We start from the raw sequence: 574,842 nt of genomic DNA, 5'->3' as shown, positions 1-574,842 counted from the left end.
TTTACGGTGCACTGGGCGCAGTAAGCGTTGAATAAATGTTTGATTTAGTGAATTAAGCGATGTTATCGGATTTGTAATGATGTCCTAGTCTTGATCTTAAATCGCTTGGATCTGTCACAAAACCTCTTTTCCCGTCACCTTTTGGACAGAAGGCTGTTGAGGAATTTTCTTCTGACAACCTAAGTCTATCTGGATAGAACGCAAGAGTAGTTGAGTGTGGTGTCAAGGGCTGGTATTATAATGTGAATTTTTCTTAAGATGGAGTTAGTTAAGAATGGAACCCTGACCAATGGTATTTATTGAGCGCTTACTGTGTACAGAGCGCTGTGCTAAGCTCTTGAGAGAGAAAAGTACAAGAGTGGGTCAATACTATCCTTTTCAAGGAATTTACAGTCTAGTGGGACGTTTATAAGGGAACCCCATATGTGTGCATGCATGTGTGAACATATACCCTGTCGTACTGTACTGTCCCAAGTGCTTAGTAAAGTGCTTTGCACAGAGTAAGAGCTCAAATACTATTGACTAAATACCCTTTTTCAAAACAATGAAGATTTTTCATTCTAATTTTTAACCTATTTGAGTTTTTCTCTCTCACCTGTTATGCGACTTCAGTGCTTGCAGTAGTCAAAATGATGCAAGATTAGATTAGAGAAGCAGCGTAGCCTACTGAAAAGAGCCAGTCCTGGGAGTCAGAGGACGTGGGTTCTAATCCTGGTTCCACAACTTGTTTTCCGTGTTACCTTAAGGCACGTCACTTCACTTCTCTGGGCCTCAGTTGCCTCCTCTGTAAAATGGGGAATAGGACCGAGAGCCTCACGTAGGACACGGACTGTGACCTGATTGGCTTGTATCTACCACTTAGTACAGCACCGGGCATCTAGTAAGGGCTTAACAAATACCATTTTAAAAACATAGATTATGTAATATGCCGGGTGATCCATGTCAACTATGTCATAAATCAGGACAACATTTGTACTTTCAAAGATTTGGGAACCAAGAGAGGCCATGCAGCAATGTTTAAATATTGATTCCCATAAGTGGTTTCATCATTCCAAATGATTGTATTGATTTTTTTTCAGCTCAAGGCCCTGCTTTGGGTTTGTCGGAGTCTGTTTTGTTTTGGTTTTTTTCGTTTGGACCTGGCGTTTGTGATTACCAAATCATCCACTACCCAGGTGTTTTGCAATGTACATATCGCAAAGCATTTGTGTTCTTTACAACCGGTGGGTTTTCTGTGGTGTGTCTCTCCTTTTGGCCCCGTGGACCGGCTCTATCGATCGCTAAGGTTGTAAATATTTCCACCTCTCTGATCCGACAAGCTTGTGTGTCCACTGGGGATTCCAGGTGGGCATCAAATATGGATTTGAGGCTTTTCATCTCTTCCTAAACAAACGGGACCGCGTTGTGCATGGATCCAGGAAGGACTAATTAATTGGCCTGGGAGTCAGAAGGACCTGGGTTCTAATCCCAGCTCTGCCCCTCATCTGCTATGCGACCTTGGGCAAGTCGCTTCACCTCTCTTGGCCTCGGTGACCTCTGTAAAATGGGGATTGAGATTTTGAGCCCCATGAGGGACGTGGACTGTGTCCAACCTGAATCGCTTGTATCTACCCCACTGCTTAGTGCCCTTTTTTCCCTCTGCTCCCTCTACCCTCCCCCCCTTCACCTCTCCGCAGCTAAATCCTCTTCTCCCCCCTCTCCCTCTCCTCCTCCCCCTCTCCCGTCCCACCCCCTCAACACTGTACTCGTCCGCTCAACTGTATATATCTTCGTCACCCTATTTATTTTGTTTAATGAGATGTACATCACCCTGATTCTATTTATTTGCCATTGTTGTTATGAGATGTTCTTCCCCTCGACTCTATTTATTGCCATTGTTCTTGTCTGCCCGTCTCCCCCGATTAGACCGTAAGCCCGTCAAAGGGCAGGGACTGTCTCTATCTGTTACCGATTTGTACATTCCAAGCGCTTAGTACAGTGCTCTGCACATAGTAAGCGCTCAATAAATACTAGTGAATGAATGAATGAACATAGTAAGCACTTAGGTTTTTTTAATGGTATGTTAACGCTACCAAAGATGAAGGTTCTAATTCAGTCAAAACACTGGAAGGGAAAATGATTACCTTCCTTTCATTGGATTTAGGCACACACACCCAATTCAGGTTAAGCAGGTGCTTTCCCTGCATGTTTTGGCTCAGATGTTGTTAGGGAATGTTCTTCTAACCATAGGCATCTGTTTGGACTTAGAGTGTCTCATTCTCAGAAGGAAATGTTTGTGTCCCTGTCTTTTTGCATGTGGCTTCAGAATGCGCGAGTTCTTCTGGGTGTTTTCCTCTTTTTGTGGTATTCTTAAGTGCGTACTATGTGCCAGACACTGTACTAAGCAATGAAGAATTGGGGTGGATACAAGGTACTCAGGTTGCACACGTACCCTGTCCCACAAAAGGCTCACAGTCTTAATCCCCATCGGATGGATGAGGTAACTGAGGCACAGGAAATTGAGTAGCCCGAAGCCACGTAGCTGACAAGTGGGGGAGCTGGGATTAGAACCCAGATCCTTCTGACTGCCAGACTTGGGGTCTTTCCACTCTATAACTCTGCTTCTTTCCTTAACACGGGGTTTGGCAAGAACACAACCCTCTTGTTGTAGAACTGGTTGTATTCCTTTTCCTCTTTTCTTTTCCCCCTACTTTCTCATCCTCTCTCTTCTCCTCTCATGACACTCTTCCTGATCTTTTCACATAAGTCCATCCTCTGAGCAGTCCTACCCCTGTCTGAAGATCCAGGGTGCCCTAGAAGTGAGTCTCTCTGCCCCTTCCGTGTGCTCTTCCCTCCACCTAGACGGCTTCCCTAGGCCTCCATGAACTCTGAGGACACAGAGAATGTTTCCTTCTTCCTCTTTTTCAACAAGCCCTCTTCTGAGCACTGTCTTTCCTATTCCCACTAGGAAAGCATATTGTTTTCCTGGGTGTAACACTGAAGCTTTGCCATGGGACACCCCTTCCTGATCCCAAGACACCTTGAGAAGCAGTCTGGCTAGTGGATAGAATTCAGTCCTGGGAGTTTGAAGGACCCGGGTCCACCACTTGTCTGCTGTGTGGTCTTGGACAAGTCACTTCGCGTCCCTGTGCCTCTGTTACCTCATCTCTAAAATGGGGATTAAGACCGTGAGGCTCACTTGGGACAGGGACTGCGTCCCACCCGATTTTCCGTATCCACCCCAGCGCTCGGCACAGTGCCCGGCACGTAGTAAGCACCTAACAAATACTACAATTATTATCATTATTATTATGGCTTTCCTTTCCCTTTAGGAAGAGGCTTCCCCCAAGGGGATCGGGTGGGTGGATGTCGGTCATATTTTACTGCCCGTGTTTTATGCGATGGTAAAAAGACGTAGGGTTGCCAGGGTAACCACATCCTATGAGTCTTGGGTAACTTTTGGAAGGAGCTGGACAAACTGGAGGTTCACAAATGTTAGTTTGCGTGCAGTTAATGGATGAGGGAAGATTTACACAGGGGTAGTATCATTACTCTAGAATTTGTTCAGCTGCCTGTAGTTGCCTATCGGTACTAAAACAGCCAGCTTCACTTCATTTGTCAGACAGTTTTAACGTGACAACCAGCGTACACATCACAGGGAGAATTCATAGCCCCACTTGACGCCGAAGCTGAAAAATGATGAACTTTTCCTCGGCGTGCGCCGAAATATCTGCGATTGTTACGAAAGCCAACGTGAGTCTCTGCCGAACTTCGGGAGAGACCGAGTTAGCCGATCTGGCCGGACAAATGATTAAACACAGATTACGGTGTAGAGAGATTAACCGTGATTTAACGAGCGAAAATAGGTTGTGATTCATCACACCGTCTGGGGCAAATGTCAGACTGTAGTTACGGGATGATTTGGATTCCTTTGGGGGTAGAGAACAAAGGAGATATCCATGTAGCAACAGCAGTGAAGTCCTGGCCTCAGGAGGAGACATCCTCAATCGGCCAATTGTATTTATTGGGCGCCTGCAGAGCTCTGTACTAAGCACTTGGGAATGAAGTACACTAGTTAGTAGACACTGTCCTTGCCTTCAAGGAGCTTCCAATTTAACGGGGAAGACTGACGTCCGTCCTGTATAGGTACTAGATGTAATCCGAGTCACTTCAGAAAAATTCTGAACGTCAACCTGCCCAGACTGAGAAAATGCGTGACACTGGTTAGTTTCCTGTTGCTGGGGTTTGAGAAGCAATTTGATTCATTATCATCATTCATCGACGACAGGGAAGCTAAACCTTCAGGGATAAATTGGAGTGGAAGTCACGGGGGCTCTAGATGATGCCTTAAGCCTAATCACAGCGGCACTTGATAATGATGGATGGTATTTAAGTGCTTATTATGTGCACTGTTCGAAGCGTTAAGGTAGATACAAGGTAATCAGGTTGTCCCACGCGGGGCTCACAGTCTTAATCCCCGTTTTCCAGATGAGGTAACTGAGGCACAGCAGGCAAGTGTGCAGAGCACACAGCTGGAGAGAGTACAAATCAACCCAAAACAGAGACATTCCCTGTCCACAATGTGCTTATGCACTCGAGAGAGTACAATACCACGTCGTTGGTAGACACAGTCCCTGCCCACGGTGGGTTTACAGTCTAGAGGGAGACTGTAAATCTTGTATTTATATTCTAACTTATTTGTGTTTTGTCTATTCGATTATTGATCGGCTCATTCCATCCTGAAGGAGTTGAACTAGTGTTCTAGACTGTAAGCTCCCACCTAGACTGTGAACTTCTTGTGAGGAATTGGCTACCAACTCTCCTGCACTGTGCTCTATCAAGTGATTAGCGTGCTGTGTACACAGTAAGCGCTCAGTACATATAATGATGGTATTTGTTAAGCGCTTACTATGTGCCATGTGATTAACTGAGCTACTTTCTGTGACTTGTCTCTACCCCAGTGCTAAGAACAGTGCTTGGCACCTAGAAAGCGCTTAAGCCCCATAATTGCCATTGTTACTATTCTGTCATGCAACACCTCAGTCCGTCCTGCATCCACAGCTGAAAGCCTGTGGCCTCGTGCATAGAGCGTGGCCCTGGGAGTCGGAAGGACCTGGGTTTTAATCCCAGCTCTGCCACTTGTCTACCGTGAACAAGTCCCTTCACTTCTCTGTGCCTCAGGTACCACAACTGTAAAATGGGGGTGAAGACTGTGAGCCCCGTGTGGGATTTGGATTATGTCCAACCTGATCAGCTTGAAGCTACCCCAGCCCTTAAAACGGTGTGTAACATATAGTAAATATTTAACAGATACCATTTAGGAAAAAAAAAGAAAAGATCAAAATTGGGAGGCAATTACTGCAGATAGATCGGAGGACACACTGCAAACATGAGGGAAGTGGCTCTTTTTCAAGCAGAGACTTTGAAGGGAGCATTTTGGACTAGTGGGAAGAGCACAGGCCTGGCTTCTAATCCGGCTCTGCCACTTGCTCGGTGACCTTGGACAAGTCACTTCACTTCTCTGGACCTCAGGTTCCTCATCTGTAAAATGGAGAGTCGACACCTGTTCTTCCTCCTCCTTAAACTTAGTGCCCCATGTGGGACAAGGGTAGTATCTGACCTGATTAACCTCTACCTACTCCAGCACCTAGAACAGAGCTTGACAACTACCATAATTAGGAATTGTGAGACCCAAGTTAAAGTTGCATCAGGCACTGCCAGTGACAAACACAGTGGCTAATCGAGGGGCTGGGCATTCTGGTTATCGAACTGGACTTTTCAGTCTCACACTCACCCGAAGTCGCATTTAGTGGCATCTCCCGGCTCTGCCACTTGACAGCTGTGTGAATGTGGGCAAGTCACTTAACTTCTCTGTGCCTCAGTTACCTCATCTGTAAAATGGGGATTAACTGTGAGCCTCACGTTGGACAACCTGATTACCCTGTATCTACCCCAGCGCTTAGAACAGTGCTCTGCACATAGTAAGCGCTTAAGAAATACCAACATTATTATTATTATTATCTTTAAATACAAAGAACAACCTCATGATATATGTGATTTGTTAGCCATGATGGATGGCTCCTGGGATGTTTGTTTCTTCTAGATTTCATGCCTACTTCAGTGAAGTACACAGGCATAAGAGTCGGGGGATATGGGTTCTAATCCCAGCTCCGCCACTTGTCTGCTGGGTGACCTTAGGCAAGTCTGCCTCAGTAACCTCATCTGTAAAATGGGGATTAAAAATGTGCGCCTCATGTGGACAACCTGATTACCCTGTATCTACCCAGCACTTAGAACAGTGCTTGGCACTTAGTAAGAACTTGACAGATTCCATTATTATTACAATCTTTTAAAGCTGGACCTTCCCTACTTTTGGCTCTAAAGTTTTAACCAAACATCCCTCCTCAAATGCAGGAAGGAAGTTTCTTGGTTTTCACTCCTGGGTTACAGATAATGGCTCTTTCCTCATTTCTTCCCTTTGTTTCTCTTTCTGCCAACATAGAGTCCTTTATTCTATTATTGCCTGGAATGGAGGAGAGTGTTAAAAATTTGGCTCATAGAATCATCTCCCTACTCAAGTCATAGCCACCAATCTTTTTCTAATAACATAGGCACTCACATTTGTGCCAGAGGTAAAAAAAAAAAAAAATAAAATAAAATAAAATAAATTGCTGCCCTTCTTGGCTCCTTTCTGTTGCACTTCATCTTCCTTTTCCTATCAGGTGCTCGCCTCACGGAAAGTTTAAAGAGAGAAAACAGTATCGCTTACAGTTCAATTTTAATAAGTCATGCCCTATTTCTCTTCTAAAAGCGCTGTCAGAAGGCCAGACGTTATAAAACAGGTACAGCGTCCTTGTAAGATCTCCAGAATCGGGTTTCCATCCATGAAGCGGGGAGGTTGTTGTCGGGTGGTTTGTTGATTAGATTAAGGTTTCTATCTGAGGTTGCCAGTTAAGAATAAGCAATGTAAATAGGGATTTGGTGCATTAACTCCGGGGAAAGGGGATACCAAGCTGAAAAGCCTTCCTCTCATAATGCTTTAAACCCATCAATAACCTCCAAGCTGCTGACGATCATTGATTCATTTAAGGCATCGAGTGTGGCATATCACTCAAGAAAATATAATCTCTTTATGCTTGAATAAGAACTACAACAAATCTGCCCAAAGCTTTCCTTCCCTGGGCTATGCCAGTTGGAAAGAACTATTTTAAGACGATAGAGGAGGGGATATTAAAAATAAAAGAAAAATCAATCACACAGTGGTATTTATGGAGTGATTACTGTGTGCAGAACACTGTACTAATAATAATGTTGGTATTTGTTAAGCGCTTACTATGTGCAGAGCACTGTTCTAAGCGCTGGGGTAAACACAGGGGAATCAGGTTGTCCCACGTGGGGCTCACAGTTTTCATCCCCATTTTACATATGAGGGAACGGAGGCACAGAGAAGTTAAGTGACTTGCCCACAGTCACACAGCTGACAAGTGGCAGAGCTGGGATTCGAACTCATGAGCCCTGACTCCAAAGCCCGTGCTCTTTCCACTGCGCCACGCTACTAAGCATTTGGGAGAGTACAATAAGAGCTGTCAAATATGATTCCTACCTACAAGGACCTTACGGTCTACAGGGGAGACAGGTATTAAAATAAATTACGGATAGGGGAAAAGTAGAAACGGAAACAAACATCTGAAATTAGATGGAAGACGATTAGACTGTTAGCTCTTTGGAGGTTGCTCGGCAAAGCCCGTCGATTCGAAGGAATAAAATGCAGGGGCTAACTTGAAAATGAAATGTACCAAGTAGAAAAGTAGGTATACACAGTAAGCGCTCGATAAATACCACTGATTGATTTGTCTTAGGGAGGCTACAATGACAGAACAGTGTAATGTCTCATTGCCAATATCTTGCCAATGTTATAACCCGCTTGTCTCGAGAAGAATAAAAGCAGTTATATCCTGTCTTGCCTCAAGATTTGGATGGTGCAGGGAAGTTATTGAAAGCAAAAAAGAATATGTAAAAGGAAATAATAGTCTGACATTGAGGACCAAGTTAGGAGTCAAGAGCCTGAGTTCTTATAAACTCTAATATTCTAATAGTCTAATAATAATTTAATATTCTAATATCAGGATTCTGCCCCCATTAGATGGTAAACTCTTTGAGGGTAGAAAAATGTGTCATGCTTCTTTTTTTTTTTCATTTTCTAAAAGGGTATTTGCCAGTCACTGTACTAAGTGCTGGGGTAGACACAAGCTAATCAAGCTGGACATGGTCCATCTCACTTGGAGCTCACAGTCTTAATCCCCATTTTAAAGATGAGGGAAGTGACTGAGACGCAGAGTTTAGTGACTCGCCCAAGTTTACAGAGCAGACAAGTAACAGAGAGGGGTTAGAACCTAGGTCTTTGTGACTCCCGTGCCTGTACTCTTTTCGTGAGGCCACACTGCTTCTCAAATCAAATGGGCTGGGGTTAGGGAATACTACGCTGAAAAGTAGGTGTTTGACGCTCATGGTTTTTGCTGTCTGATAAATCCACATTCATTCAAGAGTGCTTACTGTGTGAAGAGCACTGTACTAAGTGCTTGGGAGAGTACAATATAACCATTACAGTACCATTGCAATACCAGTACTTTATTCACACCACCCTCAGCCCTAGAGCACTTACGTACACATCTATAAATCATTTATTTTTATAAATAGTTCTCATCTGTTCGTTCTTCCTCTCATGGATCGCATCTGTAAGAATGGCCGATGAACAACAATATTGCTTAGCAAGAATTTTCCCCAAGGGGAATTCACTGGATACCAAGAATGGTCTGGATCAACCAGTGGTCTTTATTGAGCCCTTATTGTGTATAGGGCACCGTATTAAAACCTTGGGAGAACACAACACTACAGAGTTGGTAGATAAGTTCCCTGTCCAAAAGGACTTTACAGGCTAGAGGAATCTCCCAGTACTTCCATCTATTTGGGGGGAAATAAATACATACTTCTCTATTAATTGAGATTCTTAGTTGAGCACCTACTGTGTGCGGAGCACGCTGAGTCAAGAGAATTAGTGTCCTGACCCGTGCCCTTCATTCAATTGTATTTATTGTGTGCTTAATGTGTGCAGAGCACTGCATTAAGCACTTGGGAAGTACAATTCAGCAACAGATAGAGACAATCCCTGCCCACAACGGGCTCGCAGTCTAGAAGAGGGGGAGACAGACGTCAAAACAAACAGGCATCAGCATTGTAAATAAATAGAATTATAGATATGTACGCATCATTAATAAAAATATAATTATAAATATGTACATATATATACAAATGCTGTGGGACGGGGATGGGGGTAGAGCAAAGGGAGTGATTTGGGAGGCTACAATCTAGTGGGGTGCATTATTATGATTTTAATTGGCCTGATGGTCATCTAAGTCCACTTCTCCTAGGTAACTACATTAAGCAAGTAAACAAGGAAGCCATCTTAAAGAAATGATTCAAATTCTAAAAACTCAGGAAATAGTTCCATTTTAATTTCTAGTCAACGGAAGCTTAGTGGAACTTAGGAAGTTAACAGAGAATAACCAATGTAGTGAATTCATGACTTCTCCATGTATCCGGCAGTGAATAGAATCTTAGCTGTCAATCTCACCTTTCACCTCTGCTTTTCTGATTCGACGTGAGCCGAAGAAAATTTCATATTATTTTTCTCAGTGCTGAAAACCCTTAATAAAACAGACCGATAACAAGATGCCTTTTCTCATGCAAATATCCAATACATTTTCTTCAATAAAAAAGAAAATATCTTTTTATTTTACTGAAAGAATTTCTGTTCTACTGCCTTTATCACCACTGGGAAGAGAATCTGATGTACCTTGAATATATTTATGGCCGGCTGTCTGGTGGTGACTGAGACAATGTCAGTAGAACTATGACGCGACCACATAAATGAAGACCAGAGAACGAGAGACAGAGGATGAGACTCCGATAAATGTTATTATTTATAATTGAATTTCATGGAAACTGTTAAAACTAAAGCGAGAGCATGAAAGTCACCTCTCTAGGGCAGGTACAGAGTTTCAATAAAGTACAGTTTCCCAGAGTTATACACCATTAAAGTCTTTTTCTCTTTAAGGAGACTTTCTCCTTCACTAGTAATAGAATTTGCAATAGAATTCTACCAACTGTGTTGTACTGTGCTCTCCCCAGATGCTTAGTACCATGCCCCGCGTACGGTAAACGCTCAATAAATATTGTTGATTATAAGGTGCTTACTGTACGCGGAACACAGTACTAAAGGCTGGGAAAGGGTTGGAAATTAGACATATTCGTTCACTTCATTTAGTCGTATTTATTGAGGCCTTACTGTGCGCATGGGAGAGTACTAAGCACTTGGGAGAGTACAATGCAATAATAGACTCATTCCCTGCCCACAGCGAGCTTACAGTCTAGCCGAGGGGAGACAGCTAATTCCCGGCTGCTGCTCCTGCCCAGGAAAAGAGTCGCAGCTTATTCAGCGAACGGTATTGCCTTTAAAACAAATAAAATCCTACCCCTGAGCAACTGGGAGATTGCTTGCGATTTGAGACCGACTCAGAAATATGGGGAGGGGAGATTATCTACACTGTCTTTATTACTTTACCTCTCTGGGGATTGAGAAATCTCCGAAAGAAAACGGGAGTGATAGAGTCCTCATCAGCTTCTCGATCAGCTAGTCAGCTTCTGGAGGGCGGGAATTATTTCTCCTTGGACTATTATACTCTCCCAAGCATTTAGTTCCCCACGTGGCCGTCTACTTTCTAGTACAGTGCTCTGCACACAATAAGCACTAAATCTGTACTATTAATTGACTAAGATAACCTAGAAGAGAGCACGAGGAAGAGAGAGGCTGAGAAAAAGAAAAGGTTTATTTGGAGTGGGAGTTTTGGGTTTCTCTAACCCACCCAATTCTTCCATACCATAGTAGTCCCTGTGCCTGTTGGATAGAAGTCTGTTTGAGAATCAGAACCCATTTTTCCAACCACTTGTATCTGCTTAGAACACAATGAGGAGTTGGGAGAAAAGGTTGTGAGCGCGTAAACGGTTCGGGTCAGAATGTACTCCTTGAGTGTAGGGAATGCGACTACTATCTCTACTGTAACGCACTCTCACAAGTGCTAGGTACAGTGCCTTGCGTATAGTAAGCGCTCAATCCAAAACACACTGTCATAACGCAAGAAATTGAATGGATCTGTGGTTTTCTCTGTGGGCAGGGATTGTCTCCATTGCTTTATTGTACTTTGCAAGTGCTTAGTACGCTTGCACACAGTAAGCGCTCAATAAATATAATTGAATCAATGTAATCAGGTAGAACAGGGTTTTTTATGGCTACTGCATCCTGCTGGTGTTCTCTGTCATGGTTTTTCCATCCTGACCTTGTTTTCTCTTGTTTCTGCCAGATACTGTCGTCCCATTAAAATGTGCAAAGTAGGATCGTGGAATCTGCCTAACCAGCTAGAATTAACGCCTAAGCGTCTCCTTCCACAGTTCCATCCTAGAAGACAGAAGGTGAGTTATTACATCATTTCACCTAGTAAAAATAAATGACTTCATTTAGAAGGATAGAGAAGCTTTGATGCAGCAAATAGAAGCTCTGCCCTCATTAATATTTTACAATATCATTGTTGTAAAGTATTTGTTTTATCCTTGCTACCCTATAAGCCTTTAGTACCTCAATTAAAACCATTAGATTTAAAAAGTCAGTTGAACATACATACTGGAATATTATTTCCAGCATAAATCTTTTTGACTACCTGGGCTGAGGCTGAACTCCTCTCCAGTCTCCGGTACAGATGTGCTTGTCTAAGATACATACCCAAAGCATCCTTCAGTGAATCCAGGAAAACAATTTCATTTATCACACCTTTCCCATCCCAGTGAAGGACGTCGGTTCTTTCTTTCTGAAATGAGAGAAGACAAAGGGAGAAAGCAGATCTTTAGAGGACAGTTTAGAAATGAAGTGGTCACCAAAGAAAGGTTAGTTGTCTCGTCTTCATCTCAGTGACAAATGTCCGGGATGAAATTTAGATTTCACTCCCCTCACTAGTATCTGAAAAGGAGGCTGTGGATGTAAGCTCATCTTCTAGACTTTAAGCTCTCTATGTGTAGAGAACATTTCTACATTTCTACCCATTCTGTTATATTGAGCTCTCCCAAGAGCTTAATACAGTGCTCTATTTACAGTAAGTGCTCGGTAAATATGATTGACTGATTTACTGTGTTGTTTTCCCCTCTATCGCTGCCCATCTCCTCATGAGGTTGCATAGCTCTGCTCGGATCTAACAAGGGTATTTGGTATTGGTTAAGCGCTTACTACGTGCCAGGCTCTCTATTAAGTGCTGGGTTGGGTGCAAGCGCATTGGGTTGGACGCAGTCCCTGCCCCACCTGGGGTTCAGTCTTAATCCATGTGGTAACTGAGGCACAGAGAAGTAAAATGACTTGCCCAAGGTCACACAGACAAGTGGTAGAGCTGGGATTAGAACCCAGGTCTTTCTGTCTCCCAGGCCTATACTCTTTCCACTAGGCTTCGCTGTTTCTCTAAGGGCTAGGAAGTAGTTTTGAGAGGGAAGAAAGTCTCCAGTTACTGTAAGTAATATCCACTAGGGTCAGCTGGACTTAGATGTGGATAAGTAGATTCACAACCAAAAGTAGCTCCCTAACAAAGATGGCGCCTGGCGTTATTATTCTAGTAATAATAATAATAATGGTATTTGTTAAACCCTTCCTTTTTGCCACACAGTGTGCTAAGCACTGAAGTTAATCGAGTTGGACGCTGTCACTGCCCCACATGGGTCTCACAGTTTAAGTAAAAAGAGGAAATGGATATTAACTCCCCATTTTACAGATGAGGAAACTGAGGCCCAGAGAAGTTAATTAACTTGCTTAAGGTCACACAGCAGCTAATTGTCCAAGCTGGGATTCGACCACAATTTACAATATAGTGAGGGAGATGGACAGTAAAATAATTTACAAAGAGGGAAGCAGCTTTGGCCAGTGGCTAGAACCTAGGCCTGGGAGCCAGAGGACCTGGGTTCTAATTCCGGTCCCACCACTTGTCCGCTGTGTGGCCTTGGGTAAGTCAGTTAACTTGTTTGTGCCTCAGTTACCTCATCCGTAACTCCCTGCCTACAGTGCTCTTACAGTCTTGACTCTTGCCCAATTAATTATTTTACTAGATTGGAAACTAGAGGGTCAAGGATCATGTCTATTAACTGTAGTGTACTACACTTTCCTAAGCACTTAGTGTACAGGGTTGCGCTCACAGGAAGTGGTCAATGAATTTCACTGATTGATTCATTCACAACACCCCAAGAACAACAACCCGACACCCACTTTCAGTACTTTTACATTTTATTTCAATCTTCAGTACTCGTGGGCATTTGTACATTTTTTATTTATGCACTTATCTGTGGAAAAATTTCAGGTCACCATCAACTTCTTCTGAATTCCTCCATGATAACCTCATACTTTTACTACAAATTCCATCTCGTGGATGGAATTCCATCTAGTGTGCTCTCCATCTAGTGGATTCTCTCCAAACGCAGCCTAGATTAGGTTTAGAGTTAGAGGAGGGTAGAGGAGGAATACCGTGAATTTTCGTGCTCTAATTCAATCCCGGGGCACCACCCTTCAGACGCTGTTCCTAATTTGGCCGCTACCTCCTTGGAAGTTCTTTCTATGAAAGACTCTTTAACTGTCTGTCAAGCTTTTGTGAGAGTTAATAATCCTAACCTTCACAGATCTCAAATCTGGATCAGAAAAAAACTTTTGCAAATCTTCTGTTTGACAGAAACTTATCCTCTTTGAACATTCCAGAAAGACCCTAAATCTGAAGAGCGGACATTTTCACCAACTTCTACGGGAGCTAAAATGTGCTCTGGTTGTTTCAGGCCCTGACACTTCTGATTTCAAATATTTTTTTTTTTCCACAGAACTGAAAGCATTAACCTTTTTTCATGAATAGAGGCCCTTTTCCATCTTCTGTGGAATGGAAGGGAGGGATTTTAAGCTTTTACTCAAAGCAATTTTACCCAAAAGGGGATTTCCTTTATCTTTGCTTGGTGCAGAACGGGGAGTGAAAGTAGAAATGCATCAATAAAGGTCAATCACACCCTTGATACCAAGTTATTTTAGTAATAAGGCCAGGACCAGGGATTGAGAGTTAGCGATGTCAGGTTGTCCCTGCCTAATAGATATGGAGGCAGCACGTTTTGATGGAAAGCACAAGAGACTCTTACTCTAATCCCAGTTCCGGTGCCGGTTTACAGTGCGACTTGGGGAAGTCACTTCAACTCAGCCTCAATTTCCTCCTCTATAAAATGGGCATATGATAGCTGCTTGCCATACCTATTAGATGCTGAGCCAGGTGAGGGAAAGGGGCTTTCCCTGACCTGATTACCTTTATTCCTCTGTGTTTAACACAGTGTTTGACTCCCAATAAGTACTTAATAAGGTTAATAAGATGCCGATTGTGTTTAAGTTCCAGATACTGTACTAAGCCCTAGGGTAGACACAAGGCAATCAGAACAGGCACAGTCCCTGACCCACATGGGGATCACAGTCTAGGAGGGAGGGGAGCTTATCCCCATTTGTCAGATGAGGAAACTGAGTCACAGAGAGGCTAAGGGACTTCGTCAGGGTCACACAGCAGACAAATGGCAGAGCTGACATTAGAGAACAAGTCTTCTGACTCCCAGGTCCACACTCTTTTCACTAGATAGTGTTTATTAAATGCTTAGAGAAATACGCAGGTGGGGATTCAACGCGCTCCGTGGATCTGTAGCTTCCTGAACTTAGGCAAGAGTGAAATGGCTGCACTAAGAATCCCAGCCAGTGGAGATGGGAGCTTTGTGGAGACCAAGCTTGCCTCTCCCCTCCTCCTCCTCCTCAGAGCACTCCCAAGGGACGACAAAACACCCCTCAGGTCCTAAGAGTAAAAAAATGGGAATGGTGTGAGGAGGAATTGACCTGACAACCAACTCTATCGTAGTGTACTCTCTCAAGCGCTTAGTACAGTGCTCTGCATCATCATCAGTGGTATTTACTGAACACTTATGTACAGAGCAGTGTGCTGAGCGCTTGGGAGAATGCACGCAGTAAACACTCAAGAAATATCATGGACTGATAACTTCACTTTCCTCTTGGAAGCCGGGAATTGGGCTATTTTACAGCATGTATACTCAGTCTCAAAGTTATTGGCCTGCAACAAAACATACCCAGATGCAATCTCTTTCTTCCATGAGTTCATGTTTGGGGAGCCACACTGGAAGTCTCTCTTTGAAGCAAAAACAGCATAGCTCAAAAATTGAAATTTAGTTCTACTAAAGTCTACATGTATCACTTTTTTTTCAGTCGTATTTATTGATTGCTTACTGTGTGCAGAGCACCGCACTCTCTGGGCAACTCAGGAGGTTATAATGATCCCTATGCTATTCATGTTATTTCTAAAGTGCTTACTACATACCAGACACTGTATTAGGCACCGGGGTAGATCCAAGATACAAAATCAAAAAACGTTTCTCCCTTGCATTTCTGTGGTGATGTGGATGGAATGGGGCTGATAGGTCAATCTGGAATCGTGGGTTTAAATGCATTTATATGCGAGCAGTCCACTATGGTTTCCTAGAGAAAATAAGGACACGGAATCCTGGATTGAATATCCATTGGTCCAAAACTGTATTTCCAAATAATTCATTCATTCACTAGTATTTATTGAGCGCTTACTATGTGCAGAGGACTGTACTAAGCGCTTGGAATGTACAGATCGGTAACAGACAGTCCCTGCCCTTAGACGGGCTTACAGTCTAATCGGGGGAGACAAATAATAGTTTCTGGACCACCAACTCCACCCTGCAATCCCCCTGACTTCAACTGAGCAAAACCAGCCAGAGAAAAATCCCAGGAAAACTCACATACATTCCGCCATTCCAGATTTTGGTTTTCCCAAGCTCCAGCTCCACCTAGGCAATAGACTCATATAGTCAAAAGTCTCGTAACGCACCCCCGAAGTTTAAGTGTTTTTAATTGCCTGTCATCTCGACTCGCTTCTCCATTGGTTCCGAGATGTGATTTTAGAAAGCAGTCGCTCTTGATAGAGTCGTTAATGTTTTAGACAAATGGAGCTAACGGTCTTACCATTGCACTCTTTGACTGTGGATCATTTTTAGGGTTGTGAGTTACTTTGGGGGAACATAAACGCCTCTCTCCCTGCTGCTGTTTCACGATGGGCTTCCAGCTCTTCGCTGGCACGCTTTAAAGTAAACCTGCCATTCATTAGCGAATAAAAAGGCCCCAGATTATGTGAAGAGGCTTTTGGAGACAGCTGCGGCTGTTTTATAAATAACTGAGGCGATCTAGGCAGCCAGATGTACTAAGTCTTTATGCCATGTTACATTCTCCCACGGAGCAACCCATGAATCCATCAGCCGGTCAGCACACTCAGATCTCTCTCATTTGTAATAATCAAAGGCTCTTTGGGCCGCCGTGGGTCGTAGTCATTTAGTCGATGACATTTATTGAGCGCCGACTAACCCACTCATTTGGGAGAGTACAGTGGGATTAGTAGACAGGATCCCTACCCAGGAGGAGCTTACCTTCTAGTGGGAGACACACATCTAAATACACTAGACTTAAAGTGAAAACCCTGTGCTGTTATGATCAATTAATAGTATTTTCTGAGGGCTGACTTTTTCTTTTTTTTTTTTTTGGTATTTAAGTGTTCACTTTGTCCAGGCACTGTACTGAGAATCGAGATAGATACAAGGTAGTCAGGTTGGATACAGTCCGTGTCTCACATGGGGCTCACAGTCTTAACCCCCATTTTTCACATGAGGTAACAATAATAATAACTGTGGCATTTGTTAAGCACTTACTATGTGCTAGGCACTCTCCTAAGAGCTGGGGTGGATAGAAGAAAATCAGGTTGGACACAGTCCGTGGCCCACGAGGGGCTCACGGTTTCAATCCCCATTCGATAGATGAGGAAACTGAGAAGTTGACACAGAGAAATGAAGTGACTTGCCCAAGGTCACACAGCGGACAAGTGGCGGAGCCAGGCTTAGAACCCAAGTCCTTCTGACTCCTTTTAACTCAGTGTTGAGCACTGAACTAACAGCTTGAGAGAGATTGATAGAGTTCAGTAGACATGACCCCTGCCCTTGGGGGACTTTCAATCTAATGGGAGAGACAGACACTAAATCAAATTACAGGTATGAGGAAGTCACAGAATTTAAAGATATGGACCCAGGTGCTTATGGCCATCTCACCCTTAAGGTGAAACGCTTTTAATCTTGTTTATTCTGTATTTGACTTTGTTTCTCTTACTGTTTTAATGGTTTATTGTTTCACTGTGACAGTCTCCAGTCCTCTCCCCGCCTGCCTTTATAGATGACGAACTCCTCAAAGGAGAATGTTTTTGTCTCATTCCCACTTGTACATACTTTCCCAGAGCAGAGACAGCTCAGACTCTGGTTCTACAGTCCTTTCGAACTGTAATCATAATAACCGTGCTATGCTTTAAGCCCTTACTACGTGTCAAGCACTGTACTAAGTGGTGGGGTAGATACAAGATAATCAGAGCAGGGAATGAGTCTGATTATTGTTATATTGTACTCTATCAAGCACTTAATACAGTGTTTTGCACACAGTAAGCACTCAAAAAATCCGACTGCATGAATGAATGAAACAGTCCCTGTCGAAATGGGAGAGAAAGAGAGGAATTGAGAAGCATCCTGGCCTAGTTCTAAACCCTTTGTCTGTTGTGCGGCCTTGGGAGAGTCACTTTACTTCTCCAAACCTCAATTTCCTCATCTGTAAAATGGGGATTAAGACTGAGAGCCCCTTGTGGGACAGAGATTGTGTCCAAACCGAGTAGCTTGTATCAACTCCAGCACTCAGTAGAGTGCCTGGCACTTAGCACTCAACGAATGCCGTGAAAGAATAGAACTTCTGTGAGGAATTAGAAAGGCTTGGAGAAGTGAGAGGTCCAGGCAGGAATCTGACTGGATTGAATCGGAGCCGAACTGTGTCCCCGAGGCAGACTGGACCCTCTCTGAGGAGGGGATCCGGGTATGATGGAATTAGGGGGTGGGCCTTAGGACAACAGCATCCAGAACCCTCCAAGATCTTCTTTCTCATCCACAGTAATTGGTCCCCCAAATCACGGCAGCTTGAAATCTGCTTTCCTCTCCCCGGTCTCTCCCGCGCTACCTGCTAGCAAATGAGGCGAGCACAGCGTCATAAATATATCTGACACTGGAGGACACGGAAGAGGTTGTCAATACGGCTCTGTGCTCCCTAGACCAGCCTGAGCACGCCGAGTCTCTTCAGGGCCCGAGCCCCACTTGCCCATTTCCTCACCCATTGCCCGTTGGCTACAGAGGGGAGATACCTGAGGAGCCTTGTCTGACCAAAATCCAACCTCATTTGTTGATCCCAGCTCGCTCCTTGCTCCGAATATCGGTGCTTGAGAAGCAGCAAGGTGAGTGGATAGAGCCTGAGCCTGGGAGGCAGAGGTCAGACAAATGACAGAGTCTGGATTAGAACCCGGGTCCTCTGAATTCCGGGCTGAGGGTCTGAACACTAGGCCATACTGCTTCTCCAAGACCTGGTAAAGTCTCGCCTGATTGAAGTCTTACTAGGAGAGATCCAATTTAAAGGTGAGAAGCTGAGTTAGGAAGTGTTTAATAGATGATTAGGCTGGATTTAGCCCAGATCATCTCCTCTACTCCCAGCTCTTCTCTTTAACATCCTGGCTAACTCACCTAAAGCCGCCATGACTAACGGGAATGACTTTGTGGCTACCCTTTGGTGTTCATTACAGCCTGGCCTAGTGGTAACTGCACAGGACTCATTGTCAGGAGATCCTGATTCTAGCCCAAGCTCCACCACTTGCCTGCTCCGTGACCTTGAGCAAGTCACCTAACCTCCCTGGGCCTCCGTTTCCTCCTCTGTAAAATGGGGCTAAAATATCTGCCCTCCTCCCACCTTCAAAGGGACAAGATTGCTCAACTCATAGTAACCAAGATCATTATTGTTATAATGCGGAAAAAATGAATAAACGTAATAGCAATAGTTGTGTTATTTTTGTAAGCGCTTACTATGTGCCAGGCACTGTACTAAGCGCTGGTGTAGATTCAACCAAATTGGGTTGGACACAGTCCCTATCCCACGTGGGGCTCAACAGTCTTAATCTCCATTTTAAAGACGAGGTAACTGAAGCACAGTGAAGTGACTTGCCCAAGTCACACAGCTGACAAGCGGTGGAGCCGGGATTAGAACCCAGGGCCTTGCTCTCATTCTAGCCATCTCCCTCGCAAGGGGGCCTGGGCAGTTGGAGAGGAGGTGCCAAAATCTGTGCGCTGAAGACATTCAAAAATGGTAAACAACTTGGTATAGGGAAAGATTTGGGACCTCACAGATGAACCAGAAGCACTTCAACGGGATAATTAGAAGAAACAAAAAAATCCAACTGCCGAACATCAAACACAAGAGACTATTTCAACTCCGGTAGCCATTAAGACCGAATTTCTCTTTTTTCAAACGCATTCGCACTCGGCGGCTGGCAATTAAAAGAGAAAATTAGTACAACAACAGCGGTAGCGGAGAGCGGGAGATTGGCTGCCGAAGCCGCCAAGTGGTTCGTTTCTTTGCATCTATCTTGAAAGGGAGGAAAAAAAGGAATGGAAAACCGTCCAAAAGAACGGGTATCGTAACTCCTGGCGGGTAAGGAAATTGTTAGATAATGGCATATAACAGGGGAAACGGTCGTGGAAAGATTAGACGTTCTGAAGATAATGTTCCGTGCAATCGTGAATTTTTAAAGGGAAGAAAACAAAAGTGGATGAAGATGTCTCTCCGATTATAGGATCTTGTAGGCGGCAGGTTAAATTCTGAGGACGGGTCATCAAGAGGCAATCGATCAATCGTATTTATTGAGCGCTTACCGTGTGCAGAGCACTGTACTAAGCAGTTAGGAGAGTATGGTAAAATGGAGTTGTTCCCTGTGCCCACAATGGGTTTACAGTCTAGAGGAGATTCTTACTTAAAAGAGGGCACGCTCCTGGCAATGAAGAACTGGGGTTAGGAAGCTACTGGTCAGTAAGTTCCAATGAGGACAGGGGATGTAAAATAATAATAATGATGAAGGTATTAAGTGCTTTCTATGTGCCAAGCATTGTTCTAAGCGCTGGGATAGATACAAGGTGATCGGGTTGTCCCCTGTGGGCCTCCCAGTCTCAATCCCCATTTTACAGATGAGGGAACCGAAGCACAGAGAAGTGCGACGACTTGTCCAAGGTGACACGGCAGACACGTGGCAGAGCTGCGCTTAGAACCCATGACCTCTGACTCCCGAGCCCGTGCTCTTTCCACTAAGCCACGCTGTCTATCTCCCTTCTGCTGCATTTTCCCAAAAGCTAAGCAGGGTGCCAAACACTCAGAAGGTGGTGGCACTGATGGATTGATCAAAACATTAGTGGCAACTTCTAAATGACCTAAAGAAGTCAGACCTCAGAAGAACCAAACTTTAATTTGGGATTAAATAGGTGAGTATTCCATAGTCTGTATTTAGGAGGTCTGGGAGAACAGATCTGCTGCTGTTCTTCAAGCCCAAAGCAGGGCATCGTGATGCGGTTGTATTTATTGCATGATATTCTAGGTCAAGAGCTATTTTGGACTCTTGAATTGACTTAATGTGTGACCTTGGGCAAATTGCTTTTAACCTCTTTATGCTCCACTTTCCACCAAAATAATAATGATGGTAACATTTATTACCAGAATGCACTCAGCTTTTCTGACACTTGGCAGAGAGGAGAGTGCTACGCCCCAATTGCTGCCAGTTTGCAAATGAGAGAGGCAACTGGGTGGCGATCATATTTAGCCAAAAGACCCACCTCCTCCAGGAAGTTTTCCCTGATTATCGCTGCCCATTCTCCAACCTATAATAACATCAGCGGTCAGGGAATGTGACTCTTTACTGTTGTATTGTACTTTCCCATGCAGTTAGCATAGTGCTGTGCACACGGTATGCACCCAATAAATAAGATTGTATAAATGAAAGAATCAGCACCTCCTGTCGCTGTGGGTAGGGAATGAGTTTACTGTTATATTGAATGCTCCCAAGTGCTTAGTACAGTGCCCTGCACACAGTAAGTGCTCAATAAATAAAACTGAATGAATGACCTGTCGTGACCTTGGGCAAGTCACTTTAATAAATAATAATGTTGGTATTTGTTAAGCGCTTACTATGTGCAGAGCACTGTTCTAAGCGCCGGGGTAGATACAGGGTCATCAGGTCGTCCTACGTGAGGCTCGCAGATAATCCCCATTTTACAGATGAGGTCACTGAGGCGCAGAGAAGTGAAGTGACTCGCCCACAGTCGCACAGCTGACGAGTGGCAGAGCCGGCAGTCGAACCCATGACCTCTGACTCCGAAGCCCAGGCTCTTTCCACTGAGCCACGCTGCTTCGCCACTTTACTTCTCTGTGCGTCAGTTACCTCATCTGTACTGGGGATTGAGACCGTGGACCCCATGTGGAACAGGGACTGTGTTCAACCTGATAAACTTGTTTCTACTCCTGCTGTTGGTACAGGGCTGGGCACATAGTTAAGCACTTAACAAATACCACAATTATTATTGTTATCATCGTTGACGCTTAGTAAGGGTTTGCCAAGAACTGTTATTATTATTATCATAGTTTATATTATAGACCCTACCAAACTGATCGTGTTGCAAAGACAACCAGTGGCTTGATGACGTCTACCTAGAACGCTCCCCTCAGTTGCATGTCATTTTCTTAAGAATAGAGCTCCATCGCCAGCATAACCTCGTGGAAAGAGCACGGAACCGAGTCAGTGGACCTGGGTTCTAATCCCCACACCTCCACTTGTCTGCTGTGTAATCCGGAGCAAGTCACTTAGCTTCTCTGGGCCGCAGTTCCCTAATCTGCAAAATGGGGGATTCGATCCCTGTTTATTCATTCAACCGTATTGATTGAGCGCTTACTGTGTGCAGAACACTGTACTAAGTGCTTGGAAAGTACTATTTGGCAACAAATAGAGACAATCCCTACCCAACAACGGGCTCTCCCTCTTACTAAGACCGTAATCCCCAGTGGGACCTGATTTCCTTGTATCTATTCCAGTTCTTAGTTCAATTCTTGACAGATAGTAAGAACTTAACAAATACCACAGTTATAATCCTCTAAACCGTGAGCTCCTTGTGGGCAGGGAATGTGTCTACCAACGCTGTTATACCGTACTCTCCCAAGGCCTTAGACCAGTGCTCTGCACATAGTACGCACTCAAAAGATACAATGGATTGATCGATCACCAGGAGACTGCCATCATGGATCTGAGCTGAGAACATTCACATCAAAATACTTCAAAGGCAGAAGGAAACCGGGAAAAACGTTTCACATCACGTGGTCCTTCAAGCGTAGGCTCACATCTGCTAGGTTTTCAAAAACAAGAAGCTGAGAAAGCAGAAATGAGGGGAAAAGAACTCACATGTGCCTGAGGAATTAAAGAAAAACGCTGCTCTGAATGACCTATAAAACCCATCTAGGCTAATGCCGGAGTTGAGGAATGTGCAGATGCGTTTGTAGGGAGAGAAATCAGCATCTTTGCCGGTTGTTCAAGGCAACACGACCTAGTGGAGGGAGGATGGGATTTGGAGCCAGGAGTTATTGTTATGTTGTACTCTGCCAAGCCCTTAGTATAGTGTTCAGCACACAGTAAGCACTGAATAAATACGATTGAATGAATGAATAAGTGAATGACTGAAGTTTGAGGCCCCTGGCCTTTTGGGTGACCTTGGATAAGTCATTTAAACATCTCTATAGCTCAGTTTCCTCATCTGTGAAATGGGGATAAGATATCGGCTTACCTTCCCCGTCAGACCTCTAGCCCTGTATGGAACAGGGATCATATCCAAACTGGATTATCCTGTGTCTATCCCAGTGCTTAGCACATAGTAAGTGCTTACTATGCCCTGTACATTGCACAGCACCCGTGGACACTCAATACTAACAAGAAAGCAGGTAAAGAGGGAGGATTCAAACAAGGAAATTAGGTGTCTGGTCAGGAAACCTTGGCCATAGTGTTTTTGAAGTAGGCTAGGAATAACTCTGGGATGGTGAGCCTCTTTTCTAATTTTGTAAAAACCTTGAAGATGGTCACATTTTAAATTTCAGAACCAACGGTTCCTCCTGGGAAACCGACGTTGTCACTAGAAGCTCATCAGGAAGGTCAGAAATTCTCAGAAATTCAGAGCCAAACAAATCACTGTAACGGTGTGCATCTCGTCGTCTTTATATCACCAACTCTCGATCGAGCAGGCAGTGGTGATGAGCCTTAGAGACTTCCTTTACCCCTTCATTAACCCCTCCGTTTTATTATCCCCAGGACGAGAGAAAAAATTGAGCTCTAGCCAGCCAATTTTACCACTTGTTAATATTTCAGGTACAGGAGGAGGATAAAGCTATCGAACAAACAGTTCTTTGGATTAACCGTGGGGGTCAATTATCAGTAATGCCGCTGCCCCTATTCCGTGGATAATCAACATTCTGCTCTTTTCCTGTTCCATTATCCCCTTGGACACAGATGGCTTGGGTGCAGGTATAACATGCCTCATATAGTTATATATCTACTTGAGAAGCAGCGTGGCTCAGTGGAAAGAGCCCGGGCTTGGGAGTCAGAGGTCATGAGTTCGAATCCCGGCTCTGCCACTTGTCAGCTGGGTGACTGTGGGCAAGTCACTTAACTTCTCTGTGCCTCAGTTACCTCATCTGTAAAATGGGGATTAACTGTGAGCCTCTCCTGGGACAACCTGATTACCCTGTATCTACCCCAGCGTTTAGAACAGTGCTCTGCACATATCATTATTATTATATAGTGTGTATCCTGGACCATGTAGATTTCCGGGAAAAATCTAAGCATCAGAAATTTATAATTTCAGACTAATTTAATCGAATGTCAAAGGACTCCATATTCTGTCAATGATTCCTTCAGGTTTGAGCTCCTCATGGTCATTAAAATACACACACAGACGCACACACACGTTCTTCACACATTTCAGGATTTTGTTCGAAACACCTGTAGATTCCCTCTAACCCTCACTGAGCCAGAGTTTCGTTCTTGGAGAGATTCTGCCTCTCCTTCCCTTCTCTCTGGTTTTCCTAGGTATGCAGAATAAATCTCTTCCTCTCTTGGTTCTCTAGTTGGCAAATGTAGAACACTGGGAAGCTGTGGAGATGTGTAACCGAGGACTGTTTGCCTGCCACAACGGTGAGACTCGCAAGCAAGCCCTCAAGTCTTGTTTAGTTGCGGTATCTTTTTTATTATAGATTGTTGTTGAGTGTCTAGGTTTGTGTTATTTTTGTTTTGGTCCGGGTATCTGTTCTCCCCTGCTTCAGTGATTTGCCCCTTATGGGCTAAGGATAGTGTCTTAGCTGGATTTTCTTCAAGCTACCCTAGCGCACAGAGCAGCACCGAGAATATTTCAAGACCTTAACGAATGTTAATGATCGTAATAACCTCATCCTTGAAGATTCCTCTTCCACCTGTCATGGCCAAAGTTCTGAAGCCCCTTCTGCCCTCTGTTTCCTCCTCCTTTCAGCCTCTCACTTTTCAATTCTGGATGAAAATAGTATCGATTTATTTGTAGTTGGGCCCGCTTTGTGACATTTTCCCCTGTGCATCAACTTGTTTGTTGTTGGGAATCTTGGTAGCATTTTTTTCCTGTGTTAGAGTTATTTTCGCTCTCCATTTGGGGACCTCGTTGCTATGGAAGACTAACTCATGCTAGAATTCAGTGTTGTGCATTGTTAAGTAGGTGAGCCGGATGATCAGCTGTGTTATTTCTGTCTACAGTTAAATCACAATGGGTTTGGAGATGAGCTGGGGGATGGAAGCTACACACATCAACTGCAAAAATAGAATGCGTGCTAATTGAGACATTTTAAAATTTGGGCCAATCCAAAAAACCAAAAAAAACCCCCCAAAAAACAAACCAAAAAAGCCCCATGGTTTTCATTGTTTTCAAAGGAGAGGGAATTTCATTGATTAAACAGGTAAGCAGGTCGGAGAGCATACAAATCGAGATGTCTAATAAGATGTCTGTTAATCAGTCACTGGATTTTCAGGGGGTTTCAAAGCTGACAGGGTTGCAATTCAAATTGACGTGAAAATCCATATTTCAGGTCTGATTCTGACCTGGAATCCCTGATGCGCTACAAAGATGAGGTCTGCTGAGCCTTGGGGTAGTCTAAAGCCACACACTGCGATTCTGTCTACAGTGTTTGTGAGCCTAATCGAGTTCGGATGAAAAGATTACGGTATCCTAAGATCATTTCACCCCAATAAGGCAGACCGAGTTAGAATCAGAAGGGGACTTAAAAGACTTTCCTTTTCCACCACTGATAGAATGGTAGTATCAATCAGTCCACTACATTAGAGAAGCAGCGTGGCTCAGTGGAAAGAGCACGGGCTTAGGAGTCAGAGGTCATGGGTTCGAATCCCGGCTCTGCCACTTGGCAGCTTGTGTGACTGTGGGCAAGTCACTTCACTTCTCTGTGCCTCAGTGACCTCATCTGTAACATGGGAACTGTGAGCCTCACGTGGGACAACCTGATTCCCCTGTGTCTACCCCAGCGCTTAGAACAGTGCTCTGCACATAGTAAGCGCTTAACAAATACCAACATTATTACATTTACTGAGCGCTTAGGACATCAGGTTCTACAGCTCAAGCTATTCATAATGACGGTATTAAGTGTTTGCTGTGTGCTGGAGAAAGAGACAAGATCATCAAATCTGACACAGTGCCTGGCCCACATAGGGTTCTCAGCATAAGAAAAGGGTAGAACAAGTATCCCCATTTAGCAGATGAGAAAAACGAGGTGCTTGAGCCTGGGGACATGAGGACCATCGGTTCATTTTGAGTGCAGTGGGGAAGAAAAGGTGTTCAGGGAAGTCAGCACTTCTGGTAGGCAAGGACCCGGAAACCTAGCTCTGCTAAGTGTTCAGGTACAACTTCCAAATCCAGAAAACACACTGGGATGGAGGGGAGAGGACTTAATCCTGTGTCCTTCTGGGGACCGGGATCAGGCCTGTAAAATTCCAGGGGCCCCGCCCGAGAAACAGCACGATATAGGAGATAGAGCGTGGGCTTGGGAGTCAGAAGGTCATGGGTTCTATGCCTGGCTCTGCCGCTTTGCTGTGTGATCTTGGGCAAGTCACTTTGCTTCTCTGTGCCTCAGTTACCTCATCTGTAAAATAGGGATCGAGACCGTGAGACCCATGTGGGACAGGGATTGTGTCCAACCTGATTACCCTGTATCTACCCCAACATTTAGAACGGTGCTTGATGCATAGTAAATGCTTGACAGGTACCATCATTATTGTGACTGGGAGCCAGAGCCAGGAATAGAGGGTAAGAGAGGACTACTTAATGTCTTCCTTGGGGAAATAAGTAGAAGGGTAGATTAGTTAAAAAAAAAACAAACAACAAACCCAAAAACATAGGTCTCAGAGGCAGGAGACCCAGGTTCTAATCCCAGCTCTGCCGCTAGCCAGTTGAATGACCTTGGGCAAGTCACTTAACTTATATTGGTCTCAGTTTCCTCACCTGTAAATGAGGGCATAAGATTATGTGTCTCAAGGGGGACAGAGACTATGTCCTATTTAATAACCTTGAATTTTCCCCATCTAGCACATGGTAAACATTTATAATTAGCATAAATAACTTTTTTATCATGATTCAAAGTGCCCAAATAATGAAGAATGAAAACTGACGAGAGTGAGAGGAAATTGTAACTGCACAACCGACAGTGTGGGTTAGTGGATAGAACACAGGCCTGGGAGACAGAAGGACCTGGGTTCTAATCCCAGCTCTGTGACCTTGGGCAAGTCGCTTCACTTCTCTGGGCCTCAGCTCACTCATCTGTAATATGGGGATTGAGACTGTGAGCCCCACGCGGATCATGGACTGTTTCCAACCTAAATACCTTGTATCTACCCCAGTACTTAAAAGAGTGCCTGGCACATAGTAAGCGCTTAACCAATACCATAAAATAATGCACGTCTCAAAGGTATGCAAAATTGTTGAGATGATGGCAGAGAGGCTATATCCATTATTCAATATCCCTCCTCTTAAGTCGTAGGATAGAAAAGAGTTTTTTGTTTGGATTCGCCAAGTGAACTTTGATACTATCAACCGTACGGTGGAAAACAGGCTTTTTTTTTTTTCCATTATGCCATCAATAAATTATAGTAGGCTCCCGTGAAAAACCTTTTCAATTTTATTTCCATTTGGAAGGTTTTAAAAGTTCAGATGGCCTGAGGATCCTGTTCCATTCTGACAGGTTGGGTCTGAAGCCACGGAGAAAGACGAATCCATCTAGTCTCCCGGGACACGCTGCTTTTGAGAAGCAGCCGGCAGCTGCGACTCCTTTTTTACAGCTAGAGAAAAGGCTCCGTGGTCTTCAGTGTCAAAGGTCCCTGAGTTTGATTCCCCGGAGAGGCTCTGTCAAGTTTAATCCTGTTCCCTTAGCCAAAGAAAATGTAAAACAGTGCCTTCCTTCCCCATCCTTGAGGTTGAAGCTGTCTTCCCTACTCAAGCATTTAATACAGTGCTCTGCACGTAGTAAGCGCTCAATAAATATGACTGAATGAAAGACATCTGCTTCCCACCTGGAGAAGTCACCTTTTTGGGGTGATTTGGATTAGAAAGAGAGTCTGTAGGCCCCTCCACAGTGTTTTACCACACTTAGTTGACAAATAGGGTATTTGTTTAGCACTTACTATGTGCCAAGCACTGTTCTAAGCATTGGGGTAGATACGAGGTAATCAGGCTGTCCCATATGGGGCTCACATAACTGAGGCACAGAGAAGTTAAGTGACTTGCCCAAGGTCACACAGAAGACAAGTGGTGGAGCCGGGATTAAAATCCACATCATCTGACTCCCAAACCCTTGCTCTTTCCGTTAAGCCACTCTGCTTCTATCTGTTTCTAGATGGTGCTTTTATTACCAAAGGGGCTTACATCATTTAACTATTTACTCCTCACAACACCCCTGAGAGGTAGGGTTTAGGTATTATTACCCCCAATTTACAGCTGGGGAAACTGAGACATGGGGAGGTTAAGTGACTTGCCCAAGGCCACGAAGGGAATGGGTGTCAGATCTGGGACTCGAACCTCCGGTTTTCAGGTGTGTGGCTCTTCCATCGTGCCACGTAGCCTTCCTAAAGTTGAAGGCAAGCACAAACTTTGCCCCGAAAGATCCCACGGCCTTTTTCTAGTTTCACAGCTCAGAACTTCTGGGATGGTGGGTTTAACCTGTCTGACCTTAACTCTGTCACGACACTTCCACAGTCCGGTTGTCAGAGTTCGTATCAGAAACAACAACATCTGTCTTTTACCCCCGATTTTCACAAGGTTTCTCTATGCATCTAGTTCAGAATTGACCAAATCGATCGTTTTTTGCTTTAGTCATGGTGAAGCGGCCGCATTGTAGGGACCATTTTTTTTTTTTGAGCACCTCAGTAGGCAGAGAGAACATTAAGGATGAACAGAATCCAGTCAGCAAAAGCAACAAGATCAGTGTTGGCACATTTCTGCCAGGGGAGATGCCTCAGTTTCTCCACTCCGGGCAGGAACTCTGTTGACCCCAGATATCACGATCTCCCCAAAGTTCTAAAAGGTGGGCAGAGCATGGCCACTTATTTAGTTTTTAGCTGGTCTGTTCCCTGTCCAGAACAGATTTGGCAGCGCATGCCTTTATGTCTGATGATAATAACGATAACGGTATTTGCTAAGCGCTTACTATGTGCCGGGCACTGTGCTAAGAACTGGGATAGATGCAATTACACCGGATACACCACTGTGGGCGGGGACCGTGTCTCTGTGCCTCAGTTACCTCATCTGTAAAATGGGGATTAAGCCTGTGAGCCCCACGTGGGCCAACCTGATGACCCTGTATCTACCCCAGCGCTTAGAACAGCGCTCTGCACGTAGTAAGCGCTTAACAAATACCAACATTATTATTACCACTGTTTGGTACTCTCCCAGGCGCTTAGAACAGTGCTCTGCACGCAGAAAGTGCTTCTCAAAGGGCTTTGCTAAAGACCGAACTGACCACCGCAATTGCTCGTGCCCCAGCGGAAGCATGAATGGCAGGAGCAGGAGTGCGAGTGTTACTGCACAAGCCACTAGTACTATAATCAACTCCTCTGTGCAGGTTCTCAGTCCTGAAATCCCAAGACCGAACCTTGGCCATCATCCCTATACCGAGCACTTCGCACGCACTCAATAAATACGATTGAATTGAATAAGTCCCCGGTGGAAGACTCCAGCTCTGCAGAAAATCTGCACAGCCTCTAGACGCTGCACTCTGGCTCAGTGGAAAGAGCATGGGCTTTGGAGTCAGAGGTCATGAGTTCGAATCCCAGCTCTGCCACTTGTCAGCTGTGTGACTGTGGGCAAGTCACTTAACTTCTCTGTGCCTCAGTTACCTCATCTGTAAAAGGGGGACTAAGACTGTGAGCCCCATGTGGGACAACCTAATTCCCCTGTGTCTACCCCAGCGCTTAGAACAGTGCTCTGCACATAGTAAGCGCTTAACAAATACCAACATTATTATTATTATTATCACTCCTTAGCGCGTCCCCGCTAGACTGCAAACCTCCTCTAGACCGCAAGCTCACTGTGGGCAGGGAAAGGGTCTACCGACTCTGTTATATTATACTCTCCCAAGTCCCTAGTACAGTGCTCTGCACACAGTAAGTGCTCCTTAAATATAATTCATTGATTGATTACCCCCTGCCCCTGACCTCTCCCAGCAACAGCACGGTGCACTTCGAAGGGTTGGTTTACAAGATGCTGTGAAGTTAGGAAGGTGGGGTGGATGGGACGCTTTGGCAGTTTATACATTTTCAGCTCACGTGCAGAGAGGCTGGAGAACTTTTATAGGCACTAGTAGGATGAATATTTCTGGAATAGGCACAGTGGAAAAGTCAGCAATCCAACTGTCAGTGAGCCTATTTTTTCTTTTCTTTTCTTTTCGAGACTCTCTCTAACTAGTCATTCATCTTTCCACATTTGATGTTAATTGGGTGGGATAACACCTAATGAAGCCACTAAGGCTTTTTCATTCTAATGGGTGGAAAAAATGCCTCTCTGGCCCTCACCCATTTAACATTTGGAAAAGGGCTGATCTCTTTCTTCCATCCAGTCTCTGTGTAAGCAGCCCATTCTCCCAGCAACTGTTGCTTCTGACAAATTCGGAGTGTTGCTCAAGAACCCCGGGCTAGCCTAGATTCTTCATAAGCCGGCTCCTTTAAAGAGCCCCATTTTAGAGTTGCCTACAGATTCAAGGGATTAGTAATTCTTCATTTCTTCCCATCATGGACCTGCCAATTGTCTCAAAGTAATAATAATAGTACTTGTAGCATGTGCCAGACACTGTAGAAAGCGCCGGGGAGATAGAATGCATTCCCTACCCACAAAGAGCTTACATTCTAAAGAGGGTGGCACATATAAAAATAGTAACAAAAATAAAGCAAGCAAAGTAGATACATTAATAATCAGTGAAAATATACAGAAACATCCAAGTACTGGAAGTACGTAGTAGTGTGGCATTTGTTCAGCCATTATTATGTATCAAACAATGTTCTAAGCACTGGGGTAGATAAAAGTTATTCAGGTCAGACAGCCCCTCTGTCCCTCATGGGGAAGGGGAACAGGCACTGATATAAATAGATGATACATAAGAGCAAAAAGTGGCTTTTGGAAAGATAGAAATGAGAGGATTTAGAATTTCTTTAAGGAGAGCTGGGACATTTTATGGTGGCAAAAAACAAAATCGCTAAAGTGCCCAAGCAGAATTTGATTTAAGCCTCTGTTACACTCTGGCCCATTATAACTTCCTGTAGTTGGCTAGTTCCCCAGGCAAAGAGAGAAATAGAAAGCAATATAAGAAAATAAAATGCAACTAAAAGCCCAGAAATGTTCCCATGGATAATACATCCCAATCTGGTGTGGCTTTGAGATAGATAGCCACTTGTTCCAGCAATCTCAATCCATCAGTCAATCCATCAAAGGTATTTATTGAGCACTCACTATGTGCAGAGCACTCTACCATCTCTTTGGAGATGACAGTTTAATAGAGTGAGTAAACATGATCTCTGCCCTCAAGGAACTTAAAGTTTAGTGGAGATGAACCTTCACAGTGCCCTAATGGGACTTACTTCCCTTTCTAAGAGCAAGGGTATAATCTTCCCGGGGAACGTTCCCAAGCGAAGCTCCCTTTCCTGCCGACTTGCCGTGATTGGCGTCGCTTTATCCTCCCTCTAGACCCGATCCGGCTTCGGATGCTTGGGCTCCTCGAGGTGGGGAAAAAACTTGTCCTTCACTACTCTTCCCTGTGAAGTCATTATGCTATGCAGCTGGTGCTCATTGAACCTCGTGTGAACCCCTGAAATCTTAAGTGTTTCTCTTGGGGGGCTGAGGGGAGGCACACTTGACCTCTGGCCCCCTTCCCTTTTTGCTTCAGAGCCATTGTTTCCCAACGGAATCGGACTTGAACTGGGCAGGTTCCCTCACCTCAACCTGTGTGCCTTGAGGTAACTGCTTCCTCTGCTTAACAATAATAACAATAATAATTGTGGTATTTGTTAAGCGCTTACTATATATCAAGCACTGTCCTAAGCACTGGGGTAAGTGGGTGGGACACAGTCCCTGTCCCCCTTGGGGCTCACAGTCTAATCCCAATTTTAGAGAGGAGGGAATTGAGGCACAGAGAAGGCAAGTGACTTGTCCAAGGTCACACAACTGACAAGTGGCAGAGCAGGATTAGAACCCATGGCCTTCTGACTCCCGGCCCAGTGCTCTAGTCACTACGCCACACTGAAGCCAGCCCCGATTCCTCCCTCCTTTTCCCCAACCGGTCCACCAGAGTATCCGTGGCTCAGTGGAAAGAGCCTGGGCTTGGGAGTCAGAGGTCATGGGTTCGACTCCCGGCTCTGCCACTTGGCAGCTGTGCGACTGAGGGCAAGTCACTCAACTTCTCTGTGCCTCAGTGACCTCATCTGTAAAATGGAGATGAAGATTGTGAACCTCACGTGGGACAACCTGATTACCCTGTATCTACCCCAGCGCTTAGAACAGTGCTCTGCACAGAGTAAGCGCTTAACAAATATCAACACTATTATTATCTTTCACGCTTCTCTCCCAGTTGACACCTCTCCCCAAATTCTATTCCGGGAACCCAGCTTCCATTAGGGCTGAAGAGAGGGCTGGTGGGAAAGTAAACAACTCTCTCCTGGAGCAAACTCCATTTCCTTGCTAATGATACCCTCCCACCAATTTAAATAACACATGCTCCACTGAAAAGGAAGCAACCGATCTCGTCTATTCGTTGGGCTTGATACATTACTCGAAACCCCCATGTCCCTAATTAAAAACTTTCCTGTTGCCTTCCCAAGTCCAATTCATTACATAAGGGGTGAAATGGTGATGTATCTCGGGCACTGGGGCGCTTCGGCTTCCATTTAGTGTGTGAATTAGTGTTACAGCACAGCTGTTCCGCAGAAGTGAACCCTTCTCACCCGGGGAATAAATCTTCCAAATCATTAATTAAAATTCCTTGGCTACACTTTAATTGGTGGTATAGGCAGTTTAACTGATATAGGTTCTGAGTACACGGGATGTTTGGGGCGTTATGGATTTTTCTTCCTGGATTTGTGTGTCACGAGAACTCAGTCGTTCCGTTTTCTTCATCTTCGATTTTTCCAAAGCATCTGTCTGGAAAGCCACGGGAATGGAGAGATGGAATGTTGGATGTAGAGATGTTATCCAGAGGAGAGAGCCTGGTTACCTAAAGTTTTCTTGTAGAGACACCCCTCCTCCCCCCCCCCCACCTTTAGTACTAGGACTCCTAACCAAGAAGTTTTATTCCTTGTAAGGAGACTGAGAGAGCAGGGTCCCCCGGGTTGTAACTAAAGATGAAGAGGAAGCAGATTTATTTCCCTTTCTGTGGCGGGGAAAAACAAGATGATAAGTCAAACCGTGATCATTTTCTAAACTGTGTGGCCGGTTCATTTTCTGGGTCATTTCTCGTGGTTGTGGCAGCAATGGAAGGCTTAGGAATGGACCCCTAGATCAGCCCTGCTTTGTGGCTGAATGGCCAAGTAGAGGCGCAGCGCGGCCTAGAGGAAAGAGCACTGTTTGGGACTCAGGGGACCTGGGTTCTAAGCCTGGCTCCACCACCTGTCTGCTGTGTGACCTTGAGCAAGTCACTTGACTTCTCTGAGCCTCATTTTCCTCATCTGTAAAAATGGGGATCAAATCCTATTCCCTCCCACTTAGACTGGAAACCTCATATGGGACAGAGACTGCGTCTGACCTGATAACATTCCATCTACACGGCCCTTTGAACAACGCTTGGCAGATTGTAGATGCTTCACTAGTACCACCATTCATTATTACTATTATCATGATTATTAACATCATCCTCCTTAAGACTATGCCCCTTTAATAACAAAGATAGCATTTATTAACTGCTTATTTCGTGGCGAGCGCTGGAATAAAGATGAGGATGATGTTGGTATTTGTTAAGCGCTTACTATGTGCAGAGCACTGTTCTAAGCGCCGGGGTAGACACAGGGGAATCAGGTTGTCCCACGTGGGGCTCACAGTCTTAATCCCCAGTTTACAGATGAGGGAACTGAGGCACAGAGAAGTGAAGTGACTTGCCCACAGTCACTCAGCTGCCAAGTGGCAGAGCCGGGAGTCGAACCCATGACCTCTGACTCCAAAGCCCAGGCTCTTTTCACTGAGCTACGCTGCTTCTCGTGGAATAGATATAAGATCACCACAAGCGACACGATCCCTGTCCCACAGAGGGATGGAGTCTGAGGGAGGGAGAGTTGGTCTTTTATTCCCATTTGTCATATAAGGAAACTGAGGAAAAGGAAAGTTTAGTGACTTGGCCAAGATCACACAGCAGACGAGTGGGAGATCCGGGATTAGAACCAAGGTCTCCCGACTCCCAGCCGTATGTTTTCCCCGGTAGACTTGCGCACTGCCTCTGTTTCATCTCCGGTCAATCAATCTAATCGGTGATATTTCTCGGATGCTTACTAGGTACAGAACACCGAACTGAGCACTTGAGTAGTGTTCATACCTCAGAATATTACACGGGCATAGACTTGGGCTGTGGAAAATCTATAAAGGGGACTTCTCCAGTCCTCCGGGTTTATTTTGGGACTGCCAGATCTTATAAGCCCTTCGGGGGGTAATGCTCAAATAAATAGTGGATTGTGGAGTAAGCTGGAGCTTTTTTTCCCTAATTGATGAGGAGGCTTAATACCGAGAAGGCGGGACTACTATGCACTCCACTGCAGCAGAGCGGTTTTATTTCATTTGAGCAGTTTGTTAGATTTCATTTGCAGATGAAAACGGCCGATTCTGCCTTTCTTCCTGCCCTCTCTCCACAGGCCAGCGGGAGAAGGGTCAGCGTGGGGTGGAGCCACGGCTCTTTAAAAGGGGTCTTTTGAAAATGGAACGGGTCTTCTTCCTCCCGGCCTGGGAATTTTCCATTCTGAGTCACCGTAACCCAGATAAATGAGGTCAGTGGGCTTGAAATGCCAGACTTCATTATCTTCTCACACTCAAACAGTTTGACTGGTTCCTGTGTCAGTAATTGGTTCACCTGATTTTAATAACGAGGCACCTGCCCCAAGAAGCAATCAGCTCAAGGAATGGTGGGGAGGGGAAGGGGTGAAACAAGAGGAGAGAAATGTGAGGAGGTAAATAAATTAGTCTGATGTATTGCCGCCCAACCCCTACTAGAAAGCCTGCCAATCAATTGATCGATCAATGAAAATGATTGGATTCATGCATCTGGAGAGGAGGATTTTCCCAAATGAAAACTACTCCTCTTCTGATTCATTTTTAGAGGGAATGAACAGTCCTCCACATCCCGGTTGAAAACGAATATTTCGGTTCTTGTACTGCATCTGCAATTGAGGCGGAGAAAAAGAGGTGATACCCAAGCACTTAGTACAGTTCTCTGCCCTCTGTAAGCACTCAGTAAATGCCATTGATTGTCTGATTGAGAAGCCAATTGTTGGGTTTTCAGCTGGCCTGTCTCCCGACCATTCCCAATATGGCACCAGAATCTTTTAGGGGAAAAAAACCAGCTTAGCCTAGTAGAAAAAGGACAGAACTGGGAGCCAGCGCCTGGGTTGTTATAATGGTATTTGTTAAGCGCTTCCTATGGGCTAGGCACTGTACTAAGCACTGGGGTGGATACAGAGTACAAGGTAGATACAGGGTATTCACCCCAGTGCTTAGTTCAGTGCCTGGCACATAGGGAGCACTTTACAAATACCACAATTATTATTACTGTCGTTATTATTTCAAGCAAATCGGTTTGGACACAATCCCTGTCCTACAGAGGGCTCACAGTCTTAACCCCCATTTTACAGATGAGGTAACTGAGGCATAGAGAAGTGAAGTGATTTGCCCAAGGCCACACAGCAGAGAAGCGGAGGAGCCAGGATTAGAACCCATGACCTTCTGACTCCCAGGTCCATTCTCTATCCACTATGCCACACTGCTTCCCTTAATATCAGCTCTCCAGATTGCCTGCAGCGTGACCTTAGGCAAATCACTTTACTCTTCTGTGCCTCAGCTTCCTTATCTGCAAAATAGGGATAAAGTATCTGTCCTCCCTCCTATTTAGCCTGTGAGCCCCATGTGGGACAGGGGACGTATCTGATTGGATTATCTTTTATGTACCCCAGTTCTCAGCGCAGAGTAGATGCTTGACAAATACCACGATTCTTATGATCATTTTGACAGTTTTTCCTATTTTCAGTTTCAAAACTCCCTCTGTCGTGGCCTCTGTCAGTTTTATTTTGGGGGGAGGGGCGTGGTATTTGATTAGGAGGGGAACATAGAGCATATCAATGGGTTTCCCCTTGATAAACACCCCAGAATCAAGTAAAATCTTTCATCTCTATAAAATGGCATCCGTGGTTTCCTCCCCTTAAGCCCGGTACCCTGCTTAATGGTTGCCATCAACAACCACTTTATAGGATAACCAGAAATAGGAATGCTACTAGGGAAAAAGGGTCATCTTTTGAAAGAAGTCCTTTCTATGCATTATTGAAGGCTCCTAGATGATTGACAGGTAGGAGAAATGTTTTGCAGCCTGACTTTACTGGTTTTTTAGCTGGAGGGAGGTTGTTGGTTTTCCATCACTCAGTGAAATTAAAGGAGTTTGCTTCCAGTCGCCATCCATTTCTGGTTTTCACGGTCTGGTTCTTCATTCCTCTGGGGGATTTGTAGAGAAAGCTGGAAAATGATTTAAAGGTGAAAAGTACTCTTACTTTCTCACTTATTCTTTTCTTTAGCGCTGAATGAGTCTGTCAAGCTCTCTTCTCAGTCCTGAATCTGCTAGCCCCAACCTGCCCAATAGACTCTGTTATTAAAGAGCCGAGAGGAACGCGTCGATCTCGGAATAGGGAGAGGATAGTCCTGAAGCTTTCTTTCCTATCGGTTTCAAGGTTCGTGCAGTGGCCACAGACAATTCGAACTTCCGTTGTTCAGGTGCTAGCCCTTCCCAGCATCCCTTTGTCTCCCTTAAACATGTCGTGTCTTATGCTGTCGAGTCGTCTCCGGCCCACAGCGACTCCGTGGACACATCTCTCCTAGAATGCACCGCCTCCGTCTGCGATCGTTCTGGAAGTGTATCCATAGAGTTTTATTCTACCTCAAATACCCTGGCGAATGAGTTCATTCTCACAGAAGACAGCAGCATTTTACAAAATCTGGATTGGCTCCTGGACTTCTGGCTCTTTATCCATTTGTTTTGAGACCTTTTCCAAACACAAATATTCAGCGCCCCATGTATCTTGTTTTCTGACTCAGTGGTACGGATAGTTGAGGCTCAGTAATTTGGTAGCCCAAGGCTAAAATGAGTTATTTCTTACAGTGACAGATGTAGGGATCCATCAAGGAGCTTTCTTGTTGGTTCATCCTCCTGCAATTTAGGATTCAGTGCTCTCCTGGAGTTAGGGAGATAGAGATAGTAGGAGATAGACTTGGTGGGCAGGGACCGTGTCTACCCACTCTGTTGTGTGTAGTACAGTGCTCTGTAGACCGTAAGTGCTCAATAAATACCATTGATTGAGTGGTGCTCTGAAGTAGACACAAGGACTGAGGAAAACCACTTGGTTCTGGATTTCCCATGACTTCACTTACGACCAACTTTGCATCATCAACCTCCTTGAATCTGTGAACGTGAGGTCCAGAGGTTCCTCTGGAGTGTGAGCATTCCCTTCTGACTTCTTTCTGGATTCTCAGGTTCAGGATGAATTGCGATGAATTGGGCCTGTTATCCAAAGGGCTAAATCCTAGCATGGCGTAATGGATAGAGAATGGGCCTGAGAGTCGGAAGGTCATGAGTGCCTAATCCCAACTCTGACCCTTGTCTGCTGTGTGATCTTGGATAAGTCACTTCACTTCTCTGGGCCCAAGATAACTCATCTGGAAAATGGGGATTAAAACTGTGAGCCCCATGTGGTACAGGGACTGTGTCTAACCCAATTCGCTTGCATCCACCCCAATGCTCAGTACAGTACCTGGCCAATAGTAAATGCTTCACAAGTACCGTGATTATTGTTATATTTCCTCCAATTCCTCAGAAGAAAATAGGAGCTGATCATTCCCCCATCATGCATTCCTGCTTCCTGGTCAGTAAGTGGGATTTATTGAGCACTTACTGGTACAGGGCACTGTACTAAGTGCTTATGAGAGTCCAATTAGAAGAAGCAGACAAAATCCTGGACATCAAGGATGTAGAAAGATATATTGATTGTCTGGCATCAATTTAAATGCCCATCTGTATTTTCAAAAGTGAAAATGTGCTAACTGGATTGCTTTACAAGCCAGTTATCCTACAGTGATTGCTAAATACCAAATATCACTCCCCCCCCACTAGAAATACTGAAGAGCCGAACAGTACCAATTAGATCATTAGCTGGTAGGGATGCAAACATTATGAGAGTCGCCTCGCTAAGCTTCCTGGCCTCTCAAGGTCTTTTGTTGCTATCTTGCTTTGCTGCTCTCAGCGGAGAGCTGGCCAGTTCTTTATCTCCTTGGTCGGATCCTGTGTTTTCCATCTCCTCTGTGCCCCCAAGGCATCGTGAGACAATCTGGACAAGTCACGTAAGGCGCTGTCAGAGAGCTGTGGAATCAGGCATTGGCAGGCCACCCTGGCAGGAGAGAATGGAGCTGAGACAGCTGGAAGGGACAAGGGCGGTGAGGGAGAAGAACCCAGAGCTGCAGCAGGAAAAGAAATCAAAGTGATTCTTCTTGGTCATGACACCCTGCTGGCACAGAGAGAATGCCTGACTCCCATTCCTCGTGTTTCATTCCCATGAAGTCAGGCAAGAGGGGGATCGAGTGAGCCAAGACTATCCACAATCACTTGGGAATAGCCCAGGGTTTCATGGGAGGTGGGGAGGGGGGAGAGAGAGAGCGAGAGAGAGAGAGAATGAGAGAGGGAGAAAGGCAGAGAAAAATAGAGATAGAGAGAGGGAGATTGGGAGCGAAAAATAGAGATGAAAGGTAAGAGAGAAAAAAGGTGAAAGAGGGTGAGAAGGAGAGAGGGTGAAAGAAAGGCAGAGGAAGAGAGAGAAAGGGAAAGAAAAAAGGTGAGGGAAACAGAAAGGGAGAGGAAAAAGAAAGAAAAGGTGAACGAGAGTGAGAGGAAATGGAGAGAGGAAGAAAGAGAAAAAGAGAGAGAGAAGGGGGAGAGAGAAGGTAATAGGGAGAGAAGGAGAGAGAAAAAGTGAAAGAGAGGGAGAGGAAGGGAGAAAATGAAGAGAGAGAAAGGGAAAGGGAGAGACAAGAAAGAAAAGATGAGGGAGAGAAAAAGAAAGGAGGGAAAGAGAAAAGGAGAGAAAAAGAAAAGGTGAGAGAGGAAGAGAGAGGAGAGAAAAGGTGTGTGTATGTCTGAGAGAGCGAGGGCTCACTGCTAGCTTGGTTGATTTCTCCATATTTAACCTTGAATTGTTTCTGGAGGGAAACCATCATGGATTATTTCTGCTGGATCCTGGAATACATTGCAGACTTTGAAAAAGATTGTTTTGGCCTGCTGACCCCACCTTTTCCCCACTCAACCAAAACCAGCTTTATTTTGATTACACTGAGTCTCTCCAGAGGAATATTGACACGGAAAAAATATTACTGAGGTTTTCAGCCCATCTCTCTGTAGACACAAGAAACCACGGTAGTGTGATAAGGCAGGCTCCGGGTGCATCAAAACAATTTGCATGGAAATGTTTGCAGTGATTCCAGCGCAATGAAGAATATTAGGAAGGCAGCACTTTGCAAACATTTCGGCTCCGAGATTAAATACTCATTGAAAGTCAGGTTGTGTTTAAAAGATTGTTATCCGAATCTAATTTCCCATAATTTAGGGAGCTCATTGAAACCTCAATTCATCCTAGTAAGGTTCTATGCGGGGGAAAAAAAAAAGTAGTTGGACACAATCCCAAGCCAGCGGCCTAATCATTAAATGAAATACTCGAGCTTGTCAGGAGAAAGCAGCGTAAGGGATGAGGTGCTGGAGAAACCGAAGACGGTCTCCTAAGCAGACCAAGGTTAGAGCCAAGTTGAAACTGAGCGGTTACATGGACAAGCTCGCTCCAGGGGTGTGAGTCCATTTTTGCGGTGGGAGAATTTGTCTTGTGTCACTGTGGGGAGTCAAATCAAACAAAGGTGGTGTGCACTTGAAAAGTTGGGGGAAATGTCCCATAAATGCACAAACCTACAAATTAGGCAAAAGTAGCAGCATGGCGTCGTGGATAGAGCACAGACCTAGGAGTCAGGAGGTCAAGGGTTGAGGTCCCAGCTCTACCACACATCTGCCGTGTGACCGGAGGCAAGTCACTTGACTTCTCTGTGCCTCAACTACCTCGTCTGTAAAATGATGATTGAGACTGTGAGCCCCTTGTGGGACAGGGACTACGTCCAACCCGATTTGCTTGTCTCCACCCCAGCGCTTAGTACAGAGCCTGGCACACAGTAAGTGCTTAAAAACCACAATTGTTATAATTATTTTTATTATTTACTGATTGCCTACTGTGTGCAGTACTGTTCGTACCGTGTGGGTGCGTTGCGGAGGATGTTGGAAGTAAAAGACACATATTCTGCCCTCCAGGAGTTTACAGTCTTGCAAATGCCCACAGTTTTATCAGGTGTCCAACCCCTAAGGTTTAGTACAGTGCCTGGCACATAGTAAGCGCTTAACAAATGCCACGATTAATCCCCCATGATAGGAGAAACCCTCTGGACCCAATTAGATAGTTGTCCAGCTATTTGTTGAGATTCATTCATTCATTCAATAGTATTTATTGAGCGCTTACTATGTGCAGAGCACTGTACTAAGCGCTTGGAATGAACAAGTCGGCAACGGATAGAGACAGTCCCTGCCGTTTGACGGGCTTACGGACTAATCGGGGGAGACGGACGGACGAGAACGATGGCGATAAATAGAGTCGAGGGGAAGAACATCTCGTAAAAACAATGGCCACTAAATAGAATCGAGGCGATGTACATTTCATTAACAAAATAAATAGGGTGACGGAAATATATACAGTCGAGCGGACGAGTACGGTGCTGAGGGGAGGGGAAGGGAGAGGGGGAGGAGCAGAGGTGAAGGGGGGGTGGTAGAGGGAGTAGAGGGAGAAGGAGAGCTCAGTCTGGGAAGGCCTCTTGGAGGAGGTGAGTTTTAAGTAGGCTCTCGAAGAGGGGAAGAGAATCAGTTTGGCGGAGGCGAGGAGGGAGGGCGTTCCGGGACCGCGGGAGGACGCGGCCCGGGGGTCGACGGCGGGACGGGCGAGACCGAGGGACGGCGAGGAGGCGGGCGGCGGAGGAGCGGAGCGTGCGGGGTGGGCGGTAGAAAGAGAGAAGGGAGGAGAGGCAGGAAGGGGCGAGGTGACGGAGAGCCTCGAAGCCTAGAGTGAGGAGTTTTTGTTTGGAGCGGAGATCGATAGGCAACCACTGGAGTTGTTTAAGAAGGGGAGTGACATGCCCAGATCGTTTCTGCGGGAAGATGAGCCGGGCGGCGGAGTGAAGAATAGACTGGAGCGGGGCGAGAGAGGAGGAAGGGAGGTCAGAGAGAAGGCTGACAGAGTAGTCTAGCCAGGGGCTCTGTTAAGAGACTCTGCATAGATCAGCCAATCAATCAAGTGCATTTATTGAGCGCTTACTGTCTGCAGAGCACAGTACTAGCACTTGGGAGAATACAAAATAACAGAGTTGAAAGACCCACTCCCTGCCCACAGCAACCTCACAGTCTAGAGGTGGATAATGATAATAACTGCAGTATTTATTGACTTCTTACTAACGGCCAAGGACGGTGCTAAACGCTGAGGTAAATTCAGATCAGATCAGACCCGGTCTTACATGGGGTTCACAGTCGAAGGGGAAGATAGAACCGCTTTTTAATTCTCATCTTACAGATGATAAACTGAATCACAGAGAGGTAAAATGACTTACCCAACGTCACACAGTACGTAAGACTTCAACGATCGCATCCAAAAGCGCTTACTGTGTGTGACCTGGGGTAGATGCAGGCCAATCAGGTTGGACAGAGTCCCACACGGGGCTCACCGTCGTAATTCCCATTTTACAGATGACGTAACTGAGACAGAAAAGAGAAGTCAAGTGACTTGCCCAAGGTCACACAGCAGACGAGGTGTAGCCAGGGTTAGAACCCAGGTCCATCTGCCTCCCAGGCCCGTGCTCTATCCACTAGGCCATACTGCTTTTCACCGTATTCAAGCCAGTCAAAAGACTTCAAAGGAATGGGGAGGAGTAGTCCTTAAGCCAAGGGAAATTTTGAGGTCCTTATCTGGATGTGAGCTAGCCCTGTCTGTAATACTAGCATTAAAATTCAATAGTCCTCTCAAGAAAGAATTCTAAAAGAAGAGTGTGATAAAAAGGGATTGCTATGTTCTAGAATTCCACTTGAAAACGCAGAGGCAGACATCTAAAGTAACTACTGCAAAGAACTACAAATACCTTACTTAGTTCATCTGTTCAGTTTCAATGCAGAAATGTGACCTATCCATATAATTCCATCTTTGAGTTTTGGCAGCAATGTGCAGAATGATATACAAGGCACTAGGGAACATTCAACAGAAATAAAACACCCAGTTGTCCTCAAACAATTTACGGCCCCATATCAATCAATCAGTGGTATTTATTGAGGGCTTACTGTGTGCAGAGCACTGTACTGAATGCCTGGAAGAGTACAGTATGACGGAGTTGGTAGACACACTCCCTGTCCGCAGTGAGCTTACAGTCTGGAGGGGGAAACAGACGTTAATATGGATAAACAACTTAAGGACATAATAATTTACGGATATGCCAAGAACAGGTTACCCAAACTGTCACAAGATGAGGGAATTAGAAGAGCCATTAGAAGACCAACTATTCCCATCATAATAAGCCCCCATGCTCAGCCTGACCAACGGGGGATGTTTAACCACTGTGTTTTCCGTGAAAATGCATTTTTGCAATTTTATATAACCAGGGAAATAACCAAACCTGTGCCCTTCTGGAGTTAGAAACAGTCAGGGGGTGTGAAGTACTTGACAGTTGTCCCAGGAATATTTCCAGCTCAGCCCAAATGTGTCTTTCCAGGACACAGCCTGAAGCAGCGTGGCCTAGTGGATAAAGCATAGGCCCGCGAGCCAGAAGGACCTGGATTCAGATCCCATCTCTGCCATTTGTCTGCTGTTTGACCTTGGGCAAGTCACTTACCTTCTCTTTGCCTCAGTTACCTCGTTTGTAAAATGGGGATTAAGGCCGTGAGCCTCATGTGGGAGATGGATTATGTTGGACTATGTCCAACGTGATTACTCTGTATCTACCCAGGGCTTAGGATAGTGCCTGGCACATAGTAAGCCCTTAACAACTACCATTAAATAGAAAATAAAAAAACCCTCTCCAGGCCAGTTTCATTCCGGTTGGCACAAGCCTTTAAACCGGCTCAGCCTAGCCTGCAAAATGGTGATAACAATTAATAATCATGATATTTGTTAAGCGCTATGTGCCAAGCAGTGATCTAAGCACTGGAGTAGATACAGGCTCATCAAGCTGGACACAGTCCCTGCCCCACATAGGGCTCACAATTTTAATCCCTATTTTATAGATGAGGGAACTAAGGTCACACAGCAGACAAGGGATTAGAACCCAAGTCCTCTGACTCCCAGGCTCACGATTTTTCCACTAGACCACACTGCTTCTCTAGTGCTTCCACTATTTAGTGTTTCCACTGGGGGCTAAAGCTAAAACTGGCAAGCGCAGTATTTAGGAAAGAGAAACACTGAAAATATGTACTACTTCCAGAGCTGTGCGTCTTCTTTCAAAAGCAGCAGGATATTTTTATTCCGTATATCATTTCCCAGCCTGATGTGAACAGTCTCTGATCCCTGGTGGTGCATATAAAATAACACCCCTCTGGATTTGATGCTAGCCGGATGTTGAGGGGTCATCATCTCCCGTCAGAACTATCTCGGTGGACTCCTGGCACGTTAAAGGTCTTTGTTGCTGTTGTCTAAAGCTTATATTTCCGAGGTCTGAGATGTCTTGACTTTGCTTAGAACCGACAGCCTCCCTCCGGGCTGAGGAAAGAAGGGATGGCTGTCTGCACACACTCAGTTGCAACCCATAAGTAGCAAACTTAACCTAGCGCAATCGATCGGTGGTATTCACTGAATGCTTACTGAGTGCAGGGCACTGTACTAAACGCTTGGGAGAGTACAGTACCACGGGATTAGCGCCCAGGTTCCCTGCCCGTAACGAGCTTACAGTCCCCATAAGCGGCGACATGACTGAACTGGGCCCAAGGTCCAACCACGTCAGTTGTCCTGTCTCCGACAGTAGAGGATGCTGGAAAGAATGGTGTAATGGCCGTCGAGGCTGTAAGCTCCTCCTCCTTGAGGTAACTGAGGCACAGGTAAGCTAAATGACTTGTCCAAGGTCACCCAGTTGACAAATGGAGAGTCGGTGTTAGAACCCAGGCCCGTGCCCTTTTTACTAGGCCATGCTGCCTCTCTGTCACTACTGCTCTTTTCAGACTGTGCCATGCCGTAGGAGGAGGAATTCCACTTGCACCGTCTCCTCGGTGGGACACCAGTTCCATTGTTTAGTTGGAACCGGAGTGGCCTACTCTCACAGTCTTCATCCCCTTTTTACAGATGAGGTAACTGCGGCACTGAGAAGTGAAGCGACCTGCCTAAGGTCACACAGCAGACAGGTGGCAGAGCTGGGATTGGAACCCAGGTCCTTCTGACTCTCGGTCCTGTGCTCTATCCGCTAGTCCGTGCCGCCGCCACTTCACGTCTCAGCTCTCTTGGGGGAATTCTGTCCGCCCCAAAAGCCGAGCTGGAAACAGAGCTTCAGAACAGGCGGGGGGAAAAAAATAACTTCCAGCTAACTGGAGCTTCATCAGAGCCGCTTTTCTTGAATGCACAACCGAGGGAGCAGCAGGAAGCAGAGAGTGATTGGTGTCATTGCCTGGAGCACTTTGTTGATGAGAGCTTCTTCTCAGTTGATGAATTTCTGCATCAGGTGGAGATATGATTTCAATTGTTCCTGTGAAATATGGGCAAAGCTTCACTTGAGGATGAGGCATGTCAGAATGCTGTCAGGCTGGAGCCTTAACCTAATGGACTGTGGCAGCGCGCCAATCGTGCATCTGACCACTGGTCTACAAATCCAGAATGGAGAGAAAAGAATCTTTTCTTTTTTTTTTTTTGGTATCTGTTAAGCATTTACTACCTGCCAGCCAAAATATTAAGCACAGGGGCAGATCCAAGCTAATCAAGTGGGAAATAGCCTGTGTCCCACGAGGCTTACGGTCTCAATCCCCATTTTACAGATGAGGGAACTGAGGCACAGAGAAATGAAGCAACTTGCCCAAGGACACATAGCAAGTAAGTGGAGGAGGTGGGATTAGAACCCAGGTCAGTGCTCTTTCCACTAGACCACGCTGCTTTTCTTCCCAAGACCACTCTGGTTCCTTTAAAACAAGTAGCACGGGAAACCTCTCTGCAAGCCTACTGTTTATGCTTTAAACTTCTGGTTTCTTTCGCAGCCGTGCGGCCTTTCAACTTCATCTTTCCTACCCCCGGCAACCATCACTTTGGGTGAGAAACAGACCGATACTTGTTTCTCTCCCCATGGACATTCTATCCTCCGTAACTCTGGCCGGCCGGCTTAATTTTCACTGGGAGAAAGGCCTTTGAAAATTAGGAAAGTTCAAAACAGGCCGATGCATTGCCGATTATTCTGAATTGGGACCCCCCCAGGTCTCCCATAAAGCGAGGGCTGTGGTCTGGCAAAAAGCAAAGGGACAAATGCATCAGGATCACGTCAAGGGCACATCGAATCTTATCTGCACCTGGAGAAGATTTGAAGACTCAAAACATCTGGCATAGTCACCCGTATACATAATATATGTCATTGGGATATCTTTGGGGCCGAATTGACGGAGTAATGACGATGATGCTGATGCTGATGATGATAATGATTTCTCCCACTGAGAATGAGAGATGAGCCTCAATTCTGAGACTCCAAGACTGAAAGTTTCCATGCAGGGACTGATTGTAGTGTAAGAGATTTGTTCAGAGTTGCTCTCTCACCATCTCCCGCCCCTGCCAGTCATATTTCTGCTGGGGCACCAAGTGCAGCACACTGTGAAATGTCCCCCGAGCCTTGTTTTCCTTGGAAGATCCATTATTGTCCAAAGCGCTCTTGACATCGAGCAGACGGGATTCAATCCGAGAGTGTTTCGTGATATTTTCAGTTATTAACTAGCATACAGAGGGAATCAGAGGGGCCTGGGTTCTAATTCCGGCTCCACCACCCATCTGCTGTGTTAGTGTGGGAAAGTCGCTTCACTTCTCTGTGCCTCAGGTACCTCATTTATAAAATGGAGATTAAGACTGTGAGCCTCAGGAGGGACATGGACTTTGTCCAACCTGATTATCTTGTATTTACCCAAGTGCTTAGTAGAGTGCCTTACACATAGTAAGCGCTTACCAAATAGTTTCAAAAAGACAGAGGAAGAAAGCCACACTAAGAAGCAGGGAAAGCAAAATGAAAGATCCAGAAGTCAAATTTGATATCGTTTGGACTCCTGATTCTAGGAGGTTTATATCTTGTATGCTTTATGATGATGATATGCTTTTACTTATCCCATAGAGAGTATTTATTGAGTGCCTACTTTGTGCACTGGACTAGACACCTAGGACAATACAGGAGAATAGGTAGCATGGTCCTTACCCTCAAGAAGTTTACAATCTAGGTGGGACAAACCTGATGATCACAAGCCATTCAGGGATAGAGGATTAAGAAACAACCCTATGACTGTGGATATCAGATGTTTGATTAGAAAAATAAGCAGAAATTAGCAAATAGACATGCATAAATCCCGATTCCAAAATGTCAGAGCCACATTAGTCCAAATTTTCTTCTAGATAAGGATTTGAATCTATGCGTATACTGTCAGATGTGGGAGCTGGCCAATCCTGGAACTGTGACATATTTGCTGAGGTGAACATTATTGGGTAAGTTTATCACATAGGCTGAGAAATAACATTCTTCAAGATTAAGCTATCTTCCCTTATTGAAGGACCCATTAATCTCCTTTTGTGAGATATGCTACCGTTTAATATTCTAAGGTAAACATTTATCAGAGCATGAAGTTTATAGTTTAAGGACAAAAATAGAATCTTCTTTATTGGGGGCTTAACCGGATCTGTATGCTGAAGACAGGCTCAGTTCTGTTCAGCTAAATTCATTTTGGATAAAAGCATAGAGGAGAGCGCTCTAATAGATTACTAGAGGAAAAGAGAGGAAAAGTATTATTAAAGGACCCATCTGAATATTATGATTCTAAGCTCCTTAAGATTGAGGATCATATGTATTAACTCTATTGTCCTCTCCCAAGTACTTCATAGGGTGCTCTGCTCAGAGTAGGGGCACAATAAATAATTTTGATTTATTGAAAGAGGGCAATGATCAAATAGTTCTTCCAAGATTCCCACTGCCACTGTTTATATTGATAATAATAACGGTATTTGTTAAGCGCTTACTATATGCCAAGCACGGTTCTAAGAGCTGGCAGAGATACAAGGTTATCCGGTTGTCTCAAGTGGGGCTCACAGTCTCAATCTCCATTTTACAAATGAGGAAACTGAGGCACAGAGAAGTTAAGTGACTTGCCCAAAGTCACACAGCTGACAGGTTGCGGAGCTGGGATTAGAACCCACTACCTCTGACCCCCAAACCTTTGCTCTTTCCACTAAGCCACACTGCAGGGCAGTGGGTCTTTGACCATTGGCTTGACCCAATAATGGCTTTGCTTAGGTTTTTTTTTTATCACCTCAAAGATGTGTCAGGTTTACATGCCAAACCAATCATTTTAGATGAAAAGGTAGCACTTTTTCTAAGTAATATTTATTTCAAGCCTAGAGAAGACCGAATCCTCAAAAATTGGTGACATTCCCAAAGAAGGCATCAAATGAAATTGGTCCAAATTAGATTAATGGTAAAATTGCTCTATCTTCTGCTGCTACATCAGCAATATTGTCCAGGGCCTGATATTGGAGATTGATGATCTTGGGAAAGTAATAGATGACTACCAGACTGGACAAACTCTAAAACTGTACCATTTGGTGTGTTTCACTGAGTTATGAAATATGGAATCCATAGAGAAAAAGGAGTGAAAAAATTGAGTTTTCTTTATCAAACCGACAATATGCGCTATAGCATTACAGTCGGTTCAGGAGACATTTCCATTTGGGGGAGAAATTTATAAAGTCATTTCTAGACTAACGCATATGGTTAAAGGAATGGATACAGCTAACCTTGAGATGAAAGTCTTTTAAGAAGGATGCCATCTCTGATTAATTTCTCTTCTCTCTGTGTCATATCCTCTCAATTATTCCACCTCAGCACATTTCGGGTCACCTCTCGGCCTATGCACTCCCAGATACACACGCGTAATCCCTCTGTACATTTCAACCTACATGCCCAATACTTAAGCACTTATTCAGATATCCAACTCTCCATCCTCTGTAAATCATTTTGTGACCATCTCTTCCACTAGATTGTAAATTTCCTGATGGTAGGATTGTGAGTTCTAGTTCTCTTGTACTCTCCCAATAACACAGTTCACTACAAGTGATCGATAAATAACACTGATTGATTGACAGGCAAAACAGAAGGCAGATCCTTCAATGACTTGATTGAAATCAATGCATTTTTAAGGGGTTGACCTAACTATCCTATATTTTAGCGTTCAAAAAATAATTCCATCAGGAAACCTATTCAGAATCATCCTTAAAAAACATCTAAGACAGAGAGGCACTCCTTGGCTCTTCCAAGTTCAACTCTTTGAATCAGTGACAGAACAGAGGTATTCTCCAGTGAACCTGATTGAAATATATTTTGCATTTGGAGGAAGACTCTCCTGCAGGATTCTTGGACCTTTCAAGAAGGAGTGACTTTGTCACATTAGACATATTCATTCCGTCGACTGACTCAGGGGAGTTTTCTGTGGTTGGCACGCTAGGGAATAGCTTCACTCAAATATTAAGTTGAAATGTGTCATCTTCACCCTGGGCTATCACGGGGTCGAATAAGAAAATCACACCAGCATCAAAAGGAAAGAAATTCACAGGTTAAATTGGAAGTGGACTGAGAAATGTCACTTTTCATGATTCCCGCAAAAAGAGAGAACTTCCCCTGGCTTTAGCAGAAGTGACTCGAGCTCTTCATTCGCGTAGCGAGGATGCTGACATTTGTTCTGATACGGTAGTCCCCGGCCAAGCTTCCACCCCAACTCTGTTTGAGCTCTTCTGCCGTTGTGTGGTGTCATTGTCTGAGGCCCAGCGAGATCCTGCCTGATAAAACCTGCTTGCCTCGCCTGAAATCGCTGAGAATCGACCCTCGAAATTAACCCCGAGAGATCAACTTAAGAACCGGGGGAGCGTTTCCTGACTCTGGCCTGCCCCTGTTCCCTACCCGCTGTTTGCAGAGATAACTTTAAAAGGCTCCTTTCCCCTTTGAGGTAGACCTGAAGGGCCTTTTTTGAAGGTTCAAACACTAAGGATGGAGCAATACCACTTCCTCAAAATTGGTTCCAGGTAGCAGGAAGGGGAAATGGCTTCAGTAGTAGAAGGGAGAACTTTCACATTTTTCCCAAGGAGATACGCAAAGGATAAGAGCCACTACCTTGTGTCGTTTCAGGTGTACACTGAAGTGGCCTCCATCTTGGAGGAAATCCACTCTAGTCCAGAAGTCTAGAGTACAAGTTAGAAAAGGATTAAGCAACTCAACTGGTTGAATTCCTGGGGTCTTGAAAGAGCTCTTCTATCTGAAGGTGATCTCTCTCTCCCTTTCTCTCTTTTATATTGTATACATATACATATATGTAATAGAGAGGGATATGCAAGGCCAAACATATATATTTGTGACACACTATATAAAAACATATTCACACAGGAATTAGGAACAATCTCTCTAATGGCCCAGGTCCAGTAGTTTAGAGTCCTAAAAATGGAAAAAAAATTCACCATTTTCTAGAAAATTTCATACTCCTAGCTCATCAGATAAAGGTTGGTCTAGTGGATAGAGTACAGGCCTGGGAGTCAGAGGACCTGGGTTCTAATTTCTGCTCCACCAGTTACCTGATGTGTGACCTTGGCCAAGTCACTTCATTTCCTCTATGTCTCAGATCCCTCAGCTGTAAAATGGAGTTCAATACCTGTTTTCCCTCCTACTTAGAAAGTGAGCCCCATGTGGGGCCCGATTATCTAGTATCTATCCCACAGCTTAGGACTTTAAAATACTATTATTATTATTATTATTATTGGTCTGTGGTGCTACAGCGCAGAAGTGACACTATCCTGTGGCCACTGGGTCAGATGATCCCCGTTTGCTCATCTGTAAAATGGGGATTCAGTACCTGTTCTTTCTACTTAGACCGGGAACCCTGCGTGGACAGAGACTTCACCTGACCTGATTACATTGTATTTTCCCCAGTGCTTAATATAGTGCTTGACACATAGTAATTAGTTACCAAATACTACAATTATTATCTTTATAAATGGCCTTTTTATGTAGAATTCTTGCCTGAATACTCACTCGCTTCCCTTTGGTCCCCATCAGGGTCATTCCTGACAGGGATGAGACAGTTTGAGTGGTGCTTTGTAAACCACTAACACCAGAACCCATTGTTCCCCACATATTCCCAGTTCTCCCAGTTGGATCAAGGCTCATCCATCATTCTTGACATCCATCACCATGTAGACCGAATGACTCAAGAAAATACTCCTTAAATAAATCCCTTCCCATCTCTCCCAGATCAGAAAATAATCTAATCTGTTTTAAGACTTTTTTCAAACCTTCTCTCTGTTCCCCACATTTATTCAAGTCCCTGAAAATAGTAGGAATTAACCTACTAATGTATTATACCAATTGAATTTAATTGATTCAATTTAATTTAATTTAATTGAACATCTCAATCCATGCCAGAGATTGTCTCTGTGTTAAGGAATTGTTTGAAGGCAATTAGCAATCCTTCTATGAAACAACATTCTTTGCTATTAATTACGATAAGGATTTACCACTGGTCATGTTTCCAACAAAAACATGTACAAATTTCCTAGAATTGACCAAAAACCTTTGTTCAAAAACTTGTGAAACAGGCCTACATCTTTTCATGCCAATCCTCAATGAATATAGAATTTTCTAGTTACCCTACAAATAGGGTCCATTGCCAAATAGCATAAACTTAAAATAGATAGCTATTTAAGAATGGGTTGAGAAATCCCTCATTAAATCATTTTTCCTGAACCTTAATTGTGGTTTCAGTTCTATTGCAAAAGTGATACCTGTAACTTATTTAAAACACTGAGAAGAAAGCTGGGATTTGTAATCAGGGATTGTTTCTGCGAGGAGGGAGAATCAATCCATTAATTAATCAATTTATGGTATTTATTGAATGCTCACTTTGTGCAGACCACTACCCTAAGCACTTTGGAGAGTGTAATACTTCAGAGTTGGTAGAAATGTTCCCTGCCCAAAAGCAGTCTGGAGGAGGGGCTTTTTTTAATGGTATTTGTTAAGCATTGTACGATGTGCCAGACACTGAACTAAATGCTGGGGTAGATACAAGTTAATCAGGCTGGGCACAGTCCATCCCACATGGATTCACAGTCTTTTTCCCCATTTTACAGAGGAGATAAATGAGGCACAGATAAGTGACTTGCCCAAGGTCATACAGCAGACAGGTGGTGAAGCTGGGATTAGAACTCAGGTCCTTCTGACTCCTGGATTTACAGTCTAGAGGTGACTATGAACCTGACCCCTCCATCCAGTATTTTATATGTGTGTGTGTGTGTATGTGTGCATTAGAGAGAGAGAGGGAGATATTTGTGGTATTTGTTGTGTTTTCTCTGTGCCAAGCACTGTATTACATGCTGCAGTAGATACAAAATAATCAAATCAGTCACAGCTCCTGTCTCTCATGGGATTTACAATCTAGCCGGTGCGGGGAGAACAATGATTGCATCCCCACTTGACAGATGAGGAAACTAAGGCACAGAGAAACTAAGTGATGTGGCCAAAGTCCTAAAGCAGTCAAGTGGCAGAGCTGGGATTGGAACCCAAGTCCTCTGACTCCCAGGCCCGTGCTGTAGCCGCAGAGTCATGCTGAAACTATATATCGCTAGCTTAAATTTAGTCCCATACACCATCATAACACTAGCCTTAATTATGCTGCTCAACCCTAACCATCCTCCATAGTCTTCACCCCTGCCCTATCACTCACTATGGCCCTGTCTCTTGTTCTAACCCTGACCCTAACCTTAGGCCCCTGACATATTTCAGAGATCGATTGGTGTCAAGAATGAGACTTTGATTTTTGACACTGGTGATTAGCTGTTCTTATCACTGGCTGACCATCTGTGTTTTTTACGATCTGCCTCAACTTCAGAATGACTGTGACAATATCCAAGTTGGCGTCTACTGTTATATAAAGGCAAAAGAGTTTCTAGGCAAATTAGTCAGTGAACCGTATTTATCGAGTGGTTATTGTGTGCAGAGCACAGGACTAAGCATTTGCTCTGACTCCTTTTAGCAGTCTTGTCGTCCAGAGACAACTGGGATGGCAGCAGTGTCGTGGAAGGTGGATTAATATCCAATTTCCCTCATCTTTCATGTTTGTCTCTCTCCTTCCTGTTGCTGTTCACCTCAACTCCCAGCTGAGTGATAGTAGCAAAAGAAAGCCAGAAAACCATCTACCACCACTCACGGCAGCAGATTTGGGGTCACTGTGACATGGAGAAGCAGCGTGGCTCAGTGGAAAGAGCTCGGCCTTGGGAGTCAGAGGTCGTGGGTTCGAATCCCTGCTCTTCCACTTGGCAGCTGTGTGACTGTGGGCAAGTCACTTCACTTCCCTGTGCCTCAGTGACCTCATCTGTAAAATGGGGATTACCTGTGAGCCTCACGTGGGACAACCTGATTACCCTGTATCTACCCCAGCGCTCAGAACAGTGCTCTGCACGTAGTAAGCACTTAACAAATACCAACATTATTATTATCTCCTGTCCCGATCCCCGTACATATTCACTTCATGCCATATTCGACCATTGGCACAATCTTATTAAGTAATATGGCTCAAGGAGGCAGGAGAGGTAACAGGTGTGTGAACTACTTACAAATCTAGCCCACCATTGTAGCTAGATTTAATCTGAGAAATGCAAATTAATTGAGATCGCCCCACCACCTAGCATCTGTGTTTTCATTTTCTGGCTAAAATCACCACGCTGCCACAGTTGATGTTTTTCAAAGAATATCTGAGAAAAATTAACAGTTTTCGCAACCCAGATCTTCCAGATCTATTATCACACATCTCGGTCTGTCATGGATACTTTCATGTTTACTGAGCACACTCCCTGAGAGTGATGGCTTGTGAATAATTAGAAGATTTATTTAGAACAGACTTCAATTACTCATGGAGGGAACAGAAAGCCACATCTGAAACCTTTTTTGATAAATAACGTTTCAGGGTCAGATACCGATGCTTCGCTCTGGTTAATTGTATCACTGGGAGAATATTAATAGAGATTTTTAGGATGAAATGAATAGTTGTGAACTAAGAGTTTTCATTCAAACAATTTATCCCGCTGCCATTTTGAACTCCCAATTCATCTAAGTCCCGGGGTCACCGGTAGAGTTCAAAAAGTCAAGAGCCTGGGTCTTGTTATCACATTCGTGGCAAAGTGATAGTGTCTTGGGGTGATAAAAGCGAAAGCCAACCGACTCGAATGCTAGTCACCGTAGCCTCGGTAATATTGCTATTCAGAACAGAACGTCAAAATTACTGAAGTAAAAAAGAAGTCACTTTTAAGTTTTAATTGTTAAGATAAGAGAGAGAAAGGCAGTTACCAATAGACTCTGTCAGCTCTCTACCGTAGACTAAAATTTTGCCGGTACATTACAGATAAATGTTACAGGAGCTTTTATTCCACACAGCAAATCATATCGGTGTTTTCTCACAAATGGATTTTGTTCATTCTGAGGGAGGTCTACGTTTGCTGAATGAATGCTCTGATCAGTTAAATACACCAGAGTTTAATATGTATCTACAGTAAGCTCAAGTCAGAACAAAAATCTTCCTTTCCTTATATGTCTGATGGCACTTCTCTCCCCAGTTTTATGCTCTTAGATTCAGAGCCCCTGTGTGGATTGTCACCATGTTTGATTCTCACCTAGCATTTAGAGCAGTGTTTTGCACATGGTAGGCATTTAATATATGCTATTTCTACTACTACTATTACTCTTCTTCAAATGCCGTTGAGTTGTTTGCGACCCATAGCAACCCCATGGATCTCCCCCCTTCAGAATGTTCCATCTTTTGTCATAAAGTCATTCTGGTAGGTGTATCCATAGAGTTTTTTTTGGAAAGATATAGAAGTGGTTTATCTTGGCTTTCTTCCACGCAGTAAATCTCGAGTCTCTGCTGTTGTCTTTGATTAACTTTTGTTGCGTGGATCATCTGCCTATGAGTCGTTCCCATGCCGCTACTGCCCAGCACAGGTGAACTGATTTTGACGTTTCGACTTAGACCTTTCCATTATGGGTAGCCCTAAATGGCATCGCTCTAGGCTTCACGAGCTACTAGTACAACTCAGGATAGTTGGCAGACTATGGGTCTGGGATGACCTCATTCCTTTAGCACAGTTACCTGCACCTTTCTGAAGTTTTAGAATCCTAATCATCAAGGTAAAGATGGATACGAAACCTGGCTGCTTCTATCCATCCCCTCTTGAGACACTCTATCCCCCGAATTGAGAAATTAAGGCCCCAGGAACCGCGAAGCTGTATTTATGGTCCAGATGGCAGGTCTGGGTTCGAAGGGTGATATTGCCGGGTTGTAGAAAAAGAAAAGTTGCCCATTAAGTCGAAGTCCCTACAAGGCTTGAGTTATTATCCGATCCTGGCCATCCAACTCTCATAATCGGACATGCAATAGGTATAATATAATGATAATACCCACACTGCCCAGCATACTTCCCATACTAAAAAGCACATCGTGTTCAGATTTGTAATTTCTTAAACCCGGTATTATTCACTCTGGAGAGTTTTGAATTTTAAAACGGGAGGGGAGACGGAGCCTTCCCTCCCTCTTTGTCTGTCTCTCTTTCCTCTCAATACCTACAATTTATTTCTGTGGACAGCACTGCATCCTCCATTCTTGCCCTACGAATGAACATTGAGAAAAGGAAGAAAAGAAGACCGAATCTCTGTATTTCGCTGGAACCGTTTCCTAAATTACCCCTGATTAAAATCACCATAATGATAATGATCTTGAATTTATATTACATCTTTCATCTAAATGGATCCCACGGTGCTTTAAATACCTTCCCTGGCTGATTATATCCACTGGAAAGGGGAATCATTCTCTGACCACCAGTGACGTGCAATCACCTCTGAATTGAAGCCTAATTAACTTGTTAACCATCCACTCCATTACCCAACCATTTAGGATAAGACGTCTAAAGCCCCTTCTGGGTTCAACTGTAAGACTCAGCCTGTTACAGTACTTGGTAGCTGAAATCTAAGGCGGGAACCTTCTTGAGGAAGAGAAGTGAAGCACTTTGATTTCCTTTGCTTTGCAGATGAAATGCTTCTCGTAGTCTATCCCGCATGCCAAGGTGGCAACTTTCCTCTCTGAAAGCAGGGACAGAAAGGAGGGGGAGATGGGAATGGGAAGGGGACAGGGTTCTAATAGCTGACAGGCCAGAAAGTCACCATTATGGATCTTTTCCTCCCTGACTGGAAGCTAAGTGGATTGTAATTTCAGAAGAAGAGTAAAAAGTCGCTGGAATTTGAGGCAGACTGGCCCCATAAGACAGATGCTTTTCTAGGTGTTGCTCCCTGGATTGTAAATCGCTTCATGCTAGTCAGTGAAAGAAAAATGGAAAGCCAGCACAGGGATTTGAGGAGAGGAGAGATGTGTACCATACTCAATGTACCTCGATCTCATCTAACTCACCACCGACCTCTCTCTCCCCCATCTCGCCTCTGGCATAAAACACCCTCCCTCTTCATACTCTCCCCACCTTCAGAGCCTTACTGAAGGCACATCTCTTTCAAGAGGGCTTTCCTAAACCCTCATATTCTCTTTTCCCACTCCCTTCTGCGTCACTCTAATTTGCTTCCTTTACTCACCCCTCCCTCAGGCCCACGACACCTACGTACACATCCATAATTTATTTATATTAATATCTTATTCCAGCTCTAGACTATGAGCTCACTGTGGGTAGGGGATGTGTCTACCCACTCTGTTCTCTTGTACTCTCCCAAGCACTTAGTACAGCGCTCTTCCCACAGTAAGCGCTCATATTGATCAACATGATTGATGAATATGATTGATTGATGTAAGCCAAACAAAGCTTCAAGAGGGTGATCTGTGCAGCAGTGGGTAGTATAGATGGGAGGAAAAGGGGAAGACCTGAGGCAAGGATGCTGAGACAATTTTCTAGCATTGTAATCTACAGATTCTATGAGGGTAGTAGCAGTTTGGCTGGAGAGGAAGGAGCGGGTGCAAGAGATCTAATAATAATAATAATTGTGGTATTTGTTAAGCACTTACTGTGAACCAGGCACTGTACTAAGCACTGGGTGGATACAAGCAAATCAGGTTTGTGAAACACAGTCCCTGTCCCCAAATGGGGCTCACAGAATTAATACTCATTTTACAGATGCGGTAACTGAGGCACAGGGAAGTGAAGTGACTTATCTAAGGTCACATAGATAAGTGGCAGAGGCAGGATTAGAACCCAGGTCCTTCTGGCTCCCAGGCCTGTGTTCTACTAGGCCACACTGCTTCTCTATAGGAAGAACAGAGTGGAATCCCAGCAACTCATTTCAAAAGAACAATTAATCAGTTAGGCTACATCGACTCAATACATTTCCTTATATACACAGGGGAAAAAATTACCAAGCCATTCAAAAAATAGATTCTGAAATACTCTTCATAAAGGTTAAGGATAATTATTATCATTTCTACTTTGCATCACATCAGGATAGTTGCAGATGTTTTCTACAGACCCTATTTCCGCAGCCTCGAAACGTGGTTGTTTAAACAATTTCACAGGCACTCTCAAGCCGAATTTCACAGGGGTAAATATTCCTTCAAACGATCACACGGTAGGATTTTCAGTAGAAGAGAGTGAACTTCTACCAAGCAATGTTGCACCAAAATATCCAGGTCCACAGAGGCAGAGATCCAGCCACCAGGCTTTAATCACTTGACACTGGTCTCCGCCTCTAGACTGTAAGCTCCCTGTGGGCAGAGAACAATAAAACTCTGTCATATTGTACTCTCCCATGGACGTAATTCAGTGCTCTGCACTCAGTGAGCGCTTAATTAATACAATCGATCGATTCACTCACTGATTGATTTGTCTAGTAATTGTGGTATTTCTTGACTATTATATTGTACTCTGCCAAGTGCTTAGTACAGTGGCTCTACACACAGTATGCACTCAGTAAATACAATTGAATTGAATAAAATGCCAAAGCAGGGCTCACAGTCTCATGGGATGTCTTGTCCCCATTTTATAGATGGGGGAACTGAGACCCAGAGAGGTTCAGCGACATGCCCAAGGTCACGCAGTCAAGCCGGTGGCAGAGCTGGGACTCAAATACGGGACTCCTGACTCCCTTTCCAGTAGGCTAAGGTACCTTTTACACCCATTTTACAGGTGGGGAAAGTGAGGCACAAAGCAGTTAAAGGACTTGTCCAAATCACCCAGCAGGTTAGTGGCTGAATGCCGAGAGAACATCTCTTATTCTATCCATTGGACCATGCAGCCCCTCACACTCTATTGTTCGAATCCCTCTCCTGATGCTTACTACAGTGCCTGGCACATGGTAAGTGCTTAATAAATACCATTAAAAAAAATCTTCTGCAGTGGAAGAAGGGAAAGAATATTGTAGCTAGATTAACACTGGGTTCTGCTGTGCTATTTATTAAGTGCTTACTAAAGGCTTGGCTAAGCATTTAAGTAGATAGAGATAATTAAAGCAGACCCTTTCCTGGCACTACGTAGAACTCAAGGTCAGAGGGAGGGAGAAAAGGTTTTTGGGTATTTTTAATCCCAGTTTTACATCCGAAGCAGCATGGCGTAATGGATAGAGCACAGGCCTGGGAGCCAGAAGGTCATATAGTCTAATCCTGGCTTCGCCACTTGTCTGTTTTGTGACCATGGGCAAGTCACTTCACTTCTCTGGGCCTCAGTTACCTCATCTGTAAAATAGGGATTGAAATTGTGAGCCCCACATGGGACAGGGACTGTGTCCAACACCATTTGCTTGTATCCACCGCTTAGTATAGTGTCTGCCACACAGTAAGTTCTTAATAAATGCCATTAAAAACAAATACCATTATAATAATATATAACATATTATTATTATCTGAGGAAACTGAGGCCCAGAGTGGTTAAGCGGCTTGCCCAGAGCCACACCACAGGCCAATGGAGGAGTTGGGATTAGAACCCAGGTCTCGACTTCCAGATCCAAACTGTTTTCCTCTAACCAGGGTACCAATGAGCATGCAACCAAACTCTCCAATGCCCAACTTGGGAAAAAAACCCCAGAAGTCTCCACTATTCCCTTTTTATTCAGGGCTGGAAGAGGCTGCCAGCGAGGTATCAGCTGGCTGGGAAAGTTGCCTTCCAGTCAGTGGGCTGATCAAGATAAATGACTCACTCTATTCTTCCTAATGACTGTCTACTCCACAGCTGACATTTTGTTAAACTACATCCACAGACATATCCCCGAGGACATTCTAATGATCAATTAAATTTGTAAGCTGCGGTTGCCGAGCTTCCTCACGAGAAGGGTGCTGGAGACACAGGCGACTGGAAAACAACAAAAGGAAGTTGTGAAAAACTAACTCCCAACACCACCGCCCCCCGCCCACATCCCCAAGCGGAAGGAAAGGATGGTGAAAAGTGAAACATTAAAGGCCTTTCGGAAAAACTTCGAAAGCAAGCAGAACAGGGCCCTGTAGAAGAAATGTGGCAAAAGGTCACTGAAAGAAGGCAGATTGTACTAGATTTTACTACCCAATCTCAGCCCCGCCCCAATTCCTCCTAACCAACAAACCATTCATATCTTTCTCGGGTTTCTTGATTCTTTTGAGAAGAAACTGCTCTTTTTTAAAAATTATATATTCCTTTATGTATTTGTTAAGTGCTAATAATATGTGAGGCCAGACTAAGCCAAAGGGTAAATACAAGATAATTTGGTTGGACACAGTTCCTGTCCCATGTATGACTCACAGTTTTCATCCCCATTTTACAAAAGAGGTAACTAGGCACAGAGAATTAATATTAAGACTGTAAATCCCATGTGGGACAGGGACTGTGTCCGATCTGATTATCTTATATCTACCCCAGCACTTAGAACAATGCCTGGTACATACCAAGAACTTAACAAATACCATTTAAAAAAAAGGAGAAGGTAGCGACTTGTCCTAGGTCACACAACAGACAAGTGGCAGCTCCAGGATTAGAACTCGTGTCCTCTGACTCCCAGGTCCGTGCTCAACAGCTATCAATGATCGATTGATCGATCTGAAGAACAACTGCATCTACTGGGAATAGATCCTCCCCCAAATCTTGAAGCATGGTATTGGAATTCACTAGAACATTCAATGCACTGAGTTTCTCTGCGTTCTTTTCTCACCTGTCTTCTGAAAAATCTCAACTTTTCAAGCCTGAGGGGACAGGAATATTTAGCACCAGCCATATGTGTTCTATTCCACGTCTGCTCAGTGTTATAATAGCTTCATGATCCTGGAATGTGACTAGCATATTTACACACATTTTACAGTCCTGGACAGTATTAAACAGTGGTGAAAGGTCAGAGTTTCTGAGCCAGGTGAAAAGTGGCTTCACTTCTTCTGATGAGACTATATCATGAAACTCCTGGTTCTCTTCCAGAACTGAAGTGAGTGGAAACAGTGTGGTAAGATAAAACTGTAGCCTCACCCCCCACCCCTGGAAAAATCCAGACTGCCTGAGTTAAATGCCTGAATTTATGCAGAATCTCTGCTATTGCCTCAACCCCTCGGACAAATCCAAAATTCACCAATTGGAATATAACGCTTGCCTTCCTATTCTGATTAAGGATAAGGCAGAAGCAAACAGGCAAATGATTCGCTAATGAGCACTGCACCCCGGATGAAGGAAAGGGTGAGAGATTAGGCTGTGTGATGGATCCATCGCTCCATGGTATTTATTGAGTGCTTACTGTGGGCAGAGCACTGTACTAAGTCCTTGGGAGAGTACAATACAAAGAATGGTAGATTAGCAGAGCCATGACTTTCTGACATGCCCAGAGAGCATCTTCACTCTTGTTCTCCTCACGTATTAAACTCCAACATCCTTTTTCCTTCTTTATGGTATTTAAGCGCTTACAATGTGCCACGCACTGTACTAAGTGTTGGGATATATATGAGATAATCAGGTTGAACACAATCTCTGGCCCACATAGGGCTCACACTCTTTAGCCCCATTTTACAGGTGAGGTAGCTGAAGCACAGAGAAGTTAAGTAACTTCCCCAAGGTCACACAGCAGACAAATGGCAGAGCAGTGATTAGAACCCAGGGCCTCTGACTCCCAGGCCCATGCTCTTTCCACTAGGCCATGCTGCTCCTATAAAGCCAACATGGTTGAAGCTGGACCCCTCACATTCTCTACAGTGAAAACCATTTAGCAAATCCATTGTAAATAATCCCCAGTGAATCACAAATTCTTGAAGAAAAATGTACTTTAATAAACTGTTGCCCATCGGCCAAGGGCAGTGTAGCCTAGTGGATAAAGCATGGGCCTGGGAGTCAGAAGGACCTGGGTTCTAATCCCAGCTCTACCACTTGCCTGCTGTGTGACCTGGGACGTCACTTCACTTCTCTGGATCTCAGTTGCCTCATCTGTAAAATGGGGATTAAGACTGTGAGCCCCACGTGGAACAGGAACTGGGCCCAACTTGATTAGCTTGTATCTACCCCAATACTTAGAACAGTGCTTGACATCTAGTATGCACTTAATAAATACCATCATTATTAAGGCAACCACTCACTCAAAACAATTTTCCCCTGGCAACAAAATCACAGGGAATTCTAAATCCCCATTTACAGTGAGAATCTAAATTTAAATTAGAAGATGCTGAGAGGCCTTAATCCCTCTGCCTTAGGTTGTGGACCTCATGTGGGACAGGGACTATGTTCGATCTGACTGTCTTGTATCTGCCCCCAGCACTTAGCACAGTGCTTGGCACATAGTAACTGCTTAAAAATTACCATCTTCATTGTTAGATGGTGGAAGTATTTCCTCATAGTGAAATCCAAGACATCTGTTCTATTAACTAGGCACTTCATCCACCTTGAGACTTTAAAGAGAAGCCAATCTTTCCACTCATAGGGTTTTGTCTTTACCCTTCAATTTCTGCCTCTTCTGTTTCAACTCAGGTTGGGAGAAGTTGATCTCCACACAAAAAGCTGCTGTGGTCACTGAACCATTTTTCTTCCCACTAATGCTAAAGTTTCTCTTTCAATTCATTCTAAGCCCATCACGCTCCCGGACCTTAGCATTCCTTTGAGGTAAAAAGGAAAATAAGAAATGGCAAGTCCAAGTCTTTGGGAGATCTTTTTTTTCCCTTTTTCGCTGCCATCTCAATGAAAATAATTATCAGTTCCACAGTGATCTGAGCAGGTGTCCCCATGATATGTAAAAAAACCCCATACCACTTATCAAAAAACTACCGGCGTGAAATCAAGTCCTGTGAAATTGAGAACTGAGGACCCTTGAGGGTGTTAGATTATACGAGCATCGTGAATGCAGAACTAAAAACTGTACTTTGGCAGTGTGGAGGGTATTTTAGACAACCCCAAACTCAAATTTAAAGTCACTGATAATTTTCCCTGATTTGAGCCTTCCCCATAGGCTTCGAGATTCACCGAACCTACTACAACACAGCCCAAAAGCAGACTCCTCTGACGGCAACCTCCTCACTCTACCTCGATCTTGTCTACCTCACTCCCTACCCCTCGCCCTCTTCCTGCCTGTGACCCGCAAGTGGAAAGTCCTCTGTATCCTACGGACGATCGCTCCCTCCACCTTCAAAGCCTTATTAAGAGCACATCTCCTCCAAGAGGCCTTCCCCGACTAAGCCCTCATTCCCTCTTCTCCAACTTCCTTCTGCATCTCCCATTGCACTTTGATTTGTAGCCCTTTATCCACCCCATCCTGCAGGCCCACAGCACTTATGTACATATCCTTAATTTACGTTCATGTCTGTCTCCCCCTCTAGATTGTAAGCTCCTCACGGGCAGGGACATGTCCACCAACTCTTCTCAGTACTTAATACAGTGCTCTGCACATAGTCAGTGCTCAATAAATATGGGGAATCAATACCTGTTTTTCCTACTTAGATTGTGAGCCCTATGTGGGATTGATCAATTAATTTAACCTGATTTAGGACTCACTCTGCATTCATCAAAAATCTTGATGGATCCTGGGAACAAGATGCTATCTGGAGCTGAACCAAAAGAGAATCTCTCAGTGACTTAGTTGTTTCAGTCGCATAGGACAGAGAAAGGTTGTTCTAAAATTCTGTCTATTGAGCCAGTACGATCCCGCATAACAGAACAGCCCACCTGTGTTGGAGAAGCTTCTGACTTTTCTTCTGCTGTCAATTGGTTCTTCCATATTCTCTATTCTCTTGGGCAGCCTGTCCATCTGCAGGTTGACTCTGTCATCTAACCTGAAGGAAGATAAATTCCCCATGCCTGGAATATTTCATGGTGGGAGGAATTTCATCAGTTTGGTTCCCAAACTCACCAGACAGGCAGTCAGCAGGGAATATTGGGCGGTGGGAAAGCGATTCAGACTACAGTTGGCTTGCACCACATTTCAGAGATCCACCATTAGCCCCAAACCTCGCTCTTCTTGCATTCCCTCTCTGGAAACTTTCCAAATAATGACCCAGTGGCTTGGTTACTTATGCAGGAAAAAGTGGAATAAATCATTCCTTTTTTATATATATCTAAGGCACCTAAGCACCCTTCCAGGGGATCTGGTTTGAGAGCTATCACCGCTCTGTTATAATGTACTCTGCCAACTGCTTAGTACAGCTCTCTGCTCACAATAAGCGCTCAATAAATAGGATTGACCAATGGGCTGAGGGAGTCACCATTCTCCTGAACCACCTTCCTCTGATGAAGATTTCTCAAAAGGAAAGTTTGATGAAGCAGCTTGGCCAAGTCTAAAGAGTTTTCATTCATTCATTCAATTGTATTTAGTACCGGCCTGAGGGTCAGAGGACTGGGGTTCTAATTCCAACTCTGCCACTTTCCTGTTGTGTGACCTTGGGTGAGTCATTGCACTTCCTCTGTGCCTCCGTTCCCTCGGCTGCAAAATGGGGAATCAATACCTGTTTTTCCTACTTAGATTGTGAGCCCTATGTGGGACCTGGTTATCTTGTCTGGTGATTGACACACAGTAAGCTCTTAACACATACCCCAGTTACTGTTATTATGTCTCAACTAATCCCTGGTCAAACGTGCAAAATAATGTTTTTCAAGCCCGAAACAAACAGATGGTGCACTCGCTGACGACCCAGGTGTCTGAAAGGATTCGCTCTTTATGTGTCAGAGGATCGTGTTTCTGTTGTTTTTTTTTTTATTTCAAAGGCCCCTGTTTGAACTGCTCCAACAGTTGGCTCCTTCAGTTCACGATAAGGAACCATTTGGGGGCTTGAATAACAGTGATTATAACAATAATAATAATAATGTGGTATTTGTTAAGCACTTACTCTGTGCCATGCACAGTACTAAGGGCTGGGGTAAATACAAGATAATGAAGTCAGATTTAGTCCCTGTCCCATAGGAGACTTACAGGCTAGGAGGGAGGAAGAGAAGATATTTAATCCCACATTCTGCAAATGAGGAAACCAAGGCAGAGAGAAGTTAAGTGACTTGGCCAAGTCATCCAGCAGGCAAGTGACAGAGCCACAATTAAAACCCAGGTCCTCTGGCTCTGAGGCCCGGGCTCTTTCCATTTGGCCATGCTGCTTCCCTGGAAACAAGGATCTTTCCAACCCTGAGTGAGACGCCAAGGTTTTGCTAACGAGGGCACTCCAGAATAAGACCTAATTAGGCATATTGTAGAGACACAGATCCAATTTTATTCCTTGAGGGAGATGGCAATAGAAAAGCAGCATGGCGTAGTGGATAGAGCACGGGCTTGGGAGTCAGAAGGTCATGGGTTCTCATCCCCCCTCTGCCACTTGTCTGCTGGGTGACCTTGGAGAAATCACTTGACTTCTCTGGGCTTCAGTTACCTCATCTGTAAAATAAGGATTAAGACGGTGAGCCCCATGTGGGACAACCTGACTACCTTGTATCTACCCCAGCACTTAGAACAGTGCTTGGCATATAGTAAGAACTTAACAAATACCATCCTATAAATGGCAATGGAGAACAGATCGGGTTCAGGGAAGACACCCCTCAAGACTCAAGGAAACTTCCAACAGGAAAAGGAAGCAAATTAAACCTCCATCCAACTGGAAGCCTACTTGAGGGCAGAGATCACATCGACCAAATCTTTTGTATTGCACTTTGTTAAGAGCTTACTATGTGCCAGGTACTGTTCTAAATGTGGGGAAGGTACAAAGTAATCAGGTTGGACACAGTCCATATCCCACTTGGGGGTCATGGTCTTAAACCCCAATTTATAGATGAGGTAACTGAGGCACAGAGGAAGTGAAGTGATTTGTCCAATGCCACACTGCAAAGTGGCAGAGCTGGGATTAAAATCCACTAGGCTATGCCAGTTTTCTAGTGTTTAGTACAGTGCTCTGCAGACAGGAACTGCTTAATAAGCCTGTAGCTTTGCTATTATCTTTGACTCATCTCTCTAATTCAACCCACATATAGGATCACTAAATCCTGTCCGTTCAACCTGCACAACATCGCCCAAATCCTCCCTTTCCTCTCCATTCAAACTGCTACCATGTTAATCCAAGCACTTGTCCTATCCCGCCTTGATTCTAAATCTAAGTGGGAGGGAGAACAGGGATTGAATCCCCACTTTATAGATGAGAAACCGAGGCATAGAGAAGTTAAGCAACTCTCCCAAAATCACACAGCAGGCAAGTGGCAGAGCTGGGTTTCTTACCATTAGTACTACTATTATCAGCACTAATATATGCACAAACCAGGTTGCACAGACTGACCGAGAAGTTTTCTCCTAGTTTACAGAGCAAGCGGCTAAAGGAGAAAATTTCAGAGTCCAAAAATTCTTCTAAAATCCCACCACCTCCAGGAATAATTTCGCTATTTAATTCCCCCAGCCTTCTGGTCATATCTTCCCTCTTATCACTCTCTCAACACTGTTTCACCCACTTAGTACATTATCACTCACTCCTTCTCACTGCACTTCTTGCATATCCTTTGCCACATTCAAAATGACCCCAAATCGATCCAAATCGATTCCAATTCCATTCTTGGGTTTCTAAATATTCCACCACCTTTCCCCCGCTACTCCCTTTCCTCTGCCAAAAAAAAAAAAATGATTCCTGAGAAAGCTGGACTTTCCACTGTTAGCACCTGATGGACAGCAGTAAAATTTGGGTGGAACAAGCAAGCTCTCAGCATGAGATGGCTACACAATTTTCACCTAATTGAGTGTAAATGTTTAATTACATTAGGGATAGCCACAAGAACCCCTTAGGTCCAAGAAGGCAGCCAAAGACAATTTAGCACCTGTTTTGTAATAAGGTATGAAATAGAACCAGACATCTGTGCATAATAAAATGGGCAGAAGTGGGAATGAACCATGTCCAATTCAGTCTGGAGGAGTATCGGCACAAATTTCAGCAATGGAGCAAAATGAAAGCCCATCGTGAAAAGGAGCGATGGCTATTTGGTAACATTGTAGTACTTGATCATCTCCAGGTAGGAAATCTTTTTTGTTATTTTTTATGATATTTGTTAAGCTCTTACTAAGTGTCTAATCAATCATATTTATTGAGCACTATGTGCAGAACACTGTCCTAAGCACTTGGGAGAGTACAACAGAACAGCATAAGAGGCACGTTCCTTGCCCACAGTGAGCTTACACTCCTGAGGGGAGAGGGTCACACATGAATATAAATAAATTACAGATATGTACATAAGTGCAGAGGGGGTACTAAGAGGAATTCATTCTCGGTAGGCATAGCGGGTCCTTCCTTTAAATGGAATAAATCAGTAAATGATAATTATGATATGTGTTAAGTACATACTAGAACTGTAGCAAATACAAGACAATCAAGTTGGACACAATTCCTGCCCCACGTGAGGCTCAAAGTCTAAGGAGAAGGGAGAACAGGCATCTAATCCCCATTTTACAACTGTGCTGTACAGTACAGCGCTCTGTACTAGGCGCTGAGGTAGATACAAGCTAATCAGGTCGAACACAGAGGGTAGGCATTAGATCTATCCCACTCTAGTGTACTCACCCAGGTATTGTCTACAGTGTCCTGTGTACACATAAGCACTCAATAAATACCATCTAGTGATGCATTAATTAAACAGTGACTCCTCGAGGACAAAAAACACTTCTCTTGCTTCTGCTGTCCTTTCCCAAGAGTTTAATTCATTACTTTGTGTGTAGGTGGCACCCAGTAAATGCCACTGATCATAAATTGATAAACAGTTTGTCTTCTACTTCATTTGAAAGCAGAAGCTTCCTGGCCTATGGGAAAGAGAACAGGCCCGGGCGTCCGAGGACCTGGGTTCTAATTCTGGTTCTGCCACCTGACTGATGCATGACCTTGGGCAAGTTGCTTAACTTCTCTGGGCCTCATCCTCATCTGTAAAATGGGGTGAAATATCTCGCCTGCCCCCCTCTTTGACTGTAAGCTCTGTGTGGGACAAGGACTGGGTCTAATTTGATTGTCTTGTATCTACCCTGGAGCTTGCCACAGAGTAGCAGCGTGGCCTAGTGGAAAGTCAAAAGACCTGAGTTCTAATTCTGTCTCTGCTTGTTTTGTGACCAGATGCGAGTCACTTACCTTCTCTGTGCCTCAGTTCCCTCAACTGTAAAATAAGCAGTCACTACCAGAGAAGTTTTGCCTAGTGGATAGAGTACGGGCCTGGACCCAAAGTACCTGGATTCTAATCCTTGCTCTGCTACACGTCTGCTATGTGACCCTGAGCAAGTCACTTCGCTCCTTTCAAACATCCTGCCGGTACCACCGCTACTGATGGTTTGGTTCCTACCAAAAAGTACTAGCAAGAAATCCCCCCAAAGTTAGCTGGCTGACGTGAGAGGAGCCATTGGACTTGAGGATTTGGTTACTTTATCTCGACCTGACATTATGGACCAGTGCAAGCATGGTTTGAGCTTTTCCCTAAAGGATCCAACACCAAAGGATAATCCAACAAGGCCATTGGCAACATGCAAGATGGAGCAGAAATAGCAGCTGACTGAGTGTCTAAGCGAAAGGCAGAGGGGGTGCGAGTCGAAACAGCAAAGGCTATCTTGTTTGTAGAATTACCGCACATGAAGCAGGCTTGCCCAAAGCTCTTTGGAGGAATTTACAGATGGAAGGATTATTCTCAAGACTAATCCCCCCCCCACTGTAGAAACAACAGGGGAATTAGTGGGCTTAAACTTTCCAGGAATATCCCACATTCCCTGCCGCAAATTAAAAAATGCCCGGAGTCACTGCTTTCTTTAATGAAGTAGAGAAGTTAATAAGTGCACGTTCGGAGGTGTCTTGTGCTTACATTTCGTAATTGCAGATAGGGTCATTTAGTTTGATTTTAGCAAATCACAAGGTGGTATTAAGCTAACAAATGGCCCTAAGCAATTATTAATAAAAACAACAGGCTCACCCTCTGTCTCCTTTCACTTCCACCTCTGAAAGTTGGTTCAAAGAAAATCAACAAGAAAAGAATGATATTCTACACTGAGAACATTCCCTCAGTTTCACAGAAGCATTTCAGTCAAGTGATCAAGTGTATGTTAAATTCCTCCTCCTGGAGGTATTCCCAGATAATTTCCACCACCCCTGATCTCGTCATCTCTACATCCACTCTTAGCATGGAATATTCCTCCATGGATTGCATCAGGTATAATCAATCAGTCATATTTATTTGAACGCTTACTGGGTGCAGAGCACTGTACTAAGCGCTTGGGAGAGTACCATAGAACAGAGTTGTTAATAATAGCAATAATTATGGTATTTGTTAAACACTCAACATGTACCAAGCAATGTTCCAATCAATCATATTTATTGAGCGCTTCATGTGCGCAGAGGCTGTACGTAGGCCCTAAACAAGGGCTTGGAGCAGGTTGAAGAATTTGATCATCCCTGATCGCCTTCCTGGCCAATATCCGAGGAATAGACCACTATTCTCTTTGGGGTAAATTTAATAGATAAATTTAATCTCCACACTTGAGGTATGAGCTCTATTTAGAGAGTGACACCTCGTGGCCACAGGAAGGTGAAGTAGGATCCCATGACGTTTGTAAAGCCTTTGAAAACTGAGAAACTCCTTCAATCAATTAATCAGTGGTATTTATCGGGGGCTTACTGTGTGCAGAGTGCTGTACTAAGCACAAGAGAGAATACCACAGAGTCGGTAGACATGTTATGACTTCGAGAACTGAGAAACTCCTTCAATCAGTGAATCAATCAATCAGCGGTATTTATCGAGGGCTTACTGTGTGCAGAGTGCTGTACTAAGCACAAGAGAGAATACCACAGAGTCGGTAGACATGTTATGCCTTTAAGAACTGAGAAACTCCTTCAGTCAATTAATCAATCAATCAATGGTATTTATCGAGCGCTCACTGTGTGCAGAGAGCTGTACTCAGCTCATAGGAGAGTACAGTACAATTGAGTTGGTAGACGTGATCCCCGTCCTCAAAGAATTTATAATCTTCTTGGAGAGAAAGATGTTAAAATTAATTACAGCTAGAGGAGAGCAAGGATACTCCTTTTGGAAGCGCTTACTGTGTGCCGAGTTCTGAGGTAGTTACAGTCAGATGGAGTCCCTCTCTCATTCATTCATTCATATTTATTGAGCACTTACTGTGTGCAGAGCACTGTACTAAACACTTGGAAAGTACAATTCGGCAACAGATAGAGACAATCCCTACCCAACAACGGGCTCACAGTCTAGAAGGGGGAGACAGGCAACAAAACAAGTAGACAGGGTTCACAGTCTGAGGCAGGGAGAACAGGTATTTGATTCCCTTCTACAGATGAGGAGATTGAGACACAGAGAAATAAATGACTTGGCCAAAGTCAAGAGGAAAACAACCAGGTTGATAAATACCTAGCTGCAATGATGACTTTATGAAACGACTGCCTCCTAAAACACGTTTTTTCTAATCCATTATTTAGAATCCCTCTTCTGGACTGAATTAATAAGGTTTGAACCTCAGCAGGTCACTCTTCCCCTACAATCTGAGAAAACAGGGTCTTCGCAATCAAAGTCAAAGACTGAACATGTACTGGGTGGGTTTAGGGTCCATTAAACAGGCAAAAAAAAAAAATCCCTGGTCCAAACTCTCAATGGAACTGGCTCTTTCAGGAACCAGGAAAACTCTTCAACTTGAATCCCGGCTCTACCTCCAGGCTGATGAATGACCTTGAGCAAGTCACTTAATTTCTCTGTGCTTCAGCTACCTCAACTGCAAAATGAGGATTAAGCCCGGAAGCCCCATGTGGGGCATGGACTGTGTCCAGATTAGCTTGTCTCTACCCTAGCACTCAGTTCAGTACGTGGCACATAGTAAGTAGATCGAGAAGCAGCGTGGCATGGTGGAGAGAGCACAGACCCAAAAAGGTCATGGGTTCTAATCCCGGCTCTGCCACTTACCCGCTGTGTGACTTTGGGTAAGTCACTTCACTTCTCTGTGCCTCAGTTACCTCATCTGGAAAATGGGGATTGAGACTGTGAGCCCCATATGGGACAGGGAAAGTGTCCAACCTGATTTGCTTGTATCTACCCCAGTGTTTAGAACAGTGCCTGGCACATAGTAAGCGCTTAACAAATACCATAATTATTATTACTAGTAGTAGTAAGCGCTTAACTAATACCATAAAAAAATCCTCTTCTCTGCTGTACACATAATTCCTTTCCCTTGAAAGAGAGCAGCTTAGAAGATTAGTTTTCCATATTTCCTGCAGCCACTGTTTCCAGAACACATGCCACGATAATAATGATATATTTATTTTATATAGCTAAGAGGTTGCTCAAATGAAGAATTTATCCACATGGTTCTTGTTATTAAAGTGATTCTTCTTGTTCACTGTCTCCTCTGCTAGTGAATCCATCTATAATTCATGGGCTTCAGGTTTTAGGACATTTTTCACGTGAGTGCATTCTGATAAAAATCTTCAGTTTTTGATTCAAATGATTATTATTATAAGTGGATAGAGGCATTTGGGAGTCAGGAATTATAGAATGGGTAGCTCAGGTTTGTTCCTTGTGGACAGAGATTATGGCCGCCAACTCTATTGGGTTATACTCTCCCCAGGGCTTAGTATAAATTGGGAAAAGTCATTAAGGCCCATCTCCTCCAAGAGGCCTTCCAGACTAAGCCCCATTTTTCCTCATCTCCCACTCCTTTCTGTCTGCATCATCCTGATTTACTCTCTTTGCTCACTCCCTGCCACCCCCACCCCACACCACCTCCACAGTATATATATATACACATATATATGTGTGTAATTTCATTTATTAGTACTGATATCTTTCTCCCCCCGAGGCTGTGAGCTCACTGTGGACAGGGAGTGTCACTGTTTATTGTTGTATCCTACTTTCCCGAGCACTTAGTACAGTCCTCTGCCAACAGTAAGCGCTTAATAAATACAATTGAATTTGCTTATTTGCTGCCTGACCTTGGGCAGATCGCTTAACTTCTCTGTACCTCAGTTTCCTCATCGATAAAATGGGGATTAAGTACCTGTTCTCCCTCCCCTTGATCTGTGAGCCTCATGAGGGACAGGGACTGTTTCAGATCTGTTCAAATTCTGTCTCTCAAAGTGTTTAGCTCCCAGTTTGCCACCAAGAAGTACTTAGTGCAGTATCCTGCTTACAGTAAGTGCTCAATAAATATTACTGATCAATGGCTTAACCAATACCACAAGTGTTGTTATGATGGGAGCTAATTTCCATTTCATCCCTGAAAATGGAGTCAATATGGTCACTATCTCAAAGAGGGGCAGTCTGTGCTGTTCATAATATGTCATAGAAATATGAGACATTGTGACTGAGAAGAAGCAGGGTAGCACAGTGGATAGGTCACAGGACAGAAGGACTTGTGTTCTAATCCCGACTCCACCACTTGTCTGCTGTGGGACCTTGGGCGAGCCACTTCACTTCTCTGGGCCTCAGTAACCTCATCTGTAAAAAGAGGAGTACGACTGTGAGCTCCACGTGGGACACGGACTGTGTCCAACCTGATTAGCTTGTATCTACTCCAGCCCTTAGAGCAGGGCCTGGCACATAGTAAGTGTTTAATAAATATCATTTAAAAAAAAAACCCCACACACTTTTTCCTTCCCTTCCTGTTTCTAAAGTGACAAATACTCTCCAATGGGCCATGTCAACACAGGTCAGTTCTGTCCCCAACGGGACACTCTGTCACTGAAACTAAAAGTGACAGTTACAGCCTGACATTAATACGCTGCCTTAAAAATGGCAACCACAACCCCCTGAACACACATTCATTCTTAGACCCCAAATCCATTATTTACCGGAGAGCGTGAGGTTGGCAAGTTGAGCCTTGGGTCTTTGACCCATTTCAGGTAATTGGCAGCCTGTTCCGCCCGTGATAGCAGTTGCAGTGACCAAGCAGTGGATAATTGGGATTTTTCAAAGCGGAGGTCAAATTCTCCCTTCGGACACTTAGGCGCAGTGCTTAGGAGCTCCTTTGAAAGCCAGGCAGTGGTAGAAAATCACAGGCCAGACCGAACCGCTCACCGACTAGCGTGTGAGTAAGCAATCTATCAGAGAAGCAGCATGGCCGAGGGGAAATCGCATTTTACAGATGAGGTAACTGAGGCACAGAGAAGTTAAGTGACTTGCCCAAAGTCTCACTTTGTACTTCTGACTCCCAGGCCTGTGCTCTATCCGCTAGATCGTGCTGCTTCTCCTCTGCGGTTTAGTCATGAAGAACCTCGTATTATCGTAAAATTGCATTATGGTGATTCAGAGGGAACGAATGGGTTAGGGACCAGATGATTTGAAGATAATAGTAGTAATGATAATGACGGTATTTGTTAAGCGCTTACTATGCGCCAAGAAGTGTTCTTAGCTTTGGGAGTAAATACGGCCATGACTGACATTTTGTGACCACTCTCGTAAACTTTTTTATGTTTGTCTCCCTCATTGGAGTTTAAGCACTTGGTGGGCAGGCATCAAGCCACTTCTTTATCCTGGGCTTCCCAAGTGGTTAATACAGTGCACTGCATCAGTTGGGTGCTCAGTAAGTATTACTACTACATACTTATTTTTAAGCAATGAAAGTAGACTCAGTTGACACTGAGGTAATTCCTCACAGCGGACAGACTAATCTTCTTTACCATTTTTGTTGTGTCTTGTTGCACATTCCTATTTCAGCTGGCCTGTTCCCTGTCCAGGATATACACCAGTCACTTTTATGTCAATGTTTTGATTTTAAGTCTCCTCTACCTACTCTACGAAACTTTCCCACGGACACCCTCCATTGGAGTTACTAGATTAGAGCACGGGCTTCGTAGTCAGAAGGGACCTGGGTTCTAATCCTGTCTCTGCCACTTGTCAGCTATGTGACTGTGGGCAAGTCACTTAACTTCTCTGTGCCTCAGTTCCCTCATCTGTAAAATGGGGATTAAAATTGTGAGCCTCATGTGGGACAACCTGATCACCCTGTATCTACCCCAGAGCTTAGAACATAGTAAGCGCTTAACAAATACATTATTATTATTATTATTAATAATTAACAAACATTATTATTATTATTATTATTATTAATCCTGGCTCTTCCATTTGCCTACTGTGTGACCTTGAGCAAGTCACTTCACTTCTTTACACCTGAGTTACCTCAACTGTAAAATGAGAATTAAGACTGTGAGCCCCATGTGGGACTTGAACTCTGTCCAATCTGATTAGCTTGTATTCACCCCAGTGCTAAATACAACGTCTGGCACATAGTGAGCACTTAAATATAATAAAAAAGCACAGCTGCAAAGCCTAGGCAGTTGAAGTACCCAGAATCTAGAATAAAATATTGTTAAAATGGTTACATTTGACCCCCGAGCATAGGGGTTACACCAATAAATTGTATTCTAGGGGAGTGCTAATAACATATTCAAAAACTACCAGAGAGGGGCAGTTTAGGTAATTAGTTGGGAAGGCTTAAAAACTCCCCTCAAAATGCATAATCTGTTCTTGTAAATTCAGATCAGTTAACTCATAATTATTTGTCGAAACCACTTTTTTTCTCATTATTTCCTGCTGAGAAAGTGAGATTATACAAGTTTATGTCGTAGCTGTTGGAAAAGCTTCTTCCATCACAAAGGATGGGAAATTAACCCCCTGCTATTAGAAAATTTTAGGTTCAACTTGCTACAAGAAGCTAATTTATTGGATTATTCTTTTTAATCTCATTAAGGCCCATGGTGATGTGTCATAAATATTTCTAATTTTCCTCTCGATTATTTTACTTTCTTTAATAATCACCCCAAGGAAGATGTTATGAGGTTCCACTGAAAACCACCAGTAGCTGAATCCATTGCTAGTTTCCAGAAAATGCATAAGGATGTTGATAGAGTAAGCGAGAGTAGTGGAGGTTTTTGACAGGATCGACCTCTCTACTGAATTAATTTGTAAGAAGGAAAGCAAATCATTCACTGAACTACTGAGAAGAGTGTTACCCGATCACAAATCTTGTCATAAGGCAATTGCAATTAAGTGATAATAAATAGAAGCAAATATTATTGAACACAACTGCACGGGAAACAACATGGGGTAGCACGGGCCTGGGATTCAAAAGGCCATGGGTTCTAATCCCAGCTCTGCCACGTGTGTGCTGTGTGACCTTGGACAAGTCACTTCACTGGGCCTCAGTTACCTCATCTGGAAAATGGGGAGTGAGACAGTGGGAGCCCCACATGGGACGGGGACTACATCCAACCTGATTTGATTGTATCCACCCCAGCGCTTCATAAGTGCCTGGGACAGAGTAAGTGCTAATCGAATGCTATAATTATTATTATAATCACTCATTTTAGTTTTTCACTGAATTAATCTCAGGAGAGGATGCTAATATTATTTTAAATGTACCTGTGATGGCTGAAGGAATCTTCTATCATGAATGAGGGATGAGTCTCAGTTCTGTCACAAAGATCTCTGGACCTAGAACTTTAGTACATATCCATAATTAATTTTAATGTCTATCTTCCCCTCTGGACTGTAAGCTCCTCGGGGGCAGGGAACATGTCTAACAACTCAGTTACAGTGTGCTCTCCAGAGACAAAGAGAAGTGAGGGAAAGATGGAGAAAGAGAGGGGGGAAGAGAGAAGAAGAGGAAGAGAGATGAAAATAGGATTCACTCTTCTTCCCTTCATAGCATTCTGTGTTTCATTTCAGATAAACGCAGTAGACCTTCCCCCACTCCTTAGCAGTAGCTGACCTCAGATGGACAGGCATAAGGAAAAAAGCCGTAGACGAGCTTCCTGCTGTTAAACTTAAAGATGGGGAGGAGGAGGGGCAAGCTTTGAGCTGTTATTCCCCTGAGAATCTGAAGTCTGGTTCTTCATTCTGTAGGTCAAAGGAGGAATTCTAGCATGAAAATAATGAGCCGACAAGATGCGGTGCTGCCGAAATGTGGGCCACTGGAATTTGTAAGTGAAATAGCTGAGAGCAGGCCTCATCCGCCTGTTTCAAGTGCCGATTCAATCGTTATTCCAGCGGCCTGGGGAAGGAGAGAAAGGAAGTCACGATGGCAGTCTGACAGCTCAGGAGAGAACACGGACCTTCCGCCCGAACCCAGATGTAAATTCTGCCGTGCTTCAAATGCCTAAGGGTGCTGGACCGGATCTATCAATTAAGCGGTGGTATTTATTGAGTGCTTACCCTGCACAGAGTGCCATACTAAGTGCTTGGGAGAGTTCAGTAGAGTTCATAGACATGGTTGGCACAAAACGGGCTAAATGGTCACCCTGCAGGGAAGACAAACCAGCACTTAGGTTTTGTTTTTTCTGCTGTTTATTTGTATGGTATTTATAAAGCGCTCATTATGTGCCTGGAACTGTTCTAAGCGCAGGGGTAGATACAAGTCCATCAGGTAAGACATAGTCCCTGACCCACAAGGAACTCCCAGTCTAAATAGGAGGGAGAACAGGTATTGAATTCCCATTTTGCAGTTGAGGAAACTAAGGCACAGAACAGTTAAATGACTTGCCCAAGGTCTCACAGCAGACCAGAGGCAAGATTAGAACCCAGGTTCTCTGACTCCCAGGCCCTAGCTTTATCAACTAGGCCACACCATTTCCCAAAGTGATATTCCAATCCTGACTCAATACCAAGGCACTCCTCCCTTGGGCCTGAAAAAAAAATATCTATGGGGGAAGGCAACACTGACTTTTTTGTGGTATTTGTTACTTTATGTCAAGCACTGTTCTAAGCACCGTGGTAGATACAAGTTAACCAGGCCAGATACAGTCTGTGTCCCACTTGGGGTTCACAGTCAAAGTAGGAGGGAGAACAGGTATGAAATCCCTATTTTACAGATGAGGAAACTGAGACACAGAGAAGTTGAGTGACTTATCCAAGGTCACCCAACAGGCAAGTGGAGGAGCCGGAATTAGAATTCGGTCCTCTGACTCCCAGGTCGGGGCTTTAATCACACTGTTTCCGCCAGACTTCCAATGAGGCCTGCTGCTGTCTACCCAGCCGAGGCGGACACCCCCATCTCAGCTGCTGATATTGCTCTATGCCTCCCTGCAGTGCCTACCAGCTGCTGAAACACCTCATCCTTCCCCGAACTGCTGTCTGACATTTCCACCTGCCATAAGTTACATTAATTCTGGGGTGGAGCCCCAGCTGGAGGGATACTTAGTACAACATGCCAGATGAGTATCACTATATCTTCGGCTATTATTATTCAACATTTATGACTATTCCAGATGTTCAGTGGAACCCAGAGTCCCGGCCTTAACCCGGCAGAATTTCGAAGATGAAACCAAAAATCACCCAAGGCAGAACTTTCCCTTGATCTCCCCCACCAAATTCAGGGGAAATTTTAATCAATAAATCAACAGATGGTACTTATTGAGTGCTTACTGAATGCAGAGCACTCTATTAAGTGCTTGAAGGGTACATTAGAGCAGGTGGACAAGAACCTTGCCCTCAAGGAGTTTACAATCTGGTGAGAAGCTTATAATCTAGTGATTATTAAAGCCATTTATAAAAAATTGAATTCATTACTTGAGTTTATTATTGAGCACTTATTGTGTACAGAGCGCTGTACTGAATATTTGGGAGACAATTATACATTAGAGTTAGTAGACATGATCCCTGCTCTCAAGATGGGTGATTATTTCATTGTCTGTCTTCCCCACTAGAGTCTAAGATTCTTAAAGGCAAGGATCACCTGCTAAACATATTACACTCCCCCGAGTACTTAGTATACCACTCTACACATAGTAAATGTTTAATAAATACAATTGATGGATTGATTGAAGATACCGGAGCTTACATCTCTGTTTGGGGTCACTGCCATCTTGATTTCCAGCTATCAATTAATCCATCAATCGAATTTATTGAGTGCTTACTGTAATAAGGACTTTGGAGAGTTGGCAGTCACATCACTGCTCATGAGGAGTATTAAAAATATGATTTTACTCTGCCTTCTGAGCCACAGGGCTCTCTACTGACAAGGGGACAGGAAGTCTCTGATATCGCTCAAGTCCCAGCCGACACAGTGAGCAGCATCCAGGAGGGCAGAATTGGAATCTCTGTAACGTGATTCCTTTCAGCATTCACCCTCACATCCTGCAAGTGCACCTTTTAGCTGCTAAAAATGGAATATGCCAGTCGCCTGACTGAAAGCCGATTGAGTATTTCCATGAATGTATGTTTATTCAATTATTTGGACCCCTCCATTTTGAAGCAGGTGTGCTGTTCGATTTTGTGAAACAGTCAGAATAAGTAGCCCAAGCCAGTAGACTCAAATCAGATCTCCACTGCAATAACCAGCTTTTCATAATCGCCTAGACACCTGTGTTTGTCGCAGTTTATATTCACAGGCAACTTGTTTATGGGTATGAATTACCCAGAGGCTAAATCAATGCACCTGGATAGATATATTTCCTCCTGGAAATGTTCTCTTGCAGTCAGCGCTTACTGCCCAGAATTCATGGACTGGTTTGTTCTCTGGCCTAAATGGGGCTCGGAGGGGTGGTGTGGCTTCTGAAGAGAGGACCAGTTTTGTGGGAGAAGTTTGGCCTACTCGATATGCCCTTGTCTTTCCCAGAAAAGCACTCTTGTCCACTGATGATCAGACATTCTGGAGGTCAAATAGACAGGACATATTTCAAGGGTTGTTATCCATCTGGCTTGGCAGCCAAGAAGAGAGAATGATACATTTTGTAGCAGTTCTGAGGTAAATATAAATGTGTCTGGTTTCAGGATACAAGGCTAATACAAGGTAATTCCACCTTCATCTATCATTGATGAATTCCAGACAACTGTCAGCTCACTTAGGCACCTCTCTTTGCTAACATTTTCTTCCCTGTACAGACTTGTTTCAAAGACAGGTCTCTGTCTTACCTCCCCACACCTCTTCCACACCAGAAGTACCCCTCTCAACCCCTTGTGATCAGTAATAATAACGATAATGAGTATTTGTTAAGTGCTTACTAAGTATCAAGTACTGTTCCAGGCCCTGGGGATGATACAAGTTAATAAAGTCCCTGTGTCACAGGGGGCTCATTGTCTAAGGGTTAGGAAGAAGAGGTAATAGATCCCCATTTTACAGACGAGGAAACGGGCACAGAGCAGGTAAGCGACTTGCCCAAGGTCACTCAGTAGACAAGTGGTCAAGCTAGGATTAGAATCCAGGTCTGATTCCCAGGACCATGCTCTTGCCACTGACCATACTGCTTCTTTGTTTATACATTGAGGTCCTTCATGAGGTAATAGAGAATCTTGTCACTGAAGCTGTTCTAGTCAATAAATTGCCAACGCTCCTTGAAACCCTTTGGGATGGGAAATCCTAATCCATTACCGATAGGCAGGGAACAAGGAGCCAATCTATTTCAGTGCTTTTAAGCTCCTTGAGGGCAAGCAACCTGTCTACTAAACTCTATTATATTCTCTCAAGGGCTTAGTACACTGCTCTGCAGAAAGTGCTCAAAAATACTGTTGATTAGTTGATTAAAAGAAGTTTAAAGTCTGGTCTATTGTAGATGTCAAATCTTCTGCATGACTTAGTGGATAGAGCATGGGCCTGGAAGCCAGAAGGACCTAGCTAATCCCAGCTCTGCCACTTATATGCTGTGTGACCTTGAGCAAGTCACTTCACTTCTCTGTGCCTCAGTTACCTCATCTATAAAATGGGGATTAAGGCCACATCAGCATTTATGCACTCGGGAATCATCAGTAGGATCTTTAGACCTGAAATACTAGATTAATGGACTCTGTGTAAGCACTGAGACTGTGAGTCCTATGTAGGCAGGGACTGTGTCTAACCTCAATAGCTTGTATCTACCCCAGTGCTTTGAACAATGCTTGACCCAGCAATGAATCGATCCTATTTATCAAGTGCTCACTGGATGCAGAGCACCGTACTAAGATCTTGGGAGAGTATAATATAGCAGAGTTGGTAGACGCATTCCCTGCTCACAGTAAACTTACAATCTACAGGACTAATAATAAGTGTTTAACAAATACCATGCAAAGAAAAAAAGTACTTATCTTATTCCCTTTTTCCTCCTATTTTTTGGTGTTTGCCTCTCTCATTAGAATGCAAGTTCCTTGAGGGCAGGGATTAATTCAACTGAATTCTTTCAAGTGCTTAAAACTGTGGATGCTTCATAGAACTATTGATAGATTCATTGATTGGGTTTGATTGTGCAATTCCCATAACGTGTGTTTTTGTCAGGTGAAGCAGGCTATCCTGAAATCCCATCTGCCAAAAATCCGTGGCTGGAGAAGCGGCGTGGCTTAGTGGAAAGAGCACAGGCCTGGAAGTCGGGGAACCTGGGTTCTAATCTTGACCCCACCGCTTTTGTGCTGTGAGACCTTGGGCAAGTCATTTAACGTCTCTGGGCCTCATTTTCTTCATCTGCAAAATGGGCATTCAGTACCTGTCCTTTCTCCTACTTAGACTGTGGGACAGGGACCATGTCTGACAACTTTTATCTACAAGACAGTTCAGTTTTTGGTACATAGTAAGCCCTTAAATATTACTGCCATTACTATTATTAATAATAATCCCAGCGGGGAGGTTAAGGTGGTTGCTGTCATTACCAAACCATTGACTGCATTTCACACTATTCTTCAATGTTTTAGTACAAGAAATTCAGGCAATCAATCACACTTTGCTCTGCTGGCTCTCTCTCTCTCCACCACTGTCTCTTTTTTCTTTCACTCTCCCCTCCAAGGTCTCTCTCCAGCTCAGCCTCTCTGCTTGTCCAGTTTATGACTATGATGGCCAAACCATAGTATAGCTAATTACTGTCTCCCTGCAATTCTAATCAGAGCCAAAATTTCCCACTCTCATTTTCCCTCTCACCCTGACTGCCTTCACCTGAGTCCGATTCCTTCCACCATGACCCTTCTGTCATCTTCCTTTTAGAACTAAGGCAAAAACCTGAGTTCTTATGAAAGAGGTTTCCTCCTAGCTCTTATAAAGTTATATTTGGCATGAATGGAAAAACACTTTCCGTATTTGAGGGATGGTTGGAAATTCTCTCTAGGCTTTCTTCATGGGGTCATCCAAAATCCACCTAGCCATCTTCTTAGTTAACCATTAAGAGGATGCTATAAAATGCTTTCTAGATATCTCTGAGCGGATGAAGCTAGCATGAGATAGCAGAGCCACTTTCTTTAACACAGCTGTTGTTGAACCGATGTATAAGACCAGATATATTTTAAGCTTCTTGAGGGCAGCATGGTGTAGCAATAGAGCACTGTCTGGGAGTCAAAAGGTCATGGGTTCTAATGTCTGCTCCGCCACTTCTCCGCTGTGTGACCTCGGGCAAGTCACTTTACTTCTCTGGCCTTAGTTACTCACCTGTAAAATGGGGATTGAGACTGTGGGACAGGGACTGTGACCAACCCACCTTACTTGTATCTCCCCCAGCGCTTAGTACAGTGCCTGGTACATAGTAAGCATTTAACAAATACCATTATCATTATTATTCTATTGTATTCTCCCAAGCAATTAACACAGTGCTCCATACAGAGAAGTAATGCACCCTAATGAGAAAAGCACAGGTTTTAGAGTCAGAGAACCTGAGTTCTAATCCCAGTTCCACCACCAGTCTGCTGTGTAACCTTGGGCAAGTCACTTAATATCTCTGTGCCTCAGTTATCTCGTCTGTAAAATGAGAATTAAACGCTCCTCCCTCTGACTTAGACTATGAGCTCCGTGTGGGGCAGAGATTGTGTCCAATTGATTATCTTGTGTCTAATCCAGAGTTTAGTACAGTGTCTGACACAAAGTAAGCTCTTAACAAGTACCACAAAAAAAGGGTAAGCGCTCTGAAAATATCACTGATCGACTGATGTGATGATCACTCAAACTTGCCCCAAATGTAGAGCTTAGGAGGTGGACTGCAGAATTTGCTAGAATATGTAGAAACTAACTTCTGAGAACCTTCTCCCGGAGGGAAAGATAATCTTGGTAACGAGGAGAAGGGTCTATACTTGTTTGATTCATGTAGCAACAGATCAACCTCGTGCTTTTTCAAATCAATGGATTCAACCACATTGGTCCTTTCTGAATATTCCCGGCTTGATCCCCACTATTTTTTAAACCATCAACCCTTCTCTTCTGCCCCTCCAGCTCTCTCTCACACTTCTGTCCTTTCATGTGCTATTGATTCATTTATCCCTCAGCTGCTTTGAGTTAAATCTATTTTCACACTGTTTTTATTCACATTCGCATTTATTCACCTTCATTGCCTAATCACCATTTTATAACTGCTTGTCTCCTCCAGTAGATTGAAATGATCAGATTGGGCCTTGCATTTCATCTGTATGTTTCCCAGGTGCCTAGTTCAGTGCTTTGAACGAGCTCAATAAATACGGATGGATGGATGATTATGATGATGAGGTTGTATTTGTTGTCTGGGGTGCTTCAAAAACTGTTATATTTTCCCCCAAAATAGCCCTCAACCCTCAACTGAACCCTGAATCCCTGCTCTATTTTGGAGCAGCAGAGTTATAAGTCTAGCAGGCAAAGACCTACTTCTGTTGAAAGACTTTGTCTTCTATTTTTCTCAACATAAATCACAGAGTCCCACAATATTACTGAATACTGCAGTTCTTCAACAGAAATAAAACAAGGAATCTATCTGCTACAGCTACCCACTTAATCACTGAGTTTCCCTCTCCCTTCCTTGTTTCCACGTCCTACTTTGAATTCCGCTTAAATCAAAGCAAACCAAACCACAAAACATATCACTCTGTATCCTTCCAGGTTCCTTAAAAGTTGGGAGTCCATGCACCCCTAAATTCAAGGAATGGTCTAAAATGGAAACTGTCCATAAGGACCCTCAGTCCCAGAAGAAAATATTGATGAGAACAATTGATTGATCCCTTAAAAGCCTTGCTGGGAGAACTCATAAGTTTCAACTTATGTGTACCCTGTTCAAGTTTAGTATCCCATCGGAGTTACAATGGAAAACACTTGAAAAACTACATGGGGCTCCTGAAATTAATACCCTTAACCTAAAGTATGAGCACATTCAAGGACCTGCAAAATAAGCAGGATATCTTGCTTCAATCTAAAACCCAGTAAGCAAATGAGCACCTTCCCACGACCAGACTCGGTAATGTTGGCCTATCTAGTAAAGTAGAATTGAGAAAAAAAACCCGGACTCTCTTTTTCCAATACAATTCCAGTTCTACAATTCTAGGAACAGGATGATGGGTTGGGGTGATTTTGCAAACAAGAAATTACCCACATCAGTCCATCTCTCGGCCTGCCCCAAAGCCCAGAGGAAAAGGTCGTTCCAAAAGCAAGCCCCTACGCACCCAGATAATGAAAAATAAGACATAACTTGTAGCCCCCGAGCAGAATAATAAAGAATCCGGTGGTCATTGAAAAGAAGGATGGAGATTGGATTTCTGTCCAAACTTTTGGCATCAGAAATGTAGCCTCTTTGGGGTCCCTCTAGGATCAAACGAATCGGTTCCAAATGATTTTCACCCCGCATTTATCAGAGAGCCGTCACGGCTCCCGAGAGATTGAGAAACAGACCCGGGGCTTTGAAGAGTAGGAAACGGATGAAACGTCGGAGAATGTGCCCTGGCAGAATCTTCTTCCCCGATATCTGCAGTATGTTGGTAAAAAACATAAGAATTGTGAGGGATCCCCAGTGGAGTCACAAAGGTGGACCATCGAGTCATGTATTCTGTCTCTGAAAGGGCCACAGAAAGATGCAGAGTAGAATAGAGTACTGGTTATCCTCTCTGTCCCCCTTTCTCAACTCAACAGCCACCGTTGAGACATCCTACCCATTCTCTCAGCCTCTGTCTATCGATGTGTACAGGATTCATTCCCTTATTCTCATTCTTCGGTTTATAAATGCTTTCTATGTCTCCTCCTTTGGAGTGTGAACTCTTTGAGAGTCGAGATCTTGACTTGTACATCTACTGCACTCTGCTAAGTGCTTAGTATGGTACGCTGCCCCCGATGCGTGCTCAATAAATACCACGTCGACTATCAATCGTATTTATTGAGTACCTCCTTCATGCTGAGCGCTGTACGACAAGTACGCCCTCGATTCTTGTAGTTTGAGATGTGCCAAAGTTTCCCTCCAATAATTCTCCATGAAGCCAACATCCAGGCGATGTGAAGTAGTCGAAAGACCACAGGTCTGAGAGTCAGAGGATCTGGGTTCCAATCCCAGCTCTGCCACCTACCTGCTGTGAGACCATGGGAAAATCACTTAACGTGTCTTTGCCTCAGTTTCCTCATCTGTAAAATGGGTATTCAATACCTGTCCTCCCTCCCACTTAGATCGGGGGCCCCAGTTGGGGCAGGGACTACATCTGACTTGTAGCTTCCCCAGCACTTCGTACAGTGCTCGGCACATAGTTAAGTGCTTAACAACCCCCACAGTTATTATCATTGTTGTTTTTATTAATGGAATCAAAATGTAAGAGCCTAAACCTATTCAAGCCTGGGTTTTTGCTAACCAATTATTTCCAAGTTGTGTTTTATGGCTTTTGAGAACAAAAAGCAAAATCACTATGAGAAATGCAAAATTTCTTTTCAGCCTTCTTGCCCCCACTCCAAAAAAAAAAAAGGAATCCATTTTGGAAAGGATTGATTTTCTTGGAGGCTTCTCTGTTGGCTTTAATTAAGTCCTCTCAACGTTTCCAAGCCACAGGAGCTTCAACAAAACAAGAGTGATTATTTTCCAGGCTCTTAGATGAAGCTAATCAAAACATTCCATGGTGAAATTACAGATTTATCTCTTTCCGGGTCTTTAATTTCCTAGGGTGGGGAACTTGAGTTTTATAATTACACATCATGAATGGAAGCTATTATTAATCAAAGCTTTCATGAAAATATCAGAAGCATATGATGTGACATCGCAAAGCTAGTCTCCCGCTGGCTTAAAGAACTATCCGAAAGGAAGTTGACCTTTTCACAGCTGAATTATAAATGTCAGGATTTCATGAATCCATCCTTCAATTACTGTCACCTTGAAAGAGAAAAGCGCTGGAGGCTGCTTCACACTTAAGTATTTTCAATTGCAGATATATTTCCAACGCAATATCTTCTGCAGAGAAGGTCTACTGGCTTTGAAATGTAACTACAGTCCCTACCAAAGGCTTTCAAACAATGTAAAATGACCTGTTGTCAGGAATCTTAAAAATGGTTTGGGCTATATTTCTGGATCAAAATAGTCCCTCACCGAGGCAGAGCTGTCCCGATTTAATCAATCAAAGTCCATATTTTTCTGGCGCTGGAAAATCCGGACAACCAGTAGCAAAACAAAAAAATGCCTTCATGGCGTGAGTTCCAAATACGGGTAATTACGAATTGTTTCTGTCCCAAATTCTTCAGCATTTATGAAATCATGCTTTTATTGTTCTGTTAAAAATAAATTCTTTCCCTCCAGTCATATCTCTGCTCTTTGTTCTCTTTCTAAGTGGAACGCAAAATATCAATTCAAAGATGAAAGGAGAAAAGCTTGGGGCAATAAGAAGGAAAAAAAAGCAATTAGAAATTTCAGTGCTAATGTAATGATGCATTATTTATAGTGCAAAAGTATTGAATTAACCACTGCATACAAATGCAAGGACTTTTTTCCAAGCCTCACATAACAAATATTTATAATGTAGCTTATTTTCCTTTGTACTTAATTAAGGAAGTATTTTATTAGATTCCTTAGGTTATGATGGAACTTAAGCAATCAATATAAACCTCTGTTTAACTTTTAATACACGACAGATATATGTACACAGATATACATATATGAGCCTTGAAGCAGCATGACCTAGTGGATAGAGCACAGGCCTGGGAGTCAGGACCACCTGGGTCCTAATCCCAGGTCTGCCACTTGTCTGCTGTGTGACCTAGGGCAAGTCACGTCACTTCTCTGTGCTTCATTGATCTCTTCTGTAAAATGGGGATGAGGACTGTGAGCCCAACGTGGGACAGGGACTGTGTCCACCCCGATTTACTTGAATCCACCCAAGTGCTTAGAACAGTCTGGCACAAAATAAACACTTTAATACAATTATTATGATTTATGTAATGAAATAATTCTATTTTTTGAGCTCCTATTCGATATGATGAACTGTAATAAGCACTTGAAGAAGTTCCATAGAAGCACAAGTCACTTCCTACCCTCAAGAAGTTTAGATTCTATTGGGGAAGACAGACATAATCAATCAGTAGTATCTATTGAGTACCCCGGTGTGCCTTCAGTAAATATCTCAAGATAGAAGATGATACTTCTAATAAAGTGCCTCTAATAGAAAAAACCCCGGCCTGGGAGTCAAAGGACCTGGGTCTAATCCCGGCTCTGCCTCTTTTCTGCTCTGTGATCTTGGGCAAGTCACTTAACTTCTCTGTGCCCCAGTTTTTAAAATGGGGATTAAATTTGCTTCCCTCCTACCTAGAATGTGAGTTCCCCGGGGACAGAGCCTGTGTCCAACCTGATAACCTTGTAGCTACCCCAGTGCTTAGATTAGCGCTCGGCACATAGTAAGCGCTTAACAAATACCATAATTATTATGCCAAGACTTTATCCTTATGCTTGGGTCACAATCCTTTCCACAGTAGTTTGTAACTTGGGCAAGTGACTTAACTTTGGTGTGCCTCAGTTTCCTCATCTGTAAAATAGGAATGAAATTCCAGTTCTCTCTCCCCCTTAGATTGTGAGTCCTGTGTGGGCCAAGAACTGTATCCAACCAAATTAATTATCTTGTATCTATGCCAGAGCTTAGTACAGTGCTTGGCACATGGTAAGCCCCTAATAAATACCACATCTATTCTTATTATTCTACTGTGCATGCAAAAATTGCCATTGGCTGCTTTGTTGCATTTGCTATCCATGTTGTCTAGCACTTTTTACATTTCTCTCCCCATGTCTCAATCTACTCTTGCCTCTACTCCAGCAATTTGCACATTATAAATATGATAATTAATGAATGTCCCTCAGAAATTACATACGTAACCTCTTTCCTGTCGAGCCGCATGAAGGTAACATCCCAGCCCGAGGTAAATCGTTTCCCACCCCCCTTTAACCGTGGTCTGCACACAGTAAAGCACAAAAAATATCATCGACTGATTGATGGTGGGCAAGAAACATTCAGTTAAAAAACAGCAAGGCCTTTTTGGAGTTGGCCCCAGGAAAGATCAGGTTAAGTTACTTTTCTTAATGAGCCTGAGAGAGGGGAGAGGAATGAGCTCTCAGTAAACATAAGGAGTGCTTTCTTTAAAGAGAATAAATCAGTAAATAATAATTGGGATATGTGTTTAGTCCCTACAAGGACTGTAGCAAATACCCGATAATCAAGATGGACACACAGTCCCTGCCCGACATGGGGCTCACAGTCTAAGGAGGAGGGAGAACAGGGATTTAAACCCCATTTTACAGATGAAGAAAATGAGCCACAGAAAAATTAAGTAATTAAGTTAGGGTCTCACAGCTGACAGCGCTAAGACTAGAATCCAGGCCTGTGATCTTTCCGTTAGGCCATGCCTACTAGGCCACCATAGAGGATGACAAGCCTCAGTTCCAAACCTACCTCAGTTGCCTGTTTCTCATGAAAGCATCCCAACCTGACAGTTGAGGGGAAGGTGAGCCAATTCTCAAAGCCACTCCCCTTAGTCACTTATTAAAAACTCTCCCTTTTGACAACTGAAATTCTCCTTGTGGGATTCCCACTGCAGAAAGAGAACCATGAGAAATTAGCCCCCAACAGGCAGGCAGGACTCTATCACTTATGCCTAATTGATTGTGGAATATTTCTGGAGGCATTTCTGTGCAGAAAATAAACTACTGGACAGTCTTGTAAATCATATTTTTAATATATCTCATATCCCACGGGTCATGATTTTGCAGACTTCTGCCCACTGGGTTCTGAATGAAAAACTCTTCCTGCCTGCAAGCTGCCTTTCCTAAGGGATACATATTCCCAATTATTCCCTTTATCCCTTCAGAATCCCGAGTTGAAGTTTGTCTGGTAAGGCATGTCAACTGTAATCATCCACTCTGTCAATTACCAAAGGTCTGAAGCATTGCATTGATTATGTTTCCTATTCCAAACGGTCATCTTTCGATTATCTTCCAGTTTCTTTGTCTGGGCAACATACTCACATCAAAAAATATGTGTCAGGTAAAAGAGTTCGGTTTGAAGTGATGAGATTTTAATGTACTTCTTAAGAATATTCCACACTTTAGAATTTTAATCGAGAGCAAAATTAGTTTGACATTTCATTGATCTTTTCTCGCTAATCAAATCACCTGGTGGACTTATTATCGCTTTTTTTGATTCCCACATTTAAGTTGATGGTTTCCTTCTCCCCCCTGAAGGCAGTGGAATCATTCTGCAGCCCCTGAAACTGAAAGACACATCCACTATTTTCTAACTCTGATTCAGAGTCAGAATTGCACCTTTGCCTCCGATCATGACAACCAAGGCAGCCCTCAGAACTCTTTCAGGAATATTCTGAGACTGGAAATAAATGACTGTCCTCTTTAGCTTGTGAAGTTTATCCAAAGGGAAATCAACTGGCCAGGGGTATACTTTCATAGGGGGTGAGTAAAGATCCATGAATTACAAGACGATATGGGGACTGGGGCAAGTATATTAACAGCAATGTGAGATAAGTCATACAGGAACCCATCACCATTAAAGGGAGGAGATTTGATCCCTAAATTCTCTGCGCATTAAACACACACAGTGCAAGGAAATTGCCCTGACAGAGAAGTTCTCTGCTGTGACTTCTGGCTCTTACTCTTCCCTCCCAATTTAGAATCTCATTTTTTTTATTTCAACCATAAGGAATCAGTCAGTTAATTTTATCAAACGCTTACTGTATGCAGAGGAATGTACTAAGTACTTGGTAAAATATGGTACAGCATTTGACAGCTATGATCCTTGCCTTCAAGGAGCTTACAATTAAAGAGCAAAGTTTTGTCACAGTAGTAGAACGGTCAAAAGGCCAGAGAAGTAATTAGGGTGCATCGCCTAACTGATCATCATCGTCGATATTTTTGGAATCCCTCCTCAGTGTGAAACACTACACTAAATGCTTGGGAGAATGAAACAGTAAGAAGACACCGAATCACTGACCTCAGGCGTTTACAATTGAATGAAGTGGACAGCAAGAAAGCTATTATTTACAAATAGCGGGAGCGGGAGGAAGAATGAGGCATAGCGGAAATTCTACAAATGAATCAGGATAAAAATGGCAATAAATAATTGAATATACAAATTCAAATATGCATTGGCTCATATGTGCTGTGGAATGGAATGAAATACATAAGTACTGAGGATGGTTTTGCATTGATGTGACTGTGTTGTTATGAATTAATCATGGTAGGCTTCCCTGAGGTGATCTGAACAGATGAGATCTAAGGAAAATTTTCACTGCAGAGATGTTAAGGGTCAAGAGCTGCTGGAATTTATTATGATATTTATTAAGTGCTTCTTAGTAGATTAGCACTGGTATAGAAACAGGATTAGTGCAGTGCTCTGCACACAGTAGGCACTCAATAAATACAATTGAATGAATGATTAATCAGATTAGCCCAAATCCTAGGTCCACAAGGTAGCCACAGTCTGAAAGATTGAAAGAGCAGGAACATTCTGCCCTTTTTAAAGATGAGAAGACTGGGACACAGAGAGGTTAAATGACTTTCCCAAGGTTACACAGCAGGCCAGTGGAAGAAGTAGGATTAAAATTCCAACATCCTCTTCCAAAAGCAGTAGTAGGGAATAGAAAAGTGGCTAAGTAGATCCAATTGTCAGCCTTGGATGTTGCAAGGAAAATTCTAGTTGCAATAAAGTGGATCCAGCATTCCTGACAGGAGGAAGTTCTCTAAAATCCTTCATTCCCCAGGATAAATTATCCTCTGTGTACTCATGGCTTCGATCCAAGGTATGAGGTGTCCTATCCACGTTTTCAGATGTCAAAAGTTTTATTTACAGCTACTGTAAGAGTCAGTTTCTATCAAAAGCCACCCATCAGAATCGAAGGGAGGAAGCGGGTTGGGAGTAAAGAATGTTACATATGGCATCTGACACCTGGTCTGAGAAAGAACTTGATGGTTATTATTCACTTCCATCCTTACTGAGTTTTCATTTTAATTACAGGCAAATTGCATAATAGATTGGCTTTTGGAAAAGGTCACTACACTGGGCAGAAGAGAATGCCAAGTCTGTTTAACTCCACCAGCTGTCTTGAATTAGCTTAAAATTTGACATGAAATAAGGCAGTTGGGAGGAAAAGAGGATTATGAATTTTAAAATCAGTGATCTATATTGAACATCTACTAAATGTTCAGCACTTTTCTAAGCAATTGGGAGAGTACAGCAGAAGATATACATTTCCTGCTCTCAGGGAGTTTGCAATCAATCAGTAGTATTTATTGAGCTGTTACTGAACTAGGAGTTTGGAAGAGTTCAAGAGACTCTCATTAAAATAAGTTACGAGTAGGCAGCAGAGTGGGTGAGTATCAAAATGTTCAGGGAATGTTGTACCTAAGTGCATAAGAGACGCAGAAAGGAGGGTAAGTCAGGTGGGGTGAGGGGGAGATAAGCTGAGATATTAGCCAAGAAAGCCTTCCTTAAGGAGGTATAATTTTAATTGTGCTTTGAAGATGGGGAGCATAGTTGTCTGTTGGATAAGAAGGGAGGTTTATCAGGAAGAGGGGAAGAAAGAGACAAACGAGGTCAGAAGTACATCCTTCCTGTTAGGCTGGAGAGAGATGTACTAATCCAAATGTTTGGAGTTCTCACCCTCCTAACTGAGACTTGGCCCAGAGAGGTTAAGTGTCTTGGCAGTGGTCACACATTAGGCCTGGAGCAGATCAATTTAGGTTTACTGACTCCCAGGCCCATGTTCTTTCCAATAAATTCTGCTGCTACAACAACTTTTATTTAATACTAAAAATAATAATTCAGGTAATTACTATTATTATGGTATCTGTTATACTGATGTACTGGGGTAAAAAGTTAACTGGGTTGTATACAGTCTCTGTCCCACATAGGGTTCAGAGTTCAAAGGAGAGGGAGGACAGATCTCTAGACTGTTAGTCATTGTGAGCAGAAATGTGTCTGTTTGTTGTTATATTGTACTCTCCCAAACGCTTAGTACAGTGCTTTGTACACAGTAAGTGCTCAATAAATATGATTGAAATAATGATTGAACAGATATTGAATCTCTATTTTACAGATTAAGAAACAGGTACAGAGAAAGTAAGTGACTTGCCTAAGGTCACCTACCAGACAAGTGGCGGTAACAGGATTAGAACCCAAGTCTCCTGATTCTCAGGTCCGTGCTTCTTCTACTAGGCCCCTCTGCTTCTCCTTGGAGTCCCCTGAAACTTCCCTGGTATTGGGGCGGGCCTTTGAGATTCGACCAACTGGTAAATTTGGGCAGCGAGGTTATCTTCTACTTTTAGGGGCGGCGGACAAAAATATTCAGTTGTATTTTCAATAAATCTCCCCAGCCTATGTCCCTACTACAGCCCCCAAGCCTGGCAGGGGGCCTTTTTAATGAGCTCCAACCATGTTCCTTTCCCATTAAGAGTTGCCAAGAAAACACAAAGCAGTCCCGAAAGGAGAGCAGAAACAGGGTCCCAGAACCCCACTTAATGGCTCCGGGTTTTCATTCTCTGGATGACGGACACCCGAAGAGCCCCTCGTCATCAAAAGCAGGATGCTTCGGACAGCTCATTACAGCAGCGAGGATTTTGGTCTCCCGTCCCCTGCTCATTTGGAAGAGATGAGGAACTATGCATTGAGGCAGCTGGACATCAGGCAGGAAAGACTCTGTAAACCGTCTCGGTCGAAGATCGTTTCGGGAAGGGACACATTTATCATCATTTTTTTTCTTTGTCACCGGGCGTTCTCTCCCCCCAGCCCAGAGCGTTTCATTCTCTGTGGTTTCACCTTCATTTCTTCTTTCCTAATGGCACTTCAGGGAAACAGTCTCATCAATGTCCCCTCCCCCCGACAACAACTAACAGCAGCTTGCCTCCACAGTGCCTCTGAACAATCTGTTCCCTCTTCAATTAGGTGCCTGGATTTCAGTTGCAGGAGGTTCAGAACCCCAGACTGGATGCCTGGAAGCCGGTTGAGACGGATGGGAATTTCAGGGAAGGAGAGTAACAGTGTGGTGTAGTGTATAGAGCATAGGCCTGGAAATCTAAAGGACCTAGGTCACAACAGACAGACTTTGGGTAAATCACTTCACTTCTCTGGGCCTCAGTTACTTCATCTCTAGACAGTAAACTCACTGTGAGCAGGGAATGTGCCGGTTTATTGTTACTGTATACTCTTCCAAGAGCTTATTACAGTGCTCTGCACACAGTAAGCGCTCAATAAATATGATTGAATGAGCAAATCTGTAAAATGGGGATTAGGACTGTGAGTTCCATGTGGATTAGGAACTGTGTCCAACCTAATTTACTTATGTCTACCCCAGCGCTCAGTATAGCGTCTGGCGCATAGTAAGCTCTTAAATATAATAATAAGAATATGAGAGTTCTCTCCCCTCTGCATCATTCATCCCAGAATTTACCTCCCGTCATTTCCATTAGAAGCTTTTACTGAGCACTGACTATCAAAAGTGTCACCTTTCAAACAATTATTCAATCAGTGGTATTTATTGAGTGCTTATTACATGCAGAACACTGTAATAAGCACTTGGGAGAATACAAAACTACAGAGTTGATAGATGAGACCCCTGACAACAAGGAGTTTATAATCTACAGGGGGATTCTGCTTTGTAGAAAGAGTAGTGGTATGGCAATCAGTAGGCTTTAGGGAATAATAAATAAGGGTTAAGGGTGAGGTGTTGGGCTGACACAATGGGAGTGTTGGGCATGAATGGGTGGAAACCTGTTGAAGGAAGTAGGATTTTGAGGGAATGAAGATGTGAAAAGCCATGGCTTGGCGATTTTGGAAGAGAAAAGGCAGGTGGAACAGTTGCAGTCCAGGAGATCTTTCATTCATCCATTTATTCAATCATATTTATTGAGCACTTCCTGTGTGCAGAAGAGAATACAATATAACAATAAGCACACAAATTCCCCGCACACTGTGAGTTTACACTCTAGAGGGGGAGGCAGACATTAATATAAAGAAATGACATATGTACAAAAATCCTGTGGGGCTGAGAAAGGAGATGAATAAGGGAGCAAGTCAGGGTGACACAGAGGGAGTGGGAGGCGAGGAAAGGAGGGCTTAGTCAGGGAAGGCCTCTTGGTGGACATGTGCCTTCAATAAGGCTTTGAAGGAGAGAGAGTATTCTGTCGGATTTGAGTAGAATGAAGATCTGTTCGATCTGTGTAAGTAAGGGGTTGGAGGCAGGAGACTCGAGAGTGAGGGGTGCTCAGAAGGAAAGGAGTGGGAGAAACAGATGTGACGTTCCAATCAGGCAGTTTCCTGGGTCAAACAGGAAACACTCACCAGGTGGCACATTCCAAGCCCAAAACAACCTTCTCAGCCCTGTCACGTGGAGCTATGTTATAAAACTGGAAAATCCACCCTCGACCGGGGCATGAGACGCCAAATATTTCAGCCATTAAGAACTGTGACATTTCCTTCATCAAAGGCTCATCACCTTTGCCAAAGGAAGAGCCGGTTGCTATCCGTTTTTCAAATACCAACATGCTTGACTCAACCCTGGTTTACTCAAGGTTGTTGGTGGGGAAGGCTTTAAGTCCCTGCCAGCAAACCATCCCCTAGTTAAACAGTGCTTGATCCCAGCATGTTTTTACTACTAATAATAATTGTTGCATTCACCATTTGGGATTTTTTTGGTCCCAGTGGATAATTTTCAAGATCTTGTCAGTCTAACTCACATAAAGGTAGGTATTCTAGATCCCAACAGTCCCAAGAAACTGGGGCTCCTTTCTGTGCAAATCTATAACCATGCTCACAGAACGTACTCTTTTTATGGTATTTGTTGTGCATTTGCCATGTGTCAGGCACTGTACTAAGAACCGGGGTAGAGACAAGCTAATCAGGTTGGACACATTCCCTGTCCCGCATGGGGCTCATAGTCTTAATCCCCATTTTACAGATGAGCTAACAGGCACGGAGAAGTGACGTGACTTGCCCAAGGTCACAAAGCAAACAAGTGGCAGAACCGGGAACTCGGAGCCATCTTTAAAAAAGTCTTGCTTAATCGATAGTATTTACTGAGCTTCTACCGTACACAGAGAACTGTACTAAGCAGCCAAGAGAAGAAAATAGAATTAGTAGCCGTGATCTCTCAAGGAATTTACAATCTAGCAGATGCTGCTACTGCATTCTGACTGATTTAGGAAGCCCGGAATGGTTTGGCTCTTCTGTCCCTAATAAGTATACCTGTAAAATACCAAAAGCACAAATCTTTACATATTGTCAATCTAACATTTTTTTAATCCAGATGAGATCAGATCTTTCTCAGGGTCTGACAGGCCAAAACATAGATATCACAAGACACTATTAAGAATCCAAGCAACCTTATGCAGCCAGGATGCAAATAAACCCGATTCAATTTTATCATACCACTCGCTCTGCCAGGCTGGATGTTTTAATTGTTATGTATCCTGAGGTTTAACAAACATAAGAAAATAGCAAGTGAAAGGGTAAGAAAAGCCAATTATGATTTGCTATAAAATTCAAGTGCTGAAAAGTTAGGTAACGCTTAATTAGCCATAAGGTTTACCCAAGCATATATTTACAATGCTCAGTGTAATGAAAAATATAAGTCACTAGAGCTCAAATTAACTTCCTCACTATAAATCGCTATCCTCAAATTATATGCCCAAAATTCTCTTCAACTAACTCTCGAAGTTTGTTCCACCTTTCCAATGAGATTATCGTGGAGTCTACAGTGGTTTGTGGAAAGTTGCAGTAAATGCAATCTTTCCCATTTCTCTTCTGAGGTCAAAATGGTTGGGGAAAGAGGCAGTTGTCCCCTTGCAAGAATAGATAATGGAAAGAACACTCATCTAAGAGTCAGGAGACCTGGGTTCTAAGCCTCAGTTTCCACATCTGTAAAATGGGAATAAGACACATACTCTCTCCCCAACTCTTAGACTGTGAGCCCTAGATTGCAGACTGTGTCCGAACCGATTACCTTCTACCTACCCCAGGGTTTTGCTCATAGCGAGCACATAATAAATGCCGTGATTATTATGTATGTATTAATATATATATTAAAGCTTCAGGATTCCACCAGGACACTGAACATACTCATATTTGAAAGCTCTATCATCTTAATAAATAGCGCCCGGGCCCTCTCTATTCATAACCTCAGCTTCGATACAAATGCTAGAGTCATTAAAAAGAAATAGTGCGAGACAGGGCTCGATTTACAATTGGAGTCTGTACTCTGCAGTAAAGAATGTCCTCTATTAATGACAACAGCTGTTGGTTTAATAACCCTAGAAAAGATCATTAAATTCCTTCACATTTCCCAGAAACAGATGGAAGAAATGCAAAAGTGTTCAAACATATGGGAGAACATATTTAAATCCGGGAGCTTCCTGTAGTGGCCAGAAAGTCTAATGTTACAAACTCTCTTTTTCCAGTGCTTTCTTTTTAGATGTTAAAAGTGAGGGTAATAATTGTGGTATTTGTATAGCTTTTAGTATGTGCTAAGCACTGTACTAAGCACTGGGGTAGATACAAGATAATCAGGTCTCACGTGGGGCTTACAGCTTAAGTAGCAGGGAGAACAGGTTTTTGCACGAGGTAACCGAGGCACAGGGAAACTAAGCAATGTGCCCCAGGAGATGCAGCAGGAAAACTTTAAAGTGTCAATCGATCAATTAATGGTGTTTATTGAGCGCTTATTCACTCAATCATATTTATTGAGCGCTTACTGTGTGCGGAACACTGTACTTACAATAGGTTTGTAGGCTGCCCTCAAGGAGTTTACAATAGTATCTGATTTTAAGCTCCTCCAGGGCAGGAATGGTGACCAACAACTGCATTATATTGTATTTCTCCAAGCACTTAGTACAGGGCTCTGCACAAAGCAAGCTTTCCATAAATACCACTGATTGACTGATGATGCCTAGTCATGGCAGAAAATTTGTGGAAACTCAATAATGGTGAACTGAGTGAATGAAAAAATTTATCCAGGGAATTTCTCCAGGACCAGGAATTTGGTAGACGTCTTTATTAATAATCCGCATCATCAAATAACTTCTATTTTGCACCCCTGCTTCCATTCCTCCCATTGACTCCAAGCCCCGCTTTGTTTTAGGCCTGAAAAATAAAGATCTCTGGTAGCATCAAAGGACTGTCATTTCCCACCTGTCACCGTATTTATTAACCTAGCTGTTAGCGAAAACAAGTCACCCTACAGGACTTCTGAAAAATGAGCTTTTCTCCTGTTTCACTTCTCATTACAGGAATCATCAAGGAGCATGAAATAAAATAAAAAGCCTCAGAACTTATTTTCTTGATCCGGCGGTTGCCTGCTAATGATGCATGAGAGGTACGTTCCTGACAGTAGAAAGCAAATAGGAAAACAGCGATTGTATTCCGTTGAACATTAAAGGTCATTTGTTCCATGCTTGCCTCCGGTTTGCCAATACGCATTTCGGTCGGATGCTTCATTCCTTTAGGATGCTATCGAATTCTTCCTCCTCAGACTCTGGGGTTTTGAAAATCCCGTTACCGGCTGCCTCCTCCTCAAGATGCTAGTCAAGAAAAACAGCCTCTAGCAAAGAGAATGATCTCACTGAATCATTCTAATGACCGGGATATCCATGGAGAGTTTCTGAGAAATGGGGAGAGTTGATGAAAGCCCTATCAGATAATTGTAACTCCTGGGAATGAGCATATTCTGTAAATCCAGAGAGCTGCCAGTAAATCTCAGAGCATTTTTGCTCATATCCTCTCCTTTAGGGTGACACTCCCACCCACTCAGATGCTCCTAGAAATGCAGAATGAAGAGAGGCTCGTGATGTCACAGATGTCAAGCCATCCCCCAGCAAGATGTAATAAGTCATTTGATTTATTTGTATTAATGTCTCTCCCACCCCCAGATTGTAAACTCACTGTGGGCAGGAAATGTCACTGTTTATTGTTGTATTGTACTTTTCCAAACGCTTACTCCAGTATTCTGCACACAGTAAATCCTCAATAAATACGACTGAATGAATTATCCACTAGGCCATGCTGCTGATGCCCCAAACTAGAATGTTTCCTCTTTCTCCCTTCTAGCTTCTGAACCTTCAGACTTCCCTACGGAGACTGGCCGGGGTCAGATTAGGGAAAATCCAAGTGTGTGAAATAAAACTGGAAACTTTTCAACCAGCAGGGACTAGTGGAAAGAGAATGGGGCTGGGAGTCGGGGGACCTGAGTTTTAACCCGGGCTCTGAAGTGTGAATCTGGGTAAGTCAGTTAGCTTCTCCGTGCCTCAGTTTCTTCATCTGTAAATGGGGACAAAGACTGGGAGTCCCATGTGGGACGGGGACTATGTCCGACCCGATTTGCATGGAACCACCCCAGTGCTTATTACAGTAACTGGCACATAGTAAACACCACAATCATTATCATTAAGGGGGACTGTGTCTGACCTGATTATCTTGTATCTACCCTAGCAAACGGAACTAGGGTTCAGTGCTTGGCAAATAGTAAGCATTTAAATCCCACAATTATTACTCCCCTTGGCCTGTGAGGAATCCGTCTACTTCCACCTTATCTTCTCCCTCAGCTAGCCCACAGAGACAAGTCAGCCACCAGCTCCTTGCTTAACTTTCCAGCCAATTTCACACATTTCCAGTCAGTCCTCCCCATCTGGATCACTTATAAAGATGAAAAACAGCAGAGGTCTGAGGCCTGCAGTGAGGACTTTAGATAAAGACTCTCCCTCAGCAACAGAAGCAAAACCAGCAGTTGCCACTGCTCTTAAAAAATGCAATGCCAGGATCCTTTATTTCGGTGGTTTTATTCCCTGCATTGACCCACAGTATTTAGCCTATCAGAAAGCAGTGTGGCCTAGAGGAAAGAGCACAGGCCTCAGAGTCAGCGGACCTGGGTTCTAATCCTCCTGGCTCCTCCACTTTCCTGCTGTGTGACCCTGGGCAAGTCAGTTTGCTTCTTGCTGCCTCAGTTCCTTCAACTGCAGAATGGGAATTCAATACCTGTCCTCTCTCCTACTTAGACTCCGCGTCCCATGTGCCTTAGTACAGTGCTTGACACATAGTAAGCGCTTAATAGATACCACCATTATTATTATAGATGTGTCATTCTTGCTCTCTCTTCCCCTAACTTCCCAGCTCTCATTCTCCAGTCCTTTCCAGTTCATCTTCTCAATGGAACTTATTCTTGAGAGTCTAAAATCCAATCTCTTGCTCAAACTATTCTTTCTGGTACTACCCCCAGCTCCATCTACTTCAAATCCATCACCAAGAGTTTTCCTCACAACTTCAAGCCCTCCCACAGTCCCAGCAAGATCTAGTGGAAAGAATCCAGGCCTGGAAGTCAGAAGGCCTGGGTTCTAATCTCTGCTCTGCCACTCGTTTGCTGTGTGACCTCGGGCAAGTCACGGAACTGCTCTGCAGTGTAACTTCCTCATCTCTAAAATGGGGATTCGGCACTAGTTCTTCCTCTCCTCAGACATGAGTCCTGTGTGGGACAGGTTCTGTGTTCAACCTGATTAGCTTGCACCTTTTAAAGTTCTTGACATAGAGTAAGCACCTAACAAACACCACAGCTATTATCATCCATCATCCTTATTCAAACATTCAATCAGTGGTATATATTGAGTGCTTAGTATGCGTAAAGCCCTGTAATAAACTCTTGCAAGAGTGCAATGCAACAGAGTTCTTTTTGTTTGGGTTTTTTTTAATGATATTTAAGCAATTACTATATGCCAGGCACTGTACTGAGCACCGGGGCAGACACAAGCTAATCAGGTTGGATACAGTCCCTGTCCCACATGGGGCTCACAGTACTAATCTCCATCTTGCACATGAAATAATTGAGACACAGAGAAGTGAAGTGATTTGCCCAAGGCCACACAGCAGACAAGTGGCAGAGCCAGGGTTAGAACCCAGGTCCTTCTGACTTCCAGGCCCGAGCTCTATCAGCTAGGCCATGCTGCTTCTTGGTAGACATGGGTCCTACCCACCAGGATTTAACAGTTTAGAGTGGGAGACAGACCATAAAATAAGTGAGGGATATATACATAAGTGCTGTGAGGCTTAAGGTGGGTTACAGATCTAAGTACAGTTCGAAGCACTGAGGTAGATACAAGTTGATAAGGATGGAATCAATCCTGTCCCACTCAGGATTCACACTCAATCTCCATTTTACAACTGAAGCGACTGAGGCACAGAGAAGTCGTGACTTGCCCAAGGTCACGAAGCAGACTTGTGGCAGACCTGGGATGAGAACCCAGATCTGACTCCTAGGCCCGTGCTCTATCCACTAAGCCATGCTGCTTCCTGTAGGTGCTTAGTACAGTACTGTCCACATAATAATGATCATTATGGTATTAGGTGCTTACTATGTGCCAAACACTGTTCTAAGCGCTGGTGCTCAATAAATACCACGGATTGCTTTCTCTAGTAATAATGTTAATAATAATGTTGGTATTTGATAAGGGCTTACTATGTGCAAAGCACTGTTCTAAGCTCTGGGGTAGATACAAGGTAATCAGGCTGTCCCACGTAGGGCTCACAATCTTCCTCCCCATTTTACAGATGAGGTAACTGAGGCCCCGAGAAGTGAAGTGACTTGCCCAAGATCACACAGCTGACAAGCAGCAGAGCCGGGATTAGAACCCATGACCTCTGACTCCCAGGCCCGTGCTCTTTCCACGAAGCCACACTGCTTCTCTAGTGCACTGCTGAGCTGTAGAGACTGAGTACAAACGTTTGCTTGCATGTGTTTCATCTGTTGAAGGGAATCCACACACACACAAGCGCCGCGCGCATGGAAACACGGGTTTTGTCACCGAGACAATGAGCCATCTTGTGGGGCGGTAGAATGAGCTTCATCCTGAGTTTGGAGAATGTGGGCAGAAAACACAAAAGAGGAACCCTTTCATTTTAATTAGATAATCACTTTATAAAATGCTTTGAAGAGGAAAAGCACCACCTAAGTATCAAGAGCTATTATTAATCCATTGAGGTGTTGCAAGGAAACAGAACAGCTCTGTGTGCTAACCTACAAAGGCATGTTCTGGTCCCTTTGAAATATCCAATGAAATGTTTATCCATTAGCATTTTTCAGGGAGAGGCTCAAAGAGGTTTAATCTAATCCTCTGGACTCCGCATTTTAAAGAGCTTCCTTTTCTACTGTAAATGCCTCTCTCAGAGAATTATTGAAGTGATTCCATAATTTCCTTTCCCATTTTTAAACTACATAACAATGGGAAACTCACTGTGGGCAGGGAATATGTCTACCAACTGTTATAAATTGTACGCTCCCAAACGCTTAGTACAGTGTCTGCACTCCGTAAGGATTCAATAAGTAGGATCGACTGATTGATTTAAATTTTTACTCTGTGCCAAGGAATGGGAGTGTATCCAATGAAACCAGATCAGACAGTCCACATCCCATTTAGGGTCAATTCTCTAAGAGGGAGGGATTTTAACCCCATTTTACAGAAGGGAAAATGGAGAAGCAGAGAAGGTAAGTGACTTGCTCAAGGTCACACGGAAGGCTAGGGACAAGAACCTGGAGATTCTGGACTATCTACCTCTCATCTGTCTCCCATCTACTTCTCTCTCAAAACATTTTTTTCCAAGTATTATGGTGCAGAGTGGGGTGGGAGGAGAGACCTTTTGGAGACATATTTACTGTAGCAGATGTTCATTCTTTGGAGAAATAGCTTGTGCTGCCTGTTCCGTCTCTTCCCCCCCTCGACATTTCACCCTCACTTTCATAGGTTTCCTCACAGAATTTGAATGCAAACCTGTTTTGTGGCTTCAAAGGCTCCGATCAGAGCGGAAAAGTGCTGTTCAGATGTTTTCTACAAATATATGGTAATTATGTAAAGATGAAGTCTGATTCCAGAATTCTGTCAAGCGGCTGTTCAGCCTCCAGGACTCCCACAACCAGGCGAACAGAATCGAGGGAGCCAGATGAGTTGGCTTTGCTAATTGATGATACATAATTGCCAAGTTATGACAAGCCTTGTCCTCAGCTTTTCTTGAACCCCTTTTACTTAAATTGTGGTGACTCTCCTACGTTCCTGAAATACAGTCTGATTTCCAGAAAACGGGTTCAGTGGAGTTAAACTCCTTCCCTAGGCGCTTATTATTTTTTTATGGTATTTCTTAAAACACTTCCTATGTGCCAGGCCCTGTTGTAAGCACTGGGGTAGATATAAGATAATCAGGTTGGACACGTTCTCTGTGCCTCATGGGGCTTATAGTCTTAATCTCCATTTTACAGATGAGGGAACTGAGGTACGGTGAAGTGACTTGCCCAAGGCCACCCAACAGATAGGTGGCAGAGCCAGGACTAGAACCTAGTTCTTCTGACTCCCAGGCCCATGCTCTATCCACCAGGCCATGATACCTCTTATTCAAGATTCTACCGTGTTATTCCAGTGATAGCGTGATGTTGAGAAGCAGTGTGTTCTAGAGGAAGGAGCATGGTCCCAGAAAATCAGAGGACGTGGATTCTAATTCCGACTTTGCCACTTGTCTGCTATGTGACCTCATGCCAGTTCCTTAACTTCTCTGGGCCTCAGTTTCTTCATCTGAATACTGGGGATTAAGACTGTAAGTCCTATGCAGGACAGGGACTGTGTCCAACCCGATTTGCTCGTATCCACTCCAGCGCTTAGTGCAGTGACTGGCACATAGTCAGTACTTAAATATCACAATTATTATTATTGAGCATTCATTCAATCGTATTTATTGAGCGCTTACTGTGTGCAGAGCACCATACTAAGAGCTTGGAAAGTACAATTCAGCAATAAAGAGAGACAGTCCCTGCCCACATCGGATCCAGAAGGAGGGGGGCTTACAGTCTACAGGGGGATACTCATGGAGTGCGGTGCACTGTACTAAACACTTGGGAGAGTAGAACAGAAGGACAAGATACCACTCCTATCCACAAGGGACTTACTCCTTAACACATGAGATGGACATAAAAATATTTACAAATAGTGGTATCAGAATGAATTATTGATTGTCCAGTTGAACCACCATAAAATGAACAAGTGTCGAGGCTGGGTATAAATAGATATGTAAGCACTACAGGCAGAAAACCCCAATTAATTTTGCAACCACGGTGAACCCCTAGTTAATAATGTTCGGTAATTATAAAGTATTTACTATGCTCTCAGCACTTTAGTAAGAGCTGGGGTAGATACAAGATAATGAAGTAGGACACAGTCCCTATCCCACGAGGCTCACCGTCAAGTAAGAGGGAGAACAGTACAGAACCCCCATTTTTTCAGATGAGGAAACTGAGGCACAGATGTTGTGACTTGCCCATGGTCACCCAGAAGGAAAATAATGGAAGTGGAATGAGAACACATCTCCTGACTCAAAGGCCTGTGGTCTAACCCCTAGGCCAAGCTGCTTCTCATCCACATTTTCTCTTGGGTCCTATCAAAACTGAAAAAAATATCAAAGAAACAAAGAAATACCCTAAAATTAATACTTGGGTCCAGACTCCATCAACAGAACATTTTAACTCCGTTTCTGCTTCTGGATGTTATTCTCCTCCAAATGCTATGGTATTAAAACCCGGAATGATTATTTGGTTTTGTTCTTTACAGCTGTCTCGTGGTGCATAAACTGGCAGTTAAAATGGAAGACTGGTGGACCGTGTTCTGGTTTCTACTTTCATGAGGCTTTAGAAAATAAATTGGAGGAGAAGAGGAAAAAATCAAATTGAGCAGGGAATATCAGTAGCTTTGTATAATGATTCCACGGCTTCTCTCAGCACACACAGAGAACTGTTCGTGTATTTCATGAGCAAACATGTGCTCCTCCATCTAATTTCATCCATTTGATTCGGAGCAGAAATGCTAGATGTCTTCCACTAATCAGCCAACTACCATTGGGTAACAAAAAATACCAACAGTACCAAATATACCAGAACTATCTATCGTATTTATTGAGCACTTACTGTGTTCAGAGCACTGGAATAAGCGCTTGGGAGAGTTCACCACAATATAACAGACACATTCCCTGACCACAGTGAACTTACAGTCTAGACGGGGAGACAGACATCAATATAAACAAATAAATCATGGATCTATAAATATATAAATAAATTTATATATCTATATATTTATAGGTTTATATCTATATATAAATAAAGTGCTGCAGGGCTGAGGGAGGGGTGAATAAAGGGAACAAGTTAGGGTGACAAAATGGAAGGGAAAAAGGAAATGAGGACTGAGGGAAAGCCTTTTGGAGGAGACGTCCTTCAAAAAAGGCTTGAAGCTGGGAAGCATAATTGCTAATATCACCACCAAAGTTCCATTAGAAACTTATTCTAAGTTATCAAAGTTCCACAAAACAGACCCAGGATCTTGAAGTCAATTTTTCTGCCCAAAGCCAGACACCGAGTTTACTACCACTGTATATTCCTAAACACTAGATTCACTCAACAGTACTCAAGGGCTCCTTATTGTTGTTGATGATGATGGTGATAAGGATGACTGAAATCTCCCTGTGAGCAAGGATCAAGACTCTTATTTCTAGTGGTTACTCCCAAGAGTTTAGAAAAGTACATTGCACACCAGCAGATGCTCAATACAGCTGATGTTAATTCTCCTCATACTAGTCTTAGAAAACCACCACAGCAGTTAACAAATAGGCTGAGAATGCTCTCGTCAAAGGAAATTCATTACTAAGGCAATTATCCAGATAATTCAGCCTAGGAAAACCCTTTTGTCTGGGGAAAAAAAAGATAATTGCGTGTATTTTCAGGCCCAAAATAGCACAAAAATTTGGTGGTGTAGATAAAGAATAGCAGTCCTTTTTCAAAGATGATGCTATTTGCAGTTGAGCCAATCTGTGCCCACCCTTCATCCCACAAAGATTGTCTTTTTGCAGGCTTATGTATTTGCCACTAACTGGGTTTCCGTAAATCTGTCTCAGATTCCAATTTTCCCCAAGTCTTTGCTCAAGAAGAGAAATCCCTCTCCTCACAGCTGCTTGTAGCTCCAATGAGCCCCTTGAAAGTGGCCCAAGTCAACAGGATCCCAACTGGTGAGGTAAAGCGTCTAATTCCCACCTGTATATTTTCCCAGCACTTAGTACAGTGCTCTGCACACAGAACTTAATATTCTTACTACTACTACGAAAGGCCACCCTCAACTTTGAGCATATTCTCCATTTCCACAACCTCTAGACTGAAAGCTCATCCTCTAGACTGCAAGTTTGTTGTGGGCAGGAGATGTGTCAGTTTATTGTTCCATTATCCTCTTCCAAACACTTTGTACAGTGTTTTGTACACAGTAAGCACTCAATAAATATTACTGACGCAAATATGATTTACTCGATAAATACGATTAAGTACTTGGGAGAGAACACTACAACACGACAGACATTTCCTACCCAAAAGATCTTAATGTCTGCCTACCGCTCTAGACTCTAACAACCTAATCCTCGTCTTCGCCCTAAAGACTATTCATGGAGAATGCGTGTTTGCTTCAGGGCAGAGGGAAAGGAGAGGGAAATAGATCAATGATATTTATTGTTTACTGTTTGCAGGGCACTGTGCTAGAGCTTGGGAGAGCACAATATAGTCGAGTTGGTAGACATGAGCCCTGCCCTCAGGAGCTTACAGTCTAAAGGGAGAAAGAGACATTAAAATAAATTACAAATACGGGAAATTTCCCAGAGATCAGCCAATCGTATTTATTAAGCGCTTACTGCGTGCGGAGCACTGCTAAGTTATGGGAGAGTACAACAATATAACAGACATTTCCTGCCCACAGTGGAGCTTACAGTCTAGAGGGGGAGACAGACATTAATATAAGTAATCACAGATACGAACTTGAGTGCTGTAAAAAGGATTTCCCCTCAAGACCCCCACTCCATTCCCGACACTCACATCAACCATGATTGCTTAAGGGAAAAAGGAATAGAAGAGATGCTTTGCCACCCTGAATTCTGCTTTAACTAGGGCTGGCACTGTAAACCCAGCCATAAAGAGAACAGGAAAACAGCTACTCAGTTAGTTCTTTGCCAGGAAATCTTTCCCCTATTATTTCAAAACACCCCAGTTGCATAAACCCCAAACCCAACCCTTATGCCTCTCAACACTTGTGCTCATATCCATATTTAATTATTTCATTACCTATTTTTCTATCCATTCTGTAATTTGTTCAGCTGTTTCTTTTTGGTGTGTTTGAAACACTTTCCTTCTTCATCCTTGTTCTACTTCCTGCTTTCACTCATTACAAGTAATGTGCTTGCTTCCTCCTTTAGAATATCAGCTCCTTAAGGGTAGAAAGTATTGCCTTGCCTCTTTATACACTCCCAAGTGCTTAGTGCTCTGCTTAGCACTCAGTAGGTACTCAATAAATTCTATCGATTGACTGATGGAAATGTCACTATCTTTCTAACCTTCGACACCCAGTATTATTTCCACCTCTACTACCAAATTCCTTATATTATTTTGTTCCACTTCACAGAAAATACGATTTACATAATACCAGACTGATTTATTATCTGTTAATCTGATTTTTAAAAAAACACACAATTGGAATATTTCATAAAGCTCCAAAAGGGCCCTAACGTCCTTATGCCTTCCTCAAACCCTGAGATGCAAAAAATTACAATACAATTATACTATGCAAATATAGCAGTCTAAAGTTCTCCATATTAAAAAAAGAGGAGAAGGAGGAGGAAGAGGGAGAGGGAAAGGGAGATGGGGAAGAGTAGGGAGGAAATGAATAGAAGAAGAGATAGAAGGAGATAAAGTGAGAGGGGAAGGAGAATAATAATAATATTTGTTCAGCACTCGCTATTTGCTAATCGCTGCACTAAGATCTGGGTAGATACAAGATAATCAGGATGGACACAGGTTCCGGATGGTAGTCTAAACAGGAGGAAGAACAGCTGCTGAAGCCCAATTTAAAGATGAGGAAACAGAGGCATGGAGAAGTTAAGTGGCTTGCCCAAGGTCACAGAGCAGACCAGTGGAAGAGGTTGGAAATAGGAACCAGGTCTTCTGTCTCCCAGATCCATGTTCTTTCCACTAGGCCTCTAGATCGTAAGATCAATGTAAGCAAGGAATGTCGCTGCTTATTCGTTATACTGTACTCTTCCAAGTACAGTGCTCTGCACACGGTAAGTGCTCAATAAACAGGATTGAATATTTCCCTCAGAGATGGGTGAAGAAAAAGGAGGAGGAGGAAGAACAAGAGGAGGAGAATGATGATAGAGAGGAGGAAATTCAGACGAGGCGAGGGAGGAGGAGAAAGGTAGAAAAGAAGGAAGAAAATGATGGTGGAGTAAATGATTCCCCTCTGTTGTTCTCTCTCCTATTTGGAGGAAATTCTAAGGCGTACCGACAAAGAAGCATCGGCATTCTGCTTTAAAAAGTCTCAGAATCAGGGTCTCCTTCTCCATTGTTTTTAGCATAGGGAGGTATGATAACCAAGATGGGTTAGCAAAAATAACCCTGAGGCAACCAGGAAAAATCCCCAGTCTAGAGTATCTAGTATGGCAGTTGGTGATTAAAGTGTGCAAAAATGTCAATTCTTGCCACTTTCACAAAATGACACTTTCATCTAACACCTCATAGTCAGTTATTGCCTAAATCAATAAGGCAATTTCTTTGGAAGAGGAAACACACAGGGATGCAGACACCTTGCTGACTGAATTAGCCAAGGGGACTGCAAGGCTGCTGTTTCCACCAGGGCAACAGAACGAACGTCGAAACTCATTAAACCAAGGGCCCCAAGTGAAAATGTCCAATTGAGCTCATCCTAGAGTTTTAAGTCACTTGTGAACTTACCTACATCCTAGGTAATAACAGTGAGTCTATCTAAAGCCTTCAGGTCTTCTCCCATCTCACCTGGCTCACACTCTTCGTTCCACTTAAACCAACCTTCTCCCTTTGCCTTATTCGTGTCTCTCCTTACCGTCGACCACCCGCACACCGTGTTTGCCCCTATCTGGAACTCTCTCCCCTTTCCTGACAGCCTATAGCTCTCCTCATCTGCTAAGCCCTGCTGAAATCATGCCTCCTCCAGGAAGCATTCTCCAATCAATTTCCAAACTCTCCAGATTTTATTCCCGACAATTGCCCTTTCAGAACTCTACTCTGAAGTGGATTAAGTACTTAATGGCGAATAGTTCATCAATCAATGATTTTACTGAGCTCTTAGTGTGGGCAGAGTATTGTATTTAAGCACTAGGGAGAGAGAATCATACAAGAGTTGCTAAGCAATAGCTCCGCCTTTGAGGAGCTTGCAGAGTATTAAGCACTTGGGAGAGAGTACCATACAATAGAATTGAAAGACTCGATCCCTACCCTCAAGGACCTTACACCTGGTCTTTATGAGAGCATATTTTTCAGCATCCCTTGCCTTTGGTATTCATTTGCAAGGAATTATGCTCCCTTTAAACAAAGGAGAGTAATATTCCTTGAATTAGCCTTGGATTTTTGTGTCTGCTCCCCATTTGAAATGGTTGGCTCCTTGAAGACAGGGATTCAAATCCCCTCTATTTCCAAACTGTTTCTTACCTGCTTATCTTGTATCTACCCCAGGGCTTAGAGTAACGCTTGGCACATAGTAAACACTTACCAATAACCAAAATTGTTACTATTCCACCAGGATCATCCTGGATTTGGGGCTGTGAATAGGCATGTTAGTACCCCTCTTCCAGTGGGTCCAACTGGTGGTTGGCATCAGCCTAATGCCAGCCTGTCTGGCCTTGAGACCCCCACCCTAAAGGCTTCAGGTGATGTATTTATTTAGTGCATACTATGTGCAGAGCACTGTATTAAGTGCTTGGGAAAGTCCAACACAGCAGACTGAGCAGATACATTCCCTTCCCACAGCGAGCTGGGAACAGAGAGGTGCACTGGAAAGTAATTGAGGGGAGCACTCGGAGATGAGAATAGGAACTTTGCTAAGTTTGGCCTAGTGGAAGAAGCACGGGCTTGGAGGTCAGATGACCTGGGTTCTAATCTGGGCTCTTGTGCGTGTCTGCTGTGTAACCTTAGCAAGTCACAACTTCTCTGTGCCTCAGTTGCAGGACATTATTATTATATTGTTATATTGTACTCTCCCGAACGATTGCAATGCTCAACACACAGTAAGTGCTCAATAAATACAGTCGACTGCCTCATCAGTAAAATGGGGATTAAGACTGTGAGCGCCACGTGGGACAGGGACTGTGTCTAGCCTGATTAACTTGTATCTACCCCAGAGCTTAGAACAGTGATTGGCACATAGTATTTGCTAAGTACCATAATTATGTGAGCTTGTTGTGGGCAGGGAACGTGTTTGTTTATTGTCCTATTGTACTCTCCCAAGTTCTTAGTTTAGTGCCCTGCACACAGTAAATGCTCAATAAATATGATTGAATGAACAATTGAAGAATTTCAGTGGCTCTGTGCCCATTTCTTTTCAGAAAGCATACTCTCTTTAAATAAAATCTTTCAATAATGCACTTGGCTCTCTGCAGCCTCTGAGACTTACAGCAGAAGAAGGGCTTCCTTTGATGGGAGAAGCGAGAAGTGAAAAGGAACATTCTTTTTAGTAGTTTTGTCTCTGCTGTGCCAAGTTCAGAATTTTCTTCTCTTATGAGAATATCTTCACGTGTTTGACAGTGAGCATTCTATTTGTTCCATCTATCGAGTGAAAAAGAGTGCCAAGTCAGGAATTAATAAAGTAACTTCACCTCTACTCTGTTGGATCTATGCCCTTTGAGCATTTGGTATTCACCCCACCCTCAGCCCCACAGCAGTTAAATACATATCCATAAATGATTTATATAAATGCTTGTCTCCTGCTCTGGATTGTAAGCTTCTTGGGGGCAGAGAACACGTCTACCAAGTCTATTGGATTGTATTCTCCCAAGAACTTAGGACAGTGCTCTGCACACAGTGATCTCTCAAATATCACCGATTGATTCCTGTTTCCCTACTGCAGATGGAAACCAGCACAAGGTCAAGTCCTTGCAGTTCAAGGATTTCTCAACTCATGTGGATTCACAAATAGACCCATTTGGTGACTAATGAAGTTAGAATTTTAAGAACTACCAAACTGGGAGTTTTGCTTTATTTCTCCACAGGCTGGAATCTCTGATCTAAGTTAAGGACGAAAATAGCACGATCTCTGAAAACATCATTGCACTTTGGAACAGGTGTCGATCCCGCTACTTTTCTTTTTATTGACAGGGTCCTCTCTGTTCGTCAAAGGGAAGGAGTTAGCCCTGAGGAGTAAATGACATTTGAAATGACAAAAAATTGTAACCAGGTTTGTCTCCTTTCCTGCTGGCAACCCAGCCTTTGACATATGTCTCTCAAGCAAGAACTCACTAGCTTTCAGCCCGGATCTAATCCAGTTGATGGAAATTTGATTTACACAATACATGGAGACTTCATGCTTTGACTTTTCCATTCCAATAACAGCTTTTTGATGTTGTTGTTTGGATGCTTGTTTTCCAGCTAATTTGAAGATTACAGTTTGCAACTCAGCAGGGAGTCTGTTGGCAGAAGAGGAGAGAGCTGCGGGTTACGCAGCACCCAGATACGTCTTCTGTGGTTTACTTTCAAACTGTGGCCAAGAATTCAGATTAGAGGCCAATTTTTGGTTCAGCGAAGGTCAGAGATGCAACAAAAACATCATTCAATAGTAATAGTGATGACTATTAAATATCATTATCATCATTTAGTGTTTCATTTGTGCTAAGCACTGGGGTAGATGCAAGATAATCATCGTGGACGTGGTCCCTGGCCCACATGGGGCTCACAATCTAATGCAAGGAAGTGAGTGAAGTACATCTCCTCAATATCCACAATAAGTAGGAAGAGATAATGGTCTTGAGTCCTTACCCTGGGTGTACTCTAACTTGGACAAAATTTCTTCAGGGAACTAGAAAGCAATCAATATTTGAATAAGAGTTTCTTCAGGGAAATAAAAATCAATGAATCATTGTGCAAGACTTTCTTCAGGGAAATAGAAATCTATCAATCGATATTTGGACCAGAGTTTCTTCAAGGAAACAAAATCAACCAATCAATAGTTGGGCAAAAGTTTCTTCCGGGAAAGAGAAAGCACTATCAGTAAAATCAATAGTTGCACAAGAGGAAGCAAGGAAATAGAAATCTGTCAAATCAATAGTTGGGCAAATTTCTTCAACGGAAAGAGAAAGCAATCAGCCATTCAAGCAATCAATAATATTTACTAGACGTCTACAGTACCCTGAGCACTGTACTGTGAATTAGGGAGAATACAGTAGAATTATAATCCCTGCCCTCAAGAATCTTACAGCCTTGCAGGGGAAATAGACTCGGCCTAGGCACTGGAAAAAAGCTCTTTCTTCCTCTTGCTTTTCTTTACCATCATGAGACCTTGGCCGAATCACTTAACCTCCCTGGGCCTGTTTCCTCATCTGTAAAATGGGGGAAAGACAGATTGTGAGCTCCACGTGGGACAGAGACTGCACCGCATCTTATAGCCTTGTATCTACCCCAGCGCTTAGCACATAAGTGCTTAAAAATTTCATAATTTGTATCATTATTAATAGCAGTGTCCATAAGAATGTATCAAATATTTACATCTCGCTAAAATCAGCCACATTATATGCAAAACAGTATATGGATTTGGGGCACCTAAAAGCTAGAGCAATCCAAGGGGAGTCATCACCACTATTAATATAGAAAAAAACCAATTCAGGCTCTGTTTTCTTTCTGAAAATTGATTCTCGTGAGGGAAACCGAGAAAAGCTATTGGAAAGATTGATCAGCATTGCATCTCAGTCTGGGCTGGAACAGTCTGCAGTCATTTTCATACCTGAGGTCTTTCAAAATACATTACTGCTTAATGAGTTCAGCAGGCACAGTGCAGTTAGACATGGGAATTTAACCATCTGTTTGGCAGCAAAGGGGGAAGATTACACTTGGTTTTTCAGGGAGTTAATATTTTTCTGCCTCCCCCAAAGTCATCAGTCATCTTTTCAAATACCACAATTAACAGATACAAATTTCACAATTATTATTATCTTTTCCTGGGGGTGTAGAGTATTTTCCAAGCATTTTTTTTTCCACTTTAAGGTCAGCCAAAGCAATTGGGAAAATCACCACCTCCAAATTATATTTCAGAATGCTTCAATACTCAGGAAATTTGGGGGGACCAAAGTGAGTGGATTAGTTGCTATTGTAGATCAAAGTTTAGATCTAGACCTAAAAGTTAAAGGAATCCCTCTTGAAAAGTAATCAGAAGAGTAAGTACACTAGAAATATTTTAAGGGATAATCAAACAGTGTTATTTACTGAGTGCTTACTGTGTGCAGAGTACTGTATTAAGTCCTTGGGAGAATATATGATGATAAGGGCTGGTAGACATGATCCCTGCACTCAAGGAGTTTACAATCTACCATTATCATTATTATTATTATTAATTCGAGGTAACGTTGGGCTTTTCCATGTGTCACACCTGACTTGCTTAATACCTGGAATTCTAAGAGGAGGCATTTCTTCCCAGTTTCTCTTCTACCACCCAAGTCAGTGGAAATAAGACTTCAAAAGAACATCTGTAATTGTCTTTATCTCTGACAATGTCTAATAACTTTAGTTTATTCCTTTAGAACTCTGAAAAAAGTGTAAACTCATTTTAAATGGACAAGAATCAAACACTGAGATTTTAAATCTTTATTTTCACTTGCCATTTTGGAATCCACCAGTATGCATTAGAAAAGCTCAGCTCCATCAGCACTGTTGCCTAGTGGAAAGAATACAGAGCTGGGAGTCAGGAGGCTTGGGTTCTAATCCTGGTTCCAGCAGCTGCCTATGGTATGCCCTTGGACAAGTCAACCTCTGTGTGCCTCAGTTTCCTCATCTATAAAGAGGGATTAAATTCCTGCTCTCCCTCCCACTTCTACTGTGAGCCCCATATGAGACAGGAACTGTCTGACCTGATTATCTTGGTCTCTTCCCCAGTGCTTGGCACAGAGTAAGCACTTAAATATCCCAATTATTATTCTTTGCTTATAACCAGACACAACGCTTCTTTGATCCTGAAGCTGTTCCCCAGTCGTACCCAAAGCACATGATACATTACCCCTTTGCCCACGCTCTCAACACAGAAAAGAGCATCTTTGCGTTTAAACTCGATTCATTTAGATGTTAGCACTGCGGAAAATCTAATCTCCAGAAAGTTATCAAAACACACACTGGCTGGTGTTTAACTGTAACAAGCTCCCTCTCCTCATCACACGAAGCTTCTTTTTTTCCCTATTTCATCTGTGCTAGCTCGGAGGACTCATCTCTTTAACGATCGTCTCTGTAGTCACCAGAACGGCCCTGGAGATGATGAAGCACTGAGATGTGTTTACCTGAAGTGGTCACCTTCCCATCCAAGAAGCCGCCAAGGGGTGGCAGGAGATGGGAGTGAAATTGCAGAGCAGGAATTAGATGTACTGTACACCGTGATTATCGAAGCATAACTATCTCTCCGAAGAAGCTGATGTAGTCTTAATTAAAGTGGAAAGAATGAACCCTAAAATCTAGCGAGAGTACTATATTCTCTTCTGTGAGTGAAACAAGCTATAACATTTAATGAAGTTTCCAGTGCGGTCTCATGTTGCTGGTACCTTGAGACGTCCTCCTGGGGCTGTTACTGGGAAATAGCTTTGGGTCTCTCTGTCTTCCCCAGCCAAAGGACGTTAACAGCACCTCGAGTGGGAAGTGGCAAGGTAGTGGTACTATCCTACTCCCCTAGGGAAGTACCTGACCTTACGGTCTATTTGGGGAGACAGACATTAAAATGAAGTGCAAATATAGGAAATAGAATATTAGGATATCGACAGAAGTGCTGAGAGGATGGGATGAGGAGAGAAAAAGCACAGCCTAGTGGATAGAGCAAAGGCCTGGGAGTCAGAGCCTCTGGGTTCTAATCCCCACTCCCCCACTTGTCTGCTCTGTGGACTTGGGCAAATCACTTCATTTCTCTGGGCCTCAGTTACCTCATCTCTAAAATGGGGATTAAGACTGCGAGCCCATGTGGGGCACAGACTGTGTCCTGCCTGATTAGCTTGGATCTATCCCAGTGCTTAGTACAGTCCTGGGCACATAGTAAACATTTAACAAATGTTGAAAAAACAAAGAAGTCATACCACATTTGAGAGAAACTACTGAGTTTCCTTTCTCTCCAAATTCAAATGTTGTCCCCTAGCCTCCACTGGCACCAAAATACAGAGTAAGTCAGATGAACCGAGTTCTAATAATAATAATGATGACATTTGTTAAGCGCTTACTATGTGCCAAGAACTGTTGTAAGGACTGGGGTAGATACAAGGTTATCAGGTTGCCCCACATGGGGCTCACAGTCTGAATCCTCATATTACAGATGAAGTAACTGAGGCACAGAGAAGTAAAGTGACTTGTCCAAAGTCACACAGCTGACACGTGTCAGAGCCGGGATTCGAACCCACGACCTCTGACTCCCAAGCCCATCCTCTTCCCATTAAGCCATGCTGCTTCTCCCTAATCCTAGAGAGGGCAGGCTTTTATGATAGAGACAATTTCTTTAAACTGCACATTATGTCCTTATTAAAATTCATCGAGGGCAAGATTTCGATAGACAGGTCTCCCTTGAGCTGATCTTAGTCATATATTCATTCATTCATTCAATAGTATTTATTGAGGGCTTACTATGTGCAGAGCACTGTACTAAGCGCTTGGAATGTACAAATCTGGGGTGTGTCTGTTATTAAACCTCTACCTGGGGAGTGGCTAGTATTCTGTCATTTCTCAGATTTCCAGAGCAGCTCTCATGTGACTTACCTGGATAGGATCAGTTCCAATAACTTCTGTCACCTTTTGTCATGCTCTAAATAAGACTGAGTACTACATTCTATTCTCCCAAGCACTTAGAACAGTAAGTAACACAGTAAACATTCAATAAATACCACTGATTAATTGATATAGAGAGAGGCAGCATGACCTAATCGAAAAACCCCAGTCAGGGAGTAAGAGGACCTGGGTTCTGAAACTGGCTCTACTAGTTCCCATGGACAAGGTACTTCACGTCTCTGCACCTCAGGGTCCTTATCTGTAGAATGGGCATAAAATACATGTTCTCCCTCCTTCTTAGACTGTGATTATGGATTAGAGAAAAAAAAATGTTTGGAGATGAGAGGACAAGTGAGAGATTCACCTTAGGACGCTAATTTTTCGAGCAAACTGTGTGTTTTTGCAATTACTCACCCTGATGAAATTCTGCTCAAATGAAATATGGCAAAGCATCGTTTGTGTTAATGGCATACTCTCATCAAGTCTTAAAAATGAAATGATATTTTAAATGTGGAATTAGCACCCCCTTGATAAATCTGTTCACTTACAGTATTAATTTCAACAGAACTGCAGTTATTCATTTATACAAGTTAGTGTAAAGGAACACTGCTATAAGACAGTTTAACTGCACACTGAAATTGGAAAAGAAAAGGAAAAGAGAAAAATCTTTTGCAAGAACCAACTTGTAATTGTTAGCGTGCAGAAACAGTCTTCAATTTGTCCTAAACCATTCATAAATTGTCATATATATTCAGGTGCATATATGCATTTTAGTTAATCCAATTTGTTTTACTGATCTATCAGTCTGTCAGAATGAAACTTCGCCACCAAGCCCTGACAGCTTATTGTTTCTGTTAAGCAAAACATAAATTATCTGGCCCATTAATATCCTGACTTTCTAATTCGTCATTAGAGGAGAAAAATAAAATCCCCCAACAAAGATGAATGTTGACTTTTAAGGCATTCCCTCTATGATGAATAAAGCATGGGCTGCTTTAGATTCATCACTCTGACAGACAGAAGCAGCAGGGGAAGTGATGTTAGGGAAAAGGCAGCGGTGGCTGGTTACTGTCACCCTCCTCGTTCCCCACCAGGAGGTTGGGGGGGAATAGGGTAAATGCCCCTTGTTGGGCAGGGATTGTCTCTGTTGCCGAATCGTACATTCCAAGTGCTTAGTACAGTGCTCTGCACTCAGTAAGTGCTCAATAAATACGATGGAATGAATGAAAAAGGCAAGACTGAGGTGACTACGGGTCAGAACTCAAAACTCTGACAACCTGAATGCCCCCAGGGTCGAATGAAAACCTGAGTCCATCCGGAACTGAAATAGTTATCAAAAATGTGCACCACATGGGTGTTTGAACAGCCAGTGATGTCGTGATGGGGACGGATGATTTCACTGGGGAGGAGGGAGTACTGATGAGTTGCATAGATGGGGCCTCTCCACACTGCCAAATTGACTACCCCATGAGAGGTAAATTTGCAAGTGGTATCGGAGGGAATTTTGCCACCTGACTCCCTTCAGCCCATGTGTGGCTAAATCCCTGCTCATCTGAATCATGAGAGCACAACCGAAATGCCTGCAATTTTGAGATAAACCATCCCGGCTAAGTGCAGAGCAATTTCCAGTTAATGGCACCCAGAGATGGTGAGACTTGGAGAGTCTGGGAGTCAGAATTTTCTGCCACACATAATCAAGAGATCTGGACCCAGAACCTCCTGGGGATTGATTGAAGAAGATAGTGTGGTCCGTTTAGAACCATGTGTCATTTTAGTCCGCGTTGGTAGAGATCGAGGCCAAATGATCTTTCCCTAGTCACAAAAATTCCAGAAAGAACAGGAGCAAACTAATGGTTCCACATTTCCGTGCCTGCATTAGCACTCAGATGAAAATAAAAACCTGATAATGCTCATACAAATGCATATACCTTATTTTTTTGAGTGGCATTTATTAAGCGCTTACTATGGGTGCCAGGCACTGGACAAAGCACTGGGATAGATACAAGCTAATCTGGTTGGGCACAGTCCATGTCCCACATGGGGCTCAGTCTTCATCCCCATTTTACAGATGAGGGAACTGAGGCACAGAGAAGCAAAGTGATTTGCCCAAGGTCCCACAGCAGACAAGTGACAGAGCTGGGATTAGAACCCAGGTCCTAGCGACTCCCAAGCCTGGGCTCTAACCACTAGGCAATGCTGCTTCTTACATGAGTAGGTTACGAATAGAGACACTGCCCCTGGTCCCACACCAGCCTCACAATCTATATTTCCCCCCCTTTTAATAATAATAATAATGGCACTGTTCTAAGCGCTGGGGTAGATACAGGGTCATCGGGTTGTCCCACGTGAGACTCACGGTCTTAATCCCCATTTTACAGATGAGGTAACTGAGGCACAGAGAAGTTAAGTGATTTGCCCACAGTCACACAGCTGCCACGTGGCAGAGCTGCGATTCAAACCCATGACCTCTGACTCCCAAGCCCGGGCTCTTTCCACTGAGCCAGGCTGCTTTACAGCTGAGGTATCTGAAGTCCAGAGAGGTTAAGTGATTTAATAATAATAATGACGGCACTTATGCCTGGCACTGTTCTAGGTACCAGGGTAGATACAAATTAAATAGGTTAAAGACAGTCCCTGTCCCACATGGGGCTCACACTCTTAGTCCCCATTTTACAGATGAGGAAACTGTGGCCCACTGCCGTGACTTACCCAAGGTCACCCGTGGTGAGTCAAAATTAGAACCCATGACCTTCTGTCTCCCAGGCTCATGATCTATCCACTCTGCCAAACTGCTTCTTGATTTGCCCAAGGTCCCACAGTAGATCAATGATGGAGATGAGACTTAAACCTCGGTCTCCTGATTCCCATCTCAAGGCTCTTCCCCTAAGCTTCTTCCTTCCTCCCTTCTCCTCCTGGTAGAAGTATAAATTGTTCCTCTCTGAGGTTCGGTCAGAATGAATCCTACTTATTTTATGGCAACATATAAGATGTCAGCCTGAAGTCATGAGACTGGGACGTGTGCGACGTTCAATCGGCTATTTTATATAGAGTGGGTACAACTGAAAAGAGTTATTGCTAAGTGCTACTGTGCTCTTCTACTGATGTTTCCATTCCAAATGGTATCTTTCTCATCGCTGAATTCAAACACCTGTTTCACTCTAATGCATCAGAATGTGTTTGAATGAATTTGCTTTGGTTCTAATTTGAAAACCAAAAGAGTGCATTGTCCCATCTGAAATGAACAAACCTCAGATCCTACACGCCCTAGTTTGCTGAATTGACATTTGCACAATGGGGAGGGGTTTTTGTTCATGGGTCCAGGATGGTCTCATCTGAGAATGTGCTGATTGCACAATGACAATCACCCTGGGCTTTTCACTGCTTATTATACTTGGTGACAGCATTGTGAATTGGAAAAGCCTGCCTGAAATGAAGCCAACTGGTAAGCAAAGTGAAAAGAAGGAAGAAAGCAAGAGAGATTCCTCTATGATTTAATTGACTAAGAAACTCTCCGAGCTATTGGATTCAAAACAAGGCTGCCAAATTGGCTGTGATTCATGGTCCGTCCCCTCCTTCCTGTCCACTGTTCTTCCTCTCCCGTGAGCCAGGAAGAGAGGAAACTCTCTAGAAGGTGGTGAGGTTAAAGCAACACGACACCCCAGTTCGTGTCTGTGAGTCCATCAGTGTGCTGTTGTTCCCTGTCAGTGATCTCTGTGGAAATACACAGGCAAACGTAGCCGTGAGAGCCAGGACCTCCTGTCTCTTAATGCTACCAATGATTCCCGACTCGTTCCATTAGGGATATTGGATTCACAGACTTCCTGTTGCAACTCAGCCTGCAAGGATTAAAAGAAATCAGTTTTAGGTAAGCTTGTGTCTCTAGGTTTTTTTCTGCTGACTCCTGACTTTGATTCCTTGGAAAGAAATTGGACATTGCTCCGTCAAGTCTTAAAGCAAATGACATCTCTTGGGGATCTATTTCACCTATTTGTAGATTATTTTAATGTCTCCCTGTAGGCTATAAATTCCTTATGGGCAGAGATCACATCTACCAAGTGTATTGTAGAGTACTTTCCCAAGCATTTAGTACAGCGCTTTGCACATAGTAAGCCTTCAAATACCACTGACTGACACTCAGCAATCTTAATCACTGACCGCCAGAGATATTGCTGTATCTCCAACAAGGAAAATTCTGGATTTCTAGAAACTGTTTCTCAGATTCTTAGATGTTATAATCTGGGAAAAAACCTAAAGTGGGTGACTCATCCGCTCTCCTGCCAACTCCTTCAGGCCAACCGGAAAGTTCTGCATTTATCCTGGTTCAGGAGTTTCCAGATGCAGATTAAAAGGAAATTCTGGGTAACCTGTTTCCCCATCTAGCACCTTTGATAGGGAGTTCTCCATTACTTGTTCTCCCATCACTGATCCCAATTTCTTGTTCTTGAAATGTGTATTGGATGGTCATGGCCCATGTAAGCCTGTTCTAACAAAGAGTACCAACGTGTATCATCAATTATGGGGTTGGGTCTTTCAGCCTGGAACTCCCATTACATCCCCCACTTAGGATGCCGGAGATTCATCGCCTGCTAATGACGCTTGGATTCTCTTTCTATAAGTCCCATTCAGAATGGTCATGAAAAGCCGCCGATAACTCTAGCACCCCCATTACCCTGACCCTGAGCCAGACTTCATTATACATCTTCCACTTATGAAAGACATTTGGCTTGGAAGTGAATATTTCAGCATCACTTATATGAAATGTTACAGTAGTCTCCCAGAGCATATTTACAAGGTAATGATAAATAAAGTTTACTGGAGTATAAAACCCAGTTTAGAAGTAAAAGATGCTATTTAATTGCTGGAAGCAGACTGAATTTGCATGTTGCAACCAGGGACCCCAACATTTTATTATTGGCATCTAATAGCATAACAGATGATCTCCCTAGATATGCTATTTGATCTACACTTATTAATGCCAATCTGTTACAGTGCATACTGTAATTATTAATTCAGACAAGGTTCTGTGCATGCCCACAGCCACCCGTTTCAGTTTCGCAATATCCTTTGTGTTTCTAGCGCTGCCTACATATTAATCAAGGACCCGCTTCTTCAAGTTCAAAGTCGCCTTCTCTAACCGTACCATTTCCGGCAAGTGACAAATGAGCAACTGCCCTCTGGGTGGCTTTGACTGACGAATCAAATTCTGCATGACTCACTCAGCAACATCTAGTAAACAACATCTGGTAAATCCAGGATTCTTAGATTTTTGCCCCACGGTTTTCCTGTTTCCCAAGAAGGAGACCTCATATTTGGACTTCAGAAGGCTGGACAGGCAAACAGACCAAATCCTCAGCTGAGAACCAGGAGACTTGTGTGATAGGCACAGTGCTAAGATGGCCCACTGAATTAAAAGGGGCAACATCACCCCCACCCCAAAATCATTCGTATTTATTGAGCACTTACTATGTGCATGGCACTGTACTAAGCACTTGGAAGAGAACAACACAGCACTACAGCAGACACACTCCCCGCTCACAGTGAGGTTACAGTCTAGAAGAGGAAAACCTGTTTCCTCAAGTGTCAAGTAGATACAGTGATCTCTGACCTCCACCTCTTCTTTCAGGACAGAAATGGTGTAAAGATCCACATGTTCAGTTGATAGAGAGAACCAGAATTTTGAGAGAATTCTGATTCCCCTCTACTGCAAGCCAATTACTTCCACTGGAGCTGAAATATAAATTCAGTCAAAACTCCCCTCCAGAATTCTGGTTATGGGAGTTCAGATTATCCCCAAGTGTTTATTGAGCACTCACCTATGCATAATGTTATGTTGGATGCCAAAGACCGCTCTTGCCCTCTGGACTTACATTCTAAAATGGATTAACAATAATGCAAACACAAAGAACCGCAAAAAATTTAATGGTCCGAATCCACAGATGGCCCTCTGGTAACCATTAAATGAGCCAAACTGTGGTAGAAATTCCCCCTCAAAGATGCTCACATTCATGGATGTAGGCTCACTCCTGGCAGCCATCTTAGATGAAAGGATGACCGTTAAATGTACATTTAAGTGACAAGATGTGAGAGTTTTGGGGTTCACGTAGGGTGCGCTTTGCAATATAACAATTGTTTGTAGTATCCTAATTGGGAAGCACATTGCTCTGCCTAAATCCACAAGGCACTCGTCACTAACCAGAGCTCCGATAACAAATTTCTTCTCCTGAACAGTGCCTCGTTCACCTAGGTCGGCACTGCACAGCATGACTGGCAATCTTCATAGGCTCACGCTGCTAGTATAAATGGCAGTGAAAGAGCTACAGTAGAAATAGCAGATACTATTAGTGATAACAGGCCTGGAAACTTGATTTCATGTTCAAAGCAGGTTACAACTGATACAAGCACGATAAAGAGAATTGTCCTAGATTTTTAGTTGAATTGGAAACTGCGGCAAATGTCTTTCTTTCATCTCCCTCAAAGGAATAGTGAAGAAAATTTGCTAGCTGAGTTCAGGAAGCAATTTATAATCCAAGAGCAGAGAACATGTCTACAAACTCTGTTATAATCGTTCAGTTATATTTATTGAGATCTTACTATGTGCAGAGCACTGTACTAAGCGCTTGGAATGTACAGTTCAGCAACAGATAGGAATTGTACTGTCCCCAGCATTTAGCGCAGTGCTCCGTACATGGTGAGTGCTCAATATGAGTGATTGATTCAATAATTTTTTTTGGGGGGGTGGAGGTGGTTAGATTTATTTTGCTTTTTTTCCCCCCCGATGTTCCTCAGCCAAAACCTCTCATACCCTCTTTTTCTCCTTCCTTGTTTGTTCTAGTACTGTCTCCCTGGCTAACTGTAATAATAATAATAATGTTGGTATTTGTTAAGCACTTACTATGTGCAGAGCACTGTTCTAAGCACTGGGGTAGATACAAGGTACTCAGGTTGTCCCACGTGGGGCTCACAGTCTTAATCCCCATTTTACAGATGAGGTAACTGAGGCCCAGTGAAGTGACTTGCCCACAGTCACACAGCTGACAAGTAGCAGATCTGGGATTCGAACCCATGACCTGACTCCCAAGCCCGGGCTCTTCCCACTGAGCCACACTGCTTTCCTAACTGTAACCTCCTTGAGGTCCAAAATCATGTCTACCAATTCTATTTCACTCTCCCAAATACTCTACACGGAGTAAATGCTCAATAAATACCCTTGATTGAAAACAACAACAAAAAGAGTTTGATAACTCCCCCTAGATTGAGGACTTGCCAACTTAATGATCTATGACTAACAAACCACAAAAGGCACTGGAAATAGATCAGCCTCTTCACAGATTAAAAATTGGAGAGTCTGGGGAAAAAAGTGAATCCACTATTAGCACGACGGCACTTTCGTCCTGATCTGTAATTCATTTTATTCATATTGTCGGTCTCCCCCTTTAACTTTACTGCGGCAGAGAGCGTATCTTCCGACGCTTAGGACAGGGCTTTACACACGGAAAGTGCTCAATAAATACTATTGACGGAGCACATATTCTGTACAGAGCACTTGAGACAGTATAGTACAAGAGGATTAATAGAAACTAAATCTCTACACTCAAAAGAATTTATAATCTACTGGGGGAGGCAGACATGAGACCAAGTATTCAGGTGAATATTTAATCTAGCCTGAGTCCTCCACTTATTTTTCCCCATCTACCTCCCCTAATGAAGTTAAAAGTCCTTGTGGCCAGAAATTTGTCTTATGCTTTTCTTGTACTTTAGCAAGTGCTTAATGTGGTGCGCTGTACTCAGTAAAAACCATTGTTAAATGCTATTACATTCCCCATTCTATGCTCTGACTCAGGAATAGCAGCATGGCCTAGTGGACAGAACATGAGTTTGGGAGTCAAAAGGACCTGGTTTCTAATCCCAGCTCTGCCATTTGCTAGCTGTGTGACCTTGTCCAAGTCACTGAACTTCTCTGTGCCTCAGATTCCTCAGCTGTAAAATGGGGATACCTATTCTCCCTTCTACTGAGCCTGTGAGCCCCTTGCGGGACAGGGACTGTGTTAGACTTAATTAACCTGTACCTACCCCAGTGCTTATAATAGTGTCGACACATAATAAGCACTTGAATACCATTGAAAAAAAAAAAAACAATGACCTTCTTCTCTGGTGAGATGCCAAGGTGGAGAAAGGTCCTTTTTCCTCAACCAGGAAATCAATCCATTTTAATGACTCAGATATCATTTATGCAGGACTGTAGAACACCACTGCTAACATGGAATCATTAATCGTTAGAAATAAATCAATAAATAATTATCAGCACTATATGGCTGGATTCATAAACCACGATGCTGAAGATTAGCAGATCAGGAGAAAAGCACCAGTCAGTTATTGGGGTTTTTTTCCCCAATAGCATTAAGGCATCCCTGTTGACTGGAGCAAGAGCTAACGGAGCTTCAGAAGAGCTAAGCCTGTGACTTTTTCTTCCTCCTTATATTATCTCATTATTGACAATCTTTGAGAAGCCACATGCCCTAGTAAAAAGAACCTGGCCATCAGAGGAACTGAGTGCTAATCCCAACTCTGCCATGCCCCTGCAGTGTAACCTAGAGCAAGTCACCTAAACTCCCTGCACCTTATTTTTCTCAATTTTAAAATGGGAATTAAATACCTGTTCATCCTCACTCTTAAGGGTTTCTGCTCTGCTTATCAACCCCTGCCCTTGGTAGTGTTTGGCATATAGTAAGTGCTTAATACTGTCACCATTATTCAAAATAGTATTATTATTATTATGCTATTTGTTAAGCACTTACTATGTGCCAGGTGCTGTTCCAAGCACTGGGTAGATGCAAGATAATCGGGTTGGACACAGTCTCTGTCCCACGCAGGACTCACAGTCTTCACCCCATTTCACAGATGAGAGAACTGAGGCATAGAGAAGTGACTTGCCCCAGGTCACACAGCAAGCAATGACCTTCTGACTCCCAGGCCTGTGCTCTATCCACTAAGCCATGCTGCTTCTCAATATTATTATTATAATTAATAATGTCTGCATTAAGCATCCTGAGAATTAGACAGTACTAACTGCATAGGCCTCCAGTGGGATGAGCAAATGAAAGACCATGAAACTGCAAGTCAGAACACCTGTAATCCCAAATCTGCCCTGGGGCCTGCTGTGAGATTTCCAGACAAGTCACTTAACCTCTCTGGGCCTCAGTTTCCTCAGTGGTGATGATCATACCTGCCTCTCCCTTTGATGATGTTGGGACAGAAACAAGAAAGAGAAGCCACTTTGGGAAAAATAAGCCCTATAAGGCATAGCATCTTAGAGGGATGAGAGAAGATGTAGGAATTTACAGTTAATAGAAACTAACTCAATTTGATTTGTAATTTTAAGCACCCCTGGATCACTATCAGTATATCTGATAGTTGCCGACTTGTACATTCCAAGCGCTTAGTACAGTGCTCTGCACATAGTAAGCGCTCAATAAATACTATTGAATGAATGAATCAGTAGTATTGATTAACCCCTCTACGCTGTGCAGAGCCTAGTTCTAGGCACATGGAAACCAGGCAAGCTAGACTTCCTGTCCTCTAGGAGTTTACAGTCTTAGAGGAATTCCACGATCATCCACCCACAAAGCTAACTGGACTCCCCTGTCCAATCTCTTGAATATCTTAACAAGCTCTCTTTTCCTCAGTAGAGAAACCATGTCTCCCCTCCTAGCCCCCTCCCTACTTCACCAGGCTGACCGGCTTCATACCACTTTTAGAGTTAAGATGCTAGCGAATTCTTCAAGAAGATCACCTCCCTAGAGAAATGCTAGGGATCCAGAAATTTTATGAGTCCCTTTGTCAATCATCTCTCCTTGTCCGTCTCATTTCAGTCACTTTGCGATGTGAAACCTATATTTCACTCCCGAATCCTATCAGGAGCTGGTTCCAGGGGGTTAATCCTCCTACAGCATTAAAAGATAATTTATAGAAATAATGTTCTTTGAATAAAACTCACGTGGGATTTTTACAGTGCATGACAAAGATCCAGGCTCTCGTAGAAATCAATGCAGCACTGCCTCTCCTGAAATGTTTTACACACAGTGTTTCCTTGGACCTCTATACTGCATTGATTTGAAAAGTTTAACTGGTAATGTAAAGGGACCAGTAGACCAGACATACTGCTTCAGACTATGACTTTGAAGATTTTGTTTTAAGCCTGGTTCATAAATATAAGCAGGGAAAGTACAAAATAGCTCCTTTTTCGATAATTAAACAGTTAGCAACTAAATTGCATTGTAATTGATTGGAAAATTGCTTTTTTAATGAGATTTAGACACTAGGAAATGACTTTTTCTATTCCCCCAATGTGCATTTGGTCATTTAAACAGCAAATTATCTCCCTGGCCCATCTATTTAGTCATTCAGGATTCAACTTCTACAGAGAAGGAAATATGTGGCAATAGATGACACGTTGCCAGATTTAGAGAATTTGGAAAGGGGGTGGGGAAAAATGAACCAGTCTCAATGGATGTATCCCAGTTTTCCAGGTTTAATTCAGTACTTTGCCATCCCATCCTAAAAACTCACAGATGCCCACAATACTTCCCTAGGCAAAAGAAAGAAACTTCAGTTTGACGAAAACTTTTTTCTTCCTGGTTAAGTGGTCCACAGCCTTATCTAGCTCATCTCTCTTCTCTTTATCCTATTTTCCTTTCCTGCTGCATCACCTCTGCACTTCAGTACTTAGTGATTATGGTCTCAAGAACTCAGCACACACAGCACTTAAGGACTTGCTTAATATAAATGGTATTAAGCACTTATGTGCCAGGCACTGTATTAAGCTGTGGGGTAGATACAAGATAATCAGGTCGAACACAGTCCATCTCCTGCATGAGATTCACAGTATCAATCCCCATTTCCCAGATGAGGTAACTGAGGTACAGAAAAGTTAAATGACTTGCCCAAGGACCACAATAGACAAGTGGTGGAGCTGGGATTAGAACCTACATCCTTCTGACTCTCAAGCCTGTGGTCTATCCACTAGACAACACTGCTTCTGTAATTTCATACCAAATTGCTTCCTCTATCCATAATTGATTTTAATGCCCATCTCCCTCTCTAGATTATAAATTCTTTGAGTTCAGGGCAGTATCTACTGTACTCTCCCAAGCACTTAGTACAGTTTTCCACTCATGGTAAACTCTAAATAAATACTGACTGAAAAAGCAAATATCCCTGCTCAGAAGGCGTGGTAACCAGGGGAGAGAAATAAAGTAAAATGATGGGGAAAAAGGAAAGTTAGCAACGTTTTAACATCTCAGTGAAGATATCACTCATTCAAAAACCCAAGAGCACCTTACATACTAGAGCCCCATTCTAGATGCTTGGGGAAAAATATAATAGAAATCAACATTACAGTCTCTACCCTCGAGGAGTTTACATTCTAAAGGAGAAGACAGGCAGAGAGAAGTCGTCAACATTCAGTGGCAGTTAGAAAAGGATGTTTGCCTTGGAACAAAGGCTTCAGGGAAATCAGAACAAGAAAGAGAAAAGAAAGCAGTACAGGGGGAGCAAATGCAACAGTGGAGTAAAGTATATACCATGTGGTAGAAATTGCCAGGCAAACAATGGTTTTTTAAAGGCATCGCCCCCCCGGCACTAAAAAAAAAAAAATACTCCATCACTAGCCTTGTCTTCATACTGAGGGACAGGGAATTAGTTGTGTATAAATGAAGATACATCTCAGAGCACATATTTCCTTTTGGAGGGAAGTTCAGACAATCGAAAACCTGCAGTGACTTAAATGTAAAATCATTTGACATCTGCTGAATGCTAACAATATGTTAGGACCCAATCTGAGTTGAATTAGCTAGCCACAGACGTTACTCAGTAGGTTTGTAATTTAAATAAGAAAGCTTGCTGCTAATTTGATGAAAGCTAAAGGGACTTTGGTCTCCACAAGATTGACTTACACTGAATGGCATTTATACAACTGCGGATACCAAGGGATCCCTCAGATTAAATTAAACCATGCACACGACGAGATTCTTCTAAAGCACAATTTTCCAAAAATCATCTTAATAATGCCGAATGAAGTCACCCAAAAAAATAGTCAGCTACTGAGTCTATAGATCCAAAAGCTCTATCTTGATGCAATTTAACCAAGACACCTTGTGCCTACTCTACTGTAGGCATGAGATGTTTTGAAACCTATTTGCCAGAGCGGTTTTATGGGAAAACAAGTGCTGCCTTCATGTTTGGGAAATTCAATTTTAGAGTTTAGTAGCTTGCTACACTGTTTGAAAAGGATCCACTGGGAGATCCGAGATAGTGCTACACACATTGTAGTAGTTTTAACAGTATTTATTAAATGCTCACTGGGTCCAATACAATGCATGGAAAGTACAGCTCATTATTAATAATTTTAAAAAAGCATCCTTCCCCTAATCAATTATCTATAAAATTTGGGTCCCTAAAATACCACTTGCCTTCAAATATCTCCCACAAGATAGTAAGCTCCTCAAGGGCAGAAATTGCATTTGCTAACTCTAATTATACTCTCCCAAGGACTGGGTACAATGTTTCTCTGTTCAGGGTAGGTGTTCAATAAATGTTACTGATTGATTGATCTGGATAGAGAAGATTTGATCTGACTCCCCAGTCATAGGTAATGCCAGCAAGGGAAGGTTCATTTTCATCACAGCTTTCTGCTATTATGAAGCCAGAGTGCCATGCTCCTCACCTTCAAAGCCTTATTAAAATTACAGTTTCTCCAAGAGGTCTTCCTCGACTAAGCCTTCATTTCCTCTAATCTCTTCTGCATACCCTATGTACTTGGATCGGTAACCTTTAAGCACTTGAAATTCACCTTCAGCTCCCCAGCACTTAAGTAACATGTCCATCATTTAAACATGTCTCTCCCTTTAGATATAAGCTCCTCCTAACGTACTCTCCCAAGCACTTAGTTCAGTGTTCTATACCCAGTAAGTGCTTAATAAATACCACTTATTGTTTGATTAATCACTGCTGGGATCTTATTTACAAAGGACTTTAACACTTTCATAGTGCTTCTTGTTCTTGCTCTGATAGTTAATGCTATCATCATTATCCAAATCATCGTGACCACCAAGTCATAGGTTATGTCATAAATGTAAAGTTTTCCAATGGACCCTTTTCTGGAAAACACAGCAGAAAGACATTGCCACATGTGACAGGAAATCCGGTTTATAAGGTATTCATTCCCACAGAATGCTAGACTCTGAATCCCATCAAGGAGATGCTAAAACAGTTGATCAGTTCAAGTTTTATCCTTTAGTGCAATGACAGGCTTTGAGTGACAAAGAATTTAAGATGGATGAGTCCCTGGAAACTGAGAATTGCCAAACACAAGAGTTTACCCTGGGAACAAAGAATTTGGGCAAACTGGAGGGCTATTTGTTATGAATAACAATTAGTCCTGTGCTTAAGTCAAGATTTTTATTTCCTATTTTTCAAAACCCATATTGATGTGAGAGAGCTTACAATAAAAATCGTAGTGATTGCAATCAGTTGCTGTTTCCATGGCAACAGACAAGATTAAAAGGCCAAACTACAGTGCTAAAAAATCTCTCCAGATTAAGCTTCCTGAATTATAATTGCAGAGTGGTGCAAATGATACATAAAGATATCCTTTTTGGTGTTAAGAAGTCATTATTAGAGAAGATACAGAATTCCCCAACTCAGTTGGAATTACACAGATTTGGGCTCTGACTTTCTTCCCCCACAACTTGCCTTCCCCTTTGATTTCCAGGGACTGAGTGGGTGGATATGTTTTTCATCTCTTAGTTCAAACTTTCAAGGGCAGTAGCTCCCTCCACATCCCCTGAGACCCAAGTTCTCAGTTCACATAGCCAGCCTTGAAGTTTTGATCAATTTGGTTCAAAGCAGGTATTGGGTATTTGGGGAGAAAAGCTGAACTCTTTTGAAACTGTGCCTTCAAAATAAATAAGTAAGCCACGTGAGTCTAGAGAATAACCATTTCCTTGTCTATAGTTGCAGTAAATTTCACTTCACAACAGCTTTCCTTTCATCATCATAAGAAGGACAATTAGCAGTTAGTAGGTACCAAGCACTGGCAAAAATACAAGAACATCAATCACATTTATTGATCACTTACTCTGCAAAGAGCACTGAATAAAGTATCTGGGAGAGTACAACATTTTAACATACACATTCCCTGCCCACAACAAGCTGACAGTCTAGAGAGAAGATCCTATTAGACACACATCTCTCTCCCATCCAGGAATCACAATCTAAAAGGGAGGAAGGGATGGGGATGATTATCTTACTTCCCTTTCACAGATAAGGAAACTGGGGCAGAGAAGAATTAAATGACTTACCCAGAGTCACACAGCAGAACAAAGTTGAAGGAGCTGCAACTCAAACCCAGATCTCTTGACTCCATTTCTTTCTAGTAGGCAGTTGAAAAAAATCACTGATTGATTCAAGAACTTCATAGTTGGTCCAGAAACAGGCAGGGTGATACTGAAATAGTTCTTCTCTGAGAATTTAGGAACACCTGTGCTCCCATATTACAGAAACAAGACTACTTTTCAGCCCCTTTTAGCTTCCATTTTTAAGTGTGCTGAGTAGTTTCACAGAAAGCATCCCTCTTACCACTCCTCCAGAAGAGAAGGTTCAAGGATTTGTGTTTTTAAATAATCAATAAGTGTTTAAAGCTGGGTCTCATCCTAGCAGAAAAGCCTCTTAATTAGTTAATTAACTGCAAAGAGAAGACCACAATCACCTCTGCTACAGCTGATAAAAGCCTCGAGTGTATCAAACACAGACAGCTGACACTGGCAGAACTGATTCTTCAGCATCCAAATTGTCAAGGAAGCAGTGTTGACCGGGTTGGGCTACTTCTTGGGCAAAGTCACTTTCCTTAGTTGTCTGGTTCTCGTCTGTGGAAATTTGTTGGGAGTGGCAGGAAATATTGGAAAGGTCATCATATATCTGTTTGCTCTCTTGGGGTATATTGAAGGTGCTTTATTCTGCACCTCAATTTCCCTCTGTGTTATTGCTGGGAAGGAGAGGAAGGAAGAAGAAAGGTCATAGTCTCTGCCCTGCCACAAAACTCCAAAGCCCATCAGACGCTCAGGAACTAGGAATCAAATTAAATCATTTTTCCTACAGTTGGGCTTCAAGCATTGGCTTCTGGAATCCCTGTAAAATTCCTTGAAGGCAGAGATCTGGTCTACACACTCTACTGTACTCATAAAAGTGCTTATTACAATGGTCTGCACGTAATGGGTGCTAAATATTCTTTTTTTATCCTGGTCATCAAATTTGAAAAGCTAGGTAATCCATCTGGTATTTTTTGAACATGTACCGTCTGCTGCGCACTGTACTAAACATTCACTGGGGAGAGTATATTATAGCAGAGTTTGTAGACTCATTCCCTACCTGTGGTGAGTTTACAATCTAATGATACTTTCTCCAAAAGAGGTCATTTAAAACAGACTATCATCTCCAGCAAAGAACCTTCAAGAGCAACGTAGCCTAGTGGAAAGAGCACAGACCTGACAGTGAGAAGGTCTGGGTTCTAATCCCAGTTTCACTCTTAACCTGCTGAGTGACCTTGAGCATAGCACTTCACTTCTCTGGACCTCCATTTCCTCACTGGTAAAATGGGGCCTCAAGAGCTGTTTTATCCCCTCCCTAGACTGTGAGCCCCACAAAGGACAGGAACTGTGTCTGGCCTGATGATTTTTTATCTATCCCGGGGCCTAGTACAGTGTTTGGCACATAGTGAACATTACCAAATATTATTATCATTGTTATTATTATCAAGCAAAACCTCAGAGCATCAGGGCAGTGGAGAGATCAGATTGATGAAGTATTGTCACTGCATTCACAGCCCAAGAGAAGGAAGAGAAAACAGCGATAATATTTAGTCATTTGCATGACTACATTACAAAATTGTCTTCTTCCCATTTATGTTCTACTTTGGTTCTCATTCTTTGTGTTGTGTTTGCCTTTTTCCTGCTCTTTTCATGAGTGTTGATTAGAAAATTAAACCTTTGATGAGCCATCTTTGTCTGCTGTTAATGACAGTAATCTCTTTGGTCAAGAAAATCCTCTAGAGATTAGGATAAAGGCCCTCAGGGTAGGGAAACTGACCAAATTTTTTGTCTTTAGAAATCTGGTCATCAGAACATGAGTCATCTTGCCCGCTGAATCTGCATCTTAATAACCTCTGTCCATAAAATCAGATTGGCTTTGTGATACGACAGAGGAGGGGGAAGAACAGCAGTAAAGCCCCACGGCACTCTGGGATGCCTATTCTACAGGTTCCAGAATGTTCTGAGACCTAAAATAACCTAAAAATACAGAACAGGCTCCAGGTCCTGGATGGATGTTTGAGCATTTGAAATGAACATGAGCACTAGTGGAAAGAAAATTAGATTTGGGGGGGTGAGGGGCAAGGATTCTGCCTGGGAGTCGGAAGACCTGGATTCTAATCCCACTTCACCACCTGTCTGCTGTGTGACCTTGGACAAGTCACTAAAGTGGTATTAGAGGTCCCGAGTTCACAAAACAGCCTGGCCTCGTGGATAAAGCATGGGTCTGGGAGGTAGAAAGACTTGGGTTCTAATCCTGACTCTGGCACGTGTCTGCTGTGTGTCCTCGGACAAGTCACCTAACTTCTCTGGGCCTCAGTTACCTCATCTATAAAATGGGGATTAAGACTGTAAGCCCCACATGGGATAGGGACTCCATCCAACTTGATCAGCTTGTATCTACCCCAGGCTTAGTATAGTTCCCGGAAAGTAAGTGTTAAACGCATACCATAAAAAAGTGCTGTGTCTTCAGGAGACACAAACTGATCTTAGAAAAATGTAGGGGCTGTTTGGAGTCACAGTCGGTTCTAAATACTGTTTCTTCTGCTGCTGATAAAATGCTCGGTAATTCTATAGCTCCAGCAGTCAGGGAGAGAGAATAATAATGATGATATTTGTTAAGTGTTTACTATATACCAAGCACTGTTCTGAGCACTGGGGGAGATACAAGATTATCAGGTTGTCCCACATGGGACTCGCAGTCTTATTCCCCATTTTACAGGTGAGATAACTGAGGCACAGTGAAGTTAAGTGAGTTGCCCAAAGTCACACAACAGACAAGTGGCAGAGCTGGGGTTAGAACCCATGAACTCTGACTTCCAATCCTTCCCACTAAACTACGCGGAGAAGTGTGGCCTATAAGGTCAGAGTGATCAGAAAGATTCCCTCTGGTTGTCTAGTGAGAGATTGCAAAGACTCTCTATCCCTAAACTGTAACAGCACCTTTTGTATTACAACAGGAGAATACCTAGATGATTTGACTTCCAAAACTCCCTTTCTGTCAGATTCCATCAGGATGAATTTTCAGGGAAGATCCCCAGCTTGGAAGCGCACTGAAGAAATCAAGATATGTTTGCCATACGAAGGTACGAAGGTTCCTCCCAGATTAATGTCAAAAGTAATAGAACTCAGTAGATGAGCAGAAAAAACAAGCTAATCCAGCCGTCGCTGAGAGTCTTAAATCAGGATAGAACCAAAGTAGCTGGGCTCAAATGGAGCAAAAATAAAACTTAGAGAAGAGCGGCGCTCGGTGAGACATCCGATGAGTTTATTATTTTAAATTAATATTTCCTTGCTGCTGCGCAGGGCAGGAAAGTGCCATCTTTCATGTTAAGCTTCCACTAGGACTGGTGCTCGTGGGTGTTCAGGGACTTCTGACCTTTGATTTCTGGTGAGGTAGACAGTTCGGGGCTGGAGACGGGCTGACCTCTATGTAGCCCTAAGGCAGAGTGAAGGAAGTGCCTGGCGTTTTAAGTGACAAATTCAAAGTTGTCGGGGATGAATAGGAAGTTTTTGAAGTCATTGTCACCATCTCCCTGAGAATTCCCCTGGGAGTTCCTGGATGGCTTCTCCGACAGAGCAGGAGTTACCGAGGAGTAGTTCATGCTATTTCTCACCAAAGAATGGAGAAAGGGGACCACAGGTTTCCAGGCACAGCTTAGATTTTTTACTAGGAGAAGGCGCCCGGAAAATTCTGGGAAACTTTCGGGAAGCTCCCCGAAGGATATCAGCCCCCTGGGGATAAAGACAAGACAGATAAAGATGCTTAATTGTGTGACAGAGTTGATTTAATAATAATGACATAGGTGCCTGTTTACTGTTATACGGTACCGCCCAAGTGCTTAGTACAGTGCTCTGGACACAGTAAGCACTCAACGGATAAGATTGAGTGACTGACTCTGGGATAAATTCAAGATAATCGGGTCAGATATAGTCCCTGCCCCTCACTGGGCTCACAAATAAGGGAGAGGACAGGTAATGAATCCGCATTTTACAGATAAGAAAACTGAGGCTCAGGAAAGGCCACTTGGCAGGGGAGTAGCAGAGCCAAGATTAGAACCCAGGTCCTCGACATCCCAAGACAGTGCTCTTTCCCCTGGGCCATACTGCTTTTAACATCGTTTCTTTAAAGTAAATGAGCATTAACAGTTTAACTGTAAAGTCCTTGAAGGCAGAGATCATATCTTACTCTAATTGGGCTTCGCTCAGTATTCCGCACATCGTAAATGATGGATAAATTTGATTGAATAATCAAAGACCAAGAGTAACCATGGCCTAGTGGATAAAGCACCGGCCTTGCGGTCCGAAGGACCTGGGTTCTAATCCCAGCTCCCTCATTTGTCTGCTGTGAACTTGGGCAGGTCACTTCACTTCTCTGAGCTTCAGTTACCACAACTGCAAAAGGGGGATTAAGATTGTGAGCCCCATGTGGTACATGGATGGGGTCCACCTTGATTAGCGGGTATCTACCCAAGCACTTAGTACAGTGCTTGGCACATACTAAGTGATTAACAAATACCTTAAAAAAACATGCCCACTAAAAGGGTACAAGCATAAAGCAAGGGAGAAAGATGATCAGAGGAAAACGCCCCATTGCTGACAATGAAACTGGATAATAGCAAATTTCCTAGCCCCAACGCTGAGTTCCTAAATGCTATTCAGCCCATTTTGCCTGTTGAGTATTTTCTATTTCTATAACTGCAGTATTCGTTGAGCGCTTACTACGTGTCAGCCACCGTCTTTACTGCTGCAGTAGACACAAAATAATCAGCCCAGAGAGAGTCCATCTACCCTGTAGAGCTCAGAGCGTAAGGGCAAACTCAAGTACAAATCGAAATGACTTGCCCAAGGTCACGCACCAGGCAAGCGGTAGAGCCGGAATTAGCACCCAGGTCCTCTGACTCCCCGACCCGGGCTCTTTCCACTAGACCACGCTGCCAACAAATGTGTTGAGACTGATGCTTACTAGGCACCCCAAGTTTCAGGGAAAGGGGAGCTGATCTGAAATGAGGCTAGGCGTTATTCATTAGTTGATTCTTTCATGGACAATAGAGAATAAGTAAATAAAGTTTTGCTCAAGTTCTGCCCTCTATGAGTGACAGTAAAGGCAGCAGTGTGCATAATTACAATATTCATAAATAATTTTTCAGGATAATTAACAAAGACAACTGTCTTCTTTAGTTCTGATTACCTAGCTATGTTAAAAGTAGGGCTGCATAATTAATTTTCCAACCTAAGATTCCTTACAAAGCTTTGGCGGTTATTTTAGGGACCTTTTTCAAGGAAGTCATCTCCATAATAAACATTACCTGTCATATCTTGGCTTATAAATTCATTATTATCAGGAAAGGCAAAGGAACAGCAAGTGAAAGATAAAGGCAGGAAAAAAATCTTATTAACGATTAAAAGACAAGGGCAGACACTTCTCTGAGGAATTGAGTCCTTCTATTTACCATTCCCGGGAGGGGAAAAAATTGCTTAAAATGTAATACCTTGAATACTTCGCAGACTTTAACTTTTCCCAAAGACTTTCAGTTAAAATGTCTCACCATTTCCCTCTGCATTAAGGAGGGGCAGGAATCATTAGCTCCCTTTTCAGCTGAGGTACCGAGAGGTCACTCTGGCACTTGGGCAAACCACTTAACTTCTCTGTGCCTCTCATCTGTAAAATCTGTCATCTGTATATCTCTATTTCCTCATCTGTAAAATGGGGATAAAACACCTGATCTCCCTCCATCTTAGACAATGCTCTTTTAGTCGGGCCGGGACTGTGTCCAAAATGATTATCTTATAGCTTCCCAGTGTTTAGCCTAGTACTTGGCATACAGTGCGAATTTGATAAATATTATAATTACTATCATCATTATTATTATGAAAGTACTCTGCCCGGGGTCACCCAGTGGGCAAATTTCAATGCTGGGGAAAGAACTCTGATCTCCTGGCTTCCAAACTTGTATTTATAATGATAATAATAATAACGGTATTTGTTAAGCGCTTACTTTGTGTCAGGCACTGCACTGAGCGCTGGGGTGGATACAAACAAATCAGTCCCTGTCCCATGAGGGGCTCACGGTCTCAATCCCACTTTACAGATGAGGTAACTGAGGTACAGAGAAGTGAAATGACTCGCCCACCGTCACACAGCAGACAAGTGATGGAGTTGGGATCAGAATCCATGACCCCAGTCCCGTACTCTACCCACTACGCCATTCTGCCTCTCCCGCTGCTTATGCTAATAGACATGTGATTCACCCCATAATCTACAGCTTCCAACGAATTCTGAATCTAAAGAAACTAAATAAAGGGCACTCTGTCTGGGCTAGGATAAGAGACTTACCCAAGGTCACACAGCAGGCAAATGGCCTGAGATTAAAACTCTGATTACCTCCTCATTTCTTGCCGTGTCTATTTATTGTACTCTCCCAAGCACTCAGTACAGTGCTCTGTCCACAGGAAGTGCTCAATAAATAGTATTCATTGATTACTAAGCGTCAAGCATTGAAGTAGATGCAATATAAGCTGATCCGATACAGGCCCTGGGCCACGTGGGGGCCCCAGTTGAAAGGGCAGGAATGATGGGTGTTTTATCCTCATTTTACAGATGAGAAAACTGAGGCCCAGAGAATTGAAAAGACTTGCCCAAGGTCACACATCAGGCAAGTGGCAGATCTGGGCTTGGAACCAAGGTCCCCTGACTCTCAGGCCCCTGCTCTCTCCACTAGGCAAGACTTCCTTTTTTTTTTTTAATGGCATTTGTTAAGCGCTTACTATGTGCCAGGCACTCTCTCCTTCTGGTGAGAGCTGAGAGCTGACATTGAAGAAGGACTCTGTTCGCCATCTTTCCCGGTTCCGATGCCGCGGGCTCACTTCAGTCAGTGAGTCAATCTTATTTACTGAGTGCCTCCTGAGTGTAGAGCACTGTACTAAGCACTTGGGAGAAGACAAGTAGAACAGTAGAATAGACACATTCCCTTCCCACAAAGAGCTTACAGTCTAGAGGGGGAGACAGAAGGGTACGAGCCACTTCTGCAATCACTTGGAAGGTCGACCCAAACGGATTCGTGTAGTTCGAAGGGGGTCTCGGAGACCCCCTCATCGTGCCGCGAAAGCGGGGGCCGAGGCGAAGGCGAGCTCGCTTGGGCGCCCGGGAACCAGGGAATGTTGGGTTGGAAGGAATCAGATGTTCAAAGAGCAGAAGGATTCCTTGGCCTCGTCCACCCAACTGAAAAATGGCGCAAAATGCCGGAGGGCAATCAGTTGGTAATAATAGCGATTGTGGTATTCGTTAAGCGCTTACTATGTGCCAGGCACTGGGGTGGATACAAGCCAAGCGAGTCGTGCACAGTCCCTGTCCCATGTGGGACTCACCGTCTCGATCCCCACTGAGTGACTTACCCAAGGTCTCCCAGCAGACGAGGGGTGGAAGCGAGATTAGAACCTGTGACCTTCTAACTCCAAGGCCCATGCTCTATCCACTACGTCTTGCTGCTTCTCTAAAATAGAGTCGGTAGAACTGTTCCCTGCCCTCAAATCCCTCCCGTCTCTTGCCCCGCGTAGAGCAAACACAAACCCTTCTTCCAAGTCGGACTTGCATCGGCGAAGCTTGCACTTCTCGCTTTTCTTTGGGGAAAATGAGATTTGGGGACAAAAATCCCACCGTGCCCGTAGGCACTGAACTCGGCAGCGTTTCGAATCCTCTAGGCTCTGAAGCATCTATTATTTATGTCCGTACCTGTGCGGCGCGGATTCTCCCGGTGTCTTGGGGAACTCTTAGTGATGACTCACTTGACTCTTTCGGCTAAACCGGCACCCTCGTAAGTCACCGTGGAGCATAAACGAACCGGGCCACGACAGTGATGGAACTCGTCTCCTTCTCTGGAATTGATGTGGGCCCCGGGGTGTATAAAGCCGTATGACTCACGCTGCCCTCTTGCACCAACGTCCCCTTCCCCCACAGCTCGGGCCTTGATGATCTGGATGAAAAGGATTTTTGTTTTGGTTTTTAATGGTATGTATTAAGCGCTTACTACGCGCCAGCCACTGTACTAAGCGCTGGGGTGGATACTAATCAGGCTAATCAGGTCGGACACAGTCTCTGTCCCACGCCGAGCTCACAGTCTCGATCCCCGTTTGCAGAAGAGGGAACTGATTCAACTCGGCCAGTTGTCTGCTGCGTGACCATGGGCGTGTCACTTGACTTCTCTGGGCCTCAGTTAGCTCATCTGTAAAATGGGGATTAAAACCGTGAGCTCCAAGGGTCTGTGTCCAACCTTTTCATCTTGTATCTACCCCAGTACCATGCCTGGCACATACTGAGAACTTAACGCGTGCCATTTTTAAAAAAAAAGAGTAGGGAAGTCAGGAGACCTGGGTTCGAATTCATTCATTCAATAGTATTTATTGAGCGCTTACTATGTGCAGAGCACTGTACTAAGCGCTTGGAATGTACAAATCGGTAACAGATTGAGACAGTCCCTGCCCTTGGGCGGACTTACAAGTCCAATTCCAGCTCAGCCACCGACCTATGTCTACCCCAGCACTCAGTACAGTGCCCAGCCCATAGTAAGCAGGCATCACGGCGTAGTGGATAGAGCACGAACTGGGAGTCAGAAGGACCTGGGTTCTAATCCCGGCCTCGCCACTTGTCTGCTGCGTTACCTCGGGCGAGTGACTTCACTTCTCTGTGCCTCAGTTACCTCATGTATAAAATGGCGATCGAGACAGGGACCCCCATATGAGACGGGGACTGTGTTCAACTCGTTTGGCTTGTATCCACCCCAGTGTTTTGTAAGCGACCGGCACACAGTCAGCGCTTAATAAATACCATCGTTGTTATTATTATCATCATCATTACTACAATGATAATAATAATGGCATTTGTTCCAGCACTTACTCCGTGCAAAGCACTGTTCTAAGCGCTGGGGCAGCTACAAGGTGATCAGGTCGTCTCACGTGGGGCTCACAGTTTTAATCCCCATTTTACAGATGAGCTAACTGAGGCACAGAGAAGTTTAAGCGACTTGCCCGGAGTCACCCAGCCGACGAGCGGCAGAGCGGGGATTAGAACCCATGACTTCTGACTCCCGACTGCGGGCTCTTTCCACCGAGCCACGCTGCTTCTCTAATGGCAGAAACAGGAGGAAGAATGAGAGCCTGCCGGGAATAATAGTGTTGGTATTTGTTAAGCGCTTACTGGGTGCAGAGCACTGTTCTGGGGTACATACAGGGTAAACAGGTGGTCCCACGTGAGGCGCACAGTCTTGATCCTCCTTTTGCAGATGAGGTAACCGAGGCACAGAAGAGCAAGAGCTTCTACTGACTTAGAGGGTTGAGGCCAGTGTGTCTCTGGATCCCAGGATTTCTGACTTTTCGCCATAAAACCAGGAAAAAATAAGCAACCTTGTTTTCTGCTGCCCTCTCGAGGCCTTCTCAAAGAAAGCCCGACATCTTTGGAGGAAGAAGAGGGTGAATTAGGCAAGGAAGATGCAAGGATCTTGAGCCCACTCTTCTATTTGGCCATGGTAGGGCGAGGCTAAGGTCCCCCTCAAATGATAATAATAATGTCAGCATTTGTTAAGCGCTCACTGTGTGCAGAGCACTGCTCTAAGCGCTGGGGTAACAATAGTAACGCTGGTGTTGGTTAAACGCTTACTCTGTGCCGAGCACTGTTCCAAGCGCTGGGGGGTAGACCCAGGGGAAATCAGGTTGTCCCCCGTGGGGCTCACAGTTTTCATCCCCATTTTACAGATGAGGTCACTGAGGCGCCGAGAGGTTTAAGTGGCTTGCCCAAAGTCACACAGCTGACGAGCAGCTGAGCGGGGATTGGAACCCATGCCCTCGGGCTCCAGAGCCCGTGCTCTTTCCACTGAGCCACGCTAGACACAGGGGAATCAGGTTGTCCCACGTGGGGCTCACAGGCTTCATCCCCATTTTACAGGTGAGGTAACTGAGGCGCGGAGAAGTGAAGTGACTTGCCCTCAGTCACACAGCTGACCAGTGGCCGAGCCGGGATTCGAACCCGTGACTTCCGACTCCAAAGCCCGTGCTCTTTCCACTGAGCCCCGCTGCTTCTGCAGATGTCAGTTCAGTTCATCCCTCAACTGGACGGCTTTGGGGTTCCCCAGAGCTTAGCCCATCTCTGAAATCCTCTGGAATCCCCACTCAATAATAATGTTGGTATTTGTTAAGCGCTTACTATGTGCAGAGCACCGTTCTAAGCGCTGGGGGAGATACAGAGTAGTCAGGTTGTCCCACGTGAGGCTCACAGTTAAGCCCCATTTTACAGATGAGGTAACTGAGGCACAGAAAGTTAAGTGATTTGCCCACAGTCACACAGGGAGTGAACTCTGCCTCCGCCCGAAGGATCGACGTGCGGCCCGGTAGATAGAGCACGGGCCTGGGAGTCAGAAAGCCCTGGGTTCTAATCCCAGCTCCGCCACTCCCTGCCGTGTGATCTTGGACAAGTCACTTCACTTCTTTGGGCCTCAGTTGCTTCATCTGGAATTAGGGAATGGCCAGAGAAGAACCCAAAAATTCTAGCCAGCTTGCTGGATGGCGATGGTAAGAGAGGCAGGAAAGCTGGTGGGAGATATCTGTGATATTTGTTAAGCACTTACTATGTAATAATGTTGGTATTTGTTAAGCGCTTACTATGTGCAGAGCACTGTTCCAAGCGCTGGGGTAGACACAGGGGAATCAGGTTGTCCCACGCGGGGCTCACCGTCTTCCTCCCCATTTTACAGATGAGGTCACTGGGGCCCGGAGAAGTGAAGCGACTTGCCCACGGTCACGCAGCTGACAAGTGGCCGAGCCGGGATTCGAACCCATGACCTCCGACTCCAAAGCCCGCGCTCTTCCCACTGAGCCACGCTGCTTCTCGTACTATGGGCCGAGCGCCGTACTAAGCGCTGGAGTGGATACAGCAAATCTGAAGACTAAGCCAGAATCTACTGATCTCCCTTTCACGCCTCCGCTGTTTCTCCCTGAGGCACTAACCCTCTTTCCAGACCTTCTTCTTCTCCTTAAAAGCGAGGGCATTCGGGGAAGAGGCAGGGCAGATGGCGATAGGTCAGAAACTCAAGACGGATGTGTGGAAGTTAAAACCAACTGCATCCCCCGCGAGTTAATAAGACAGCTAAGGGGAGAGAAAATGACAGAGCCAAGCAGATGGAGAAAACGGAGAGGCAGATACAGAGACAGACACAGACCGATAGAGACAAAGAGACAGAAAGGAACCTCTGGTTTTATGAACTGTGTCTTCCGAAACCGCACCATCTGAAACAAGGTGAAGATTCATTCGGGCCCTTAATGGGATCTTTTACGTTTTCTACTGCTAATGCTTTCTCCTCTTACCTGCCCCTTGCATTATTAACCAGGCATCTTTCATCTCCGAGGAGTCCCAAAGCGCCTATCCTGAGACACAAATTATTCATCAGGATCACATCGGCTACAAGCTGGAGCTATCAGTGGGGGGGCTGAGGAGAAACTAAATGTCTCGGTGCATTGCATCAAGTCCGGTGGCGTATTCATTCTCTTCGTAGAACCCAGACCCTCAGCTGCCTCTCCCCGCAGCCTGAGGGATCATCCCTAAATTGGACACGTATTCTGGGCTTTGGGCTTCGCCAGAGCTTAACCGATCTCTGAAATAATAATAAAAATAGTAATTATGGTCTTTGAGTGCTTACTATGTGCCAGCAACTGCTCTAAGCTTGGGGATAGACACTGAATAGTCAGGTTGTCCCAAGTGGGGCTCAGTCTTAAACCCCATTTTACAGATGAGGTCACTGAGGCACAGAGAAGTGAAGCGGCTTGCCCAGGTTTTCACAGAAGGCAAGGGGTGGAGCTGGGATTAGAACCCACGTCCCCTGACTCCCAAGCCCGTGCTCTTTCCACTAAGCCACCCTGCTAGTGAGCTCTCCCTGTGTGCAGAGGACTGTACTAAGCGCTCAAGAGTGTACAGTATAACAATATAAGAGTTGGTAGACACGTCCCCTGCCCACAATGACTGTGAAATCCTCTGGGATCTCCATTCAGAGAACTCTTCCTCTGCCCGATGGATCAACATGGGGCCTGGTAGATAGAGCACGGGCCTGGGAGTCAGGATGACCTGGGTTCTAATCCTGGCTCCGCCACTTCTCTGTTGTGTGACCTTGGCCAAGTCGCTTCACTTCTCTAGGCCTCGGTTACCTCATCTATAAAATGGGCATTAAGACTGTGAGCCTCCTGTGGGACAGAAACTGTCTGGCCCGATTTGATTGTGTCCACCCCAGCACTTACTACACTGCCTGGCACATAATAAGTGCTTAATAAATACTACTGCTGTTGTTATTTTTTTTATCGTTATTCCTCTTATGATAACGATAATGTTTTTGTTGGTATTTGTTGAGCGCTTACTATGTGCAGAGCACCGTTCTAAGCTCTGGGGCAGATATAGGGTAATCAGGTCGTCCCACGTGAGGCTCACAGTTAATCCCCATTTTACAGATGAGGTAACTGAGGCGCAGAGAAGTGAAGTGACTTGCCCACCGTCACACAGCTGCCAAGTGGCAGAGCCGGGATTCGAACCCATGACCTCTGACTCCCAAGCACGGGCTCTTTCCACCGAGCCACGGTGCTTCTCTGATGATGTGAGAGGAACCTCAAGGAGCTCCAGGACCAAGTCATTTCCCGACAAACACATGCACAATGGCTTCCACTCGGTTTCACGGTCACGATCAGGAAAAACAACTGTTCTTTACTAATTCCCAGAATCCTCTCATTGCCAAGTTTCCGTCATTGGAAAGAGCCAAGTCCGTTCGCCCAGTATCTCCATCCAGGTTGGCCCCTGGGGATTCTCCCGTAACCCGATGAGCCGATCCCCATGTCACCTATCCTCCCCCTGATTTTCCCATCACAGTAGACCTTACACCATCCTTCCCGTCCCACAAGCCCGTAACCTTGGCGTTATCTTTGACTCCTTTCTCTCGTTCAACCTATGTATTCAATCCATCACTAAATCCTGTCAGTGCCACCTTCACAGCATCGCTAAAACCTGCCCTTTCCTCTCCATCCGAACTGCTATCACGTTAATACAATCACTCATCTCATCCCACCTGGAAAACTGCATCAGCCACCTTGCTGACCTCCCAGACTCCTGTCTCTGCGCAATCCAGTCCATACTTCACTCTGCTGCCTGGATCATTTTTCTTCAAAAACATTCAGGACATGTCACCCTGCTCCTCAAAAAACTCGAGTGGTTGCCCATCCACCTCTGCATCAGATAAAAACTCCTCACCCTGGCTTTAAAGCAGTCCATCGCTTTGCCCCCTCTTACCTCACCTTGCTTCACTCCTATAACCCAGACGGCACGCTTCGCTCCTCTAGTGCTAACCTTCTCACTGTGCCTCGATCTCGCCCGTCTCGCCGCCGACCCCCGGCCCACGTCCTACCTCTGGCCTGGAACACTTTCCCTCCTCAAATGTCACAGACAATGACTCTCCCACCCTTCCAAGCCTTATTGAAGGCACGTCTCCTCCAAGACTCCTTCCCAGATTAAGCCCCACTTTTCCCCATCTCCCACTCCCTTCTGCATCACCCTGAAGTGCTCCCTTTGCTCTTCCCCCCTCCCAGCCCCACAGCACTCATGTACATATCTGTAAGTTTTATTTATTTCCCCGCCCACCCGGCCCCACACCGTAAACCCCTTTGTGGGCAGGGAATGTGACTGTTTATTGTTATACTGTACTCTCCCAAGTGCTTAGTACAGTGCTCTGCACATAGCAAGTGCTTTCAAATGAATGAATGAATTATACACATTATGTTGGACACCCAGCATAACATGATTATATGGGCAGAGAAGGTGTCGGCTAATTCTGCTATATGTATTCTCCCAAGCATTTAGTTCAGTGCTCTGCACGTCATAAGTGCTCAGTAAATACCATCGATAGTTGTGAGGATGCCTGATGCTGCCCAAACCTCGAGCATTTTTCCGTGAAAGGAGAGGACCCCCTGAGCCCCCCAACTTCCTCCAAAGCCTCTGCACTGCCCTCCCTGATGAAGTCCAGTGCAGTGTTCAAGCTGAGGACCTTGGCAGAGGGAAGTCTGTTTCTGAAAATAAAAACCAGGGCATGAAAGCATCCCGTGGACAAGCCAGTTGAAAACCAGACTGCCCGATGCAAAACTGGATGAGTGATCACCCTGTTTCCGGCTCAGGAGATGCAAGGAGGAGGAAAAAAAAACAAAACAGAACCACCTGCGTTTGTTTGCTTAATCACATTTAATCTCCTACTCACTAATGAGAAGATACAGGAGGCCGGAGTGGTTGTGGATGAGGAGGGGAGTCAGATCGTTTCGAGTGGGTTTCAAACAAATTTCAGCCACAGGGAGGCCTGCAGGCCACGTTCTTCAGCGAAACATGCTTCGGCATCTGAGTTTCTCTTCCTCTCTCTTCTCCTCCATCCGGCTCTCCAGCACTCCCAGCTCCCTGCTGACAGCTTTCCGCATCTGTGGATCGAGATCCAGCACCTTCTGAAGGTCGGCTCTGGCCTCAGCCTCATTCCAGACCTCCGCATGGGCTCTGGCTCGCACGAAATAAGCCTTCACGATTCCTGGAAGACAGGAGAATGGGGAGAGCGGTTAGGAAAACACAAATGACAATAACAGTAATAACTGTTGTATTTGTTAAGCGCTTACCGTGTGCCAGGCACTGTACCAAGCGCTGGGGCGGATACAAGCAAATCGCGTCCCTGTTCTACGTGGAGTTTACCGTCTCAATCCCCAATTTACAGATGAGGAAATTGAGGCCTCCAGCACAAGGGGAACCCGCGTACCTGGATGGTATTTGATAATGTCAGTGGTGTGTTCCAGGACCTGGTAGTACTCTTCATTCTTCAGCAAACACTGGCAGTAATTGAGGATTAGGGTGTTCACCATCTTCTCCAGCTTCAGCCATGGGGCCTCCCAAGCTTTTTCCTGAAACACACGAGCATCAGTCCTGCTTCCCAGCACCTCAGCATTCCATAAGCAGGCTCTGAATAATAATAAAAATAATAATTGTGGTATTTCTTAAGTACTTACTGTGTGCCAGGCACTGTTCTAAACACTGGGGTGGGTACAAGGTAATCGAGTTGAACGCAGTCCCTGTCCCACATAGGGCTCACCGTCTTAATCCCCATTTTACAGATGAGGGAACTGAGAGTGGAGAAGTGAAGCGATTTGCTCAAGGTCACACAACAGACGAGTGACAGAGGTGGGATTAGAACCCAGGTCCTTCTGACTCCCAGGCCCGTGCTCTACCCACTAGGCCACGGTGCTTCTGAACCTTCCAACGCCTTGCTTATGCTCATCCTAGTGCCCCAGTGGAAAGAGCACAGGTCTTCCCCAACTTATTTCTCTTCTCCCCAGATCATATTCCCCAATTATACACTTATACAATTATACACTTAAGTACTCTCGCTTACCCGTAACGTTTCTGTTCACATCAACCTCCCTTCTATTTAAGCGCTTTGTCATCACCTATCTAGTTCTTTTCTCTCTCTTCTTTCTCTCTACAAATTATTTTCTGGCTGACGCCCCTGCTAGACTCCAAGCCCCTTGAAGGCAGGGATCATGTTTTCTAAATCTGTTGAAATTTCAGAAGCCCTCCTGGCGTGTTCTGCAGAAATACCATCCATCGATCGATTGATTAAGCCTGGGGTGGCTTGTACCAATTGGAGGTGATTTTCCGGAAGCCCTGGTGGGAACACACAAACCTTGTTTGTTAATTAAGCCTCCTGGTGCCCTGAGGTCATCCAGAATGGACCAGTTGGCCTTCCAGGCCGGCTAGAGGGAATATCAATTCGAGAAGCGGCGTGGCCAGTGGATGGAGCACGGGCGTGAAAGTCAGAAGGACCTGGGTTCTTATTCCCAGCTCCTCCACTTGTCTGATGCGTGACTCTGGACAAGTCACTTAACTTCTCTGTGCCTTAGTTCCCTCAGCTGTAAAATGGGGATTAAGACTGTGAGCCCCATATGGGACATGGACTGTGTCCAACCCGAAGACCTTGTATCTACCCCGGGGCTTAGTACAGAGCCTGGCACAAAATAAGTCCCTAACAAATACTATCATATATATCTGGGAGAACTCTGGTCTGCTGACTTGGGGGCCTTCTCATTTGTTGTCCACGTCTATTTTGATGTGACCACCTTTAAAAAAAAAAAAAGGAAAACCAAGAGCAAAAGATCCAATCTCACTTTTAAAAGAGAAGTGAGAACTGGAGCAATGTATAAGGCACGTCCCAGGGATAGATGTCTTAAAATGGATTTATTTCAAGATATAAAAATTCAAACTCTCGACAGGGAGATGCAATAAAAGAATTCGGCACCTGAAGAATTAAATCCATTTACTAGGAGACTTCACCGGTCAGATTATATATGTTTTAATAATGTCTGGAATATTAAGGTTTAAAAATCACCACCCAGACCTAACAACTGGAGAAAGTTCATTCAGTTCTAATGTCCCCTTGAATTGATCGGTACACCTTCATCTATTTTTCCATTTGTTGATGCCAAAAAGGAAATATTTAAATAAAAATACATGTCAGCCATCAATTTTTTAGGGCACTTTATTGCTGCTGCAATGAAAATTTTAAAGTGAATTCATTTCCATGTGTTATGATGTGTGTTTACACATAATAGCTTTGTATTGGGAGAAACAATTTACCGGCATTTCCATTTAAAAAAGAATCCTTTTTTTGCTGCGTTTCATTGCAGTCTAGAAAATGAAACACTGCCCTTGAGATCTGGGGCATTTAGAAGAATTATCCTCTTCTTCCATGCTCAGATGATCAAGGAAAAGTCATTTAAGTAAATCTAGCTGGTCCTCCCCATTTTCTCCCCTCAAAAAAAACCCACAGAAAAGCATTACTAATAATAATAATAGTGCTATTTGTTAAGTACTTACTATGTGTCAAGCCCTGTTATAAGCACTGGGAGAAATTAAAGGTAATCAGTTCAGAAGCATCCAGGCCTGAAAATCTAAGTAGGACAAAGACCAGGTATTGATTGAATCCCCATTTCACAGATGAGGTAACTGAGGCTCAGAGAAGTGATTTGCCCAAGGTCACAAAGCAGACAAGTGGCTGAGCCCGGTGTCCCCCTGCTTCTGACTTCTTCCCACTCATCAGCAATGCCTGGGGTGTGTTTAAGCTGCAAGTGAATAACTGTAGCATTTATTAAGCGCTCATTATGTCAATCAGTCAATCATATTTACTGAGCGCCTTACTGTGTGCAGAGCACTGTATTCAGGGCTTGGGAGAGTAAAATACTGCAATAAACTGACATATTCCCTGTCCACAATGACCTTAGAGTCTCCAGAGAGAGACAGGCATTAATATAAAGAAATTACAGATAGGGACACAAGCACTTAGTACAGTGCTCTGCACATAGTAAGCGCTCAATAAATCCTATTGAATGAATTCTGTGGGATTGGGAGGGGGCCAAGCACTATCCAAAGCTCTGGGGCCTTGCAATCTCAAAGGGAGAGAGATGGGAATATTTATCCCCAATTTACAGACGAGGAAACAGACACCGAGAAGTGAAGTGACTTCCCCAAGGTCACACAGAAGGCTAACGGCAGAGCTGGTACTAGAACCCAAGCTTCCTGACTCCCAGGAAGCCTTTTCCATCAGCCCACGTCACCCTCTAAACTGTAAGCTCTCTCTAGACTATAAGCTCCTCGTGGGCCGGGAATCTATCATTTATCGTTAGCGCTTAGTACAGTACGAGCGCCTAGTATAGTGTTGTGCACGCAATAAGCGCTCCATAAGAACGATTGAACGAATGAAGGAATTAATGAATCGCCACCTCCCCACCGCCCTCCAGAACTGGGCTTCCGAGGCCCTGCTGTTCGATTACCTTGGTCTGGATGTTTCTCAGACAGATGATGGCTTCTTGGTATTTGGCTGCCGCCTCCTCATACCGGCCCAGTTTGAATAGCCTGTTGCCATCCCCATGCAGCAAAGGAACCACCTTCATCTTCTCGTCATTGTTAAGGGCCCACGATTCCCGCTCGTAGGAGTTCGGAGCCTCCACCTTTTGGCAAGGGAAGGAGGCGTCCATTACAACGGCAGTTCTCCTTACCCCTTAGCCCTTCCCTCAGAAATGGCGCCATTGTCCGGGAGGAGAAAGTACGGTTAAGTGTCAACAAGATCTGTACTTAATATAAGGAAAGGGAGGAGCGACTAAGAGATTCCTGGCTTGACCTCGCTTCCCTCCCCTCACCCTTGCACATATACACACACACCACAAGCAAAGGAGACTTTTCTAGAAGAATAAAGACCCCCATTACAAATCGCTTATTCTATGCCGAGCCCAAGATAGATAAAAGACAGATTGGACACAGTTCCCATCCCATACAAGACAGTCTAAATTGGGCGAGGAGGTCGGTGGGGGAGAACAGGTGTTTAATCCCCATTTTCCAGGAGAGGAGACTGAGGCCCAGAGCAGGTTCTTGCCCATAAGTCACCCAGCTGGCAGGAAGTGGAGTCAGGACTAGAACCAAGGTCTCTTGACTCCCAGTACCATGCCCTGAGGGATTCCATGCTTGACGTCTCTTCTCTTTCCCGTCCCCGACACAAATACACACACACCGTTGCCCAAGAATCTGTGCACCCCAAATCTTGCTGGTCCGCTCCAGGGGAGCAGTGGAACAGTAGCCCCCCCGTCGCACTATAAACTGGAGTTTTCCAGCCGCTCATCCCAGCTTTCTGACAAGACCAGAAGGTTTCCAGTCAAAACTGTTCTCCCTCCTATTTAGACTGTGAGCCCCATGTGGGACGGGGACTGGGTTCAACAAGATTATCTTGCATATACCGCAGTGCTAACAACAGCGTTTGACACTTAGAATCATTTAACAAATACCTTGAAAAAAACTGTCAGATACGTCAGTCCGTCGAAGGTATTTATTGAGCGCTTACTGTATGCAGAGCACTAAACTAAGCACTTGGGAGAGTATATTGCAACAGAGTTGGTAGACACGTTCCTTCACCACAGTGAGTTTACAGTCTAGAGGGAATTTACAGTTTAAACACTCACCGTGTGCTAGGTACTGTACTAAGTGCTGGGGAAGAGATGAGATAATCAGGTCGGAAGCGGTCCCTGTCTCTCATGGGGCTCACAGTCTGAGGGGGAAGGCGAACAGACATTTAACTCCTATTTTATGGGAAGCAGCGTGGCTCAGTGGAAAGAGCCTGGGCTTCGGAGTCAGAGGTCATGAGTTTGACTCCCGGCTCTGCCACTTGTCAGCCGCGTGACTGTGGGCAAGTCACTTCACTTCTCTGTGCCTCAGTTACCTCATCTGTAAAATGGGGATTCACTGTGAGCCTCACGTGGGACGGCCTGATGACCCTGGATCTACCCCAGCGCTTAGAACAGTGCTCTGCACATAGTAAGCGCTTACCAAATACCAACATTATTATTATTATTATTTTGCAGATGGGGAAACTGAGGCCCAGAGAAGTTAAGTAACTCGCCCCAGTTCACAAGCAGGCAAGTGGCTGAGCCAAGACTGTGACCCAGGTCCTCTGGCTCCCGAGCCTGTGCTCTTTCCACTAGATTCTGATCTCTGTCATGAGCAAGATTGTTCACAAGTTTGGAGTTTGAAGATGACACGGTGGTGGTTTTACCCGAGTGAGAGTTAGAAAGTGGTAAATCTGCCTTCAGGGAGCTCAGAGGCAGCAAACAACCAACGCTTGCCTCACATAATGAAAGGCTCCCTGGCATCTCAGATGGTTTTCAAGTCCATGGCTCTCTCCCCATCTCCACACATGCCTCGCCTTGTCTGTTTTGGGTAAAGATTACCGTCAAGAACTGCCAGTTCAGCGAGGGCATTTTAGCTAATGGGTTGGCTGAAGTATCCGTAGGAGAGCGAGAGAGAGAGAGACTCTGGAGAAAAATCGGTTTGAAGAGAAACAAAGCTTTTGAGGATTCTTCCCAGACTCCCCATTTCCGCCAGCACAGAGGCGAGGGACAAATTCCTGTCATCATCGTGCTCCTGAATAAACAAACCCAGGCACGGATAGCCCTCTGAGGTGTCTTCTTTCTTGCAATTTTTTTCTATCGGGTAGCACCAGCCAGCAGGATCAGGGAGGGCTTCATCACCCCTTGGTTTCAGAGCACCACAGGCAAAGGAAACTTCTCTAGAAGAATAATGATGCCCTTTATAAAGTGCTTATTATGTACCAAGCCCAAGGAGAGATACAAGGCAGATTGGACACAGTTCCCATCCCATACAGGACTCCCCGTCCAAGTTCAGGGAAAGAAAGGGAGAGAACGGCTGATTACTCCCCATTTTCCAGATGAGGAAACTGAGACCCAGAACGGTTATCTTACCCATAAGTCACCCAGCCATCAGGAGGTGGAGCCAGGACTAGAACTCGGGTCTCTTGACACCCAGTACCGTGTTCTTTCCGCTAGGCTACATTGCCTCCCAACACTTGACCATTCACGGCTACAACTCTGAGTTCTGCATATTTGCCTGATCAGTTTTGAAAGGGATCCAACTCTGGAGCAGAGATGAGGGGAGGTGTGCGTCTGTGGAACAAGTACCCAAGTACACAAACTCATTCATAGTCACCGCTCTCCCCCCATTCGAAACCCTCCGGAAACTTCCCCTCCTCCACCCAGCCTTCCCTGATCAATTCCCCAGACTCCTCAAGGCGGGTCATAGCACCAGCCACCTCTAGCACCTATTTACTTATTCATCACGGTTCTCGGTCTTTTGTACATGTGATGATTTCTTCTGAATACTCTAGTTCCATCTCCTCCGTTCCGGTGCAAGGTCCCGGTGGGCAGAGAAGACGTCTCTTCTTTCTTTTGTGTCTCCCCGCTCCAGTCTATACTTCACTCTGCTGCCCAGATCATTTTTCTACAAAAACATTCACTCCGTGTTTCCGTACTCCTCAAGAAGGTCCGGTGGTTGCCCACCCCCCTCCGCCTCAGACAGAAACTCCTTACCGTCATCTTTAAAGCTCTCGATCATCTCGCCCCCTCCTACCTCATCTCGCTGCTCTCCTATTACAACCAAGCCTCCGCACTTTGCTCCTCTAGTGCGAACCTACTCACTGTAACTCGATCTTGTCTATCTCACCACCGACCTCTCACCCATGACCCGCCTTTGGCCTGAAATGCTCTCCCTCTTCATATCCAACAGACAATCAGTCTCTCCACCTTCAAATCCTTACTAAAAGCACACCTCCTCCAAGAGACCTCCTCTGACTAAGCCCTTATTTCACCTCATCTGTCCTCCCCTCTGCATTGAGTGTTCAACTTTTTTTTTTTTAACGGTATTTGTAAAGCGCTTATTATATGCCAGGCACAGTTCTGAGCCCTGGGGGAGATACAAGCTGATCAGGTTGGACACAACCCATGTCCCACATGGGACTCAAAGCCTCAGTCGCCATTTTGCAGATGAGGTAACTGCGACACAGAGCAGTGAAATAACTTGCCCAGGGTCACACAGCAGACAAGCCACAGGGCCGGGATTAGAACCCAGGTCCTTCTGACTCCCAGGCCTGAGCTTTACCCGTGAGGCCATGCTGCTTCCCACTTGGTATTTGACTCTGTACCTCTTAAGCACTCTGATGCTTTCCCCAGTCCCAGGGCACTTTCATTCACTCAAGTCATTCATTCAATCGCATTTATTGAGCACTCACCGTGTGACGAGCACTGTACTAAATGCTTAGGTGAGTACAATACAACAATAAATAGACACATTTCCTACCCATAATGAGCTTACAGTCTAGCTTTTACCCTCAATCACGGAGGCCCAGTGGCGACCTTTGAAACGAGGGCTCATTTTGTAGGTAAGTTCGTTGTGGGCAGGGAATGAGTCTGTTATATTGTTGTCGTGTCCTCTCCCTGCGCTTAATAATGTTGGTATTTGTTAAGCGCTTACTATGTGCCGAGCACTGTTCTAAACGCTGGGGTAGATACAGGGTCATCAGGTTGTCCCGCGTGAGGCTCACAGTTAATCCCCATTTTACAGATGAGGTCATTGAGGCACAGAGGAGTGAAGTGACTCGCCCACAGTCACACAGCTGCCAAGTGGCAGAGCCGGGATTCGAACTCATGACCTCTGACTCCCAAGCCCGTGCTCTTTCCACTGAGCCACGCTGCTTCTCTAGTACCGTGCTCTGCACACGGTAAGCGCCCATAAATATGACTGCCTGACTGAACTTCACTCCGCTGCCCGGCTCATCTTCCCGCAGAAACGATCTGGGCATGTCACTCCCCTTCTTAAACAACTCCAGTGGTTGCCTATCGACCTCCGCTCCAAACAAAAACTCCTCACTCTAGGCTTCGAGGCTCTCCGTCACCTCGCCCCTTCCTACCTCTCCTCCCTTCTCTCTTTCTACCGCCCACCCCGCACGCTCCGCTCCTCCGCCGCCCACCTCCTCGCCGTCCCTCGGTCTCGCCCATCCCGCCGTCGACCCCCGGGTCACGTCCTCCCGCGGTCCCGGAACGCCCTCCCTCCTCACCTCCGCCAAACTGATTCTCTTTCCCTCTTCGAAACCTTACTTAAAAATCACCTCCTCCAAGAGGCGTTCCCAGACCGAGCTCCTCTTCCCCCTCTACTCCCTCTGCCATCCCCCCTTTACCTCTCCGCAGCTAAAGCCTCATTGTCCCCTTTTCCCTCTGCTCCTCCACCTCTCCCTTCCCATCCCCACAGCACCGTACTCGTCCGCTCGACTGTATATATTTTCGTTACCCTATTTATTTTGTTAATGAATCGTACATCGCCTCGATTCTATTTAGTTGCCATCGGTTTTTACGAGATGTTCTTCCCCTTGACGCTGTTTAGTGCCATCGTTCTTGTCTGTCCGTCTCCCCCGATTAGACCGTAAGCCCGTCAAACGGCAGGGACCGTCTCTATCTGTTGCCGACTTGTTCATCCCAAGCGCTTAGTACAGTGCTCTGCACATAGTAAGCGCTCAATAAATACTATTGAATGAATGAATGAAAGGAAGGTTTCTGCCCAGCATAGGAAGTCAGAGAGCAGGGGAATTCCCCTTTCCCCTCCTCACCTTTAAGAGTTCGATGACGAAGATGAGAGGCTGAGGTTCCTTTTGTAGCTCATCCAAGTCCTCGTAGCCCAGGGTGTGATAGGCAAACATGTTTGCCAGCCCGCAGGTGTGGATGTGCCACTCGGTAGGGTCTTTGCCTTCTGCAATCTGCCGCAGGCTCCTGGAGAGGATGGGGTAGACGCCTGTGTGCTGGGGAGATAGAGAACGAGAGAGAGGGAGAGAGAGATGGAGACTGTGAGAGAGAGAGCACGAGAGAGAGAGAGAACTGCCCTCCCCCAATCAATCAATCAAAGATATTTTTTGAGAGCGTACAGTGTGCAGAGCACTGTAGTAAGTCCTGGGGAGAGTGCAGTACAAGGTCGGTAGACTTGTTCTCCACCCACAGTGAGCTTACGGCCTAGAGGGATTCACTCCCCCCGGTTTAGGAGTGAATTCCTAGTTGTGAGAAGGAAACAGCACGGTCGGGCTGAAAATGTTTGAACTGCCCTTTATATTGCCCTCAAATAATAGTAGGTCTTTACTATGTGCCAAGCACTATACTAAGCACTGAGTACATAAATGATAATCAGATTGGACCCAGTCCCCCTCCCACATGGGACTTCCAGTCTTACGGGGAGGGCGGACAAGGAATTTAATCCCCATTTTACAAATGAGGAAACTGAGGCAGAGGGGAGTGAAGTGGCTTGCCAGGGACAGAAGTGGGACCAGAACCCAGGTATCCTGATTCCCAGGCCCAAGCTCTCCTACTAGGCTCCGCCGCCTTTCCACCCTTTAACCTTCCAACCTGCCCCAGGAAAACCGTGGCTCAGTGGACAGAGCCCGGGCTTGGGAGTCCGAGGTCATGGGTTCGAATCCCGGCTCCGCCACTTGGCAGCTGTGTGACTGTGGGCAAGTCACTTCACTTCTCTGTGCCTCAGTTCCCTCATCTGTAAAATGGGGATTAACTGTGAGCCTCACGTGGGACAACCTGATAACCCTGTATCTACCCCAGCGTTTAGAACAGTGCTCTGTACATAGTAAGCACTTAACAAATACCGACATTATTATTATTACTACTTAGAGAGAGAGAGAGAGAGGCTATCAGGACATTCAAGCTTCCGTGGCCAAGTATCCCGGGTTTCCAAGAGCTCACCAGCTACCGTCTTTCCCACTGTTTTTTGCTTCCTTCCAAGGCCTCTGGATTATAGTCACCTAATAATTTACTCATTGATAATCATGTCTGTCTCCCACTCTAGACTGTAAGATCGTTGGGGGCAGGCAGTGTCACTGTTTAATATTGTATTGTACTTTCCCAAGCATTTAGTACAGTGCTCTGCACACGGTGAGAGGGGGAGACAGACATTAATGCAAATAAATAAATAAATTGCAGATACGTACATAAGTACTGTGGGGCTAGGAAGGGGAATGAATAAAGTCAGATGATGAAGCCACAGAAACCCTTCGGATCCGATTAAAATTAGCTCCAGCTTAATGACTCAGCAGAGGGAGAGGACAGGGAGCAAGGAGTGTCTAAATAATCTGTTAAGAACGAGGGTAAATCGTCTGGGCTTAGAATAGACATGCCAACTATGCACTTAAGCAAATGAAGCACTGTTAGAGAGACTTACAGACCTGATATTATGGCTCCTTACTGAATCATGCTTCGCTTCCCTCCTATAAGCGTGGTATTTGTTAAGCGCTTACCGTACGCCGAGCACTGAACTAAACCCTCGTGTTGAAACGATAAATTCAGATAGAGCCCCTATCCCTCATGAGGCTCACAGTTTAAAGGGGAGGCAGAACAGATTTTTAATCCCCACTTCACAGATGAGGAAACCAAGGCCTTGAGAAGCAAAGAAGCAGTGTGGTCTAGTGGATCCAGCACAGGCCTGAGAGTCAGAAGGACCTGGGTTCTAATCCCGTCTCTGGCACTTGCTTGCTGTGTGACCTTGAGCAAGTCACATAACTTCTCTGTGCCACGGCTATCTCATCTGGAAAACGGGGATTAAGACTGTGAGCCCCATGTGGGACAGGGGGACTGTGTCCCACCTGAGTAACATGTATCTATCTCAGTGCCTAGTATGTTTCCTGGCACATAGTATGTGCTTAACAAATACCATAAAAAAGTGAAATGACTTGTCCAAGGGCACACAGCAGGCAAGGATGTAGCCAGGATTAGAACCCAGGCCGCCTGACTCCCAGAACCAGGTTTTCATCACAGGCTGTGCAACCTGTTGAATAATTCTCGCCTAAATAATCAAAAAGGTGTTGTAAGATAGAAGAGAGAGTCCTTATGTCTACTTGCTTTGTTTTGTTGCCCGTCTCCCCGTTCTAGACTGTGAGCCCGTTGTTGGGTAGGGATTGCCTCTATCTGTTGCCGAATTGTACTTTCTAAGTGCTTAGTACAGTGTTCTGCACACAGTGAGAGCCCAATAAATACGATTGAATAAATGAATGAAGGAAGGAAGGAAGGAAACAGCCTACTTTTGGATGAAGCCCCAAAAGGAAATGGAGCATGTGTGTCTCAGATGGGGAAAGGGAGGTCTCCATCTTACCTAATAATGATGAAATTTATTAAGTTCTTACCGTGAGCCCAGCTCTGTTCTAAGCTCTGGGGTAGATACAAAATCATCAGATTGGACACAGTCCCTGTCCCACGTGGGGCTCACAGCCTAAGGGGGAGAGAGAACAGGAGTTGAATCCCCACTTTTCAGATGAGAAAACCATGAGGCCCAAAGAAACGAAGGCACTTGCCCAGAGTCACACAGCAGATAAATGGCAGAGTCAGGATTAAAACCCAGGTCCTCTGACTCCAGGCCCGTGGTCTTTCCGCTAGGTTATGCCCCTTTCTAGCCGGGTTTCTTCTCCTCCGCATCCCCATCATCATCAGAGGTATTTATTGGGCATTTACCATTTGCAAAGAACTGTACTAAGCGCTGGAGAGAGTACAAAACTCTTTCCCCATCCTCCGGGAGGCCACAATCTCCTACAGTGCAGGGGACCAGGAAGAAGGAGGAAGACGTAACAGGAATAATAATAATTATGGCATTTGTTAAGCACATACTACGTGCCTAGCACTGTTCTAAGCACTGGGGGGGAGATACAAGATGATCAGGTTGTCCCACGTGGGGCTCGCGGTCTTAATTCCCATTTTCCAGGTGAGGTGACTGGGGCCCAGAGAAGTTAAATGACTTGCCTAAAGTCACCAAGCTAAGTGGCAGAACAGGGATTGGAACCCACGACCTCTGACTCCGAAGCCCGTGCTCTTTCCACTGAGCTACGCTCCTTCTGTGAGTAGCGTGAATGTATCGAACAGCTGTAGAGAGCTGTGAATGGGGAGATGGTGCTAACAAAAGTTTAGAGCAGGAAACAGGTCAAGAGTAGGGTCGGGGGGTAGAACTGGGGGGTGTAGGGGGTGGGGAGGGGCCTCTCCGACTTACAGTGGCGTCGCACCAGAACTCAGCCACCTCGCCGATCCTCATGGACGTCAGCAGAATCTCCCAAACTTCCAGCTTGAACATGTTCCCGATGATGATGTGCATGGGCGGGCCCACCCGCTTACTGTCATCCATCACTGTCCGCTCCTCATTGCATTTCATCGTGCGGAAATGAAAAGTCACCTTGCCGATGGAAGAACCATTGCTTTTCTTCACCCCGTTTTTCTTCAACTAAGCTTAATGATCGATCGATGGATCGATGGTATTTATTGAGCGCTTACGGTGTGCAGAGCACGCATTCATCCATTCAATCGTATTTATTGAGCGCTTACCGTGTGCAGAGCACTGTACTCCGCGCTTGGGAGACGACAACCAGAGCTTAAAACAGTGCCCAGCACTAGTGCTTGGCCCATAGTAAGTGCTTAACAAATGCCATTATTATTATTATTGTGATCATTGTTATTATTGTAAATGATGGTATTTCTCAAGTGCTTACTATGTGCCAAACGCTGTTCTAAACACGGGGGTTAACACAAGGTAATCAGGTCATCCCACGTGGGGCTCACAGTCTTAATCCCCATTTTACAGATGCAGTAACTGAGGCACAACGAAGTTAAGTGACTTGCCCAAGGTCACGCAGCAGACAAGTGGTGGATTCGGGATTAGAACCCAGGTCCCCTGAGTCCCAAGACTGTGCTCTTTCCACTAGGCCACACTGCTTCTTTTTTCTTTTATTCTGCCGGGGCTCGTTCCCAGATTCGTTCGGCCTTTAAGAGGGACAAAGTGAATGGAATTTCTGAGTGGGACGATTTGACTACCATCGAAGAGTCGCTGAATGTTTTGAGTGAAGAACAGCCTCCCTTTCTTGGAATTTTGCCCTCAAATCTCCAACCAAGTTTGCAAGACATTGTGGATTGAAAACCTTTGATTTCCTTTCCAGAAATGACATCAATCAACCCATCAGTGGTATTGACTGAGCCATTTGCACTGTGCAGAGCACTGTACTAAGCGCTTTGGAGTGTCCGTGGGACCCTGTGGGACCGGGACTGTGTCTATTACGATAAAGGAATAGTCAGGGGCTTAATTATAAGACCGGACCGCACTGTAAGACCCACGGTGGCAGGAATCATGTCTACCAATTATATTATACTCTTCCAACTCTTGTGGACAGGGAACATGTCTACCAACTCTCTTATATTGTACTCTCCTGAGCACTTACTACAGTGCTCTGCACACGGTAAGATCTCACTAGATAATAATAATAACTGTGGAATTTGTTAAGAACTTACTGATATGCCAGGAACTGTACTAAGCTCTGGCATAGATACAAGATAATCAGGTTGGACATAGTTCCTGTCCTCCCAATCTCAATCCCTATTTTACAGATCAGGGAACTGAGGAGCAGAGAGGTTAACCGACTTGCCCAGATTTGCCCAGCAGACAAGTGACGGAGCCGGGAGATACCACCGATGCGTTGGACTAGATAACAGGAAGATGCCAATGGCCCCGCTGGACAGAAAAATGGACCAAACTTCAATTTTTACTCCCAGATTCGATTCACTCTAGGGATGGGGTGGTCAGACGGGTCTGACTGGTGATGCTTGCATTGAGTTCTCATTCTACTTCAGAACCCACAGCCCCCCACCCCTCCTCAACCCCCTTCCAGGAAGCCCCACTGACCTTGGATCCACTGATGAAATTGGGGAGGTCTCCCGTCCCCCCATGGATGATGGTTTTGCGTACCCCCTCCACGTCCAGTAGCATCGTCTTCTCCATTCTCAGCCCAAAGACTGGACCGACGATTCTGCTCCTGGCCGGCCGTGACGGAGATTATCCTTCTCGGGCTCAGCCTTGGGGAGAGGAAAGAGTCCCCGGCTGGCACCGGGGCTTAAACCAGGCGGCCAGGGCTCATGCCCCACAGAGTCTGATTAATGGTCATCATAATTAGAGCAGGGGTGACATTCTCATCCAATGCTCTCCCCTGTGCTAAGCCCTAGGGTGGGTACAGATAATCGGATCGGACGCAGTCCCTGCCCCACAGCCTAAGCAGCTCATAGGACAGCCGGGAAGACCTCCAATCAATCGGTGGCATATATTGAATACTTACCTTGCGGCACTTGGGAGCAAATAACAGAGTTGGTCAACACGATCCCCTGTCCTCAAGATGCTTAAAGTCTGGTGTTCTTGAATCCCCTTTCACTAAACACGCTCTTTTCTGCCTGTCTTTTAGGTTACCGTCTCCCCCACTTAAACTGGCAGGTCCTCAAGGGAAGGGATCCTGTCCACTGACTCTTAGCGCTTAGTACTCTGCTCTGTGCGGAAGTACTGAATAATTCTGCTCAACTGTTCAGAAATCCAGTTTTAGAAAGCTGCGAATGGGGGGAAAGACTGGGGAATGCACAATGTCTATCTGCTCCATTCCCATCTACTGAGAAATAAAGGACTTTTTCCCCCCCGATCCTTAAAAACTCTTTGACTTAACGCTCAATAAAACGATACCTTTCGCCCTTGCCCAAGATAATAATAATAATAATAATGGTATTTGTTAAGCACTTACTATGTGCCAAGCACTGAACTAAGTACGGGGGTAAGTACAAGGTAATGAGGTTGTCCCTTGTGGGGCTCACAGTCTCAATCTCCATTTTACAGATGAGGTAAATGAGTCACAGAGAAGTTAAGTGGCTTGCCCAAGGTAACACGGCAGACGAGTGGCCGAGCCGGGATTTGAACCCACATCCTCTGACTCCCAAGCCTGGGCTCTTTCCACTAAGCCACGCTGCTTCTGTGTCACTTCACCCTCCCAGCACTTAGGCCTATCCCATTACACTCTGCTGCTTCTCCTATCTCTAATTCATTTAAATGTTCATTTCCCCCCACCTAAATCATAAAGTTCTTGAGGGCAGGATTCAAGTCTGCCAACGCTGTTATATTTTACTCTCTCAAGTGCTCCACCAGTGCTCCGCCAACCTCCACCAGTCTTCTCCCCCAGCGGAGCCTGGTCCCTATCTGGACCTCATTCATTCGTTCATTCAATCCTATTCACTGAGCGCTTACTGGGTGCAAGAGCACTGTACTAAGCGCTTGGGAAAGTACACCTCAACAATAAACCGTGGCAATCCCTGACCACAACGAGCTCACAGTCTAGAGTGGGGGGAGACGGACATCAATACAAATAAACCGACATCCATACAAATAAATAGAATTACGGGCCTGTATACTTCAGTGCTGAGGGGCTGGGAGGAGGGGGAAGAGCAAAGGAGCAAGTCAGGACGACTCAGATGGGAGTGGGAGATGAGGAAAAGTGGGGTTTAGTCCGGGAAGGCTTCTTGGAGGAGGTAAACCCCCGAAGCCCCCTTGGCTGACCGGAAGTGCCGGATCTGATGCAGGTTTCCAAACGCAATGACATCACGCAGAAGCTCTCACAGATATGCGCAGACGCATAGAGTTTGTTGCTGGGCCATGGTCCCTGCCCCCTGACCTTTTCCCTCCAGAACTTTTATGGTATTTGTTAAGTTTTTACTATGCGCCTGGCACTGTACTAAGCACTGGAGTAGATACCAGCTAATGAGATTGGACACAGTCCCTTCATCCCCAGTTTGCAGATGAGGAACTGAGGCCCAGAGAAGTGAAATGACTTGCCTAAGGTCACACAGCAGACAAGTGGCGGAGTCGGGATGAGAACCCAGGGCTCTGACTCCCAAGCCCGTGCTCTTTCCACTAGGCCACGCTGTTTCACATCCTTGGAGAGCAGACATCTGTGGTCACGTGGCATTTTTCTGAGGACAGGTATAGCGGGGTGGGGAACATCTGAACCCATGACCTCCTGGCATGTAGGGGTGCAGGGATAAAAGGGAAATGGCAGAGACCTCTGGAAGATTGCTGCCTTCCCTCTCAGCTCCAACAGGGTTTCAAACTCAGCTCCTCCCCACCTCCAAGGTGGGAGGTACGGGGGCCGAACTCCTCTGACCTCATCTCCCACCTCCCAGGACATACGGGCTCAGCTCAAGATTCCCTCGTTCCAGGAGAATCCCCTCTACCGGGAACCCTCTCTTTTTTCAATCCATCAGATCACAGCTCTCCCCCTTTTCAAAGCCCTTCTGAAATCTCACCTCCCACAGGAAGCCTTTTCAGAATATTTTTTCTTCTTTCCAAGTCATACCCTCCCAAATACTTCCGTACCTCCTCAACATTTCTGCACTTACATACCTACAGCACTTCAGGAGACGTCTCGACACTATTTAAGCATTCATTCACGCACGTATTCATTTTTCCATTCTCTTTTTCCTCCTAACTATAATTATTCTGTTACTCTCTTGCTTATAAAGAGTTTGAAGACTGGGACCGTGTTTTCCAATTCTATTGTACTTTCCCAAATGCTGAACTTAATTTCATGCTCTGTACGCCGTAAGCACTCAATAAGAGTGATTGATTAATTGACTGACTGCCAGGTCTCCCCAGACTTGCCAGGCTGCCCTATTCTGGGAGAAGTAGCTCGACGTAGTAGATAGAGCGCGGGCCTTAGAGTCACAGGGTCATGGGTTCTAATGCCCATGTTGCTGAAGCAGCAGAGAGGCAGCGTGGCTCAGTGGAAAGAGCACAGGTTTGGGAGTGAGAGGTCCTGGGTTCTAATCCCGGCTCCACCACTTGTCAGCTGTGTGACTCTGGGCAAGCGACTTAACTTCTCTGGGCCTCAGTTATCCCATCTGTAAAATGGGGATGAAGACTGTGAGCCTCATGAAGGACAACCTGATCACCTTGTATCCCCCCCCAGCGCTTAGAACAGTGCTTTTCACATAGTAAGCACTTACCAAATACCAACATTATTAATGCCAGCTCCGCCACTTGTCTGCTGTGTGACCTTGGGCAAGTCACTTCACTCCTCTGGGCCTCACTTACCTCATCCGTCAAAAGGAGATTGAGACGGCGAGCCCCACGTGGGACAGGGACTGCGTCCGACCCGATTTGCTTGTATGCACCCCGTCGGTTAGAACGGTGCCAGGACCATAGAAAGTGCTTAACAAATACCACAGTTATTATCATTATTATCAGGCTGGCCAAGTCGGACCCTAGGGCACTTCTTAGAATTTTTAGCTTCCCCATATCCACTTCCTTTAGGGCTAAATTTCCAGAAAACATCTGTGAGTGGACAGAAGCAAAGCTGTGACCACAGAAGCGCAGTACCGGCCAAGGAGATGAGCCAGGCGGCCTAGTAAGGGTTTTGGTTACTCGAGACAGCCGTGTCCTTTCCCAAGCGCTGAGTACAGTGCTCCGCACACAGTAAGCACTTAGTAAATCCGACTGAATGAATACATGCACGGGGTTATCGGGACATGGGCCGGGCAGCAATTCATTCAGAGGCCACAGGAGGGAATAATAACGTTGGTATTTGTTAAGCGCTTACTATGTGCCGAGCACTGTTCGGGCTACAGGGTCATCAGGTCGTCCCACGTGAGGCTCACAGTTAATCCCCATTTTACAGATGCGGGAACTGAGGCCCAGAGAAGTGAAGCGACTTGCCCACAGTCACACAGCTGCCAAGGGGCAGAGCCGGCTTTCGAACTCATGACCTCTGACTCCCAAGCCGACCTGCGAAAGGACCGGTCGGTGTGCAGTTGAGGCCACAAGAGGGGAGACGTGAGAAAGGACTGGTCGGTGTGAAATTGAGGCCACAAGGCAACTGGCCACTGTGGAGAGATCAAGGCCACAAGGCAGCTGCGGGCAGAAAACGCAGCGGGCCGACGGTCAGAAAAGGCCTTGGCCCGCGCTGCAATTCAGCCTAAGGCCACATGAGGGCAGCACTGGGAAGGCCGGAGGTCGACAACGTAGCGATCCCAGCCATGACCACAGGAGGGCAGCGCTGAGCCGCATTTTCGCTTCATCAATGGCATTTATTGAGCGCTTACGAGGTGCCCAGCGCTGTATTCATTCGTTCCTTCATTTAATGAGCGCTTACTATGTGCACAGCACTGCACTAGGCGCTTGGAATGGACAGTTCGGCAACAGATAGAAACGTGGCTCACTGGAAAGAGCCCGGGCTTGGGAGTCAGAGGTCACGGGTTCGAATCCCGGCTCTGCCCCTTGGCAGCTGTGGGACTGTGGGCGAGTCACTTCACTTCTCTGGGCCTCAGGGACCTCATCTGGAAAATGGGGATTAAGACTGTGAGCCTCACGCGGGACAACCTGATTACCCTATATACCCCAGCGCTTAGAACAGTGTTCTGCGCATAGTAAGCGCTTAACAATTACCACCATTATTATTATTGTCCCTGCCCAGTGACGGGCTCACAGTCTGATCGGGGGAGACAGACGGACAAAAACAAAACAACATAAACACGATAAATAGAATCAAATGGATGGACACCTCATTAACAAAATTAATAGGGTCATAAAAATAGATTCAAATGAGCACAGTGCTTAGGGGAGGGGAAGGGAGAGGGGGAGAAGCCGAGGGAAAGGGGGCTTAGCTGGAGGGAGGTAAAGGGGGGAATAATCTTGGTATCGGTTAAGCGCTTACTTTGTGCAGAGCACTGTTCTAAGCGCTGGGGGAGACACAGGGTCATCAGGTTGTCCCACGTGAGGCTCACAGTCTTCATCCCCATTTTCCAGATGAGGGAACTGAGACACACAGAAGTGACTTGCCCACAGTCACACAGCTGCCAAGAGGCAGAGCCGGGATTCGAACCCGTGACCTCTGACTCCCCAGCCCGGACTCTATTCCAAGACCGTACGGGGCTGTACTGAGCGGTTGGGACACTACACTACAAGCGTGGGAAGACACCTTCCTTGGGAAGCGGCGTGGCTTAGCGGATAGAGCACGGCCCTGGGAGTCGCTGGGACCTGGATTCTAATCCCAGCTCCACCATTATGACTGCTGTGGGACCTTGGGCAAGTCACTTAACTCCTCTGGGTCTCCGTTACCTCATCTGTAAAATGGGATTACGAGGGTGAACCTCGTGTGGATCTGCGTCCAACTCGATTAACTTGTATCTACCCCAGCCCTCGGAACGGTGCCCGGCAGATAGTAAGCGCTTAACGGATATCACAATTATTTTTGTCTTCTTCTTAAGTGACCTCCGCTCCGAGGGTGGGATTCAAGGACAGACGACTGCAGAGGAGGAGAAGCTGCAGCTCAGCTGAGGCACAGTGCTCAGCGCACGGTACGTAAGACTGTGTCCAACCATATTGGCTTGGATCCACCCCAGTGGCCTAGTACATCGCCTGGCGCACGGTGAGCGCTTAACAAATACCATAGCTATTACGATTACGCTCGATAATAATAATAATAATAATGTTGGTATTTGTTAAGCGCTTACTAGGTGCAGAGCACTGTTCTAAGCGCTGGGGTAGACACAGGGTCATCAGGTTGTCCCACGTGAGGCTCACAGTCTTCATCCCCATTTTCCAGATGAGGTCACTGAGGCAGTGCCACCGATGGGTCGATGAGCTTGTCGCGGGCAGGAATGGGTCCGTTTGTTGTTATAGCGCACTCTCCCAAGCGCTTAGTACAGTGCTTTGCACACAGTAAGCGCTCAGTAAATACGATTGAATGAATCGTCAAGGACTTCCCCCAACCCACTTGGGTCAGATGGGCAGGGGGCAGACTCCACGCCCCCTCGCTCGGGGCTCTCGCCCGAGGGGCTTCTCTCCCCTTCCCCCTTGCCGGACTCGAATTCATTCGATCGCATTTATTGAGCGCTCACTGAGTGCAGAGCGCTGTACTGAGCGCTCGGTAAGGACACTTGGGCAACGGATAGAGACGGGCCCTACCCAGCGACGGGCTCACAGTCTTAGAAGAATCAATCGATGGTATTTATTGAGCGCTCACTCAGTGCAGAGCACCGTACTAAGCACTTGGTAAGTACACTTGAGCACACTTGAGCAACAGACAGAGACGGGCCCTACCCAATGACGGGCTGACAGTCTAGAAGAATCGATCGATGGTACTTACTGAGCGCTTACAGTGCGCAGAGCACCGTACTAAGCGCTCGGGAGAGCACAATTTGAGAGCAGGAGGCCGGGCCCGAACGTCCCCGCTCAGACCCACGGGCCCCCGATTCCTGGGCAGAAGAGCGCGGGAGGATGAGCCTGGGGTCCGAGGCCCCGGCGCCCACACTGTGCGGGTCGGTAAAGGTTAAGCAGCGTGGCTCAGTGGAAAGAGTACGGGCTTTGGAGTCAGAGGTCATGGGTTCGAATCCCGGCTCTGCCACTTGGCAGCTGTGTGACTGTGGGCAAGTCACTTAACCTCTCTGGGCCTCAGTGACCTCATCTGTCAAATGGGGATTAAGACTGTGAGCCCCACGTGGGACATCCTGCTTCCCCTGTGTCCGCCCCAGCGCTTAGAACAGTGCTCGGCACATAGTAAGCGCTTAACAAATACCAACATCATTATTATTATGATTAAGAGCCCAGGCTTGGGAGTCAGAGGTCATGGGTTCGAATCCCCGCTCTGCCACTTGTCAGCTGGGTGACCGTGGGCAAGTCACTTGGCTTCTCTGGGCCTCAGGGGTCTCATCTGTCAAATGGGGATGAAGACTGGGAGCCCCGGGGGGGGGACCCTGGATCTCCCCCAGCGCTTAGCACGGTGCTCTGCACAGAGTAAGAGCTTAACAAATACCGACATGATTATGACTATGATTACTAAGGGCGGTTGGTGGGCCCAGGGAGCGGGGCCTGAAGGCTCCGAATGGCGAATGGGGAGGGGGCGGGGCGGAAGAAGGGGCGGACCAATCGGAGCGGCGGACGGGGTGGGGCCGGCGGGGCCGGCCAATGGGGAGGCTGGGGCTCGGAGAGCGCGGGGCGGAGGCAGCCAATGGGAGGCGGCCGCAGGAGGCCGCGCCCCGTTTAAACGAGGAGGGGGGGGTGGGGCCGGGCCGCCGGGGGTCGTGCGTCGAAAAGCGGGGCAGGGGGTCGAAAATCGGCGCGGGAGGAGGAGGAGGCGGCGATCGCAGGTCCGTGCGGGAGCAGCCGCCTCGGGGGGGAGGGGGGGTCCAAATGGGGGGCGGGAGGAGGCGGGGGGGAGGGTCGAAGAGAGGTTCGGGAGGAGCCGCGCCGGGGGTCGAACGGAGATGGGGCGGGGGGGGAAGGAACCGCGCTGGGGGTCCAAGAATAGCGCCGGAGGAGGCGCGGGGGGGTCGAAGATCGGAAGGGGCCACGCCAGGCGTCGAACGAAGATCGATGCGGGAGGAGCCGTGCTGGGGGTCGAAGAGCGGGGCGGGAGGAGGCGGGGGGTCGCAGGCCCGCGCGGCAGGAACCGTGCCGGGGGTCGGAGAATGGTGCCGGAGGAGGCCGGAGGGTCGAAGATCGGGGCGGGAGCAGGCGAGGGTCGCAGGCCCGTGCGGGAGGAGCCGTGCCGGGGGTCGAATCATAACGGTCGTATTGGTTAAGCGCTTACTACGTGCAAAGCACTGTTCTGAGCGCTGGGGGGGGAGGGGATATACAAGTCCATCGGGTTGCCCCGCGTGGGGCTCGCTGTTTTAATCCCCCTTTTCCAGATGAGGTCACTGAGGCACGGAGAAGTGAAGTGACTTGCCCAAAGCCACACAGCTGGCAAGCAGAGGAGCGGGGATTAGAACCCGTGACCTCTGACTCCCCAGCCCGGGCTCTTTCCACTGAGCCCATCGGTGCGGGAGGAGGCAGGGGTCGCAGGCGGGTAGGGGCTGTTGGGGGTTCCGGCGGTCGAGGAGGAATTGGCGGAAAAGCGGGAGGGGGCATCTGGGGGTCGCCGCCCCTCCCGGGGATTGGGGCGGACCCCTCCTCGGCTGAGCCTGCGAGCGACCACCCCCCCCGGCCCGGGCTGGGCCGCGACAGGCCTGGAAGGAGTGGGTGTTAGAGGGTTGGGATGCCCCAGCCCCGACCCGGGGGTCCCCCAGGGATCGGGGACGGTCGCCGGATGCGCGACCACCCGGCCCCTGGCCACTGGTCCTGCCATTTGACTGCCAGCCCCCTCTGTCCTCCCCCCAGCCGCAGCTGGCTGATTGGGGCCGTGACCCCAGGAGGCCCCACGAGCCGGCCTAGGTTGGCAACGGGTCCTGGGGCGTTGCCCTTCAGTCTAGAGCTGTCCCGGACCGGCCCCTCTAGACTGGAAGCCTGTTGCGGGCAGGAAATGTCACTGTTTATGGTTCATTCCTTCGTTAAATCGTATTTACTGAGCGCTTACTGTGCGCAGGGCACCGTACTAAGCGCTTGGGAAGTACAATTCGGTAACAGAGGCAATCCCTACCCGACAACGGACTCCCGGTCTGGAAGGGGGAGACAGACAACAAAACAAGAAGACGGGCATCAGTAGCATCACTGTTGAACTGTACTCACCCAAGCGGTTAGTATAGTGTGTGACTGTGGGCAAGTCACTTCACTTCTCTGTGCCTCAGTTACCTCATCTGTATAATGGGGATTAACTGTAAGCCTCACGTGGGACGACCTGATGACCCTGTATCTACCCCAGCGCTCAGAACAGTGCTCTGCACGTAGTAAGCGCTTAACAAATACCAACGTTATCATTATTATTATTATAGTGCTCTGCACAGTAAGTGGTCGATAAATACGAATGTCTGACTGACTGATTGGGAGAAGCCGGGATTCCGGGGTTATGCCGGGCCGGGGGAGGCTCCCTCGTCTGACGGGATGCCCGGAGCCGGGGGGCCAAGCCGGGCAGGCCGCTGTGGGTCGGGGGCCACGGTCCGGTCGAGCCGGCTGGCCACTGACCGCCTGCCTTGTCTCCCTCAGGGATTTCAGCCGGGACGAGAGGAGGCCTTGGCGAGAGATGGCATCGGTGCTGCAGGGGGTGGGGGCCGCCCTGGGGTGGAGGGCTCACCGGGTGCTGGAAGAGACTGACGAGAACGGCAGCCCGCCGCCCACCCGCTCCCGGAGGAAGCCCGGGGCCGGCGGCCTGAGTGTCCTGCGCGGGAGTCTCCGCACCCGGGAGGCACTGCGGCAGGTGGACGTCAACTTTGGGGGGACCCCGGCCTGGGAGCGTCTGGAGCCCCCAGAGAAGGGGAGGCAGAGCCTACAATCCGTCTGCCGCACGGCCCAGAACGCCCTTGGGGCGGTGGCTCAGGTACCCCTTCCCGCCCCCTCCCCGTGGCCCCCCTCCTCCAGCCTGGCCCTCTGAGAAGGGCACTCGGACACCAAGGAGTGGGCTCCCCTGACTGCAGAGCAGCCATGGTCCCTGGGCCCCCACCCCCATTTAACTGGGGTATTTGTTGAGCACTGACTAGTTGCCCGGCGCCGGGAGATGCTTAGATTCAGGCCTTGCCCCTCATGGGACTCAAAGCCTTGGGGGGAAAAAGAACAGGTACCAAATCCCTATTTTACAGAGGAGGAAATGGAGGTATGGTGAAAGACTTAACCGAGGCCAAGTAACAGGCGGGTGAAGGAGCTGGGATTTGAACCCAGGTCCTCTGATTCCCAGGTCTGGGGCCTTTCCATTAGGCCGCAGTTGAATCCAGAACTGCTAAGCACTGAGAAACAGCATGGCCTAGTGGATAGAGCACGGGTCTGGAAGTCAGAAGGATGTGGGTAATTTATACCATTTTTAAAAAAAAAAATTCATCCTCACTGGGCCAGAAGAGCATAAACTAGGAGCTCAAGATCCGATATCATTATTGTTATTATTCTTATTGTTGGTAATCATGGTATTTGTAAAGTGCTTGCCGTGTGTCCAGCACTGTTCTAAGCTCTGGGGTAGATACAAGGTAATCAGGTTGGACACAGTCCCTGTCCTACACGGGACTCATGGTCTTAGTCCCCATTTTACAGATGAGGGAATTCGAGGGATAGAAAAGTGAAGTGACTTGCTCAAGGTCACACAACAGACAAGTGGCATTAGAATGCAGATCCTGTTAAGCCTGTGGCCTTTCCCGTAGGCCACACTGCTTCACAGCCTCGGAGAGCAAGCGTCCGTGGCCGTCTGGCCTTACCCGGCCTCGAGCCGATGTCGAAAGTGACCCCTCCTCTGCCCCCTCCCACCTTTCCTGTAGGTTGGGCTCAGGCCCCCGGGGACTGGGGGGTCCACCCGCAGGTGGAGAGCTGGGAAACCACCTTCCAGAATCAGCCTCGAGGAGGGGCGGATGTGGCCCCGGAAATCCAGAGAAGGGAAACTTCCGCCGGGGAGGGCCACGGAGAGACGCGGCGCCCACCTCACCCACCGTTTCTGTTTTGCAGAGGTTGCAGAAGTCCCGGCGGCCTCACGGCCACCACCTGATGGTCTCCCCTGGGAAGAGAAGCCCCGCCCCCCGCACCCCTCGCCGGCGGGCCCCCCGGCCGGCCTCCGCCGCTGCCACCCCCCCGAGGTCCGGGCCCCGCCGGTGCCCCCCTCGGCCCAGCGCGTCTCCCCGGAGGCCCGGAGGAGCCGAGTGGAGACGTTTGTCCTCCTGGCTGGGGAAGGACGGGGGGACGTTGCCCCTCAGGAGGTCTCAGAGAGCCGCCGCCCTCAGCGGCCCCTACTCCTCCCCGGCCCCCCTGCTCGGCCGCCGGCAGACGGGGTCCCGTCTGGCCTCGGGGTGAGTCTGCTCGCTGGTGCACTCCCTGGGGCACATTTGGGGAAAGCAGCCATCTGGTGGGAAATCCTTTCGCGTGCCTCGACCTGCTCGGGGCAAGCCAAACCATCTCCGTGCCCCCCACTTAGCCTGCCATTGGCCGTGGTTAGCACTCGCCTCAGACCAGCCCCCAACCATCGGCAGGCCTGACAGGAAGACAGAGAACAGTGTGGTGCGGTGGTTCCTCCTCAGTTAATCGGTCAATCGTGTTTATTGAGCGCTGACTCCGTGCACAGCACCGTACTGAGCACTTGGGAGAGTACGGTGCAACAACAAATAGACACATTCCCGAGTTTAGTCTCACCACCACACTACGGGGGCTGAGAGCCCAGGCAGGTGGAAGGGCCAAACTCTGGGCCTCTTGGGGGGCACGAGGAGATCATCGTCTAATGGGGCGAGCTCTTCTAGGCCTGTGACCTATCGTGGCCCGTCTGGTGTCTTTAAGAAATATGAGATTCTGAGGCACATTTTTAACTGACCGAAAAGTCCCTTTGCGATATGTCTTATGCCCACACAGAGCTCTCCGTCCAAGAGGGACGAGGAGCGGAGATCTCATCCCCCATTTTACAGATGAGGAACCTGGGGCCCGGAGTGGTTCAACAACTCATTCACGTTCACCCAGCGCGGGCCCCGGAACCCCTTTGGGTGAAAGGGTCAAAGCGGGGGTTGGTATGTCAACATCCGTGACTCATCAGGCGACTTGTGTTTTCGGGGCAGAGAATTCGACAGAGACCTGGAGTCCGTTTCCAGAGGGATCCAGGATCTCCAGTATCTCTCCCAGGAATTTGATGACGCCATTGCCAGAGAAGAAAGGTAACCTTCCTTGTGCCCTTCATTTTTTTTTAACCAATTTTTGATGGTATTTGTTAAGCGATTACTTTGTGCCAAGCACTGTACTGAACACTGGGGTAGGTACAAGCTCATCAGGTTGGACAGAGTCCGTCCCTCATGCTGTTCACCGTCTTAATCCCCGTTTTATGGATGAGGTACCTGAGGCACAGATAAGTTGAGTGACTTGCCCAAGGTCATACAGCAGACAAGGACAGAGGCGGAATTAGAACCCAGTTCCTTCTGACTCCCAGGCCCGTGCTCTATCCACTAGGTCATGCTGCATCAATTCCCATTTCCCTCCCTAATCATCAATGGTATTTACTGAGCGCTTACTCTGTGCTGAAGCGGTGTACAAAACACTTGGGAGAGGACGACATAATAGACACAGGCCCTGACCGCAACAAGCTTACAGTCTAGAGGGGGAGACTGACATTAATATAAATAAATTATGGATATATACATAAGTGCTGTGGGACTGAAGAAAGGGAATCAAATCAGGGCAATGAAGATACAAGTTAATCAGGTCGGACCCAGTCCCCGTCTTACACGAGGCTCACACTCTTAATCCCCATTTTCCAGATGAGGTATCTGAGGCCCAGAGAAGTGAAATGACTTGCCCTAGGTCCCACAGCAGACATGTAGTGGAACCGAGATTAGAACCCATGTCCTTCTGACTCCCAGGCCCCTGCTCTATCCACTAAGCCACGCTGCTGCGACCTCCCTGAGAAACTGGACACATCCCAGCAACCTGAGAACCAGTAGGAGTCATTCCAGCTCCACAGAGGGACATCCCCAGCCCAGTCCTTCAGCCCTCTCCCCAAAGCCCTGCAGTTTTTGGGAGGCGAGGGGCTGGATCCCAAGGCTCCCATCTCCCTCTTCCTGGGAGCATGGGGGAGATTCCCGCTGCCTGCCTGTCTGCACTGAACTCCTTTCCTACATCCATAGTGGCCGCCTTAGGTAGGGGAAAGGACGAGACGGTCACCGGGGTTGTCCGCGGTCCATCCGTCGACCCCACCCACCCGAGGCAACCGGTAGCCTCGGCCTAGCAGTCTCCCCTTCCCTTTTCTCCCCCGCATTTGGGGAGTGTGGCCCCCTGGGATGGATGTAGTGACCCCAGCCCACCTGCCCAGGGGAGCCAGGCCCAGCTGGGGCCACCCAGACATCTGAGCGGCCAAGCCTCACTCACCTCTTGTGTTCTTCATCTTGTTGGTAGTGACATGACAGTTTCTCTCATTGGAAACTGAAGATCGTGTCTGCCAGGTAACATCTTGTTCCCTACCTGTTGCTTGCTTGCATGTCTTTCAGGAGGGAAGGGCAGGAGGGGGGTGACCCGGCTTCCTGTTGGACATACCAGTGGAGGACACACACCCCACCCCCCAAATACAAAAATAATTCCCAAACGCCTGGTCCTGGAGCTGCTCCCGCTTTTCCCCTTCCGCCTCCAGAACTGCTGATGGAGCAGAGAGGCGTAGGGGATTTGGCCGGAGAGCCATTCTGCCCAGATCTTCAATCTTCTCCTGGCATTTCCATGGTCCTGGGCTTGGCCCCTAGCAGACCTATGGTTCAAACCTATGGGTTGGTGTGTGTCTCTCTTTCTCTCCCTCTCTTTTTTTTCTCTCTCTCTCTTTCCCTCCCCAAAACCCCTCATCCAGCAACTAGGACCACAGCTACTAACTCCTTCAGACTCCCTGGTTGGCCTTCCTTTGTAATTAACCCAAGCACAGCCACCTGAACCCCGCCCGGCTAGGTCGCACCTTGCCCCCTCCACCCCTGTCCGCCATTCTTTCCAGGGACATCAGATCCAGAGCTGCCCGACGCCATGAGATCCCTGCCTCAGTTAAGGGCTGTCTGTCTCCCAGGGGTCTCCCCTAGAGAGCCGAACTCGGGGAGCGCCTTCCAGTCTGAAAAGGAGAACAGAGGGCCCCCTGATTCCCTGGCTGGTTTAGCACACCTTCAGACCTCAAAGTGTACTGGATCTTAATAATAATACTAGTTCTAATTAAACAATTACTATGGGCCAGGCACTGGAGTAAGTACAAGGTAATCAGGCTGGACAAAGCCCCCTGATCCTGATGGGATTCGCAGACTAAGGGACGGGGGGAACAAAAACTTAATCCCCACTTTACAGTTGAGAAAACTGAGGCGCAGGAGATCACGGCTCCTGGCCCCACCGCACCGACCGCCCTCCCCTCATGACCTTTCTCCCTCCGCAGGAAACAAGCGATCGCAAACTACCATCTCCTAATGTCCCGGAACCTGCAGGCTGCTCGCAAGTCCAAGAAACTCTCTCGATCTTCCCTGAAGAAGCTGCAGCTGAACTGACACGGCTCTAACCAGGATAATTAAGTGTGGACAGAGGGAGGGAAAATTTAGAGGGTCATAGGACAAACAAGCTGGCAGGTGGTTCTGCTCTTCCTTTCATTCCCACCCTCACATCAGCTTCTGGGGAACGACCTTTCCTCTCCTCCTCCACGAATCCCCACTCCCCGAGCCCTTCTGAAATCACGAGGCAGCGGGGCTAGGCTTCCTCTGTTCGACAGAGTTTTGCCTTCAGGTTTCCTCACGCTTCCTTTTAACTTTGTCGCTCTAGCACATACAGGCCCTACTCCGGAGACTTGCATGCGGGTCTCAGCCGCAACAGAACTCACACTAGCCTCTTCACACTAACACACTTGGGGCCCCAAGCGCCCCATCAACTCTGCTGCGTAAACGAGCAGAGGTGCGATAGCCCATCGGCAGTAAGCTGGTGATGGAATTGATGCGCCTCAGTGTTCTCTGCCCGCTGCGCTGGTTAGTCAAAAAATATCTGGCTAATATCCCTTTTGAAGAACCGAAAGGGTCAGAGTGAGCAACCTAAGTGCTTTTTATACACATGTTGCCTTTCCTCTTAGGTCATTGTGACAAAGAATCCGAATAGTCCTTAGGAGCTCAGGAATAAGCTGAAATCATATATATGCCTCTAGATATATATGTATATATATTCTACATATTTAAAGTTTAGACTGTTTACCTGTTGACAACTCTACTGAGTGGATTTTCTTCCCCCTTGTTGGGGTCGGATTTACACTAAATAAGGGCTTGTGTTCTAAAACAAGCTCTTCTCTAGGGATAAGGTGGTGCCTTGTTTTATCAAAAAAAAAAAAATGAAATTGCACCTCGTTTTTGAGATCCACCAGTAATTGCTTTTATATAGAAATACTTGTTACCAGTTTTGACACATTAAAAATTTTCTTTTCTCTTTTCAACCAATTCAGCCTCTCGGTGTTTTTTGGGGTCTTTACGGGGACAGGTAAATCCAATGGGGTGGGCAATATGTATTGTCATCTGCTGCTGTTAAAGACTTAGGACCTCACTTATCTACCACTCTATTTTTTTTAATGGCATTTGTTTAAGCATTTTCTATATGCAAGGTACTGTACTAAGCGCTGGAATAGATACAAGCTGATCAGGTTGGACACAGTCCCTGTCCCCATGGGACTCACAGCCTTAATCCTCATTTTACCAATGAGATAACTGAGGCACAGATAAGCAAAGTGACTTGCCTAAGGTCAAACAGCGGAAGGTGGTAGAGTTGGGATTAGAGCTCTGGTCCTCCTGACTCCCAGGCCCATGCTCTATCCACTGCTGCTTCTCATGGCACTGGGGAGAGGGGAGGGAAATCACTCTGCAAAATCTCAAGCACACATTCTGCTGGCATGTTTGCTTTACCTATTGATGCCTGAGCAACAAGAGTCCAGAGAAGGGACATGACTAATTTCTGCAGGCAAGAGATGTGAGCACTGCAGTGTGTTCAGGCTCAATAAATATGATTGAATGGGGGCATACACTCAGGGGTCCAATTTCACCATTGGCGTGAAGAGGATGTGGGCAAAGGCCAGCTCACCAGAGTCGTCTTCTATACCCTCAGTCAGCCCTTCCAACCCACATCCTGGGGGCAAACAGAGTGAGACTGGGTCTGGAGGACTCCAGTCTCTTCCGTAAGACCCCTTAAGCAACATGAAAAACTAGTTAAAGGCAAATAAGGTCTTTATTTAAGTGACTTTAACTTGGAAGATTTAAAAACCAGCTCACATCAAAATCTATACCAGTTGTAAAAATCTTACTCAGATCAGGGTCTTTTAGAAATTGGATATTATACATTTTAAACTTTGTTTCTGTTTTTTACAAGGCAGCTGTAAGAAATATAAACATTTTTCACCATAGAACCGTCCCACCGACAAACAATATCGAAAACTCTATACGTAGTAAAACTCAGACCAGATACAAGTGCAGTCTTGTCACACAGTTTGAGAGTTGGTTTTCCTCCAGCAATAGAAAAGGGGGGGAATGGGTGGCAGGTGCTAAATTTGGGGTCCCTTGCAGGGCTTGCTTGAGGGGAGCGGTAGCTGCTGAACAAATTCACTGGCTCTCAGGCAGTTATAAATCTCTTGAGGGCTGTTGCGTGTCTTTAAGTGCTTAGTCCAGTAGTCTACCCACAGTAAGCACTCCATAAATAGCACTGAGTGATAACCTCACTGAGATGTTTCCATTCTTAACGTTCCCATCTACAGTTGACAATAGCCCATGGTGCCTCCTGGGAAGAGCCGAGGCCTGTGTCTTCCATCTGCCCTAAGGGGTGACCAGGTGTGTGTGATTGTGTGTGTATATCAGAACAAAGTAAAAGTGACCCCTTTCAGCAAATCTACCACCCTGGAAAGAGGAGGTGGGTCTACTCTGAAAAGCAAAGAGGATTGTGGGGAGCCCATTGGTGCGGAGACCAGGCGAGGGAACACAGCCCCTATAGCTCACTGCCGGGGCGGCTCACCCTGAGTGAGCAGCATGCTTAATTGGGATTAAAAGTGGGATTTTTTTTTTAAAAAAAGACTCCTGACTACACCCCTTGCCCGGATGGGAGTGACTTGCATTTCTGAAGAAGGCCTAGAGGCCTCCTCTCCAAATGCCAGACCCAACTTAGAGCAAAAGGCCAAGGGGGAGTCAGGCGAACCAACAGGCCATGGAGACCCCAGGAGGGGAGAGAGAGAGAGAGAAACACCACGCTGCCTTACTTCAACACTGAACAAAAACAGCCTGTGGGATAGAGAGGAAACATGCCACACAAGAAAACAACACTTTGGTCAAGCAAGAAGATATCGGCTGTTCCTACGGCACACGCGTTGTAGGCAGACGCAGGGTCTTAAGAATGATCAAATTCAGATTCGCGTTTACTATTCGCGGTTGGCAGCATTTCGGCACTTCGCGCTCTTTGTTCTTTTCCTTCGCGCGACGCTACATTTTTTTTTTTCTTTTTTTTCCCCACCGAAACTTAACCGGGTGAGAAAACCGAACAGACAGCGTTCATAAAAATGGCGAGTCGGTTATAAAGATGCCGTGGAAGCCGTACTAAAACGTCACGTTAAGTGGTTACGAATCCCATAAATACACACGCGTACAAACACCCGTGCTTGTGCGGGCACACTCGCACGCACACACACACGCACACACACATACACACACTAAACCACACGTCTGAGGGTGGTGTTTTCACAAGATTTCAGAGGACAGTCCACCACTGCTATATTTAAATCACTGCCTTGATTTTTTACAATTCGCAAGAAGCCACCAGGCAGAAGTGAGAACTCCTTGTAAGTGCCACCTGCCTTGCCGGACTGGCCGACAAGGGCCTGCTGCCTGTGAGGAAATTACTCAGGGTCGATTTTTCCTTCCTCTCTGAGGGCAGCGGTGCCCAGTCTGGGTCACTTAGGTCCATTCTCCCCCTGGGGAGGTACTAAAGGTGCAGCAGACATGAGCCCGGGGGTTCATGGTTCTAGAGAGAATGCGCTCAGAGCCTCCATGCCGCCAGTGGGTGAGGGAAGGGTACGAGACCCCGGATCAGGGGCTGCTCCGTCAGGAGAAAGCTGGATATGGTGGGGGCTGAGGGGTGTGGTGAAGAGGGTCTGTAAGATTCCTAACCCCTCGTGCCTTCTTACCAAGGAGACGGTCTCGTGGAAAAGCTGTGAGGGGACGGCACAGGACGAGGTGTTTGGGGGTAAGTTGGGCTGTGTTTTCTCTCTGGGATTGGCCCGTGGACTCTTTCTGCTTCCCCTCTCTCTTGCCTCAGTTCTGTCTGCACCTGGTGGCTCAGGCGGGAAGGTGTCCGCCAGCCTGGGGCCTCGGCAAGAGGAGGAACAGCCTGGTCTGGGTGCCGGGACCAGGCCGTGTTGGGCTACCAAGTCCCTTCCCAGAAGGCCATGGGGCCACCGTAATGAAGCAACATGATGGATGTGAGCTTTTTGGCCCGGCTGGGAGCAGAGCGTCCGAGTGGCGAGTTTGGTCCGAGGGCTGGAAACCGGAACGGTGAACGGAGACGACGTCCGCCTCCTTGCTTCCCTGCTGCGGCCAGGGTCCACTGCGAGGCAGGGGGCAGGACGCCGGTCCATTCAGGTCGCCCGGCTGGCTTGCCACCCAGGACAGGAAGGGACCGAGCCGCTCTGACACAGGGAAGGGGTCCCACCGAGCTGACCCCCAAGACCCCCGCCTGGGCCATGGCGGAAAGCCAGTGAGGAATGCTCCCGGTCACTCTATTCAATGCAAGGGTGAAAGGTGACTGTGAGCTGACCACCCCTCACCACCCCATTATGAGAATCCGGCTCCTAGGAGTAGTCGATGGCGACAAGAGCAGCCAGTAGTGGGAGTGTGGCAGAGGTAGACATTTAGTGAAAGCAACACTTAAGTTCAAGGCCTCTCGTCTCTATCTAGCGGGGAGGGCCGGCCCCTGGAAGTGGGGACTGTTCGTCTTCGGGGGTCTTCCGGCGGCAGGGAGGGGAGAAGAGTATGGCACAGAGCCATGAGGACCCCGACTTCCAGACGCGGGAACTGCTTGTGGTGGGGGGCTCTGTGCCCTGGGCTAACTCAGGGTGACCTATCAGAAAGACCGCCCGATAGCCACTCCTCCTTCCCTCCTCTCCCCGACTTAAAGGGGAGACAGGGAATGTTGGCAGGCTGTGAGCCCTGAGGGAAAGGACACGAAGATTGGGGATGGTTAAAGTGCTGAGTGAAGGATCGTTTATCTAGGAGAGGCCGCAACTAACCGTGGGGAAGGGGGCCGGGGAGCCTACGTCCCAGGGGTCCGGAAGAAGATCCAACTTTGTGTTCAATTTCCACCAGCTTCCACGGAGCGGAGATCTCCCGGCTCCAGACCTGGTGCTCCGCCTGAGGCCGGTGATGGGGAGGGCAAGGAAATGAAAATCGCTCAGACCCGCAATTCCCCCTTGGTTTGTAAATACGATGGGCGGTTAGCGCCGTCTCCCATCCCCACGGGCTCTTGGAGAAATCAGAAAAGAGGAATCTTTCGGGGCAAGGCACAAGCAGTCATAGTGAATTTCAGTGGGCTTTGCCACTTCCCACCGCCCAAGGTGGCGGTATTTCCAATTCTGCTACTACAACTTGGGGAGGTCATTTACCTGTTCCTGTGGGGTGTCCTCTGGTGGGGTGTCCTCTGGCCTGGCCATTGGAGAGAGAGAGAGAAGAAGCTCTAGGCTCTGCCTTCTTCCAACAGTTTTCAAGATGTGGGCAGAAGGTGGGTTCTTCTTTGTTTTTTAATCTGAAAGAGGCTGACTCTTCAGCCCTTCACTCACCCCCCACCTCTCTCCCCAGTTGGGGAGAACTGGGGGCGGGGGGGAAGAGATGTTGGGGGAGAGAGGGAGGAAAAGAGATTGTTGGAGAGAGGGAGGGAAAAAAAACTGGGGGAGATAATGGGCAAGAGAAGGAGGGGAAAAAGACTGGGAGGGAGATAAATACCGTGGAGAGGGAGGGAGAGAGAGAGGGAGAAGGAGACAGAGAGAGAGAAGGAGGGAAAGAGACTTTGGGGGGATAGGGAAAGAGAGTGGAGAGAAAGAGATCTGGGGGACAGTACCAGGAGCAAAGAGGGAGACAGGGAAGCAGATTAAGAGGATGGGGTTTGTCTCCCTTCTCGCGACTCCAAGGAAAAATATGTCAGGCAGGCCAGGGGGGGAAAAGAGAACGAAGAGAAGAAAAACAAGCGAGAGTGACTAAGAGCTAATTTGTAAGTTAACATATGAAGCGATCGAACAGCTCTCTTGTGAAGAGGTGCAGTGAGTTTGCTCAAGTTTCTCTTCACGTGGCAGCTCCGCATTAAAGCTCTTACAGCAAGGAACCCACGTGTATATTTTCTTGCTTTTTTAAAGATGCTCACAGTCGACTGAAATTCATCCCACGGCTAGTGAACTGTCAGTGAACGACGGAGTATCTTGCGTATAATGAGGTGTGATGCGATCAACTGTTCAGGCGGCCCAGGTGACAAGAAGGGAGCGAGCTAGGGGCGACATAAACTCGGTCAGCTTCAGCCAAAGTCCTGTCTTATCTGAAGGCTTCAGAGGGAGTCACAGAAAAACAGACCCCACCAGCAATCTGAAAAGCGACGTGTGTTTAATCTTTTTGCCGTTCATCCACTTGGGATTCCACCAGGATTCGCCTTGCCTGAAGAAGGACCCATGTTGCAACAGAGCTTTACATCACAGGAAGTTAACTCATCTGGACAGAGTGGACCCACCCCTCTCCAACCGCTGGGCTTCCAAGCCACTTCCCCTGTGGAGAAGGCCTCGCTAGCCTGATGTCATAAACCGGAATTCGGGCGACGGGACTCTGTGTCCGATGTCGCTGAGTGAGATCATCCCAGCTCTGGATTAAACAAATGGGTCTCACCCTTAACCACAGAAAAACTGGTTGGAGAGTCAACATCCCCCCGCCCATCTTTTTTCACAACTCACCCCCCAGGGAAATCAAGCGTTTGGGCCTCTGTGAATTTCACCTGCTTCTGCTTACAGACACCGAGTTCTTCTTGAGAATCAGATTTCAGAGAGCAATCCCCTCCCTATCCCTCAGGGCACCAGCGGATACTCCCACGATCCTGTCCCCCACCCTCAAAAATCTCGAGATGTCTCAGTAATCACAGGCCGTGAACCGTGGCCGGGGCGTCAGACACCACTTCTCTGTTTGGACGTTACAGGACACGTGCGAGACGGGCTGAGCCACTAGCGAGGGATACCCCGGGTTTGGGAGAAGACGGACTCCCGGTTTGGGGGAGTCTTCCTCCATCTTTCCCCCCACGCCCACCGGCGTCGAAGCCGCCCCCCGCCCCTAATCTCCCAGACGCACCCTCCCCGCGCGAGAGGGGCCGAGACCTCGCCCCCGGGTCCCCGTTAAGGGATGGGCTCGAACTTGGGGGGACCGCTCCGTCCCCAGCCGCCAGCGGCCACGTGTCGCTCGTGGTCTTTATCGGACTCCGGCTGGCTCTGGGCCCTCTCGGGCTTGGGGTTGGTGGCGGGCGGGTCGGGCTGCTGGACGGACATAGTCCTGCGCAGATGGTTCCTTTTCCGCAGGAAGTCGGGCTGGGTGTGGAGGCCGAAGCTGCCCTTCCGCAGGATCATCCGTGGATTGCTCTTCTTGGGCCGGGAGCGGTGGCTGCATTCCAAGGAGGACAGGTGGGCCGCGTAGCCTTCGCTGAGGAACTGGACGGGGAGAAGCGGGGATGGGGCAAAGTTACCGGTTTGGGGGGTCGGGGGAGGTTAGCCCCAACCAGGCTGGGCACTTCCCACTCAGTGATAATGACGGTATTCGTTAAGCGCTTAAGTATCCGTCAAGCGCTGTTCTAAGCACTGGGGTAGATTCGAGATCATCGGCTTGGAAGCAGTCCGTGTCCCTCGTAGTGCTCACAGTCTCAATTCCCATTTTACAGATGAGGTAACTAAGACCCAGAGAAGTGAAATGACTCGCCCTAGGTCACACAGCAGACAAGTGGCGGAGCCGGGATTAGAACCCATGACCTTCTGACTCCTAACCCCGTGCTCTATCTGCTATTCCAAGCTGCTTGGTTCCTGGAAGTACACGGCATTAAGTAAACTCTCGATGTGGGCAGGGAACATGTCTACCAGCTCTGTTGTATTGAGCTCCCCCAAGCGCCAATCCCATTCTAATCCCGACTCGATTCCCTCATCTGTAAAATGGGGATTAAGACTATGAGCCCCACGTGGTTCAAGGGACTATGTCCAACTTGATTTGCTTGTATCCACCCCAGCACTTAGAACAGTGCCTGGCACACAGTAGGCGCTTAATAAATACCATTATTATTATTATAATCGCACATTTCATAATCCATTCCACTATTTCATCCCGATAACCTCGGTCCTCTCCCTGCTACCTGTTTCTTCTTGTTCTTCCGCCCGCCCCCTCTACTTATACCTAGAGATCGTTTCCTGATCTCTTCGATTGGACTGGCATCCTTCTGAGGGCAGGGACTCGGTCATTTTGCTTTGGGCGTACTCTCCCCAGCGCTCAGTTCGGGGCTCTGCACGCCGTAGATGCTTAATTAACTGGTCGATCGATCGGCCCCTTTACCTGGCACTGATTCTGGTACTTCTTCGTGGGACGCCCGACGATGAAGATCTGAGAAGAGGCCAGACCCAAGACGTTGTACACTGAGATGTCCTTCATGGATCCGTAGGCCGCACAGATCTTGATGAAGCACTAAAAGGAGAGGGAAAGAATGCGGTGAGAGAGGAGATGGCAAGTTCCCCGTGAGCAGGGAGCGGATCCTACCGACTTTGTGGTAGCATACTCTCCCCAGCGCTTAGTGCAGTGTGGTCCCCACCTTCGAAGTCCTACTAAAATCACACCTCCTCCAGGAAGCTTTCCCTAAAATCACATCTCCCCACCCTATTCTCCCTCCCTTCTGCGTTGCCTAGGCAGCTTGGGTCTGTACCCCTTAACCATTTTGAAACACACCCTACCCCAGTCCTATCACACAAGCCAGGATTAGAACCCAGAGAAACAGCATGGCTTAGTGACTTCATCGTGTGCCTGGAGATCAGGAGGGGCTGGGTTCTAATCCCACCTCTGCACATATCTGCTGTATGACCTTGGGTAAGTCACTTAACTTCTCTGTGCCTCAATTCCCTCATCTGTAAAATGGAGATTAAGAGTGTGAGCCCCTAGTGGGACAGGGATTGTGTCCAACCTGATTAACCTGTATCTCCCCCCAGCGCTTAGGTTCATATCCTGATCTTCTGCTCCTACCCCTCGCTCTAATGTTTTCAAAGGTCTGTCTCCCCGCACGAGACAGCAAGCTCCTTGAAGGCAGGGATCCGGTCTACCAATTCTATTGTACTCTCCTAAGTGCTTATCACAGCGCTGTCTGCACACAGTAAGCGCTCAGTAAATACCACTGATGGGAGGATTAGCAACTCTTCGAATCTCCCAGTCCTCACCCCCCACCTCAAAATCCCTATCTCCTTTTGGCCCCCGGGCCCCCAATGCTTGATAATCAATCAATCAATCAATGGTATTTATTGAGCACTTACAGTGTGCAGAGCACTTAACTAAGCGCTTGGGGGAGGACAATAAGGGTGCTTAGTACAGAGCCTGGCACACAGTAAGCGCTTAAAAAATAACCACAATTATCATTTCACTTGCCCCTAGGCAATGAACCCCGCTTCCATTTTCCAAGCCCCCTTCTTTCTGGAGCCTCACGAGGAAGGTCCGGCGAGGGAGCTACTAACCCCTTACCTCCTGCATGAGGTTTCGGAGAAAAATGGTCTTCTGCCTCAGTGGATCGTGCACCAGACCGTCTGAGAAGAAGATCATCCCTTGAGGGAAGTTGTGCTGAGACAACCAGGAGACCACCCTCTGCTTCTGCATATCAGGACGCCCAGTGATGTAGATAATTAGGTATCCCAGGTCTTGCCAATGTCTGCGTTCAGAGCGAAGAGAGATCTTTATTGTCGTCAATAAGAGTTCCCTGTCACCTACCACATCGTTCTGCTTGGCCCCCTGCTTAAATCACTTTGTCGGTGGCTCCTCCAGGAGAGAGAAGAGGAAAACTCCGACCCTGATATACAAAAGGCTTCGGGTCAGGCTGAGTTTGGAGCCAATTCTTATCCCAAACTGACATGGCTGAAGAAAAATGAATTCTGTTACTCGAAATTTGCTAACCAGAGCAGGTTTGGAGAGACTCTTGCTGTGGGATTTAGATGCCTGAAGACGGCCCTTGGAAATCTGAGGGCCATAGAGGAGCTTACTGAAGGAGCATCTTCTCCAAGAGGCCTTCCCCGACTAAGCCCTCATTTCCTCTTCTTCCACTCCCTTCTGCGTCACCCTTGATCTTGGATTTGCACGCTTTATTCACCCTTCCCTCAGCCCCACGGCACCTACGTACATATCCATAATATATTTTTTCATATCATTCTCTGTATTCTCCTCTAGGCTGTACGCTCGTTGTGGGCAGAGAACACGTCTACAAACTCTGTTATACTGTATTCTCCCAAGCACTTAGCCAAGGTGCTAAGAGAAGCAGTGTGACCTCGTGGAAAAAGCGTGGGCCTGGGAGTCAGAAGACCTAGGTTCTAATACTGGCTCTGGAAATTATCTGCTGTGTGTGTGACCTTGGCAAGTCACTTCACTTCTCTGGGCCTCAGTATTCTCATCTGTAAAATGAGGATTCAATACCAGTCCTCCCCTCCCAGTTAGACTGTGAGCACCATGTGGGATGGGGACTACCTCCAATATGATTAAATTCTTTCTACCCCAGTGCTTAGAACAGTGCTTGATACATAGTAAGCGCTTAACCAATTCCATCAGTGTTATTATTAAGGTTCTGGAAGTTAGGGACAAGTAGGGAAAATAGGACAGACTACAAGGCGCCATTTTGGATTTCATCACACAATGGGATTTCAGATCCCAGCCACCAGATTGTAAACTACTTGAGGGCAGGAATCATTTCTACTAACTTTCTAGTACTCTCCCAAATACATAATACAGTGCTCTGCTCTAAGTTGATGCTCAGTAAAGATTGATTGATTTTTTTTTTTTAGACAAGGTCCCAGGAATCCCCACCAACCATTCCCTTCTCCCCAACCCTCTATGAGGAAAAAAATAAAGAAAGAATTTCAACAAAAACTACAGTGAAGGTATTCACTGGACTGCCTTGGAAATTCAGAATTTTCCCTCGCATTGGACTGGAAAGTAGGGGGACTCTGGGCAGGAAGATTCTCCTCCTTACCGGACCACGTCCACGGCTCCAGCTCGGACTTTGGGATCGCTCCCCATGATGGAGACGCTGGCCGCGAAGGAGCCGTCGATGCTGAACACGACGCACTCCATCCCCCGGGGCAGCACCGTGAGGTAGCTGACTGCGCTGCTCTGGTCGCCCCTGAAAGAAACCAGGGCCGGGATCATTGGAGTTAGTAGTAGAGGGCCGGGCTCATGCCTTCTAATTCTACTAGACGCTCCCAAGGGTTTAGACTCGTCCTCTGCATTCATTCATTCATTCAAGCGTATTTATTGAGGGCTGTGTGCAGAGCACTGTACTAAGTGCTTAAAACAATGATATTTGTTAAGCACTTAATATGTGCCAAGTACCGTTCTAAGCGCTGGTGTAGAAACAAGGGGATTCGATTGTTCCATGTGGGGCTCACAGTCTTAATCCCCATTTTACAGATGAGGGAACTGAGGCACAGAGAAGTTAAGTGACTTGTCACGCAGTTGACAAGGGACGGAGCCGGGATTAGAACCCACGACCTCTGCCTCCCAAGCCCGTGCTCTATCCTTCAGGCCACACTGCTTCTCGTTCTTATTGGGCTCTCCTTACCCACTCCCGCCCGGCCAAGAAGTCTCCTTTCAGAGCCCTTGCTCCATTCAGAGCAGATGAGATTTTTAAAACACTTTTGGCCCGTAGATGATAATAATGTTGGCATTTGTTACGTGCTTACTATGTGCAGAGCACTGTTCTAAGCGCTGCGGAAGATACAGGGTCATCAGGTTGTCCCACGTGAGGCTCACAGTCTCGATCCCCATTTTACAGTTGAGATAACTGAGGCACAGAGAAGCTAAGTGACTTGCCCACAGTCACACAGCTGACGCGTGGCCGAGTCAGGATTCGAACCCATGACCTCTGACTCCCAAGCCCGGACTCTTACCACTGAGCCATGCTGCACCTCCATTAGACAGAAGCAAAGAAATTAGAGGACTCCCACAGGTTGCCCACACCTGCGGAGCCTCTCGGTTTATTCGATCGTACTAATTGAGAGCTTGCTGTGTGCAAAGCACTGTACTAAGCCCTTGGAAAGTACAATTCGGTAACAGAAGGAGACAATCCCATACCTCTTCCATCTTTTCTCTCTCTCCGTCTCCCCACCCCATCCCCACCTCTCGCCCCCATTCCCTTTCCTTCCCCCTCAAATGTCAGCGGCTCACCTCACAACCATCTTAATGGGGTACACCCCCACTCCAAGCCTCTTGGGTTTGGGGACATTGTAGGAAATCCGGCCGCTGCTATTGGTTATCTCCGTGTCAAAATACACCCATCTCCCCGAGGAGGGCTCGGTCATGATGAGAATATCCACCTGCAAAGGGACAAAATGTCTTTTCACTTCCTCAGTTTACGTTCCCCGCGGGTCGATGTACCCGTGGGTCGACGTTTGTCCGGAGAAAGGAAAAGGAATGGAGATCACGGTGGGGATAAGCGCTTAGAACAGTGCTCTGGACATGGTAAGCGTTCAATAAATGTGATTGAATGAATGAACGGGGAGGGAGTAGGGGGAGAAAGACATAGAACAAAGAGGAGGAAGAGCAGGAGGAGGAGGAAAAGGAGAAGGGGAAGAAAAAAGAGGGTGAGCAAGAGAATTAGTAGAAAAATGAGGGGTCAAAGAAGAAGAGAAGGAGGGAAGGCAGAGGAGAAAACAGGAAGGGGAGAGAAGAGGAAGAGGAGTAGGAATAGGAGGAGGGGAAAGAAGAGAAAGAGGAGGAAGAGAAGGAGGAGGCTGGAGACTCATTTCCACGAGAAGAGTATAAGGCTCTTCAATCAATCATCAATCATATTTATTAAGCACTAACAGTGTGCAGAGCACCATACTAAGTGCTTGGGAGAATACAATAGAGTTGATAGACACGTTCCCTGCATACGACGAGCTGACGGTCCAGAGGGGGAGACAGACAAATAAATTATGGATATACACTTCAGTGCTGTGGGGCTGAGGGAGGAGTGAATAAGGCTGCAAATCCAAGCGCAAGGGTGACGCAGAAGGGAGTGGGAGAAGAGAAAATGAGGGCTTAGTCGGGGAAGGCCTCTCGCGGAGATGTGCTTCTACTGAGGCTTTGAAGGTGGGGAGAGTGATCGTCTGTCAGAATTCTGGCCCCGCCACTTGACAACTGTGTGACTCTGGGCAAGACACTTCACTTCTCTGTGCCTCTGTTACCTCATCTGTGAAATGGGGATTAAGACTGTGAGCCCCAAGTGGGACAACCTGATTGTATCTACCCCAGTGCTTAGAATAGTGTTCTTGGCACATAGTAAGCACTTAACAAATACCATCATTATTATTATTGTATGAAGAGGGAGGGAGTTCTAGGCAAGAGGCGGGATGTGGGGGAGGGTTCAGGGGTGAGAGAGATGAAACGGAGGGACAGAGAGTAAGTTGGCATTAGAAGAGCGAAGTGTGCGGGCTGGGTTGTACTAGGAAAGCAGCGAGGAAAGGAAGGAGGAGGGCGATCCCATCATCTAACACTTGCTCTATCAGGAGCCCGAGAGTGAAATCACACTTCAGAGGCAGCAGATGGAGATGTTGTTTGCCTAAAGAGGGAAAAAACAAAAACAAACTCGAGCAGTGGGAAAGGAGGGTAATGGAGGTCTCTCGGTCTCTTCCCGGGGGACTCGGGCCTGGAACGGCATTTTCCCTGGGCCAGTGAAGAAACAGGAATGTGAACCAGTCTATTTCACCAGAGGGGAAGAGTGACTTTCAATGGATCTTAACTAGACCCCGCTCTCCCACCACTGACTCGTACAATAAAGAGGCTTTGGAAAATTTTCATTCTCTCATCAATCACATTAATAATAATAATAATAATAATAATTGTGATTTTTTTCAGTGCTTACTAAGTGCCAATCAGTGCTAAGCCCTGCCTGCCACATAGTAAGTGCTTACCAAATACCACTGTTAATAAATAATAATACCATCGATCAATCATATCTACTGAGCACTTACTGTGGGCAGATCAATGTACTAGTGCTTGAGTGGAATATAACATAGATAGTAGACATGTTCCCTGCCCACAGTGAGTTTATAGTCTAAAGGGGATACAGTTATTAATACAAATAAATGAATTACGAATATCTACGTAAGTGCAGGCGGGATGAGGGAGGGGTGAATAAAGGATGCAAATCCGAGCGCAAAGGCGACACAGAGGAGTGAGAGAAGAGGGCATGGTCAGGGAAGGCCTCTCGGAGGAGATGCGCTTTGAAGGTGGCGAGATGGATCGTCAGTCGGATTTGAAGAGGGAGGTCGTTCAGCCCAGAGGTAGGATGTAGGGGAGAGGTCATTTTAAGTGACTTGCCCAAGGTCACACAGCAGATGAGTGGCAGATCCAGGATTAGAACCCAGGCCCTCTGACTCCTAGGCCCTTGATCTTTCCGCTAGGCCACGCCGCTTCTGGAAGGTTTAGAATCTTCCCTTCCGCAAACACTCGGGAGAAATCCAGGCTTCGTGGGCTTCTCCCCAACAGGCAGCTTCGTTCTTGGGGGATCCAAAGGGCTGAACCAGGTCTACCCATGGCTGACTTTCACCTGGTAGCAGTAGTGGTATTAATTGAGCACCTTCTGGGTGCCATGGACTGTACTAAGCGCTTGTTCATGGTGCTGTGTCTACAAACTGGAGGTAAAAAATCCTACTGGTGACAAGCAGTGGTTAGGGAGGGAGCGGGAAGGCTGCATGAATTCCAATCAGGTCTTCAATCAATCACTCAGTGGTACTTATCGAGTGCTTACTCTGCGCAGAGCACTGTACTAAGCACTGGAGAGAGTACAATAGAACAGAGATGGTAGTCACATTCCCTATCCACAACGAGCTGGTTCCACAAGTTCAGGTCCCCCATTAAATCAACTTCTAATGAATAATGCTAATAATGATGCTATTTGTTAAATGCTTACTATGTGTCAAGCACTGCTCTAAGCGCTGGGGTAGACGTCCCCCAAAAACAGCATACGCATTACACCCCACCATAATACCCCTCCTTCCCCCCTGTCACCCAACTCGGAGAAGGCCTCTTTCAATTGACCGCACGCGAGAAGGCCGGGGAAAACCTAATACAGACATCTGATAAAAATCAGCAATAAAAGTCAGAGCTCATCTGTGTTTTCATCAAGCCGGGGATCACACAGAGCGTGGCTGCCGGGGATATTTATGAAGGGAACGACCTGAGGGTGTGGGGTAATTATAATCCTGACCTACTGCCAGATGACGACTTCTTCGCCGCTGACAGCTAAATTCGTAGGAGCGGGAGGGTGCTGGGGCCTTTCCAATTCCACCTTCCCAGAGACAGGTTTGGTAGACGCTGTCCTGGAATGATAGTCCAAAGAGCTCGAGTCTTTCGTCACCTTCCCCCTGTAATAGGGAGTGATGTCTGCTTCTTGGGGAGGCAAAAAGTCCAACCGCAGACACCTCGGTGGCATCTCCCTATCAGTGGCATTTACCGAGCGCTGACTGTGTGGAGAGCACTGTACTAAGCGCTTGGGGGTGGACAATCCAACAGAGTTAGCAGACCCGATCCCTGCCCGTAATGAGCTTACGGTCTTGAGGGGGAGACCCTGGAGGAGATGGCTGCCGTGTGGGCTGGCGATCGTGCAAGAGAAGTAGCGTGACCTAGTGGAAAGAGCCCGGACCTGGGAGTCAAAGAACCTGGGTCCTGGATCCACCCCTCTTCTGCTGTCTGACCTCGGGCAAATCACTTCACTGGGCCTCAGTTTCCTCACCTGCAAAATGGTGATTCAATGCCTGTCCTCCCTCTTAAGCAGACTGTGAGCCCCTTCAGGGAATTAAGTATCTAGTCCCTTCTCCGGTGCTTAGTGCAGTGTTTGACACATATCAAACACTTGCCAAATATCAGTATTATTCTTCTGTTCCATATCGCTTCCCTTCAGTGGAGCTCAGAGGGCTCAGAGAGAGTAGAGACCCAGGCAGTAGAGCTGGGGACTATTTATCTAGGGTGATGAAACGCTTTGGGGTTTGGCGATCATTTCTGATGGGTTTGGCTGTTTTCTCTAGGGCAAAGATCGATTTAGAACCATACCCATATGTTAGCTGCCTTCCCTTATCCTGTGTGATACTACTCCCTGCCCCGTACCTATTATTTCCCATATTTATTAAGCACTTACTATGTATTAAGTGCCAGGGTAGATATGGGAGAAGCAGATTGGACATGGATGCGGCTCCCCATCTAAGAAAGCGTCTCATGCCCATTTTACAGGCGAGGAAACTGAGGACCAGAAGCATTAATTGACCTGCCTGAGGTCCCATGGCAGGCAAGTGGCAGAGCCTGGATGAGAACCCAGGTGTCCTGACTTCCAGTCCCGTGCTCTTTGCATGAAGCCATCCATGCTGCCTATCTTCTCTAGAGGTTGCCGGGCTCCTTTAGTTTGAAGCTGACAACACTGCTGTCAGACTCTTATACCGTTCTCTCCCGACCGCTTAGTACAGTGCTCTGCACACAGTAAGCGCTCAATCAATACCATTGATTGATTTATTGATAGCGTCACTTTAGACCGTAAACTCTCCCTCTAGACTGACTTCACACCTCTAGACCGAAAGCTCATCTTCAAGACTGAAAGCTTGTTGTGTCAGTTATATTGTTGTACGGTGCTCTTCCAAGTGCTTAGTACAGTGCTCTGCACACAGTAAGTGCTCACTAAATACGACTGACTGACTTTGAGTCTCTCTTGCACACTGTGCCCTTGAGTGGTGATCGTCATATTTATTAAGCACTTACTAGGTGCTTACTGTGTACTAAGCACTGGACTAAGCTTAGAATAGTGCTCAGCACTTAGAACAGGGCTTGGCACCTGGTAAACACTTAATAAATACCATTATTATTATTAATAAGCACTTGAAAAGGTCAGTTGAGCACCTTTTCTTGTCCCTTGAGGGGACATTCTCCTAGTGAGCAGGAATCATGTCTTTAAATTATAACAACAACGTTGGTATTTGTTAAGCGCTTACTATGTGCGGAGCACTGTTCTAAGTGCTGGGGTAGATACAGGGTCATCAGGTTGTCCCACGTGAGGCTCACAATCTAAATGTCCATTTTACAGATGAGGTAACTGAGGCCCAGAGAAGTTAAGTGACTTGCCCTCAGTCACACAGCTGACAAGTGGCAGATCCGGGATTCGAACCCATGACCTCTGACTCCCAAGCCTGTGCTCTTTCCACTGAGCCACGCTGCTTCTCTAGCCACGCCGCTTCTTATATATTGTAAATTACTTATATTAATGTCCGTTTCCCTTTCTAGACTGCAAGCTGGTTACAGGCAGGGAACATGTCCACTAATTCTGCTGCACTGTACTCCCCTAAGCATTTAGTACAGTGTTCTGCGCATAGAAAGTGCTCAGTAAATATCACTGATGGACTGATTGATTTAGATTCACGATTCCATAGTCTTGGGTCCACAGATCCACAGTTCCAGCTATTTCTGCTCCAAGAAATGAAGAGAAAGCGAAGGAAGCTGAGGATGAAGTTTCCCAGTGGTCCTCCCGGCGTATTTCACGACGTGGGTGGTTTTTCGGCCAATTCAGCGTTTCCTCTGCAGAGAAATCTCTCTCTTTCTAAACCAACCCAGCGGAGGCGTGGGCCGGGGAGGGGGCGGTGGGCGGTGATGGGAAATAGGGAGAGGAAGGATGCTGAATACAGGTGAATGCAGTTCGGGGACCTCAAGCGGCACATGCTCATTTGTACGTATTTACATAAATTATGCATCAGTGGATAATTCTTTATATTTAATGAAGTCACGCTGCTCCTTTAAGAGACAGATGGAGAGGAACGAATGACAGGGGCGGGGATGCTGCGAAGAGACAGAGACAAGAAACGGAACCAGATCAGTGACGGAGAGAGGCAGAGACTTGGTCCGAGTGGAGGCAGCAGGGAAACTGAGGCGGCGAGGCCCAGTGGAAAGTGTCCCAGTCTCAATCCCCATTTTACAGATGAGGTAACTGAGGCACAGAGAAGTGACTTGCCCAAGGTCACACAACAGACGGGAGGTGGAGCCGGGATTAGAGCCCTTGACCTTCTGACTCCCGGCCCATGCTCTATCCACTACGCCACGCTGCTTCTCTCCAGGCACATTCCCTGCCAGGCCACTCAGCATATATCAACCAATCTATGGTACTTATTTAGTGCTCACTCTGTGCAGAGCACTGTACTAAGCACGTGGGGAGTCCAATCCAACAGTATATGAAAAAGGGCGAGAAGAAAGAGAAGCAGAAGCACTTCCTTTTCACCTGTTAGGGCTACCATGTCCAGGGCCCATACATGAAGCGCCCGACTAATATCTGGGAGCCGTCTTCTGCGGCGATCACGTCATTCGCTCGGTGATTGGCCGGTCACGTTCTGGAAGGACAGGAGAGGTTCACTCAGCCTTGTAAATTACATATTTTAAATGTCTCTCCCCAAACCTTGGTCAGTGTCTTCTTTCCAGGAGGAAGCCGTGTGCTTGGTGGAAAGAGTAAGGCCTGGGAGTCAGGGGGACTGGGTTCTAATCCCGGCTCCTCACTTGGTGTCTGCTTGGGCAAGTCACCTCATTTCTCTGTGCCTCAGTTTCCTCATCTGTAAATTGGGATGGAATATTCGACTTAGACTGTGAGCCCCATGCGGGACAAGGACTGTGTCCAACCTGATTATCTCGTATCTACTTCGGAGTTTAGTACAGGGCTTGGCACACAGTAAGCACTTAAGAAGTACCACTTGGGGGAAAACGGAGGGTCGAGTGCTGTTTTGGAGGGGCAACATGGGTGCCAAGCTTGCATGGGAAAGAATAACCCTTACCCCCGAATGGCACCCATGAAAGTTGTCCACGCTAGGGATGGAGACTGCTGTTTGTTGTCTGGGTTGGGATAATAATAACAGTGGTATTTGTTAAGCGCTTATTATGTGCCAGGCACTGTACTAAGCGCTGGGGTGGACACAAGCAAATCGGTCTGGACACGGGTCCTTTCCCACACGGGGCTCACAGTCTTAATCCCCATTTTACAGATGAGGTAGCTGAGGCCCAGAGAAGTGAAATGACCTGCCCAAGTTCACACGGCACACAAGTGGAGGAGTCGGGATTAGTACCCAGGCTTCTGACTCCAAGGCCTGCGTTCCCTGAGGCTCGGTGCCCACCCTCATTTCTGCCTCAACATCTACAAAGAAAGCTCCAGTGAATCAGGAATCATTTCCAAAGCTACACAGCTCCAAGTATTTTATTGAATAATAAACAAACTGGAAAGTCTCTGGAAGAAAGGGAATTTTCTTAAGCTTTGAACTCCCTGAGGTGCTGGAAGGAGAAAAATGAGTCCAGAACTCTTGGAGAGAGAGCTAGGTAGGACCTTATAAATGAAATACTGGAACTTACCTGGCAAGGGTCAAGAGAGAAACTGAGATAGATAGAGTGTTGGAAACAGAGAAGGAAGAGAGGCTTAGAGAAGAATGAAAGGACTCAGGAGGAGAAGGAAGAGAAGGGAGACTCACACATGCATAAAAAGTTTTCTGAAAGCTAATTGAGTCATAATTCAGGATTCTGGTTAACAAAGAGGGAGTTCCGGACTCGTTATTCAAACTGGCTTATTAAGGATACCTAATTGCCATTTATTCCATTTTCTCCAATGTTTCCTGGCTATCATATATTAAATCAAGCTATTAGCAGGATTCATTTGCCCGAATGTGTAGCCTGAAAAGAAAGTTCTGAAGTTTTCTGGAGTTTCAGTCTGTAGACTCTGTTCGCTCTGGCAGTGCTGCATTTCTTTAGTTTGCTCTTTCCTATGATTCAGCTGCCCCAATTTTCAGAGCCTGATTTAGACTGTGAGCTCAGTTGTTCAGGGACTGTATCTGACTGTATCTGACCCAAAGCTTAGACGTACTTGATGCAAAGAAAGCACTTTACAAATATCATTAAAAAAAACAAAAAACAGAGTTGTTCTGCTGGACAGAGACTAGAAAGCCTTTGTGACTCTAATAGAGAGTTGTTGGCTTTTCACAACCAAAACAATCAATCGATTGTATTTATTGAACATTACTTGCAGAGCTCTTGGGAAGACAGTGCAAAATATAACCGAGTTGGGAGACTTTATTTCCTGTCCCAGTGACCCTACAGTCTCAAGAGGGGAGACAGACATTAATTATATAAATTAGTATGTATCAACTATCTGGAAGGAATGAAGAAAGGAGCAATCCAGGTGCAAGCGATACAGGAGAGTGATTAAAGGAATTAGCTTAGTCAGAGTAACCTCTCGGAGGGATTGCTTTCAATAACGCTCTGAAGTGGGAGAGACTTACTGTCTGTCAGAATGAAGGGAGGGCAATCTGGCAGAGCAGGATGTGGGCCAAGCGCGCCATTGGTAATGAAAAAAAAAGCTAATCAATCAGTCAACAAATCAAATCGTGTGGAGTTGATCGACTGTTATGGTCCTTCTTACTGTAATCGTTCTACGCCTTGGATCAGAGACCATCGGCATTGCTATCCGCTCCCTCAACCCCTAGTATGTGTAAATTCTTTAATTGTACAGTTTAAAGTTATTTATTTATATAATGTCTTCTCCTTTAGACTGTACGCTTGTTGTAGGCAGGGAACCTATCTACCAACTCTGTTACACTGTACTCTCCCAAGTGCTTAGTACATTGCTCTGCACTATAAGTAAGCACTCAATACATTTTCAATCGTATTTATCGAGCACTTACTCTGTGCAAAGCACTATACTAAGCGCTTGGGAGAGTAAATACAACAACAAACGGACACATTCCTGCCCAGGATGAGTTCACATTCTAAAGATGGCTACATACGATTGATTGGATTGATCTCACCGCGGGACTAATTCCACTAGACCACACTCCCTCTCTTGACCCTTCCGACGTACAACTGGCTCTAGCTTGTGTCCTACACTTTTAGAGAATTCCTTGTCCTTCCAGTAGACCCGGGAATGCAAATCTAGTCAGAGCCAAGAACTGGCAAGATCTGTCCATCATGGAGTACCTCTATATAACCAGTCGCATTTACAGAGCACTTACTGCGTGCAGAACACTGTACTAAGCACTCGGGAGAGTCCAGTATATCAGAGTCGACAGTCATGTTCCCTGTCCACAGACAGTTTACAGATTGAAGGGGAGACTGCTGGTCAAATGAAACAGCATGGCCTAGTAGCAAGAGCACGGGCTTGGGAATCAGAGGTCATGGGTTCTAATCCTGTCTCCACCACTGGTCTGTTGTGTCCTTGGGCAAGTCACTTAACTTCTCTGTGCCTCAGTTACCTCATCTGTAAAATGGGGATTGAGACTGTGAGCCCCAAGTGAGACAGGGACTATGTCCAACCTGATGGCCTTGTATCTACCCTAGCATTTAGAAGAGTGCTTGGCACATACTGCAATTATTATTATTATTAATAAAAGATGGGAAACAGACCATTGTCCAGGCCCCCGTCCTAGTGTCGGTCACTTAGCTGGGTGGGCGGGTGGAGTCCTGCTAATGTCGGACTCTGGACAGGAAGAAAAACAAAGCAACACACGGGTGTTTATCTTGCTATTTTCTAAAGATCTCTAAGGTAAGAGATGTCACAGGCCTCCTGGGGAGTACGGATGAAGATATAACACAGAGCAGTTCATCGCTAAGATGAAAAATGTCAACCACCCCACCTCCTTGGCTTGTTTTTCACAAGGCCTTGGATAATCTGCACCTGTTCTGAAGACAGATTTTAATTTCGAGAGTGGGTAGCCACCGTTAAGGGACAGCAGAACCAATTCCCTCCTGGTAACCGGATTGGCGGCCGCTACCTACCCTCAGTTTGACTTGTGTCCTCTTTCGGAGCCATTTTTCTCGGGGATTCGAAGGACTGAGGGTGGCAGGGTCAAGACCGTCGTTTTCCTTGACGTTCACACTCTCATACCTCATGACCTGGAATAAAACACAACCATCAGTAACTATGTGCCACCTGTTTAAATTCTCCCCACTTCTCTTGAGGGAGGGGCATCTCTTTCGCTCTCAGAAAACGTCACCCACAGAACTAACCTACGAGACTACAGGGAAGGAGTCTTATATCCTCTCAATCGAGAGTTTTTATTGAGCACCTACTGGGTGCAGGGTACTGTGATAAGCACTTGGGAGATGGTCAAAATTAGCACACATGATCCCTGACTCCAAGGACATTAAAATAAATTGCAAAAAGGAAAAAAGTCAAGTCTACGGGTATGTTTGTAAGTGTTACATGGGCAGTGGTGAGTATCCAAGTGTTCTGTTGGATATAAGGATATACACCCACCCAGTTTCTACATACTCAAGAATATATTCTTATATGTCCAGATCCACGCAGTAAATCCTAGCCTTTAATGGATTATAATAAACCATTCGATCAATGGTATTTGTTGAGTGTTTACTATGTGCAGAGCGCTGTACTAAGCAATCGGGAAAGTGCGCTACAACAGAGTTGATAGAAACGATCCCTGCCCACTCACAATTTACAGCAGGGAAACAAACATTAAACTTAATTATGGATAGGGGATATAGTAGTGTGTAAGAATATTTATGTAAGCATAGCGGGGCTGGGGTGAGTATCCAAGCGTTTAGTACAGTGCCCTGCACACAGTAAGCACTCAATAAATACGATTGAACGAATAAATGAATCAAAGTGAATAATAATCAATCGGTCAATGGCATTTATTGAGCAATTATCGATCCTTCCCATAGACGAGACTGGTAGAGTACTAGAAACTCTCCAGGTGCGACCCTGAGAGGTGGTTGACTAGTTAGGGATGGGAGTTTTGAAGATTCAGCCTCGAGTACTGGAAGAATTTCCCATCCCAAATGCACATCCGAGCCCCCTTCCAGCCTCTCACTCAAATTCTGCAGCTCTTTCTCGCATCAGGATTCTCCACCCAGACCGAAACCCGAAACTACGAGAGTTTTCTGGCTGTGATCAGCTTTAAATTGGAATGTCTTGCTCACCCACAGCCTGGGACCCGCTCCGCTTCCTAGTTCTGAGCTCGCAGGCCAATAATTGCGGCTTCGCTATCGTCTCCCACTGATGAGTCATTCAACTGTAGAAACTACAATTGGCCACCAGAGTCACTACCCCGGAAAGATAAGTGGCCTCTCCATTTCATCTTGTTCCTCTTTCTGGGCCAGGGAGGTGATAGACTGTGTGATTCCCTCAAAAGTAATCACCCCCCAATTTCAGCCGGTAAAATGCGGCACCATCAGTCTCATTTTAACACCAAAGGAACGATCGTTTCCTGCAAATTTCGGCAGTTGTTCTTAGACAGTAAATGCGGGCCCGGGCTGTCTAAAACAAAGTCTTAAAACCCGGTTCTGGAGGCACCTCCGGCTAGTTCTATATCTTTACCAGGCAACTGCATCAAGTCCAGCGAGCCTGGAGTTGGGGAGAAAAGAGCCCTCCAGAAAAAATAACCCAAGAGCTTGACTCCAATTAGTCAAACGATGATATTTATTGAGTGCTTACTGTACTAAGCACTTGGGAGATTACAATACTTGGGAGATTGGGAGATTGGGAGAATACAATACTTGGGAGATTGGTGGACAGGTTCCCTGCTCACAACGGGCTTACAGTCTAGAGAGAGAGTTTAGCTTACAGGTTAGAGTGTGGGAGCCCCTCAAAGCACAGTTCTGAGTCCCCTTCTATTATTCTTCTATGCCCACTCCTTTGGAGAACTCATTCGCTTGCATAGCTTCATCTACCACCTCTATGCCGATGATTCCCAAATCTATGACTCCAGCCCCGATTTCTCTCCCTCTCAGCAGTCTCGCATCTCCTCCTGCCTTCAAGACATTTCTACTTGGATGTCCCGCCGCCAGCTCAAACTTAACATGTCCAAACAGAACTCCTTAACTTGCCCACCCAAACCCTATTTGTCCCCCTGACTTTCCTGTCACTGTAGACAGCACCACCATCCTTCCTGTCTCAGAAGCCATAACCCTGCCATTTCCTCGATTTATCTCTCTCTCAACTCAAATATCCATATCCACAACCCATATATCACCAAATCCTGTTGGTTCAACCTCCACAAAAAAGCTAAAATCCACCCCTTTCCTCTCTATCCTGTCTTGCAAACCTGCAGTCTGGTGTTTTCCTTGACTCATCTCTCTCATTCAACCCACATAATCAATCTATCACTAAATCCTGTTGGTTGGACCTTCACAACATCACTAAAATCTGCCCTTCTTCTCCATCCAACTAGTACCACGTTAATCCAAGCACTGATTGACTGCCGCCTTGATTACTGTATCAGCCTCCACGCTGACCTCCCTGCCTCCTGTCTCTCCCAACTCCAGTCCACATTTCACTTTGCTGCTCGGATCACTTTTGTACAAAAACATTCAGTCCATGATTCCCCACTCCTCAAGAACCTCCAGTGATTACCCATCAGCTTTGAAGTTCTTAATCACTTTGCCCCCTCCTACCTCACCTCGCTGCTCTCCTACTATAACCCAGACCACACATTTCACTCTTCTAATGCCAAACTGTTACATGTACCTCGATCTCATCTATCTCGCCACCTACCTCTCGTCCACATCCCGCCTCTGGCCTGGAACCCCCTCCCTCTTCATATCCTACAATTACTCTCTCCCCCTTCAAAGCCTTATTGAAGGCACAGCTCTCTAGGAGGCCTTCCCTGACTATGCCTTCATTACCTCTTTTTGCCCTGATTTGCTCCCTTTATTCACCCCTCCTTCAGTCCCCGAGAACTTACGTACATATCCATAATTTAGTTACATTCAAATCTGTCTCCCTCTCTAGTCTGTGTGCTCATTGTGGGCAGGGAATGTGCTTACCAATTCTGTTATACTGTACTTTCCCAAGAGCTCAGTACAGTGCTCTGCCCACGGTAAGCGCTCAATAAATATGCTTAATCATTTTTATGATTGATCTAGAATGTGGTTTCCAAGAGACTAGATCACTTTCTAAATTTGCGGTTCTAGCTTGGAGGCTGAATTAAAGGAAATTCCTGCAATCGACGTTGCCTCGCCTTCCCTTCTTTAGGATCTCTGTCAAGCGTGGTGAGGAAAATCATACACAAATCATCTCTTAATGCAAAACCCATTTTTCAACCAGAACACTGGGATCAGATGGAGGATAATTATACATAGTCTCAATGAGGTTAATTAAGCTATCCCAAACAGGGCAGCAGAGAAACGATCCATCCCAGAAGATTCTGAAAACGGTTCCTAAATTCCAGCGGAATCAGCCAACATGGATCCTAGACCATGAGACGATCCAGCTGGAAAAGCCTCCACCCAAGAATGAACAGAAATGGCTTGATTTCACTTCGACGCAGACAGGTTTGTTGTAAGCTACAGTCCAGTCTCTGTGGGTGACTCGAAGATGATTCTAAGGGTTCCCTCAGCTTCTCTTCTCAGTCTGGACCATCCCCTCACAATGTCCATTTTACAATCTTCTTCTACTGGATCAATCAATCGTATTATCGAGCACTTACTGTAGGCAGAGCACTGTTCTAAGCACTTGGGAGAGAAGCAGCGTGGCCTAGTGGAGAGAACCCAGGCCTGAAGGTTAGAGGACTCGGGTACTAATCCCGACTCTGCCCCAAGCCTGTATGACCTTGGACAAGTCACTTAACATCTCTGGGCCTCAGTTTCCTCCTTTGCAAAATGGGGATTTCAATTACCTGTTCTCCCTCCCACTTGGTGTGCTCCAGGTAGGACAGGGTCCTGTGTCCGACCTGATCGATTGTCTCTGTCCCAGAGCTTAGTACAGTGTTTGCCATATAATAAGGCATTTAACAAATACTACAATTATTAACCTATTTATATCCTGATGAGAAAATTAAAAGGACCACTTCCCTGGAATCCAAGGCAATTGGTCCCGTTTTGATCCATTGCTCTCCCCACCCAAAATCCTCTTTTCCAACCCCAAAGAAAACTCTTTCTCGGAGATGGCGGGGAGTTCAGGCACTGAGGCTGCTTCCGCCTCACAGGAGGGAGAGAGCCGGTCATCTCGGCAAGTTGCATGAGAGTCGAGCCGCTGGAACAAATCGATTATGTGATTAACCACTTCTGCTGTCCTCTCCCCACTTCCGGCAGTGGGAGCTTACAAAGGAGTAGGGGGTCTGAAGAACTGACTGAATTTCATTTCAGAGGTGTTATTCAGGAAATAGCAGAGAGATTCATCCTTCGCCGGAAATCAATCCTGATATTTATATAGCGTTGGCGTACAAAGCGCAGCGGGTCTGGAGCCGAAAGCGTGGGGGTTTGTTACCGTCAGTTTTTAGGGGAAAATGAGAAGAAAAGAGAATGTTCTCGACATGAACTCCTTTTCAAGGCCAAAATAATATTGCATGGAAACAGCTGGCACTGGAGATATTCTTTCAATGCTTTAAATGTTTCCACCAGATTTTTCCATTCCTTTTTCTGGAGGTTTATATGTTTTCATCTTAACTTGTAAAGAACTCTGCAGGGAAATTTTATCTAACAGAGGAGCAGATTCACCGATGGAAAAAATAGCTAAAAAAAGAGAGAGAAAACTACAGGCAGATCAGGGAAGCTTGGCTGGTTCCACACGTCTGAGTCGCTGCCTTTGAATTTGAATAATTTAATAGGTCTCGGGCAAGAGCGGGTTTTCGGTGCAACTGAGAGTGACTGGAATGCAGAAGTTAACAGAAAGTTCTCGTAAGGGTCGATCTTCAGCAAACCCCCGCTATTCTCATCGCACTCCAAAAGCTGTGTCACAGTGCTCTGCTTGCTCAATCTCTGCCTCACAAAAATTCAGTACAGTGCTCTGCACACAGTAAGCACTCAATAAATAATAATAATAATAATGTTGGTATTTGTTAAGCGCTTACTATGTGCCGAGCACTGTTCTAAGCGCTGGGGTAGACACAGGGGAATCAGGTTGTCCCACGTGGGGCTCACGGTCTTAATCCCCATTTTACAGATGAGGTAACTGAGGCACCGAGAAGTTAAGTGACTTGCCCAAAGTCACACAGCTGACAAACAAATCAGTGAATGAATATGGCCAATGCAATCCACCTGCGGTACTCTCCGGTCTGGAGATTTAAGTGATCAAATACGTCCCTTGCTTTCCCAGCTATAAGAAGCAGTATAGAGCATGGGCTTGGGCGTCAGAAGGACCTGGGTTCTAATTCCGTCACCGCCACTCGTCTGCTGTGTGACCTTGGGAAGATCCCTTCACTTCTCTGTACCTCAGTTACCCCATCAGCAAACTGGGGATTAAGACTCTGAGCCCCGCATGGGACAAGGACTGTGTCCAACCTCATTATCTTGTATTTACCCCAGCACTTAGGACAGTGATTGATACATACTAAGCGCTTCACAAAAGAGGAACAGCTTCTCTTAGACATGTTCAGTGAGCACATCTTCTCTGCTTGCAAAGATGCCCCGATAAATCTCCCTCACCCTAGGCGAGAAATGGAGAATGAAATAGACTCTCCCCCCTTCTAGACTGTGAGCCCGTTGGGTAGGGATTGTCTCTGTTGCCGAATGGTACTTTCCAAGCGCTTAGTACAGTGCTCTGCACAAAGTAAGGGCTCAATAAATACGATTGAATGAATGAGTGAAATGGCTCTCTACCAGATTTTGAGGTTCGATGGCCAGATTAGATCTTTCTTCACCTGGTTGAGCCCCGCCTCGGCTTTAAAGCCGCGCTTCGCTGGGCAGAGATGGGAGCCTCGTGCAACTTCAGAGGGTGAATAAGGTGTCAATAAGTTCTGCCTCCAGGCCATTCTCCATCCTGACATAACGGGAGAGGTCTGGTTAAACACTGACCAGCTTCCCTTCTCGACTGGGTCCTGGGGTGGAGGCCAAGCTGCAACGTCCAGCGCATCGAACTCGCTCTCATCTCCGGGAGCCTGTGTCCTCCGGGATGTCAGGCTGAAGAAAGAGCCAGGCCCCTGCGGACCCCTTTCCGGCCGTGGGCTTGGAGGTCGACGGGAACCCCGCTTCCCTTTCTCCCTTGGGATGGTCCTCTGCCCCTCTGCCCTAGCCTTGGTTGGAAAACCTTACTGTGGAACTTGTCTTCCAACTCATATGGTTCTCTCCCAACTGCTTAGTACAGTGCTCTTCACAGAGTGAGCACTCAGTACCTAGCAACGATGGATTGAAAAGACAAGCTAGGGAGGGAGGGAGGAATTTTCGACTTTGCATTCGGTCGGCCGGTCACCAAACTGAGAGTGGACCGCGCTCACGAATGATCTCCCCTCCATCATGATTTCAACCCATGACACCAAACCGCCCCCTCCCTCTCGATCTCAGGATGGCCTACAACTAAGACGTCATAATTGCGTCATTCCCGGTTAAATCTATTTAAAACTCTCCCTCTTAAAGTTCGGAGCTCAGAGAAACCGCTCGAGCCTCCATCCCCACAAAAGCCCACGTCATCCTGTCAGAGATCTCTGCCAAATCTCCAGCGGGCGGTGACTCGATCTGCAAATGAAACTCAGGCCCGGGTTTCAAACCTCCAGCCCAGTAGGACAGTTCTCAGGGTGGCAGATGGACCAGACTATCTGATCACTTGCAGGACAAAATAAACCACTCGTTCCTGCCAAGAATTCAGCGTTGAGAGCAGCATGCCTGTCTTTGTTCTCCTTTGGCATGTTCACTTGTAGAAACATTATTTATTTCCTTCTCTGAGATTCTGGAAGCGCTCGAGGGTCGGGGAAATTCATTCTCCAAAAGGCTTTTTGGAGTGTCCGGCTCCCAGCCTTGACATCTGCACTTGAAGACAAATATGAAGGTGGAAGGGCCAGCTGAAGAACATGGTCCCCGTCGCCAACTTTGGAAATGCTAATATTTAATCCCTTGGCATCTGCCAAGAGAAGCAGCGTGGCTTAGTGAATAGAGCACAGGCCTGGGAGTCGGAGGGACCTGGGGTCTAATCCCAGCTCTGCCACTTGCCTGCTGGGTGACCTTGTGAATGTCACTTCACTTCTCTGGGCCTCAGTTACCTCATCTGGAAAATCTGTGGGCTCCACCTGAGACAGGGGACTGTGCCCAACCCGATTTGCTTGTATCCACCCCAACACTTAGTACAGTGCCTGGCACATAGTAATTGCTTAACAAATAGTTTTATTATAATTATTAATCTGTTAGGGAAGCGGAGAGGGACGGCAGACCACCCTCGTTCAGGAAGGATGGATATACCTTAGACCCATCAATTTATCCATCCACGATATTTATTGAGCAGGTACTGTAAGCAGAGCACTGTACTAAGCACCTGGGAGAGCACAATACAGTAGAGTTGGTAGACCAGATCCCCATCCGTGAGGATCGTGGGAAAGCAACATGGCTCATTGGACTGTAAGTTCGTTACGGTCAGGGAATATGCCTGCTTAACGTATCGTATTCTCCCATGTCCTTAATACAGTGCTCTGCACACAGCAAGCGTTCAATAAGTACAACTGACTGACTTCCTGAAAGAGCACGGGCCTGCAAGTAGAAGACCTGGGTTCTCTTCCCAGTTCTGCCACTTGTCTGCTGTGTGACCTTAATTTTCCCATGCCTCAGTTACCTCATAAAATGGGGATTCAATCCTACTCCCTCCTATATAGACTTTGAGTCCCAAGTGGGACAGGGATGTAATCTGATTTGTATCCACCCCACGGCTTAGTACAGTGCTTAACAAGTAAGCGTGCTTAACGAATACCATTTTTTTTTTAAGTAGCTTACTATTATTTTCAAGACTGTAGGCCCGTCAAAGGGCAGGGACTGTCTCTATCTGTTGCCGATTTGTACATTCCAAGCGCTTAGTCCAGTGCTCTGCGCATAGTAAGCGCTCAATAAATATTATTGAATGAATGAATGAATTATTAATAGTATTTTTGTTATGAAGTCGGTCTGTCTTCAGCTGTAGCCTTCCAAACCTACGTTCTCCTGAAGCCACAAAGCAACAACTATTTGTTAGCTTACAGTCCCTTTTTGATTCTAGAGATTGATTCAGCTTACAAGGTTAACACTTCATCTCCTTGAAATCCGGCTCCTTCTCCGACCCCGATCACCATCTAAAAGTTGTTATTTTGAGTTCTCCTTAACACTGTGTTTCTCAATTTTTATTCTCAGTAATGATGGTAATTTTAGAACACACACACATTAAAAAAAAACCCCAAAAACCCAGACTTGCAACCTGAATATCATTTCCTCACCAGGTGTCAAATGCCTCATCGATTTTTCATGTAATTGAGATGAAATCTGAAGTTTGTTCACCAGGCATTTCTTCGCATTAAGCCTTTTTGCTTTAAATACGATACCGTTAAGCGGCAAGAGGCCAGCAATTCTTAAAACTTTGGACAAAAGCCGGATTTTGGTCTTTAATTTAGCTGACGGCTCAGTGGGCCTGATCCGGTTCGTTAAAAAAAAACTAGAAAAGGTTGCTACTAAATGAATTATTTCTGCTCTGTGGTATCTTTTATTGTGGCATTACCGGGTGTTATTTTTACATTGCAAAGCCCTCCTGAAAGGGAAGCAATCTTCTGCCATTCGGTTTCAGCGGGACTCGGCATATTTAGAAGAGTCTACAATAATGATGAATCCAGATGCTACGTGGAGAGAATACAATCCAGGCTGGTGTCTATTCTATCTATAATTCTATTCATTTATAATGATGCTACTGATGCCTGTTGGCTTCTTTTGACAGTCTGTCTCCCCCCTTCTAGACGGTGAGCCCGTTGTGGGCAGGGATTGTCTCTATTTCTTGCTGAATTGTACTTCCCAAGTGCTTAGTACAGTGCTCCACCCACAGTAAGAGCTCAATAAATACGACTGGATGAACGATTGAGTGACTGTTCTAGGACTGAATGCGGGCTGGGGGCTGGGAAGCCATTATCCTTCCTGAGTCCACTGCACAGGAGATAGATGGAGGGCTGAGCCCCAATTCTGGCTGAACAACATTCCCTCCCCAGCTTGCACCTCAGCGGCTGAGTAATTAAACTAATGGCATTTATTGAGCACACACGGTGTGCCGAGCACTGGACTAAGTGCTTAGGAGAGTACAGTATGCCAGAGTCGGTAGATATGGTCCCCGCCCTAACAGAGATTGCCGTCTAGCAGGGTAATCTCACCCGCTGGAGGATTCTACCTTGGATTGCCTCTTGATCATAAGCTCACTGTGGACAGGAAATGTATCTGTTTATTGTTGTACTCTCCCAAGTGCTTAGTACAGTGCTTTGCACACAGTAAGTACTCAATAAATAGGATTGAATGAATAAATGAAAGATTAATAGCAGAGCCTTTCCCCTGGCACTGTGCCCTAGAGGCCGGAATCGATCCCTGGTACTTATTGAACGATTACTGTGTACAGAGCATTGTATTAAGTGCTTGGACAGTAAGATTCAACAGACCTGGTAGACACATTCTCCGGAACGTTCTGATAACCTCCATTGTACAGTGGGAGCCCCAGAAAAATCTAAGATCTGGTGGTGGAGATGGGGGTCGTTCTTTTTTTTTTTGAAATGACACTTGTTAAGCACTTACTGTTTTTCAGTCACTCTTCTAAGCACTGGAGTAGATACAAAGGAATCATACTGGACACAGTCCATGTCTCACATGGGGCTCAAGGTCTTAATTCCCATTTTCCAGATGAGGTAACTGAGGCCCAGAGAAGTGAAGTGACTTGCCCAAAGTCACCCAGCAGGCAAGTGGCAGAGCACTTAGATAGTATCGTTTATTTCCTTCCCTGAGATTCTGGAAGCGCTCAAGGTCGGGAAATTAATTCTCCAAAAGGCTTATTGGAGTGTCCAGTTCCCAGCCTCGACATCTGCACTCGAAGACGAATATGAGGGCGGAAGGGCCAGCTGAAGAACGTGGTCCCCATCGCCAACTTTGGAAATGCTAAATATCTACTCCCTTGGCATCTGCCAAGAGAAGCAACGTAGCATAATGGACAGAGCCCGGGCCTGGGAGTCAGAAGGACCTGGGGTCTAATCCCGGCTCTGCCACTTGCCTGCTGTGTGACTTTGGGGAAGTCACTTCACTTCTCTGGGCCTCAGTTACCTCATCTGGAAAATCTGTGAGCCCCACCTGGATCAGGGGACTGTAACCACAGAATTACTTTGTATCTACTCCAGCGGCTAGAACAGTGCTTGGCCCTTAGTAAGTGCTTAACAAATACCATTGAGAGAAAAAAATCCTGAGGTCCATTGGATTGATGATGGCATTCACAAATTCCCTACTACGGTCGAACGGCGGCAGAGCCGGGATTAGGACCCAGATCTCTCGTCCCCCCTTACCCAAGTTCCTTCCAGTAGGCCGGGCTGCTACCAGATTGCAATCTAACCCCAGGAGGACGGGGGACACGGTCAGCTGCCCCGTGAACTGGAAAGCATCTAAGCTGAGCAGCAGCAGGCCGGGTTGCTAGCAACACAGAGACTCAACTGAACCCCAGAGAGGCGCAGGCCAGCTCCAAATGTCAATTTCATCGATGCCAAGAAGAGAGAGTTGGGAGCTCTGCCCGACTGTTTATTTTCATTCAGTCCTTGCTGTGGAGCTGCTTCAAAGCATTTACTCACAGGTGGGCAGAGAGAGCTCTGGGTGAGCACCGCCAGATTAGTCATTGAGAAAGGGGAGGAAAAAGGCGAGGCGCGTAGATGAACACACGGGATTTCACCGACGCTCACTTACAAGGAAAAAGAGGGCTGAATTGACCAACTCTGTTATAGGGTACTCTCCCAAGTGCTTAGTACAGTGCTCTGCAAACAGTAAGCGCTCAATAAGTACCACCGATCGATGACTGGTATAACCCCAGACACTCTGCTGGAAGATCCAAACCCACAGATTGCGAAGTGAGGGATTCAGCCTACCTCGGCCACACGCGTTATTTCCTGAATGGGATCGCTTTGGCTACCTGAGGAAATCTGCCTCTATAACAAGAACAATCGTAGTATTTATTGTGCCAAGAACTTTTTTTATGCTATGTCCTAAACCCTGGGATGGATACGAGATAATTGGATCGGATGCGTTCTCCACCCTGCATGGGGCTCACAACCTAAGAGGAATAATAACGATAATAATCATCATCATAATAATAACGACAATAACAACAGTGGTATTTGTCAAGTGCTTATTACGCGCCAGGCACTGTATTAAGGGCCGGGGTGGATACAAACAAATCGGATTGGACACAGTTTCCGGGGCTCACAATCTTAATCCCCATTTTATAGATGAGGTAACTGAGGCACAGAGAAGTGAAGTGACTTGCCCAAGGTGGCACAGCGGACAGAGCCAGGATTATAACCTTCTAACTCCCAGGGCTGGTGCTCTCTCCACTAGCCCACACTGGCTTCTCAATAAAGGGGGCTAAACCCCCCAACCCCCCGCCCTTTCCACCAAGGTACCACTTCCTCCATCGATTTATAATAGTGGCAAATGATAAATTCATTCAACTACAATTAAATGAATGAGTGAATAAATGAATGAATGAAATGGTGGCAGGGAAGAGCAATCCTACTTCCTAGGAAACCGTTCATCTGGAAACGGCCAGTGATCGCCTGCGTTTTCAGACAAAGGAGGATTAAAATGACTTCCAAGCCTCGTTAAAAAAGAATCAAACCTTGTAATTAGGCTTGACGCCCTGGAAGTATTAGTTTTAATCACACCAGTGAGTCTTCTCCTTTAAACAAAGTTAAATACAGAAGCAAATAAGCCCACAGGAGAGTCATATCAAGCCAGCTTTCTCCCAAGACCCTCCCCCGGCCCTGTCTCTACTCTCCCAGTATTCATTCATTCATTCACTCATTCATTCAGTCGTAGTTATTGAGAACTTACTGTGCACAGAATACTACGCCGAGCACTTGGGAGAGTGCAATAAAACAATAAACAGACACATTCCCTGCCCACAACAAGCTTACAGTCTAGAAAAGGAGACAGACATTAATATAAATAAATTAAAGATATGTCCATTAGTGCTACGGGGCCCGGACGGGGGATGAATAAAGGGAGCGAATCAGGGAGATGCAGAAGGGAGTGGGAGAAGAGGAAAGGAGGCTCAGTCAGGAAAGGTCTCTTGGAGGAGATGTGACTTCAATAAGCCTTTGAAGGAGGGGAGAGAAATGGTCGGATTTGAGGAGGGAGGGCGTTCCAGGGCAGAGGGAGGATGTGGGCGAGGGGTCGGTGATGAGATAGATGAGATTCTATTTATTTGCTATTGCTTTAATGAGATGTTCATCCCCTCGAGTCTATTTATTGCTATTGTTCCTGTCTGTGCCCCCCGATAAGACTGTAAGCCCGTCAAAGGGCAGGGACTGTCTCTATCTGTTATCGATTTGTACATTCCAAGCGCTTAGTGCAGTGCTCTACACATAGTAAGCGCTCAATAAATACTATCGAATGAATGAATGAGAAGGTTGGCATTAGAGGAGCAAAGTGTGCAGACTGGGTAGGAATAGGACAGTAGCGAGGCGAGGTAGGAGGGGGCAAAGTGATAGACCACTAAAGAGAGCTATCCATCCACCGTATCATTTCACTTTTGTTTCAAGTGATCTTCCCTCAGAGGGGACCCCACAGGGAGGTGAACCAGCAGATCGCCCGCCTCCTTAACGGTGAACCACTGGGTCGGGAAATTTGAGTTACCTGTCTCAGAATGAAAGCCACCACGTCGGTTGATTCCCAGTAGCTGGCGTGGAAGAGATGGGGTAGGGCCACGGTGGGGAAAGCTGTCAGGACGTCTGGACAATATAAGGCGTAGTCTATCCGTTTGGTGCCCCACCATTTAGCAGTGACTGCGCACGGGGTCGCAAAGGAACAAGGTAGATTAATTCGGTGACACTCGAGAATACCCCCTGCCCAACTCCCAACCTAAGAGCAAGGATGATTTCTGGTTCCTTGGTGTAATGGTTAACTCGCTGGACTCTGAATCCAGCGGTCCAAGTTTGAATCGCCATGGGACCTGCTGTGTTGTATTAATAATAATAATAATGATAATTGTGGCATTTGTTAAGCGCTCCGTGCCAGTCTTAATCCCCATTTTACAGATGAAGGAACTGAGGCACAGAAAAGTAAAGCGACTCGCCTAAAGGCCACACAGCGGACAAGCGGCGGATCTGGGATTAGAACCCATGACCTTCCGACTCCCAGGCCCACGCTCTCCGTGTTTTATTAGAAGCGGCGTGGACTAGCGGATAGAGCCTGGGCTTGGGAGTCAGAAGGACCTGGGTTCTAATCCCGGATCCGCCACTGCACTGTTGCGCTACCCTGATCTGCCCACGGCCAGCGCTCAATAAATACCACTGATCGATATCTCAGAAAGAGTCTCTCTGGCTCGGGCAGGCAGGAGCAGGGGAGACCAGGGTCTTTTACTCACTGTTAGCGATGTTAGCCGAGGGGAGGCTCTCGGTGGAGCCCGAGATTTCGCTGTTCACGCTGACCAAGCTGGACCTTCTCACTCGTGTCTGGGCCTGACTGGGCGGAGGAGGTGAGGCTGGGGCGTCGGGGGAGGAAGGGCTATTGGCTGCGCTGGTCTCCATGAACAGGGAGCTGTGGTGTTGGATCGCGTCCACTGTGCATTCAAATAGAAAAGCGAGGTTATATCAATGCCTGTCTCTCCCTTTAGGCTGTAAGCTCAAGGTGGGCAGTGATTGTGCCTGCTTATTGTTATATTGTACCCTCCCACGCGCTTAGTACAGTGTTCTGCACACGGAGAGTGCTCAATAAATACAACTGAATGAGCTATTCCACCCCTCCTCCGTCCAGATGGGGCAATCTGGGGAAAGATGAAAGAAGACTCCAAACAAGCTCTAACCATAATAATAATAATGACGTTGGTATTTGTTAAGCGCTTACTATGTGCAGAGCACTGCTCTAAGCGCTGGGGTAGACACAGGGGAATCTGGTTGTCCCACGTGGGGCTCACAGTCTTAATCCCCATTTTACAGATGAGGTAACTGAGGCACAGAGAAGTGAAGTGACTTGCCCACAGCCACACAGCTGACAAGGGTGTTCTCAGGGTGGATCAACCAGGCTTTTTGCTGCTTTTCGCCCTCCTCCTCCCTCCAACTTCTGAATAGTAATAATGATAATTAATAATTGTGGTATTTGTTCAGTGTTTACTATGTGTCCAGCCCTGTTTTAAGTGCTGGGGTAGGGACACAGTCCCTGTCCCAAATTGGGCTGAGAGGGAAGACAGGTATTGAAACCCTAGTAGGTAAATGACTTGCCCAAGGTCACACAGCAGGCAATTGGATTAGAACCCAGGTCCTCTGATTCCCAGGCCCATGCTCTTTCCACTAGGCTACGCTGCTCCTACCACCGGTCCATTTCATTAGACCATAAGATCCTCTCTAAACTGTAAGCTCCTTGTGGGCAGAGGGCATGTCTACCAATTCTGTCATATTGTCCAATCCCAACCACCTAGGGCAGTGTTCTGTACATAGGAAGCGCTCAATAAATACCACTGATTGACTGATTACTAAAGGGGGCGGAGGAAATAAATGAAAGGGGAGCTTGGATCAGATCAAATTACTGCTTGTCGGTTCCAAGGTGGCGGGGTGATGTGGTCAACTCCATTACCTGATTCCCCTGTATCTCCCCCAGCGCTTAGAACAGTGCTCTGCACATACTAAGCGCTTAACAAACGCCAACATTATTATTAGAAGGAAAGCGGTTTATGGATCCTCTGTGGGTTCCGCTGGTCTAAAGCATTTCCAACTTCGCGATAATCCCGGAAGACTGGGAGTAGTTTGGGCTCGATTGAGACAAACCGAAGTCGTAAGAGTGAGCAACGGCAGGAAACTTCCAAGTGAGCAACTCGAATTCTAGACCTACACAGGGGAAATTCTTGGCTTTGTTTTACTTTCCTCAGAAAAGGAAGAGAGATATTGGCCCTCGTTCCAGACGTTGCATTATTAATCATCGGATATATCCCTTTTCCTGTTCCAGTGTAGTCAGCGCGGTGGTGGTGTGCCGAGAGATGAGCCCAAAACAAAATCCTGGACCAAAGTCTACTTCCGCTCACCTGAAACATCTCTGCAAATTGGGGGAAAATATGATTTAAGCTCGTTGTGGGCGGGGAATGTATCTGCTTATTGTTGAACTGTACTGTCCCAAACAGTACAGTGTTCTGCACATAGTAAGCGCTCAGTAAGTATGACAATTAATGAATTAATGAATTCTGTGATGGCACGTGAGTTCTGGGAGCATATTGGCCCATTGATTTCAAGAAAGAAATATTCATCACCTAGAATCCCTGCCCAATTACACTGCCCTGAAAAAGTAATAGGTGTAGTTAGTGGTAAGTAATATTTCCTGTGCCCCTAGTGGGAGCAAAACACTGTGAAACCCTTAGAAAGTATATCCAAAGCGAGAAATGCATTTCCTACCCACCGGGAGCTTACGTTCTAACTGGGGCAGCTCCCATACTTGCAAATAAAGTCACTGGGAATAAATAACTGAACATATAAGTGAACACACTTCTCTCCATACAAGTTATGCTTGAGGGTAGGATCGTGTCTCTCAGCTCTACTGTACTGGACTCTCCCGAGCGCTTAAAACAGTGCTCTGCCCACAGTAAGTGCTCAATAAATACCATTAATAGAGTGCACAGTCTGTCCTTTTTGCATCACTTATGCACTTTAAATACTTGACATTCGCCCCACAGCATTTATGTACATTTATGTAATTTATTTTAATGTCTGTCTCCCCCTCTAGACCACAAGTTCCTCATAGGCAGGAAAAGGGTCTGTCAACTGATGTACTGTCCTCTCCCAAGTGCTTAATACAGTGTTCTACACACACTAAGCGCCCAATAAACACGATTGATTGATTGATTGAATAAATACCACTGGTTGACTAGTTAATGCTAGAGGTGCACCAGTAAGTGTTCTACAAAATGGTCTTGAACACTAATCCAATAATCAATGTTAGGGCATGGTTTTGACTCACTCTAGGCTCTAGCCTCACTCTAGGCTTCGAGGCTCTCCATCACCTTGCCCCTTCCTACCTCTCCTCCCTTCTCTCTTTCTACCACCCACCCCGCACGCTCCGCTCCTCCGCCGCCCGCCTCCTCGCCGTCCCTCGGTCTCGCCCGTCCCGCCGTCGACCCCAGGGCCACGTCCTCCCGCGGTCCCGGAACGCCCTCCCTCCTCACCTCCGCCAAACTGATTCTCTTCCCCTCTTCAGGACCCTACTTAAAACTCACCTTCTCCAAGAGGCCTTCCCAGACTGAGCTCCCTTCTCCCTCTACTCCCTCTACCACCCCCCCTTCACCTCTCTGCAGCTAAACCCTCTTTTCTCCCTTTCCCTCTGCTCCTCCACCTCTCCCTTCCCCTCCCCACAGCACTGTACTCGTCCGCTCAACTATGTATATTTCCATTACCCTATTTATTTTGTTAATGAATTGTACATCGCCTCGATTCTATTTAGTCGCCATTGTTTTTACGAGATGTTCTTCCCCTCGACTCTATTTATTGCCATTGTTCTTGTCTGTCCGTCTCCCCCGATTAGACCGTAAGCCCGTCAAACGGCAGGGACTGTCTCTATCTGTTGCCGACCTGTTCATCCCAAGCGCTTAGTACAGTGCTCTGCACATAGAAAGCGCTCAATAAATACTATTGAATAAATACTATTGAATGAATGAATATTGACTCCATTCTCTCTCAGTTCCCCCCCGAGTCATTCATTCATTCATCCAGTCATATTTACTGAGCACTTACTGTGTGCAAAGCACTGTACTAAGCGCTTGGGAGAATACAATATAACAACAAACAATTCTAACTTCTCTTCAGATTTAAAGCAAGGGCCCAGAACTTGTTGAGCTAAGATGAGACCTTGAGAACAAATCAATTAATCATATAGTCAGAGCATAGTACCAAAGGATTGGGAGAGTATAAGTAGCAGACACGAACCTGTTCGTAACAAGCTGATTCACCTGAGCTGAATCACCTGCCCGGCGGAGTCACAAACTTGAAGGTGGTGGGTGCAATTTCTGAATCGAGTTTAGGAACAGGTAGCCTCTTTCATATGCGGGCTGCCTTCTGCCCACCTCCCACTCCTTCTATTCGCAAGGTCCCGTCTCTCCCTCCGTAGGACCCAGAACACTGAATGCCTTGGTTTCCGCCAATATCAGTGGATCGTATTTATTGAGCACGTACCCTGTGCAGAGCGCTGTGCTAAATTCATTCAATTGTATTTATTGAGCGCTTCCTACGTGCAGAGCACTGCACTAAGTGCTTGGAACGTACAAATCGGCAACAGAAACTACATGGTTGGAAGAGGATGGTACAACAGAATCAGCAGACCTGATCTCTGTCTGCAAAGTGCTTACAGACTAGAAAGTGCAAGATGACGCCAATACGCGACAGCCTTCCTCTCTGCACATCTCCACACCCCGACCACCTGGGCTGCTGCCTAAAGGTACACTTTGGCCTGAATTACCTGGATAATTTCCCCATGCAGTCCCTGCCTCTTCCCATACCACTATTTCAAGGGATGTTTTTCTAAGGACTCCCTGGCTGTTCTTTATCTAACTAGCCACTGGCTGGTGTTTGCCATTCTACCATTCGCTTCAGGAATCATGGACTGTCTGGCCGTGGAGTGTCCCAGATGACGCTAGAGGTCATACCGACTTGTTAGAGATCACTCAACTGATGTTCTTTATTTAGTTAGTTGCTTTTCACTGTATTTGGTAAGTGCTTACTATGTGCCAGGCACCGTACCAAGCAGTGGGATGGATCCAAGAAAATCAGGTTGGACGCAGTCCCCGTCCCTCATGGGACTCAGAGTCTTCGTCCCCATTTTCCAGACGAGGGAATGGAGCCCCAGAGAAGTGAAATGACTTTCCCAAGGTCACACAGCAGAGGAGTGGCGGGGTCAGGATTAGGACTCAGGTCTTCCAGTTCCTAGGCCCGTGCTCTTCCTGCTAGGCCATGCTGCTTCTCACGGGCCGCAGATGCTTAGGGGGTGCAGAGCACTGTACTAAGCACTCGGGAGAGTACAATATAACAGAGTCTAGAGGTTGCGAGATTAAATGCATGGTCCATGGGAATTTGGTGGGTAAAAGCCCCCGATTCAGATTAAGGAGAAATAATACCAAGCGCTTTCAGGTTCACCCAAGAGATGAGGCTATACGTGTCTGTGGGTTACTAGGTCGGAGAAGCTGCCTCGGATTCTGAATCCAGAAATAAAGGACAACAGTGTGGAAGAATTCCCCAAGATTCTGATTTCAGCCTAAATACAATTACACAAGAGCCCCGCTGCAGCTGAGCTTGAGAAATCAATTAAATCGCAGCCCCAATAAGGGAGCTGCGATCTTGGGCCAAACATGTGAAAATGATGTTTCCATGGAAACCCCGAATGAGGTGCATTCTCTTTAATGGAATCCACTGTAGAGTCTTCGTTCAGAAAAATCATTCTCCACCACATGGGGATTTGCGTTCTCGGATCCCGAAAAAACCCTCCCTCCCTTCCCAAATCCAACAGACCAACGCTCTCCCCACATTCCTCTACTCAATCCTTTCTTCCCCAACATAAGAAGAAGGATGCTAACAAGGACAGCAACGATCGTAGCATCTGTTAAGGTTTCACTATGAGCTGACCACTGTACTTAGCACTGAGGTAGATACAAGATTATCAAGTCAATCAAGGTCCCTATCTCACTTGGGCCCCACAGCCTAGAGGGGAGGGAGAACAGGGATCAAAACCTCCTTTACAAATGAGGAAACTGAGGCACAGAGAAGATAAGCGACTTGTGCAAGATCACCCTGCAGGGAAATGGAGTCTGCGGGTAACAGCTGACACAGATCTCGGGATTCATGGGGGTGTGGGTCAGCCTAAAGGCCGGGAAGATGATCTCCTCAGGTCTCTTCCAGCCTCAGAATCCTACCCAGTGGGATGCAGTGATGCTGTAATAATACTAATAGCTGTGGTACTTGTTAAGCACTGGGTGCCAAGCACTGTTCTAACCACTAGAGTAGGTACAAGTTCATCACGTTGGTCACAGTCCCTGTCCCACATGAGGCTCAGAGTCTTAATCTCCACTTTCCAGATGACGTAACCGAGGCCCAGAGAAGTAAAGTGACTTGCCCAAGGTCACACACCAGACATGTGGCGGAGCCGGGATTAGACCCTAGGTTCTCCTGACTCCCAGCCCCGGGGTCTCTCCATTGAGGAACTGGGAGAAGGGAAACCTGGGTTCTAGCCCCAGCTTTACAACTGGCCTACCTCTTTGGAGTTCACTTTCTTCCTCCAGAAAATAGAAGTAAGATTCCTATTCGTCCTTCCTCCCTCTTAGTCTGGAAGTCCTGCAAGGGATAGGGACTGTCTGATCCAATCTTCATGTATCTCAATCAATCAGTCCTATTTACTGAGTGCTTACCATGCTCAGAGCACCGTACTAGGGGCTTGGTAGAGTATAACAGTACTGGTAGCCACATTTCCCACCCACACGAGCTTAGAGTTTAGTGGGGGATGTGTCCCAGGTTAGTAGAGAGTAGACATTTAAGAAATAACTATATTAATTCATCGGCTCTGTGAGCGGAATGATAGGCCTCAAAGTTCGGCCCCACCTTACACCGAAAGACAGCTGCCTGATTTCAGATCCTCCTTGCGTTTTCTCCTCCCCGCTAAATCTCTTGGCTTCTTTAATCTATGCTGCTTCTACTTGCTTGCCCGGTGTTTGGCACAAAGTAAGTGCTTAAAAATACCACAATTATTATGATCATTATTAGTATTTGGAACCGCACCCTCCTTTCCTCAGCTCTAGAGGAATGCGGTGTCAAATTAATTATAAATCAACCTCTCTTCTCCATGCATTAGAAATCACCTTAATATTCTGGAGAAAGAAGGTCAATGTCAAAAGAAGTTGGGCTCCATTACCCTTTTTTGCAAAGGTTATAGAATAATGGATCTGGAGTTTTTCATTAATTATTAACTCTAATTTGGGTTTGGTTTTGCTCCCGGAGAAAGATGGAATTGCAAGTCACCTCATGGGTGCATATTCTACGTTAGAGAGCAAGGCATAGCCACAAAGTTACAATATCTTGTCAGGCTGCAACCTTTCAGACCGTCTTTCTAATTTTCTTTTCTTTCTATTCCCTCTTTGCTATTGATTTTGTCCAGTTTAACAGAGGCTGATGCATACTTCTCAGTGGGCCAAAGCAGTTGTTAAATCTGATTACAGGAGCGGTGATATAGGAAGGCGAGACAGAAAAGGAATTTTCAGCAATTGCCTTCATCCCACAGATTTAACCTCCTACAGTTACCCCCTACAGCAACCTGACATGGGAAATGAAACAGCTTTTAGCCTTCTCCTTACATAAAAACTAAAGGTGTTTGACACGATCTACCATCTCACTTTTACTCTCTAAATGATGGTTGGTCTCAAACTGCTTTCACTCTCTGTGTACAGTTTCACGTCCGTCTCTGCCGTTAAATCGTAAGCTCTGTGAGGGCAGGAAGTGTGTCATTTTTTTCTTTTGTATTTTCTCCTGCGCTTCGTAGAGTGCCAAGCACACTGTATTTTGTGCACAATGAATATTAATACTACCATAACTTCTATTATATAGATGAATACCTGGCTTGAAACTCTACATGGTTTCTGCTACATCTTCCCCTCCTGTGGCTCTAAGATGTTTTGTCACCTAGCCATCCATGATCAGCAATGCCAATAATAATAATGTTGGTATTTGTTAAGCGCTTACTATGTGCCGAGCACTGTTCTAAGCGCTGGGTTAGATACAGGGTATTCAGATTGTCCCACGTGAGGCTCGCGGTTAATCCCCATTTTACAGATGAGGTAACTGAGGCACAGAGAAGTTAAGTGACTTGCCCACAAGTGTCAGACAGATTCTTCTAAGGCTACAGCCCTTGGGTGGATGGATTATTATTTCTGGGGGAGGCAGAAAAAATGAACTTCAAGCATAAGGAAAAGAAAAGCCTCTCCACTCAAAGCAAGATGGGGGAATGATCAAAATTTGATTTCAAGTCATCTGTTAAAGCTCTTAAGAACCCAGCACCATTGAGGGGACTCTTTGCTTGTCTTTAAGCTCTTAGCAAAAGGGAGACCATAAAATTGCTAAGCACTTCCAGGAGAAAAGTCGAATGAGATGTCTAGATCTGGTAGGTCATGCTATCATCACTGAAGCAGCATGGCGTAGTGACTACAGCATGGGTCTGGGAGTCAAAAGGTCATGGGTTCTAATTCCGGCTCTGTCACTTGTCTGCTGTGTGACCTTGGGGAAGTCATTTCATTTACCTGAGCCTCAGTAACCTCATCTATAAAATGGGGATTGAGACTGTGAGCCCCATGTGGGACAGGGACTGTCCCAACCAGATTTGCTTGTATCCATCCCAGAGCTTAGTACGGTGCCCAGCACATAGTAAACCCTTAAATACCATAATAATCATAACCATCATCATCAGGGAAAAGCAATATCCAGGGTTCGATACCTGATAACAGAGAAAACATTGTTAGCTCCTTTGTGCATAACGGATGTTAGTAGAGCAAAACCTTGGCGGGATCTGTGAGATCTTTGATTTCAAACGACCAGGCATTTAATGAGTTGTGGTTCCTTGCTGCCGTCTCAGTGACCGAATGCATGAAATGCAGTTATTTAGATTCTTGAGTACTGAAATAAGGCAGCTGTTTCTCTCGGGGCAGCATACATTTTCTGAGAAACGGGACTAATTTGTTTATGTAGCGCTTTCCTATTCAAGGCGGCAAATAGGTTGATGCTGACTGGCACTTCACTCAATCCATCTACGGGAGATAGGAAATCTAGTCTGTCCGATAAATGACCTTCCACCCACTTACTCTGGGTTTCATTCATTCAGTCATATTTATTGAGCGCTTACTGCGTGCACAGCACAGTACTAAGATCTTGGGAGAGTACAATACCACAGTAAACAGACACATTCCCTGCCCACACCATAGAGCAAGTCATCTTGCAGAGACCAGGACCTATTATCGGATCAATCAGTCAATCGATGAATGATATTTAGTGAGCGCTTACTATGTTCAGAGCACTGTACTAAGGACTTGGGAGAATACAATATAGCCGAGTTGGTAGACACTCCCCTGCCCACACCGAGCTTTCAGCCTAGAGGGGGAGACAATCATTAATAGAGATAAATCACAGATATGGACGTGAGCGCCGTGAGGCTGAGGGAGGGGTGAACAAAGGGTGAAAATCCAAGTACAAGGATGACGCAGAAGGGAGTGGGGGAAGAGGAAATAAGGGCCTAGCCGGGGAAGGCCTCTTAGAGGAGGTGTCCTTCACTGAGGCTTTGAAGGTGGGGGGAGCGTGATCGTCAGATATGAAGAGGGAAGGCAATCCAAGCCAGAGGCAGGACGTGGGCGAGAGGTTGGCGGCAAAACGGTCAGATTTGCAACAAAGTTAAAGATCCCCTCCCAGCCTCCGATCCCCCCCCCCCCCCAGCATGGGCAAAAATGTCCAGCATCCAAATCCGGTTCCCCATTCTTTCAAGTGCCGGGAAACCGAGGCAAAGGGAGATCAAGGGCAAAACCCCGAACTTTCATTTCAGATGTTCAAACGGGAGAGGGGCTTTGTTCAACAGGACTCCCACAGAGCAAATGGCGAGGGAAGATGTAAAGCTCTATAAGTCGGACTCTCCTCTTAGGATGAGAAGAAAAAGAATTCCCGCCACTGCATTCCCTCCTATTCACTTTCTGGACCACAGGGCAAGTGAGTTCGACTACCCGGGATGCCTCACGGGGACTTCTGAAGAGCCCGCAGAGATCTAGGGAAGGTCTTGTTCGTCCTGGACAGCCCCTTGCACAATAGAAACTGGGGAAATCCCTTACTCCCGAGGCCCTCTGGAAGTTAGCAGGCCTGAATGGAAATTCTGACATCCCAGGAAAAGAGCCCTGGGAGTGGCTGGGCAAAGGAGTGGGGCAGGCTAGTAGCCCCGGAGCCTCCAAGATAAACCAAGAGAAGCAGCATGACCTAATGGATAGAGCACGGGCCTGGGAATCGGAAGGACCTGGGTTCTAAACCCGGCTCGGCCAATCGTCTGCTGTATCACCGCAGACTGAACACTTCACTTCTCTGTCCCTCAGTTTCCTCAACTGTAAAATGGGGATTACGACTGTGAGGCCTTTGCAGGACGGGGCTGTGTCCATCCTGACAACCTTGTATTTATCCCAGCACCTAGTAAAGTGCTGGCACATAGTAAGCGCTTAATACCATCAAAAGAAACACACTCACGTAGAATCTCTCCATCTCTGCTCCTTTAACGGTTGACCCCGGCTATTCGAGACTCACATCTTCCTAGGGTGAGATGTCCGTCCCTCTTACTTCTCCTTGGTCCTCTTCCACTTCACATCATCCCTCCGGCCTGGACCTCCCTCCCCCTACATTATCTGACAGACCATTTTCAAAGCGCTCCTCAAATCGTATCTCCGCCAGAAAGCCTTCCCTGACTATGCTCTCATCCCCTCTATCTTTCCTCCCTACTGCCTCACCCTTCAATCAATCAATCATTTTTATTGAGCGCTTGGGGTGCACAGAGCACGATGCTAAGCGCTTGCACTTAGTCCCACCCTCTAAGCACTTAGGTAGTTATCACACCCCTATGTCCACAACACTTATGCCAACGTGGTTATACTTGGTTGCTTTTATTAATTGTAATTTAAAGTCTGTCCCCCCTGTAGACTGTGAGCTTGTTGTGGGCAGGGATTGTGTCTGTTTACTGTTCTAGTATACTCTCCCAAGTGCTCAGTACAGTGCTCTGCACACAGTAAGCCCTCAATAAATACGACTGACTGATTGGCTCTAACAAGGACCTAATATCAAACTCCCCCTTGCCTTCCTCTCCGACCCCTTCCCGCCATCTTACGGTGCCCATTTTCCAAGTCACCATGTCTGCGATTCTCTTCCCCTCTAGACCGTAAACTCACTGTGGGCAGGGAATGTGTCTGTTCAGTGTTACACTATACTCTCCCAAGCACTCAGTACAGTGCTTTGCCCACAGTAAGCACTCAATTAATACGACCGAACGAATGAATAAATGAACTCCCTGAGCTCTCTGCCAGCCGGGGAAGACTGTGATGGAACTCTACTGACCGCTTTCCAATGGAGAGAGGCCGTCGAGGGGTGAGACAACTTTGTGTTTCCAAGTACAAGTCCCTTACCGAGCAGGTGGGACCGGCCATCTCCCAGGGGGTACCTCTGATACCGGGGCACGCTGAACGGAGGCAGGAGGCGGAACTTCTTCTCCAGGAGGGGCTCCAGTCTGGAGGCGGAGGGGTCGGCGGAGTGGAAGAAGCTGTACACCTGGCTGCAGGCGGGACGTACTTGGCAACCTGGGAGAAAAATAGGTGGGATAACTCATGTGTCTGACATGCTGCCCTGCCTCCACCTCCCCATCCTGCCTCCCGCTACGGGGCTTAGTGTATAGAGCCTGGGCGTCAGGAGGACCTGGGTTCTAATCCCAGCTCTGCCACTCATCTGCTGCACGATCTTGGACAAGTCACTTTACTTCTCTGCGCCTCAGTTTCCTCATCTATAAAATGGGGAAAAGAGCGCTGAGCCTCTTTTAGGGACAGGGACTGTGTCCAACCTTGCATCAACCCCAGTGCTTAGAATAGTGCTTGGCACCTAGTTAACACTTAACAAGTACCATAATAATAATAATTATTATTATTATTATTGTGATTATTACCCTCTACTCAGAATAGAGACAAGAATCAAGGGACCTTTTCTGGGCGCCCTAGGTAAGCAGGAAAAAGGACAACCTTTGATTTCCTGGGATGGAGGAAACAAATTGTGCATGATCTTTTCCTTCCTCTTGGTGATTTTGGTGGCCTGTAAAAATTCTCCCTCTTTGGCCATTAATAGGTCTGTGGTGTTCCTGCTAAGAGTTCAGGAAAATGATTTTGTTGGAAAAAGAAGGTGAAGCCGTTGGATCAAGTGGGGTGTTGGATGTCCTGTGGATTTGAATTCTTCATTCAATCCCTGTCTTCTATTATAGGTGATGAGAGCAATATAGCTCACAGCAACCCTGCCTTGTTGAGAGCCCATGAACCATTTCTTCACTGCAGCCAAGAAAAATGATCTTTCCTCCTACGTTACCCTGGCCCCTAGCCATCCTGAACCCCCAGTTTCTCAGTGGGAATAATCTTCCCGAAGGAGGCACAATCCCTAAGGAAGATTGAGCAATTTTGTCCTTTGCCTCAACCTAGAAACTATCAATGAATCAAACGATGGTACCGATTGAGCGCTTACTTGGTTCAGGGCACTGTACTAAGCATTTGGCAGAGCACGGGAAAGTTGGCAAACAGGGAGCCTGTATTTAGGAGTTTATAATCTAGTGGAATCTGTTTTAGTAATATTAAAAAAAAATTGCTCTGAATGGTCACTAGGCATGGGGCTTGGACCAGCTTGGGTCTCTGTTGTGGGGTCACTAAGCCCACTAGATCCACTGACCCTTTAGACTGTAAACTCTCTGTGGGCAGAGACTGTGTTTATTGTTGTTTTGTACTCTCCCAAGCACTCAGTACAACAGTAAGCACTCAATAAATGTGATTTTCTGATAGTCCTTGGGAACTCCGGGCATCAAAACACATATGACATCTCATGTGTGACGCATGAATTTCATGAAGAACCGCCCTGCCTTCATTAAACGGATTGTATTCATGGCTCACGTTAGCCAGCGCTCTCCGACTGAAGAACACCCGTCTCCTCTAGACTGTAAGCTCGCTGCAGGCAGGGAACGTGTTCATTCCGTCAGTCGTATTTATCGAGCGCTTACTGTGTGCAAAGCTCTGTACTCGGTGCTTGGGAGAGTACAAAACAACAACAGACACATTCCCCGCCACAGCGAGCTCACAGTCTCTACCAACTTTGTTAGGCTGTTACTCTTCCAAGTGCTTAGTACAGTGCTCTGCACTTAATAACCTCTCAATAAATACAACTGGTTGGCTGATTGGCTCACAGAGTTTTGTGACGACAGCGCCCTTGCCATTTGGCGGAGTTCGCTTAATTCGCATGCACCTAGAGTATTTTTCCACGCAGGCCTCCGCCCCTACTCCCACTTGCTTCAGAACTTCTGCATTTCCGTTCTCAGTCCCTGTGAACGGGAGGGCCGCCTATGAGGCGTGGAAATCGATAGGAATCAAGGCACTAAGAATAAAAATATCACATCTAAAGTCAGCTGGAGATGGACCGGACCAACAAAAACAGCTGAAAACCAGAAGAATGGCCACCTGAGTCCTTTCCTGTTTGGCCTCTGGCTTGAACCTGAACCCAGAAATTCGAGAGACAATACGAAGCACAGAAACAACTGAAGCTAGTGGAAGGAACATGGGCTTGGAAGTCAGCAGGGTGGATAATAATTACGGTACTTAAGTGTTTACTATGTGCCAAGCACTGTTCTAAGCACTAGGGTAGATACAAGTTAAACAGGTTGAATACTCCCTGTCCCACAAAGGGCTCACGCTCTCAATCCCCATTTTACAGATGAGGGAACTGAGGCTCAGAGAAGTGAAGTGATGTGGCGGAACCAGGATTAGAACCCATGACTTTCTAACTCCCAGGCCTGCGCTCTATCCACTAAACCATGCTGATTCTAATCCTGGCTCTGCCATTCACTTGTTGTGTGACTTAACTTCTATGTGCCTCAGTTTCCTCATCCGGAAAATTTGGAAGAAATACATGTGTGTATTTAGAATGCAGGCCTTGTGTGGGACAGGGACTGTGTCTGATTTTACTGTATTATAGTGACCCCGACGCTTAATACAGTGCTCGGCACATAATAAGTACTTAACACAGATCATTGTTATCATCAACAGAACAAAGAAGGACGAGTAGTTGGGGGGAATCTGGAAAACAAGTGGATTGGCAGAGGGACGACCCCCAGAGAGAGAAAGAAGGGGAAACAGTGTTGCAAGTCAGAGGATCTGGATTTTAAACCCGGCTCCGCCACTTGTCTGCCGTTTGACCTAGGGCAAATCACCTAACCTCTCCGTGTCTCGGTTTCCTTATCTGTAAAATGGGGATTAAGCCCGGGAGCCCTACGTGGGACATGAACCGTGTCAAACCCGTGACTACCCCAGTACTTAGTACAGTCCCTGGCACATAGTAAGCACTTAACAAATATCATTCATTCATTCAATAGTATTTATTGAGCGCTTACTATGTGCAGAGCACTGTACTAAGCGCTTGGGATGAACAAGTCGGCAACAGATAGAGACAGTCCCTGCCGTTTGACGGGCTTACAGTCTAATCGGGGGAGACGGACAGACAAGAACAATGGCACTAAACAGCGTCAAGGGGAAGAACATCTCGTAAAAACAATGGCAACTAAATAGAATCAAGGCGATGTACAATTCATTAACAAAATAAATAGGGTAACGAAAATATATACAGTTGAGCGGACGGGTACGGTGCTGTGGGGATGGGAAGGGAGAGGTGGAGGAGCAGAGGGAAAAGGGGAAAATGAGGCTTTAGCTGCGGAGAGGTAAAGGGGGGATGGCAGAGGGAGTAGAGGGGGAAGAGGAGCTCAGTCTGGGAAGGCCTCTTGGAGGAGGTGATTTTTAAGTAAGGTTTTGAAGAGGGAAAGAGAATCAGTTTGGCGGAGGTGAGGAGGGAGGGCGTTCCGGGACCGCGGGAGGACGTGACCCAGGGGTCGACGGCGGGATAGGCGAGACCGAGGGACGGCGAGGAGGTGGGCGGCAGAGGAGCGGAGCGTGCGGGGTGGGCGGTAGAAAGAGAGAAGGGAGGAGAGGTAGGAAGGGGCGAGGTGACGGAGAGCCTCGAAGCCTAGAGTGAGGAGTTTTTGTTTGGAGCGGAGGTCGATAGGCAACCACTGGAGTTGTTTAAGAAGGGGAGTGACATGCCCAGATCGTTTCTGCAGGAAGATAAGCCGGGCAGCGGAGTGAAGAATAGACCGGAGCGGGGCGAGAGAGGAGGAAGGGAGGTCAGAGAGAAGGCTGACACAGTAGTCTAGCCGGGATATAACGAGAGCCCGTAATAGTAAGGTAGCCGTTTGGGTGGAGAGGAAAGGGCGGATCTTGGCGATATTGTAGAGGTGAAACCGGCAGGTCTTGGTAACGGATAGGATGTGTGGGGTGAACGAGAGGGACGAGTCAAGGATGACACCGAGATTGCGGGCCTGCGGGACGGGAAGGACGGTCGTGCCATCCACGGTGATGGAGAAGTCTGGGAGCGGACCGGGCTTGGGAGGGAAGATGAGGAGCTCAGTCTTGCTCATGTTGAGTTTTAGGTGGCGGGCAGACATCCAGGTGGAGACGTCCCGGAGGCAGGAGGAGATGCGAGCCTGAAGGGAGGGGGAGAGGACAGGGGCGGAGATGTAGATCTGCGTGTCATCTGCGTAGAGATGGTAGTCGAAGCCGTGAGAGTGGATGAGTTCACCGAGGGAGTGAGTGTAAATGGAGAACAGAAGAGGGCCAAGAACTGACCCTTGAGGAACTCCAACAGTTAAAGGATGGGAGGGGGAGGAGGCTCCAGCGTAGGAGACCGAGAATGATCGGCCAGAGAGGTAAGAGGAGAACCGGGAGAGGACAGAGTCCGTGAAGCCAAGGTGAGATAAGGTACGGAGGAGGAGGGGATGGTCGACAGTGTCAAAGGCAGCAGAGAGGTCAAGGAGGATCAGAATGGAGTAGGAGCCATTGGATTTGGCGAGAAGGAGGTCATGGGTGACCTTAGAGAGAGCAGTCTCAGTAGAGTGGAGGGGACGGAAGCCAGATCGGAGGGGGTCTAGGAGAGAATGGGAGTTAAGGAATTCTAGGCATCGATTGTAGACGACTCGTTCTAAGATTTTGGAAAGGAAGGGTAGTAGGGAGATAGGACGATAACTGGAGGGGGAAGTGGGGTCAAGAGCGGGTCTTTTTAGGATGGGGGAGACGTGGGCGTGTTTGAAGGCAGAGGGGAAGGAGCCCTTGGAGATCGAGTGGTTAAAAATAGAAGTTAAGGAAGGGAGGAGGGCAGGGGCGATGGTTTTAAGAAGGTGAGAGGGAATGGGGTCCGAGGCGCAGGTGGAGGGGGTGGCACTTGCGAGGAGGGAGGAGATCTCCTCTGAGGATACTGCAGGGAAGGATGGGAAAGTAGGGGAGGGGGTTGTTGGGGGGGAGGGGAGAGGCGGAGGGGTGACTTTGGGGAGCTCAGACCTGATCGTGTTGATTTTTGTGAGGAAATAGGTGGCCAGATCATTAGGGGTGAGAGATGGGGGAGGGGGAGGAACAGGGGGCCTAAGGAGAGAGTTAAAGGTCCGGAACAATCGGCGGGGGTGACGGGCATGGGTGTCGATGAGAGACAGACACACACACGACAGAAACTGGTGGAAGCAAACACTCCACGGTGAACTTCCCCGAGCTGAGAACGGAGCTTTGTTATATCAGCCAGGGAGGAGGCTAAAACCCGAACGCCTTATCTGAAAATGCTCCCACCCGAGAGCCACCTTCTCCCCAGTCCGATGCGACGGCAACAGATCAGAGTGATTTCTCATGCTCCTAATGGGCGATGTTTTCCTGCCCCGGTTGTGGCTGAGAAGCAGCAGATGCGACGGTTTGCCGTCAATCCAAATGGCATTTGGATTGTTCTGAACCTCTCTAGCGTGAGCGGATCAATCCATTACAGACTAATTATGCTAATCGACTTGGTATATTACAACAGCACGGGCATGTTCGAGCAAGTTTCGTGGTCTGACCCCGGAGCCCACAGAAACCCCAGCGTGGCTTAGTGGATAGAGCAGGGGACTGGGCGTCAGAAAGACCTAAATTCTAATCCCAGCTCTGCCACCTGTCTGCTGTGTGAGCTGGGAAAGTCACTTAACTTCTCTGTACCTCAGTTACCTCATCTGTAAAATGGGGATCAGAATGAGAGACTGACTTGTATCTCCCTTGTGCTTAGAACATTTCCTGGCACACAGTGTTTAACGAGTACTACTATTATTATATCGGATGCCTATACGGCTGAATGGAGTCAGTCAGTGGTATTTATTGAGCGCCTACTGTGCGCAGAGGGCTGTACTAAGCACTTGGGATTCGATCCATCTCAAAAGGAGTCAGGATCACTAACGTTGTGCCAGATTATTATCCGTGATGATAACAAACACACTTGTTCCATTGGCCAAGTGGTTTGAGTTCACTTGGCTGGTTCTACTAATGAGGGGGAGGGGTTACACCTTAGAGGTCCCATTCCGCAGTCCAGAAAACTGAGATCCAGAGGGGCAAGGGAACTCTATTCTCTTCCATTAGTAGAAATGTTTGGACTCTACTGAATCCCCACCTTCTCCATTAACCTAGTGGAAAGACCTGAGAGTTAGAAGTTTTGGGTTCTAATCCTGGATCCATCCCTTACCCGCTGTGGGACCATGGGTAATCAGCCACTTGTCAGCTGGGTGACTGTGGGCAAGTCACTTAACTTCTCTGTGCCTCAGTTCCCTCATCTGTAAAATGGGGATGAAGACTGTGAGCCTCACGTGGGACAACCTGATTACCCCATATCTACCCCAGTGCTTAGAACAGTGCTCTGCACATAGTAAGTGCTTAACAAATACCGACATTATTATTATTATTATTATTATTAATCACTTAAATTCTCCTTGCCTCTGCTCCCTCCCCTGAAAAATGGGGATTCAATACCTGTTCTCCCTCCTACTTCGACTGTGAACCCCATGTGAGAATTGATGGTTTTGTATATTCCCAGTAAATGCTTAACAAATACCACAATTACCATTATTATTTGATTCCACCCCAAAGTAACCTTAGTTGACTTAGCAACTCATCTCTTCCCATCTACAGAACCCTCCTGAAAACTCACCTCCTCCAGAGAACATTCCCTGATTAATCTCCTTCCCAGGTGGCATCAATTCAACAACCACACTGGGCGTTTATGTATATACTCCTATCGTCCGCACTTAAGAATAGAATAAGTATACTATTTTTTCTGTGCTAAGCTGAGGCAGAAAAAAGATAATCAGGTCAGACACCATCTTCCTCTCTCTTGGGCCTCTCAAAGTGGGAAGAAAAACAAGTAGTGAATCCCCATTTCATAGATGAGGAAACTGAGGCACAGAAAATTGAAGGGACTTACCCAAGGTCACCCAGCAGGCAAATGGCAGAGCCGAGATTAGAACTCAGATCCTCTTATTCCCGGGCTCTTGTTCTTTCCACCAGGTTATGCTGTTCCTCTGATTTATGTCGATTTGCAGTTCTCTATCTTATTTATCCTTCTAGCAAGAGTTGTAAGATTGTTCTTTCTCCTGTTCCCACTATTGTAAATAATTTGTGTGTTTCCCCTATTAGCTTGTGAGATCTTTGAAAGCAGGGATCTAGTCTTCTAATTTTATCGTTTTCTCTCAAGCGCTTAGTATTGGGCTCTGCATTCAACAGGTGCTCAGTAAAGATCACTGATTGGTTAACAATCCATGCATTCAATCGTGTTTATTGAGCGCTTACTGTGTGCAAAGCACTGTACTAAGCACAGTACAAGTCCATGGGAAGGGCTTGCTTTGGGTACATCTTCCGAGCTGGATCTAACCAAACGGATTTGTTGTCAGAGTTGGCAAGCACCCAGACTGTTTCCCCAAGGTTATGAATAAATCGATCAGTGGTATTTATTGAGCGGTCACTGTGTTTAGAGCACCTCACTAAGTGCAAGGAAAATACAACACACTAGAGTTCATTTTTATTTAATTTTTTAAAATTTCTGACCATCTGTCCACGCCTCGGTGTTCATAGCACAGATAGGTGGACACCAAGTATTGAATCCTCTACTGCTCAAAGGAACCCAGAGAACTGCATTTCGGGCAAAAGGTGGAATTTGGAGGTTATAATCTCTGCAATTGGAAGAATTTTCCATCCTGGGCAATGCTCCGCCGGTCGTGCAGTTTTATGCTGAACAGAAAACGCTTGAACACTGTGGCTCTTTCTAAGAAAAATTCAGGGTACATGACACTCTAAACTAAAGACAGCAGAACTCTCAGGAATTCAGCTGCTTTTGGAGATCACGCTCAATGGTTGGGGCCAAAGAGATCAACCCGTAGCCCCAGAAAGCTGGAAAAAACATTTGATTCCGTATATTTTTGATGGAGAGGAGGATTTTTAGTTTGGTTGTGTGTTTTTTTTTAAGAGATAATGAGAAAAGCTCGTGTGGGAACAAGCAGAAGGCGTTAGATCAGGAAGGAGCAGCTATGCTTCAGATCAAAGAGCCTTTGGGGTGTCATCGCTGTGAGTTGCCAAGGACTGAAAGCTGGAGGTGTTTTCTTCCAAGTGGGGCAAACTTCCTGCAGTGATAATAAATCTTGTAGGTTCGGAAGCAGCAGTGGCAAAAACCGTCATTAAAGCAGTAGTCCCCTCTGTGATGGGAAGACCAAGCTTTCAAGATTAGGACCTGCCGCTCTCACAGAACATCCTGAGGGATTTACTCCCCAAGCCGCCAGCTGAGCTAGCCCCACCCTCACCCTTAGCCCTTCTGTATTCTATCCCTAGCCTTGGCCCTCCTGTACATATGTGTATTTCTATTTATTTACCTGTTTTAGTTACATTACGATCTGCTCGTTTAGTTGATCGTTCAGCTGTTTCATCCCTGTGGGTTGGTATGACTTCCGGCTTCATCCCTGTTCTTTCTTCTGCCTTCGCTCTCTGGGAATCATTTTTTGTCAGCCTCTCGAGACCGGGGACCTGAGCTCAGTACAGTGCCGAGGACTCAGTAGGCGATCGATAAATACCCCTGACGGATTGTCTGAGAAGTGGCTTTTTCAGAAGTCTGAGAGACTCTTTTTTTCCCTCCTCTCTCATTAGAAAGAAGAGAAAATGAAAGAGTGTCTCCAATCCAGAGCAGCAGGGTGGCCTAAGGGTAAGAGCCTGGGCCTGGGAGTCCAGGGACCCGGGTTCTAAACCCCGCTCTGCCAGTGGCCTGCTGGGAGATCTCGGGCAAGATGCTTAACTTCTCGGGGACTCAGTTTCCTCATCTGTAAAATGGGGATTCAATACCCGTCCCTCCCTCCCACTTAGACTTGGGAGCTATGTTGGATAAGGACTGTGTCCACCCTGATTATCTCTTACCTACCCCAGTGCTTAATACAGTGTATAGCACAGAGCAAGCCCAAAACAAATAGGAAAATTATTCTTATTATTATCATTTACGCTTTCCAGAACAATGCAATCTCAAGCTGAGACTTCTGGCACATTTTTGCCTCTCCTGGGTGACAGGAGAGCCCAAGTCATTGACAAAGAGAAAGACTGAAAGCTGTTCATCCTCAAGGATTCCAATTCAGGATGGGTCCGAGACACAGAGGGAATGAAAGAAGAGACTCGATTTAATGGATTACTGACCATCTGGTAAGCTGCTTGCCCCCTCTCCTCCTCCCCCCAACTCCTTCCGCTTCCCCGCCCCCCCTTTCCCTAGCCAAACTGCTCTCTGGTGACTGAAACAAGAAAATGAGGTAAGAGACAAGAATCAGTGGAGCAGGAATCCTGATTCCCCCTCTGAAAATCCAGGCCAACCAATAAGCCTTCATATGTGAAAATGAACTTTTCTTGGCTTTATTCCACTCATTACTCCTGCCAGTTTTAAAATCTGGGAAGCAGGGGGAGGATCAGTTTAATATAATCCACATCCCTTATGGCTGATAGGCATTAGGTGACGTAATAATAATAATAGTGGTATTTGTTAAGCACTTGCTGTGTGCCCAGCACTGTTCTAAGCCCTGGGATAGACACAAGATAATCAGGTCAGACACAGTCCCTGTCCCTCTTGGAGCTCACAGTTCAAGTGGGTGGGAGAACAGGTATTGAATCCCTGTTATACAGATGAGGAAACCAAGGCACAGAAAAGTTAAATGTTTTGCCCAAGGTCACACAGCAGGCAAATGGGAGAGCAGGGATTAGAACCCAGGTCCTCTCACCTCCAGTCCTATATGCTTTCCACTGAGGTACCGTGCCCGGCACAAGATGAGAAAACCTGGCGATTTGACAACTGAGGCACACTTAAATCCTACTCCCTGACCTGCTGTTAACCAACGTTTTCTCTTTGGTTCTGAACAGCGTTCCCAGAACAGCATTTAAAAAGCACTACCTCATTCCGTCCTTTCTACACACCAAGCATTATTCCCCGAAGGATAGTCGGCCGCTGAAAATGAATTCTATAAAGATGTGTATTTCATTATAATTGGGACAATACTCTTAGACAAACTTCTATGCGCATTCAGTATTAGGAGACTTAAGCCTAATCCTGTTGAACTGGATTCTATTTCCTAGTTTCAATCTATCCACCCTCTCCCTCCCCTCGTCCTGCCACATTATCCATTCGGAAGAACTCGAGATGAGCAGCTGAAGGCAATTGTATGACTCTTCTTGCTAAGACTTACACTTATAGCATAAATTAGAGAATGCTGTGGGGAATGGTAATTAAGAACCAAACTTGATGTTGACAAACCAGCCGTTTTCAGAAGCCGAGCTTCTTAGGTATTCTCGAAACTTGTTCTTTGAGAAAGGTCAACTGGTCCTTAATAATTTCTGACGGATGATTTCTGACTCTTGCCCCACAGTGGTTGTTTCCACGGTCCACGAGGACTTTGACTTTGGAAAGAGCGAGGAAGAGGATGGACAGTCAAGCTAAATGAGTTTCCCATGACTCACAGCTGAATGTGGCTGTGTCACCGTGGCCCCCGATGAAAGTCAATCTGAGAAATCGTTCATCTCCACCCTCATTCGTTTCTAACTGATCAGGTGGAAATCCCTGAGGCCCAGAGGGACCCGGGCAAGGGAATGGGGATGATGTGATGCGAGACATCACTGCAAGTCCGGCTGACTGTTCGAAACCGGAGTCGGGGGCACCAGCAGCAAAGTGGCACCGCCCCAATCTCCACACCCAGATTCATTCAGACCCAACGGTGCCAGTTTCTCTAGGCCTTTCATTCACATGCACTGCAAGAATGTTGTCTTAGCAGCATTGTACATGTCTATCCTCCTGGCCGAAGGACAGCTCTTAACGTAAGAACTTTCAGATTCCCTGACTTCTCGTAGCTTAGACTCCCCCCGTGCCTTGCCTTACCGCCACTGTGTCGCACTCGGTGTAAAAATCCCATCGCAGTGTAATTAATCTTAGAGAGAAGTGCTTGCGTCTTTCCAGAATGAAAACGCACGGTATTTTAATGGGGAAGGAGGCCGCCAGATGGGTAATTTTGGGTTAATCAGTTGAGCGGCTCTTCATCTTAATAAGTAAATCTCGTCTGATATTGATGAGTGAACAGTTTCTGTCCTCACGGAGCCATTTTTAACCGGACGAAATTTCTTCATTTACATTTACGTCTTCAAGGGGGACGAAGCATTGGTTGGCACGGGTTTCTTTAAATCGGTCGCAAACGGTGGAGATCTGCACCCCTGCATCATTCATGACATGAGCAATGATGAATATGCATTTTGTTCACTGGGGTCTCTCGTACTCTGGTAGACGGGAAGAATCCAACTAGCCAGACTCAGCAGGATCTGGCCTGGAACTCCCTCCTACTTTGTAGCTGACAGGCCACCAATGACCCACTTGCAAAGCCTTCTTAAAATCACAACTCCTCCAAGAGGACTTCCCCCCCCGAACCCTCATTTCCCCTACTCCTTCTGCCTTCTGCTTCGCCCTTGTGCTTGGATTTCTATCTTTTATTCACCCGCCCCGCAGCCCCACTTGCTCCACTGTACGTATCTGTCACTTTTTATTAATGTCTGTCTCCCCTTCTGGACTGCAAGATCCTTGTGGGCAGGGACCGTGTCTACCAACTCTGTTATGGTGTAGTCTCTTGAGGGCTTAGTGAAGTGCTCTGCACACTGTAAGCGCTCAATAAATATGATTGATCGATTAGCTTCAGGAAACCCCAACGCACTCTCTGCAGACAAAATGGAGTTGATCGACAGTTAATCCAGAGACGGTAGAGGGTTTTGCCAATGAACCGCCAGATCTGTGGCAAAATCCCTGCATCCTAAGATTCTCAGCACCTGCTACAGTACTTTGGACCTAATAAGCACTCTATAACTTCCTGGAATGAATGACTGAACGGGAGAGTGTAGGGTTGCATCCTCATCTTTCAGATGAGGAAACCGAGGCCCAGAGAAGCTTAACATCCTGCCCTAGGTCACGCAGCTGGCAAGTGGCAGGACCAGGATTAGAACCCACCTCCTTTGATTCTCAGGCCCATGCTCTTTCTACTAGGTCACACTGCTCCCTGTTGGAGTAGAATACGGTAGAGGAAGCAGACATATTCCTTGCCCTCGAAGAATTTACAATCAAGCAGGGAGTTTACACTCTCACTGACATCATGTGATTCATTCATTCATTCAATCGTATCACCAGGCGCTTACTGTGTGCAAAGCACTGTAGTAAGTGGCAAAAACAGACACATTCCCTGCCCAAAACAAGCACTCAGCCTAGAAGGGAAGACAAACATCAATATACAAAAATAACATAACTCTTTAAATAATCTGGCCAGGCTCTTTCCATTAGGCCACATTGCTTCACTTCAGTTCTCTGTGCCTCTGTTTCCTCAACTGTCAAAGAGGGCTTCAATATGGCGCAGTGGCTAGAGCACAAGGCTGGGAGTCAGAATGTCTATGCTAGGGGAAGCTTAAGACTCTCGTGGTCCCTGGCTAACAGAAATTGCTCTTTCCACTCTCTTCAGGAAAGATCCAGGAAGCTGTGGCAGGATATCACACCGCCGACCAAGATTGAGGGGAAATCTTGGTCGGCTTTCTCCACCCAATATCGCCCATTCTCGGCAGACTGCCCTGGGGGCGGGTACAGAGATGCACAGTTCAAACCTGGATCTGTTTCGTCCCCTTACCGTCCAGCCCGGGAAGCACCGTCCTCCTCATGGCCAACACCAAGCCCAGGGGAGACCCGAACAGGAAGAAGTCTGACACCTCGAAGTCAAACCGCCCCAAGTTGACCTCCAAGATCTGGGCGTTGCCGGCTGGTGGAAAATCCCCATCTTCCTTCAGCACGCTCGAGTGGATACTGAGCAAGAAAAATGAGGCTCTTTAGTTATAATAATAATAAGAGAAATAACAATGGCATTTGTTAAGCGCTTACTACGCTAAGTGCTGGGTAGATATAGGATGATCAGGTCGCACGTGGGGCTCACAATCTAAGCAGGAGGGAGAATGGGTATGGAATTACCATTTTGCAGATGAGGGGACAGAGGGCCAGAGAAGGCAGAGCCAGGACAAGAACCCAGGTCTTCTGACATCCACGCCCGGGCTCTGTCCCCTAGGTCCCAGCTGCTTCTCCATGCAGAACCTCTAACCAGAGGTACAGAGGAAAAAAAACCACCTGCACCAAGCCAAGTCCAAAACGTACGGTGCCATTCAGGTTGGAAGGAAACTGCCTTCCTCTAGTTTTAGTTTACTGTCTCATTTTAATCTGAGTCTTTCTATTGCAGGATGTGAGGAGGAAGAAAATACTGAGCAGATTTCCATCTTCAGCGTTCTCCCCAGATCCCCATGTTAATTTCTCAGCCACCAGGAAACCGATTCTTTCAAAGACTCCACAGGACACTCGGGTAGGCTGATGAGCGGAAAGTGGACTGTTGTAATCTCAGAGGATTCAATCAACCTTCGGCTCACACAATACACTATTTCCTCCTCCGATTCTGGAAATCTGCTGTTGAGGGATCATCTCCGCCTGGCTGGTTTGAATAACAGTTTCTGAGAACAGAGCTTCCCTGTCTCATCGTCTCAATCGATCAGAGGTATATATTGAGCGCTGACTGTGTACAGAGCACTGGAATACGAGAAATAATTAGAGAATCCGGGTGGCTCAGGGGAAAGAGCACGGGCTTGGGAGTCAGAGGTCGTGGGTTCGAATCCCTGCCATTTGTCAGCTGTGTGACGGTGGGCAAGTCACGTAACTTCTCTGTGCCTCAGTTACCTACCTCATCTGTAAAATGGGGATTAAGACTGTGAGCCTCAGGTAGGACAACCTGATTACCCTGGATCTCCCCCAGCGCTTAGAAGAGTGCTCTGCACATAGTAAGTGCTTAACAAATACCAACATTATTAAATAAGCATTATTAAATAGACACATTCCCCGCCCACAAGGAGTTTACAAGTCTCAGTTCTAAAGTGGCTGAGGTCTCCACAGTCTTCTGGAGAAGGGTGGTTATTGAGGCTTGGGATGACAGGCTACCTGGACCCCCTTCTACCGTCCCACCACTCCCTAATAATAATGGTGGTATTTGTTGAGCGCTTACTATGTGCAGAGCACTGTTCTAAGCACTGGGATAGACACAGGGGAATCAGGTTGTCCCACGTGGGGCTCACAGTCTTAATCCCCCTTTTACAGATGGGGGAACTGAGGCACAGGGAAGTGAAGTGACTTGCCCACAGTCACTCAGCTGACAAGTGGCAGAGCTGGGATTCGAACTCATGAGCCCTGACTCCAAAGCCCGTGCTCTTTCCACTGCACCACGCTACTCCCTCCCTTGTACACACGAAGGAGTTACTACCCACCTTTAGGGCCTCTTCTGTAAAATGGGCATCATGCTTCCCTATCCCACTAAGCTGTTATGAAAACCATATCTACCCTCAGGCTAAAAAAAAAGCCATTGGATGTGTAATTTATAACCATTCTGTACTACTTTGAAAATGAGGGCTTTGTGGCTGGTTTCTGTAATGCTAATGTTCTCTCTCCTTGTAATTCATTTCTTTTTCAAAATCTGACTTTGCAGCAGGCACACTAACGAGCCAATAAAACAGTTCAATTGAGCCAGATTTACTTCTTCTAATTAAATCAGAGACCTGCTATTGCATTTTGGGATGGGGAGGAATTAAGGGCTGGAAAGACTGACTAAACATAAAGTGCCCCCTGATGCGCCAGGGGATTGGGTTTGGATGCAGAAAGCTACATTTTTCAAGGACGGAAGACAGAGCTCACTGCCCATGAGATGGCTTGGGAGTTTCTCTAAATCCTCATAAAGTGGTCAGATCCTGGAGCTGAAAATCAGGGTCGAGGACTGGCTTTGGAGCAGATGTGGTGGACACACGGGGGTGATTGAAGAGAAACCAGTGGCATAACAGATGGGCAAATCAAAAGGAACAAGCACAAGCCCCCCCCAAAACAAAGAATGTATTGACAGCAGCTGGAGAGAGATAGAGAGGGGAAGAGAAAGAGGAGAAGCAGCATGGCCTAGTGGATAAAGCATGGGCCTGGACGGCTAAAGAACCTGGGTTCTAATCCCTGCTCCACCGCTTGTCTGCTGTGTGACCTTGGGCAAGTCACTTGGCTTTCTCTGTACCTAAGTTACCTCAACCGTAAAATGGGGATTAAGACTGTTAGCACCATGTGGGACGAGGACTGTGTCCAACCTGCCTACCTTGAATCTCCTCGAGCACTTAGTACATGATAAGCGCTTAACAAGTACCATAGTAATGATCAAAAAAACGGGCAGGGGAAAGAGAGGGAATATATTTACCTTGAAATATACTAACAAAAAGGCCAGAAAGACATACATTAGATGCACAGAACCTGAGCTTTCACAGAACTGAAATTCAGGAGCAGAAAATGGGGCTCTGAGGCTCCATCAGCATCAAAAACAAGGGAAGAGCATGACAGATAAAGCCCAGATGAAACAGATACTTAAGCAGGCAGTCAAGTAGGTCAGTAGGACACAAGCAGACAGATAAGGGGATGAAGGAAACGAAGACCTTCCACCTTTAATCTTCTACAAACATCTCATATATAGGGCTCTTGACCAAATTGAAAAACTTCACTTTACCGTTAAGTAAACACCACTGGTACTAGAAATCTGTGTCTGCTTATTTGGGATGGCGGATGAGAGAAAATTTGATGACTCCCTCCAAATCTTCCAAGAAGTCCTATCTGTTAAATCGTCCCGGGGGAGTCCAAACTGACTCATCGCCTTCTTTCCCCGGCACCAAGTGACCTCTGGAAATACACCCTCTCCCCCACCTCCCAACCCAATACACGTCAGTCCGGCCGTAAGAGTCTTTCTTCCCCGGGTCTTTGCGGAATGTCCAGAAATAACAGCTCTGGGCAAGAAATGTGTTAAGAAACCTACAAACAGCCATTCCGGTGTCCCCGGTAATGAGCGTTTGCGATGGCCCAAGTCGCATTCCAATGCTGTGGGTTTAATTGAGTCTTCAAAAGTCAGGTTACCTAGACAAGAAGGCGTGATGCTGGGTTATGGTATCGCAGTCGTAGGTGGATGAGTCACTCTGTTTCCGAGGCAACGGTTTCCTTGGCTCCTCGTCCTCTGAGACTCCCGAGATGTCAATATTGCTTTTGCTTAGGCGTTTACTGCCACTGAGACCGCAATCTTCTTCCGATAAAACGGGGTTATCCTTTAATAATGAACAGAATATAGGGGAGGAGAGAAAAGCGACCCAGGTTTCCCCGGATTCATCAGATTTGGGGCTTCCGCGCCCAAGCTGTTACCTGCCGCCTGCAAAGGAAGAGCTCTAAGTACTGTCGTTCAGTTTGAGTTTCTCTAGGGGACGGGTCTGGCGTTGAAGCTTTGATCTTCTCCTCATTCCCCCTTCCCAGAGCTTGAGATACAGGGCAGCATCTTCCCTGCTGAGGATGGGTGAGTGGTTTTTTTTTGGAGGGGGGGATAATTTTTTTATAGCATTGGTTAAGAGCTTACTAGGTGCCAGCACTGTACTGAGAGCTTACTCTATGACAAACACCATTCTAAGCACTGGGGCAGATACAAGTTAATCAGGTTGGACACGGCCCGTCCCACATGGGACTCGCAGTCTAAGTGGGAGGGAGGACAGGTATCGAATCCCTATTTCACAGTTAAGGAAACTGAGGCACAGTGAAGTACCTTGCTCAAAGTCACACGGCTAGCAATCGGCAGAGCCGGAAGAGAGAAGCCAGGTTCTCTGACTTCCAGGCCTTAGCTCTTTCCACATGGCCACGCTTCTTCTCAAGTATCAACGGATAACATCTATATTTTCCTCTAAAAAATTATCCAGTCCGGGCCAGAGTGCAGCCCGACCCTGCTTCACACCTCATCAGCACTGCATAGTTGCTTTCTTGAGAGTTGGGAGGCCCCCCAGGAGTATCAGCTAATAATAATAATTGTGGTATTCATTACGCACTTACTATGTGCGGGGACCATAGTAAGCGCTGGGGTGGATACAAGTAAATCGGGTTGGACACGATCCCTGTCCCACGTGGGGCCCAGGGTCTCAATCCCCATTTTACAGAAGCGAAATTCCCAAGGTCACTCAGCAGACAAGTGCAGAGGCGGGATTCGAACCTATGACCTCTGGGCTCCCAGGCCCGGGCTCCGTCACCTATGCCAAGATTCGGCTGGCTTCTCTTACCTGTGTGCTGCTGGTGCTTCCTCTCCGACTGCTGTCCTGACTTTCCCCGGCAACAGTGGTACTGTAGCAGATGGCATCAAAGCCCAAAATACCTCCGACGCAGTCCCCGATCAGATACACCTAGGAAAACAACTGGGTTAGTGTGGGTCGGGCCCGTGTCCGCAGAATCAGGTTTAGGAGCGGCACCCGGGGGTGGATAGAGAAGCAGCGTGGCTCAGGGGAAAGAGCCCGGGCTTGGGAGTCAGAGGTCATGGGTTCGAATCCCGGCTCGGCCACTTGTCGGCTGACAGCGGGCAAGTCGCTTAACTTCTCTGGGCCTCAGTTACCTCATCTGTAAAATGGGGATTAAGACTGTGAGCCTCACGTAGGACAACCTGATCACCCTGTAGTTACCCCAGCGCTTAGAACAGTGCTCTGCATATAGTAAGCGCTTAACAAATACCAACATTATTATTATTATTAGTGGATAGAGCACAGGGCTGGGAGTCAGAAGATCCTGGCTTCTGATCCCACCTCTGCTACGTGTCTTCTGTGTGACCTTGGGTAAGTCACTTAACTTCTCTGGGCCTCAGTTACCTCATCCGTAAAATGGGGATAAAGAGTATGAGCCCCATGTGGGACAGGGACTGTGTCCAACCTGATTAACTTGTATCTACCCCAGCACTTAGAACAGTGCTTGGTCCATGGTAACCACTTAATAAGTACCATAACTATTATTATCCTCATCATTTCTCTCATCTAAGAAAGCCTTCATGTCACCAAGCAATTCCATTCATTCATTCAATAGTATTTATTGAGCGCTTACTATGTGCAGAGCACTGTACTAAGCGCTTGGGATGAACAAGTCGGCAACAGATAGAGACAGTCCCTGCCGTTTGACGGGCTTACAGTCTAATCGGGGGAGACGGACAGACAAGAACAATGGCACTAAACAGCGTCAAGGGGAAGAACATCTCGTAAAAACAATGGCAACTAAATAGAATCGAGGCGATGTACAATTCATTAACAAAATAAATAGGGTAACGAAAATATATACAGTTGAGCGGACGGGTACAGTGCTGTGGGGATGGGAAGGGAGAGGTGGAGGAGCAGAGGGAAAAGGGGAAAATGAGGCTTTAGCTGCGGAGAGGTAAAGGGGGGATGGCAGAGGGAGTAGAGGGGGAAGAGGAGCTCAGTCTGGGAAGGCCTCTTGGAGGAGGTGATTTTTAAGTAAGGTTTCGAAGAGGGAAAGAGAATCAGTTTGGCGGAGGCGAGGAGGGAGGGCGTTCCGGGACCGCGGGAGGACGTGACCCAGGGGTCGACGGCGGGATAGGCGAGACCGAGGGACGGCGAGGAGGTGGGCGGCATAGGAGCGGAGCGTGCGGGGTGGGCGGTAGAAAGAGAGAAGGGAGGAGAGGTAGGAAGGGGCAAGGTGATGGAGAGCCTCGAAGCCTAGAGTGAGGAGTTTTTGTTTGGAGCGGAGGTCGATAGGCAACCACTGGAGTTGTTTAAGAAGGGGAGTGACATGCCCAGATCGTTTCTGCAGGAAGATGAGCCGGGCAGCGGAGTGAAGAATAGACCGGAGCGGGGCGAGAGAGGAGGAAGGGAGGTCAGAGAGAAGGCTGACACGGTAGTCTAGCCGGGATATAACCAGAGCCCGTAGCGGTAAGGTAGCCGTCTGGGTGGAGAGGAAAGGGGGTAGGAGGAGTCATTATGGTATTTATTATCATAAGAGTGATGATAGTATTTTTTAAGTGCTTACTACATGTCTAGCACTGTTCTAAGCACTGAGGTAGATACAATCTAATCAGGCTGGACACAGTCCCTGTCCCACACGGACTCACAATGCATAGCTGTAATTTTATGTATTTGCGTTGATGTCTGTCTCCCCCCGCATCTAGCCTGTGAGCTCACTGTGGGCAGGGAATGTCACTGTTTCTTATTCTATTGTCTATTATACTTTCCCAAATGCTTAGTACAGTGCTCTGCGCACAGTATGCACTCAATAAATACGACTGAATGACTTCCCCAAGTGGTGTTCTGCACACAGTAAGTGCTCAATCAATGTGATTGAATGAATGAATCCCCATTTTACAGATGAGGTAACTAAGGCCTAGAGAAGTGATTTGCCCAAGGTCACACAGCAGGCAAAGCGTCTACTGCGTGCAGAGCACTGTGCTAAACACTTGAGAGTTTACTCTGTGCAGAGCACCATGCTAAGCACCAGGGAGAGTACAACGCAATCGAGTGGATAGACCCGATCCATGCCTTCAACGAGTTTACAGACCATTCATTCAAAAGTATTTATTGAGCCCTTACTATGTGCAGAGCACTGTACTAAGCGCTTGGGATGGACAAGTCGGCAACAGATAGAGACGGTCCCCGCCCTTTGACGGGCTCACGGTCTAATCGGGGGAGACGGGCGGACGAGAACGATGGCAATAAATAGAGTCAAGGGGAGGAACATCTCATAAAAACAATGGCAAATAAATAGAATCAGGGTGATGTACATCTCATTAAACAAAATAAACAAAATAAATAGGGTGATGAAGATATATACAGTCTAGAGGAGGAGTTCACATTTTAGCAAGGTCCCTGCTTCCAAAAAAATATTGTGGAGGGGCTACCTATCTCTCTTACTAAACTATCTCTGCAGAATGGCTTCAGGGGGGAATTTTTTTGTTTCTTTTTTAAACCCCTGGGGTGTCCATCCAAACACTGCTTTGGGATCATTGATTGGTATGTGTTGGCATCTGAACTTCATGCAGTCATATTTATTGAGCGTATACGGCGTACAGAGCACTCTACTAAGCACTGGGGAGAGCGCAACATAACAATAAACAGACACATTCCCTGCCCACAGTGAGCTTAAAGTCTAGAGATTCCAGCAGCCGAGAATCTAGCAACTGGAAAGTAAGACGGACAAGGAAGTACCCATCAGCTCCGGGTGAGCAACGCAATCTTCTGTGTAAATGAAATCCACACAACAGTCTTCTGAAGGTTGAAAACACCGTCACCCCAGGTCTTTCTCTCCCTCACTTAAGCCCAGCGTGGCCATTTGGCTGAATTGGTGGCTCAAAATGACGCCTTCTTTATCTTCTCCAACCACCCCATCTATCACTAGGGTGTCACCGGAAGCAGTGTGGCTTAGTGGAAAGAGCACAGGCTTGGGAAGTCAGAGGACGTGGGTTCCAATCCCTGCTCTGCCACCTGTCTGCCGTGTGACTTGGGGCAAGCCACTTCACTTCTCCGTGCCTCAGTCACCTCGTCGGTAAAATGGAGATTAAGACTGTGAGCCCCTCGTGGAACAACCTGATTGCCTCGTATTTATCCCCGCACTTAGAACAGTGGTTGGCACATAGTAAGCACTTAACAAATACCGTAATTATGATTATTAGGGTGTCCGTCCATTCACGTCTAACCCTACCCCGCTTCATATGGCACCCCGTTCCCATCTTCCTCTCTGATTTTCTCTCCTCCACCCTGCTCCCCTCTTCTCTTTATCTTGGATCCAGAAAGGTTTCCAGGAGGACTTGGCTCGCTAATTCTAGGGTGATCACACCTGAACTCTGGAAAAATCTAGGTAATGCTTGGATTGTAAGCTACTCAATGGCAGAAAGTACTTGTATGTTGCCAAGCAATTAGTGCGGCAATCAGTAGTAATCCCGGCTCGGCCACTTGTCAGCTGTGTGACTTCGGGCAAGTCACTTCACTTCTCTGTGCCTCAGTCACTTCATCTGTAAAAAGGAGATTAAGACTTTGAGCCCTATATGGGACAACCTGATAACCTTGTGTCTACCCCAGGGCTTAGAACAGTGCTTGGCACATAGCGCTTAACAAACCCAATCATCGTTATTATTATTACACCCATGGTAGGGAAGGTCGCCCATATCTCTCCACTCACTTCTCCCTGTTACATGATCAAGGCTAATCTCGCCCTTTTGAGCTTTTTCCCTCATGATTCTTTCTAGGGAGGAAACCTTTATCACGGGGCCCACCCCCTGCATTCATCTTTCCAGCCCTGGCAGATGAGAGGTTAGAGCAGGGGGCTTTGGAAACAGAGCTCTCATTTTGACCCCTTATGTATCCCCCACTTTCTCCCAATTACTGCTCCTTCAACCAGCCCACCTAAATGCCTTTACAACGGAAGTTCATAAGACAAATGTGGGTCATTTTACACTCATTTGCCAAAAAGATAGATACTCATGTCAGCCAACAACAGACCTGCCCCCCCCCCCAGAATTAAAAACCCCCAATCTTTCAAGGGGTCTTGACATCAAGAAAAACAAACCTCAGTAAATTCCAGCTCTTTGGGAAGATTTGCCTATTACTGTAATTACTTCTGTAATTGGTATCATTTTTCTTACCATCAATCTCACCTACCATAATTGTTCCAACCAGGGTAATTTTTAAAATTTTTTTGTGCTCCAGGCCACAGTAATTCACTGTGGATATTCAACTGGCTTCCAACCAAATGTAGTTTTAAGCTTCTGATGGGCTGTAGCATAACCCTATTATTGATATTACACTAACAAATTATTCGCCTCAACAATTCATTCGGTGCTATTTTCAGAAACTCCGGGGGCTGCCTCGTGCCGTTCTTTGTTTTTCCCCAGACTTCGTATTTTGGAGCCCCTAGTACTTTGGCAACAAGCCTGAAGGGACAACTGATGTGCTCATTCCGTGTCTGAAACTGTCACTGGTATCAGTGAGAGCCTTAGCCAAGATAGAAACCCTAATCCCAGCCCTAGAAGCACGATTCCACAGTTAAGACCCAGTGGACTGGTCACATATGTCCACGCCGCTGGCCTCGGGAGACGGTGAACCCAGAGGCCCAGCACAGATCAATCAATCGATTAATGGCATTTATTGAGCGCTTACTATATGAAGAGCACTGGGCTAAGCACTTGGGACACAGTTTAAAAAAAAAATGGTATTTGTACTATACTAAGTTCTGGGGAAGATTCAACCTGATTGGACCCAGTCCACACGGGGCTCATATCTTCAACCCCATTTTACAGATGAGAAAAGTGCAGCCCAGAGAAGTGAAGCGTCTTGCCCGAGGTCTCACAGCGCACAGGTGGCGGAGCCGGGATTAGAACCCAGGTCCTTCTGACTCAAAGACCCAGGGTCTGTACAATAGGCCACGTTGCTTCTTGACAACGGAGCAGCTTCTGCTTCTCTACAGTAGAGTTAGTCGGCATGATTCTTGTTCAAAAGTTGCTTATCACCAAGCAAAGAGCTCCCAGTTGTCTCCTCCTGGACTTTCATTCCTACACCCAGCAACTAACATCGTCCAACATTCTTCAGTCTGAAGGTGGCTTTCTGTCTAGAGATTGTCCGCTCCTCCACTAGACTGTATGCTTCTTGCGGCCAGGGATTGTGACAACCACCTCTACTGTAGAGAAGCAGCATGGCTCAACTGTATATATTTTCATTACCCTATTTATTTTGTTAATGAAATGTACCTCGCCTTGATTCTATTTAGTCGCCATTGTTTTTACGAGATGTTCTTCCCCTCGACTCTATTTATTGCCATTGTTCTCGTCTGCCCGTCTCCCCCCACTAGACCGTAAGCCCGTCAAACGGCAGAGACTGTATCTGTTGCCGACTTGTTCATTCCAAGCGCTTAGTACAGTGCTCTGCACATAGTAAGCGCTCAATAAATACTATTGAATGAATGAATGAATAGTGGAAAGAGCACAGGCTTGGAAGTCAGAAGGACCTGGGTTCTAATCCCAACTCTTCCACCCTCTGCTGTGTGACCTTGGGAAAGTCCCATCACTTCTCTGTGCCTCATCTGCAAAATGGGACTGTGAGCCCCACACGGGGCAGGGACTGCGTCCACCCCAGCGCACAGTACAGGACACGGTAAGCGCTTAACACACACCATCGTCATCGTCAATCCTTTAACCGGCCCTGGGTGAAAGAGAGGGATTGGCATTACCTGTCCGTTGAAGCCAATCCCATCTGGAGATTTGAGGAATTCGCTGTAAACGTGGTTGGCTCGGCTGATCACCATGGCAACCGCATCCTGGTACTGTGGGGAGGAGATGGCCAGCAGAGGCAAGGCTGCCAGGGGAACGTGGTCTTCGCTGCTGCTGAGGCAATTTTCGTCGTAGCTGTACGGATTCAGGCTGAAGGAGGAAGGACGGGGAGGAAAAACAGCCAAGGAAAGGGAGTGAGTGGCAGCGGCCTCTGCAGGGGAATGGGAATAGAAGGGAGTGGGAGATGAGGAAAAGTGGGGCTTAATCTGGGAAGGCCTCTGGGAGGAGACGTGCCTTCAGGAGGGCTTGGAAGTGGAGAAGAGTAACCGTCCGTCAGATCCCGGAGGGCGTTCCGGGATGGAGGCAACACGTGGGCTAGGGGTTGGCGGAGAGACACGCGCGATCGAGGCACAGCGAGAGCACTGTGCGAGCACGAGAAGAGCGAAGCGTGCGGGTTGGGTTGTAGAAGGACAGAAGCTGACTGGCTCCCTTTGCACGTCCCCCCTCCCAGCCTCACGGCACTTACGTACGTAGCTGTAATTTTATTGATCTGTATTGCTATCTGCACCTCCCATTCAGACTGCAAGCTCACTGTGGGCAGGGAACGTCACCGTTTATTGTTGTGTTGTAGTTTCCCAAGTGCTTAGTAGAGTGCTCTGCACACAGTAAACACTTAATATATACGATCGAATGAATGAATGAATGAGAATAATCATCACAATAATGGTGGTGGCAGTTGTTAAGCACCTACTATGTGCTAAGCCCTGTGCAAAGCTCTGGGGTAGACACAATATCGTGGGATCGCACCCACTCTTTTTCTCCCCTGGGGTTCACTGTCTAAGGGAGGGAGAACTGGTCTTTAATCCCCATTTTACAAATGAGGAAACTGGGGCCCAAAGAAGTTAAGCGACTTGTCCAAGGTCACACAGCAGGCGAGTGGCAGAGCCAGGATTAGAATCCAGGTCCCCCGCTTACCGGTCCCGTGCAATATCAGCTAGGCCATGCTGTTTCTCGTGATTTCTCAACTCCCGGCTTGAGTACATTAATTAGAAATAAAATAAATAAATGGTGGTATTTGTTAAGCGCTTACTAGGTGCAAAGCACTGTTCTAAGCGCTGGGGGATACAAGGTAATCAGGTTGTCCCACGTGGGGCTCACAGTTTTAATCCCCATTTTACAGATGAGGTAACTGAGGCACAGAGAAGTTAAGTGACTTGCCCAAAGTCACACAGCCGGCAAGTGGCGGAGCCGGGATTCGAACCCATGAACTCTGACTCCCAAGCCCGCGCTCTTTCCACTGTACCACGCTGCTTCTCTATGATCCAGGCAATTCAAGGTCCCCTTCTTAACACTCTGGTGCAAATGGATGTGTGTGTGCAAAAATATATATAATTTGAGCCCATATACATTATATATGCTTAAATTAATGTACTTTGACAATACGGTATATATTTTCCTACTCCTTTTGAGAAGCAGCATGATTCAGTGGAAAGAGCACGGGCTTTGGAGTCAGAGGTCATGAGTTCGAATCCCGGCTCCGCCACGTCAGCTGTGTGTCTGTGGGCGAGTCACTTAACTTCTCTGTGCCTCAGTTAATCTGTAAAATGGGGATTAAGACTGTGAGCCCCACGTAGGACAACCTGATTCCCTGGTGTCTACCCCAGCGCTTAGAACAGTGCTCGGCACATAGTAAGCGCTTAATAAAATACCAACATTAAAATACCAACGATAGGGTATAAGCACTTTGTAGGAAGGAAATGTGTCACTTTTATTCTGCTATTCTGTATTCTCTGTTATTCTGTACTTCCTTAGTGCCTAATCCAATCAGTCATATCTATTGAGCATTTACCGTGTGCAGAGCACTGTACTAAGCACTAACCAGTGCAAGAGAGCACTCAGTAAATGTTGCTACTGCTCCTATTACTACATGGAAAAGAGGCTGAATTATCACCAAGAATTTGATGAAAGCAAGGGAAAGAAACAACAGAACTCAGAAGATGTTTCCACCTGAAAAATACTCTAGGATAGAGGAAGGGTAACAGAACCTGCAACGAAAAACCAACCCAGGGATTTGGTGAATGGATAATGCGTTTACGGGGGCCCTTTATTGATTGGTTGGGTACTCCAGCTAGGCTTTGTTAAATCAAATCAATCAATGGTTCTCACCGAGCTCTTACTGAGTTTGATCTGTGTTATCTGATTTCAGCCTCACTCTGCACTTCTTATGAAACCAAGACCGTTCCAGTAAGCCCAACTCAAACCAAGAGGCAAGATGCAAGTGGTGATTTTTGCTCCGTTACGGAAGCCACTGACAGCATACCTCAGGCAAGAAAGAATTTCCCTATTTACCGCAACCTCTTTTGCAAGACAACGTCGGCTTTAAACGGACTCAATAGCAGCTTCATGACTAAATATATCCATTTTCTAAGGAGTGAACTCTGCTTCAGTAGGATAGGGCCCATTTGTTGGGTTTAGATGACAATAACTAGAATATACGGTCCTCAGGGGCAAAGGATTGGGTCTGCTAACTCTCTTGGACCCTCCCAAGCAATTACTATAGCACTCTCCATACATTAGGCACTCAATTAATATTACTAATTGATTGGTTAGAGGATCACATCTCTTCCAACTTGAGCTTACACGGAACAAGTTTTCCTCTCCCATCTTCACTTCTCACGCTCCTATTTAGCTACACGGGCTCTGTTGATCAAACAAGCACAGATACATTTTTTTCTGGGTACAGTCGGGGGTGGTGGGCGGGCGAGCACAATCTCCAGAAGGATTTATGAAGGCACTGACCTCCAAAGACGATAAGTATTCCTCCTTAACGGCCAGCCTTAAGTATCTACCACGATCTGAATCCTTTACCCTAGGATTCGGCTGGGGAGGAGTTGAGCCTGGGGTGCTTGAATCTGCCAAGCTAGGATACGAAATTTAATCTACAAGATATTACTCTCGTCACAGAGCGGTAAGGTTTAGCAGTGAGTCTTAACTGCCTCGGTGCAGGGTAAAGGCGTAATTGAGCCGCGGAATTTTATGATGATATATTATCCCATGTACCGTGTCCTACTCTTCAATAACTAAAAGGTCTAGCTGCTGCCAGATTAATCTTGTGGCAAACTCTCCACCTGATCCCTCCATATTTACATTGAATTATAGCCCAATATATCTGCGTTCAACTGAAAATAAAATCAAAACATTTTCGGTTCCAGAGAACCTGGCAGCAAATTCCTAGATTAAAAATGAGGTAACCTTTGAAGTCCCATCAGATAACATGGACCGTTTCAGTGCCTTTGTGTCTAGAGCGGCAATAACGTAAGTAAGGACATGAGAGGTGCCCCAAAATAAAACAGTCCCGCCATTAGAAACGGCAGTGCCATTCTGCTCTCCGTGACTGTGCACATTCTCACCCTTTGTCTGGGCTAAAGTTCTCGAGTGATGGACGTTGTGTGACCTAAGAAAACACGGCAGATTTCTGTTCAGGGACTAAACTGCCTTTCTAGACAGAAATTTGTCAATTAACAATGCTTCCCACTGGAAACACCCCACTGTGTGGTTTGGGAAAGGAATCAAGAATCGGGTGGTTGGGGAAGGGAATCGGGGATCGGATGGTCTGGAAAAGGAGCTAGGGATTGGGTGGCTGGGAAAGGAGTCTGGAATTGGGTGATTGGTGAACAATAATAATGGTGATAATAATAACTGTGGTGCTTATTAAGCACTTACTATGCTCCAAGCACTGTACTAAGCACTGGGGTAGGATAGTCAGGACAGACACCACCCCTGTCACATATGGGGCTCCCAGACTAAAAGGAAGAGAGAAAGGGTATTTTATCCCCATTTTACAAATGACGAACCTGAGGCCCAGGAGAATGAGGTGACGACCAAGGTCACACAACAGGCAGGAGGAAGAGCTGGGATTAGAACCCAGGTCCTCTGACTCCCAGGCCCATGCTCTTTCTGGTGGATCATGATGCTACTCTGCTGAGTGACGACGAAAGAGGCTAGAGGCCTTCCAAGCATCCATATGTCAAAGTGCGCCTTTCCCGGAGACTGGATAGGACAGTGGGGAAGTCTCAGCAAGGCCAGAAGTCCCAAATTCCAGAAAATACAGCTCTCCTGGTTCCCTTCACTGTTTCTGCCATTCAACCAGAAGTTTCCACCTGGAGGTCGACTGAACTGTGCCTCTCATCACAGACTATGAAGAATGTAAACTCGTTGTGGGCAGGGAATATGTCTGTTTATTGTATCCTACTCTCCGGAGCACTTAGTAAGTGCTCTCCACCCAATAAGCGCTCAATAAATATGACTGACTGACTGAATGAATGAATCAAATGGCTCCTTCAGTGCTTAGCACCGTGCTCGGTTCCAGATTAAGATGTTAATAAACACCATTACTAACGTGTTTTCTGAGGGGAGGACGGGAGAAGAACAGGGAGGGGTTATATTAGAAGATGCTTGATATTGTTTTTGGAATAGCAATATTCTGGCATTGGCCAAGTTTCCATTAAGTGAGGTATCGGGTCTAGGTCTTTGGTTAAGGGCAAGAAGAAGCAGTGTGGCCTAATGGATAGAGAAAGGTCCCCCGAGTCAGAAAGATCTGGGTTCTAACCCTGACTCCGTCACTTGTCTGCTGTGTGACCTTGGGCAAGTCATCTAACTTCTCTGCCCCTCAGTTACCTCATCTGTAAAATGAGGATAAAAACTTGGGAGCTCCATGTGGGACATGGACTGTAACCTACCTGATTTGCTTGTGTCCAACCCAGCACTTAGTACAGTGCCTGGCACATCGTAAGCGCTTAACAAATACCATAAGGAAAAACAAAAAGAGAAACCAAGACAGTCGCAAGCCTGTGACCAACTGATTCATAGGAGATAATAATAACAATAACGATGGCATTTGTTAAGCGCTTACTATGTGCCACGCACTGTTCTAAGCGCTGGGGTTAGATACAAGATGAACAGGTTGTCCCACGTGGGGCTCACAGTCTTAATCTCCATTTTACAGATGAGGTAACTGAAGCACAGAGAAGTTAAGTGACTTGACCAAAGTCGCTGAAAAGTGGTGGAGCAGGGATTAGAACCCATGACCTCTTACTCCCAAGCCCGGGCTCTTTCCACTAAGCCACTCTGGTTCTGGAGAAGGCTCCATAGGGCAACTTCATTGCAGAAGGAGAAGAGAAGCTGTCAACCTGTTAGCTTACCACCTTGGCAAAGGTGAAAAAGGGAAATTTTTGACCGGGAGCAATTTTACATTGAGTTTGGGAGAGAAGCCCTGAATACCTTTTGTCATCTCTCATCATCCAAACAAAGGGGAAGGTGACAGAATGAATCCCAAATACAGTGGAAATGAAATTCATTACTATCCCAATGAGAGAAACATTTCCCCACTCTTTCATCCTGTCAGATGTTGTCAAGAATGACCCCCATCCCATTACCTCAGTGTCATTTCACTAAGTGTCATATTCTAGTTTTACCCTTTCATCTCCATCCTCTCCCCCGGATTCCAGGTCTGTTTTACAAAGGTTAATTTGGACAGCACATGCTATATTGCAGCCGTAATTTCCATCAGAAAACCTCAGAAGCCGTTCAAGCTTGTGAGGCATTATATTTTAATGGACCACTTCACTTCTGAACAAGCTGGGAACTTAAAAATCAATACTGGGTCAAGTCACTAGATAACAGAAATCAGAAAGGTGGGAGTCGGGGGGTTGGGGGAAAGTACAGTTCCCTCTCTTGACCTTGCTGTACCTACAAGTTGTATTCAACTACATCAGGGCAGCCATTTCACCTCAGCTACCGTCAAGTCGCAAGAGAAGCAGCTTGGCCTAGGGGAAGGAGAACGAGCCTGGGATTCAGAGGACCTGGGTTCTAATCCCGGCTCTGACGTGTGCCTGCTGTGCACGTCACTTAATTTTTCTGGGCCTCAGTTGCCTCATCTGTAAAATGGGGATTAAGATTGGGAGCTCTATTCATTCAATAGTATTTATTGAGCATTTACTATGCGCAGAGCACTGTACTAAGTGCTTGGAATGTAAAATTCGGCAACAGAAAGAGACAAACCCTGCCTAATGATGGGCTCACAGAGCTCTATGTGGGACAAGGATGACAGGTTGCAAACCACCAATCAATCAGCCAGTCGATGGTATTCATTTTTTTATGGTGTCTGTTGAGAACTTACTATGTGTCAGGCAAGCGCTGGGGTAGATACGAGCTAATCAGGTTGGAGACATTCCATGTCCCACCTGGAGCTCATGGTAGTAATCCCCGTAATTGCCCATTTACTTGTTTTGATGTCTGTCTCCCCCCTTCTAGATTGTGAACCCACTGTGGGCAGGGATTGTCTCTATTTGCTGCTGAATTGTACTTCCCAAGCACTTAGTACAGTGCTCTGCACACAGTAAGCGCTCAATAAATTCGATTGAGTGAATGAATGAATCCCTTATTTTACTGATGAGGTAACCGAGGCCCAGAGAAGTTAATTAATTGCCCCAAGGTCACACGGCATACAAGTGGTAGAACTGAGCTTAGGACCCAGGTCCTTCTGACTTCTAGACCCGGGCTCTAATCCACTAATCCTCACTTCCCTCATCTGCAAAATGGGGATTAAGACTGTGAGCCCCACGTGGAACAATCTGATCACCTTGGATCCCCCCCACCCAGCGCTTAGAACAGTGCTTTGCACATAGTAAGCGCCGAACAAATACCACCATCGTCAACATCATCCTGTCTTCCCAGCAGAGTAGAATTAAGGCACCAATCAGTCGATCAGTTATATTTACTGAGCGCTTAATGTGTGCAGAGCACTGCACTAGCGCTTGGGAGAGTACAACAGAGTTGGTAGACACGTTCCTTTCCCACAACGAGCTCACGCCCTAGGGGGGAGACAGACATCAGTATAAACAGATGAAATTACGCTGATGTACATAAATTCTTCGGGGCTGAGGAAGAGGTGAATAAAGAGTGCGAATCCTAGATGCAGAAGGGAGTGGGAGAAGAAGAAATGAGGGCTTAGTCAGGGAAGGTCTCTTGGAGTAGCTGTGTTTTTAATAAGGTTGGCACCAAAGTGCCCACCTAGGGTGATCCAACCTTAATAATAATAATAATGTTGGTATTTGTTAAGCGCTTACTATATGCAGAGCACTGTTCTAAGCAATGGGGTAGACACAGGGGAATCAAGTTGTCCCACGTGGGGCTCACCGTCTTAATCCCCATTTTACAGATGAGGTAACTGAGGCCCAGAGAAGTGAAGTGACTGGCCCACAGTCACACAGCTGACAGGTGGCAGAGCCGGGATTCAAACCCATGATCTCTGACTCCAAAGCCCGGGCTCTTTCCACTGAGCCACGCTGCTTCTCCAAGTGATCTTGCCGTTGGATAGGGTCTACCAAGTCGAGATGCTCTGTACTTAATACGGTGCTCCCACTGCTCAGTAGCATGCTCTGCCCTTAGTAAGTGCTCAATAAATAATAATAATAATAAATAATAAATACCGCTAACTGATTGATATCCCCCTCGAGGCAGCAAACTCCTTCAGGGCAGGGAACATGTCTACCAAGGCTGTTGTCCTCTCCCAAGCGCTTAGTACAGTGCTCTGCACACAGTACGTTCTCAATAAGCCCTTGGGAAGCAGTGTGGTCTAGTGGTTACAGCACAAGTCTGGGAGTCAGGATCTGGGCTCTAAACCCAGCTTCTCCAATCGTCTGCTGGGTGACTCAGACAGGTCACTTCTCTGGGCCTCAGTTTCCTCCTCTGTAAAATGGGGAATAAGGCTGTGAGCCCCAAGTGGGACATGGACTGAGTCCAACCCTATTACATCGTATCTTACCCCAACAATTATAACAGTGCCTGGCACATAGTAAGCACTTAACAAATCCCACAATTAAAAAAAAAAAACATAATAAAAATAAACACTATTAATTGATTGATTGATAGCTGGATGATAGGCTACTTCTCTGGGGATACCAATCCTTGGCCCTGTTTCTTAGATCCCAGATCCGAGGAAGGTCGTGTGAGTAAATGAGAGAACGTGTGGGGGAGAATGTGTGACTTCAGCGTACCTCGGAAGAAAAGAGTTATAAAATCATGCCCACCTGGACTGCTCGGGGCTTCGGAGAATCAAATTCACTGGGCTGGCAGAGAACGGTCCATCTTTTATGGGCCTCGCTTGCAATCTGTTGTCTGAACATTCTCCCCCTGAGACCCATCATTACCCATCTGTGACGAGGCGGCCGAGCCCAAGGAGGACGCGATCACTATGCTCCTCCAGGGAGGAGCTCTACTCTTATTCCCTCCTCTCTAGGTTATTTGAAATCATATTTGTTGTCACATGCAACAGCATGAGAAACAGAGAAGCAGCAAGGTGTGATGGATGGAGCCCGGGCCCGGGAATCAGATGATCGTGGATTTAATCCCGGCTTTGCCATTTGTCTGCTGTGTGACCTTGAGCAAGTCACTTCACTGGACCTCATTTACCTCATCTGTAAAATGGGGATTGAGACTGGGAGTCCCCGTTGGCACAGGGATCGTGTCCAATCCGATTTTCTTGTGTCCACCCCAGTTTTTAGTACAGTGTTTTTCATTCATTCAGTCGTATTTACTGAGTGCTTACTGTGTGCAGAGCACTGTACTAAGCACTTGGAAAGTACAATTCAGCAATAAAGAGAGACAATCCTTGATCACACTGGGTTTACAGTCTAGAAGGGGGAAGACAGACATCAGAACAAGTAAATAGGCATCAATATAAATAAATAGAATTATAGATATATACATATTTACATAAGTGCTGTGGGGCGGGGAGAGGGAGGGAAGGGCAAAGGGAGTGAGTCGAGGGGATGCGGAAGGGAGGGGGAACTGTGGAAAAGGAGGGCTTAGTCTGGGAAGGCCTCTTGGAGGAGGTGAGCCTTCAGTAGGGCTTTGAAGCGGGGAAGAGGGATTGTTTGGTGGATTTGAGGAGGCTCCTCAAATTGGCATTCTAGGCCAGAGGTAGGACGTAGGCCAGGGATCAACAGCGGGCCAGGCGAGAACGCGGCACGGCGAGGAGGTTAGCGGCGGCAGAGGAGCGGAGTGTGCGGGCTGGGCCGGAGAAGGAGAGAAGGGTGGTGAGGTAAGAAGGGGCAAGGGGATGGAGAGCTCTGAAGCCAATAGTGAGGAGTTTTTGTCAGTAAGCACTTAATGGATACCCCATTATCATCGTCATTATTATTATTATATGCATTTGTGATCATATATATATATATACATACATACAAACACGTATATTTGTGTGTACATAGTAAGCACTTAAATACCATAATTTTCTGTCTATATATAGATCTCTCTCTATATACGTATATAGAGAGAGAGATGGAAGTTCTTTCTCAAAGGAGCTTAAAATCTGGAGGAGAAAGATAAACACTCTGCTCCTCAATTCTCTGAGCCTAATACCCTGGACACAGGGGGCATTCAGTACAGTGCTCGGCACCCAGGAAACTCTGACCATAGTACTCTTCCTGTTAGGCCCTCGCTACAGAGCTCTGCACACAGTAGGCAGGACGTAAAGTGCTCTATGAACGGTTAGCGGTCGGTATAGTCTGTCGACGCTGATATCAATCATTAATGTCCGCCTCTCCCTCTGGACTGTAAGCTCCTTTTGGGTAGGGAACATGTCTACCGATTCTGTTTTACTGTACTCTCCCAAGCCCTTTAGTATACTGCTTGGTACACTCCAGCCTCACAGCATCCAGGCACATATCCGTATATTGCATAATATAAATTGTGTATTTACATTTAATGTCTGCTCCCACTCTAAACTGTAAACTCACTGTGGGCAGGGAATGGGCCTAACTCTGTTGTATTATATTCCCCCAGGTGCTTCAGCAGTGCTCTGCACACACGAAATGTTCAGTTGCTTGTACCCACCCCAACGCTTAGTACAGTGCCTTGCGCATAGTGTTTAATACTATAATTTTTTAAATAATTATTCAGTAAAAAACAACGATCGACTGATTGAGTTCTCACTGGCAGAAACACCAGAGGGCTATTAATGAGGACAGGCAGAACCTGGAAGGGTGAGACTGACCACACCAGACCGCAAGCTCGTTGTGGGCAGGGAGTGTGTCTGTTTAGTGTCACGAGTGCTTAGTACAGTGCTTTGCGCACAGTAAGCCTCAATAAATACAACTGACTGAATGAATGCTCACGCGAGGTAGCTGCCCCTTCAAATGAAAGGAGAAATAAGAGGTGTGGAAAACAAAGCCTCTTAGCGCTGTGTGACTCACAGCACTGAACGCAAATCACCCATTGTCGGCTTCCCATTTCTCTGTGCCTTTCACCTTTCAATTTCAGCGCATACAACTTCGTGCATTCAACTGCTTGGAGAGTTTGAGTGATACATTACGTTCGGGGTAGGAACGTCAGAGTAAGTACCTTTCACAATATCCAGTGGGTAAGACGGTCAGAGTAAGTACCTTTCATAATCTCATTTCTCCCGATCCTACAGGGAGGGCGATCGCTGGAAGCTGACAGGAGGAGAAGGGTGTTTTCAAGCCCACTGTCAGCTTCTGCGGCGGTTTAAAAACCTTCCCGGAATTATTTTTAAAACTGGGGAAATGGAACCCACGAAAGAGGAAGTCTGGGAAGGTCCGACTGATGTCAATCGGCCTACCACCTGCCACCATTTCAGTGTCTCTTTGAGCCTGGCACAACTCCTCTGGGTCTCAGTCTACTCATCCACAAAATGGGGATTCACAACCTGTTCTCTCTCTTTAGCCCGTGAGACCTGTATCTGTTTCTAAGGCCCAAGGTTTAGTACAGTGTTTGGCAGATAGTAAGCACTTAACAGTATTAATAGTATTATTATATTCTGTACTGAGAGCAGATTCTCAGTCAAGACTAGAAAAGCCTTGGAAGTCAATCCTGGGCCTATATGTACTTAAAGGGAGCAGCCCGGCCTAGTGGATAGAGCACAGGGCTGGGAGTGAGAAGGTATACTTCCCAAGCGCCTAGTACAGTGTTCTGCGTGCAGTAAGCGCCCCCAAAATACGATTGACTACCTTGGGTTCTAGCCCTGGTTCTGCCACTTGACTTCTGTGTCACCTTGGGCAAGGCAGTTCACTTCCCTGTGCCTCAGTTGCATCACCTGTAAAATGAGGATTCATAATCTGAGCCTCGTGTGGGACACAGACTGTTTCGGACCTGATCAGCCTGTATCTACCCCCTGATTAGCTTGTACCTATAGTGCTTGGCACATAGTAGGTGCTTAAATGCCATAAAAAAAACACCAGCAGCTCTGTGCAAAAAGCACTTTGGTCTCTGGACAAAGTCCATTCCTTCTTGCAGGGTTATTAAAGTGCTTAAAAAAAATATTACTTCTTGTATTGCTGACAAATGGTACGACATCCTTGGGAGCTTATTAAAAACCGTTCCTCTTCCAGGTGATCCCTTTACCCTGTAATAAAACTCGAGAATTGGGGCCGGGGACTGAGGCAGGAGCGGCGACTCAAGAAAGCTATAACCCATTTTCAATTCTGTGACGCAGTCTTGGAATAGATTCCCTTCTCCCTGTCGTGATTTATTACATTTTGATTGCTGCAGTTACAGCAGCGAGCAGGCTCTGGGAAACGACAGAGATGGGGGGGGCGGCTCGGTTCTACAGAGGGAAGACCCCGGGATCGGAGAATCTGCGGAGCAGTCGATCTGGGCTTGGATCGAATTTTTTTCCCACTGACTTGGCATTTGGAACATCTAGAGCCTCTGCTGATAACTTTAAAACCAACGGGAGATTACCCTGCATGGCGTATAAGACGTGTGTCGGCTACCTGGATTAGTTTAGCTCTTTTTTTATGGCATTTATTAAGCACTTACTATGTGTAGATTCGAGATAATCAGGTTGGACACAGTCCCTGCCCCACAGAGGGCTCAGAGTCTCAATCCCCATTTTCTCGGCAAGGTAATAGAGGCGCAGAGAAGTGAGGTGACTTGCCCAAGGTCAGGCAGCAGGTAAATGGTGGAGCCGGGAGTAGGACCCAGGTGCTTCTGACTCCCAGGCCTGTGCTCTATCCACTAGGCCACCCTGCTTCTCACGCAGCAGAGAGCCTAAAGATGGAATTTGGCCCTTGGTTATTTAGGGTTGCAGCCCTTGTAAATCAATATAACCGTGAGTTCATCTTCAATTGTAGCAGCCCAACATTTTTCCCTCAGACTGCTTGCCCTTCCGTAGGCAAACAAAAAAAGGAGGCAGCTTATTCTAGTGGAAAGTACATGGCACTGGGCATGACAAGACTCAGCATCTGGTCTCAGTTCTGCTACTGGCCTGCTGTGCAACCTCGGGCAAGTCACTGCACTCCTCTGTGCCTCAGTTTTTCCATCTGTAAAATGGAAATAAAATAACCATTCTCCCTCCCATTTAGACAGTGAGCCCCATGTGGCACAGGGACTGTGCTTGTTCTTATTATCTTGTACCTACCCCAGTATTTAGGACAGTGGGCTTAAAAAAAAATTGCTAAGTGCTTACTGTGTGCTAGGCGTGTGCTAAGCACTGGGTAGACACAAGATAGTCAGGTTGGGCATATATGGGGCCCACAGCCTTGATCTCCATTTTAGAGGTGAGATAACCGAGGCACAGAGAAGTGGCTTGCCCAAGGTCTCACAAAGCAGAGAGTGGCAGAGCTGGGATTATCTAAGCGCTTAGTACAGTGCTCTGCACCCAGTAAGTGCTCAATAAATGTGATTTATTGACTGCTTGACTAGAATCCAGGTCCTCTGACTCCCAGGCCTGGGCTTTTTCCACTTGGCCATGCTGCTTCTCATGCGTTGACACATAGTGAGTGTTTAACAAATATTATTATTATTATTATTACCCCTGCCATAAGGGTCAGGGAATGCGGAACGAGATCTCGTCTGGAACTGGGGGGAGGAGGGGGTCGAGGTCACCGGACCTTTTTGTTTTGGGATGAGCCGAAATGGAACCAGATGTAATAGCTCAGTTCCCTAGGTATCGAGGCGATGGGGAAGAGGCAGAGAGATTGTGACCGGATCGCTCTTCCCTGGGCTCTTTCTTTCTTGGAACCGGCTGTCGAACCATCCTGGGAAATGAAACCTCTTGAACGGGGCAGCGATGGCTCGATTCAGCCCCACCTGAGGACACCAGAGGAAAAGCAGAACCTCAGAAGGTGCTTGGATTCCTCGACTGTCTCCCACATAATACCGTGAAACTACATGGATGAAGCCCTTGAAAGAGGCAGTGGGAGGAAATGGAGAGAAAGGCAATTGTGACTGTTCATGGAAAGCTTGAAGATACGGAGTCAGAGACGTGATGATAGTAAATCCTTGATTTAGAAAAGGCAAAAACGTTCGTGTTCCCTGAGTCTCGGCCACTGTTAAGGGGCTTTGTGAAGGGGATACCCTGAATAAATACTAAACACTCCTTCTCACCTGGTGTATCGCGCAGCAAATTAAAATTGCTAAGCGCTTACTCTTTATCAAGCACTCTTCTCAGCAGTGGGCTAGATACAAGTGGATCAGATGGGACAAAGTCCCTGATCCACTTGGTGCTCACAGTTTGTTATAGTGTACTGTCCCAAGTGCTTACTACAGTGCTCTGCACCCAGCAAGCGCTCAATAAATACAATTGATCGACTAGTACCGGGTCCTCTGACTCCCAGGCTTATTCTCTTTCCACTAGACTGTGCTGCTTTTTATAAATGAAGAAACCATCGCCCAGAGAAGTGAGTTACCCAAGGTCACCCGGCAGGCAAGTGGCAAGCCGGGATTAGAACCCGGGTCCTTCGAACTCCAGATCTGTACCCTTTCCCCTAGGCCACGCTGCTCCTTCATTCTAAGGGAACTCAGGGAGAAAACCTGTGGGTTTTGTTTCTCGGAGGGCAGTGCATACCTGTTCGGTTTGTGTTGTACTGTCCTATGTGCTTCGTACAGTTCTCTGCACTCAGTAGATGCTCAGTAAGTACCACAGATGGACTGGCAATCAATCAATCCTTTTTATTCAGGGCGCCAAGTCAATATATGCCCTACAGTGATGCCACTATTCATTCAACCCTAGGCTTTACGCTACAGATGAAAAATCATTCGATCGGTAATCAGTGCATCAATCGGAAGCGTTTACTAATTGCTTGCTGTGTGCAGGGCTCTGCGCTAAGCACTTACAATACAATAGAGTCAATAGAGGACACACCAGGGAATGTGACTGTTATACTGTTGTTTTGCATTCTCCCAAGCATGAGTACAGTGCCCTGTACACAAGAAGTGCTCAATAAATATGACCGATTGACTGATAAGTCATCCTGGACAAATGGCCAGGGGCTTAGGGCAACTTTCTGCTGGGCTTCACCCATCACCTTGGCCTTCTCTGCTGGAGGTCAAAGTCCAATCTCAGACGGGCAGAGTCGGCATCAGAGCCAACCGGTGCAAGATTCGAGGAACTCTCTTAACTCCTGGCCAACTCTGATTCAGCCCAAGGGGTGCCAGCCTGAAAGCAAACAAGCCTTTGCCCAGAATGGTGCCCACACAGTTCCACATGGGAATGTCCCACATGGGACTCACCATCTTAATCCCCATTTTACAGCTGAGCTGAGAGTCAGAGAAGTGAAGTGACTTATCCAAGGTCACACAGCAAACGCGTGATGGAGCCGGGATTGGGACCCTGGCCCTTCTGACTCCCGGGTCTATACTCTACCCATTATCCAAGACCGGCCTCCAACACTTCGACTGAAGATGTTGTTTTCAGGAACTAACTGCATCCTAAATCTGAGGATTCGAGTTGCCATCCTCTCTCTCGATAAAAAGATCGGGGCTGGGCTCTCACTGCCCTCCCTAATAATGTCTCAGCTGACGCCCCCCGTCATGGATGAGGCGAATAATTACAACAAAGAGGAATGGAGGTTAGAGGAAACTCTGGGGTGGTTTGGGATGGGCCAGTTACCCGTGCTGACCCAACAACATGAAGTTAAAAACTTTTCGGCTTGAGCGAGCAATAAATATCCAATTAGATGCTCCTCTTGGGTCCAACAGTGTGCCAAGTCCTGGATTCCACTGAGAGGAATCATTAATCACATTGTGATGTGTTGGGCTTTCAGATCAACCCTAATTAATGGGCACATTCCTTTTCCTCCCCGAGACTTTCTCCCAAAACTAAATATATGAAATGCCTTGGGTCTAGCCGGTAGATATAATTCCTTCGATCTGGGCCTGCAGCCTCAGGGGAGAAGAAGACATTTCTCCAGAAAGGACTTCAAGGTCGAGGGACATTTTGGCGATGTGGAAATCCTTTTTGGTTTTTAATGATATTTTTTAAGCACTTTCTATGTGCCAGGCTTTGTTCTAGGTGAAGGGGTAGATAAGATAATCAGTTTGGAACCAATCCCTATTCCACACGGGACTCACAGTCTTAATCCCCTATTTAGAGATGGGGCAACTGAGGCACAGAGAAGTGAAGTGACTTACCAAAGATAACATAGCAGACAAGAGGCAGAGCTGGGATTAGAAACCAGGCCTAAAACCCGATTTGCTTGTAACCACCCCAGCGTTTAGTACAGTGCCTGGCACACAGTAAATGCTTAACAAATATAATAATTAATTAATAATAATAATAACTAGGCAGTACAGCTTCTCTAAACAGCGTGGATGGACTTTCTACATCCAGCAGTGATTAAACACATTCCCACAAGAAAGGCAACTGCTTCAAGCCGTTTTTCTCTCTTCTTTCTCCAAGAGACAGAAATGACAACAACCTCTCCCATTTTAAATAAATCCGGGAAATAATAATAGCCTAACCTCTCTACCACAGGCAAGGTTACTGAGGTAACTAGCTGTAACAGAAAACAGCAGTGTTCAAAAACAAAAAGAGACCTATCCAAGGGGAACACGAAAACTTGCTCATCGCTATTCATCCAGAGAAAGGTCACGCTGATTGGGATGACCTCCAACTTGGGAACTTAAACCAATCCTCACCCTTCCTTTGGGGTTCTTGAGGAATGGAAAAAAAATAGCCATAGGTTTCTTTTAGGGCAGCAGATAGTCTTTCAGATAAGACACCCTGTCATCTTTGCAATTAGCAGTAATGGTCGGTTTCCCGGTATGCAGCAGCGTTGAGGAAACAGACAACGCATTTCTGTTTAGTAAGAGAAACCATTCCCGGAACAGTCTGTGGCTTTCCATAATAGACTTCTAAACACAAAATAAAGGCATGTCACGGGCCCAGAGAAAACTGTCAAGAAGAATAGCCTGAAATGGCAAGATCTGGGTAACTCTCCAATGTTTACATAACAGCTTCTCTTTTTTTTTTCGCTATTTGTTAAGCACTTACTACGTACCAGGCACTGAATTAAGTGCTGGGGTAAATACGAGCACGGTCTTTGGATAGAGCACAGGCCTCAGAGTTAGAAGGACTTGGGTTCTAATCCTGGCTCCGCCACTAGTCTGGGCTTCACTTCTCGGTGCCTCAGTTCCCTCATCTGTAAAATGGGGATTAAGACTGCGAGTCCCATGTGGGACGTGGACTGTGTCTAACCTGATTAGCCTGTGTCTACCTCAGCAATTAATACAGAGCCTGGCACACAGTAGGTGCTCAACAAATACCGAAGGGGACCAGAAAAGCGCTGTACTAAGCACCAGGATAGATCCAAGATAATCAGATTCAACTCAGTCCACAACCTAGATGAAGCTCATAAGTGCAGTGGGGCTGGGGTGAATATCAAAGGGCTTTAAGGGGGATGCAGCAGAATTCATAATCGATGCAAAGGGGAGGGAGTAGAGGAGAAATATCAAGAGCAGAAACGTCAAAGTAGAGGAGAAATATCAAGAGCAGAAATGTCAAATGACATTAGCTGACTGGCATTTTCCCCCACTCAGGATGGAGAATTTCCAACACTCTACCAGCCTTAGTTACGGACGGAGAATCAAGCAGAGGCATACCCCTTCCATTCCTGGCCTGCGTTGGGCAGCGGCTAGCGAGTGGAAAGCCATCTGCCACAAGTCGAGGCTCACCTGGGCAGCAGCGGCACGGGAGAGAGTCGAGGGTGGAGATTCAAGTTTACCGAGCGGAAGGAGGCAACCACTTCCGTATTTTTACCTGGAAAATTCTACGGGTATGCTACCAGAACGATTGCAGACGGAGAGTGGGGCATTCTGGAAGAGTTGTGTCCATGGAGTCGCTATGGGTAGGAAATGACTTGACAGCGTAAGACAAGACTGGCGTTTTATCACGATAATCTGCTGGGGTGCGTTCCGGGGTTCATCCAGCCCCAGGGCAGACGCTCTGGCCCAGCCAAATCTCCTGGCAGTTTGGGGGGTTCCCCGGGCTCCCCCCACAACCCAATGCAGGCTAGACTCGGACCTCTCCAGGGTGCCTAGCCCCAAGACTGTATGCCCCCGACACTTTTGGGTACTCCGGCATCAGGTTCTTCGGGCGGAAAGGCGGGGAAAGGGCATCTCGTCAACAGGAACGGAGAGACAGTGCCTCCCTGAATGGCACAATCCCCACTAGATCTCGCTTTGCTGCAGTTGGGCCTGTAAAGGAATTTTCGGCAGGAAAACCCTTTTCCAAAACACTCTTTGACTTGCTGACACTTGCAATCTATTATTTTTTCATACTCCATTCACACACAAAAAACCCCTTCATCTCCCAGTTCCTCATAACAAGGGCCCACTCTAAAGACACTCCATCCATCCATCTATTTTTTTTTTCTCTCCTTACAGCAACTTCTCCGAAGTCAGATGGCTTTTTCACCAGAACTAATGCAGTCTGAAAATCCACACTCTGCAGGCTTGACGTGCTTTCGTCACTCCAAGTTCAATGAATTTTCCTTAAAACATTCTTAGTAGTTCAGATGAACCTGCATGCATTTTTTTCTCTTGGCATGTGCGAAATTAACTATCAATCAAGGGTCTTTATTGAGCTCTTACTGTGTGCAGAGCACTGTACTAAGCACTTGGAAGAGTACAAAAGAGTCAGTAGACACATCCCCTGCCCATAAGGCTCTTACAATCTAGAGTTTTACAATCTATGACAAATGAACGTAGAGTAGGAACCGGTCTCAAAACTCCAAAGCAATTTGAAATTATAACTCATGTTAGTAACAAGTAAATTACGCTTAGCGAAGCAGCGTAAAATAGTGGAAAGAACACGGGCCTGGGGGTTTAGAGGATCTGGGTCTCAATTGCGGCTCAGCCACTCACCTGTTGTATGACTCTGGGCAAGTCACTCAACTTCTCTGTGCCTCGGTTAACTCATCTGTAAAATGCGGATTAAATCCTACTTCCACCGACTTAGACTGATTATCTTGAACCTACCCCATTGCTCAGTACAGTACATGGAAAACATTTAACAAGTACCATAAACAGCTTGTCCTAGTGGATAGAGCACGGGCCTAGGAGTCAGAAGGTCACGGGTTCTAATCCCGGCTCCGCCACTTGTCTGCTGTGTGATCTAAGGCTAGTCACTTCACTTCTCTGTGTCTCAGTTACCTCATCTCTAAAATGGGGATGACGACTGCGAGCCCATTGTGGGCTAGGGACTGTGTCCAGCCCCATTTGCTTGTATTCCCCCCTGCTGCTTAGTACAGTGCCTGACACATAACAAGCACTTAACAAATACCACAATTATTATTATAGTATTACTATTCTTATAACACAGATTTAGTTTTGGGCTATGAGATCTTCACGTTTATTTTTCCCCAGAATAACTGAAACTGATTATGCACCTATGACTTGGGTTAATATGTGCTTCCTTCAGATGCTTTCTGCTTGGTTAATTAGGACTCCATTCCCAATCCAAAGCGCGATTCTTTAACAGTCAATTCTTCACTCACTTTTCACTTTAATCAACAGACACAAATGAAACCGCCCTCCTCCGTGATCACAGAATAAACTGTCAACCACTTCCCAAGAACAGATCAGCCTAGAAAAATAAAACCTAGACCGTGAGCTCCTTGGGTCATGTCGCATAACGCTAATGCACGCTCTCAAGCTCTTAGTACAGCTCTTCTGCACACAGAAAGCCCTCAGTAAATACCAGAGATGGGCTGAAACAAATGGAAAAAAACAATTCTTCCACACACAATTGTTTGCAGTGTTTGTTATGTGTAAACACATATAAAAGCAAACATCAAGTTGGCCCCAAAGAGCCTTGACTGCACTCATGCTCACTCGTGGAATGCAAAATCTAGAGAGGGACCCGCGGTGCGATCATTTTTGAGGAACTTCTTCATTTTAAAGGAAAGGTGGCGGTGGAACGTGAAGAGGTCAGAGAAGTGAATGTCAAGATATCCGCGTTTCTAGGAAGAAAAGATTCAACCCACAGTCCGTGCCAGCAGAGCAACACCCACATCCATTCCAATTCCGTTAGAATGACTTCATTAAAATGCAAATCCGACTTACTTGGAAACGAGAGAGAAGGCCTCGGAACAGATGGCCGGGCAAGGGACGAATCTGATGAGGATGTGTCCCAGGGCGGCTGGAAAATGGGCCCGCGTCACCTTCTCCAACACCGAGCTGAAGGTGTTGATGTCGGCCGCCTTGCACGTCTGGTCCCCGCCCCCCGTGTCCAGGATATTCCCACCGTGCAGCACCAGCAGGAGGACGTGAGTTTTGCAGGCCCGCTGCTGAGATCCGTCCTGAAAGGTAGGAAGGAAACGGCGTGTGGGAGAGGCAGCGGGAGGAACACGTGGGAAAAGCATGGCAGGAAGGCTTGAGGACATTTTTGGGAAGCGGTTTCTGCCAAAGAGAAGCGGTCGGATCTGTGGGGCTCAGTCAGAAAATCATTAGTAATTTTGAAGAGGCCTCCCTCGCTTTTGCATCACCCTCCCCGTGGTCTTATGTGACATTTCCCTTCGAAAATATCTGCTTCTTTCTAGAATTTCTACTTAAGTCACAGCACGTAGCCGAGCTTTTCGATTCGCCCGACTCTCTCCCCGATTTAGGCTTATGGCCGACAGTCAGGGTCCAAGACCGGCGAAGTGTCTGATGATGAAAGAAGGATATTCACATGGCGGGGCTAGAAAGCCAGCCTCAAGAGGCATTTCAACTCACAGGACGCCCAAAATGGACAATGCATCTCCTCTGCCAGATCCATCCCCTGCCCGACTTGAAAAGGAAAAATATCATCGACGGAGAACGGCTGCATCCCACACTTGGAAAATCTCCCAGAGTCAATCCAAGTGCTCCGGAGGCCTACCACTCTTACGTGGCCTTTTAATTCACCAAGGCTGGAATGGAGGGTGTGATGAATTCTGGATAATTGATCTCTCTAGTAAAGGTATTTGTGGGTCAGAATCCATGGACAAGTGGCCCGTTATGGAGTACTAGAAGGGAAAGTTAGAATGTTGTTAGAATTTTCATCCCTAGCCAAGAGAACGTATTGTAAAGAAAGCAACTATCGTCTTACTCTTTCCAGAACCGTCTGGGGCTTTAATGAGTTTCTCCCTTTTCCTAGAAAAGGATAACATTTCTACTAGGGACTCTGAGTGTATCTCTATTGCATCCTCGCCTCAAGAAACAGAAACTTACGATTCTTGACTGTTAGGCACTCCGTCGGCACTCCCCCTCCTACTCATCCACTCTCTTCTCCCACTCCACCCCAGCTCACGCACTTCATTCCTCTGGAGCCTTCCCTTTTCAGTGTGCCTTCTTCTCCTCTCACCCACTGCCCACCTCTTGCTCAAAGCTCCTCCTCCTTCCAGGAACTTCTTCCTCTTCCACATCCAGCAGACTATTGCTCTCCCCATCTTCAAAGCCCTCCAGAAATCACATCTCCTCCAGGTGGCCTTCCCAGATTATTTTCGTCCCCCAACTGTCATTTCAGCACTTCTGTGCTACCTAATCATTTGGAGACTCGTACACGTTTACATACCTATATTTATATTTTATATCTTCCTTCTGCCTGTAAATTTGGTGTCCATCACTCCCGCTCGGCCATAAGCTCGTTAAGGGCAGAAATCGTGTCTATCAACTCTAGTGTACATTTCCCAAGTGCTCGGAACACAGTTGGTGCTCGATAAATATTGATCACCGATCTATTATTATACGTTTCTTCCTCTCCCTTTGGAGGGAGACCAAGATCTGAAGAAGGAGAAGCATTCACAACCCCTCAGAAGGCCTCGAAGCCAGGAGACGGGCTGGGCAAGAAAAATACGGTTCTCGGTCAGCAGGCAAATGGCCTTCAGTTGTCTGGGCGATGAACCAGTAATAATAATTATGGTATCTGTTACGCGCTTACTACGTGCCAGGCGCTGTACTGAGCACTGGAGTGGATACAAGCAAATCGGGTTGGACACAGTCCCTTGTCCGACGTGGGGCTCACAGTCTGAATCCCCATTTTACAGATGAGGTAACAGGCACAGAGAAGTGAAGTGACTTGCCCAGGATCACAGCTCAGCAGACAAGTGGAGGAGCCGGGATTAGAACCCATGACCTTCTGACTTCCAGGTCTGGGCTCTATTCACTAGGCCTTGCTGCTTCTCTATCTCTGTGATGTTACGATGCTCCCCTGCCCCAAGAGGTTTATTCTAACAGGGGAAGTGGTCACCCATTAGATGGTTACGACTGAAAACTCGCTGAGGGTGGGGATCATGTCTCTCGATCGGTCAATAGGTATTTACTGAGCGCTTACTGTGTGCGGAGCACTGAGCTAAGTGCTTGGGAGAGTACAACATAACAATATAACAGAGTGGGTAGACACATTCCCTGCCCACAGTGAGCTTACGGTCTAGAGTGCTTGACAAATACTACCGTTATTATTATTAAAATCATTATTATTAGGAGAATCCAGGTTAGGGTACATTTACAGATCGGACCGACGCACAGGGGAAAGCAGTGTAGCTTCCTCTGGGGGAAGAAAACAGCTCACCTCATTGTCGTCATGTATTTCAATGCTCCCTTGTGCTGGAAATCGTTGCCGTCTCAGTGACACTCGGTATAATTCTCCTGCAGAGGAAACAGAGGAGCTAAATATTTCAGAGCTTGATTGATGCAGAAATCTGACAGTCTTCGCAGGCAAATAAATCTGCTCTCTCCCTCCAAGAGTTTCAGCTGACATGAATACGTAGGAGGACTGAGAGAAAATGGGAGATTCGTTTCAAATTAGGTTAGGATCAGAGAATTTTACAGCTGGAAGGGGTTTCAAAAGGTCATCTATTTCGGGCCCTGATCGAAAAACCAAAACCGGTCCAATTCCCAGCTTTCTCTTATGAAATGCGGCAGGCAAGATGAACTGAATGACGACAGGCATATTTCATTCTTACAGTTTTTATTATTATTACTTCTAATAATAATCCTTTTGTCTGAAGTACTTATACTAAGTGCTACTGTAAACTCCTTATGGGGAGGGATCCTGTCTGCCAACTCTGTTGTACTTGCCAACTCCCAAGTGCTTAGCACAGGGCTCTCCACACAGTAAGCGCTCGATACCATTAATGACTGACAACGTAGCTGGGCTGGGTTAGAGTAAATGTAAAACAATCAACCCCGCCTACACACTTTATTTACTCTTCTGGTGTCCAGTTTGCTTCCCTGTGCCTAGATCTCATCTTTCTCACCACCAACCCCTTTCCCAGCTGCTCCCCGTGATCTGGATCTCCCTCTCCCTCCATAAACTCCAGACCACCGCTCTTCCCACTTCACAGCCTTATTAATAATGTCGCATCTACTCCAAACAACCTTCCCCAATTGAGCCCTCTTTTTTCCCCCGGCTCCCTCGCCCTTCTGTGTCGTGAATGCATTCGGATCTGTACCCTAAAAGCACTTGGTATTCCCCCCACCCTCAGCCCCAGAGCAATTATGTGCATATCCGTAATTTATTTATTTATGTTTAATATCTGTCTCCCCCCGTAGTCCATAAGCTCACTGTGGGCAGGGAATGTGTCCACCGATTCTGTTGTATTGTACTCTCCCAGTGCTTAGTTCATTGTTCTGCACACAGTAAGCGCTCAATCATCATCATCACTGGCACTTATTGAACTTTTAAACACCACTGATTGAAAACTATCAGATCAGACACAGGGCTCGTGGCCCGAGGAAGGAAGAATGGGAATCTCATCTCTTTTTTCCAGATGAGAAAACGGAAACTCAGAGAGGTTGCGATTTGTCCAAGGCCATACAACGGACAAATGACCCAGTCGGAATTAGAAGCCAGATCCTCTGACCCCCAGGTCCCTCCTCTTTCCATTAGGCATGCTGCTGCGCTAAATGAATTCTTCATAAACGCTCATCAACTACTAAATCTATGCTACAGTTTCAGTTGGATACCCGCCCCAAACTGGGGTGATGCGGTGGAAGCTTTGTCCAACCTTGGACCTGACAGTTGTCTTCTCTCCCATTAGAGTATAAGCTCCTTGTGGGCAGGGGACGTGTCACTTGTTTATTTCGCCCTTCCCTAGTGCTTATTTTAGTGCTTTGAGCCCAGTGGATGCTCAGTCCATAGAACCACTACTACTATTATGGCTGATTCTCCACCTACAAGTAGCAGCGTGGCCTAGTAGATAGAGCATGGGCCTGGGAGTCAGAAGAGCCCGAGTTCTCATCACCACCTGTCTGCTGTGTGACCTTCGGCAAGTCACAACTTCTCTGTGCCTCAGCTCCCTCTTCTGTCAAATGGGGATTAAGACTCTGAGTCCCATGTGGGACAGGGACAGTGTCTAACTCAATTTGCTTGTATCCATCCCGGCGCTTACAACCAGCGCCTGGCACATAGCAAGCGCTTTACAGATACTGAAATTGTTATTATTATTATTATTATCACTTCTGTGTGCTCTGCAGTTTCCACACCCCATATCAAGCAACAGTGTCTCCCGTTTCCTCCTCCAGCAGCTTCCAGAAGAAATTTCCCTTCGAGAGATGGCGAGTGTCAGAAAATGCAGATCAGATGCCTCAGAAAAAACTCTGGTAATGAACATGTCATTTATCTTTACCTGCATAAAAGGGAAAATTATGGCCCTCGCAAACTCAAGGTAAACTATCACCTCCATTTCGGTTCTCCCTCATTCTAATAAAAGCCAAACCGCATCACCACTTAAGAAGCAATTTCCTGTTCAACGTGGTTGGGATTATTCAGGTCATGAGACCGACCTCGACGACAGAGGTGAGCTTTAATCGTTTGCCTCTGCGGACAGGGATGTCATTTAAAAATACATTTCTCGGAACCTAAAAGAGACGCGGCCTGATTCCTTTGCGGAGAAGGCACCGATTTGATCCAGGAATCCAAGGGTGGGCAAGGACCTCAAGAGGTCACCCAGTCTACCCCTGAATTGATCCAGCGATAGATGAGGGGGTCATCCAGGCCATTTGATCGATTCCCTCTGTCTCTGAGAGGGGTTGCTTTCATACCACCTTGGGGTGGGGGGAGGAGGGGACTGATGGACTTTCGCAGATCTTGAGAGAAATGCAGTGACCTCCTCATCCCAACATCCCCAAAATGAAGGAGTGCTTGAAAGAGCAACATTCCATAACCTACAGTGCTCCGTGCAGAGCCCTCGATATGTACCATCGGTGGTGACGATGAGTCGAGTGGAAAATGCAGATCGTTGAGACCCTCCCTAGGCAAGAACAACTTGAGCCCTGACTTTTTTTTTAATGGTATTCCTTAAGCGCTTACTAAGTGCCAGGCACCGTACTAAGCGGTAAGGTAGATACAAGTTAATCAGGTTGGACAAAGTTCATATTCATTCATTCATTCAGTCGCACTTATTGAGCGCTCACAGTGTGCAGAGCGCTGTATTAAGCGCTTGGAAAGTACAATTCAGCAACAAATAGAAACAATCTCTACCCAATAATGGGCTCACAGTCTAGAAGGGAGACAGACATCAAAACAAGTAAACAGCATAACCTCCTTGTACTATTTCTATATTTAGAAATAGTTATATTTCTACATAACCCCCTTGTACTATTTCTATATTTAGAAATAGTTATATTTCTATATATGTCTCCCCACTTAAAGTGTAAGCTCCTTTGGGCTGGGGGGGGTGGGTGGGGAATATGCCTTGTGTTTCTGTTGCATCTCATAGATACTTACAAAATTTTATAGTCAGCGGATGTTTAATTAATACCATTTATCACCACATCGGCTTTATCCAGAAGGACAATCAGGACCATTACTACCACTGCTAGGGAGCTCTAGAAAGACTAAAGGAGGAGGTCTATTGAATCTGTCCAGAAGGAAGTTGTTGGAGACCTTAGTGAGTCAGAGGTCATGGGTTCCGATCCCGGCTCCGCCACTTGCGAGCTGTGTGACTTTGGGCAAAGTCACTTAACTTCTCTGTGCCTCAGTTCCCTCATCTGTAAAATGGGGATTAAGACTGTGAGCCCCAATTGGGACAACCTTGTATCTACCCCCAGATACCTTAGAACAGCGCCTGGCACATAGTAAGCGCTTAAGAAATACCATCATTATTACTATCAGAGTCCATGAAGTAAAGAGAACAAAAATCTGCATCTGAGGAGGCGGTCCTGGATCTCCATTTCCGGATTAGGACAGAGACTCAGATGAAAAATTATTTTGCTAATCATGTGTACACATCTACGATTCTATTTATCTTGATGATATTGACGCCAGGCTACTTGTTTTGTTTTGCTTTTGTTCTGTTGTCTGTCCCCCCCAGTTTAGACTGTGAGCCCGTTGTCGGGCAGGGGCTGTCTTTATCTGTTGCCGATTTATACATTCCATGCGCTTAGTACAGTGCTCTGCACATAGTAAGCTCTCAATAAATACGATTGAATGAATGAATGAATGAATTAAAAAAATAGCAGCTGGACACCCAGAGCAACCAAAGTTATAGTGTTTTCAATTAAAGACTGTTGGCTCAATATTTGGGGGGGGGGGGCTGTTCTGTGACTACGTGAGTTCTTGCCGATACAATTCCACAGGAAGACTATCCGTCAAGAGCGTTGGCAGATTCTTGATCCGCTGTTTGACACATCGATTTACCCAGGCCAAACATAGAAAAGAGAAAGAAGCCCGAGCCCCAGCTACTGATGAATTGTTCAAAGAAAACCCTCTCCTCCGATTCTGAAGATCCAGGTCTTCAGTACTCACACGGCGGAACGAATGTGGGGAAGAGAAGACGGCAGAGAAAAGGAATCTGAGGGAAACCTGCGACCGACAGCCCTTGAAGGGCAGAGATCGCATTTTATACTGCACAGGTGTCTTGCCCAGGGTTCCGCATGCAATAAGTGCCGATAATGAAGGCTGCCTATTAACCGATAATAACGCAGGCCGCCGATAATGAAAGGAGCCAACCTCCTGAAGAAAGAGGGGGGAGGAATAGGGTGGTTACTCCTAGCGCTCTTGAATACCAGGCAAGATGGTATCACGCGGAGGCCACGTGGCCAAATGGAAAGAACACAAGACTTGGGAGTCAGAGGATCTGGGTTCGAATTCTGCCTCCGCCACTAGCCCGCCGTGCGACCTTGGACCCGTAGCTGTTCCGGGTCTCATTTTCCTCATCTGTAAATGGGGTTTAAATACCAGTTCTCCCTTTCCATTAGACTGTAAGCACAATGTGGGACAGGGACTGCGTCTGATCTGCTTGCATGGAATCTATCTCAATGGTTAGCACAGTGCTTGGACTACGGTAAGCATCCAACGAATGTCACAGTGATCACTGTTGCGCGTCATTCCAGGTTCACAGTGTAACAAGGTGAGGTATCGCGAGCCAAGTTACACAAGTAAACAGAAACAGGATTCCATTTTCACTTCTCAAATGTCTACTACTTGGAAAGGCTGCAGGATAAAACGAATAATAAATAAATTGTATTTGTTAAGGGCTTATTACGTGCTAAGATCGTACTAAGTGCTATGGGATACAAGATCATCAGGTTGGATACAGTCCCTGACCCAAGTGGGGATAATAGTCTAAGAAGGAGGGAGAAGGGGTAATGAATCCCTATTTACAGATGAGGAGACTGAGGCACAGAGAAGTGAAATGAATTTCCCAATGGCCCCACAGCAGGTGAGTGGCAGAGCCAGGATTAGAATCCAGGACCTCTGACTCCCAGACCTAAGCTTCTTCCGCTATGCCATGGCCCTTCTGTCTTCTCCACGGAAAGTCTTAGAGAGGAAGCTCCTATAGGTAGAAGGAAGACCCAAGGAAATCCAGTATTCTCCAGCAAAAGAAGTCAGCTTCCCCTTAAATCACTCCACGAAGAATTAGAGAAACAGGACCAGGCAGCACTTAGAGGCACCGGATTTGCTTGATTTTAAAAAGAAGAAAAACACTGAGATTACTCGCAGAACAGGATTTGAATTACCACCTCACCAGAGCTTATTTACAATGGTGCAGTCCACATTTTTCAGAAGTCAGGAAAGGTGAGTGGGTGTGTTAGATGTAAACACAAACACGGGTCCACGTCCACACTCACGCACAATACACGAACACACACACCATTCCCTCATAGCTTTCCTCTACATATCTTCCATACCCTATCACCGAAGCACCGGCTCCATACGTATCTTTTTCCTCCTTCCTCCCGAACGGTAACGCTGGTATTTGTTAAGCGCTTACTATGTGCCGAGCACCGTTCTAAGCGCTGGGGTAGATACAAGGTAATCAGGTTGTCCCACGTGAGGCTCACAGTCTTAATCCCCATTTTCCAGATGAGGTAACTGAGGCACCGAGAAGTGAAGTGACTTGCCCGAAGTCACACAGCCGACAGGTGGCGGAGCCGGAATTAGAACCCACGACCTCTGACTCCTAAGTCCGGGCTCTTCCCACTGAGCCACGCCGCTTCTCTGAACGTGAAGACTTCAGCATCTTCCGCTCCCCTACGAGACTTGTCAGATCCTTGAGGGAGGGGATCGTGTCTACCTATTCTACTGTGTTCTCCCAGGTGCTTAGTATAGAGGAGGCGCTCAGTAAGTACTGCCGACGGACTGTTAGAAAAAAGGACGTGGTGAGAACCGTTGGCAAAATGTCTTACTTGAAAACCCCACGCCCCAAAGGACCGTGACCTAACCCTGGGACCTAAATTCACATCTGTGGCCTAGCGATGGCTTAGCCTAGTAGCAAGAGCCTAGTCTTGGGAGTCAGAGGTGGTGGGTTCTAATCCCAGCTCCGACACTTGTCTGCTGTGTAACCGTGAGCAAGTCACTTAACTTCTCGGTAAAATGGGGATTAAGACTGTGAGCCCCACGTGGGACAACCTGATCACCTTGTATCTTCCAGCACTTAGAACAGTGCCTGGCACATAGCAAGCGCTTCACAAATACCATAATCATCATCCCGGGTCTCAGCATGGGTTTCTCTAATGTGAATCAGGATTCTACAGACCCTCATCGTCCCAGGGAAAAATAGACACTGAATAAAAGAGGTTGGCTGATCTGATATCTTTATTAATGAACGATAGGCCATCTAGTCATATGGGAAAAAAAGCAGTTGCTTCACGTTCTGCGCTGTTTGGAATAAACTGATAGGGCTTAATGAGATCTTAACTTCGCCTGTGATTTCCTTTATGAGCTTGAGCCCTGGAGGAGATAACATCTCTGTGGGGAGACGAAGGGCTGAGAAAGGAACTCTTGCACTGCTAAATCTGCTGTACTCTCCCAAGCATCTAGTACGGTGCTTTGCACAGAGGTGGTGTTCAATAAATGCCACGGATTGAATGACTGACTGGGGGGGAATCAATTAGCTAGTGACCAAATTTTGCCGGGTTCTTTCGTTGCCTGCTGCTTTGTGCTGGTTGGTGGGTTTGGGTCTCATATCAACAGATAAGGTAAGGAGGAGTGTGAGTCTCATGGTTACAGCACAGGCCTGGGAGTCAGAAGGACCTGGGTTCTAATCCTGGCTCTGCTCCTTGTCTTCTGTGTGACCTTGGGCAAATCACTTCACTTCTCTGGGCCTCAGTTACCTCATCTGTGAAACAGAGATTGAAACTGAGCCCCACATGGGACAGGGACTGTGCCCAAACCGATTTGCTTGCATCCACCCCATTGCTTAGGACAGTGCCTGGCACAGAGTAAGCACCTAAATACCATAATTAATCATTTCTACGGCTCCTACGCCAGGGACACCATCTGGCCTGGCCTCCCACCCCAAATGCCAGTGAATCCAACACATCCCCTGGCATAATGCTCAACCGGACGACGGAAATGGTTTAGCCGCTGGCCAGGGCAAGAAGGGATTTGCAACTAAGTAACCAGAGGAGCTTTCACCGTCACGAGCACGGTGACCTGGGCCCTCGTTCCAGAAGCCGAACAAGCCAAAGGCTTCCACGGTCAACGGCCGACGACTGTGGAAAATGCAACCCCACAGCCGTAGCTCCACGGAAGAGGGAACGGCAGTGATCTGACCCACTCCGGAAAACGGCAGGAAAATCACATTAACCGCCGAAACGAATCGGAATAACGGCAAACTATGTGTTTTATTACCACCGAGAGCCGTTTAATGAGGCAAAAATAAGGCCGATCCTAACGGAGTTGGGCTCCTTTGAAGGGATTGTGGTGATTTACATTTCTCTGTGATTTTATTTATAGCCTCTTTATTGCAATGTATGCTAATCGCATCATTATTCAAATTATGGTTGTGAATAAAGTAATCACATACCAGTCTGAGCTTTCGACCAAAGGGCAGTCGTGATCATAATTCTGAATGGAATCATGCAGGAGGGGAAAAAAAAAAATCAATCAATGGCATTTCCTGAGGGTTTATTCTAGGCAGAACACTGAATTGAGCATCTGAGAGAGCACGGTGATAATTATGGCATTTGTTAAGCGCATTTAATATATAAATATTACATTTATATGTGTAATATATACTATTATATATTATACAGTCCCGATTAGACTGTAAACCCGTCAACGGGCAGGGACTGTCTCTATCTGTTGCCGATCTGTACATTCCAAGCGCTCAGTACAGTGCTCTGCGCATAGTAAGCGCTCAATAAATACTATTGAATGAATGAATGAATACTCTCTCTACCCGTTAATACAGCGCTCCGCACCCAGTAAGTGCTTAATCAATACCACCGATTGATTGATTGATTGAACCAAGCAGCAGTCCCTCGATCGCTGACTGCAGACTGTTTGAGAAGGGCTCAGATCTGGGAGATTCAGAGCAAGTAATAGATGTACGTGCGTCATTCTTTCCCTCTCCCATCCAAAGGCGCTCCCGCTCTTAACCAATAGAGGTTTGGCCTTTTTGCTTCCCCCTAGATCAGAAAGGCTTGCGAGCTTAAGGAGACAAGGAGTAAGAAGATGGAGAGGGAGGAGCCGGAAGAAGAGAAAGTCTGGGCAGGGACAGAAAGAAATTCCGGGAGACGTAGTTTAACAAAGGCCCAACCCAAGATTCCTCTCTGGCCAGTGGCCCCTGTCCAGACCTCTGACCCTAATATACTAATAATGGTAATAATGGTGGTATTTAAGTGCTTACTATGTACCAAGCACTGTTCTAAGCGGCGGGGGAGATACAAGGTTATCAGGTTGTCCCAGGTGGGGCTCACAGTCTTCATCCCCATTTTACAGATGAGGTAACTGAGGCACCGAGAAGTTAAGTGACTAATATCACCTCCTTCTCCCTTCTCCATCCTTCTTGTCTCTCTCACTCTCCCATCCGTTTGGCCTTGAAGCCCCAGAACGGTAAGCACGTGGATGTAACTCAACAAAACCGCGCACCCGCTCATCACCATCAACAAATGCCGTCGAATCGTTATCGATCCATCGGGCCTCCGGGGACATGTTTTCTCCAGAACATCCTACCTTCGCTCATTCTGGTATGTACATCTATGGAGTTTTCTTGGTAAAAAACACAGAACGGGTTTACCATTGCCTTCTTCTGCTCAGTAAAACCTGCCGTCTCCGCCGCTGTCTTTGATTAACAGTTCGATCACTTGATCGTCCATCCGTGACGCTTTCCCACGCCGCTGCTCTCCAGCACACGCGAGTCAACTTAAGACGCTTCGGCTTAGACCTCTCCATTACGGGTAACCCTGGCGAGAGAATCTCTCTCAAGGGCATAGCTCTAAGCTTCATCAGCGCATGCAAACTCTCTTGCCCCGATAACGTGTTGATTCATAGCGGTCCAAATAAACTAATAATTGAAAATAGTGGTCATCGCTCAGCACACAGTCTACAGTGGATGCTGCTAGAAAACCAGAGTGTCTAGAGAAGCAGCGAGGCCTAGCGGATAGAGCACGGGCCTGGGAGTCAGAAGGACCTGAGTTCTAATCCCGGCTCTGCCACTTGTCTCCTGCGTGACCTTGGGCCGGTCACTTCACTCTCCGTGTCTCAGTTATCTCATCTGTAAAAAAAAAAAGGGGGGGGGGGGATTAAGACTTTGAATGCTTTGTGGGGTAGGGACAGTGTCCTAACTGACAACCTTGTAACCGGTCCTGCAGTTAGTAGAGTGCCCGGCACCTAGTAAGCACTTAAATACCATCAAAGCAAGAAAAAAGAGCAGGTGTGCTTTCAAGTACGTACACACATACCCGCTCACACACACGTAACGGGCGCCTTGCTTAGCACGATGAATTCCAGAGGGCGAGTTTCGCCAGAAGCCTTTCCCAAGTGAGGATCTTTGCCCGAGCCCACAGTAACTCTTCTATTCACGTGGAGATTTCTCTCCCCGCTTCCGAGTGGCTTGGCATTGAAACAATCTGCCTTCCCGAGGAACCTAGCAATTTGGTCCATTCGCTCAGCTGGTAATCACTGTGATAAAAAAGTATAATTACAGAAAATAAGTTAGGCCGCGTTTCCAGAGACGACCAAGATGGGCTATTCTGTTGAGTTCTCCAAGTGACAGATGCCCCTGCTCGATGACGGGTATCTTTAGCTCCTGACAGAGAGGTGTGTTTGTGGTTCCTTTTCGGCCTGACATCCGTCAACCCGACCTCCCCGCCGCTCCCTGGTTAAATGCGCAGAGTGGCTCCCCGCGTCACCGCTCGGCCACGGGCCTCCCGTCCGAGCCCCCGGCCCAGTCTCCTACCGGAATTTCCGACGACCCTCTCCCAACAACCCCGAGTTGCGAATATTTGGGGATCTGCCCCACCCCCGTGAGAGTGTAAGCTCCCTGTGGGCCGGGAAAGGGTCCTGAGCTTTCCCAAGCCCTCGGTACAGTGCCTCGCCCCCAAGTCGTGTTCAGTAAATACCACTGCCACTTCGGAAACTGGCTCCCTCATTACCTCCCCGCGCCCGGGCTGTCTTTTTTTCCTACGGAACTTGTTAAGCGCTTGCTATGTGCCAGTCACTATACTAAGTGCTGGGTTAGATACAAGCTTGTCAGGTGGGACACAGTCACTGTCCCGCATGGGGATCACAATCTTCATCACCATCCTACAGATGAGGTAACTGAGGCGCTGAGAAGTGAAGTGTCTTGGCCAAGATCACACGGAAGATGAGTGGCGGAGCCGGGATTAGAACACGTGTCCTTCGGACTCCCAGGCCGTGCTCCGTCCTCTGGGCCATGCGCTTGTCTAATGTGAGCTTCGGTGCAACGGTAAGTGACTTGCCCGAGGTTACACGGCATGGAAGCAGCCCCCAAGGTTCTGCATCCAGGTTGGCCACCTCAGGGTTAGAGGTCAGGGTTCATCCTGGGTCCAGCCTTCGAGTACAATGAGAGAGGGCGACTAGGAAGACCATCAGGCTGGGGGCCAGGAGACCTGGGTTCTATTCCCAGCTTCCCCCAGTGGCTTGCGGTGGAACCCCAGGCGAGGCACTTCATCTCTGCCTCAGTTTCCTCACGGTAAAACGGGGATTAAAATACCTGAGTCTCCCTACTTCACAAGGAGGGTGCGAGCACAGAAGAAGGAGAAGCAGCGTGGCTCAGTGGATAGAGCAGGGGCCTAGGAGTCACGAGGACCTGGGTTCTAATCCCGGCTCGGCCACTTGTCTGACCTTGGACAAGTCAGTTCACTTCTCTGGGCTTCGGTCACCTCATCTGGAAGATGGAGATTAAGACTGCGAGCCCCGTGGGGGGTGTGGACTGTGTACAACCCCATTTCCTTGAATCTATCCCAGTGTTTAGTACCGTGCCTGGCACAGAGTAAGCGCTTAACAAATACCACAGTTATTATTATTATTGGGGTGGAAAAAGTGAATGAAAGCCCTCCACCAATTCAGGGTATTATGACGAAGTCAAATCCCCTAGGAGACTTCAAATCCATTCTCAAACTACAGCGTCCTCTCGGTACTACACGAAAAGATCAAAAACTGTCCTGGAGAACAACTTCTTCCTTCCTTAAAGAAATCAACACCCGTCCCGTCCCGCCTCGCTCTCTAAACTTTCAGTCACACGAGACGAAAGCAGCAGCCTCTGGGATATTTTGGCTCCCGCCTTCCCGAGTCATCGCTGTCACTGTCAATTCAATCTATCGAATGTCCACTTTGGGCAGAGGACTGAACGTGAACAGACAGGTCCGGGAATCTGAGGTGTGATTTTCTGAAAGAGAAAGCTGATGGGATTTGCATCCACCGCTCCATCAACTTGGAATCATCTGTGGGTCGTCACAAGGGATTTGGGTCACAGCTAATAGTAATAATAATAATGGTATTCGCTAAGTGCTTACTATGTGCCAAGCACTGTTCTAAGCGCTGGGATAGATATCAGATAAGCATGTCGTCCCACGTGGGGCTCACAGTCTTAATCCCCATTTTACAGATGAGGTAACTGAGGCACAGAGAAGTCAAGTGACTTGCCCAAAGACACACAGCGGACGAGTGGCGGAGCCGGGACTAGAGCCCACGACCTCTGACTCCCAAGCCCGGGATCTTTCCACTAAGCCACACTGCTTCCCGATGATGACTGTGGGTGATTATCTCATCCCACTGCCACGGGAGGAAGCGTAACCAAGGAGTTTTGCATTTCTCCGCGAGTCATAGAAGGGAAAGGGAAAATAATCAGTCTCCGGGAGGCAATTAATAAAAGGCCGTCTGGATTCCTATTTTGGTATGTGGTAGAGGCTTGGGATTTGCTGGCATAGCAGAGACCTGGAGGTGTTTGTTTTCACACCCGCCGATGGTAATATTATTTCACAGGCGCACTGTGCTTCCCAAACACGAGCTCGTTATTCCCATGAGGCAGCGGGCGCCCGTCTCTCCTCCGTCCAAGACCCGGCAGCTTCCGTTACGATACGGGAGTGGGTGAGCAGCAGCAGGGTAAGCCACTGGTCAGGACCAGAAGGGATCGATTCCTTTGCAATTATCAAGATCCTCCCCCGATGTCTGTCACTTCAGAACCTGCGTTCGTAAATGAAAAACCCATTTCTGAACAGCAGCGGGGCCCGGTAGAAAGATTCCAGGCCTGGGAGTAAAGCTGCCTTGGTTTTAATCCCTTCTCTGCCACTTTTTTTAAAAAAATGGTATTTGTAAAGCGCTTCCTGTGCCAGATAATAATAATGTTGGTACTTGTTAAGCGCTTACTGTGTGCGGAGCACTGTTCTAAGCGCTGGGGTAGACGCAGGGGAATCGGGTTGTCCCACGTGGGGCTCCCAGTCTTAATCCCCATTTTACAGATGAGGTCACTGAGGCCCAGGGAAGTGAAGTGACTCGCCCACAGTCACCCGGCTGACAAGTGGCAGAGCTGGGATTCGAACTCATGACCTCGGACCCCAAAGCCCATGCTCTCTCCATTGAGCCACGCATGCTGGAGCAGGCACAGGCTAATCGGGTTGGACATAATCCACGGCCCTGAGGGGCTCACAGCCTTAATCCCCATTTTACAGATGAGAAAACCGGCACCGTAAATCCGTTGTGGGCAGGGATCGTCTCTCCTTCTTGCTGTACTGTACTTTCCGAGGGCTTTCACTACGGTGCTCTGCACACAGTAAGCGCCCGATAAATACGACCGAATAAACACTGTACTCTCCCGAGTGCTTAGCACTGTCTTCCGCACACAGTAAGCACTCCATAAATACGACTGGCTGACTGACACATAGAAGTGAAGTGACTTGCCCAAGGTCACACGGGAGACAAGTGGGAGAGTTGGGATGTGACGTCGGGCAAGTCCCCTCGCTGCTCTGGGCCTCGGTTTCCTCGCCCGTCTAATGGGAATGCAATGTGATTCTCCTGCCCCACCTTAGATGGTGTGGGACTGTGTTTGACTTGACTGTATCTACCCCGGCGCCTAACATATAGTAGGCACTTAAATATCACTATTATTATTATTATTATTATTGGGTCAGACCACCGGTCCACAGCCTCATATTCTACTTCCATCGATGGCAACAGGATGCCTCAGGAGGAACTCTCTCTGCCCCTGCCATTCATCAGAGCGTCGGCTCCTTGTAGGCAGGGAACACGTCTCTTGGCTCTGTCGCACCTCCCAAGCGCTCAGTACAGCACACTGCCTTCACTAGATGCTCGGTCAACACCTCGTCTCTCGGGTTCTGGCACGGGGGAATTGATGCCCCATCCCCGCAGTAGCTCCAGATATTTATTTCCCGTTAGAACGGGCCGTTATAGAGCACGTGCTCTCCTCCAGCCTTCCTGAGTGCTTGAGGGAGCCGAGGGGATACCCTAGAAACGTAGCGGAGAGGAACGGAGAGGCCATTACGAGCTCTCAAACCGGCTCACGTACAACCTGGGGGACTGCGATCTATTTACCGGAAGAATAACAGCACATTAACTGGGTTTATCCCTTTCCCTATTTATGAGATCTGAAAACTCCCTCCAAAAAGCCAACTCTCCCCCGAGCCGAGAAAGCTCTTTACTCGCAACTTCGGGAGCCTGCAATCCCCGGGGTGGGGCGGGGGGGATCGATCGTGTTTCTCCGGGAAAATTCCGAATTGACAGGACTGGACCTTCATGTCTCTTTTTTTTTTTTAATGGAATTTTTAAGTGCTTACCATGTGCCCGGCACTGTTCTGAACGCTGGGGCAAATCCAAGCTAAGCAGGTCGGACACGGTCCCTCAGAGAAGCGGCGTGGCTTAGTGGAAGGGGCCCCGGCTGGGGAGTCGGAGGTCATGGGTTCTAATCCCGGCTCCGCCGCTGTCAGCTGCGTGACCGTGGGCAAGTCATTTCACTTCTCTGTGCCTCAGTTACCTCATCAGTTACAGATGAGGTAAAATGGGGATGAAGACTGTGAGCCCCACGTGGGACAACCTGATTACCTCGTATCTCCCCCAGCGCTTAGTAAGCGCTTAACAGATACCAATTGGAAGAGAGGTGGTGTGGCTCAGTGGAAAGAGCCCGGGCTTGGGAGTCAGAGGTCATGGGTTCGAATCCCGGCTCTGCCACTTGTCAGCTGTGTGACTGTGGGCCAGTCACTTCGCTTCTCTGTGCCTCAGTGACCTCATCTGGAAAATGGGGATTAAGACTGTGAGCCTCAAGTGGGACAACCTGATGACCCTGTATCTTCCCCAGAGCTTAGAAGAGTGCTCTGCACATGGTAAGCGCTCAACAAATACCTCATCCCACGTGAGGCTCACGGTCTTAATCTCCATCTTCGGATGAGGTAACCGAGGCACGGAGAAGCGACTTGCTCAAGGTCACACAGAGGACACGTGGCGGAGCAGGGATTGGAACCCAAGTCCCTCTGAGGGCCCGGGCTCTAACCAATAGGCCACGCGGCTTCTCCATCGTCTCTTCCTCCGTGTCGACCACGAGGGCACACACCGCGCTCAGCAACATCGTCTCACACCAACTGCTGCAACGAGTGCCTATTTTTTGCCCGGATTAATCACAGCCTCCGAGAACACACTCACCGTGAGAGTTGCCTGTAATTATCGATGTATCATACCGCTCTTTAAAAAGCCAAGGTTACCTACTGCACCTCTGCATTCTCCCTCAGAATGAGAAAGCGAAGCAGCGTGGCTCAGCGGAAAGGGCCCGGGCTTGGGGGGTCAGAGGTCGTGGGTTCTAATCCCGGCCCTGCCACTTGTCAGCTGTGTGACTTTGGGCAAGTCACTTTACTTCTCTGTGCCTCCGTGACCTCATCTGTAAAATGGGGATTAAGACTGTGAGCCCCATGTGGAGCAACCTGATTACCTTGTATCCCCCCCCCCCCCCCGCCCCAGAGCTTAGAACAGTAAGCACTTAACAAGTACCACAATTCTTACAGAGAAGCAGCGTGGCTCAGCGGAAAGAGCCCAGACTTGGGAATCGGAGGTCATGGGTTCGAGTCCCGGATCTGCCACTTGTCGGCTGTGGGACTGTAGGCAAGTCACTTCACTTCTCTGTGCCTCAGTGACCTCAGCTGTAAAATGGGGATTAACTGTGAGCCTCACGTGGGACGGCCTGATGACCCTGTATCTCCCCCGGCGCTTAGAACGGTGCTCTGCACGTAGTAAGCGCTTAACAGATACCAACATTATTAAATAAGCCTCATCTGGGACTTGAGCTTTCTTGGTAGACCCGCACTTAGACCTGTTGCTTTGGGTTCGGCATAACCCATCCGGGTAGATTGGGAGAGTTGATGACGACGGCGGTGTGCATTAAGAGCTTACTACATGTCGGGCACCGTGCTAAGGGCTGGGGTAGGTACACGACAGGTGGGATGCCGTCCCTTTCCCCCATGGGCCTCGCAGTCTAAGCGGGCAGGAGAACAGGCCTTTAACCGTCATTTGACAGACGAGGAAACCGAGGCTCGGAAAAGTGGAATGATTTGCCCACAGCTGGAAAATGGCAGAGCTGGAATTAGAACCCAGGCCCTCTGACTCTGGCTTAGTGGAAAGAGCATGGGGTTGGGAGTCAGAGGACGTGGATTCTAATCCTGCTCCGTCACTTGTCCGCTGTGTGACCATGGCGTGCCACTTCACTTCTCTGTGCCTCAATTACCTCATCTCTAAAATGGGGATGAAGACTGTGAGCCCCACGTGGAACAACCCGATTACCCTGCATCTACCCCAGTGCTTAGAACAGCGTTCGGCACATAGTAAAGGCTTAACGAATACTATTAAGACCTTAGGAGGGGTCAAGAGTTAATTCCGCTCATGAATTTCACAAACAGCTGTACGCCTTCATTCAACAGACCGTACCCCCGACTCACGTCGTCCACACCGCTCTCCGACTGAAGGACGCCCTTCTCCTCTAGACTGTTGCGGGCAGGGAAAGAGTCTACAGATTCTGTGGAATTGTAGTTACCCAAGTTCTTAGTACAGTGCTCTGCCCACAGTAATGATGTTGGAATATGTTAAGCGCCTACCATGTGCAGAGCGCCGTTCTAAGCGCTGGGGTAGGTACAGGGTCATCAGGTGGTCCCACGTGAGGCTCACGGTTAATCCCCATTTTACAGAGGGGGGAACTGAGGCCCAGAGAAGTGAAGTGACTTGCCCACAGTCACACAGCTGCCAAGTGGATTCAAACCCATGACCTCTGATTCCCAAGCCCGGGCTCTTCCCACTGAGCCACGCTGCTTCTCAGTAAGCGAGTAAGCGCTCAGTAAATACCACTGATGATAATGATCACAAGAGAAGCAGCGTGGCCTAGTGGAAAGAGCTCAGGCCTGGAAGCCGGAGAACCTGGGTTCTAATGCAGGTTCTTCCACCAGCCTGCTGTGGGACCTCGGGGAAGTCGTGGAACCTCTCTGTCCCTTCATTTCCTCAACTGTAAAATGGAGATTAAATACATGTTCTCCCTCCTACTTAGACTGTGAACCCCATGGGTCCAACCTGATGAGCTTGTATCTAACCCAGTGCTTTGCACAGCGCTTGATGTACAGTAAGTGCTTAACAGAGACCATAATAAGAAATAATGATTACAAAACATCTTCTGATTTTTCTCCCTATTAACAAACACACTGTTGCTCTTCAACTAGCCACTTCCCATTGCGGTGATCGAGATGACAGGAATTTTAGACGATCATCCTAGATTGGGTAAAATAGGACAGAATTCAGGGATGACTGCATTATGTTACATTCCCCACCCCCCCAACACGCCCATTCCCCCCCAAAAAACTTGGTTTCTCTGATTATCAGCATGTGCAGTTCTTATTTATATGATGTAAGGGGTAATTATGAAAACAGCAGGGCCTTCTGGGCCTCTCTGGGAGACAGACAGGCTGAGAACACGCATGAAACTTTTGTCTACCACCATTAAGCTCATTACGGCGCGGCTAAATATAGCAGGTCTGCAACTGTTTGCAGTGTTCATAATCACAATTAAGACGTACTTGTTGGGGCTCGGCAGAGAGAGGCTGTGAAATCCTGGAATTGACACTGGAGTCCTGCAACCGAGGCATGCCATTAAGCAGCGTGACCCAGACGATGGAGCCCGCGTCTGGGAGTCGGAGAACCTGGGTTCTCATCCCAGCTCCGCCCACTGTTTGCTGAGTGACCTTGGGCAAGTCACTTAACACCTCTGTACTTCAGTTCATCTGCAAAATGGGGATTAAATACCTGTTCTCCCTCCTACTTAGACTCTGACCCCCTTGCGGGATAGGGACTGTGTCTGACCTAACTAACTTATAATAATAATGATGATGATGGCATTTGTTAAGCGTTTATTACGTGCCAAGCACTGTTCTAAGTGCTGGGGTAGATAAAAGATAAGCAGGTTGTCCCACGGGGAGCTCACAGTCTTAATTCCCATTTTATTGATGAGGTAACTGAGGCACAGAGAAGTTAAGTGGCTTGCCCAAGGTCACAGAGCAGACAAATGGCAGACCTGGGTTTAGAACCCGCATCCTCTGGCTTCCAAGCCCGTGCTCTTTCCACAGAGCCACGCCGCTTCTCATGCGGCAGCGCTTAGAACAATGTTCGACACATTTTTTAGTGCTTAATGAACACTACAAATAAATAAAAAGCCCACTGCCAGGAACAAGAAACCACATACGAAAGGGAGTAACGAAGGAAATCTCCAAGTAGCCCCCCAAAAAACCAGGCATCTGGGGCAAAAAAAGGTCTTTTAATTTTCACTCTGACCAGAACAATGAAACTGCAGTATCTTAAAAGACCCCTCTCAGGGTCGCGCCAGGAGAGTTTCCTGTCCTCTACCAGTCTCGACTACGTGGAGGGAGAGTCAGGCAGAGGCCTACCCAATCCATTCCTAGCTCGGGCAGTAGCTAGCGAGTGGAAGGCCATCTGCTACAAGTCAAAACTCACCCACGCTAGGCGGCAGCGGCACGGGAGAGAGTCGAGGGCAGAGACCCGACTTTACTACGCGGCGATGGTAAACCACTTCCAGATTTTTACCAAGAAAACTACGTGGATCCACTACCAGAAGGATCGCAGACGGAGAGCGGGGCGTCCTGGGATCGGAAACGCATCGGAAACGACTCGCCGGCGTGAAACGAGACCTTAAGAGAAGCAAGTCGCAATCCGCCCGCAGGCCGTAAGTAAGACCAATCCTTCCCTCGTTCAAACCTGTGAGGGCAGAACGGCACTTGAGGCTGCCGTTGGTTTCCATTTCCTCGTCGATTAAATCCAGCCTCTAATCACCTCCTGGGCCAACGGCGGTTCCGTGGCGCCTCAGGCTGACGGCTCCCCGAATCTCCCGGGGAGCGGCCAGAGGCCGCGGGATGGACGCCTGCCCGAGGGAGTCTGAGTCCCTGAGGAAGATCCCACGACACGCTGGTTTCCCAGTGGAAGCTGGCTTGTTCCTGTCATCTGCCATGTTGTTCATCGTTTATCATAACTTCGACGTCTCCCCTCGACCCAGGGAGAGGGAGAGAGATGGGGGACCCGCCTAGCAATAACCGTGGTATTTGCTAAGCGTTTATTAGGAGCCGAGCTCTGTATTAAGCACTAGAGGCAAGATAATCGGGTCAGACACAGTAGAACTACCGTTCCCATTATCTATCCCAACAGACAATAAAGAAACTGAAGTGAGAGGGAACAGGAGAAGCAGCGAGGCCCAGTGGACAGAGCCCGGGCCTGCAAGTCAGAAGGATCTGGGTTCAAATCCCACCTCTGCCACCTGTCTGCTGTGTGACCTTGGGCAAGTCACTTCGCCGCCCTGTGCCTCAGTTACTTCACCTGTAAAATAGGGATTAAGAGAGTGGGCCCCATGTGGCTCGTGAACCGTGCCTACCCCGATCAGGTTGCATCTACCCTAGCGCTTAGTACAGTTCCTGGCACAGAGTAAGCTCTTAAGAAATACCGCTTAAGAAACGTCTAAGAGGCTTAACCTTAAATAAATTCAGAAACTACGTGATGGACAGCAAATGGTAGCCTGCTCCCCGAGGAAAACCACGTCTCCACTGCTGGGTTCCCTCCCGAAATCATGTCGGGAGGACCATCTGTTCCTACCCTTCCGAGCTGTTTATAATAACTTAATCTGTCAAGACAAATATGTTCGCATAAAGCTGATAACATATGTTTTCTCTCTGCCGATGATAAAGGAGGTTTTAATAGATTCTGAGCTGGGTCCCTCGCCGTCTGAGATCTGCTTTCGGAGGCAAAAACGGTGAAACGTGTCGCTCAAGGGAAAGGCGTAGCTGGAAGGCACGACCTAGTGGATAGAGCCTGGGCCTGGGAGTCGGAAGGACCCGGGTTCTAGTCCCGGTTCCACCACTCGTCTGGTGTGTGACCCTGGGCGGATCACTTCACTTCTCTATGCCTCAGATACCCCTTATGTAAAATGGGGGTCAAGTCCGTGAGCCCCACGTGGGAATGTGGGAATGTGTCTGATCTGATTCGCTTTTATCTACCCCAGCGATCGGTCCAGTGCCTGGCACATCGTAAGCACTTAATAAATACCATAAAAAAAAAAAATAGGATGCCTGAGGTGCACTGAAGAGAGAAAACCAAGAGGGATTCTGCCTCCCTTGGAGAGAAGCAGCTGTTTGCCTCTGGACCCACTGCTTTGTTGTCAATCAAGCTATTCCCAAAGCTCCCGGACCATCAAACGGGTAGTAATTGTGATATCTGTTAAATATCTGCTATGCATCAAGTACTGGACTAAGCGCCGGGGCGGATACGAGATCATCAGGTCTTATGTGGGGCTCACGGTCTAAGTAGGAGGGGGAACAGGTATTGAATCCCCATTTTGCAGAAGAGGGAACTGAAGCCCAGAGAAGTGAAGTGTTTGACCCACGGTCACAAAGCAGGCAGGTGATGGAGCCGGGATTAGAACCCAGCCCCTCTCTCTCCCTAGCCTGGGCTCCCTTCATTAGGCCAAGCTGTTTCTCCCTCTCTGCTTTAGTACAGTGCTTTGCACTCCATATACAGCCAACAATCACTCTTGACCGATCGAGCCCAATACAGAGTCATTTTTTTAACTGTCAGTCTTATTTATTGAGCGCTCACTGTGTGCAGACTACTGCACTAAGCGCTTGGGAGAGTACACTATAACAATATAACAGACACATTCACTGCCCAACCTCCGGCTTATCTCTTGGACGCAGAAAACCGGTCGGGATTGAACGGCAGCAAGAGAAGAGCTTGTGAAACGGCTGATGTGGAAATGCACCAAGTTGAACTCAGGATTCCTCACCGACAGGGTGAGGGCCGAATAGCACACTGTAACCGGTCGGTGTCGGTATATCGGAGTAACAAACAAGGTCACCAGTGGGCTGGCGTGAAAACAGGTTTTCGAAAATACAGCGGGCTCAAGCCGGGTGCCTGTGAACCAATGAATCCCGGATTCTCAGAGGTCTTCAGGAAAGTCGATACCAAACAATGGCCAGATTTTAGGTCTCTGCTTCTAAAATTTGGGGAAGGCAGCAGGGCCTTTTCAGGAAAACGCAAGGGACCCACATGAGGGGGTCACAGTCTTAATTCCCATTTTACAGATGAGGAAACTGAGGCACAGAGAAGTCAAGTGACTTGCCCAAGGTCACAGGCTTCCTTACCATAACTCCTTAAAAATGGGTTGCCCGTTTGATTCAACGTCTGACCCCTCACTTCCCCAGTGAAAAAAAGAAATCACCACAGCCCAAAACGACCCGTGGGAACCGACTCAGATTAGAGATTGACCCTGGCATTACAATTCTCCTGGGAATAAATTCAAAGAAAAAGAGTCGTAAAGCGCAGACTCCACCAACTCACGTTGTTTCTCCTGAAGAAGGCTGGAAGTACAAAACGCAGGCTCTTCTCCTGAAAAAGCGAAAGAAACTTTGTTACGCCGGTGTTCGGCTCTTTCTGATTAGCGTGGGCAATCTGCGAAGCAGGTGCAGCCGAAATCATCATAATAAATAATGATATCTGTTAAACCCTTTTTAGGCAGTATTTGGACACAGTCCATTTCCATGCGGGGCTCAGGTGGAGGGCTTTCCAAGGCCAGAGGCGGGACGTGGGCGAGACTGACGACCTCGTGGTGCAGCGAGTAGATTGGCATTAGAGGAGTGCAGCGTGTGGTCGGGGTTTTATAGTAGGAGAGTAGCGAGGTGAATTAGTAGTTGGAGAGTGGGTGTGAAATTGCCCCTGAACCGTTTCACTCTCACTTGAGGTGAGTGTAAAACAGCTGTAGGGTTTATCTAGATTTAGATGAGTCCATTGTGGTGAGAAGGGCAGTCTTCAGAATCAACTTGTTCCCCATTGCGCCAGCACCACAGACCTAACCACACCTGCCATAATAATACCAGCGATAATGGCATCTGTTCAGCGCTTACTACGTATCAGGCACTGAACTACGAGCTGGGGTGGACACAAGCAAATTGGGTTGGACACCGTCCTTGTCCCGCTGGGGGCTCACAGTCTTCATCCCCATTTTATAGATGAGGTAACTGAGGCACAGAGAAGTGAAGTGGCTTACTCAAGGCCACGCAGAAGAAGTGGCGGAGCCGGGATTAGAACCCATGACCTTCTGACTCCCAAGCCTGTGCTCTATCCACTGTGCCATGCCGCTCCTCGAGGACCCGGGCGTGGGGTTGGCCAGACAATCCTCAGCAACTGCCAAGAGGACCGACGGGTTTGGAGGAGGGATATAAAGGGATATTAAGGGAAGCAGCGTGGCTCAGTGGAAAGAGCCCGGGCTTCGGGGTCAGAGGTCATGGGTTCGACTCCCGGCTCTGCCACTTGTCAGCTGTGTGACTGTGGGCGAGTCTCTTCACTTCTCTGGGCCTCAGTTACCTCATCTGTAAAATGGGGATTAACTGTGAGCCTCGCGTGGGATGACCTGATTCCCCTGTATCCACCCCAGCGCTTAGAACAGTGCTCTGCACATCGTAAGCGCTTAACAAACACCAGCATTATTATTATATCAGCTTCCTCTAGTTCCGCCCGCCGCTTTTCTTTTTTTTTAGGTATTTAAGTGCTGATTATGTGCCAGATACTATACTAAGTGCTGGGGTAGATACTAGGTCATCAGGTTGGACACAGTCCCTGTCCCACATTTTACAGATGAGGTACCTGAAGCACAGAGATGTTAAGCAACTTGCCCTAGGTCACAGAGCAGACAGGTGGCTGGGGTCTTTTCCGAGGAAAGAGAGGCAAGGAAGGAACAGAAGGGCGGTGCGGCCTAGCGGAAAGAGCACAGACCTGGGGGTTGGCAGACCCGGGTACTAATCTCGGATGCACCGCTTGTCTGCTGAGTGACCTTGGGCAAATGGTGACTTCTCAATGCCTCAGTTGCCTCATCTATAAAATGGGGAGTGAATACCTTCATTCATTCAATCATATTTTTGAGCGCTTACTGTGTGCAGAACACCGTACTAAGCATTTGGGAGAGCACAGCAGAACAATCAACAGACACATTCCCCGCTCGAAACCGTTCTCCCTGTTACTTGGATTCTGAGCCTCATGTAAGGTAGAGACTTTGTCCCACCTGATTGATTGGAATCTGCCCCAGCGTTTAGAACAGTGCTCAGCCCATGGTAAAGGGTTAACCAATACCATAAAAAAAAAAAAAGGAGCTCCACTGGTGTAAATGGGCAGACAGCAGGAATGAGGTTTCATCTCGAGCTGCAGAGCTCGGAAAAGGAAATCTGTTGTTTATAGCCACCATCTGAGAACCTCCGGAATGCTTCTGCTCATTAAACGGCTCGTCTTCCTGCCGCCCCTGTTCGCTCTACCCAGCCAGATAGGCTATTTGCTGTGATTCACGTCATTAAGCAATGACAGATGCTACTGCAATAAAATTATTAGCAGCATAAACTTTGCAATCTGATCATCTCGATACGAACCACGTCTAATTGTTCCGCCGCCCCCAAGAACAGCGTCTCACCTCTCCTTAAAACCACGTAACCCTGACTAGAAGAGAAACGGCCTTCTTCAGACGAAGTCCCGTGGGGAAGACCCTGGTTTGGAGAGTTGGGGGTACGGGGAGAGGGGAAGGGGGCGGCGGAGGATTGCACGATGACAAAACGGCGTGAAACTTTCGTGGAACAACGAGGGACGGGAATAAAAGCTCGGGCATTCGAAAGCTGAATCGAGGGCTCGCTCACATGGGTTAGAGGAATCTGAAAGTGACTCTTTCTTCTCAGAAGGTCTCGGGGGTCTCGGCTGTCTCCCCACGCCGGAGGGGGCGGGAGCAAAATTTCAGCAAGGCTGAGTCAATCTTGACCTTCCAGACGCTCCATCAAGGGAGCTCTGGGGACCAAAAAAACCCCAAAAAACTCACCCCAGCTTAATTCAGGCCATTCATCCTAGGGAGGACCAGTGCAATCTCCCACAGGGAAAGGGTTCTGGAGACTGGAGAAGTAGTGTGGCTTAACGGATAGAGCATGGGCTTGGGAGTCAGAAGAACCTGGGTTCTACTCTCGGGCTCCAGCCCATGTCTTTTGGGTGACCTTGGACAAGTCACATCCCTTCTCTGGGCCTCAGTTACCTCATCTGTAAAATGAGGGGTAAGAGTGTGAGCCCCTTGGGGGACAGGGACTAAATCTAACCTGATTAACTTGGATCTACCCCAGCGTTTAGAATAGCGCTTGGGCACATAGTAAGCACTTAACAAGTACCATTATGATTATTATCATCCTCTTCCTTCAGAACAAAAAGTTCCAACTAAACCAAGGGCAGCATTCTGGATATGCCATCCCTCTCTGAACCCCAGGTGATTCTTTCACCCACTTCTAAAATCCCCAGGGCCCCTTGATTCAGAGTATCGGGGTGAATGACAACCCCTCCCCCCAATACCCATCAAGAGGCTCTTTCCTCTCCCTGAACTACACACCCTTTACAGAGGAAGGAACAACCTGACTCCTTGGGCAGAGAGGAAGACCACTGTGAACTTTCAAAATGGAATTATTCTGCTTTTACGTGAAGAACTCCCAGTTTTCCTTCACCACCCCTCCATAATGGCCAGATGGAATCAGAAACATCTAACCAGAACCTCACGAGAGTGGAAACAAAATAAATGTCTTAACTCTCTTGGGGCGTCTTTTGGCACATCGATCAATCAACGGTATTGATTGAGCATTTACTGTGAGCAGAGCACTGTCCTAAGTGCCTGGACGAATACGATATCACAGAGTTGGTAGACACATTCCCTGCCCACAACGAGCTTACAGTCTAGAGGGGGGAACAGACATTAATATAAATACATAAATTATGGCTATGTACCTAAGTGCTGTGGGGCTGAGGGTAGTTCTTCCCTCCTCTCCCTGCACGACAGCACTTATGTATATATGTATATATCCATAATTTTATTTATATTGATTCCTGTTTACTTGTATTTATGTCTGTCTCGCCCCGCCCCACCCCGCTCCCAGACTGTGAGTTAAGTGTGGCAGGGATTATCTCTACTGCAGTACTGTACAATGCTCCGCACACAGTAAGCGCTCAATAAATACGACTGAATGAATTAAGTGACTAAAGGGTGAAAATCCAAGGGTAGGGGTGACACCAAAGGGAGCAGGAGAAGAGGAAAGGAGAGCTTAGTCAGGGAAGGCCTTCGAGGGAAACTTGAATATGTTCATATGTACATTTTTTTCTGCCCATTTGCGAACTTTTATAGCCGCATATTTATCAGTACATTTAGGTGTGTTTATCCTGCTTTTTTCCTTCTTCTTACTCCTGCTTTCACTATCCTAAAGACGTCTTCTGTGTCTGCCTCCCCTATTATTATACTCTGTTGCTTTTCCCACCTGTAATTTATTTATGTCTCCCTCACTAGACTGTAAGCTCCTTGAGGGCAGGGATCGTGCTCTATTGCATTCCCCCAAGTGCTCAGTACAGTGCTCTTCTGCACACTAAGTCCTTAATAATACCATTGATTGATTGATGGCTTATTATATTGTTAGCTCCTTGAGGGCAGGAGTTGTGTCTTCTGACTGCAGTGTTCTCTCCCAAGTGCTTAGTGCAGGGTCTAGCGCTCAATCCAATATCTCTAAAGGAATTCATCTTGGGCAGAGAACATATGTACCATCTCTGTCATATTGAGCTCTGCACAGAGTAAGTGCTCAATACTTGCCGTCGACTGACTGATTAATGGATGGATTGAGCCGGATACTCCACCGCAATGAGATATTTTATTCCAGAAGACACAAGCCCTGGCTGCTTTCTGCCTTTTGAAATTGATGAAAAGTTCTTCATTCCAGCGATTAATTTGTTATCTTATTTTTCTGTTTGCCTTTATGTCAAACTCCCTCAAAACCACTTACTTCATTCATTTGACCCTGGTGAGCGTTATTCCCTAACAGGGCAATGGAAAACACGAGTATTTCTTGTCTATAGGTGACGAATGTGTAGAGAAAAAGCCCTCGGGATTTTGTTTTTGGGACGTTCCAGAAAACGAATTTGCTTCAGTGACCTGATCTTAAAGTGGGTGCTTGTAAATGCATAAACGTTAAAAAGACGGATCGTCGCTTTAGCACTGTGATCTTGGTTTCTCATTTAAATCATAAAACAGTCCTTGGCAGCTTTAAAGTAACTAGGTCGAAATCCCCATCTTGGATAGGGTGGGGAGAGGAAGGGAGAGGAATCTGGGGAGACAGGAGAGGGGCAGTCGTGATATTACCGGGAGCCACGGTGGAGGGGAGAGAGTTGGGGTTCAGAAAGGCTGGGGTGGGAGTGACGAGAGGCGGACTTCTAGAAGGCAAACTCGTTGTGGGCACGGAACGCATCCACCAACTCTGCCACACCATACTCTCCCAAGTGCTTAGAACAGTGCTCTGCACACAATAAGTGCTCAATAAATACGACGGATCGATTAGTTGATTCTTGCCTCTCATCTCCACAGCACGATTTCCTCTGATGTGGGGTTCTCCGTGACCCTGGAAGTTAATTGGGCCAAATCTTCTCTGATTACCAGACCACAATCATACTGTGTTCACTTGACACACAATTCTTTTGTGTATGTGTGGTATTGGTTAAATGCTCACTATGCGCTAGGTGCTGTGCTAAGCGCTTGGGTAGATACACGTTAGGTTGGATGCAGAACCTGTCTCGTATGGTTCTTACGGTCTTAATCCCCATTTTACAGAGGTAACTGAGGTCCTGAGAAGAGAAGTGACCTGCCCAAGGTCACAGAGCAGACAAAGGCAGAGTCAGAATTAGAACCCAGATCCTTCTGATTTTGAGGCCCATGCCTTATCTGCTAGGCCATGCTGCTGCTGATGATATTCCCCTGGGGGGGTCCGGTCTACTAAAGCAAGGACCTGCCCAGGGGGTCCTTGAGAATTCAGAGCAAAGATTTTGGGAAGGTTGTGATCGCTCTGTGGGATCCAAAGACCCCTCTAGAGAGAGGGGGTCCCCCCCAGCCTCATTTCACTCTTTTCTCCAACAGTTTGGCCCTCAATTCTCAATCAGCTGGTGCCACTTAAGGAGCGCCTACTGAGTGCACGACGCTGGATTGAGCACTTTGGAGAGGATGACAGCAGCAAACTCCCGGCGGGAAGAGACAGAAATTATTTCAGACAGTGGAAGCCTGAGTAAGTACAAGTAGAAAGCAGAAAGCAGGAAGAAGTGTTAACTCATCCAGATGAAACAGCTGAGCCAATAAATGAAAGTGGAGATAGAGAGATGATATATATCTGAAAACGCATATTTACACCCAACTGCTGAATAACGTACAAAAATTGGGGTCTGGGAAGCCTGGTTTTTTGTTGGGTTGTTTTTGGATGTGTGTGTTTTTAATGATATTTGTTAACTGCCATGTGCCGGGCATTGCACAAAGCAATGGGGTAGTGACTAGTTATTCATGTTGGACATAGTTTCTGTCTTATTTAGGGCTCACAGTATTAATCCCCATTTTACAGAGGAGGTGACTGAGGCCCAGAGAAGTGACTTGCTCAAGATTGCCCAGCAGACAAGTGGTAGATTCAGGATTAGAATCCGGGTCATCTGACTCCCAGGCCCGTACGCTTTCTACTAGGTCACACTGCTTCTCGGTGAGTTCCTTAGCCTGGGTGAGACCCCGAGGTAAATCTGAGCTGCTCCTGATGTAGGGTAGAGTAGACGTGTCCTGTAGGAGATATGTGTGTTTTCTGGTGAAGAGCTCATCGGGAAAACAACTGGGAAATAGTGAATTTGCTAGGCATGAGTTCAACTACCATCTCTATGCTGATGATTCCCAAGTCTACATCTCCAGCCCTGTTCTCTCTCCTTTTTTGCAATCTCATATTTCCTCCTGTTTTCGGGATCCTCTCTACTTGGATGTCCTGCCAATACTTCAAACTTAACATGTCCAAAACATAACTCCTCATCTTCCCACGCAAACTCTGTCCTCCCCCTGACTTTCCTATCACAGTAGACAGCACCACCATCCTTCCTGTCTCGGAAGCCCATAACCTCAGCATTATCCTCGATTCATCTCGCTTTCAACCCACATATTTAATATATCACCAAATCCTGTTGGTTCAACCTCCACAACACAGCTAAAATCCTCCCTTTCCTCTCTATCCAAACTGCTACTCCACTGATGCAAACACTTACCACCCCCCCAGCTTTGACTACTGCAGTCTCCCCACCGAATTACCTGCCTCTGGTCTCTCCCTACTCCAGTCCATACTTCACTCTGTTTCCCAAGGTCATTTTTCTTCAAAAACATTCCATCCATGTTTCCCCACTCCCCAAGAACGCCCACTGCTTGCCTATCCACTCTGTATCAAACGGAAATTCCTTACCATTGGCTTAAAGCACTCAATCACCTTCCCTCGTCTAGTTTACCTTTCTGATTTCTTTCTACAACCCAACAGGCTCCCTTCACTCCTCTAACGCCAACCTACTCACCGAACCTCATTCTGGTCTCTCTTGCCCCCGCCCTCTCACCCATATCCTGGCTCTAGCCTCGACCTCCCCCTTCACATCCAAGAGACCATCCCTCTCCCCACCTTCAAGACCTTTTTAAGATCACATCTCCTCCAGGAAGCCTTCCTTGACTAAGCCCTCATTTCCCCCGCACCGCCTCCCTTCTGCATCACCCCGACACCTGGATCTGTACCTTATAAGCACTTGATATTCACCCCACCCTCAGCCCCACAACACTTATGTACCTATCCCTAATTTATTTTAATGTCCGTCTCCCCCTGTAGACTGTAAAGCTCCTTGTGGACAGGCGACACGCCTGCCAACTCTGTTATATTGACCTCTCCCAAGCTTCAATACAGTGTTTCAGCATAAGCGCTCTAGAATTGTGATCTATTGATTGATTCTGCCTTTTTAAATAACTGCACGTCAGAAGGGAAGGCATCGTGATCTTTTGTATGAAGGGGAGGTCATTTTTCAAACATGAAATTATTCACCAGGCTGTCTAGAATTTTGGCAAGGAGAAAAAGGACTAGCCATAAATAGACAAATATTCATTTGAAAACCTGCCCCTCAAAAAACTCTAAATGTTCTCAGAAAGGGGACTATTACTTCACCGCTTCAGAATTTGTGATTTCTCTAGCTATCCATTCACATCTTGTAAACGTCATCCTTGTTCTTCAGGGCATTAGAAACCACAAACAGGGCTATCATTTCCACTCAGCACGAGGGAGGGAGGGAGTAAAAGACCCCAAAACAAGCCTAAATGAAGATATGAATGCACTCCATATAATCCCTTGGACGGTTCACCCCTCGTATCTAGGAGGATTTGACTCTCCACGGCAAATCGAGTAATTAAATAGGTGATGCCTGAGCCTCTTGTCACTGTGGACTTGCCAAAGAACCTGGTTAGCTTTCAGCGGGATTAATTTAACGGTAGGGTGTGAAGCACTGCCCAGAAAGAACGGATGTCTCTCTTTAGTAGAAGTAGGTAGAAGGCAGCTGGCTCTTGGTTGGAGCTGCCAAATTTGGTCAATTGTTCCATCCCGTGAGCCTCAGGAGGAGAGGTCAGCTGAGGTCCGGTGGGAGCGGAGGGTTAACAACAATAATAATAATGGCATCTGTTAAGTGCTTACTATGTGCCAAGCACTGTACTAGGTGCTGGGGTAGATACAAGATAATCAGGTCCCACATGGGACTCACCATTCTAATGGGGAGGGAGAACAGGTATTGAATCCGCATTTTGCCGACGAGGGAACTGAGGCCCAAAGAAGTGAAGTGACTTGTCTGCGATCACACAGCAGACAACTGGCCGAGACAGGATTAGAACCCTGGTCCTCTGGTTCTCAGGCCCGGGCACTTCCCATTATGACACGCTGCTTCACAGTGTGAGAAGCACCGGGGGAAGCTGATCCGTACTTGGTGGAGTTGACTGTATCCACCCACAAACCCAGAAAGCTGCTAACTATCAGTCACTCGGTAGTATTTACCGAGCATCTACTGGATTCAGAGCATGACAGAATTCCCGATCCCTGTGCTCAAAGAGCTTTCAGTCTAGCGGGGGAGACAGACAAGTGTGTGTAAACCTAAACCTGATCTTTTCCCTATTATCATCGCTAACTCTAATCTGATCCTAGCCCCAGTCCGAAAGGTGATGTGGATGCAAAATCCATGCTAGTTTGCCTTCCTGAGTTTGCTTGTGTTTGATTTGCATTGACGATGGCTTTAGAAATGGACAGAACAAATGCCAGGTGGGTCTTTGTAGTATCTCTGTCGGTGTTAGCTTGGGAAGCAGCGTGGCTCAGTGGAAAGAGCCCGGGCTTGGGAGTCAGAGGTCGTGGGTTCTAATCCCGGCTCTGCCACTTGTCAGCTGTGTGACTGTGGGCGAGTCACTTAACTTCTCTGTGCCTCAGTGACCTCATCTGTAAAATGGGGATTAACTGTGAGTCCCACGTGGGACAGCCTGATCACCTTGTATCCCCCAGCGCTTAGAACAGTGCTCTGCACATAGTAAGCACTTAACAAATACCAATATTATTATTATTATTATTAAAAACAAGAGTAATGGTATTTATTAGGTGACTATTCAGTGCTTCACTTGGTAGGCAAAGTGGCCTAGTGAAAAGAGCACAGGACTGGGAATCAATCAATCGGTGGTATTTACAGAGCACTTATTCATTCATTCAATAGTATTTATTGAGCGCTTACTATGTGCAGAGCACTGTACTAAGCGCTTGGAATGTACACATCGGTAACAGATGGAGACCGTCCCTGCCCTCTGACGGGCTTACGGTCTAATCGGGGGAGACGGACAGACGAGAACAATAGCAATAATTATTGTCAACAGGGAACAGTGGTAAGCGTTCGCAAGAGTCAGACCATGGTTCTAATCTCACCAAATGCCTACTGTGTAACCTTGGATAAGTCACTGGGTGTCCTATTTTTTTTATGGTATTTGTTAAGTGCTTACTATGTGCCAGGCACTCTACTGAGCACTGGGGTAGATACAAGTTAATCAGGTGGGATACAAATCCTTGTCCCACGTGGGGGAATCACAGTCTTAGTCCCCATTCTGCGATGAAGTAACTGAGGCACAGAGAAGTTCAGTGACCTGCCCGAGGTCATTCAGCAGACAAGTGGTGGGGCCGAGATTAGAAACCAGATCTTCTGACACTCGGACCTGTGCTCTTTCCACTAGGTCGCTCTGCTTCTCGGTGCCTGGGTTTCCTCTTCTGTGTCATGGGAATAAACTACCCGCTCTCCCTCCATTTTAGATTTTGAGCCTCAGTAAATCAGTCCCCCAACAGCTCCCTTATAACGCGGGCGTTACACGTCTGACTAAGCCCACATTAAGGCAAGCTTGTGCGAAACCCCGCTCCCAGCCCCACAGCATTTATGTCCGTATCTGTGATTTATTTATTTATATTAATGTCCTTCTCCCCCTCTAGACCGTCGGCTCGTTGAGGTCAGGGAATGAGTCTGTTACACTGCTCTCCAGTACTCTCCCAAGCGCTTAGTACAGCACCCGGTAAGTGCTCAGTAAATACAACTGACTATAGCGAGCGGGCTTTGGCCATCACCATGAGCAAAGGCACCTCTTCTGACACGAGTGGTGCACTATCCAGGCAGAAAGGCGTTGTCAGGAGAGAAATCCCTAAATCCAGCCCAGCGCTCGGCCAAAGTGCGTACTAAAAGCCTGCGTTATGGAAGAACTGTCTGGGCTTCTCAGACTACTTTGGCCTGCCGGCGACAAGGGCCAAGTATCTACCATCTCCGATATGTTGTCGTACTGAAGTCATTCATTCATTCTGTTATATTTACTGAGCGCTTACTGTGTGCAAAGCACTGTACTAAGTGCTTGGGAGAGTGCAGTATAACAACAAAGAGGCACATTCCCTCTCCACAACAAGCTCACAATCCAGAGAAGGAGACAGACATTAATATACATAAATAAGTTAGATATATACAGATATTCATTCCATCGTATTTATTGAGCATCTGCTGTATGCAGAGCACTGTACTAAGCGCTCGGGAGAGTACAGCACAACAATCAACAGACACATACGTGCTGTGGGGATGGGAGAGAGGGTGAATGAAGGGAGGAAGTCAGGGCGATAGAGAAGGGAGTGGGAGAAGAGGAGAGGAGGACTTAGGGAAGACTTCTCGGAGGAGATGTGCCTTCCGTAAGGCTTTGAAGTGGGGGAGAGCAATTATCTTGTAGTCTCCCAAGTTCTCGGCACAGTGCTCCACACACAGTAAGTGCTCAATTAATATCACGGATTGACTGATCAAGTGGCATCAAATCAATCAATGGGTGACATATTCACCAGCTACCTCCAACTTCAATCGGAGAGTAAAGCCCTATCAGCTCTTGTTTTGCATTATTCCGAAATGGAACAACATAATTAGCTTCATCCACAGATGCATTTCAAAATCAGTATCCCTCCAGAAGAGTCTCTTGAGTCGCCGGGCTTTGTTCACAGACTTGCAAATATCATTTTTGGCAGGCAACCAGATGGAGAGACCAGGAGAGTCAATTGGAAACGGTTCCTGTCATCGACCGTAACGGCACCAAGACGCCCGGAAGACAGGTTTCTTTCACAGGACAGATGGGAAACTGCTGGGATTCGGACAGTCCCGCCCCTGAGGTAGGGAGGGAACAAAACGAGAGCACGTGGGCTCGGGACCGGCGGTGCCTAGGGATGCCCGGAGCAGTCAGAGCCGGATCTGGGCCGACCGGTCCTAACAGCGAGTCGGCCATTTTGAAGCATCGATGGCTCAAGCTTTAATAGCTCAAGAGCTCCTAGAGTAAACAACATTCACTGCCTCCCCAAATTTTCTTGGGCTCTAAAGGAAGAGAAATCACCAAGGGGAAGACGTGGGGAGAACGTCGCCGGTTACTGATCTTGGGCGGGCGACATTTGGGTATCTCTGGGCCTCAGGTTCCTCATCTACCGCAAGGAGATGGGATAAATAGGGAGCTCTTCACAAGGTCGAGGCTGCGGCCACTCTGATGGGAGCTTGTATCTGCCTCAGCTCTCAGCACATAGTACGCAACTGAGTGTCAAAATTATGTAGAGCATTCTCCGATTTAAACCGGAAAGCTATTACCTAAGTCACACCTGACGAGAGCTTCCAGGGGGAGTCCACCATGCCCTCGAAAAGCATTCCTGGATAAGAGCCAGTGATGTCCATAGCATTTGACTTTGAAAATTGAGGGTTTCGCCCCCCTTTTCCAAATACTGTCTTTGGGCAGGCTGTTCTGGTTACTCTTTGGAGGGAGAAAGTAAGGTCCCTCCAAAAAGCTCCCTTTTTAGACTGTAATTCCTGAGTAGACACCTGCTGGATCTCTCAAAGGGCAGCCACTGGCCTGGAGGTGGGGGAAAGGGAGTGAAGGAGTAGGAGGGAAAAAAAAAAAACAACAACCTTGCTCTTTTTCTCTTTCCCTTCTCTTTCATTCACTCTTTTCTCTCTCTCTCCTCACCTCCTTCTCTCCCTGTCTCTCTCCTTTTCCTCTCTCCCTCTCATCTCTCTCTTTCTCCCCCTCCCCTCTCTCTCTCCCTCTCATCTCTCTCTCCCTTTCTCCCCATCCCCACCTCTCACTCTTCCCCTTCCCTTCCTCGTTCTCCCCTTTCCCTTCCTCCTTCTCCCCTCCTCTCTCCCCCTTCTCCTTCACCTTCTCTTGTTACCCTCTCTTTCCTCTTCTCTCCCTTCACCTTCTTTCTCCTCCCCCTCCTCTAATCCCTCCCCCTCTCTCCTTAATAATGGTATTCATTTAGTGCTTACTACGTGCCAGGCACTGTACTAAGCACTTCCCCCACCTCTCCCCTCACCCTCTCTCTCTTCCCCTCTCCCTCACCTTCTCTCTCCTCCCCTTCCCTCACTGTCTCTCTCTTCCCTTCACCCCTCACCTTCTCTCTCTTTCCCAATCCCCTCTTTTTCCACTCTCCCTCCCCTCCTCTCTCAACCAGCATCCTTCTCGGCCTCCACATTCTTCCCCCTTGGGTCCCTCTATTCTAGGCCTTCTCACTGGAGGCCTCGCCTGATTCCAGCATTCCCTGGGAAGCAACAGACACACACACCTTGCCACACACTCCACAATCTCCCCTGGAATCAGGTTTGCCACCATTTCCAATTCAGACGGGGCTGGTCCTGGGTCCAGGCATGGGGAGCAGGGCGGGTGGTCAGACCAAGCCTCAGATTTCTGCCCCATCCCTCCCTCCCTCGATCTGGATTCCCCTCATGGGTTCAGCTGATCTGCCATGGACACCCAGGGTACAGAACAGGACCGAACCGAGGGAGAGCAAAGGGCACGAGAGAAGTCCAGACGGGGTGGGGAGGGGAAGAGACAGAAAAACCAAAAAGAGGAGGCAAAAATATCACCGGAGTTGAGGAGGAAAAACAGAACAGAAAGGAGGAAGTTACAGGCAACAGGAAGGACTCGAGATAACAGGAAACCGGGAGATGGAGGATAGAACACGAGTAAAAATGAAGGGAGAGAAAGTGGGAGGAGAGGAGGCTTCAAAAGGAACAAAAAACAGGGGGAGAACACAAAGATTTGGGGAAAACTGTGCGGACCGGGACATGAAAGAGAGGATAGGTGGGAGAGGATGAGTGGGTGGATTAAGCGAAGAAGCAGATGAGTAGAAGATTACACGGGTGAGTGGGAGGGTAAAAGAGAGGATCTGAATTTTAGGATCCATTCCCATGCTCTCATTTCCCAGTGTGTTTACGTTCTGATATCTGGCTAAGCCCCTCCTTTTCAACCCCTACCACCTGGTTGAACAAGAGATCCTAATAGCTTTTTTCTCCAAAGAATAAAAGCACTTATTATTTGATGAACAGATTTTGTAAACCACATCCTAAAGGGCGGGCCTTCCTGACTGTTGGGACTAGAATATAGAGATATTCCCCGGTACAGTGCCTGGCACCTAGGGAAGCACTTAACAAATACCATAAAAAAAAAAAATTAAAAAAAGCTTCCACCCCAACTCCCCTAGCATGAGCCAGAAAGAGCTAATGAAGCCTTTTTTAAAGGGTATCTGTTAAGCGCTTACTACGTGCCAAGCACTGCCCTAAGCACTGGGTAGATAGAAGCTAATCAGGTTGGACACAATCCGTGTCCCACACGGAGCTCACAGTTCTAATCCCCGTTTTACAGATGAGGGAACTGAGGCCCAGAGAAATTTAGTGACTTGTCCACGGTCACACGGCTGAGAAGCTGCTGAGCCGGGATTAGAACCCGGGTCCCTCTGACTCCCAGGCCTGCGGTGAACCCCACAAAAGAAATAATAATAATAATTACGGTACTTGTTAAGTGCTTACTACCGCCAAGCACCGTTCCAAATGCTGGGGTAGATACAGGTCAGTCAGGTTGGACACAGCCCCTGTCCCACTTAGGGCTCTCAGTGGGGAGTAGGATTCAAATCCCATTATACAGATGGGGTAACTGAGGCCCAGAGAAGCTAAGTGAATTGTCCAAGGAAAGGTAGGAGCAGAAATGGAATCTACACGTCTGAACATCGGGAATTGTTCTAAGTGCTCAAGAGATTCAGTAGAAATACAAAGCACATTGCCCGCCCACAAAAAGCTTACACTCTAAAGATCTGTCCCTCAGATGGTCTATCTGCATCCGGCTTGGAGAGTGGCACCGCGGCCAAGTGGAAAAAGCCCAGGCCTGGGAGTCAGAGGACCTGGGTTCTAATACTAATTCCGCCACTTGTCTGCTGGGTGACCTTGGACAAGTCACTTTACTTCACTGCGCCTCAGTCCCCTCATCTGCAAAATGGGGATTTAATACCTGTTTTCTCTCTCCTACCTAGAATGTGAATCCCGCGTGGGACCTATCTTGTAGCTATCCCAGGGCTTAGATTAGTGCTTGGCACACAGTAAACGCTTTACAGATAACGATACAGATAACAGTCCAAGGGCCGCCCAGTCAACACTTGCACCCTAATCCCCCAATCAATCGATCAATCGATCGATGGTATTTACTGAGCACATACCGTGCGCAGAGCACTCTACTAAGCGGTTGGGAGAATAAACTCTGTCATAGCTTTCACCAATTTGATTCCTCAGCTCTTCAAGGACTGCTATTGCCCACACCAACCTTGATCACTGTGTGAAGCACTCCAGAGCACTGTACTAAGCGCTTGGGAGAGTACAATAAATATAAAATCGGTAGACACCGCCCTTGCCCACGAGGAGCTAACAGTCACCCCCAAAACCCCAGCTGCAGGCGAGGTCAACGTGAAACTGACACTGCCCCAACCCAGACCGCAGCATTTCCCGAAAACATGATTTGGCCTTGGTTGTATTATTATTTTCTTGTAAATGAAAGAGCTGATGTTTTTCATTAACGACCAAAGACAGCATGTTCTTTGCCGTGGCCGTTTCCAAACGTAATTTCCGATGGCAAATTACCTTCCGCAGAATTTCTCTGATTTTATTAAGTGCCCCTTCTTTCCTCTTGGTATAACGCCGGCATTTCGGGGGAGTTGTGAGAGAGCCTGTATTAAAGGCCAAAGCCAAGATGAGATTTTTGTTTGCTCCACATCTGACAATAATGGAAGTGCTTTATCTGGGACTTAAAGGATTTGAAATTGAAAGTAAAGGAAACCGAGGGATTAAGAGGCGGCGGTGTGGTCTAGAAAAAAAAGCAAGGTGCTGGGATGTCTGGCCATCAGTTTCTTCATCCGTAAAATGGGGCTGAGAGCCCTGCTTTTCCACCCCCTTAGATTATGAACCCTCAGATGGGCTGAGATTGGGTCTGATCTGATTGTCTTGAGTCGAACTCGGTACCTAGACCAGTGCTTTGCACACGGTAGACACCAGATGAAGACAGTAATTATTTGCAAGGTCTCGTTAGAACACCGAGGCAGACCGCCCGCCTGCTGGGCCTTTTCAGTCGGTTTCCAAGCCCGGTCCCCCCACTGCTCCGAGTAAACGCCCATGATGCCAAACCACCGGGCGGAGAGTACTCTCCCGACTGCTAAGTACAGTGCTTTGCACACAGTAAGTCCCAGTAAATACGACTGAATGAATGAATGCGCACAATGAACAGTCGATGAATATCAGGGTGTGGGTCTACCAACCCTATTATATACTGCATCAATCAATCAATGGTATTTATTGAGCGCTGACTCTGTGCCAGACACTGTACTAAGCACTTGGGAGTGTACGATACAACGGAGTTGGCAATCACATTCCCTGCCCACAACTCTCCCAAGAGTTTTAAACACTCCAAACTCTCCCTGGCACTTACGTATATAGCTTCAATTTATTTATTTACTTACGTTTATTAATACCTGCCTCCGCCTCTAGACCGTGAGCTCAACGTCTGTTCGTTATTATACTGTACTCTTCCGAGCATTTAGTACGGTGCTTTGCCCGAAGTAAGCGTTCAAAAAATAGGATTGAATGAAGACTTCTACAGCTATCATTGCTGCTAATTCTGCTAGAGGGATCAAAGGGACTGATCCAACCAACTGCCTTGTTGATCGTGAACTTCTTGAGGGCAGGGACTATATATCTTGCCTCTTTTGTGCTGGGCTGAGTGCTTTTTACAGTGTCTCACCCTCTGGCGGCATCCAAGAAATCCCACCGGTTGAGCAGTGACCGAATGGAGGAGCCCTCTCTCCTTCCGGGTCCCTCTGGCATTAGAATGTTAATAAAACTTTCAGGTTGACTGTTTCTGAACGAGCTCGAATGATTCATTCCAACCCCGGCCTGACACATAAGGAGCTGCCAACCTCCGGAGAGTCCCGGAGATCAGTCCAAAACTGCACGCCCAATCTTCGGGACATGGGGGACAGAAGGAGGAGTCAATTTCCTAAGCATTTGCCACATCTTAATGCTGAATAATTTAAGACTACTGCGACTGCCTGCCTGAGAATACACCAAGGACTGCAGAGCTTTCCCCGAAATCAGCTGGCTTACTGGGAGCGGGCTTTGACAGCAGGGATAATGGATTAATGGCGGATAATCAGATATTATCGATTTATCAGACTGCCCCCTGGAGCGGGGGACCCTGTAAGATGTCAAAGCCCATCAAGAGTCATGGTCCCCTCACTCTCATAGGAGGTGACCCAGAAAGACATGAATTTCAACTAAAGAGCCTTCTCCTTCTCTGAATTCTCGGGAAGTCAAGGGGTTGGCACTGGCTCCGTTGCCCACTCCTTCGGGCATTTACCTATCAAATTTTCGGAGGGGAGACTGAGAGGGAATCCGCACACTTAGATACTCTAGGGCTCACTTTCCCGCTGTGCCTCCATCTCATCTGTCTCGCCGCCAAACTCTCATCCACGTCCTACCTCTGGCCTGAAATGCCCCCCCCCCCCATAATGTGACAGACAACCACTCTCCCCCTCTTCGAAGCCTTAATGAAGGTACATCTCTTCCAAGAGGCCTTCCCAGACTAAACCCCACTTTTCCTCCCTTCTACATCACCCTGATTTGTTCCCTTTGCTCTTCCCCCCACCCAGCCCCACAGCACTTAGGTCCATATCTGTAATTTTATTTATTTGTATTTGTACAGCCTCTAGACTGTAAACTCACTGTAGGCAGAGACTGTCACTATACACTGTTGTACTGCACTTCCCCAAGCACTTAGTAATTACTCTGTACACAATAAGCACTCAATAAATACGGTTGAATAAATGAATGAGAGGGAGACAGAAAGGGAGCATTAGCTCGCTGTGGGCAGGAATGTGTCTGTCGATTGTTATATTTACTCTCCCAAGTACTTAGTCCAGAGCTTCGCCCAAAATAAGAGCTCAATAAATACAGTTGGATGAACAGGCATGGGAGAAGGAGACAGAGAGGGAGCGCAGAAACAGGACATCGAGAGGAAAAAGGAGATAGAGAGGGGGAGCCCGAGAGGGAAGGGGAGTCCAAGAGGGAGGGAGCCAGGAGCAGGAAAAAACATAGGTAATTATTAAATATAAAAATCTGCAAATTTTCCAGCTCCATTAATAAGAGTCTCCATTCATTTTCCTCCGCCAGTAAAGTCGAAGGAGAGAATACATCGGAATTGCTAATGGGGTAAGCTAGGAGGATCAGTAGCTGCTTCTTAACCCTGCCGGCCAGAAATCCATCAAATCCCAACACCTATTAAGACCCAGTGCTAATAGCCCTGAGACGGTGCGGTGCCACAGGACCGAAAATCTCAAAGATGGCGGCACTCGACCACTGTCAATGCACAACCCTAATCGATCGGACCATCAGTCCCGTGGCATCTGTTGAGCACCTTAAGGCACACTCCGGGTAGGCAGCCTTCCTGGCTAAGCCTATGACTAGAAACGTTAAAAAAAAAAAATACAAAAAACACATTTCGGACCTATAAATTCTCAAAAGAAGATGCTCTTGATGTGTAGCTCGGTGGAAAGAGCACGGGTTTGGGAGTCAGAGGTCATGGATTCGAATCCCAGCTCTGCCACTCGTCAGCCGTGTGATGCGGGCAAGTCACTTCACTTCTCTGTGCCTCAGTTACCTCATCTGTACAATGGGGATTAAGGCCGTGACCCTCACGTAGGACAACCTGATTAGCCTGTGTCTACCCCAGCGCTTAGAACGGTGCTCGGCACATGGTAAGGGCTTAACAAATACCAACATTATTGTTATTATAATTGTGGTATTTGTTCAGTGCTTTCTATGTGCCAGGCACTTCTCCTCCTTCCCTCTCCTCCTCCCCCACTCCCATCCCACCCCCTCAGCACTGTATATATATCTTTCCCACCCTATTTATTTTGTTTATTTTGTTTAATGAGATGCACATCGCCTCGATTCTATTTAGTCGCCATTGTCTTTACGAGCTGTTCTTCCCCTCGACTCTATTTATTGCCATCGTTCCCGTCCGCCCGTCTCCCCCGATCAGACCGTGAGCCCGTCAAACGGCGGGGACCGTCTCTATCTGTTGCCGACTTGTTCATCCCAAGCGCTTAGTACAGTGCTCCGCACATAGTAAGCGCTCAATCTAAGTCCTAATCTCCATTTTCCAGGTGAGGAAACTGAGGCACAGAGAAGTGAAGTGACTTGTCCAAGGTCACCCAGCAGACGAGTGGCAGAGCCGGGATCAGAACCCAGATCCTGCCAGACCCGTGCTCTATCCAGCGGGGCGTGCCGCTTCTGGGTGTCAAGCACTGTGCATCGGACTGTAATCTCCCAGGTGCTTGCTACAGCGCTCTGCATGCAGTAATAAGTGCTCAATAAACCCCACTGATTGATTAATTGATCGAGTGAGACCCCCGAGTTCACTTTGGGTTGCTTTGAACCCTTGGCTCTCTTCCACTGGCAGCTCCCAGGATAAGGCATCGCAAAAGGAATCGAAGATCCCATTTCCCATCACGTGGACCCCCGGTGGCAGGGTACGTGGCTTTTAGAGTACAGTCTAATAATGTTTAATAATGTTGGTATTTTGTTAAGCGCTTACTACGTGCGGAGCACTGTTCTAAGCGCTTGGGTGCTGGCAGGGTAATAATCAGATTGTCCCACGTGAGGCTCACAGTTGATCCCCATTTTCCAGATGAGGTCACTGAGGCACAGAGAAGTGAAGTGACTCGCCCACAGTCACGCGGCTGACGAGTGGCAGAGTCGGGAGTCGAACCCACGACCTCTGACTCCGAAGCCCAGGCCCTTTCCACTGTGCCACGCTGCTTCCCAAGGACCTAGAGCAGCGCTCTGTGAAAACGACGCACGCGGAAATACCGATGACCGCCATGGGACCCGGCCAGAGGACGTGGATTTTCTCCCACCAGTTCTGATCCGGGATTTAAAAATCCAGAACGATCTGGAAAAACACAGGAGACTCGATTTTCCTATTACGGAGCGGGGAGAAAAGGAACGCCCAGATATCGGAAAAAGTCCTTTTCACCCCCTGAAGCCTTCCGTCTGAGTCGCTCCTTATAAATCAGCCGGACTACGGTGAGCTCTGCCTCCTCGCTTTGCCCCTCCTCGATCCGACGATTGGATCAGCGAACCGAAAAGGGACATACGGGAGGATAACGAAGGGAGGGGAAGCCAAGCCCAAAGCCGGCAGGGTAACTCCCCCGCCGGATAACTGGCCGGAAGCCGTTCGGGAATCGGCTGCCGAAACAGGAAAGCCGCGGAGGAGCGACCGGCAGGCTGGGCTGCGTTTGGAACATTCGTTCCCAAAGAGAAGCTGTGTGGTTCGGTGGATGGAGCAGGGGCCTGGGAGTCAGAGGGACCTGGGTTCTAATGTCGGCTCCGCCACCTGTCTGCCGTGTGACCTCGGGCAAGTCACTTCTCTGTGCTTCAGTTACCTCATCTGTAAAATGGGGATTTAGACTGCGAGCCCCTTGCGGGACATGGACTTTGTCCTACCTGACAATAATGATAATAATAATGCTGGTATCTGTTAAGCGCTGACTATGTGCAGAGCACTGTTCTAAGCGCTGGGGGAAATACAGGGTAATCAGGCTGTCCCACATGAGGCTCACAGTTAATCCCCATTTTACAGAGGAGGTAACTGAGGCACAGAGAAATTAAGTGACTTGCCCACGGTCACACCCGATGAGCCTGTGCCTACACCAATGCTTAGTACAGCGCCTGGTACCTAGTAAGCTCTTAACAAATACCATAAGATACCATGATAAAAAGCGTTGGAACATAGTAAGGGTTAAAGAAATACCATTATTATTACCATTATTATATTGTATCAAGTGTTTCAACGGGGCATTCCAGAATGGATCAGAAAGGAGTGGGAAATCCAGGCCCAGCCTGAAGGAGCGAGGAGTCCGGACTGCAGGATAAGAGAGAAAAGGCCTCCGGCGTTCCTGCCTCCCAGGATCATCACCCAGCACGACGGAGGCGCCGGAATCTACTCGGCGTCCCGGCCGGATCACGCGTCGGCGTGGGACGGCCGTCTGGGCGGGGCGGGGGCTCGGGGAAGGACCGGCCGGCGTTACCTTGATTCTCTTCCAGCTTCCCTATCGTCTCGATCTGCTCCGCCAGGTCATTTGAGTTCCACTGACTCATCCCGATGAGGATCGCGCTCTTCCCTTCCGCCACCTCCTCTGCGAAGGGAGAAGAGAGGACGGGGATGAACGGCGGAGTGGTCACGGGGCCGCGGACCAGACCCGGAGCCCAGGCATCCGCCGGGAAGGAGGGAGGGAGGAAGGGTGGAAAGACAGAATGCCAGCTAACCGCGCTCTCCCGGGCGGGGATCCCAGACGCCTGCATCGGCTTCCCGCCCCTCCCCTGACCCTCCGCGGAGACGCTCGCGGAAGACCAGCCGCTGACGTCGGGGACCGACTTCTGTCCGGGCCCTCGATTTCCCGTAGCCCTCATCGGTCGGGGTCTTTTCCCTCCCCCCGGCTTGGAAATGGCCAGGTTAGTCAGTTGGGAAAACCGGGTTGTCTTGTTCTCTCCCCTGTTTACACCCAAGTCGACGCCAAGAAGGGCCAAGGAGCTAACGGTAGGCTAAAGCAGGGAGCACCTTTCACTTCAAAGTCTTACGTCCCAGTGGCGAGAGCCCGGGCTTGGGAGTCACAGGTCATGGGTTCTAATCCCCGTTCTGCCGCTTGTCTGCCGGGGGACCTTGGGCGAGTCACTTCGCTCCTCTGGGCCTCAGTGCCATCATCCGTAAAATGGGGATTAAGACGACGAGCCCCATCCGGGACAGGGACGCTGTCCGACCCGATCACCTTGCATCTACCCTAGTGCTTAGAACAGCGCTTTGCACATAGTAAGCACTTAAAAAATATCGTGATTATTATATAGTTATCGCTTCCAAGAGGACTTCCCCAGTTAAGCCTTCTTCTCCCCCAACTCCCGCGTCGTTCGGTGCCATCTACGACTTGCGTCTGTGACCTCTGGGCACCTGATATCTGCCTCGCCCCGGGCCCCACGGCGCTTACGTACGTAACCGTAAATTATTCATATTAATGTCTGTCTCCCCCTCTGGATTGTAAGCTCATTTTGGGCAAGGAGCCCGTCTCCCGACTCTATTGTACCGGATTCTCTCAAGCGCTCAATACCGTGCTCTGCTCTGTATTATTTAAGCGCTCAATAAATACCACTGATTGACTCCGGGAGGGCTGTAAATACCAGCTTCGTCCCCAGACTGAAACAATTTACCGAGCGTTTACTCTGTGCCGAGCACCGTACTGAGCACTGGGGTAGATCCAGGTTGATCACACTGGGTGCATTCCCTGTCCCATGTATCGCTCGATGTCTGTCTCCCCCACTCCGGACAGCAAGCTCGTGGTGGGCAGGGAATGTGACCGTTTACTGTTGTATTATACTCTCTCGAGTGCTCAGTGCAGTGCTCTACACACAGTAGGTGCTCAGTAAATACGAACGAATGAACGTGAGGCTCACAGTTTAAGTGGGAGAAAACCATCGCCTTTGTCTGTGCCCAGGCCCGGAGAACACTTCAGAGCCCAAGTTGGCACCTTCAGGCAACAGAAAGATTAAAAATTGCCCTCCTGAGGGAGCTCAATTAGTAGCATCCCATTGACCTGGCCGGAGGGAGAAGAGATTATGGTATTCGTTAAGCTATTAATAACAGTGAGAATAATAATAAATCGTGGTATTTGTTAGGTGCTTGCTTTGGGCCGGGCATTCCGTTCTAAGCGCTGGGATCGATACAAGCAAATCGGGCTGGACACAGACCCTGTCCCACGTGGGGCTCACAGTCTTAATCCCCGTTTTACAGACGCAGGGGACCGTGACTTGCCCGAGGTCCCGCAGCAGACAAGTAGGGGAGCCGGGATTAGAACCCAGACCCGTGTGCTTTTGCAGTCCAGTTTCAGACGGTCCAACATCCGGCCGAGACGGGCCGAGGCTGAACAGGGCCGGGCGGACCCAGATGGGTTTTCTCTTCAACGCAGGATGTTTACGTCGAATCGGAGAAGATGGCAGAAAAAGCCAAAAGAAGCACCTGAGAGGCAGGGTTGCCTCGAGGACAGAGCACGGGCCTGGGAGTCAGAGGTCCTGGGTTCTAATCCCAGCTCTGCCTCACCTGCTGCTTAATTTAGGGCAAGTCACCTCACTTCTCTTAGCCTCAGTTTCCATATCTGTAAAATGGGGGTTAAGACGGAGAGACCTATGTGGGAAGTGGACCGCATCCTACCTGATTATCTGGTTTTTACCCCAGTTCTTAGTACAGTGCCGGGCACATAGTAAGCGCTTAACAGAGACCATTGGAGAAAAGGCGATCCGGATACGCAGTCACAGCTGATCCACCCGCAGTTATAGCAGAGAAGAAGCAGGGCCTAACGGAAATAGGCAAAGGCTGGGAGTCAGAGAAGCTGGGTGCTAACCTCAGCCCTGCCACTTGCCCAACGTGTGACCTCGGGCAAGTCACTCTTCCTTCTCTGTGCCTCCGTTTCCTCATCTGTAAAATGGGAATACCTGTTCTCCCTCCTGGCTAGACTGGGATCCCCCTGAGGGACAGAGAGGGTTGGACTGTATCCACCTCGGCGCTTAGCCCACAGAAAGCGTTTAACAGATACCACAGTTCTCTTTATCATCTCTGTGCTTTCTCCATGCCCTCGCGCCCTTCCCTTCCGAAGAATCGGGCCCCGGCAGGAGAGAGAGAATAAGCTGCTTCGGTCCAGTGTGTCTCGGATTCCACCCCTGGGCGTCCGTCCAGCCGACCGAATGGAAGGCCAATCCATCCAGGGAGTGGGGGTCCCGGGGAAGCACCCCACCCAATCCATGAGGGACAAAACGTCCGTCTGCCTCTGCCCGTTCGGCCCAGGCGGCGGTTTCATCGGCGAGCACCAACGGCTTTTCCGAAACCATCCGGTCTCTTACAGCCCGTTCTGAGGCCCGTCATTCCCAGGAGCCCGAGCACCGGGTTTCAGCAAGTGCTTGGATATATTCCACAAAAGCCACGACTGAAAAGACCCTGCTAGAGCATAAGCTTCCCAAAATAATTTCCATCCTCAGGCCGGCCGAGCTCCCCTTTCGGAGGATCTGTTAAATATTTTATAGCTCTGGGGACCCGCAAAGAATAATACTATCTACTTTCGTCCGGCGCCATTGAGAAAGCCCCAAGCAGTCAGCATCGTTCCTCACTCGGCCGTCCTAAATCCGTGGTCGCCGAAATCACTCTTCAAGATAACGAGAGAGAGTGTGGAGCGGTGCTCCGTGCACGGTAAGTGCTCAGTAAATACCATTGACCGAGGATGATGATGAGAAGCAGCGTGGCTCAGTGATGAGAGCACGGGCTTCGGAGTCAGAGGTCATGGGTTCGACTCCCGGCCCTGCCACTCGTCAGCTGCGTGACTGTGGGCGAGTCGCTTCACTTCTCTGTGCCTCAGTTCCCTCATCTGTAAAATGGGGATTAACCGGGAGCCTCACGTGGGACGACCTGATTACCCTGTACCTAACCCGGCGCTTAGAACGGTGCTCTAATGTTGGTACAAATACCAACATTATTATGATGATGATGACGACGGTGGTATTTGTTAAGCACTTACTACGTGCCAAGCACTGTTCTAAAGGCTGGGGTAGATACAAGGTAATCAGGTTGTCCCACATGGGGCTCTCCCCCCCTTTTAAAGCCTCATTGAGTGCGCACCTCCTCCAAGAGGTCTTCCCAGACTAGGCCCCTCTTTTCCTCTTCTCCCACTCCCTCTCGCATCACCCTGACTTGCTCCCTTTCTTCTTCCTCCCCCCCCAACCCCCGGCACTTAAGTCCATATCTGTAATTTATTTACTTGTATTGATGACTGTTCCCCCCCCCCCAGACTGTAAGCTCATCGTGGGCAGGGAATACGTCTGTTTATTTTTGTATCGCACTCTCCCAAGCACTGTGCTCGGTGCACGGTAAGCACTCAATAAATGCGACTGAATGAATGAATGAGTGTCTCTGCCCGCCGAGCAGTTCCGCTGAAGACGTGGGGGCTAAGCTCTGAGTGGTAACCCATGCTCCCCCTCCCCTTGTCCCTGGTGGGAGAAGAAGGGACAGAAGTTAGAGAGATATCTACGAAGGAAAAACAAAACGATGCTTAAAAGAGGAGAGTCTGTCTGGAAGCAATGAAAATTAATCTGAAAAATCACCTCACCTACTCGGAAGCGATCTATTCTCCGGCATCGTTTTCCCCAGAGGCTTCCTTGGCTTTCCCAGTTAGTCGACTTCCTAAATTTAACTTCCGACTTTCTCTCTTACATAATTTTTTCTGCAAGAAGAATGCGGCCCTGGGAGGAAGGAAAGGGGGTCGAACAACAGAAATATCCTTTCACTCGCCCACGGGGCCCCAGGTGGGTGTCCCCTCTGACCAAGGTTGATGGTAAACTGGCACGAAAAGGCAACAAACGGTGCCCTGGAAAAGGGGCGGGCGTAGAGATATAGCTAATGATAATAATTTTGGTATTTGTTAAATGCTTACTATGAGTCAGGCACTGTGCTAAGCGTTGGGGTAGATAGAAGCAAATTGGGTAGGACACGGTCTCTGGCCCACGTGGGGCTCACAGTCTCGATCCCCATTTTACAGATGAGGTAACTGAGGCACAAAGAAGTGAAATGACTTGCCCTAGGCCACACAGCAGACAAGTAGCGGAGCCTGGATTAGAACCTAAGACCTTCTGACTCCCAGACCTGTGCCCTAGCCACTATGCCATGTTGCTTCTCATGCATACGGCAACTGGAGCCAGAGAGAAAGTGGATAACTGAAACCTCTGGATAATGACGATCATGTAATTATCCTCATTATTACTGTCATTTTGGTTCTCGTTAAGCAGTTACCTGATTACCTTGAATCTACCCCAGTGCTTAGTACAGTGCCGGGCACGCAGTAGGACTTCACAAATATCATTTAAAAAATGAAGAATAAGGTGGAGAGATAAAGTATTCATCAGGGAAGGTCTCCTGAAGGTGATATGATTTTAGTAGAACTTGGAAGATGGAGACGGTTATAATAATGTTGGTATTTGTTAAGCGCTTACTATGTGCAGAGCACCGTTCTAAGCGCTGGGGTAGACGCAGGGGAATCAGGTCGTCCCACGTGGGGCTCACGGTCTTAATCCCCATTTTACAGATGAGGTCACCGAGGCCCAGAGAAGTGAAGCGACTCGCCCCCAGTCACACAGCTGACGAGCGGCAGAGCCGGGAGTCGAACCCACGACCTCTGACTCCGAAGCCCGGGCTCCTTCCACCGAGCCACGCTCGTGTCGGCTAGAAAGAGGAAAGGGGAATTCCAGAAAAGTTGGGAGGACATGAGCAAAAAGTCAACGGCGAGGGAGATGAGAGTATGGTTGGTGTTAGGGCAGCTCAGTGGATAGGCTGTAGGCTGTAATCTCCTCGTGGGCAGGGATCATATCTACCACCTCTGTGGTATTAGACTCTCCAGATCATTTACTACAGTGCCCTGCACACGGTAAGTACTCAGTAAACACCCCTGATTGAGTTGTTTTGGGAGAGGAATGAGACTGGAGACGGGGGAGCGAGTGCTGACCCTAACCCTAATCCACCCACTGGGGATGCTAATAAAATCATGGAGGGAAGGGAAAGGTTCGCGGGGAGAGAGATTTTTCTGCCTTCTTCACGGAACTGCTTCCAGCTGGCATTCTGCGAGGGAGGTGTCGGAAAATCTCATCTGCAGCCCGAGTTGGCCCAGAGCAGGGCAAGCGTAAAAATTGTTCGTCACCGAATCCCACCCCCCTGGGAAAAGGGGACTCTGAATCTTGAAAGATGGATACTCCTAACACACAGAAAAGAAGCGTAGCGTCTCCCAGTAGGTGGGATGTGGAATTCCTTCCCCCAAGAAGCTGTGCTGGCACAAAACATCTCTGAGTTCAAGAGGGATCTGATGCATTCTTGGACAAAATGTGCCAAAGATATTATTCGAGGGGATGCAGACATGCTAAACGGTATACCACAACGCCCTGAGGCATTTCTGCACCTCTTAATTTACATTCTGTATCACAAACTAATTAACACACATATCGCCTGTCCTTCTTCCTCGCATCTTCATGTCATTCTAGGGTCTGTACCCCCTGCAAGACTGTAAACTCCTTGGGCGCTTGCCTCGTATCTACTGACTCTACTGACCCACCAGAGGGTTGAGTACAGGGCTCCGCGCATGGCTGGTGCTCAATAAATACGACTGATCGGTGTTATTAACGCTCACAGTCTTAATCCCTATTTTCCAGATGAGGTAACTGTGGTACAGAGAAGTGAAGTGACTTGCCCGAGGACACACAGCAGACAAGTGGCAAAGCCTGGATTAGAACCCAGGTCCTTCTGACTCCCAGGCCCGCGCCGTGCTTCTCATCTGTAAGGCGGGGGTTAAGACTGTGAGCCCCACGTGGGATCCGGACTGCGTCCAACCCGATTATTTTATATTCATTCCATCCTATTTACTGAGCACTGACTTCGTGCAGAGCACCGTACTAAGTGCTTCTCTCTTATATCCACCTCAACGCTTAGTACAGTGCCAGGCACACGGTAAGTGCTTAACAAATCTCCCGGCTCTGCCACGCGTCAGCTGTGTGGCTGTGGGCAAGTCGCTTCGCTTCTCTGTGCCTCAGTTACCTCATCTGGAAAACGGGGATTAACTGTGAGCCTCACCTGATTACCCTGTATCCACCCCAGTGCTTGGAACAATGCTCTGCGCCTAGTAAGCGCTTAACAAATACCGACGTTATCATTATTATCAACAGATACGACAATCATTATTTCTCATGACCATTTCAGCTCTACGCTGCTTCCCCTAAGGGAATGGAGGTGCCGGGACATTAAGAAACAGTATCCCTAAAAACCAAGACAGCCCCCGAGTCCTTGAGATCCGAGGTTCCGAATTTCAGGAGATGACGGGGACAGGTGGAACTTCTGGATTCAAGAAAGGTTCGTGCCCATTCCACATCAGGCAAACATCACTGCCGTCTGAATGCGAGTCTTAACATTAATTCAAGGCTGCCTCCAGAGCAATATTTACCCAGAAGAAGCAAATCCCCGTTCACTTGCTCCACAAGCTCACTGCTGTGTCGACACTCACGTGCGGTGCTATTTTTAAACGGCGCTTAAAGGAAATTGCCACGGCCGGCTCCAGGTGTCAGAAGCGACCCCCGGAGGGAAGCGTCTCTCGCCGTGATTGAGCAGCGGATTATCTTTAAGTTATCGCTAATCTGAACCGGCATCCCTGAAGGCGGGGCTGGCCCCGGCCCTTCGACGGAGAAAATTCATCATCTGAGACTCCGGGATTGACGGCCCCGCCCCGGACTGAAAACACGTCTGCAGCCGCCTCGATGACAGTTCCGGCCGCCCCCTAACCTAGCGCTTAAATTCAACGTTGGATAACGTTTGAGGGTCAGACTCCGGGCCCCGTTCTCGTGGCGAAGTCAACAGTCGGGTAGTTTAGAAACCGGGACCGTCTCCACTTTGGCGGAGAAGCGGCAGCAAGCGTAGCGGATAGAGCAGGGGCCTGGGAGTCGGAAGGTCATACGGTCTTAGCTCTGCCGCCAGTCTGCTGTGTGACCTTGGGCAAGTCGCTTCACTTCGCTGGGCCTCAGTTAACTCGTCTGTAAAACGGGGATTGAGACTGTGAGCCCCAGGTGGGACAGGGACTTTACCCGATTTGCTTCTATCCACCCCAGTGGCTTCTCCCAGTAGGTGAGATGTGGAATTCCTTCCCCCAAGAAGCTGTGCTGGCACAAAACATCTCTGAGTTCAAGAGGGATTTGAAACGTTCTCGGGCAAAATGTGCCAAACCTATTATTTGAGGGGATGTAGACACGCTAACCGGTAAGCCACAACCCCCTGAGGTATCTCTGCACCTCTCAATTTACAAGCTTTATCCCACACTAATTAACGTACGTATCCGCTGTTCGGAGCCTGGCACGCAGTAAGCACTAAACATATACCAAAATTAGTATTACTGACCGACGTTGGGGCGATTGGCTGGGCTCAGGACAAAATCAATGTCCTTTCGCCAAAATCGTATGGTTTTCAGTCAGTCCCTCGATCTTCTGTATTGTGCGGAGTACTGTAGTAAGCGCTCGGGAGAGTAAAATGCGACAACGTAGCAGACGTATTCCCTGCTCGCGGTGAGCTTACAGTCTAGAGGGGGTACGGTAGAATGGTAGAGGCGTCTTCAGTCTCGTATCCAACCGTCTCCCCCTCCCTCGGTTTATATCGCTCTTCATGCACTTGACATCTTTAAATTCAGATTGCTCTTCTCCTGTAAAAATGCCTCGTTGTCCAGAGTAAAGAGTCCACTGTCCAGCTGCCTGGGATGCAAACTCTCAATCAGTCAATCGAATTGATTGATTGAGTGCCTCCTGGGTGCAGGGCACTGTACTTGGCTCTTGGAAGACTACAACCCAACAATATAACAGGCGCATTCTCTGCCCACAGCCAAGTCTCCGTTACCCGCTCTTATTCACGTGTATGCGATTTCATATACGCTCCTATTTGCTCTGTCTCATCTGCTGCTGAGCTGGGAATGGTTTTCTTTTTTCCCCCTCTGTGGGAGAAGCAAGATTTTTGTGTGAGTACAGTTTCTTTTCCTCTTGGTACGGTCATTTCTTTCAGGGCCCAACAATAGGCGGAAGCCCTCTCAGTGCCGTGCGTAAATAAAACATCTTTCCCCGTCACCCTGCTTTCTCTCTAAAGGATGGATTTTCAAAGTGATGGTGCTTTTACTGTCTTAGAGATTCCCAGGTGGACAGCAAGATAAAGGGATAGGTCTGGGGGGGGGGGGGGGTGGTTGGGGAGGATGGGCGGGAGGGAGAAGGGAAATGCAGCCTGTCAATCAAAGCCTGCCAATCAAAGCCTGCCCGTGTTTTTCCCCTCTAGACTCTGAGCTCGTCCTCTAGACTGTAAGCTCATTCGGGGCGGGGAATGTATCTGTTTATTGTCATACTGTACTCTCCCAAGCACTCTGCACAGTGCTTTGCACACAGTAAGCGCTCAGTATGACTGATTGAATGAATATTGAGCCCTTTACTGTACTACGTACTGTACCGAGAAGCAGCCTAGTGGAAAGAGCATGAGCCTAGGAGTCAGAGGGATCTGGGTTCTAATCCGGGCCCCGCCACTTATCTGCTGTGTGACCTTGGGCGGTCACTTCCTTTGCGCCTCAGCTTCCTCATCTGTAAAATGGAGATTAAGACTGTGAGCCCCATGGGGGACACGGACTGTGTCCAGCCCGATTAGCTTGCGTCTACCCCGGTGCTTGGTACAGTGCCCGACACACAGGAAGCGCTTAACGCATCATGGGGAGAAAAAGCACTCGGGAGAGTATAATACAATAGAGTTGACAGAGATAGAATACAGTAGAGATGATTCCTGCCTCCAAGGAGCTTACAGGCTAGAGGTGGACTGGGGTAGACGGGCTGATTCCGGTGTTCTCTACGGCGGGGAGAAGGAAGATGCCAAAGCGCCAGAACTCCCCAGAGCTGCCATTTTATCACCTCAGGATTCTCCAGGCCTACTACTGGCTGACACCAACAGTTTCTTTTCACCTGCAGAGTACGCAGGTTTGCTTGGAAAGTGGACCCAGCCAAACTCCTCCTTCTAAAATATTCGCTTGCCCTACTCTGACAGCCACCGTCTCGATGGATCGATGGATGGTATTTATTGAGTGCTTATTAGGTCCAGACAATAGTACCAGGTTCTTGGGAGAAAACAATACATCAGAATTAACGGCCACGTTCCCCGCCCATAACAAGCTTACGGACTGATGGACGTTAACGTGAATAGTTTATAATATACGATTTATAGATATGTGCAGAAATGCTCTGCAGTTGGGGTGGGGTGAATAACAAGGATCTAAAGGTCACAGATTCAAGTGCATAGATGATGCAGAAGGGAGAGGGAGCTGGGGGAAAGAAGGCTTAAGCGGGGAAGTCTTCTTGGAAGCAGCGTGGCTCAGCGGAAAGAGCCCGGGCTTCGGAGTCAGAGGTCATGAGTTCGACTCGCGGCTCTGCCGCTTCTCAGCTGTGCGACTGTGGGCGAGTCGCTTCACTTCTCTGGGCCTCAGTCACCTCATCTGTAAAATGGGGATTAACTGTGAGCCCCGCGTGGGACGACCCGATGACTCCGTATCTCCCCCAGCGCTTGGAACAGTGCTCTGCACGTAGTAAGCGCTTAACGAATAGCAACATTATTATTATTCTTGGGGCAGGTGTGACCTTAATAACGCTTTGGAGGTGGAGAGAGTAGCGGTCTGGCATTTATGGAGGGGTAGGGTGGTCCCGGATAGGGGGAGGATGTGGGAAAGGGGTCGGCGGCAGGATACACGAGTCGGGGGCACGGTGAGTAAGCTGGCACTAGAGAAGCAGAGTGTGTGGGCTAGGTTATAGTCGGAGATTAGTGAGGTGAGGTAGGTGGGGGCAAGCTGACTGACTGCTTTAAACCCGATGGTAAGGAGTTCCCGTTTGACGCGGAGGTGGACGGGCAGTCTTTGGAGGCTCCTGAGGCGTGGAGAATCACGGACTGAGAGTCTTCGTTGAAAAACCGATCGCCGCGGCAGAGCGAAGAATAACCATTACGATATTTGTCAAGCACTTACTTGTGCCAGGCACCGTACTAAGCCCTGGGGTGGGTACAAGAAATCAGGTTGGACACAGTACCAGTCCCTCCTCTTGGGGCCAACGGTCTCAATCCCCATTTTACAGATGAGGTAACTGAGGCCCAGCAGACAAGCAGCGGGGTGGGGCTTAGGACCCGTGACCTTCTGACTCCCAGACCCGTGCTCTATCCGCTACGCCATCCTGCTTCTCCGGGATGAGGTACGGATTGGAATGGGGAGAGACAGGAGGCCAGAAGATCAGCGAGGAGGCAGATGCGGCTGTCACGACAAGATAGCCTAAGTGCCCGGATCGGAATGGCAGCACTTCGGAAGGAGAGGAAAGGGCAGATTTTACCAATACTGTGAAGGCGGAACGGACAGGATTTGGTGACGGATTGAATAGGTGGGAGGAATGAGAGAGATGAGTAGAGAACAACTCCAAGACTACGGGCTTGTGAGATAGGGAGGATAGCGGTGTGGTCTACAGTGGTGGGAGAGACCGGGAGAGAGCAGGGTTAGGGCGGGAAGGAAAGGAATTCATTTTCCGGACGCGATTAATCCGAGCTGGCGGCAGCAGGACATCCGAGTTGAGATGCCTTGAAGGCAGGAGGAAACGCAAGGTTGCAGGGAAGGAGAGAGGTCAGGGCTGGAGACGTAGATTTGGGAATCATCCGCACAGAGGTGGTTAATTGAAGCCACGGGAGGGAATGAGTTCTCCGAGGCAGTGGGTGTAGCGGGAGAGTAGAGGGGACGTAGAACTGAGCCTTGAGGGACCGCTACTGTCAAAGGGTGGGAGGCGGAGGAGGAGGCAGCCAGAGGGACCGAGAAGAAGCAATCGAAGGAGGACCCAGAGGGAAGCATCAGTAAATCCAAAGCCGGACAAAGTTTCAAGGAGAAGGGGGTGGTCTGTAGCGTCAAAGGAGGTCTAGACGGATGAGGATGGAGCAGAGGCCATCGGAGTTGGAGAGAAGAAAGTCATTGGTTACCTTAGCGAGAGCTGTTTCTATGGAGCGAAGGAGGCAGAAGCCAGATCGGAGGGGATCTAGGAGAGAATTAGGAGGAGAGGAAGAATCCCCCTACAAGGGGACTAATTTCATACCGGACAATTTGGCTTCCGGAGCTGGCCCGTGCCCCGGATGGGGCACCGGGTACGTTTCCGCCCTGTATTTATATTTTCAAGGCCCAGTCCCCTCCTTTCCAGTTTCTGTCCCGAAGAGCCAGGTGTAGGGAGCGACGCTCACATTCACAAGGATTCTGGGAGGGGTAGAACGGTGTCTCCGGAGGGCCAGCGGTCCCACCGGAAAGATGCTCTCGGTTTGGACGGGCTTCATCGAAAACGTGCCACGTGATGCTCTGGCTCTGAGATGAAAACTGGGGGTTGAGAGAGCCTGGTGCAGGCCCTGTGACCTGCCTCTTAGAAAACGGAGAAGGAGAGGAAACAGAGCTTCAGAGGTGCCGTTTTGGCTCCAGGAGATGAAACCTGCAATTCCCCGGGACAATCAGGATGCCGACTGCCGGACGTGGGAGGAGGAAAAGCATCTGTGGCAGATCTGAAGAAACAATTCCTTTCTAATAATGAAGACGGTAAATGAAAACCGTATCCAGCGTGGGGAGATGGGAATACGGAAAAATCACAGTTGTCACGAGGAAGGAAACGCTAAAAAACCTGAAACGAAAATGTGTCGGCGACCAACAGCCGAGCCCCTCGAAAGCTTTAGTCTAACTTCTTCGAAGGGGGATTTTCAGTTTTGAGAACTTTCGGAACAACGAACGGATCCGGCTAGCCCTCTGGGAGTGCGTCATAATGGAGGCTTATTATTACCGCCAACCGGTCAAATCCGTTCATCTTTCTGGAAGTGCGTCATACCGACGATCTCATTTTGAAAGGTTAGAATCAAGCCTTCTAAAAGTCACTTTATTGCAATCAATCAATCGATGGTATTTACTGAACACCTACTGTATGCAGAGAGCACTGAAACGGGTTCTTAAGAGAGTCCTCCAGAAGGAGGTTGCCCTGAAGGAGGTAAGGAAGCAACACGGGGTGGTGGATAGAGCGCGGGCCTGGGAGTCGGCAGGTCACGGGTTCCAATCCTGGCTCCGCCACTTGTCTGCTACGTGAGCTTGGGCAAGTCGCTTTACTTCTCTGTGCCTCAGTCACCTCATCTGGAAAATGGGGATTGAAACTGTGAGCCCCACGTGGGATAGGGATCTTGCCCAACCTCATTTGTTTGTATCCATCCCAGCGCTTAGTACAGCGCCTGGCACATAATAAGCGATTAACAAATACCAATTAGAAAAAGGAGGTAAGACAGAGCGACCATGGGGAAGACAGACCAATGGATGGTTTCAAATACTGGGAGCCGGAGGAAGACAAGGATATTGTCATGGGCAGGGAACGTGACGGCTAACTCCGTTGCAACGTACCCTCCCAAGTGCTCAGTACAGGGTTGTACCCATAATAAGCACTCAATAAATACCACGGATTGACATAAGCGGTAGATGAGAAGCAGCGTGGCCTTGATCGAAAGGAATCGGCTGACCCGACAAGTCCCCGTTGGCGTGGCCGGAAGGGGAGAGCCGGAAGACAAACACGGATGCGAAAGCGACGGGACGCTCACCGTAGCTCAGGAGAGAACGGGGCCTCAGTCCACCACTTTCCTTTGACTCATCTGCTGTTCTGAAACTCGTTATTCTGGACGGAAATAGGCTGGGCACACGCGCATTTCGGAAGGAGGGAGAGGGATTGACCTAATGAAGAGGACCGGCCTGGGAGTCCTAAGAACCTAGGTTCTAATCCCAGCTTTGCCACTTGTCTTCTGTGTGTGACCTTGGGCAAGTCACTTCACTTCCCTGGGCCCCAGTTACCTCATCTTTAAAATGGATTAAGACAGTGAGCCGACTTGCTGGTATCCACCCCTGCACTTGGTACGGTGTCTGGCACACAGTAAGCGCTTCACAAATAGCACAGGTATTAATATCGACACATAACAAGTGCTCAACAAGTACCGTGATTATTATTGAGCCACAAGACGGTGCGAAGCACTGGAGTAGATACAATCATATCATACCCAGTCCGCGGCCTTCAGGAAGCTTACACTCACCCCTCTAGAGATGGGGTGAGCTCATGGGAGATGCCCACATCTCCCCCCGCCCCCAGACTCCCACCCCCATTCCCCACATCGACTGCTCTCCGGCCTAAAAGCTTTCTCCCTCCCTTCCTGGACAGCGCACACACGCCGTGCGTCACCACACGCAACAAAACGTGTATTGTCTAGCTGGGCTGGGAACGTAAGCAGGGGATTTTCCGAGTCCCCAATTCTCTGCAAATATTTCCGTTTTCGCAATTATCACGGGCTTGTCTCCCTGATGCATATTTATGTCCGCTTGCCATTTTTATTGAAGTGCTGGGGAAAGATGAGAGGAAAACAAATCTGTTAAATCAAATCAAATGAATTACGACGGCAAGGACCGATCTCGCTCCGGGCAGGGCCCCTTGGGCTCTGACAACCCCATCTCCTGGGAGGCCGGTCCTCCGGCCCTGAATGGGAGAATCGAGCGCAACGGGTCCCGTGGGGCTTTGCTCTCGGGTGGCCCGCGACCGGATCCCCTCGCCCGAGAGCCCGTTCCCGCAAGTGGGCTGTTCGATGGGTACAAGAGAACAGAGGTACTCACCCCAAGGCGCGCTGTGCGGGGGAGGGAGATTAATAATTATAATAATAATGGTACTTAAGCACTTACTACGCGAGCCGAACTCTACCCAAGCTCTCTGACAAGACTCGAGAGTTTCCAATCAGAGCTTAAAAAAAAAAAAAGAAATCCCAAAATGGTGGATTTCTGGCCTAATAAAGAGAATTGTGGGTTCTCTTTTTTTAACAGCATTTGTTAACCCCTTACGACGCGCCAGGCACTCCACTAAGAGCTCAGGTAGATACAAGCTAATGAGGTTGGACACAGTCCCCGTCCCAGATAGGGCTCGCTACCTTCATCCCCATTTTACAGCCGAGGGAACTGAGGCCCAGAGAAGTGAAGTGACTTGCCCGAGATCACAAAGCAGGCAAGTGGAGGAGCCAGGATCAGAAGCCAGGTCCTTCTGACTCCCAGGGCCGTATTCAACCTACTAGGCCATGCTCTTTCTCGAAAGTTCTCGTTCAGCACTTGCTATGGACCAACCACTGTCCTATGTGCTTATTTTATTAATGAGGAAACAGAGAAATTTAGTGACTCACCCAAGATCACACAGTAGGCAGGCAGAAAGAACTCCTCTGATGCAGAATATGGATAAAAGATTGTTTTAAACCCAAAGGGATTTGGCATATTCAAGGCACAACACTTGGCCAATCAGGGGTGCTCGAGAAATACTCGTCAATACCGGCTGCTATTTATAAAGCAGAGGCACTGATCGAGTGCTAACCGCCCGCAGGGCACTATACTAAACACTCGGGAGAGTACAATACGTTAAAGGCAGCCGACACAATCCCTGCCTACTGGGATTATTTTATTTTAATAATGTAATTACAGATGGATGGGTACCTAAGCGCTGCGGACGGGGTGAAAACTAAAGGGCTTAAAGGATTTAAACCCAAGTGGCTCGGACGGGAGGGCGCAGGCAGGGAAGGCTTTCTGTTGACCTCTCTCAGCTCGAAGGTCATCGTACTCCGGGTACCCAGTGAAAATGATCAGAAACCAGATTGTGTCCCCCGGCAGGAAGGGACGTCGAGAGGTCGCCTCGTCCTTTACCCCTGCCGGGGAAGCAGCATCGCCTAGGGCCTAGAGCGCGGACCTGCAAGTCAGAAGGACCTGGATTCTAATCCCGGTTCCACCCCTCGTCCGCCGTGTGAGCGGGCAAGTCACTTCACTCCGTGCGCCTCGGTCGCCTCATCCGTAAAATGGGGATGAAGACTGCGAGTCTTAGGGGGGACGGGGTCCGTGTCCAACCAGAACACCTTACATCTGCCCCGGCGCGTGCGACGGTTCCCGGAATATTGTGAGCGCTTAACGAATCCCACAGTTAGAATTATCATTATTGTCAAAATCTCTCGAGAAGGAGCGGCGACGGGCCCTCCTGGAGCCGAGGTGGGGGACTCGTAACATTCGCATGCCAGACGGAGGAACTCTCCAGAGTCGATCCATTCTCTCCGCCACCGACGGCCGTGGTCCTCAATTCCCTCCAGGGAGTGAGAGCACCTTCGCGGCGGCCGGGTCCGAGACGGGTCAAAAACCTCCAGTAAGAGAGTGAACAGAAGAGGGGGCAGTGGTCGCTCTGGATAAACCAGCTGGGAATCGGAGGAACCGGCCAACCCCGGGGCCTTCAATCAGCTACCGCCTGCCGCGGGGCTCACGAAACAGTACCGCCGATGATGAGCGTTATAATACTAATAATGATAGCATTTTTAAGAGCCTCTCAGGGTCACAACTGGAGAGTTGCCGGTACCCTACAGTCTCGACTACGGGAGGGAGGGTCAGGCGGAGGCATATCCATTCCATTCCCAGACTGAGCAGCGGCTAGCCCGTTTTCCCCTCCTACTTAGCCCGTGAGGTCCATGCGGGACAGGGAACGTGTCCAACCTAATTAACCTGTACCTACCCCAGCGCTTAGAACGGCGTTGGGCGCATAGTAAGCGCCTCACAAATACCATAAAAAACAACAGACAAGAAGCCGTCACAGCGTGGATCCAGTCTCTACGATTCAGCGTTCGACAACTAAGGAGATTCCCTGAGAATTCAACTAACAGTCCGTTAGAATGCACGGGCTTCGGAGTCAGAGGTCATGGGTTCAAATCCCAGCTCGGCCATTTGTCAGCTGTGTGACTTGGGGCGAGTCACTTCACTCCTCGGCGCCTCAGTTCCCTCATCTGTAAAACGGGGATTAAGACCGTGAGCCCCACGTGGGACAACCTGATTCCCCTGTGTCTACCCCAGCGCTTAGAACGGCGCTCGGCACACAGTAAGCGCTTAACAGATACCAACATTATTAATGTCGGTCCTTGAGGGCAAGGAATGTCCGCCTGGCTCCTGTCGTACTCTCCCAAGAGCTCAGTACGGTGCCTCGCCTTCCGTAGACACTTTATGAAGTCCACCGACCGATGACCGAGAAGGAATTCCACCACACGGGGTAGGGGAGGTTCTACTTCTCGGATTCATTTCCGGACAGAAGCTCGGTTCGGGTTCCGGGTGCGGCTATCAACGCGGCCTAATTGGGAACGATCCTTGGAGCCCCAGGGTTTTCAAGATCAAGGAGTAACTCGTGCCTGTGCGAACCGAGGAAGCCGTCATCGATCGGAAGGCGGGAGAAGGTCATCGCATTGGCAGGGAGCTGAGGTGAACTTTGTGTTTCAGACCGAAATGATGCTGTCGTTCCAACACTTTATTTCCCTCATTGAAAAGTCAAACGTCTCCTCAGTCTAGGAGTTACGTGATCTGGATTTTCTAGTCCGGACTCCACCATCAGTAACTGGCAGGCCCCTCGAATCCCCTGTCCTCTCCGAGGTGGATTTTAGCTACTGGATCGAGCCGACGATTACTCCCCCTAATCCCAACGCCCACTCCCCTCCTCCCTCCCCACCCTACACACACACACATCCCCCCCCACTAAGTGGCTCGTAAATCGTATTTTTTGTAGTATTTTTTGTATGGGCATTTGAAACCACCAAGACGGAGAGCTTGTACCGTAATGGAACTTGGACCCCGCTTGACAGCATGATTGTAATCTCCTCCAAGGCAGTGGTCTACTGATTCTACTGTAACGATCATAACAGTCGTGGTATTTGCTAAGCGCTTTCTATAATAATAACGTCGGTATTTGTTAAGCGCTTACTATGGGCAGAGCACTGTTCCAAGCGCTGGGGTAGACACGGGGTCATCAGGTGGTCCCACGTGAGGCTCACGGTTAATCCCCATTTTACAGATGAGGTAACGGAGGCACAGAGAAGTGAAGTGACTCGCCCACGGTCACACAGCTGACGAGCGGCAGAGCCGGGAGTCGAACCCGTGACCTCTGACTCCCAAGCCCAGGCTCTTTCCACTGAGCCTCGCTGCTTCTACGTACCAAGCATTCATTGAGCATCTACTGGGTGCAAAGCACTTTCCCAAGGAGAGTATAACACAGCAGAGCTGGGAGACCCATTTCATCAGTTCTCTCCCTCCTAGCAGTACTAGTATTTAAGGGCTTACTGTTTTCAGAGCCTAATTATCCACTCTCTTCTCCCACTACACCCCGGCTCTTCCTCTTCATTCCTTTCAAGCTAACCTGGTCTCTGGGCCTCATTCTCGCCTATCCCGTCGCCAACCTCTCACTCACAGTCCTCCCCTCTGCCGGGAACTCCCTCCCACGTGCAGTCGGACGGCTCGGCCCACCTTCGGAGCCCTTCTAGAAGCGCATCTCCTCCACGCGGTCTTCCCTGTAGATTTCCGGTCTCCGTAGATTACAGTCACCCTTCCCCACCGCCGCTTCGGCGCTTTGGTGCCGACCTACGCGTCCGTTGTATTCTCAACCGACCACTTTGGTTCTTAATTACATATCCCCGCTCTATTACGTAAGCACTAAATCGTCTCGATATCCCTCCTCTTTCGTCCTCCTAATCTGTGAATTATTTTAGCATCTGTCTTCCCCCACCTAGATGGTAAGCTCCTCTTATCTACTAACTCTACTGTGCTTTCTGAGTGCTTAGTACGGAACTCTGCACACAATACACACTCAATATTACTGAAGATGATGCCGTATACCAAGCGAATTACTGAAACCTCGCAAGAGCCGCTTCACTATAACTATTTCTCGAAGACTCTTAATTAAATGTCACCGTCACGACGCACATTTCGTTGTGACTAAGTTGCTACCTTACGTGTTAATAGGTTTTTAATAAGCAACTGGAATTGAACGTAGAATGAACAACCGGGAGACAGATGTAGACAATTATTTGTATACGGCGGTACCAGAGCTATTTTATTAATTGCTATCCAAAATGAGACAACCATCGTTGTTATGCAAACATGTAAATTTAGAGGGAACATCTTTCTGCGCTTGAGATGTAGAATATTTAAAATGGGATCGGGAGAGCAGGTAGGAAGGAGACAGAGTAAAGATCCACTTAGAGACAAACGCCTAAACTAACTTCTTCGCAAAGCTCAGGGATCCCAAAAGGCAATTGTCGGCGACCAAAAAGACAGAGACGGATCGGAGGTCGAGGTGGAATTGATTCCCGCGAGAGGAAATTTATTACAATCAGTTCATTTCCTAAGCGGCCACCTATCAATCACCTTGCCCCCTCTCACCTCGCTTATCTCCTACAACCCAACCCGCACGCTCGGTTCTCCTAATGCCAACCTACTCACTGTCCCTCGATCTCGTCTATCTCGCCGCTGACTTCTCGCTCACGTGCCGCCTCTGGCCTGAAACATCCTCCCTCTTCATAGCCAACAGACAGTGACTCTCCCCACCTCTGAAACCTTATGGAAGGCACATCTCCTCCAAGAGGCCCTCCTTGACTAAATCCTCATTTCCTCTACTCGCCCTCTCTTCTGCACCGCCCGGACCTTGGTTTTGCTCTCCGTATTCATCCCCTCCCATATTTAGCACTTATATCCGTATATGTAATTCATTTATTTCTAGTAATGTCCGTCTCCCCCTCTAGACTGTAAGCTCCTTGTGGGCAGGGAACATAATAATGTCGGTATTTAAGTGCTTACTATGTGCAGAGCACTGTTCTAAGCGCTGGGGCAGATACAGGGTCATCAGGTTGTCCCCCGTGAGGCTCACGGTTAATCCCCATTTTACAGATGAGGTAACTGCGGCCCAGAGAAGTTAAGCGACTTGCCCACAGTCACACAGCTGACGAGCGGCAGAGCCGGGATTCGAATCCACGACCTCTGACTCCCAAGCCCGGGCTCTTCCCACTAAGCCACGCTGCTCCTCCAAGAAGCAGAAGATAGGAAGAGCTGTGATCCGGTGGTTTTATTTCGGGGCGAGGGAGAGAAGTGTGGTTACCCAATTTACACCTGAGGGCTTGGGGGTGGAGAGAGACCGCTAAATGACCATTCCCCTTCTCCCAGATGAGATTCAGAGATTACTCTATGCCAAACTTTATCATTTACAGTAAATCAAGCCTAGTGAAACACCGTTGATTAGATCCACAAATCCAATCCGATCTCGGGATCTAAAGCAGGAGACATCGATTCTCTCCACAATCAATACGCTCAGTGAGGGAGCCAACTATGGATTGAAAAAGACCCGCGAGCCGAAGGAAACACATCCGAGCCCCGACCTGCCTGTGGACTCGGCGGCACTGAAACGTTGTCTTTAGAAAATCACTTAGCCTTATTAATAACGATAATTATAACTGCAGCATTAAGTGGTAGGGCAGATTCGGTGGCGGCGGAATGGACACAGTCCTTACCCCCCATGGGACTCATCGTCTGATTAAGGAGGAGAAGAGATAATGAATATCCCTTTTTCAAATGAGACAACAGGTCCCACACATAATTAAATCACGATTATGGTGCTGGTCAAATACTTACTATGTGCCGAGCACTGTACAAAACATGGGGTAGATACAAGATAATCAGCCCCTGTCCCACGTGAGGCTCGCAGTCAAAGTAGGAGTAAGTATTTATATTGTCTGCCGGTCTCCCCCTCTAGACTGCAAGCTTGTTGCAGGCAGGGAACGTGTCGGTTATATTGTTACACCGTACTCTCCCAAGCACTTAGTACAAACAGCGTGGCTTAGTGGAAAGAGCGCGGCCTTGGGAGTCAGGGGTCGTCGGTTCGAATCCCAGCTCCGCCACTTGTCGGCTGCGCGACTTTAGACGAGTCACTTCACTGTGCCTCAGTTATCTCATCTGCAAAGTGGGGATAAAGACTGTGAGCCTCACGTGGGACAACCTGAAAACCGTGTAACTACCCCAGTGCTTAGAACAGTGTTTGGCTTATAGTAAGTGCTTAACAAATACCATCGCTGTTATTATTACACGGTAAGCACTCGATAGATACGACTGACTGACTAATTATTGGCAGTATCTGGGGGCCAAGTCCTGATCCTTTCCAAAAGACAGTGTTTTTACTATAGTTGGAAGAGTATTTTTGGAGGGGTGGGCTATAAGAAATATCCCATTACCCAGCTGGGAGGGAGAAAGTAGTGGGCAGAGGATTCTCCCAGAAGGGATAAACCAGAAGGCAGAGGACTCTTCCGGGAGGGATAAACCACTGGGGAGAGGACTCTTTCTGAAGAGATAAACCAGTGGGCAGAGGATCCTTCCCAGAAGGATAAAACGGTGATCAGAAAATTATCCTCGGAGGAATAAGCCGGTGGAGGCAGAGGACCCGTCCCAGAAGGATAAAACAGCGGTCAGAAAATTATCCTCGGAAGGATAAACCAGTAGGGGTAGAGGACCCTCCCCAGAAGGATAAAACAGCGGGCAGAGAATGGTCCCCAGAGAAATAAACCAGTGGGCAGAGAATTCTCCCCAGAAAAATAAACCAGTGGGCAGAGAATTCTCCCCAGAGAAATAAACCAGCGGGCAGAGAATCGTGCCCGGAGGAATAAACCAAGCAGGCAGAGGACTCTTCCAGGAGACATAAACCAGTGGGAAGAGGACTCTTTCCAAAGAGATAAACCAGTGGGCAGAGGACCCTTCCCAGAAGGATAAAATAGTGATCAGAAAATTATCCTTGGAAGAATAAGGCAGTGGAGGCAGAGGACTCGTCCCAGAAGGATAAAACAGTGGGCAGGGAATTCTCCCCGAGGAATAAAACAGTGGGCAGGGAATTCTCCCCGGAGGAATAGAACAGTGGGCAGAGAATGGTCCCCGGAGGGATAAAACAGTTGGCAGAGAACTGTCCCTGGAGGGATAAAACGGTGGGCAGGAAACTATTTGCAATTCATGTTGTTGGCCTCAGTGGGCAAACTCCTGGAACTTTCACTGACGCACTAAATGTTAATCCAATTACACATAATCCTCTATTATTAAAATACGAAGCCACAGGGACTCAGCCCCCGAACAGGGCCAAATATCCCCTCAGGTGCAACCGCTTGAAAAGGAAGAGAAAGCACTCGCAGCATAAGAGAATCCAGACCGGATGGAAAGAGACCAATTGGGGCTTTCGAGACTCTCCCGGGATCATCTACACTTTTCCAGAATTCCAACGTTTGCTCCGAGAATATCTGCACAAGGCCCCTAGGTTGGGATGGGAAAATCAGATGGGTAACTTGGATTCCGGAGTTCAATTCAGCAGCTGGGGATGCCGGTATAAGATTCAGCTGCCTTGGGCTGGGCCCAGAGGTCGCCCACCTTCAGATCTATCGAGCGCTTACTGCGTGCAAAGCACTGTACTAAGTGCTTGGGAGAGTACGACATAACAGAAAACAGACGCATCCCTGCCCACAACGAGCTCACGGTCTGGAGCTGACGCTGCCTCGAGGATATAGCATCTATTAATTGTTTAATAGGAATGTCCCAACTTTGGTTTTACCCGTTCTCTTTCCTCTTAAAACCCATTACCATACTATCATATTTATCGAGTGCTTAATGTGTGCAGAGCGCTTGGGGGAATTCAATATGACAGCGTTGGGAGGCACGTTCCCTGCCTACGGTGACCTTATAGTCTAGAGAGGGAGACAGACATTAATATAAATAAATTACAGATATGTATAAGAGATGTGGGGCGGAGGGGGGTGGGGAATAACGGGACCAAATCCACATGCAAGGGTGATGTAGAAGTGAGTGAGAGAAGAGGAGACGAGGGCTTAGTCAGGGAAGGCCTCTTGGAGGAGGTGTGCTCTCGATAAGGATTTGAAGGTGGGGAGAGTGATCGTCTGGCAAATGTGAAGAGGGAGGGCATTCGAGGCCAGAGGCGGGATGTGGGCGAGAGGTAGGCGGCAAGATAGACAAGATCGAATTTCTATATTAATGGCTTACAAAGTGCACCCGTACTAAGCACCGGCGTAGTTACGAGATCATCACGTTGGACACGGCCCCTGCTCCACACGGGGCTTCACAGTCTTAATCCCCATTTTACAGAAGAGGTGACTGAGGCCAGTGAAGTGACTTGCCCAAGGTCACCCAGTAAACAAGCAGACCTTCCTCCAGGCCCAGATTCCATCCACCATGTCGCTTCCCCTAGCCACCAAACCTGGACCGGTCTGGACTTAAACGCCGCGTGAGCAGGGAATGTTTCTGTTATATCGTCGCACTGTACTCTCCCAAGTACTTAGTAGCGTGCTTTGCACGCAGTAATCTCTCAATAAATACCATCGACGGACTGAACGCGATACTTCGTCCGAACCGTGAGACGGGGCTGGTCCGCCCTGAAACGGTGTTCGCAAAGCTACTTCCTCCGGTGGGACCCGGCGGGAAGATGGAGAACGGAAGTCAGCGTGATACCCGAACAGCTGTCGTGTGGCTTGCCGGACTGGGAAAATGAAAAACGGTGAGCGTAAGGAACATCTCCAGACACTCTGGGGCAGAACCCTCCGACGAGGTGGCGAAGCCTCAGCGGATCAGGAGGCGGCGCGAACGGGAGACGGAAGAGCAGCCCGGTCAGATTCACTTCTAGATTGTGAGCCCGTCGTTGGTTAGGAATTCCGAACTGTACTTTCCGAACACTTAGTACAGCGCTCTGCACGCAGGAAGCACGCAATAAATACGACTGAATGAATGAATTCTCAGAAGGATTTACCAATGGACAGAAGACCCTTCCCAGATGGAGAAACCAGGGGGCAGAAGACACTGCCAGGTACCTTGTCCCCATTCGACAGATGCTGGAACTGAGGCCCAGAGAGGTCAGGTCACTCGCCCGAGGTTAACCAGCGGTCCGGAGGCCGTACCGGGCCCAGGAGCCGGGTCTCCCCGTTGCCTCCACCCCAAGCTCTCTCTACCCAGCATTTTCAAAGACTAGCCACCTGAACGGGACTTTTGTTTTTTTTTAATCCAATCTCCTTGCCTACAGGGCTAAAAGCAGATCGGTACAAAGAACGAAACCGCCGAACTTGGAGCGAATGGCGTGTCGGAACAGCAATTACGAGATCATCGAAGTTATCTGATTATTACCCACACGAAGCGCAGGGGGTGGGCGCCCTGCCTTTTGATGCCGGGAACAATGAGACCCGGACGAAAACGGCGAGCTGTCGATCGGAGGCTTTCCGTCCGCCTTTCAGCTCGGCTTGGTTTAAGCCTATTTAATAATAACCGTGATAACCTACGCAGTCGGCAGCCCCTTTCATCTCCACGCGTTCCCAGATTCGATAAACACAGGCTCGCCACTGAAACGGTCCGCGGAGGCGGAGGACTCGGCGACGGCCGGGGGCTGAATACCAGTCTCCCGAGCCTCTTCCTGTTATCCATTCAGTCGTATTTTAACTGGGTGTTTACTGTGTGCAGAACACTGTCCTAAGCGCCTGGGAGAGTACGACAGAACAATAAACGGACACATTCCCTGTCCGCAATTAGCTTACTGTCTAGAATGATAAACCAAGACCCGCGCCCGTCTCATCCACGGAGGAGGAATCTGCCTCTTTTTAAGTTCTCATCTGAAAGGCACAGTCCCCTTCAATGTTATCATAACCACAGTATTTGTTGAGCACTTACTATGTACCAAATGCTGTAATGATCATAATAATGTTGGTATTTGTTAAGGGCTCACTATGTGCAGGGCACCGTTCTAAGCGCTGGGGGAGATACAGGGTCATCAGGTTGTCCCTCGTGAGGCTCACAGGCTTCATCCCCATTTTACAGATGAGGTCACTGAGGCACAGAGAAGTGACTCGCCCACACAGCTGACGGGTGGCAGAGCCGGGGGCCGAACTCATGACCTCTGACTCCGAAGCCCAGGCTCTTTTCCACTGAGCCACGCTGCTGTGCTAAACGCCAGGGTGGGCACGAGGTCGTCGGGTCCCACTCGGGGGTCCCGATCTAAGTAAGCTGTCCGTCCGGGGATCGTATTCGTTGAGCGCTTACTTTGTGCAGGGTGCAGTACTGAGGGCTTGTGGGAGGCCAACAGAATAATAAACAGACATATACCCTCCCCATAATGAACTTGCAGTCAAGAGGGAGAAGGGAGAATGGGTTTCGAATCTCCGTTTCCCAAATAACAGGTATGGAGAGGTTTAGTGACTTGCTCAAGGTCACAGAGCAGACAGATGCCCAGAGAGGGATTAGAACCCAGGTCTCCTGACTCCCAGGCCCGTGTTCTTTTGAGTAATTACTATGACTGTGGTATGTACTAAGTGCTGACTATGTGAACAGTGCTTGGCATATAGTAAGCGCTTAACAGATACCATAATTATTACGTGGAAGCAGGAAGCACTCTATTATGCTCTGGAGAAGACATTAGTGCTAGGAAATGTCCAAGGAAAACATGGAAGAGGGAGACCAGCGTGCTAGAAGGATAGAGACTGTAACAAACGATAACGGAAGACCCGTTAGAAAGGTTGCGGATTATGGCAGAGGACAGGACGCTCTGGAGAAAGTATATCCACCGAGTCGCTATGAACTGGAAACGACTCGATGGCGCTTAATGATCAAATAATCAACCCTACTGAGTGCCGACATCGACACGAAATAATCAGGATGGACTCAGTTCCTGTTCCGCACGGGGCTCGCAGACCAAGGGGGGAGGGAAGGTTTCCTCATCTGTAAAATGGGGATTAAATCCGACTCCCAACTACTTAAATTGGGGGCCCCAAGTGGGACGGTGCCTAAGTACGCCAAGGACACTTAGAAAAGTGCTTGCTGCACGGTAACAAGTCCCATTTTTTTTCTTAGAAAGCAAAAAGGGTCCAAGTCTAAGTGCAAGTCTCAAGTAAAGCCTCAGCACTTCTGCACCACCGAACATTCAAGTGTTTACTTTGCTCCGGAAAGAATCCTGTGTCTGCCTCTTCCGTTAGATTGGACCGTGAGCCCGTCAAACGCCAGGGACCGTCTCCATCTGTTGCCGACTTGTTCATTCCAAGCGCTTAGTCCAGTGCTCTGCACATAGTAAGCGCTCGATAAATACTATTGAATGAATGAATGAATTGGAAGCTCCCCGCTGGCAGGGAATGCGTCAGCTCCTCCTTTGGTACTTCCAGAGGGCTTAGTAGAGAGCAGGGCATCCAGTGAGGGCTCAGTCGTCTACGACTATTTTGGAAAGACTTTTATGTCGGCCTCTCCCATCAGAATGGAAGCGGTGCGACCTTGGGCAAGTCACTTAACCTCTCTGTGCCTTTAGTTACCTCATCCGTAAAATGGGGATTGAGACTGTGGCATTCATGTGGGATGTGGACTGTGTCCAAACTGTTTACCTTGATAACGATGGTATTTGTAAAGTGCTTACTATGTGCCAGGCATTGTACTAAGCGCTGAATCTACCTCAGTGCTCAGAACGGTGTCTGCCACATAGTAAGCGCTTAATATGAGAAAAGAAAAACAAGTGAAAAAACTTCCCTTTATATCCGTCAGTATAAGAGTGGGTCTCCTGGACACTTTTAAGATCTTTACACGATGGTATTTGTAGAGTTCTTACTAGGTGCCAGGCACCGTAATAATAATAAGAATAATGGTGGTATTGGTTAAGCGCTTCCTATGTGCCGAGCACTGTTCGAAGTGCTGGGGTAATAATAATAATAATAATAATGTTGGTATTTGTTAAGCGCTTACTACGTGCAGAGCACCGTTCTAAGCGCTGGGGTAGACACAGGGGAATCAGGTCGTCCCACGTGGGGCTCACAGTCTTAATCCCCATTTTCCAGATGAGGGAACTGAGGCCCAGAGAAGTGAAGTGCCTCGCCCACAGTCACCCAGCTGACGAGTGGCAGAGCCGGGATTCGAACCCATGACCTCTGACTCCAAAGCCCGGGCTCTGTCCGCTGAGCCACGCTGCTTCTTACTGTAGATGCCGTACGAAGCGCTGAATCTACCTCAGTGCTTAGGACAGTGCCTGGCACATAGTAAGCACTTAATAAATATGAGAAAAGAAAAACAAATGAAAAAACTTCCCTTGATATCTGTGAGTATAAGGGTGGGTCTCCTGGACACTTAAGATCCTGTAAAAGCGCTGCCATCCTGAATAACAAACAAGTCACTCAGGACCAAAAGCCAAACTCTTTTAAAATACAAAATAATATTTCTTAAGCGCTTAGTCTGTGTCGTGCACCGACTCAAGTACGGAGGTAGATGCAAGTTGAATCAGGTTGAACACGGTCCCGTCCCATCTGGGGCTCACGGTTTAAACAGAAGGGAAAACGGGCATTGAATCCTCATTTTGCGGTTGAGAAACTGAGGCAAAGGTAAGTGAAACGACCTGCCTGAAGTCAGACACCGGGCAAGTGGCGGAGCCGGAGTTAGAACCCAGGTCCACGGCTTTTCCACTAGTCCACACTGTTTCTTTTGGTGGCATGGTCCTCTATTGGTTTTATTACAAGTGGGTGAGCGTTTCGGATCAACGAAGCAGAATGTTACTTCTTTACAGGGACCCAACAAGGCAAGACGGCACAGCATCATTCATCACATCCCCTAAATCAATAAACGACTAATGCGTAAACCAATCGCACTGAGTCCTGATGAACTGCAAAAATATTTTAAATGAAAAGTCTTTTAAGCATCAAAATATTGAAAGTGCTATTGTCACAACGCGTTTCAGTTGCTGTGGAGAGATTCAGCTCTGGTACTGAAACCAGCATCCGATGAAAGACACTGTATTGGCTCGGAATTACCCAGCTAACCCAGAAATAGCTGCTTTTCACTCTGAACTAAGAGAGAGGGAGATTGATGAATGGAAAACACTTTAAAATGTCTCTAATACATTTTTCCCCTGAAATAGCAAGAGACTGTGCTTTCTGCGTTTCTTTTCCTGGAGGAAAAAAACCCCAGCATTAACAGGAAAAAATAAAAGACTTCCTGGGCTCATTTACCTTGATGGATCGGACTCCAAAATAACACAGGCACCAACGGAATGACGAAGGATTGTGAGAACCATTACGAACTGGTGCTCGGGTTAAAAATGAATCTTCTGCGTCTCGGAGGCGTTCTATAAATGCTCCACTGAAAGATGTATTTCCTGGGGAACGGGTCGTTTCTATTTAGCTTCTAAATGTGTGATCCTCAGAGTCCGCTCTGTGGAGAAGATCCAATCAAGTAGCCAGAGAGGAGGTGATTTTCCGCCAGAAAAAAAGCTAACGTTTCTCCAAAAAGCTATTGTTATTTCTCCAAAAAGTTAATAAAATCCATAGGCTATAAATTTAGCCATATACATACATATATAAAATGTTCACTGTTAAATCATAGATATATACACAGCATATATATATATATATATATATATATATATATATATATGCTGTGTGACTTTGGGGAAGTCACAACTTCTCTGTGCCTCAGTTACCTTATCTGTAAAATAGGGATTGAGACTGTGAGCCCCACATGGGACAACCTGATTACCTTGCATCTTGCCCAGTGCCTAGAACAGTGCCTGGCACATAGCGCTTAACAAATACCATAATTATCATAGCAACCATGGACCCATCTCTCCCAGAACACCCCACCTCCATCGGCAATTGTGCCGGACGTGTTTCCACGGGGTTTTCTTGGTAAAAATCGGCAAGTGGTTTACCACGGTCTCCTTTCAAGCAGTAAACTTGAGTCTCTGCCCTCAGGTCTCTCCCATGCTGTCTAATCTCCCCCGATTAGACCGTAAGCCCGTCAGTGGGCAGGGACTGTCTCTATCCGTTGCCGATTTGTCCATTCCAAGCGCTCAGTACAGTGCTCTGCACATAGTAAGCGCTCAATAAATACTGCTGAATGAATGAATGCCGCCGCTGTCCGGCACGGGGGAGTTTTGACTTGTAGCAGATTGCCTTCCCCTCTACGTATGTATGTATTTGGCTGAATTTAGGCAGAGAACGCGTTTAGCCAATTTAGCCAAATGCATAAATATATATTTGGTTGGATTTATATATAAATATATATATTTACACACACACGCATATCCTCCATCTGTCATTTCTCTACTCCCCTCCATCTTCCCAATGCACACACGCCTTCCTTTTTCGGACAAAGGGAGGCGTGGCTCTTCAGGGGGATCGGAAGACAAGGAGGCCAGAGCGAAACCGGTCTCAAATATCAAACCCGCGAAAAGGAGGAACTCTCGTCTTGGTTGAGAACTGAAGTCAGAACAGTGGGTCCTACACTGGCCTTCTCACACGTACAAACCCCTACGTGAATCTCACTGTCGGCGGTGTCCTTTCTGTGTGTGCGATTTGAGTGCTTCCTACGTGCCAGGCGTCGTATCAAGCGCTGGGTTAGATAGAAGATAATCAGGTCGGGCACGGTCCCTGCCCCACATGGGGCGCACGATCTTAATCCCCATTTTACGGACGAGGTCACTGAGGTCCAGAGAAGCAAAGTGACTTGCCCAGGGTCACCCAGCAGACAGGTGGTGGAGCCGGGATAAGGGATGGCTTTCGGGAAAGCGCTAGGAATGTAGGCAAGTACAGGACTAGAGCGTAGCCCGGAAACTCGTCGTCAGCGGGGAAGGTGTCCACCAACTCGGTCGAATTGTACTCTCCCAAGCAGTTAGTACAGAGAAGCGGCGTGGCCTCGTGGAAGCAGTACGAACCTGGGAGTCAGGGGACCCGAATTCTAATCCCATCTCCGCCACTTGGGCCAGTCATTTCAGTTCTCGGTACCTCAGTTCCCTCATCTGCAAAATACTGATTTAATAACCGCTCTCCCTCCAACTTAGACTGGGAGCCCCGTGCGGGACCCGATGATCTCGTATCGAACCCCGGGGTTTAGTACATGCTTGGCACACAGTAAGCGCTTAAAAAACATCACAATTATTATTATGACAGCGTTCTTGACGCAATAAACACTCAATACCACTGTCCGAGAAATATGCACATGCACAACTATGACGCTATCCGTATCGATCTCCCGTACCCATACATCATCTCCCACATTTCAAAAACACATATAAAACCCCCAACTTGAATTTTTAAAAATCTTACAGTAGCTTAAACAAACAGGGTTTCAAGCCCAGCTGCAGTTTCAGGGCAGTGGGGATCTATTTTATTCGCTCTTACCCTGTAACTTTATTGATGTATATTAAGGTCTGTCTCCCCCTCTAGACTGTGCGCTCGTTGTGGGCAGGGAACGTGTCTGTTCGTCGTTTTAACGTCCCCTCCCAAGCTCTTAGTACTCCGCCCTACACACGGTAAGCGCTCAATAAATATGATGGAATGAATGAACGAACCGCCCAATTATGGCAGCTGCTGAAAAGGCTCCTCGGATTGGCGCCCAGCCATCACCTCTGCAATAAGCTCCTCGTGGGCAGGGAATCTATCTACCAACTCTGTTGGACTGTCACTCATTCATTCGATCGTATTTACTGAGCGCTTCCTGTGTGCAGAGCACTGTACTGAGCGCTTGGAAAGTACAATTTGACAACCGATAGAGACAATCCCTAGCCAACAATGGGCTCCCAGTCTAGGAGGGGGAGGCAGGCCACAAAACCGAAGGACAGGCATTAATAGCATCAAAATAGATCGATAGAATTATAGATATATGTACATCATTAAAAAAATACGTACAAAACATACAGGAGTTGCTGTGGGGCGGGGAAGGGGGTAGAGCAGAGGGAGGGAGTCGGGGCGATGGGGAAGGGAGGAGGAGCAGAGGAAAAGGGGGGACTCAGTCTGGAAAGGTCTCCTGACTCTCCCAAGCGCTTAGCGCAGGGCTCTGCACACAGCAAGCACTCAATAAATACCACCGACGATGAGAGTCCGAGTCCAAGGGATGGCAGGACCCCGTCTTGATTCTCCTGATCTACCCAAGGGTTTATCAGAGTACTCAGCACTCTGTCCCTCCCTAAATAGCATCATCATAGACCGTCGCCAGTGAGGAAAGCGAGGACCGGGACAGTTGAGGACAGAATCCAGCCACCTCCGAACCACATTTTCCCCCAAAGGCAGCTGTTCTCACACCACCCCCGCACTCCTTTCTCAGTCATCTACCCAACAGGATGGGGCACGAGCTGACGGAGCCAAGCGTTCAGACTGCAGTGCGATTCGTACGAGTGAAGAACTCCAGAGCTCCCCAAATAAATGAACGCAGACAAAAATGTTGACGGGGGAAAAAAAGAAAAAAGTCGTGCGGTTCGGAAGAGAAGCAGCATGGTCGAGTGGATATAGCCTAGGCCCGGGAGTCCGAAGAACCTGGGTTCTAATCCCGGCTCCGTCAGTTGTCTGCTGTGTGCCCATGGGCAAATCACTTTTCTGGGCCTCGGTTACCTCATCTGGAAAATGGGGATTACGACTGTGAGCCCCACGTGGGATAGGGACTGGGTCCAACTGATTGTATGTGTTTCATGAATTAAAATAAAATTAAAGTAAAGACTATGTTCCCATCTTGCTTGGCCACAGGGAGATGGGAGAGGAAGCAGATTCAGGGCTAATTTTCAGGTATCTGCTCCCAAACTCCTGAAATGATCCAAACTCTTCTGGAATTTATGGACACTTTCTGCCTGTCCCACTGAGATCGTAGCTCCTTGAGGCCAGGGTATTAACTCTACTGCACGGTACTCTCCCAAGCACTTACTTCAGTGCTCTGCACATAGTAAGCGCTCGGTAAATACATCGTCTGATCGAAAGGCCAGGGAAAAACCTTGCATTTAAGCCCACTCTGGGCAGGGACTGTTATAGCGCTTACTGTGTGCAGAGCACTGTACTAAGCACTTGGGAGAGTACAATACAGCAATAAACAGACACGTTCCCTGCCCACAAGGGGCTTACAGCCTAGAGGGGGGAGACAGACATCAATACCAATAAAATTACAGATTCGTACGGGGCTGGGGGGCCTAAATGAAGTGAATGTATGAGGCGCTATTCTGTACTCTCCCAAGGGTTAAGAACAGCGCTCTGCGCCCAGAAACCACTCAATAAATACGATCGATCTTCACTCTCCATTCCGCCACATTCTCCTCTCCCTCACCACCAGATCCGGTCCAGGTGGTCCCCCGCCCCCCCCCCCCCCCCGAGCCCGGCGAGGGGTGCCCTGCAGGATGGCGGCCCCGTGCGCCGAGCTGCCGGGTCCTAGGGAACGCTATCACCGTCCCACCGGAACCCGTACCGAGATTCCCTGCTAGCACGGCTCCGTCACCACCGGAGACCTCCACCTTTACTCACATAACTGTCCCACTTTTTTGGCACCATTTTGTATCACCAAAACCAAGTACTGATTAACGACAACTAATATTCGCCAATAATTAATCCTTTCATTAGCAGTGATTTCATTCTTGTTGGCTCCGACGTAACCGCCCCACTTTGGTTCGCTTCGCAAAAATTACGCCCGCAGGAATTAAATCCGGCAACCAGGGTAACGAGAAGAAAGGAGGAAGAAAGGAGGGTTAAAGGAAGCTAAGAGGATACTTGAGACTGCTTCTTCTATTGTAGTCTCTCAAGTGCCGCATATAAGCATTTAGCACGGTGCCCGGAGAATAGTGAGCACTTAAATGTCATTATTATTATTAGGCCAGTTTACTCACTGTGCCCTCATCTCGCCTGTCTCACCACTGACCCCTTTCCCACTTCCCCTCTCTAGCCTGGAAGTGTCTCCCTCTCCATATATAACAGACTCCAACTCTACCCACCTTCAAAACCTTATTAAGGTCACATCTCTTCCAAGAGACCTTCCCCAAATAAGCCCTCTCTTTTCCCCGGCTCCCTCGCCCTTCTTCACGGTCTGTGCGCTTGAATCGGTGACCTTTTGCCATTTGCCATTTCCCCCGCCCTCAAACTCTCAACACTTACGTCCGTATCTATAGATCGGATACTATAAATCACTTAGTCATATTAATGTCTCCTTCCCCCCCTCTAGACTGTGAGCTCACCGCGGGCAGGGAACGCGTCTTTGCCCGGAAGCATCCCGCCAGGTCCAAACCCACCGAGCCACCTCGGTTTGGAGCAGTGGCGGAGGCGAAGGACGGGCCGTCACCGGGTACCCACCTCGGGCATCGAAGAATTCATCGTCCGAGCTCTCCACGGAGTCGTTAATGATGTTCTGCATTTGCCACCGGAAGCCACTGCGTCGCCGGGATCCACCTGGAATTAAAGACAGTTTCCCATGAGCTAGGAAATAAACATCAGCATAACGATAACTGTGGCATCATTATGAGCCAAGCACTGTACTGAGCGCTTAGGGAGATACAAGATAGTCAGATCAGACACAGTCACTGCCCCCACCTAGAGCTCAGGGTTTAAGAGGGACGGAGAACAGGTGTCCCATCCCCGTTTTACAGACGAGGAAACAGGCCCAGAGAAGTTACCTGACTTGCCCGAGGATGCTCAAAGGTGGAGCTGGGATTAATAAAATTAATAATAATAACTGTGGGTTTTGTTAAGCACTCACTAAGTGCCAGGCACCGTTCCAAGTGCTAGTGTAGGTACGAGCTAATCGGGTTGGACACAGTCCCTGCCCCACATCGGGCTCGCAGTCTTAATCCTATTTTCCAGACGAGGGAACCGAAGCATGGGGAAGTGAAGTGACTCGCCCAAGGTCACACCGCAGACAAGTGGGGGAGCTGGGATTAGAACCCAGGTCCTCTGACTCCCAAGTCGAGACTCTTTCCACTAGGCCATGCCGCTTCAAGCTCCCGTACGGGAACAGGAGATGGAGTCAGAGAAAGGGAGTGAGGGAGAGTGGCCCCATGCCTCCGTCCCGTGGGCAGGGCCTCTTCCTACCCCGTCTCGAAAAACGACGAGATTCCTCAACAATTATTCAGGCCTCTTGGTGTCTTCTTCACCGTCCCACTTTACGCTGAAGCAATACCGTAACCTCTTCCCCATGTCAGAGACGGAGGAAGCAGCGTGGCCCAGTGGAAAGGGCCCAGGCTTGGAAGTCAGAGGACGCGGGTGCTGATCCTTGCTCCCCCACATAATAATGATGATTGTGGTGTTTGTTAAGCGCTTACTATGTGCCAGGCATTGTACTAAGCTCTGGGATGGATACAAGCTAATCCGGTTGGATGCGGTCCCCGTCCCGCATGGGGCTCTCGGTCTTGATGCCCACTTTACGGATGAGGTAACTGAGGCCCAAGGAAGTGAAATGTCTTGCCCAAAGTCACACGGCAGACAAATGTCAGAGCCAGGATTAGAACCCTTGACCTTCTCGCTCCCAGGCCCGTGCTCTAGCCACAACGCCTTACGCAAGTCACTTCACTTCTCTGCCCCTCGGTTACCTCACCTATAAAATGGAGACGAAGACTGCGGGCTCCATGTGGGACAGGGACTGAGCCCAACCTGATTATGTTGCATCTACCCCAGCTCTTGGAACAGTGCTTGGTACGTAGTAAGCGCTTAACAAATACCATAATTATCATCACTGTGAAGACCCCCATCCCGATGCCTTCCAAGCTGGTCCGCGTCAAAGCTCCAGCTCCCGACCCCCTGAGCGTAGGCCCCGGGGTTGGCGGGACGGAGTGATGGACTCTCCGCCTGACGAGCGGTATCTGGAAGCAAAAGACGCCCGCCCCTTTCTCTGATAACAGGCCGGGTCCCAAGAGCCAGCGGGGCATTGTGAATCTGGACAGGCTGGGACCTCCCCAACCTGTCGCTCCTGGGGAGGGAACAGGTGCTTTCCTCTCGGGTGACACCAAGGGGAGGGTGGTCCGGGTGGGCTACGCGGGTCCCGTCTCCACCTCTGTTCAACCCCAACGTGAACCGCTCGCGCCGCGACAGCGGACGGCTCCATTAATCAAGCTCTACGTAGACGTTCCCGCTCGATCACGGCGACTCGTTTGACTTCTCCCACATCCCGAAGACAATTTAATCAATCAAACTGACATGCCGTGATTTCTGTTTTACCTAAAAATAGAACTGAGATTGCTAGGAAGATGAGAAGCGACCCAGACACACAAACACAGGCACGTACACACACGAGCTTTCAAAGTCACCTAGGAGGCATCTTGTCCGGAAATGGTCCCCAAAACAAGGGCTTTGAAATCCCAAGGAGAGTGAACTCATCGTCCAACTTTCCTGACTCAAGGCTGGTGGTCAGGGAGAGTGTCTTCTAACTCATTTGAAGCCTCCCAAGAATCTATCTCAGAGTCTGACGGTCAGTGTCCGGCGCTTAGGACGGCGCTTGGCGCTCAGTAAGCGCTTAACAAATACCATCATTATTATTTATCATTGAAAAGTCGAATGTTCCCGAGTTCCGGTCTCGTCGATTCGGCACGTTCAATTTCTCAACACCGTCACACGGCATGAATGATCCAACCGAGGCGATGTTTTTTGCGCTCTTACTGTGGGCAGAGCACCGTACTAAGCGCTCGAGATAGTGTAATCGTTCTCCGCTCTAGACTGGGAATCCCATGTGGGCCAAGGACCCTCTGACCTGATTATCTTGCACCTTCCCGCCGCTTAGAACAGGGTTTAACACACAATGAGCGGCTTAACAGATACCATCGTTATCACCATCCTATTTACGACAACAGAGTATTGATAGACGGGGGCGATCCCTGCCTTCAGAGGGCTTACAATCTAGCTGGAGGGTCTTGAGTCAGCTTTCCCTACAAAGCGAGGAGTGGTCTTTGCCCCTGGTAGAGAAGATTATCGAGTACTACCATCCATCCAGTTTGCCTTGAAGGTACATCAAAGATCAAAAGGGCAGAGAGAGAAGATCAAAGAATCAGATAGTCCCTATTATGGAATATTAGAGAGGTTTTGCTCCGCGCTGTTTCCTCTCTGTCCAGGCAAGCTACCCCTGGAAACTCTGCCGTCCTTGCTGGACCTGGGCAGCAGAAAGCTTCCTATAAACTCACCCGACAGGCCCTCTAATTTCTCTTATTGCACCACCTCAGGAATAATAATAATAATGACGTTGGTATTTGTTAAGCGCTTACGATGTGCCGAGCACCGTTCTAAGCGCTGGGGGAGATACGGGGTCATCGGGGCGTCCCACGTGAGGCTCACAGTTGATCCCCATTGGACAGATGAGGTAACTGAGGCCCAGAGAAGTGAGGTGACCCGCCCACGGTCACACAGCTGACGAGTGGCAGGGCCGGGAGTCCAACTCATGACCTCTGACTCCGAAGCCCAGGCTCTTTCCACTGAGCCACGCTGCTTCCCAGTGCAAAGAGAGAAATCTCAGGCAGGACCCGGGAGGGGTTTTCAAGGCATAAAGAATGTCCTGAATTAAAAGAAGTTTACCGTACTACGGCACTCGCACCCGGTTGTTTCGGCAGCCTCTCTGCCAGGCTGCCGGCTCGGAGGGGATCGGAACTCATCTCTACTAGTTTCCTCACGCTCCAGTTGTGGCTAAGAGCAAATGGGAGCCTCTGGATTCCATCTGTAACACCCCAGTCCAGCTGTTACCAGGTGCGAAAATAAAAAGCCCGAGTCATTTTCTGCAACTTTCACCTCAGGAGAGGCCCGGCGTAACCAACGGTTCCGTAGCTCGGGCTGGATTTCCTCCCTGATGTCCAGTCTACCCCGGGCAGGAAAGGAAGACTTCCGGGGCGGAAGAGGCCGCGGGAGTTGAAAACCAGCCCCCCCGGACCGTAAGCTCGCTGTGGACGGGGACCGTGTCTACCGATTCTATTACGCCGTACTCTCCCAAGCACTTAGTACGGTGTTCTGCACGCATTAAGTGCTCAGTAAGTACGACCGATTGATTGATCGATCCTAGGACTCAAGGAGAGTAGCAAACTGGATATGAAGCCCCGGTAGACTGTAAATTCGTGGCGGACGGGGAACGTGTCTACCAACTCCGTCGCATCGTACTCTCCCAGTAGCTCAGTCCAGTGCTCCGCACACAGTAGAAGATCGATAATACGACTGATTGATAAGGGATGGGCAGCCCCCGAGATTCTCCCCTCTCTCCAGACCGGAGGGAGTTAAGAGAGAACAAGCGGACACGGGCAACAATCGCTGAACGGACAGCCGGCTGGAAGCTCACTACTCCCTAGTGGGTTGAGAACCGTTCCTGCTTCCCGGTTCGGACAAAGCCCGAAGAGTAGTAACAAAGAAAATCCAATTGCGAAGCCATCCAGTTGGCTTATTTTAATCAGAGTCTGCCGGTCAACGTGTCCATTACGGGCTTCGGGGCTCAAGCTCCGTCACTTAGAAGAATCTTCTGGTTTTCCGGCTGACGAAACCAGTGGTATTCTCCTTTGCCCCTTTCTTCCGTCTAGCATCAAAGGGAAAATGAAGAAGAAACATTTCACAGTGCACCGTTGAAAACGGCGACGAGAGCTAATGCCGCGCAAGCTTTTGACGCGCACAGAGGTGAATTAACGCAACCCCTCGGTGCTAGACAGTGAGCCCATTTTTTGCATACGCTCAGTCCAGGTCATGTACTCCTGTAAGAAATAAGCTCTAGGCAGGACTCCACCGCTCAACAGAAATAAGTTCCAGGGGACCAGTAGAGGGTCCATTTTATCTATTGTATTTGTTGTGGGCTGACCGTGCACACGACACTGTACTGGGCGCCGGAGAGACTACGGTATAACGGAGTCGGTAGACATGATCCCTGCCCGCAAGAATCTTAGCAGTTGAGTGCTGAGAAGCAGCGTGGCTCAATGGGTAGAGCACGGAGCTGGGAGTCGAAAGGACCTGGGTTCTAATCCTGGCTCCGCCACTTGTCTGCTCTGTGATCTCGGGCAACCCGCTTCACGTCTCTGTGCCTCGGTTACCTCATCAGTCAAATGGGGATTAAGACTGTGAGCCCGAACCCTGTGTAGGAAAGGGGCTGCCTCCAACCCAATTACCTTCTATCTCTCTCGGTGCTTGGTACAGTGCCTGGCACAGAGTAAGAGCTTAAATACAGTTCTCATTGAGTGCTTAATAATTATCATCATATTATCACTGACTGGGGAAGGTCTCCCAAAGCAGGAGACGCAATCCCTGTCCACGAAGAGCTTACATTCTAATCAATCAATCAATGGCATTCATTGAGCGCTTACTATGAGCAGAGAACTGCACTAAATGCTTAGAGAAGCAGCGTGGCCTAGTGGTAAAGAGCTCGGGCTTGGGAGTCAGAGGTCGTGAGTTCTAATCCCAGCTCCACCACTTGTCTGTTATGTGACCTTGGGCAAGTCACTTCGCTTCTCTGTGCCTCAGTTACCTCATCTTTAAAATGGGGATTGAGACCGTGAGCCCCACGTGGGACGGGGACTGTGTCCAACCTGATTACCTTGTATCTATCCCAGCACTTAGAACAGTGGCCGGGACATAGTAAGTGCTTAATTTAATAACGGTATTTGTGGGATTTAATAACGGTACTTGTTAAGTGCTTACTATGGGCCGAGCACCGTTCTAAGCGCTTAAATGCCATAGTTATTATTGTTCGGGAGGGTACGGTACAACAGAATTAGCAGCCATGACCCCTGCCCATAACAAGCTCAAATCACTTAATCAGTGGTATTCACCGAGTGATCACAATATCAAACACAAGGGTTCCACAGAATCACAAGACCCATTTCCCGCCCACAAAGGAGCTTTCACGCTAATGGGGGCTAAACCTCCCACCCTGCCGTTCGGGGTCCAAACAAACCGGTGAGAAGCAGTGTGGCCTAGTGGATGGAGCCCGGGCACGGGAGGCAGTGGGACCTGATTCTAAACCCGGCTCCGCCACTTGTCTGCTGGGTGACCTTGGGCAAGTCACTATACTTCTCTGTGCCTCAGTCACCTCATCTGCAAAAGGGGGATTAAGACCGTGAGCCCCATGGGGGACAGGGACTTGTCCAACCCAATTACCCCAGTGTTTAAAACTGAGTAAGCGCTTAACAGATACCATCGTTATTCTTAGGACAAAGGACCCGCCGAAACCAGCGCTCCACACCGGGTTTCCCGGAGCTCCTCTCAAACATTTCTCTTCGGGTGGCAGAGACTTCTACGGTCTGTCACTTGCGTCCATTTATAACCCGACGGGGGATAAACCTGTCCCCATACCGCGATTCCAACTTTCTGACCTTGCATGCTCTTGTCACTGTACTAAATTTCCCAGGGAGTCTGGAGTGGGAGATATCAATTCTCTCCGAAGGGAACAGTCTGCCTCCAAATTGCCTGGAGTTCCGCCATGGTGTATCTCTCGGTTTCACACGCTTTGTTAATGGGAAGCACAAGGGCGGGCTCCTACTTGACTGGCTCTCCTAACTCCGCCGAGACGTGAGGGTCCCGTCCCGCGGTACGAAGCCCAGGGTGTCTGGAGCCTCTGCGGTCTAGTGGAAAGAGCCCGGACCCGGGGGTCTGAGGACTTTCTACTCTCCAGCACGTTCGCTTCTCTAACGCCCACCTACTCGCTTTACCTCGATCTCATCTCTCTCACTGCCGACCCCTCACCCACGTCCTGCCTCTGGCCTGGAATTCCCCCCGACCGCGTATCTGACAGATCACGCTGCCCGCCTTCAAAGCCCTCTTAAAATCACCTCTCCCCCAAAAGATCTTCCCCGACTAAGCCCTCATTTTCCCCACTCCCTCTCCATTCTGCATTGCCCTTTCACTGGGGTTTTGCCCAACCCGGTTTGCTCGTTTGCATCCCCGTGCTTAGAACAGTGCCTGGTACATAGTAAGCGCTTAATACCGTAACTATTATTACTATTAATCCACTCAGCCCAACACTTATGTCCGTATCCGTATTTTATTTTAATGTCTGTCTCCCCCTCTAGACTGTATATTCCTTGTGGACAGGGAACACGTCTACCGAATCTGTTGTAACGAACTCTCCCACGTGTTTAATACGGTGCTCTGCACACGGTAAGCGCTCGATAAATACCACTGACTTACTGATATTTTTAGCATTAAAGGAAGGCAGCAAGGCCTAGTAGAAATAGCCCAGAGTTGAGAGTCAGGAGACTCAGATCTGGTCCCATTTCTGCCACTGGCCTGCTGGGTGACTTTCAGAAAGACCTCTCTGGGCCTCAGCCTCCCGGTCTGTAAAATGGCACCGGTTCTCGATAAGAATAATAGTTACGCTATTTGTTAAGCTAGGTGCCAGACGCTGCACTAAGCGCCGGTGGAAATACTAGCCTGTCGGATCGGACACAGTCCCTGGCCCACACGGGGCTCACAGCCTTAATCCCCATTTTACAGACGAAGTCAGCTGAGGCACAAAGAAGTGAAGTGACTGGCCCAAGTTCTCACAAGGCGAACAGGTGGCGGAGCTGGGATTAGGACCCATGACCTTCCGACTCCCAGGCCCGTGCTCTATCAGCTAGGCAGATCCGCTTAGATGGGCAACTGAGTGAGGAACAGAGTCTGTGCCCAATCTGATGAACTTGAGCCTACCACCTAGGCCCTTCATATTATTTATTATTATGATTCCAAGGAACAGTTCCTGTACTACAAGCAACAGAAGTCAGAAGATCCTAATTCCCAGTTGCTCCCCATTCTGTGGCATGGGTGTGTAGAAACGGAGACACCTAGACCAAGAAAGCAGAGCCACAAGCAAGAATCTTGGCCTCAAAGGTTTCTGAAAGTACAGTTCCCGGGAGTAAAAGCTAGGACGGGAGCTGTAATTAGGTTTCCGTAACCACGCTCTGGTTCCTTATTAAACAGCCAGAGCGCTTTAAGTGCATTTTGACGTGTGGAATCCGGTAACCCCTCGGAACCCTGAGGCGGCCTAGTGCTGTCATTAGCACCGGAGTGTTCCACATGAAGGAATTTCGACACCGGCATCACCGACCCGAGCAGGATGAAGAAGAGGAGAGCGCTAGGCTTTGGAATTCATCATGCAGCCACTGGGGCCCAAGCGCACAGGAACCAGACACGAGTCAGTTGGCGGGGGCGGAGGTGGGTCCTCATAACCTAGAGAAGCAGAGTCGCCTAGTGGATAAAGCATGGGCCCGGGAGTCAGAGGGACCTCCGCCACGTTCTCGGGGTGTCACCCTGGGCGAGTCGCTTCACCTCCCTCAGTTACCTCATCTGTAAAGTGGGGATTAAGACTGGGATGTCCATGTCGGACAGGGACTGTGCCCAACCCGATTAGTTCGTAGCTCCCCCAGCACTTAGAACAGTGCTTGACGCACAGTAAGCGCTTAAGAAATACCATCATTATTATTATTATGAAGAAACCGTACCTATAAATTAAAGTCGTGCTAGCTAGTAGTTGTCCAAATGTATCTACTGGGCACCCATTCATTCATTCCATCATATTTATCGAGTGCTTACTGTGTGCGGAGCACCGCCCTAAGCACTTGGGAGAGCACGAGAGAACAATGAACAGACTCAGTGATCTTATTCTAAGTTCCTGGGAAGTCCAGAACAGAGAAGTGACTCATTCACTGCTCACAAGGAGTTGACACTCGAACGGGGAGATAGATATTTGCCAAAGGAGGAGTCAAAACAAATAAGCGGCTGTTTATCCGAATTAAAATATATTAAAAACGTATATAGCAGATATGCATATAAACCCGTACAAAAGAGGACCGAGGAGGAGGTTAGCCGTGCACGTGAGACCTTAAATCAATAAAACCACGGGGCCATCTTAACGGGGCGTGATGACCCAGGGCAGACCCAGCCCACTCTCTCCAAATTGGGTGGCGAGCCAAAGGGCTCTCGGAACACACGGGATGGCTTGACCCAATATGGCTCTTTATCCACAAGCTTTTAGTTTGGGAATCCAGGCTGCCCTGGACTTTCAAAGGCCGTGCTATTTCTGTCCTGCCACACGCAGAAGAGGAGGAGATCATTTAAAAGGAAAAAAAAAATCACCTCAAGCTTCCGTTCCCTCCCAACCCTCCTTGCCACGGGCCCCAGGAAAAGTCTTATCACGAGCAGAAATGCCAAGTCTGATGAAGCCAGAGTGGTTGCTTCCAGACTCAGAACTAAAGGCTGGGACGAGTAATGATAATAACGGTATCTGTAAACGCTCTCCACATACCGTGCACTGTGCTAAGCGCTGGAATGGATACAATGCAATCAGAGCGGACATTGTCCCTGTCCTATATGGGCCTCACGGTGTAAGGCGGGGCGAGAAGAGGCATCGAATCCCCATTTTACAGATGAGGACACGGACACAGAGACATAGAATTCAGATGGGTTCAGAGGCATTTTTCTGTGTCGACACAACATTCGGGGTTGCGATTGGCTTCCTAGGAGGTGCTCTGGTTCATCTTACAATTGACGCACAGATGCGGGGACCGATGTAAGACGCGATCCCAACCTTCCTGAAAGAAAATTGTATCGTAGTCTCCCAAGCGTTTAGCAGAGTGCTCGGCACAAAGTAGGCACTCAGTAAATAATGTGACTGATCGATTCTACATAGGTACCAACTTTCTGGGAGCAGTAAGCTTCTTCAAGAAATCATTGCTTTCTCTTCTCCCTCACCTCGTCCCTGCCCCGTGATATTCTGGGATGGGCTTCTAGCTTTGCTCGGAAGCTCTCGGGTCTCGTCAGAGGCTAGGGATGAGCGATCCGACCGAGGGGGGAGGTGAAAGCGCTTTGTACAGTGCTCTGCACACAGTAAGCGCTCGATCAATATGATTGAATGAACGAAAGCCCCTTCTCTGAAGGTCTCTTCTGCCCGAGTGGTTGAGGCGTGATCCTGCCAGAGGCAGGGGGATGGACAAAAGGCAAGATGACCTCACAGTGGCCCCCTTAGGAGTTAGTGATTTTGGAAACCAAGATGCTCAGGTCATGGACTCTCTTCTGAAGGAGTAAAAGATTAGGAACCTTCAGACAAGAGGAAAGGGCACCTGACAGAAACTTAAAAAACCAGAAGGGGAAGGGGACAGGGTGCACAGCAAATCCCACATGGCAGCCTGAGGGGGTATCCAGTGAAGTTTGAAGGAAGAAGATTTAAAAAAAAAACCAAAAACCAAACACTTTTCCACACGGAATTTGATCAAACAAATGGAATGATGGTACCAAAGAGTGCCGTGTAAATCCAAAGTCATCACCAATCGCTGGTATTTACTGAGTGCTTCCGATGTGCAGAGCGCTGCACTAAGTGCTTGAGAGATTATTATATAATAGAATTAGTGGACACGATCCCTGTCCATGATATGCTTTCCGGCTAGACTTGAAATGCAGATTCAAGATTTTTCAGAGCAGGATGATGGATTCCCCAGTGCCTGGAGTGGTTTCGGGGTGATCCACCCCAAGACGGGGGAATGGGCAAGATGTCCTCTCGGGGTCACCTCGTTCATCGATGAGGCCCATACTGGCCTCATCTGGCCTGGAACGCCCTCCCTCCTCGAATCCGACAATGACTCTCCCCCGCTTCAAAAGCCTTATTGAAGGCACATCTCCTCCAAGAGGCCTTCCCCGACTAAGCCCCACTTTCCTCCCACTTCCTTCTGTGACTTGCTCCCTTTCTTCATCGCCCCTGCCAGCCCCACGGCACTTGTGTACATATCTGTAATTGATTTGTCTGTTTCCCCCTCTAGACTGTAAGCTCGTTGTAGGCAGGGACTGTCCTCTCCCAAGAGCTTAGTACATTCAGTCAATAAATATGATTGACTGAACGAATGGATGTAGAAGGACAAGCTCAGAATGTTAGATAGTCCATCCCTAACCATAAGGATAGGTGCCCAGGAGGGTAATAATAATAATAATAATGATTACTACGTGCCGGGCACTGTATTAAGCGCTGGAATGGATACAAGCAAATTGGGTTGGACACAGTCCCTGTCCCGCATAGGGCTCACAGACTAAACCTCCATTCGCTCCTCCTCCCCTCCCCATCGCCCCTACTCCCTCCCTCTGCTCTACCTCCCTTCCCACCCCCAAGCACTTATGTATATATGTACGTATTTATTATTCTATTTATTTTATTAATGATGTGTATATAGCTGTAATTCTATTTATTTATATTGATGCTACTGATGCCTGACTACTTGTTTTGTTTTGTTGTCTCTCTCCCCCCATACAGACCGTGAGCCCGTTGTTGGGTACGGATTGTCTCTATATGTTGCCGAACTGTACTTTCCAAGGACTTAGTACAGTGCTCTACGCCATGTAGGCGCTCGATAAATACGATCGAATGAATGAAATTTTACAGATGAGGTAAGTGAGACACAGAGAAGTGAAGTGACTCACCCAAGGCCACTCAGCAGACAGGGGCGGAGCCGAGATTACAACCCATGACCGCGTCCTATCCACTACACCGTGCCGCTTCCCCTAAACAGTGCACGGTTTCGCCAACAGTGCCATTATCAGAGACGGTACACTAGACCGGATGGGTGGATCCAGGAGTGCTACTTCTTAGGAAATTCTCAAAAATCTAGAATTACCACTCCGGGAAGAAAAGAATCGTAGCTTTCAGAACACACACACACCCCCCCCCCCCCCCCAATCTATCCCACTGTACAACCCAAAACATGAGACACATTTATCAGCCCCACATTCTGCAAGTTGCAGGACGTGAGGCCACCAAACCTGACTGCACAACACCCTTCGACGCTCCCCGTTGCTAAGACAACAACCCAGGCCCGACGCCACTGTTTTCCGCCTCTGTAATGCAGCCCAAGAGGGCTGGCAATTACCTCAACCCTTCTCTGAAATAAAAACCCAACAACTTTTCAGGAGTTATGTTCTCCCCGCCTACAGAGAGTTGGCAACCCTTCACCAGAGGGCTAAGAATAAAAAAACACCACAAAAATGACATCCTTTACCCTGCTTAAATCTTGCGTGATTAATGGGGTTCTATGAACTCGGTGCTGAAACAAACATTCAGTTTCTCCTCCAGTCACTTCTCGGGATGAAATCCTCAAGGCCGGCTACTATTTTGGAACTCCGTGAAGCTGGAAAAGAGACTTAGGATCTCCTGTGACCCTGGGGTCAATCGGCCCCCATCCTTTTCTGAAATCAAACTTCCTGATTCACGAGACTCCCCCCGAAAGGAACTGAACGCGGCCTGGCCAAGGCTCCAGGTCGTTCAATTAAAAGGAATTCTGTTCGGGAAGGGAGCCAGACGACTGAGACGGGAAGACAAGAAAGAACGAGATTGCTTCGGGCGCTGGGTCAAAGTTAAGAGGGGGAAGAAGATGAAAATAATAAGGAAGAGGAGAAAGAGAACTTGAAAGGGAAATGGGGAATGGGAGGGAGCCAGAGCTGAGGTAAAGTGTTTGGATAATGAGGAAATTAAAAGCAGAGGAGGCTTTTTTGGTAATTTCGAGGTGGAGTGAAAGGGGTCAGCATTGGAATAGTCATTGTACTAAATGACCCTGGGCAGGTCCTGGGTCAACAATCAGAGGGCTTTAAAGAAATAATGAAGGAAGGAGGGCAGGAAAACGTAGTCAACGAAGGAAGAAATGGGTGCTGAGTGGAAAGAGTCGGGGCCTGGGAATCAGGGGGACCTGGGCTCTAATTCCAGCTCAACCCCTTACCTGCTCTGTGATTCTGATCAAGCCAATGCAATCTTTTCCGTACCTCAGTTTACTCATCTATAAAATGAGGATTCAAAAGAGAAGCAGTAGGGTCTAGTGGACAAAGTAGGGACCTGGGAGTCAGAGGACCTGGGTTCCAATGTCGGCCACGTAACCTTGGGCAAGTCACGTCGCTGCCCTGGGCCTCAGATCGCTCATCTGGAAAATGGGCATTGAGACCGTGAGCCCGATGTGGGCAGGGACTGGGCTCCAACCTGATTAGCTTGTATCTACACCAGTGCTTTGCACAGTGCCGAGCACACGAGAGCTTAACAAACGTCATTCAAAGAAACAAAAAGTTCCCTGTCCACAAGGAGCGGACTCTCCCAAGGAGACAAGACATATTTGCCAAGAGATTAAGATAAATAATCGAAGAAACAATTGAAAAGGCGCAGTTTGAGGCACATGAGGGAATTCATTACACATAAAAAGTCAGGGGTCCTTGTTTGAGGAGTTTATAACCAGTCCCTGTGGATGGGAAGAAAAACTGGGTAAGAACTGCCTCATAAAATCCTCTCGTAAATTGGGAGAATCACAAAGAGTTATGGAGTCACTGTTCAGTCCTCCCTCCTCCGGACTAGATACGCTAGAAGCAGATCAATCAAGCCGTTGTATTCGTTGATCTCTTTCTATGTGCAGAGCGCTGTACTGAGCGCTTGGATGAGCGCAATGCAACAGAATTAGCAGACACATTCCCTCCCCACAATGAGCTTGCTGTAGAGGGGGAGACAGACATTAATATGAATATGTAGAATAAATCATTTAAAGATAGGTAGCTAAGTGCTGTGGGGTTGGGGCGAATACCAAATGCCCAAAGGTCACGGATCAGGGTGCATAAGACGGACACAGAACGAAGAGTGAGCGGGGATAAGAGGGCTTTAGGCCTCATCTCTGGACTAAATTCGCTAGTTGGCGGATGGTATTCATTGAGCGCTTACTGTATGCAGACAGACACTTTCCCTGCCCACACTGAGCTTAGAGTCTAGAGGGGGAATCAGACATTAATATAAATAAATGACAGATATGGATACACGTGCGGTGGGGGTGGGAAGGGGGGATGAATAAAGGGAGCAAGTCGGGGTGACGCAGAAGGGAGTGGGAGAAGAGGAAAAGAGGGGCCCATCCCATACCAGTACTTCCAACGTCCAAGGAGACGCAGCTTCGGTGGACCTCGCCGTTACTGTTTACGCTCCCCTTAGACTGTTAGCTCGTTGTGGGCAGAGAACGAGTCTACCAACTCTGCTTCACTGAACTCACCCCGGTGTCCAGTACAGTGCTGCGCACGCAGTAGGCGCTCGATAAACACCACCGACGGTTTGGCCTGGCATTCTACCACGAAGCCGAGAGAATAAGTCGATCGGCCTCGCACTGGGTGCTTAGGAAGTTGTTTCCAAACGTGTACATTCTAGGTGGGGGGATGGTTTCGAGGCAGCTGTTTTATGCTAAAACTATAAAAAAAAAAAAAAGAGCCTGGCGATTTGAAGTCCTTCATTGATTGCTGCAAATGCACTCCTCTGATGTCTCCTGGGTGGGCCGATAACAGACTGAGGGATCCCAAGGTGAGGGGCTGTCACAGCCCGACTACAAAGCTGGATGTTCTAGCTCTGAGCCCATTTTTACGAAGACGCAATACATTGCGATCCAATTTAGGGCCAGCACTGAGCCAAAGCGCTCTCTTTCTCCCAGGGCTCGCGGCCTGGAACTTTCCTGTTCCCCAGAAGGAAACTGCCAGAGGGTTGCTGTTTCCAGTGGAGATCACCTTCAGGTCTCCTGGATTCAGCAGGTGCTCCCCCTAAAACACAGGTGTTTATTCCTCGTAACCTCACGCTAGAAGAGGACGAGGCATTGGCTTCCAGACTCTACAGCAACTCTCTCTTCGTGACCCGTCTGCTCTCTTCAATCGCTGTCAGTTGTATTACTGAGCACTTGGTGCAGAGCACTGTCCTAAGCACTCGTTATAACAATATAACGCCGTGCTGCCCTTCTATGCACATATCTACAGATCATTCACTGATATATCTGTAGGGTATTTGGTTAGCGGTTACTGTGTGTCAGACACTGTTCTCAACTCTGGGACAGATCCGCAGTCATTAGGTTGGACACAGGCCATGTCCCACATAGGGCTCACGGTCTTAATCCTCATTTTACAGATGAGGTAACTGAGGCACAGAAAAGTGCAGTGACTTGTCCAAGGTCACGCAACCAACAAGTGGCAGGGCCGGGATTAGAACCCAGGTCCTCTGACTCGCAGGCCCGGGCTCTATGCACTAGGAGACTCTGCTTCTCCCATTTATATTATCCTCCTAGACTGTGAGCGCCCTGTGGGCAGGGATTGCCTCTTATTTGTTGCTGAATGTACCTGCCAAGTACTTGGTACAGTGCTCTGCACACAGAAAGTGCTCAACAAATACGATTAAATGAATGAATGTCTATTAACTCTTTTACGGCGTTTCCTCCCAAATGCTCAGTACAGTGCTCTGCCCACCGTAAGCGCCGGATAAATGCCATGAATTGACTGTGCCTCAATTGTATTCTCCCTCCCCTTTATACTGCGTGGGACAGGGACTGTGACTCATCTAATCATACCGCATGAGTCCTGCTATTTATTAAGAGCTTACTATGTACAGAGCACTGTACTAAGCACTTGGGAGAGTGCGGTTTAACAGAATTATACGCTGTAAATTGGGGATCGAGACTGTGAGCCCCCCATGGGACAGGGACTGTGTCCAATCTGAGTTGCCTGTATCCACCCCAGCACTGGTACAGTGCTTGACACGTAGTAAGCGCTTAACAAATACCACAATTAGCAGTCACGTTGTCCGCCCATAACGAGCTTACATCCTACCACTGGCGTTAGCAACAATCACTGACAAGGAACGTTGGGGAACTTTCCTCTGACTTCAACCAAAATGCCAATGCTTCGGAAACACGGCCAGCCTATTAATCATCCCGCTGCCCATAGTTTAAATCCCCGGCGCCCCCATAAACACAAATGATTCTCCTGGACCGACAGCTACCTTGGTGACTCTGCAATTATATACGACAGATAATTAACGATCAAGACTCTTTTTCGTTAGACTTGTCCCTTGGCGATCCCTCTAAACTGCCAAAATGTCGCCCAGCGTCACGTCGTGTTGACCTAGAGGTTTCCCACTTTTGAGCCGCGCCCAGGAATTTCGAGAGCTTTTCAGGACCTGTAGCTCAGGTGGGAAAATAGGTCTCGTGACAATCCGGTCTGCCGCACTGGGGCCGAGAGTGCGGGCTCTTAGTACGACGCTCTGCGCACAGAAAGCGCTCAGTAGACAGTATTGAGTAAACACATTCGACCTTCAGCTCTCCCCTTTAGCCCTCAAGCTTCCCAGGGGCCCCTCGCCTCCCATCAAGGGGCTCCGGGAGAGTTGCATAACTCACTCTCGTCCTTCCGGGCCTCTGAAAAAGGATCTCCGCCTCTCGGTCCTGAAGGGGAAGCCCGGACCTCTACGATTAGTCAGTCGATGGTAATTCTTGAGTGCTTTCTGTGCGCTGAGCACTGTAATCTCACTGTGCGCGGGGAATGTGCCTGCCACATTATTAGATCGTACTCTCCCGAGCACTTAGTACAGTGCTCTGCACACAGTAGGCACTCGATAAATACGGCAGACCGACCGACTGTATCAAGGAGTTAAGAAGATTGCAATACAACTTGCCCAGGAGGAATTCCACCCGGGCCCGGTCCAAAGCTTTGCCATTTTCAAGGCAGCCCGAGGTTTCGGCATCGGCCGCTTGCCGTTTCCATCAAATCCTCCACTCTAGGAGCTGGAAGACTCTAAGCTCCTTGTGTCTACCAACTGCTAGGTCATACTCTCTCCCGAGTGCTCAGTTCAGGGTTCTGAACTCAGTAGACCCTCAAATAAATACCAGTGTTTGATCGACGGATCGCTGAGTGACCCGAGGAGGTCACTGTGGACCTCCCCCGGCCACCTGGAAAGCCAAGCCCAAGCCAACCGATAAGAACGGGCCTTACCGTGGCCTTCGTCCGGCGGGAGTGGACAACCTCCAGGAAGAAGACCGTTGGATGGAAGGCCCAAGAGTGAGGCTTCTGGGGATTGGTGCTTTCCTGTGTGATGTCACGGGTGAGTGGGGTTAGGGGTGGGTCGCCAATGCCCTTGACTCCCCCCGGGCAATCAATCAGTGGTATTTATTCATTTATTCAATAGTATTTAATAATAATAATAATAACGTTGGTACTCGTGAAGTGCTTACTATGTGCAGAGCACTGTTCTAAGCCCTGGGATAGACACAGGGTAATCAGGTTGTCCCACGTGAGGCTCACAGTGAATCCCCATTTTCAGATGAGGTAACTGAGGCACCGAGAAGTGAAGTGACTTGCCCACGGTCACAGAGTGGACAAGTGGCAGAGCCGGGATTCGAACCCATGACCTCTGACTCCGAAGCCCAGGTTCTTTCCACTGAGCCACGCTTTATTGAGCGCCTACTATGTGCACAGCACTGTACTGAGCCCTGGGAATGTACAATTCGGCAACAGACAGAGACAATCCCTGCCCACTGACAGGCTCACAGTCTAATCAGTGTTGGTATTTGTTAAGCGCTCACTACGTGCAGAGCACCGTTCTAAGCGCTGGGGGAGATACAGGGTCATCAGGTCGTCCCACGTGAGGCTCACAGTCTCAATCCCCATTTTACAGATGAGGTCACTGCGGCACCGAGAAGTGAAGTGACTTGCCCAAAGTCACACAGCTGACAGGTGGCGGGGCCGGGATTCGAACCCATGCCCTCTGACTCCTAAACCCGGGCTCTTTCCACTGAGCCAACGCTGCTTCTGAGCTCACTCTATGCTAAGGGCTTTACTAAGCACTTAGGAGAGTACAATCTTGCGGAAAAATAACTGAAGTGCCAGTTCCCCCGCTGGCTAGCGCCAAAGTCCAGAGAAGCACCATGGCATGGTGGAAAGAGCAGGGGCCTGGGAGTCAGAGGACCTGGGTTTTAATCCCAAATCGTTGTTGGCAGGGATTGTTTCTCTTCATTGCTTTATTGTTCTTTGCAAGCGCTCAGTACAGTGCTCTGCCTGCAGTAAGCACTCAAATACGACTGAATAAACGAATCGATTTGGCTGCCGTGTGACCTGGGGCAAGTTACTTCTCTTCTCTGTGCCTCGGTTTGTTCAACTGCGAAATGGGGATTAAAAACCTGTTCTTCCTCCTCCTTAGACGGTGAGACCCATGTAGAACAGGGGCTGTGTCCGACCTAATTGACCTCTACCTACTCCAGCGCTCAGAACAGTGTTTGGCCCACGATAAGCACTTAACGAAGACCGTTAAAAAAAGAGCAGTCGATTGGAAGGAGTCTCAACCCAAGTGGAAAGCGGCGCGGCCCAGCAAAACAGCTCAGGGCCGGGGGGTCAAAGGATCCGGGTTCTGATCCCAGCTCCACCTCTTGCCTGCTGTGTGATCTTGGGCAAGTAACTTTGCTTCTCTGGGCCTCGGTCTCCTCATCAGCGAAAAGGGGAATCCACACCCGTACTCCCTCCTACTTAGACTGTGAGGCCACGAAGGACAGGGACCGTCCAACCTGACGTTCTTACATCTACCCCAGTGCTTACTACAGTGCTCGGCACACGGTCAGCGCTTAACAAACACCACGATATCATTAACCGGCAGCCGAGGCCCCCCAGCTGCCAAATCTAACCTGGATGACCTCAATCCGAGACTCCCAGGAGGCCCGTGAAGCCGTCCACGTCTATCATTTATCTCTCCATATTAGTGCCTTTCTCCCCCTCCAGATTGTAAACTCGTTGTGGGCGGGGAATGTTATATTGCACCCTCCCAAGCTCTCAGTATGGCGCTTCGCACATCGTAAGCGCTCAATAAATACGATTGAATGAATGAGAGGGAAGGCAGGTGAGATTCCTTCTTTGGGTCCGAGCTGGATCCTAAGGCTGAGGTGGAGGAGCCTGAAGGTAGAAGAGGCCGAAAGGCTTTTCCAAAACACGCAGAACTCTGTGTCCCTTGTGGGGTGAAGGAGGCTCGCCTTGTTGGCTGTTGACGTGGTCCGAGCCCCGGGTATGGGCTTCTCTCTAGACTGTAAACTCACCGTGGACAGGAATGTGTTTGTGATGTTGTTACGTTGTGCTCTCCCAAGCTCTTCGTACAGTGTTCCGCACACAGTAAGCGCTCAATAAATACGACTGACTCACCGACTCTCCCGGTGGAGGTCCCGGGTGCTGTGGATTCCCCGGATGAAGGGGATCCCCCAAAAGAAGGGTCATTCGAGGACCGTCGGTCCGGCCCCTTCTCCGCCTCTCCCGCTCCCCTCCCCGTCCCCGCTCTGTTTCTACCATCCAAGCCCGAGACCCCAAAGAGATTGGCCGAGCCCGGGCCGGCCGACAGTGACTCACCCCCGGGCCATCTGCCGTCTCCCAGAAATCCCTCAATGCCCTTTCCTAATTGCCACGCCCACGCCCGGAACTTGCCGCCAAACCCTCCCAAATAAGGCCACCTAGGTTGGTCCACAGGGCGGGCGGCACCCTCACCCCCTCCCCGATCTCCCCCCTTTTCTCGAGACTGGAAGAAACAGAATTCTCGTGGTCACATCGCGTCGGGGACTGAAAGCCTTCATTTCCCACGCTTGGCCGAAGCCCGGCGGGACTACTTCTGGTTCCCGGCACGGGATTTGGACCGAGGATGACTCCGGCGACCTTGAATTTGAGCTCTTCTATTTGGGTGAATCTGGTCTCGAAACCTTAAAACTCCAAATCGACAGCACGGTGTCCCCAAGGAACGAGCTACTTCCTGCTGGGAGGAGGGGGCGTAAATCTGCGTTTGTCCGAATCCATCGGAACCCATCTGGCGGATCGCTACTCTCCCCATCATCGAGGCCTTTTGGGGTCCCATCTCCTCCAAGAGGCCTTCCTTGATTAATCTCCCACTTCCCTAAACTAGTCCCTCCCCAACCAAACGAAACACTTCCGATTCGGGTTAATCAATCCATGGATGGTATTTATGGAGCACTTACTATCTGGGGTACTAAGCGCTTGGGAGAGGCTACCGCTTGGGTACTCCCCACTCTCATTCCCTCTCCCCATCGCGCTTGTGAATATATATCTTTACTCTATTCCTTCTTCCTACATGTAATTTATTGTAATGTGCCTTTCCACTACATTATAAGTTTCTTGAGGGCAGGGATCTTACCTACTCACTCTAGTATACTTTCCTAAGCCCTTTGCTGCGTACAAAGGGCTCAGTAAATACTATTTACCGAACTGGATAAACGACTGGGTCTCCCTCTCTTTCACCCCCACCGCCCCCCCCCCCCCCCAATTCAGCCCTCTGCCTACTGTGAATGCTTGATAAATAATACTTGTATTTATTTAGGACTGTGTGCCAAGCGCTGTACTCACCGTTGGGGTTTGGTGCAAGATACTCGGGTCGGACACAGTCCCTGTTCCCCATGGGGCTCACAGTCTAAGTAGGAGGGAGTAGGATTTAATCCCCATTTTGCAGATGAGGAACCTGAGGCCCAGGGAAGTGAAGTGACTTGCCTAAGGTCACCCTTCTGACAAGTGGAGGAATAATAATGTTGGTATTTGTTAAGCGCTTACTACGTGCAGAGCACCGTTCCAAGCGCTGGGGCAGTTACAGGGTAATCAGGTGGTTCCCCCGTGAGGCTCACAGTCTTAATCCCCATTTTACAGATGAGGGAACTGAGGCTCAGAGAAGTGCGGTGACTTGCCCACAGGCAGCTGACAGGCGGCGGAGTCGGCATTCGAACCCACTACCTCTGACTCTGGATCAGAACTCGGTCCCCTGAATCCCGGTGCTCTTTTCGCTAGACAAGAACTCACAAGTATTCATGCGGAGATATAATCCAAGAAATGTGCTGCAAGATTGGGCTGGGAGGAGGAGAATGGAGGAAGAGAAGAATGAGAAGGAGGAGGAGGAGGAGGAGGTAGAGGAAGAAGAGGAGGAAGAAGAGGAGGACGAGAGGAGGAAAAGGAGGATAATCTGGGAAAGCTTCTTAAAGGAGGCAGCTGCTCTGATTCTAAGGTAGCTGAAGGGAGAAGAGGTGGGTGGGTGGAGGACCGGACTGACACCAGACTAATTAGGGCACTAATTACTCCAAGCCAAGCCAGTAGCCTGAGGATTCCTCTGATCCCATAAAGAGAGATGGACTCATTGCACCAACACCAATTGTGGAGAGCTTTTTAAAAGACTGTCGGGCTAAGACGCATCCATGGATGCGAAGAGCGAGAAGGGAAGAAAGTACTCTGCCCTGGTTCCCAAAGGAGCAGAGTTTAAAAAAATAAAAAAAAAAGAAAAGGAGAAGAAAAATCATCGCATCACTGCCTTCCTCTGCAAAAAGGCTCCTGCAGCTCCTTGCAGAAGTTGTTCTGGAAAAATGAAACAAGGGTGTTCCCAGAATGACCAGCATCTCACATGGAAGCTTTGGGAAACTTAAAACAGTCCTCTAGGCTTTAAGGTTTTGGGGGGGCCGGGAAACAGGTCCCCAACTTTGTTGTACTTTTTTTAAAAAATGGCATTTGTTAAGCTTATCATTAAACAATGACAAAGACCCGTTAGCAAGGTTACGAATTAAGCAGAAGGTTCTGGGGAAAATACATCCATAGAGTCGCTATGAATCGGCAAGGACTCGACGGCGTCGGATGATAATAATTTGAGCCCTTACTACGTGCCAAGTACTGTACTAAGCGCTGGGGTAGGTACAGCCCCACAGGGGGCTCACAATGTTAATCCCCATCTTACAGATGAGGTAACTGAGGCACAGAGAAGTGATTTACCCAAGCTGAAATAGCAGACGAGCGGCAGAGTCGGCATTAGAAACCAAATCCTTCTGACCCCCCCCCCCCCCCCCGACGCCCGTGTTCCACAATCTAGAGGCCCCAGTGCACTGTATGGGGCCAACACAGTAGTGAAGCAAGGATATATACGGTTGTCCACAATGAATAAGCGCGTATCGGTCACAGAATGATATCTTCTGCCACACTGATATATACAGATGGGATCTCCCCTTCAAAAACCCAGGAGAGCCCAGCCTAGAGGAAAGATTGCACGACCAGTAATAATAATAATGGCATTTGTTAAGCACTTACTACGTGTCAAGCGCTGTACTAGCTCTGCCGCTTGTCAGCTGTGTGACTGTGGGCAAGTCACTTCACTTCTCTGGGCCTCAGTGACCTCATCTGTAAAATGGGGATTAAGACTGTGAGCCTCACATGGAACAACCTGATTACCCTGTATCTACCCCAGCGCTTAGAACAGTGCTCTGCACATAGTAAGCACTTTAATACCAGCATTATAATTATTATTATCATTATTATTATTACTAAGCGCCGGGGCAGATATAAGGTAATGAGGTTGGATCCAATCCCTGTCCCACATGGGGCTAACGGTCTCACTCCCCATTTTATAGATGAGGTAACTGAGGCCCAGACTTGCCCAAGGTCACACAAGTGGCGGAATCGGGATTAGAATCTATGACCTTCTGACTCCCGGGCCTGTGATCTAGCCACTACGCAACGCTGCTAACCGGGCCGGGAGATCTGGGTTCCAATCCCAGCTCTACCCCGACCAGCTCTGTGACTTTGGGCTAGTCATTTCACCACTCTGAGCCTCAGCTACCTCATCTGTATAACGGGGATAGTATTACCTGTCTCTCCCTACCTCACAGAGAGAGAGGGGAGAGAGAGAGAGCTAAAGAAGAGAGGATGCGAGGCTAAAAATGAGATGGGTGACGTGAAATTCTCCGGAGACATTAAAAAAAAATAAAACAACAGATCTCACGATCAGGTGGAAACCTGGGAAAGTGAAAATGGCGTCTGTGGTTCTGGGATTTTTGTCAGTTAGTGGAACCCGTTTGTAAAGGCACATTTCATAAATTCATCAGGCCGCTTGTCCTGCCACCAGGACCCCTGACAGACGGAGCTAGAATGGGTACCGGCGTTTGGCTCGGAGGACACGAGAAGCAGACGACATCACAGCCACGCATTATTGCTCGCCCAAAGTCACAGCAGAAAAAAGGCAGGGCCAGGATTGGAACCCAGGTCCTCTGATTTCCAGGCCCGGGCTCTTTGCACTAAGCCACGCTGCTTCTCAGGCCTATTTTTGCTTCCCACGAAACTCCTGGCAGCATCAACTCCCTGGAGTTCAGCCTTTAGAAAGCAGCTATTTATACCGCCCCCGGCTTGGGGCCCGACTTCCCAAACCCAAAGACGTCTTCCTGTACCGGCGTCCCCGTCACGCCCACCGTCCCGTGAGGAGGGAAGGGCGAGTCGGGCCGGCCCCCTCCCAAGCGCTTAGAACAGTGCTCCGCACACGGTATAAACACCCGATAAATGCGATCGACCGGCTGAGTTCCGAAGGCTTGCGGGGAGGGGACTCCCTGGGACTGGCTCCTTCGTGCCACGGCCCACAGACGTCACCCTCGAAGCCGCCATCTTAGCCCCTCCGCTGCCTCTCCCGGACTCGGAGCAGGAAGGAGCCCTGAAGGATACTTGCTAGAGAGTCTAACAGGCAATACTGATCATAATCGTGGCATTTATTACGCACTTACTCTCTTCCAAGTACCATACCGAGTGCTGGGGTTAATACAAGATAATCAGGCCGGACCCAATCCCTGTCAGGCAAGAGGTTCACGGTACAGGGATGAAGAAGAACAGGTACTGAATCCCCGTTTTACCGATGAGGAAACTGACAAACAGAGGAAGCAGCATGGCCTAGTGGATAGAGCGCGGGCCTGGGAGTCGGAAGGATCCGAATACTAATCCCGGCTCTGCCATTTGTCTGCCGTGTGATTTGGGCAAGTCATTTAACTTCCGTCAGTTACTTCATCTGTAAAATGGGGATTGATACCGTGAGCCCCGTGTGGGACAAGGACTGTGTCCAACCTGATTGGCTTGGATCTATCCCAGCGCTTAATACCGGCACACAGGAAGCACTTGATGTCATTTAAAGAAGTATTTTCCAAAGTGACTCGCACAAGGTCACACAGCAAACAAGAGGGAGAGCTGGAATCAGAACCCAGGTCCTCGGACTCCCAACCCAGGCTCTTTCCGCTAGGCCAAGCTGTTCCTACAGGGGCTCATATCTCAGGTACCCCGTCTTTTCTCTCCGACCATCTTCGCTTGAACCTTCCGCTTCTCCCTTGCAACTACTTTAATCCTGTAAATAGACATGTGTTTGGCGTTTCCGCAGAGAGGAGCCTCCTCACGGGCCCCCGGCTCCCCTGACCCTGCACCCCGAAAAGGTCCCGGCCAGTGGGGCCACTGAAGTTCAGAAAGCATTTTCACTTCACTCAGCTGCACTTATTGAGCACTTACTGCGTGCAGGGCACTGTATTAAGTGCTCGGGAGAGTATAATAGAACAAAAAATGGACCGATTCCCTGCCCACAACAAGCTTACTACCTAGAGAAGCCCCACACCCACCCACTTACTGGGAATCGAGTCGAGCTCTGCCCTTGTAACCCCAACCTGGGGGGGCGGGTGGGGTAACCGAGATTGGCTCCGACCGGGACTTCGATCCAGAGGGGTTCTGCAGCTACGGCAGACCCGGGATCAGGTCTGGCGCCCACCGCTTGTTGAGGGAAAAACTGTTTTAGAAAAGCCATTAATATAGGAAATTAGTGTTGGTCTGGAGTTGCTATAGAAACCCACTCTTAGGCTGCTCCCAATTGTAGCATATGTTGTGACAGAAAAAAAAGAAAAAAGAAACCTTTTGAACAAAGGCTGGCGCGTGCCTGACTTTTGCCTCTCGATCTGGGGGTAGAGGCTGGTACCCCCGGGGGTTGCTTGTTCGGAGGTTGGTGCTGGTGCTGTCTACCCAGGCATCCTTAGGGCAAAGGGAGGAGGCAGGGGTGGGGGTTAAGGGGGCGCCAGGTGGAAGAAGCAACGAGAGCAGGGGTCTAGAGACGTGGGGTCCAAACACACGATCCCCTTGTCCCCTCCTACCTCACCTCACTACTCTCCTCCTACAACCCAGCCCGCGCACTGCTTCTCTAATGCCAACCTTCTCAGTGTACCTCGATCTCACCACCGCTCTCTCACCCACGTCCCGCCTCCGGCCTGGAACGCCCTCCCACTTCATATCCAACAGATAATGACTCTCCCCACTTCCAAAGCCTTAATGAAGCCCCATCTCCTCCAAGAGGCCTTCCCTGACCAAAGCTGTCCTCTCCTCTTCTCCCATTCCCTTCTGCATCACCCTGACCTGCTCTCTATATTCATCCCCCTTCCCAGCCCCACGGCACCCATGTCCACATCTGTTATTTATCTGTCTATCTTAATGTCCGTCTCCCCCTCTGGACCGTAAGCTCGTCGTAGGCTCGTCTGTTGTGTTGTACTTTCCCAAGTGCTTAGTACAGCTTTCCGCTCACCAGTAAACACTCCATAGATACATTTAAATCACTGACTAACCCCAACTCTCCCTCCAGTCTGCTGTGGACCTTGGGTGAATCACTTACCCTCTCTGGGCCTCAGTTTCCTCATCTGGAAAATGGCAATTCGATGCCTGTTCTCCCTTCCCTTTAGACTGTGAGCTCCGTGGGGGACTGGGACTGTTTATCCTGTATCTACCCCAGCATTTAACCCCAGCCATAATTATTATTATTTGAGACGGCCAGTCGGCTACCCCATGAAGCAAGTCATGAAGTCATGGGACACATTAGTTTCCCTGCCTGTCTTCTCAGCACCCTGAGCTTCTTTTTGAATGGTATTCGTTAAATGCTTACCAGGTGCCAGGCGCTGAACTAGATGCCAGAAAATCAGGTTGGACACAGTCCACATCCCACATAGAGCTCGCAGTCTTAACCCCCATTTTACAGATGAGAACCGAGGCCCAGATCAATGAAATCTGTAAAATGGGCATTTAAACCGTGAGCCCCAATGTGGGGCCTGGACTGAGTCTAACTGATTAGCCCGTCCCTAAACCCAGTGCCTAGTACAGTGTCTGGCACATAGTAAGCGTTTAACAAATACTATTTAAAAAAACAAAAAGCGGGGCTCCCCAGCTTCCCTCTGATAATAATAATCAAGGTATTTGTTAAGCGCTTACTATATGCTAAGCTCTGTTCTAAGCGCCGGGGTGGGTACCAGGTAATCAGGCTGTCCCACGTGGGGCTCACGGTCGATCTCCACTTTACAGATGAGCTGAGGCACAGAGAAGTGAAGTGACCTGCCCAAGGTCACACAGCGGACGAGCGGCGGCGGCGCCAGGATTAGAACGCACAGCTTCCAACTCCCAAGCCTGTGCTCTCGCCACTGGGCCGCGCTGCTCCTCCGATCGGCTCACGGGAGGCTCTGGACACCTAAGGCTTCGGAAAAATCAGTGGGTGACAAAGGGAGGAGTGAAAGGGCAGAGCCTGGGGCGAGGGATGGTGAGGAGGAAGCGAAGGAAATCTCCTTCCAGTCTCCTGCCCCGTGGCTTTTTAAGGAAGAGTCACCAAACGCGACCTTTCAATGTCAGGACACGGTCTCTGCCGCCGCGGCCAACTCTGGGGACGCCGGGGTTTGGAAAACCTGGTGTCTCATAAATATGCCTATTTAAATACATGTTAATTACCTCATTTACTGGATAATTAGTGATTAATAGCCTTGGCTACCCATTGTACTTCTTCATTTACGCTGCCAATTAGGCTTTTATACAATTTTGAATTATTGAGTCTGTCGCCGCCCGGGACCAGATGTCTGCTGAATATAAGCGGGTCTGGAGGACGGGCCGGCCCCGATCTTTCCACTGCCCGGTCCAGAGGAAAGAGGAAACGGACGAAAGGGCACCTCACCTCGTGACCTCCCGACCTGGAGGTTGTGACTCTGGCTCAGCGTGCTGTAGACTCTAAGCTCCTTATAGGCAGGGAACGGGTCTACCAACTCTGTTGTATCGTACTCCCCCGAGTGCTTAGTACAGTGCTCGATAAATACGACCGATCGACTGATTGACTTGCCAGCACCCTGCCTCCGGCAGAACCTCCCAGCGGGGTGACCTAACCCAAGCTCCTCGGGGCCACAACGTCCTCCGACGTGCCGGGTGACCTCGGACGCGTCGCCTCAGTTTCCTCATCCGTGAGAGGGGGCTCCGAGATCCGTTTTCCCTCTTAGACTGGGAGCCCCGCGAGGGACAGGGACTGTGTCCAATCTGCTTAATCTTAGACCTACTCCGGCGCTTAGCACGTAGGAAGCACCTGACAGATGCCGCGAGGACCGTTCGGTCAAACGCGAGCGGGGTCGATTCTACGCCTCTCTCCATCAGGCTTTTATTTAATGGAATTTGTTGAGCGTTTATTCTGAGCTCCGCGCTAAGTCCCGGGGTAGGTACGAGACAACCAGATCGGAAACAGTCCCTGTACCGTAAGGGGGTGCTCAGTCTAAAAGGTGGCGGGTGGGGGGAGAAGAGGTGAAGGGAAAGAGAGGAGAGAGAGGAAAGAGAAAAGAGGAGGGGAGGTATCTTCTCCTCATTTTTGCCACAATACAGCCAACACGAGGGCCCGTATAGCCTATCCCCCTTAACGTCAGATGCCTTACTTCCTCCGAGGCGGCGTTAAAGCCCACCAGGGCCAGACAAAGTAGCCCTGGTCCTCCCACCTCTGTCCACGGGTAAAGAATTCTGAGACAGTCACTCATAAAACCCCTCACCCTGGTGTCTTAGAGGAGGAGAGACCCGCCCAGCGCCCGCCTCTGCCGGCCCTCCTCTCCCCTGGTTTCCGTCAGACCGTTCGTTCCAAATTATGATTGTTGGTAATCATTTTGCTTTCGAAACCCCTCCCTGGGTGGCTTGCCATTTTTAGCCTCTGACAGCTCCAGAGATGATATTAGAGGAGGGAAAAGGACACACACCAATGAATAAACATACTCCCCACAGAGCGATGATGAAAAGCCCGAAAAACAGCTCGTCTTGCTACTAGCTTCTCGCTACTAGCTTCTTTCATCTGCACCTTCGGCGAAATAGGGAGAGGGGAGAGGGTGCCCCCGAATGAACTCTCTCCAGCCACCTGGGACAGCAGATCCGTCAGCTTCTCAAGGCATCGCGAGATCAGTCGACGGTATCTATCGAGCGTGCACTCTGTGCCTCAGTTTCCTCACCTGTCAAATGGGGATTCATTAGCTGTCCTCCCTCCTCCTCAGGCTCTGAGTACACACGTGGGCTGAGGACTGCCTCCCATCTGATTTCCCGCAGCTACCCAGCGCTTAGCACATCGCTCACAGCAGATGCTCGGGATAGTGATAATTGTGGTAAAGGTTAAATGTGTGCTGAGTAACGTATTAAGCTCCGCTCTCTGAGTGCTTACACTCTCATGGATTCCATACGCTTATCACCCACTGGGTGAACACTGGTTTCTGTCTTCAAGCCCCTCCCAGCTTCCTCAACAGAAATTTAGACCGGTCTCGCGGTCGGATTTTCAGAGCCGACCGGCCCGGAGACGGGGACCCCGTCCTCCTCCCCTCTCCCCAGAGTTTCAGTCGTGACGCGCCCGTTGTCAGAGACCCGTTGTCGTGATGCCGAAGCCAGAAACAAGAGGGAGGCAAGAGGTACAGGATCCATTCAAGGCCAAAGCGACCACGGCCCGGGGCTGAGCCCCGACTGCTCTCCTCCTCTGCGATCTGGCATTTCTTCCTGCCTTCATATCGCCTCTCAACTCCTCACGCTGAACACGTCCAAAACACAACTCCTCATCTTCCCATCCGAACTCCGGCCTCCCCATGACTTTCCCCATCACTACAGAGAGCACTACCATCCTCCCTGTCCCACACACCTAGGCGTTCTCCTTGACTCCTCTCCCTCATTCAGCCCACATATTCAATCTATCGCTAAATCCTGTGGGCTCGACCTTCCCGGCATCGCTAAAATCTGCCCTTTCCTCTCCACCCCAAGTGCTGCCACGGTCATCGGAGCGCTCATCCTATCCTGCCTTGATTACTGCATCGCCTCCTTGCCGACCTCCCCGCCTCCTGTCTCCCGCCGCTTCGGTCCACACTTGGTTCTGCCACCCGGTTCGTTCTCCTACAGGCACCTTTCAGTCCACGTCTCCCCACTCTTCAAGAACCTTCAGGAGCATCCCATCCACCTCCGCGTCAAACTCCTTACCATGGGCTTTAAAGCATCCGATCACTCTGTCCCCTTCTACCTCACCTCCTTGATTTCCTACTACGAGCCAGCCGGCACACTTCGCTCCTCTAATGCCAGTCTACTCACCGCACCTCGACTCAACACCGACTTCCGGCCCACGTCCTCTCTCTGGCCTGGAACGCCCTCCCCCTTCACACGCAAAAGACGATCACCCTCCCCATCTTCAAAACCTTATCCGAAGCAAATCTCCCCTAAGAAGCCTTCCCTGACTAGGCCCTCATTTCCCCTTCTCCATCCTCCTCGCATTTGGATCTGCACCCTTTATTCACCCCTCCCTCAGTCCCACAGTAGTTATATACATAACTGTAATTTACTTATATCAATGTTTGTCACCCCCATTAGGCTAAAAGCTCACCGTGGTCAGGGAATGCGTCTACTGACTCTTATTGTACTTTCCCAACCGCCTAGTACAGTGTCCTGCACGCTAATAAAGCTGAAATTTTATTTCGGCTCCAGTTCTCAGTTTTTCCACTTGTGAGTGCCCTATTAACACTTCCTGACTGCGTTAAGTCTTTCCAGCTCTACAGACGGGGCTACTGTCTTTATGCTTTCAATACGATTGGTTGAAATAATCTAAAGGGGCCGACTCATAATAGCAACTATAATAACTGTGGTATTTCTCAAGTGCTCGCTACGTGTCGAGCACTGTACTAAGCGCCGGGCTAGACGTACGACAATCAGGTCCCACGTGGCGCTCACAGTCTAAGTAAGAGGAAGTAGGTATTGAATCCCTATTCTGCAGACGAGAGCACCGGGGCCCAGGGAAGGGAAGTGACTTGCTCAAGGTCCTACAGCAGACGAGTGGTAGAACCCGGGATCAGAACCCAGGGACTCTGACTCCCCTCCACCTCCTAGCCAGTCCTCCCCGACCCCCTCAGTCTCCCACTCCGGATCGATGAACGTCTCCGAGGCAGAGGGTCGTTTTTCATTCTACAGGCGCTGGGCTGAAGTTCAGCAGGAAGGTCTCCGGTTTTAAAAGAAAAGAACGAGACCCCCCTCCCCCCCCCCGCCCCACCTCCCTCACAGTACGAGGGGCCCTCGGTGTGACCCGGAGGGAACAGACCGCAGCCGTCCCCGGCATCTAAATGGATGCCTCGCCTTCCTCCGAATGCCTCCTTCAGTACATTAATAGAGCTGTAATTTTATTTCGGCTCCGGCTAACAGGTTTCCCACTTAATAGTGCTCCATTAACACTCCCTGATTGCGTTAAGTCTTTCCAGGTCTACAGATGGGGCCGAGGCTGCCTATTTGCTAATATTTTTATGCTTTTAATTTCATTTCCTAGATCAAAAGCTTGTGTTCCCGCTCAAGTCCTCGCCCCAACACCTGCTCCTTTTTAGAGTGGGCAAAAGGGAGAGAGAGGAAGAGGGGGGTGGGGAGGGGCAAGAGAGAAAGAATACGCCGGTCGGCACATGGAATACTGGGCGTTCGCCAGCTTCAGGAGGAAGGCTTCAGTGAGGGTATTTGACAAATGTTGGTCAGGATCGGAAGAGTTCGTAACCAACAGTTATTTTCACAGAGAACGGCGGGGCCTGGCGGATAGAGCACGGCCCTGGGAGTCAGGAGGACCTGGGTTCTGATCTCTGCTCTGCCGCTTGTCTGCTCTGTGACCTTGGGTAAGTCACTTCACTTCCTCTGTGGTTCGGTCACCTCGTACGTAAAACGGGGACTAAATCTCAGCCCCATGTGGGATGTGGACCGTGTCCAACCTGATTATCTCGTATCTACCCCAGTGCTTAGTACAGTGGCAGGCACATAGTAAATGCTTAACAAACACCATTTTAAAAAAAGCAAAACTTGCCAACCTAACAGGACGGGAATGGCTAAAAAGAGATTTTAAGTAAAACACCTGAATTCCATTAGACTGTCAGCTTTTTAAGGGCAGGGACGGCATCTACGAACTCGACCATACTCTCTCGAGCCCTAAGTAAGCCCGTCAAACGGCAGGGACTGTCTCTATCTGTGGCCGACTTGTTCATCCCAAGCGCTTAGTACAGTGCTCTGCACATAGTAAGCGCTCAATAAATACTACTGGATGAATGAATAAGTAGAATGTTCGGCCCAGAGTAAGCACGCTGCGTTGATTCTAGTCCTGGCTCCAGGACTTGCCTGCTGTGCGATGGCGAGGAAATTATTCAACCTCCCCGGGCCTCAGTTTCCTCATCCATAAAATGGAGATAAAATACCCATTCTCCCTCCATCTTATAGCGAAGGGCTCTCACCTTGTCCATCTTCCCTCACCCAGAAGCTTCCACATTCCATCGCCCCCCCGTTGCCCCTCCGTCTCGTCCACTGGAGTGAAGCAGTGTGGCCCGGGGGGAAAGAGCGCAGGACTGGGAATCTGAGGACCTGGGTGCTAATCCCGGCTCTGCCGCTTGCCCGCTGTGTGACCTGGGACAAGTCGCTTAACTGCTCTGGGCCTCTGCTTCCTCGCCTGAAAAAAAGGGGATTCGATACCTGTTTTCCCCACCCTTAAACCTTGAGCCCCATGTGGGATAGATACTGGGTCTGCCCTGAATATCTCCTATCGACCCCAGCGCTTAAAGTACTTAAAATTCCGCAATCGGTATTAATATTATGACCCTCCTAACATGGAGTTCCGGGGATAAAAGTAGTATTCCAGGGGCCAGTTTTCCATGATCGTATAGAGAGGTGGCTCAGTGAGTGGTAGTATTTATTGAGCACCTTCTTGGTGCAGTGCAATATACTAGTCACTTGGAAAATAACAGGTGTCACCTTTCCTGCCCACAAAGAGCTTACACTCTCTAAGAAGGGAGATGAACATGAAAACATTTACAACTGGAGTGGTCATTATAACTAAGTGCAAATATACTCTGTGTGCAGGTTTACAGTCATTCAATCGATTTGCTGAGCACTTTCTGCGTGCAAAGCACTGTATTAAGCGTTAGGGAGAGTACAACAATAGACGTTTCCCGCCCGCATCGAGCTCAGAGGGGGGCAAAGACAGCTCTGGGGGTATATACGGATAAGTTAAAGATATGGACACGTAGATCAATTTACACACATAAGCCCACTATATGCACTAAGGTGCTCTGCAAACAATAAGCGCTCAGATATTTTTGATTGATAAAGATATGAAAGCTGAGGGGGGTTATGGGAAGCAGCGTGGCTCGTGGAAAGAGCACGGGCTTGGGCGTCAGAGGTCACGGGTTCCAATCCCGGCTCTGTCACTCGGCAGCTGTGAGACCTTGGGCAAGTCACTTCACTTCTCTGGGCCTCAGTTCCCTCATCCGTAAAACGGGGATTAAGACCGTGAGCCTCCCGTGGGACAACCTGATGACCCCCGTGTCTACCCCAGCGCTTAGAACAGTGCTCTGCACATAGTAAGGGCTTAACAACTACCAACATTATTATTATAAATAAATTCATAAGCGCCAGAGTTGACCGACGGAATTGTAAGGGACAGGGAACTGAGAGATCAATCAAGGAAAGCCTGTTGGAGGAGGTGGGATTTTAGGAGCGCTTGGCTCGCTTTGCCAGAGGGAATGGGGGTGCTCCGGGAACCCAGCCCGAATTCAGCCTCCCGAACCTCGCTCTCAGCTAGGGCGACCGGGAGCCGAAGGCCACACCTCCGAGACGTCTGGAAAACGGAGTCTCCGGCCACTGAGCAGTAAGTACTGTGGCGTGGCCGCTCTCCCTCCTTCCCGACCTTCGCTCGCCTCGAGTAGAAGGGGAAGGAGTGAGGGACGAGAGGATCCGCGGGGACAGCCGAAACACCCCCTCTCCTCGTCCCCACCCCCGCGGTCGAACTATCTCTGGGTCCGCGGGATCGTAAACACCAAGTGTTGACCCACAGTGCTCCCCGGCCTTCCACCTACTCCTCTTGCAGGCCTCTCCAGTGCTCCGCGGCCTCTCGCAGGTCTCTTCGGTCATTCCACCTCCTTTCTTTAAAAGAGGGAGGGATGGGATGAGAGCCAAGAGGAAAGAGTTACTCATCTAGGATCGCTGAGGGAAACAGGAATTATATGATAATGAACCGGCATCTGTTACACAAAAGATTTCCCAGATCGTGATGAATCACTCCTGGGAATAATGGAAGGAGAAACAAAGGTGGGGAGGGGAGGGGGGCGCGGGGAAAGAAAGGAGTTGGAATCCAGTTTTCATGAAAACCAAGCCAACCCTCGATAGGGAGAGATGAGGTAAGCGGGCTGAGAGGGAGGAGCTGAGGGGGCGGGTGGTGGTGGGTGATGAGGAGGGAGAAGACGGTGGGATACCCAGTGCAGAGGGTCAGAAATCCAATGTCACTTTGGAGCCACGTCTGGGGGGCTTCCATCTCCATCCCTCACCCATCTTTCCCTCATACAAATCTCCAAAGAAGGATTTAGTCAAATGCTGGGATTCGGGGGAAGCCAGATGTTGCCCAGGTTGGCCTTTTGGAGTGTGTTTGGCCACTTCGAGGAAGGGCATCTTGCAAAAAGGGGGGCCCACTTCAAGTCTGGCCCTTTTTTGAAAAAAAAAAAAATATATATATATATATATATATATATATATATATGGCATTTGCTAAACGCCATGTGCCAGGCACTGTACTCAGCGCTGGGTTAAATACAAGCTATCGGGTTGGACGCAGTCCCTGTCCCACACGGGGCTCACAGTCTCAATCCCCTTTTTACCGATGAGGTAACTGAGGCACTGAGAAGTGAAGTGACGTGTCCAAAGTCCCAAAGCAACCAAGCGGTGGAGCTGGAATTAGAATCCAGGTCCTCTGACTCCCAGCCCCGTACCCTAACCCCTAGGCCACGCTGGACCCTCCAACTACAATTCTCCCAATCCCTTTCCCTCTTTCCTCACCTCCCTCTGCCCTCCCCGACCCCCGACCCCTTAGGCTACACATCTGGGCAAGACCCGCCCACATCGAACGGTGACAAGTTAACCAGATATTAACAGAGAAGGAAACCGGATCATTCAGAGGTGGGATCAAGGGGACGGCTCAGCCTCCTTGCTGACCTCCCAGCCTCCTCTCTCGCCCCACTCCAGTCCGTACTTCATTCGATCGTAATTATCGAGCACTTACTGTGCGCAGAGCACTGTACCGATCGCGTGGAAAGTACGATTCGGCAACAGATGGAGGCAATCCCTACCCAACAACGGTCTTGTCCCCCATCAATTTTCGACAAAAATATTCAGGCCGTATTCGACCACTCCTCCAAAATCCCCAGCGGTTGCCCATCTACCTCTACGACAAACAAAAACGCCTCACCGTTGGTTTTAAAGCAGTCGATCCCCTTGCCCCCTCCTACCTCACCTCGCTCCACTCCTACTACAGCCCGGCGCGTACGCTTTGCTCCTTCTTGCGGTGCGGCTTGGTGGACAGAACAGGGATTTGTGTGTCAAAAGGACCTGCGTTCTAACGTCAGCTCCGCCACTTGGCTGCTGTGTGACCCGGCGCAAGTCTCTTCACTTCCCTGTGCCTCGGCTTCCTCATCTGTAAAATGGGGATTAAGACCGTGAGCCCCATGTGGGACGGGGACCGTGTCCAATCCGATTTCTTTGTATTCACCTCGGCATTTAGTACGGTGCCTGGCACCTAGTAAGCGTTTAACCAACACCATACTTATTATTATTACCTCAGTCTCATCTATCTCTCTGCGGGAAGAACGAGCAGGAAAGAGTGGGGTCTGAACAAGAATGATGATAGTAAAATAATAACAGTAGAAGTACTTGTTAAGCAGTTTCTACGAGCCAAGCATTGTACTAAGCGCTAGGGTAGATAGAAGACATCGCGACAGATACAGTTCCTACCCCACGTGGGACACGCAGTCTAAGGAGAAGGGCGAACAAGCGTCGATTCCCCATTATACAGAGAAGCCTGCAAAAGTGAAGCGACTTGCCCAAAGTGACCCAGGGGACAGGCGGCGGAGTTGGGATCCGAATCCAGGCCCTCCCATTCTCTGGATCTGGCTATTTCCACTAGGCCATGCAGTTTCTCTGGATTCTGTCCGCCCTGACCACGCCCGAGCCCGAGGTCTATCCCGTGGGAGGGTCTGCCTGGGAGACAATTTCAAGACGGTGGGGGGGGGGGGGGAGGGGGCAGACCGAGCACGCTCAGTCACATTCCAAAGACAACGCGAGTTCGAAGGCCAAGGCGGGTTGGGGCCTGCTCTGGAAGGAATCAGAGTTTCCCCAAGAACAGAGCATCTCTTGCGGGCCTCCGGATGAGCCGGGCCTGCTGGTCTCCCACACCCGGGCGGTGTCCGAGCCGATGCTGAAAGCAAAGAGGAGCAGCCTGGCTTCGTGGATAGAGCACGGGCCCGGGAGTCGGGAGGTCTTGACTTCTAATCCTGACTCCGCCGCGTGTCAGCTGGAGGATGTTGGGCAAGTCGCTTCACTGGGTCTCAGTCACCTCATCGGTAAAATGGGGAGCGAGACTTTGAGTCCCATGTGGGACGGGGATCGGTCCAAGCCAATTCGCTTGCATCCACCCCAGTGCTTAATACAGTGCCGGGGACACAGTAAGCACTTAAATACCATAATTGTTATTATTAGAGAGGAGACTTGGAGATCTAAATCGAACGCAACACTCCAGACTCTGGGAAGAGCGGGCTAGAGTAGACTGTAAGCTCCTTGAGGGCAGGATTCAGGTTTATTAACTCTACAGTACTCTTGCCGAGAGTTTAGTACAGAAAAAAACAACAAACAAACCAAAAAACCTGGGTCCAGGGATCGAACTTGCTCGGGAGAGACCCTGAGGACATACATGAAACTCACTTACTTCCACCACACCAAAACTGCATTTCTCCCAACCACCCCGAGGTACTGAAACTCTGCCTTTTCGGATCCAATCAGTTGTTTTTGTGTTTCCTTTTTACGGTATTCGTTAAGCCCTTACTATGTGTCAAGCACTGTTCTAAGGGTTGGGGTAGATATAAGATAATCCAACTGGACACAGTCTACGTCCCCTCATGAGACTCACAGTCTTATTCCCCATTTCACAGATGGCCAGACAAGGGACGTGACGTGTCCAGGGTCACACGTCAGACAAGTGGTGGAGCTCGGATTAGAACCCAGGTCCTTTGGACATCCAGGCCCTTGCTCCATCGACCAGTCACTCTCCCCATCTTCAAAGCACTATTAAAATCACATCTCTTCCAGCAAGCGGTCCAATCAATCGGTTGCATTTATTAAGCCTTTACTGCGTGCAGAGAACTGGACTTTTATTGGTAGAAGGCAATAAAACAGAGTTGATAGATACATTCCCTGCCCACAGCGAGCTCCCAGTTAGAGGGGGAAGACACATTAATTTATACACATTATGGATATGTCATGAGTGCTTTCATCTCCCTTCCCTATTTCCTTCCCTTCTGCATCACCTACGAACAAGGGTCGGTGACCACTCGGCGCCTCCTTTAAAAAAAAAAAAAAAAACGGTATTTGTAAAGCGTGTACCAGGCACCGTACCAAGCGCAGGGGTGGATACCAGATACTCGGGTCGGATACAGTCCCCATCCCACATGGGCTCGCAGTCTAAATAGGGAAAAAGAATCCCCATTTTACAGTTGGGGAAACTGAAGCCCAGAGAAGTGACTCGCCCTCGGCCACACAACAGGCAAGTGGCAGAACGAGGACTGGAACCCGGGTCCTCTGACTCCCAGGCCCACGCTCTTCCCACTTGGCCACGCTGTTTCCCGCTCTGACGTCCACCCAACCCCACGGCAGCTCACGTCCGCATCTGCTGCTTCCCCGATCTGTAGTTCAGTCAGGCGGTCCATCTCGCTGACTACACTGGAAGCTCCTTGAGGGCAGAGATCACGTCTAACGGGGGGGGGGGGGGGGGGGGTACGGTTCTCCCCCAAATTCCGGTCCAGTGCTCTGCACACAAAAAGCACTCAAATGCCACTGATGGATGGGCACGGCACGTAATGAGCGGCTCACACCATTATCTGTGCGGCACTTCAAGGAAGGAAATCACTTGAGATTTCTGTACCGCCGCTCGAGTTCCATCCTGCGCCTCTGAGACGCCATCGGCAAGCGAGGGAAATTCTAAAAGTTCACTGATTGGCACTGCAGCTCGTTAGCCCACCAAGGGCTTCGGGAACTCGATCCCATTTTCCAGCCCCAGTCTAGCAACCTTCGACGCACGAAACCCGTGGCCTTCGCGTCCTCCAGATGCCGCTTCCGTTTCAAATAGCCCGGACGAGCCACCGGATCTAAGAAAAACCTCTCTCCTCCCGTCGCTGTGGTTCCCGCAGGTGAGATTTCCAAATCGCGCGAAAGAGGGGAAGACCGGAGGGGCTTGAGGATTCCCGCCCTGATTCAAAACCAGGAAGACCCGAAGCGGTCCGGTGCTTCTGCCGAGGGGATTCGATCCGCTGATCGCTTCTGTCGGCGTCTAAGCACACAGCTCGGACCGTGAAACGTTCCGGGAAAATGGGTCCTTTTTTTTCCTTACCGTATCTGTTAAGTGCTTACTATGTGCCAGGCACTGTTCTGAGCTCTAGGGTAGACACAAGATAATCAGGTTGGACGCAGTCCCCGGCTCCCGTGAGGCTCACAGTCTTACTCTCTATTTCGCCGATGAGGTAACTGAGCCACAGGGAAGTGAAGTGACTTGCCCAGGGTGACACGGCAGACAAGTGGCAGAGCTAGGACTCGAACCCAGGGCCTTCTGACTCCCGGGCCCCAACCCCCGGCCCACGCCGCTTCTCGCGTATTTATAAAGTAGCCCCCCCTTCCAGGCTGTTTTCCATCCGGGGGAAGAGAGCGGTCACTTTGGAGACCCCATCCCGGCCGCCCTCGGATCTCAGGTCCCCGATGATCTGTGTGCCCGTTTGGGCTACGCCACCCAAACCCGTCCTCTCCCCCAGAAAAGCTTACGGTGGTTTTAATGTCACCATCTTCATCCTTCCTTCTCTACGTTCTCACGTTTCCTCCTGCCTTCGGGACATTTCCCCGCTTCCTCCAACTTAGCGAGTCCAAAAGAGAACTCCTCAGCTTCCTACCCAAATCCTGCCCTCCCCGAGACTTTCCCTTCGCTGGAGCCAGCACCGCCGTCCTCCCCGTCTCACAAGCCCCTAACTTCGGCGTTATCCTCGACTCACTTCCCTCAGTCGACCCGCGCAATCCAACTATCACCGGATCCCGCGGGTTCTCCCCTCACAGCATCTCCGCGATCTGCCCTCTCCCCTCCATCTAAAACGCTACCGCGCCGATCGCGACATTTATCGTGTCGGCCTTCCCAGGCTGAGCCTCCCCTTTTCCCTCCGCTCCCTCTGCTGCCTCTCCGTCCCCCCCCCTTCGCCTCCCCTCGGCTAAGCCCCCTTTCCCCCTCCCCTCCCCTCCGCTCCTCCCCTTCTCCCTTCCCCTCCCCTCAGCACTGTGCCCGTCCGCTCATCTGTATATATTTTTATTACCCTATTTATTTTGTTAATGAGAGGTACATCCCCCTGATCCTATTCATTGCTATTGTCTCCGTCCGTCTCCCCCGATCAGACCGTAAGCCCGTCAGTGGGCGGGGACGGTCTCTCTCCGTTGCCGACCTGTACGTTCCAAGCGCTTAGTACAGCGCTCTGCACATAGTAAGCGCTCAATAAATACTGTTGAACCAACGAATATCCCGCTCTGACTATTGCATCAGCCTCCTTGCCGACCTCCCTGTCTCTCGCCGGCCTGGGCGACACTTCACTCCGCTGCCAGCTCATTTCTCTAAAAGAGGTTCAGGCCCCATCGCCTCACTCCTCGAAAACCCTCAGCGGTCGACCGTCAACCTCCACGTGGAACATTAAACCCTTGAACCATCAGCTTTCAGGCACTCGGTCCGCTCTCCCCTCTTAGCCCGCTTTGTCGATCTCCTCCTACGACGCAGCCTGCGCGCTCTCCTCCTCCGGGACCGGCCCGTTCGCCGTACCTCGACCTCGTCTATCTCCCCCCCCCCCCCCCCCGCCCCGACCCCTCGTCCACGTCCTCCCTCGGACCGGGAACTCCTTCCCCCGGCTTATCCAACCCCCACCTTATCTTCAAAGCTCTCCTAGAACATCACATCTCTTCCAAAAAGCCTCCCCTGACTGACCCCCATTCATCCACCCCTCTCCTGTCAACTACGCTTCCGGATCGATACCCCTTCTCCGCACCTGATATTCGACCCACGTCACTTAGGTGCATATCCTTATTCTTTCCCATCTGCCCTGTCTGTAATTTATTTTCACGCACATCTCCCTCTGAGGTCTGTGAGCCCCTCTGCGGTCAGGGCTCGTGTCTTGCACTCTATCAGTAAATCGGTGGTGTTCACTGAGAGCTTACCATCTCCAGAGCCTGGCATTAAGTATTTGGGCGAGCGCGATGCGAACCGGTAGATACGGTAATACTACCAGTATCCGCCGAGCGCCTACTGTGCGTCAGACCCCGCACGGAGCTCTGGGGCAGACACGAGCTCATCGGTTCGGACGCGATCCGCATCCCACGTGGGGCTCAGGGTCTCCATCCCCATTTTACCGACGAGGTGACCGAGGCCCAGAAAAGAGAAGTGACTCGTCCGAGGTCACCCAAGTGGTAGAGCCGGGATTAGAACCCACAGCCTTCTGACTCCCAGTGCTATACCACGCCCCTTCCCCGGGAGCTAACAGCCTGCAGAGTTGACAGATATTCAAATAAATGACAGATGGGAGAAAGAGTGGCACACGGGGACGCGGACCGACCAGTAACAACCGCGGTATCTGTTAGGCGCCTCTACGCGCCAGGCGCCGTACTAAGCGCGAGGGTGGATACGCGCAAATGGGGTCGGACGCGGCCCCCGTCCCACGTGGGGCTGACGGTGGCGATCCTCGTTTTACGGATGGGGGAACCGAGGTACAGAGAGGTGAAGTGACCCGCCCGAGGTCACGCAGCGGACAAGTGGAGGAGGCGGGATTAGAATCCAGGACCCGCCGACTCCCAGGGCCGCGTCCTAACCACCGTGCCAGGCCGGGGGGCGGGGAGAGCATCGGAGCGCTCAAGGGGCACCCAGCCGGGCGCACGGTCCACGCAGAGGGGAGGGGCCGGCGCACGGGAAAGACGCGGGCAACCCGGCCCGCGGCGGCGGCCGCCAAGGAGGCCACCGTGACCGCCGCCCGGTGGCCTACGGTACTCACGCTACTGCCCGTTGGGCCCCAGATGGGCTCAGAGAAAAGCTGTTCCGCGCATAGGATGGGTCGTGAGGGGCCTGAATTCTTTTCCCGGGAGAGGTTCGGCGCCTAGGTGTCCAGGGGACCCGAAGGGACCCTCCCGGGGCGCTCGCCTGCTCCCGGCCGGAGGCCTGGGGGGTCTCTGAGGTGGACCCTCCCGTCAGCCAGTCCCAGGATCTCCTTACTTAACCCCCACCCCCGCCGGCCCCGGCCCCCACCCCCGCCCTCCTGGAGACCTGCCGGGGAGGAGAGGGGCTACCGCCTCGCGGTCGGAAGGAGGGCCCGACGGGAAGGAGGGCACGGGAGGGGCCGGCGGCTGCCCCGGGCCCGAAACCCGGGTGGTCAGCAGCCCTCCCCGACCCCCAGACCGGCCCTTAGCTTGTGCTCTCAGTGGCTCCGGCGGGGAAGAGCTCGGGGGGCCGGCTCCCAGCTCTCCCGGCCTCCGGCCCTTAATCGGGCCTTGCGGTGAATAAACCGCAGTCCAGTCAGATCCTTCCGACTCACCGGGACGGGTTCCCCTCCCCCGCCCCGGGAGCGGACGCCCACATTCCGCCTCTCGGGGAACCCCGGGCCGGTCCGGCTTTCCTCCGCGATTCAGATGAATCCGGAGGGACCCCCTCGCCCCGCCCCGGGAGGAGCATTTCCCTGGGGGACTTCGCCTTTAGAAAACGGACCCATCCCGGACGCGTCATCCCCGATCCCGGCTCAGGCTAACCGGAGCGGCAGAGGGTGGGACGCGGACGCCGCCGCCCCCCCCCCCGACCCCGCGGCCGACACACACGAAAGGACGAGAGACGGGAGCGCCCCTCCCGACGAGGGACGGACCCTGCCCCCGGCCGCTTCCCCGAGCGGATCGGACTCGTTCCTCGGCCCTTCCCGGCGGAGACGCCGCCGGCTCCGGAAAGGCCCGGGAGGGAGATCGGGGTCAGCGGCTCCCGACCGGGACGGGGTCGGGGATGGGAGGGAGGGAGATCGGGATCGGCGGCCTCCCGCTCCGCCGAGGCCGGGGAGGGAGATCGGGGCCGGCGGCCCCCGGCTCCGGCGAGATCAGAGAGGGAGGGAGGGAAACGGGGGTCGTCGGCTCCCTCCCGGGGCCCGCCCGAACCGGTACCGCGACGGGTTGGGTCCTCGGCGGGCGGTGACCCAGTTGGAGGGCGGAGAAACGACACGGATCCGGAAAGAAGCACATCGCCCGACAACCGACTCGAAACCGTCTCAGTCCGACGGGGGCCTTCCCACTCCGTCGCCGCTGCCCAGAGGAGGCCTCTCTGCCGAAGCTCCCCAAGCCTCCGGCGTCGACAGCCCGTCGCATCCGAGCACCCGTTACGTGCGGAGCACTGTACCGAGCGCCGGAGGAGTATGACGTAGGCGGGGAAAGCGGGAAACCCCCCCCCCCCGGCCACTCTGAACTTGAGGGAGAACCCTTAAGGCCGCGCGGGCCCCATCCCCCTTGCCACGGTCCCCGCTTCGGCATCAACCTCTATCTTCCCCCGCCGCCACCCCCTCGGCACGGTCCGGGCTTTCTGCGCCCGTCGCCAGAACGACGACGGCGATGCTCTCCGTTGAGCGCTCACCCCGCGCCCGACACCGTACCGAGCGCCGCAGTAGACGCGGGGTAATCAGGTCGGACACGGTCCGCGTCTTACGGACGAGGTGACCGAGGCCCGGAAGAGCGAAGCGACTCGCCCGAGGCCACACGGCAGTCGGGCGGCAGAGCCGGGATCGGAACCCTGATCCTCTGACTCCCAAACCTGTGCTCTTTCCAGCGCTTCCCTCAGCCCGAGGTGGAAATTCACCTCAAAACTCCTCCCGCACCCGGGGCCGCTCCCTCTCCGCCCTCTCGGGATGCAGGAGGTCAGCGGCCGCCCCGAGAGGTGGTGACGACGTGGTTTGGGGGTCTCGCTCCGGGGGGGCCCGCGCCCACACTTGAGAAGCGGCCCGGCACAGCGGACGGAGCCCGGGCCTGGGGGGGGGGGGGGGTCGGAAGGTCACGGGTTCCAATCCCGCCCCCGCCGCCCCCCCCCCCCCCCCCCCGCCTTGTCCGCCGGGTGACCTCGGGCGAGTCGGTTCACCTTCCCGGGCCTCATCCGTTGACATGGAGATTTGGGACCGTGAGCCCCGTCTGGGACAGGGACCGTGTCCGACTCGGTTTGCTCGTATCTACCCCAGCGCCCAGCACAGTGCCTGGTACGTAGTAAGCACTTCGATTCACTCGATAGCATCTATCGAGCGCTCACTACGTACTAAGCGCTTGGAACGTACAGAGCGGCGACGGATAGAGACGGTCCCCGCCCACTGAGGGGCTTACAGCTAAATACCGCGGTTACTGTCATCGTCCGGCTTCGAGGAGGCACCGCCCCCGGCCCCGCGGCGCTAACAGACGTGATGATAGGACGACGTGATGGGAGTCGGGGGTCACGAGTTCGAAGCCCAGCGTCCGCCGTGTGACTGTGGGCAAGTCACTTCACCTCCCCGTGCCTCAGTGGCCTCGTGGGTCAAAACGGGGATTACCCGTGAGCCCCACGTGGGCCGACCCGATGACCCCGTATCCCCCCCCAGCGCTCAGAACGGGGCTCTGCCCACAGTAAGCGCTTAACAAATACCAACATCATCACGATGGTTACGAAGCTCCCACCGGGGTAAGGCACCGTACTAATAAGAACAATAATTGAATGCAAGCACTTACGTGCCCGGCACTGGGCTAGCCGCTAGGGTAGATACAACAGGGACAGATCAGACACGGTCCCACGTGGGTTCAGCATCGAAGCGGGGGGCGGGCGGGGAGAGCAGGTATCCACTCCTCCTTTTACAGAGGAGAAAACTGAGTTCCAGAGAAGTCAGGTGACTCGCCCGCGCTCACACAGCAGGCAGGTGGTGGAGCTGGAATTGGAACCCTGGAATCCCGTCTCCCTTGCACCGGATCGCACGGCTTCCCCGAGTGCGAGAAATAAACAAGGCGCGTCCCCGAAATAACCATAACAACGTTGGGATCTGTTCGGCGCCTACTGGGTGCCGAGCACCGCTCTAAGCGCTGGGGTAGAGACGGGGTAATCAGGTGGTCCCACGTGAGGCTCGCGGTTAATCCCCGTTTTACAGATGGGGTGACCGAGGCACCGGGAAGTTAAGTGACTCGCCCACGGTCACACAGCTGACGGGCGGCGGGGCCGGGAGGCGGACCCACGACCTCCGACCCCGAAGCCCGGGCTCCTTCCGCCGGGCCGCGCTGCCTCCCTGTCCGCGGGGAGCCCGCGCTGAGGAAAGACAGAAATATTTTCAAAGCGCGTAATCCGGATTAGAGGTTGCAAGACCGATCACGCGGACGTACACCCGTACCACTACAGGGTAGAAACAAACAGATTCGCAGGACCACCTCTCCCCCCTTCCCGAGGACCCCCCCACCCAGGACTAAGAGAAGGGGACGCCTGGGCACCCGACCCCTCCCACGGTAGAGAAGCTCATCCCCATCTTGACCATCAGTATCACCGACCGGTGATTATCGATCCCTCTATCGTCCCACCCCCCCCTCCCCCCCGAAAAAGTCATCTCCCTCACTCGCCTAACCCAACATCCCTCCCCCCGTCAGCCAGGTCTCCGGGGAAACAAGCCCCGGCCCGAGACGGACCGCCCCCCGCCGCGGATTTCCACGGGACGGCAGCGAGGAGAAAGGAAACGGCAGAGCCGGAGCTCCCTCCGAGACCGCAGCCCGATCTCCCCTCAGGCCCGCTGCCTCGTCTTCCCTCTCTCCCCGGACCGGTCGTCTCGAGGCTTCTCTACAGGGCAACCTCAGCCCGGGCCATCCCTCGCCTTTGGCAAGTGGAGAGTCTGCAGGAGAGAAGCGATCGACCGACCCCGTTGTAGCGAGGGCTTTCTGGGTGCGGAGCCCTCCCCGAAGCACTTGGGAGAGCACGGTAGAACCGTTGCGTGGGGCACCCCCCCCCCCCCCCCATTCCCTTCCACATCCGTTTGCCTTCTCTCTCTTCCCTCCCTCTCAGGGGATGAGGAGTCGACGCTTCGGACTCCCAGGCGCGTCCCTTTCCCCCAGGAGGGAAAGGGAAAAGCGCTCCCCTGGCCAACGAGAAAGAAGCTATCCGTCGCGAGAGGCTACAGCTGTCTCTTCCCTCCCTCCTCCAAATTCCAGGTCCCGGGCGGAACTCGGTCGCTCGGGCCGCGAAGCTCGCTCATCGCAGCACACCGGGCGGCGCTTCTCGACCCCGTCGTTCCGGCGAGGGCGGGTCATCGAGCGCCCGCTTCACACCGAGCACCGTACCGAGCATCCGGAAGAGGCCGGTACGGTCGGCAGACGCGATCCCCGCCCTCGAGGAACACCCAGTCTAAAGGGAGGGGCAGGCACGGAAATAAATTACGGATCGGGGAAGCGGGCAAGGATAAACCAGTGGACACGGGCCCCTTTTTGGAAAAATGGTACACGTTAAAGCGCCCGTTTTGCGCCGGGCACCGTACTCTCGAAATCCCTTATCCACTCGATCGTATTTACTGAGCGTTTACGGCGTGCAGAGCGCCGTACTGGGGAATTCTACTCTCTTCTCGATTCTAATCATTCTCGAGTCTAGTCATCCGCCGTCGTCTCGATGAGACGTTCCCCCCCCCCCCCCCCCCCGGCCCATCTGTCGCTACCGTCCTTGGCCGTCTCCCCCGACTGGACCGCGGGCCCGTCGCGGGGCGGGGACCGTCTCGATCCGTTACCGATCCGTTCACGCCGAAGGGTCGGTACGGTGCCCCGCACGTAGCGAGCGCTCAATAAATACTGCCGAACGGATGAGCCGGAAAGTACAATACAGCAAGAGAGAGAGACGATCCCCGCCCGCGACGAGCTCACGGTCTAGAGGGAGGGAGACAGACACCGGTACAGGTGAACGGGCATCGATGCGGCGCGGCTCAGCGGAGAGGGCCCGGGCTCGAGGGCGAGAGGTCACGGGTTCGAATCCCGGCTCCGCCGCGCCTCGGCCGGGCGGCCGCGGGCAGGTCGCTTCGCTTCTCCGGGCCTCGCTTCCCTCATCTGTAAAACGGGGGTTAAGACCGCGAGCCTCCCGCGGGAGGACGACCCGGTCACCCCGCATCCACCCCGGCGCTTAGAACGCCGCTCCGCACGTACTAAGCGCTGAACGGACACCGGCGTTGTCACCGATCCGTACGGGAGTACAAACGGCTACATAAGCGCCGCGAGGCGGCAGGGAGGGGGAAGAGCGAAGGGAGCGAGTCGGGCTGACAGGGGAAGGGAGAGGGAGGCGAGGAAAAGTGGGGCTCAGTCTGGGAAGGCCTCTCGGCGGAGGCGCGCCTTCGGTAGGCCTACGGGGAATCCCCGCCGGGCGAGGGTAAGTGGGAGGGGGGAGGAGGGGACGGAAACAACGGGCTTCGGATCCCCGCCGCGTCCCGTCGCGCCGAGGTGCCGGGCCTCCGGCCGGCCGGCTTCGGAGTTCTCCCTCCCGAGCTGGGCCAGAGTTCCCAGGGGGCACAGGAGGGAGTCGAGGTTCACCTAAACCTCCTGCCGGCACGGCCCCCCCCCCCCCCCCCTTCGGGCGGAGGGGGGCGGGGGCCGAGCGCGGACGCCCGCCCGGCTCAGGGGAAGGGGACCCGCTCGCCCCCTTCGGGACCGTCCTCACTTCCATCCCGGGTTCGGAAGGAAAAACGGGTCCCGTTCGTCTTCCACCACCCCTCCGGCGCCTCCCCCGGAGCCGAGATGCCAGAGAGCGGGGGGGGCGGGGGGACGGGGGGGGGTGGGGGGGGGCCGGCCGGGTCCCGCGGGCGATCACCCCCGAGCCGGGCCTCCTAGCCCACGGGGCTGTCCGCGAGTCACTCCGGCGGTGGAGAGAGCCGCCGAAGGGAGACGCCTCATCTCCCTCCCCGCCCGGCGACTCTCTCTAACTCAGGGCCCCTCCCCGAAACAATAACGGCGGCCACGTGCCGATCGCCGCGCAGATCAACGGCATTTACGGAGCGCCCGCTCTACGGAGAGGACCGGCGGCGCCCGGGAGGACGCGACGCGGAAGGGGGATGCCGTTTCTGGCCGCGAGGGGCTTACGGTCTAGCGGAGAGAAGATCCAGATGAGACGGGGTCTCCGTCCCACCCGCGGCAGAGGAGGCGGGAAGGGATGAATCGACGGCGCCGTTTCCGGGACCGGGGTTTCAAACGGCTTCGTTCTCGGGGCCGCTCAGCTCCCGGGCAGCCGTCCCGCGGGCCCCTCGAGGGCAGGGGCCGCGTCCGCCGACTCCACGGCACCTCGCCGGCCCGGTCGGTATAAACGCGCGTCCGATACGTACCGTCGACGAGAGGGGCAGCGCAGCCTGGCCCGGGGGAGGCGCGCGGCCCGGAGACCTGGGTTCTAATCCTAGTCCCTCCGCCCCGCCCGTCGCGTGACCCTGGACGGATCCCTTAACCTGCCCCGCGACGCGGGGGATCCGATGCCCGTCCTCCCTCCCCTTGGATAACTGGCGACGACGACGGTATCCGTCGAGCACTCGCCGCGCACCGGGCGCCGTTCCAAGCACCGGGGCGGGCACGGGCAAAGCGGGCGGGACGCGGTCCCCGTCCCGGTCCCGACCCCCGTTTTCCAGACGGGGCGACCGAGGGACAGGGAAGCGGAGCGACCCGCCCGGGGCCACACGGCAGACGGGCGGCAGAGGCAGGACTAGAACCCGCGCCCCTCCGCCTCCCAGGTCCGTGCCTCCTCCGCGACTCCGGTCCACGCGGGACGGGGCCCGACCCGATTCTCTGGCGCCCTCCTGGGGGCTCGGCCCAGAGCAAGCGCCCGACCAACAGCGGTCACCGTCGCCACCGACGGACCGTCGGGCCGTCGGACCGTCCGCCGACCGGGACGGGCGGCCGGATCCCCCGGAAGGACGGCCGGAGCCGGACCCGCTCCCCCCATCTAACGACGACGCCGGCGACGGGGCAGAAGTCGGAAGGGAGGGCTGCCGGGCGGAGGCGGGGCCGACCGTCATTCCGGCAGCGCGGCCTTCGGGACGGGGGGGGGGGGGGGGGGGGGGGGGGGAAGGATCAGACCGTAAGCCCGTCCAAGGGCCGGGACCGTCCCTATCCGTTACCGACCCGTACATTCCAACAACGACGACGATAACAATGATGATAACGCGGGCATCTATTTAAGCGCTCACTCCGTGCGGAGCGCCGTCCCAAGCGCCGGGGGGGATCCAGGGTCATCGGGCCGTCCCACGTGAGGCTCGCGGCCACTCCCCATTTGACAGACGAGGGGACCGAGGCCCAGGGAGGCGGAGCGACTCGCCCACGGTCACGCGGCCGACGAGCGGCGGAGCCGGGAGAGCGCGCGGCGCCCCGCGCCCGGCGAGCGCCCGCTCGATACCGTCGGGCGGACGGACGAGGTCAGGAGGAGCGGCGGAGCGGCGGGGCGCCGCCGCGCGCCCGCCTCCTCCGCCGCGCCCCCCCCGAGGACCGTCTCCCGTCTCGGCGCCCCGCCCGCCCCCCCCCCAGAGCGCGAGGGCAACCGGCGTCCCCTAACGACGACGGCGCCGACGGCGTCCGTCGCGCGCTCGCCACGCGCGGGGCGCCGTCCCGGGCGCCGGGGCGGACGCGGGGTCACCGGGCGGCCCCGCGTGGGGCTCTCGTTTCTCCATCCCCATCTTTGCGGGGGAGGTCGCCGAGGCCCGGGGAAGCCGAGCGACCCGCCCGAGGTCACGCAGCCGACGGGCGGCGGAGCCGGGGGCGGATCCCACGGCCGACCGCCGCCGAGCCACGCCGCTCCCCGGGCCGGGCCGCCTCTCGAGGGGGAGGGGACGGACCGAGGGGGACCCCGGGGAGCGCGGGCCCCGGGGGAGACCGCGGAGCGGGGGGAGAGACGGAGGCGGGGAGGGGCCGACCGGCCGGTCGCCGGCCGATCGGAGGCGTCCTACCGAGCGCCCACCGGACGCGGGACGCCGGGCGACGGACGGAGACGGTCCCCGCCCCCCGCCGGGCTCCGGGCCCGACCGGGGGAGGCGGACGGGCGAGGACGGCGGCGACGGACAGGGTCGAGGGGGAGCGCGGCCCGTCGACCCGACGGCGGCTCGACGGAATCGAGGCGAGGCACGTCTCACGCGCCGGGGGGACGGGGCGACGGAAACACGCGCGGTCCGCGCTCGACGGACGCCGGTCGGACGGGGCGCGGAGAGGGGGGTCCCGGGCTCCGACCCCGGCCCCGCCGCTCGCCGGCCGCGTGACCCCGGGCCGGCCGGTCACCCCTCCGCGCCTCGGCCCCCCGCCCACCCCGGTCCGGCGAACGGGGGACGGAGACCGCGAGCCCCGAGACCCGGTCGCCTCGCGTCCGCCCCGGCCCCCGGGAAGGGCGCCGGGCCCGTGGCCGGCGCTCGACGGATCCCGTCCTCGTCGGTCGTCGTCGTGGTCGAGGCGGGCGGGGGGCCGGTGCGGGTCGGGGGGCCGCCCGGGTGTCCCCCGGCCCCCCTAAGCCCCTGGCTCGGGGAAGGGGGGGCGGTGCGGGGGAGGAGGAGGCGGGCTGCTCGCTGTCGCCCCTCTCCACCCCGATTTCTTCTTTGGGGGCCGGGGGGGGGGGAAGGATGGGGTCAAAGGGCAGCCCGCCCCTCAGCGCCCCCCGGCCTTCCTCCGTCCCCCGCGAGGGGCCGGGGTTCGGGGGGGGGGAGACGGGTCGCCCCCCGCCCCCCTCCTCCCGCCTCGCCCTCCCCGGGGAGGCTCGGATGGAGGGGGGGGGGTCCGGCCCGCGGCAGCGGCGGAAGGCGCGGGGGTCGAGGGGGTCCCTCCCTCCCTCCCTCCCTCCGTCCCTCCCCGGCCGCCCCCCGCGCCCCTCACCTGCTGGTCCGGCCTGGGCCATGGCCCCGCGGGGGTCGGCGGGGGGCGGCGGGGGCCCGCCGACCCTCCGGCCCGGGACCCCGCACCCTGCCGCTCCCCGTCCGTCCCGGTCCTCGTCCCTCCCCGTCCCCGTCGTCCTCCCGCTCGCCCCTCCCGCTCCCTTAAAGGGCGCCGAGCCCCGCGCCCGCCCCGCGCCCGCCCCGCGCGCCGCCCGCCACGCACGCGCGCGCCGAGGCGGGTCCGCGCCCTTCCCACGCTCGCCCGCTCCCGCGCGTCGCCCTGCCGGGGGCTCCCGCCCGGGGGAGACCGGCCGCGGCTTCATCGCCCCGGCCATTCCGTCGACGGGCCGTCCGTCGCCTCGACGGCGCGTGGTTCCCGTGAGACGCCGTCGGCCCCTCGGGTTCCCGGTCCCCCCGTCCGGCCGTTCCCGCCGCCCGGCGCGCTGCCCCGCAGGGACCCCCGAAGGAAATGCTATCCAAGGAAGACCCGGGGACCCCCGGGGAGATCGGGGCCCGGAGACCCCGGGAGGGCGACGCGCGGGCCGGGGGGGGGGACCCTCCGGTCGAGAGGCCGCCGCCGGGGACCGGGGGTCGCGCCGCGGGGGGCCGGGGGGGACGTGCGGGACCGGGACGGGGTCGGGACGCGGAGGGCCCCGTCCCGGCGGCCCCGGGAGGGGAGGCGACGCGGGGGCCGGAGACGGTCGACGACGACGGCGGCGGCGGCGGCGGGCCGGCTCCCGCCACGTGGCCCGTTCGACGGATGAGGTTCGCCGGGGCCCGGGAGGGGCGACGGGGCGGGGGCGGCCGACGGAGGGCCCGGAGGGAGACGGCGCGCGGGGGGCGGGAGACGCCCGGGAGGGAGCGACGGCGTGGAGACGCGGCCGCCGCGCCGGCGGGGCCCCGCCGGCCCGCCGGCTTCGGCCGCGTCTCCCTCTCCCCCTTCTAGACCGCGGGCGGGGACCGTCTCCGTCCGTCGCCGGGCCCGGCGCCCCGCGCTCGGGAGGCGCCCGGCGGACACGGCCGGACGGACGGACGACCCGGGACCCGGAGGGGGGTCGACGGCGGTGGAGACGCGGGGATCCGCCGAGGGACGACGGCCCGGGGACGGAGGCCTCGGGAGGGCGGTGGCCGCCCGGAGGCTCCGACGCGGACGGGGGGCCGTCGTGCTCGGCCGGGCGCGGACGCCGCGCTCGGGGCCGGCGGGACGCGGCGCGACCGCCGACGCGGGGACGGAGGACCCCGGGAAGGCCGGAGGCCGCGGGAGACGCTCGGGACGGTCCCTGGCGGGGGAGACCCCGGCCCCTGGACCTTCCCCGCGCCCTGCCCCCCGTCCCCACGGCCCTCCACCCTGAGGGTCTTCTGCGATAACATCTCCCCCCGGAAGCACCCGACCGGCGTCGCGTCCCCACCCGATGTCCCGTCCCGCCGCCCCCCCGCCGCGTCTCCCTCTCGGGGTCGGACCCGGAGGGTGTCCGGCACCCCGCCGGTCTCGGCTACGGGAGGGCGGGCCCGGCGGAGGGCCCCGTCCGTTCCCGGGTCCCGGCTCGGGCCGTGGCCGGGCGAGCGGCGGGCCTCCTCCGGGTCGGAGCTCCCCCGGGCCGGGCGGCGGCGGCGCGGCGGGGGGGCGGGGGCGGAGACCCGGGTTCACGCCGGGGACCCGCGTCCGTGTTTCTACCGAGGGGCCCCTACGGATCCGCCGCCGCGGAGGGCGGGGCCGTCCGGGAGAGTGCGTCCGCGGCGTCGCCGCGGGGTCGGGGGCGCCCCGGCGGCGTGGGGCGGGACCGCCGGCTCGCCTCGCGGCGCCTCACCGAACGCTTCGAACGCCGGACCTGAACGCCGCCCGCGACCGCGCTTCGGTTACGCGTCCTTTTACCCTCGTCGTTCCCTCCTGCGGGTAACTGAAATCGGTGTCCGACTTCTCCCGTCGGACCGCGTGCCCTCCGGGGGCGGGAACCGTTTCGATTACCTCCGTCGCACCTTCCCAAACGTTCGGTTCGGTGCCCCGCGCCCGGTGGCTCTCCGGAGAGCGCTCCCGATGGACCCGCTGAGTTGCAGGCCCGGGACGTTCCCCGACCCGGAGATCCGTGGAACCGCGAATTCCAAAATCCCGAAGCGCGTCCGCCTGCCGCGGTCTCCCGCTCACGCCTCTCTCGCGCAGGCGTACACGCGCGTCGCCGCCACCGTCGTCGCCTGGGGGGCGGGGGGGGGGGGAGGGGAGAACCTTCGACCTAGTAATCGATCGACCCACGATTCCGACCGAGCGCCTGCCGAGCGCGGTACCGAACGCTTGGGGGACCGCGGAACGACAGCATCGGCAGACGCGACCGCTGCTGTCAAAGAGCCCCCGGCGGGCGGAGGGGAGACCCGTGCGTCGGAACGTTTAGGGAGTCCGGGAAGTACCCGGGATCTCGGAAAGAGCGGCCGACGGGCGCCTCGTGGTCTTGACATTAGATGCGCAGAATAGAAGCCGACGAGGGCAAGGCATCCGGAATCGCCCTCTTTCCGTTTACTTTTTTTTTTAGAAGCGGCCCGCGCGGGTGGGAAGGGAGCGGGCCGTGCCGGGATTCTGGGACGAGGGAGAAAGCCGAAGAGAAGCTGAACCGAATGCACCCGCGGCCCCGGGAACGGAGAGCGAAGAGCCCGATCCTACGGGCGCCCCGGATCTGTCGAGAGTCTGCATTTTTCCTCGTCCTTTTCCCGGCGTTTCTCCCGGTCGCGGCTCCCCGGCGTCGCGGGACCTAGGGAGAAGCGGGCGTTCTCTCCCGGAGGAGCTTCGGGCTTCCGGGCTTTTCCAGGGACACCCGGCGGGATGAGGTTCGGCGCCCAGGCGGGAGCTCCTTCCCTTGGACGGCACCAGTGGTGGTGGCGACGGAAAATGATAACGACGACGCTGACGGCGGCTGGGGTGTCGGTCCGGCGCCGGGGTGGATACGAGCGGATCGGCGTGGGGCAGGTCCCGTCCCACGTGGAGTTCACGGTCCCGTCCCCCCTGAAAGACGAGGGGACCCAGAGAAACCAAGTGACTCGCCCACGGTCACGCGGCACACAGGTGGCGGAGCCGGAATCGGAGCCCGGGGACTCCGGGAGAGCGGGCGCCGAGGGAGCCGAGCGTTTCCACGGTCCCGGGTGTCGGCCCCGGCCTCGGCGGCGGGGCCCGTGACGCCCGTCGGCCGTGCCGGGGCGTGGGCGCCGCTCCCTCGGAGGTCCCCGGGGGCGCGCGTCAGGCCAGCTCCGCTCACGGAAGGGGGAGGGTGGCCGCTCCGGACTGGCGGCGTCGGCTTCCGGGACGGAGCCGGCCCACTCGGGTGTGGGCGGAGCCTCGCCCGGCGGCGCCGCCCGAAGGCCGAGGAGGGGGCCGGTTGGGCACGGCGCCCGGGCGATTGCAAACGGGCCTCGGTGGCCCGGACGGGGAGCGCGGCGCATCCGGCTTTCCGGCCGTGCGCACGGGTGGACCCGCTTCCCGAACACACGGGTCTCGCCGCCGCCGTCCGGCACTCGTCTGCGTCCCCGGTCCGGGCGCGGTGACAGACCCGAGTTGAGCCTCCGGCGGGCGGGTCCCGGCGGTTCTGGCCGGCTCCGTGCCCTTAACCGTCTCGCGAACGTCCGGGTTCCGCCACGCCGCGCCCCCCCCCCCCCCCCCCCCCCCCCCCCCCCCCCCCCCCCCCCCCCCCCCCCCCCCCCCCCCCCCCCCCCCCGGCCCGAAATCGAGGCCGGGAAGACGTCGCGGGCCGGGATCTTCCCGACGGGGAGCCCGGGAGGCCCTCGGGGGCGGGCCGCCCCTCCCCCTCCCCCCCCCCTCCCCCCCCCCCCCCGGGCCAGACTGACCCCCGCTTCCGTCGCCGGCCTTCTCTCGCCTCCGCCGGTCCGGAGCCGATGAGCCGGGAGCCGGATCACGGGGCCGCGCCTGATGTCGCGGGACCGGCTCCCTAAGTCACCTGAATGCTTCGGCGAACGGCTTCGGCCCTCCTGCGGTCGCAGAGCGTCAGTCCCCGCGAAGACGCGTCGGGCCCTCTCGACTCCGACGTTCTCCGACGGGCCCGGGCGTCCGCAGTGAGCAAGGTGGGAATCCGGGGAGGGGCCCCCCGCTTTCAGGCAGCGAGGAAGCCGGTGGCTTTCTGGGACGGAGAGGGATTATCCCCCAGGGCTGGGGGGCCGGGGATGGTCAGAGCCGGGGATCGGCCCATAAAATCTCACCGCTCCGGCCCGCTCCCCGCTGACCGCGCCCGCGGCGATCGGAGAACCCAGCCTGGGTGATGAAAGGGGCCTGCAGACTCTCTCCAGACGTCAGCGGTGAAGCATCTCTGGCCGAGGGCCCCTTCCTGACTTACCTTCCGCCCCCTCCCCTCCAGATGCCTTCGGGGATTTACTTCGGTGCGCGGCGCCCCCCCGCTGGACTGTCGGTTCCCGGAGGGCGGGCGTCCCGCCTCCGCCGCTTGTCTGCTGCGTGACCTCGGGTAAGTCACTGGACTCCTCTGTGCCTCGGTCACCTCGTCTGTAAAAATGGGGATGAAAAAACGTGAGCCCCGCGCGGGACGACGAGATGACCCCGCGTCTACCTCGGCGCTTAGGACGGCGCCCTGCGCATAGTAAGCGCTTAACAGATACCACAGTCGGCATCCTGTACCGCCAACTCCGCCGTAGTTGCGGTCGAAGCGGCGTGGCTCAGTGGAAAGAGCCCGGGCTTGGGGGGTCAGGGGCCATGAGTTCGACTGCCGGCTCGGCCACTCGCCGGCTGGGTGACCGCGGGCGAGTCGCTTCGCTTCTCTGGGCCTCGGTGACCTCATCTGTCGAATGGGGACGAACCGTGGGCCTCGCGCGGGACCACCCGATGACCCCGGATCTCCCCCGGCGCTTGGAACGGTGCTCCGCACAGAGCGAGCGCTTAACGGCCACCGACGTCGTCGTCATCGGTCTTGCGAGATTTGAGCGCGGTGTCCAGCCCAAAACAGACCGTAAGCTCCTCGAGGTCAGAGACCCTCTGGCGTAGTCTACTGTCCCAAGCGCCTGCTACGTTGCCCCGCCCGCGGTACGTGCTCGACGGAGGGTGGCGATCGCTCGATCCGGAAGCCGGGAGAGACGGGGACAGGACAGCGGGGAAGAGGGAGGCTGTCCGAGAGACCGGGTACCCTCGATCCCGTTCGGATTCGAGCCGATTCCTAGGTATTACTTTTCCCGACCCGACGGGCGCCGCGGCGGGGACCGACACAGATCTCTAAAGCGGAGGGTTACGCCAACGGGTTGGCGGGGGGGGAGGAAGGGAGAGGGGGAGGAAGGTGTCGGTCGGGGACTGTCTATTAAGCAAGCTCAGCGTGAACCCGGGAAACCCTCCCGGAGGAGAGAGGGATCCGGGGCCGGTTGAGATAGGCAAGCTCAAGAACCCTCCTTCCTCCCCAGGCCCGCGGGTCCTTTCTAGGAGGACGATGGCATCCGTTCGGCGCTCGCTCTGTGCCAAGCGCCGTGCTAAGAGCTGGGGTAGGTACAAGTGGATCAGGCCGGACACGGTCCGACCTGGAGCTCTTAATCCCCGTTTTGCAGATGAGGTAGCCGAGGCACCGAGAAATCGAGCGACTTGCCCGGAGGTCGCGCAGCAAACCGGCGGTGGGAGCCGGGATTAGAATCCGGGTCCTCCTGAACCCTCAGGCCCCCGATCCATCCACCAGGCCACGCCGTAACTCTCGTCTTCCCGGAACCGTTCCCTGACATTCCGGGTTTTCCCCAAATGGAGCTGGACTTTGGAAGTGTGTGTGCGTGCGTGCGCGCGCGCCTCGTTGTGCCGATAACAGGCACCGAGGCCGTAGCTTTTCACCGCGTAGGTCACGTCACCTCCGCGACACACCCCGAAAGAAGAAGCCTCCGCACGGCCCCCGTTTCCCTCTCGATCCCCGATAGCCTTTCCCCCTCCACTTCCCAAGGGCTCTGACGGGAGAGGACATTTTGTCTCCTCCCGAACCGTCGGGGCTTCGATGCCTGCTCCGAGCCCGCCGGGGACCCGAGAGAGGTTTCTCCGGCGCCCGTGGCCCGGAGGATTTGGCTGGGGATTCTCCTTCCGTCTTTTCTTTTCCATTTTTTCAGGAAGCACACCCCGCCGCCTTCGCCGGCCCGGGCCGTCCGCCCCCGCGGGCCGCGTCGTCGGGGGTCCCGCGGGGCGGCCCCGGGCTCCCCGTTCGGTTGACACGGCCCGGGGAAGGAGCCCCGTCTTCCGGTCTCGCTGGGAGAGCTCGCCGGTCTCCGGAGGGGCGGGGCGCGGCGACTCAGGTCCCGGCGGGGGCGAGGTCGCGGGGTCGCGGCCCGGGAGGGGAGGCCGGCTTCGAGGAGCCGGTGGGCCGGCGCGGGGGGGGGAGGCCGAGCTTTCCCGAGAGCCTCTCCCTCGCTGAGCTTCCCGGGTGGGAGGTCTCGGGCTCTTTCTCGGACCCCCCGGATACTAGAGGTCATACGGCAAATCTCCGGCGCAAATCTCCCGCCCCCGAGCAGGCTCGACTTGACCCGCCGCAGGCGATTCGAAGCGAAGCAGTGCGGTCCGGCGGGTGGAGCGCGGGCCCGGCTCTGCCGCCCGTCCGCTCTGTGACCTCGGCCGAGTCGCTTCGCTTCTCCGGGCCTCGATTTCCTCAGCCCCAGAATGGGGATCGAGACCAGGGTCCCCCTGCGGGACAGGGACTGGGTCCAACCCCGCGTTCATCCCAGGGCCCGGCACACAGTAGACGCTCGAAAGGGACCCTTATCGTCGTTGAGAAGCGGCGCGGCCCGGCGGGTAGGGCGCGAGCCCGGGTTGCGCGAGGACCTGGGTTCCGATCCCGCCCGGCCACGTGTCCGCTACGTGACCTCGGCTCCCTCGTCTGTAAGCCGGGGGATAAGCCCGGGAGCCTCCCACGGGACGGGGGCTGCGTCCCACCCGATCAGTCCGTATCTACTCCGGTGCTTAGTACGGTGCCCGTCACCTAGTGAGCACCTGACAGATAGCATTTCTAAAAAACCCAAAACGGGGGAGCGACCGGGCCCATCCACTCACTCCCCTCCCCCGAGACCTCGGGCAAGCCGCCGGCCCCAGGGTCGGAAACCTCTCCGTGCCTCAGTTCCTCCTCTGCGAAACGGGGATTGAAAACCCGCCCGCCCTCCTCCTTAGACGGCGGGCCCCACGTGGGGCTCCGTCTGACCCGATGGTCTCACGTCTACCCCGGCGTCTGGAACAACGTCGGGCATTACAGCGAGTCGTTAAAAAAATACCGCCGGTACGATCCGATCCACGGCCCGAGTGCCGTCGCACGAGAGTTCCCGCCACGGGGGCCTCTGCAAGGGTGGGGGCATCGCTCCGGAAACCACCCGGCATATCCGGATTTCTCTTCCCCTCCTCTCTCTCCCGCCGCCTGCCGCCTCGAGGCCGGTCGCCTCGCTCGTCGGTCGCAGCTACCGAGCGCCTACGGCGTGCGGGGCACTGTGCCGAGACGTGCCGTCTTCATCTCCCCGGCTCCCGAGCGGACCGGCCCTTAACCGTCCCACCCCGGTCTCCGCTGGCCCCCGGCCTCGACGCCTTCCCCCGGCCTCCACCCCTCCTCCCGCCTCCCGCCCCCGATCCTCGACCGCCCTTTTAGGGGCCTTGGCTCCGGCTGCGGACGCCACCCGCAAACCCACGGCTTTAGCGCTCTCCCGGTCGGACGCCAGCACGGACCTTCCCCGCCACATCCCCGCCTTCAGCGCTCTCCCGGTTGACCGCCGACATGGGACCCGGCCCGGGCCGCCCCCTCCTCCCCCCGACCCCGGCTGGGGCGCTCTCCCGTCCGGAGGCCGGGACGACCCCCGTGAGCCGGTTCGGAGGAGGGCTTTCCCGCCCCGTTCTATAAATAGGATCGGAGATGAGCCGCAGCGCCGCAGCCAGTCAACGCCGCGATCACAAAGCTAAACAGATCACGGCAGGAGGCTACAGCAGGTGCCAGATGGTTTCTCTCCGAACCCCACTCCTCCGGCCAGGAGCGCGGGGGAGGGGGACGGAGATGGCCAGAGGGGGGAGGGAAGATGGGGAGACAGGGAAGGGAGAGGGGAGACGGGGAGAGGAGGAGAAGGGGAGAGAGGGAAAGAGGAGAGGGAGAAAGGGGAAAAGCGGGAGAGGGGGAGAAGAGGGATCGGGAAGGATGGAAGGAGGGAGGAAGAGGGAGAGAGGAGGGAGGAGACAGAGGCCTTCCCTGACTAAGCCCTCATTTCCTCTCCTCCCACTCCCTTCTGCTCGCCCTCGCACTTGGATCCGCGCCCTTGCTCCGCCCCTCCCTCAACCCCACGGCGCTTCCGTCCCTATCCCTCATTTATTCATTTCTCTTAAAACCTGTCTCCCCCTCTACCCCGCTAGCCCGTGGTGGGCAGGGACCGGGTCTACCAACCCCGTTCTACTGGACTCTCCCGAGCGCTCAGTACGGCGCTCTGCATACGATCAGCACCCGATTAAATACGATCGACGGATCGAGTGGTGCCGGGGAAGGGGGGGGAGGGAGGGAGAGAGAGGGGGAAGGAGGGAGACGGGGAGGAGAGGGAAAGCTGGGAATATTCTGCCTCCTTTTTGCCCTCTCCTGGCTCTCCCGCTGCCTTGCACGGCTGGGAAACTGAGGAATGGAGGGGCAGGGTTTGGGGAGGGGAACCCCCAATCTGGTTTCGTTCACTCATTCATTCGTTCCTTCATTCAACGGTATTTATCGAGCGCTTACTACGTGCGCCGGCTCGGCCCCGACCCCGCACCCCGAGGCCGGGGTCCACCCCGAGGTGAGAGGCTCTGTCGCAGGCCCCCTCCCGTCTCCCGCTCCCGGACGCGTCCAGCCCGGTTCGGCCCCCCCTGAGTTGGCCCTTACCGAGTAAGTGAGCATTACAGCGCGATGGATTAAGGGCCGGCTTTACGCCGAGCACCCTGCAAATACAAGATAATTAGGTCGGGCCCGGGCCCGGGCCCCCCACGGCGGTCTAAGAGGGAGGGAGAAAGGGAGGAGGGAACCGAGGCACGGGGAAGCTAGGTGGCCTGCCCAAGGTCACGCGGCGGGCAAGCAGCAGAACCCGGATCAGAACCCGGGTCCCCGACTCCCAGCCCCCCGGCCTTTCCGCTGGGCAGCACTGCTTCTCCCGGCCGGGGTGACTGAGTCCGTCCGGCCTCGTCATCAGCACTGATGATAATCACGGTGCTGGTTAGGCGCTCGCTACGTGCCCGGCACGGTTCTGAGCGCTGGGGTGGATGCGGTTAATTAGTCGGACCCGGTCCCCGTCCCACCTGGGGCCTCACCCCTCTTCGTCCTCCGTTTTCCAGATGAGGGGACCGAGGCCCAGGGAGGTGAAGCGACTGGACCGAGGTCACCCGGCGGACAGGCGGCGGAGCGGGGATTAGAACCCGGGGCCTTCCCACTCCCGTCCGCCGAGCCACGCGGCTTCGGGACCGAGCCGGGGCCCCTCCGCCGCCCGGGCCGAAGCCCCCGACCCCTCCTCGTCCTCGCTTCTCGAGGACCGGGCTCTGGGTTTCCCGGGCCCGGGGGGGGCCGTGTCGCTCGGGAGCGGCCGGATCCCACCTGAGATCCGCCCCGCGCTCAGTACAGCGCTTGGAACGTCGTAAGCGCTTGACGGATATCGCCATTTTCACTACCATCGGGATGACGGTGACGATGAGAAGCTTCTTCTCCTCCCTCATCGACACCCATGCCCGTCACCCCCGCCGACTGTTCCGGACCTTTAACTCTCTCCTTAGGCCCCCTGTTCCTCCCCCTCCCCCATCTCTCACCCCCAATGATCCGGCCACCTATCTCCTCACGAAAATCAACACGATCGGGTCTGAGCTCCCCAAAGTCACCCCTCCGCCTCTCCCCTCCCCCCCCCAGCGACCCCCTCCCCTACTTTCCCATCCTTCCCTGCGGTATCCTCGGAGGAGATCTCCTCCCTCCTCGCAAGCGCCACCCCCTCCGCCTGCGCCTCGGACCCCATTCCCTCTCACCTTCTTAAAACCGTCGCCCCTGCCCTCCTCCCTTCCTTAACGTCTATTTTTAACCACTCGATCTCCAAGGGCTCCTTCCCCTCTGCCTTCAAACACGCCCACGTCTCCCCCATCCTAAAAAGACCCGCTCTCGACCCCACTTCCCCCTCCAGTTATCGTCCTATCTCCCTACTACCCTTCCTTTCCAAGATCCTACAACGAGTCGTCTACGATCGATGCCTAGAATTCCTTAACTCCCATTCTCTCCTAGACCCCCTCCGATCTGGCTTCCGTCCCCTCCGCTCTACCGAGACTGCTCTCTCTAAGGTCACCCGTGACCTCCTTCTCGCCAGATCCGATGGCTCCTACTCCATTCTGATCCTCCTTGACCTCTCTGCTGCCTTTGACACCGTCGACCGTCCCCTCCTCCTCCGTACCTTATCTCACCTCGGCTTCACGGACTCTGTCCTCTCCCGGTTCTCCTCTTACCTCTCTGGCCGATCATTCTCGGTCTCCTACGCCGGAGCCTCCTCCCCCTCCCATCCTTTAACCGTCGGAGTTCCTCAAGGGTCGGTTCTCGGCCCTCTTCCGTTCTCCATTTACACTCGCTCCCTCGGTGAACTCATCCGCTCTCACGGCTTCGACTACCATCTCTACGCAGATGACACGCAGATCTACATCTCCGCCCCCGTCCTCTCCCCCTCCCTTCGGGCTCGCGTCTCCTCCCGCCTCCGGGACGTCTCCGCCCGGATGTCGGCCCGCCACCTAAAACTCGACATGAGCGAGACCGAGCTCCTCATCTTCCCTCCCGAACCCGGTCCGCTCCCAGACTTCTCCATCACCGTGGATGGCGCGACCGTCCTTCCCGTCCCGCAGGCCCGCGATCTCGGCGTCATCCTTGACTCGTCCCTCTCGTTCACCCCACGCATCCTATCCGTTACCGAGACCTGCCGGTTTCACCTCTACGATATCGCCGAGATCCGCCCTTTCCTCTCCACCCGGACGGCTACCTTACCGTTACGGGCTCTCGTTATATCCCGGCTAGACTACCGTGTCGGCCTTCTCTCCGACCTCCCTTCCTCCTCTCTCGCCCCGCTCCGGTCTATTCTTCACTCCGCCGCCCGGCTCATCTTCCCGCAGAAACGCTCTGGGCGTGTCACTCCCCTTCTTAAACGACTCCAGTGGTCGCCTGTCGACCTCCGCTCCAAACAGAAACTCCTCACTCTAGGCTTCGAGGCTCTCCGTCACCTCGCCCCTTCCTACCTCTCCTCCCTTCTCTCTTTCCACCGCCCACCCCGCACGCTCCGCTCCTCCGCCGCCCGCCTCCTCGCCGTCCCTCGGTCTCGCCCGTCCCGCCGTCGACCCCCGGGTCGCGTCCTCCCGCGGTCCCGGAACGCCCTCCCTCCTCGCCTCCGCCAGACCGATTCTCTTTCCCTCTTCGAAACCTTACTTAAAAATCACCTCCTCCGAGAGGCCTTCCCAGACTGAGCTCCTCTTCCCCCTCTACTCCCTCTGCCATCCCCCCTTTACCTCTCCGCAGCTAAAGCCTCATTTTCCCCTTTTCCCTCCGCTCCTCCACCTCTCCCTTCCCATCCCCACGGCACTGTACTCGTCCGCTCGACTGTATATATTTTCGTTACCCTATTTATTTTGTTAATGAATCGTACATCGCCTCGATTCTATTTAGTCGCCATCGGTTTTTACGAGACGTTCTTCCCCTCGACGCTGTTTAGTGCCATCGTTCTCGTCCGTCCGTCTCCCCCGATCAGACCGTAAGCCCGTCAAACGGCAGGGACCGTCTCTATCTGTTGCCGACTTGTTCATCCCAAGCGCTTAGTACAGTGCTCTGCACATAGTAAGCGCTCAATAAATACTATTGAATGAATGATGATCGCTCTTAGCGATGAGCCCGGAAGCGGCGTGCGTGTTGGCAAGGACAAGGGAGAGGGACGCGACGCCTCTGAAACTCCACGTGGGCTCGGGACCGCCTTCCGGAAAACGTCGCGTAGGACACCGCGTTCCGCAGCGCGCCCGGCCCGACGCACGTGACGTCACGCGGGCCCCCTGTCCGTGAGAGTCATCCCGCTCTCGTCCGGCCCGGGAGCCGAACCCCCCCGCCGCCTTCTCAGAAGCGGCGTGGCGCGGTGGAAAGAGCCCGGGCTTCGGAGTCGGGGGTCACGGGTTCGACTCCCGGCTCCGCCGCCCGTCAGCTGGGTGACCGTGGGCGAGTCGCTCTACTTCTCCGTGCCCCGGTCGCCTCGTCTGTAAAACGGGGATTAACCGGGAGCCTCACGTGGGACCGCCTGATGACCCCGTCTCTCCCCCAGCGCTTAGAACGGTGCTCTGCACACAGTAAGCGCTTAACAAATACCAACGTTATCACTCCAGCCGAGTGAAGCGCGTCCGGAGTCGGTGTCCCAAGTCGCACCTCGTTTTCTCCGGCCTCCTCCTTCGTTCATTCATTCGACGGTATCGATCGAGCGCTTACTACGTGCAGAGCACCGTACCGAGCGCTCGGAACGGACGAGTCGGTGACGGACGGAGACGGCCCCCGCCCTCTGCCGGGCGCACGGTCCGATTCTTCCCTTTTCTGCCGCTGCCGCTCCCGTCGATGCAGCAGTTAATCGATGGTTAGGCGACCCCTCTTCGACCCCCCTGGCGAAGACCTAACTTCCTCTACTCCCTCCGGCACTTCTTAGCCCGGTTTCGTTTCGGCCAGCTCCGCGCGACTGACCCGCTGCCGTCCAGGTGCGTTACTTGTATTTTTTTGTTCGGCGCCTGCTACGTGCAGGGCACCGCTCTAAGCGCCGGGGGAGATACCGGGTCGTCAGGTCGTCCCACGCGAGGCTCACGGTCTTAATCCCCATTTTCCAGATGAGGTCGCTGAGGCCCAGAGAAGTGAAGTGACCCGCCCACGGGCACCCGGCTGCCAAGTGGCCGAGCCGGGATTCGAACCCACGACCCCCGACTCCCAAGCCCGGGTTCTTTCCACGGAGCCACGCTGCCCTGGGGGGCCTGGATCTCCCACGTGGTGACGGGGACCCCCCCCCCCCCGTGCCCCACCCTGGCACACACCACTGCCCGGCCCGCCCTCCACCTCCTCATTTCCGATTGCCGGCCGCCTCGCTTTAATAATGATGATGATGATGATGATGATGATGATGATCATCGAGGTACCTGTGAAGCGCTTCCTTTGTGCCGGGCACCGTGCTGAGCGCTGGGGTGGATACAAGCGAATCGGGTTGGACCCAGTCCCTCTCCCACAGAGGGCTCAAAGTCTCAATCCCCATTTTACAGCTGAGGTGACCGAGGCGCGGAGAAGTGAAGCGACTTGTCCGAGGTCACACGGCCGACGAACGGCGGGGCCGGAATCGGGACCCGTGGCCTCCGATTCCCAGGCCCGGGCTCCGTCCACTCTTCCCTGCCGCCCGGCGCCCGGCTGCTGGAAGTCCCCACTCCTTCCCTCGATCCGTGACCAGCGGACACTTGATAATCTCCCCGCCCCCGATGCCGCGACATTTACGTACGTATCCGCAGGTCGTATGCTGTAAATTTCTTATTTATTCATATTTGTGTCCGTCTCCTCCTCTGACCTGTAAGTTCGTTGTGGGCAGGGAATGCGTCCACTACGTTCTTATAGCGTAACCATGATGATAACGTTGGTATTTGTTAAGCGCTTACTACGTGCCCAGCACCGTCCCAAGCGCTGGGGTAGACACGGGGTCGTCGGGCCGTCCCACGTGAGGCTCCCGGTCTTCATCCCCATTTTACAGATGAGGTAACCGAGGCACAGGGAAGCGAAGCGACTCGCCCACGGTCCCACAGCTGGCACGTGGCAGAGCCGGGATACTCACCCGAGTGCTCAGTACAGTGCTCTGCGCCACCGTGAGCGTTCAATGAATACGACCGATCCACTGAACGTCGCTCTTTATTGTCGTATCGTGCTTTCCCAAGCGCTCACCGCCGTGCTGTGCACGTAGTAAGCGCTCAACAGATCCGATGGGAAGAAGGAAGGAACGACTGCGGTCTCCTTCCTCCGTAGGCCGGAAAAGGCTCACTCGTTCACTCGGTCGCATTTATCGAGCGCTTCCTGTGTGCCCGGCACCGTAATAATCATAATGACGATGGCATTTAAGCGCCTACTATGTGCGAGGCGCTGTTCTAAGCGCCGGACCGAGCGTTTGGGAGAGTGCGACGGCAAACAGGCATACTGCCTGCCCCACGGTGACCTCGGGGGTGCCGGCCTGGCCTGGCATCTTTTGCGGGGGGACGGACCGAAGGATCCGCCCCCCCCCCCCCCCCCCGGTCCCCCGTCCCCGGTCCCCGGTCCCCCCGATCTCCAAGTCCCGTCTTCCGGTTTCACTCCGATCGCCCCGGGCTCTGGCGACGGTCAGCCGCCCGCAGAACGCATTAGGACTCCGAGCCGTTAAATGAACCGGGGCGATTTAACTCCTTTATTCACAAGAATCCCTCCTGATCGAAAGGAAAGATAACAGGCGATTTAGCCCGGGTGGCCTCTGGCCCCGCCGCGCCGCAGCCTGAGACGACGGCGGCAGACGCGGGGCAGATGCGGGGAGGGGGGCCCAACTCGCCGTGTGCGCGCGCGTCGTGCGTGGGTGGTGGGGGAAGGGGGCCTCTGACCCCGGGACGCTCTTCCGGCGTAACAGATGACAGATAATAATCACAACCGTGGTATCTGTTAAGGCGCCGTACTAAACGCGGGGGCAGACACGAGTGAATCGGGCGGGACGCGGTCCCCGTCCCACCCGGGAGTCGCGGTCTCCATCCCCATTTTACAGACGGGGTAACGGAGGCCCAGAGAAGCGATGCGACCCGGCAGAGGTCACTCAACAGACGAGCGGCGGAGACCGGGATCGGAACCCCCTGACCTTCTGTCTCCCGGGCCCGTGCTCTATCCGTTATGCCCCATCTGCATTCCCTGAGCCACGGGAATCGGACCGTGGCCAATAATAACGTTGGCGTTTGTTAAGCGCTTACTATGCGCAGAGCGCTGCTCTGAGCGCCGGGGGAGATGAAGGGTCAGCGGGTCGTCCCACGTGAGGCTCACGGTTCGTCGCCATTTGACAGAGGAGGTAACGGAGGCCCAGAGAAGTGAGGCGACTCGCCCGCGGTCACACGGCTGACCAGTGGCAGAGCGGGGATTCGAACCCATGACCTCCGACTCTCAAGCCGGGGCACTTTCCACTGAGCCACGCTGCTACCACCTACGGGGACCGTGACCTTCGGACGTTTGAAACTAGCCGCCCCCGGCCCCAGCCCTGTGCACTTAGGTACGTATCTATGAATCACATATTAAAAATCATTTATTTATATTGACGTCGGTCTCCTCCTTAGACTATTAAGCTCCTCGTGGGCAGGGAACGTGTCTACCGACCCTCCTTAGTGCGACGCCGTGCTCTCCCAAGCGCTTAGTACGGTGCCCGGCACCCAGGAAGCGCTCAATAAATACCGCGCATTCATTCATTCATTCATTCAACAGTATTTATCGAGCGCCTACTGGGTGCGGAGCACCGTACTGAGCGCTTGGAATGGACAAATCGGCATGGATGGATGGATTGAGGAGAGAGGGAAAAGGAACGAGGGGAGAGGAAAGGAGGGAGAAGAGGAGGGAGGGAGGGAGGGAGAAAGGAAGTCGGGGAGAACTGCCCTCGTTGTCTTCCAGTTATTCACTGTTCCCCCTCTGGACCGCGAGCTCGTCATGGGCAGGGAATGTGTCTGTTTGCTATATTGGACGCTCCCAAGCGCTTAGTACGGTGTTTCGCATACACTAAACGCTCAACGAACACGACCCAAGGAACAAAATGACTAATGACGATCCCTCGAGTCGCGGAATCCACCTTTCCTTCTACCGCGGGCCGAGCCCATTTCCCTCGGCGATCCTCGGTGCTCGGCGAGAACGCCGAGGGTCTGACGGGCAGAAACGGATGGGAAATCAGACCATCGGAGAATAATAATGATAATGTCGGTATCTATCAAGCGCTCACCGCGGGCGGAGCGCCGTTCTAAGCGCTGGGGTGGATACAGCGTGATCGGGTTGTCCCACGTCAGGCTCACAGTCCTCATCCCCACTTTACAGATGAGGTGACTGACGCACAGAGGAGTGAAGCGACTCGCCCACAGTCACACGGCTGACGAGTGGCAGGGTGGGGATTCGAACCCATGACCTCTGACTCCCAAGCCCGGGCTCTTTCCACTGAGCCACGCTGCTTCTCAGAGAAGCAGCGTGGCCTACGGGAGACAGCCCGGGCTTGGAAGTCGAAGGACCTGGGTTCTAATCTCTGCTCCGCACTTGAGTACTGTGTGACGTCGGGCATGGCGCTCCGCCTCTCTGTGCCTTTATCTTCTTCCGTAAAATGGGGGCTCGGCACCTAATTCCCCTTCTCTCCTAGACCGCGAGCCCCGTGTGGACGGGGACCGTGTCCGAGAGGATTCATTTGTATCTCTCCCAGTGCCCGGTACAGCGCTTGGCACCCAGTCGCCACTTAACCCACTTGTCAGCTGTGTGACTGTGGGCGAGTCACTTCACTGCTCTGGGCCTCAGTCACCTCCTCTGTAAAATGGGGATTAACTGGGAGCCTCACGTGGGACGACCCGATCACCCCGTATCTCCCCCAGCGCTTAGAACGGCGCTCGGCGCGTAGTAGGCGCTTAACAAATACCAACATCATCGTTATCAACCGACGCTGTATTATTATTATTTCCAACCCCCGGATCTCACGCGTCTTCTTGCGGGCATAAACCGGCACCGGAGCCGAGGGGCTGAAATAACTCCGCCCCCCAACATCCTGCAGCCTTCCGTCATTCCCTTCGCTTGGCCCAGGAGACGCTTCACCAGACCCAACGATCCCTTTCTCCCTCAGAGAGACTGGCTGAACCCTCCCCCTCTCCGGCTGCCGGTTTAATTTCCCCCTCCAGATCGGGAGATGGCTTGGGTCCTATCCGTCCACCTCAGAATCTGAATGGGTCGGGGGGGGGGGGTCCAGAAAGATGACCTTTTACAAGGGTGAATCGAATGCGCTTATCGGGGATACGCCGGATCGCCCGCCGGACCGAAAGACGGCGCCCGGTCGTTCCGGCCCTCCGCGGAGGTGGCGCCGGCCCATTGGGCGGCGTTCCCGGTCGGCCGCGTCGGAGAGGAATCGCCCCGAGGAGACGCCGATTAAACCGGGGGCCGAGAGACCGGAGTCCGTCGAGAGAGCGTCGTCCCGGCCTAGGCGGGTCGCGTCCGCGTTGAGAAGATGTTCTGGAAGTCGCCGCCGGGGATTGAATGGAAATCCCTCTCTGAGGCCGGGAACGAGACAGCGGGGGGCTTCCGAGAGGAAAAATGCTCCTCCGGAGACCGAGATGGCCACCTCCCTGAGACGGTCTGAGGGCAGGCCTGCCCGCGAGCGGGGGGACGGACCGAAAGGCTTACGGCCCCAGCGGGCGGCCTCCGGGGACGGCGGCCGCCCGCCGCTCCTTGACCACAACACGTTAGAATAATAATAATGACAAGGTTGGTATCTGTCAAGCGCTTACTAGGCGCGGGGCACCGTTCTAAGCGCTGGGGGAGATCCGGGGGAATCGGGTCGTCCCACGTGAGGCCCCCAGTTAATCCCCATTTTCCGGACGGGGGACCCGAGGCCCGGAGAAGCGAAGCGACTCGCCCACGGTCGCGCACAGCTGACCAACGGCGGAGCCGGGATTCGAACCCAGGTCCCCTGACTCCCGAGCCCGGGCTCTTTCCACTGAGCCACGCTGCTTCTCTTTAGAAAGCCGGGGTCTTCCTCCGGCTTCCTTTCAGCACCCTCTCTGACCGAGCAGCGCGGCGTGAGCCCGGGCCCGGGGGTCAGAAGGCCCCGGGCCCCAATCCCGGCTCTGCCCCTCGGCGCCTTCGCTTCTCCGTGCCTCGGTCACCTCGTCTGTAAAATGGGGATTGAGACGACGAGCCTTACGCGGGACGGGGACCGCGTTCGATCCGACCCGCTCGTATCCTCCCCGGCGCTTAGTACGGCGCCGTACGGTAAGGGCCCGGTAGACGTGACCCCGTACGCTTCCTCTCTCTCAACCCCAACCCCTACCGGGCTCACCCCTAAACGGGAACCGGGTCACCGCCCCACGCCAAGGCTCACCGCTGCCCCTTTCCAACTGGGTGGCACTGGAAATCCGGATTTAATAATAACGCCGGTATCCGTTAGGCGCTTACTGTGTGCCAAGCGCCGTCCTCGGCGCGGGAAGCAGCGTGGCTCGGTGGAAAGGGCCCGGGCTTCGGAGTCGGAGGTCGCGGGTTCGACCCCCGGCCCTGCCGCTCGTCAGCCGGGTGACCGTGGGCGAGTCGCTTCACTTCTCTGGGCCTCAGTTCCCTCATCTGTAAAACGGGGATTAAAAGTGTGTGAGCCCCACGTGGGACGACGCTTAGAACGGTGCCCTGCCCATAGTAAGCGCTCAACAGATACCGACATTATTAATACAAGGTCATCAGGCGGTCCCACGTGGGGCTCACGGTCTTAATCCCCGTTTTCCAGATGAGGTCACCGAGGCCCGGGGAAGTGAGGCCACTCGCCCAAAGTCACCCAGCTGACGAGCGGCGGAGCCGGGATGAGAACCCGCGACCTCTGCCTCCCAAGCCCGGGCTTTTTGCACTAAGCCACGAGGCAGCGTGGCCCAGGGGAAAGGGGGAGGGGGCAGGGAGCCGGAGGACCCGGGTTCTCAGCCCGGCTCTGCCGGTGGCTCGATGAGGGCCCTCGGGCAAGTCACTTGACTTCACTGGGCCTCAGTTTCCTCAACTGTAAGATGGGAATTCAACACCTGGTAGGTCTCCCTCCTACTTCATACTGTGAGCCCCAGGTGGGACAGGGACCGCGTCCAACCTAACTTGCATCTCCCCCAGCACTCAGAACACCCAGTGGTAAGTGCTTAACAGATACAATAATAATAATAATAATAATATTGGGAGTCGGCGGTACGAGAAGCAGCGTGGCACAGGGGAAAGAGCCCGGGCGTGGGGGTCCGGGGTTGTGGGTTCGAGTCCTGGCTCCGCCACTCGCCAGCTGGGTGACCGTGGGCGAGTCACTTCACTTCTCTGGGCCTCAGTTCCCTCATCTGGAAAATGGGGATTGACTGTGAGCCCCAAGTGGGACGACCCGATGACCCCGTATCTCCCCCAGCGCTTAGAACAGTGCTGCGCACACGGTAAGCGCTTAACGAATACCCACGTTATTATTATGGCTTCGAAGCCCGGCTCCGCCACTCGTCGGCTGTGGGACCGTGGGCAAGTCACTTAACCTCTCTGGCATCTGTAAAATGGGGATTAACTGTCAGCCTCACGTGGGACAACCTGATTACCCTGTATCTACCTCAGCGCTTAGAACGCTGCTCTGCACATAGGTAAGCGCTTAACAAATACCAGCATCGTTATTATTATTATTATAACAGTGATAACCCAGCACTTTAGACTCAGTACACTGCCTGGCACATAGTAAGCACCCAAATGCCATAACAGTGACAGTGCTCGGCACATAGAAAACGCATCTAATCCCCCGCTTAGACCGTAAGCCCGTCCAAGGGCGGGGACCGTCTCTCTCTGTTGCCGATCTGTCCGTTCCGAGCGCTTAGTCCGGCGCTCCGCACGTCGTAAGCGCTCAACAAATGCCACCGGATGAATGAACGGATCATTACTGCGTACTAAGCGACTACTTTGCGTCAAGCGCCGCGTACGCACTTAGGAGAGTACAGGCGAGCCAACTGCGCCGTCCTCGCCTACGCAGCGATTGCGTTCGAAAGGATCTGGGCAACAGAAGCTCCATTTCTTTCACTCCCAACTGCCTCTTTCCTCACAGAGCCACGCAAGGAACACCACTCTTCCGGGTGAGATCGGGCTGCATCGGGTCCCCGGCTCCGACGTATAACGCGGATTAAAACCTCTCGGGCCGCGCTCACCCCGCCGGGATCGCCGCGATCCCGACGAGGCTGGTCCCAAGTAGCCGCGGGTGCCGGATTATCTGCTCGGAGATCAAACGGTTCAGTTCCACATCTGCCTCCAACCTATCCCGGGATTTATTTGGGGCCGTAAAATAAATGCGACAAAAATACCGCCGGAGATTTTTGCTCCGCGTCTGGGGATCCGTCGCCCCCAGTGAAATAAGCGGAGAGGAATCCCGGGAAGGGTTAGGACCAGTCGTCCCGAACGATGATTGTGCTTTTTTTTTTTTTTTAAAGAACTTACCCTTCTCCGAGCACTGAAGCGGCGTGGTCTAGTGGATAGAGCATGGGGCTGGGTTTCAGAACTCTCCCAGGCGCTCGGTCCAGTGCTCGGCACAAATTCATTCATTCATTCGTATTTACTGGGCGCTTACCGTGCGCAGACCACTGGACCAAGCGCCTGGAAAGTACAATTCGGCAACAGAGAGAGACAATCCCCGCCCACGGCGGGCTCACGGTCTAGAAGGGCGGGGGGATTCACCCCCAGGTTTATCTAAAATCACTTCTGAAGGTGACCAAAAAGGAGCTGACTGTCCCCCAAAATCTAGCACCGAGTTATAGATAAAGGATGAAAAGCAGCAGGGTCCCGCGACTCTCTCTTCGATTTCCGGGCCACTTTTGCTCCAGCTCTGTGCCGAGCCCCGATATCCCACCGCCGTGTATTTATGGTGCTCGACTCGACCGTTCTGGGAGAGGCTCCGTCCCTCTTACTCGACGCAGGTCTCCACCCACGGCCGTAAATCTCTTCGGGGCTTTGACGGCATCCGACGCTCATAATTGCCCGGCCGCAATGTGTGACGGATTGGAATCCGGAGAAGGGATTGATTAAATACAGATGGAAGCGTTGGAACCGGCCCCGGTTCCTGTTAGATTCCCCCCTCCCTCCCTCCATCCATTCAGAAGCAGCCTGGCCTGGGAGTCAGAGGACTGGGCTCTAACCCCACCGGCTCCGCCGCCTGCCTGCCGTGTGACCTCGGGCAGGCCACTTAGCTTCTCTGTGCCTCGGTTTCCCCCACCGTAAAAGAAAAAAACGGGGATTCGATCCCCAGCCTCCGCCCTACTTGGACCGTGAGCCCCAAGGCCCGGGGACTGTGTCAGACCTGATTCTCTTGCATTTACCCCGGGGTTCGGCGCAGAGTAAGCGTTTACGACACAATGATTAAAAACAGAATCGAGATCAAACAGCGCCGAGAAGGGCAGTCCGGGGACGAATCATCCATTCCGAAAAATCAATGCGGAGGATGGGAAAAGGGACAAGGGGAGGTTGTTTATTCCCATTCAAGGGCAGGAATCTGGAACTGATTCCTGGCCCAAGTTTTATACTCAGTCATGAACCCAGAAGGGAAGGGCCGCACGGTCTTAATTCCCCCGCGTCGAGCCAGCAACTACTCCGAAACGCGCTTCATTCCCCCCTTCATCCGGCAGATTTCGATTCTTTTTAGTTTCGAGAGCCTATCGGTTACGTGGAAAATGGCATCCGGGAAACGCCTCTCCGACTACTTTTTTTTAGGAAAGAGAAAGAGGGGTATTTTGAGCAAACGGGGAAGAGGGATACATTTCTCTTCCAGCTCACTGTTCATTCCATCGTACGGGGTGGCCGGATTGGGATAAATACAGATCAGGGAGAAAATATCCACGAAACATCAAGCGTTTACGAAGAAAGCTGCCGAGGCTTTCTGAGGCTACCGTGTCTGTCAAACCACCCGCTAGGGGGCCGGTCCGCGGGAGAGGACAATTGGTAACGGTATCGTTGTCATTACGACTGAGGATATTACGATTATTATCGTTCATCCGCTAGATTGTAAACTCCTTGAGGGGAGGGATCACGTCTACCAACTCTACTGGAGTCTCCCGAGCTCTTCTTACAGCCGAATTAGAGCCAGGCTCTCCCCACGGTGCTCTGCGCAAGGTAAGCGCCCGATAAATACGACCGATTGATTAAACGCCATTAATTGATTGTCCCCACCAAAAGGGGGGGAGAGTGAGGTCCTGGAAGCCCTTGGAAGAGGGTCCCCCCCCCCCATCCTAGAGAAGCAGCGTGGCTCAGTGGCAAGAGCCCGGCCTTAGGAGTCAGAGGTCATGGGTTCGAATCCCGGCTCTGCCCCTTGGCAGCTGGGTGACCTTGGGCAAGTCACTTCACTTCTCTGTGCCTCAGTGACCTCATCCGTAAAATGGGGATTAACTGCGAGCCTCACGTGGGGCAACCCGACGACCCCGGATCTCCCCCAGCGCTTAGAACGGTGCTCTGCACATAGTCAGCGCTTCAACATCATTATTATTACCCCTGGGTGTTTGAGGATGGAGCCTCTCCTCTCCCGCCTCCCACCCACCGATAACGGGAAGACCTTCCCGAAAGGCCTGGGATTGGGGCAGTTGGTATTGAGAGGCGGTGTGGCTTAGTGGATGGAGCCCGGGCCCGGGAGTCAGAAGGATCTGGGTTCTACTCTCGGCTCCGTCACCTGTGTCCTCTGTGACCTCGGGGCAAGTCACTTCATTCATTCATTCATTCATTCATTCATCGGTATTCATTGAGCGCTTACTACGTGCAGAGCACCGGACTAAGCGCTTGGAACGGACAAATGGGCAACAGATAGAGACGGTCCCTGCCCACTGACGGGCTTACGGTCCGATCGGGGGAGACGGACAAAAAACGATAGCAATAAATAGAATCGAGGGGAGGAACATCTCATTAAAGCAAGAGCAATCTCCTTAAAACACCTCACCGTTCCGCGCCTCGGTCTCCTCGTCTGTAAAATGGGGATCAAGACCGGGAGCCCCACGTGGGTCAGAAACCGTGACCGCACACGAAAAAGGAGCACTTCGTCGGCCGACTTCCTAGCCCCGGCAGCCCCTCCGCCGGCTCTCAGAGTGGGGAGCGGTGCGGTGCACTAACCAACTCTCTACTAGAACCAGCTCTAAACCCGAACGGGGACCGGGACAGGGAGAGTCCGCTCTCATCCGCGGCGCTCGGCAAAGCGCTGCCGACAGGACGGGCCGGTGTGGCTCAAAGGATAGAGTTCGGGCCTGGGAGTCAGAGGGACCTGGGTTCCAATCGCGCCCCCGCCACTCGTCTGCTGTGTGACCGCGCCAAGTCACTTCCCTTCTCTGGGCCTCGGTTCCCTCGTGCGGGAAACGGGGATTAAGACGATGAGTCCCACGTGGGACAGGGACTGCGTCCAACCTGATTAGCTCGGATTATAAACCCCAGGGCCTGGCACGTAGTAAGCACTTAAGGCCATTAAAAATAAAATAAAATAAAGAGGCTACTGCTAACGAATACGACAGAGGAGACGACCGTAATCATCTCCATCGTTGCGTTAACGTAAAATCGATAGTTACGCCCGCTAAAATGGCCCAGAGAGAGGTCAACCCAGAGAGGACGAGAGGAGCGAAGGTTTTTCTATACTTTCTCCTCTCCCACCGCGCTTCCCTTCGATAATATTAATCGCTATGGTATTTGTTAAGCGCTCACTATGGGCCAAGCACCGGGGTAGATTCACCGGGTCGTCCCAGGTGGGGCTCACAGTCTGCATCCCCATTTTACGGATGAGGTGACCGAGGCCCAGAGAACCGAAGCGACTCGCCCAAGGTCACCCGGCGGACGAGGGGCAGATCCAGGTCCTCCCGGCTTCCGGGCCCGCACTCTCTACGCGAGGCCGCTCCGCTTCCGCGGCGCGGCGGCAGATCCCGAAGCACTCGACAGGCACAGACGGCAACCCCGCCCCGTGGGGTACGGCACGTCTCCCAGTCGGTGGCTTTATTAAGACAGAGAGCCATCTGACTTCCCCCAGACCCACCGGGGCTCCGTGACAGGTTCTATCTTTCGAGCCCACACGCGGGCGACGGAGGAGGACGGGCACTTTTGGCAATTCAGCGGCTCCAAATCTCTTCGCCCGCACCTAGGCCATCTGAAGCCTGCCCGGGTTGCGGCCGAAACGAAGCCGCCGCCGTTTCGACGGGCCGGGTGTCACTTGGCGGCTCCCGGCGGGGTCGGTAGGATTCCCTTCTACTAGGTCGACTCTCCTGAGGGCCGCGGGGGCTGTCGGCGGGGATCTACGGCAGCGCGGCCTGTTCTGATTAATTTACGGTTTCTGCGGTTCAAAGTCCGGTGGTAAATTCTCAGGACGAGAAATGAACTTTCTGACAGATGTGCTCTGAATCCTCATCATTTCTTTCGGCCTGACCGAAAACAGGGCAGCACATACTCTCCCACAGGAGCACGGTGGCCGTTGTTACGGTGCCCAAAACCCTCCAGAGAATAACGATGATGACGATTACGGTCTGTGTTAAGTGACTAATGTGCGTCGAGTATCGTTTGAAGGGCCGGGCTAGGTACGAGTTAATCGGGTCGGACACGGTCCCCGTCCCACACGAGGCTCACGGTCTGAGTAGTGGGGAGAACAGTCACTGAAGGCCGACTTGATACTAATAATAACGTTGGTATCTGTTCAGCGCTTACTACGTGCAGAGCGCCGTTCTAAGCCCTGGGGTAGACACGGGGTCATCGGGTCGTCCCACGTGAGGCGCACGGTCTTAACCCCCGTCTTACAGACGAGGTCACCGAGGGGCCGGGAAGTGAAGTGCCTTGCCCGCAGCCACACAGCCGATACGCGGCAGCCCCGGGATTCCAACCCACGACCTCTGACTTTTAACGGCGGAAGAGACCGAGGCGCAGAGAAGGTGAGGGATCTGCCCAAGGTCACGCAGCAGGCAAGAGGAAGAGGCAGGATTACAGCCTCGGCCCTCTGACTCCCGGGCTCGTGCTCTCTCCGCCTGGAAAAATTATTTTTCTCTTTTATAGTATTCAAGTGCTTTTTCGTTCTTTTTCTTTACCGGTATCTGTTAAGCGCTTTCACTACGTGCCAGGCACTGCTGGGGGCAGACACGAGCCAATCAGGTTGGACACAGTCCACGTCTCACGTGAGGTTCACGGTCTTAATCCCCACGTTACGGATGAGGTAACCGAGGCCCGGAGGGGTGAAGGGGACTACCCGAGGTCACACGGCAGAAAAGTGGCGGGGCCGGGATCGGAACCCGGGTCCTCCGACTTCCAGATCCACGCTCTTCCAACCAGGCCGCACCGCTTCCCTTCGCTGTCGGACGGGTGCGTCCTTCACGAGAACTTTACGGAATCCGCGTGGGCCCCACAAGTCTACGGAAAGCGCGGCGTGAGGTTTCTGCAAATCGATCTGACGTGAGAAGTGCAGAGGCGGTTAAATCACGGGCGTACTCCATCTTAAAAACATAGAGTTTATTTCCAAAAACATAAATACATGAAAACGCCTGGAAAGTGGCCCCGTAAGATGAGTTTCCCCCCGCCGAGCTCTTTCACAAATCCAATTTTGACACGCGAGCGAGAATGAATCCCGGAGACCTTTCCTAAGTGAGTAATTTACCCAGTGAAGTTAGAGAGCCGGGCTGGAGAGTTCCCAGCGGCGAGCCACGATTCACTCTGGGTCGAACGACGTCATCAATCGGGACGAATCGTCGGACGCGGGCCTCCCGGCTCCGGGAAAAGGATCCGAGATGGCTCGGGTGTCGCGTCTCCCATCTCCCCGGGGAAGGGTCTGACTTCTTCCTCGGGTCCACGTGGGAATACCCCGAGCTCTCCGGGTGGCTTTCCCCAGTCCAGAGGTTCAGCGCGGCCTTCGCTGAATCCGCCTCTCTTCCTTTCGGAATCTTAACGCTGGGACGACAGGCCGACGGCCCGCTGAAGTCCGGACTGGTTAGGAAGCCCGAAATCCCGTTTAGAGGCGGTCCCCGGCTCACGCTGATTACGGCAAACCTCATTTCCTCGGGAGCCCGTCTGAAGTTTACCCCAGATTTACGCCTCCTTTCTTCCTCTCCTCCGGAGCCCTGCCGCTGGGGAGAAGGGAGATCCGCCGCCATCTTCTTGGAGCGCGGGAGCGCCGAGAGGACGGGCAGAGGGCAGGGCCGAGCACGGTGGCTCTTAGCGGGAGCTCGGCGGGCGGTCCCGGGGCCCGACCGGAAGGTAGAAACCCGCCCTCTTTTCACCGTCGGGGGGAAATTCGGCTCGCGTCGCTTAGATATTTGGAACAAAGGTGGGTCGCTCTGCTGAAAACGGGCTCTTGGCTAATGTCCAGTTGTCTCCCCGGGGCCGGGGGGGGGGGGGGGGGGAGAGGGGGCCATTTCGGGGCAACGTTAACGGGTGGCAAAACAGGTGGGATTCCCATCTTTAGACAGAGTATCAACAGGAGGACGAATCCGGAGGCCCAGTGGGCAGACTGTCCTCTTAGCTTCTCAAGTGTTCTCGGTTTAAAAATGCTCGCTCATCTGGGCTGGGAGTCTCACTTCCACAGTTAAAGAAAACAGCCTACGCCCTCCCATCTAAAGGCTGCCGAGGACACCGGACTATCCCGGTGGAGACATGCCATCTGTCCACGGGAAAAGGTGAGGTTTGGTGGAGGAGGAGGCCGGGACGGCACGCTGAATGTAGCGAGGCGAAAGTAGCCAGGTCAGCGTTTGCCAGTGTTTCCAAGCTTTGAATCCCAATCCCAGGAATCCCCCAAGAGGAAAACCCAGACCGGTCTCCGTGTGGGCGAGGGGCCGGCGATCTGCGTGACCTGGGTGACCTTTAAGCCGTCAGCGTTAGAGGTTCCCAGGGGGTGGCGGATTCCCTCGGATGCCGGACGTCTGCTTGGATCGGACGCCGCCCCATCCCCCGTCTTCCCGGGACGGTCTCCGACCCGCCCGGGACGGACCCGGAGGGACGACCGTCCCCACGGGAAAACGTTTCCCTTCGGAAAATTCAACCTCATACGTTCCCGGGGCCGGGGGGAACGTGGCCCGTCGGGACGGCCGAGGTAAGAGGCGGCTCGGCCGACGGAGGAACGCCGGACCGGGAGGGGTTCGTTCGACACTCCTCGTTCGCTGGCCAGGCGGCGGCTTCCGGGTCCCGGGCGGGACGGAGGCCTCCTGCGCGGAAGGACCGGGAAGGTCGCGGACCGTCCCGCACCCCGGCCGCCGCCGGCGCGAGGGGCGGTCACTCGGCCGGCTCCAAGAACTCCGAGGTGAAAACGGCCTCCGCGTAATCCTCACAGACGTCCCGCAGTTCGGCCGCCACGTCCCCCAGGGCTTCGTCCAGCAGCTCTTCGGCAAGGCTGGGGGAAACACGAGTCAGCCGGAGTCTCCTCGGGAGACGGGGGGCGGGGGCCCGGTTGGCGTGACCGGGGGGGGCCCGGGGCGCCCCGGAGGGAGATGACGTTCTTACCCCGAAGGCTTCCGCCAGTTCCGCCTCCGTTTCCTTTCCTCCCACTCCCTTCTCCGTCCCCCTTACCGGCTCCCCCTTCTCGTCCCCCCCGACCGGCCCCACGGCACTCACGTCCGCATTCGGAACCGATTCGCCGATATTAACGTCGGTCTCCCCCTCGAGGCGGTCAGCTCGTCGGGGGCAGAGAACGGGGGCCGTTACATCGCTGCGCGGTACTCTCCGAGCGCTTAGTACGGCGCTCCGCACGTAGTGAGCGCTCAATAAATAAGGTCGACTGACCGGCTGATTGAGTACCACTGTTTTTCCAGGGGCGCCGTGCTGAGCGCTGGGGCGGAGACAGGCAGAGAAGCAGCGTGACTCGGTGGAAAGAGCCCGGGCTTGGGAGTCCCAAGTCACGGGTCCGAATCCCGGCTCTGCCACCTGGCAGCTGCGTGACCGTGGGCGAGTCGCTTCACTTCTCGGTTGCCTCAGTTCCCTCATCCGTCAAATGGGGATCAACCGTGAGCCTCCCGGGGGCCGACCCGATTCCCCCGTATCTCCCCCAGCGCTCAGAACGGTGCTCCGCACGTAGTAAGCGCTTACCAAACACCAACGTTAGAGGCATCGTCAGCTGCCCCCAACGGGGCCGGGAGGGAGAACGGGGAGACGGGGCATTGGATGGGTGGGTTCACCTTAGAAGGAAACTACGATTTCGACCGGGGATTCTTGCTTCTAAAGCAGCACCGAAACGGGCCCAACTCCGCTATGTCCGGGGGATCCGTGGACCCCCGCTCCCTCCAGCCCCACCCCAATCCTGGCCTCTTTCACAGGTCAGAGAGGGCAGCGCGGCCTGGCAAGATAGGGCACGGGCCTGGACGGCAGAAGAGACTAGGTCCCGATTCCGGCTCCGCCATCCGACTGCTGAGCGGCCTCGGGGCCGGTCACGTGACCCCTCCGGGCCTCGGTCATCTCATCTGTAAAGCGGGGATTGAGGCAGGTGGCGCGGGGACTGTGCCCACCCTGATTTCCTTCTAGCTACTCTGTACGCCTGGCACAGAGGAAGCACTAAGATACCATTAAAAAGTCACGGCAGGTAGGCTGAGCGGAAATAGCCAGTTCCCTCAACGATAGCATGCACCCTCTTGCCTTATGCTTGTAGGAGCCCGGGCTTCGGAGTCAGAGGTCATGGGTTCGACTCCCGGCTCTGCCACCTGTCAGCCGTGTGACTGAGGGCGAGTCACTTCACTGGGCCTCAGTTACCTCGTCTGTAAAATGGGGATTAATCGTGAGCCTCACGTGGGGCGACCCGATCACCCCGTATCTCCCCCAGCGCTTAGGACGGTGCTCTGCACGTAGTAAGCGCTTAACAGATGCCAACATTATTACTGTTATACCGTCAGCTCTTCCCACAGTGCCTGGCACACAGTAAGCGCCGAACAAATACCATCATCATCATTATCGTCATCATATTATCCTTGAGGTAGAGTTAGTAGCGGCGATCGTTTTTACTGAGCGTATCCCGAGTGCAGTGCCCTATTCGAAGCACTCGGGAGAGCCCAACGAAGCACGGGACCTACTCCCTATCCCTGAGGGATTTTCACATGAATTTGGGAGAAGCAGAAATGCTCACCAGTGGAATGAGAATAAATAAATAATCTGAACGCGCCGTGGCCTACACAAACATACCCAGGGGCTGAGCTAAACGGGGAACGAGAACAAGAGGTCAGCATTGGGCTGATCTGATTTGAGATGGTGGGAATTTATTTATTTTTGCAGGGGGAGGGGGGGTGATGGTATTTATTGAGCGCTGCACTAAGTGCTGGGGTAGATACTTGCTAATCAGTTTGGTGCCAGTCCACGTCTCACGTGGGGCCCACCGCTTTAATCCCCATTTTCCAGATGAGGGAACTGAGGCCCAGGGAAGCGAAGTGACTTGCCCGAGGTCACAAAGCAGACAGGTGGCGGAGCCGGGATAGGAATCCAGGTCCTGACTCTCAGGCCCCCGTTCTCTCCGCTAGGCCACGCTGCTTCTCAATCACGGGAAATAGGTTCTCACTCCCATCTTTCTCTTCGAGAGTCGGGGCCCACCGTCTGGCCACTCGTGGCGATCCTCGGCCTCGTGAATGACGGTGGGGGAAGAGCGGGAGAAGAGGCCTAACTAAACGTCACCCGGAAATCGCAGCGGGCCTTAGGCAAAGGAGCAGGACAGCACTGGGGAAACCAGGAATATTTCCCCTGCTCTCTCATCCGGAAATCTGCGGGCTGATTTTCCCTGAACCCGGAGGATTCGGATGGGAAGCGTTTTCCGCCCACCCCAAACGAGCTGGGAACGAGACGGAATCCTCCGTTTGAGAGTAGACTAATCAGAAAACAACCTCTGACCACGCTGGATTCCAGGTCCAGCAGGCCACGTTGGTAAGGAGGAGCTGAAGCAGGCGAGACTGGTGTTCTCCGCTGAAATAGCTCTAAACACGTCAAGAGCCCACACAGGCTAGAACTCTCTCCCTCTCTCTGAGCCTCTCCTCATTCCCTTTCTATATATACGTGTGTTGCGTGCGCCTATATATAATCTAGCTATAGATGTGAGCGTGTATAAATATCCCAACCACAGCACGTACCGTGGGATAGGTCGCAAAATAAGTCGACTCTCCCGACCACTAACATTTAAAACAGGAACTACGCCGATCCCTGGACGTAACTCCACCGCCTGTCGGCTGGAGGAGGGAGGGGAAGGACGGAGAGGGGACCGGGAAAAGAGCGGGGAACGACGCCTGCAGTGGCCACCCGGGCGTACCGTCACCTGATGATGACGATGATGATGATGACGATAACAACGCCGGGGCAGATACAAGATAATCAGGTTGGACACGGTCCCGGGTCCCGCTTGGGGCTCACGGTCCGATTTGACCGTAAGCCCGTCGAGGGGCAGGGATTGCCGCTATCTGTTGCCGAACTGTCCATTCCAAGCGCTTAGTCCAGCGCTCTGAGCACAGTAAGCGCTCAATAAATGCTATTGAATGAACAGTCTAAGATCAGGGACTGAATCCCCATTTTACAGATGAAAACCAGGCCCAGAGAAGCGAAGTGCCTTGCCCGAGGTCACCCGGCAGACAGGCGGCAGAGCCCGGACAAGAACCCAGGTCTTCCGACTCCCGGGCTCTTTTCCCTCTAGACCGTTGGCTTGTCGAGGGCCGGGAGTTTGTCTACCAACTCGGCGGTATCGCATTCTCCCCCCGGGGGCTTAGCACGGTGCTCTGCCCGCGCTCGATCCACTAAGCCACGCTGCTCCTCTCATTAGCTCCCAGTGCCCATCTAGTGCCGTGGTCCCCGTACTAAAGCAATGGACGAAACAACCTCTTGGGGAAATGGGCCTAATTACCACCAGAGAAAACAATGCAGTGCCCTAGGACGGCCCGCCGCACTACTGAGCAAACCACCCGGCGACTTCTAACGCAACTCAAATCCATCCCTTTCCAGGTGGGCCGGTTTCTCTCCCCTCGCTTTTCCCGCCGCCCTCTTCCGCTCAACCGCCCCGGGCCCCCTCACCTCTCAGCGACGCGCCAGGGATCGAAGGAGCCGATCGGCTCGTGCGAGATCATCTTCAGGTGTTGCGCGTATCGGCCGCTGTAGGCCTCGATGCTCCTCAGGGCGGCCCTCGGGACGGAGAGGGGCACCCCGCCCCGCTTCGGCCGAGGCCCGGCCGACCGCCCGGGGCCTCTTCCTCCTTCCGGACTCCCCGCCACCTCGGCGCCTTCTTCCGGAAGGCTGAAAAATCGGGGACAAAAATCAAAACCCTCCGAAGCAGCGTGGCTCGGTGGATAGAGCACGGGCCCGGGAGTCAGAAGGACCTGGGTTCTCAGCCCGGTTCCGCCACTCGTCTGCCGTGTGACCTGGGGCGAGTCGCTTCACTTCTCTGTGACTCAGTTACCTCCTCGGTAAAATGGGGATTAAGAACGTGAGCCCCATTTGGGACGGGGACTGTGTCCAACCTGATTAACTTGTATCTACTCCAGTGCTTAGAAGGGTGCTTGGCACAGAGTAAGCGCTTAACAAGTACCATAATTATTATTATCATTATCCAAAGACTCATCCGGCCAACTAACTTCTTCCGGACCCTAATAAGTAAACTTCTACCACGTGGGGAGGGGCAACAATCCTCACTTCCCACCGAGCAGACGCACGACATCCTTTCAAATCCCACGGCTTCCTGCGTTTACCGAACGGACTAGAGGCGGGATGCGAATTCCTAGGCCGGGGACAAAATCACAACATTCTTCCAAGTGAGTCCCGCGTACCGTCCTCGCCACGGCTCGCCTCGAGAACGTTCAAACCCGAATGTGATTAAGGGAAGGGAAGCCTGTTTGTTCATTCAGTCGTATTTACGGAGCGCCTACTCCGTGCAGGGCCCTGTACTAAGCATTTGGGAGGGTAAAAGACAGCTTGTTGACACTCAACGTGCTCCTCTGCCCGATCTGGGGGTCGATGACGCTTACTGGTGCGGTTTCCGGCGTATCGAGGCCGAAGGAACCCGGGCACCGGCAAACGGTAGCAAAGGCTGAGCCTCGTTGCCACTTACATCCCCTCCGAAGGCTGTTCTAAGACAATGTCCACTTCCGGCGTTCTGTGGCCCACTGTCCTGGTGATTCTGATCGGACGCGGAGACGACGGCCTCCGGTCCACCGAAGCGCTTCCTCTACCTTCGGGAGGAAGAAAAGAGCGGAAGGGGAGAGAATTAAATCACCATACACCACGAATCGGTATACGGTGATTTTCCACGTGTTGGAAAATAGCCTACGCCCCCGTCGATGGTTTTTTTTTTTTAAAAAAAAGCCCAAGTAAAACGTACTTGGAACATTGATTTTAATGTTTTTATGTCGAGCTGGCCCAAGTCGCTCTTATTTTAAGCACAGGATCCCGTAGGCCGTACCGTTCAACGGAAGCGGAGAGAGAGGAAGAAGGTAGGCAGGAGGATTACGAACCATCTGGAGGACCACATTATCCCACTCCCACTTAGAAATCCTTTAGTCCGGCAGCTTGTCAGAGCCTATTTGGAAGACCGTTCAAGGCTGTGCCTATTGGAGGGAATCTGTAAAACAGTCACAAGTCCTAAAACTGACTCTAGCCGGAGAAATCTTCATCTCCAACTTCTCCCTCGCTCCCCCTCACCCCTCAAAAAAAAAGAAACCCGGAAAATTCTGCGATTTACTGGAGAGAACTGTCTTCTAGAAATTGCCTGCGCTCTCGATTTGCCGATTTTATTTTCCGTGGGCCCCGACGGAAAATCTGCACGACATGACCGGCAAAACGCGCATCCGTCGAATAGCGTCTACTTGCTCCCCGTGAGTCGGACGGCTCTTCGAAATCTCGGACCCCTCGGACGTTCGACGTGTCTAAAGGGATGTGGGTGGGGAGGGAAGGACTCGCCTAAGCTCTTCTCTCAGGTCAAGGAGTGCCACCGGTCTGACGGGTGACCTTGGGTAAGTCACTTCACGTCTCTGGCCCTCAGTTTCCTCACTGATTAAGACCCTGAGCCCCGTGTGGGCATCTGCAGCCCCGGAGACCCCACGGGTCTGATCCAGTAATGACACTTATTGTCATACTGATTGTCCCTCTATGCCCCTTGATGATTTATAGGGTGTTAGAAGAATGGCATTTGGCATTCCTTTAGAAGTAATCATTACCCACATTTCTGTTCTCGCCTTTTCCCTTTAGAAAGCTGGTAGCTGACCCGGACAAGACAGAGTTTCCCAATTTACGAGAGTAACTTAGCAACTGTGGGGGGAAGAAAAAGAAGCGGGCGGATAAGACGAAAGAGAGCGGCCACCCACCCATTTTCTCTCCCTGTGTCCAGAGACGGGGATCGGCGTAGAGAATTTGATGATACCTTCGACGAACCGCTTCCTGGTGTTGCTGAAAGACAAGGTCAATTAACGGCTTTCCAAAACCTCGATTTCACCGGAAAGTGGAGAGCAAGTAAAGAGGGATATCGCGGCCCGTTCTTTTCGTCAAACACTCCAAGCGTTCCACTTTGCCACCGCGACAGAAGAAGGGAGATTAGCCGAGTACGGTGGGGGGAGCCAGGTCTAAACTGGGAAAGGAGGGGGAAGGGAACCGTAATAGTCTTCCCAGCTACCCAGATAAAATTAAAATCCCCGATTTTCACTCAACTGCTAAAAACCTACTCTGTTTCCACCTAGTGGTCTTAACCGCAAGGAAGTCGCGATGAGATCTGACCCAGGAGAGCTCAGAGAGGACGGGAACGTGAATTAATGGACAGAGAGACCTGCTTGATAAAAACCCCTGCCTCCCCAACCCCTCCTAAGTCCCCCAGGGCCGGAGAAGGGACTAGGCAGAACTATTTGCTCAGTTTCCTCAATTTTTTTTTTATTTCTTTATTTATTCTCCCCCGATCAGACTGCCGGCCCGTCGGTGGGCAGGGATTGTCTCTATCTGTCGCCGAATTGTACGTGCCAAGCGCTTAGTACAGTGCTCTGCACATAGGAAGCGCTCAATCAATACTACTGAATGAATGAATATTGGGGTATTTGTTAACTGCTTCCTCTGGGCCAGGCTCTGTACTAAGCTCTGGGGTAGATACAAGATATTTAGCCGGAGTACAGACCATGTCCAACATGGGGCTCTCAGTCTTAATCCTCAATGTACGGTTGAGACAGAGAGCGGTGAAGTGACTTGTCCAAGGTCACCCAGCAGACAAGTCGGGGAGCCGGGATGAGAACCCAGGTCTCCTGACTCCCAGGCCCAGGCTTTAACGGCGGTTCCTCCTGAGAAAAGTGCTCCGGTGTGTGTTCGCGTTCGGGGACGGCACGATACGCTCATCACATTCTGCCAACGAACCTGGATGAAGCGAGCGAGCAAATGAGATCAGTGACCCCCACTAAATTAATTCCCACAGAGAAACCGGGGGCAACCGGCCAGATATATCGCAAGGAGGCTGGCAGGCAACAGCGGCATGAGAAGCAGCGTGGCCTAGTGGAAAGAGCCCGGGCCTGGCAGTCAGAGGACCTGAGTTCCAATCCCAGGTCCGCCACACGTCAGCTGTACGACCTTGGGCAAGTCACTTCACTTCTCTGGGCCTCAGTTCCCTCCTCTGTAAAACGGGGATTTACGACTGTGAGCCCCATGCGGGACAGGGACCGCGTCCAACCCGATCAGTTTATATCTACTCCGGTGCTTAGAACACGGCCCGACGCATAGTGAGCGCTCAAAATGCACCATGAGAGGTGGCGGCGAGGCTCCGGAAGGAGGAGGGGACCAGCTGTCCGGGTTCGTGGAGCTTACCTCCATTTCTTCCATCCTTTCCAACATGGTCTCCAGGGTCGGGCTGTCGGGGACGTCGGCCGCTGTCGCCGGCCGGAGCTGGGGACGCTTCCGCTCCCGGAGTCCTCGAGCCGCCGCTTCCAAAAGATCGCCCGGGACGTCTTCGTTCGGTCCGTCTGCACTGACCAGAGCCTTTCCAGCATGAGGTGTGGGGGACGTGAGTCGGGAGGGAAGGGGGGGCTGTGCGGAGGGGGGGGGGGGCGTTAAGAAACAAGATAAAAATACGGGCAAAAGTTACACTCACTCAGAAACGCTTCTGACCATAATCTCAAAGGAAAGCTTTCAGCGGTACTTCTGGAGTTGGTTTTTTGGATCCAAAATCAAGGGCGGGGATCGTGTCTACACGCGATTTCAACAGTAACGATAACGACGGTAAGAAGAGCAGCATGGCCTGGTGGCAAGAACCCGGGCTTTGGAGGATACGAGGTGGTGGGTTCTAATCCCGGTTCCGCCGCTTGTCTGCTGGGTGACCTGGGCCAAGTCACTTCTCTGTGACTCAGTTACCTCATCTATAAAATGGGACTGAGACCGTGAGCCCCACGCGGGACAATCCGTTTACCTTGTGTTCACCCCGGCATCGGAACAGCGCTTGGCACGTCGTAAGCGTTTAACAAATACCATAATTATTATTATTATTATTACTTGTTAAGTGCTCACTATGTGCCAAGCACTATTCTAAGCACGGGGAAAGATAGAAGTCAATCAGGTTGGACACAGTCCCTGTCCCACATGGGCTCACAGTCTCAATGCCCATTTTACAGATGAGGTGACCCAGGCCCAGAGAAGTGAAGTGACTTGCCCAAGGCCACACAGCAGACCCGGGGTGGAGCCGGACTTAGAACCCAGGTCCTTCTGACCTCCCGGGCCCATGCTTTATCTACTAAGCCACGACTGTCCTTCCGCAAATGCTCAGTGCAGTGTTCTGCAGGGAGAAAGCACTCAATAAATGCCATTAACTGACTGGCTTTGGAACAGAGTGCTTTTGAAAAACACTGCAGGCAAAAAAAAAAAGGAATAAAAAAAAAACCAACAATTTAATCACTTGAACAGATGACCCCCAAGAAAAATGGCCTCTTTAGAAAAAAAGAGAGCCGTTCAAAAGGCTGCAGCCGTCCGGATAATATCTTTTTTTTTTTTCTTTTTAAACAGAGGGCAATCTATAAATACGTAATTAAGGCAGGCCTCTAGTTTGCAGCGCTATGGATGCCAGTCCATTCAATTTGGCGAGGTCAATGCACTTTAGATGGTACATTGCCCCGATGCTCTATTCCCAGATCTGAAATCTTTGCGGGAGCAACCTTTCGGATCAAGGACGGCGGTCATATCATCACGAGACTTCCATCCGGTTCCGAAAAGAATCGGGCTGGGCCCAACAGAAAATCCGGCTGCAGGCAAACCAGAATTTGGATAAATATTAAAAGAACTCCATCTTCCTAACATACCTCCCCGCTCTTAACCGACACCCCTAGAACACGGCTTCGTGGAGAAGGAGTTGACGCCTAGTTGCAGTTCAAGCTTTTTCTGGGGCTTATAGATTTTTTTTTTTCCCGTTCTCCTTGCAAGGTGAATCTAAGTAATAATGATAACTACGCAATTAAGTATTAGCATACTATAGGCAAATCTTCTATTCGCTTGCATAACTAAGTGTTTACGAAGTCAAAAGCGAATCTGCATATCCTTTTCTTGCAGCGCACAACGAAATCATGTATTAAGGCCAGTGTCATTTCATCATATCAAAATAGAACGTACTTGTTCAGCAGTCTGAGTTGACAGTCTGTTTACAGACGAAGAATCTTTCAAATGAGTATTTGTTTCCGAAGTGAAATTGACTTTCTATGGAAACAGAAAGATATGTTAATGAATAGCAAATACTGAACTCATCAGCTTTGCTCGAATAAACTCGGCTATGGGGGAAACCTCAGTGGGAATCCGCAATTTCTCCTGAACCCCACGCGGCAGTTAAAAACCACAGGGCTTTCGACCCGCCTCCCCGAGCCCCCGAGATCTATGTCCATCCGGGCTTCGTGCTGGAGAACTACTTGAAGACATTTAACGGTCAACCACAAAGCACCAATAAAACGTTTCTGTTTACGCGCCCGACATTTTCTAAAACTGGGGAGGCGGAGGGGGGGACGAGAAATTTGTCACGTGCTTCTGGGGTTAGGGACTGGGTTCCCCGCCTCTAGACCGGAGGCTCACTGTGGGCAGGGAACGTGACTCCCAACTCTGTTACGGTGTACTCTCCCAAGCACTTAGCACAGTGCAGTGCACACAGCAAGCAACTCGATAGGCGGAGCCACCGGTGGGGAGGGAGAAATCGGAGGCCCCGCAAACTTTCTGAGCGTTCCCGGGACGGCCCCCCGCGCCTCCGTTTCCCCATCGGTACATCCCTTCTCCTAGCTACCGCAAATGAAGCCGTTACGAGGCCGTGTGCGAAAATGCTTTGGGTTCCTCAGAAAGAAGACAGACAAGGGGGGGGGGGTTAAGTCGGACGATTTTTCCAGTTTTCGTTTTCATATTGGGGTATCTTCGGGTCACGCCTGTCTGAGGGACGTTCAAATGTTTCCCGAACTTGCGAGACGCAAGTGTGGCCCGGTGGAAAGTGCCCAGGACCAGGGGTCTGATCCTGGCTCCGCCACTACCCTGGCGCGTGGCCTCGGGCAAGTCACGTCACTCTGCTGGGCCTCGGCTCCCTCACGTGAAAAAATGGGATGAGATACCCGTTGTCATTTATTCATTCATTCAATAGTATTTATTGAGCGCTTACTGTGTGCACAGCACTGGACTAAGCGCTTGGAATGGCCAATTCGGCAACAGATAGAGACAATCCCTGCCCACTGACGGGCTCACGGTCTAAGCGGGGGAGACGGACGGGCCAAAACAATAGCAACAGTCCTTTCTACGTGCACCGGGAGCCCCGTGTGGGACGGTGACTGGGTCCAACCTACTTACCTTGTAATTACCCCAACGCTTAATTCAGGGCTTGGCACAAAGTAAGCACTTAGCACATCTTAGTATTACTATTACTGTGATTATTATTTTTATCATTATTCTACTTTGGAGAGCTGCCCAAGCCCCCTACAGTTGGGGCCAGAAGCCAGGCCTGGAAGATTTCCACACCGCCCCGAGGAAAGGCACCCCGCGCCTCCACCCCCAAAGGCGCACGCCGCTCTTTGGGGCTGAATCGATAAAAAGGAAATCAAGGCACCGCGAAGTTAAGGGCGATGCATAAGGTCACCCAGCAGATGGGGGGCAGGGCAGGATTAGAACCCAGGTCTTCTACCTCTCCACGTGCTGCTTCTCACAAGTTCAGGAAACTTCTGACTGTCTCTCAGACCGGCATGACCTGAAGATACTACCCCAGTATGAGGAAAAAAACCCCCAAAACTGGAAAACCGTCTTTTCTCCAACCCCCTTGGGAGCCGATTCGATACCACTCTGGCTATTTTCAATTTGTTTTTAAAACACAGGGAAGAAAATGAATCCAGTGAACTGCTCTCTGATTGCAGATCTATTTCTAACATTTCTAACGGAATTTCATAAAAGCAGATAGTTTTAAGACCAAGTCCTCAATCCCAGACTCCCTTTTCCAAGTTGCTGAATTCTTCCCAACAGGAAAGGTCTCTGTAACAGAAATGTTCATTTGCAGAATCAAACGGGCTATTACAAAAAGGTCCAAGAGGTCGGAGGCCCGGCGAACATTCCGAGAGATCCCGGCACCGGTGCCTCAGTTTCCCCGTCGGTACAGCCCTTCTCCTAGCTACCGCAAATGAAGCTGTTATGAGGCCATGTGGGAAAATGCTCTGGGTTCCTCAGCAGAGAAATGCTCCATCAGTCCAAGGTAGAATTACTGCATGTTTAGATACTGAAAATTCTGCATGAGGTCAGCATTACTTTTTTTTAAAATCGTATTTGTTGGGCGTTTACTATGTGCCAGGCACTGTACTAAGCACCGGGGGAGAGACAAGCTAATCGGGGTGTCCCTGTCCCACATGGGGCTCGAGGTATTTATCCCCATTTTACAGATGAGGTAACTGAGGCCCAGAGAAGTGAGGTGATTTGCCCAGGGTCACACAGCAGACAAGCTGCAGAGCCAAGATTAGAACCCAGGTCCTTCTGACTCCCAGGCCCACGCCCTATCCACTAGGCCACACTGCTTCTCAATATTACCCCGGTGTTATGAGAGTCTTTGCCCCTTGGATTCTCGTAAAGGAGAAAGCGGGGTTTTGCTTAGGAAGCCAGCTCTTTAATCCATTCCTTCTAAAACGCAAGCCCAGGAAAAGGAAACGGCTTTACCTGGGCTCTGTCCAAAAGAGGCTTCAGACGCTCCAGGACCACCTTCTCGACCCTGTCGGCCAACTGGCCGGCAGAAGCCCCCTCTGACCTATTGAAAAGTGTAATGTAAAATTTAGAGTAAAGATGAGGGGAGAAAGAAAAATCTGCCGATACCCCTGCCCCCAGCAGCCCTCCCTGACTGCACAAGTCATTACCGAAGAACGGATGAAACGATTCCAGACGTTCGAGCTACCACCCAGAACCTAGATGTTACGGAACAGTCGCTTGGAAAATAACCCATAAATATAAAAACATTAAGTCCCAGGCACGACGGATTGCCACGGCTGACTGAGACCGACTGACAGTGTCCTGCACCCGGCAAAGCGCTCGATAAATACTGTTGAATGAATGAAGAGACCGAGAAAGGCCAGGTAACCCCAAAACCTTCCCCTCTATGTTATTTTTACTATACATTTTTTAAAATGTTATTTCTTAGACTTTAGTCTCTCTGTTAGACTGTAAGCCCTATGTGGGAGAGAGACTGTGTCCAACCCGATTATCATGCGTATCTACCCAGTGCTTAGAACGGTGCTTGGCACACAGTAAGCACTTAAAAAATATCATTTTTTTTTTAAATAAACGGGTAGGAAGTAAGCACACCTGATTGATCATGAGGTTCGTTCATTCATTCAATCGCATTTATTGAGCACTTCCTGTGTGCAGAGCACTGTGCTAAGCGTCTGGGAGAGGACGATACAACAAAAAAACGACCCATTCCCTGCCTGCGACGAACTTATAGTCCAGAGGGGGAGACGGACATCAATATAAATAAAAATACAGAAAGAAATAAGGTCCAGAGAAAAGTCAGCCAATCACACCGTCGTCAACGTCAGCTCAATTCTCTGGACCGAGGCTACCTGGGCTAGCGACAACGGCCATTCTCCCCGGCGAGGTCAGAGGGCCCTCGTACGGGAGGTGGACCACGGCTTCTGGGAGGCCACCGAGGGGCAACTCTCCCCGAAAGCCACCTGCCCTGGCTACTGGGGCAAGAACCGGCCACCCGCAGCCGATCCACGGGACCGGTACGGCTGTCGTTTAACGGCAAGTCACCTCTCACGTGGCTCGGCCACTGGGAGACTCCATGGATGGGGTCATTTGGCCAAAGGGAAGCGGCGGGGCCTACCGGACAGAGCACGGGGCTGGGAGTCCGAAGGACCTGGGTTCTAATCCCGGCTCCGCCACTTGTCTGCCGGATCACCTTCGGCAGGTCACTTCACTCCTCTGTGCCTGTTACCTCATCTATAAAACGGGGATTGGTGCGGGACAGGGACTGTGTCCAACCCAATTACCTTGGATCCGCCCCAGCGCTTAGTACGGTGCCCGGCACACACTAAGTGCCTAACAAATACCACAATCATTATCAAAGGCTTAGAGTCGGGTTCACTGAACAACATCTAGCTAGTGCTTTTGGACGTTTTTCGGGGCAGAAACAATCGTCTGAAACGTAGCTTCATTAGAGGGCAGCGTACCTTCTGGATCTACTGGACTTTGATATATTGTTTCGTTTTGTTGTCTGTCTTCCTCCTTCTAGACTGTGAGCCCGTCACTGGGTAGGGATTGTCTCTATCTGTTGCCAAACTGTACTTTCCGAACGTTTAGTACGGTGCTCTGCACACAGGAGGCGCTCAATAAATACGACTGAATGAATATCGTGCTCCGTACACAAGAAGCACTCAATAAATACAACCGGCTGACTCTCCCAAGTGCTTAATCGGGCCAGTGCTCTGCACACGGCAAGTGCTCGGTAAATCCTGTTGAAATATCGGTCTTTTTCCAGGTGAAAAATTGCAGCTCTAAGTCACCGTCCAAACGCCGAAATTCGGGTGCAAATAAAATACCCGAGTCTTTGAATTCTATCCAATTCCTCTGAGCAGAGGGCATTCGGTTCTTTCATTCTTCTAGAACTTTCTGCATCGGGCCAAGCGAGTCTAACGTAAACAAAACCCTTAATGAATCTAATTACAGACCGAGTGAGGTAGGTCGACTTCTGACCCGAGGCACTCGGCCTCAGAGGTAGCCCGGTTCAGTCGCCTCGTTACCGGTCTGGAGGGGTCAGGTCCCCAGGGCTTCTCCTCTTGGCTCTGTTATTTGCTCCCTGGCTCAAGGCCGGCAGGCCAGGCATGTATTTGGAAGAGCGAGTTTTCCGTTGAAAATTTCAGCGCGGGGGGCTGGGTCGGAGGAGGAATAACGCAGCAACCCAACCCAGGGAGGAATGACACCGGGCGGATCCATCCGACGTACCAAGAGACCCACACCGGGTGCGACCCGTTAACCTGCCGAGAAGCAGCGGGGCCTAGTGGATGGAACCCGGGCCTGGGGGGGGGGGGGGGGGGGGGGCGGGTCAGGAGGAGCTGGATTCTAATCCCGACTCCGCCGCCCGCTCGCTGTGTGACCTTGGGCAAGTCACCTGACTCCTCTGGGCCTCGGTTCTCTCATCTGTAAAATGGGGGTGAAGACTGTGAGCTCCACGTGGGACGGGGGCTGCGTCCAACCCTGAATTGTTTGAATCTACTCCGGCACTCAGGGCAGGGCCTGGCATCGGTAAGCACTTAATAATAAAAATAATAATTGTGGAATGCGTGCCGCTGAACAAGTACCGTTTTTATTTTAAAAAAAGGGGACACCGAAATGATCCACTAAGGGAGATCGGAGCATCTTTGAAGAAAGAAAAGACAACCGTTTGGGGTGTCGTGTTTCGACCCGTCTCGCACGATAGGCTACAAGTCGCTCCTGGGGCTAAACTGTGGTTTATTTGATTTTGTTTGTCCCCAGGCTCCTAACCCAATGTTCTTGACTATAGTAGACACCCCGAAGACGCTCCTGATGACGATGATCCAGGGATCTACCTGCCACTGGACACTGTACGAGTTAATAAGATACAGTCTGTAGAAGATTTTTTGAACAGCTTGGCAACAACTCTCTGATCTTCTGACTAAGGGCTAGAGCATTCGGTGCTTAGGACGTGAAGTACATAAAAGCAATCCCTCAAGAGGACTACTGAAACCCAAGTAAGCGAGCTGCGTAGAGACAGAAATCTCAGCCCTGGGCATCTTCGAGTTACATCCGAAGAATTAGAGGCTTTTAATTTGAGCCACTTAAACGGTCTTCAAATCCTCAGTTCTCTTTCCGACTCACTTTCGTTCATCTCCTCCGGTTCGCTTGAAGTCGAAATCGGGAGAGAGGGCAGGAAAGGCCAAAAGGACTACAGCGATTCAACCGAGGTTGCCGGCGGACTGAGAAACGAGACCGGCCCGGTTTGAAGTAGCGATTTTGCAAAGGGAAAAGGGAAGGGCGTTTTGCTTCACTGACTCTCAAATATCCATTCCGTGACTCCAGGCATAATAATAATGATAATTACCGTACTGGTTAAACGTTTAGCGTGTGACAAGCACTGAACTAAGTCCTGGGGACGATACGAGATGATCAAGACGGACGCGGTTCCCAGCGCGGGAGGGGGAGCAGGCAACGAATCCCCATTTGAGAGACGAGGGCAACGAGGCTCAAAGAAGTGAGATGACTTGAGCGAGGTCACACGGGAGGCAAATGGCGGGGCTGGGATTAGAACCCAGATCATCTAGCACCCCCGTCGGCTGCTCTACCTCACCGCTTACCTGACTGCTTCCTGCTCGACGGCCCCCAAGGATCCTCCCCGCCGAGTTGCCTTCCGCCGAGGGGCCGGTGGCTGTCTTGGGGTATCTGTGGGGCTGGTTTTCACCTTTCCCCAAGCAGCGCTGCGGACAATGGAAAAAGACGTCGCCATTATCGCTCCGTTCAGGCCCTCCCGCTTCCCGAAAGATCCCGGCTCGGAACTGACAAGGCCTCTGACTTGACGGTGACTTACTACCAAAGAATCTGGAATCGGAGAACCAAGTTGGAAAAGTCTGGGAACCTCTAGGACTCCGGTTCTGGGTCAAGGACAAAATATGGCCGAGTTGTCCCGGCCGGCTCACGGATAAGGACAGCAGAGCCTAGTGGACAGAGACCAGGCCTGGGATTCAGAAGGAATCCCACTTGTCTGTCAGGTGACCTTGGGCAAGTTATTTCACTTCTCTGCGCCTCAGTTACCTCATCTGTAAAATGGAGATTCAATCCTTCTCCCCGCTACTTAGACTACGAGCCTCACGTAGGACAGGGACGGTGTCCAACCTGATTAACTCGTATCTACCCCAGTGCTTAGAACAGTGCTTGGCACATAGTAAGCGCTATACAAGTATCATTAACAAACGACAAATAATCATTACTGTGTATCACTGACACCTTCTGAAACACGTACTCCCCTCCAGGTTGCAAAATACGTTTTAACTAAATGGATATTACCTACAGACTACTCACATTAATCAAAATGGCTCTCTATTAACAAAAGCCTTCCATTCAGAGTTTGGAAGGCCTGCAGTACAACTTGGAATGCTATTTCCAAATCCTCTGCCTGCTTAGAAAAAGAGCCGTTGATCTTGCAGCGACTCGACCGCAAATTCTGGAGTCTGAGGTGTTGAGGAGATTTTGATCATTAAATTTCTGTCGAACTTGGAGGGTCTATCAGTAAAAGCAGGGTTAAAAAACCTGAACCTATCTTCCTCTTCTAAAGAACCGCTGTGGCTATTTATAGCGGGTGCCGCTTAAGCGAATATTTTACACCCTTCACGAGAAAGGCACAGCCTCACGCAAGGTGCTATTGCTGAAGGTATACAAGGAAGGGTCACAAACCCAGACAAGAAATAAAATGTTAAACCGAGGATTGCGACTTGAAATCTCCCTCATTTATCTGCTGCCGCTCCCTTCCGATACGGAAAACAAGCGGTATCGAAAAAGAGGCGATTAATTGGGCACGGTCCACGCCGACAGGCTCTGGAGTAACTTTAAATAAAAAACAAAAACGGCTTTTGTAAAGTGCTTCTGACGTGGCGGGCGCTATACCGGGGAAGACAGAAGATACCCGGGTGAGCCCCGCCCCACACGGGGCTCACGGTCTTTATCTCCATTTTAAAGATGAGGTAACTGAGGCACACGGACGTGAAGTGACTCGCACAAGGTCACACAGCGGGCACGAGGCAGATCCGGGATTAGAATCCAAGGTCCTCTGACCCCCCAGCCCGTGCCCTTTAAGCTAGACCACACTGCCGCTTCTCAATCCTTGGGGCCAAATGGGAGGCAAGGGGGTTTCAAAACTGGGATCCTTGAGCCCGACTCTCCAGACTGGGGGCCCGGAGGACATAGCACGTGGGAGAACAAACTTCCCGTTCCCTCCCCGATTCTCCGTCGGCCGCCCTCTCCGCGCCCGGCCGAGCCGGCTCCCGGAGACGCTCAGAGACACCGTCGGAGGGGGACCGAAAAAGCAGCGGCTGTTAGTCGTATTTACTGAGCACCTACTGCGTGCGGAGTATTTTTGAGAGTACGATATAAGACTAGAACAGGCACATTCCCTGCCCGTCACGAGTTTACCGACTAGAGGGAGAGGCGTACGTTAATATGAATACATAAAATTACAGATATGGACGTGAGTGCTGTGGGGCTCGGTGGGGGATGAATTCAGGGAGCAAGTCAGGGCGATGCCGAAGGGAGTGGGAGAAGAGGAAAGGAGGGCTTAGTCAGGGAAGGCCCTCTGGAGGAGACGGGCCTCCAATAAGGCTTTGAAGCGGAGGAGGAGAACTGTCGGTCGGATACGAGGAGGGGCAGCGTTCCAGGCCAGAGGCAGGATGCGGATGAGAGGTCGGCGGCGAGACAGACGAGATCGAGGTACAGCGAGAGGGTTGGCATCAGAGGAGCGAGCTCCGCTCCTTCCCAAAGTGGCTGCCGGCAGGGACCGCCTCGCCATCCTGCCCCTGGCCACCCTCCAGGGGATACGGAGTGCCCACCCTCCTCCTACAGGGGAAGGTCCAACTCGACGCTTTCAAACAACCCGCGCGTCCGGCAGTAAGGGCCTCTCCTTTCAAAGAGCAATTTCAGTCAGTCGGCCGATTTACTGAGCGTAGAGCACTGTACTAAGCGCTTCGGGGAGTAGAATATAATAAAAGACCCGCTCCCCACCCACGAGCTTAGCTATTTCACATGCAAACACGCCTAGCCCCCGAGGACAGTGCAACCACAGTTAACGGCAAAGCCCCCCGGATACGCTCTCCCGTGAATTTCTCCGTACCATTTAGGGGAAGCAGGGGGGGACGTGGGACTCGGTGGGATCCAAGGTTTTTTACGGTCCCTAACGGGCGGCTGCTTCTTCTTCAGTCTAGACGCCACGGTCGTCTGCAGGAACCTGACGTTCTTGACCGGAGGCTGGGGGCGTCTCGACCTCTCCGGCTTCCGACTCCCCTGGAAGGCAAAGGCGCGAGAGATTAGTCCAACTGCCCATAGAAGTCTCGACCTCCCTAACACAAATCTGTCGATCGGATTAACTGAGCGCTCACGGTGTGCTCTGGCCTTGGGCAAGTCGCTTCACTTCTCGGTGCCTCAGTTACCTCATCTTGTAAAATGGGGATTGAGACCGTGAGCCCCACATGGGACAGGGACTCTGCCCAACTCAGTTTTGCTTGTATCCGCCCCAGCGCTTAGTATGGTGCCTGGCACGCCGTAAGTGCTTAACAAATGCCACCGTTACTATTATCATCGTTAATAATAATATTAGGAGCAAATAGGCATTTGGAATTAAGCAGGTCAGAACAGCACGGTGGTGATTCCAGATTTAATCGGGCACGTTGACACCAGTGAGGATTCCTTTTCAAAGATGTATCCGGGATGAGGATTCCTCTCCAAGAGCACATTAACACTCAGAAAGGCTCTTGTCTTTTCCGACGTCTCCGGCGGGAGTTCTGTCCCACGTTAGGAGGTCGACCCGTGGATTTAAAATGGATACTTCGGCTGTGAGCGTCAAGAGCACTTCTGTCAATCAGTGAACTCAGATGGGTTTGCTTTTGGTTTTTAACGGCATTACCTAGTAAGGCTGTGGCTATTTCCGCTTGGGACTGTTTAGGGGCAGGACTGTTGTGCCAGGGTTAATTTATAGTAATAATAATGTTATTTGCTAAGCGCTTACTATGTGCCGAGCACTGTTCTAAGCGCTGGGGTAGACAGGGGAATCGGGTTGTCCCACGTGGGGCTCACGGTCTTAATCCCCATTTGACAGATGAGGTGACTGAGGCACCGAGAATAATAATAATAATAATAATAATAATAATGTTGGTATTTGTTAAGCGCTTACTATGTGCCGAGCACTGTTCCAAGCGCTGGGGTAGACACAGGGGGATCAGGTCGTCCCACGTGGGGCTCACGGTCTTAATCCCCATTTGACAGATGAGGGAACTGAGGCCCAGAGAAGTGAAGTGACTCGCCCACAGTCACACAGCCGACAGGTGGCAGAGCTGGGATTCGAACTCATGAGCCCTGACGACAAAGCCCGTGCTCTTTCCACTGAGCCACGCTGCTTCTCCAAGAAGTGAAGTGACTCGCCCAAAGTCACACAGCTGACAAGTGGCCGAGCGGGGATTCGAACCCATGACCTCTGGCTCCAAAGCCCGTGCTCTTTCCACTGAGCCACGCTGCTAATCAATAACGTTAGTAATAATAATAATAACTGTTAAGCACTTAATTTGTACCAAGCACTGTGCTAAGCGGCGACGGAGATACGAGATAATCGGGTAGGACAAAGACTCCGTAAACTTAACTCTGGGCAGGGAATGTGTCCGTTTTTATTGTCGTGTTGCTCTCTCCCAAGTGCTTCGAACACTGCTGAACACATAGTACGTGCTCAATTGATACAGTTGAATGAACGGCAGCAAAACCAAAATTTAATCCTTCTCGGGAACACATTTCCATATCTGAAGCAAGGGAAACCTAACTAAGAACGCCCAGAGTAACAAAGGGGCATGCCCTAGTTCAGAAATCACAAATCTGAAGGGTTTTCTCAGTGGAGGTGGAATTTTCCCCTTTCGACGGGGAACTAAGGCCCTCTGATGTCCAGTACACGGTAGTTGTCCAAAGGCGAGGATGGGCTTGACCGGCTTCGTGGTGGAACGATCACGATAATGATGATAATGCCGGTATCTGGTCGAGCACTGTACTAAGTGGCTCGGTGGAAAGAGCCCGGGCTTCGGAGGCAGAGGTCATGGGTTCGACTCCCGGCTCTGCCACTCGGCAGCTGCGTGGCTGTGGGCGGGTCGCTTCACTTCTCTGGGCCTCGGTGACCTCATCCGGAAAATGGGGACCAAGACCGTGAGCCTCGCGTGGGACAACCTGATTACCCCGTCTCTACCCCAGCGCTTAGAACGGTGCTCTGCACATAGCAGGCGCTTAACAAATACCAAGATTCTTATTAAATGCTGTAGATTCAAGCTGATCAGGTTGGACATAGTCCCACATGGGGCTCACGGTCTCTCTCATTCCTTCGCAGATGAGGTAGCTGAGGCACAGAGAAGTGAAGCGACTTGCCCGAGGTCACCCAGAAGACCAGTGGAGGAGCTGGGATTAGAACCCGGGTCCTTCTGACTCCCAGGTCCGGGCTCTATCCGCTGGGCCACGCTGCTTCTCGCGTGTTGAGATTAGGGACCACCCGGAGAGTTTTGGTGACCGTGAGAGAGCGAGCGCTTAGAACACTGCCTGGCACAAAGTAAGCCCTGAACAAATGCCATAAAAAATAAAAACACAAAGGAGGTGAAAACGTACACCATTAGGGTGAAATGTGACCATGCTACCTGTACCCAAGGGCGATTCAAAACCCACAGACTCCTGCCATTTAATAATGTTGGTATTTATTAAGCGCTCACTAGGTGCGGAGCCCCGTTCTAAGCCCTGGAATAGATCCGGGGTCACCGGGTCGTCCCACGTGAGGCTCACGGTTAATCCCCATTTTACGGATGAGGCCACTGAGGCCCAGAGAAGTGAAGCGACTCGCCCACAGTCACGCAGCTGACGAGCGGCAGAGCCGGGAGTCGAACCCACGACCTCTGACTCCCAAGCCCGGGCTCTTGCCACTGAGCCACGCTGGTGGGACATATTCCGATACGGGTAATTGGCTGGAAATCCTCCAGAAGTGTGTCTTTAATTTACCGACTGTGATACCGCCCTCCAGACCGTAAGCTCGTTGTGGACGGGAAACACGGCTGCTAATTATTTTGGACTGTACTCTCCCAAGTACTCAGTACACTGCTCTGCATGTAGTAAGTGCTCAATAAATACCACTGATCGAGCGACTCGAGGTACATGCGCTCGTCCTTACGCCCAATGAGTGCGCCTCGAAAGCAGAAAGGAGAGAAGATCTGCATTGACAAATATCTCCTACCCATTAAAATTCACCGATTATTATTCACTAGGGTGTCTGGTATTCAGCCGGCATAATTCAACATAATGGCGCATCTGAAGTCAATTCATTGATTTTTTTGTTGTAGATCAGAAAGGCCAACGGTGACGCCGATAATCAGGGACGGTCGGACAAATAACGACCTTAAAAACCAGTCAGGAACACAGGCAAACTCACTCTGAGCTTGAGGGGAGGAGAGCTGGCAGAATCCTCCATTCGGGGGTGAAAGAAAACCCAAAACCGTTACCTCACGAGGGAAGCAGAACGGTCTAGTGGAAAGAGCAAGGGCCAGGGGTGCCGGGTTTGAATCCTGCCTCTGTCACCTGCCTACCGGGCACTCTTAGGCACAGCACTTAACCGCTCTGGGCCTCAGTTTCCTCATCTGTAAAGTAGGGATGAAATCCCTCTTCTCCCTCTCTCGCCTTAGACTCCGTGTATCAGATTCCTCATCTGTAAAATGGGAATTCGATACCTGTTCCGTTCTCTCTCCTACTCAGACTGTGAGCCCCATTTGGGACAGGCACCGCGCCTGTCCGCGACCTGATTTTCTCGTATCTTCCCCCGTGTTCAGTGCCGTGCCGTTTTACGGCATTTGTTAAGCACTTACTGAGCGCCAGGCACCGTACTAAGTGGCGGGGCAGTTACAGGTTTATCAGGTTGGACATAATCTCCCATGGGGCTCACAGTCTCGACCCCATTTTACAGATTAGGGAACCGAGGCCCAGAGAGTGAAGAGACGTGCCTAGGGTCACCCGGCAGACAAGCGGCAGAGCCGGGATCAGAACCCGGGTCCTTCTGACTCCCGGGCCCGTGCTCTACCCGTTAGGCCGTGCTGCCTCTCTGGGCGCTTAGCACGTGATGGAAAACGGACTGGAGTGGGGATTCCGAAGAAAGAATATTACACCCCCCTGGGGATTTTTCTGGTTTTTAATTTGTTTTCAATCAACCAATCAATCAATGGCATTTACTGAGCCCTCACTACGTGTGGAGTCCAATCCAAAAGAATTAGCAGACGTGGCCTAGTGGGTAGAGCTTGGGGCTGGGGGCCAGAAGGACCTGGGTTCTAATCGGACTCCGCTACTTGTCTGCTGTGTGGCCCTGGGCAAGTCACTTCACTTCGTTGAGCCTCAGTTACCTCGTCCGAAAAATGGGGATTAAGACTCTGAGCCCCATGTGGGACGGGGACTGTATCCCACCTGATTACCTTGTATCTGCCCCAGCACTTAGATAACAGTCAACTAATCGTATCTATTGAGTGCTTACAGGGTGCGGGGCACTGCACCAAGCGGCGTGGCTCAGTGGAAAGAGCCCGGGCTTGGGAGTCAGAGCTCATGGGTTCGAATCCCAGCTCCGCCACTTGTCAGCTGAGTGACCTTGGGCCAGTCACTTCACTGGGCCTCAGGGACCTCATCTGTAAAATGGGGATGAAGACCGGGAGCCTCACGTGGGACAACCTGATCACTCCGTATCTCCCCCAGCGCTCAGAACAGTGCTCGGTACATAGTAAGCGCTTAACAAATACCAACATGATCATCAACTGGGAGAGTGTCTGGCACATAGTAAGCGCTTACCAAATACTAGCAAAAAAAAAAAAAAAAAAAGATCTTCCAGCCCAGTTTTCCCCCCAGATGCCATGGGTGCTGCTGACGTAGTGATACCTGAGCAATCCCAAAGACCGATAAGCCTCTTTCTAGCTCCAAAGCACGCGATACCATTTTGATGACTAAGGCTGGCTCAGAGGGTGACCAGGGCCCTAATCGCCCACCACTCGTGCCCGGGCCGGTTTTCCCACCCCCCGTCGCCTTCTACGGTTTAGACGTGTTGCGTGACCGGCCAGAAACTCCGACTTCGACGGCTCCCGACCTCTTGGGCGCTTGTTAAGAGCGACGAGGTGGGACCAAGCACTCCGAGTGGCCCAGTGAATAGAGCACGGGTCTGGGAGTCAGAAGGCCCTGGATTCTAATCCTGGTTCCACCGACTCGCCTGCTGTGTGACCTCGGTCAACCCACCTGACTTCTCTGTGCCTCAGTTCCCTCATCTGTAAAATGGGGATTAAGACCGTGAGCCCCACGTGGGACGGGGACTGTGTCCAACCTGATTAGCTTGTATCTACCCCAGGGGTTAGTACAGTGCTTGACACATAGTAAGCACTTGATACTATTATTATTATTATTACCGATTCGGTGAGGGTCAGTGGATCAGGGAACAGACGGACGGCACCCCGTGAGCACTCAATCAACCCTGTCGCCGATACTAGGTGATCTGAAGATGCCGTTATGAATATTCATCGACACAGAAATCCTCTATTTCGTCATGCCTGCCACTAGCAGAATGATTTCCACTCTTGCCACTCTGTCCTTCTAAGTCCCAGTGGAAAATACTGGAACGTCGCCAAACCACAAAGAAAAACGGCGCTCTCCGGACCAGGAACGGTAAGGCTTGAGGCGGGGCTGGGAAGCCTAGCGGTAATGCCCCGTGACAGGCACCACCGGGCTCTCGGGCCCAACTGTTACATCCCCTGCCGGATCGACCTGTCCCGGTTGGAGAGCGAGCTATACCGGGACAGGGCTGTGACGTGGAGAATGTTCTCTGGTTCTTCCATTGCGGCCGATGTGAATATTCTAATGAAAATGCACTTGATTTTGTTTTTAAAAAGGGGGGGGGGGGGGGAACCAGTCAAGTTGGACCCGGTCCTTGCTACCCACAGGGTTCCCGGTCTTAATCCCCATTTCACAGATGAGGGAACTGAGGCACCGACGAGTTAAATGACTTGCCCAGGGTCTCGCAGCAGACAGGTGCTCTAGAAGAAGTGGGTACAGCCTCATCTCCTTCCCCGAAGGCGCCACCTCCGAACTCCTTCGAATTCTGTCCGAAATCTACCAGCGTTTCTTCAGCTCGGGGCCTGCTCCGATTACGTTTGAAGAGACAGGGCGATCTCCTACCTGTACTCTGGGAGGCAACAGAACGCCCTTATCCCCCAGAGGCCAGGGCTCGGTCGTCGATCCTTTCTGCCCGGCTCCCGTTCTCATCGGCGCCCCGACGCTTGTTTTGAAAGCGGCGTTTCGGGGGGGAGGCGGGGGGTCTTCCCGGGGCCAGATCCCTTGATCCGATGAGTCCGGGGGGCTCCTGGACGTACAGTTCTCGGACCTGTCTATCCCGGGTGGAGGCTCTTCTGAACGGAGAAGCCGAAAGAGAAAATTAGGGGCGCGGGGGGGGGAGCCTGAGATCGAAACGCGGCCCCGGGGCCGGACGGATGATCCGTTTCAGCGGTCACGCACCTAGGATGGCACGTGGCACTTCGAACCGTGCCCGGGAGCGCTCGTTAAATATAGGAAGTGGTGACGATCCGGGAAAACGTGCCCAGGCTGGTCGGACAGCCGCCCCAGTGACGACCTGGAAGCAGGAGAATCCAAACCAGGACTCTGAGGCAGGAAGAGGGGACTCCCGAACTTTAAGGTGGAAAAATGGCAAAGGAAAGACGTACTCTTCTAGGCCGTAGTACTGGTATTGCTTCGTTTAGTCGTTCGATCCTATTTATTGAGCGCTAACTGTGTGCGGAGCACTGTAATAAGCATTTGGGACAGCACACTGCAACGATAAACAGACACGGTCCCTGCCCACAACGAGTTCACAGTCCAGAGATGAGCTCACAGTTCAGAGGCAGCACTGTATTATTATATTACCATGTTACGGTAACGGTAATAATAATAATTATGGTATTTATTAAGTAGTTACTCTGTGTCAAGCACTGTTCTAAGCGCTGGGGTAGTTATAAGGTAATCAGGTTGTCCAGCGTGGCTCAGTGGAAAGAGCGCCCAGACTCGGGAGTCAGAGGTCGTAGGTTCTAATCCCAAATCAGCTGTGTGACTTTGGGCAAGTCACTTCACTGCTCTGTGCCTCAGTTCCCTCATCTGGAAAATGGGGACTAAGACTGTGAGCCCCACCTGGGACAAGCTGATAACCTTGTATCTCCCCCAGCGCTTAGAACAGTGCTTGGTGCATAGTAAGCACTTAAATACCATCGTTATAATAATTAGTAGCAGTAATAATAATAATGATCCCGGCTCTGCCACGGTCCTGCTGTGTGACCTTGGGCAAATCATTTAACTTCTCTGTGCCTCAGTTCCCTCATCAATCCTTGTGCTCTCTCCTACGTAGAACGTGAGCCCCATGAAGAGCTTAGTACAGTTTCTCTCATCTAATAAGCAATAACCAAATACCACAACTTTTCTTACGACAGCCTTCTCCAAGGGTTGCTCATCTTCCTACTTTTGCTCTCAATTTGGGATTCCTGACGATCAGTCAATCGGCGGAATTTAGTGAGCTTTTCCTTTGGGCAGAACACTCTATCAAGGGCTTGGGAAACCCCAGTAGAGTTTCTCTCTGTGATCCCTACCCTCGAGGAGTTTACAACCCAGAGGGGAGACAGTCTTTAAAATAAATTCTGTAGAGGGGCCACGGCAGAATTTAAATACGCCTACATAAGCGCTGTGGGAGTGGAGGTGGGGTATCATTTTTTAAATGCTCCCGCTGCCTGTAATTTGTTGTCCTCATGATATTTCTCTCCTCTCTGCCTCCGTCCTCCCTTATTTAGATTTTGAATCCCATGAGGGAGAGCGATCCTAGCTGATGTGTTCATCGCTCATCTACTCACGCTTAACGCTCTGGCCCAAGTTAAGCCCGCAGTGAATACCGTAACTAATTTATAATGTCCACTCATCATCTTGGGTTAAAAAACAGTCATCGGTAACATGTAGTTCTCCCTGCATATTAAGTTCTACATCCATTTTAGAGGCAGGCAGACGGGGGCATCCAGATAAGGGTGACATGGAGTTCCAGACGTAGATTTTTCTGCCCCTTTGTTCGTCCAGTGGACAATCCCTCGAAATAAACAGTTGTGGGCACGTACCGGCAGGGAGATTTCTGGTCACTGCGGGGCTCTCGGCTTCCTGGGGAAGTCTCTCCTTTGAGACAGGCGGTTTCTTCTCTCTCTGAGGAGACGGACTGGACTGAACCTCGACTGCCAGCTTGCCAGTGGCTGGAGATCTGCTCTTGTTACCAGGAAAACACGGCTTCCCCTTTCGGGGAGAAGACTTCTTTTCCAACAGGGAATTCAAATCCTGCCACAAAACAGTCAACCCTTTACTTCATCTCACTTAAACGGACCGGTAATACTGCCGACAACACAAAAGCTCAAGAAACAAGTCTTAGGTTATTAAATGATCAGATGGGGAGACGGGCCCTGGAAGGACGCTTTCCGTGCAATTTTGTTAGAAAGTCACTTTGGAAAAAATCCCCTGGATCATCGATAGATGCGATTTTGCTAATCGAGGCGGGTTAGACGAATAAGCACATACTTGAGCGGGTCTCAAATTTTCCCAGATCGTTCTCTCAGAAGGGCAAAGAACCGAACTATTTCTAAAATCCTCGTTCCCTACGAGCCGAATATTGGCACTCTAGAAATTACGTGACAACTCTGAAGATATATCTTTAACGGCCTTGCCGATTATGACTACAATACAAAATAATAATAATGTTGGTATTTGTTAAGCGCTTACTTTGTGCCGAGCACTGTTCTAAGCACTGGGGTAGACACAGGGGAATCAGGTTGTCCCACGTGGGGCTCACAGTCTTAATCCCCATTTTACAGATGAGGTAACTGAGGCACAGAGAAGTTAAGTGACTTGCCCAAAGTCACACAGCTGACAAGTGGCCGAGACAATAAAATAGATTGTAATAGACCAACTCCTCGACCTGGAGCTGTAAACCCACTCTCAAACCTCTTCCCCAGAGGAGAATGTTCCCCAGATACAAGAAAGGTGGCCAATCTTTAGATGGTTTTCCACCCACCGCGTGCTCTAACGCTACGGGTCACGAACAGTCTTTTTCCATTTTCGCCCAGTTCAAGGTGAGAGAGCTTTAATTTGCTGCACGCTGATTTAGCTTTGGTGGAGGAAGACTCTGCCGGGGAGAGGAGGTTCCTGGCGGGGATTTTTCCGTTTCCAGCCAGAACATCTGCAGGATCGATCCAACACTGGGCATTCAACAACTGCGAGGAAAGCAAGGTTTGAAGGGTCCCAGACCAGTCACCCTGCTGCAGAGACCACCCTGTAAACCCTGACTGGAGGACCCCTGCATGACTGACAGATGGCATTTGGGGTTTCCCCAGCCCTCTGCCTTCCCCCACTGGTTCTGCCCCTGCTGAGGGACCCCCAGGTCCCCTAAAAAGAGTCACGGTGGTAACAGAGTGATAAAAACGGTGCATAAGCACCGTGCCCCAATCTCGCCTATCTCACCGCCGACCCCCTTCCCACGTCCTCCCCATAGTCTGGAACTCCCGCCTCTTCCATATACGCCAGACCACCCCTCTGTCCACCTTCGAAGAATTACGAAGAGGCCTTCCAAGATTAAACTCTCTTTTTCCCAGTCCGCTGTCACTCTGCATCAGCCGTGAACTTGGATCTGTGACCTTCGGACGTTTGCCGTTCGCCCCAATCCCCATCCCCACAGCACTCACGTCCATTATCTGCAATGTATTTATTTGTATTTATGTCTGTCTCGCCCTCTACACCGTAAACTCGTTGTGGGCAGGAAATGTGTCTATTATTATGTTGTATATTGTACAATATATATAATATATAATAGAGTATACTGTACTCTCCCAAGCGCTTAGAACTGTGTTCTGCACACAGTTAGTGCTCAATAAATAGGATTGATTGACTTTAAATTATATAGCATAAATTACTCTTTTATTCCCATCTAGACTGTAAACTCATTATGGGGAGGGGACAAGTCTGCTAATTCTGTTGAAATGTACTCTCCCAAGCACTTAGTACGATGTTCGGCACCTAGTAAGCGCTCAATACCATTCATTCCTTCGTTCAATCATATTTATTGAGCCCTTACCGTGTGCACAGCACCGTACTAAGCCCTTGAGAGAGTACGATGCAATAATAAACAGACCCAGTCTCCGCCCGCAAGGAGCTTACAGTCTAAAGGGGAAAAAAAATCTGTGCGCTGAAGAAATTTTTAAAACTCCTGTGTAATCATAAAGAGGGAAGCCATTTCTTCTTACTGCATCCTGGCCCTTTCCACCCTCCAAAGCCAAGGAGTCCCAACCTGGAGACCCGCCCCTTACCTCTATCTGCCGCAGGATATCGAGGACGGCGTCGGGCACGGACGGGTCGGCGCCGAGCTTGGCGGAACAGAGAGAGAGCTGCCGGATGAGTCTCCCCAGCTCCCGGCAGCGGTCGGGCACGGCCGGTTCCGTGGGGTCGCTGAACTGGGATGCGGACATTTGCAAGGCCCGGATCGCTCCTCGGTGTGCAGCTGCCAGTCTGGACGCGGCCTGGAACTGGCAGAGGGCACGTTTCAATACCCGGAGCCTGGGCGCCAACCCGGTGTAAAGCATGGGGGTGCCTCCCCCGTGCATGACCAATGTTTCTAACGATGAGAATAATAACTGTGGCATTTTGTTACGCGCTCGCTATGTGCCAGGCACTGGACTTAAGCGCTGAGGCAGGAGCAAGCTGGTCAGGTTAGACGCAGTCCCTGTCCCAAGTGGGGCTCACGGTCTTGATCCTCATTTTCCAGATGAGGTGACTGAGGCCCAGGGAAGTGAAGTGACTTGCTCGAGGTCGCACAGCAGACAAGTGGCGGGGCCGGGATGAGGACCCGGGTCCTTCGGACTCCCAGGCCCGGGGTCCGGCCGCTAGACCACGCTGCTTTTAGTAGGGGAAGTGTTGGATTCACTGACCGACTAACAGAGGGCCTGGTCTCACCGCTTCTTAACCACCCAAAGCCACTACCAAATACTTACTGCATCGATCTCGCCTGTCTCGTTGCCGACCCTCTGCCACGTCCTCCCTCTGCCCTGACGCTCCCTCCCTCTTCGTATCTGACAGACCACCATTCTCCCCCCCCTTCAAAGCCTTACTAAAATCACATCTAGACTGTAGACTGTAAAGAATCTACTAGAACACCTAAGCAGCATTAAGTTAGCACGTATTACCTTCTTAGTATGCTTAATTTTATGTGGGCTCAGTTTATCCAGTTCTTCCTGAATTTCTTTTACCTACGCGTCAAATGGAGGGGGAAAAAAAAAACCTTGAAAAATTACAGCCATCGCTCCAACTGATCCCTTTTGTAAAATCACATTTAAATCAAGGGAGGTAACACCCAAGGTAACCTAAGTCACCTGAAAGGCAGCGAAGACAGCTCCCCTCCGGTTACGCAAATTGAGCAATTAGGATCCTGTAATGGTACTCAGAATCACAAGGCAGGGCTCCGTCTCCGACCACAAAGTCGAGCCTCTGCCCTCCTCCTCGACGCCGTCGGGCAGACAATAACCTCCCAAATGGTCACCTCCCCCACGATCCTCCTCCCACTGCGCTTTCCCACTGCCCCACCGTGACCTGTGATCTTTCCGCCCCGGCCGGCTCTTCCCCCGTAGGCTCTCTTCGCTCCCGTAAGAATCGTGTGCTAACCCGCTGAGGTGTGTCTTCACTCCGCTTCACCCACTGTCATCACCCAGCTCTGGATCGCTCCCACCATTTACCTCCTCTGCTCCGCCCCTCCGGTCCGAGTATCTGAGTGAGTGCCTCTGAAAGCGACTCGGACACCGACTCGACCTATCTCGCTCTGATACTTGGCACCCTGATCAGCCCAAAGGGATTGTACTCCCCTAAGCCCTTAGCACTGCACAAAGTAAGCGCTCGATAAATACCACTGATTGATTCCCAACAGCCTCCTTTGCGCTCTGCAATACGTTCCCTCCCTTCGCCCACTCCCCCCTCAATCCCACTGCTTCTGAAGAGACGTTCCCCTATTCCACATGGACGTGGATTTTAGATCCCCGTGGTGTCTCATCTCCTAAGAGATCTCGCATTGTCTTTCCCCGGCCCGCTCTGGCGCCATCAACTTCTACATCTCCCCTCCCTCCTTCCCCGTCAATCGGGAGAGTCTCATCCATTCTGCCAACCTTCTTCCTCGATCCCAACGCTCCTTCCCGCTTCCATCCAATCTCTCTTCTCCCACTCCTGGCTAAACTCCTCGACGGTTCTACCGTCCCCAACGGGCTCTTTCCTCTTCAACGACTTCCTCCTCGATCCCCTGAAATCGGGACCTGGTCCCACCCCCTCCCCCGAGCTGGCTTCGGTCAGAGTCATCGGCGGCTCCCTGCCGACCCAGCCCTACCTGCTGCTGGAGTACGTAGAGGGTCCGAGCAGAGCGGACGGATCCTTCTCGTCTCCTGACGCGACCTCGGCGTTCTTCGTCTGGATCCAAAGCCTCTTCTCTTCGACCTGAAGGGATTGTTTCAGAGACAGTTACAATGACACCATCGGGCTTCCAGAATTTTCCTCCATCCAACGGATTACGACGTCCTCCGTCTGGAACTCTGCGAACTGGGACCGCCGGTCATTCCCCAACGGCCAAGAAATCAGGCGCGATGATGCTCAAGCGATATCGCCGACTTGGCCTTGAACTACGTACGCTTCTGTGGTTAGCGACCCCGGCTGGCCGAATCACTATGACCTACGAGCAGCGTGGCCTAATGGATAGAGCCCGGGCCAGGGAGTCAGGAGGACCTGGGTTCTAATCCCGGCCCCGTCTGTCTGTTGTGTGACCTTGGGCACGTCACTTTACCTCTCTAAGCCTCCGTCACCTCACCTGTAAAATGGGGATTAAGACTGTGAGCTCCCTGTAGGACGGGGACTGGGTCCAGCCTAATGGGTCTGTATACACCCTAGCGCTGAGTACGGTGCCTGCCTTAACAAATACCGCAATTATTATTATTATCATCATCATTATTATTACCTACAGTGTACTTATGTGGATGTCACAGGTAAATGCAGAAGAGAAGCAGCGTGGCTCAGTGGAACGAGCACGGGCTTTGGAGTCAGGGCTCATGAGTTCGAATCCCAGCTCTGCCACTTGTCGGCTGTGTGACTGTGGGCGAGTCACTTAACTTCTCCGTGCCTCAGTTCTCTCATCTGTAAAATGGGGATTAAGACTGTGAGCCCCACGTGGGACGACCTGATTCCCCTGTGTCTACCCCAGCGCTTGGAACAGTGCTCGGCACATAGTAAGCGCTGAACAAATGCCAACGTTATTATTATTATTAAATCTTACTTTAGTATACCTGGGAGGCAGCATGGTCAACACCCGGAAAGGACATGGGTTTGGCAAGCAAGAGTCCTAAGTTCACACTGCAGCTCTGCCCCTGGCCTGAGGGACGACCTTGGCCAAGTCACCTAACCTTTCTTTGCCTCACTTTTCTCATCTGTAAATCGGGGTTGATTCCTGCCTCTCCCTGTCATACAGGGATGCCGTAAGGACCAAACGAGATATTAAAGTGCTTTGGGGAGATAAAGTGTTATACAGATTTAAGACTCTCCTACACCAGTGGGTTTTGCTCCTGCCGAGAACTGTGGTATTTGTTAAGCTTATATTTACTACGTGCCAAACCCCGGAGCAGATCCGAGATCGGCGGGTCGGACACAGTTCCCGTCCTACGGGGACAGTCTAAGGGGAGGGGAGAACAGATATTTATCCCCCATTTTACAGAGAAGGAAACCGAGGCCCAGAGAAGCTAAGTGACTTACCCGAGGTCATACTGCAGGCAAGTGGTGGAGCCAAAATTAGAATTCGTTCATTCATTCATGTTTATTAAGTGCCTACTCTGTGCACAGCACTGTACTAAGTGCTTGGGCAAGTCCAATCCGATAAACCGTGGCATTCCCTGCCCACCACAAGCTCAGAGTCTGGGGGAAAGAGATGTCAGTATAAACCAACAGAATTACAGATATACACGCGAGTGCTGTGCGACTGGGGTTGGAGGAGAGCAGAGAGAACAGGTCAGGGCGACACAGGAGGGAGTGGAAGATGAGGAAAAGTGGGGCTTAGTCTGGGAAGGCCTCTCGGAGGAGATGAGGACTTGGTGGAACCTGGAACTCACGCCTTCCACGGTCCTGTGCTCCTACCACTAGGCCGCCCTGCTTCTCTACTTGGTCCCCAACGCTTTTCCCCCAAGAGCAGCCTCAGAACCATTAAGGCAGGGATCTCTTTCCAAAGCTCCCGAGCCCAGCTTTCACCCAGGCGGGAAATGTGACCGTTTACTGTTGTAATGCACCCCCCCAAGCGCTTAGTACACTGCTCTGCCCACGGCGAGCGCTCGATAAACGACTGACCGCCTGACTCATCCGAGGAGCCCAAGACCCCCTCTCACCCTTTCTGACCACGTCTTCGATTTTCCGGACGTAGCTCCTCAGCTCTTTCTGCAGCCGCCGAACCTCTCGCACGAGCCTCTCTTCCCCGGCCTTGGAGTGGCCCTGGAACTCGGGGCCCGGATCGCGGGCGGGGGGCGGGTTGAGCCCCCCGAGCCGCGACCGTCCGGGCTGAGAGGCGTAGAGGTAGACTTTGGCCCCCGAGCTGGTAACCTCCGCCTCGGCGGGGAGCCGCCGGCTGTCCCGAAGGGGTTCCCCGGGTTCCGACCGACTCCCCTCCGGCCCGCGGTCGGGGATTTTACTCCTCCTCTGCCCAGCCCCCCGGGGGGATCCTGTCCCACCACTCGGAGCATCGTCTCTCACTTGCTCCTCTAGCTGTCTCCGTTTCACGTCCCTTTTGGCTAGGTGGATGGCAAAGTTCAGCTTCTCTTCGGATACGACGGAGAACGGGACGGAGCTCCTGCCGTCCGGCCCGTCGCCAACGCCGGGCTCCTTCGGGGGCGGAGGCGGTTTCAGTTTCTCTATCAGAATTGGATGGGGTCCGGAGTATCTGACTGCTAGGTTGTCCGGGACGGCGGGCACGTTCCTATTGAACTGCAGCTGTTGGGGGGAAAGAAAACCGACGTTCTACCCAACTGATGCATTTCTAAAAGCGGGGCTACAAAAAATTCATTCAAGCAGCTCTCAGAGCCAAGTGTGTCTGGGGTCAGGGACTGGGATCACGGAGACTGTGACCCACGGGCTGAGCTAGGCCAGGTCGCTCTCGTGTTCTCCCCAACTTCACCGTCCCGGCCTCTCCGGGGTGGGAAGGATCACGACCCACCTGCAGATCTGGCAGTTACAGGGCTGCCACGGAGCCAAGCGTGCACTCAGTCCCGATGTATTCTCGGAACGAGGCGCCCCAGCATCCCCCGGGGATCATTCGAAATGGTTCGGGCGGCTCAACTGATGGCTCAGTTAATACTACTGATTGATCGACTGAACGTAGGGATACGGAAGATCAGGCTTTAGTGGGTTTAAAAGGCTAAATCAGCTCTCCCTTCCTTCCTCACGTTGTCAATCTCCTACCAGAACGCAGCCGACACACTCCGCTCCTTTAACGCCGAGCTACTCGCTGTACCTCGATCTCGTCTGTCTCGCCGCCAACTCTTTGTTCACGTCCTCCCTCCGGTCCAGAACTCCCTCCTTCCTTAGCCAACGGTCCATCCCTCCCTCTCCCGAGCTTCAAAGCTCTCCTAGAAGAGGCCTTCCCTCACGGGCCTCATTTCTCCGATCCGCTTTCCCTTCTGCACTGGGATCTTTACTTTTTAAACCCTCGATATTAACCCCAGCCTCAGCTCCACAGCGCTACGTTCCTATTGCTATTTTCTCTCATTTCCCCTATCTGTAAATTATTTTAATGTCCGTCTCCCCCTCTAGACCGTAAGCCCCGAAGTGGGCAGGGATTAAATCTACCGACTCAGATGCACTTTCAAATGATGTTTTTCACCCAGTAAGCACTCGATAAATACCACTGATTGACTCATTAGGGTTCTCGCATCAAGGACACCCTATTTCCTGAACAACTGGACACAGTGTAGTGGAATTTAGGTTTGAGGTTTTATGAGAAAAGTCTACGGGAATATTTCAGAAGGTGAAAACATGTCAGTCCAATGGGAAGGACCCCCTCAGGGAAAACTGATTTTTCAGAGGACCCAGCCTTACGCATCATTTCAGAGAAGGTGATCTCCCTGCTTCTCTGGAAACCTTCATTCAAATCCACACAAAATACCTGCGTCTGCATAGTCTGTGGTGCATTCTTTCCACCTGGTTGAGTCCCGGATATTAACTGGACACAGGACGTCGTCGTTTCGCTAGGTCTCATCACATCTAGTGGCATGATCCAGCACCTAAACCCCAGTCAGGCAAGGCAGGCCTTCTCCAGGACTGCAGCCTAAAACGACAAGAGAAAGAAGATCGGGTGACTTAAAGTTAGGGATGCTTTAAAAAAAAAAAATATATGACAAAATGCTAAGTCCTAAACATCGTAATAGCTTGAAACTGGTCCCCCTTTCTAAGGTGAGAGTTTTTCTTCTACTCTATTTTCCCAACATTTAATAAAATGCGTCGAACTCTGGTGAGGCTAGAACACGACTATTACTCCAAACTGACTCGAAGACACGCTGATGATGGAGATGAGATTTTATCTGTGGTTGTGTCATGCTGAGAATCCTATTATTAATCACTACTAATGATAACTGTCCGTCGATTAGACTGTGAGCCCGCCATGCAGGGACTGTCTCTATCTGTTGCCAAACTGCACATTCCAAGCGCTTAGTACAGTGCTCTGCACATAGGAAGCGCTCAATAAATACTCTTGAATGAATGATAATTGCCATTATTATGGCATTTGTTAAACACTGTGAGCCAAGCACTGTTCTACGCACTGAGGGAGATACAAGTTAACTCAGATACAAGTTAAAATCCACGACCGCAGAGTCCCCTTCCCGCAAGGAGTTCAGAGTACAGGAGAGGCCCAAGAACTGGTATTGAATCCCGACTTTACAGTTGAAGAAACTGAGGCCCGAGGAGCGAAGTGATGGCAAGTGGTGGAGCTGGAATTAGAACCCAGGTCCTTTGACCCCCAGGCCCAGGCTCTTTCTACTAGGCCATGCTGCTTCCACATATAATGTTGGTATCTGTTAAGCGCTTACCAGGAGCAGAGCACCGTTCTAAGCGCTGGGGTAGATACAGGGTAATCGGGTCGTCCCACGTGAGGCTCACGGTTAATCCCCATTTTACAGATGAGGTAACTGAGGCCCAGCGAAGTCAAGTGACTCGTCCCCAGTCACACGGCTGACGAGTGGCAGAGCCGGGAGTCGAATCCATGACCTCTGACTCCCAAGCCGGGGCTCTTTCCACTGAGCCACGCTGCTTCCCCAGTATAAGATATATGCATAAATCTAGAGATACCGGCACATGATACGACTATATAGAAGTAAAAATATCAGCAACGGAAAAGGATATTTGCCTCTTCCATTTGCATATATTGTAAATATTAGATTCCATGCCCATTTTCAGGTAAATGCGGTGTCGTTACACAGCACGTACTTTCTTAGTTTCTCTTTGCCCCCAAGTGAACAGTGCGAAGCGCAGAGGGATTAATTCAGATCATCCACCTGAATTTTCATTCTGTTGGATCCCGGTATATAGTTGTAACACGGCACTTCCATCCACCCCCCTCACATCCATAATGACTGCGATGCTTAAGTGCTTACTATGTGCCAGACACGGCGGCGGATACAATCCAATCAGATCAGACCCGATCCCTGCCCCGCAGGGGGCTCCTACTCTAAGGAGGACGAGCAGGGGTCTTACCCGCGGTTTATTGAGGAAGCTGAGGCACGGAGCAGTAAGGTGACTCTTTTTCACGGTATCTGTTAAACAGTAACATCTGTCGAGCGCCGAACCGTCGCGGCAGATACGAGATAGGTTGGCCAGGGCCCGTGCCAGGGAGTCAGAGGGACCTGGGTTCTAATCCAGCATCAGCCAGGGACCTGCTGTGCGACTTTAGGGAAATCACTTAAATGGCTCTGTGCCTCAGTTCCCTCATCTGTAAAACAGGGAGCTGACACGGGGCTCCTACTCTAACGAGAAGGACGAGCAGGGATCTCACCCCCAGTTTACTGAAGAAACTGAGGCACGGAGAGGTCAAGTGACTCTTTTTTACGGTATCCGTTAAACGACAACATCTGTCAAGCACTGAACTAAGTGCCGCGGCAGATACGAGATAGGTTGGCCAGGGTCCGTGCCGGGGAGTCAGAGGGACCTGGGTTCTAATCCAGGATCAGCCATCTATCTGCTGTGTGACCTTAGGGAAATCACTTTAATTTCCCTGTGCCTCAGTTCCCTCATCTGTCAAACGGGGGACTGTGTCCAACCTGACGTTCTTGTATCTTCCTCAGTGCTGAGTGTTCATTCATTCAATAGCATTTATTGAGCGCTTACTATGTGCAGAGCACTGTACTAAGCGCTTGGAGTGTACGATTCGGCAAAAGATAGAGACCATCCCTGCCCAATAACGGGCTCACAGAAGTGCCTGCCGCATAGTACGCGTTTAACAAATACCATAAAAAAAACTCGCTTACTCTCTCACTGCCTCAGTTTCCTCAGGGCAGAGAGATTTCAACTCTCTGGTGTCCAATTCCATGATCTTGTATCTACCCCAGCTTTTAGTACAGTGCCTGCCACACAGTACGCGCTTAACAAATACCATTAAAAGGTCTCTTGACCGCTCCGTGCCTCAGTTTCCCCAGGGAAGTGAGATTTCCACTGTCTGGTGTCCAGCCTAATGCATCTACACGAGCGCTGAGTACAGTACCTGCCACATAGTAAGCCTTAGCAAATGCCATAAAAGAGGTCGCTTAATAATAACGATAATGTTGGTATTTGTTAAACGTTTACTTCGTGCAGAGCCCTGTTCTAAGCGCTGGGGTAGACACAGGGTAATCAGATTGTCCCACGTGAGGCTCACAGTCTTCGTCCCCATTTTACGGATGAGGTCACTGAGGCACCGAGAAGTGAAGTGACTTGCCCACAGTCACCCAGCTGACAAGTGGCGGAGCCCGAATTCGAACCCATGACCTCTGACTCCAAAACCCGGGCTCTTTCCAGAGCCACGCTGCTTAACCTCTCTGTGCCTCGGTCTCCACCGGGAAGTGATTGTTCTACTGTCCGGTGACCAACGTGATGATCTCGTATCTACACCAGCGCTCAGTACAGTACCTGCCCCAGAGTAAGCGCTTAACAAATACCATAAAAGGAGTCGCTTAACCTCTCTGTGCCTCAGTTTCCTCAGGAAAGTGAGATTTCTACTGTCCGGCGTCCAACCTGATGATTTCGAAACTATCCCGGCGGCTCAGTATTCATTCATTCACTCAATTCATTCAATCAGGGCCCGTCACATAGTAAGCGCTGAACAAACGCCACAAGAAGTCACCTAACCCCTCCGGGCCTCAGTTTCCACGGTAAAGCGAGTTTTCCAAGGTCCGGTGGGGGGAGGCCAATCTTTTCATTCATTCAGTCGATCGTATCTACGGAGCGCTTACTCTGTGCAGAGCACTGTACTGAGCACTTGGAATGTACAGTTCGGCAACAGATACAGACAATCTCTGCCCCACGACGGGCTCACAGTCTAGAAGGGGGTGAGAGGAAGCGAAAACGAAACAAGCAGTCAGGTGTCAATACCATAGAAATAGATATATGACCGTAAGCCCGTTATCATTGGGCAGGGACGGTATCTGTTGCCGAACTGCACATTCCAAGCGCTGAGTAAAGTGCTCTGTACATAGTAAGCGCTCAAATACTATTGAATGAATAAATATAGATATATATATTTATAGAGATATAGTCATAGATAGATATACACATCAATAATAAAATAGAGAAACAAATAATATACACAAATATACAGAAGTGCTCTCTGCACCTAGTAAGCGCTCAATAAATACTATTGAATGAATAAATAGAGATATATATTTATAGATATATAGTCATAGATATATATACACATCATTAATAAAATAGAGAAACAAATAATATACACAAATATACAGAAGTGCTCTCTGCACATAGTAAGCGCTCAATAAATACTATTGAATGAATATATATATATTTATAGATATATAGTCATCGATATATATACACATCATTAATAAAGTAGAGAAACAGATAATATATACAAATATACAGAAGTGCTGTGGGGAGGGGAAGGGGGTAGAGCAGAGGGGGAATGGGGAAGGGAAGAAGGGCAGAGGGAAAGGGAGGGCTCAGTCTGGGAAGGCCTCCTGGAGGAGGTGAGCTTTCTCGCCACCGACACCTCTAGGCTGTGAGCTCCCCTCTAACGGCGCGAGCTCGTTGGGGGCAGGAAGAGCAACTCTCTGTTGTTCTAGCGGACTCTCCCAAGCGCTTGGTAATAATAATAATGATGGTATTTGTTAAGCGTTTACTCTGCGTCCAGCACCGTTCTAAGTGCTAGAGGAGATACGAGGTGATCGGGTTGTCCCCCGTGGGGCTCACCGTCTCCTCCCCACGTTACGGATGAAGTCACTGAGGCGCAGAGAAGTGAAGTAATAATGTTGGTATTTGTTAAGGGCTTACTGTGTGCAAAGAACCGTTTGAAGCGCTGGGTGGGATACAAGGTGATCAGGTTGTCCCAAGTGGGGCTCGCGGTCTTCATCCCCATTTTACAGACGAGGTAAGTGAGGCCCAGAGAAGTGAAGTGACTTGTCCCGGGTCACACAGCAGACAAGGGGCAGAGGTGGGATTAGAACCCACCACCTCTGACTCCCAAGCCCCTCCTCTACTCGGCCACGCTGTGCTTTTCACGGAGTAAGCGCTCAATAAATACGATCGAGTGACTGAATGAGTGCGTGAGTGAGTGAGTGAATGAATGAGTGAATGGAGTGAATGAATGGAGGGAGGGAGGGAGGGAGGGAGTCAATGAATGGAGTGAGTGAATTCATTCATTCATTCATTAGTATTTATTGAGCGCTTACTGTACTAAGCGCTTGGAATGTACAAGTCGGCAACAGATGGAGACAGTTCCTGCCCTTTGACGGGCTTACGGTCTAATCGAGTGAATGAGCGAGCGAATGAGTGAGCGAATGAGTGAGCGAGCGAATGAGTGAGCGAGCGAATGAGGGAGTGAGTGAATGGAGTGAATGAGTGAGTGAGTAAATGAATGGAGTGAATGAGTAGGTGAATGAATGAGTGAGCGAATGACTGAATGAATGAGTGAGCGAATGAGTGAGTGAATGAATGAGTGTGCGAATGAGCTAGTGAGTGAGCGAATGAGTGAGTGAGTGAATGAATGAATGAGTGAATGAACGAGTGAACCAACAGAGGCCCAAACCATTGAGCGGCTGAGCCGGGCCTCCTGCCAGGCCCGGGCGGGAAGGCCCGCCCAGGGGCCGGGGCGCGGCCCGGGCAGCGGCGGGGGGTGGTCCCGGCTGGCCGACCTGACTCCCAAGGGCGGGGTCGGGTCCGGGGTCGGTTCCGGGGCCGGGTCCGGTTCCGGCCCGGCGCTCCGGGGCCCGCCCCGCCCGTCACCCTGCTGTCATGGCAACGGCCGCGGGGCCCTCCCCTCCTCCCCGGCTACGAAGGGTGCGGGGCGAGGCCGAGGAGCGCAGCGAGCGGCGCCATGGCCGGGTGCGAGGTGGTGCGGGTGAGCGGCTACGACCGGTGCAGCCGGGCGATGGAGGACAACCGCGGCAGGACCGTCTTCGTCTACTTCGTCGGCTCCAAGGACGCCGAAGGCCGGAACTGGTGCTCGGACAGCGAGCGGGGTGAGGCACGACCTCCCCCCGGCCCCCAAAACCCCACCATGAATGCTTTTCAGAATAATAATAATAATATTAATAATGCTGGTAGCTGTTAAGCGCTTAGTATGTGCAGAGCAATGTTATAAGCGCTGGGGGAGATACAGGGTCATCAGATTGTCCCCCGTGAGGCTCACAGTCTTCATCCCCATTTGACAGATGAGGTCACTGAGGCCCAGAGAAGTTAATAATAATAATAATGACGGTATTTGTTAAGCGCTTACTACGTGCAGAGCACTGCTCTAAGCGCTGGGGGATACGAGGTGATCAGGCTGTCCCGTGTGGGGCTCACGGTATTAATCCCCATTTTACAGATGAAGCCACTGAGGCCCAGGGAGGCTAAGTGACTTGCCCACAGTCACCCAGCTGACAAGTGGCAGAGGAGGGGATTCGAACCCACGACCTCTGACTCCCAAGCCCGGGCTCTTTCCGCCGAGCCACGCTGCTTTCCTGCCCTCCATCCCAGCCTACTTAATGAGCGCCTAATAATAACGGTGTATTTGTTAAGCACTTACCATGTGCCAATCGCTGTTCCGAGCGCTTGGGGAGCTACAAGGTGGTCCCACGTAGGGCTCACGGACTTCGTCCCCATCTCCCAGATGAGGTCCCCGGGGCCCGGAGAAGAGAAGTGACTTGCCCAAGGTCACGCAGCTGAAAGGCGGCGGAGCCGGGATCAGAACCCACGGCCTCTGATTGCCAAGCCGCGTTGCGGCTCGTGAAGCTTATCCCTTCGTTCGTAGGGCTGAGCGCTTCCCGTGGGCCAAGCACTGTACTGAGCGCTTGGGAGGGGACAGTGAGAAGCAGCGTGGTTCAGTGGAAAGAGCCCGGGCTTGGGAGTCAGAGGTCATGGGTTCTAATCCCCGTTCCGCCGCTCGTCAGCTGTGTGAGCTTGGTCAAGTCACTTCACTTCTTTGTGCCTCAGTGGCCTCATCTGGAAAATAGGGATGAAGGCTGTGAGCCCCATGAAGGACAACCTGATGACCACGCTTAGAAAAGTGCTTGGCACATAGTAAGCGCTTAACAAGCGCTGTCATCATCACGGTGTAGTGGACGGAGCCCGGGCCTGGGAGTCAGAACGTCATGGGTTCTAGTCCCGGCCCCACCCCTCGTCTGCTGTGTGACCTTGGGCAAATCACTTCACTTCTCTGTGCCTCGGTTACCTCATCTGTAAAATGGGGAGTGAGACTGTGAGCCCCATGTGGGACAGGGGCTGTGTCCAACCTGATTTCCTTGTATCTACCCCAGCGCTTAGTACAGTCCCTGGCACATAGTAAGCGCTTAACAGATACCGTAATTATTTTAGTGGAGTTGGTAGACATGTTCCCTGCCCACAAGGAGCTTTCGTGTTTTTTGTCCGTCACTTGTTTTAGCCCGTTGGGGGCAGGGAATGTCTGCTTATAACTGTCCTCTCCCAAGCGCTTAGTAGAGTGACCTGCACATGGTAGGCACTCAAATACGACTGACTGAATGAACGAACGTATGTCTGTCTCCTCTGCTCGTCTGTAATTACTGGAGGGTAGCGATCGTGTCTACTAGCTCTACTGTACTCCACTGAGCGCTTAGCAAAGTGCCCAACACTCACTAAATGACACCGATTGTTCTCCTTCTCTAAAACGAAGAAGGCAACGGGGCAGGATCTGCTCGTTCTTGCGGAAGGGCCAGATCATCCGAGACTCAAAATATTCTTTTTGTTGTTGTCCTCTGGCGGGTGGTTTTGAAACTGGGAGGACGGATTAGGAAAATCTGAATAGTTCATTCTCCTCTCTGTCTTAGCTCTTTCTTGCACGTTATATCTTTTCTTTCTCCAAAAAAACACCTGTCCACCTTCTTGTCGTTCAGCCCAACAAGGGTTTCCTTAACTACATGTACCCAAAAAAAAAAAAAACCACACTTTCCAGGAATATCAGCCTTTTCTTTGAGGGCCTCTCACTTTCTCTGGTCACACAATGTCTACTTCCCACTTGATTAGGACTATTAAACCAGACTAAAATCTACAGTGTGCTTAATCTGGGTAGCACCTGCCACCTTGAAACCCCCTTCAGCTTCATGAATCCCATGAATATCACCTTTACTTTGTCTCAGCTGAACCGATTGTACAGGAGGCCATGAAATACATTCCTGCGGGAGCTGTATTCATCTACTGCCAAGTAGGAGACCGATCATAGTAAGTAACTTTTAGGTTCGTTTTCTTCTTAGGCATATTTTAGAAACCACTGTTTCAGTTCTAGTGACGCTTTACTGAAGTGAACGAAGCAGGTGGGACATCACCGTGCCGATGGAACACGTTAAATGAGAATATTGGAATACTGGTAACTTTTTTTAAAGGCTTTATGTGACCGAATTCCAAACCTCCCCAACCAACCATGGGATGGGTCCTTGACTTCCCTGTGTACGTACACCAAACTCATTCAAGAACGGTCCGTTTCGATGTAAACGCTCAGATCGACATCACCTCGAAAGGTTTTTGATAGTGAGAAAAGTGGTGTGCCACTTTGCATCTCAAAAGTTGGAACCATCTATCCTAACCCCTCTCTTCCTCTTTAATAGCTGGAAAGATCCAAACAATGAATTTCGAAAGAACTTGAAGATAACTGCTGTGCCCACTCTACTTAAATATGGGGCTGTGAGTACCTCTCTCTTCACTTACTTAAATGTGTTGTGGTGTGAGAAACGAGATGCCCTCATGGAGAAATAGTCTAAAGTACCTGGCAGGTTGCTGTCCCCTCAGGTCACAGCTGCCAAACTTATCTTTTTAAGTGCTCTATCCACCATGTACATATAAGGCAGGGACGATTACTAAACTCACTGGTATTCGAGCTGTCAGTGGAATTTAGCGTGTTCCTTCTGCGTGCAGAGCACTGAACTAAGCACTTGGGAGAGTATCACAGATCCGGTGGACCCATTCCCTGCCGACAAGGAACTTACAGTGTAGCGGTCGAAAGATTAGAGCTGTCCCTGTGAACCAGTTCAAAAACATGTAAGCTCACCGTCTGGTACTCTCCCAAGCGCTTAGTACAGAGTTCTGCACAGAATAGGCCTTCACATATTATTAATTGACTGCACATTAAATCTCCACTGGTGGAGGAGCCCAGGAGAGGACAGAGGGAGGAACAGGATGTGGCCCAGATCTTTGCGAGAGGGGGGTTTGGGAAATCTGGCCATAGAGATCTCCCCTCCAGTGACCACCCCACCCTGACAGTGGCACAACAGAGGTTGTTGCTAATCATCTGATCACCTCCCAACGTCCTCACAATAACAAATGTGGGCATACGGGGGAAAAACCTTTCCCGTGTTCTTGTCTTTACTCCATAATTAAGGGGATGGTATGCTTTTATGAAGGACCCAAGAATCACGAACAAGCACACCGGACCAAATGTCTATTGAGTCACCGGTGACATGTTCCAACTAGTCGGTGTTAGCTAAGTGACTCAGGGTACGACTAAGCTTTGTCAGTCCAAGGAAAGAATCTCTTTTTCCTCCCTATAACTCAGTTGGTGCTGAAATGTTACTCTGTAGAATACTGACTTGTGCTTCTCTCTTTCAGCCTAAGCAGCTGGTGGAGGTTGAATGTAGCCAGGCAGATCTGGTGCAGAAGTTCTTTGCGGAAGACTGACTCTCCTTTTTTTAATCTCCTGACTTTTTCTAAACCATTTGCTAGCTTGACATATGATCCCTTTAACACTTTCCCAGACATGAAACTAAAAACTGAACAGGTGTGGCGGGTGCCTGCGACCCCTTGGCTTGAATAAATTACTTCGAATCAATGTTTTTGGGGTGCGTGTCTGTAGAAGTGCAGAAACGGTGGGTTTCAAAGCAGCAAGCCAGGACCGTGATTTATTAAGTACAAGAGACTCGCTTTACACCAGGAACCTACACCCCTTTCTCTATCGGACTCCTAACACCCAGGACCCTTTCTCGTGGATGAAGAACCAAATACAGTGGAAAAACTCGGGTGACTGAGTTATCTGTACTCTTATTCGAAGGCACATCTCCAAGTGGCCTTCCCCAACTAGGCTCTCATCTCCTCATCTCCCCTTCCCTTCTGTCTCTCTTGTACTTGGATTTTTGTCCTTCATCGACCCCTCCCTCAGCCCCTATGTACGGATCCAGTATTTATTTCTATTACTGTCTCTCTCTAGGCTGTAAGCTGCTTGTGGGCAGGGACTCTCTACCAGTTGTTAAACTACAGTCTCTCAAGTACTTAGTGCAGCCGGATTGACGTGCAAAACATGTCTCTGAGCACTGAGCTGACCTTTAGCCTGTCTTTTCCCCACCCTTGTCTCACTTCACTCCTGAGTCCAGATCACAAGTTGCCGATGGCAGCACCCTTGCTTGGAGCAATTAAGGCAGGGAGGATTGGGAGGGAAAAAATATGCTTATTCTCTCCACAGTTCCTCATACCAGTCCAGATCCTCATTTCACATCATCCAAACCAAGCCCCAGCGAACTCGAGAAAAACCGAGCTGGCCCAGCCCAAACCTTTCCCCCTCACACCCCACCCATTCATCAGCCAGTCCAGAGATCATCAGACTTGGCTCACTAGCCCTCAAATTCTACAGTGCAGTAGCCCTTGCTAGCAGGGAAACATCAGAGCAGGTACCCACTGCTCGACTAAAATATTTTCATGACGTTATTGACAGAGGATGGAAAAAAAACTAGAGAACATTCTTCTCCACGCCTGAGGCTGTTCAGTATCGAACCCCGAGTTGATACATAGAATCAAAAACAGGAAACTGGGGGTAAACAGGAAACTGGGGGTCTAGCGCTGGTCCATAAAGGATCCTGCTTTCCTTTTAAGTCTCTAGTCCCTTCACAATTGTACTCATCCAGTGCTTACACTACCTGCTGTTCCTACCTCTCCACCCTAAATAACAATGTTGGTATTTGTTAAGCGCTTACTACGTGCAGAGCACCGTTCTAAGCGCCGGGGTAGATACAGGGTAATCAGGTCGTCCCCCGTGAGGCTCACAGTCTTCATCCCCATTTTACAGATGAGGTAACTGAGGCACAGAGAAGTGAAGTGACTCACCCAGTCACACAGCTGACAAGTGGCAGATCTGGGATTCGAACCCATGACCTCTGACTCCCAAGCCCGGGCTCTTTCCACCGAGCCAGGCAAATGACAAAATGAGGGAAGGGTTCATTTAGGGATGGACGAAGAGGAACTTTAACACACCAATCCTAACCGTTATCTTCACCCCTCCATGAAAGATGGGTCACTATACCAGCTGTCCACAACAAGGAAGTTCATCAACACGACCCTTACTGCGGAAGCCCCTCTATTCTGACTGTGTCATCCTTTTACACTTGTTGAACTTATTTCAATTCAGTCCTTCAGAGGGTGTTCACACATCAATCATTCCAGGACTCCAGCATTTCCAACTTAACAACTGCCCAAAGTGTAGAGGAATTTAGGTTTGGGGTTTTATGAGAGAAGTACTCAAGTCTATGGGAATATTTCAGAAGGTGAAAACATGTCAAGCCAATGGGAAGGACCCACTCGGGGAAAACTGATTTTTCAGAGGACCCAGCCTGACGCATCATTTCAGAGAAGGTGATCTCCCTGCTTGAAACCTTCAAACGCAAACAAAATACCTGTGTCTGCATACTCGGTGGTGCATTCTTTCCAAGTGGTTGAGTCCCGGATATTAATTCGGCAACAGATAGAAGACAAGGCCTGCCCCACAACGGGCTCACAGTCTAGAAGGGGGTGAGAGACAGCAAAAATGAAACAAGCAGTCAGGTGTCAGTACCATCAAAATAAACAGAGTCATAGATATATACACATCATTAATAAAATAGAGCAATAAATAATATACACAAATACACAGAAGAATTAGAGAAGCAGCATGGCTCAGTGGAAAGAGCACGGGCTTTGGAGTCAGGGCTCATGAGTTCGAATCCCAGCTCTGCCACTTGTCGGCTGGGTGACTGTGGGCAAGTCACTTAACTTCTCTGTGCCTCAGTTCCCTCATCTGTAAAATGGGGATTAAGACTGTGAGCCCCACGTGGGACAACCTGATTGCCCTATGTCTACCCCAGCGCTTAGAACAGTGCTCGGCACATAGTAAGCGCTTAACAAATACCAACATTATTATTATTATTATTATTATTATTATTAAGTGCTGTGGGGAGGGGAAGGGGTAGAGCAGAGGGAGGGGGAATGGGGAAGGGAAGAAGGGCAGAGGGAAAGGGAGGGCTCAGTCTGGAAGGCCTCCTGGAAGAGGTGAGCTTTCTTGCCACCGACACCTCTAGGCTGTGAGCTCCCCTCTAACGGTGCGAGCTCGTTGGGGGCAGGAAGAGCATCTCTCTGTTGTTCTAGCGGACTCTCCCAAGCGCTTGGTAATAATAATAATAATGATGGTATTTGTTAAGCGCTTACTCTGTGTCCAGCACCGTTCTAAGTGCTTGAGGAGATACGAGGTGATCGGGTTGTCCCCCGTGGGGCTCACCGTCTCCTCCCCATTTTACAGATGAGGTCACTGAGGCACAGAGGAAGGGAAGTGACTTGCCCAAGGTCACACAGCTGACAAGTGGCGGAGCTGGGATTAGAACCCACAACCTGGGACTCCCAAGCCCAGGCTGTTTCCACTAAGCCACACAGCTTCTCACTCACTCACTCACTCATTCACATGGCTCAGGGGAAAGAGCCCAGGCTTGGGAGGCTGAGGTTGTGGGTTCTAATCCCAGCTCTGCCGCTTGCCAGCTGTGAGACTTTGGGCAAGGCATTTAACTTCTCTGTGCCTCAGTGACCTCATCTGCAAAATGGGGATGAAAACTGTGAGCCCCACGTGGGACAACCTGATCACCATGTATCCCCCAGTGCTTAGAACAGTGCTTTGCACATAGTAAGCACTTAACAAATACCACCATTTATTTTTATTTTTTATTCATCCCCTCACTCATTCATTCATTCACTCATTCATTCATTCACTCACTCACCCACTCACTCAATCGTACTGATTGAGCGCTTACTCCATGAAAAGCACAACGTGGTGGAGTCGAGCAGGGGCTTGGGAGTCAGAGGACTACTCCAGGGCTTAGAACAGTACTTGGCACTTAGTAAGCACTTAACAAATACCAACATTATTATTATGAGTCAGTGAATGAATGAATGAATGTGTGAGTGAATGAATGAGTGACTGAAGGAGTGAGTGAATGGGTGAATGAATGTGTGAGTGAGTGAATGGGTGAATGAATGTGTGAGTGAGTGAATGTGTGAGTGAATGAGTGAGTGAAGGAGTGAGTGAGTGAATGGGTGAATGAATGAATGTGTGAGTAAGTGAATGGGTGTGAATGGGTGAGTGAATGAGTGAGTGAATGAATGAGTGAACGAGTGAATGAGTGAGTGGGTGAATGAATGAGGGAGGGAGTGAATGAGTGAGTGAGTGCGTGAGTGAGTGAATGAGTGAGCGAATGAGTGAGTGAATGAATGAGCGAGCGAATGAATGAATGAATGAGTGACTGAATGAATGGGCGAATGAGTGAGTGAATGAATGAGCGAGAGGAGTGAGTGAGTGAATGAATGAATGAATGAGAGGAGTGAGTGAGTGAGTGAGTGAGTGAGTGAGTGAGTGAGTGAGTGAAGGAGTGAGTGAGTAGCGGCCCAAACGGCGGGGCGGTTCGGCGGGGCCTCCTGGCGGGGCCCGGTCGGCGTCGGGGGGCGGTGGGGGCTGTCTGACCTGCCTCCCAAGGGTGGGGTCGGGGTCGGGGTCGGGGTCGGATCCGGCTTCGGGTCCGGGTCCGCGTCCTGCCCGGCGCTGCGGGCCTCGCGTCGGTGGGCTGAGGGGAGGCCGCGCCCGGGCCCGCCCGGGCCTCGTCCTGCCCGTCACCCTGCTGTCATGGCAACGGCCGCGGGGCCCGCCGGGAACCCAACCCGTCCCCGCCCGGGCCTCGTCCTGCCCGTCACCCTGCTGTCATGGCAACGGCCGCGGGGCCCGCCGGGAACCCAACCCGTCCCCGCCGGGGCCTCGTCCTGCCCGTCACCCTGCTGTCATGGCAACGGCCGCGGGGCCCGCCGGGAACCCGACCCCGCGCCGCTCCCCCCTCCTGTCGTTCTTTCATTCACTCCTTCGGGCCGATTTAGTGAGCGTTTACGCTGGGCGGAGCGCTGTACGAAGCGCTGGCGATGTGCAATTCGGCAACAGATAGAGGCAACCCCTGCCCCACCACGGGCTCACAGTCTAAACGGGGGAGACAGACGATGAAAGACAAGAAAACAAGTAGGCTACGGGCTCACAGTCTACACGGAGGAAAAAGACAAGAAAAGAAAGAAAACAAGTCGTCTACAGGCTCACAGTCTAAACGGAGGAAAAAGACGATAAAAGACAAGAAAACAAGTAGTCTACAGGCTCACAGTCTAAACGGAGGAAAAAGACAAGAAAAGACAACAAGTAGTCTACAGGCTCACAGTCTAAAGGGAGGAAAAAGACAATAAAAGACAGGAAAGCAAGGAGTCTACAGGCTCACAGTCTAAACGGAGGAAAAAGACAAGAAAAGACAACAAGTAGTCTACGGGCTCACAGTCTAAACGGAGGAAAAAGACAAGAAAAGAAAGAAAACAAGTCGTCTACAGGCCCACAGTCTAAAGGGAGGAAAAAGACAAGAAAAGACAAGAAAACAAGTAGTCTACAGGCTCACAGTCTAAACGGAGGAAAAAGACAAGAAAAGACAACAAGTAGTCTACGGGCTCACAGTCTAAACGGAGGAAAAAGACAATAAAAGACAAGAAAACAAGTAGTCTACAGGCTCACAGTCTAAAGGGAGGAAAAAGACAAGAAAAGACAAGAAAACAAGTAGTCTACAGGCTCACAGTCTAAACGGAGGAAAAAGACAAGAAAAGACAACAAGTAGTCTACGGGCTCACAGTCTAAACGGAGGAAAAGGACAATAAAAGACAAGAAAACAAGTAGTGTACAGGCTCACAGTCTAAACGGAGGAAAAAGACAACAAAACAGAACAAGTAGTCTACGGGCTCACAGTCTAAACGGGGGAGAAAGACAAAACACAACCAAGCAAGTAGTCTAGTGGTTTGGTTTTACTGTCTCCATTGTTGAGCCCGTTGTTGGGCGGGGACCGGCTCTATCTCTTGCCCACTTGTACATTCCAAGCGCCAAGCGAGGGAAGCGCTCAAAAAAATACGAAGCAATGAATGGGTGAATGAACGAATGAATGAACGAATGGTGAATGAGTGAGTGAATGACTGAGAGAGTGAGTGAGTGAATGAAGGAACGAATGAGTGAGTGAGTGAATGAATGAGTGAAGGAATGAACGAATGAATGAACGAGTGAGTGAATGAATGAACGAGTGAATGAATGAATGAACGAGTGAGTGAATGAATGAACGAGTGAGTGAACGAATGAACGAGTGAATGAATGAATGAACGAGTGAGTGAAGGAATGAATGAATGAATGAACGAGTGAATGAATGAGTGAGTGAACGAGTGAGTGAGTGAATGAATGAACGAGTGAATGAATGAGTGAGTGAGCGAATGAATGAATGAACGAGTGAGTGAATGAATGAATGAACGAGTGAATGAATGAATGAACGAGTGAACGAATGAGTGAGTGAACGAGTGAGTGAATGAATGAATGAACGAGTGAATGAGTGAGCGAATGAATGAATGAATGAACGAGTGAGTGAATGAGTGAGTGAACGAGTGAGTGAATGAATGAATGAACGAGTGAATGAATGAACGAATGAGTGAGCGAATGAATGAATGAATGAGCGAATGAATGAATGAATGAACGAGTGAGTGAGTGAACGAATGAGTGAGTGAATGAATGAATGAACGAATGAATGAGTGAGTGGGTGAGCGAATGAATGAACGACAGGGCGCAGCTAGGGGGCGGGGCCGGAGGGAGGGGCGAGGGGGGGGGCCTCGCGCGGCAGAAATGGGTCCCTCGCGGGCCGCCGTAGCGGCTCGGGGCGTTGGGGGGGGGGGGAGGGCTGTGAATGAGTCACGTCCCCTTCAAGAGCGGCCCCGAGCACGTGACCCCCTCCTCCCCGCCGGCTACAAATGCCGCGGGGCGCGGCTGGGGAGCGCAGTGGGTGGCGCCATGGCGCGCTGCGAGGAGCTGCAGGTGAGCGGCTACGAGCGGTGCAGCCGGGCGCTGGACGACAACCGCGGCAAGACCGTCTTCGTCTACTTCACCGGCTCCAAGAGCGCCGACGGCCGGAGCTGGTGCCCGGACTGCGAGCAAGGTGAGGCGCGGCCTCCCCCCCCAGGACCCCACTCTGGACGCCTTTAATAAGAATGATGTGGGTATTTCATTCATTCGATAGTATTTATTGAGCGCTTACTATGTGCCGGGCACTGGACCGAGCGCTTGGAATGAACAAGTCGGCAACGGAGAGAGACGGTCCCTGCCCTTTGACGGTATTTATGTGCTTACCATGTGCAGAGCGCTGTGGTAAGCGCTGGGGGAGATCCGGGGTCTTCAGATTGGCCCACGGGAGGCTGCCAGTCTTTATTCCCATTTTACAGATGATAATGTTGGTATTGGTTAAGCGCTTACTATGGGCGGAGCCCTGTCCTAAGCGCACGTGGGGCTCCCGGTCTTCATCCCCGTTTTACAGATGAGGTCACTGAGGCCCAGAGAAGTGAAGTGACTTGCCCACCGTCACACAGCTGCCAAGTGGCGGAGCCGGGGGTCACTGAGGCCCAGAGAAGTTACTAAGGATAATGATGGTATTTGGTAAGCGCTTACAATGGGCAAATCACTGTTCTAAGCGCTGGGGAACACGAGGGGATCAGGTTGTTCCACGTGGGGCTCCCCGTCTTCATCCCCATTTTACTGATGAGGGAACTGAGGCCCAGAGAAGTGAAGTGATTTGCCCACGGTCACACCGCTGGCAAGCGGCGGAGGCGGGATTCGAACCCACGACTTCCGACTCCCAAGCCCGGGCTCTTGCCACCGAGCCACGCTGAAGTGACTTGCTCGTGGTCACAGAGCTGGCGAGCGGCAGAACGGGGATTCGAACCCACGACCTCTGACACCCAAGCCCGGACACTTTCCACCGAGCCACGCTGCTTTTCTGCTCTCCATCCCGTCCTACTTACTGAACACTTAATAATAATGGTGGTATTTGTTAAGGGCTTACTATGTGCCAAGCGCTGTTCTGAGCAGTGGGGGAGCTACAAGGTGGTCCCACGTGAGGCTCACAGTCTTCGTCCCCATTTTCCAGATGAGGTCCCTGAGGCCTAGAGGAAGGGAAGTGACTTGCCCAAGGTCACGCAGCTGACAGGCGGCAGAGTGGGGATTAGAACCCACGACCCCTCACTCCCAAGCCACGTTGCAGCGCTTAACAAGTGCTGTCGTCATCAGGGGGTAGTGGACGGAGCCCGGGCCTGGGAGTCAGAAGTCATGGGTTCTAGTCCTGCTCCGCCCCTTGTCTGTTGTGTGACCTTGGGCAAGTGACTTTACTTCTCTGGGCCTCAGTGACCTCAGCTGGAAAATGGGAAGTGAGACTGTGAGCCCCATGCGGGCTGTGTCCAACCTGATTTCCTTGTATCTACCCCAGCGCTTAGTGTAGCCCCTGGCACATAGTAAGCGCTTAACAGATACCGTAATTATTTTAGTGGAGTTGGTAGACATGTTCCCTGCCCACAAGGAGCTTTCGTGTTTTTTGTCTGTCATTTGTTATAGCCCGTTGGGGGCAGGGAATGTCTGCTTATAATTGTGCTCTCCCAAGCGCTTAGGAGAGTGACCTGCTCATGGTAAGCACTCAAAAACGACCGACTGAATGAACGAACGAACATATGTCTGTCTCCTCTGCTCGTTTGTAATTCCTGGAGGGCAGCGATCGTGACTGCTAGTTCTACTGTACTCCACTGAGTGCTTAGCACAGTGCCCAGCACCGATTGTTCTCCCTCTCTAAAACGAAGGCAACGGGGCAGGATCTGCCCGTTCTATGCGGAAGGGCCAGATCATCCGTGACCCAAAAGATTTTTGTTGTTCTCTGGCGGGTGGTTTTTCATTCATTCAGTAGTATTTATTGAGCGCTTACTATGTGCAGAGCACTGTACTAAGCGCTTGGGATGAACAAGTCGGCAACAGATAGAGACAGTCCCTGCCGTTTGACGGGCTTACGGTCTAATCGGGGGAGACGGACAGACAAGAACAATGGCACTAAACTGAAACTGGGAGGACGGATTAGGAAAATCTGAATAGTTCATTCTCCTCTCTGTCTTATCTCTTTCTTGCACATTATATCTTTCTCCAAAAAAAAAAAGCAAACCCATCCACCTTGTCATTCAGCCCAACAAGGGTTTCCTTAACTACATGCACCCAAAAGGAAAAAACCACTTTCCAGGAATATCAGCCTTTTCTTTGAGGGCCTCTCACTTTCTTTGGTCACGCACTACTTCCCACTTGATTAGGGTTATTAAACCAGACTAAAGTCTACAGTGTGCTTAATCTGGGTAGTGCCTGCCACCTTGAACCCCCTTCAGCTTCGTATCATCTTTACCTCTCAGCTGAACCGATTGTACGGGAGGCCCTGAAAAACATTCCTGCGGGAGCTGTATTCATCTACTGCCAAGTAGGAGACCGATCATAGTAAGTAACTTTTTGGTTCGTTATCTCCTTAGGCATATTTTAGAAACCATTGTTTCAGGTCTAGTGACGCTTTACTGAAGTGAACGAAGCAGGTGGGACATCACCGTGCCGATGGAACACGTTAAATGAGAATATTGGAATACTGGTAACTTTTTTTAAAGGCTTTCTCTGACCGAATTCCAAACCTCCCCAACCAACCATGGGATGGGTCCTTGCCTTCCCTGTGTACGTACACCAAACTCATTCAAGAACGGTCCGTTTCGATGTAAACTCTCAGATCGACATCACCTCGAAAGGTTTTGATAGTGAGAAAAGTGGTGTGCCACTTTGCATCTCAAAAGTTGGAACCATCTATCCTAACCCCGCTCTTCCTCTTTAATAGCTGGAAAGATCCAAACAATGAATTTCGAAAGAACTTGAAGATAACTGCTGTGCCCACTCTACTTAAATATGGGACTGTGAGTACCTCTCTCTTCACTTACTTAAATGTGTTGTGGTGTGAGAAACGAGATGCCCTCATGGAGAAATAGTCTAAAGTACCTGGCAGGCTGCTGTCCCCTCAGGTCACAGCTGCCAAACCTTATCTTTTTAAGTGCTCTATCCACCATGTACATATAAGGCAGGGACGATTACTAAACTCACTGGTATTGCAGGTGTCAGTGGAATTTAGTGTGTTCCTTCTGCGTGCAGAGCACTGAACTAAGCACTTGGGAAAGCGTCACAGAGCCGGTAGACCCATTCCCTACCAAGGAGCTTACAGTGTAGAGGTCGAAAGATTAGAGCTGTCCCTGTGAACCGGTTCGAAAACATGTAAGCTCACCGTCTGGTACTCTCCCAAGTGCTTAGTACAGTGCTCTGCACAGAGTAAGCATTCACATAGCAATAACTGACTGGCACATTAAATCTCCACCGGTGGAAGAGCCCAGTAGAGGACGGAGGGAGGAACGGGACACGGCCCAGATCTTTGCTAGAGGGGCGTTTGGGAAATCTGGCCACATATCTCCCCTCCAGTGACCACCCCACCCTGACAGTCACACAATAGAGGTTGTTGCTAATCATCTGATCACCTCCCAATGTCCTCGCAATAACAAATGTGGGCATACGGGGGGGAGAAACCTTTCCCGTGTTCCTGTCTTTACGCCATAATTAAAAGGATGGTATGCTTTTATGAAGGACCCAGGAATCATTAACGAGCACACTGGACCAAATGTCTATTGAGTCACCGGTGACATGTTCCAACTAGTCGGTGTTAGCTACGCTACTAAGCTTTGTCAGTCCCTAGGAAAGAATGTCTTTTTCCTCCCTATAACTCAGTTGGTGCTGAAATGTTACTCTGTACAATCTTGACTTGTGCTTCTCTCTTTCAGCCTCAGAAGCTGGTGGAGTCTGAATGTAGCAAGGCAGATCTGGTGCAGATGCTCTTTGCGGAAGACTGATTCTCCTTTTTTTAAATCTCCTGACTTTTTTTTTTTTTTAAACCATTTGCTGGCTTGACACATGATCCCCTTAACACTTTCACAGACATGAATCTACTAAAAAACTGAACAGGTGTGATGGGTGCCTGCGACCCCTTGGCTTGAATAAACTACTTCTAATCAATGTTTTTGGGGTGCGTGTCTGTAGAAGTGCAGAAACGGTGGGTTTCAAAGCAGCAAGCCAGGACCGTGATTTATTAAGTACAAGAGACTCGCTTTCACCAGGAACCTACACCCCTTTCTCTATCGGACTCCTATCACCCAGGACCCTTTCTCGTGGATGAAGAACCAAATACAGTAGAAAAACTCGGGTGACTGAGTTATCTGTACTCTTATTCGAAGGCACATCTCCAAGAGGCCTTCCCCAACTAGGCTCTCATCTCATCTCCCCTTCCCTTCTGCCTCTCCCTTGTACTTGGATTTTTGTCCTTCATCGACCCCTCCCTCAGCCCCTAAGTACAGATCCAGTATTTATTTCTATTACTGTCTCCCTCTAGGCTGTAAGCTTGCTGAGGGCAGGGACTGTCTACCAGCTGTTAAAACCGGTCTCTCAAGTGCTTAGTGCAGCCGGATTGATGTGCAAAACATGCCTCTGAGCACTGAGCTGACCTTTAGCCTGTCTTTTCCCCACCCTTATCTCACTTCACTCCTGAGTCCAGATCACAAGTTGCCGATGGCAGCACCCTTGCTTGGAGCAATTAAGGCAGGGAGGATTGGGAGGGAAAAAAATATCCTTATTCTCTCCCCAGTTCCTCGTACCAGTCCAGATCCTCATGTCACATCATCCAAACCAAGCCCCTGCGAACTCGAGAAAAACCGAGCTGGCCCAGCCCAAACCCCCTCACACTCCACTCATTCATCAGCCAGTCCAGAGATCATCAGACTTCGCTCACTAGCCCTCAAATTCTACAGTGCAGTAGCCCTTGCTAGCAGGGAAACATCAGAGCAGGTACCCACTGCTCGACTAAAATATTTTCATGATGTTATTGACAGAGGATGGAAAAAAACTAGAGAACATTCTTCTCCACGCCTGAGACTGTTCTGTAACGAACCCCGAGTTGATACATAGAATCAAAAACAGGAAGCTGGGGGGGGGGGGGGTCTAGCGCTGGTCCATAAAGGATCCTGCTTTCCTTTTAAGTCTCTAGTCCCTTCACAATTGTATTCATCCGAGTGCTTACACTACCTGCTGTTCCTACCTCTCCACCCTAAGTGACAAAATGAGGGAAGGGTTCACCTAGAGGATGGACAAAGAGGAACTTTAACACATCAATCCTAACCGTATCTTCACCCCTCCATGAAAGATGGGTGACTGTACCAGCTGTCCACAACAAGGAAGTTCATCAACACGACCCTTGCTGCGGAAGCCCCTCTATTCTGACTGTGACATCCTTTTATACTTGTGAACTTATTTCAATTCATCCTTCAGAGGGAGTTCACACATCAATCATTCCAGGACTCCAGCATTTCCAACTTAAAAAAAAAAAAAATAATGCAAAAGGAGACGGAGGAATCCCTTGTTTATAAGAAGGAGAGAACCTTACACGGCCGCCACAGAAAAGTTAAGCGTGGAGTCTTTTTCCTTAACTTTACGGAGATACGTGATTTAGACGGGTAGGCGGGAATATGCTCTTCATTTTCCTGAGGTGTTGTTCTGTTGCTGCTGTTCTGCCAGGGCTTGCTGAAGGCGCATTCTTTTCCGTGAATAATGCTGCCAGTGTAGGATCTGCTGCTCGTCAATGAACTTGGCGCACTGGGCATTGACTAGTTCTTTCCGGAAGTGTTCGTACTGCAGCAGCTCAAGCATGTGCAGGCACTGAGGATACCTGCAATAAAAATCAGAAATAATCATAATTACGATTCTCGCTCAGCACTTACTGTGTGCCGAGAGCCGTTCCAAGAGCTGGGGTAGGTACTGGGTGACCTTGGGGAAGTCACTTCCCCGTGGCTCAGTTACCTCAGCTGTAAAACGGGGCTTGAGACCGCGAGCCCCGCATGGGACAGGGACTGTGTCCAACCCGATTTCACTGTATCCACCCCAGCGCTCAGTACAGTGCCTGGCACATAGTAAGTGCTTAACAAAGATGATGATAACAATAATGTTGGTATTTGTTAAGCACTTACTATGTGCAGAGCACTGTTATACAAGTTAATCCGGTCGGGGACACTCCCTGTCCCACATGGAGCGCACCCTCTTAATCCCCATTTTACAGATGAGGTAACTGAGGCCCAGAGAAGTGAAGTGACTTACCCAAGGTCACACGGCAGACAAATGGCAGAGCTGGGTTTAGAACCCAGGACCTTCCGACTCCCAGGCCCGTGCTCTACCCACTAAGCCAGGCCACTTCCCTCGAGCTAAAGATGGGAGGGTTCCCGGATAACCTTTTAAGTATTTTAAGTGCTCTGCACATAGTAAGCGCTCAATAAATACTATTGAATGAATGAAAGTGTGTCTTTCAGGGCTTATTCTCTAACCCGCTAGACAAAGCTGGAAATCATTAACTCTGCCTGTGACCCTTTAAACATCTTGCGTTCACCTATTACTGCAAAATGCCTCAGTGAATAGCCCTCCTTGCTCTAGTGATAGTTTCGCTTTTGTCTTTTAATGATATTTGTTAAGCGCTTACTACTTGCCAGGCACCCTTCTAGGTGCTGGGGAAGATACAAGCTAATCAGGTTAGATAACAGTCCATGTCCCACGTGGGGCTCGTTTTACTGATGAGGTAACGGAGGCCTTGAGAAGCAAAGTGCTTTGCCCAAGGTCACCAACCGGATAAGTGGCAGAGCCACGATTAGAACTCGGGTCCTTCTGACTCCCAGGTCTGCGGTCTCGTCACGTACACCACACTGCTCGATAGCTTGTGCTGAAAACCTAGTTGTCTATTGACTTGGTCCAACTAGGACAACTGATTTTCTTCGCTACATCTACTCCACATTAACCGTATCCAAAACACGGGGTGATTCGGGGCCGCGCAGAAATCGCCAGCACAAGCGAAACACCTCCTCTGTCGGATCTCGGGCGGAAAAGTCGGTTTCAAAACTGCCATCCCCTTATACGGTCACAATGTTGAAATCAATAAGATTTGCCACCAACCACAACCCTGTGAGCAAGAAACTGGGGTAAATACAGAAGCCCAGTCAGGGGCACCCCAAGGGAAGAACCACTGCCCTGCCTGGAAAATATATACGCGCTTCCCAACCCAACCCAGCCCATCCCTCCCCGCGACCATCAACATATTGGGTATTGGCTAGCGCATTCTGTATACTAATTCCAAAGTACGGGGCAGCAGTAAATAATACATACTTTAAGTACTTGGCATATTCAGGTTCCTTCCAGTAAAGTAAGTACTTCAGATAATTAACAAATGCTTTGTCTTTGAAATAACCTCGCTGGGCAAGAACTGAAAGATAAAAAACACCATACGCTTAGACTCAAATTCAAAGGAAATTACGTGAAGCTACAACTCGTATCACACAGAACATAAAAGCGTTTTGATTTTTTTTTATGGGATTTGTTAAGCACTTGGTGTCGGACACTGTTCTAAGCACTGGGGTAGGTGCGAGTTCAGCAGGTTGGACACAGTACCTGTTCCGCGTGGGACTCGGAGTCTAAATTGGAGAGAGGAGGATTGAAGCCTCATTTTATAGATGAGGTCATCGAGGCCCAGAGAAGTTAAGTGACTTTCCCGAGATCACACAGCAAGGAACCGGCAGAGCCGGGATTAGAACCCAGGTCCTCTGACTCCCAGGCCTGAGCTCTTTCCACTAGGCCAGGCTGTTTCTCTAAGTTTTCTTCTGAACGTCCGCAGTCAACAGCCACCTACGGTAGAGAAGCAGCGTGGCTCGGTGGGAAGAGCACGGGCTGGGGAGTCGGAGGTCATGGGTTCAAATCCCGGCTCTGCCGCTCGTCAGCTGTGTGACTTTGGGCAAGTCACTTCACTTCTCTGTGCCTCAGTTACCCCATCTGGAAAATGGGGATGAAGACTGTGAGCCCCACGTGGGACAACCTGATCACCTTGTATCCCCCTCGCCTCCTCCCCCCTCTCCCATCCCACCCCCTCAGCACTGTACTCGTCCGCTCGACTGTATATATCTTTATCACCCTATTTATTTTATTTATTTTGTTTAATGAGATGTACATCACCCTGATTCTATTTAAGTGCTCAATAAATACTATTGAATGAATGAATGAACAGTGCTTTGGGCATAGAAAGGCTTAACAAATGCCATCATTATGATTATTATTACTTAAGTATGTATCCATTTTCATTTTCTGCTATTTAAGCACTTACCCATCTACATTTCCACCTTTCCATTCTGGTCTTCCCATCTGAGATTTATTTTGTATGTCTCTCCCCCATTAGATTGTAAAATCCTCAAGGGCAGTAATGGTGTCTAATTACTGTAACTCTCCCAAATACTTTCTAAAGTCCCTCTAGACTGTAAGCTCACTGCAGGCCGGGAACATGTCTACCGACTCTGTTGCATTGTGCTCTCTCAGCGCCTAGTACAGTGCACTGTACATACTAAGCACTCAATAAACACCACTGATAATAATAATAATGACGATGTTGGTATTTGTTAAGCGCTTACTATGCGCCGAGCACTGCTCTAAGCTCTGGGGTAATCAGGTTGTCCTGTCCTGTGAGGCTCACAGTCTTAATCCCCATTTTACAGATGAAGTGACTTGCCCAAAGTCACACGGCAGACAGGTGGCGGAGCCGGAATTAGAACCCATGACCTCTGACTCCTAAGCCCATGCTCTTTCCGCTGAGCCATGCTGCTTCTCTAAGGATGATCCTGGGAACCCAGTAGGTGCTTAATAAATACTTGGATTGACCAGCTGAATTTATTTATTGATCTATTTATTTATCTATTTACTTATATTAATGTCTGTCTCCCCTTCTAGACTGTGAGTTCACTGTAGGCAGAACTATGTTTGCTGTTCTATTGTAATAATAATAATAATGTTAGTATTTGATAAGCACTTACTATGTGCAGAGCACTGGGGGAGATACAGGGTAATTGTGTTGTCCCACAGTTGATCCCCATTTTACAGATGAGGTAACTGAGGCACTGAGAAGTTAAGTGGCTTGCCCACAGTCACACAGCTGACAAGTGGCAGAGCAGGGATTCGAACCCATGACCTCTGACTCCCAAGCCTGGGCTCTTTCCACCATGCCATGCTGCTACTCTACCCACCCCAGCGCTTAGTACAGTGCTCTGCACACAGTAAGCCCTCGATAAATAACATTGAGAATGAAAATTCTGGGAATACAGTAGGTGCTTAATAAATACTTGGATTGACCGCTAATTTATCGATCTAATGATTTATTTATATTAATGTCCGTCTCCCCCTCTAGACTGTGAGCTCATTGTGGGCAGGAATGTGTTTGTTGTGCTACTGTACTCTTCGAGAGTGCTCTGCACACAGTAAGTGCTCAATAAATACAATTGAATGCATGAATAATATCGATTAACGGGCCTCGGCAGGCACCAAAGTTTTCCACTGGGAAATGTACAAATCTAGTTCTCTAAACCTTCCCTCTGCAACATCTACAGGGATAAACACAATTTTCTCCAATTATAAAGGTTCCGTTTTTAGGTACCGCAAAGTCATCAGTCCACAAACCCCTTGAACTCGACTCTTCTCAACCCAACGTCAACGTCCTGAGCACTTACAGTTGAGGTAGTTTGGGTTAGCCAAGCACTGCACAAACTCCAACTCCAGCTGAAACCGAAGGCGATTTCCGGCGTCATCTATTACGGGGGAAGAAGAGCAGAAATCTGAGAAAATCTGATTCACAGTTACAACGCCTTGCCCGAAAATTCAACATAAAAGAAACACTTCCAGATTACGCCGGTGCTGAGGGGCTGTTTGGGAAGGGAAAAATCAATCAATCAATGGTAGGTATTATTATGGTACTTGGCTCGGTGGAAAGAGCCCGGGCTTGGGAGCCGGAGGTCATGGGTTCGAATCCCTGCTCTGCCACTTGTCAGCTGTGTGACTGGGGGCGAGTCACTTCACTTCTCCGTGCCTCAGTTCCCTCATCTGGAAAATGGGGATGGAGACTGTGAGCCTCACGAGGGACAATGTGATGACCCTGTATCTCCCCCAGCGCTTAGAACAGCGCTCTGCACCTAGTAAGCGCTTAACAAATAGCAACATTATTATTATGGTCAGCTGTGTGACCTTGGGCAGGTCATTTAACCTCTCTGTGCTTCAGTGGCCTCATCTGTCAAATGGGGATGAAGACTGTGAGCCCCCCGTGGGACAACCTGATGACCCTGTCTCCACCCCAGCGCTTAGAACAGTGCTTGGCACATAGTAAGCGCTTAACAAATACCAACATTATTATTATTAAGTGCTGGGGGCGGAGGGGGAAGAAAAGTTCTGGTGAGAGGAGAAGCAGCCTGGCTTAATTGAAAGCACAAGGCCTTATTAATAATAATAATAATAATGTTGGTATTTGTTAAGCGCTTACTAGGTGCAGAGCACCGTTCTAAGCGCTTGGGAGTCACAGGTCGTGGGTTCTAATCCCGCCTACGCCCAAGGCTGTGTGACTGTGGGCAGGTCACTTCTCTGGGAAGCAGCGTGGCTCAGTGGAAAGAGCCTGGGCTTCGGAGTCAGAGGTCATGGGTTCGACTCCCGGCTCTGCCACTTGTCGGCCGTGTGACCGTGGGCGAGTCGCTTCACTTCTCTGTGCCTCAGTTACCTCATCTGTAAAATGGGGATTAACTTGTGAGCCTCACGTGGGACAACCCGATGACCCTGTGTCTACCGCAGCGCTTAGAACAGTGCTCTGCACATAGTAAGCGCTTAACAAATACCAACATTATTATAATTATTATTCTCTGGGCCTCAGTGACCTCCTCTGGAAAATGGGGATTCATTCATTCACTCAACAGTATTTACTGAGCGCTTCCTATGTGCAGAGCACTGGACTATGCGCTTGGAATGGACAAATGGGTCACAGATAGAGACGGTCCCTGCCCTTCGACGGGCGCACAGTCTAATCGGGGGAGACGGGCAAGAACAATAGCAATAAATAGAATCATTTATTCTATTTATTTCGCAATCAATAGAATGGGGATGACCTGGGAGCCTCCCCTGGAGCAGCGTGGCTCCCTGAAAAGAGCGTGGGCTTGGGAGTCAGAGGTCATGGGTTCGACTCCCGGCTCTGCCACTTGTCAGCCGTGTGACCGTGGGCGAGGCCCTTCACTTCTCTGGGCCTCAGTCACCTCATCTGGAAAATGGGGATTATCTGTGAGCCTCAGGTGGGACAAACTGATTCCCCCGTATCTGCCCCGGCGCTTAGAACGGTGCTCTGCACATAGGAAGCGCTTAACAAATACCAACATGATTATTATTAACAACCTCCTGACCCTGTCTCTCCCGCAGCGCTTAGAACAGTGCTCTGCCCGTAGTCAGCGCTTAGCAAATACGGACATTATGTGCAAAATGGGGATGGAGAGGGGACCTGGTGCCTTGGAAGAGCGCTTCGGGCAGTGCAGGGCACCCGGGAAGCGCCTACCTGATGGCATCCCGGTGACTGAGCGTTGGGGAGAGTCCACTACACTCCACCAGGAGGTGGACGCCCCCTCCCGCCCCCCACGAGCTGAAGGCCGCCGCCACTCACCCGTCTCCATGGCAACGGCACCGGCCAGGCCCGCCCTCGGCGCCGGAAGTGGCTCGCGCCCCGCCTGCCCGCCGACGACTTCCCCGAGCGGCGGCGGGAGCGGCCACTTCCGGTCCGGGGCCTTGTGGGATGGCGGCGGGCCGGGCCTCGCTCTGACGCCCGCCAGGCCCTCCCCCTCCCCCTCCCCCCCGGGCCCGGCCGCCTCGGCGGGTTGGGCGGTGGCCAGAGGCCGGGCAGGACTGACCCGCGGCCACCTGAGGAGGCAAACCCTTGGCCTGGATCCTCATGGGAGGCAGCATCAGCATCAGTGCTGCATCCTGAGCCCTTCCTGAGCTGTGCTGAGCGCCTCCTTCAAGGGCAGCCTTTAAAGCGGGCACCGGGATGACTCCTGCTCCAAGCCCATCCGCCTGGGGAGGAGCAACATCACCGTCCATCACCCGTGGTGCGTCCTGAGCCCTTCCTAAACTGTGCTGAGCGCCTCCTTCAACGGCAGCCTTTAAAGCGGGCACCTGGATGACTCCTGCTCCAAGCCCATCCGCCTGGGGAGGAGCAGCATCACCGTCCATCACCCGTGGTGCGTCCTGAGCCCTTCCTAAGCTGTGCTGAGCGCCTCCTTCAACGGCATCCTTTAAAGTAGGCACCTCGCTGACTCCTGCTCCAAGCCCATCAGCCTGGGGAGAGGCAACATCACCATCCATCATCATCCATCAGCGCTTCCCAAGCTGTGCTGAGCGCCTCCTTCAACGGCATCCTTTAAAGTAGGCACCTCGCTGACTCCTGCTCCGAGCCCATCATCCTGGGGAGGGGCAACATCACCATCCATCATCATCAGCGCTTCCTAGGCTGTGCTAAGCGCCTCCAACGGCATCCTTTAAAGCGGGCACCTGGATGACTCCTGCTCCAAGTCCATCAGCCTGGGGAGGAGCAGCATCACCGTCCATCACCAGTGGTGCATCCTGAGCCCTTCCTAAGCAGTGCCTAAGCGCCTCCTTCAACGCCATCCTTTAAAGCGGGCACCTCGATGACTCCTGCTCCAAGCCCATTTCCCCGGGGGAGAGGCAACATCACCATCCATCATCATCCATCAGCGCTTCCTAAGCTGTGCTGAGCACCTCCTTCAACGGCATCCTTTAAAGCGGGCACCTGGATGACTCCTGCTCCGAGCCCATCACCCCGGGGAGGGACAACATCGGGCGGCAGCGGGGCAACATCATCATCCATCGCCAATGGTATATACCGAGCGCCTCCTAAACTGTGCTGAGCGCCTCCTTGAACGGCATCCTTTAAAGTGGGCACCTCGATGACTGCTGCTCCGAGCCCATCACCCGGGGAGGGACAACATCAGGTTGCAACGTGGCCTAACGGACAGCGCAAGGACCTGGGAGTCAGGAGGATCTGGGTTCTAATCCCGACTCCGCCGCTTGTCTGCCGGGTGACCCTGGGCAAGCCGCTTCACTTCTTTGTGCCTCAGTTCCCTCATCTGTCTAATGGAGACTGGACTGTGGGACACGGACCGTGTCCAACCTGATTAGCTTGGATCTACCCCGGCGCGTAGAACAGTGTCTGGCACCTACTAGGCGCTTAACAAATACCATTAAAAAAAAAAAAGGTAGCCGGGGGACCCGACAGGAGTGACCTCATCACGTCACCCTGTGTCCCACTGGCTTTTGGAGGGGGTGTGGGCTGTCCTCAGATTGTGAATGTGTCTGTTTATTGTTGCAGCGTACTCTCCGAAGCGCCTAGTACAGTGCTCCACACACGGTAAGCGCTCAATAAGGACGATCGAATGAATGGATGTTACGACCCCAGGTCACATCTTCAAGATGTCCTCTCCCATGAAGGGAAAGCTGCCTCCACGCGGGGAAAAGTCGCACCGGGTCGAAACGTCGTACGTCAGCGTGGAGACGTCATCCCATCGCCTGGAGACATCCTCTCGCCAGGCGAGCACGTCCACCCGCCACGCGGAGACGTGTCAGCGGCGCACCGAGGCCTCGTCGTCCTCCCCCGTCGGCAAACGGGTCCCTCGGGTGGAGACGTCGTCGCTCCGGGTCGAGACGTCCTCGCAGCACGTAGAGGCGTCGTCCCGTCACGTCAGGGCCTCGTCGCGGAGGGTCGAGACGACCCTGTGGCACACGGAAAGCTCCTCCGGCCGTACCCTGTCGTCATTACGCCAGAACGTGAAGCCACCCCGTTGAGATGTCAGAGCCAGATCGGGTTCCCGACATCCTTCAAAATCCCAGTTGTCCCTGCACGCCGTCCCGTCGGGTCGAAACGTCAAGCTGTCGGGACTGTGGAGTGCGGCGTTTTCACGCTCCCGATCCCCTCCCCGCAGTTCTCGTCCGTCTCGAGGAAGGAGCGTGGAAGGGATTAACGTCCTGCGGATTGGGTGTGTAAGATGCAGAGTTGTATCGGGGAAAATTGGGGTGGAAACCGGAAGCCTGAATCAATCAGTGGAGTGTATTGAGCGCTGTCTGTGGGCCGAGCATTGGATTTCGTGATCGGGAGAGTACAATACGAGAGACTTTGTAAAAATATATACCGTAATAACTTCTTTGTGTTTCCAAAGGACAAGGTTGTCGAGACGTTCGGTGAGGATTTACAGATCCTGTGCTTTTGAAAGTTGAATCGACACTGACATCTTCGCCGCGAACCTGTATTAATCCCCCTAATTCTCTGGCAGTAAACTGAGACCCAAAGGGTAAGCAGCTTGCCCGGGGAGTCAGAGGGCCCTGGGTTCTAATTCCGACTCCGCCACTCGTCTGCTGTGTGACCTGGGGTGAGCCACTTCACTTCTCTGTACCTCCTCTGAAAAATGTGGCCAAAGATTCGTGAGCCTCACGTGAGACATGGACTGTGCCCAACCCGATTGGCTTGTATCTCCCTCAGTGCTTAGTACAATGCCTGGCATATAGTAAGCGTTAACAAATACCATTCGAGAAAATGTTAGTGACAGAGCGGAAAACAAAATTGAGATTGCCAGACTTCCCGGTCATGAAGCTTAAGCCATCCTGGACCACAGAGCGATGAATAAAGGTCCGTTCTCTGCACAGACCTTAGCAGATTGAATATTAGGCATTAAGATAATAATAATGATTGTGATATTAGTTAAGCGCTTACTGTGTGCCAGGCACTGTACTAAGCACTGGGGTGGACACAGGCAAATCGGGTTGGACCCGATGCCTGTCCCCCCGGGGCTTCTCAATCTCAATCCCCATTTTCCAGATGAGGTAACTGAAGCCCAGAAAATAATAATAATAGTGGTATTTGCATCTGATGGTCTGATGACTCTGAGCTCCTAATGAGCAGAGATCACATCAACCCATACTCTTATATTGTACCAAGCACAGAATAAAGTGCTCAGCACTCAATGAGCGCTCAATAAATGCCACCGATTGACTAGAGAAGCGGCGTAGCTCAGTGGAAAGAGCCAGGCTTGGGAGTCAGAGGTCATGGGTTCGAATCCCGGCTCTGCCACTCGGCAGCTGCGTGACTGTGGGCGAGTCACTTCACTTCTCTGCGCCTTAATTACCTCATCTGTAAAATGGGGATTAAGACCGCGCCTCACGTGGGCCAACCTGCGTCTACCCCAGGGCTTAGAACAGTGCTCTGCACATAGTAAGCACTTAACAAATACCAACATTATTATTAATGCTAAGTGAAGCGATCCAGAGTGGCAAGTAATGTAGCGACTAACTCTTGTAAGCTCCCAAATGCTTAGTACAGTATGCAGTGGGCGCTCAATAAATGCCATTGATTGATAGAGTCTTTGGGTCAGGTGGGTCAGGGTCAGGTGACTCCCTGCCCGTTCCTGCAGCTAGAAAGTTGTGAACATTGAAAGCGAATGGAAGATCTAGTGGTTAATGGGACCAAATTAAGCAGCCAGCTTGGTAACCGTGGCCTGCTGACAGAAATCTCCTAAAGCATCACTGAACGCCCGGTAAGTGCTTGTTGATCCTCCTACAGCGTTCTGGACCTCGTTAGGGTTGTTGTCTCACGCTGTCGAGTCGCCGCCACGGACACATCTCTCCCAGAACGCCCCGCCTCCACCTGCGATCCCTCTGGTAGTGGATCCAGAGAGATTTCGTGGTAAAAATCCGAAAGCGGTTTACACGTCGCCGCCTTCCGCCCGGTAAACTCGAGTCTCCGCCCTCGACTCCCTCCCGTGCCGCTGCTGCCCAGCACGGGGGAGTTTTGAGTTGGAGCCGACGGCCTGCAACTCGCCAGCCACCGGCCAGGTTAGGACTGGAAGGGACGGGCCTCTGCTCGACCCTCCCGGAGTCGAGACTGGTAGAGGACTGGAAACTCTCCAGGTGCGACCCTGAGAGAGGGCTCTGGACCTAATAAGCGCTCAATTAATATTATTATTACCGTGGAGTCTTAGCGTACAAGAATCTCCGCTGTCCCCTTAGCATGCTAACTTCTGTGGTAATCTGTTGTTAGCTAGCCATCCCAGAAAGAGTTTCTCCCTCTACGATTATTTCTCCGGGAAATTTTTCTGAACGCGGTCCGAGGACATCTAGCATCCAGCATAGCTGTGATTCTCACGCCAAAACGCCCACAGAGGGAACGTCGAGTAAATCCAGCGGCAGCGTGGCCTTGTGGAAAGAGCGTGGGCCTGGGAGTCAGAAGATCTGGGTTCTAATCCCAGCTCTACCACTTGCGTGCTGTGTGACATAGGGCAAGTCACTTAACTTCTCTGTGCCTCAGTTTCCTCAACTGGAAAATGGGGTTTAGATATTCGTTCTCCCTCTTAGACTGTGAGCCCCATGTGGAACAGGGACTGTGTCCACCCTGATTAACCTGTTTGGACCCCAGCGCTTAGAACAGTGCCTCACAAATAAGCCCTGAACAAATGCCATAATAATAATAATAATAATAATTCCAAACAGTTTCCTTTGGTTTGAAGTAGAAAAGCCTGTCAAAAAAGCCCTTCAAGGACAGGGTTCTGTGTCTGTTTATTGTTCTGTTGGACTCTCCCAGGCATTAGTACGGTGCTTTGCGTACAGTAAGCGCTCAATAAATACAATTGAATGAAAGGGATCGAGTCTTCTACCACTATATTTTCCCACTTACTTTAATACCGTGCTCCCTCAGCAAATAAGAGGCACCCAGTAAATGCTACCGGCTAATAATCGCCTTCAAGTTAACGAAGGTTGCACATCTGGAAACCAACTGAAGAAGATCGGAAGAAAGACAGATGAGTTGGGGTGGGAGGACCAGAGTCGGCAGCAATCGGTTCATCTGTCAACAGTACGTACTGAGCGCCTAGCGTGAGAAGAGCGCCTTACTGAGCACCTGGGCGAGTCGTGGCTCAGTGGAAAGAAGCCGGCCTTGGGAGTCAGAGGTCATGGGTTCGAATCCCAGCTCCGCTGCTTGTCAGCTGTGTGACTGGGGGCAAGTCACTTCACTTCCCTGTGCCTCAGTTCCCTCATCTGTAAAATGGGGACAAAGACTGTGAGCCTCAGGAGGGACAACCTGACTACCCTGTATCTACCCCAGCGCTTAGAACAGTGCTCTGCACATAGTAAGCGCTTAACAAATACTAACATTATTACAACAGAGGATCCCTGCCCTGGAGGAGTGTATGGGGAGACAGGCCTTGAAATAAATTCCAGGAGGCACTAAATCCCATAATCTCCTTCACATTACAGTGTGAGGTAAAGAAGCCCAAATTCATTTGTTGTAGCCCACTTCATCTGCCACGGCAATGGTGCGTTTTTTTAAAAAAAGTGATTTTAAATGTGTGTGTGTGTGATATTTGAATGTGTATATTGTGTAAGTGCAGTCATGTGACCCCAGAATGTGGCAGGAGGATCTTTATCGTCTGTAATTATTGGTAAAAGTTCCATCCTTGTGGGTCCGTAATAAATACCGAACCGCCAACTTTTGTCCGTTTCTCTCCCGAGCAGTCCTAGAGAAAGTAGCCTGTCGGTCGATCGTATTTATTGAGTGCTTACCGTGTGCCGAGCACCGTACTAAACGCTTGGGAGAGTAGAATATAAAAATATAACAAATTCCCTGCCCACAACAAGCTTAGAGTCTAGAGCAGCATGGCTTAGTGCGATAGAGCGCGGGCCCGGGTGTCAGAAGGATCTGGGTTCTAATCCCAGTTCCACCACTTACCTGTCTGCTGTGTGACCTTGGACAGGTCACGTAATCTCTCTGTACCTCAGTTATGTCATCTGTAAAATGGGGTACGGACTGTGTCCAACTCGATTAGCTTATATCTACCCCAGCGCTTAGTGCCGTGCCCGGTACGTGGTACGTGCATCACAAATACAATTTTAAAAACTTGGATAAATGGGTGGAAATACCTTATGTCCCAAGGGGCATTATCTCAAAATACTACTACTGCTAATAATAATGATATTTGTTAAGCAAATATCGGAGCTGCTCAGAGGAGCAGCGTGGCTCAGTGGAAAGAGCCCGGTTTTGGGAGTCAGACGTCATGGCTTCGAATCCCGGCTCTGCCACCTGTCAGCTGTGGGACTGTGGGCGAGTCACTTCACTTCTCTGGGCCTCAATTACCTCATCTGTAAAATGGGGATTAACCGTGAGCCTCACGTGGGACAACCTGATGACCCTATATCTTCCCCAGCGCTTAGAACAGTGCTCTGCACATAGTAAGGGCTTAACAAATACCAACATTATTATTAAGCACTTACTATGTGCCAGGCACTGTTCTAAGCACTGGGGGAGACACAAGATAATTGGGTTAGACACAGTCCCTGTCCCACAGAGGGCTCACGGTCTTAATCCCCATTTTACAGATGAGGGAACTGTGGCCCGGAGAAGTGAAGTGACTTACCCAAGGTCACAGCAGGCGGAGCCGGGATTAGAACCCATGACCTTATGACTCCCAGGCCGGTGCTCTATCCGCTAGGCCGTGCTGCTTCAAAAGCGGAATGGAATGTCAACCGATTTTTAATCAGAGGGAGAAACGGCTGCAATTCACCTCCAGTCATCGGAAACCAAACCTATCTGAGAAATGGGCGAGCAGTTAATCCCAGTAAGTTCAGTTTTATAATAAATCACTTAAAGGACGTGTTCTTACAGGGGGAAAACCACACTTCAGGCGCCATCCGGAAGCCGCCCGGTTGAAGATAAACTTCCAAGACTCAAAGTTCAGTCCAACATGAATATGCATCACTTCCTTTGGAGTCAATGGCGTCCCTGTGCAAACGGTGCTTAGCTTAAAGTTGCCGTCCCTCTTTCTCCCCCTTTCAGAAGTGTTAGCGAAGCGGTTAAGATCCGCTGGGTCTCTTGGCTGGCAGGCCGCTAGCCCCCGGGGGTTAAAGGTCCGGCCTCCCCAAACCCGTTCGCCACCCACGATTCTCCAAATAAGCAGGTTACGTGTCAGAGCCCGGTTAGAAAACCCTCCCGCGTCTGCCGGTGGTTGGCAAGATGGCAAAACTATTTCTGCAAGTTATGGGCCACTTAGATATGTCCGACACCACCGCGACGTCAGATTTAATCCGCACCTGGATCGGACAGACGTTTCCAGATGTGGAACCTTTGGCCACAGAGGTCCTGCAGACCTGGATGGAGGTGAAGCCAGGTGAATTGATTATTCTGGTAAGTGCCGTACTTGAATCCTTTTTGTGGTATAATAATAATAATAATAATGCTATTTGTTAAGCGCTCACTATGTGCCGAGCAATGTTCTAAGCGCTGGGGTAGACACAGGGTCATCAGGTCGTCCCTCGTGAGGCTCACAGTTAATCCCCATTTTACAGATGAGGTAACTGAGGCCCAGAGAAGTGAAGTGACTCGCCCACAGTCACACGGCTGCCAAATGGCAGAGCTGGGATTCGAACTCATGACCTCTGACTCCCAAGCCCGGGCTCTTTCCACTGAGCCACGCTGCTTCTCTTGAGCGCTTACGATGTGCAGAGTACTGTGCTAAGCGGCTGGGAGAGTACACTACAACAGAGGCCCTTACAGTCCCTTCAAGACTATAAACTCTTTGTGGGCAGGGAATGTTTCCTGCTTATTGTTCTACTGTCCTCTCCCAAGTGCTTAGTACAGTGCTCTGCACACAGAAAGCGCTCAATAAATACGATTGACTGATTAAAGAGCTGGCAGACACGTTCCCTGCCCACAACACACTTGCAGTCCAGAGGGGAGTCACGTTAAGATAAATAAATTTATGATACATAATTTAAAGATATGTGCCTAATTTTATTTGAATTTTCTTCCCAAGGCGGTGGAAGTGTCAATAAAAGGAAAGTCAGACTCATGTGGGTAATTTAGAGGTCCATGTGTAAAATGTTTTTGGGTTCGTCTCGTGGTTATCCCAGGAGAAGCTTTTAAATTGAAACCAGAAAGCTTTTCTCAACTCTGCTTCCCCCTTTCTGTCCCATCACTCCCCTCTGACTTCAAGAGTTTCTCGCTGTCATTTTTTTTAATGGATTAAAAAAAATAATTATGGTATTTATCAAGCACTTACTTTGTGCCAGGCACTGTACTAAGCACTGGGGTGGAAACAAGCAAATAGATTTGGACATAGGACTTTTCTCAACTTTGCTTCCCCCTTTCTGTCCCATCACTCCCCTCTGACTTCAAGAGTTTCTCGCTGTCATTTTTTTTAATGGATAAAAGGTAATAATGATAATTATGGAATAAGCCAAGCGCTGACTTTGTGCCAGGCACTGTACTAAGCACTGGGGTGGAAACAAGCAAATCGGGTTGGACACAGTCCCTGTCCCACATGGGAATCACAGTCTCAATCCCCATTTTACAGGCGAGGGTAGTGAGGCACAGAAAGCGAGGTGACTTCCCCAAGGTCACACAGCAGACGAGTGGCAGAGCCGGGATTAGAACCCGTGACCTTCTGACTCCCAGGCCCGTGCTGCAGCCACTCTGCTTCCCTATTTGTTAAGCGCTTATTACGTGTCAAGCGATGTTCTAAGCACTGGGGTTCGGTCCAACCCGATTTGCTCGTCTTCACCCCAGTGCTTAGTCCAGCGCCCGGCACATAGTAAGGGCTGAACAAATACCATAATAATAATTATTATTACATCGTACTCTCCTAAGCGTTTAGTGGAGTGCCCTGCATACGGCAAGCGCTCAATAGATACAAGTGAATGATTGCATTCACCCCAGAGGTAGCTACATTTCATATCCCCCACCGGCAGCCCCTCAATAAATATTAGTTGCTGATCTGGGCAGGTGATGTGACTAGGCGGGGCTGGGAGGGGTCCGTTTGGTGAATTTAATTAGTGTCTTTGTGGTTCTGGGTAAGGAATTCTATCCAGGGACGGTTCCGGTTATTATGGAGTGAGAAGACTCTTCTGCAAACCAAACGCCTCACGCGTGGGGAAAGAAAATGAAAATAAATTGAGCCCCTGAGGGTGGAGACTGTTGCTCTGTTACTCCAGTCAAGGGTTCCCTCAGGTGTTGGGAGCCAAGCCTAAAGTTATGCAGGAATGTCGGGGAAGAGAACTGCAGGACCTGTTTTCCTGTCTACCACAGGATTCCCTGGACTCAGTACAACAGCACCGCTCCTCACCCTATCCCACTTACTGCCACTTGTCAGCTGTGTGACTTTGGGCAAGTCACTTAACTTCTCTGTGCCTCGGTTACCTCATCTGGAAAATGGGGGTTAAGGCTGTGAGCCCCACATGGGCCAACCTGATCACCTTGTATCCCCCAGCGCTTAGAACAGTGCTTTGCACATAGTAAGCGCTTAACAAATACCACCAATTATTTTTATTTATTTACCTGGAATGCGGTGCAAACGGGGGAATTGGGGATGGGAGCTGGGTGGACAATGGCAGTTCTCGGGCTTTTAGGGTGAGGTGACCTGGAATTGGCCACCTTATTAATGATTACGGTATTTGGGAAGCCCTACCTATGTGCCGGGCCTAGTACTAAGAACTGGGAGACAATAATAATAATAATAATAATAATGGCTTACTATGTGCAGAGCACTGTTCCAAGCGCTGGGGTAGATACAGGGTCATCAGATTGTCCCACGTGAGGCTCACAGTCTTAATCCCCATTTCCCAGATGAGGTCACTGAGGCCCAGAGAAGTGAAGCGACTTGCCCACAGTCACACAGCTGCCAAGTGGCAGAGCTGGAATTCAAAGCCACGACCTCTGACTCCCAAGCCCGGGCTCTTTCCGCTGAGCCACGCTGATACAAGTCGATCAGGTCAGACACAATTCCTGTCTCAAATGGGGTTCACAGTCTTAAACGGGAGGGAGAACATTCAAGCGTGTTTATTGAGCGCCTACTGTGTGCAGAACACTGCACTAAGTGCTTGGGAGAGTGCAGTATAACTGAATTCACAGACATGTTCCTCGACCTCCAAAAACTCCAGTGGTTGCCCATCCATCTCTAAATCAAACACCTCACTATTGTCTTTAAAGCAGTCCTCCCCCTTGCCCCTTCCTACCTCACCTCGCTACTCGCCTTCTACAGCCCAGCCCACATACTTCGTTCCTCTAATGCCGACCGTCCCATCGTACCTCCATCTTGTCTAATAATAATAATGATGATAAGGTTGGTATTTGTTAAGCACTTACTAGGTGCAGAGCACTGTTCTAAGCGCTGAGGGAGATACAGGGTAATCAGGTTGTCCCGCTTGAGGCTCACAGTCTTAATTCCCCATTTGACAGATGAGGTGACTGAAGAAGCAGCGTGGCCCAGTGGAAAGAGCCCGGGCTTCGGAGTCAGAGGTCATGGGTTCGAATCCCGGCTCTGCCACTTGTCAGCTGGGTGACTGGGGGCGAGTCACTTCACTTCTCTGGGCCTCAGTTACCTCATCTGTAAAATGGGGATTAAGACCGTGAGCCCCACGTGGGACAACCCGATGCCCCTGTGTCTACCCCAGCGCTTAGAACACTGCTCTGCACATAGTAAGCGCTTAACAAATACCAACTGAGGCACAGAGAGGTGAAGTGACTTGCCCACAGTCACACAGCTGACAAGTGGCACAGCGGGATCTCTCTGCCGACCTCTCGCCCCCATCCTGCCTCTGGTCTGGAACACCCTCCCTCCTCAAATCCGACAGTTACTCGCCCCCCCCCCCCGCTTCAGAGCCTTATCCAAGGCCCATCTCCTCCAAGAGGCCTTCCCAGATTAAGCCCCATTTTCCCTCATCTCCCACTCCCTTCCGCATCAACCTGACTTGCTCCCTCTGGTCTTCCCCTGTCCCCACCTCACAGCGCCACTGTATACATCTGTCATTTTGTTTATCTGCACTGTCGTCTCCCCCGCAGACTGTGACTCGTGGGCAGGGAATGTCGTCGTCGTACTGAACTCTCCCTAGCACTCAGTACAGTGACTTCGGAGTCAGAGGTCATGGGTTCGACTCCCGGCTCTGCCACCTGTCAGCCGTGTGACTGTGGGCGAGTCACTTCACTTCTCTGTGCCTCAGTGACCTCATCTGGAAAATGGGGATTAACTGTGAGCCTCACGTGGGGCAACCTGATGACCCTGTATCTCCCCCAGCGCTTAGAACGGTGCTCTGCACATAGTAAGCGCTTAACAAATATCAACATTATCATCCTTATCATCATTATGTCCTACGTGGGGCTCCCAGAATTAATCCCCGTTTCGCGGACGAGAGAACCGAGGCCCAGAGAAGTGAAGCGACTTCCCCAAGCTCATCCGGCCGACACGTGGCAGAGCTGGAATTAGAACCCCCACGTCCTCCCGACGCCCAGGCCCTTGCTCTATCCCCTGGGCCATTCTGCTTCTCTGGAAAGAGCACGGGCCCAGGAGTCCCAGGACCCGGGTTCTACTGCCGCCGCCGCCGCTTACCCGCTGTGTGATCTCGGACGAGTCACGGGGCAAGTGGCCACCTCAGCCAGACCGGGGGCAAGGGTGGAAATCCCACTGAGCTCCAGTAAGGCCCCCGGGAAGCCCTCGGAGCCTCATGGTGCCATGTAAGCAGTAGGGGGAAGCAGAGCACTCCAATCTGCTCTTCTAACTCCGGGCCTTTGAGCATTCCCGAATATTTTTTAGTACTTTAAGTGCTCACTCTATTCCAGATGCTGGGGTAGACACAAGCCAATCAGGTTGGACACCGTCCCCGGCCCACCTGGGGCTCACCGCCTTAATCCCCGTTTTCTGAGGCCCAGAGAATCTAAGTCCGAGGTCACGCGGCAGACAAGTGGCGGAGCTGGGATAAGCAGCGTGACTCAGTGGAAAGAGCCCGGGTTTGGGAGTCAGAGGTCATGGGTTCGAATTCCCCGCTCTGCCACTTGGCAGCTGTGTGACTGTGGGCAAGTCACTTCTCTGGGCCTCAGTTCCCTCCTCTGTAAAATGGGGATTAAGACTGGGAGCCTCATGTGGGACAACCTGATTACCCTGTATCTACCCCGGCGCTTAAAACAGTGCTTACAAAGAGGGTGAAAGGAAAGATTTAAGGGTGCATCTTCCACTCTCTAAAATTGTCCTTTCTGGGCTTTCCCCCACCCCACCCTCACACTGACCCTGGGATCGCCGCCTGGATACCAGGGGGGGCTTCAGCTGAGACCCCCAGGGTATAAAGCCCCTCACTCCCACCCATCTCCTCCCCTCCCATTCCCTTCACGGCCTCCTTTGAATAAAAATAATTGTGGTATCTGTTAGGCGCCTACTCTAATAATAATAATTGTAGGTATTAAGCACGTACTATGTGCCAGGGACCATTCTAAGCGCTGGGATAGATACAAGATAATTGGGGGAGACACAGTCCCTGTCCCACATAGAGCACACAGTCTTAATCCCCATTTTACAGATGAGGGACTGAGGCACAGAGAAGTGAAGTGACTTACCCAAGGTCACACAGCAGACAAGTGGCAGGGCCGGGATTAGAACCCAAGTTCTTCTGACTCCCGGGCCCGTACTCTGTCCCCCAGGCCTTATGTTGCTTCTCATACTCTGTGCCAAGCACTGTGGTAAGCACCGACAGGCGTGTGGCCTGGTGAAATAATAATAATAGCGATAATAAAATTGGAATTTGTTAAGTGGTTACTCGGTGCTAAGCAGTGGACGGAGTGCTGGGGTAGATACAAGACAACTAGATTGGAAACAGTCCCTGTCCCACATGGGGCTCACAGTCTAGGTAGGAAGGAGAACAAAGAGAAACAGCATCCTGTAGTGGATAGAGCATGGGCCTGGGCGTCAAAGATCATGGGGTCTAATCCCGGCTCTGCCCCTTGTCTGCTGTGTGACCTTGGACAAGTCACTTCATTCTCTGTGCCTCTATTACCTCCTCTATAAAATAGGATTAAGCCCGTGAGCTCCATGTGGTAGAGAGACTGTGTCCAATCCACTATGCTTGTATCCACCCCAGCGCTTAGTACAGTACCTGGCGCTTAAATACCGCAATTATTTTTATTATTAACAAATATTAGAGAAGCAGCGTGGCTCAGTGGAAAGATCACGGGCTTGGGAGTCAGAGATCATGGGTTCGAATCCCAGATCTGCCACTTGTCAGCTGCGTGACTGTGGGCAAGTCACCTCACTTCTCTGGGCCTCAGTTCCCTCATCTGTAAAATGGGGATTAAGACTGTGAACCTCATGTGGGACAACCTGATCATCCTGTATCTACCCCAGCGCTTAAAACAGTGCTCTGCACATAGTAAGCGCTTAACAAATACCAACATTTTACAGATGAAGAAGCTGAGGCCCAGAGAAGCTTGACCCAGGTTCACACAGCAGGCAAGTGGCAGAGCCAAAATTAGAACCCAGGTCCTCTGGTCCCCAGGCCTGGGCTCTCTCCACTAGGCCTCGCTACTTCCCTTCAGCAGAGCTGGCATAACTCCCTTTGCTGCTAATGTGGCAATCCTTGCCAGTCCTCCCGAGGCTCGGGGGCCCCCAGAGGGTAGCCTGAGGGTTAGCCCAGAAGCGAGACCGTTCCAAGAAAAGCCATTTTAACTTCTTCTCCTCAGCCCTTTGCCCTGTGGCTGGAGTCCAGGTCCTCGCCGTTCTCTGATCTGCGGCTATTTTCTGGACTTTCACGGCGCGGATAGCTCATCTCGGGAACATCCCGTCCATCGGTTTTGTTAACACAGCGTGGACGGTTGCTTTTTTCTGATGAGGTTTCTGTGGTCCGGGATGAAATACTAGGCATTATATTGAAAAGCTCCAAGTTAGGCTAAAAATAGAGCTCCCGTCCGTCCCCTGTTCTGGAGTGGGATTTCACGTTGGCTTTCAAAACGGGACTGACTAGGACGGGGTTTATGACGGGGTGAGGAGAGGAACCAAATTACCGTGTAGACTTGCCAGAACCAAGTCAAGGATCGCTTTCAGCTCTGGGCCTCTGAAATGAGAGAAAAAATAAAGACACCCATGGAATTAACTGGGGGCAAAGAAGTAGGGTCGGGGAGGGTCTCGGAAACCAGGTTCAAAACTGGATTTAGACTGAATAAAGAAACATTTCATCATTAATAATAATAGTATTTGTTAAGACCTCGCTATGTGCCAGGCACTGTTCTGAGCGATGGGGTGGATACAAGCAAATCGGTTTGAACGCAGTCCCTGTCCCACGTGGGGCCCAAGGTCTTCATCCCCATTTTCCAGATGAGGTAACTGAGGCCCAGAGAAGTAAAGTGAAATGCCCAAGGCCACAGAGTAGACAAGTGGGGGAGCCAGGATTAGAACCCATGACCTTCTGACTGCCAGGCCCGTGCTCTATCCACTAGGCCGTGCTGCTTCTGTACCAAGTGCTTGGGGGAGCACAACAGATCAAAATTGGCAGACACGTTCCCCGCCCACAAAAAAAGTGCTTATAGGCGCTAGTCATTAATAATCCAGTTATCTCTATTTTCCTTAGGAGAGGATTTGCCAGGAACTCCTTTGGGAGAGGTTACCTAGACGAGTCCAATACCCAAAGACACCCCGCCTCGCCCTTAACGATGGTTTCAAAGGCACCAGATCTCCCACCTCAGACCCCCCAAACTGCACCCAAACTTGACATCACCCGCGAAGCGAGATTAAAGGGCTGAGTCGTCCCTACCAGATTCGAACCTCAGATCCCCCGGCGTCTAGGAATTACCCAGATGATGGAGCCACCGCTAAACCACCCCCTTCGGCTAGATAGGAGTCCCCTCTCCAAATATCAGGCTGCTCCTTAAACCCGAACCCACAGTCGGAGCTATTTGTCTCTACCACAGAGAAAATGATCGCCCCTGGACACGAGCGCTGATAAAAACCGGGTTTCCGACACGCTGCTAGAACAGTTCTGTTTAACGGGACCCGTTGAACGGCCAGATCTTGGACAGACCACCCCTGCCTCACGGGTTCCCCCTAAATCTGAACCACCGGCGGGGAATCTCGAGGTCTGCCGTCAAAGCGGGTACCCTGCCTCGATGAAAATAGGAATCTCTGAGGATCTGGTGAACCCCAAAGGCCCCCAGGGAACAACGAATGTTCCCCCCTCGTTCAATCAGTCAGAAGTATTTATTCCGTGCTCGGTCTAGGTGGGGCACTGTATTGAGTGCTTGGAGGATAAAATAGAATTACTTAGATGCAATCCCTGCCCTCAAGGCGGTGACACTCTAGTGGGGGAAGTCCAGTTGTTTTCCTCTGCAGACAAGGACCTGTCACGGCCTCCAAGAGTGGTATGCGAGCAGGATTTATGCACGACTGTGTTTTTCTCCCTCTTACTTGTGGAATGAAATCTCCCGGGATGTTTGAGGGCAATTACCCTCCGGCCCCGCCTTCAAAGGCTTATTTGAAGGCCCACCTCCTCCAAGAGGCCTTCCCTGACTAAACCTTCATTTCCTCTTCTCCCACTCCCTTCTGCACTTGGATTTGCTCCCTTTATTCACCCCTCCCTCCGCCCCATAGCATTTATGTATTTATCCATCATTTATTTCCTTATACGAATGTCTCGTCTCCCCTTCCGGACCGTAAGCTCATTGTAGGCAGGGAACGTGACTACTGACTCTGTCATATTACACTGTCTTGAGCGCTTAGTACAGTGCTCTGCACACAGTAAGCCCTCAATAAATACCATTGATTTATTGACTGAGGGCAGATCAGGATGGGAAAATCCATCAAGCAGGTTTGAAGAGACAATGTCTGAAAATCCTAAAGTTCATCAAGATTTGCGGAGAGCCAGCCCCCACTACCCTGCTAGATTTCCTGTCTTGTGCGCCCACGTGTGTGTACGTATGCAGTGCATGTGTGAATGTGAATATGTGAGAATGTTCATGCCTGCTTGTCTGTGCCATGGGAATGTCTGTGCACATGTGTGTGTTTGCGTTACTAGGTTAATCGATACAGTTTATGGACCCGAGGCAGTCAGTACACAAAATAACGCCCGTTTCAAAGGCACGGTGGTAAGTTTTCAGACCAAGACGCTGACACATCGCATGTATCAAAATCTTCAAATCAGGCAAACCCTTGGATTTGTACCCTTTATTCACCCCACCTTCACCCCACCTTCAGCTCCAAGGAACTTACATCCATATCTGCCATCTCGTTTAATGTCCGTCTCCTCGTCTAGACTGTAAACTATTTGTGGGCGGGGAATATATCTACCAACTCTATATTATGCTCTCCCAATCATTTAGTACAGCGCTGTGCATACAATAAGCACCCGATAAAGAATAATAATAATCGTGGTATTCGTTAAGCATTTACTATGTGCCAGGCACTGTACTGAGCGCTGTAGAAACAAGGCAGTTGGGTTACAGAGTTCCTTGTCCACATGGGGCTCCTGGTCTTAATCCCCATTTTACAGATGAGGGAACTGAGGTCCAGGGAAGTGAAGTACCCCAGGTCACACCGCAGACAAGCGGCAGAGCGGGGATTAGAACCCAGGTCCTTCTGACTCCCAGGCCCGGGCTCTAGCCACTAAGCTACGCTGCTCCTTGTTGACGGAAACAATTGACACCAATACCACTGATTAATTGACCCCCATCCCACACAACCAGATTCTCCTTTTCTGAGGAGAATCTGCAGGAAACCAAGCTGGTAGACCTACCACGATCCACGTCTGATCCCCGAGATTCAGGTCCAAAGCCAGCCAGGCCAAGCTCTGTTTCGATTGGACCTTTGAACGTTTTGATCAGCTAAAGTCGAGGAGAATTCTCTGCCGACCGTAAAACATCCAGCTTCAAATAGGGCAAATAATAGAGAACTGGGTATACATTACGTTATATTTATAACGAGCCGGTACCAAGTCTGCAATTTTTTCCTCCAACTCTGTGATTATAACTCAATAGCAGTAGATCATAGTTATCACGGCATAGAGCGATTGTTAGGACACAGTTGATTAAAGGCTTAACCGTTCGTTGGAAATTCTATTTTTGAGATTGGACTGCTGGCAGGTAACTTGCGTTTCACAATGCCGGGCCTCTTTGAAAGTGCCGAGCACTGTGCAAAGCTCTGGGATAGATACAGTACAACCCGTGGTTTTTATCCGAGTGCTTATTGTGTGAAGGGCACTGTATTAAGCGCTGGGGAGAGTACAATGCAACAGAATTGGTAGGCACGTTCCCTGCTCACGAGCTTAGTCTAGATGGACATTAGGATAAATAATAGAAACAAATATTACAATCAAATACAGTCCCTGTCCCACATGGGGCTCACGGCGGTAGTGTGTGGGAGAACAGGAATTTCGTTCCCATTTTACAGAGAAGGAAGCCGAGGCCTGGAGAAGTTACGTGACTTGCCAGAGATCACGCAGCAGGCGAGCAATCAATCAGTGGTGTTTATTGAGCTCTTCCAGTGTGCAGAGCACTGTACTAAGCACTTGGGAGCTGCTTGAGCAGCAGCACGGCCTAGTGGATCGAGCAAGGACCTGGGAGTCAGAGGACCTGGGTTCTAATGCCGGTTCTGCCACTTGTGTGCTGTGAGAAAAGTCACTTCACCGTGCCTCAGTTACCTCATCTGTAAAATTGGTATTAAGACTGTGAGTCCCATGTGGGACAGGGACTGTGTCCAACCTGATTAGCTTGTTTCAACCCCAGTGCCTGGCCCATAGTAAGAGCTTAACAAATACCACAATTATTATTATTGGGTAAGTACAACAGAACTAGCAGACGTGTTCCACACAGCAGGCAGGTGACCTGGTCAGAATTAGAACTCAGCTGTCCTGACTCCCGGTCCCAGGCTTTTTCCACCAGCTGAAGCTGCTTCTCCCAATAATCTGTGACAGATTCTGAAACGGTCCATCGCTAGTAAAAATGCCCTTCACTGGCTAAGCCCTCCTTTCCTCTTCTCCCACTGCCCTGACTTGCTCCCATTATTCATTCCCCCTCCCAGCCCGGCATCACTTATTTCTATTAACGTCCGTCTCCCCCTCAAGATTGTAAGCTCATTTCGGGCAGGGAACGTGTCCGTTCTATTGATCTATCGTACTCTCCCAGAAGCAGCACGGCCTAAATGATAGAGCACGGGCCTGGGACTCAGAAGGACCTGGGTTCCGATCGAGGGTCTGCCACTTGTCTGCTGCCTGCCCTTGGGCAAGTCGCTTCACTTCTCCGGGCCTCAGTTCCCTCATCAGGGAAATGGGGATGAAGCCGGTGAGACCTAAGTGGGACGGGGACTGTGTCCAACCTGATTAGCCTGAATCTACCCCAGTGCTTAGATCAGCGCCTGGTATATAGGAAGCACTTAAATACCATTATCATTATTATTATTAGTGCTGCAAACTCAGTAAGCGCTCAGTAAATACAATTGACTGACTCCCTCAGGACACGCGAAGCGCAGCTGAGTTTGACGTGAGCCACTTGCCGGGAGCCATCCGTGTGGACCCTGACAGGAAGGACCTGTCAGAACTCTTACAGCAACACCTCTCTCCTGAGGGAAACGACGCAGGTACATCCCAGCTCTGGGTCTCCCACCCGAGTGGGCCGGAGAGCCCTAGGGGAACCATTCCCTCCCACCCACCTGGAGTTTGTTTTGGCACTTGACTCATTCCGAAATAACCCCTGGCTCGTCCCCGAGCCCTTCACCTTCTGATCCGCAGCTCGCAGTCCACTGGTGCCCTGCTGTGGATGCTGGCGGGGAATGCGGGAACCTAAAAAAATAAAAGAACAACCAACTCCCCAAAAGGAGGTCTCACCAGCACGCACTCCAGAAGCCTTCTTTTTATAGTAGACAAAACCCTGCTCTATAAAGGGCCGAAAATGAAGGCCGCAAGCTCCCAGGTGACCGGCAGGATCCCCTGAACCTCAGAAAATGCCCCTCCTCCCGCCCCAGCCCAGGTGGGGCCTGGCTCCCGGGGCCATGGCGGTCAAGGAACGGCACCTGCCCCCGCCACCCCGCGGGCACGCCGTTGACCCATCCCCCTCCGACAGCAGGGCGCGTCCCCCGGGAAGAGATCGTCTGCTACTGCACCGTGGGCTACCGGTCATCCTCGGTGGCCAGGGCGCTGAGCGCGGGCCGGCCCTCCGGAGCCAGGCGCGTCTACAACGTCGACGGTGGGCTGGTGAAATGGGCCAGCGAGAGCCGGCGCATGGAGGACTCACAGGGCCGCGCCACGCAGTTCATCCACCCGGGGAACGCCGTGTGGGCCCGGGCCGTCCGCCCCGAGCTGAGGGCCTGGATGTGAGTCGCGGCCGGCCTTGACTGAGCCGCGCTGGGCCCGCGGGGAGTCGGGGTGGCCTCGGATGTAGCCATCTATTCCCATTTTAAACAAACTCCCGGGGCCCTTTTCCACTTCCAAGGTCACAATAAACGTAAGACTCCAATCTTCTCAATCTCCGTCTTCCTCTCTTGCCGCACGTGCCCTCTACGAGATCATGAACCTTGACCGAGAAGCCGCGAGGCTCAGTGGAAAGAGCACCGGCTTGGGAGTCAGAGGTCATGGGTTCTATTCCCGACTACGCCACTTGTGAGCTGTGTGACTTCGGGCATGTCACTTAACTTCTCTGTGCCTCTGTTACGTCATCTGTAAAATGGGGATTAAGACTGGGAGCCCCACGTGGGACAACCTGATTACGTTGTATCTCCCGCAGAGCTTAGAACAGTGGATGGCACATAGTAAGTACTTAAATAGTGTCATTATTATTGCTATTATGAACCTTTTGGGAAATCTGGACCATTTACCACTGTCAGTCGATCACATTTATTAAGTGTTTACTATGTGCAGAGCACTGTACTCAGCACTTGGGATTGTACAATAATAACAGTCCTGTTCCCTGCCCCCAGTGAGTTTACGGTCTAGACGGGGGTCTGACGGAGGGATCTGGTCTGGGGACATAATGGAACAATGTTGGTACTTGTTCAACAATTACCTTTTTTTGACAATTGGTATCTTTTAAGTGCTTACTCTGTGTCAAGCACTGTTCTAAGTGCTAGGATAGAAACAATAATAATAATAATGTTGGTATTTGTTAAGCGCTTACTATGTGCAGAGCACTGTTCTAAGCGCTGGGGTAGACAGGGTAATCAGCTTGTCCCACGTGAGGCTCACAGTTAATCCCCATTTTACAGATGAAGTAACTGAGGCTCCGAGAAGTTAAGTGACTTGCCCACAGTCACACAGCTGACAAGTGGCAGAGCCGGGATTCGAATCCATGACCTCTGACTCCCACGTCCGGGCTCTTTCCACTGAGCCACGCTGCTTCTCTTTTACCTCATCTGTAAAATGGGAATCAAGACTGTGAGCCCCATGTGGCACAACCTGATCACTCTGTATCCCCCAGCGCTTAGGACAGTGCTTTGCACATAGTAAGCACTTAACAAAAGCCATCATCACCATCAACTCCGCTAAGCCGTGCTGATTCTTGAAAGCAGCCAGGTGCATGCCAAGCAGCGGACTAGATACAAAAAATAGGGCTCATAGTCTAAGGGTGAGGGAGAACAGTGATTTAATCCCTATTTTTTAGATGAGGAAACTGAAGCACAGAGTAATTTAGTGACTTATCCACGGTCGCTCAGGAGGCAAGTGGCGGAGCTGGGATTCGAACCCAGATCTTCTGCGCTTGTTCCACCGAACCACACTGCTTCTATCTCCCCGCACTCCCTCCTTTGGACTGTCAACTGCAGGAAGGCAAGGATTAAGCGTGTCGAGCTCCTCCAAGCGCTCAGTCTATAGCTTCACAGTCGGCAGGCTCTCGATAAATCCCATTCACGAGGAGGACGAGGCTGGTTCCGGCCAGCCTTCCCACAGCGGGGTCGACGTCGACCCAGAGTGGCACGTTGGGTATTGAGGTGTGAGGATCCACAGAATGGCTTCCTCTTCATCCCAACAGCCTTCTTGGCAACAGTAACCCCCTGATGACCAAAAACACCACCCCCCAACCGAAGCCAAGCCCTCGCCCGACCCCATTTCAGACCCACCTCAGTGTTTTTTTTTCATCGAGTGGCCAACACTCCCTTTAAATAAACGCGGCCCTCCCTTGTCCCCAGCCTGGCCAACTCTGTCGGAGGCTCTCTCAGTGACCGCACCGTCTGGGCCTTTCTGGGATCCCTCCGTGGCCCCAGGAATTTCTCGCTTGGTTTCGAGATATTTTCGATGCTTAAAAATAGAGCCCCATTCGGGGTGGGGGTGGAGGGCATTAAATGCAGGTCTCTTTCCCTGGCAACTCTTTTAGTAATAATAATGTGGGTATTTGTTAAGCACTTACTTCATGCAGAGCACTGTTCTAAGCGCCGGGGTAGATACAGGGTGATCAGGTTGTCCCATGTGGGGATCACGGTTTTAATCCCCATTTTACAGATGAGGTAAATGAGGCACAGAGAGTTAAGTGACTTGCCCACAGTCACACGCTGACAAGTGGCGGAGCCGGAATTCGAACCCATGACCTCCGACTCCCAAGCCCGTGCTCTTTCCACTGAGCCACGCTGCTTCTCTTTTAAAATAACGCCTGGGGCTGAGAGGAGGGTGAAGAGTAACACGGCAAGGTCAGTTGGATTTGAAGACAGATATGGCTTTCCTTGTGAACCTTCATTCATTCAATCATTCAATCGTATTTATTGAGCACATACTGTGCGCAGAGCCCTGTACTAAGCGCTTGGGAGAGCACAACAGAACAATACAGCACAAACATCCCCTGACCGCAACGAGCTTGCCATCTAGATGGGGGAAACCTATTCCTCGCTCTCACAGAATTGGTGTCCGGTGACTCTGAAATGAACCCACATTACAATTATTATTATTATCGCTAATAATTTTTATGAAAAGGACTTGGATCCGTTCCTAGATGATAGATGCACAGGGGGTTATTAGAGGGAAAAGACAAGGATGTTAGAAGATGCATCCTTAATCAAGGGGGCGATTGTCAAGTCAGTCAGTCGTATTTATTGAGTGCTTTCTGTGTGCAGAGCACTGTACTAAACGCTTGGGAGAATACAACAAGAAACAGACACATTCCCCGCCCACACTGATCTTACAGTCTTGACTTCTCTGAGCCTCAGTTTCCTCATCTGCAAAAAGGGGATTCAATACCTGTTCTCTCTCCTACTTAGACAGTGAAAACTCTGTGGGATCCAGTTATCAGGTAACTACCCGAGTGCTTAGTGCAGTGCTTGGCACAAAGTACGCCCTTAACAGATACCGCAATTATTATATTTTCACGGGCAGGGTGTGTAAATGTGAAGCACAGCTTTTCTCTGTTGTCCCCATCAGACAGGATCCTGGGCTGGATGGATTTTTGGTTTGATCCAATATGGCACTGTATTTGGATCTGTGATCTTTGGGCACTGGACATTTATCCCACCTTCAACCTCACAGCACTTAGGTACTTATCTTTAAGTTGCATGTTATAAATTATCTATTTATATTAACGTCTGCCCTCCTCTAGACCGTGAGCTTGTCACGGGCAGGGAATGTGTCTGCCGAATCTGCCGTATCGTAAGAATAATAATTATGGTACTTGTTAGGCATTCACTATGTGCCAAAACACTGTTCTAAGCTCTGAGGTAGTTACAAATTAATTGGGTCGGACACAGTCCCCGTCCCACGTGGAGTTCACACTCTTAATCACCATTTTCCAGATGAGGTGACTGAGGCACAGAGAAGTGAAGCCACTTGCCCAAGGCCCCAGAGCAGACAAGTGGCAGAGCCGGAATTAGAACTCGGGTGTTTCTGACTCCCAGGCCTGTGCTCCATCCACTAAGCCCCACTGCTTCCTACTGTACTCTCCCAAGTGCTCAGCGCTTAGAAAGAGCTCAATCGATACCACGGATGATGATGCCTTTACGTTCTAGTGGTCAACCGAACACTCCTTTCCCTTCTTCCTCATTCCCCTTCCCATAAATCCAGCTGGGCTAATATCGCCCAATCAGTCGGCCTGGCCGTGAAGCCAACGGCCCCTTCCCGGCGGATCTCTCTCCCACGTCCCCGACGCGGTTGCGGAGGAGAGACAGCCGGAGTGACCCGACCGCCGGTGGCCTCCGATGCGTCTAATTGTGCTTTCGCTCTGTTCCCGGTCAGCTCACTGATCAAACCCAGCGACCCCTTCCAGGCTTCGCCCCAACTCTCAGTCGGGGCCCTTGGCCGCTCATGCCGAACGCCGGCCTGGGCTGGGAACAATAGCTCCTCTGGTTCCTCGGGGCCGATTTGGGCCTGGCCGGCCGCCCCGGGCCAGACTCCCGCTGGCCAGGTGGACTGGCTCCCTCTCAACGGCCGTTCCGCCTGCTCGAGCTGCTGCTTAGCGGGGGCCTCGCCCCAAGCTTCCTCCCGGCCCCTACTGGGCTTCCTGTTGGCACTCAATCGCCTCGTCCCGTCTTACCTCACCTCGCTGCTCTCCTACTACAACCCGGTCCGCACGCTCCGCTCCGCTGATGCCCCTACTCACCGGACTTCCATCTCATCTATCTCGCCTCTGACCTCTCAGCTGAGTCCTACCTCTGGCCTGCAACTCCTTCCCTCCTCGTATCCGTCAGACGTTCTCTCTCCCCACCTTCAAAACCTTATTGAAGGCACATCTCTTCCAAGAAAACTTCCCTAAGACCGCCTTTCCTCTTTCTCCACTCCCTTCCGCATCACCCTGATTTGCTCTTTCTATTCACTCCATTCATTCATTCATTCAATCAATCATAATTATCGAATGCTTACTGTGTGCAGAGCACTGTACTAAGCGCTTATTTACCCCCCCAACACTCAGCCCCACCAGTGCTTATGTACGTATCAGTAATTCATTTGTTTATATTAATGTCCGTCTCCCACTGTAGACTAAGCTTCTTGTGGGCAGGGAATGAGTCTACCAACCCTGTAATATTTTTATATTGTAATTGTCCAAGTGTTTAGTACAGTGCTCTGCACACATTAAGCACTCAGTAAATATAATTGATTGATTGAACCTGGGCCCAGAAAATGCTGTTTTTTGAGGCTCCACAGTTCTCTTGGCTCTTCACCTAATCACCTAGCCTGCCAATCGCCGGGCTTCTCTTCTGATTTGCCTTCTCTCAGGAACCGCTTGCTTCCTGCATTTGCCGCCTGGCCTAGTCAGTCGGTCAGTCGTACTTACTGAGCGCTTACTGTGGGCAGAGCACTGTATTAAACGCTTGAGAGAGTATGCTAGAATAATGGAACATACACATTCCTCACCGACAACGAGCTTACAGTCTAGAGGGGGAGATCCACTTTTGTAAGAATCTTTATAATCCGCTATTTCCCCTACATGGAGTCTATTTTAATGTCTGTCTCCCCCCGTAAGCTCCTCGTCGGCAGGGATAGTGACTACCAACACTATTACATTGTACTTTCCCAAGTGCTTAGTACAGTGTTCTGCACATACTGCATGAATCCCACGGATTGATTAATAATATTTTTTAACCACTGACTATTGGCCTAGCACTGTTAAGTTCTGGGGTAGTTACAGTACAGTTTGATCAGACCCAGTCCCTGTCCCACATGGAATTCGCGGTCTAAGCAGGAGGAAAACAGGTATCTCATCCCCATTTTACAGATGAGGTAACTGAGGCATGGAAAATAATAATAATAATTATGGCGCTTACTATGTGCCAGGCACCGTACTGAGTGCTGGGCACCGTACTAAGCACTGAAGGTGACTTGTCACCCAGCAGACCAGGGGCAGAGCTGGGTCTAGAATCCAGGTCTCCTCCCTTCCAGGCCCGGCTTAGTTCCACTAGACCACGCTGCTTCCCCCCAGTCTCCGGGGAAGGTGGGGGGGGGGGGGGTATGCCGGCCGAGAAACACAATTCCCTTCTAGAGACTCCCTCCAGGATAACCCTCCCACCTTGTCAGGGGTCCAGCTCATAAAGCTACACTTCTCAGTCCTTTCCCGTCCCTACCCTTTGAACGCTGGGAGGTTTGAATTTCAATGACCGAAATTGAAAAAACCTCAGAAACTCGACCCTGCGGTCGCTGAGACGGGCAGATTAGAGCCTTCTGGCTCTGCGTCTCGGCCTGGCGCTCAGCAAGCATGACTGCGGTTTCTGCAGGGTGGGGTTGCCCCCCACCCTGCCCCCTCCCCGATTCCCCCGTTGCTCTTCCCTCAACGTGCCACCCCCAAGAGCAAAGGAGAACTCTCTCCCCCCATCCCTTGCTTCGGCAGCATATATACTAAAACTGAAATGACACAGAGAAGGTTAGCATGATATCTGCTTGAGGAAGACATGCAAATTCGTGAATAGTATTAATAATGACGGTGGTCGTTAGTGCCAAGCACTATTCTAAGCCCTGGTGAAGAAACAAAGTAATCGGGTTGTCCCACGTGGGGCTCACTGTCTCATTCCCCATTTTACAGATGAAGTAACTGAGGCACAGAGAAGTGAAGTGATTTGCCCAAAGTCACACGGCTGACAAGTGGCGGAGCTGGGATTAGAACCCACGACCCTCTGGCTCCCAAGCCTGGGCTCTTTCCACTAAGCCATACTGCTTCTCAAACAGATGTGAAGTGAGATGTGAAGAGTTCTATCACAGCATGTATGTACCGATCTCTAATCTTTTTAAATTTATATTGTCTGTCTCCCCCTCTAGACTGTAAACTTGCTGTGGGCAGGGAATGAATCTGTTTATTGTACTATTTACTCTCCCAAGTGCTTAGTACAGTGCTTTGCCCACAGTAAGCGCTCAATAAATACAGTTGAATGATTGAATCCCCACCTACCATCCCCAGACCATCTACCACCTCCTGGGGAAGCCCACCCCCAACCCACAAAAGAGCCGTTTTTTAAACTAACACCCTGAGGCAGAACAACCTCTGACCATTTTGAGGGAGGCCAGTCAAGTGACTCCACCTCGGAGATAACCCTCTCAGTGGTGTGTCCACGTCTGGGAGAACATGAAGAGTTTCGAGCTCCCGGAAATCAATCAATCCAGAAATCTAAAACCGGCTCCGCTCTACTCTGCTGTGTGAACTTGGACATGTCACTGAACTCCCCCGGGGCCTCAGTTACCTCACCTGAAAAATGTATTAAGACTCACAAGCCCCGTGTGGGATAGGGATCGGATCTAACGTGATTAGCTTGTGTCAGAGAAGCCGCATGGCCTAGTGGAAAGACCACAGCCCTGGGTGTCAGAGGACCTGGGTTCTAATACCAGCCTGCCTGCCACATGGGGATTAATTCCTCTTCTCTCCTACTTAAACAGTGAGCCCCATGTGGGCCAGGAACTGTCCCCAACCTGACAAATAGTATCGACCCCAGAACTTAGAACAGTGCTTGGCATATAGTAAGCACTTAACCATAGTTATTAATTACTACCCACCCCACCACTTAGTTCAGTACCTGACACATAGTAAGTGCTTAACGAATACCGTAAAAAATCCGTCAGTCAGTGGTATTTATTGAGCTTTACTGTGTGCAGTGCACCGCGCTAAACACTTGGGAGAATACAATAGCATTGGTAGACACAGGTCCTGCCCAAAGGGAGCTTAGAGTCTATAATAAAGCAAAATAGCTCCGCACTCCCCTCCAGCCACAAGTTAGAGGTTGAAGGTTTTTCCTTCTCTTCACCCTAACCAAAGACCATCCCCCCTCTTTTCCTCTCTCCCCTTTCTTCTGTCTCTTTTCCCCATCTCCCTTTTTTCCTCTCTCCCTCCTCAGTCTCCCTGATTTCCCTCTCTCACTTTTTCTATCTCTGTCTCTCCCCACCTCTCTTCTTCTGCTTCTCTCCTCCTGCTTCTCACTCTTCGACAAAGCCTACCTTGATGCTTGTTTATACTTGTTTATATCGCAAAAAGGAGCACTCTCCTCAAGACAATTTAATTCATTTAAATGCATGTACTAAGCTAAGCACTGGGTAAAAATAAGTACTGTAAAAACACTTCTGGAAATAAAACTACTATACTAAGTCTAGGGATTGCTAAAATAAACCCTTCATGCCCTCGAAGACAGAGGCAAAATTATCCCTCAGCCTTCTCTCCTCCAGGCTCAGCCATCCAAACTCCTTTAGACCATCCCACACAGGACCTTTTTTCCAGGCAGTCTGTTAATTGTATTTATGGAGTGTTTACTGTGTGCAGAACACTGTACTGAGCACTTGGGAGAATACAATACAGCAGGCACGTCCATTCTCCCGATTGGAGAAGCAGTGTGGCCTTGTGGATCGAGCGTGGGCCTGGGAGTCAGAAGGACCTGGAATCCCGGCTCTGCCACTTGCCTGCTGTGTGACTTCGGGCAAGCCACTTATGTGGGACAGGGAGTGTGTCCCATCTGATTAGCTCGTATATATCCCAGTGTTTAGTACAGTGCTAGGCGCACAGTGAGCGCTTTACCAATGCCATAAAAAAACAAACGAACAAAAAAAAAAATAAGCAGAGAGGAGCTTGACTCTCCACAAGGGAAACCCCTTCCAGCACTAATAAGAGAGGAGCCACCTCACCCCAGACCCTCTCCACAAGAGATGATTGAGAGTTCTGCAGCCATAAATTCTCCCAAATGACCAAAAATAGAGGTTGTGGGCACCGCTTCAGTGGTGCACTCTCCAGAGCGGACCGATGTCCTAAAAAGAAGGGTCAGGGTTTCTGAGGCCTGCTTTCTGCTCTGGCCATATCCCCGTAATGATGATGGTGGTATCGATTAGGCACTTATTAAGTACCAACCATTGGGCAAGATGCTGAGGTGCAGTCCAGTTAACCAATCAGTGATATTTATTGAACGCCTACTAGGTGTAGAGCACTGTTCTAAGATCTTGGGAGAGGACAGAATTAGCACAACAGAATTAGCAGACACACTCCCTGCCCACAGTAAGCTTACAGTCCAGAGGGGAGACAGACATTAATAGGAATTAAATTAGAGCAGTCACAGTCCCTGTCCCACACGGTTCTCCCGGTCGAATGAGGAGGAAAAGTACGTACCTTATCCTCAGTTTACGGATGTGCGACGCAAGGCACAGAGAGGTCAAGTGACTTGCCCAGGGTCACACGGCAGGTAAGTGGCGGATCCAGGACCGGAGGTAATAGCTGCAGAAGCGATACTAGTAGCATGATTTATTGTGTGCTCGCTTAGTTCAGGGCATCACCGGCTTTAAAACACTCAATCGCCTTGCCCCCTCCTACCTCACCACTCTCCTACTTCAACCCAACCTGCACCCTCTGCTCCTCTAATGCCAACCTTCTCACTGTACCTTGATCTCATCTATCTCGCCCCCAACCATTCGCCCATGCCCTGCCCCTGGTCCGGAATGACCTCCTTCTTCATGTCCAACTGAAAATCACTCCCCCGAATGTACATCTCTTCCAAGAGGCTTTCCCTAAGCCCTCTTTTCCTCTTCTCCCACTCCCCTCTGTGCCACCTTCACTTGCTTCCTTCATTCATCCCCCCTTCCAGCCTCACAGCACTTATGTGTACGTATCAATAAATTTATATTAATATCCATCTCCCCCTCTAGGCTGTAAGCTCACTGTGGGTATGGAAGGTGTCTGTTATTATATTGTACTCTTCCAAGCACTTGATACAGTGCTCTGCAAACATTAAGCACTCAATAATTACAATTGACTGGCACTATTAGGAAGTGCAGAATAAAGACGTGGTCCATCCCCTGCCACAAGGAGCTTATATTCTAAAGGGGTAGAAGAACATATGGTGAGAAGTCAGATCTCCTGACTGCTACTTCGGTGCTTTTGGATCACCCCCTTACATTCCTGCCTCTAGATATCAGTTTATCCATCTGCATAATGAGACTAAGTTGGGTGCGAATCAAATGGCACCAACCATCCAGCAGTTTGATGCCTGGCACCATTATACTATTCCCTGCTATAACCTTGTTCTTTCTCCTGCCCCCATCATTTTTAAATACCTTTGCCTATCTACCTCACTACATTTTAAGGTTCTTGAGAGCAGGGGCTATGTTTATCTTGCTTCTACCATCCTCTCTCAAGAGCTGACTGAGTATAATGCTCATAAGGCACTCAGTAAATAACAGTGATCGATCCGAGCCATGCCGAACCGAGAGCCCGTAGAATCGGCATGATCCAACAAGCTCTTACCTAAAGGCTCTGGACATCAGGGCACAATTCCTCAGGGATCACACTCGGTTCCATTCTTGGATGCTGCTACAGGATGACTACTGTGGCCGTTTAACTCTTCACAGAGCCCAACTGAGCACATCAGTCAATTACATTTCCTGAGCACTTATTGTGCTCAGAGCACTGTACTAAGTGGGAGAGTATAATATAACAATATAAAAGACACAACATAACACACAGAGCTTCCAGTCTAAAGGGGAAGACAGACATTAACATAAACGAATCACGTACAGCTATGTGCTGGGAAGCATGTGCAGAAGGACCCCCTTCCCAGGCCTCTTCTGCCCCTTGCCCTCCCTCCCACCCTGCCCCCTACCCCCATTCTAGCCCTAGCCCCCAGACTGGCCCCTTTCCTTCAGCATGCCCCGACCCTCCCCTGGCTTTGACATTTCCGGTGGGCAAGGGCTGGTCAAAAAGTTAGACAAGGAAAGGGAAGCGGGGCGGCTTGGTGACGAGCCCACTGAATATAAAAATTTAAATGCCAAGCTGCTTTGGAGCTCGGGGCCTCTCCAGCTGAGGAGAGAGCACAGAGGAAAACCGAATTCATATCCATTCATTCAATCATATTTATGGAATGCTTACTGTGTGCACAGCACTGTACTAACTGCTTGGGAGAGAACCCTAGAACAATAAAGAGACACATTCCCTGCTCACAACCAGCTTACAGTCTAGAGGGGGAGATAGGACAGAGGCAGAGGGGAAGGCTTGGACCAAAGGGGCAGGGTAGGAAAATCAGACCAGCAGTTCAAGGAGTGGGGCTGGCGGAGCCCGGGTGGGACATTCACCAACCTGAGCCCAAATCATATCCTGGACTAGCAAATGTAAGCCGCTTCATCAAGATGGGAATTTCACCCGGCTGTCGGGGAAGCTCTCCAACTTTCAACCGAAGCTGCCATCGCTGACGTTGGGCCCAGAGAGTGTGCGCGAGTAGTTCTATGTCGTGCTGATCTGGTTCAGGGTGGGGCCAAGGGGCAGAAATACTACCTCCCAATCCTCTTGTTGCTTGACTGAATACGAGGCTGTCGTGATGGTTGTGATACTTTAGGCCTGGGTGGCGGGCACAGTGCGAGGAGAAAGCTAAGTTGGAGAGCCTGGCCTGGAAAGGAAGTCTCTGCATTCTCTAGACTTTAAGCTCACTGTGGGCAGGGAAGTGTCTATCAGCTCCGCTATATTGTCATCTCCCAAGCACTTTGTCCAGTGCTCGGCACACAGTAAGTGTTCAATAAATACCACTGATGGATTGGGAGACCTCAATACCATAGAGTTAGTAAGCACCAACCGGGTTCTCAGTCAGCTTACAGGCCAGTGCCTAGCTCCAAAGTCTGTGGTGATGCTTCTACAATGCCGCTTCTACATGGGAAAACAGTGTGGCCTAGGAGAAAGAGCATGGGCCTGGGAGTCAGAGGACCCGAGTTCTAATTCTGACTTCGCCACTTGTCTACGTGACCCTGGGCAAGTCGCTTCACTTCTCTGTGCCTTAGTTCCCTCAACTGCACAATGTTCTCCCTCTCACTTAGAATGTGAGCCCCATGTAGGACCTGATTATCTTGTATTCACCCCAGTGCTTAGAACAGTGCTTAGCACATAGTAAGCACTTAAATACCAAAAATACCTCTAGACCCTAAGCTCACTGTGGGTAGGGAACATTCCTACTGTTATTTTGTACTCTTTCAAGTGCTTAGTACAATGCTCTCCACGCAGGAAACTTTCAATAAACATGATTGATTGACCGTTATTATTAATAAATGAGGAACATTACAAATGAGCCCACACTCTCAAGTTTTCCATGGAAAAAGAAACTGTATTTACAAAACAGCTTTGATCAGAAATCATCAGACATGTAAAAGAGATGGAGGTACCTCAGTTTGATCTTATTCCTGGATAGTTTCGCATCTGTGCATTTGATGCCCTAGACAATAACTACACCTCAAAATTTTATTTTTAACTCTAAATCCTACGAGAGCTCCACAAAACAAGAGTCTCATTTTTAAACAGAAAGGCAATTGCTCACATTTAGGGGAAAGTTTACTTTTCTATTTTCTTCAACATAGCCTAAGATTAAGGCACTTAGAAGCCCAAAGGAGAGTTCAAATTAGAGAAGTAAATTTAGAAAAAAAAAATGGAGTCTTCTTGCTTTATGCCCAAAGTCTTAACATCTTACCAGTACAGAAAAAGAAATTGTTTTTGAATAGTGAGCCTTATCCACGTAACCCACTGTTGGAATCACATCCACAAACTCGGCAAGTTTGCCAAGGTGAAAGAATTGCGATTTGTAAAGTAAAGGGAGTCTCCCACAGATTTTAGTTTTCATCCAAGAGCTGAACCCTGAATGGCACTGATTCTCTCGGAAGGAGACGGGAGTTTCTGGAAACGCTACAGAGAGTAGCTCCTCTGGGAGTAGTTAGCTGGAAGACAGTTTGGCCAGGGAAATTCCCAGCTCAAGACAGTAAGTAGTGCATTTTGGATCTTGGACTGAGGGGCCTAAAGCAGTCCCCTCCCGGGAACACACAAGACCCTGGGCGACACTCAGAAGATATCAAAGATAAACGGCACCCATCCGATGGCATTTACGCCTTCCCTAGCAAGTGAAAAGAAACAGAATATTTAAAAGAGTTTCATCTCAGAACTGAGAAGGCACAGCGTGCCATCTTAGGAAGCCCCCAGACGGAAAGTGGGGTGTCCGTTCGACCGGCCTTTATCAGAGCTTAGCCTCATCCTTCATAAGAAGCAGTGCATCTGGGAAAACCCAGAGCGACAGTGGGGACCATATTCGGGAGCCAGATAGAGTGAGGCGGGAAGCTGGTTTTTAACCTCCGGAGAGACGGTCGCCGTGACACCTGAAGGCCGGGGGGAGGATTTTGCTACCGTTGACGTTGTCGATTCAGTGTGCAGTTTGCTCGTGGATCGTTCCAAATCTGAGGTAGATGGAAATTAAGAGTCTATAGGCAGTGGAGCGTGAGGTGCTCAGAACGTTCCCTCATTGGCCTTTCAATGCCTCCCACCCCCAGAAGGTTCCTTAGCGAGCCGGAGTGTTCGCGGCCTTCCCTACGAGCAGCCGGGAACGGTAAATAAACCTCCACGTCCGCTCAGGGCATTTGCGTCGATGATGGTGGACCGGGGAAGCGGCAGCGAGCGGGTTCTAGCCCGGCAGTTGTCTAGTGAAAATATCAGGAGTCCAGGGTCGGGGGACGACGAGATAGTCGGACCGGGGTGCAGCCAGTTGTTTTCGGGTGCCCTGCCTGAGGCTCCATCGAGGCTCAGTTGTTTCAGCCTGACAGAGCCACGGGGCTCCAAATCTAGGGTTTGGAGGGGAGTCGGGGATAGGGGTGTGGGGGTGACGTAGTGAGCTTTCGGGTGGGAGTTCGGCCCCAAAGGAGAAAGGTAACACCGAGGTCCTTGAGCTTTGGCAGATTGCCTCCTTCAGATCTTAGTCCATTGGGATTTCAGTCTCGTTGGCCCAAGCGGGGTAGGTGTTCAAATCAAACAGGGCCGCCCCCCAGGTATTGATGGCTAGCACCACACATAAGATCCCGATAATGTTCAGGACGAATCCAGCTTTGGCCTGGAAAACAAAACGGAGACGAGGAGTCTTAACGGGAAAGGTAATCAGTCCACACCTGGGAAAGGAACCCACTGTCCTGTGTCCGTGCCTTGGCAATGACATCTCACTGCCACTTTGGGTCTTTCCATCTGCTCCGAGATTACACTCAACCATGCTGAAATAGAGCCAGTGCAGCAACTGCCGCTCAAGCACTGTGTCCAACTTTGTATCCGCCGCGGAGCTTAATACAGTGCTTGGTACATAGTAAGCACTTAGATACCATTATTATCATTATTCCCCTTCAGTACTTAGTGCAATGCTCTGCAGAAGCTCCAGAGAAAAACCCCAAGGAAGTACCACTAGAGCCTTAAGAGTCATTTTTGGGGTTTCTTTTATGGTAATTACTAAGCGCTTACTATGTGCCAGGCATGGAACTAAGCACCACGGTAGATACAAGCTAATCGGGTTGGACGCAGTCCACGTCCCACCTGGGGCTGAAGGTCTTAATCCCCATTGTACAGATAAGGTAATAGAGGCACGGAGAAGTAAAGCGACTTGCCCGGGGTCCCACAGCAGACAGGTGGCAGAGCCGGGATGAGAACGTGGCCCCTTCCAGCTTCCAGGTCCAGGCTGTATCCACTAAGCCGCATTGTTTCTCATGGTGGACAGGGATCAGGGCTGTTGTACGGGACTCCCCAAATGCTTGGTATAGCTCTCCGTAAACGATACGCGCTCAAGAAATAGCACTGATTGACTAAAGCTTAGTGCAGTGTTCTGCACATGGTAAGCACTCGAGAAATAACCGATGGACTGACTAATGCTCAGTACAGTGCTCTGCACATGGTAAGGGCTGAAGAAATACCATTGATCGACTGATGCTGAGTACAGTGCTCTACACAGAGGAACGCTTAAATAAACACTATTTCTTCTACTTGTCGCATGCTGTCGAGTTCCCCCGATTAGATTAAGCTCGTCAAACGGCAGGGACTGTATCTGTTGCCGACTTGTTCATCCCAAGCACTTAGTACAGTGCTCTGCACATAGTAAGCGCTCAATAAATACTATTGAATGAATGAATGAGTCGTCTCCGACCCGTAGCGACTCCACAGACACATCTCTCCCAGTACACCTCGCTCTTTCTCTGCAGTCGTTCTGGTAGCGTATCCATAGAGTTTTCTTGGTAAACATACGAAAGTGGTTTATCATTGCCTTCTTCCGCGCAGTAAACTTGAGTCTCCACCCTCGACTCCCTCCCGTGCCGCTGCTGCCCAGCACAGGGGAGTTTTGACTTGCAGCGGATTACCTTCCGCTCGCTAGCCACTGGCCAAGCTAGGAATGGAATGGGCGCGTTTCTGCTTGTCTCTCCCTCCCGTAGCCGGGACTGGTAGAGAACTGGAAACTTTCCAGTGCTGAGGAGGGGCTTTCTTCTATTACAACAGTAATAATCCCACTTACCATATCGGCAACTTTGAGATGGCCAAAGGAAAACACTATAGCATTTGGAGGTGTGGCCACAGGCAACATGAAGGCGAACGACGAACTAAGAGTACACGGCAGCATGACGTACAGTGGGTTGAGTCCGATAGACTGAGCCTGAGAGGAGACAAAATGGCAACAGGGGAAAGACCAAGAAAAGGTCTTAGAGAAGCAGTGTGACGTAGGGGACAGGGCCCAGCCTGGTAGTCAATAGGACTTGGGATCTCACTCCTGCTCTGCCACTTGTCTGTAGCTATGACCTTGGGTAAGTCACTTCACATCTCTGCACCTCAGTTCCCTCACCTATAAAATGGGGATTAAAACCGTGAGCCCCCTTTGGAACGGAGGCTGTGTCCAACCTGATGAGCATGTAATGGTGGTGGTTTTTGTTAAGCGCTTACTATGTACCAGGCACTCTAAGCGCTGAGGTGGATATAAGCAAAAAATCGGGATAGACACAGTCCTTGTCCCATGGGGGGCTCACCGTCTTAATCCCCATTTTACAGTTGAGGGAACTGAAACCCAGAGAAGTGAAGTGAGTTGCCCAAGGTCACCTCCCAGACAAGTGGCACAGTCGGGTTCAGAACCCTGGTCCTGCTGACTCCCAGACCCAGACTCTATTTATGACGCCAGTGCCTGGCACATAGTAAGCACTTAAATATCCTAAAAAAAAAAAAAAAAAAGGGCCCGAAATGTTCTAGAAACAGTTTCCATGTTAAGCCTTTAGATTCTAAGTCCCTATAGGCAGGGATCATGTCTGTTGGAATCCAAGTGCTTAGTACAGTGCTCTGCATGAAGTAAACACTCAGTAAATACCCCTGGTGAATTGATTGGAAATTTCTAGCTATGAGACTTCTACCTCCTGAATCATTCTACTCCCTTCAGTGAGGGGAGTTTCAATTTTGTTTTCCTCAGAGGCCTAGGACTGCAAAAAGTCCCAGAGATTAAAGATGGAATGGCCACTTAGCTACCGGGTTAGCGATGATGCTGTTTTTCTCTTCTGGTTTCCAGAATGCTTTCAGTGACAAGCACTGTACTAAGCACTGGGGTTGATAAGAGATAGTCAAGTTCCACATGGGGCTTACAGTGCAAGTAGGAGGGAGAACAAGTATTGAATCCCCATTTTATAGGTGAAGTGACTGAGGCCCAGAGAAATTGTGACTTGACCAAGGTCACACAGCAAGCAAGTGGCACAACCGGGATTAGAACCCAGGATTTCTGACTTCCACAAGGCCAAGCCGCTTTCCTATATCCAGGCTTGAGCTCTTAAGAAGCTCAACCACAGTTTGGGAGAGTTTGTAAAAATGACCCAAGAGGAGAGCATAATTACAAGGTCCATGAGGTGATATTTTTAAAACGATAAACTCGGACTGTGGGAATCTCCCTCAGAGTTTGGGTGTTATTTCTGGTAACCGCTGGCAAAGCGGCCCAAAGTTGTAACGAGGTCCTGGATGAAATCGAACTGATTCTCTGAAGTGGTTTATTGAGCATTTACTGTGTGCAGAACGCTGTACTAAGCGCTTGGAGAGTACAATTCGGTAACAGAGACAATCCATTCCAAACAACGGTCAATATCTCCATCCTCCTCTAGACTGTAAGCTCCTTGTGCTCAGGGAACATGTCTACTAACTTGGTGGCACTATACTGGTCTAAGTGTTTAACAAATATCACGATTATCATTATTATTATTTCTGGCACTCGGTGGTACTGAGCAGCAGCAGGGCCTAGTAGATAGTGCAAGGGCCTGGAAGTCAGAAGGACAGGGGTTCCAACTCCACTTTCGCCAATTGTCTGCTGAGTGATCTTGGCCAGTCACATCGCTTCTCTGTGCCTCAGTTACCTCCTCTATACAATGGGAATGAAGACTGTGAACTTCATGTAGGACAGAGACCGTGTCCGACCCTATTTGCTATGTCCACCCAGTGCAAAGTACAATGCCTGGCACATAGTAAGCCGTTAAATACCACAATTACTATTATTACTCTTCTAAGTGCTCAGTACAGTGCTCTGCCCACGGTAAGGGCTCAATAAATACCACCGATTGATCACTTTCAATTAAACCAGAGAAAAAAAGAGAATGCATTTCCATTGCCTTTAGAACCTCCATCGGTCCATGGAGTAGGTTGAGTTGGGCAGTGGAAGAACGTTGGGTTTCTAGCCGGGACCCAGAAAAGCCCGGCAAAAGGGACGGGGTGGAAAGGAGCTTACCATGGAAGCAAAGATGGGGAGAAACAGGGTGGCTGTAGCGATGTTGCTGGTGCACTCGGTGAAGATGGCCACAAAGATGGACAGGATCACCGTGATGGCGGACGGGGGCACCGACTTCAAAGGCTTCATCTGATCCCCCATCCAGTTGGACAGCTTGGAGACCTACAATCCCCAGAGGAATCAATTTACACGGATAATCCCTTGTGACACCTGCCTACCGGCGCACTTCGGGGGCCAAATTGGGGAGTTCTCCCTCCCCTGGTTTTAGTCCCGGCAGCTCCCGACCCGGCACCCCTGGGCTGATCACGTCCTGATGAGTCCACAACCTTCTGAAGCACTTCTCAATCCACCCTATAACTTCGGCATTCGCTCACCTGCCCCTCCAACCTCTTTTTGCTTTTGTTTTTGTGTTCATGTAGCATTTAAGTGGTTATTGTGTGTCCTGCTTTATTCTAAATGCTGGGGTAGATTCCAGTTTATTGGGTGGCACACAGTCCCTGTTCCACAATGGACTCACAGTCTTAATGCCCATTTTACAGATGAGGTAAGTGAGGCTCAGAGAAGTGACGTGACTTGCCCAAAGTCACACAGCAGACGGTGACAGAGCTGAGACTGGAATCCAGGTCCTTCTGACTCCAAGGCCCATGCTCTATCCACTAGGCAATGCTGCTTCTCTGGTACTTGACTTCTCTTCAGTTTCCTTATCTTTAAAATGGGAAAGAAACTTCAGTTCTCATTAGACTGTGAGTCCCCTGGGGGACGGGGATGTCTCCAACCTGATTACCTTATATCTGAAGAAGTGAAAAGAGCCTGGGCCTGGGAGTCAGAAGACTTGGGTTCTAACCCTGGCTCTGCTACTTCCCTGCTGCTTGGCATTCGGCAGATCATTTAATTTCTCTGTGTCTCAGTTTCCTCTTCTGCAAAATGAGGCTTCAATACCTGTCTCCCTCTTATTGAATCCCAAATGAGACCTGGTCATCTTGTATTCATCCCAGTGTTTAGTACTGTGCTTGCACATAAAAGCGCTTAACAGATATCACCGTTATTACTATTAAAAATGACATATCCAAGTTCTCAGGTTTTAACTTCCTTGGATCTTTTTTAATCTCCTAGCCAGATATCATCTTCTTGCTCCATCTCACCTGGCTCTGAGCAGGTGGATGGGCATGAAGACCCAACTGCTTGCCTGCTTTTCAGCTAGAGGGCCAATCTGCAGCACGACTGAGCCATCATCTGCCCCGCGAGCCCGACGGCACGGGAGATGGCTGACCGGAGAATAAGAGGGTGATGGCTCAAATCCCCCTCGGGCAAATTTTGGCCTTAATCTCGCATGGCCTTTGTGACCTTGGGCAGTCTCTTCACTTCTCCGGTCCTCCATTTCCTCATCTGTAAAATGGGCAATACCTGTTCTTACTACCTGTTAGAATGTGGGAAGGTGGGGGGAAAGAAGAAGCAGAGAAGGAGGAAGAGAAGGGAGGAGGAGGAGGAAGAGAAGGGAGGAGGAGGAGGAAGAGAAGGGAGGAGGAGGAGGAAGAGAGAGAGGAGGAGGAGGAAGAGAAGGGAGGAGGAGGAGGAAGAGAAGGGAGGAGGAGGAGGAAGAGAAGGGAGGAGGAGGAGGAAGAGAAGGGAGGAGGAGGAGGAAGAGAAGGGAGGAGGAGGAGGAAGAGAAGGGAGGAGGAGGAGGAGGAAGAGAAGGGAGGAGGAGGAGGAGGAAGAGAAGGGAGGAGGAGGAGGAGGAAGAGAAGGGAGGAGGAGGAGGAGGAAGAGAAGGGAGGAGGAGGAGGAAGAGAAGGAGGAGGAGGAGGAAGAGAAGGAGGAGGAGGAGGAGGAGAGAAGGGAGGAGGAGGAGGAGGAAGAGAAGGGAGGAGGAGGAGGAGGAAGAGAAGGGAGGAGGAGGAGGAGGAAGAGAAGGGAGGAGGAGGAGGAGGAAGAGAAGGGAGGAGGAGGAGGAGGAAGAGAAGGGAGGAGGAGGAGGAAGAGAAGGGAGGAGGAGGAGGAAGAGAAGGGAGGAGGAGGAGGAAGAGAAGGGAGGAGGAGGAGGAAGAGAAGGGAGGAGGAGGAGGAAGAGAAGGGAGGAGGAGGAGGAAGAGAAGGGAGGAGGAGGAGGAAGAGAAGGGAGGAGGAGGAGGAAGAGAAGGGAGGAGGAGGAGGAAGAGAAGGGAGGAGGAGGAGGAAGAGAAGGGAGGAGGAGGAGGAAGAGAAGGGAGGAGGAGGAGGAAGGAGAAGGAGGAGGAGGAGGAAGAGAAGGGAGGAGGAGGAAGAGAAGGGAGGAGGAGGAGGGAGAGAAGAGGAGGAGGAGGAAGGGAGGAGGAGGAGGAAGAGAGGGAGGAGGAGGAGGAGAAGAGAAGGAGGAGGAGGAGGAGGAAGAGAAGGGAGGAGGAGGAGGAGGAAGAGAAGGGAGGAGCAGGAGGAGGAAGAGAAGGAGGAGAGGAGGGAAGAGAAGGGAGGAGGAGGAGGAGGAAGAGAAGGGAGGAGGAGGAGGAGGAAGAGAAGGGAGGAGGAGGAGGAGGAAGAGAAGGGAGGAGGAGGAGGAGGAAGAGAAGGGGAGGAGGAGGAGGAGGAAGAGAAGGAGGAGGAGGAGGAGGAAGAGAAGGGAGGAGGAGGAGGAGGAGGAAGAGAAGGGAGGAGGAGGAGGAGGAAGAGAAGGGAGGAGGAGGAGGAGGAAGAGAAGGGAGGAGGAGGAGGAGGAAGAGAAGGGAGGAGGAGGAGGAGGAAGAGAAGGGAGGAGGAGGAGGAGGAAGAGAAGGAGGAGGAGGAGGAGAAGAGAAGGAGGAGGAGGAGGAGGAAGAGAAGGGAGGAGGAGGAGGAAGAGAAGGAGGGGAGAGGAGAGAGGAGGAGGAGGAGGAGAAGGGAGGAGAGGAAGAGAAGGGAGGAGGAGGAGGAAGAGAAGGGAGGAGGAAGAGGAAGAGAAGGGAGGAGGAGGAGGAAGAGAAGGGAGGAGGAAGAGGAAGAGAAGGGAGGAGGAGGAGGAAGAGAAGGGAGGAGGAGGAGGAAGAGGAAGGGAGGAGGAAGAGGAAGAGAAGGGAGGAGGAAGAGGAAGAGAAGGGAGGAGGAAGAGGAAGAGAAGGGAGGAGGAGGAGGAAGAGAAGGGAGGAGGAGGAGGAAGAGAAGGGAGAGGAGGAAAAGAAGAGGAGGAGAAAGAAAAAAGAGGAAGAAGAAGAGGAGAAGAGAAGGACTGCTTTGAAGATTTGGGAACACTCTTTCCAGGACTGAATTACCTCCATAAAATGGTGCTGCCCTCCCTGCCATAGGCCTTCCCTGACTCTTGGAGGGGGCAGGTACTTACTTCAGCTCCTTTGGCCAGAGCAAACCCTCCTCCTAGCAACAGCACAATGCCCCAGGGCACTCTCTCCTGGGTCACCTTCCAGGTCAGCAGGGCCGGCGGGTAAAATGGTTCCTTCCACTCTGGGAGAGGAAGAGAAAAGGGAGTCTGAGCCAGGATAACAGCAACAACCCAACTTTGCTCTTTCTCTTCCCCTCTTTCCTCTCCTCCTCTCTCAGAGGGCCTGGGGGTGGTGTAGGCCTGACTGGAACTCTGGGATTCTAGAGTAGGACTGAAGTGTCCTCAGGGACCCCAGCTTCCCTCCCCTACCTTGTTCTTCACCCGTCCCTTTACCTTCATCCGTCTGGCTTCGGAAGTTGAATTGAGGTTTCTTGGAGGGAACGATGAAAAGCAATATCGCTATGAAGACGGCGACGGTCGCGTCAGTCATATACCTTCGGGGAAAAGAAGGAGAGAGTAGGAGCTTTCATCAGAGAAAGCTCTGTTTCCTTTGGAAGATGTCTGAATCACTTCCTTGAGAACAGGCTACCAGGTGGAGAAGCAGCGTGGCCTAGCGAAAAGAACACGGGCCTGGGCAACAGGGGACTTGGGTTCTACTCCTGGCTCCGCCCTTTGTCTGCTGTGTGACCCTGGGTAAGTCACTTGACTTTTTGGTGTCTTCTCCTCAGTAAAATGGGGATTAAAAACTTACTGTCCCCTGACTTTAGATTGGAAGGCCCCTAAAGGGCAGGGTCTGTGTCCGACCTATCCCGGTGCTTAGTACAATGATGGCCACATAACAAGCACTTTTTTTTTTAAATGATATTTGTTAAATGCCTTACTATGTGCCAGGCACTGTACTAAGCACTGGAGTAAATACAAGATAATCAGGTTGCACATGGAACTCATACTCTTAAACCCAATTTTACAGACGAGGGAACTGGAGGTACAGAAAACTGAAGTGGCTTTGCAGAGGTCACTCTACAGACCAGTGACGGAGCTGGAATTAGAACACATGACCTTCTGGCTCCCAGGCCCGTGCTCTATCCACTACATCATGCTGTTTCTCTGTATTGTACAACTGAATTGGCAGACCCCTCCCCTGCCTACAACAAGCTTATAGTTTTACTATTATTATGGTATTAAGCTCTTTCTATGATCCCAGTGCTTTACTAAGCACTTGGTAGGATAGTGTCTGCTCCCCGACTCGTCTGCTTAGCACAGTGTTCTCCCCTCTTCATAAGCCTTATTAAAGTTCCACCTCCTCCAAGAAGCCTTCCCTGAATAAGCCCTCCTCCCCTCTTCTCCCATTCCCTTCTGCGTCACCCTGACTTGTTCCCTCCATTCATTACCCCTCCCAGCCCCATGACACTTGTGTATATCTGTAATTTATGTAAATTAATGCCCGTCTCCCCCTCTAGACTAGGGAATATGTCTGTTAATTGTTACATTGTACTCTCCCAAGCACCCAGTTCAGCACTTCGCACACCGTAAGCGCTCAATAAATACCACTGAATGAAGGTTAATACAGTGCTCCCATTAAGTGCTCAGTAAATACTATCGCTACTCATTGTTTCCAGCGTCCAACACTCGTCAACCCTTTAGGGAGGGCTGTGCCACCCCCCACCCCCACCCCAACCAGCCCCTCCAAAGCTGAGAAGTTTAAATCGCGATCGCACCACCGACTTACTTGGTTTTGCCGTCCACCCAGAAGAAGGACAGCCAGCCGGGCATGAAGCCGGGATCCCGGGTGAACCACAGAAATACCAGCAGGATGAAGCAAATAAGGACGTTGATTTCGGCGAAGGTGAGCGGCCCCAGCTTGGTATACTCTGCATTCAGCAACTCGTAGGTCACTTTCTCTTTCCTCGTTTTCTCCATCCCTAAGCCCCACAGTTTCTTAAAGCTTTGGGAAAAGGAAGGGAGAAGAGGGCAAATTTGGCATGAAAAGGGGGGTGGTTATGAAGCGGCCTGCCGTGTGCCGAGAGCTGGGGCAGATTCGAGACCAACAAGGCATGGTACCTATGTTCCTTTTGTGATCTAAGAGGGAAGGAGAGCAGGGGTCTTCATACCCATAGTAGAGATGAGGAAACTGAGGCTCAGAGAGGCTAAATGACTCATCCGAGTCCCCGCAGCAGGCCAGTGGGACTAGCACCCAGATCTCCTGACGCTCAGGCCCTAGCTCTTTCCACTAGGCCGGACTCACTCCCCGTCTTCTTGCTGACGGGTAGCTGTGGCATCAGTCTCAATCCATCAGCAGCATGGCATAGTGGCTAGAACATGGGCCTGGGAGTCAGAAGGTCATGGCTTCTAACCCCAGCTCCACCACTTGTCTGCTGTGTGACTTTGGTCAAGTCACTTCTCTGTGCCTCAGTTAACTCATCTGTAAAATCGGGATTGAGACTGTGAGCCCCACTTGGGACAGGGACCGTGTCCCACCCGATTTGCTTATATCCACCCCAGCGCTTAGTTCAGTGCCTATCGCATAGGAAGCGCGTAACAAATACCATAATTATTATTCTTAAGCAATCAGAGTTCTTAAATCACTTAAGTCTGCTGTCAGATGAGCGTTTCGCCACCTGGCCAGAAGGCTAAGAAGATGAGGATAAAACACCAAAGGAAAACATCTTTCCAGATCGTGGCTCGGTGGAAAGAGCATGGGATTGGAAGTCAGAAGACTCAAGTTCTAATTCCTCTTCTGCCACTGGTCCGCTAGGTGACCTTAGGCCAATTGCTTAACCTCTCTGAGCCTTAGTTTCCTCATCTGGGTAAAAAGGAGATCAGAAACCTGCTCTCCCTACCTCTTGGCTTGCAAAACACACATGGGGCAGGGACTGTGTCCTGTTTATCTTAGAGCAACTTCAGCGTTTAGCACAGCACTTCAGTCCACAGGAAGTACTCATTAAATACCGTTCTAATCGTTAGCACCCCATGCAACCGCTGGTCTGCTCCTGCTTAAATTCACATGGTGGCATAGCATTTCCTTTGGCATTTTGCGGGTGCAGAAGAGGTTGTGAATCCCTCACTCTGGGTCATCCACGGGGAGACAGAAACCAACCCTAGGCTGGGCGGGGGCATTTTCTCGACCGCTCACAATCTGCTCAAAGTTACTACCAGACGGGAAGATTCAAGGACCGTCGGCTTTTGTATCCCCCATCGGGGCATCGATTCTCGATCGCCTGCCTCTTAAACACGGTTTCAGAACTAGGTCTTTCAGAGGGTTGAAATTCAGTCACACCCCGGGGGCCCGATCCTAAATGACATCATCACACTCCACAGAGTGCCCTTTGAATCGTCCGCCCCATAACAGGATGTCATCACACGTGCATCTGCCCGAATCCCCAGACCTGGAGGGTTTCTCGGGGCTGGAATCCCTGTCCACCTACCTTACTTGTTATGGGCAGGAAATGTGACTGCTAATTCTGTTGTATCACTCTCCAAAGTGCTTAGTACAGTGCTCTGCACCTAGAAAGCGCTCAATAAATACCAATGGTTCATTCATTCATTTAGTTGTATTTGCTGAGCTTCTATGTGCAGAGCACTGTAGTAAACACTTGGGAGAATATAACAATAACAGACACATTCCCTGCCCAAGATAAGCTTAAAGTCTAGAGGGGTTGATGATTAATTGTTCCAGTTCCACAGGCTCTCAGCTCCCCCTAAGCCAGGGTGGAGGGAGTCTGGGAACTTTCCAATCCCCTCAGTGGGGACCCACCCAGGGATGGCGGGGAAAGGAAACACCTTCCTCGCTTGCCCCCTAAAACCGGCCCGACCGACCCCTACCGGTATCCGGACTCCAGAGGAACTTACTTGAGCCCCAAGAAGAAGCACTGCAACCAAAACCAGGCCAGCAGCAGCATCAGTAACATGTTGGGGAAAGCGAATCCAAACCAGCTGGCAAAGTTCACCACATCCCTGTTCCTGGGGAACAGCCTGAAAGAAAACATAGGTCTCGGGTCCGAAGCCAGACCCCCAAGAATCCGACCTCCCCCTTCTCTCTGCTGTCAGCGGATGAGCTCGAGAGGAGGAGAAGGACAGAAGTAGGGTGAGAGGGAGAGAGAACCCGTGAGAAGCCCCATCTCTCACCCACAATTTTTTTTTCCTATAATACTCATGTGCTTACTGTGTGTCAGGCACTGTTCTAAGCGCTGGGGTAGATATAAACTCAACAGGATGGACAGATTCCATGTCCCATGTGGTAACTGAGGCGCAGAGAAGTGAAGTGACTTGTGCAAGGTCACACAGCAGACAAGTGGCACAGCCAGGATTAGAACCCAGAGTCTTCTGACTCCCAGGCCTGTGCTCTAAGCCCTCGGCCACACTGCTTCAATCTAGATAACCCCTTCATTCATTCAAATTTAATGAGCGCTTACTGTGTGCAGAGCACTGTAGTAGACGCTTGAGAGAGTACAATACAACAGTAAAGAGACACATTCCCTGCCCACAGCGAGCTTACAGTCTTCGCCAAGCTGCTGATAATTTCCAAGAAACAGCATAGTCTAAGTCAAAAGAACACAGGCCATGAACAGGTTCCATGTTGCCTTATTTCTAGATTGCAAGCTTCCAGGGGCAGGGACAGAGTCTTCTCCTGCGATTAACTTCTGTGCTGTGTCCCGCATACCTGGCAGCTGAATAAGTAGCATTTGATAGTGAACTCGGTGGTGGTACTGCTGCTCTTAATGAATAATAATAGAGGTGTTTTTTAAAACACTTCTGTGCTGGGTCCTGGGGTAGAGGCAGTCCAATCAAATCAGAAGAAGTTCTTGTCCCTCAGTTATATTGGCAGAAGAAAACAGATATTTAATCCCCATTTTACAGATGATTGAGGTAACTCTTGTTATCTACCCCAATGCTTAGTACACCTGCACATGCTTAACATAAACCCCAATAATTATGAGGAAACTGAGGCCTAGAGAAGTCACCCAGCAGGCCAGCAGTGGAACCGGAATTCGATTCAGGGACTCCTGACACTGCTTCTCTGAGGAAGGTGTTGATGAGATTGATGATGACGAAGGAGAGGAAAGACCAGGGATCCCGTTATTCCCTTCGCAATCGCTGGCCGATTTTCAGAGAAAGGCCGCCGGGCCGCAGAAACGACTGCCAAAATGAGCAAACTCGGATCCCTTGGCCTTTGGACTATAAGGATCACGTGTGGATCGTCGGAAGCTCTTCATAACCCTCTCAGGAAGCCCGTCTCGCTCAGTGTCTGGTTCAGTGTCTCTGAGGGAGGCCCGGCTCTGCCAGGGCTCGTGTTTCCCTGATTCGTGTTGGCGAGCATGTGGGTATGGGGATGGGGGAGTCAGGAGACACCCTCCCTCTGGCATGTATCTGTCCGGGTGCTGTGGGTGCAGGCATTAGGGATCGGCGTGGGATGTGTCCACCGAATCTCTTGGAGTACTGCAAGAGCAAGGCCTCCCCATGCCCACATCTCCCTCCTCGGCCCTCCCGGTCCACCTCCAGCCCTCGCGAGCGGCAGCCGCCGTTCACGCCAAGCCAGAGGGGTGGGGGGAGACCGGTCCCACTGTGCCCTGGAGCCGACCGCCACTCACGAGTGCATCTGCCCAGAGAGGACGACGTTGGGTCCCGTTCCGGTCAGCGTGGCCGTCCCGCCGATACTGGCCGCGTAGGCTATGCATATGGTCAGAGCCTTGCAGATGGACTTCTTTTCAGATATAGCGCTGTAGTCCGGCTCCCTGACGGCCTCGGGGACCTCGGGGGTCTCTGGTGGGGAGAAGCGACCGTCACTGCCCGCCCTGCCGAGACCCCACTTCTCCTTCCCGGCTAATCACCTCCCTCCATCCCAGTGGGGTGGAGCGAAGCAGCCTCAGCTCACTGCCACCTCTGCAGGACGTCGGCAATGGAGCCGTCACTGTGGCCACGGTGGTGACTTGGACTTTGAATTACCAGGAGCCTGGGATTCTGCTCTTCTAGTTGGCCACTATACCTACTCACCTCTGTTTCCTCCTTCATGTCTTCATGTGGCTTTTCATCTCTGCTTATATGCCTGTCACCAAGCCCCTCTCCCCTTTTACATTTTTAGATTGTGAGCCCCCAAAAGGACAGGGGCTGGGTCTAGTTTTTTTAAAAAAATGGTATTTGTCAAACACTTACTATGTGCCAGGCCCTGAACTAAGCGCTGAAGATAGATACCAGATAATCAGGTTGGACGCAGTCCCTTTCCCACACAGCACTCATGGTTTTAATCCCCATTTGACAGATGAGGGAACTGAGGCCCAGAGAAGTGAAGTGACTTAACCAGTGTCACAAAGCAGACAAGTGACAGAGCTGGGATTAGACCTCAGGTCTGACTCCCAGGCCCAGGTTCTATCCACTAGGGCACGAATTTTTTCCCAGTGCTCTGTATATAGAAAGCATTTAATAAAGTGTTTTGGCTTAGTGGATAGAGCTCGGGCTGAGGAATCAGAAGTAACTGGGCTCTAATGCCGGCTCCACCAATTTTCTGCAGTGTGACCTTGGCCAAGATACTTCTCTTCTCTGGGCCTCAATTCCCCTAACTGTAAAGTGGGGATTAAGATTGTGAGACCCAGGTGGTACAGGGACCGTGCCCAACCCCATTACCACATATCTACCCCAATACTAAGCACAGTGCCTAGCACATGACAAATACCATAATCATTATTAAAAATATTAAATCCTATTACTGTGACACTTCTCTTTCCTTTTTGATTTCCGGAGGGCTGAGGTTTCTGAGGAAGGAGGGTTCCGCCATTCTTCTTCCTCACCTTGCTCGCCTCCTTCTTCCTTCGTCTCCATCTCAATCTCAGAAAGGCCTTCCTCCATCCCCATTTCCACGTCTTGCAGCTGACTCAGTACGGCCTGCACGATGGGGATCATCATGGCTGTGGTGGCCGTGTTGCTGATCCACATGGACAGGAAAGCGGTGACTCCCATGAAGCCCATCATCAACCTGCAGAGGACGAACGGAGCGGGAAGGAGGTGAAATCAACCGTTGGAACCAAGGCCTCGTCGGAGGAACTCACCCCGGTCTGTGACAAGACCCGAGAGCTTCCGATGGAGGCCGGAAAGAGGCTGAAAGGGGACCTTCTGGCCTGTAGGCTCATTGGAGCCTGCCTCGCCTCCCGGTTCCCCTGACCTCCCTAAAATCCCCATCCCCTTCATGGTGATAAGTTAGGCCTTGGGCGCCCCCCCCCCCAAGATCAAACTGAACTGAAACATTTGTTCCAGTGGCAGGTGGGGAGTAGAGATTTCCCAAGGCTCCGAAGTGAGGTGAATCGGAAAGATGCCAAATGAACCCTGCTCTCCAAAGCCAATTCGTGGTATTTGCGGGAGGTGGGTTCAGGAATCCCCTTGAGGACGAGGAGAAGTCGTGAAGAATCTTACAGCTCCAAGTTGTGAAGAGGTCATGAATACGACTGAATGAGTGAAGAGCACCAGGCAGTTAGTCAGTGGGTTCTGTTGAGCGCTTACTGAGTACAGAGCACTGCACTAAGTGCTTGTACTCTCCCAAGAGCTTTTTGTTGGGTAGGGATTCTCTCTATTTGTTGACAAGTTGTACTTTCCAAGTGCTTAGTACAGTGCTCTGCACACAGTAAGTGGTCAGTAAATACAACTGAATGAATGCACATAGTATGCATTCAATAAAAACTATTTAATGAACAATCCAATAGAGTCGGTCCTCACGTTTCCAGCCCACAAGGAACCAGAGAGTTTGTCCGATGACTCCCGGCTATCCGGGCTCTCCAGGTTGGGGTTGAGGGGCTTGGAGGTGACCAGCCTATTAAGGACCAAAAGGGGGCTGGGGGGCTGAGTCGGCCGACCCAGCCCGCAGCCAATAGAAGCCGCAAACAGAACCACCAAGAACATCAACGGTGGGGGGAAGGGAGTCGCAGGGATTTTCTGGTTCTCTCTGGTCGTAAGAGGTGCCCTCGGGAAAAGAAAAGGAGGTGAGATTACAGGGCGGGTTTGGTGCCGACGAGCAGGAGCGATCGCAGGGCGATCCGGCGGTGCAAGTTCCAGCGCTCCACGGCCACAGCCACGATCAGCCCCCCGAGGAACAGCATCGTGGTGTCCTTCAAGTACTGGATGCACACCTGCAAGACAGAGACGCTTCTCGTTAGGGAATTGCAGCCGGGCCCGCTTCCACGGGGGCCGGGGGAGAGAACGGAATGCTTTTTGACAGAATGGGCGTCTGCTGCGATTCTTGGAAATCCAAGGAGCAACCTGTATGCCTGGAGTCACAGCAAAAGGGGGATGATTGTCATTCTGGGAGCCACTGGGAAAAATTACCAGGAAAACAGAACTTGAGCCATTGACCTTGAAGCGTGTGTGGTGGGGTGGGGGTCTCTGCTTATCCCGGGTATGAGCCAGTTTAGGCAAAGGTGTCCCTTTGGAAGGAAAAGTTGAGGAAACAAGGCAGCTCACTAGCAAGAATGTTAATGCGAGATTAAATAGTTTAGCTTACTCTAATTAGGTTATCGTTCTTTATGGCCGCTTACAGTATTCTGTGGTATTTATAGTAATCATAGTAGTAGTGTAGTAATTGTATTTATGAAGCGCTTACAGTGTGTGGACAGCACCGTACTCTTCTAGACTGTGAGCTTGTTGTGGGCAGGGAATGTGATGTTATATTTTACTCTCCCAAGAGCTTAGTACAGTGTTCTGCACACAGTAAGCGCTCGATAAATATGACTGAGTGAATGAATACAGATGATGAAACAGACACAGAGAGATCAAGTGGTTTGATTGAGGTCATGAAGCAGGCCAAGGGCCGAGTCAGGATCAAAACCTGGGTCTCTTAAAATAAAACTTCTAGAGAGATATCAAATCTCCTATTCGGTGATGCCTAAGTGTTTGAGCCACAGAGAATAATAACTATGGTATTTGTTGGGTGCTTACTATATGCCAAGCACTGAACTAAGTGCTGAGTAAGATCCAAGATAATCAGGTTGAACACAGTCCTTGTCCCAGAGCCTAAAGGGGAGGGAGAACAGGTACTGAATCCCTATTTAACAGATGAGGAAACTGAGACCCAGAGAAGTCGAACAACTTTCCCACGGTCACCCAGCGGGCAAGTGGCGGAGCCGGGATTCAAATCCCAGCCCTTCTGACTCCCAGGCTCCGGGCTCTTTCCACTAGACCATCCTCTCCTTAGGAAGAGATTCCAGGTCTGAGATCCTAGGAGACATCCATCTACTTCCACCCTGAATGTCTGGCGAATGGGGTACCCCTCCCCTCACATTCCGCTTACCTTTTTGGAGTCCAAGACTTTGAGCAGAGGGAATAGCAGGGCAGGTAAGAGGGATGTGACAGCCAGAGGGATGACTTCTGTGCACCAGTACACTGCCACGACGAGGATGACGAAGGCACATTTTGCTTCCTGAAACCCAATCAGACCCGCTCGTTATTTGGTTTTTTGGGCCACGCACGTCTTGACCCTCACCAGCAGAGGTAACATCCCACTCTAACTCTCCGGGAACCCTCTCCCCACACCGGAAACTGAGCAAGACAACCGACAGAGCAAATTCATAGGGTTTGATAATAATATAATAAGGATCATAATAATGATGATGATACTGATAATGATAACAATATTTGTTAAACACCTAAGTGCCAAGGCACTGTAATGATAATAACTGCGGTATCTGTTAAGAGCTTATTACGTGCCAGGCACTGTACTAAGCACTGAGGTGAATACAAGCAAATTGGGTTGGACACAGTCCCTGTCCCACCTGGGGCTCACATTCTTAATCCCCACTTTACAGATGAGGTAACTGAGGTACAGGGAAATTGAGTGACGTGGCCAAAGTCACACAGCAGACAAGTGGCGAAACGTGGACTAGGACACAGAGCCTTCTGATTCCCAGACCCATGCTCTATCCTCTAGACCACACTGCTTCCTACTAAGCCCTGGGGTAGATGCAAGCTATAATTCTATTTATCTATTTTGATGCTAGTGATGCCCGTCTACTTGTTTTGCTTTGTTGTCTGTCTCCCCCTTCTAGATTCTGAGCCCATCAGTGGGTAGGGATTGTCTCTATTTGGTGCCGAACTGTACTTTCCAAGCACTTATTACAGTGCTCTGCACACAGTAAGTGCTCAATAAATATGATTGAATGAACAAACAGGTTTTAAATCCCCATTTTGCAGATGAGGGGATGGAGGCCCAAAAAAGTAATGATGACTGTGGCATTTGTTAAGCGCTTACTCTGTGTTAAGCAGTGAGCTAAGTGCTTGGGTAAATAGGAGGTAATCAGGTCGGATGCAGTACCTGTCCCACAAGGGGCTCAGAGTCTAAGTAAGAGGGAGAATAGACATTGAATCCCCATTTTGAAAGATGAGGGAAATGCAGCACAGAGAAGTTAAATGTCTTGCCCAAGGTCACACAGCAGACAAGCGGCAGAGCCGGAATTAGAACCCAGGCTCTCCGACTCCCAGGCCCGTGCTCTTTCCATTAGCCCATGCTGCTTCCCCTTCATCTTCTCACTTAAAATTTACACCAAAAGGAACCCAGAGAGACACAAAAATACAAACTCACTGGGAACAGCTGTGCAAATGCCAACAAAGTGTCAAATCAATTTGTATTTATACTTTGTATAACTGCCAAGGTTGCCTTGGGAAATCTTTGTCCTTCTGAGATTGTTTCCTCCATCCCACCAGCACATTCCCTCACTGCCGTAGCCAGGATAGATGGAATTATAGGACTGTACACTTGCTAGACTGTAAGCCCTTTGAGAGCAGGGATCGTGCCTAGCGATTCTATTGTACTTTCCTAAGCGCTCTGTACAATGCTCTGCACACAGTAGGTGTTTGGTAAATATTACCGATTGATTGGACCCAGTGGATTTTGTAGAAAGAATAATCAATAGCAGTTTTACTTAGTTCCTTCCTCTATCTGTAATTTATTTTAATGTTCTCCTTTCCCACTAGATTGTAAATTTCTTGAGGGCAGGGATGTGTCTACTTACCTGATTAGAGGCCTTCCCTGACTAAGCCTTAATTTCACCTTCTCCCTCTCTCTTCTGCATCATCCTTGCACATGGATCTGTAACCTGGGAAGCTGCATGGCTTTGTGGATAGAGCATGGGCCTGGGAATCAGAAGGATCTAGGTTCTCATCCTATTTGCTACTTGTCTGCTGAGTGACCTTGGGCAAGTCACTTCACTTGGTCTCAGGTACTTCACAAGTAAAATGGGGATTAAGACTGAGAGCCCCATAAATAAATGATCAGATATGTTCATAAGTGCTTTGGGGCTGGGAGGGGGAGAGCAAGGGGAGCAAGTCAAGGCGACACAAAGGAGTGGGAGATGAGGAAAGGTGAGGCTTAATCTGGGAAGGCCTCTTGGAGGAGAGGTGCCTTCAATAAGGCTCATTTAAGCACTTGATATTCACCCCATCCCAGTTCCAAAGCACTTACGTCCTTATCTGTAATTTATTTTAATATCTGTCTCTTCTCTAGACTAAGTTCCATGTGAGCAGGGAAAATGTCTACCAACTTTGTTATACCGTACTCTCCATTGCACTTAGTTAAATGTTCTGCACCCAGTAACGGCTCAATAAATGCCACTGATTGATGAACCGATTGAAAGCAGAAGTCACAAATTAAAGGGTGACAATAGGGTTGAGAACACTGAAACCTCCATTTATTTATATGACTTCAAAGACGGAAATATCGGCGCCTGCGGGAGTTTCGGCGACACTCGATCAAAATATCATAGCCTCTGAACTCCTCCTAAGGATGATAGTTTAAGCTTAAACGTCATCTCTGCTTCACATGCATCTTTCCTGGATTAGAATTGTCCAAACCTGTCTGCCCTTTGGATTCAGTTAGTTAATGAGATATTTTCAGAACCCAGCACTCTGATTATTGGTAAATGGAATCCTGCAGTTTAATAGATTACAATCAGTGTGTGGGTTCCAAATATAAATAATTCCATAGGGCACAATTTTGCACAAAATGTAGGGCGGATGACTGATTGAAGGTGCATTTGTAATGCTAACGGGGGGCCCCCGGAGGGAGAAGTTCTAAGCAGACTTTCATTATTCAATTGTCAACTGCATACTGAAACAGTCCCAACCCAAATGAATGCTATCACCAAAACAACCAAATTGTCTGGATTTGGTCCAAGTTCCTTACACTAATTTAGATTCATGCTTATTCTCCTGGGTTAACCCCCATATTATGTCTACCCTTAGTTCCTTATATATCCCTTTTAAGTAGAAAAAGATATTTAGTCAAGAAGTCTTTTGGACCAGTTTCAGAAAATAATATTCACGAGCTCTGCAAGTGTTTAGTTTTGGGTTTGTGGTTTTGTTTTGGCTTTTTGAAAAAACTTTTGTAGTACTTGTTAAGTGCTTACTATGTGTCAAGCACTGTTTTAAGTGCTGGGGTAGATATAAGTTAATCAGTCTAGATGCAGTCCCTGTCCCATATGGGGCTCGCAAGCTAAGGAGGGACAACAGGTTTGGAATCCTCATTTTGTAGTGGAGGAAACTGAGGCACAGAGAAGTTTAGTGGCTTGCCCGAGGTCACACATCAGGCAAATGGCAGAGCTGGGATTAGAACAATGATCCTCTGACTTCCAGGCCCATGCTTTTTTTCCACTAGACCATGCTGCATGTTCTGATGGACCTTTCCATAACCCCTTAAACTATTTATGAGCAAAGAGCAGGTCTGTCAGTTCTGCTATATTGTACTCTCCCAAGCACTTAGAGCAGTCTTGGAGGTCCTGGGTTCTAATCCCGACTCTGCCACTTCCCTGCAGGGTCATTTCCACTTCTCCGGATCTCAGTTTCCTCATCTGTAAAATGGGACCATTCTCCCTCCTACTTAGGTTATGTGGGACAGGGACTGGGTCCAATCAGGTTACGGTATCTAACCCAACACTTAATTCAGTGCTGGGTGCAAAGTACTTAGCAGGTACCACATTTATGATTATTATGCTGTCTCAACCTAGCACAGCACTGGCTGCTTCCACCTCACCCCTCTCCCTCAGTGCAATCTCACTGCAAAACAGGAAGCATGTCTCTTGTGCTTCTATTCTACTTTCCCAAGCTCTCAGCACTGTGCAGTGGGCCCATTGGGTGCTCAATAAATAGCCTCAAGACGGCTCCTACAGCATTTGACTGGGTCCTCCGACTCATTTCAGTGATCTCCTCTGAAGAGGTCATTCAGAGTAGATTAAGGAATGCCACCTGAAAGTGATAGAGAGATTTGTCCCCTCTTTCTCTGCAAAACAACCTAACAAGCTCTCCCTGCCCGGCTGGGGCAGTAACAAGCCAGGCCTTGCGGAAAGAACACGGACTTGGGAGTCAGAAGGGTTGGGTTCTAATTCCAGCTTCACCCCTTGCCTGCTGTGTGACCCCGGACAAGCCACTTCTCTGGGCCTCAGTTACCTTTGCTTTCAAATGGGGATATAAAACCTGTTCTCTCTCCCTCCTAGACTGCAAGCCCCACGTGGGACGGGGATGGTCTCTGATCTGATTACTTCAGCACTTGGTACAGTGCTTGGCACAGAGTGAGTGCTTAACAAATACCACAATTATTATTAATATTGGCACTCCTTCCCACTTCAAATCCTCCAGCCCACAGTCAAGCCTTTCTGAAATTATATCTCCTCCAGGAGGCCTTCCCTATTTCATTTTTAATCTCCACCCATCATAACTCTCACTCCCCCGACTGCCACCCTCATTCCACTAGGCACTTATCCACTTACACCCACCCACCGCACTCCTGTCCATTTTGACAAACGGACCCTGCAATTTAAGCACTTACTCATCAACGTTTCCATTTCTTCTCTCTCTTCTTCAGCCTGTAATTTCCTTTGTGTCCATCTCCCCCAGACTCCCTTGAAGGCACGGATCTTGGCTTCTAACCCCACTGTATCCTCCCAAGTGCCAAGTCCCATTCTCCAAGCACAGTAAGTGCCCAATCAATACTATTGACGGAACGATTGATTCCAGATTCAGAACTCATTTTCTCAGGCTTGTTTTGGGGGGTGGGGGTTTATGGCATTTGTTAAACACTCATGAAGTTTCAGGCTCTGTACTAAGATCTGGGGTAAATACAAGCTAATCAGGTTGGACCCTGTCCTTTTCCCACATGGGGCTCACAGTCTTAATCCCCATTTCGCAGATGAGGAAACTGAGGTAACTTGTTACACAGCGGCAAGTAGCAGAGCCAGGATTATAACCCAGGTCCTTCTGAAGTCACCTAACCTCATCTGTAAAATGGGGATTAAGCCTGTGAGCCCCACGTGGGACAAACTGATTACCTTGTATCTACCTCAGAGCTTAGTACAATGCCTGGCACGATACCTCAACAAATACCGTAATTATTATTCTGACTCCCAGACCTGTGCTCTATCCATTAGTCCACGCTGCTTCTCTCATTTTTATAAAGTAGACACTGTTTTGAGTCCCAGGAACAAGCAAGAGTACTGAATCCCCCTGATTTCTTCTGCATTTAAAGTGATCCAGGCTACGGAAGGTCAGCCTGGTAGCAAGTTTCAACCAGGCAAATAAAAGAACTTGGCAATAAACAAACAAGGCCACACACTAGGAGAATGTTTGCCTGCAGGAACCCAGAGGATATCTGAAGTTGAACTTCAAAGTGGATTTAAAAAATAAACCCGACGCCTCAACCCAAACTGCAGCTGGTCCCCGAAACAGCAGTCCTTAGCATGTTATGAAGCCGGCAATAAAAGCCACTCCAGTCACAAGCAGGCCCACATGGTTTTTCTTTTATGCTTGTTCCTTCTCCCTTTCCATCCTAATTAAATCTCCCCAAACCCCTGGAACAGAACTTTGAGGCACTCGGTTCATTCACCAGAGGAAAGAATTATTTGCAGATCTAAAAGTTGAACTCACTTCACCTAAAAAACCCACGTGGGTTTTCTTTCATGTTTGCTCCTTCTCCCTCTCCTTCCTAATTAAATCTCCCCACACCTCTGGAACAGATCTTTGAGGAACCCAGTTCATTCAGAAGAAAGAAGCATTTGCAGTCCTAAAAGTTGGACCCACTTCACCTAAAAAAAAACCCTCAATCCACTGGTAACAGAGGAGGGGTTTAGATATTCAGGACCCATGTGGCATTAGAAATTCATCATACAGATATTTTGCATTTCTGTGGGATCCCCTGAAAAACAAGCCAATTGTAATAGACCAACTGAACTGCATGGTTAAAACGTCAGCATTCCTTTCAGCAGACCGAAAGGTGCAATAATAAACGTCCGATGAGGATAGGTCTGGTAACTTAAAGGCTCCGTTCCTCATCGAATAGAAATTAACATAAACCCACCAAGGGCATCGTCTTGCCTTTAGTCTGGATGATTCCAGAGGCCTACGTTCCCCACGATTAGGTAACTACTGGAAACTAAAAATTAGTCCAGCTGAACAGTTACTTCTGTTCAAAACTTCTGGTTAACAAACACACCCAGCATTCGCAGCTGAGGTTTCTGGTTACGAGAAGGTTATTCCCGGTGCTGAGGTGGAGAAGGCATCAAAAGGGCCCCAGTGACTATAGTATGGGTCTGGGAGTCAGAAGGACCTGGGTTCTAATCCCAGATCTTCCACCTATCTGCTGTGGGACCTTGGGTAAGTCATTTCACTTCTCTCTGTCTCAGTTCCCTCATCTGTGAAAGGGGGATTAAGACTGTGAGCCCCACCTGAGATATGGACTGTGTCCAACCTGATGAGTTTATATCTATCCCAGCTCTTCTTACAGTGCCGGGCACATAGTAAGCACTTAAAGACCATTTTTAAAAAAGGTACTGTAGCACACTCAAGGAGCTCACTTTACTTCTTTATGACTCAATTTCCTCATCTGTAAAATAGGGATTGAATACTTTTCCTCTCTTAAGATTGCAGGCTTCGGTGGGAGGGGGTTTTTACCTAATCTGATTGAACCGCATCTACCCCAGCACTTAGCACAGTGCTGGATTAATCAATCACATTTATTGTGCACTTTCCGTGCGCAGAGAACCGTACTAAGTCCTTGGGAAAGTACAGTATAATGGAGTTGGTATAACTCATTCCCTACCCACAATGAGTATACAGTTCAGAGTTTACAGTCTCGATACATAGTAAAGTGTCTAACAAATATCAGAAATATAACAAATATCTTATTAGGATTAGGAGGGAGTAAGGTGAATAAGCCTACCAACTCTTGCTACTCATTAAATATGGTCGAATGATGGCTTTATGATCATAGCCATAATTGACTTACTTATATTAATGTCCATCTCCCCTTCTAGACCGTCCACCCGTTGCGGGCAGGGAACGTTTCTACCAACTGTTATAGTGTGATAGTGCACTCTCCCAAGTGCTTATTCCAGTGCTCTGCCCAGAGTAATTGGTCAATAAATAGGATTAATAATAATGATAATTTTAACAATTGTGGTGTCTGCTGAGTGCTTACTATGTGTCAGGCACTGTAGTAAGGGCTCTGGGTAGATACAGGATAATCAGTTTGGACACAGTCCCTGTTCCTTATTCCACTCTCAGTCCCCATTTTCAAGATGAGGTAATTGAGGCCCAGAGAATAATAATAGTAAAAATAACTGTGGTATCTGTTAGGTGCTTACTGTGTGCCAGGCACCGTACTAAACGTCCGAGTGGAAACAAGCAAATCGGGTTGGACCCAATCCCTGTCCCCCCGGGGTTCCCGATCTCAATCCCCACTTTCCAGACGAGGTCCCTGAAGCCCAGAGAAGTGAAGTGACCTGTCCAAGGTCCCCCAGCAGAGAGAGGCGGCAGCGGAGGGATTAGAACCCAGCTCCTTCGGATCGCTAAGGGGGCTCGGGGGGGGGGGGGGGGGGGAGGCCGGTTTACCTGGGTCCCGACGGAGATGAGGAGTGGCAGGAGGATGAGGGGTGTGAAGAACAAGATGAAGAAGGACTTGAACTTGGAGACGTAACTGAGGAGCGGGGCCATGGTTCCTCCAGGGGCTGAGCTGAGCCGGGGAACACAAGCCAGTGGCTGCTTTAAGGCGGGAGGGCAGGAGGAGACCCCTCCCCGGCCCCGCCCCCGCCCCCCATCCTGCCCCCATCCCCCCGGCCCCTGCCCCCGCCCCTCCAAGGGCACCCACCCCCTTGCCCACCTCCTCCCGCTTTACCGGACACCGCAACGGCTCCCAACCGCCCCGGCCTTGTCGGGCGGACCCCCGGACCCTCGCGACCCCCGTCGCGCGGGGACATCCTCCCCTCCCTCCCCCCGACCCCTTTTCCCCCCTCCCTCTCCCCTTTTCCTTCTCACCCCCGACCCTCCCTCCAGACCCCCAGTTCTTTTTCCCAGCCCCCTGGCCATCCTCCCCTCGGACTCCCGCCCCCCCCCCTTCCCCTTTCCTTCTCGCCCCATCCTGTCCCCCTCCTCAAGACCCCCACGGACGATTCCCCCCCCCCCAAATTCCTTTTCCCAGCCCCCGGCCATCCTCCCCTCCTCCCAGCCCGTCCCCTCTCGGATCCCCTCCCCGCCTTCTTCCCCTTTCCTTCTCACCCCCTCCTGCCCCCCAGTTTCTTTTCCCAGCCACCTGGCCATCCTCCCTGCCACCCAGTCCATTCCCCCTCGGACCCCTACCCCCCTTTTCCCCCCTCTCTTCCCCTTTCCTTCTCGTCTCCCTCTCCCTGCAGCCCCCCTCCCCGAGACCCCCCCGGATGATCCCCTAATTTCGCAGCCCTCTGGCCCTCCTCCTCTCCCCCCAGCCCGTTCCCACTCGGCCCTCCGCCCCCCTTTTCCCCCTTTCTTTCTCACCCCCGTCCCTTCCAGTTCCTTCCCCAAAACCCCCACGCATAATTCCTTCTCCCAGCCCCCTGGCTATCCTCCCCTCCCCCCAGCCCGTTCCCTCTCGACCCCCCGCCCCCTTTTTCCCCTCCCTCTTCCCCTTTCCTTCTCTCCCCCCTCCAGCCCCCTCCTCAAGACCCCCACGCACGATCCCCCCCCCCAATTCCTTTTCCCAGCCCCCTGGACATCCTCCTCTCCCCCCCTAATCCTTTCCCACTCGTCATCCATTCATTCAATCGTATTTACTGAGCGCTTACTCTGTGCAGAGCACTGTGCTAAGCGCTTGGAAAGTACAGTTGGGCAACAGATAGACACGACCCCTGCCCAACGACGGGCTCACAGGCTAAAAGTGGGGAGACAGACAACAAAACAAAAACCGGTAGTCAGGCATCAATAGCATCAACCTAGATAAATAGAATTAAAGAGATACACATCATTAATATAATAGAATAACAAATACGTACAAATAGACACAAGTGCTGTGGGGAGGGGAAGAGGAGCAGAGGAAAAGGGGGGCTCAGTCTAGGAAGGCTTCCTGGAGGAGGTGAGCTTTTCTTCTCACCCCGACCCCCCGCTCCAGCCCCCTCCTCAAGACCCCCACCTATGATCCCCTAACTCCTTTCCCCATAATAATAATAATGATGGTATTTGTTAAGCACTTACTATATTCTAAGCGTTGGGGGAGATACGGGAGATACGAGGGTTGTCCCATTTGGGGCTTACAGTCTCCATCCCCATTTTACAGATGAGGTCCCTAAGGCACGGAGAAGTAAAGTGACTTGCCCAAGGTCACACAGCACACAACAGGAGGAGCGGAATTCGAACCCACCACCTCTGTCTCCCAAGTCCGGGCTCTTGCCACTAAGCCACGCTGCTCCTCAACTTTTCCAAAGCCTCTCCAACCCCGAGGACCCCGGAGGGGGAGGGACCCTCCCGCTCCCCACCGTAAACTCTTCTCCCAAGCGCTTAGTACAGTGTTTTGCACTCCGTAGGCGCTCAATAAATACGATTATTAATCATAATAGGCAGGGAACGCGTCTGTTACATGGTTATATTGTATTCATCCATTCAATCGTATTTATTGAGCGCTTACCGCTTGCGGAGCACTGTACTAAGCGCTTGGGAGAGTACAATTTACTTGCGCCAGCCCCAGCGCCCAGTACAGTGCCTGGCACATAGTAAGCTTTTAACAAGATAACATAAATATAATCATCATCATCACAGACACATTCCTTGCCCACAACGACTTTGCAGTCCTGAGGGGGAGCCAGACATTAATACACATCATTATTACTATATTTATTGAGCGCTTACTGTGTGCAAAGCACTATACTAAGCACTTGGGAGAGTGCATTAGAACATCAGACACGTTCCCTGCCCACAATAAACTACAGCTTGTACAGAAGTATAGACTGTCCTCTCCCAAGCGCTTAGTACAGTGCTCTGCACACAGTAAGTGCTCAGTAAATATGACTGACTGATTAAGCGCTTGGGAGAGTACAATAAAACATCAGACACATTCCCTGTCCACAGTAAATTACAGATTGTACAGAAGAACAGATTGTCCTCTCCCGAGCGTTTAGTACAGTGCTCAGCACACAATAAGCACTCAATAAATACGACCTACTGACTAAGCGCTTGGGAGGACACAATAGAACATCAGACATTTCCTGCCCCCAACAAACTACAGCTTGTACATAAGTATAGTTTGTCCTCTCCCAAGCGCTTAGTAGAGAAGCAGCGTGGCTTAGTGGAAAGAGCCCGGACTTGGGAGTCGGAGGTCGTGAGTTCTAATGCCGCCTCTGCCACTTAGCTGTGTGACTTTGGGCAAGTCACTTCACTTCTCTGTGCCTCAGTTACCTCATCTGTAAAATGGGGATGAAGACTGTGAGCCCCAAGTGGGACACTCTGATTACCTTGTACCTACCCCAGCGCTTAGAACAGTGCTTGGCACGTAATAAGTGCTTAACAAATACCATCATCATTATTATGATTACATTGCTCTGCATACAGTAAGCGCTCGATAAATACGATTGACTGACTCCCCCGATTAGACCGTAAGCCCGTCAAAGGGCAGGGACTGTCTCTATCTGTTACCGATTTGTCCATTCCAAGCGCTCAGTACAGTGCTCTGCACATAGTAAGCGCTCAATAAATACTATTGAATGAACTAAGGGCTTGGGAGAGTACAGTAGAACATCAGACATTCTCTACCCACAATAAATTACAGATTGTACAGAAGTACAGATCGCACTCTCCCAAGCGCTTAGTACAGCGCTCTGCACAAAGTAAGCGCTCAATAAATAGATCGAGCGATGGACTGCTCTCTCTCCTTCTGTTGCTCCCCTCCCGCGTCCTCAAGTGGCGACCAGAAGCCGGAGCTCTGGAAGCCTGGCGAGCTGATTAGTCGCCACCTGGCTGTTTGGCCCTCTGAGGGCGGAGAAGTCCATGTGGCCTACTGGAAAGAGCAAAAGCCTGAAAGCCCGAGGACCTGGTTTCTAATCCCGACTCCACCACCCACCCGCTGTGTGGCACGGAGTCGGTCGCCCAACTGCTCTGTGTCCCTATTTCCTCATCTGTAAAATGGGTAGTCATTCTCACTTCGCCTGCCCCGCGTGATGCAGAGACCGTATCTGATCCTAATCTGCTATATCTACTCCTCAGTACGAGGCTTGGCCCCGTAGCTTTATTAATAATAATAATAATGGCATTTAAGCACTTACTATGTGCCAGGAACTGTCCTAAGCTCCAGGGTGAATACAAATCGGTTCGGACACAGTCCCTATCCTGCCTGGGACTCACAATCTCAATCCCTATTTTACAGATAAGGGAACTGAGGCCCAGAGAAGTGAAGTGAGTCACCCTAGGCCACACAGCAGACAGGTGACAGAGCAGGGATTAGAACTCATGACCTTCTGACTCCCAGGCAGCTCTTCTATCCACTATACCAGGCTGCTTGAAAATACAATACAGGCTGCTTTACAAATACAACAGTTAACTGACAGAGGCCTAGGTTCAACCTGCCCCAGCCACTCCATGAGGCAAAATCATTCAATCATATTTACTGAGTACTTACTGCGTGCAGAGGACTGTACTAAGCGTTTGGGAGAGTGTGCTGTAACAAGCAGAGATACTCCCTCGAAGAGACTCCCTTGAATCTATCGGAGGCTCTCGGAATCAAAAATCACAAATAATCAATCCCTTCCGGTTGAAGAAGAGGCAGCGTGGCTTAGGGAAAAGAGCACGGACCCGTGAGTCGGAAAATGCCGGCTCTAGTCCCAACTCTGCCACAGAGCTGATGTGTGACCTTGGACGGGTCATTTGACCACTCTGGAATTAATTTTCCTCATTTGCAAAATGGGGATAAGAATGGAGGACGAGTAACCTCCATCTTAGAATGGAGGATGAATAGCTTATCCCTTTCCCAACTTTTAGTTCTAGGCTCACGGCGGAATGAGGTATTCCACACTATCGAGAGTTTAGTACAGTGCCTCACATTCAGTAGATGCTCAGTAGATACACTGATGACAGAGTGAAGCAAGTTTTTCTGTTCTTTAAACACCAAAGCCTCAATCCTTCCCGGCTGCCCAGACTTTCAATCAGTAATCAGTGGCATTTAATGAGTGTCTTCTGAATGTAGAGCGCTATAATAAGCTCTTGGCAAATTACAGAGCAATAAAACACACATACCCCGCCCTCAAGGATCTTACAATTTAAGTAGGGAGACAGACTTTTTTTTGCTTTGTTTTTTACAAATAGTGGGAGCAGGAAGGAGGATCACAAATAAATCAGATGACAGAGCTGAATAAACAAACAACATATACATAGGTACTTAAGTACTGAGAATGAGAATAAAATACAAAAATGTTAAGGAAATTGGTGGTTAATGTGAGTGGAGTGTTGTAAGGGAATCAGGGAATGCTTCCTAGAGGAGGTGGGATTAAACAGCCCCTGCACATACCGAGTTTTGCCTAAAAATCGGCTTTCTCCAGGCATTCTATTTTTGCAAACTAAGATGTCATTGAAAACAGAGTTGTATATCTCTAAGCCCAGGAGAAAAGCCGTACAGATTCAGAGCTCGGACTCCACTGGTACACAAGCGTGTCAGCCCCTTGATAGCTCACTATTCCAACAGCACGTTTTGCTGAGCGTAGTCCATTTTGCTGTGTGCAGAGCACTGTACTAAGCACTTGGGAGAGTATGTAGACACAGCCCCACTCTCAAGGAGCTACCAATCTAGTTTTCAGTCTCTAGTCCCTCGGTGAGAGGGAGAGCATGGATCTATGCCCATTTTACAGATGAAGAAATTGAGGCAGGGGGAAGATTCTTACCCATGGTTTCACAGCAAGCCAATGGCAGAACTAGATTCCACAACTCCTAACAGTCTGATACTCTTTCCACTAGGCCACGTTCCCTAAGACGGAACCCTGTCGTAAGCATTTGGGAACATTCGACTGAGTCAGAAGACACAATTCCTTCCCTTGAGGAGACTGGTAGAAAGGGGCAGACTGAAGAAGAATTCGTTTTCAGATTGCCACCTATTAAGTTTTTATATTTTTAAACTTTTTTGTCTAATTTTAAGCACTTTTTGGCTGCAGTTAATCATCACCATCACTAGTAGAGAAAGCATTGTGGCCTAGTGGGTAGAGCCCGGGCTGGAGAGTCAGAGGATTTGGGTTCTAATCCCACCTCAGTCACTTGTCTGCTGAGTGACTTCAGGCAAGTCTCTGGGCCTCCGTTTTCTCATCTATAAAATGGGGATTGACATTGTGAGCTCCACATGGGACGGGGACTGTGTTCAATCCAACTATCTTGTACCTACCTCAGGGCTTAGTACAGTGCCTGACACATAGTAAGCACTTAAGTGATTGTTATTATAATAATGACAGTACTTGTTAAGCACTTACTATGTGCCAAGCACTGTTTTAAGCCCTGGGGTAGATACAAGATAATCAAATTGTCCAATGTGAGGCTCGCAGTTCTATTCCCCACTCTACAGATGAGGTAACTGAGGCACAGAGAAGTTAAGTGACTTGCCCAAGGTCATTCAGCAGAGAAGTGGCAGAGTCAGGATTAGAATTTAACTTCTCTGTGCCTCGGTTACCTCATCCGTAAAATGGGGATTGAGGCCGTGAGCCCCACATGGGACAAGCTGACTACCTTGTGTCTCCCTCAGTGCTTAGAACAGCGCTTGGCACATAGTAAACCCTTAACAAATATGTTATTATTATTATTTCCCCACATCCTAACTCCCAACACCACCCAGGCGTCCTTTTAATTCAGTTTGTAATAGTAATCCCATTGATTCTGGCTTCAACTACATACCTAGATGTGAAGGGTGGTGTTGGAAGAAGTCATTCCAAGCAGGATTCTCAACATAACCTGCAGAAAGCAGACCTCAGAAGTAAAATTCATGCTGTAGAGGATGCAGACAGTAGAAGGCCATCTAAAGTATAGCAAATTCCCACCACACCCTCCATTCCTCTCCAAATTCAGAGTGAGCTCACCACTACCCCCAAACAGGTGAAATCAGTTGGCTCTGACCTGTCTTAATCTCACCTCTCAGACAACCGGGAAGAGAAAACAGGTGTGAATCAGTCACTCAGTCAGTGGCTTTTTACCTGTTTCAAACGATCTTCCCTTTCCCATTGGCTGAAATGACTTGCCCCACAGACAAAGTGGCAAAGAGGGAGACAGATAAGAAAATTCCCCAAGAACACTCAAAGTCCTTCAACAGATTCTTTAGTTACTTTTTTTGGAAATCAGGGACAGAAAGAGGGAACAGAGAATTTGGAGCAAAAGGGAGATCTTGACATCTTCCTGAAGGAACACGTTTTAAGCCGGCGAACGTGTTGACAATTCTAGGAAGGAGTACCCGACCGGGGCAAAAGGAGAGGGGAATTTATGTCAGTCTCCTGGATCTCGGCTTTTTCCCTCTAAACATTTCCCCGAAGAATACTGGTCTCAGCAATACCATTGAGAAGACTGGGTCGTTGTTAGTTCATTCACATAACTTGACTGAAAAGATCCCTCTCAGTTCTGCATACCAAGCTGGTGGGAAAAAAAAGGAGCTTCACAGCACACAGCAAATAAATCTTCAAGCCCACCCACCTCCATCAGGGAGGTGGCTTGAAATGACACACAGAGCTTGTGAATTTGACACACTTCAAAATGAGCCAACGACAGGAAAAAAACCCAAAACTCATTAATGCTGGATTCCTGAAACCAAAGTGCAGGTTGCTTCTTCCCGGTACAGTATTCTTAGAAATTGGGTGTCAGTCTCAATAAAGCAAAGAGGGAGAGAAATGTGTTTGCATGTGCATTTCATGGGCTCCTGTGAGTTGCCAGTATGGGAACTTAACTGGATTTCTGTTTCATTAATTGTCATATTTACTGAGCGCTTATTGTGTGCAGAGCACTTTCTTGCTGCAGGTATCTTTTGATCAGTTGAGCCTACAACAGTGAGCCTGGTACCAGATGAGAGGAAACTGAAGTTTTGTCAGAAAGCGGGGCTGTTAATGAAAAGAGCACGGTGCTGGGAGTCAGAGGATCTGGGTTCTAATCCTGGATCCACTGACCTGTCTGCTCTGTGACCTTTAGTACGGTGTTCTGCATTCAGTAAGCACTCATTAGATACGGTTGAGTGACTGACCTTGGGCAAGTCACTTAATTTCTCTGTGTCTTGGATTCCTCATCTGTGTCATGGGGATTAAATCCTACTCCTTCCTACTTAGACTTTAAGCTCCACATGAGATAAGGACTGTAATCAACCTGATTTCCTTGTATCTACCCCAGGGCTTAGTACTGGAAGAGTCCCTGTTCCATGTGGGGCCCACGGTTTAACGGGGAGAGAGGACAGGTATTTTATCCCCATTTTACAGATGAAGAAACCGAGACACAGAGAAGTTTAAATAACTTGCCCACAGCTATAAAGCAGGCAAGTGGCAGAGCGGGTTTAGAACCCTGGTCCCTTGACTCCCAGGCTCATGCTCTTTCCACTAGGCCATGCTACCTCCTTAATCATTCATTATTTAACTAACTAACTAAATGTAGTATTTGTTAAGTGCTTACTATGTGCCAAACACTATACTTTCCACTGGGGTAGACACAAAATAACGAGTTGGGATATAAGCCTTTCCCACATAGGGCTCAAGCCTAAGCAAGAACAGGTATTCAATCTCCATTTTACAGATGAAGAAACTGAGGCACAGAGAAATTAAGTGCCTTGCCCAAGGCCCCAGAGCAGGAGATAAAATGACAAATTCCCCTTTTACCTCTGTGTGGTACTTGAATCGAAGAGGCTTTAAAAACTTTTCTGCAACTTGACGGGTGATTTATCTATTTCACACAAAGCCTTGCCCCGCTCAAAAGAATGGTTATTGTCTGTTTCCACAAAGGACAACTATTTCTTTAAGATACATTACCTTCCTCCCACTCACCCACCCCATCCCTCTCAGAGAAAACTTCTCCAGCCGATCTTTCCCAGTCTTTAAGGGGTACAGGAATAAGGGATAATAATAATGATGGCATTTGTTAAGCACTTACTCTGTGCCAAGCACTGTTCTAAGCGTTGGGATAGATACAAGGTAATCAGGTTGTCCCAAGTGGGGCTCACAGTCTTCATCCCCACTTTACAGATGAGGTAACTGAGGCGCAGAGAAGTGAAGTGACTTGCCCAAGGGTCGCAGAGCGGAGAAGTGGCAGAGCCAGGATTAGGGATGGCTCTGGGCTGAGTCAGATGCTGTCACAGAGCCAGTTGGAGAACTCCTCACTGCTGCCAACTTTGGGGAAGGACACTGGCTCCCAGAAACATTTTTACCCGGAACTTGAACCCAGCAGGACTTTCTCATTCACGAGACGGGTTGATCGGCAAACTCAAGAGAAGTGGGGAGAGTCCAAATTGAGTCAGGAGATGACAGACCGGATTCCCGGCAGCTTTGCTGGCTTGGCAATCGGTAACCGTGTTTTGGGGATGCAGAACGCTTTGGCACATCGTCTTGGTGACTGTATCCCACCCCAACCCTCATCGCCCTAGCCAAATCCTACAGAACAAGCACAGATGCTGCTGCCATCTCATTTACATGGATTCCAAGCAATTCTCTCTGCTTAATTGCATCATTTATGCTGCAAAACTCCAAACAAACCCCCCCACCTACTTTCCTCATCCACCATTTCTTTCTGGTGGCTGGAAAGGGCAATCAAGAAGTAATAATTTCATGGCCTAGTGGAAAGAGCACGGGCCTGGGAGTCAGAAGGACCTGGGTTCTCATCCCGGCTCCACCACTTGTCTGCTGTGTGATCTTGGGCAAATGACTTCACTTCTCAGCACCTCAGTTACCTCAACTTTAAAATGGGATTAAAACCGTGAGTCCCATGTGGGACAGGAACTGTGTCCCACCCAAGTAAATTGTAAAACTGTATCTACCCCAGGGCTTAGTACAGCATCTGGCACCTAGTCAGCGCTTAACAAATACTATTTTAAAAAAAATAAACAGTGACTGCTGAACCTTCCTGTCAAAAAAAGAATTGAAACCTTTCGTTTCTATGGGAAGAGAAGCCAAGGTTGAGCTCAAAGTATTCTGCTGGCCAGGGTGAAGGAGGATGAGGTCAGGCAAACTGGAGAAAAGATGGACCCCTCCTCCTTTCTCCCCCGCAGTGAAGGCTGGCAGGTAGAGCTCCAGCTACCTCCCTCCTCTCCAGCTGCCTCTTCCTCCAGCAGGTAGGGGAAGGTAGAGTCCACATGATGTCTGCCGTGTGACCTTGAGCAAGTCACTTCATTTCTCTGGGTCTCCGTGAGCCTCTGTGGGACAGGGACTGCGTCCAACTCGATCAACTTGTATCTACCCCAGTGGCGGTTAGTACAGAGCCCGGCACATAGTACAAATAATAACTATGGTATTTGTTGAGAGCTTACTATGTACCTGGCACCGTACTAAGTGCTGGGGTGCTTACAAGCTAATCGGGTTGGACACATCCCTGTCCCACGTGGGGCTCACAGTCTCGATCCCCATTTTACAGATGAAGTAACTGAGGCACAGAGAAGTGAAGTGACTTGCCTAAAGTTACACAGCAGACAAGTGGCAGGGGCCGGATTAGAACCCATGACCTCTGACCCCCAGCCCTGTGTTTCATCCACTATGCCACGCTGCTTCTCACAGTAAGCACTTAACATATACCACAATTATTATCGTCATTATTATTATTATCTTGTACCTACCCCAGTAATAATAATAATAATAATAATTATGGCATTTGTTAAGTGCTTACTATGTGCAAAGCACTGTTCTAAGCCCTGGGGAGGTAGAAGGTGATCAGGTTGTCCCACTTGGGGCTCACAGTCTTATTCCCCATTTTCCAGATGAGGTAACTGAGGCACAGAAAACTTAAGTGACTTTCCCAAGGTCCCACAGCAGACAAGAGGTGGAGTAGGAATTATCTACTAGATAAACCACCCTGCCCCAGGGGAAGAGGCAGCTTCCCACGCCTAGGGATGCCGGGACAAAGTCCTTCTTTAAAAACCAAAAAAAATAACTGTTTGGACAAGATTGTGCCAACTTCCCCGACCAGACTGCTGCTCTCTCGATCTCGCCACCGAACCCTCCTCCACATCCTGCTTCTGGCCTGGAACATCTTCCCTCCTCAAATCTGACAGACAGTGACTCTCCCCGGCTTCAAAGCCTTATTGAAGGCCCATCTCCTCCAAGAGGCCTTCCCAGACTAAGCCTTCCTTTCCTCTTCTCCCTCTCCCTTCTGCCTCATCCTCACTTGCTCCCTTTATTCATCCCCCTCTCCAGCCCCACAGCACTTGTGTGCATATCTTTAATGTATTTATTTCTATTAATATGCATCTCCCTTTCCAGATTTTAAGCTCACTGTGGGCAGGGAATGTGTCCGTTTATTGTTACATTGTATAATTGTATTGTATAATATGCAACATACAATTGTACTGTATAATATAACAATAATATCTATAACCCTATTTATCTATTTTGAGCTACTGATGCTTGTCTACTTGTTTTTTTTTTGTTGTCTGTCTCCCCACTTCTAGACCGTGAGTCCATTTTTGGGTAGGGATTGTCTCCATCTGTTGCCGAATTGTACTTTCCGAGCACTTAGTACAGTGCTCTGCTCAACAAATACTATTGAATGAATGAATTAATTAATATTGTACTGTCCCAAGTGCTTAGTACAGTGCTCTGTACTAGTAAGCCTTCAATAAATACGAATGAATGAATGAATGAATGAATGAATGAATGAATGAATGAATGAATTACGCTTCCTGTCCTCAGAGGCTGATCCACCTCCAAACTAAACACACTCAAGACCCTTCCTAAGCATCTTAAATCGAGGTGGGGGATTGTGCCCATCTTCTCCCTTGCCTGCAGTGGGCAGGGCTAGTAAAGTAACTTTTAGTTTCGTTTCTTGGTCCTGCAGAGACGAGCAAAATAGGAAGAGAAAGCAGAGGGAACATGGAGTTCGAGAAGGAGTTCCAGTACTGCAGGAATTGGTGAGGGTGGCCCTGCTCCTCGGCTCTACCCTCATCCCTATCCCCAACCTAAGGACTCCGGATCTCTCAGACTGGGGAACTTGGAACAGAGGGGGGATAGTGCTGGAATATTGAGTTTTGTCTTTTTTGTACTGTTGTTATTCTTTGTTTTGTTCTGTATTCGTTAAGCCCTTACTATGTGCCAGACACTGGACTGAACGCTGGGGTAGATACAAGCTAATCAGGTTGGATATAGTCCACGTCCCACGTGGAACTCACAGTCTTAATCCCATTTTCCAGATGAGGTGACTGAGGCACAGAGAAGTGAAGCGACTTGTCTATGGATACAGAGCAGACAAGTGGCAGAACTGGGATTAAAACCCAAGTCCTCTGACTCCCAGACCTGAGGTCTATTCCCGAGGCTACGCTGCTTCGGTTGGAATTCTCTGGGGAATTTTCAGATTTAAAAGCTTGCTCAGTTGCCATACTTGACGCTGGCAGCAATAACGATACCAGTGGTACTTAGTATGTGCTTGCTATGTGCCTAACATTGTATGAAGCACTGGGGTAGACGCAATATGATCAGATCAGACACAGTTAGTCTCATGTGGGGTTCACAGTCCGAAGGGGAAGGAGAACAGGTATTGAAACCCCATTTTTTTTTTGGTTGGTTTTTTATTGATATTTGTTCAGCGCTTACTATGTGTCCAACACTGTTCTAAACCCTGGGGAGATACAGGTTTATCAGGGTGGACGCAGTCCCCGTCCGACGTGGGGCTCACAGATTTTGCAGATGAGGGGATTGAGGCATAGAGAATTGAAGTGACTTGTCCAAGGTCACACAACAGGCAAGTGGTGGAGCTGGGTGTAGAAAAACTCCCAAGTGCTTAGTACAGTGCTCTTCATACAGTAAGCGCTCAATAAATACGAAGGAATGAATGAATGAGTGAACCTGGGACTCTCTTGGGTGGGTGAGAGAGATGTTTCGGGAGAGGGTTCTATGATCGTTCCCTGTACCTTATGCTCCTTCATCCACCTCCACCCTGGGCCAAGCTCTAGCTGATATTAGACTATCATCAATGGTATTTATTAATTAACATGCATTCATTCATTCAATCGTATTTATTGAGCATTTACTGTGTGCAGAGCACTGTATTAAATGCTTGGGAAAGTACAATACGGCAATAAAGAGAAGTAATCCCTGCCCACAGTGAGCTCACAGTCTAGAGGGAGAGAAGTCAGACATTAATACAAGTAAACAGACATCAATATAAATTTAAAAAATGACAGATATATACATAAGTGCTGTGGGGCCGGGGGGGGGTGGGGAAGAGAAGCAGCGTGGCTCAGTGGAAAGAGCATGGGCTTTGGAGTCAGAGGTCATGAGTTCGAATCCCAGCTCTGCCACTCGTCAGCTGTGTGACTGTGGGCAAGTCACTTAACTTCTCTGTGCCTCAGTTACCTCATCTGTAAAATGGGGATGAAGACTGTGAGCCCCACGTGGGACAACCCGATTCCCCTGTGTCTACCCCAGCGCTTAGAACAGTGCTCGGCACATAGTAAGCGCTTAACAAATACCAACATTATTATTATTATTATTAAGAGCAAAGGGAGCAAGTCAGGGTAACGCAGAAGGGAGTGGGAAGTAAGGAAAAGTGGGGCTTAGTCTGGGAAGGCCTCTTGGAGGAGATGTGCCTTCAGTAAGGCTTTGCAGGGAGTTCTTACCGTGTGCAGAGCACTATACTAAGTGCCTGGTAGAGTACAATACAACGGAGTTGGAACCAAAAGCTTCTGGAAGGAGACATTTAAGGAATGGGCCCACGAGGGCAGCCCGGTAGCCCCATTCATGCTCGCCCGCCGAGCCCCTACAAGAAGCACACTTGTGTGAGGTGGGGATGCATTGAGGTGGAAGCGGGAAGATGGTGGGAAAGGCCACTAGGAATCTCAGCCTCTCCTTTCTTCACAGTCGGAAAGATGTGGCTTCCGCCAACTTCTCCCTCCACGAGGCCCACTGCCTCCGCTTTCTGGTCGTCTGTCCCATCTGTGACCAACCCATCCAGAGGAAAGCGGAGAAGGAGCATCAGGCCATAGCTCACCAGCAGGTAGGTTGGTCTTGGCCTTGTGCTGGGCAAGGAAGGAAGACGGGGCTGGGAGTCAGAATCCCTGGATTCTAGTCCTACCTCTTTCATTCATTCATTCATTCATTCATTCAATTGTATTTATTGAGCGCTTAATGTGTACAAAGCACTGTACTAAGCACTTGGGAGAGAACGAGGCAACAATAAGCAAACACATTCCCTGCCCACAAGAAGCTTACAGTCTAGAGGCGGGGAGACAGACATCAATACAAATAAATAAAACGGCAGCTATGTACGTAAGTTCTGTGGGACTGGGATGGGGAAGAGCAAAGGGAACAAGTCAGGGAGATGCTGAAGGGAGGAGGAGATGAAGAAAAGGGGGGCTTAAGCTGGGAAGGCCTCTTGGAGGAGATGTGCCAATTTGCTGGGTGTCCTTAGGCTAATGGCTTCCCCTCTTTGTTCCTGCAAAAAAGGGTTGCTAATTCCTTCCCCTGAGTGGGCAGGAAGTGTGTCCGTTCATTGTTCTATTGTACTCTCCCAAGCCCTTAGTACAGTGCTCTGTGCACAGTAAGCACTCAATAAATGCAATTGAATGAATGAATGAAAATCTTTTCCCCTGCAATCCAAGTGCTCCTTCAGCCCTCAATGGCTTATGGGTTTCCCCCTCATGAAGCCCCTTCCCTTTGCTTCCCAATTCACCTCAGGTTTAGTCTCTTTTTCTGTCTCCACTTTATTAAAGGACGAAACTCTGGCACTTGCTTGAGAATTTGGCGGGTTTAGGGATTTGGGGCCCAATTCCCCAGCTCCCTCCAATCAGGTATCTCTTCCTCTGTGGCTTCCAGTTCTGTTAATTGGGTCTGGGGTGAGTGGAATGGCAGAGATTGATGGGGTGGAAACAGAACAGAGAAGGGGGGATCGAGGGTTTTCAGGACAACGTGAAGGGCCAGGGTGATTGAGAAAGATCGCTTGGTTCGGATTTCTATCTGGGATGGGTGATAATAATAAGTATGGTGTATGTTAAGCGCTTACTAAGCGCTGGGGTAAGTACAAGGGAATCAGGTCGGACACGGTCCCTGTCCCACGCGGGGCTCCCAGGCTCAATGCCCCCTTTACCTGAGGCACAAAGAAGTGAAGTGACTCGCCCAAGGCCACACAGCAGACAAGCGGTGGAGCCGGGATCAGAGCCCACATCCAGAGTAGGGAGGAATTAAGCTCAAATCAAAAGCCAGAACCTCCCCAGGCCCAGCTAACCCTCCAGGATGGATCAATGGTATTTACTGAACGCTTCCCGTTTGCAGAGCACTCTACTAAGTGCTAGATAGGGCTCGTTTCCCATGATTCTGCCTCCTTCCCCACCCAGGTGCGATGCCAGTTGTGCCAACAGAGTATGCAACAGTATCTACTGGAGGAGCATAAGGTAAGGTCTGTTCACGCCACACTCACCCTCACGCCCTCACTTGCCTCTCGGGCTGCGGACCTCCTGCCAGGACTCTCGCCAGGGGGAAGTAGGGATCAGAGTTCTCCCCACTCAGAGAGGAAGACCGGAACTCCATCCCCTCTCCTCTCTCCTCCCATCCCAAACAGTTCACCCGGGGAAGTGTGCTGGGCATCGGTGGAGGGTAGTCTGAATTCTGCCTCCCGTTGGTCTGCTGATTCAGGGTATGTGGGAGTCTCCCAAGTGCACCGTACCCAGCAGGCGCTCAATACGTGCCGTTGCTGATGATGCTTTCTCCCTCCTACTTATCCACTCTCTTCTCCCACTCCACCCCAGCTCACACTCTTTGAACCTCTCAAGCTAACCTACTCACTGCTCCTCCTTCTCACCTCTCTTGCCACCAGCTTTTTGCTCACGTCCTTTCCCATGCCTGGAACTCCCTCCCACTTCTTATCTACCTAACCACAGTTCTTCCCATCTTAAAAGCCTTCTGAAATCGCATCTCCTCCCAGAGACCAACCCCAGTGGATTTCTGATCTCCCCCACTTATATTCCCCCAACTGCCCCACCAGCACTTTTATGCTTCCTCAAACCTGTGTGTTCGCCAGCATCCAGAGCACTTCTGTACCTAACGTACCTGCTCTGTATCGTACATGCCCTATTTCTCAAGCAGTTGCTTAAATATATCTTCCTCTTTTCCTTTTCTTTTTTAAGGGTACCTGTTAGGCACTTACTATATGCCAGGCATAGGACTAAGTGCTGGGGTAGGAACAACTTAATCAAGTTGGACACAATCCCTGTCCCACATGGAGCTCTCAATCTAAGTCTGAAGGAAGAGGAATTAATTTTACAGGTGAGGAAACCGAGACCCAGAGGAGTTAAGCCATCCACCCAAGGCCACACAGGAGACAAGTGAAAAAGTCAGGATTAGAACCCAGGTCCTCTGCTTCCCAGTCCGCTCCTCTTTCCACTAGGCCGTGCTACTTCCTATCTTCCTCCCATCTCTATATTTATTTTAGTAGCATCTCCCTGTTAGATTGGAAACTCTTTGAGGGCGGGGATCGGGTCAAACCTCTATTTGACCCTCCCAAGCATTTATTACAGTGCTCTGCATATAGTAGACCTCTTTGTGGGCAGGAAATGTCTGTTTATTGTTCTGTACTGTCCTAAGCACTTAGTACAGCGCTCTGCACACGGTCAGCGCTCAATAAATATGATTGAATGAACGACTGAATAAGCTCCTCAGGTCTAGCCACTCTATTGGACTCATCCAAGCGCTTAGTCGAGCCTCTGCTCCCAGTAAGCACTCAGACAACGGCATCTGATTGACTTGGTGCTCTGCGCACGGTGTTCTGATCGATCGATGAGGCTGCCCCCCGGCCCCAAATTCTCCCCCCGCTCTCCACCTCACCGTACAGGACAAGTGCAGCAAGCGTCGAGTCCAGTGCAAATTCTGCAAGTTGCCCATGCCCTTCAGCTGCCTTCAGGAGCACGAGGTCCAGTGCGGAGCCCGGACGGAGCTCTGCTTCGACTGCCACAAGTACGTCCTCGTCAGAGACCAGAGCCGGCACAAGGATGTCTGTCTGAACGTCAAGCACCGTGAGTCACTTCGCTTCTCTGGGCCTCAGTTCTCTCGTCTGGAAAATGGGGATTAAGACTGCGACCCTTATGTGTTATACTGTATTCTCCCAAGAGCTTAGTACAGTGCTCTGCACGCAAAGAGCTCAATAAATACGATTGCATGAATGGATGACTGTGTCCAACCCGATTATCTCGTATCTACCCCAGCGCTTAGAACAGTGCCTGGCACATAGTAGGGCTTAACAGATACCCCAGTGACTATTAATAAGGCAGCACACCTCAGCCCCCGCCCCCCATGGTCGCAACTGGAGAGTTTCCGGTACTCTCCCAAGTCTCGGCTACGGGAGGGCGGGTCAAGCGGAGGCCTATCCATTCCGGCCTTAGCTTGGTCAGTGGCTAGCGAGTGGAAGGCCATCTCCTCCAAATCAAAACTCACCCGTGCTGGGCAGCAGCGGCACGGGAAAGAGTCGAGGGCAGAGACTCGAGTTCACCGCGCAGAAGGAGGCATTGGTAAACCACTTCCATATTTCTACCAAGAAAACTCTATGGATCCACCCACTACCAGAAGGATAGCAGATGGAGAGCGGGGCGTTCTGGGAGAGATGTGTCCGTGGTGTCGCTATGGGTCGGAAACGACTCGAAGGCATAAGACGAGACACCTCGGTGCTCTGCCTGAAGTGGGAAAGCTTGTCTTATAAACTGCAGAATCTAATCCTGGCTTCACACATGCCTGCTGTTGTGCAAATCACTTCACTTCTCCGTGCCTCAGTTCCCTCATCTGTAAAATGAGGATTAAGATTGTGAGCACCATGTGGGACAGGGACCCAACTCGATTTGCTTAAATCTATCCCAGCACTTAGTACAGTACCTGGCACATAGTAAACGTTTAAAAAATGCCACAGTAATTATAAAGAGTAGTAGTAAGCACTCAATAAATACAATTGATTGATTGATGAATCCAGCCTACAGGGCATCATCTTCTCTAAAATCAGCCTGAATGACCATCTTCAACCCACCCCAGTGCTTAGCATAGTGTCTGGCATATAATTATCAAAACCTCAAGCTCAGTTTGCCCCCATACAAACTCTGGCTGGACAGTAGAATGGGCACCCCAGAGACCCTTGGAGAAAGCCCACCTGCCTCTTGCCATCACTGGATAAGGATGAGGAGCAGGAGGATGGTGAGCAGCCAAAGAAAACTGGGCTAAGTGCAGAACAGGCCCACAGGTGCTGACTATTCAGATTTCATTCTGGTTTTGCTTCTATTTTCCCAGAAGCCCCGAAGAAGCAGGTTCGCTGTCCGAAATGCAAACAAGAGATTCCGAAATCCCAGTTTTTCCAGCATCAGGTGAGCAGCTGGTGTCCTTATTTCCCCTGCAGGAAGGATGATTCCTGTGGAAATTCAGATCTTGCTGAAAAGGGACCCTGCCAACCTTGAACGTTTTAAAGCTTGTTTATGAGAGATCAAATCCACAAGAGATAAGGGTATCTCATCAGTCCATTTTGCTGGGTAGAATTCCAATTCTAACAAACTGATGTGGATTCATTCAGTATTGATCAAACCATATCCGGAAGGCTATTCCCAATCATGGATTGACTGCTCGTTCAGGTTACTGAAAGTGTTTCCCCGTGTCAGAAGTCCAGTTGGGTATCAACCCAGCAAATTTCTGCCGGGGAGTTCAAAGTCTTTTCCAAGTGTGTTTACCTCTCATGTCTTATCTTTGGGAAGTAAGAAGAGAGGTGAAGTGAATTCCCATTATTTTGGTCAAAAGGAGTCAGTTTGGAAATAGATTGCTTGGGAAACGCTAACCTTGTAAACCCTTCAATCGATTTTCTCAGTTTGAAAAATAGTCCAAATTCAAGCAACAATGGCCAGACTAGAATGTCCAGTCCTGTTCCCGGACATTGGATTAGTCACATAAAAATAGACACTGAGAAGCAACGTGGCCTAGTTGAAAGAGCACGGGCATGGGCGTTAGAAGGTCACGGGTTCTAATCCCAGCTCCGCCACTTGTCTGCTGGGTGACCTTGGACAAGTCACTTCACTTCCTCTGGTCCTCAGTGCCCTTATCTGTAAAATGAGAACTGAGACTGTGAGCCCCACATGGGACAGGGACTGTGTCCAACTCACTTTGCTTGTATTCACCCCAGCACTTGGAATAGTGGCTGGCACATAGTAAGCACTTAACAAATACCATTATTATTTATTATCGTTATTATTATTATTATTAACAGACTCTCTTTGGACTCAATGGGGTTTCTTCATATAACCTGGACAAAGATCCGGGCTTTTCATTTCTGTCTTCTGTCTGTCTCTCCCTCTCTCTCTCTCCGTCTCTTCATGTGTGTGTGTGTTTGTGTGATCTTAATGTATTATTATAATTTTTGGGGTACATAGCAGCCACAGCACTACGCACCCCTCAGAAGGACAAAGGTCGGTGTCCAATTCCCAAGGGTGTACTCTTTCCCAGCACTTAGTACAGTAAGCTCTCTTAATACCTACTAGAACTACGGCTGCTACTAGCCACATTACTGTTCTTTATTTATTGCAGAACCAATGTGACCCACTCTCCGAATTCACCAAGTTGCTGTCACCCCATCGCTTTGAAAGGTCAAAAAATCCTCTCCCCAGGCCCAACTCGTCTTTTCCTGACCAAGCCGCCGGAGGATGGGCCAAGAAGCATCCCAAGGAGGAGAGGGGGAAGGAGTTCCCATCGGCCTCCAAGCCCATGGCCAGAAAGTGGTACCCGGGCAGGAAGGCACAGGGGGACCTGGCTCTCGCTTCAGCCGGACGATCCTGGGGACCACCAGCTCCCAGAGATGAGAGCGAATTTGATGTGCTGGACAGCTGTCCCCAGTGCCGCATCCTGCTCCCCAAGCCGACGCTGCACCTTCACCAGGTAGGCCCCTCCCTCCTTCCTCACCCCCATTCCCGGCTCACCACGGGACCCAGTTGAGAACAGCGACTGCTCGATATGTAATCAACAGCGCAGTCAGTGATTTATTCCGATGCCTCCATTCATCAACGTTTTTATGCCTGGTAGAGACTAAACTACTCACACTTCTGTTCTTCCGCTTAGCACAGTCTAAGGCACCCGGCGGTTGCTCTCTAAATAATAATAATTGCAGCATTTGTCAAACACTTACTATGTACCCGCCACTGTAGTGGATACAAGCAAATCAGGTTGAACACAGTCCCGGTCCCACATAGGGCTCACGGTCTTAATCCACATTTTCTGGATGTGAGGCCCTGAGAAGTGAAGTGACTTGTCCAAAGTCACAAGGCAGACAAGTGACAGAGTCATGATTAGAACCCAGGGCCTTCCTCTATCCACTAGACCATGCTGCTTCTCCTCTTAAATAGGGCTTCTACTAAGGGAAGATGGGGCAGAGACCCAGACTATCCCACCAACCCTCTCGTAATTCTCCTTGGGCTTTCCAAGATTCTCAGCCTGTCACCAGTCTCCATTTATTGTTTTAACAGCCCCCTGGGAGGAGCTGTCCATTAAAAATGGAAGAAAAGTTCAACCCCTTTCCTTCCTGGCTTCTGTTCTGATACCCTACAGCCAGTTTAATGGTTCTATAAACTATCAGAGGCTCCAGAGATTTCCCTGGAGCTAGAGAGGTTCCCTTCCCCACCCACCCACCCTCGCCCCTCCACCAATTAGACAATTATATTTACCGAGCACTTATCACGTGCAGAGCACTGTACTAATCGCTTGGGAGAGTACAATAATAGCCACATTCTCGGCCTACAACGAGTTTACAGTCTAGAGACAGTCTACCAGTTTTCACCTCTCTTTGAACAGACACATCGCAATCCTAATCCAGACCAGGCCTCTTACTTTCTACTTTGGTTTTTTTCCCCTACCTCTTATTTAGAAGAAGTGCCTCTTTTTAGCTTCTCTGAAAAACCGGAAGCTGAACTAAGGGATTCCTTTACCAAAAGGTACGGCAATGAATGCTTTGAAGAAGTGTCTGTCTTTGCACCGTATTGAGTTGATTCTTTGGCTCATCTCCAGGATCTCCTCTAGGTTGGGAAAACAACTCTGATTTTCAAACTTTGGGGGACATCAGGTGGGAAAAAAATCGCAGCTCAGTTTTAACTTTTTGTTCTTTCTTCAACAGGGGTTTCGGGAAATGAAAACTGGAGGACTCTACTCTTTCTATCAGAAAACACCTTGAACTTGGCATTCGCGTAACAATAAAGAATCATTCTGCTATCAATTTGGTTGTGAAATAGGAGTGGTCAGAGTCAGGAGGCTTGGGGTATGGGCAGGGAGAGAAGGGGTTGACTTTTAATCAATCAGTGGCATTTATTGTGCACCTCTTGGGTGCAGAGCGCTGTACTAAGCACTTGGGAGAGTCCAATACAATAGAGCGGGCAGATACACTCCCTGCCCACAAGGAGCTTATAGTCTAGAGGGAAAGACAGGCACTGATATAAATAACTAAATTACAGATAGGGACAAAAGTGTGGTGGGGCTGAGGATGGGGTGAATATCAAGGTCTCCACCCTTCTCCGGATCCGGCACTGCCTCCTTTTCCCACCCCTAGAAGCCCCCAGAGCCTTACCACCTTGGGTCTGCACTCCAGCTCAACGAGCCCCAGGCCGTGTTCCTAAAGTCCAGCTCTTACGGGGGTCCCCTTCGCCCTCACCCCCTCCCCACCAGCCGCCTTTCAGGGATCTGCCTGCCGGTGTTTATCTGCGATCTCTCCAGAAGACCCTCGAACCTCTGGGACCGAGTTTGGGTTACCAACTCACTCCCCGGAAGGTGAACGACGTTGTGTCTCTTTGCCGCCTTTACCAAATTTGGAAGGATCTCCACCTCTCCCCGTCTCATGAATATAACCCAAGTCTGCCTCTTTACTTCTCACCTGGCAGGTGAAAAATCGACCTATTGAACATCAGGACGTAAAAACCGGAAAGGAAAATTTGAACAACTGGAGGAAAAAGGACTACTAGTTTGTATCTACCCCAGAGGCTTAGTACGGTGCTTGACACCGAGTAAGCACTTTACAAATGGCATATTATTAAGGTTATTAATAGTAGAAGAAGCAATAGAATTATCATCTTTATTTTGATTATGATTATTAGCTCACACCATGCTGCAGCCGTAAGCATCTGCATCTGCTAATTCTGCCACATTCTACTCTCCCAAGCACTCAGTACTGTACACTTGCACAAAGTAAGTGCTCAATAAATACCACTGATTGTCTGTTTCTGTTTTATGGTATTTGTTTAACACTTACTATGTGCCACACCCTGTACTAAACACCGGAGCAGATAAAAGCTAGTGAGGTTAGACAGAGTCCGTGTCCCACATACGTCTCACAGTCTTTATCCTCATCTTTCAGAAGGGGGAACTGAGGCACAAAGAAGGGAAGTGACTTGTCAAGATCACACAGCAGACAAATGGGAGACTAGGGATTAGAACCCAGATCCTTCTAACTCCCAGGCCAGGTTCTACCCATTAGACCACGCTGATTCCAATTTACTCTCCATCTTCATTTTTTTAAGCTGTTCAAAAAGAATGCTTGGAATATATTTGAATTTATTTTTTTCACTCATTTATTATCACTAAAGCATTCTGCCCAGCTATCTCCTCAACTTGGAACTGTCCCTAAACATCCCATTCAGATTCGGTTCCGTGACAGTAATTACCACATAACCTTCTCAACCCATTCAATTTTCAACTCCATGAAGACGGGGCCTGGGTTTTCTTCCTTTATTGTTCATTCGATCACATTACGTGAGGTCTTACTGAGCGCAGAGCACTGTATTAAGCGCTTGGGAGAGTAAAGAGACACATTCCCTGCTCACAGTAAGCTTCCAATCTAGAGGGGGAGACACACATTAATGGAAATAAATAAAGAACTGATATGTACATAAGTGCTCCCGAGAGCCTACTAGCATCTTGCCTATAGTAGACGCTCTATACGTTCCTGCGATCTCTATCTCTGCAGAGATAGACGCTCTGTAGCCTCTCTTGTGTGTGTTGCTGTTGTGATTGTGTCTCCCCTACCAGATGATGAGCTCAAAGGCCTGGGCCTTGTCATTGTGTCTTTCCCCCTCCCCGCCCTCTCTCCTCCACCCCAACACCCAGGGCAGTGACCCGCAGGTGCTTAATAAATCCTATTGATGATGACGATGATGACGACCGAGTGACGCACAATTCACTCCCCTGTCCGGGATCAGAGGGGGCGCGAGGGGTGAGCTGCAAAGGAAGACCAGCCGTCGAGCTAGCCGCACCTCTCCTCGAACCCCGGCGATGCCGTTTTCGTTTCTGCTCCCCGCGAGAATCGAGTGACCGACGATTCCGTCTTCCCCCCCGGCGAGTCCCAGACGTCCGGCCCGGTGCCGCGTCCCAGGCGACCCCGACCCCGTCTCCCCCGCCCCGGCTGGGCCATGGAGGAAGAGAGGCGCCCCTACCCGCCCCAGCCGCCCGTCTGTTGGATCCGCCTGCCGGACGTGTGCCTGCAGAGGGTCTTCTGGTGGCTGGGGGACAGGGACCGATCTCGGGCCTCTCTGGTCTGCAGGAAATGGAACCAGATCATGTACTCGGCCAACCTCTGGCGCTACCGGACCATCACCTTCAGCGGGAGGCCCTCCCGCTCTCACGCCACCGAGTTCGAGTCGGCCCTCTGGTACATCAAGAAGTTCGGCAAGTACCTGGAGCACTTGGAGATCAAATTCACGAACCCTTACAACTCCATCCTGACCAAGAAGTTTCAGCTGACCATGAGAGGCCTCCTCTCCTACCTAGGCAGGTGCAACAACCGCCTGAAGTCCCTCTCCATCCAGCACCTGGAGCTCGACAGGATGGTCTGGAGGAACCACATCCGAACCTCGTTCATCAAGAGCCTGAGTTTCTTCCTGAGGAAAATGAGCAAGCACCTGGACTGCTTGAACCTGCGCGGGGCCAAGGTGTCCCTGGACCAGGGCTGCTCCATTCTGGCCTCCCTGGGCCGTCTGCAGAGCGCCAGCTTCACCTCGGTGCTCAACATCGAGGACTACTTCAGCCACCACCTCTCGGTCTACGGCCACCCCCAGTTCAACGACATCATGGCCACCTTCCGCCGCTTGGCCGTCCTGACGCTCAACTACAACTGCGTCTCCGACGAGCTGCTGGAGATCCTCTGCAAGAACAACGCCGGCTCCCTGTGGACGCTTAACATCAAGTGCCACGTGCACGACCCCCACGGCCAGGTGGTCTGGGGCTTGTCCTGGGCCAAGCTGGCCAGGCAAGCCACCAACCTGAAGGTCAACTTCTTCTTCGAGCGGGTCATGAAGTACGAGCGTTTGACCCGGATCCTGCTGCACGAGATTCCCATTCGGAGCATCAGTCTGCGCAGTTGCTACTTCAGCGATCCCGACTGGTCCATGAGACCCACTCTCACCGATCTCTTGCCAAACTACAGGAAGACCCTGCAGGTGAGCAGCGTGGCCTAGCGGGTAGATCACGGACCCGGGACTCAGGGGACCTGGGTCACGCTCGGCTGCTGTGACATCTTTCAGGTGAGGGAACTGAGGCACGGAGAAGGGAAGGGACCTGCCCGAGGTCACGCAGCAGACAAGTGGCAGAACCGGGATTAGAACCCAGGTCCTTCTGACTCCCGGGCCCTACCCACTAGGCAAGCTGTTTTCCAGGAACTGCCATCGTATTAAGTGCTTACGGTGTGCAGAGCACCGCGCTGATTCCAATTTGCCCTCCATCTTGCAGCTGGTATTTGTTAAGCACTTACTATGTGCCAGCCTCTGTACTAAGCGCTGGAGTAAATGCAAGCTAATCAGGTCAGACACGGTCCCTGTCCCAAACGGGGCTCACAGGCTTACTGCCCATTTTACAGATGAGGGAATTGAGGCACAGAGAAGGTAGCTCAAGATCACACAGCAAACAAGTCACTTCTCTATGCCTCAGTTTCCTCGTATACACAATGGGGATTTGATACCTGTTCTCCCTCCTACTTAGAGTGTGAGTCCCATGTGGGATCTGATGAACTTCTAGCTACCCCAGCATTTAGTACAGGGCTTGGCACCTTAAAAGCAGCATGATGTAGTGGATAGAGCCCGGGCCTGGGTGTCGGAAGGTTGAGGCTTCTAACCCCGGCTCCGCCGCTTGTCTACTGGGTGACCTAGGGTAAGTCACTTCACTTCTCTGGGCCTCACTTACCTCATCTGTAAAATGGGGATTGAAACTGGGAGCCCCACATGGGACAGGGACTGCGTCCAACCCGATTTACTTGTATCCACCACAGCGCTTAGTACTGTGCCTGGCACATAGTAAGCACTTAACGAATACCATCATCATCATCGCTACATAGTAAGTGCTGAACAAATACCGCTATTTTTATTGTTATTATAATTAGGTGAGGCCTTGTGGCCCCTGGGGGAGGGATGGAAGCCCAGGCATAAGCCCCTCCAGGACAGACTGTCTCCGTCTGCTCTGCTCCCTCCCCTTCCTCCCAGTTTTCAGGAGGTCTGGCATTTAATCAATCAATCAATCAATCATATGTCAAGCGCTTACTGTGTGCAGAGCACTGTACTGAGCGCTTCTTCGATCAATCAGTCCATCAACGACATTTATTGAGCAGCTTCTCAATGGGAAGTACTGGATCGAGCACTTGGGAGAGCATTTCAGACACTAGGCAATTGGCCAACCAGTGATATTTATTGAGAAACAGTGTGGCCTAGTGGATAGAGCCTGGGAGCCAGAGGGACCTGAGTTCTAATCCTGGCTCCGCCACCTCTCTGCTGTCTGTGACCTTAGACACGTCATCTCTGTCCTTCCCTTACCTCATCTGCAAAATAGGGATTAAAGACTGTGAGCCCCATGTGGGACAGGGACTGTGTCCAACCTGATTAGTTTATACCCACCCCAGAGCTTAGTACGGGGCCCGGCCATAGTAAGCACTTAAAAAATACCTTAAAAAAAAAGAGTGCTTACTAGATGCAGAGCATTGTCCCAAGTACTTGGAGAGTACAATATATCAGAGTTTGTAGATATGTTCTCTTCCCACAAGGAGCTTAGAATCTCATGGGGGAGATGGACCAAAAGGATTTATAAATAGGGGAAGGGGGAAGAAGACTAAGGATATGAGGGACAGACAATTGATCCATGGTAATACATACTGAGTACCCACTGTGTGAAGAACACTGTTCTAAGCACTTGTGAAGAATACAATACCTGGTCTTCAAGGAATTTCCAGTCTATGAGAGGGTGCTGGAGACAGATGCAAACTAAATTCCTTTGGGAGGAACATGAGAATGGAAATGTGAAGAATAATAATAATAATGATGGTATTTGTTAAGCGCTTACTATAGGCCAAGCACTGTTCTAAGTGTTGGGGTAGATTCAAGGTAATTAGATTGTCCCACTTGGGGCTTATAGTCTTAATCCCCATTTTACAGATGAGGTAACTGAGGCACAGAGAAATTAAATGACTTGCCCAAAGTCACACAGCTGATAAGTGGAGGAGCCGGGATTAGTACCCCCGACCTCTGACTCCCAAGCCCGTGCTCTTTCCACTAAACTAGTGCTTAAATAGAAGAGTTTGTAGGTCAACACAGACAGATGTGCCTTGGGAAGTTTTATGTTATATATGTTCGCTCAGATGGTGTTTTGGGGGGTGATGAGATTTGAGGGAAAAGAAAAATGAATCAGGGAAGGCGTTCTGAAAATGGGGAGAGCCAAAGTCTGGAAGATCTGAAGGAGGAAGTTCCAGAAAGAAGGAAGATTGCAAACAAAGAGCTTCCCTCTAGCTCTGTTATATTGTTTTCTCCCAAGCGCTTAGCACAGTGTTCTGCATGCAGTAAGCAATCGATAAATACCATTGATTGATTGATTTAGAGAATGGAGATGCAGAAGTATTCAAGTCCCCAGCCCCTCCTCCACCCTAACACTTAATCAAGTGTTCCTCAGCCCGAACACTTACTCGTTTCTTCTTTCGATTATTTTCCAGAAATTAACTTTCGAGTTCAACAATAACCACGAAACCCTAGATGAGGAGCTTCTTCAACTCATTCTGATCTGCGAAAAGTTATATTACTTCAAAATCTGGGCTTTCCTGGACGTGAAGTTCGTAGAGAGGATTCTCGAATATCAAGAAAAGGGAAAATGCCAGTTGCAAACCCTAAAGGTAAAATAAAAATTAAAAAAGCAATTAAAATGCTATTCTATCGCAAGGGATAATTGATTTCAGTCGTTAGGGACTTGTGGTCTTCTGGATAGCGACCCTAATGACAGCTCATGGATCCTTCTGCCTCTTTCGCAGGTGCGAATTTACACGAACAAGTACGAAACAAACGACGAGGACAGAATGCTCCGAGAGACATACAGGAAGTACAGAAGGCTTATAGATGCAGAGCTGAATTATTTTGTCATCGCTTACCCGATGATGTGATGAACGTTATTCAAGGAGGCAGAAACTGACTTTGCTTTGAGCCCACAGTGTGATGCCTTTCACAGATATTCATCATCTTCACACTGTGCAACTCCTTGTGTCATTAAAATCCATCGTGAAAGCAACAAAGATCCCGCGGGTCTTAAAATGATGTCTTTGCATCTTTCGACCGGTCAGTTTGATTTCCGTCTCCCTCAACGTCCTCACCCCACTGTCGCGGGGAAAGAGAAAGCCTCATTACACAGCCTCGTTTTATCCCAGTGCTCAGCCTGAATTGCTCCTCGCTACGTCTCGTCACCCTCGGGGGTCGGAGGAGCCACGGCAGCGAGAAGCAGCACGGAGTAGTGGATGGAGCACGGGCCTGGGAGTCAGAAGGTCGTGGGTTCTAATCCCGGTTCCTCCACTTGTCTGCTGTGTGACCTTGAACAAGTCACTTCCCTTCTCTGGGCTTAACGCATGCCAGGCACTGTACTAAGCGTTGGAGTGGATACGAGCGAAGCGGTTGGACCCGACCCCTGTCCCGTGTGGATTCACATTCTCAATCCCCATTTTACAGATGAGGAAACAGTCTCAGAGAAGTGAAGTGCCTTGCTCAAGGTGTCACGGCAGGTGAGTGATGGAGCCGGGATTAGAACCCACGACCGTCTGACTCCCAGGTCCCTGTTCTATCCACTAGGCCATGCTTCTTCCCACGTTAATGGATAATAAATACCATTATTTCTGCAAACAAACTTCGTTTCCCAGAATTCACAATCAACCACTAGAAGACAGTGTGGATTAAATAACTCACTGTCCAGAGGCGACGCTTCAAAAAACCGTTTTTAAAGCTGAAGCTGAAATCATCTCGACAGTGGGTAGTTCTGAGGCGCTCTAAGATATTAAGAGTTAGCCAGAGATCAATTGCGTCCTCTTTCCGCATTCAGGAAAGTTGCTTTCAGGCAAGTTCAAAGAGGATGGACTTCACTGATGAGGTCACAGTTAAAAGTTTTGATGACATAGGAAGCATTTTGATGGGTGGCGGTCTGGACCTTGGCAGGCTTAAAGGTTTTAGAGTGGAAGCCTCTAAGAAGGATATTAGCATGGTCAGACGTTGAGAAAGTGGTGAATTTTAGGGGTTGGAAAACATTTAACTTAATGTTTTTCGACTCCCGAAACCGGTTTCCACTGATTTGGGAGGACCGGTGTCAGTGGAGTTAATTGTCTGGGATAGGGAGGAATCAGAAGTTGTCTTTAAATGACTGTTTCCATGGTGTTTAGTGATCTGTACTGACGGTGGCCTCAGAGAATTCATCGAGCGCTTAATGTGTGCGGAGCACCGTGCTAAGCACTTGGGGAATTGGAGAGCTCGTTCCCCATCCACAAGGAACTTCCAGTCTAGAAGGATTGAGCATTCATTCATTCCTCAGTCGTATTTATTGAGCGCCTATTGAGCAGACACCAGGGCTGGTGAATAACAATTTCTCCATTTTTATTGGCCTGATTTCGGTTTCAACCCGGAGCGTTTTTCAGAAATCACCATAGGAGATGGACTCCCTCATCTGCATGCACAACACCTCGTCGATGTAGAGTGTGTTCTCCTTGACCTGGATTTCTTCTTCCAGTAAAAGCTGCCTGCGGTTTAGGCCCTTCAGCTCGGCCTCAGCCTGAGCCAGCGTGTCCTTTAATCTGCGGGCGAGGGGAAAACCTCATCACTGATCCTGCACTTGGGCACTTTGGTCTCTCCCTCTCCCCTCCTTCGGTTAGAATCGTATCTCCTCCAAGAGGCTGTGTGACCTTGAACAAGTCACTTCACTTCTCTACGCCTCAGATACTTTATCTGTAACAAGGGGATTAAAACTGTGAATCCCATGTGGGACAGGGACTGTTTCCAACCCTATTTCCTTGTATTTCCCCACCACCTCAGTGCTTAGTACAGTGCCTGGCACATAGTAAGGGCTTAACAAATACAATTATCTTTTTATTATTATTATTGTTATTATTCCTCAGATAAACCCTCTTTTCCCCTATTCCCTCCCCCTTCTGCACTACTTACCCACTTGGATCTATTGTACTTTAACCACTTGATATTCACCCCACCCTCAATCCCCCAACACTCCCCCTCTAGCCTGCAATCTCGCTATGGGCAGGAATGTGTCTGTTTGTTGTTATATTGTGCTCTGCCAAGTGTTTAGTACAGTGCTTTGCACACAGTAAATGTTCCATAAATACAATTGAATAATGAAAAATGCATATATCTTAATTTATTTTGACGCCAGTGTCTCACTCTAGACTTTAAGCTCGCTGTGGGCAGGGAGCATGTCTACCAACTCTGTTGAATCGTGCTCTCCCAAGTGCTTAGTACAGTACTCTGCACAAAGTAAACGCTCAATTTTGACTCTTTGTCAGGGGAAGGGGGTTAGACACCAAACTCTTTTTCAGATCGGGTTGGTTTCACCTCTTTTAGATGCCTAGGCAGTGTGGCCTAGTTAAAAGAGTATAGGCTTACAAGTCAGGGGATCCAAGTTCTAATCCCAGCTGCACCACCTGCTTGCAGTGTGACCTCAAGCAAGTCACTTCACCTCTCTGAGCTTCAGTCAGCTTCAGACTGAAGCTCCTCATCTGTAAAATGGAGAGAAAGATACCTGTTCTCCCTTCCCCTTAGACAGTTTGGGGTAGGGACTGGATCTGATCTGAAGACTTATGTCTACCCCAGGGCTTAGCACGGTGCTTGGCACATAGTAAGCACTTCACAAACGCCGTGATTGTTATTAGGATGAAGTTTGAAGAAGCTTCAGTTTCTATTACTAACTCCACAGAGCAGAAGTGATTGGAGTCAGTACTGAGCCTCCATAGAAGTGAGTGCAGCTTATTTATCTGTTGACATACCTCTGTCCATCTATTTGATTCTGTAATTTTTTTTCATAATTCATACTGATGGTCTTCCTCATTTTCCTATTGACTATTTGATGACTTTAAGCTCCCTCTAGGTTGTAACCTCCCTCTAGGCCGTAAGCTCCTTGAGGGCTGGGAAAATATCTACCAACTCTGTTGTACTGTACTCTCCCAAGTGCTTAGTACAGTGCTCTGCACCCAATAAGTGCTCAGTAGATATGCCTGATTAATTGCTTTGGGTCTGCTTAGATTGTAAGCTCTTCAAGGGCAGGGAGTATCACTTGTGATTTTTACAGTATGTTCCCAAGCACCCAGTACAGTGCTCTGCACAAAGCAGGTACCCGGTAAGATGCGGTGCAGAGAGTAAGGGCTCAGAACAGTGCTCTTCACACAACAGGTGCCCAGTACAGTGTTCTGCACGCAGCAGGCAAGTTAATGCAGTGGTCTGCGCGAGTGTGTGTGTGCGTGTGTACATACCCTTCCTTACACACATACACACACATATACACAAACACACCGCCTTGGGGAATAAACCAAAGCAGTCCAGGCAAATAAATGTTTTTTTCCTACTCTGACTTTGGATTTTCATGATGAATCCAGCCGGGAGTTATTATTATCAATTGTTAATGATTACTAATCCATTATCATCGATTCGTTCTCGATTCATAAATAGTGGTATCTGTTGAGAGTTTGCCACGTGCCAAACACCGTGCTATCAAGCTGGGAGAGATAGGAGGTAATCGGGTCAGCTATCGAATGCCCATTTCACAGATGAGGAAACCGAGGCCCTGAGAGGCGACTCGCCCGGGTTGCCCGCAGCAGCCGAGGGGCTGAGGGTGGGGACTCCCGGCCCCCGTGCTTTCTGAGGGCAAGGTCGGGTCGGCGTAGGGTCGGAAAGGGTGGCCTCCTTACCTGTCGACGTTGTGGGTGAGTTCGTGGACCTCGTGGATGAGCCTGGACTGGACAGCGTCGCGGCACAGCTCCACGTTGGGCCGGCCAGTCCGGGCCTCCAGCCGCGTTTGGGCCACCTTCAAGGGGCCCTCTTTGTCCTCCACAGCCTTCCGCAGAACCTCGATGTTTCTCTCCTGAGTCCCGATTTCATCCATCACCTGAACGGGAGCGATGAGGAGGAGGTGAGATGATTCGGGCCTGTTGGGGGGGAGGGAGGGACTCTCCTTCTTCGGGGTCCCTTCCCTCCCCAACCCAGCATGGGTCACAGCGTGGGAGCGTCACACTGTCGGTGGGTGGATCGAAACGTGGGAGAGAGCGTGCGTCAGAGGGTGCCAACGTTGAGCGTGGTAGAGCGGGGATCTGGGAGAATCACGCCGTGGAGCGTGGCAGAGCACGGCAGGGTGTGAACACATCGTGTCTTCCGGCGTGGCAGAACTCGTGAGAGTCAGGCTGCCACTGGGGCAGCAGAACACGTGTCAGAGCGTGTGACTCCACTCTTGGATGTATCAGACCATGCAAGCATCACATTCCCCTCCTATGTATCAACGTGGCCCTTACAGCTTAACAAATATCACTTTTATTATCATCATTAATTCTTAAACACCCAGAGAAAATGCATCATCAATGACAACCCTCCCTTTGCCAACTCAGAAACCTTAGAATGGAGTCAAAAAGATTGTGTATTTCATCCCTGAGCCAATGGTGCTTATCGCTCACATCTACTCTCCTGCTCTTTAAACTCTGTCATCAACCTTATGTCACCTTGTCTCCCCCATCAGACTGCTAGCGTCTCAAGGGCAGGGATTCCACTTAGGTTTCTTTTCCATCTCCAAGTACCCGGTCACACACTAGGTGTAGGATTTGTACTGTTGATAAGGGACACGATGACGTCTAAGACTTTGAAATGCTAAATAACAATAATAATAACAATAATGGTATTTTTTAAGTGCTCACTATGTTAAGTACTAAGCGCCGGGGTGGATATAAGCTAATCGGGTTGGATTCAGTCCCCGTCCCAATGTAATCCCCATTTTACAGATGAGGAAACTGAGGACCAGACAAGGGAAGTGACTTGCCCAAGGTAATAATGTTAATAATGTTGGTATTTGTTAAGCGCTTACTATGTGCCGAGCACCGTTCTAAGCGCTGGGGTAGACATAGGGGAATCAGGTTGTCCCACATGGGGCTCACAGTCTTAATCCCCATTTTACAGATGAGGGAACTGAGGCACAGAGAAGTAACTTGCCCACAGTCACACAGCCGACAAGTGGCAGAGCTGGGATTCGAACTCATGAGCCCTGACTCCAAAGCCCGTGCTCTTTCCACTGAGCCACGCTGCTTCTCCATCATAAGGAGGTCATACATCAGAGAAGTGGAGGAGCCTGCATTAGAACACAGGTCCTTCTGATGCCCAGATTTGTGCCCTATCCACTAGGCCATACTGCTTCTCCCAGTAATCAACTCTTTGAGGGTAGGGACCATGTCCTTTGCCTATATAATTCACTCCCAATAATAGTCTGTGCAAGCAAGCATCTAGTACAGTACTCTGCACTCAGTAGACACCCAGTCCACTGCTCTGCATCTAGTTTATTCCACTCAGTAGTGTTCTACATCCAGTGGGTACCCAGTACAGTGCTCTGCTCACAGTGGGTACCCAATACCTAGTAGGTGCTCAGTACTGTGTTCTGCATACAGTGGGTGCCCTGAACAGCACTCTGTACCTAATAGGTGCTCCATAAAGTGCCCTGCACAGAATGGACAATAAATACCTTTGATGTATGGATTCTTAACTACACTCGGGTGGTTTTTACCTTGGCAAGATGGATCACCAGTTTATTCTTTACATCTTTGGTCTCGTTCACTCTGTTCTTAAAAGCAACATTTACTGTGTCCAGCTGTTTACGCAAATCGTGTGTCGTCTGGGAGAGGATTCTGTCGATCAAAGCCTCGAGCGTCAAAGAGTTGTTTCGTTGCTTGTCAGCTTTCTGGACGTTTATATCGGAGAAATCTACCCAATCCTCAAAACTCACGGAACTGAAACAGAACCAAAGATAAGTTTTTCCCAGAAATGTCTGAGCCAAGAGAAATTCCTGGAAATCTACCTTTAAACTGGGGGCTCCGAACAATCCGCTACCATAGCAGACACCAAACGCTTCAGCTTTAAAGTCAAAAGCGCCCTTTTCTCCATCCCTGATGAATGTGCAAAATTTGGGGATTTTGATCGGGTTTGGGCAGGGAGAGGGGCCAGGAAGAAGTCTGTTTGAGAACTAGATCCTACAATCAACTTGAAGAAACCAGTTTAAGGGATCTCCAAATGATGTGGAACAAAACATTCGGAAATAATTCCGCCTCTTCCTACGTATCCTATTTTGCCTGCTTTTTTTTTTCATCCTTACTACGCTTGAAGGTGTTTGCACAGAAACGAGATCTTCGCCCTTACTGCTGCTCCTGCCCTTTCTCATTTAAAAGTGCAATTTTCTGCAGCAGCACAGTGATGTTATCTTGAAGGGATATTTTTTTTTAATGGATCGTGGACCAAATGCAGGCAAACCTCTATGACTTGTAACTAAACTGGAGTGAACCTGGGGGGCTCTCAGGTCTCCAAATTTGTCTTCCCTTTCCAGGCCAGCCTAGCGTAGCTCTCATGGGCTCCAGACGGTCGTGACCTCACACATTACCCCGGGCACGCAGAGTGACATAGTGATGTCATGCACGCTATTTTGCCAAAAGTCCTCTCACACCTAGAGACTTCCTCCGGGGAAACCCTGGACGTCCCCAGTAATTTGTTCCAGATCTGTTGAATTCCTCTCCCAAGTCCTAGCGAACACAGGCACCGCTTCCGAGCCGCGGACTGTGTTACTCTATCATGCTCCCTCACTTCTACTACTCTGTTGTGCTCTCCCAGCTCAATATATTGCTCTGAGCAGAGCAAGCGCTCACTAGATAGCATTACTTGATGGATCGACTGATTGATCGATTGACAGATGGCTCAGAAGTCTTACCCGAGGAGGGCTAGAGCGGGGGCCAAGGGCCGGCTTTACTCACTCACTTAGGCTCGATCTTCACAGCGTTCGATGCGTAATGGATGTTGGGGGTGTTGTTTGTGAGGGAAGAGCAAAAGTCATCGATGGAGAGAGCCATAAACTTGTCCTTCAGATCCATTTCGAGATTGTATTTAGCTGCTCGGTTCAACCTGCAAGATGAAACATAAAGATTGAGCCATACCGATTTTATTTGCAAGAAAATGGGACTTGCTTTGGGGTGTTAAAGAGCCCGTCCAACTCTGCCCTCTAGTTCAGGGGGTGGTGGAGGGCTTTTGAGTGAAAAGTCCATTGAGGCAAGGTGGTCCAGTGGCTCTGGACATTGGGAGAGGTGAGTTATAATTCCGAAAAGTGGGTTCTAATCCCAGTTTGTCCATTGGTCTGCTGAATGACTTTACCCAAGTCACTTTACATCACTGGGGCTCAGTTTCGTCATTTGCAAAATGGGGATAAAATCTCAATTCTCTCGCCCTCTTAGACTGTGAGTCCTAAATTGTATAGGGATAGTGTATGATCTCACTATCTTGTCTCTAGCCTACCACTTATCACAGTGCTTAGCACATAGTAAGGGGTTTAGTTTTTTTAGGGTATACGTTAAGCACTTTCTTATGTGCCAGGCATTGTACTAAGCAGTGGGGTAGATACAAGCTGATCGGGTTAGACACCATCCATGTCCCACATGGGGCTCACAGCCTCAACCCCCATTTTACAGTTGAGGGAACTGAGGCACAGAGAAGTAAAGTGCCTTGCCCAAAGTCACACAGCAGATACACAGTGGAGCCAGAATTTGAATCCAGGTCCTTCTGAGTCCCATGTTCTATCCACTAGGCATGCTGCTTCCCAGAAAATGCTTAAGAAATACTAAAAAATACTAAAAAATTAAATATGAAATAATACTTAATAACTCAGTAAATACTTAATAAGTTCTTAGTAAGTACTTGATAAATACTACTTCTAAGAATAATAAAATGAAACATTATGGAGCTTCTTCCAACTCCTCCAGTTCAACCTGGATCTAGAGTTTTCTTCTAATCCTTCTAATTAGGAACTCAGAAAGCCAAGATGATCAGGCTTCCAACCAGATGTTACTGGAAAATTCAGAAGAGCTGACAGGCTGGCCTCTTCTCTGAAGCTATGACCCTTATGACTTTTTGGAAGTCTGAGTCATGAGAACCTGAATTCTACTCCTCTAGCCATAATATCCTATTGCTTTTAATGTATTAAACACTGTCTTTGTGATTTATGGCTTTTTTATGTTCTAATTGTTTTATCTCTTTTTAGGGAATCCATCACTCAGCCCTCTCCTTAGTGTTAGTATAGAAGCCCTGAGAGAAGCAGCATGGCCTAGCGGATAGAGCACAAACCTGGGAGTCCGAAGGACCTGGGTTCTGATCCCCACTCTGACATTTGTCTGCTGTGTGACCTCGGGCAAGTCACTTCACTTCTCTGGGCCTCAGTGGCCTCCTCAGTAAAATAGAGATTCAGACTGTAAGCCCCATGTGGGACAGGGATTGTGTTCAACCTGATTACGTTGTATCTACCCTATCTCTTAGAACAGTGCCTGGCACATAGTAAGTGCTTAACAAATGCCATACATAAATAACTAAAGGACCAGGGAACGGGTCTAACTCTCACCCATTATTTTAAGCCAGCGTGCAGTACATTGCTCTCCACATAGTAGTGCTGCACAACTCTCATCATTAATTACAGTAATCATGGTATTTGTTAAATGTTTACTATGTGCCAAGCACTGTATAAAGCATCAGTCAATCAATCAATGATATCTATTGAACACTTACTGTGTGCTTTGGGGAGTACAATATAATAGTATAAAAGTTGGTAGACACATTCCTGCCCACAGTGAGCTTACAGTCTAGAGGGATAGAGAGAAGCCCTGTGATAGATATTAGATAATCAGGTTGGACACAGTCCCTGTTCCAAAAGGAGCTCCGAGTCAATATGAGAAAAGGTACTGTATCCCCATTGGATAGATGAGGAGACTGAGGCCCAGAGAAGTGAAGTGACTTGTCCAAGATCACGCAGCAGACAAGCGGTGGACCTGGGATTAGAACCCACAATCTCTGGCTCCCAGGTCCGGGTTCTTTCCACTAGGTCACGGCCGCTTCCCACTCTACACGTGGCACCGGATCCATTCGGCTGATTCCAGCGGAATATTATTTCAGGAAGTCCGGCAACCCCAAGTCTTCCCCTCTGGTGGTTGGGAGCTCCCCCATACCTGATCTGCTCCGAGGTCTGTTCCAAGGTGCGATCCAACAGACTCATCACCGCCTGCAGGACTTCAACTTCTTTTATCAGCTCCTGCTCCACCTCATCATGGACCAGGTCAATTCCCACTCGCTTCTCCCTGGCCGCCAGGGAGAGGGACGGAGAAGAGAATCATCTGCCCACCATCCCACGGGGACAGATTCATTCATTCATTCAATCATATTTATGGAGCACTTACTATGTGCTGAACACTGTACTAAGCGCTTGGGAGAGTACAACACAAACAATTTGGTAGAAATATTCATTGACCACAAGGAGCTTACTGTCTAGGCAGTATTTTAGTTCTTGTGCAGAATAGAGCTTCAGTACTTCTTTTCTAAATCAGAGTCATTCTTTATAGACCCCCACACAACATATTTAGTGATTCCTGGTCTGAGGAATGTATTTCCTCACCTGTATGTCAGGCACCGCTGAGCAATGAACAAGTATTCTTTACAATTCTCAAAGGCTTTCTCCAATCTCGTCTTAAAATTCAGCAGCATCTCCGTCTCATTCACGAGCTGTTCGAGCTTGTCGTCTAACTCTTTCTTCCAAAACTTTATTTCCTCGAGTCTCTGCTCTGCCAGACAAGTGGAAATCTCTAATTATTAAACAGTTTCAGCCAACTTTAAACAAGGTTTCTCCAGTCCCAGACTTTTTCTCAGCCTGCAGTTGAGCCAAGTTTTCAATTAGATGCTGGAGGACTGGATTGTATAACTGCCAAGGACTTGCACAAAATTCCTTCTCTACCGGTAATGGGGTCATATTGTGCTGTTCTCCCTTCCATCCCAAGTCTTCTTGCCCTGAAAACTTCTTGATTCCTGTCCATTTTTCTCGGTGATTTGACAGGGTGCAGTTGCAAATGTCTTAGGAATAATAAACAGCCTTTTCTACATCCTATTAACTGTGCAAATCCTCTTAAGCACAATTGAAGGCTCCAGAATTAAAAGTGAACACTTGGATTAGTAGATGAAACCAGAGGAGTTGCATTCTTCTCCTCCACTTCCTCCTCCAGCTCCTCCTCTTCCTTTTCTCCTCCTCTTCCTCCTTCTCCCCTTTCTCCTTCTCCTCCTCTTCTTCCTCCTCCTCCTCTTCCTTCTCCTTCTTCATATCATTATTTTTTAATGGTATTTGTTAACTGCTTATTTTGTGTAACACACTGTTCTAAGCCCTGGGGTAGACAGAAGTTAATCAGGTTGGACCCACTACTGTCCCACATGGGGCTTACAGTCTAAGTAGGAGGGAGAACAGGTATTTAATCCGCATTTTACAGTTGAGGAAATTGAGGCACAGAAAAGTCAATTCGCTTGCCCAAGGTCATGCAGCAAGCAACCCGCAGAGCCGAGATTAGAACCCAGGTCCCCTGATTCCCAGGCCTATGCTCTTTCTGCTAGGCCATGCTGCATAGTTAGAACATAAATGTAAACTAGAACATATACTAGAATGTAAACTAGAATGCAATGTTGTCAGCTCAAAGGATGATGGGATGAGATACTGGCAGAAAGGATGAAAAAATCATGGAATCTATGTCATCATCTTTGCCTTATTTTATTGAAACACATCATCATCACCTTATGCCAGTCAAGAATTGTATCCTTTTTTGCTTTCTACCAATGTCTACCTTTTTATGCCATTTGGAAGCTCTATTGTCATTTTACAGGCAATAATGCCTTCGCGCTATTGAGTTAACCAGCAGGCAAATTTAATATTAAGATAGGTTGAATGTAACTTTGGAAAAGCAAAGTTTTTCTATAATTTCACAGAGCAACCCGGTTTCAGAAACGTCAGTTTTATAGGAAGAATTTAAAGATAAGACCTGATAAGTCATCATTATTCTAAAATACAATTTAAAAACAATGATGGCAGTTATTAAGCACTTACTATGTGTTAAGGGCTGGAGAGATATAAGGTTGAATTGGAACACAGTCCCTGTTCCATAGAGTGTTCAAATATAACTCATCCCCATTTTACAGATGAGGAACCTAAGAGCCAGAGTGGTTGAGTGACTTGCCCAAGGTCATACAGAAGGCTAGTGGCAGAACTGGGACCAGCACCCAGGTCTTTTGACATCCAATCCCAAACTCTTTTCCCCAGCATCCCAGACATACTTAGTACAGTGCTCTGCACACAGTAACCACTTACTGTGCTTAGAACAGTGCTTGGCACATAGTAAGCGCTTAACAAATACCATCATCATCATCACTTACTAAACACGATTGAATGAACACACTGACCTTCCCAATCCAAATGTATGAAATGAACTGAATGGTTTTAAAGGGTGTCTTTATGGTTTGAATGGATGCATTTAGTTCTGCCATAACATGTGTTCCATTACATATTTTTGACAAAAGCCATGTTAAGGGAATTGGGAAATTTAGTATGACACCATCAACCTGTTTGTATGCAGAGTGATATGATGTCAGATGAAACTGCATGGAAGTATCTGCACACAGCATTGGATAGAGTGAATACTATCAATTGATCGATCCATCAGAGAAGCACAGGTCTGGGGGTCAGAAGACCTGGGTTCTAATCCCAGCTCTGCCACTTGCCTGCTGGGTGACCTTGGGTAAGTCACTTTTCTGTGCCTCAGTAACTTCATCTGTAAAATGGAGATTAAAACTGCGAGCTCCAAGTGGGATAGGGGCTGTGTCCAATCCAATTAACTTGTTTTTACCCCAGGGCTTAATAGTGCCTGACAGATAGCAAGTGTTTAAAAAATACCATTTAAAAAAATCAACACAAGTTTCCCTTTACAGTAGAAAGCACTGTACTATGTGCTTGGGGGAGTACAATATAACAGAGCTATAACAATATACAATACAATATAACTCTAGATACAATATACAATATAACTCTAGACTGTAAGCTTATTGTGGGCAGGGAATGTGTCTGTTTATTGCTATACTGAACTCTCTCCCAAGCGCTTCATACAGTGCTCCACACACAGTAAACGCTCAATAAATATGACTGCCTAACTGGCTGCCCAGTATTATACGTTTTTCTTCTTTCCCAGAAAAGGCATTCCCACCCAATTACAGCCAGAGAGCAATAGGATGTCTCTGATTACCTAGTTTCTTGTTGACATCACTTTGACTTCTCCGAGTTGTCTTTTCGATCTCATCCACCAGCCTCTGACTCTCCGCTACGAGGCGTTCGGATCTACACCTCTGAGACTCCGCACCGTTATACTGGTGCTTGTTAGCGATGTGCCACTCTGGGGTCAGGAACTTGGGTGGGACTTGCAGTAACCTGGCCATTGGACTCTTCCGATGTCCCGAACGAAAGACGGAAGAAAGACAGAAGGGCCTGGAAAGGGTGAAACAGTTGATCATTGCATTTATTTACAAGAAATTCACGGCATTTATGGAGCACTTGCTTTTTTATGGTACTGAATCACTGTGGTATTTTTTAAGCACTATGTGCCAGGCACTAGACACAAGATAAACCAAGTCCAACATGGGGCTTACGGTCTAAGTATTCATTCTATTCATTCAATTGTATTTATCGAGTGCTTGCTGTGAGCAAAGCACTGTACTTAAGTGCTTGGGAGAGCATGATATAACAATAATCAGATACATTCCCTGCCCACAATGAATTAGAGCCGAGCTCGTGGTCTAGAGATGAGCTTACAGTTCATCTCTTACAGAGGGAGGACAGGCTTTAAGTCCCCATTTTGCAGATGAGGGAACTGAAGCACAGAGAAATAATAATAATAATAATGTTGGTATTTGTTAAGCGCTTACTATGTGCCGAGCACTGTTCTAAGCGCTGGGGTAGACACAGGGGAATCAGGTTGTCCCACGTGGGGCTCACAGTCTTAATCCCCATTTTACAGATGAGGGAACTGAGGCACAGAGAAGCTAAGCGACTTGCCCACAGTCACACAGCCGACAAGTGGCAGAGCTGGGATTCGAACTCATGAGCCAACTCCAAAGCCCGTGCTCTTTCCACTGCGCCACGATGCTTCTCTAATGGGCTGCATGTCTGTAATCACTATCCCATTAGCTACCCGCGCGCTTGGCATATAGTAAGCATGACGATGAGGGTATTTGTTAAGTGCTTACTATGTGTCAAACAATGTTCTAAAGTGATTCACCTAAGGTCACACAGCAGGTAAGCGGTGAAGCCAGGATTAGAACCCAAGTACTCTGATTCCCAGTCACTCTCCCCTTTGAAAGCACATTGCTTCTAAGAGGCCTTCCCTAAACCCCCCTTTCCTCTTCTCCCCCTCCCTTCTGCGTCGCCCTGACTTGCTCCTTTTATTCTTCTCCGCCCCCAGCCCCACCGCACTTAGGCCCATATCTGTCATTTATATATTTCCGTTAATGTCTGTGTCCCCCCAGACTTTAAACTTGTTGTGGGCAGGGAATGGGTCCCTTTATTGTCCTATTTGGACTCGCCCAAGGGCTTAGTACAGTGCTCAGCAAACAGTAAGTGCTCAATAAATACGAGATTGAATGAATTCTCAGGATCACGCTCTTTCCACTAGGCCGAGCAGTTGGATACAGTGAATATTGGCTCAGTGGAAAGAGTCCGGGCTTGGGAGTCAGAGGTCACGGGTTTGAATTCTGGCTCTGCCACTTGTCAGCTATGTGACTGTGGGCAAATCACTTCACTTCTCTGTGCCTCAGTTCCCTCATCTGGAAAATGGGGATTAAGACTGTGAGCCTCACGTAGGACAACCTGATGACCCTGTATCTAACCCAGCGCTTAGAACAGTGCTCTGCACATAGTAAGCGCTTAACAAATACCAACATTATTATTATCAATAGATCGATCCGGGATTAAAAGTAACTATGTGAAAGGCACTGCCCCCCGCCCCCCATCTCTGTCTCCCCCTCCCCTCTCTCTCTGCCCGTCCAGCTGGGGCTCTGCGGTTACCTGGGCGCACCGCTCCCCAATTTGGCCGGACCCCGGGGAATCGAGGGGGGCTGCCTTGGCTCCGAGGGGCGTTTGTGGAGGGGGGAGGAGGTCCCCGGACGGGGCTCCCCCTGAACCTCGAGCGGCGCCGGCCGAGGGATGCAAACACCGCGGTCGCTATGGGAACCCGCGTCGCGTCGTCATGGCGACGGCGGCCGGGTAGCTTTCGCTGCTGGGTCCCAGAACGAGCAGCATCCATGGTGCCGGAGAAACGATCGCTTCGGACTGCGGAAAACCCCGCGGGGTTAAATCTGCTCTCCTCGTCCTTTTTTTTAAAAAAAAAAATGGTACTTAAGCGTCTACTATGTGCCAGGCACTGTTCTAAGCTCTGGGGTAGATGTAAGTTAACCAGTTTGGACACAGACTCGGTCCCATATGGGGCTCACAGTCTCAACCCCCGATTTTCAGATGAGGGAACTGAAGCACAGAGAAAGGAAGTGACTTGTCCCATATCACACAGCAGACCAGCGGCAGAACTGGACCTAGAACCCAGGTCCTTCTGACTCCCAGGCCCGGGCTCTAGCCACTAGACCACAGTGCTTTTCATCCCTTCTTATGGGATTTAATTTGGATGTGAACTTCCTTCTCCCCCTTTTTTTGTTAGGGAGCAGGGGAGGAAGCATCTGCAAAATTATCCCTCAGCAAGTATGGTAACTAATTCAGGAAGTGTCTTAAAAAAAGGAGAGAGACAGAAAGATGAGGCCAGGGATTTGGAATTAGTAAAGTAGATTGGCAGACAGTCCCAGCAAGCTGAAGTAGACTGTGAGTTCGTTGTGGGCAGGGATTATCTCTCTTTATTGCTGTATTGTACTTTCCCAAGCATTTAGTACAGTGGTCTGCACACTGTAAGCGCTTGATAAATGCAATTTAATGAATGAATGAATGAATGAATGAACAGGGAGAGGACAGAGAGGCAAGAGAGAGGGAAAAAACAGTCGAGAGGCTCCTTTCCAGCTAGATTTCAAACTCCTAGAGAGGAGGAATAATGTCTTCTTTCTCCTTTGCACTCTCCCAAGAACTCAGTACAGTATTTACTTAGAATGAGAGTCCCACGTGGGACAGAGGTTGAGTCTGACCTGATTGACTTCTAGCTACTCCAGTGCTTAGTGCAGTGTTTAGCACATAATCACCAGTTAACAGATATGATTATCATTATTATTATTATTACTCTGTGCATAGTGAGTGAAAAGTAAGGGAGAAGTAAGGGAGAAACAGTGTTGCCTGATGGATAGAGCATGGGCCTGGGAGTCAGAAGGACCTGGGTTCTTATCCTGGTTCCACCACTTATCTGCTGTGTGAAGTTTGACAAGTCACTTAACTCCTCTGTGCTCCACTTACCTCATAAATCAAATGGGGATTAAGACTGTGAGGGCCATATGCGAGGAGGGCTGGGTCCAACCTGACTAGTTTGTATCTACCTCAGTACTTAGTACAGTGCCTGGTACATAGAAAGCGTTTAACAGATGTCATTAAAAGAGTAAGTAAGCAAAAAATTCCACTGATTAACTTTCATTGATCCCGGAAAGAGAGAAAATGGGAAAGGGATAGACATTCCTATAGGGCCCTCTAATCAGCAGTTTGTTCTGTCTTTCACCAGAAGATCGGGCAACAGATTGTGTGGGCCATTTTTAAACACTCAATCGTATTTATGGAGAGCTTAGTGGGTACAGATCACTGTACTAAGCACTCTGGAGAGTACACCAGAACAGAGTTGGTAGACACATTCCCTGTGCACAAGGAGTTTGCAGTCTAGAGCGGGAGACAGACATTAAACTATGGATGTGTATGAAAGTGCTGTGGGGCTGAGAGTGAGGTGAATAAATGGTAAAAATCCAAGTGCAAAGATAATGCAGAAGGCAGAGGGAGTAGGGGAAATGAGGGCTCGGTTGGGGGAAGGCCTCTCGGAGATGTGATGTTAATAAGGTTTGGAAAGTTTGAGAAGCAGCGTGGCGCAGTGGAAAGAGCACGGGCTTTGGAGTCAGGGCTCATGAGTTCGAATCCCAGCTCTGCCACTTGTCAGCTGTGTGACTGTGGGCAAGTCACTTAACTTCTCTGTGCCTCAGTTCCCTCATCTGTAAAATGGGGATTAAGACTGTGAGCCCCACGTGGGACAACCTGATTCCCCTGTGTCTACCCCAGCGCTTAGAACAGTGCTCTGCACATAGTAAGCGCTTAACAAATACCAACATCCCTAAAGTGTGAAGAGGAATGGTCTGCTGGCTCTGAATCAGGAGTGAGTTCCAGGCCAGAGAAGGGGGTGGCCGAGAGGTTGGCGGCGAGATAGATGAGATCGGGGTACAGTGAGAAAGCTGGTATTAGAGGAATGAATTGAGCATGCTGGATTGTCGGAGGAAATCAGTATGGTAAGATAGGAGGGGTCAAGGTGACTGAGGGCTTTAAAGTACACAGTAAGGAGTTTCAGGTAAAAGTGGAGATGGATAGGTAAAAGAGACTGAAGAGTTTTGTAGAAAAACGATCCAGACAGCAGAGGGAAGTATGGACTGGAGTGGGCAGAGACAGGAGACAAGGAGGTCAGCGAGGAGGCCGATGCAGTAATCGAGGTAGGAGAGGATGAGCGATTGGATTAATGTGGTAGCAGTTTGGATGGAGAGGAAAGGGCAGATTTTAGCAATGTCGTGAAGGCAAAAATGACCGAATCTGGTGAAAGATGGGATATGTAGATCGAGTGAGGGATGAGTTGAAGATTACGCCACGGTTTCACTCAGACTTTATGAAATAGGAAGGAGAGACGTAGGGTCTGTAGTGATTGGGAAAGTCGGGGGGAGGAGAGGGTTTGGTGGGAAGATAAGGAGTTTTGTTTTGGACATTTCAAGTTTGAGGTGCCGGAGGGACGTCCAGGTAGAGATGCCCCGAAGCCAGGAGGAAATACAAAATTGCAGAAACGGAGAAGAATCGGGGCTGGAGATGTAGATTTGGGAATCAACTGCATAGAGACAGTAGTTGAAGTCATGGGAGCGAATGAGTTACCCAAGGCCATGCTTAGCATATAGTAATTGCTTAACAGATATGATGGTGATTATTATTGTTATTATTATTGTAAAGTGGTATTCCATCCTTGATTTTTTAGTAGCAGCTTGTTTCCAATCTGTGGAGTCCTAAAAGAAAGATGACGAGTTTCCACTAGGGGGCAGTGTCGTCAACCAAATGTTCCCTCTTTTAGAAATAATAATAACAATAATGATAGTATTTGTCAATAATAATAATACTAATGGCAGTTGTTAAGCGCTTACTAGGTGCCAAGCATTCCTCTAAGCGCTGGGGTAGATACAAGGTAATCAGGTTGTCCCATGTGGGGCTCACAGTCTTCAGCCCCATTTTACAGATGAAGGAACTGAGGCACAGAGAAGTGAAGTGGCTTGCCCAAAGTCACACAGCAGACAAGTGGCGGAGCCGGGATTAGAATCCACACCCTCTGACCCCCAAGCCCGTGCTCTTGCCCCTGAGCCACACGGTCAAGGGCCCTAACTTCAGCTCCTTATATTAACAATAATAATGATGGTATTTTTTAAGTGCTTACTATGTGCCAAGCACTGTTTATCCCTTGTCAAAATATTGACAATTAGTTAATATGCACATGGACGACAAAAGAGGAAAAAAATAATCCCTCTCTTTCAACCAGTATATCTCACTTCAAAATCAAAGGTTTAGAACCGCTGTGAGATTTTTTTTTTGAAGAGAGGAGCAGCTAGTGGTGAGAACATGGGCCTGAGAGTCAGAGGACCTGGATTCTAATCCTGATTATGTCACTCGCCTGCTATGTGGATTCAATACCTGATCTCCCTCCTTCTTGCCTGTTTTCTCTCACCCCTTTAAACTGTTAGCCCCATCAGTGCTTAGAACAGTGCTTGGCACATAGTAAGTGCTTAACAAATGCCATCATTATTATTATGTGGGACAGGGACGATGTATGATCTGCCTACCCAGGGTTCAGTTTGGTGTTTGTCACATAGTAAGCACTGAATAAATACGACTGATGGTAAGCCCTTAACAGATACCACTACTATTATTCTTAGATAGCAGAGTTCAATAATAGCTTTCAATTCCCGACTGCAGATGACAATCTTAAGCTCCAGGCTGGGTTTCTCTGAGGCAGGTCAGTTCAAGGCCTGCAAAGTTCGTAAGCAAACGTCTCATTTTCACAGAGAGAGTAACAGGAGGAAGTATGACTTTCATTTCTGCCCCACAAAGCCTTTAACATCTATTTTTGGACTGATGGATGAGCTAGTTGGCTTGTCACCCACTTGAATAAGTCCCAAGTCAATTTACACATAGTGCACGAAATCCTTTCCTGGTTCCCAAACACTGGACAACTCCCTGCGCTTCAGAGATCACCTTAACATGTCACTAATTTTAGACTTCAATACATCCTATTTACTGAGCATTTATTATGTGCGGAGCACTGTACTAAATGCTTGGGAGAGTGCAATTCACCAGAGTTGTATAGGATTGATTGAGTTGGTACACCCGTTCCCTCAAGGAGTTTACGGTCTAGAGTGGGAGACAGACATTAAAATAAATTACGAATATGGACATCAGTGCTGTTAGGACTGAGAGTGGGATAAATAAAGGATATAAATTTAGGTGCAGGTGTGATGCAGAAGGCAATGCGTTATGGGTCAGAGCAATGGTCTTCACCCAGTACAGGATTCCGCTTTGATTCGAGTCCCAGAATTCACTTGGAAGGGCAGTGCGATGGTTGCAATCCACCCCTCGACATCAACAGATGAATTAATCAATCTGAGGTATTTATTGAGCACTTGTTTGAGCAGAGCACTGTTCCAAGTCCTTGGGAGAGGCAATAGACTTGGTATATGAGATGCCTTTCCACAAGAAGCTTATAATCTGGTGACATCCAAAATGGCATTCAGGCCTCTTGCTGTTTTTTTACCATCTTCTAACCCTCATATGTAGCTGCTAGATGGCAAGCCTCTCAAGGGCAGGGATCATCATCATCAGTGGTATTTATTGAGCATTTACTATTTGCTGAACACTGTACTAAGCATTCGGAAGAGTGGAGTATAACAGAGTTGGCAGCCATGTTCCCTGCCCACAAGTATAAAGTCTAGGGTATGAGTTTATATTCCTGTAGTCTCTCAAGTGCTTAGTAAAGTTCTCTGCCCACAGGAAGTGTTCAGTAAATACTACTGATTGATACCTGTGAGAAGCAATGAGGCCTAGTGGATTGAGTAAGGGCTTGGGAGTCAGAAGGACCTGGGTTCTAATCCCAGCTGTGCCACACGTCTGCTGTGTGACCTTGGGGAAGTCACTTTGCTTCTCTGGGCCTCAATTACTTCATCTGTAAAATGTACTTTCTCAAACGCTTAGTACAGTGCTCTGCACAAAATAAGTGCTCAATAAATATGATTGAATGAATGAATGGGGATTAAGAGTGAGGGCCCCTTATTGGACAGAGACTGTGTCCAACCTGACTTATATCTACCCCAGTGCTTAGAACAGTGCTTGGCACATAGTAAGCATTTAACAAGTACCATAATTATTATTATTATTATTGTCTGGGTTCAACATTCCCTTGGTTACTTCATTCTCTTCATTCTCCCCATTCCCCTATATTCCCATTTGGGTTGCTTTTCACTTAAACTACCTTACTCCCACCGTAACTGTAGCTTCTGAATCTTCTGACCTTTTTACTGATTCACTACATTACATTCTCCTTGAAGGCAGGGATCAGGCCTATCTTTTGTGGCAAACTCTACCAAGTGCTTAGTAGTGTGATGCTCAACATAATTGCTTGGTAAGTGTTCACCGACTGACTGATCAACTCATTTAGTGTTTGGCATCTATCGGCATTAGACGTGAAAGGTCACTGTTCCCGGCTGGATTAGATAAAATCAAGCAAGCTCTTTCCTAGGTCCCTCTATATTGGAAACCTTTTTTTTTTTTTCCTGAGTTAAAAAGGTATCAGTTTTTAAATCCCAGGGGGCCCACTGGGAATGTTCCAGAATGAAACTCCTGTGGTGCCTGATTCCAGACCCCCCATTTTCTTTTAATCACACGTTTTCAGACCGGTTAAGCCTGCTTTATAAAGTAATAGAAGAAAAGAAACAAACTGAGGTCTATCTTTAAGGGAATCTTAAAGAGAGCAGCTTTTGAAAAAAAACAAAAAACAGAATCTTGGTTGAGGTAAAATTCAGTGCACCCTGAGGGAAAATGCCTAGCTGAAGAGTAATACAGAAAATAAACAACCCTGAAGAGCTGTGAGGCAGAGCTGGGGGGGGGGGGGGGGGGGAGGCGGGGCCAGGGGGAGTTGGAAATAAAATCTGTTAATCCTTAAAACTGTTCTTTCTCCACACTGTGAAATGGTAAATGTTGTCATTTTGTCAACCCCAGATGCAGTTCATTAAATTGCATTTAGTTGTTGTGAACCAATAAGACACTGGAGATGGCTGCAAATATCAGACTGCTGTTACCTGTCAATCAGTGGTATTGAGTGCTTACTATATGCAGAGCACTGTAATAAGCGCTTGGGAGAGTACGATACAGCAGAATTAGCAAAAACCCTCCTTGCCCATAAGCTCGCAGTCTAGAGGGACAGCCAATGGCTAAAAACTTTGTCCCAGTTTCAGCTATGAGATTCAGTGAAAATCTAAAAACTTAGACAGACGAGCACAGTCTGGTCTTGTGCCATCGAATT

At 49.2% G+C, this 574,842-nt stretch overlaps 13 protein-coding genes, 1 long non-coding RNA gene and 1 other non-coding gene across 20 annotated transcripts; 9 read left to right on the top strand and 6 right to left on the bottom strand.

Annotated features, from left to right (window-relative positions):
* Window positions 1-11,407: 11,407 nt before the first annotated feature.
* LOC114817686 lies at window positions 11,408-54,955 on the top strand. The gene is made up of 3 exons (XR_003765540.1): window positions 11,408-11,505; window positions 46,560-46,649; window positions 54,831-54,955. It is a non-coding gene; the product is annotated as an uncharacterized LOC114817686 (long non-coding RNA).
* An 86,242-nt stretch (window positions 54,956-141,197) lies between these two features.
* AIPL1 (aryl hydrocarbon receptor interacting protein like 1) lies at window positions 141,198-155,177 on the bottom strand. Its single transcript, XM_039914511.1, has 6 exons — window positions 155,041-155,177; window positions 153,364-153,543; window positions 149,945-150,133; window positions 144,777-144,929; window positions 141,713-141,854; window positions 141,198-141,490 (listed from the first exon to the last, which is right to left on the bottom strand). Exons 1-6 carry the CDS (start codon window positions 155,134-155,136, stop codon window positions 141,288-141,290), a joined length of 963 nt encoding a protein of 320 aa, XP_039770445.1. The 5' UTR covers window positions 155,137-155,177; the 3' UTR covers window positions 141,198-141,287.
* A 7,049-nt stretch (window positions 155,178-162,226) lies between these two features.
* PIMREG (PICALM interacting mitotic regulator) lies at window positions 162,227-169,973 on the top strand. The gene is made up of 5 exons (XM_029081604.1): window positions 162,227-162,308; window positions 164,083-164,413; window positions 165,520-165,857; window positions 166,611-166,706; window positions 168,938-169,973. The coding sequence occupies exons 2-5, from the start codon at window positions 164,120-164,122 to the stop codon at window positions 169,044-169,046; spliced, it is 837 nt and encodes a 278-aa protein (XP_028937437.1). The 5' UTR covers window positions 162,227-162,308; window positions 164,083-164,119; the 3' UTR covers window positions 169,047-169,973.
* Window positions 169,974-175,125: 5,152 nt separating this feature from the next.
* On the bottom strand, window positions 175,126-382,281 carry PITPNM3 (PITPNM family member 3). The gene is given in 22 exon segments (XM_039914417.1): window positions 175,126-176,230; window positions 177,117-177,245; window positions 178,284-178,467; window positions 179,776-179,925; window positions 180,969-181,117; window positions 187,025-187,056; window positions 187,059-187,134; window positions 187,136-187,144; window positions 190,560-190,676; window positions 203,328-203,476; window positions 204,058-204,252; window positions 214,840-215,010; window positions 227,499-227,671; window positions 230,831-231,015; window positions 232,006-232,125; window positions 237,932-238,121; window positions 257,340-257,575; window positions 259,807-259,883; window positions 280,804-280,851; window positions 301,305-301,412; window positions 333,827-333,922; window positions 382,229-382,281. Coding segments are annotated over 22 exon segments (2,925 nt in total). The 5' UTR covers window positions 382,251-382,281; the 3' UTR covers window positions 175,126-175,921.
* A 25,091-nt stretch (window positions 382,282-407,372) lies between these two features.
* KIAA0753 (KIAA0753 ortholog) lies at window positions 407,373-456,715 on the bottom strand. Of its 2 annotated transcripts, XM_029082103.2 has the most exons (18): window positions 456,568-456,715; window positions 454,481-454,585; window positions 443,299-443,460; window positions 441,530-442,127; window positions 439,498-439,604; window positions 438,314-438,376; window positions 437,441-437,656; window positions 435,212-435,422; window positions 433,245-433,474; window positions 427,153-427,322; window positions 424,631-424,750; window positions 420,981-421,068; window positions 418,434-418,517; window positions 416,646-416,864; window positions 415,175-415,256; window positions 413,923-414,043; window positions 412,893-413,111; window positions 407,373-409,257 (listed from the first exon to the last, which is right to left on the bottom strand). In XM_029082103.2, the coding sequence occupies exons 3-18, from the start codon at window positions 443,404-443,406 to the stop codon at window positions 409,140-409,142; spliced, it is 2,754 nt and encodes a 917-aa protein (XP_028937936.1). In that variant the 5' UTR covers window positions 443,407-443,460; window positions 454,481-454,585; window positions 456,568-456,715; the 3' UTR covers window positions 407,373-409,139. The 2 variants fall into 2 exon arrangements, with proteins under 2 accessions (XP_028937936.1, XP_028937937.1); XM_029082104.2 differs by lacking the exon at window positions 454,481-454,585.
* On the top strand, window positions 448,690-452,649 carry LOC100080754 (thioredoxin domain-containing protein 17-like). Its single transcript, XM_016227899.3, has 4 exons — window positions 448,690-448,852; window positions 450,968-451,049; window positions 451,433-451,508; window positions 452,430-452,649. Exons 1-4 carry the CDS (start codon window positions 448,708-448,710, stop codon window positions 452,496-452,498), a joined length of 372 nt encoding a protein of 123 aa, XP_016083385.2. The 5' UTR covers window positions 448,690-448,707; the 3' UTR covers window positions 452,499-452,649.
* Window positions 456,716-458,867: 2,152 nt separating the features above from the next.
* TXNDC17 (thioredoxin domain containing 17) lies at window positions 458,868-463,044 on the top strand. Its single transcript, XM_001513722.5, has 4 exons — window positions 458,868-459,088; window positions 461,364-461,445; window positions 461,828-461,903; window positions 462,813-463,044. Exons 1-4 carry the CDS (start codon window positions 458,944-458,946, stop codon window positions 462,879-462,881), a joined length of 372 nt encoding a protein of 123 aa, XP_001513772.1. The 5' UTR covers window positions 458,868-458,943; the 3' UTR covers window positions 462,882-463,044.
* A 1,379-nt stretch (window positions 463,045-464,423) lies between these two features.
* MED31 (mediator complex subunit 31) lies at window positions 464,424-470,551 on the bottom strand. The gene is made up of 4 exons (XM_007665078.4): window positions 470,456-470,551; window positions 468,603-468,680; window positions 466,225-466,321; window positions 464,424-464,746 (listed from the first exon to the last, which is right to left on the bottom strand). The coding sequence occupies exons 1-4, from the start codon at window positions 470,463-470,465 to the stop codon at window positions 464,554-464,556; spliced, it is 378 nt and encodes a 125-aa protein (XP_007663268.1). The 5' UTR covers window positions 470,466-470,551; the 3' UTR covers window positions 464,424-464,553.
* Window positions 470,552-472,097: 1,546 nt separating this feature from the next.
* C17H17orf100 (chromosome 17 C17orf100 homolog) lies at window positions 472,098-473,316 on the top strand. 2 transcript variants are annotated; one of them, XR_005661014.1, is made up of 2 exons: window positions 472,098-472,946; window positions 473,127-473,316. XR_005661014.1 is itself a non-coding variant. In XM_039914592.1 (1 exon), exon 1 carries the CDS (start codon window positions 472,351-472,353, stop codon window positions 472,753-472,755), a length of 405 nt encoding a protein of 134 aa, XP_039770526.1. In that variant the 5' UTR covers window positions 472,098-472,350; the 3' UTR covers window positions 472,756-473,111. The 2 variants fall into 2 exon arrangements, 1 of the variants encoding a protein (XP_039770526.1); XM_039914592.1 differs by lacking the exon at window positions 473,127-473,316 and having other exon boundaries at window positions 472,098-473,111.
* A 4,148-nt stretch (window positions 473,317-477,464) lies between these two features.
* On the top strand, window positions 477,465-490,210 carry LOC100681627. 2 transcript variants are annotated; one of them, XM_029082145.2, is made up of 3 exons: window positions 477,465-478,135; window positions 489,203-489,326; window positions 489,812-490,210. In XM_029082145.2, exons 1-3 carry the CDS (start codon window positions 477,965-477,967, stop codon window positions 490,060-490,062), a joined length of 546 nt encoding a protein of 181 aa, XP_028937978.1. In that variant the 5' UTR covers window positions 477,465-477,964; the 3' UTR covers window positions 490,063-490,210. The 2 variants fall into 2 exon arrangements, with proteins under 2 accessions (XP_028937978.1, XP_028937977.1); XM_029082144.2 differs by having other exon boundaries at window positions 477,467-478,135; window positions 489,809-490,210.
* Window positions 490,211-495,964: 5,754 nt separating this feature from the next.
* Window positions 495,965-496,067, top strand: LOC114818049. Its single transcript, XR_003765870.1, has one exon. It is a non-coding gene; the product is annotated as a U6 spliceosomal RNA (small nuclear RNA).
* Window positions 496,068-501,671: 5,604 nt separating this feature from the next.
* Window positions 501,672-533,666, bottom strand: SLC13A5 (solute carrier family 13 member 5). 3 transcript variants are annotated; one of them, XM_029082259.2, is made up of 13 exons: window positions 533,461-533,666; window positions 527,188-527,308; window positions 519,608-519,736; window positions 518,314-518,450; window positions 517,122-517,306; window positions 515,928-516,099; window positions 514,189-514,311; window positions 512,069-512,284; window positions 510,733-510,833; window positions 510,403-510,521; window positions 507,117-507,278; window positions 504,888-505,025; window positions 501,672-503,453 (listed from the first exon to the last, which is right to left on the bottom strand). In XM_029082259.2, exons 2-13 carry the CDS (start codon window positions 527,287-527,289, stop codon window positions 503,319-503,321), a joined length of 1,719 nt encoding a protein of 572 aa, XP_028938092.1. In that variant the 5' UTR covers window positions 527,290-527,308; window positions 533,461-533,666; the 3' UTR covers window positions 501,672-503,318. The 3 variants fall into 3 exon arrangements, with proteins under 3 accessions (XP_028938092.1, XP_028938094.1, XP_028938093.1); XM_029082261.2 differs by lacking the exon at window positions 533,461-533,666 and adding an exon at window positions 527,471-527,509; XM_029082260.2 differs by lacking the exon at window positions 533,461-533,666 and adding an exon at window positions 527,456-527,501.
* Window positions 533,667-538,492: 4,826 nt separating this feature from the next.
* On the top strand, window positions 538,493-547,941 carry XAF1 (XIAP associated factor 1). The gene is made up of 8 exons (XM_029082262.1): window positions 538,493-538,642; window positions 540,588-540,723; window positions 542,060-542,116; window positions 543,553-543,733; window positions 544,989-545,062; window positions 546,267-546,614; window positions 547,597-547,663; window positions 547,843-547,941. The coding sequence occupies exons 1-7, from the start codon at window positions 538,605-538,607 to the stop codon at window positions 547,642-547,644; spliced, it is 882 nt and encodes a 293-aa protein (XP_028938095.1). The 5' UTR covers window positions 538,493-538,604; the 3' UTR covers window positions 547,645-547,663; window positions 547,843-547,941.
* Window positions 547,942-549,916: 1,975 nt separating this feature from the next.
* Window positions 549,917-554,247, top strand: FBXO39 (F-box protein 39). Its single transcript, XM_001511675.6, has 3 exons — window positions 549,917-551,149; window positions 553,678-553,854; window positions 553,990-554,247. The coding sequence occupies exons 1-3, from the start codon at window positions 550,124-550,126 to the stop codon at window positions 554,116-554,118; spliced, it is 1,332 nt and encodes a 443-aa protein (XP_001511725.3). The 5' UTR covers window positions 549,917-550,123; the 3' UTR covers window positions 554,119-554,247.
* Window positions 554,248-555,565: 1,318 nt separating this feature from the next.
* TEKT1 (tektin 1) lies at window positions 555,566-568,268 on the bottom strand. Its single transcript, XM_001511698.4, has 8 exons — window positions 568,131-568,268; window positions 566,317-566,555; window positions 563,661-563,826; window positions 563,218-563,346; window positions 560,990-561,133; window positions 559,752-559,974; window positions 557,902-558,098; window positions 555,566-555,783 (listed from the first exon to the last, which is right to left on the bottom strand). The coding sequence occupies exons 2-8, from the start codon at window positions 566,504-566,506 to the stop codon at window positions 555,624-555,626; spliced, it is 1,209 nt and encodes a 402-aa protein (XP_001511748.2). The 5' UTR covers window positions 566,507-566,555; window positions 568,131-568,268; the 3' UTR covers window positions 555,566-555,623.
* Window positions 568,269-574,842: the final 6,574 nt, after the last annotated feature.

Source organism: Ornithorhynchus anatinus, chromosome 17 (genome assembly GCF_004115215.2).
Source record: "Ornithorhynchus anatinus isolate Pmale09 chromosome 17, mOrnAna1.pri.v4, whole genome shotgun sequence".
NCBI classification, from domain to species: Eukaryota; Metazoa; Chordata; class Mammalia; order Monotremata; family Ornithorhynchidae; genus Ornithorhynchus; species Ornithorhynchus anatinus.
This window is presented reverse-complemented; position numbering and strand designations above follow the sequence as displayed.

Coding starts and splice junctions, on each gene's coding strand:
- AIPL1 (XM_039914511.1), bottom strand. CDS start 155,136: ATGGAGAAGACGATGCTACTGGACGTGGAGGGGGTACGCAAAACCATC. Junction 153,544..155,040: donor ATTTCATCAGTGGATCCAAG/GTCAGTGGGGCT, acceptor TCCATCGGCAAG/GTGACTTTTCATTTCCGCAC. Junction 150,134..153,363: donor AGTTCTGGTGCGACGCCACT/GTAAGTCGGAGA, acceptor CTATCTCCCCAG/CACACAGGCGTCTACCCCAT.
- PIMREG (XM_029081604.1), top strand. CDS start 164,120: ATGGCATCGGTGCTGCAGGGGGTGGGGGCCGCCCTGGGGTGGAGGGCT. Junction 164,414..165,519: donor CCCTTGGGGCGGTGGCTCAG/GTACCCCTTCCC, acceptor TCTGTTTTGCAG/AGGTTGCAGAAGTCCCGGCG. Junction 165,858..166,610: donor GGGTCCCGTCTGGCCTCGGG/GTGAGTCTGCTC, acceptor TTTTCGGGGCAG/AGAATTCGACAGAGACCTGG.
- KIAA0753 (XM_029082103.2), bottom strand. CDS start 443,406: ATGCCACTAGATGTGATGAGACCTAGCGAAACGACGACGTCCTGTGTC. Junction 438,377..439,497: donor TCTACGTACTCCAGCAGCAG/GTAGGGCTGGGT, acceptor TTTGACGCGTAG/GTAAAAGAAATTCAGGAAGA. Junction 427,323..433,244: donor TGTTGCCTCCCAGAGTACAG/GTAGGAGATCGC, acceptor TTTGCCTTCCAG/GGGAGTCGGAAGCCGGAGAG.
- LOC100080754 (XM_016227899.3), top strand. CDS start 448,708: ATGGCCGGGTGCGAGGTGGTGCGGGTGAGCGGCTACGACCGGTGCAGC. Junction 448,853..450,967: donor GTGCTCGGACAGCGAGCGGG/GTGAGGCACGAC, acceptor ACTTTGTCTCAG/CTGAACCGATTGTACAGGAG. Junction 451,509..452,429: donor CTCTACTTAAATATGGGGCT/GTGAGTACCTCT, acceptor TCTCTCTTTCAG/CCTAAGCAGCTGGTGGAGGT.
- TXNDC17 (XM_001513722.5), top strand. CDS start 458,944: ATGGCGCGCTGCGAGGAGCTGCAGGTGAGCGGCTACGAGCGGTGCAGC. Junction 459,089..461,363: donor GTGCCCGGACTGCGAGCAAG/GTGAGGCGCGGC, acceptor TTTACCTCTCAG/CTGAACCGATTGTACGGGAG. Junction 461,446..461,827: donor CAAGTAGGAGACCGATCATA/GTAAGTAACTTT, acceptor CCTCTTTAATAG/CTGGAAAGATCCAAACAATG.
- MED31 (XM_007665078.4), bottom strand. Junction 466,322..468,602: donor TAACCCAAACTACCTCAACT/GTAAGTGCTCAG, acceptor TTTATCTTTCAG/TTCTTGCCCAGCGAGGTTAT. Junction 464,747..466,224: donor GAATATGCCAAGTACTTAAA/GTATGTATTATT, acceptor TTTTTATTGCAG/GTATCCTCAGTGCCTGCACA.
- C17H17orf100 (XM_039914592.1), top strand. CDS start 472,351: ATGGATGTTACGACCCCAGGTCACATCTTCAAGATGTCCTCTCCCATG.
- LOC100681627 (XM_029082144.2), top strand. CDS start 477,965: ATGGCAAAACTATTTCTGCAAGTTATGGGCCACTTAGATATGTCCGAC. Junction 478,136..489,202: donor CAGGTGAATTGATTATTCTG/GTAAGTGCCGTA, acceptor TGACTCCCTCAG/GACACGCGAAGCGCAGCTGA. Junction 489,327..489,808: donor TCCTGAGGGAAACGACGCAG/GTACATCCCAGC, acceptor CCCCTCCGACAG/CAGGGCGCGTCCCCCGGGAA.
- SLC13A5 (XM_029082259.2), bottom strand. CDS start 527,289: ATGGCCCCGCTCCTCAGTTACGTCTCCAAGTTCAAGTCCTTCTTCATC. Junction 514,312..515,927: donor CTCTCTGGGCAGATGCACTC/GTGAGTGGCGGT, acceptor GTTTTCTTTCAG/GCTGTTCCCCAGGAACAGGG. Junction 505,026..507,116: donor TCCCCATCTTTGCTTCCATG/GTAAGCTCCTTT, acceptor GTCTCCTCTCAG/GCTCAGTCTATCGGACTCAA.
- XAF1 (XM_029082262.1), top strand. CDS start 538,605: ATGGAGTTCGAGAAGGAGTTCCAGTACTGCAGGAATTG. Junction 542,117..543,552: donor ATCTACTGGAGGAGCATAAG/GTAAGGTCTGTT, acceptor CTCACCGTACAG/GACAAGTGCAGCAAGCGTCG. Junction 545,063..546,266: donor CCCAGTTTTTCCAGCATCAG/GTGAGCAGCTGG, acceptor TATTTATTGCAG/AACCAATGTGACCCACTCTC.
- FBXO39 (XM_001511675.6), top strand. CDS start 550,124: ATGGAGGAAGAGAGGCGCCCCTACCCGCCCCAGCCGCCCGTCTGTTGG. Junction 551,150..553,677: donor ACTACAGGAAGACCCTGCAG/GTGAGCAGCGTG, acceptor ATTATTTTCCAG/AAATTAACTTTCGAGTTCAA. Junction 553,855..553,989: donor GCCAGTTGCAAACCCTAAAG/GTAAAATAAAAA, acceptor CCTCTTTCGCAG/GTGCGAATTTACACGAACAA.
- TEKT1 (XM_001511698.4), bottom strand. CDS start 566,506: ATGGCCAGGTTACTGCAAGTCCCACCCAAGTTCCTGACCCCAGAGTGG. Junction 563,827..566,316: donor TGATGTCAACAAGAAACTAG/GTAATCAGAGAC, acceptor CTTGTCTGGCAG/AGCAGAGACTCGAGGAAATA. Junction 558,099..559,751: donor TGGTGATCCATCTTGCCAAG/GTAAAAACCACC, acceptor GCTCCCGTTCAG/GTGATGGATGAAATCGGGAC.